The 500,615-nt window shown below is 40.6% G+C and overlaps 12 protein-coding genes, 1 long non-coding RNA gene and 1 other non-coding gene across 25 annotated transcripts; 7 read left to right on the forward strand and 7 right to left on the reverse strand.

Moving 5' to 3' along the window:
• Positions 1-8,971: 8,971 nt before the first annotated feature.
• Positions 8,972-9,934, forward strand: LOC123800303 (olfactory receptor 6C74-like). The gene has a single exon (XM_045809925.2). It carries the CDS (start codon positions 8,972-8,974, stop codon positions 9,932-9,934), a length of 963 nt encoding a protein of 320 aa, XP_045665881.2.
• A 24,788-nt stretch (positions 9,935-34,722) lies between these two features.
• LOC123800333 (olfactory receptor 6E1-like) lies at positions 34,723-35,682 on the forward strand. The gene has a single exon (XM_045809976.1). It carries the CDS (start codon positions 34,732-34,734, stop codon positions 35,680-35,682), a length of 951 nt encoding a protein of 316 aa, XP_045665932.1. The 5' UTR covers positions 34,723-34,731.
• Positions 35,683-44,274: 8,592 nt separating this feature from the next.
• On the forward strand, positions 44,275-45,237 carry LOC123800280 (olfactory receptor 6C74-like). The gene has a single exon (XM_045809890.2). The coding sequence runs from the start codon at positions 44,275-44,277 to the stop codon at positions 45,235-45,237; it is 963 nt and encodes a 320-aa protein (XP_045665846.2).
• Positions 45,238-52,202: 6,965 nt separating this feature from the next.
• LOC123800278 (olfactory receptor 6E1-like) lies at positions 52,203-53,147 on the reverse strand. The gene has a single exon (XM_045809888.1). It carries the CDS (start codon positions 53,145-53,147, stop codon positions 52,203-52,205), a length of 945 nt encoding a protein of 314 aa, XP_045665844.1.
• Positions 53,148-66,446: 13,299 nt separating this feature from the next.
• Positions 66,447-67,400, reverse strand: LOC123800281 (olfactory receptor 6C2-like). Its single transcript, XM_045809892.2, has one exon. It carries the CDS (start codon positions 67,398-67,400, stop codon positions 66,447-66,449), a length of 954 nt encoding a protein of 317 aa, XP_045665848.1.
• Positions 67,401-76,879: 9,479 nt separating this feature from the next.
• Positions 76,880-77,836, reverse strand: LOC123800279 (olfactory receptor 6C75-like). The gene has a single exon (XM_045809889.1). It carries the CDS (start codon positions 77,834-77,836, stop codon positions 76,880-76,882), a length of 957 nt encoding a protein of 318 aa, XP_045665845.1.
• A 9,588-nt stretch (positions 77,837-87,424) lies between these two features.
• On the reverse strand, positions 87,425-88,411 carry OR13A1 (olfactory receptor family 13 subfamily A member 1). The gene has a single exon (XM_045809903.2). The coding sequence runs from the start codon at positions 88,409-88,411 to the stop codon at positions 87,425-87,427; it is 987 nt and encodes a 328-aa protein (XP_045665859.2).
• A 36,322-nt stretch (positions 88,412-124,733) lies between these two features.
• On the forward strand, positions 124,734-174,881 carry ALOX5 (arachidonate 5-lipoxygenase). Its single transcript, XM_045809987.2, has 14 exons — positions 124,734-124,970; positions 132,516-132,714; positions 136,681-136,762; positions 146,206-146,328; positions 156,703-156,809; positions 158,488-158,660; positions 161,400-161,546; positions 169,019-169,222; positions 169,922-170,008; positions 171,475-171,653; positions 171,965-172,086; positions 172,484-172,584; positions 172,933-173,103; positions 174,167-174,881. The coding sequence occupies exons 1-14, from the start codon at positions 124,821-124,823 to the stop codon at positions 174,344-174,346; spliced, it is 2,025 nt and encodes a 674-aa protein (XP_045665943.2). The 5' UTR covers positions 124,734-124,820; the 3' UTR covers positions 174,347-174,881.
• A 6,946-nt stretch (positions 174,882-181,827) lies between these two features.
• Positions 181,828-313,428, reverse strand: MARCHF8 (membrane associated ring-CH-type finger 8). 9 transcript variants are annotated; one of them, XM_087862932.1, is made up of 9 exons: positions 313,282-313,428; positions 252,468-252,647; positions 238,648-238,726; positions 205,189-205,239; positions 190,743-190,825; positions 189,657-190,496; positions 188,077-188,257; positions 185,982-186,129; positions 181,828-185,555 (listed from the first exon to the last, which is right to left on the reverse strand). In XM_087862932.1, the coding sequence occupies exons 2-9, from the start codon at positions 252,524-252,526 to the stop codon at positions 185,251-185,253; spliced, it is 1,746 nt and encodes a 581-aa protein (XP_087719058.1). In that variant the 5' UTR covers positions 252,527-252,647; positions 313,282-313,428; the 3' UTR covers positions 181,828-185,250. The 9 variants fall into 9 exon arrangements, with proteins under 9 accessions (XP_087719058.1, XP_087719057.1, XP_045665826.1 ...); XM_087862931.1 differs by having other exon boundaries at positions 312,756-313,428; XM_045809870.2 differs by lacking the exon at positions 238,648-238,726.
• Positions 313,429-326,106: 12,678 nt separating this feature from the next.
• ZFAND4 (zinc finger AN1-type containing 4) lies at positions 326,107-404,796 on the reverse strand. Of its 2 annotated transcripts, XM_045809934.2 has the most exons (10): positions 404,372-404,796; positions 396,697-396,997; positions 362,976-363,051; positions 360,780-360,847; positions 357,042-357,228; positions 347,488-347,635; positions 335,731-336,906; positions 334,954-335,008; positions 328,032-328,149; positions 326,107-327,058 (listed from the first exon to the last, which is right to left on the reverse strand). In XM_045809934.2, exons 2-10 carry the CDS (start codon positions 396,956-396,958, stop codon positions 326,923-326,925), a joined length of 2,226 nt encoding a protein of 741 aa, XP_045665890.1. In that variant the 5' UTR covers positions 396,959-396,997; positions 404,372-404,796; the 3' UTR covers positions 326,107-326,922. The 2 variants fall into 2 exon arrangements, with proteins under 2 accessions (XP_045665890.1, XP_045665891.1); XM_045809935.2 differs by lacking the exons at positions 362,976-363,051; positions 404,372-404,796 and having other exon boundaries at positions 396,697-396,836.
• Positions 396,131-396,238, forward strand: LOC123800401 (U6 spliceosomal RNA). The gene has a single exon (XR_006781907.1). It is a non-coding gene; the product is annotated as a U6 spliceosomal RNA (small nuclear RNA).
• A 2,766-nt stretch (positions 404,797-407,562) lies between the features above and the next one.
• LOC123800296 (WASH complex subunit 2) lies at positions 407,563-459,260 on the reverse strand. 3 transcript variants are annotated; one of them, XM_045809916.2, is made up of 31 exons: positions 459,139-459,260; positions 458,916-459,038; positions 457,915-458,079; positions 452,653-452,715; positions 451,081-451,254; positions 448,477-448,570; positions 447,650-447,708; positions 446,394-446,441; positions 443,952-444,062; positions 443,323-443,410; positions 442,720-442,779; positions 441,872-441,990; positions 441,351-441,408; positions 440,072-440,131; positions 439,489-439,680; positions 437,197-437,324; positions 435,617-435,703; positions 432,750-432,851; positions 430,696-430,827; positions 428,036-428,199; positions 425,098-425,200; positions 422,020-422,175; positions 419,483-419,665; positions 416,679-416,807; positions 416,470-416,550; positions 414,937-415,059; positions 413,699-413,761; positions 413,128-413,340; positions 410,899-411,513; positions 409,909-410,086; positions 407,563-407,909 (listed from the first exon to the last, which is right to left on the reverse strand). In XM_045809916.2, the coding sequence occupies exons 1-31, from the start codon at positions 459,139-459,141 to the stop codon at positions 407,770-407,772; spliced, it is 4,014 nt and encodes a 1,337-aa protein (XP_045665872.2). In that variant the 5' UTR covers positions 459,142-459,260; the 3' UTR covers positions 407,563-407,769. The 3 variants fall into 3 exon arrangements, with proteins under 3 accessions (XP_045665872.2, XP_045665871.2, XP_045665873.2); XM_045809915.2 differs by having other exon boundaries at positions 442,720-442,791; XM_045809917.2 differs by lacking the exon at positions 413,699-413,761 and having other exon boundaries at positions 442,720-442,791.
• Positions 459,261-459,308: 48 nt separating this feature from the next.
• Positions 459,309-474,615, forward strand: LOC123800297 (uncharacterized). Its single transcript, XR_006781878.2, has 3 exons — positions 459,309-459,686; positions 461,881-462,028; positions 471,593-474,615. It is a non-coding gene; the product is annotated as an uncharacterized LOC123800297 (long non-coding RNA).
• Positions 474,616-482,284: 7,669 nt separating this feature from the next.
• MSMB (microseminoprotein beta) lies at positions 482,285-493,534 on the forward strand. Its single transcript, XM_087863188.1, is given in 5 exon segments — positions 482,285-482,299; positions 488,167-488,243; positions 488,245-488,282; positions 489,333-489,452; positions 493,211-493,534. Coding segments are annotated over 5 exon segments (447 nt in total). The 3' UTR covers positions 493,408-493,534.
• Positions 493,535-500,615: the final 7,081 nt, after the last annotated feature.

Below are 500,615 nucleotides of genomic sequence, written 5' to 3' on the forward strand. Positions count from 1 at the left end.
AAGCAGCAAGACAAAAGAAGTCCTTAACTTACAAGGGAAGACCCATAAGTCTAGCTGCTGATTTCTCAACCACAACTTGGCAAGTCAGAAGAAAGTGGCATGATATATTGAATGTGCTAAATGGGAGAAAGAAGCAGCCAAGAATACTTTATCAGCAAGACTGCTATTCAGAATAGAAAGAGAAAAAGAATTTCTCAAACCAAAACTAATTTGTGACCACTAAACCAGCCCTGCAAGAAATACTTAAGGGGATTCTTTGAGCATAAGGAAACACTAAAAGTGAAAAAGACAAGAAAGGATCTCCAAAAGCAATGACAACAAGTAATAAAATGTCATTAAATACATATCTATCTTTAATTACTCAGAATGTAAACTGACTAGAGGCTCCAATCAAAAGGCATAGGGTGTCAGAATGGACAAAAAAGCAAAACCCATTTATTTGCTACCTACAAGAGACTCCTATTAGATCTAAAGACACCTGCAGATTGAAAGTGAGGGGATGGAGAAATATTTTTCATGCAAATGAATACCAAAAAAAAGCAGAGTAATAATACTTATATGGGACAAACTAGACTTTAAAAACAAATCATGTATCAAGAGATGAAGAAGGGCACTGTATCATAACAAAGGGGACAATCCAAGAACAAGATCTAACAACTGTAAATATTTATGCACCCAACATGGGAGCACCCAAATATATGATACACTGAGTTACAAATATAAAAAACAATTAATAACAAACATAATGGAACTCACTGATAATAATACAATAATAGTAGAGGACTCTAACAGCCCACTTACAGCAATGGACAGATCATCCTAACAGAAAGTCAACAAGGAAACAGTGGTTTTGAATGACACACTGGACCAGATGGACTTAACAGATATACTCAGATCATTCCATCCTAAAACAGCAGAATACACATTCTTTTCAAGTGCACATGGGACATTCTCAAGAATAGATCACATACTGGGTCACAAACCAGGCCTCAAAAAATATAAAAATGTTGAGATCAACCCTACATTTTTTCTGAGCACAACACTATGAATCTGGAAGTCAACCACAAAAAAAATTTTGGAAATACCAAAAATACAGGGAGGTTAAATAACATGCTAGTTAAAAATGAGTGGGTCAACAAGGAAATCAAAGAATAAATACATGAAAACTAATGGAAATGAAAACACAATGGTCCAAAACCTTTGGGATTCAACCGAAGTGGTCCTAAGAGGAAAGTATATAGGAATACAGGCCCACCTATTGAAGCAAGAAAAATCTCAAATAACCTACACTTAAACCTAAAGGAACTAGAAAGAGAACAAACAAAGCTTAAAGTCACCAGAATGAAGGAAATAATAAAGATTAGAGCAGAAATAAATAATATAGAAACTAACAAAACAATAGAACAAATCAATGAAACCAGGAGCTGGTTCTTTGAAAAACTTAATAAAATTAAAAAACCTCTAGCCACACTTATCAAAAAGAAAAGAGAAAGGATCCCAAAAAGTAAAATCACAAATAGGAGGGGCGGGGGGGAAACAACCCCACAGAAATACAAACAATTATAAGAGAATATTCTGAAAAACTATATGCCAACAAATTGGACAACCTGGAAGAAATGGGAAAAAGCCTAGAAACATGGAAACTACCAAAACTGAAACAGAAAGAAGTAGAAAATTTGAATGGACTGATAAAAGCACCAAAGAAATTGAATCAGGAATCTAAAATCAGGGGCGCCGGTGGCTCAGTCGTTAAGCGTCTGCCTTCGGCTCAGGGCATGATCCCAGAGTCCTGGGATTGAGCCCCACATCAGGCTCCTCCACTGGGAGCCTGTTTCTTCTCTCATTCCCCCTGCTTGTGTTCCCTCTCTCTCTGGCTGTCTCTCTCTCTGTCAAATAAATAAATAAAATCTTTAAAAAAAAAAAAAAAGGAATCTAAAATCTCCCAACAAACAAAAGTCCAGGGCCAGAGGAATTCACAGGCAACTTCTACCAAACACTTAAAGAAGAATTAAAGGGCGCCCGGGTGGCTCAGTCGTTAAGCGTCTCCCTTTGGCTCAGGTCATGATCCCAGGGTCCTGGGATCCAGTCCCGCTTCAGGCTCCCTGCTCAGCGGGAAGCCTGCTTCTTCCTCTCCCACTCCTCCTGCTGGTGTTCCCTCTCTCACTGTCTCTCTCTCTCTGTCCAATAAATAAATAAAATCTTAACAATAAATAAATAATAAATAAATAAAGAAGAATTAATACCCACTTCTGAAACTATTCCCAAAAAAACAGAAAAGCAAGGAAAACCTCCAGTTCATTCACCAGTTCAGGCCACCATCACCCTAATACCAAAACCAGACAAAGACTCATCTAAAAAAGAGAGTTACAGGCCAATATGCCTGATGAACATGGATGCAAAAATAATAATAATATAATAATAATAATAGCAAACCAAATCCAACAATACATTAGAATCATTCACCTTGATCAAGTGGGATTTATTCCTGGGTTGCAAGGGTGGTTCAATATCCACAAATCAATCAATGTGATACATCATATTAATATAAAAAATTGATAAGAACCACATTATCCTTTCAATAGATGCAGAAAAAGCATTTGACAAATTAGAGCATCCATTCATGACAAAAATCCTCAACAAAGTAAGTTTAGAGGGAATATACCTCTACACAATAAAGGTCATATATGAAAAACCCACAGGTATTATCATTCTCATTGGGGGAAAAAAGAGCTTACCTCCACAGTTAGGAAGAAGATAGGGATGTGCACACTCACCACTATTATTTAACACAGTACTGGAAGTTCTAGCCACAGCAATGATATGACAAAAAGAAACAAAAGGTTTCCAAATTGGCAAGGAAGAAGTCAGACTTTCACTATTTGCAGATGATGTGAACTGCACAGAAAACAGGAAAGACTTCACCAAAAAATGCTAGAACTGATACACAAATTCATAGTCACAGGATACAAAATCAATCTACAGAAATCTATTGCATCTCTATACATCAAAAATGAAGTAGCAGAAAGAGAAATTCAGGAATCAATACCATTTACAACTACACAAAAAAACAATAGTATACCTAGGAAAAAACCTAACCAAAGCAGTTAAAGACCTATACTCTTGAAACTATAAAACACTGATGAAAGAAACTGAAGATGATGCAAACAAATGAAAAGACATTCCATGCTCCTGGATCAGAAGAACAAATATTGTTAAAATGTCTATATTGTCCCAAAGCAATCTATACATTTAACGCAATCCCTATCAAAACCAACAGTATTTTTCAAAGAGCTAGAACAAACTATCCTAAAATATGTATGGAACCACAAAAGGTCCCAAATAGCCAAAGCAACCAGGAAAAAGAAAAGTAAAGCTGGAGGCATCACAATTCCAGACAACAAGTTATATTACAAACTTATAGTGATCAAAGCAGTACACTAATGACACAAAACTAGACACATAGATGAATGGAACAGAATAGAAAACCCAGAAATGAACCCACAGCTATATGGTCATATATATGATAATGGGTTAGTATCCAAAATATATAAAACATAAAACTCAACACTCAAAAAAATTAAAAATCCAATTAAAAAATGGGCAGAAGACATAATTAGCCATTTTTCCAAAGAAGATATACAGCTGGCCAAAAGGCACATGAAAAGATATTCAACATCCCTCATCATCAAATACAAATACAAATCAAAACTACAATAAGATATCCCCTCATGCCAGTCAGAATGGCTAACATCAACAACACAGGAAACAACAGGTGCTGGTGAGGATGTGGAGAAAGAGGAACCTTCTTACACTGTTTTAGGGAATGCAAACCAGTTCAGCCACTCTGGAAAACAGTATAGAGGTTCCTCAGAAAGTGAAAAATAGAACTACCCTATTATCCAGCAATTGAAACACTAAGTATCTACCAAAAGAATACGAAAATACTATTTCAAAATGTACATGCGGCATTATCCACAATATCCAAATTATGGAAACAGCTCAAGTGTCCACCAATGGATGAATATATATATATATATATATATATATATATATATGGAGAGAGAGAGAGAGAGAGAGAGAGGGAGGTTCATTAAAGGTCTGGCTATATATATATATATCACATATACACCACATTATATATATATATATGAACCCATATATATATAGGTTCATTAAAGGTCTGGCGCTCTCTCTCTCTATATATATATTATATATATTATAAATACATATATATCACATATACACATTATATATATACATATATACACATATATATATGTATATATATACATATATATACACATATATATATGTATATATATATATTTGGAGGTTCATTAAAAAGGAAAAGATTTCTTTTTCCCATGCAAGAATAAAAAAGGCAATAAAGACACCCAGATAGAATAAATTACCCTATGCCTTCAGCTTCCCCTCCTGGTCCCAAGTTGGAAGCTACTAACACTACCATGCTTTTCCTCACATGGATGGATGGGTAGTGGATGTGATATTAATGGCCCTCTAGATCAGAATTGGTGTGTTCTGGGTCTCTGTTGCCATTGTTGCCTTACTTTTATGGAAATTTGATGAGGGACAGTGGTTCTCAAAGTATTATTAGTTACCCAACAGCTCCACCCAATGCCTGAGTGCTTCTCTCCACCCCCTACTTCCTCTTCAAATTAGCATCCCCTACACCCTCTCTCACAATGTCATAGATGATGGGATTTGCCTTTCCTCAGGCCTTAACTTAGCCTTCTTTCTTAGGGTTTAATATTAGAAATTGGAACCATTCTAGGAATAGACCATATTAACCAGATACACTATAAACCAAAATATCTTTATTATCTAAATCCTGAATATAGGAGTAGCCTGATTTTTCAAGAGTGACTGAGGGACAGAATGTCAAACATAACAATATTTTTCAGAAGAGAATCCACAAGCTGATATATGCTTTATCCCTCCACGGTCTGATAATCACAAATACGACCTTAAGAACTATCCCTTTCTTACTCTAACTGGATAACTAAACACTCAAAGCACAAGGAATGCTGAAAAATGGCCAAGATAAATGAGATCTCAAAGTATCATTTAAAAACATAAACAAATACTGGGTGTTGGAGAGCCACAAAGACACTACTCAGAAAAGAGAAACTAGACTGAGGACAATTTGAAATATTTCTTGGTACCAGTTCACCACCCCATACGCTAGATGCAGTATAGTTCAGCCCATTTCTTTGAGTGTCTGCTTTCTAAGCCTTTCCATCAAACAACACGCCAGGCCCCCTCCTCCCATATTCCCACTACCATGTTGGCATTGGGACTCACTCAGGTGTGAGAGGTTATTTCTGCACCATGAAGCTGGCACTGCATAAAATTAAAACCCCATATAAATCAGCCCTTATCTTAGCATTAAAATATATAGTCTCACTTTGTTCTAGCTTCTGTAACTCTTCTCAGATTACTCTTTATTTTCCCTCACTTCCAACTGAGAAAATAATCCTGAGGTCCAAGTTTGGCTAGATTGAAAACAGAGTGTATAAATGGACAGATGTCATAAAAACCACTTTGCCTATTTGTGGGAAGGTGAGACTCACAGGAATACTCATGAAAGCTTCTGTTATTTGCCTTGACCTTGTAAGACCAATTATGATGATGGCAGATTCAGGCAGAACAAATTTTCAGCTACCAAATGTTCCAGGGTTGCCAGCAAATACACTTTGGGAGTTTAGTCCCCTTATTTGGCTCTGTATGGGAAACCAGAGGCCACAGAAAAATGGGTCACTACTACAGCTGCCAAGCTGAGATACCCAGGAGAAGCAGCAGATATCCAATCCAGAAGTTGATATGGATACATCTTCTCCACCCTCAGGTTTACATCTCTTCCTGTTCTGCATCTAGAAAGAACCTGGGGATCCACATCCCAGGTACTTTTTTTAAAGATTTATTTATTTATTTTGAGAGAGAAAGAGAGAGCCACTAGGCAGGGGGCAGAGGAAAAGAATCCCCAAACAGACTCCCCACTGAGCGTGGAGCCAGACACAGGGCTTGAATCCACCACTAATTAGATTATGACCTGAGCCAAAATCGAGAGTCAGACACTTACCTGACTCAGCCATCCAGCTACCTCCACATCCCAGATACTTTTAAAAAGAGAGGGGCCTGCCAGGTTGGAGATGTTACAGAAACCACCCAGTATACCCCTTTCGTCATTGAAGAGGAGATAGAAAGCATAAAGAAAATATTCTTCAGATAAGAATATGCAATGAAAAGAATCGGCACATTGGTGGAAGCATGAAGAATGATTGACCAAGAAAGGTGGACTTCCCCACTATCTTCCCAAAAGCCTCATGAAAGCCAGAGTGTGATCCAGTTGTTTCTCACCACAAAATATGTTCTTTTAACAGCTAAACTCTGGCCTCAGTGCATATATCGCAGTAGAAAATTGTAGTCTGGACTTTGACCTCAAATCAGTAGCAATATTCAACTTGGGATTTTAAAAACCCTTGGGAAATTGTCATATAATTTCCTTCAAAAATCTTGGCAGAGAACAGTGCGGATTCTGGGAGTCAGCATCACCAACAACCATGGGAAGATAAATATAAGTGTTGCCCTGGTAATTCTTGTTCTCAACATTGACTAATTAGCTGCCCCCAGGCATGAGCCATGCCTTTACTTTCTGCCCTGTCTCTACAGCATCTAATAAGGTTTGGGGGCTCACACTCTCTGCTCACTGGCTGGGTCCATCCTGCTTGGTGACCAAACAATATTGTGGCAAAAATATCACGGAGGTTTCAAGCTTTTCTGTAAGCACCTCACTGTTGATGCAGTAAAACAAGGATTCTTCTCCACGTGGAAAGGTGAGGATATGATGGAGGAGCAAGTGCAGAAGAAGGTGGCTTGTGTCAGGAGTACCCATGACACGGAGCACGGAAGCAGAAGGACCCTTGTCTCAACAACACCCAGGGCTGAACTTAGAAGGGGCTGCTCCCATTGACTGGTATAGGAGGTGACAGCAACATTGCATGTTAGGTGGGCTCTTACCTACTGGGGGAGTCAGAGCCAGACCTTTCATCAGAACCGTAAGTAGTCTGGCAGTCTGGCTCTAGCCCAGAATTGAGGGCAGTGAAATGTGGTTGTTTTAGTCTGTCTGCTCCTTTTTGAATTTTCAGTGGTCCAGGCTGCCATGTAGACTTCTGCTAGAAACATCCTGGGCTATGGAAACAGGGCTTTGTCAGCAGAACACTGGCAGCATGGGATACATATTCACCCCACTCTGGGACAACAGGCTGTGACAAATGAGTTTCTTTCTCCTCTCCTTTCCCCTCAGCCCACAACAAGCTTTTGATTTCTTGGAAGACAATAGTTGCAAGAGGAGGAGGGCCTGCCCCCCATGAGGTGACTCCTGTGTGCCTGGCCTCATGGACCCTTGTGACTTGGTGGACCTGGGGTCAACAGGAACAGCAGAGGCTCCTTCAGGCTCTGCCACTCAGGGGTGAGCAGTTTGGTTTCATGAGCAGCCCTTCACAGGACCTGGCCCACGGTGCATTAGTGAGAGTGATACTTCCACACTGCCGACCTTTAGCCTGTATTGATATGCTGGAGTCCAACACCAACCTGAGAGAAATTACTGATTGAGAGGACTGAAAAAAGAAGAATGTTCACTGAACTTTGATGTAAGAATGAGTGCATGAGTGCCAGGTGCCCGGCATATCTTCCTAAACTACTCTCACTCCCACTTCCAACACAGGGCAGCATGAACCCTGGGGGCAGGGGTGGGTGAAACCTACACTTAAACATACCTCATGCTGTTGAGCAACCCCCAATGTCTCTGGCCTACTGCTTCTGCTAAAATAGATTCTCTCTAAGCACCATGTTATTTCACAGATCAATAACACATCACAGATACTATCTAAGCATAGAAACAATTAAGATAAATAAAGCTAATCTTTCACTTAAGTTTGAGAGATCATCAATAATAGATTTGTTCCTGTTTTAAAATATTTTGTCACTGCATTTGGAAATAGCAGATACTCCAGATTCTGGCACTCTGGCTGAAGTCCCAGCTATGTGATCTAAGCTCTCTGGAACTCTTTAAGCTTCAGTTTCTGCTTTTGTAGAAGAAGAGGTTCATGGTTATTGTGAAGAGTAATAGAAATAATTAGCTCAGTGATCAGCATAGAAAAAGCATAAATCCTCAACACATGATGATGATGAAAACTTGGACCATAGAATGTATTGCATATTTTAAAAGGGATATTCAAAGGGAATATTACTAACATTATTATTATGTTTACTTACAAATTAATATTATTAAAAATAAAAAAATGTTGGGCACCTGGGTGGCTCAGATGGTTAAGCGTCTGCTTCGGGCTCAAGTCATGATCTCGGAGTCCTGGGATTGAGTGCAGCATTGGGCCCCCTGCTTATCCCTCTGAACTTCCCCCCTCTCATGCTTTCTCTCTCTCACTCTCTCTCTCTCAAATAAATAAAATCTTTAAAAATTTTTTTAATAAAAAAATTAAAGAAATAATTAAAATGTTTTAAAACTATGAAAATGTCAATAACTCTGCCTATTAATGATGCTTTATTTACATTATATTAATGATCATAATATTACACTTAGATTTTCAGGAACACATAAGAAACATTGGCATCATATAACAAGTGAGTGACATGCTTGATCTTAATTTATTCTCAAAAGAACATGAACAGGTAGATCCTATCCTCTTTATTCTACAGAGAGTGAAAGTGAAGTTCACAAAGGCTAATTACCTTTCTAAAGATGACCCACCTCTCAAGGGTTAGAACTCAGTATTGAACTAGTATTGAGCTCAGATCCTACTGTTCAAGAACCAGCTGGCTATCCACTTTACTATCAGCCTAGCCACCTCCCTGGATAGTCAAATAACTTAATCATGCTCCTCTAAAACCTTTGTCCTCCCTGATGTCTTTATTCTAGGTTAGATCAGCATTGATGATGCTGTGCAAAGACATGCCCATGGAAATGAGGAATGGGACAACTGTCCAAGAATTCATCTTGGAGGGGTTTCCCGCCATCCAACACCTGGGAAAGATCCTCTTCCTGGTGCACCTGCTGGCGTACCTGGCATCCATTGCAGGAAATGCCGTCATAGTCACCATCACCTGTGCTGACTCCCGGCTCCACACACCTATGTACTTTTTCCTCAGCATTTTCTCCTTCTTGGAGTGTGGTGTCGTAAGTGCTGTTATTCCTAAGTTGCTGGTCATCTTTCTTTTAGATAGGAAAATCATTTCCTTTCTTGCTTGTTTCATACAAGCCTTTGTCTTTTTATTTCTGGGAGCAGCAGGTTTCCTCCTCATAGCAGTGATGTCTCTGGATCGGTATGTGGCCATTTGCAAGCCTCTGCATTACACGACCATCATGAACCCGAAGACTTGCTTCCTCCTGGTCACTGCCTGCTTCACTTTAGCCTTCCCTCTCATCAGTGGTATGGTAATAAAGGTTTCCCAGTTATCCTTCTGTGGCCCCCATGTCATCCCCCACTTTTTCTGTGATGTTGGCCCCCTGATTCATCTCTCCTGTTCTGACTCCAGGTCTGCTGAAATGTTGGCCTTTGCCCTCGCTTTGGTTATCCTTTTGACATCCCTTATCATAACCATCATTGCATACAGCAACATAGTAGTCACAATTGTGCGACTCCCATCAGCCAGGGAGAAACAGAAAGCTTTCTCCACCTGCTCCTCTCACCTCATTGTCCTCTCTCTGATGTATGGCAGCTGTGTGTTTATATATGTGAAACCAAAGCAAAGGAACAGGCTGGACTCCAACAGGGAGGCTGCCCTTGTGAACACGGTGGTGACCCCACTGCTCAACCCTGTCATCTACACTCTGCGGAACAAGCAGGTCCACCAGGCTCTGAGGGAGACAATGTGCAGAATGAAAATATCAAGATAAAAAAAATTACATGGCCTTGGAGTGGAAGACTTCAGAGAACCTTTTGTCTTCATTTTGGCTAATGTAGCAGTCCACAGAGTCGTAGTGCAGGGTCTCTGACAGCCACACTTGATCTGCACATTTTAACAAAATGGAAATCCATTTCTGAAGGTCTCATTTTACTTTGGTCTACATAACTATCTTCATAAATTTTCCAAATTTGGATGAAAATGATTAATTGCAAAATCCCTTACTAAATTTTTATTCTTCCCTCTGATATAAACCATGTGCTTGAAATTTCCAAAATTTTGTAGATTTATACGCTTTTTATTTCACCTCTCTCAAGCCATGAACATGGCTGAAGAGAATAATGATTTACCAAAGGGCATTTAGATAATTAAAATAATAGAGGGTTGTATGTTATGTTGTGGTTAGGAAAGAAAGGATGGAAATAGTACCAATGCTTGGTCCACATTCCCTCCACGTCTAGCCCAGGGAAATAATGGTCACAGTACTCTTCACCTTGGAATATATACGGTTTGCATCAGGTGTGCTCTTAAATGCTGTTCTTGGCCCTTAGCTTAGCTACATAGGTACAAATCAATTCTATGCTGGAGAGAAACAGAATTGTTCTCAGCCTCAGACCATTCTCTAAGGAGAGGGAATAGCCACAGCAGCCCACAGCTGAGCAAAGCTCCTATTTCCTTAATTATTTATTCTAGCTTCAGCTCCTCAGATGCATAATACACACTTATGAGTGGTTTGTATCCTAAAGCTGTGACCACAAAATGCTTGTGTAAATCAGTGGAAGGGTGCACTTATTTCATATTTCTTTTTTTTTTTTTAAAGATTTTATTTATTTATTTGACAGAGACAGAGACAGCCAGCGAGAGAGGGAACACAAGCAGGGGGAGTGGGAGAGGAAGAAGCAGGCTCCTAGCGGAGGAGCCCGATGTGGGACTCAATCCCATAACGCCAGGATCACGCCCTGAGCCGAAGGCAGACGCTTAACCGCTGTGCCACCCAGGCGCCCTATTTCATATTTCTATAAGTTCTTCCAAAGATTTAAGTTGGTGGAATTTAAGTTATTTGCTTCTCTAATTCATACTAATAGGAAAAAAAAAAACCAAATAAAACATTTTTCCTGGTTGACTTGTATTGTCAACTGTAAGGTTATCTTCTGATTGATAACTTATTTTAAAGTCAACATTTCCATGATCTCAATCCTTAAACCTTTGTACTTTCACACTTATTTTCCAGCTAGGATTTGTCTATTTATTCTTCAGAAGGAACATATCTAAAAAGATTGAAACAATTTTTTTATTTTGTTTGTCTTTAACGCACACCCACATTTAGATTATCTCAAATACATTTTGCGAAACATGTTCTACACCATGATTAGATCCAATTTGCCACTGATGTTCCTATTACAAAGTTCAGATTTCATTTGATTGACAATGAGGAAGTATCAAACATGCCCTAAAAAATCACAGATGATTCACTACACACATTGTATTAAAAGGAGTTGGAAAAGCCACGATCAGAGTAGAAAATGGGTACAGACACTGTTACAGGAATTAGAAGAATGAGAATGATGTCTTAGGGAAGAGACAATGGAATGGAATACAAAGAGACCTGAGTCTGAATCATTAATATTGGACAAGCCTGATGTTGCCTTCAACTAACTGGTCAACTTCCAAAAACACACAAGTCACCTTCTCCATAAAATACGGAGGTTGAGCCAGATAATCTCTAGGGTCCACTAGAAAATACTCATGGACATAGCAACAAGATGCTGCAGGAACATGGAAATAATGTTCCGCCCTAAGAGCAATCTAATGAAGAGTGTATGGACATGGTTGAGGTTCAGTAATGTAGGAATAAATCAAGGAATTGTGGTCAAACTACTGAAAGGCTGTGAGCCTCCCCAACATTTTAGCCATGATTGCAAATAATTTATTATACTTACACTAATTAAATGCATTTATATTACCTTGAGATAGAATATAATTGAAGAGTGAGCTTGAGAAATACAAAAATGAAGACCAGAAATCCAAAACTGAGTCTATAATTCCAGGCTGATGGTTACCAGCCATAGATGGTACCGAGTGAAGGATAAACCCTAATGTAGAGATTAATGCACTATATTCTGGAGCCATTAAATATTTTATTGAGACAAACCCCCTAAATTAATTCTATGTTGACGATACTTCCAACTACAATTTTTAAACCACTTCACTGGCATGTAGATATTTAATGTATGCAAGTTGATGTGTTTGGAGATAAGTATACACCCTTGAAACCATCATCACTCTCAATACCAGGAACCTATCTGTCACCTCCAAAAACTTCTTCCTGGTCCCTTTGTTGTTAACCTTTTTTTCCTTATATGCCAAGTAAGAGTACCTAATTTAAGATCTAGCATCTTAGCAAATTTTTAAGTAGGTAATAAAGTATTATTGATCATAGGCCCTACGTTATACAGATCTCCAGAACTTATTTATTACGTATAACTGAGACTTGATCAATACCTCCTTATTTCCCTACTCCCTCCAGCCCCTGACAACCACCATTCTATGCTCTGCTTCCATGTATTTGTTTAGATTCCACATATAAGTGAGATCATACAGTGTTTGTCTGTTTCAGGTCTATTTTACTTAGAATAATGTCCACCAGGTATATCCGTGTTCTTACAAGTGACAGGATCTTCTTTGTAAAGTTTAAATGAGATTCCATAATGTACATATACCACATTTTCTTTATCCATTCTTTTTTACATGGACTTTTAGGCTATTTCCTCCTCTTAGCTATTGTGAATAATGCTACAGTGAACATGGGAGTACAGATATCTCTTTGAGATCCATATTCAAATTCCTTTGGATATATACCCAGAGGAGGGATTGCTAGATCAAATGGTAATTTTATTTTGAATGTTTCTGGGAACATTATATTGTTTACCAGAGTGGCTATACCAATTTACCTTTTCATCAATAATGTACAAGGGTTCCTTTTTCTCTACATCCTCACCAACAGTTCTTATCCTTTGTGGGTTTTTTTGGTTGTTTTTTGTTTCTGTTTTTGCTTTTGGTTTTTTTGTTTTTTTGGGTTTTTTTGTTAATACCCATCCAAAGAAGCATGAGATGATACCTCATTGTTGCTTTACTTGTACTTTTCTTTTAATGATGTTTGCATGTCTATTACTGATGGTAAGCATCTTTTCATGTACCTGTTGGCCCTTTGTATGTCTTCTTTGGAAAAATGTCCATTCGGTTTCTCTGTCCATTTTTTCCACTTTCTCTAAGTTTTTATTTATTTTTCAGTTAGTTAATATACAGTGTAATATTAGTTTCAGGTGTACAATTTAGTGATTCAACACTCACATACAACACCCAGAGCTCATCACAGTGCCCTCCTTAATCCCCATCACCTATTTCACCTATCCCTCCAGCCACCTCCCCTCTGGTAAACATTAGATTGTTCTCTATAGTTAAAAATCTGTTTCTTGGGGGGTACCTGGGTGGCTCAGCCATTAAGGGTCTGCCTTCGGCTCAGGTCATGATCCCAGGGTCCTGGGATTGAGCCCCGCATCGGGCTCCTGCTTGGCAGGAGGCCTGCTTCTCCCTCTTGCACTCCCCTTGCTTGTGTTCCCTCTCTTGCTGTCTCTCTCTGTCAAATAAATAAATAAAATCTTTTAAAAAATATGTTTCTTGGTTTGTCTCTTTCTCTCTTCCTCCCCATGCTCCTTTGTTTCTTAAATTCCACATACGAGTGAAATCGCATGGTAGTTGTATTCTCTGACTGACTTATTTCACTTAGTATAATACTCCTTAGCTCCACCCACATCTTGCAAATGGCAAGATTCCATTCTTTTTGATGGCTGAGTAATATTCCATTGTGTATATACATCACATCCTCTTTATCCATTCATCAGTCAATAGATATTTGGGCTCTTTCCATAATTTGGGTATTGAGGATAATGCAGCTATAAATACTGGGGTGCATGTATCCCTTGAATCTGTATTTTTGTATCTATTGGGTAAATATCTAGTACTGCATGTGCTGGATAATAGGGTAGTTTTATTTTTATTTATTTTTTTTTTAAGATTTTATTTATTTATTTGACAGAGAGATAGCCAGCAAGAGAGGGAACACAAACAGGGGGAGTGGGAGAGGAAGAAACAGGCTCTCAGCAGAGGAGCCTGATGTGGGACTCGATCCCAGGACTCTGGGATCATGCCCTGAGCCGAAGGCAGACACTTAACGACTGAGCCACCCAGGCGCCCAGAGTAGTTTTATTTTTAACATTTTAGGAACCTCCACACTGTTCTCCAGAGTGGCTGCACTAGTTTGCATTTCCACCAACAGTGTAAGAGTGTTCCCCTTGTGGTGCATCCTCACCAACACCTGTTGTTTCTTGTGTCATTAATTTTAGCCACCCTGAGGGGTGTGAGATGGTCTCTCACCGTGGTTTTGGTTTGTATTTCCCTGATAATGACTGATGTTGAGCATCTTTTCATGTATTTGTTAGACATCTGGATGTCTTTTTTGGAAAAGTGTCTATTCCTGTCTTCTGCCCATTTCTTAACTGGGATATTTGGTTTTTGGGTGTTAAGTTTGATAAGTTCTTTGTAGATTTTGAATACTAACCCTTTATGAGATATGTCATTTGCAAATACCTGCTCCCATTCTGTAGGCTGACTTTTAGTTTTGTTGATTGTTTCCTTTGCTGTGTGGAAGCTTTTTATCTTGGTGAAGTCCCAAAAGTTCATTTTGCTTTCATTTTCCTTGCCTGTGGTGACATGTTTAGCAAGAAGTTGCTATGGCGGGGCTTGTTTTAAATTCTACTTTGGACAACTTATTTACATCTGTATTGATTAAATCCCTGGCCATGAGTTCTACCTCGTGCTCTTTCTTTTGGGGTGAATTCCTCCATCTCATCATTTTGTCTGAAGAGAAAAGAAGAAAGAGAAAAGAACAAAAACAAAACAAAACAAAAACTAAAACAAAGCAAAAAACAAGGAAAAAAAAACAAAGACACAAAACAAGGAAAAAAAAAAACAAACCCTAGATCCTGGGTATGTTTTGGTCTGCTTATTAAAAGAATCTAGATCCCAAGATAAAAAAATTAAATGAAATGAGAATAGAACAAAAAAAAATAAGATATATATATGAAAAGTATATATATGATTTATAAAAATTAATAATAAAAGTTAAAAAAGGAAATGGAGAATATAAGAAAATAAATGAAAAAATAATAAAAATAAAAGAAAGAATAAAAGTAAAAAGGAAGCGCGATCTTATTTCCTGTAGAGCTGATGCTTTGCAGCACTCTATGATCAATAAACTTGGTACAAGCTAGCTGTTTGTGCTGGTTTTCTGGGAGAGGGGCCTGCTGTGCTGATTCCCATGCTGACTTGTTTCAGTGGAAATGCTTCTCCAGGGCACAGGGCGGTGGGGCTTGACACAGGTGGCTCTGGCCTCCACTAGGTGACCCAGGTGCTCCCTGAAGGCTTTCAGCACTGATGGGCAGGATGATTATGGCTATGCCTGGCTCTCTAGCCTCAGAGCTGAAAGTTCGAGCCCCTACTCTTCAGTGAGCCTTCACAGAAAAGCAATCAACTATCCTACTTGTTTCCACGGTTTCCATCTGAACCCTGCATTCAAACTGCTCACGGCCGAACCTTATTATCTTAGGCACAAAACTCCAAATTTCAGGGATGCTGGAGCATGGACCACACTGTTCCTCGAGGGGAGGGTCTCACCACACCTGCCAGCCTATCCCAGGAATGAAGTCTCACAACCACGCAGCAGTTCACAGTTTATAGCAGAAAGCTGGCACCAAGACCTTCTGCTCTCTGCCAGCTTCCTGGCTCCTCTGCCTGGGAACAGTGCAGCACCCTGGCACCACCTGTTCTTCCTTTGAACCATGGGATCCTCAGACCACCCTGTCACTCAGGATTCTGCCCCTCTTCTCCACCTGAGCACCTTTAATCCAGGCACATACCCCACAGTAGTGAACTTAAAAGTTGAGATTTTTGCTCCACCACTTCTAATACTTTGCAGTACCTCCATAAGCAGGCTCCCTCCCCGTTGCTGCATCCATGGCTGTTTGACTCAAGTGAACTTTGCACTTCCTACCTTCCAAAAGGTGGTCTCTTTTCTACTTGTAGACTAGCAGTTTTTGTTCTCTGAGAACTCCAATTGACTTCTTGAGTGTTCAGAATAATTTGATAACTATCTAGCTGCGCTCGAAGCATGAGACAAGCTCAGGGTCCTTCTACTCTGCTGTCATCTTAACTCTTCCAGTGAATTGACAATTTTATCATTATGTAAAATTTCATTCCTTGCTCTGAAGTGTTATTTTCTCTGATATAAATATAGCTTCTCTGGCATTATTTTGATTAGTCTTTCCATGCTATATCATTTTCCATTCTTTCACTTGTAACTACCTGTATCATTAGATCTCAAATACTTTCTAGTAAACTACGAGTAGTTTGGACATGTTTTATTCATTCATTTCCATGTCTTAATCTGACAGCCTCTGTCATTTTATTGCAGTAAAAATCACATAACATAAAATTTATCATCTGAACCATTTTCCATGTGCAGTACAGTAGCATTAGATATGTCCACATTGCTCTATAGCAGATTTCTCCAGCTTTTTCACCTTGCAAAATTCAAACGCTGTATCCATCAAACAACTCCCCTTTCCACCTCCTCCCATCCCTGTCAACCACCATTCTACTTTCTATTTCTGAGAGTTTGACTACTTTAGATACCCCATATAAATGGAATCTTACAGTAGTTCTTATGCCAATCTCTCTTTTAGTTCGGTAAGTTTAGGTCATTTCCATTCAATGAAATTATTGATATGTTTGGATTTAGGTGTACCATTTTCTTATTTGTTTTATGTGTTTTTTTCTCTGTTTTTCCTTCCTTCATATCCCATCATTTGAGTTCTTAGAATATGGCTATTGTTCCACTTTAATTCATCAGGTTTTTAAAAATAATATCTATTCATATAGATTGCTTTAGTTGGTTACTATGAAAATTACAATTTATATATTTAACTTTTAAATGGAATTTAGAAATCTTTCAATTACATAGATCTCTACCCTCCTCTTCTTTATGTTATAATTATCTTCTATATTATATCTCTATACACTGAAAAACCTCTACAGGTAATGTTATTTTTCCTTTCAACCATCGAATATAGTTTTCAAGAACCCCAAAGCAAAATATGTACCAAGATATTTACCATTTCTCTTGCTTATTTTCCTAGATGTACCATTTTCTTCTGTTATCATTTCCCTTCTGTCTTTAAGTAGTACCTTTAGCTAAATAAATAATTTAATTTAAAAATGAAAATAAATTAAGAAATTTAATAATAATAATAATAATAATAATAATAATAATAATAATAGAACTTCCTTTACCAATTCTTTTACAGTAGATCTGGTGGCAACAAATTCTCTTAGCTTCTTTTCATCTCAGAATACCTTCACTTTACCTTCAATCCTAAAGGTGCTTTTTGCTAAATACAGAATTTCAAGTTGACAGTTCTCTTCTTTCAGCAATTGAAAACTATAATGCCACTTCCTTCTGTAGTTTCTGGTTAGAAATCCAGTCATTCAATTTTATCTCCCCCTACAGGTAACACACCTTTATTTTTCTGGTTGATTTCAGTATTTCTTTTGTCTTTAGTTTTCAACAGTCTAATTAGGTTTGGTCTGAGCATGGAATTTCTTTGGATGTATCCTCTTTAGGATTTGTTCAGCTTCTTGAATCTGTAGGTTTATGTGGTTTGCCAAATTTAGGAAGTTTTCAGACATTATCTCTTGAAATACATTTTTCAGCACGGAACTCTTTGTGCTTGTCCTTCTGATGATAAGAAGTTTTACCTTTTATTCTTCCATGGATCCCTGAGGCTCTGTTCATTTGTTTTAAATCTTTTCTTCTCTTTCCTTTCTAGGTAGGATCATTTCTATTGATCTATTTTCAGTTTCACAGGCAATTTTATGTCATTTCCACTTATGCTTTTGAGCTCAGTCAGTGAGTGTTATATATTAGCACTGTATTTTTCAGTTCTAATATTTCCATTGGCTTCTTTTTTGAACATCACTGCAGAGTCCTATGTTTCCATTCATTTTACAAGTGCTTGTAATTGCTTGGTAGAATATTTTTAAATAATTGATTTAAAGTCTTTGTCAAATAATTTCAACATCTTTGTCATGTGAGAGTTGATGAATCCTGACTATCTTTTCCCAACAGAATCAAGAATTTCCTGGTTCCTCATATCCTGAGTAATTTTGACCTGGGATATCAGGTTTTCAGACTCTGAGTCTTTTTAAACATCCTTTTGAAAATGTTGATTTCTTTATTTTGGCAAGAAATGGACCTGATTCGGTTCAGGCCATATGTTCCCTTCCATCTTCCTTAAGTTGCAGTTTCAATGTCAGTGCAGTTTTCAAAACCTTTGCAAAGCTACTCAGATCTGTCTCACATGTGCACCACGCAGTGGCAGTCTGGGTCAGGCTAGAAATCTTTCTGGTAATTCAGTTTTCGAAGTCTTGATTATGCTAAGATCAGATCCAGTCATGCATAGTTTGGGAGTACATCTTCTGAGTTATTGAACAAATTAGTTACTTTTCTCTGCTGCTCACTTTTGTGACTGGACCAGAAGCGAAAGAACCAGAAGACAAAAAACATGGTAAACTCATCACTGATTTGAGGGCACTTCAAATTCTGGTCTTCTTTCCAGTCCTCCTGCTTGATTCACAGTGCAGAATCCTCTCATGGCTGCCGCATCCATTCTATTATAGCCATTTTCAGTGTAGCAGACAGGGTAGAACATATTTTCCCCAACTTACCTAGAACTGGTTCCTACAGTTATTTATTTACTTCTTTACTTCTGCATATTATCCACACCCATCTTTGACACCCAGTGTTTGAACACTGCCTGTTACTGACTCATTTTCCTTCTTCACCTGTCAAAGCCCAATACTCAGTCACTGTAGTATTAAATTATTTGCATACCTTTTCTGTTGTAACTGCTTTACCTAACTCCATTCAGAGTTCAAAGGGCAGACTCACTGAGGTTTGGGGGAGGGAGGAACGCCTGATAACTACTATCCTGTATTAATTACTTAGAGCATCAACAAGACTAGGAAAGCAGTACTTTATGATTTCCCACAAGCATGTAAGTTTCACAGAAAAGTATTTTCAAGTTGAACTAAACAATGAAAAAGTACTACTGAAGAATTAATTATCTGTCAATTTATCCCCACTGGAGTCACTGGTAGGCTAGGAAACGAATTTGTTACTTCTTATTATAAGCCCAAGTGCACAGAGAATTTCTGTGTGGTAGCTCCTTACTCATGGTGTTCAGGGATGACAAGGGTCCCACGCAGCCCTGGAGAATTCCCTGATAATGCTCTATCACAATTACCACTAACTAACTCTGAAGCCACTTCTGCTTTTGGCTCTTAGAGCCAGTTGACACACCAAGTAAGCAAAAATAAATAAATAAACTTCCTCTTGCCTGTCACCCTTCCTCTTTATTCTTTTATCCCTACTTCCTACAAACAGCTCCATTCCAATAAGCCCCTCACTTGAGACTACTATTTCCCACTGCATTGATTTGCTTATACTCCGCTTTGTTCCTGGATGTAAAACAGCTTATTATTTCCTCAGCTTCATCCTCCCCACTGATAATCTTGAAAGATGAACTTATACGTACTGTAAGAGAATTGGAATGATGCCAAAGGATTGAAATATTCCAGTCTCAAAGTGTGGTCCCTACACCAGCAGCAATATATCACCTGGTAACTTGTAATAAATGCAGATTTGTGGGTACCACCTATATTATCAGAAACTTTTGGGATGGGGCTCAGTAATCTGTGTTTTAACAAAGTTTCCAGGAAACACTGATGCATGCCAAAGTTTGGGAACCATTGCAACTGGGGAGTTAATAATCACCTGGCCATGGCATAATAAGGGAAAAGAGTGGTTCAGATATAGATTGCTTGTCAAATTATAAGGACCTTTTTAACTGGTTTTTCACTGTGCTAGGAAGAAGACTTCTTTCTTTCTTTTTTTTTTTTTTTAAAGATTTTTTATTTATTTATTCGGCAGAGATAGAGACAGCCAGCGAGAGAGGGAACACAAGCAGGAGGAGTGGGAGAGGAAGAAGCAGGCTCATAGCTGAGGAGCCTGACGTGGGGCTCGATCCCATAATGCCGGGATCACGCCCTGAGCCGAAGGCAGACGCCCAACCGCTGTGCCACCCAGGCGCCCCAGAAGACTTATTTCTAACACCATGATTGGTTCAGTGGGGTGCAGGAAGGGAAGCAAAGAACAAATATTGAGTGATATGGGCGGATAATTCCAAAGGCCTTCATTCCCTCTCCACCTGCCTGCTCCATTTGTTGGCCTGCATATTAATCTCTCCAGCTACTGATAACACTTTGGCAATTATCCACAGTGGCATTTTTCTAATAAAAATTCATTCATTATTCTTCCAGCATTTTCTCCTTCAATGGTCCTGGGAGCAGTTGACAAACACATTTTTAATGACTAGTCTTCAAAAAACCAGGGATGTACTGTATGGTGACTAACATAATATAATAAAAAAATTATTATTAAAAAAAATGACTAGCCTTCACATATATGGCAATATCATGCTCTCCATACATTATACTTCAATAACCCGCTGACACTTCTTGGCTGACTTTTTGCAGTTCTTAACATCATATAAATTTAGATTCAACCAAAAAATAGGTTCTGTTGATGTAGTAGTTATTTCAGGATTATAAATATTCTAAAAGCTGAATCATTATGTCTTGTGTTAGAAACAGAATCTAGTGCTGTGCTAGAATCTAGAAAAGAACAAAGTTTGTCCTTGTGTACAAAGCATTCCTCCACATCACTGTAATCTTCAAGGGAAATAAGGAAACAGTGATTGACTAAACAAAAACTTCTATTTCAAGAAAATTGTTTCCTTTACTTCAGAGAAATTTTGAGCAAGTGGGATATGTCAGAACAATACTGAAATTGATCTTGGTGATTGCATGGGAACTCCCATTTAAACATCATGAAACTAAAGAATATAAAGGCATATTTGTTGGGTTTTCTTTAAATAGACTATAGTTTACTATCAATAAAAGGATTAGCCCCTGAAAATAACTTAAATATTCTTCTAAAAGTGTCCTCAAAGTTATCCAGTAAGAGAGGAAATTATTTGAACATTAAAAAGGCAGAGGACACTTTTTGTCATTAGCTCATAACTACATCTGTACTCTTCCTCCCATTAGAGTTAGGAGGAGTTTTGCAACAGTGTGAAATTTTTTCACAAAATCTATACTCACAACTCAAAGAAAATTATAATGTATTATTTCATAGTGTTCTATTTCTAAAGAAAAAACATTTTTATTTTAATTTTTTGTAAGTACATTATATTACAAAAATATGTATCTGTTCATAATGTATGTTAAAATTTCAGTCTCTATTTAGCATTTTTTTCTATTTCTCATTTTATGGGAGATATGATTTACATTTAAATAAAAAGCACAGTTCATAAGTTAAAGCTGATTAGTTTGACAAATGTATACACCCATGGACCCACCATCTTAATTAAAATATGCAGTGAAATAAGTCAAGCAGAGAAAGACAATTATCATATGATTTCTCTCATCTATGGAACATAAGAACTAGGAAGATCGGTAGGGGAAGAAAGGGATAAAGAAAGGGGGGTAATCAGAAGGGGGAGTGAAGCATGAGAGACTATGGACTTTGGGAAACAAACTGAGGGCTTCAGAGGGGAGAGGGGTGGGGGAATGGGATAGGCTGGTGATGGGTAGTAAGGAGGGCACGTATTGCATGGTGCACTGGGTGTTATACGCAACTAATGAATCATCGAACTTTGCATCAGAAACCAGGGATGTACTGTATGGTGACTAACAATGTAATAAAAAAAACATTAAAAAAAATAAAAAATAAAATGCACATTAAAAAAAATGCAGCATTTCTATGACCCCAGAAAGTTCTCTTCTCTCTTTTCCCAGTTTCTGCCTTCCACCCTGAATGAAAATCACTGTGATTTTCATTATCATATAGTTTTATCTGATTTTGAACTTCATATAATGGAATTACGCCATATGCACTCTGTGTCTAGCTTCTTTCATTCTGCATGTTTTTGAGATTCCTCCGTGTTGTTGCATTTATCAGTAGTGGCTTCATTTTATGGCTAAGTAGTAATCCATTTCCATGATGACTAATGATTTTGAACATTTTCCGTATACTTATTGGCTGCCATGTATCCGCTCTGATGAAGTATCGATGCAAATATGTTTCCCATTTCTTTATTGGGCTCAGTGCCTCATATTATTGAAATGTGTTCTTTATATATTTTGTATAAAAGTCCTTTATCAGATATGTGTTTTGAGGTTGGTCTTCTCAAAGTCTGTGGCTCATGCTTATTTTCTTACGCACTTTTTAAAACAGGCTTAGAACAACAAAGATTTATTATTTTGCAGTTCTTTGGCTTGGCAGTCTTGCTGGTTTTCCTGCTGATCTTGCCTGGGATCATTCAGATAGCTACAGATATCTTATGGCTTCACTGAAACAAGAAGGCCCCCAATGACCTTACTTACACGTCTAGAAGCTGGCGCTGGCTATTGTGTATGCCTCTTCCTCGAGGAGGATTCTCATCCTCTAATCAGCTAGACTGAACTTCTTCACAGCATGGAGGCCTCAAGATCCTAAGAGACTGAAAGCAGGGGCTGTGATGCCTTTTCAGTCATAGGATCTGAAGAACTGCACCATCACTTCTGCTGTATTCCATATTTTTACTCTTTCTGTCGTTCTTTCTTTATTCCTGATATTCTAAGTTTTCTTTGGTATCATTTCCCTTTGGCCTGATGAACTTCTTTTTAACAATATACATATATATATTTGAGAATAGGTTTACTGGCAATGAAAGCTTTTCATTTTCCTTCATCTGAAAATGTCTTGATTTTACCTTTATTCTTGAGGGATATTTTTTGCTGGACATAGAATTCTAGAAAAATTGTTCTTTCCTTTCAGCACTTTTAAAATATTGTGCCACTTCTTTCTGGGTTTCATGGTTTCAACCAAAAGATCTACTGTTCTTCCTTGCTGCTAATGCATCATCCTCTCTGTTTTCGAGAATATTCCTTTGTCTTTAGTTTTTTAAAGTTTATTTCTGATGTGTCTTGAGGTGGACTTTTTGGGGGATTCACTCACCTTCTTAAATCTGTAAATGTATGCCTTTTGCCAACAGAGGATGTTTTTAGCCACTATTTCTTTGAAAACTGTTTCAGCCACATGTCCTTCTCTTCTCCTTTTAGGACTCTGCTGATACAAATGTTAAATTTTTGTTATTTCCCTACCAGTCCCTGAGATGATATTCATTTCTGTGCAGTCGATTTTCTCTCTATTGTTCCTATTGGGTTATTTGTATTGTTCTATCTTTGACTTCACTTATTCTTTCCCCTATGATATTAATTCTGCTCTTTGGCCTCTCTAGTGAGTTTTTTTGTATTGGTTATTGTATTTTTCAGTTCTACAATATCCATTTGATTTTTTATATCTTCCATTTCTTTGCTGATATTTTCTATGATGAATTAGAAAATTACTATTTGTAATAATTGATTCAGGCAAGATCATCAGGGGATCCTAAAATTAATGGATAAATGTTTGAGGAGGCAGAGGTTTGTACATAGTCTCAAAGTACTGCCCTAAAAAACACTTAATGATTATAGTATGTCTGCCCCTGCTCCACTTATATACATATTCTTTCATTTCAGTGATGTTTTGTAGTTTTCTATATGGAGGTCCCATGTGCTTTTACAGATTTATCTGTGCATATTTGATGTATTTTGATGGGACTGTAAATAAATGGTACTATTTACATTTTTTATTTCATATATTTTTTTGCTAGCATATAGAAATACAATCAACTTTTGTGTGTTCAGTATCTGGCACCTTTGGTAAATTCACTCTTGGATTTTATTTATACACGATCATATAATCTATGATGTTGGGAGGTTTATTTATTTATTTCTAATTTTATATCTTTTTTTCCTTGACTTATTACAGTGACTAGAACCTTCAGTACAACAGTGAGTAGAAGTATAATAGCAGACATATTTGTTTCAGTCCTGATCTCAGTGGGAAGATTTCAATGTTTCATCATCATATCTGATGTTTCCTACAGATTTTTGTTGTTGCTGTTATTATTTTTTTAATTAAGGAAATTCACTTTTGTTTCTATTTTCCTGAGTTTTTTTAAATTAATGAATAGGTGCTAAATTTTATGATTTTTTTCCTAAATTTAAAAGTCATGTAGTTTTCTGCTCTTCTTTCTTCACATAGAAATTTTTTTTTTAAGATTTTATTTATTTATTTGACAGAGAGAGACAGCCAGCGAGAGAGGGAACACAAGCAGGGGGAGTGGGAGAGGAAGAAGCAGGCTCCCAGCAGAGGAGCCTGATGTGGGGCTCGATCCCAGAATGCCGGGATCACGCCCTGAGCCGAAGGCAGACTCTTAACGACTGAGCCACCCAGGCGCCCCCTCACATAGAAATTTTTGAATATTAAATCCACCCTCCATTCCTGGTATAAAGCTAACTTATATTAACATTGTAAAATATGCCGGCCTGATGTGCTAATATTTTATTGAGGCTTCTTGTGTCTACATATTGGACAGATTAGTCTATGATTTCCCTTTTTCTGTAATATCCCTGTCAAGTCTATCTTGAAAACTATGTTGAGACTCTCTTTATGGTTCAGCAGATGATCAAACTTGGTGATGTTCCATGTACATTGTAGAATAATATTACTCTATGGCTGCCGGATACAGTGTTCTATGTGTAAGTGTTTAAACATGTGGTTTAAATCTTCTATGTCATTATTGGTTTTTTTGTCTGTTTGTTCTACCAGTTACTGAGAGAGATGTTTTAAAAATTTCCATCCATGATTTTGGATTCAATTTTAGGTTTGTCAGATGTTGCTTCATATATTTTTGGTGAATTTAGACTATTATGTCTTCCTCTTAAATTAATACTTTTGTTATTATAAATGTATTTATACATAAGTTTGTATGTATACAAATCTGTACATCTTTACCTCTTGTCATAGTTTTTGCCTTAAGGTCTACTTTGTCTAATACTCACAGGGCTACCTCGCCATCCTTTGAGTTTGTATGGTATATGTTTAGCTCTTATTTCTCTATCCTTTTACTTACAAACTTTCTATGTTCTTATACATCTGATGTGTCTCACGTGGGCAGCATAGAGTTCAATCTATTTATTTTTTCAATTTAATCTGACAATCTTCTTTTAAATTGGGTATTTAGCTTATTTTCATTAATTTATTACTATAAATTTGGGTTAATCCTTACCATCTTACTACTTGTTTCCTACTTTCCTCTTCTTTTTTTCCCCTTTATTCTCCTTTTTAAAAACTATTTGTTGTCTTGAGTGAGTTAAGATGGCAGAGGAGTAGGGGACCCTAAGTTCATCTGGTCCCTAGAATTCAGCTAGATAGTTATCAAATCATTCTGAACACCTGTGAAATCAATCAGAGATCTGAGAAAAGAAATGCTGCAATTCTACAATAGAAAAGTGGCCATGAATCAGAGCAATGAGGAGGTACAGAGACATGAATCAGAGCAATTTATCAGAGGATACAGGAGGGTAGGGAGCCAGCTTAAGGAGGCTGCCACAAAGTATTATAAGCAGTGGAGTACAAAACTGGAAACTTTAGGAGTCTGCCATGGTGGGGGACATCCCTAGCTTAAAGGTGCTCAGGTGGTGAATTAGGGCAGAGCCCCAGAAGGGAGAGAGTGGTCTCAGGATCCCCAGGGTCACAAAGAAAATGTAGGTGCCTGAGTACAGCAGAGTTCCCAGTCATCAGAGCAGGGAAGTTGGCTGGAAACAGAGTCTTGGCACTGGCTTTTTGCTCAGTGTGTCATAAACTATGAACTGCTGCATAGTCATGTGACTGCTCTCTGGGCAGGGGCCCAGCAAAAGGCAGAAGCATGGCAAGATGCCCCTTGCTCCCCCCGGGAGGAACAGTGCAAGTTTGGGCTGCTGGAGTCCAGAAAGTTTGGAGATTTGAAACTGGGTCACATGCCTGAGATAAAAATGCTTGGTCATAGGCTGGGTGAACACAGAGTTCAGACAGAAACCAGGGAGACATGAGTGATTGCCTGCTTTTCTGTGAGGGCTCACTGAAGAGTTGGAGGTGCAAACTTTCAGCTCCAGGGCTACAGATTGGGGTGCCACCATTTTAATCCCCTTCTATTGGTGCTAAAAGCCTTCAGGGACCAAACAGCACTACACAGTGCAATTCGGAGCCAATTACACTGAGCCCGGTCCCCTGGCAAGAGAGGCGCAATGCCACCAGGGCAAGGACACTGAGAATCAGTGCAACAGGCCCCTCTCCCAGAAGACCAGCAGGAACAACTGGCTAGCACCAAGTTTACAGACCATCGAGAACTATAGAACTTTAGCTCTTAGAGAAAACAGTACATAGAATTCATGTTTTTTTATTATTATTATTCCTTAGTCTTTCAGGTTTTTTCCAGCTATTTTCTTATTGCTTCAATTTTTTAATTCTTTTTTAATTTTAATTTATATATATTCATTATATATATTTTTTATTTTTGGTCTCCCTTAACTTAATTATATTTTATTTTATATTTCTATATATATGTTTTTCTTTCCTTCCTATTTTGGGATCTAGTTTCTCTTAACAAACAAACCAAAATACACCTAGGATCTAGTTTATTGTTTTGATCTGTTTTACTTCTTGTGTGATTTTTTTCTTATTTTGTTTTGTTTTTATTTTCTTCAGGCTGTTTTGTTTAGTTTTTTCTTCTGGTATTGTTGTTATTGTTGTCTCCTCTCTCTTTCTTCTATTCTTTTCGGGACATAATGAGGAAACAGAGAAACTCACCCCAAAACAAAGAACAAGAGGAAGTACTCACTACTGGGGATATAAAAGGAGAATTATAAACCAATATCACTGATGAACATGGACGTGAAAATTCTCACCAAGATACTAGCTAATAGGATCCAACAGTACATTAAAAGGATAATTCACCACGACTAACTGGGATTTATTCCTGGGCTGCAAGAGTGGTTTAGCATCCGCAAATCAATCAATGTGATACATCACATTAAGAAAGGAAAGGACAAGAACCATATGATCCTCTCAACAGATGCAGATAAAGCATTTGACAAGATACAGCATCATTTCTTGATAAAAAAAAAAAAATCTCCACTATGTAGGAATAGAGGGAACATATCCCAACTCATAAAAGCCATATATGAAAACCCACAGTGAATATCATCCTCAGTTGGGAAAAACTGAGAGCTTTTCTCCGCTGTTGTTCAACATAGTGCTAGAAGTCCCAGCCTCAGCAATCAGACAACAAAAAGGAATAAAAGGCATCTGAATCTGCAAAGAAGTCAAACTCTCACTCTTAACAGATGACATGACACTCTATAGAAAACGCAAAAGACTTCACCCAAAAATTCCTAGAAGTGATACAGGAATTCAGCAAAGTTGCAGAATATAAACACAATGCACAGAACTCAGCTGCATTCCTATACTCTCACAATGAAGCAGAAATCAAGGGATTGATCCCATTTACAATAACACCAAAAACCATAAGATACTTAGGAATAAACCTAACCGAAGAGGTAAAGGATCTGTACTCTGAAAACTACAGAACACTCTTGAAAGAAATTGTGGAAGACACAAAGAAGTGGAAAAACATTCCATGCTCATGGATTGGAAGAACAAACATTGTTACGATGTCTATGCTATCCAGAGCAACCTACACATTCAATGCAATCCCTATCAAAATACCGTCAACATTTTTCACAGAACTGGGACAAACAATTCTACAATTTGTAATGGAACCGGAAAAGACCCCAAATACCCAAAGGAATGTTGAAAAAGAAAACCAAAGCTGGAGGCATCACAATTCTGGATTTCAAGGTGTATTACAAACCTGTTATCATCACGACAGTATGGTACTGGCACAAAAAGAGACACATAGAACAATGGAACAGAATAGAGAACCCATAATATATTCTTATATAGAATAAGGGCCAAGTTGTGTTTTCTCCATTTGAATACCTACTTGATGCAGCACGATCTACTATTATTGAAGGACTATCACTTCCCTACTGCATTAGACTGTCATCTTTGTCATAAATCTAGTGATGTATATTTTATTGCTAAGTCAAATAAGTCAGATAGAGAAACACAAATACTGTATGACCTCATTTGTATGGGGATATATAAAAACATGTAACTCATAGAAACAGAGTGAAATTATAGTTGTCAGGGGATGAGGGGGAAATGGGGAGATGTTGGTCAAAGAGTACAAACTTTCAATTACGGAATGAGTAAGTTCTGAGCATCTAAGGTACAGCACAGTGACTATAATTAACAATACTGTATTGAACACTTGAAAATTGCTAACAAAGTAAAGCTCTTAATGTTCTTGTCATAACAAAAAAAATGGTAATTATGTGAAGTGAAGGATGTGTTTGTTAATCTTACTATGGTAAACATTTCATAATAAATGTGTGTATCAAATCATCACTTTGTACACCTTAAACTTACACAATGTTATATGTCAATCATAACTCAATAAAGGCAGGGGGAAAAAGAATATTCTGCTTCATAAAGTTTTTTGGAAATTACTTTAACTCTTTTCATACCTTTTGAAAAAGTGCATAAGATTTGTATCTTTCCTCCCTTAAGTGAAGCACTGAGATGTACCACAAGAAAGTTGTCACAGACACTATGGATCCTGTGTCACTGAAAAATAGAGGGATAGAAATTAAGAGTATAAAGAACACCATTTAGTAGAAGGCCATAAAGTTGCAGACATGAAGAATGTGGCCAGAGGGTCAATGGGAGAGCAGTGGAAACAAGATCTAAACACCCAGATGCTGAAGTTCCTAGAGTTGCCTGAATCTACAATCACTCTCCACCTTCCTGTCCTTGACAACCAGCCCTATTGTGAGTCCTGTTTCAGGATTTCTATGAATGAGATGCTACTGGTGAAATAAAACCCCCTCACTGATCATGATTGATAGGATTTCCTTTGTTTTTAAAACAAAGAGTCAAACTAAGATGGGTATGAGGAGAAAGCAGAGCTGAGCCGACCCAGCTCTTCTACTTTTGGCTGAATGTCTTTCCCTGACAGCAGACCTGATGGACAAAGGTGAGGCACACTTTCAGAAGAAGCCAGCCTTCTGAGGATGCCGCAGGTGCTTACCCTGGCAGTATGCCTTTTGTTCAGTCTGAGCACAGGCTCCCCCACTACGCCTGCACTGGCCACTTTCCTTCCCTGCCTTGTGGGTGGCCACCTCCTTCCCAACTAAGGAAGAAGAGGCTGATAGATACCTCTATCCAACATTGAGCAGTCCAGTCATATTAGGAGGCTGAAGAATTCCAAGTTACCTCCTCCGGTTCCTTAGAATTCTTCTCAGGAGCTTGTCTCCAACCAGTGATAAGTGCTGGATAAGAAAACAGAATTTGATTGTGTTGTCAGTCCAGAAAACATCTCCCTCTACCAATATCTTACAAAAGCTCTGATCAGCCTAAGATCCCCAGAGTCACATGTGTGGAAAGAGATCATTCTGGTTTACTGAATCTTAGAAATCTTGGACACTGACTTTACGACACCAACCAATATAATACTAATTATTGGTGAGGTAATGTCCCAAGCCCAGCCGAAAGGATCCCATTTCCTAAAAGGGGATTAAATAAATTAGTTTTCTCTCCATGGCACATCATTCATCTTCCCCCTCTAAGTAGTTCCCCTCCATTAAAAGTAAAACTATTATATGTAATCAGCTATAAGGGTGTTATCAGAAGAGGTGTGAACTCAAAAATGTGAACTCTGCCCCCATTCAAAGGAGTTTGGGGAGGGGAGAGGTTATTGAGGGTTCTTCCAAACTTTGTGTAAAACGTTGACCTTGCAAAATGTAACACTCACCATTTCATTTTGGAAAAGTATTGAGATAAAGATACTTAAGAATCTTGTCTTAAAAACACAACTAAGAACCATACGTGTTGTCCCCAATACCTGGAGCATTCACACATCTGAGGTGAGACAAGCACAAGAAATCCTACCAGGAAAGTAGTAGAAGTGGAGGATCCAGATCCTTACAAAGTAGTTTCACTTCTGAGACTTACAGATAGCTTTTCTACTTCTTTGTATCCCACCCACATAATTGAACTTAATCATTATAAATAAATAAATATATATATATATGTATATATATATACATATATATATATATATATGTATATATATATATATATTCCATGCATGAATAAAAAAGGAAAAAAAGAAGCCCAGACTGGATAAATTACTCTATACCTTCAGTTTTACCTTATGGTCCCGTGTTGGAAGCTACTAACACTACAATGCTTTTCCTCACATGGAAGGAAAGGTATTGGGTATGATATTAATGAGACCTCTAGATCAGAATTGATGTGTTCCAGGTCCCCATTGGTATTATTCCCTTATTTTTATGGAAATTCCATGAGGGACAATGGTTCTTACAGTATTATTAGTATAGCAATAGCTCCAACCTCATCCTGGGCTTTGACCTAATGAGCGCTTCTTTCCATCCTGATGCCCACATCCTGTTCATTAGCATTCCCTACTCCCTCTTCCACAATATCATAAATGACAGTATTTACCTTTCCTCGGGGCTTAACTAAGCCTTCTTCCTCAGGGATATAATAGCAGAAGTTGGAACCTTTCTAGGAACAGGCCATATTAACCACTCACTCTTATTATCCATACTCTTATTATCTAAATCATGAATGTATGTGTAGCCTAATTTGTCAAGAGTGGCTGAGGGAGAGTGGCAAATATAATCATATCTGCAGAGGAGAAACCTTAAGCTGATGTTTGCTTTATCATTCCATGTTTGATAATCACAAATACAACTTAAAGAACTATCCCTTTCCTTACTCTAACTGGGTAACTAAAAACTCAAAGCACAGAAAGTGGTGGAAATTTCCAAGATAAATGAGATCTCAAGGTGATTAAAAAAACATAAAGAAATAGTGGGTATTGGAGAACCATGAGGGCACTATCCAGAAGGAGAAACTCTAGGCCAAGGACAATTCGAAACATTTCTTGGTGCCAGCTCAACACCCTTTATGCTAGATGCAATGTAGAGTTAGTCCAGCCAGTTTCTTTGAGTGTCCACTTCTTAAGCTTTTCCATCAAATCTCATAGAGCCCCTCTCCTCCCACCTTCCCACCATCATATAGGCATTGGGACTCACTCAGGTGTGACAGGTATTTCTGCACCATTAAGATGGCACTGAATAAAAGTAAAACCCCATGCAAATGAGCCTTTATCTGGGTATTAAAATCTATAGATAGTCTCACTTTGCTCTAGCCTCTATAACTCATCTCCCATTATTGTTTATTTTCCCTCACTTCCAGGTTTGGCCTGGATTGAAAGCAGAGTGTGTAAATGGATGGATGTTATAAAAGTGATTTTGTCTGGGGTGCCTGGGTGGCTCAGTTGTTTAAGCAACCAACTCCTGATTTCGGCTCAGGTTATCATCTCAGAGTCACGGAATCAAGCTTCCTGTCAGACTCACTACCCCCTGCCTCAAGCACACATGCTCTCTCTTTCTCTCCCTCCCTCTCTCTCTCTCTCAAACAAGGGGGATTTTGTCTATTTCTGAGAAGGTGGGACCCACAAGGAAACTCATGAAACTTTCTATATTTGCCTTGACCTTCTAAGAGCAATATTAATCTGGGCAGATTCAGGCAGGACAAATTTCCAAACAGCTCCCGTATGTACCAAAGTTGCCTACAAACACCTTGAGAGGTTAATACTCTTCTCTGGCTTGTAATGGGAAGCCAGAAGTCACAGAAAAATGGGTCTCCCCTGCCACAGAACCTAGCTGAGATACCCAGTAAAAGAAGCAGGTTTCCAGGCCAGTGATTGCTATGGATACAGCTTCTCCACCCTCAGGCTCACATCTCCTCCTCTTCTGCATTTAGAAAGAATCTGGGTTCCATTTCCAATAGTCTTTTTTAAAAGAGAGACTGCCAGGTTAGAGATGTTACAGAAACCACCCAGCATTCTCCCTTCTCTGTGTGCTTTCCTTTTTCAAGAAGATTGGTGACCACAATGAAATTTTTTTCATATGAAAATATTCAGTGAAAAGAATCATAACGTTGGTGAAAGCATAAAGAAAAACAGACCAAGAAAGGCAGACTTCCCCAGATTCTTCCCAAAAGCCTCATGAAATCTAGAATATAATCCAGCTTTTTCTCACCATAAAATCTGTTCTTTTAACAACTGTGTTCTGGCCTCAGTGCATACATCACATGTAGAAAATTGTAGTCTGGACTTTCACCTCAAATCAGTAGCAATATTCAACTTGGGATTTTAGAAACCCTTGGGAAATTGTCATATAATTTCCTTCAGAAATCTTGGCAGAGAACAGTGTGGACATCTGGGAGACAACATCACCACAGACAAAGGAAGATAAATATAAGGGTTGCACCAGTAACTCTTGTCCTCAACAGTGACGATTAGCTGCCCCAGCACAGCAGCCGTGCCCCAGGACACCAGCCGTGCCTTTCTGCCCCTGTCTCTTCAGCATCTAATACGTTTTGGGAGCCTGCACCCTCCGCTCCCTGGCAGGGTCCATCCTGCTTCACAACCGTACATTCTGGTGGGGAAAATATCACAGAGCCTCAAACTTGCACGACAGCAGCTGCTCAATGTTGATGCAGTAACACAAGGACACTTCTCAACATGAAAAGGTGAGGATGTGACGGAGGAACATGGTACCATAGAAGGAGACTTAGAGCAGGTGTACCCATGACATGAAGCCCTAAACACAAGGACCCTTGTCTCAGCAACACCCAGGGCTAAACCTATAAGAAGGTACCTGTTCCCACTAAGGGTATAGGAGGTGACAGCAATGTTGCATGTTAGGTGGGCTTTTACTCACTGGGGGAGGCAGAGCCAGAGCTTTCATCAGAACCATAAGTAGTCTGAAGTCCAGCTCTCACTCAGAACTGGAGGCAGTGAAATATGGTTGTTTTCACCTGTCTGATCCTTTCTAGGGCTTTCAGTGGTCAAGGCTGCCATGTAGCCTTATTGTGCTATGAAACATTCTGGGCTATAGAAAAAGGACTTTGTCAGCCAGACATTGGCAGCATCGGATATATATTCACCCCGCTCCGGGACAACAGGCTGTGACAAATGAATTTCCTTCTCTCCTTTCCACTCAGCCCAGAGCAAGCTCTTGATTTCTTAGAAGACAATAGCTGCAGGGGAAGGAAGCCCCATGAGGTGACTCATGTGTATGCCAGGTCTTACAGACTGTGGTGGCTTGGTGGCCTTACTGGGGTCCACTGGCACAGAAGCAGAGGCTCCTTCAGGCTATGCCACTGAGGGGTGAGCAGTTTGTTCATGAGCAGCCCTTCACAGGACCTGGCCCACAGTGGGTTAGTGAGAGTGACACATCCCACACTGCTGACCTTTATGCTGAGATACTAGAGCCAAACAGCATGGTGAGAAAAGTCACTGATCGAGAGTTCTGAAGAAAGCAAAACGTTCACTGAGCTTCGATGTAGGAGTGAGAACATGAGTGCCAGGTGCCCAGCATATACACCTAACTGGGCTAATTCCTATGACCTAATGTCATTCCACCTCCACCACAGGACAGCACGAACCCTGGGTGGGGATGGGGATAAATCCTGGATTTACAAATTATGTCGTGTTGTAGAGAAGCCCCCAGTGTCTCTGGTCTCCCTTCTCTTGTATACAATGCTTGTGCTAAAGTAGATGCTCCCTAAGCCTCATGTCATTCCACAGGTCTCTAACTCGCCAGTGCTACTAACTAAGGGTAGAAACATTTAAGATAAATAAGGTAATCTTTCACTTCAAGTTTAAAGATCATCAACAATACATTTGTTTCCCTTTTAAAATATTTTGACACTGCATTTGGAAACAGCAGGGGCTCGGGATCTGGAAGATCTAGGTAAAGTGCCAGCTATGTGAACTAAACTCTCTGAACTCTCAAAGCCTCAGTTTCTGCTATTCTATAAGAAGGGGTACACGGTTATTGTGAAGAGGAATAGAAATTCTGAATTTCAGTGACCAGCATAGTACCAAGCATAAGTCCTCAACCCATGGTGGTGATAACAATTTGGACCATAGAATGTTTTGCATTATTAAAAGGGATATCTAAAGGGAATATTACTAACATTATTGTTATGTTTACAAAAAATTGATATTATTAAAAATAAAATGTTGTATAACTAGAAAAATGTCAATACCCCTGCCTACTGATGATGCTCTATTAAGCATTCTATTAATGATGATAACATTACAATCAGACTTTGAGGAACACCTAGGAAACACTGGCATCATATGCCAGGTGAGTGACATGCTTCACCTTACTTGATTCTCACAAGAACATGAACAGGTAGATCCTATCATCTTCATTCTACAGAGGGTGAAAGTGAAATTCACAAAGGTTAACTTGCTTTCCAAGATGACCCATCTCTCATAAGTTAGAGCTCAGTATTGAACTAGTATTGAACACAGGTCCTTCTGATTCAAGAACCAATTGGCTAATCCACTTTACTACTATCTGCCTCTCCACCTTCCTGGAGAGTCAAGTAACCTAATCATGCTCAACTAAAACCTTTGTCCTCCCCGATGTCTTCATTGTAGGTTAAGTACAGCAGTGACACTGCTGTGGAAAGAGATGCCGATGGAAATGGGGAATGTAACAACTGTCCAAGAATTCATCTTGGAGGGGTTTCCTGCCATCCAGCACCTGGGAAAGGTCTTCTTTCTTGTACACCTGCTGGCATACCTGGCATCCATTGTAAGCAATGCCATCATAGTCACCATCACCTGTGCTGACTCCCGGCTCCACACACCTATGTACTTTTTCCTCAGCATTTTCTCCTTCTTGGAGTGTGGTGTCGTAAGTGCTGTTATTCCTAAATTGCTGGTCATCTTTCTCTTAGGCAGGAAAATTATTTCCCTTCCTGCCTGTTTCATACAAGCATTTGTCACTGTATTTCTGGGATCAGCAGTTTTCTTCCTCATAGCAGTGATGTCTCTGGATCGGTATGTGGCCATTTGCAAGCCTCTGCATTACCCAACCATCATGAATCTGAAGACTTGCTTCCTCCTGGTCACTGCCTGCTTTGCTTTAGCCTTCCCTCTCATCACTGGTCTGGTGATAAAGGTTTCCCAGTTATCCTTCTGCGGCCCCCATGTCATCCCCCACTTCTTCTGTGACGTTGGCCCCCTGATTCATCTCTCCTGTTCTGACTCCAGGTCTGTTGATATGTTAGCCTTTGTCCTCACTTCCTTTATCCTCTTGACATCACTTCTCATAACCCTCACTGCGTACAGCAACATAGTAGTCACAATCCTGCGACTCCCATCAGCCAGGGAGAAAAAGAAAGCTTTCTCCACCTGCTCCTCTCACCTCATAGTCCTCTCTCTGATGTACGGCAGCTGTGTGTTTATATACGTGAAACCAAAGCAAACAAACAGGCTGGACTCCAACAGGGAGGCTGCCCTTGTGAACACGGTGGTGACCCCGCTGCTCAACCCTGTCATCTATACACTACGGAACAAGCAGGTCCACCAGGCTCTGAGGGAGACAATGTGCAGGATGAAAATATTAAGAATAAAATGACACGGCCCTGGAGTGGAAGGCTTCAGAGAATCATTAGTCTTCATCCTGGCCAATGTATCAGTCCACAGAGTCGTAGTGCAGGGTCTTTGGCTGATCTCACTTGACCTCTGCACATCCCTAGCAAAATGGAAAACTGTTTTTCAAGGCCACATTTTACCTTGATGTGCATAGCTATCTTCTCCCTAAATATTCTACATATTGATGATAATGATTAGTTGCAAAATCCTTTACTAAATTTTTTTTTAAAGATTTTATTTATTTATTTGACGGAGATAGAGACAGCCAGCGAGAGAGGGAACACAAGCAGGGGGAGTGGGAGAGGAAGAAGCAGGCTCATAGCAGAGGAGCCTGATGTGGGGCTCGATCCCGTAACGCCGGGATCACGCCCTGAGCCGAAGGCAGACGCCTAACCGCTGTGCCACCCAGGCGCCCCCCCTTTACTAAATTTTTATTCTTCCCTTTTTATAAACCATGTGCTTAAAATTTCCAAAATTTAGTAAATTTATACACTTATTAGTTCACTTCACTCTACCCATAAGCCTAGCTCAACAGAATTAATAATGATTTACCAAAAGGTATTTAGATAATTAAAATGATAAAAGGTTGTATATTACATTGTGTTTAGGAACGAAATGATGGAAATAGTATGTTTGGGTCCACATTCCCTCCTAGCCTCACCCAAGGAAATAATGGTCAAGTACTCTTCATCTGGCACTATATATTGTTTGCTTCATGTGCGCTCTTAAATGCTGTTCTTGGCCCTTAGCATAGGCATATATGTATGCATCAATCCCGTGCTGCAGGAAACCTGAATTGTTCTCAGGCTTAGACAATTCTCTAAGGAGAGGGAATGACCACAGCACGCCAAGACTGACCAGCCCTTAATTCCTAAATTGTTTATTCTAGCATCAGCCCCTCAGATGCATAATGCATACTTATGATTGGTTCCTATTCTAAAGCTGTTACTACAGAATGCCTGTGTATATCAGTGGAAGGGAGCACTTATTTATATTTCTATAATGTCCTCCAAAAATTCAAGTTGGGGAAACCTAAATTATTTGTTTATCTACATCATTTTACTAATGAAAATCAACAAATTAAACATTTTTCCTATTTAATTGTGTTGTCAATCACAGGTTATCTTCTGATTGATAACCTACTTATTTTTTCCGTATTTTATTTATTTATGTGAGAGAGAGAGTGTGTAGTGTAAGGGGCAGAAGGACAAGCTGACACCCTACTGAGTGCACAGTCTAGGACCCTGAGATCATGATCTGAGCCAGGCACCTAGGCACCCCAGATTGATAACCTACTTTAAAATCAAAATTTCTAGGATCTCAGTCCTTAAACTTTGTGTAATTTTTGCACCTATTTACCAGCTAGGATGTTTCTATTTTTTTCTCAGAAGAAACATCTCTAAAAGGATTAAGACGATTTTTATCTTATTTTTAGCATAAACACTGATGTTAGATAATCTCAAATATATTTTATGAAACATTCTACACCATGATTAGATCCTCTTTGGCCTTGATGGTCCTATTACAAAGGTCAGATTTCATCTCAATGATAACGAAGAAGTATCAAATATTCCTACTCCCCTTCCCTCCAGCCCCTGGCAACCACCATGCTACTCTCCGCTTCTATGTATTTGATTAGATTCCGCATATGAATGAGATCATGCAGTGTTTGTCTTACCATGTTTGGCTTATTTTACTTAGAATAATGTCCTCTAGGTATATACATGTTGGTGCAAGTGGCAGTTTCTTCTTTGTAAAGTCTGAATGATGTTCCATAACGTGTATATGTCACATTTTCTTTATCTATTCTTCTTTACATGGAATTTTAGGTTATGTCCACATCTTAGCTACTGTGAAAATGCTGCAGTGAACATAGGAGCACAGCTCTCTCTTTGGGATCCATATTTCAATTCCTTTGGATATATACCCACAGGTGGGATCGTTGTATTAATGGTAATTTTATTTTGAAATGTTTCAGGAAACACTGTATTGTTTACCAGATTGGCTGCATGCACCACTTTACATTTTCATTGGTAGTGTAAAAGGGTTCCTTTTTCTCCACATTTCTTATCTTTTGTGGGTTTCTTTGGTAATAGGCATGCAAAGAAGTGTGAGGTGATATCTCACTGCGGTTTTACTTGTATTTCTCTTAATGATGTTTACATTTCCATGGAGATGATGAGTGTCTTTTCATGTACCTGTTGGCCATTTGTATGACCTCCTTCAAAAAATGTCTACTCAGTTTCTCTGCCCATTTTTGATAGTTTGGGATTTTTGGTGTTTTTATATATTTTGGAGACTTCATAGAATGGTGATTCTTGGAAGACACAAGAAATTTTCCTTTTGGACAATGAAAATGGAGGGCATGTCAAGTGGGTCAACAGCATTTGTGAAGCATGCAGCTAAAACATCATGCTTTGATCTGCTTACAGTGATGGTGAGATAGAAAAGAAATAGAGTAATATGAGCTGAAAGCATAGGCAGAATTTAAAGATAAGTGATGCCAAATACCATGTGCAAGAAGAACCATTTTCAGTAGTTGAATGGAAATAGATAGACTTTCAGGAACGAAAATAGGAAGATATGTGGGTACTATTATTAGCCTATCCTGAGGGCAATAGGAGACTCATTAGTCTTAAAAAGCTGGTAAGGCATGGTCAGCTTTGTATTAGGAAGATCTCTGTGGCTTTGATGGGTAATGTGAGGGGCTTTCAGAGAAAATGGAGTCTATAATTTTGTCACCAGCACACAGTGTTCAGCCTGCAATTCTTTGATACCATTTTCTTCGCAGCCCATACAACAACCACTTCAGGGGAATAATAAGGGCTCTGCCCTCCTTCTATGCTCCAGTCATCACATCATGCTTTTCATTACCGGGATTCAATCTGGAACCCTGCTGGCAAGGGATTGTCTAAAACGCAGTTCTCATAGTCAGCTGCTGTGCTCTACAGGTTAGGTTAGAGCAGGGTGGAGACAACTGCTGCTAACTCTTCCCCTCCCCCCAAAAAAGAAAATGAAAAACTAAATCCAGCACAGCGTGCTCCAAGATAATACTGCATCCTTAAAACACCATTACATTTTGATAAAAAACAGGTAATCCAACAACAAAAAACGTTTGTAAAAATTAGAAATAAAATAGCTGAAAGAAATCATCAGGATTGTTAGCAGATAAGTAAATGGAGAAGTTTCAGAAAGAAAAGTTACAGACAGAAAAGGAGGTAGAAAACCTGTGGGGAATGTATTTTGGTCCCGAATGTCAAAATTCGTTTTATTAGGGATTTTGGAAAAGAGAACAGAGAAAAAAAAGGGGAATAAATTATTAAATACACAGAGAAGACAGTCTCCAAATTGCCTGTACGAACCGCTCAATAAATTTAAAAGGCTGGTATCTAGGCATGACTTATTTTTTTTAATTTTTTAAATTTTTTATAATAATTTTTATTATGTTATATATTAGGCATGATGTTATACAATTTATAAACACCAAAAGAAATCTTAAAATCTTTCCAGATTAAAAAAATAAATAAAAATACCTTTCTACAAAAGACCACTAAATTCCATATATCAGCTTCTGTACAGCTTTTGATTTGGAAGAAAGTAGGATGTGGTTTTTAAGCTTTGGGTGAATGATTTTCAATGTAGAGTCTTATAACCATTCAGCTACTGGCAAAATGTTAAAACAAATGTAAACATTTAGGGGCCTAGGAATCAAAGAATTTGCTTTTCATGCACCATTTCCTACTTAAATTCTTGACAATTTGTTTCCATGAATGAAGCAAACAATCTCCCCCCTCAAAAGAAGTAAAAACTGTGCTTTTGTTTCATCATCTATGAAATAAAATAAGGTTTGAAAATTCATACAAATATTGCAATTTAAACAATGTCGTGGATGGATTTAGCAGTGTGATCTACATATTTGCAGTTATGAGGACATTGATGATGATGGTGATGATGGGCCCAGAAACAGCTGGACCTACAGCAGGAAAAGAATTACAAGAATCTTAGGGAGAAAACCAAGACCAGATTTTTTTAAAAAAGCAAATAAAGAATAAAACCAAAGCCACAATAAAAGGGGAGGGGTAATTAGAAATTTCAGGAGGTTAAATCCCAGGTGAAATCAAAGAGTTTAAATTTCCTATAGTTGCAATTTCAAATACCTCTTTGACATTACATAGGAAGGTTTTTAATTGGTAAATCAATGCAGAAAGTCACACACAGGATACAAAATCAACTTACAGAAATCTGGCATTTCTATATACCAATAATGAAGCGCAGAAAGAGAAACCAAGGTATCAATCTGATAAACAAAAAGATAACTTTGGAATAAACCTAACCAAAGAAGTGAAAGACATGTACTCTGGAAACTATAAAACACTGACGAAAGAAATTGAACAGGACACAAACTAATGGAAAAACATGCCATGCTCATGGATCAGAAGAACACATATTGTTTAAATGTCTATACTACCCAAGGTGTTCTACAGATTTCATGCAATTACTATCAAAATCAACAGCATTTTTCACAGAGCTGGAACAAACAATCCCTAAATTTGTGTGGAATAGCAAAAGACACTGAATAGCCAAAGAAATCTTGAAAAAGAAAAGCAAATCTGGAGGCATCACAATTCTGGGCTTCAAGTTATATCACAAAGCTGTAGTGGTCAAAAGGGACTAATACTGGCACAGAAACAGACACATCGATGAGTGGAACAGAATAGAAAACACAGAAATGAAACATAACTATGTGGTTAATTAATCTTCGAAAAGCCAGGAAAAAATATCCAAAGGGAAAAAGTCTCGTCAACAAATGATGTTGGGAAAACTGGACAACTATATGCAAAAGAATGAAACTGGACTATGTTTTTACACCGTACATAAAAATAAACTGAAAATGGATTAAAGACCTAAGTGTGAGACAGGAAACCATAGAAATCCTAAGGAGCACAGGCAGTAACATCTTTGACTTTGGCTATAGCAACTTCTTTCTAGATTGTCTCCTGAAGCAAGGGAAACAAAAATAAACTATTGGGACTGCATCAAAATAACATAAAGAAGGAGGGGTGGCATTGGAGAGCCATAAGAGCACTATCCAGAAAAGAGAAACTATACATCAAAGACAACTGGAAATACTTCTTGATGCCAGCTCACCACCCCTTACATTAGCTGCAATGTATACTTCAACCCTATTCTTTAACCCCTTTGTAAGCCTTCCCATCACACTACATGCCAGGCCCTCTCCTCCCAATTTCCCACCATCTTGGCATTGGGACTTGCTCAGGTGTGACAGGTATTTCTACACCAGGAAGCTGGCCCTGAATAAAATGAAAACTCCATGCATATAAGCCTTTATCAGAGCATTAAAATGTATAGTCTTACATTGCTCTAACTTCTGTAACTTTCCCCCTTCTTTATTTTCCCTTGCTTCCAACTGAGAAAATAACCATGGGGTCCAAGTTTTGCCTGGATTGAAAATAGAGTGTAGATGGACAGATGTTATAAAAATGATTTTGTAGATCTGTGGGATGGCGGGACACACATGAATACTCATGAAAGTTTCTATAATATTTGCCATGACCTTTGTAAGATCAATAATGATAAAGACATATTCAGGCAGAACAAATTTCCAAACAGCTACCATATGCCCCAGGGTTGCCTGAAAATACACTTTGGGAGTTCAGTCCCCTTCTTGGGCTTTCTATGGGAATCCAGAGGCCACGGAAATATGGGTTGCTCCCGCCCAGCAGCCCAGCTGAGATACCAGTAAAAGAAGCAACTTTCCAAGCCAGTTATTGCTGTGGATACAGCTTCTCCACCCTCAGACTCACATCTCTTCCTCTTCTGCATCTAGAAAGAATCTGGGGGTCCACATCCCAGGGAGTTTTTAAAAGAGATGCATGCCTTGTTAGAGATATTACAGAAACCACCTAGCATTCCCCTTCCTTCCCTGAAGAGGAAAAAAAGGTGTGCTTTCCTTTTTCAAGGAGATTGGGATGAAACCACGCATTGGAAAGAATCATAATGTTGGTAGAAGCAGGAAAATGATTGACCAAAAAAGGTGGACTTCCCCCAGTATCTTCCCAGGGCCTCCTGAAAGAGTATAATCCTGCTCTTTCTCACCATAAAATCTGTTCTCTTAACAACTATGCTCTGGCCTCAGTGCATATGTCATATATAGAAAATTATAGTCTGGACTTTGACCTCAAATCAGTAGCAACATTCAATTTGGGATTTCAGAAACCCTTGGGAAATTATCATATAATTCCCTTGAAAAATCTTGGCAGAGAACAGTGCGGACAGCTAGGAGTCCACGTCATCACAGACAAGGGAAAATAAATATAAGGGTTGCACCAGTAAATCCTGTTCTCAACAGTGACCAATTAACTTCCCCCAGGACACAAGCCACGCATTTACTTTCTGCCCCATCTCTTCAGCATCTAATAAAGTTTGGGGGTCTGCACTCTCTCCTCAGTGGCTGCATGCATCCTGTTTGGTGACCAAACAGTCTTCTAGGAAAAATATCGGAGCCTCAGACTTGTGTGTCAGCAGCTCCTCACTGTGATGCAGTAAAACAAAGATGCTTCTCCACATGGAAAGGTGAGGATGTGATGGAGGAGCAAGTGCAGTGCAAGGCGTCTTGGAGCAGGTGGGCCCATGACGTGGAGCACTGCAGCACCCAGGGCTTGTCTCAGCAGCACCCAGGGCTAACTTAGAAGGTGCTGCCAGCTCCTGTCAACTGGTAGAGAAGGTGACGGCAATGTTGCATGGTAGGTGTGTTTTACCCATTGGGGGAGGCAGGGCCAGACCTTTATCAGAACACTAAGTAGTCTAGGAGTCCAGCACTAGCCCAGAATCGGGGGCGGTGAAATGTGCTTGTTTTAATCTGTCTTCTCCTTTCTGGGGTTTCAATGGGCAAGGCTGCCATGTAGCCTACCTTGTTCTATGAAACATCCTGGGCTACAGAAACAGAGCCTCCTCAGCCAGAACACTGGCAACATGGGATGCATATTCACCCCACTGTAGGGAAGGGGATGAAAGGCTATGACGTGCATTTCGCTCTCAACTCCTTTCCCCTCAGCCCACAGCGAGCTCTTGATTTCTTGGAAGATAATAGATGCAAGAAGAGGAAGTCCTGACCCCCATGAGGTGACTCCTGTGTGTGCCTGGCCTCAGGGACCCTGGTGACTTGGTGGACTTATTGGAGTCAACAGGAACAGAGCAGAGGCTCCGTCAGGCTGTGTCACTCAGGGGTGAGCAGTTTGATTTCATGAGCAGCCCTTCAGAGGACCTGGCCCAGGGTGGGTTAGTGAGAGTGACACATTCCACACTGCTGACCTTTAGCCTAATATTGAGATGCTAGACCCAAACACCATTGTCAGAGAAGTCACTGATTGAGAGGATTGAAGAGAGAAGAATGTTCCCTGAGCTTTGATGTAAGAGTGAGTGCCTGAGTGCCAGGGTGTGCCCAGAATATCCTCCTAGGTGCCTAGGTGCTGAGAATATCCTCCTAGGCGGGTTAATCCTCTGACCTACTGCCACACCCACTTTCATCACAGGCCACCGTGAACCCTGCATGGGGGTGGTAAATCCTGGTTTTACAACTTACCTCATGCTGTTGAGCAGCCCTCAATGTCTCTGGACCCAAGTCCCATCAATAAAATGCTTGCACCAAAGGAGATGCTCTCTAATCCCCATGTCATTCCACAGATCTGCAACTCATTGGCGATACTAAGGGTAGAAACAGTTAAGATAAATAAGACTAAACTTTCACTTAAGGTTGAGAGAGCATCAACAATAGATTTGTTCCTGTTTTAAAATATTTTGTCACTGCATTTGGAAATAGCAGTTATTTCAAATTTGGGCATTCTGACTTAAGTCCCAGTTATGTGACCTAAGCTCTCTGGAACATTCTAAAGCGGTTTCTACTTCTGTAGAAGGGGTTCATGGTTACTGTGAAGAGGAATAGAAATACTGAATCTCAGTGACCAGCATAAAACCAAGCATAGTCCTCAACACATGATGGTGATCACAATTTGCACCATAGAATGTGTGGCATTATTAAAAGGAATATCCAAAGGGAGTATTATTAACATTATTGTTACATTTACATAAAAATTGATATTATTAAAAACAATAAAATGTTGTATAAGCACAAATGTCAATAACTCTGCCTACTGATGATGCTCTATTAAGCATTCTATTAATGATGATAACACTACAATCAGACTTTGAGGAACACCTAGGAAACACTGGCATCATATGCCAGGTGAGTGACATGCTTCACCTTACTTGATTCTCACAAGAACATGAACAGGTAGATCCTATCATCTTCATTCTACAGAGGGTGAAAGTGAAGTTCACAAAGGTTAACTTGCTTTCCAAGATGACCCATTTCTCATGGGTTATAACTCAGTATTGAACTAGTATTGAATTCTGGATCTTCTGATTCAAGAACCAGCTGGCTAATTCACTTTACTATCAGCCTAGCCACCTCCCTGGATAGTCAAATAACTTAATCATGCTCCTCTAAAACCTTTGTCCTCCCTGATGTCTTCATTGTAGGTTAAGTACAGCAGAGATGCTGCTGAGGAAAGAGATGCCGATGGAAATGGGGAATGTTACAACTGTCCAAGAATTCATCTTGGAGGGGTTTCCTACCATCCAGCACCTGGGAAAGATCCTTTTCCTCGTGCACCTGCTGGCATATCTGGCATCCACTGTAGGCAATGCCGTCATAGTCACCATCACCTGTGCTGACTCCCGGCTCCACACACCTATGTACTTTTTCCTCAGCACTTTCTCCTTCGTGGAGTGCTGTTTCATAAATGCTGTTATTCCTAAGTTGCTGGTCATCTTTCTTTTAGGCAGGCAAACCATTTCCTTTCTTGCCTGTTTGATACAAGCATTTGTCTTTTTATTTCTGGGAGTAGCAGGTTTCTTCCTTATAGCAGTGATGTCTCTGGATCGGTATGTGGCCATTTGCAAGCCTCTGCATTACACGACCATCATGAACCCGAAGACTTGCTTCCTCCTGGTCACTGCCTGCTTTGCTTTAGCCTTCCCTCTCATCACTGGTCTGGTGATAAAGGTTTCCCAGTTATCCTTCTGTGGTCCCCATGTCATCCCCCACTTCTTCTGTGACCTTAGCCCCCTGATTCATCTCTCCTGTTCTGACTCCAGGTCTGTTGAAATGTTAGCCTTTGTCCTCATTTCCTTTATCCTCTTGACATCACTTCTCATAACCATCATTGCATACAGCAACATAGTAGTCACAATCCTGCGACTCCCATCAGCCAGGGAGAAACAGAAAGCCTTCTCCACCTGCTCGTCTCACCTCATTGTCCTCTCTCTGATGTATGGCAGCTGTGTGTTTATATACGTGAAACCAAAGCAGACGAACAGGCTGGACTCCAACAGGGAGGCTGCCCTTGTGAACACGGTGGTGACCCCGCTGCTCAACCCTGTCATCTACACTCTGCGGAACAAGCTGGTCCACCGGGCTCTGAGGGAGACAATGTGCAGGATGAAAATATCAAGATAAGAATAAATGACATGGCCCTAGAGTGGAAGGCTTCAGAGAACCATTTGTCTTCATCCTGGCCAATGCAGCAGTCCATAGAGTCGTGGTGCAGGGTCTTTGGCTGATCTCACTTGATCTCTGCACATCCCTAGCAAAATGGAAATCTGTTTTTGAAGGCCACATTTTATGATGTGCATAGCTATCTTCTGCTTAGATATTCCACATATTGATGATAATGATTAATTGCAAAATCCTTTACTGAATTGTTATTCTTCCCTCTGATATAAACCATGTGCTTGAAATTTCCAAAATTTAATAACTTATACACTTATTATTTCACTTCTCTCTATCCATGAACATGGCTGAACAGAATTAATAAATATTTACCAAAAGTCATTTAGATACTCAAATGATAGAAGGTTGTCTATTAAGCTGTGGAAAGTAGGAAATGATGGAAATAGTACCAGTGCTTGGTCAACATTCCCTCTCTGCCTAGACCAAGGAAATAATGGTCACAGTACCCTTCACCTTGGAATATATTTAGTTTGCATCAGGTGTGCTCTTAAATGCTGTTCTTGGCTCTTAGCTTAGCTACATATTTATGCATCAATCCCATGCTGGAGAAACAGAATTGTTCTCAGTCTTAGAAAACAAAATTCTAAGGAGAGGGAATAATCATCCCATGGGAACATGGCTGACATCCCATGGCTGACCAATGCTCCTAGTTCCTAAATTATTTATTCTAACTCTAGCCCCTCAGATGCATAATGGACGCTTGTGATTGGTTCCTATCCTAAAGCTCTTACCACAGAATGCTTGCATATATCAGTGGATGGGAGCACTTATTTCATATTTCTTTAAGTTCTTCCAAAGATTCAAGTGGGGGAATCTAAGTTATTTGCTTATCTTCTTCACATTACTAATGAAAATAAACAAGATTTTTCCAGGTTGACTGGTGTTGTCATCTATAAGGTTATCCTCTGATTGATAACCTACTTTAAAACCAACATTTCCATGATCTCAATCTTTAAACTTTGTGTACCTTTATTTTCTAGCAGGATATGTATATTTTTTCTTCAGAATAAACATCTTTAATTTTTTCTAAAGATTTTATTTATTTATTTGGCAGAGATAGAGACAGCCAGCGAGAGAGGGAACACAAGCAGGGGGAGTGGGAGAGGAAGAAGCAGGCTCCTAGTGGAGGAGCCTGATGTGGGGCTCGATCCCAGAACGCCGGGATCACGCCCTGAGCGGAAGGCAGATGCTTAACGACTGCACCACCCAGGCGCCCCAGAATAAACATCTTTAAAAAGATTAACAACAGGGTGGAGGTTACGCCAGTTAGAATGGCAAAAATAGACAAGGCAAGAAACAACAATTGTTGGAGAGGATGTGGAGAAAGGGGATCCCTCCTACATTGTTGGTGGGAATGCAAGTTGGTACAGCCACTCTGGAAAACAGTGTGGAGGTCCCTTAAAAAGTTAAAAATTGAGCTACCCTATGATCCAGCCATTGCACTACTGGGTGTTTACCCCAAAGATACAGACGTAGTGAAGAGAAGGGCCATATGCACCCCAATGTTCATAGCAGCAATGTCCACAATAGCTAAATCGTGGAAGGAGCTGAGATGCCCTTCAACAGATGACTGGATTAAGAAGTTGTGGTCCATATATACAATGGAATATTACTCAGCTATCAGAAAGAATGAGTTCTCAACATTTGCTACAACATGGACGGCACTGGAGGAGATAATGCTAAGTGAAGTAAGTCAAGCAGAGAAAGACAACTATCATATGATTTCTCTCATCTATGGAACATAAGAACTAGGATGATCGGTAGGGGAAGAAAGGGATAAAGAAAGGGGGGGTAATCAGAAGGGGGAATGAAACATGAGAGACTATGGACTATGAGAAACAAACTGAGGGCCTCAGAGGGGAGGGGGGTGGGGGAATGGGATAGGCTGGTGATGGGTAGTAAGGAGGGCACGTATTGCATGGTGCACTGGGTGTTATACACAACTAATGAATCATCGAGCCTTACATCGGAAACCGGGGATGTACTGTATGGTGACTAACATAATATAATAAAAAATCAAAAAAAAAAAAACAACAAAACAACAGGGTGGAGGAGTTAAGGTGGCAGAGTAGTAGGGGGACACTGAGCTTGCCTAGTCCCTCTAACACAGCTAGATCAATGTCCAACTATTTTAAACAACTATGAATTCGATCTAAGGATTAAGAAAACAGTCTGCACAGTTGAAGGGATAGAACATGGATGGGAGGTTCAGAGCCCTGAATTAGGCAAGACGAAAGCTGCAGGCTGCGAAGGTGAGGGAACCCTTTTCATGGAGCAAACTCTGGAAGAGGGAGAGCAGGAGAGAGCACAGTGGGTAGGGAATCACACAATAAGGCTTGGTGAGAAGATCCCCGTGTTGCACTAGAAGGGATTACTCCCCTGCCCAGAGTACGTTTGGAAGAGTGTATTTTGCCTTTTCAAGGACAAAAGGCCAGCTGGGAGCAACTGAGAGGCGCTCGACAGCAGGGACAGAGGTGTGCACAGAGGGCAGATACCCTTGTAGCAGATTTTCACTGTGAGCCACAATAGGCTTAAACCACAGCATGCATGCAGAACTGAGCAGAGAGCACAGGCACAGGCCGACTGCAGATAACATGGCCACTGCTTCTCACTGTCTGCCATAATAGAGTCAAGCTTCCATGCGACTGCTGGAAGGGACAGAATGGAGTAGGGACAGAATGGAGTAGGGGACTGAGTCACATGCAGACAGCAGATAACCTGCTTGCAGCTTTTGCTAGGCATCACAATAAACTCTGCGTGTGCACAGTACAACTGCTTTTCTTGGACAGGACCGTGCTGGGCATGCCACAAGGCTCTCCTCCAGGGGAAGGGAGTGGGTCCACACTTTGCCACAACCTTTAAAACTTGGATTTTTTAATCCCAGACACCAGTCACAGATAAAATACAGGAGATCTGTGGCGCCGGGCCCACCAATGGACCAGGAACAGACAGGTTAAGGGCAGAGAACTGACAGAAGCCCATGACACAGGAGATTGTTTGCTTTTCTGAGAGGGATGCCTGAACAGTGGTGGCCAGGATTTCCCCTCCCCGGGGACCAGATGGCAGGGTGACACCATATTCCTCCTACCCTTTCCAACTTCCCCTCACTGCCTACCAGCACAGTTGGACTTCAGTGAGAAATGCAACACTTCCAGTGGAGGCTAGAGTCCCCTACACTAAACCCCATCCCCCTACGTCTGGCAGGGCGTCTTTACAAGGACACGTCAGCTTCTGAGCTAGCCCAGCAGGCCTTTCCCTCAGAAGACCAGCACTGGCCCCCCACATGTACCAAGGCTACTGATTAAGAGTGCTCCAAAACATCAGGCTCTGGTGGAAATAGGACCAGGCTTACCTCCTCTTTTTTTTCTTTTTTTTTTCTTTTCTCTTCTCTTCTTTTCTCTTCTCTTTTTCCTTGTTTTTTTTTAATTTTAAAATTTTTTCTTTTTCTTTTTTTATCTTTTATATATATTTATTTATATATATACTTCTCTTTATCTTTTTGGTATCGGGCTTGTAATTTTTTGTCCATTTGTTGGTTTGTTTGTTTCCTTCTCTTATTGTTCGGATCAGGCTTCCTTTTCTCTTTTTCTTCTTTTCTTCTTTCCATACTCCTTTTTCCTTCTTTCTTTCTTATTCTTTGGAATCACACTTACAGTTTTTTCTTTGTCTGTTTGTTGGCATTTTTGTCCATTTTCCTTTTGCCTTGGATCAGGCTTTTTCTTTTTTCTCTTCCGGGCTTATCTTAACCAACAAATGAAAGCACACCTAGTTAAAGGTCCAAACACTCCCCACTATAAGCAAGGAGCATCTCTGTAGAGGATGGAAAGTGGGGGAAAATCAGCCAAAACACAACAGCAGAGTAAATACAGCATACACCAGAAACACTTCTCAAGGTTTTTGTTGTTGTTTCTTTTTCTTTCTTTTTTTCTTTTCTGGACAAAATGATGAGACAGAGAAATTCACTCTAAAAGAAAGAATAGTAGGTAGTACTCATAGCAAGGGATTTAATCACTACAGAGATAAGTAAAATGTCTGAGCTAGAATTTAAAACAATGATTATAAAGATACTGGCTGGGCTTGAAAAAAGCATAGAAGACACAAGATAATTCCTTACTATAGTGATAAAAGAACTAAAATGTAATCAGGCCAAAATTAAAAATGCTATAACTGAGATGCAGTCCCAAGTGGAGGTCATAAAAATGAGGATGAATGAAGCACAAGAGCAAACCAATGATATAAAAGAGAAAATTATGGAAAACAATGAAGCTTAAAAGAAGAGGGAAAGAAAACTATGAGATCATGAAGGTAGACTTTGAGAACTCAGCAATTCCATAAAGCAAAATAATATCTGTATTATAGGAGTCTCAGAAGAAGAAGAGTGGGAAAGGGGGGCAGAAGGTTTATTTGAACAAATTAGAGCTGAGAACTTCCCTAATCTGGGAAAGGAAAAAGGCATTCATGTCCAAGAGGCATAGAGAACTCCCCTCAAGATCAACAAAAAAAGGGTCAACACCTTGACATATGATAATGAAACTTGCAAATGACAAAGAGAAAATCCTAAAAGCAGCTCAGGACAAGAGGTCCATAACCTACAAGGGTAGCACACATAAGGCTGGCAACAAAGCTGCCCACAGAGACCTGGCAGGCCAGGAAAACTGGCATGACATATTCAACATGCTAAAATATGCAGCCAAGAACACTGTATCCAGCAAAGCTGTCATTAAGAATAGGAGATGAGAGTTTCCAAGACAAAACCTAAAGGAATTCATGAACACTAAATCAGCCCTTCAAGAAATATTAAAGGGGACTCTTTGAGCAGAGAGAGAACAAAAGTAACAAAGACCAGAAGGGAACAGAGACAATCTACAGGAACAGCAACTACAGGAAATACAAGGACACTATTCATATCTTTCAATAATTACTTTGAATGTAAATGAACTAAATGCTCCAAACAAAAGGCATAGGGTATCAGAATGGATTAAAAAACAAGACCCATTAATACGCTGCTTACAAGAGACTCATTTTAGATCCAAAGATACCTCCAGATTGAAAGTGAGAGGGTGGAGATCTATTTGTCATGCTAATGGACATCAAAAGAAAGCTGGAGTAGCCATACTTATATTAGACAAACTAGATTAGTTTCAGGTGTATAATTTAGTGATTCAGCACTTACATACAACATCCTGTGCTCATCACAAGTGCCCTCCTTAATCCCCATCACCTATTTTACCCATCCCCCATCTTCCTTCTTCCCTCTGGTAACCATCAGTTTGTTCTCTATCGTTAACAGTCTGTTTCTTGGCTTGCTTATCTCTCTTTTGTCCCCCAAGCCTATAAATCCACATGAGTGAAATCATATGGTATTTGTCTTTCTCTGACTTATTATGCTTAGCATAACATACTCTAGCTCCATCCACGTCAGTGCAAATGGCAAGATTTCATTCTCTTTATGGCTGAGTAATATTCCAGTGTGTGTGTGTGTGTGTGTGTGTGTGTGTGTATGTGTCTGTGTATGTGTGTATGCATATATATGCGTGTGTGTGTGTGTGTGTGTGTGTGTGTGTGTGTGTGTATGCCACATCTTGTTTATCTATTCATTAGTTCATGAACATTAGGGCTCTTTCCATAATTTGGCTATTGATGATAATGCTGCTGTAACATCAAGATATATGTATCCTTTCAAATTACTATTTTTGTATTCTTTGGGTAAATACCCTGGTAGTGCAATTGCTGGATTGTAGAGTAGTTCTATTTTAACTTTTTAGGAACCCCTATACTGGTCACTGGAGTGGCTGCACCCATTTGCATTCCTACCAACAGTGTAAGAGTGTTCCCCTTTTCCACATCCTCACCAATGCCTATTGTTTGTTATGTTGTCAATCTTTTTAGAGATGTTCCTTCTGAATAAAAAATTCTAGCCAGAAAGTAGGTGCAAAACGTATACAAAGTTTAAGGATTGAGGTCATGGAAATGTTGGTTTTCAAATAGGTTATCAATCAGAAAATAACTCTAACAACACAAGTCAACCAGGAAAGATGTTTTATTTTCATTAATAATGTGAAGAAAATAAGCAAATAACATAGGTTCCCCCAACTCAAAACTTTGTAAGAAATTATAGAAATATAATATGTATTCCCTTCCTGATATATACAAGCATTCTGTGGTAACAGCTTTAGGATAGGAACCAATCATGAGTGTGAATTATGTGTCTGAGGGTTGGAGCTAGAAAACAATAATTTAGGAAATAGGAACAGACATGGGCTGCTATGGTTATTCCTTAGAGAATGGTCTAAGGCTGAGAATGATTCTGTTTCTCTCCAGCATGGGATTGGATGCATACATATGGAGCTAAGCTAAGGGCCAAGAACAGCATTTAAGAGCACACCTGATGCAAATCATATATATTTGAAGGTGAAGAGTACTATGACCATTAATTTCTTGGGTTAGGCATGGAGGGAATGTGGACCCAAGCACTGGTACTATTTCCATTATTTCCTACATTCCACAGCCTAATATAAAACTTTCTGTCATTTGAATGTCTAAATGCCTTTTGGTAAATCATTATTAATTCTGTTCAGTCATGTTCATGGATAGAGAGAAGTGAAATAAATGAATAAGTTACTAAATTTTGGAAATTTCAAGCACATGGTTTATATCAGAGGGAAGAATAACAATTCAGTAAAGGGTTTTGCAATTAATCATTATCATCAATATGTGGAATATCTAAGCAGAAGATAGCTATGCACAACAAGGGCCTTGAAAAACAGATTCCTACTTTGCTAGGAATGTGCAGAGTTCAAGCGAGGTATGCCAGAGACCCTGCACTACAACTCTGTGGACTGCTACATTGGCCAGAATGAAGACTAATGGTTCTCTGAAGTCTTCCACTCCAGGGCCATGTGGGGTCTTTTTTATCTTGATATTTTCATTCTGCACATTGTCTCCCTCAGAGCCCGGTGGACCTGCTTGTTCCGCAGAGTGTAGATGACAGGGTTGAGCAGCGGGGTCACCACCGTGGTCACAAGGGCAGCCCCCCTGTTGGAGTCCAGCCTGTTCGTCTGCTTTGGTTTCACATATATAAACACACAGCTGCCATACATCAGAGAGAGGACTATGAGGTGAGAGGAGCAGGTGGAGAAAGCTTTCTGTTTCTCCCTGGCCGATGGGAGTCGCAGGATTGTGACTACTATGTTGCTGTACGCAGTGAGGGTTATGAGGAGTGATGTCAAGAGGATAAAGGAAGTGAGGACAAAGGCTAACATTTCAACAGACCTGGAATCAGAACAGGAGAGATGAATCAGGGGGCTAAGGTCACAGAAGAAGTGGGGGATGACATGGGGGCCGCAGAAGGATAACTGGGAAACCTTTATTACCATACCACTGATGAGAGGGAAGGCCAAAGCGAAGCAGGCAGTGACCAGGAGGAAGCAAGTCTTCAGATTCATGATGGTTGGGTAATGCAGAGGCTTGCAAATGGCCACATACCGATCCAGAGACATCACTGCTATGAGGAGGAAACCTGCTGCTCCCAGAAATAAAAAGACAAAGGCTTGTATGAAACAGGCAAGAAAGGAAATGGTTTGCCTGCCTAAGAGAAAGATGATCAGCAACTTAGGAATAACAGTACTTGTAAAGCAACACTCAAAGAAGGAGAAAATGCTGAGGAAAAAGTACATAGGTGTGTGGAGCCGGGAGTCAGCACAGGTGATGATGACTATGACGGCATTGCCTGCCATGGACGCCAGGTACGCCAGCAGGTGCACCAGGAAGAGGATCTTTCCCAGGTGTTGGATGGCGGGAAACCCCTCCAAGATGAATTCTTGGACAGTTGTCCCATTCCTTATTTCCATGGACATCTCATTCTACAGCAGGATCACTGCTGGTCTTAACCTAAAATCAGCATGCACAAAAGTTTTAGAGGAGCATGATTAAATTATTTGATTATCCAAGAGGATGGCTAGGCTGATAGCAAAATTTAGCTAGTTGGTTTAGCTAGTTGGTTCTTGAATCAGTAGGACCTGAGTTCAATACTAGTTCAATACTGAGTTCTAACTCCTGAGAGATGGGGCGTCTTTGGAAAGTTAGTTAGCCTTTGTGAACTTCACTTTCACCCTCTGTAGAATGAAGATGATAAGACCTACCTGTTCATGTTCTTGTTAGAATAAGATAAAGCGTGTAACTCACTTGGCATATAATGCCAATGTTTCCTATGTATTCCTCAAAGTCTAATTGTAATGTTATGATCATTAATGTAATGCTTATATATCAGTAGGCAGGGTTGTTGATATTTTCATAGTTATACAACATTATATGGTTTTTAATACTACCAATTTCTAAGTAAGCATAATAGTAATGCTAGTAATATTCCCTTTCAATATTCCTTTTAATAATGTAACACATTCTATGGCACAAGTTATCATCATCGTGTATTGAGGACTTAAGCTTGGTACTATGCTGGTTACTAAAATTCAGAATTTCTATTACTCTTCACAGTAATCATAAGCCCCTTCTTCCACAGATGCAGAAACTGAGCTTTAGAGAGTTCCAGTGACTTTAGGTCACATAGCTGGGACTTAAACCCAAGTGCCCAAATCCAGAGCCCTTGCTGTTTATAATACAGTGATAAAATATTTTTAAATGGAAAGAAATTTATTGTTGATGGTTTCTCAACCTTAAGTGAAGATTAGCCTTATTTATCTTAATTGTTTCTATCCATACTTAGTATCACTGATGAGTTATTGATCTGTGGAATTACATGGGGCTTAGAGAGCATCTACTTTAGCACAAGCATTTTATAGAAGAGACTGGAGACTAGAGGATGTTAGGGGCTCCCTAACAACATGACGTAATTGTAAGGTCCGGATTTACCACCCCTGCACCCCCTCCAGGCTTCATGTTGTCTTGTGAGGGAGGTGGGAATGACAACAGTTCATAGAAATAAAAATTAGGGGGATATGCTGGGCATCTAGCATTCATGCACTCACTCTTACATCTGTGCTCTCAATGAGTAACTTCTCTTACAATGGCGTTTGGCTCTAGCATCTCAATACTAGGCTAAAAGTCTGCTGTGTGGAATGCATCACTCTCACTAACTCACCCTGAGCCAGATCTCCTGAAGGGCTGCTCATCAAACCAAACTGCTCACCCCTGAGTGGCACAGCCTGAACGAGCCTCTGCTTCTGTTCCTGTTGACCCCAGTAAGTTCACCAAGTCACCAGGGTCCCTGAGGCCAGGCACACACAGGAGTCACCTCATGGGGGGCAGGACTTCCTCCTCTTGCAGCTATTGTCTTCCAAGAAATCAAGAGCTTGCTGCGGGCTGAAGAGAAAGGAGAGGAGAAGGAAACTCATTTGTCACAGCCTGTTGTCCCACAGTGGGGTGAATATGCATCTCATGCTGCCGGTGTTCTGAATGACGAAGTCCTGTTTCCATAGCACTGAATGTTTCATAGCACAGAAAGGCTACATGGTAGCCTGGACCACTGAAACCCCAGAAAGGAACAGACAGTTTAAAACAATCACATTTCACTGCCCCCAATTCTGAGCTACAGCTGGACTCTCAGACCACATAGGGTTCTGATGAAAGCTCTGGCTCTGCTTCCCCCAGTGGGTAAAAGCCCACCTACCATGCAACATTGCTGTACACCTTTGTATGCCAGTAAAGGGGAACAGGCGCTTCTTTTACATGTAGCCTTAAGTGCTGCTGAGACAAGGGTCCTGCTGCAGTGGTCCACGTCATGGGTGCTCCTGCTCCAAGACGCCTTGCACTGCACTTGCTCCTCTATCACATCCTCACCTTTCCATGTGGAGAAGCATCCTTGTGTTACTGCATCACAGTGAGGAGCTGCTGACACACAAGTCTGAGGCTCTGTGATATTTTTCCCAGAAGACTGTTTGACTACCAAACAGAATGGACCCAGCCAGTGAGCAGAGAGTGCAAGCCCCCAAACTTTTGCAGATGATAAAGAGACAGGGTCAGAAAGTAAAAGCACAACTGGGTCTCCTGGGGGCAGCCAATTGGTCACTGTTGAGAACAAGTTACTGGCGCAACCCTTATATTTATCTCCCATTGTCTGCGGTGACACTGACTCCCAGATGTCCACACTGTTCTCTGCCAAGATTTTTCAAGGAAATTATATGACAATTTCCCAAGGGTTTTTAAAATCCCAAACTGAATGTTGTTACCGATGTGAGGTAAAAGTCCAGACTACAATTTTTTACGTGTGATGTATGCACTGAGGTCAGAGCATAGTTTTTGAAAGAACAGATTTTTATGTTTGAAAGAGCTGGATTATATCCTGGCTTTCATGAGGCTTTTGGGAAGACACTGAGGAAGTCCACCTTTCTTGGTCAATCATTCTTTATGCTTCCACCAAGGTTATAATTCTTTCATTGTATATTTGCATGTGAAGAATATTTTGTGTTCCCCAATCTCCTCGAAAAAGGAAAATTCAGGGGCACCTGGGTGGCTCAGTCATTAAGCGTCTGCCTTCAGTCCAGGGCATGATCCTGGGGTCCTGGGATCAAGCCCTGCATCGGGCTCTCTGCTCCACTAGGAGCCGGCTTCTTCCTCTCCCACTCCCCCTGCTTGTGTTCCCTCTCTCGCTGGCTGTCTCTCTGTCAAATAAGAGAAAAGAAAGAAAAGAAAAGAAAAGAAAAGAAAAGAAAAGAAAAGAAAAGAAAAGAAAAGAAAAGAAAAGAAAAGAAAAGAAAAGAAAAGAAAAGAAAAGAAAAGAAAGAAAAGAAAGAAAGAAAGAAAGAAAGAAAGAAAAGAAAGAAAGAAAGAGAGAGAGAGAGAGAGAGAGAAAGAAAGAAAGAAAGAAAGAAAAGAAAAAAGAAAAGAAAAGAAAAGAAAAAGAGAGAAAGGAAGGAAGGAAGGAAGGAAGGAAGGAAGGAAAGAAAGAAAGAAAGAAAGAAAGAAAGAAAGAAAGAAAGAAAGAAAGAAAAGAAAAAAGAAAAGAAAAGAAAAAGAGAGAAAGGAAGGAAGGAAGGAAGGAAAGAAAGAAAGAAAGAAAGAAAGAAAGAAAGAAAGAAAGAAAGAAAGAAAGAAAGAAAGAAAAGAAAGAAAGAAAAAGGAAAGTACACATTTTTTTCCCTCTTAATGGAGTAAACAGGAATGCCAGGTGGTTTCTGTAACATCACTAACCAGGAAGGCCCCTCTCTTTTTAAATGAATCTGAGAAGTGGATCCCCAGATTCTTTCTAGATGCAGAAGAGGAAAAGTGGTAAATCTGAGGTTGGAGAAGCTGTATCCATAGCAACCATTGGCTTGGAAAGGTGCTGCTTCTCCTTGGTATCTTTGCTGGGATGCTATGGCAGAAGTGACCCATTATTCTGTGGTCTGGCTTCCACCGAAAGCCAGAGAAGGGGACTAAACTCCAAAGTGTATTTGTAGGCAACCCTGAAGCATAAGGTAGCTGGAAATTTGTTCTGCCTGAATCTGCCCCCATCAGTATTGATGTTACATGGTCAAGGCAAGTATTATAGAAACTTTCATGAGTATTTATGTGGGTCCCACGGTGTTTCCATAAATAGACTAAATCATTTTTATAACATCAGTCCATCTACCACTCTGCTTTCAGTCCAGGCCAAACCTGGACCTCATGGTCATATTCTCAGTTGGCAGGGAGGGAAAATAAAGAGCAATGGTAGATGAGTTACAGAAACTAGAGCAATGTGAGACTATACATTTTAATGCTCAGATAAAGGCTCACTTGCATGGGGTTTTAACTATATTCAGTGCCAGCTTCATGGTACAGAAATACCTGTCATACCTGAGCGAGTCCCAGTGGCAAAATGATGGTGAGAAGGTGGGAGGAGAGGGCCTGGCATGTGGTTTGATGGAAAGGCTTACAAAGTGGACACTCAAAGACATGGGCTGAACTAACCCTACATTGCTTCTAGAGTAAGTGGTGGTGAGTTAGCACCAAGATATGTTTAAAATTTTCCTTAGCCTATAGTTTCTCTTTCCTGGACAGTGCCTTCATGGCTCACCAATACCCACTATTTCTTCCTGATTTTTTTTATGTAGTTGTAATAGTTTATTTTTCTTTTTTTTTTTTTTTTTTTCCCTTGCCACAGAGACATAGCCAGAAAGAAATTGCTATGACCAATGTCTAAGAGGATACTGCCTGTGCTCTTCTGGGATTGTGTTAGCTTCCTGTCTCATATTTAGGTTTTTCATCCATTTTGAGTTTATTTTTGTATATGGTGAAAGAAGGTGGTTCAGTTTCATTCTTGTCATGTTGCTGCTCAGTTTTCCCAACACTGTATGTTGAGGGGATATCTTTTCCCTTTGGATATTCTTTCCTGCTTTGTCAAAGATTAACCAACCACATAGCTGTGGGTTCATGTCTAGGTTTTCTATTCTGTTCCATTCATCTATGTGTCTATTTTTGTGCCCCCCTGTTTTAATCACTATAGCATTGTAATATGACTTGAAGTTTGGAATTGTGATGGCTCCAGCTCTGCTTTTCTTTTTCATGATTGCTTTCACTATTCAGGGTCTTTTGTGGTTCCATACAAATTTTAGGATTGTTTGTTCTAGCTCTGTGAAAAATGCTGTTGGTATTTTGATAGGGATTGCACTTAATGTGTAGATTGCTTTGGGTAATATAGACATTTGAAGAATATTTGTTCTTCTGATCCATGAGTATGGAATGTCTTTCCATTTCTTCATATCCTCTTCAATTTCTTTCATCAGTGCTTTGTAGTTTTCAGAGTACAAGTCCTTCACTTCTTTGGTTAGGGTTATTCCTAGGTATCTTATTATTTTTGGTACAGCTGTAAATGAGATTTGTTCCTTGATTTCTTTTTATGCTGCTTCATTATTGGTGTCTAGAAATGCCACAAATTTCTGTACATTGATTTCATATCCTGTGACTTTACCGAATTTGTGTATCAGTTCTAGCAATTTTTGGGTAGAGTCTTTTGGGTTTTCTGTATAAATATCATGTTACTTGCAAATAGTGAAAGTTTGACTTCCTTGCCAATATGGATGCCTTTTATTTCTTTTTGTTGTCTGATTGCTGAAGCAGGACTTCCAGTACCATGTTAAATAATAGTGGAGAAAGTGGACTTCCTTGTCTTGTTCCTGACTGTAGAGGAAAAGTTCTCATTTTTGTTACTCATTGAGGATGATATTAGCTGTGGGTTTTTCATATATGGCCTTTATAATGCTGATGTTATGTTGACCTCTAAAGCAACATGTTGAGGGTTTTTCTTATGAATGGATATTTACTTTGTCAAATGCTTTTTCTGCATCTATTGAGAGGATCATATGGTTCTTACCCTTTCTTTTATTAATGTGATGTATCACATTGATTTTTGAATATTGAACCACCCTTGCAGTCCAGGAATAATTGCCACTTGATCATGGTAAATGATTCTTTTAATGTACTGTTGGATTTGGTTTGCTAGTATTTTACTGAGAATTTTTTTTTATTATGTTCAGTTAGCCAACATACAGTATTTTTACATCCATGTTCATTGGGGATATTGGCCTGTAGTTCTCTTTTTTAATGGAGTCTTTGTCTAGTTTTGGTATCAGAGTAATGCTCGCCTCATGGAATGAATTTGGATGTTTTCCTTTTTTTTTTTTTTTAATACTTTGAGAAGAATGGGTATTAACTCTTCTTTAAATGGTAGAATTTGGTAGAATTTGCCTGTGAAGCCATCTGGCCCTTATTGCCTTTCATAAATCCCAGAAAGAGTGCTGCAGAAACCTCTAACTCAGAACTACCAGATTTTTAAAAATAGCTCCAAAAGGAAAAAAAAAATAAAAAATAAAAAAATAAAGTCTGTTCCCTTAACCAAAAACCTGGGTGAAGAATGTCCTAATAACAGAATTTTTTTCAATAGTAACCCTACTCCAGCCAAACACCAACAGAAAAACCATACCTTTTTCTAGTGGTTGAACAGGGATTTTATCTTCCCTACCCATTCACGATAAAAATTAAAAATACACTCCCAATAAGCTAGGAGTAGAGGGGAACTACCTCAACTTAATAAAGAGTATCTACAAAACCTTAGAGGTAACATCATATTTAATGCTAAAAGACTGAATGTTTTCCCTCTAAGATAAGGAACAAGACAACTCTGGAAGTTTAGCCTCTTCAGTAAGGCAAGAAAAGAAAAAAAATGCATACAGATCAGAAAGGAAGATATAAAACCATCCCTTTTGGCAGATGATATGAATACTTAGAAAACCCCAAACAACCTACAAAAATAGTCGTAGAATTAATAAGTGATTTCAGTAAGGTCATAGGTTACAAAATCAATACCAAAAAAAAAAAATCACATATACTAACTATAAACTTATGGAAACCTAAATTAAAAATACATTACACTTGCAGTAACTCCAAAGGAAATATGTGGGTATAAATCTAACAAAATATGCACAGAATCTATATGTGGAGAGCTACAGAACTGTAATGAGAGAAATCAAAGAAGGCTAGATAAATGGGGAAAGAAAGTGTGCATGAATTGGAAGACTCAGCATAGTTAAGATGTCAATTCTCTTCAAATTGATAAACAGGTTTCATACAATTTCTAACAAAATCCCAGCAGTTTTTTTTTTAAAGTAAACTCTATGCCCAACGTGCAGGTTGAACTTATAACCCCAAGATCAAGAGTCGCATGATCTACCAACTAAACCAGCCACCCTCCCCACACCCAGCAAAGTTTTTGTAGACATAGACAAGCTTATTCTAAAATTTATATGGAAAAGCACAGGCCCTTAATCATTGTTTTTTGAGGGTTTTTTTTTATGGTCAGTTAGCCAACATATAGTACATCATTAGTTTTTGATGTAGTGTTCAATGATTCATTAGTTGCGTATAATACCCAGGGCTCATCACAACACATGCCCTCATTAATACCCATCACCCGGTTACCCCATCTTCCCACTCCCCTCCCTTCTGAAACTCTCAGTTTGTTTCCCAGAGTCCAGAGTCTCTCAGGATTTATCTCCCTCTCTGATTTCTTCCCCTTCAGTTTTCCCTCCCTTCCTCTATGGTCCTCCCTGCTATTCCTTATGTTCCACATATCAGTGAAACCATATGATAATTGTCTTTCTCTGCTTGAGTTATTTCACTTAGCATAATCTCCAGTTCCATTCATGTTAATGCAAATGGTGGGTATTCATCCTTTCTGATAGCTGAGTAATATTCCATTGTATATATGGACCACATCTTCTTTATCCATTCATCTGTTGAAGGGCATCTCAGCTCCTTCCATAGTTTGGCTATTGTGGACATTGCTGCTATGAATATTGCGGTACGTGTGCTCCTTCTTTTTACTACCTCTGTATCTTTGGGGTAAATACCTAGTAGTGCAATTTCTGGGTCATAGGGTAGCTCTATTTTTAAATTCTTGAGGAACCTCCATACCGTTTTCCAAAGTGGCTGTACCAGCTTGCGTTCCCACCAACAGTGTAGGAGGGTTCCCTTTTCTTCACGTCCTCGCCAACATTTGTTATTTCCTGCCTTGTTAATTTTGCCATTCTAACTGGTATAAGGTTGTATCTCATTGTGGTTTTGATTTGAATTTCCCTGATGGCTAGTGATTTTGAACATTTTTCCTGTGTCTGTTAGCCATTTGTGTGTCTTCTTTGGAGAAGTGTCTATTCATGTCTTCTGCCCATTTTCTGACTGGATTATTTGTTTTTTGGGTGTTGAATTTGAGAAGTTCTTTGAAAGAATTAATAAGATTGATAAACCTCTGGCCAGAGTTATCCAAAAGAAAAAAGGAAAGAACACAAATCAATAAAATCATGAATGAAAGGGAAGAAATAATGACTAATATCAAGGAAATAGAAACAATTATTAGAAATTATTACCAGCAACTATATGCCCACAAATTAAGCAACCTTAATTGAAAAAGAAGAAGAAAGTAGGAGTAGTGACTCTATTCAACATTAAGTCTTATTATACAGTTATAGTAATCAGACAGTGTGGTGTGAAGGAGGGATACATATAGATTAATGGAACAGAACAGATAAACCAGAAATAGACCTACACAAATATGCCCAACTGATTTTTGACAAAGGTACTAAAAAAATTCAGTGGAGGAAAGATAATTTTTTCAACAAATGGTGCTGGAGTAATTAGACATCCACATGCAAAAACAAAAAAAAGAGAGAGGAGAACAAAAGAAAACCTCAACCTAAGTCTGAAAACTTAAAACAAAATAAACAATAAAAACTAACTCAAAATGGATCCCAAACATAAAACACAAAACTATTAATAATTTTTAGGAAAAAAATAGGAAATCTGCAGGATCTAAGGCTAGGCAAAGATGTCTCAGACTTGACACCAAAAGTATGATTCATAAAAGGAAAAACTGGAAATTAGACCACATCAGAATTTTAAAAACTTTTGTTCTGTGAAAGTGTATGCAAAGAGGATAAAAAGACAAGCTATGGACTGGGAGAAAATATTTGCAACCCACATTTCTGACAGAAGACTTACATCTGGAATATATGAAGACCTCTTAAAACTCAACAGTAAAATAAAATAATAATAATAACCCAATCAGAATATAAGCAAAGGAATGAACAGGCATTTCACCTAACAGGTACACAAATGCCATTTAAGCAAATGAAAGACATTCAATATCATTAGTCACCAGGGAAATGCAAATTAAAACAGCAATGAAATGTTAGTATACACTTACCATAATGGTTAAAAACATAGTGATAAGACCAAATATTTTTGAGGATGCAGAGAAACTAGACCACCTATATACTGCCAGTGGGAATATAAATTGGTACAAGCACTGTCAGAAATTATTTGACAGTTTCCTATAAAACTAAACATGTAACTACCATACAACCCAGCAATTGCACGTTTGGGTGCTTATCCCAAAGAAATGAAAACCTGTGTTCACACAAAAACCTGTACACAAACATTAATGTTCACAGCAGCTTTACTTGCAAAAGCCAAAAACTGGAATCAGCCCATATGTCCTTTAACAGGTGAATAAACACATCATACCATCCACAACATTGCCTACTATTCAGCAATAAAAAGGAATGAAATATTGATATGTGCAATAGTTTAGATGAATCTCAAGGGAATCGTGCAGAGTTAAAAAAAAAAGAGGTTACATAATATATGATTCCATTTGTATAACAGTTTTGAAATGAGAACATTTTAGGAACTGAGGATGTGGGATGCCTGGCTGGCTCAGTTGGTACAGCATGTGGCTTTTGATCTCCAGGTAGTGGGTTCAAGAAAGCACAGAACTTACTTAAAAACAAAAGAAAAAAAGAAATCGAAGATGTTTGCTCAGGGGTGGGAGGGTGAAGTAAGTATAGTTGTTAAAAGGCAACAGGAGGGATCTTTGTGGTGTTGGAAATGTCCAGTATCTTGACTGTGGTGGTAGATACATGAACCAAGACATGTGATAAAATTGTATAGGGGTAAACACACATACACAGGTACAAGTAAAACTGGAGAAATCTGAAAAAGATTAGTGGATTGTATTAGTCAATATTCTGATTGTGATATTAAACTATAATTTTGCAAAATGTTATCATTGCAGGAAAATGAGCAGAGTGTACACGGATCTTCCTATTTCTTACAACTGCATGTGAATCTACAGTTACTTCAATAAAAATTTCAATTAAAGAAGAAAAGGATAGTTTGGGAGGTTTGAGTGATGGTTTTTCATAAACAGTAGTACATTCCCTGATTTTTCAAAAAATGGATGTTTAATTTCTAATTGTGGTGAAACAAAAATAGTAATGCCAAATGCTTATAAAAATGCAAAGAAACTGGGTCACTCATGCATTGCTAATGGGAATGTAAAATGGTATAATCACTCTGGAAAACAGTTTGTCAGATTCTTACAAAACTAAATGTGCAACTACCATACAACCTAGCAGTTGTGTTCTTAGGCAGTTATCCCAGGGAAATGAAATCTTATATTCATACAAAAATCGGTACATGAATGTTCAGAAAAGCTTTATTTGTAATAGCTAAAAACTGGAAATGGGACATCAGGAAGATGGCAGAATAGGAGACCTCTGGATCTCCCCTCCTCCCACAGACACTCTGAATAAACAGCTACACGCAGATCAATTCCCTCTGAAAGATATCCAGAAATTAGATGAAACTCGCCTACAATACCATGCAACTGAGAAAATAGCCACATCAAAATAGATGGGAAAAGCTGAGACACTCTCACCATAAAACCCTCCCCACACAGCACCTTACAATCAGGTGAGAACCCGCAACTCTCAGCTTTTCTCGGAAGAGCAAAGGGCTTACACCACACATCTGGTGCCTCAATTTATAGGGCTGACAACCAAAGGATTGGCTCCTAACTTGCCTGTTTCTAGGAGCTGACACGCCCACCACAGACTAAAATCAGAGACTGGTATTAATGCAGCACACAAAAACTTTCCTCAGCTATTCCCCGTGGGTCAGCATAGAGCAAGCAGGCAAAAATGGCCAGCTCTCAGTTTCTCCGTAGAAGGCATTAGACTATACATCTAAAGTCTCAACTTCCCCAGCTGCTACTTTGAGGGTCTGCCTTCTAAGTAGCCTGCATCTGGGAGCTGACAGACAGGAAGTCACTATACTCCAGTGGCCATTTTCTGGAGCTTCTTCTCCCCTGGCTTGCTCCAGAGATAGAACCAAGCCTCCAACTAACCTGCCTGTCTCTGAGAGCCAGTGGGCCCCAGCATTCTTTAGGCCCCTGGGGATGACAGACAGTAAAGCAACAGTTTTCAAGAGTGTGTGGTCTAAATGAGAGTGTAGCCATTTGCCACAGGGCCTCTTCCCAACTCAGCACACAGTGAGTAGGGAATTCACTCTCTCAGCTGCTCACTGAGGAGAGAAGGAATTGGACCACACATCTAGCCTTTCCCACCTTTCCGGCTTCTGCTAGAAAGACTAGCCTCTATCCTGCCTGTCTCAGGGACTAACAGGGTTTGGCATACTTTAGTCTCCTGGGGCATACTAAAAACAAAGATGGTGGTTTGAAGGAGCACAAAGATTTGAGAAGTACCCAAATCTCCGGCTAGGCTGACTGGTGAGGTTCATCTCCTATACTAGTCTGGTTCATGAGGCCAGGCTGCAAAAAATGGAAGAGGTGGCTATTTTATCTAATGCACAGGAACCAGAAACACAGGGAACTCCTGCTTTTAGATGAGGCTCAGAAATTATCTTCTTTGGAGAAAGAAGGGACATAGACACAGCTTCCTTGGAAGATCATAACCCCCAGGACAGTTTATAATCAAACCATTCCCAGGCAAAAAAATATAAATCCCCCAATTCTTTGACAGTCTAAAATTCTTCCTAGTCAGATTATGCCTTGAATATAAGTAATTCTCAAATCAAGCAGGAAAGGAATATATGCATTCAAATCAGACATACTGAAAATCAAATGCACAGCACACACATGTTGTATCAGATGTGACAGGAACTACTTCCAATTAGGGCCAATTGTCTTCATGTGGGAGCTGCTTCCTCCATGAACCTACAAACATAATAACTGACCCAATTTTAATCCATTTTTTAAATTATCAATGCACTCATTTTCCTTTTAAACTTTCCTAATTTCAAGTTTTGTTAGTTTTTGCTGCATAGAGGGTCAACTGTAATTTAGCTTAACCTGGAAGACAGTGGCAGCTCCCACACCTAAAGTCACATATAATGGAATATTACTCAGCCATCAAAAAGAATGATTTCTCAACATTTGCTGCAACATGGACGGGACTGGAGGAGATCATGCTAAGTGAAATAAATCAAGCAGAGAAAGACAATTATCATATGGTTTCACTCATTTATGGAACATAAGAAGTAGGAAGATCAGTAGGAGTAGAAAGGGAAGAAGAAGGGGGGGTGGTAAACAGAAGGGGGAATGAACCATGAGAGACTATGGACTCTGAGAAACAAACTGAGGACTTCAGAGGGGACAGGGGTGGGGGAATGGGATAGGCTGGTGATGGGTAGTAAGGAGGGCACGTATTGCATGGTGCACTGGGTATTATATGCAAGCAACGAATCATGGAAATTTACATCAAAAGCTAGGGATGTACTGTATGGTGACCAACAATATAATAAAAAATATTATTAAATAAAAAATTAAAAAAATAAAGTCACATTAGGAGAAAATATCTCTTACATGTTGGAGAGAATTTGGTAGTGGGATCACCTACCTTTCAGCAACCTATTGGGGTCAGGGCTTGGCAACATCAATCACAGGGAAAAAAACTGAACAAATTTAAAAGTTTTGGGGTGTGTGGGTGGCTCAGTCAGTTAAGTATCTGCCTTCAACTCAGGTCATGACCTGGGGATCAAGCCCTGCTTCCAGCTCCCTGCTTCGAGGAGAGCCTGCTTCTCCCTCTCCTCCTTGCTTGTGCTCTCCCTTACTATCTCTGTCTCTCTCTCTCAAATAAATAAATAAATAAATAAAACCTTTAAAAAACTTTTTAAAGTTTTGAATTTTATTTATAATTCAAGAATGAGTTAAAGACAATTTTTATTAATAATATTAGATACAGCTGGAAGATGACAAAATCAAAGCGCTCATCCTAACCACATGGAGTTAAACTGAGCTGTTTATGCCTCTAAAACCAATTGACCCAAAGAAAGAACCAGCTTACTGCTGGTTCATTTACATAAAAAATACAATTAATGAAATACCATTAATTTTCATTAGGCTATAATACTATGACTTTACATAATTTCAGAACAATTTGTTTCTAAAATTTCAAACCCTGAATATATAAAATCATAATGGTTTCTACTTATTTTTTCTTAGGTATATGAAAACTCAAGCATAAGCATGAAGTTGGTTCATCCTGAGTTCTTTACCCAAAACTTACCATGAACAGTAATTATTACTATCTGATTGGCAATTTTCTTATTCTTAGCTTAAAGACTTGGTATTATGTGATTTATGTATACTAGGCTCTATAAATGTTGTTTTAATTGAATTCATAAAAGACCACTGAGTAGAAAATCAAGGAAGATATTCTTTAGCACAATATAGAGGACTAAGAGGAATTTTCAAATAGTGAAAGCTATTGTATTGCAAAGTAAGATTGTACCCATCTAGATAAAAATTAGCATAAGCTAGATCACCATATGTAGAATTCTATAGAAAAGATTTCTTCAATCATGGAAAATTGAACTAGAAGATCCACTTACCCTCCAAAGCTCTGTTTCTGCAACCTCACCCTGGACAGAGCATCCCTCAGAGCCTGGTGGACCTGCTTGTTCCGCAGAGTGTAGATGACAGGGTTGAGCAGTGGGGTCACCACCGTGTTCACAAGGGCAGCCTCCTTGTTGGAGTCCAGCCTGTTCGTTTGCTTTGGTTTCACATATATAAAGACACAGCTGCTGTACATCAGAGAGAGGACAATGAGGTGAGAGGAGCAGGTGGAGAAAGCTTTCTGTCGCTCCCTGGCTGAGGGGAGTTGCAGGATTGTGATTACTATGTTGCTGTATGCAATGATGGTTATGAGAAGGGATGTCAAGAGGATAAAGGAAATGAGGACAAAGGCTAACATATCAACAGACCTGGAGTCAGAACAGGAGAGATGAATCAGGGGGCCAACGTCACAGAAAAAGTGGGGGATGGCATGGGGGCCACAGAAGGATAACTGGAAAACCTTTACTACCAGACCAGTGATGAGAGGGAAGGCTAAAGCGAAGCAGGCAGTGACCAGGAGGAAGCAAGTCTTCGGGTTCATGATGGTTGGGTAATGCAGAGGCTTGCAAATGGCCAGGTATCGATCCAAGGACATTACAGCCATGAGGAAGAAAATTATTGACCCAAAAAACAGAAAAGAAAAGGCTTGTATGAGACAGGCAGTAAAGGAAATTGTTTGCCTTCCTGAAAGAAAGATGGACAGCAGTTTAGGAATAACTGTGGTGATAAAACAGCATTCAGAGAAGGAGAAAGTGCTGAGTAAAATATACATTGGTGTCTGGAGGCGATGGTCAACCCAAGTGATGATGATGATTACCACATTTCCTGTGATAGAGGCCAGGTATGCCAGCAGATGCACCAGGAAGAAGATGTTCCCCAGGTACTGAATGGCAGGAAACCCTTCCAGAATGAATTCTCGGATTGTTGTCTCATTCCTCACCTCCATAGTGATCTCCATTTCTCTGTCATCAACTCTGTTGGACCTGTTAAACAGAAAACACTATCACTGAAGAATAAAAAATTTAATTGATGGCCACTATTAAAAAAACAAATGCTACTTGCAGCTACAATTCTGAATGAGGAATCACTTTACATCATTTAAATGCTGTATTATAAATTATTTTGAACTTTTCTATTATTAAGTTGTAAAAATTGAAGGTTTATTGTTTATTTTTAAAAAATAATTTTTAATGTGCAATGTTACTTTCCTAGAAAATAATATCTTTGAATAATAGTCCATAAGGTAAACAATGTAAAATAAAAAATATTCTTTGCAGATAACATATAAAACAGATAACAATGAAGGTTGTCATTCCACAGAGAATATTTTTATGGGGTCATAGTCTTAATTTCTATAGTTCAGGTAGCATATGCAATATATAAAGCCTTCCAATGTATTGACTTTAGCCTTCTGGAAAAAGAAAGTGGCGGGGGGGGGGGCCATTTTCCTATTAGCATGTTCCAAACCAGTTATTTTCCTGAAGTTGGTTCATCCTGAGTTCTTTACCCAAAACTTCAAGACTGAGCAGGAAATCTAGTTTATCACAGTATCTTATAACTACCGAGTCCTTGGGTTTAAGAGAAACCATGTCTAAAAATGGGGATGAGGGATGGTTGCATGACTTGGTTGTTCAAAATCAATTAATGAACATTTAATGAGTGCATCAGTTTCCCTCTCACTCTACACACCTGGCAGAACAGATTTTCCTTCTGCTATTAGTCATGAATTACCTTTCAACATTGTTTTCTGGGAATATTTTTGTTACACTGGAAGATTTCAGTGTGGTGGAATTACACCTATATTCCCATTGCAATCACTACAGGAACATTCATTTTTTATTTTTTTTTTAAGATTTTATTTATTTATTTGAGAGAGAGAGAGAATGAGAGAGAGAGCATGGGGCGTGGGGGCGGCAGAGGGAGAAGCAGAATCCCTGCTGAGCAGGGAGCCGGATGCGAGATTCCATCCCAGGATCCTGGGATCATGACCTGAGTCAAAGGCAGACACTTTCCCCACTGAGCCACCCAGGCACCCGAGGAACATTCATTTTTAAAAAAAACGCCTATGCCTAGCTAAAAGCTGGATGAATTGACATGTAATCTTTGGGAAAGGAGTCTGGGCATCTGTTGGAAATCAGTGACCTAGTAAGTAAGTCACCATGATTCAGTTGTATTTTACTTAATTCTTTGACTTAGTTAAAACTATAACATTAACTATGCATGATTCACAATACAAACTTAAACATAACCAGTATCTGCTTTAAATATTTGACTTGCTAGATTCCAAGTTACTCCCATGATCAAGTACTCACCAAGAAGCAGCTCACAGGAAACAGAGCTTCTTTGACAATGTGCTTCTCCTTCTTCCAACAAACCAGGATCTTTCTCCTAAGCTAATGGGGGGGGGGGGAACCACGAAGAACACTCTTAATTGAGATGTAACCATTTAAAATTCCTGAACATATTCATATCCATTCTATGGGATACGATGACACAGTCCATCATGAACTTCAAACTTCATGGGTTGTGCATCCATAACAGAAGAGAGTCAGGAAGAAGAAACAACAAAGGTCACTTTCCTTTGAACCCTGTTGCTAGTCACTTTCCCATCAACCAGTTGCTCCCCACCTTCAAAGTAGGTGAGGATCACTGCAGTCATAAACGAGAATACATTCAAGTACTCTGATGATGTATTTACCACAGGGTTATTTACCATGCCCGATGAGGACACACAGGGTCCAAAAGGACAAACCTCTGGAACATTCAAGATTCATTAGAGGAGTACAAAAAAAGGGAGCAGGAACTTAAATCACAACATAGTCCCAGAGGACATTTAATTGTTCATATTTGGAAATGAGAAATTTCAGCAGAAACATACCATAATTACCATTTCACTGCATACGGTAGCATACTACCACCATTGTCAACAGCCTACGCAGTCCTTTGTACAAGTCCTCAAAGGTATATTTGCAATGAGTGCCCTAGAGATGCAAAATTTACAAAATCCTGAATTACATATGTCAAGAAAGACAAGCTTAGACAACAGAAATACTTTTTTACAACTGTCCTTCCTTTTTTTTTCCTCTTTAACCTGGTATTTTCTTTAATGAGGTATAATTTACACACTGTAAAACACAAAAATTTTAATTACAGGTTGATAATTTTCCACATATGTAAACAGCCATGTAACCACTACCCAAACCAAACTATAAAATATTCCCATCTCATCACAAGTTTCCTTGTGCCCCTTGCCAGTCAATAGCCCACACCAAGAGAAAACAACTAAAGAACTACTTTTATTTCTGTCATCAAAATGTACTTTTGCCACTTCTTGAAATTCATTTATATGGAACACACCATGTGTCTGGCTTTATTTTTCCTCAGATTTCTCAGTTATCCACGCTACCTCATAAACCAATGATTTATTCTTTTATATTGCTTTGTAGTAGGTCATTATCTATGTATACCACAGTTTCCCATTCTTCCACTGAAGGACATTTGTGTCCTCTCCAGTTCAGGGCTACTATGAATAAAGACATTATGAATATTCTTCTAAAGTCTTTTTGAAGATGGCATTCATTTCTCTTGAGGATATGATTTGGAGTGAAAGTACTGAGTTAATTACAGAATAGGTCTTAGCACCATAAGAAATTGCAAAACAAGGTCCAAAATTGGATTTAGGCTCTCAATAGCAATGCATGAGAATTTAAAATGCTCTTTATTATCACATTAGTCTTGTAAGTCATTTTTAATTTGACACATCCTCTGTAAATTGGTTCAGCCACTATGGAAAACAATATGGAGGTTCCTCAAAAAATTAAAAATAGAACTACCATATGATCCAGAAATTCTACTTCTGAGTACAATGAATCATGGAACATTGTATCAAAAGCTAATGGTGTACTGTATGGTGACTAACATAATAATAAAAAAATAATAATAAGATATTAAAAAAAGAAATGAAAATAGGATATTGAAAGATATCTGCACTCCCATGTTTATCACAGCATTATTCACGATAGCCAAGATATGAAAACAGCCATCAGTGGATGAATGGGTAAAGAAGACAATATATATATTATATATGTATTATATATATTAATAATATATTAACATACATATTATATGTATTATATACTATATATAATACATATGTATATATGCATGCATTATATATAATATATATTTAATATAATATATTATATATAATGTATGCATATATACATATGTATTATATATAATGTATGCATATATACATGTATATATATGTATACATATATAATACATATACATTATATATAATTATATATAATGTATATAATATATATTGTAAAGAAGACAATACATATTATATATTAATAATATATTAATATTATGTATTATATATATTATATATTATATTATATATATTATATATATTATATATTAATATTATGTATTATATATATTATATATTATATATAATATATAATATATATTAATAATATATTAATACATTAATATTATGTATTATATTATATTATAATATAATGTATTATATATATTATATATTAATAATATATTAATATCAATAAATATTTATATATAATATATTATATATAATGTATGTATATACATATATATTATATATAATGTATGCATATATACCTGTATATATATATACATATATAATACATATACATTATATATAATTATATATAATGTATATAATATATATATAATGTAATATTATTCAGCCATGAGAAAGAATGAAATCCTGACATTTCTGACAACATGGATGGTCCTAGAGGATGTTATGCAAAGAGAAATAAGTCAGAAAGAGATAAATAATATGTGATATCTCTTTTTTCTTATCAGTCTTGCTAAGAGTTTAACAATTTTATGAGTCATTTCAAAGAACCAACTTTTTCTTTAATTTTTTATCTTGTTTTCTATTCCATTGGTTTATATATATTTGCATTCGTATTTATATAAATTCACACTTACGTGCATACTTTAGTTATAATTTCCTTTTACTTTCCTACCCTTTAAAACTGAACATCTAAATGATTAATTTTATACATGTTTTTCTATGATAAGCATTAATGCTATGAAGTTTCCTCTAAGCATGGCTTAAGGCTGCATTTCACAAATTTTAGTATGTTGTGTTAATATTTTTTCACCCAAAATATTTTCACATTTTCTTAGTAATATTTTCTGTAATCCAAGAGTGATTTAGAAATGTACTGTTTATATCCAAGTATTGAGGAATTTCCTAGATAAATTATTATAATTGATTTCTTATTTAATTCAATTATGATTGGTAAACATATTCTGTATGTTTTCAGCCCTTTAAAATGTTTTGAGATTTATTTTACAACCCAGCATAAAATATATCTTGAAATTTCTTTTTTTTTTTTGTAGTTTCAAGTTTTTATTTAAATTCCAGTTAGTTAACATACAGTGTAATATTAGTTTTAGGAGAATGGTGATTCATCATCACCTACATATAACACCCAGTGCTCATCACAAGTGCCCTTCTGTAGGTTTGCTAGTGATTAATTCTTTTATTGTTTGTATGCCTCCATTTTTGAAAGACACTTTCAGAGGTACAGAATTCTAGGTTGGCAGTTTTTTTTCATGGTCCTTTAAAAGTCCTTGTATCATTGTATTCTCATTTACTTATTTTTTTTCAACTAACATCTTTTTTTATATCTTATTTTATTTAAATTCAATTAGTTAACATATAGTGTATCATTAGTTTCAGATGTAGAGTTCAGTTATTCATCAGTTGCGTATAACACCCGGTGCTCGTTACATCACGTGCACTCCTTAATGCCCATCACCTAGTTACTCCATCCCCCCACCCACCTCCCCTCTAGCAACCCTCAGTTTGTTCCCTATAGTTAAGAGTCTCTTATGGTTTGTCTCCCTTTCTGATTTCATTTTATTTTCCTTCGCTTCCCCTATGATCCTCTGTTTTGTTTCTTAAATTCCACATGACTGAAACCATATGACAGTTGTCTTTTTCTGGTTGACTTATTTCACTTAGCATAATACCCTCCAGTTCCATCCATGTCCTTGTAAATGGTAAGATTTCATCCTTTCTGATGGCTGAGTAATATTCCACTGTGTGTGTGTGTGTGTGTGTGTGTATGTGTGTGTGTGTGTACCAGATCTTCTTTATCCATTCATCTGTCAATGGACATCTTCCAAAGAGGATTCTATGTTATCTTTATCATTGTTCCTCAGTATGAAACATAAAATTTTTCCCTCTAGCTGCTTTTAAAATTTTCTGTTTATCGCTGGTTTTGAGCAATTTATTATGTGTCTTGGTGTAGATTTTTTCATTTTTCTAATGCTGGGGTTTACTGAGATTTTTGATTTCTGTTTTCATAAAATTTAGAAAATTTTGGCCATCGTTTCCTTGAATCTTTTTTTGTTATCTCCCTCCACACATAAACTTCTCCTTCAGAAATCTAATTATATGCATGTTGGATTACCCAAAGTTGTCCCATACTTCACTGATGCTCTTTTCCATTTTAGGTGGGTTGTTTTATTCTTTGTGTCTTTTTAAGTTTCTATATCTTCAAATTTGCTAATCTTTCACCTGCAATGTCTAATATGCTATTCATCCCATCTATTAAAATTATTCAGTAGAATTCTGACTCAAAGAAGTACAATTTTCTTTTTTAAAGCCACATTATAAAGTTATGATTGACATACAGAAAGCTGTGCACATTTGATGTATACTACTTGATGAGATTAAAGATAAGTACACATTCATGAAACATTCTCATAGTTGAGGCCATATACATATACATCACCTCCAAAAGTTTCCTCCAACCCCTTTATTTTTGTTTTCTTTTGTGGTAAGAGCACTTATAAGTAAGGTCTACCCTCTTAGCAAATTTTTAACTATACGGTCCTGTAACAACTGATCCTGTGGTGTACAGTAGATCTCTAGAACTTATTTACCTTGCAGTACTGAAATTTGGTATACGTTGACACCTTCCTCTCTCTGTCACCCTAATAGTCCCTAGTAGCCACTACTATACTCTCTAGTCCTATGAGTTTGAATATTTTGGACTCCTCATAAAAGTGAGATCATGCAGTATTTGTCTTACTGCATCTGACTTATTTTACATAGTATAATGTCTGTCAGGTTCATTCATGTTGTCACATATTTCAGGATTTCCTTTTTTTTAAGGCTCAATAATAGTCCATTATGTATATACCACATTTTCCTTATCCATTCATCCATTAATGGATACTTGTGTTGTTTCTATATCTTGACTATAGTGAATAATGCTGCAGTGAACATGGGAGCACAGATATCTCTTCAACATCTTCACTTCAACTACTTTGGATATATATCAAGAAGTAGGATTGTTGGATCATATGGTAGTTCTATTTTTTATATCTAATTTTTTAAACCATTTTTTAGTCAAGTATAATTAACATATAATGTTATATTAGTTTCAGGTGTATAATACAGCAATTCAACAATTCTATACATTATGCAGTGCTCATCATGAAAATGTACTCTTAATCCCCTTCACCTATTTCATCCATCCCCCTACCCATCTCCCCTCCAGCAATCACCAGTTTGTTCTCCATATTTAAAAGACTGGTTTTCTGTTTGTCTTTTTCTTTGTTCATTTGTTTTATTTCTTAAATTCCACATATAAATGGATTATGTGGTATCTATCTTTCTTTAAATTACTCATTTCACTTAGCATTAACCCGCCCCCCAAAATTGGGTGATGGGCATTAAGGAGGGCACTTGATGTAATGAGCACTGGGTGTTATATGCAATTGATGAATCACTAAATTTTACCCCCTAGATCATCCATGCTGCCTCAAATGACAAGATTTCATTCTTTTTTTGTGGCTGAGAATTCCATTGTATGTATGTATGTATGTGTGTGTGTGTGTGTGTGTGTGTGTGTGTGTGTATACATATATATTTATGGTATGTTATGTGTAAAGAAGATAAACATCTTCTTTATCCATTCATCTATAGATGGACACTTGGGCTGCTTCCTATTTTAATTGAGGAAACTTCATATTATTTTCCATAGTGACTACACCAGTTTAGATTCTCATCAACTAATGTAAAAAGGCCCCCTTTTCTCCACATCATCACCAATACTTCTTGTCCTTTAATTTTTTGATAATAGCCATTCTAACCTAGCCTAAGTGTGAGATAATGTTCATTGTGGTTTTGATTTGTTTTTCTCTGATGATTATTGATGTTGAGCATCTCTTCATATACCTATTGCTATTTGTATGTCTTCTTTGAAAAAAAAATGTCTATTCAGGTGTTTGTCCATTATTTTATTTGGATTGTGGTTTTTTATTATTGATTTGTGTGAGTTCTTTATATATTTTGGATTAGCTGCTCATGGCCCAGATACGGCCCTGACTCCTGTCACTAGCTTGCACCACTGGGCTCACCTTCAGGCAGCCCCCGCAGCTGTGCACCTGCATGCCCCAGCCCAACTGCCATCACCAGTGACCACTGTCATGTGCACTCCTATGGGGAGACCCTGCTGCCAAGAACCACATTGTTCATTGGACATTCTGGGAAAAATCACTGACAATGTGATACCTTGAGCAAAAGGAATATCCCAGAAAAAGAGATATCAGAAATATCAGAAAAAGAGATAAGGCTACACCAAAAAAATACATGGAAATTTTCACAAACGCATAGTGTTCTATTAGTTGAGTAAAATACATTCTTCAAATTCTTACATGATTGTGTGCCAGAAAACTTCATAATGCAGTCAATTATTATCTTTGCAATAACAGAATAATGTAGTCAGAGCAAAGCATGGTAGTGGCCCTTAACCAACCATTCCAACCAAACACCAGCTCCAGGATTTTTCTTACAATGTTTTGTGTCCAAATCTATCCTTTCCTATGAAAGTCTTGAATAACTAAATTACAGTTGTAATTCTTCCACTAAAATATCCCATCATTTGCATAGTGAAGGAAACCATCAACAAAAAGGCAACCAGCTGAGTAGAAGATATTCGCAAATGATATACCCAATAAGGGGTTAATATCCAAAATATATAAAAAACTTAAACAACACCCAAAAAATTCAAATAATCTGATTTTAAAATGGGTAGAGGACCTGAATAGACATTTTTCTAAAGAAGACATATACAAGGCCAACAGACACATAAAAGAGAAAAAGGCAAACCATAAGAGACTTACTATAGGGAAAAAACTGAGGGTTGCTGGAGGGGAGGTGGGTGGGGGATGGGTAATTGAGTGATGGGCATTAAGGAGGGCACTGGATGTAATGAGCACTGGGTGTTATATGAAACTGATGAATCACTAAATTCTATCCCTGAAACTAATAATATACTATGTGTTAACTAACTTGAATTTAAATTTAAAAAAAAAAGATGTCATGTGTGAACGCACTCAAAAAAAGCAAAAGATGAAAACAAACGAAAACATCTCATCATTTTCTCTCTTCTAGCCTCAAATTTTATTTCTATTACAGTGTGTCTCCATGTCAATTTTGGTAGCAGTAGAGTCATTTCACACTAGTACTAACAATGGACACCCAGAGATTATCACATCAAACCTCTCGTTCCACAAATAAAGATACTTTGTTTATAGATTTATTTGGAAAGACTCTATAGTCACCATTAAACTCCCTTCTACCTCTGATTAGATTCCTCCTCCCAGTTCCTTTAAGTTTCCTGTAGGGAAACAATCTTAACTACTCAATTCCTTGTTCCAGAATTCATAATGTTTCCTTTCCTATGGTCCCCATCGTTAGGTCTTTAGTACTGAAATCAACCGGCAAACCAGTAAAACCAAAGGGAATTTTGATTTCAATTAGAGACACTTATGTGTCTTCATTATAGTGGGAACTAGAATTATAAAGATTTATATTCTATTTATATAAAAACTATGCACCATCGAAAACAATTGAATTGAGTCAAGTAATGTTATTAGTATCCTGACAGTTATGCATATGTGTGTCCTTCAAAAATCAATATAGTGACCACTTTGCATCTATCCTTGAACCAATTTGATATTCTTAATTCTTGTGAATTTCATTTTTCATCCCCATCACTTACCACAAGTAGATACTTGAAAACACACCTTTCCAACTTTGAGATACTACATGCATCAAACAGAATCATCTATATGAGGCTGTTCATTAAAATTTGTTGAATCCTATTGAGCCAAAACTAGTGAACAGATCCAGGAAGATAATTTCATCTCTAATATAAAGAAGAATGTTAGAGCTTTCAAGTAGCGGAGTATACTGGATTATAAGATAAATTGGCCCCTATTCTAAGAATAAATAAGCAGAACCTCTAAAAACACATTTGCAAGTCTATATAGGAGATTACAGAAACAGGAAGGAGATTGCATTAGATGTAGAAGGGGCATTCTCCCTCTGACAGTCTGTGGTTATTTCTGCAGTCTAACCCTGGATAGAGCATCCCTCAGAGCCTGGTGGACCTGCTTGTTCCGCAGAGTGTAGATGACAGGGTTGAGCAGCGGGGTCACCACCGTGTTCACAAGGGCAGCCTCCCTGTTGGAGTCCAGCCTGTTCCTTTGCTTTGGTTTCACATATATGAACACACAGCTGCCATACATCAGAGAGAGGACTATGAGGTGAGAGGAGCAGGTGGAGAAAGCTTTCTGTCGCTCCTTGGCTGATGGGAGTCCGACGATTGTGACTACTATGTTGCTGTAGGCAATGATGGTTATGATGAGGGATGTCAAAAGGACAAACAAAGCAAGGACAAAGGCCAACATTTCAGTAGATCTGGTATCAGAACAAGAGAGATGAATCAGGGGCCCAAAATCACAGAAGAAATGAGGGATGACATGGGGCCCACAGAAGGATGACTGGGAAAGTATTATAATTGGAACCACCATGAGAACAAATCCCAAAGCTAAACAGGCAGTGACTAGAAGGAAACACATCCTTGGGTTCATGATGGTTGGGTAATACAGAGGTTGGCAAATGGCCAAGTACCGATCTAGGGATAGTACAGCCATAAGGAAGAAAAGAGTTGTTCCCAGGAAAAGAAAGACAAAGGCTTGTGTGAAGCAGGCAGCAAAGGAAATTGATTGCCTCCCTGACAGAAAGATGGCCAGTAATTTTGGAATAACAGTAGTTATAAAACAGCATTCAAAAAAGGAGAAACTGCTGAGGAAGAAATACATGGGTGTCTGGAGGTGATGGTCAGCCCAGGTAATGGTGATTATGAGTATGTTTCCCATGATGGAGGCCAGGTATGCCAGCAGATGCACCAGGAAGAGAACCTTCCCAAGGTGTTGGACACTAGGAAATCCCTCCAGGGTGAATTCCTGAACTTCTGTCTGGTTTCTTGCATCCTCCATCACTGACTTTTCCATTTCTTCAACTCTATGAGCTATGCTGTAGAGTATCATGACTGAAGAATGAAGAACTTTATTTTATTAAACACATAATACAGTGTAGGCAAATGGGTGGAGTGGGAGGTACAGCCTTCCAGTTATGGAATGAATAAGCCACAAGGATGAAAGGTATAGCATAGGAAATACAATCAATGGTATTGTAATAATGTTGTATGGTGACAGATGGTCGCTATACTTGTGGTGAACATAGTATAACATACAGAGTTGTTGAATCACTGTATTGTATACCTGAAACTAATGTAACATTGTGTCAACTATCATTTAAAAAAAATTTTTAAGAGAAAAAATAAAATAAAATAGTATAGGCATGGTGACTGGATTTTTCTACTATTTTAAACATCATATTTCATGTCTAATTTGTGCACTTTATTAAGTAAAAATAAATGTTTATCTATGAATATATTTATGTTAAATAATAAAAACTGTGCATGAAGCTATAAGTTTTCATGAAGAATAATGTAATTTTAATAGTATTAGTCATTTTTCTATAGTCTATTGACAAGCAGAAAAAAATCCTTCTTTTAGCTATATATCTGATCATTTTTGATAAGGTACCACTCATATCATGCATCCACAGGGTACATATTGTAAAAGGAAAATTGTAGCCTTAGGGGAAAAAACACAGTCATGGGTAAGTCATCCCACAAAAAAAATATTCCCCTGATGTCTTTAGGATTTGTCATTCTTATCTGAAGTCATAACATCACCTGTAGGAAAACTTCCTTTGGTTCTAGCTACAGCCCTCTAAAGTGAGACTACTAGAGTACAGATGGACTCTAATATTGTTGGAGACACAGGTCAGGTCATTTTCCTACACAGCTTGAGACTAGTCAGTAAGAGAGCAGAGTTTTCCTTTCCTCCTGTGCTAAGTGGTCAGTCTAAGGGAGAATCTCTTATCTTCTGACCCTTTCAGTCCACACACTTAGGGGATACTAGCCTGAGGCTAGAAAGGGAAATTGCATGCCTTGACTGGCAATTATTTTCTGATTCATTCTCTCTTCTATTGTCCACCTAAATAAAATATTCTCTATTATCCTTTAAATTAATAAACTTCCCTATGTGAGCCTTTGTCACTCTAGTCAACTAGTGTTCATCTCAGATCTCTGAACTGGCTGTCTGACTTAGTCAAACCCCACCCTTTGAAGTATATTAAAACAGCTTGAAGAGGAACAGATTCTGCTTCCATTTACAACACATGAACAGCAAAATAATCCAATCACACTAAGGCCATGTAGTCACCCAGATGTAGCTCACAATAAGCAGAACTCAGTCTCTCTCTCTTTCACTCCTCCAACAAACCAAAATGCTGGTCTAGGCACTTAGAGATGTGTGTGTGTGTGTGTGTGTGTGTGTGTGTGTGTGTGTGAGAGAGAGAGAGAGAGAGAGAGAGAGAAAGAGAGAGGAAGAGGGAGGGAGAAAAAGAGACAGAAAAGCACTTGCATTTGAAATGACCCTAATTTATCCTAGAGAAAGGTTCAAAATGTATAACATGTCTACTAAGCATGCTTCTTCATACAAAATCAGAACTTTCCAAAACTGCGGTAAGCGAAAGTGAAAGTTCCATGGCAATCTGGCCTGATGAAATCCTGGGAAAGAAAGGAGAGCTCATACATACGGTCCCCAATACTCTACTGGAATCTGCAAGTGAGTTAACTTGGAATTTCAAAATGCTTTTTATACCTTCCTTGCAGGCTCCAGATTCCCCAAACTCCCATTCTGCTCCTGCATCAGCCACCACCAGCAGGAGACCCTGCTTGCCGGGCAAATGCTCCAGGGCATGGTGGAAGACATTAGCCTCCTGATCAAACTGGTCCCTTCTAATAGTATTCTTCTTCAATGCATTCCAGCGTAGGTAAAATGGATTTCCACTTCCTGACTGCTCTAGGTTGAGGAGAATACACATGTTATTAGAAGCTGAGATAAAAGTGAAATTAATTTTCCCCATCATATTCTTAGCATTGGACTCTCTTGACACCAGTCAGGATCCCCCAGGACCAGTGGGCAAACCCCAGACACACCAGACCTCATTAGAATATAGAACAAAGCCATTTAGAGATCAATGTCCCTCTAGGATCCCTGGTGGCTACTAATTGGGCATTGTTGGAAACAGAAAATTATAATACAAAAATCATAGCTACCCTTTCATTACATATGCAAATATAATAATATGGACTCCCAAATATCCATTGTCCTCCATGAAAATCTTCAAAGATAGAGTGTATATAATCCTCTCAGACTTTATAAAGTCCCAACTTGAAAGCACTACTAAGGTGGAGTTGAAAGCACAAGTGGGGAATTTGGAGCCCCCGCCTGTGGTAATAAAGTGAAGCTCTCCCTTACTCTCCCAGAGCAATGTCAAAGAACACCAGATAAAACACAAGGTTTAAACAAGAGCTTAATGCCTGGGTTTCAGTTGATAATACCTTGTCCTATCAAGAACAAGGAAAAGCTCAACTTGAAAGAAAAAAAAAGACAATTAATGGACACCAACCAAGATGACAGAGATATTAGAATTATTTGACAGAGTTTGAAGTAGCCATCAGAAAAACGTTTCAATGAGCAATTACAAGCATGCTTGAAACAAATTTAAAAATAGAAATTCTCACTCAAGAAATAAAAGGCTTAAAGAAGAACCAAATGGAAATTTTGGAACTGAAAAATATCATAATTTTTTTAATTCAATAAATGGGGTCAACAGCAGAATGAAGGAGAAAAGGGCAAAATCAATGAACTGAAGAAAGAATAATAGAAATTACTGTCTGAACAACAAAAAGAAAATAGACTGAAAAAAATAGATACAGCCTCATGGACATGTGGAACTATAACAAAAGATCTAACATTTGTGTCACTGGAGTCTGAAAAAGAGAAGAAACAAAATGGAGCTGGAAAAGGACTTGGAAGAAACAAAGGCGAAAACTTCTCAAATTTGGCAAACGATATAACTTACAAATCCAAGAAGCTGAATAAATTCTACATAGGATAAATCCAAAGAAATCCATATCAAGCCACGTTGTATTCAAACTTCTGGTAAGTGAAGAGAAAGAAAAGGTTTGGAAGCAGCAAGAAAGAAACAACACATTACCCATGGGAAAGAACAATTCAAATGACAGTAAATTTCTCACCAGAAACCATGGGGGCCCGAAAGAAGTAGCACAATATTTTTTCAAGTGCTCAAAGAAAACTATTGCCAATATGCAGAATCCTACATCCAGTGAAAATATCCTTGAGGAATGAAAGGGAAATAAAAACACTCTCAGATGAAGGAAAGCTAAAAGAATTTCTCACCAGCATACCTATCCTAAAAGAATGACCAGAAGAAGTTCTCTGAACATACAGGAAATGATATCTAGAACAACCACTAAAAATGCTAAGCAAATACATACACTCAAAAGCACTATAGATAAATCAAAACTGAATTATTATAAAATGTTCAAGTAACCCACATGAAGGCAGGAAAAAGAAAACATGGAAATGAAAAACAGAAAGAAAACAAAATATAAAATGGTGGATGTAAGCCCTAAGACATCAAAATGTGAATGGTCTAGATACACCAATTAAAAGAAATATTGATAAGATAGATTTAAAAACATAACCCAACTATATGATGTCTATAAACACTCACTTTGAATACAATGATACAGGCAGTTTGAAAGTAAGAGGATGGGGAAAGATTTTCATGTAAATATTTATCAAATGAAGGCAGGAGTGGTTATATTAATATCATACAAAGTAGACTTCAGAGCAATGAAAATTCCCAAAATCAGAGAGGTACATTACACAATGATGAGAGCATCAATCAACAAAGAAAACACAGCAATCCTAAATGTGTGCACCAAACACAAAAGCTGCAAAATATGTAAAGTAAAAACTGACAGAACTGAAAGGCAAAAAAGACCATCAACGATTATATTTGGATACTTTACAATCCCTCTCTTAACAACTGATTAAACAAGTAGCCAAAAAAATCAGTAAGATATAGAAGAACTCAACACCATCAACCATCAGGCTCTAATCAACAATTACAGAACACTCCACCCAACAACAAAAAATAAAACAAAAGCTCTCAAACTACGAATGAGATCAGGAGAAAGTTCTCTAGAGCATTCAGAAAGATTCCTCTCCCGCCCAGTTGTGCAATGAGGCACATGTTGACCCCTTTTTAAAAAGGATCCTGAAATCTGGAAGAGGAACCCTGAAAGAACTCTTAACTCTTATAATAAATAGCAGCTAAGGTCACCAGAAATGTCAACAAAATCAGAATTATGGTCTCCTTGCTCCTGGAGCAATATATGCTCTGGCCCTTGACATGCTGTCAAGTGTCTGAGATGGAAATTGATGGAGTAGGGCTTAGATCTATCAGAGCCTGAAGCACTCCAGCTGGAGACCACAGGAGCAGCAACAGCAGCAACAGTAAACCAAACACCCATTGAACAGAAACCTATATGCAATGGTAAGCCAACGTCCAACTGAGAAACAGAAATCGTATCACACAACTTCACAGAGAAGATTTAATTTGGAAGTGGTTAGACAAGTTTTAGAGGACCGTAAGGGCATGAAGCAAACACTGAGGTGATACAGAGACAGCAAGTGCAGAAGGAAGCTTTATCTCCAAGGATTGGAGGAACCAAGACAGAGCTTAGAGCTGTTGTAACTGAGGAGCCCAGAGAAGGAGCTCCACTGAGCTGGGTCAGAGACCTCTGATGGGGTGTGTTTCCTGGGTAGCCCTGGTCTTCCTGTGGTGTGAAGAGACTCTACAGAGCTAGGACTCAGGCCCCTGAGGAATGGGCACTTCTCAGAGAGTGCTGCTTCCTCAGGATCTTGGAGGAGAGAGCTCCTGCTCAGCTGGGATTCAAACCTCTGAGTAGGCAACATTGGTAACTACATCCAGTGCTTCCTGCAGGGCTAATGGGGCTGCTCCTGCAAGTGTGAAAACTGCAGCCAGCTGCTGCCACTGGGCCCAATCACTGCTGCAAAGTTAAAGAAATAGCATTAGGGCAATGCTGACAGAAGCAGGAAGCAAGTGGAACAGAACAAGTCCTTCTGCCTCTAGTGTTTCAGTCTTTCTCTGGGGCCCACTCAGGGCAGAGACTAACAGAAATCCAGCTGCAAAGGTGAAACATGGCTTGCAGAACCCCAGGCTCAGAGTTCCAGGGCTAGGGTTGGAGCTGAGAGACAACAGGTTAATAATGAGCCAGTTGCTGCCCAATCAACTCAAGACCTCCCCACCTAGACTAGCTCAAGCAGCTACCCCAGGACAGAGGGAAGCAGGAGAGTGTGGTGTGTTTCCTGGCATGGAGACCCAAACAAAAACTATGCTGGGTAGATTAATTAGCATCCCAAGGAATCTAAGTGGAGGTTGGATTATAACTTGGGCTTTGAGTTTTTCCACTGTCCAATAAAGGAAACATGGATGACAATTTTGTTTTAGATACAGACGTAGTGAAGAGAAGGGCCATATGCACCCCAATGTTCATAGCAGCATTGTCCACAATAGCTAAATCATGGAAGGAGCCAAGATGCCCTTTAACAGATGACTGGATTAAGAAGATGTGGTCCATATATACAATGGAATATTATTCAGCCATCAAAAAGAACGATTTCACAACATTTGCAGCAACATGGACAGGACTGGAGGAGATAATGCTAAGCGAAATAAGTCAAGCAGAGAAAGACAAGTATCATATGGTCTTACTCATTTATGGAACATAAGAAGTAGGAAGATCGGTAGGAGAAGAAAGGGAAAAAGGGGGGGTAAACAGAAGGGGAAATGAACTATGAGAGACTATGGACTCTGGGAAACAAACTGAGGGCTTCAGAGGGGAAGGCGGTAGGGGATTGGGATAGGCCGGTGATGGGTATTAAGGAGGGCATGTATTGCATGGGGCACTGGGTGTTATACGCACGTAATGAATCATGGAACTTTACATCAAAAACTTGGGATGTACTGTATGGTGACTAACATAACATAATAAAAAATTATTAAAAAAAAAAGAAAGCACACATTTATGGTGCTACCTAATCACCATAATTCATAATAATTCAGAAAAATGAAGCATTCTGATGGGTCTCCTTCTTCTCATAAGTCTATCATAGCCTGTACAAGAGTACAAGTGTTGAAGATGGAAAAGGCAGCATGTGGGAGCACATGACAGCAGATCAATTCAGTATCATACCACCAATAGATTCAGACTCAGATGTATGGAAAATCCCAGCCCACTAAAGACCTGAGGCTTGCTTACCCCCTAAAAAAGGACAAAGCAAGAACTAATCATGACATGGTCCTCAAATCTGATATGGGGCCAATGTAAGGAAACACTGTCCTCAAAAACCCAGACCCTCTCTTCATCTCATGCTTTTCTAGAGAATGCCAGGTGTACTCTCTAGCCGAGCTGCCAACATAGTATGACCCAGCTATGGTGCCTAGCTGACGGATAGAGCTCTCATCTAAGGAGGCTACTGGGCTCACTACAACTGGTGGTGGAAAACTAAGGACTAGCCCCACCTCTGGGCTCTGTACCCTCCCAGACAAGGTGGGCCAAATGCCTTCTGCTTGCCTTTGATAAATTAACCCCTCCAATCTCCTCCCTAAGAGAAAGGAGGCTCTTAGATTAATTTTAAAAGATAAAATGAGAATCTGTTCTTTGCAATGGGAAATTAAATGTGACGGGGCTTCTGTAATCTTATGAATCCCTTTCTCTGGAATAAATGCCTGCCTCTACCAAATGGGCTTCTAAGAAATCCACATCTGGGGAAATGGCTCAGGTCTCTCATCTCTGTTAAGTAAGTGACAGACATCACTGCACCAATTCAGTATCCCTGAAAAAAAAGTTATTAGGATCTAAATCTGTGTCCTCTGCTGAGGCCAGTTGCTACGTTTCAAAACACTTTCAGGGACGCCTGGGTGGCTCAGTGATTAAGCATCTGCCTTAGGCTCAGGGCGTGATCCCAGAGTTCTGGGATCAAGCCCTACATCAGGCTCCTCCAATGGGAGCCTGCTTCTTCCTCTCCCACTCCCCCTGCTTGTGTTCCCTCTCTCGCTGGCTGTCTCTCTCTGTCAAATAAATAAATAAAATCTTAAAAAAAAAAAAAAACACTTTCAAAAAGATTACTCTTCCAAACCCACTGGTCAGGTTGGACAGGAGCTGCAGCAGGCTTGCCACTTGTTAATAAAGTCCCTTGTCCCAACTGTGGACAGTGCCAGAAGGTGGAGTCCATGACAGGCTCTAATATACTTTGGTGGGTAAGAGCATACACTCTGGATTCATAGAGCTATAGTTGAATCCAGCTGCCTCCACCTCCCACTCATTGTGTAACTTGGATATATTACCTGGCCTCTTACAGTGTTACTGGAAAACCAGAGATAAATTGTGGCAGTACTTCGTCTCAGACCTTACATACAGAAGCTTTCACCTTAGCTGGAGGCAGTAGTCAGTGATGGAAGTGGCACAGTAGTGACCACAAATCCCAAAAGTGAGAGATGCTGGTGGGCTGTAGCTCAGGGGTTCTCACCCAGAGATGATTTTGCTCTATCCTCACCTCCAAGGAGATTTGGCAATGTCTAGAGACATTCTTGTCTGCAGTGGTTCTACTGACATCTAGTTGACCAAGGATGCTGCTAAATTTACTACAATGTACAGGATAGCTCTTGCAATGATCTAGCCCAAATGTCAACGTCAAAGTTGACAAACTCTGTTGTAGTCATACCCAAGGATCAATTACTAAACTAAAGAAAAAGGAAAGCCCATATAAAACACAAGAATACAAGTACCTCATTGTCTGGAGCCAAAAGGCGGGAATGTGGCTAAGACTTCAGTTCATAAAGCAGCCTCCATGGAGGGGGAGCTGGATGTACCACAGATCCATATCTTATCTCCATCGCCAGACCCCTTATCACATGGCTGTTGGTACTGGTGGACTAATCCGGCGGAACGCTTACAGAAGATCTGCTTGAGTCAGGGAGGCCAAAAGGATAAGGGCTTGTGGTTGGAGAAACATCTGAAGAAAGGGTGAGCCTCCCTTGACTGATAGACATTATCAAAGACAAAAAGCAGAGAAATGGGTAAATTGGAATTTCTAACAGTTCCTCTCTGTGGCTCTTCAAAAAATTGATAATGTGAAGTCATAGTCAGCCAGTCATAGAAAATGCTGCCTGCTAGATGCCTGTGGAGTCATGAGTTTGTCTGCACTAAATCACAAGGACTAATTTTAAGAGATAACATACAGGGAAGCAAGAGCTGCATCTCTGTCTCAGCTAAAAAAGGCAAACTGGTGCTGGTTCCTGCAAAAGGAGCCACAAAAAAAAGTCTCAGGTATTAAGTCTGCTGAAGGAAAAGAATGCATCTGTTCTAGAGAAGACAAACTCCAAGCAAGACAGCGCTGTGGCAGGGAGGCATGCCGCACCTGGAGCTAGAGGTCACAGAGAGAAGGACCAGCTACTCACACAGGGCTCCACTGCACAGGGGAAGAGAAGTGATCTGAAAACTAAAACGGACCTTTCTGCATTTGAAGAGCAGGAAAAAATGTTTTGGGCCTGAAATATGACAGGCTCTGGGAACCTGGGAGAGAATCCACTAAGGAAAGATGGATGATCCATCTCTCAGGAAATCCATTTGGCCTTTCCTGAATGGAGCTGGTCTCACTCATGAGCCAGAGGCTTCCTGAGATAAACAGGATCCAGTCCACATCAGAAACCACCAGAATGGCTTCTCATTTACCCATCCCAATGTTGCTTCTCACTAGGTCATTTTTAGAGAGTTGAATCCACTGCCGCCCCAGCAGCCGCTTCCTGTGTGGCCCCAGCATCTTAACCCCCACCTACGCTTTCCAGCTACCACCGCAAACATTACCCTGAGCCAGGCAGAGGTGAGGGGCTGTGAAATCCAGACTTCCTTGGCTGCTCCTGTCCTCAGCGATCACTCACCAACAGTAATATCCTAAACTTAGATAGTACTTCATATCATATCATTGTCTTTAGTTCTCTTGTTCAGTCTTGATAGCACCTCTGGCTTGTTTATTTTCCTCATCACACTTAGAACAAACTACAGCTGAAGTGGGTTGAGTGCTCTGAAAGAGTCTGAATTTGAACCCAGATCTTCTCCCCGACCAGTGCAGGGCTCCTTCCACACTGCACACATCTTTGTACATCCACACCATCCCCTGGAATGCAACGCTCTTTATGCCTTTTCTTTTTATATTCGCCATCATGGGTACTGGTATATTCCTAACTGAATTACCAATTTTCTAAGGCTATAGAGCAAATGAGTTTTGTTTTATCAAATGAGTAATGTGCTTTTAATCACTCAATACTTGTTTAAATATTTTTTATTTTTTTGAAATCCATTACAAAATGTAGAAAGTATAAAAATTACAAGATTACAAGAAACCAAGATGAATAACAATAATTGTTCTTCAAGTCATGTTGAAAATCTATTATTAATCACACTGAGTCATAGTGGTAATTTTCAAAACCTTATTCACTAGAGAGTCTCTGAGACCACTGCAGACTTCAACATGCAGTCTCCAAAAAAAAGCTTCAGAAGACAGAAATTAATTTCTGGAGAAGGAGAAAAGCTTCCTGAGGGCTGCCTTGACCTCCTTGTTTCTCAAAGTATAGATGAGGGGATTGAGTGTAGGGCTCAACATAGTATACAGTACGCCAGCCAACTTGCTCTTCTCTGCACTATAGCTGGAGACAGGGCTTATGTAGGCATAGAAGACAGCAGTATAATACATACACACGACAATGAGGTGGGAAGAGCAGGTGGAAAAGGCTTTTTTCTTCCCCTCTGTAGTCCGCATCTTCAGGATGCTAGAGATGATAAAGCCATATGACACAATGGTCATCAGGAAGTTCAATATGCCATAAAAGGCATCAGCCAGGACAATCATGATGCTATTCACATAAGTGGAGCTACAGGAGAGAAGCAACAGAGGAGGGACCTCACAGAAAAAATGCGTAATGACATTGGGGCCACAGAAATTTAACCGTAGCATCAGCCCAGTGTGGATGGCTGTGTTGAAGGCACAAAGCACCCATACACCTGTGGCCAGCTTGCTGCAGAATGCCTTGCTCATTGTGGTACTGTAATGCAGAGGGTGGCAGATGGCTGCGTACCGGTCATAGGCCATGACCGTGAGGAGGAGCAGCTCAGAGGATGCAGACCATGTGAGGAAATAGAGCTGGGCCATGCAGCCCCCATAAGAGATGGAGCTCTCCTCTGACATCAGACCCTCCAGTGCTTTGGGCATGACAGAAGAGGTGCAGATAATATCCATAGTAGCCAAGTTGAACAAGAAAAAGTACATGGGGGTATGGAGCCCAGGGTTGAAGGCGATGGCCAAAATGATGAGGATATTACCTGTGAGGGCCACAGAGTAGAGGGAGAAGCAGCAGCTGAATAAGAGCACATGGTATTCTGGGTGCTCTGAAAAGCCCTGCAGGATAAACTCTGTCACTAGTGTCTGATTACTCATGGTTCTTGGGCTGAGAGGCGTTTCCAGGACTATCAGGTGAATCTCAACACACAGCTTCATATGATTTCAGGGCTAGAGAGAGAAATGAGAGGTATTCTAAAGTAGGCTGCTTCCATTTTCATTCATACCTGACATCATGCCATCAGCAATATTATACAGATGTACTGGAACTTGTTAATGAAGAGAAACATACCAATACGGCATTAGGCAAAGGGCATGAACATTTAGCTCATAAAAAGTGAGTACAAATGGCCCATTAAATTCATAAAGCATCATTTAACCTCAAAGAAATACAAGTTAAGTTGACAATCCACTGTTTATGAACCATGATTGGGCAAAGTTTGAAAAGCCTGGTTTTGACTAACATTAGCCTGGGTGCCAATATGTGGGCCTTTTAAAATTCATATTCCATTTGAGCCAGAACTTTCACTTCTAGGAATTTATCCTAAGGAAATAATTAAGAGCATCCTCAAGGTCAGTGTATTACAATGTATTGATACAGCATAAAGCTCTATACCTCTCAAAATGATGCTTTAGAAGTGTTTTACTGATGCTTATACAAATAGAATGAAGAAAATTCAAAAGTAATGTGTACAATAGGATCTTATTTTGAGTTTAAGGGGAAAAAATCATGTTTGTATATATACATGTAGAAAAAAAACTGACAAATGATAGAACAGAATTTGAATAGTGGGGATAAATTATACTTGATTTCATTTCTTTGCCTTTACTTCTCTATATTTTCTGATTTTTCCATTTAACAACCTTTCTAAAAGGCAGGTCTGATAGAATAAAGGTTCCCAGCTGGTACTCCTGGATCCACCTCCTCTCAGACAGTATCTTCCTTCTCATGTCATTCCTCAAAGCCAAACTCCAGCCACACCCAGACTATCAGTCTGGCCAACACACCAGCCAGGCCAGACTTTTGTGGCTTTGTTCTTGCAGCTCCCTCAGCCAGAAATGCTTCCTTTCTCCTTAACCAGGTCTATCATCATCTCTCTCCTTTTAACATCCCTTCCCTAGAGAGAAAGGACCTCTCTCTCCTTTGTGGCCCCAAGGGGTTCTGTACTGACTTCCGTCCTAGAACCCATTACACATCACTTCATGATATGGTCCTCTAAGATTGGGGCATTTGTCTCATTCATCTCTGAGCACCACCTCTTGGTCTCCAGACCCGTGCCTGGCACGGAACAGGTAGGCCCTCAAACATGTTTGTTGAAATAACAGTAAAGAACAGTCCAGTACCAATAAAAGCAGAGTGGTTTCTATTCTCAACACAGCGCACATTCTGTATTGTTTAAGATGAAATCCTCATGGTACCACATTTGCTTTTCCCTTCTTTTCAACTCTCTACTCATTAAAAGAGTTAATTTAAGGAAGATGCTGATTTTCAATTAAGAATTCTGCTTTTTGTCAAACTTCAATAACTGTATTTACCACTGAAGCATTAAAAGGTTTATACAAAATGACTAAACACCTATGATCAAGTCATATCACTGCTTTGTAAGGTGAAGACTACTCTTTGAATAGAAGAGCATAAAATTTCTCTGACTCAGAGCGATAGGTTGTGTTAGTGTAAAGTCTGTTCAAAGCTGATGCAAATGATGGAGCTTCATCTGTATCTTCCCAGCAGCACGGTATCAGATCAGCTCCATCACTCTGCCGAAGATAATAAATGCAGTATTTTTTCACTTGTTTTGTATTTGTTTGGGACAAAAGTAGTGAATATTATTTTTGTACAAATTGAGCTGGGGATCTGGAGATTTTATTTGCCCTCTGGAACTTTCCTGGCTCCTCAACAGTCTGATGGGTGGCTCCTGTTTACCTCCAGGGACCACTGTGAGACTGAAAAGCTGAAGCAGGCTGAAAAGGAACAGAGTTGGATTTGCCCCATGGATATCTCCAGTCATCACTCACAGTCCACTGTACCATACAGATTCTAAGCCAGAGACTCATAATGCTGCAGCCACACCTAAGAGGAGATAGACACCTCCATCACCAAACACCGAGCAATAGTGTGTGGGTCTATCACATAGCATTACTGGAGTACCAAAGAACCTATCATGAAGGAAACCTTATACCCAGTCTTTAACTCCAGAGTGAGGACAGAAAAATAAATAAGTAACTGCAACATAAATGGAAGTTCTGAACAGGTGCTCGGCACAAGGAAGTGTCAACAAGCTGATTCACATTCAGGGAACAAATTATCCCTCAGATAATTACCCTCTCACTATCATTTCCACAGCAGGTGGACAGTCTCCTCATCCAATTGGTCAACAGGAAGATCAAAGAATCCAGGAGCCAAGATTCTTTCTGTGAGAATGACCATAAAATCTCTGTTGGATTTCAGCCAGTCACTTCCTCTTCTGAAAATAAAAAACCTTTCTCTCCTGAGGTTTGTAGGGCATTGGCTTTTACCCTCATTGAGCATCACAAAATTATTACCAAAGATATGAGGGAAAAGAAAAAGATTTCAGGTACTAATTGCCAAGTGTAAACACGTACTACATGCAGACTACATGACTCTCCACATGTGAGGTGATAGGACATTTAAACAGTGATTATTTTCCACACTTACCAGACCCTTCAGCACTCGAGTTTCAAAGAAAATAAAAATGCATCTTGGATGATTTGATTACTTTAAAAAAACAGCACAAAGTGTCCTCAAATCCCTGATATTAAGAAGTTCATTTCACTTAGTTTTTCATAAAGATAGGTTGGATTTTATGTGAAAGACAATTTATTTTTAGTGAAACTTAATCTTAGTTCCAATTTATTATTCATAATTTCAAAAGTGGAGAATTATTGCTATTGTAAGGTATTCAATTAATAATGGAGAAGTTGACTACTTGTATTATTTTTATCACTAAAGAGGTTTGAGGATTTTCAGACACCATAAAATTAATCCAGTGTTCATCTATTACATATGAAGGTAAATATTCCTATTATAGACACACTTCACAAACAGAAAAAGAAAAATCAGAAAATGCCAAAATCTCATACATTTGGCTTTAAATCTGAAAGATACTTTGAAGACAACCTAGTCCTCCCCATTTCTTGTAAAGTCACAGAGTCATCCAAGTGACAACCCTAGTCACACAGAGTATTCATGACAAAGCTAGTACCTAGTCCCAGGGCTTTGGGACTGCAGTCTAGAATTCTTTACTGTGCAATTTGCTAGTTGCCCCACTAAATCTAACCTAATCAAATGTCCAAAAAAAAGTCAAGAAAAAGAAAAATCAACCAAGAATTTATATGATTATTATTATGATTGAGGTGTGAATGTAAACCCTAAGCTCTCAGCCAGTCTGCATCCTATTTGCTCTATTCATTTACTGATCAAACATGAATAATACAGAGTGATAAATCTATAAATGTTACTGGTTGTAGGCCAGCTAAACAAAAAATATCAGGTCTTATATATACTGATAAAAATTAAGCATACTTAGAGTTATGAGCAGAATTTTTCTCATCTTTTTATATCACCCGATAGAATGAGCCATCTTCAGAATACTCATAATTACCTTGAAAAAATTCTTCACCTTTGTGGAGCTAACAGATTTTATGTATAGCCATCCTTTCCCCAGCAATCATGACTGAGGTTGGGAACATGGTGACACGGAAGCAGTATGTAACGTAGGACAAGATCAGTCTAGATAAAGGCTTTCTTCCCCTATTTAAGCTAATCCTGCCAAGAATTTGTGACTCATCTTCAGCAAAGTTTGTCACTGCCAATGGGAGACACCTGGGACACCTGTTCTCAGCTATTACTCTAAGTGGACCCTGAAGGAGCAATTAAGTACCACTTTTCTGGGTGCTTGGCTGTCACTGGTGTTCAGACAAAGGCCAGTTCAGATTTCTGATTCAAATGTATATAAAAGGGTGTGACCTTGGACAGAGAGCAGGACCAAAACTTTCTCCTAGCTCACAGAATCTGGGGCAGTGCAAACCCAGGTTCAGGTGCTCAGAATAATGAGCTCACACATATGGATTGGGCTGGGGGTGGGAGGGGCGGTCAGGAAGGCAGCTGGCATTTCTAGACTGCCTTTTATGGAAGTCTAGAGCCATGAAGCAAATGTCCCCACGTTCCCCAGCATAAATCATCCCTACCAACAGCACTGGCCCCCTCACCATCTTTCACTCATACCTTGGCTCCCTTACCAAACTATCTTCCCTTCCCCTGTCCTCATATTTTCCCTCCCTATCTAAATCCCATCCAGATCTAACTCTATCAACTCTACCAAGGCTTCTTTGACTTCCTGGAGGGAAATGATTACTCTCCGCTAAATTTCAGTCACATCCAGGGACTCCCCCACCATGCTTTAGTGACAATAACGTGGGCTTTGGAGTCTTTAGAGACCTGGGGTCAAATCCCAAGCCTGAAAGCTACTGGTTGTGTGACTTGGGGCAAGTCTCTTAACCTTTCCGGGACTTAATTATAATAAGACTTACCTCATTATCACAGTACCTAATACATGAGAAGGGCTTGGTAATATTTTACTTCCTCTTCCCCCCATGTGGCACCTGTTTACATATATATGTTCTTTTGTATGAGCAGAGAATAGGCTAGAAATGTCTATTACCTTCTTCCCTATGAAAATGTCCTGAATATAGCTGACAATGCATAATTGTTGATCAAGTGACTGATTCGTTTGGTTGGAGACTTAAGTGAGTTTGTTATTAAAAGGCACTTCAATCACTTCTGATTTTACTAAGCAGTGTGATGTACTTAGAACAAGCACAAAGTAAATAGTTTACAAATGGCTTTGAGACCTGAACTTAAGTTGTTGTGTGAATTAATGTCTTTTTTTTAAGATTTATTTATTTATTTGAGAGAAAGAGCACGCATGCCCACGCATGTGAGAGGCAGAGGGAGAGGGAGAAGCAAACTCCCTGTTGAGCCCGGAGTCCAATGAGGGGCTCAATCCCAGGACCCTGAGATCATGACCTCAGCCAAAAGCAGACACGCTTAACCAACTGAGCCACCCAGGTGCCCTGAATTAATGTAAGTCTTATAATCTCTCTGAATTCAATTTTTTAATCCTTAGAACGTGAATAAAAATATCTACATTCAGGATTTTTCAGGACTCCATCTTAGTTGTTATTATGGATTATTAACTTTATTATTTTATTTAATTTATTATTTATTATTAATATGGAAACAATTACACAGAAAGATCGTGCCCTGGCAGCACTACACCCAATAAAGTTATCTTTTTTCCAACAAAATAAAAGATCCACAAACAAAAAATTTCCTTCCTGGGACATTAAGAATGTTAATGATATGTCACCATTCATGAATAAATGTGTATTAGTTAAGTTAAAGGCTAAACTGCTATAATGAACTGTTATAACAAAGAAACCCAAGTATATGGTAGCTTAATATTTTCTCTTTTACTCAATAATCTGAAGTGTGTATGAGTGGTGGAGTAGTTTCCAGACTGACGGGGTAAACTTGCCCCATCTCATTAAGGGATCCAGTTCCTCCCAAGTCAATGATTTTTTATCTCTGAGGCCATTATTGTCTTCAACTCCAAGAAAGATTCCACAACCTCCACATTTCAGCTTTTAGGAAGAAAAGTGACAGGAAGCCTTGGGAAAGCAATTTATTTCAATCAAGTGAGGCATATTTGCACACATAACTTCCACCCACAGTCTATGGGTGAAAATTTAGTTTTATTGCCTATTTAGCTACAAGGGAGCAAGCTGGGGAGTCATATAGGAGAAAGAGAGAGTAAATCTATAGGGAAAAAATAGCTAGCTATTTCCATAGATATATAAGAAGAAACTAAAGATAGGAGAATTTACAAAAAAAGACTGGCAGTCAGAGTGAAATTTATGCTACTCCTTCTATCAGAAATTCAAAAAAGGAAAGGAGAATGATCATATAGTTATATAGGAAGAAAGGGGATGGTGAAGGGAAGGTAAAAGAAGCAGAGAGGCAAATGATCTACATTGAAAGTTAAAAGAAGAAAGTAAGAAAATTAATTTGAGAGTTCTAACATTCTTATATAGTATCAAGAGTCCCAGAGTGGTAGGACTCTGAAAAATCCCCAAAAGCTGCCATCTGAAAGACAAGAGTGCCAGGCAGGACTGTAGAATGACTGACTGAAAAATAGTAGGAGCTGTGCTGTGAGACAGAGCAGAAAGGGGAGGCCTTCCAGCAAGGAGATGCTTAGAAACTTGAGCAAACTTAGGGATCTACAGAATGCCCTGGGGAGTCCTAGGGCCTACTCTTCCCAGGCCCTACGCCTTAACCTCAGCTAGGACCAACTGTTAAAACAATCTAATTAATTTTTGGTTGAGTCCTTATTTTCCAGCTGTAGCCCTGAGTGTGTTTCATACTCTTGAAGTCCTTCCTCTTCTGCTTTTCCTTCACACCAACTAGCCTTGCTTCATACCTTCCTGAAAAGGGAAACTATCCTATCAGAGTTCCTCAGCCTCATTTCTTCTCCTCTCAATCTTTCTACATCCTTATCCTCAAACATTGTTGACTCCTGTCCTCTGTTAAAGTTCTATGAGAAACCAGCAGAAAAACCAAGAACAGCTTATTTTTCCCTACAGCAAACTATTGAACATTGTTATTTTCTTTAAGATACCCATAGAATTTTAAAATGATTCCCACGCTAGGCATAATTTGTATACCAGACATGCAAAGAAGTAGGAAAATACACCCATATTTTGAGGTGAGAAAAATGAATCAAAACCAACTCAGAAATAACAAAAATAATAAAATTAGTAGACAATAACATTAAAACAGTTATAATAACTATATTCCAAATCTTCAGAAAACTATAGAAAAACATAATAAATGGAGACATAGGAGATTTAAAATATTCAAACACAATTTCTGAGATGTAAACTATAATGTCTTAAATTAATAATATACTTAATAGGATTAACAGAACATTAGTACATTGCAAAAAAAAAAAAAAAAAGATTGCTGAATTTGGAAAGCTAGTGACACAACCTACCCAAGTCCAGCACAGAAGAAAACAAAAAACATAAGAATAGTGCATAAGTGAGCCATAAATTCACTTCAAATAGCCTAATATATGTGTGAATAAACCCCATAAGTAGATAAGGAGTGGGGTAGAATGTAAAAGAAATACTCAAATGAATAAAGGCTAAATTTTTTCCAAATTTAATAAAAAATACAAACTCACAGATATAATAAATTTGATAAACTCCAAGCACAATAAAAAATGAGAAAATCACACCAAGACACACGCTTAAAACCAATGATAGAAAATCTCTAAAAACAACCTGAGTAAAAAAGACACATTAGGTACAAAGAGAAAAGATAAGAAATACAGAAGGCTTTCTATAGAATCGATGCAAGAAAGAGGACTGTAGAGAAACATCTTAAAAGAACAGAAAGGGGGAGAAATACTGTTAGTGTAGAATCTTATGTCCAGGAAAAATATCTTTCAAAAATAAAGGTGAAAAATATTTCAGAATATAAAAGGAATTCACCACCAGCAAACATATATAAGAAATGCAAATGAAATCTTCAGTGAGAAGGAAAATTATACCAGATGGAAATCTAAATTTACTCGAATGAAGAGCACCAGAAATGGTAATTCTAGGAAAGATACAATATTTTATTTCTTATTTAAATCTATTTAAAAGATAATAAACTACCTAAAGAAAAATAATAACAATACTGTGTGATTTATAATATAGTCAGAAGTAAATGATGACAATGACACAAAGGCCATCTGGGAAGAAATGAAATAATGTTGTCATAAATTCTTAATGCTATATATTAAATGATAAAAAATCACTTGAGATACACTGTGATAAATTAAAGATGAATACCATTAAGCCCTAAAGTGACCACTAAACTTAAACAGAGTTATAGTTAACAAGGCAAATTAGGAAATCAAATTGAATCATAAAAAATATTTTTAGCCATGCAAAAAGAAAGCATAAAATAAGGATAACAGAAACAAAAAGTAGATGAGATAAAGAGAAAACAAATAGAATACAGTAAATTTAAATCCAAAATTCAAGTGGAGAGTACCCTCAAGAACAGTGGAGGTTGTAGGGAAAGACATCCCACCTTTAAAATCATGGATAAAATAAAGATACAACCTAGATTTAGCAGCTAGTTCACAAGGAAGAACCAAGGAGTAAAATAGCTGGGAGAAGCTGTCTGGGGATTAGAACAAATATCAAACACTGACCTCATACAATGGAATATTATCCAGCCATCAAAAAGAATGAAAGCTTGCCATTTGCAAAAATGTGGATGGAGCCAGAATGTATTACGCTAAGTGAAATAAGTCAGTCAGAGAATGACAAATACCATATGATCTTACTCATCTGTGGAATTTATGAAAGAAAACAAATGAACATATGGGAAGGGGAAAAGAAAAAAAGGAGAGAAGGAAACAAGCCATAAGAGACTCTTAGTGATAGAGAACAAACTGAGGGTTGATGGAGGGAGGTGGGTGGGAGATGGGTTAGACGGGTGATGGGTATTAAAGTGGGCACCTGTGCTGAGCACTGGTGTTGTATGTAAGTGATGAATCACTGAATTCTACTCCAGAAAACAATATTGCACTGTATGTTAAATAACAAAATTTAAATTAAAAAAGAAATTATTCCTACTTAGAAGCTATAATTTCACTGAATTCATTTATAGAGGCTTTTATGCCCCCAGGGAATTGTTGAAAACAATACAGCAATCATCTTGCAATTAGTGAAGCTGAACAGCTGGGTATGATGAGGAAAAGAGTGGAAAAGAATGGAAAAGTCACCCCAGGGCGACTGTGAGCATATTCAAAGCCATGCTTCATAAGGCTTATATCAGATATTTCACACTGTGGGGAGGAAAGAGACCTCACTAAAATGATCCAGTCAGTCACTAAACAAATAAACAAGCAAAGAATAATAACAAGTCCTGGGGTGGGGAGCCAGTACCAAAGGTGATACAATATATTACCTAAAATGTTCAGTTTCCAACAAATAATTACAAGTCATACAAAGAAACAGAAAAATACGACACACATACAAGGAAAAAAGTAGGCAACAGAAACTACATGCAAGAGCAACCAGATGTTGGACTTAACAGAAAAAGATTTCCAAACAGACATTATGAATATGTTCACAGAAAAAAAATCTTTATATGAGAACGATATGATGACAATGTTAAACCAAATAGAGAATACCAATAAAGATATAGGAATTATTAAAAAATTAATAGAAGTGATGATATCTGAAAGAGGGTAAACTGGAAGCTCCAGGCCTTCATTTCCCCCATGGAGACACTGAGTTAACGACAATAGGTAAACCAAAATACCTCTGTGAGAACTCTAGGAACTAGTTCAAAACCTACAGTCCCCAAATGAATCACAGGCAAGAAACAAAAGCTCACAAAGGGTAAGTTCATAGCATTTTGCTCACCTTTGCCCCTCCCCTTGTCTGGCACAGAGCAATACAAACAGGAGGAAACCTCCCAATTTTCAACCCATCACTTAGGATGGAAAGAAAAGAATGGAACTTGTGTCCAGAGTTTTGGTTTGTCAGTGGGCTACCTGAGGGGCTGGTTTCTGTCTCAGCTGATTTGGAACACTGATGAGAATGGCAGCATAGATCTGTCACCATTCTGGAGGCCGCTGAAAACAGAGGCAGGTGCTGCAGCACATTTAGAGCCACAGAAAATCTTATGCTCCACAGACAGGCGTTAAGGAAGCAAGAGAGGGCACAGGAGTAAAATAGAAACCCAAACTAAAAGCTTCCGAGAGGCAGGGAATTTCTTAGGGAAATTAAGACAGATAAAAACAGCTATATATGTTTTGGAAGAAAGGCACACACAAAAACCTAGAGAAGATACATCCCCTGAGAAAGACTGAAAAACCTCTAACTGGGCTGATTGGTGAAGGTCTTCCCCTGCATAAAGCCAGTACATAAATAATGGGGGAAAGCTGCTTTTCAAATGCCCAAATCTCAACAAAAGATCACAAAGGATACAAAGAAATAGGGAAATATGACCCAATCAAAGGAACAAAATAAATCTTCAGGAACTTCCCCTAAAAATAACAGATAGCTATGAATTATCTGGCAAGTAATTTAAAACAATTGTCGTAAAGATGCATGATGAGCTAAAAAAAGAAACACATAGACAACTAAATGAAATCAAGAAGACAAAGAAAAAATGATAATATCAACAAGGAGACAGAAACCATAAAAACAAAACAAATTCTGAGGCCAAAGGATATCATAGTTGAATTGAAAAATTCACTATGCAGGTTGGAGACTTAATGGGCAGAAGGGAGAATCAGTAAACTTGAAGACAAGTCATTTGAAATTATCAGTTAGAGGAACAAAGACAACAAAAGAAAAAAACAAAAGTAAAGAGAGCCTAAGGAACTTAATGGACACCATAAAGCAGACCAATATATACATTATGGAGTCCCAGAAAAACAGAGACAGAAAAAGCAGCAGAGAGCACATTTTTAAAATAATGAATGAAAATTTCCCAAATTTAAGGAAAGAAATGGACATACAAATTCCAGAAGCTCAAAGAACTTTAGGATAAATGCAAAAAGACCTACACTGAGACACATTATAATCAAACTGCTTAAAGTCAAAGAGCAAAAGAGAGTCTTGAAAGCAGCAAGAGAAAAGTGACTTGTCACATTCTAGGAAGCATCTGTACAATTATCAGTGGCTTTCTCAGCAGAAACCTTATAGACTAACAGGCACTGGTATGATATCTTCAAAGTACTGAAAGAAAGAACTATCAACAAAAAAAATACCATATTCAGCAAAACCATCCTTCGAAATTAAGGATAAACTGAGAATTTCCCAGACGAATAAAAACTGAAGGAGCTCATTGCCACTAGATCTGCTCTATGAGAAATGCTAAAGGGAGTCCTTAAAGGCGAAACAAATGGATGCTACACAGTAACATAAAGCCATGTGAAAATATAGAGTTCTCCAGTAAAGGTAACTATATGGATGTGTAGAGACTTGTATCATGTAATTTTGGTATGTAAATCCACTTTTAATTCTTGCACAGTGTTTGAAAGAAAAAGGTATAAAAATAACTACAAATCTACATTAATGGATGCTCAATATATCAAGATACAATTTGTGACATCAGTAACATAAGGTGGGGGGCAGACCTATAAAGGAATACAGTCTATATGCAATCGAAGTTAGATTGTTATCAGTTTAAAACAGATTATTAAAATTTTGAATTGTCTTACATAATCTCCATGATCTCTCTAACTGCACATAGAAAATATCTATAGAATATACACAGAAGGAGATGAAAAGAGAATCAAAGCATGTCACTACAAAAAAGAATCAGCAAAACACAAAATAAGAGAATAACAGAGGAAATCAGAGTCAAAAAAGCTATAAGACATACAGAAGATTATTAAAAGTCAAGAGTAAGTCTTACCCTGTCAGTAATTACTTTATACTTAAATGAATTAACTCCCCAGTGAAAAGATTTAGATTGGGAAACTGATTTAAAAATAGGATCCAACCTTATGCTGTCTACAAGAGACTCACTTTGTTTCTGTTTTTTTTAAAGATTTTATTTATTTATTTGAAAGAGAGAGAGAGAGAGAGTGAGCACAAGCAGGGGGAGGGGCAGAGGGAGAGATACAAGCAGACTCCCCACTGAGCAGGGAGCCTGACACGGGGCTTGATTCCAGGACCCTGAGATCATGACCTGAGCCAAAGCAGACGCCTAACCAACTAAGCCAGAAGCCCCGAATTAATGTAAATCTTACAATCTCTCTGAATTCAATTTTTTAATCTATAGAATGTGAATAATATCTACCTTCAGGATTTTTCAGGACTCCATTTTAGAAACCATGTTAGTTGTTATTATAGATTATTAATTAATTTATTTATTTAATTTATTATTTATTAGTAATATGGAAATAATTACATAGAAAGATTTTGCCCTTGCAGCACTACACCCAATAAGGTTATCTCTTTTCCAAAAAAAGCTCAACAACAACAACAAAAATCCTGTCGAACAAGAATCCTATATCTAGCAAAGCTATATTTCAAAAATGAAGGTGATATAATTTACCAGATAAACAAAAACTGAGATAATTGATTGCTAGTGAATAGGGTGAAAACAAGGAACCTCCAGGTAGTAATTCAAATCCACATTTTTAAAAAAAAGAGCCACTTGAAAAAAAATGAAGGTAATTACAAAATTATAAGAGAGTAGAAATGATTTTTTTCCTGTCTTCTCTTAACTGATTTTTAAAACAATTATTTTTTAAAGATTTATTTATTTATTTTTAGAAAAAGAGAGAGAGTAAGGGGGGGCGGGTGGCAGAAGGAGAGAATCCTTCAAGGAGACTCCCCACACAGAGCAGAGCCCAACGTGGGCTCAATCCCATGAACCATGAGATCATGACCTGAGCTAAAACCAAAAGGCCAATGCTTAACCAACTGAGCCACCTAGGCTCCTGATTTTTAAAACAATTGTATAAAACAACACACATTATATGCCACGTATTATGTTATAAACATAACATGCATATAATGTTGGACCTATAATATGTACAAATGTAATATATGAGTATCATATTTGCTAACAGCAGCGAGGAGCAAAGCCATTACAGGCAAAGGAAATGACTACAGATGGCAAAGTAATAATAAAACAACATATCATTGGGCTTGTAGCACAAAGAAATGTATGATAAATAACAATGACCACAAAAGGGTAGATAAGTAATAGAGCTATACTCTATTATAGAGTAACATTTCTATATATTACTAGAATTAAGCTCTTCTGATCTGAAATTAATACTAACAAGTTAAACTTATATGGTAAATCTAGAGCAACAATTAAAAATTTTTCAAAAACATAATGAAAAACATCATCAATGAAATTAAAATGCTATTAAAAATATTCACTCAATGGAAAAGAAAGAAGGAATGGAGGAACAAAAATAGACATTATATACATAGAAAACATAAATAAGATGGTAGAAATACAATGATATCAAAGATAACATTAAATGTGTGTGAAATTGGGGCACCTGGGTGGTTCATTTGGTTAAGCATCTGCCTTCAGCTCAGGCCATGATCCTGGGATCCTGGGGTCCTAAGATCGAGCCCCGCATCCAGCTCCCTGCTCAGTAGGGAGTCTGCTTCTCCCTCTCCCTCTGCCCCTCCCCACCCCCGCTCATGCTTGCTCTCTTTCTCTCTCTCTTGCTTGCTCTATCTCTCAAGTAAATGAATAAAATCTTTAAAAAACCTTAATCTTTTTTTTTAAGGTTTTATTTATTTATTTGACAGAGCAAGAGGGCACAAGCAAGGGGAGCAGTAGAGGGAGAGGGAGAAGCAGACTCCCTGCCAGGCAGGGAGCCTAAAGCAGGGCTCAATCCCAGGACCCTGGGATCATGACCTGAGTTGAAGGCAGATGCTTAACCATCTGAGCCACACAGGCACCCCTAAAATCTTTTTAAAAAATTTTTTAAATATAAGTGAAATAAACAATCAAAAAAGAGATGCTAGACTGAATAGAAAAACATGATTCATTATATGTTGTCTACAGAAGACACCCTTTAAGTTCAAAGACAAACAGATTGAAAGTGAAAGGATGGAAAAGATAGATTACACAAATAGCAACCACAGGAAAGTTTGAGTAGTTATACTGATATCAGGCAAAATAGACTTTAAAACAAGAAGTGGTATACAGACAAAGAAAAACCTTTTATAATGACAAAAAGAGTCAATCCATTAGGAAGATGTAACAGTTATATACTGGTATGTACCTAGTAACAGCACCAAAATAATGAAGCAAAAACTGACCCAAATGAAAGGAGAAATAGACAAGTCAACAATCACAGAGACTTCAATACTTCACTTTCAATAATGGATAGAACTAGACAGAAGATTAACAAAGAAATAGGGAACTTAAACATTATAAACCAAATGTACCTAAAATATACCATAGACACTCCACTCAACAATAACAGAATACACATTCATCTCAAGGACACCTGGAACATTCTAGAGGATAGACCATATACTAGGCCATGAAACAACTAAACAAATTTTAAATAATAGAAAGTATGTTCTCTGACCAAAACAGAATGAAACTAGAAATCAGTAACAGGAAAAAATGTAGAAATGTAAAAACACACGCTAAAACAACCCATGAGTTAAAGAAGAAATCAAAGGGGAATCATAAATACTTTGAGATGAATACTAATGAATACAATGTATCAAAACATGAGATGCAGCTAAAGAAAGGCCTGGAGTGAAATTAAGATCTATTAATACCTATATGAAGAAAGAAGAAAGATCACAAATCAATAACCTAACATTCTACCTTAAGACACTGAAAAAAGATCAAAGTAAAGTAAGCAGTGGGAAGAAAACAGTAAAGATTACAGCAGAAATTAATGAAATAAAGAATAAAAACACAGGTAAATCAATGAATCCAAAAGCTGACTATTTGAAAAAGTCAGCAAAATTGATAAAACTTTATCTAGTTTCACAAAGAAAAAAAGAGAGGAGTCAAATTATAGAACCTAAAATGAAAGAAGAGACATTACTACTGACCTTACAACAATAAAAAGGATTATGAAAGAATATTATAAACAACTGTATACCAATAAATTGGATAAGCCATATGAAGTAGACAAGTTCCTAGAAAGATACAACCAGCAAAACTTACTCAAAAAGAAATAGACTGGACTTGGAGGGGAAGATGGCAGTAGAGTAGAAAAAGCCTAGGCTCACCTCATCCCACAAATACAACTGATAACTATCAAATCATCCTAAATACTCCAGAAATCAACTTGAACACTGGCAGAATAAACTCAACAACTAAAGGTAGAGAAGAGGCCAAGTTAGGAAGCGTGGAGACACTTGGGAGAGAAATGGATCATGGCTGCTGTGGTACGGAGGGAGCCACAGTTGTAGAGAAGGGTGAGAGATGGCCTGGCACACAGGACAGTGCATGGGGAAAACAAATCCCACATACAATCGGCTTGGAAATTGAGAGGAGCTGAATTTCATGACTTCTTGCAACCAGCAGGACTTAAAGCCTGGAGTTTAAAAGTAATCAGGCTTGGCTCAGCTGAGGAGAACCCAGAGGCAGCGGTGCCGCTCTTGGACAGAAGGCAGGCAAACAGCCCAAGGACATAGAGCATGGAAACAGTGATCTGAAGAACACTTGGGGCACACAGTGGGGAGGTTATTTACTTGTCTCGGAACGTGTCTCAGAGAGACAACATTCATGGAGAGACCAATACAGGAACACAGGAACTGGCAGATGCCATTTCCTTCCCATGCCCCTCAAAATAAACAGAGCCACCTGTGGGAACCAGCACAGCACTGACACTTACTACCTAACTTGCTTACACCAAGCTCTGCCCCCTACGCTTCAATGGAACTGCCCTTCCTTGTCACACTTGCCTCAGTCCCAGCATAGTGGGTCCCCTCCCCCAGAAGACCAGCCCAAATCCCTGCCAACACTACATCTGCAAACCCATGAGTTTTGCAGAGCCTTGGCTTCGGTGGCAGTGGCAACAGGTCTCATTTCACAAGCAGACCAGAGCACACCTCTAGTTGAAACATTTAGGCCAGGGACCAACACTGCCCACAACAAAGAGAGCCTCTGCAGATGACTTGTCTAAAGGATAAAGCAGCCAGAACACAACAGAAGAGCACATACAGCACACATTGCAAACACTCCTGGAAGTGCCAGGCCCTGGGGACACTACACTGAAGGGCACTATGGACCTCTTCATATGTCCATTACCCTCAAGAACAAAAGTAGTTGACTTTCCTAACACATAGAAGCAGGCACAGAGACTTAGACAAAATGAGAAGACAGAGGACTCTGTTCCAAATGAAAGAAGAGGACAAAGCTATGACAAAGCTAAGTAACATGGCTGATAGAGAATTTAAAGTAATGATCACAAAGATACTCACTGGACTCAAGAAAAGACTGGAAGACATCAGTGAGACCTTTAACATAGAGATAAGGAATAACATAGCAGAGATAAAGGGCTCAGTAAATGAAATGAAAAACATGCTGGATGGAATGAACAGCAGGCTGGAAGAAGCAGAGAACAAATTAATGACCTAGAAGACAGAGTAATAGAAAGTAATCAAACTGAACAAAAGAGAGAAAAAAGAATTATGCAAAGCAAGAGTAGACTTAAGGAATTCAGTGACTCCATCAAATGTAATAACACTCACATTATAGGAGTCCCAGAAAAAGAAGAGAGTGAATAGGGGGCAGTGAATTTATTTGAAGAGATAATAGCTAAAACCTTCTCTAATCTGGGTAATGAAACAGATATATAGACCCAGGAGGCACAGAGAACCCCTCAAAAATCAACAAAAGCAGATCCACACTAAGATATATTATAATTAAAATGGCAAAATATAATGATAAAGAAAAAAATTTAAAGCAACCATACAAAAGAAGACAGTTACACACAAGGGAAACATCATAAGTCTATCAGGGGATTTTTCAGCAGAAATTTTCCAAGCCAGAAGACAGGGGCATCATATATTCAAAGTGCCAAATGGGAAAAATCTGTAGCCAAGAATACTCTATCCAGCAATGCTATCATTCAAAATAGAAGGAGAGATAAAGACTTTCCCAAACAAGCAAAAACTAAAGGAGTTCATGACCTCTAAACCAGTACAGCAAAAAAATATTAAAGGGAGCTTTTTGAGTGGAAAGGAAAGATCAACAGTGACAACATGAAGGTAGGAAACATAAAAGCAGTAAAAATGAGTAGTTTTGTAAAATATCCATCAAGGAACTCACAAAAGAAAAGGATATAAAGTATGACACCGTATACTTATAACATGGGGAGGATAGAAGCAAAGAATGGAGTCAAATTTAAATGAATATTAACTTAATATAGACGGCTATATACAGAAGATATTATATACAACCTAAAGGTAACCACCAATCAAAAACCACTAATAAACATGCAACAAATAAAGAGAAAGAAATCCAAATATATCACCAAACAAAACCAGCAAACCATGAAAGAGAGAAAAACAAGAAAGGATCAGAGAAAATCTTCAAAAACCACCACAAAACAGGTAATAAAAAGACTCTTAACTATAGAGAACAAACTGATGGTTACCAAGGGGAGGGAGATGAGGGGAATGAGTGAAATAGGTGATGGAGATTAAGGAGTGCACTTGTCATGATGGGCACCAGGTGATGTATGGAATTAATCACATCATATACCTGAAACACTGTATATCATATATATATATAACAAACACTGTATATTAACTAACTGTAATTAAAATAAAAACTGAAAAAACTTGAACAGTTGAGGAATTACTTCTTATGGATGAGCAAAGAAAGTGGTTTCTTGAGGATGGAATGTAATATACTCCTGGTGAAAATGCTGTGAAGATGAGAAGCAAAAGAAAAAATAAATTGGACTTTAAAAGTATTAAAAACTTTTACGAAGAAAATTATCAAGAATGTGAAAAGATTTGTATTTCCCTGATGCCAAGTGATGTTGAGCATTTTTTCATGTGTCTGCTTGCCAATTGTACAGCCACTCTGGAAAACAGTATGGATGTTCCTCAAAAAGTTAAAAATAGACCTATCCTATGACCCACCAATTGCATTACTAGGTATTTATCCCAAAGAACAAATGTAGTGATCTGAAGGGGCACCTGCACCCCAATGTTTATAGCAGCAATGTCCACAATAGCCAAACTATAGCAAGAGCCCAGATGTCCATCGACAGATGAATGGATAAATAAGATGTGGTATATATACAATGGAATATTACTCAACCATCAAAAAATGAAATCTTGCCATTTGCAATGATGCAGATAGAGCTAAAGGGTATTATGCTATGCAAAATAAGTCAATCAGAGAAAGACAATTATCGTATGATCTCACTCATATGTGGAATTTAAGAAACAAAACAGAGGAGCATAGGGGAAGGGAGGGGAAAATAAAACAAGATGAAATCAGAGAGGGAGACAAACAAACCATAAGAGAATCTTAATCATAGGAAACAAGCTGAGGGTTGCTGGAGGAAAGGGGTTGGGGGAATGGGGTAACTGGGTGATGGGCATTAAGGAGGGCATGTGATATAATAAGCACTGGTGTTTATAGAGCATTACCTACAATAGCCAAATTATGGAAAGAGCCCAAATGTCCATCAACTGATGAATGGATAAAGAAGATGTGGGGGGTGTGTGTGTATGTGTGTAGTAGAATATTAGTCATAAAAAAGAATGAAATCTTGCCATTTGCAATCACATGGATGGAGCTAGAGAGTATTATGCTAAGCAAAATAAGTCAGAAAAAGACAAATACGATATGCTCTCACTCATGTGAAATTTAAGAAACAAAACAAATGAACATAGGGATAAAGAACAAGAGAGAGAGAGGCAAACCAAGAAACAGAACAAACTGAGGGTTGCCAGAGGGGAGGTGGGTGGGTTGGGGAGGGGGGCAGCAGCGGGGTATGGATTAAATAGGTTATGGGTATTAAAGAGTGCACTTGTGATGAGCACCAGGTGTTGTATTTAAGTGATGAATTTCTAAATTCTACACCTGAAACTAATATTGCACAGTATGTTAACTAGATGGAATTTAAATAAAACGTTGGAAAAGAAAAAAAAAAAAGATATTCTTCCAAAGAAGATATATAAATGGTCAACAAGAACATGAAAAAGATGCTCAACATCATTGGTCATTAAGGACATGTAAATCAAAACTGCAATGAGATATTACTTCACACCCACAAGAACAGCTAGAATAAAAAAGTGAAATAACAAGTGTTGGCAAAGAGGTAGGGAAAATGGTACCTTTATATGTTGCTGGTAGGAATATAAAATGGTACAACTCCTTAGGGAAACAGTTTAGCTGTTCCTCAAAAAGTTAAACACAGAATACCACATGACCCAGCAATTCCACTTTTAGGTTTGTAACCAAAAGAAATAAAAACAGATGTCCAAACATTAGTACACAAATGTTTATAGCAGCATTATTCATAATATCCAAAAGATAGAAATAACCCAAATGTCCATGAATGGACACATGTCTGTGAATGAACAGATAAATAAAATGTAGTAGATCCACAATGGAATATTATTCACAAAAAAAAAGAATGAAGTACTATATATACTACAACATGGATGAACCTTGAAAATACTATGCTAAGTGAAACAAGCCAGTCACAAAAGACCACATATTATAGGATCCCAATCATATTAAAGCCAGAATAGGGAAAGCCATAGAGACAGAAATTAAATAGTAGTTGTTTAGGGCCGCTGGGAGTTGACGGCAGAGAAGGTAGTGGGGATATGGGAACGTAATGGCTAAAAGAGTTTCTTTTTGAAGTGATGACGTGCTAACATCTTGAATATGCTGATCGATGTACACTATCTGTGACTATACTAAAAACTATGGAATTATACATTTTATGTGGGTGAATTGTACAGCTTATGGATTAAATTTTAATAAAGCTAATAAAAATATTTAAATACAACCATTTTAAGAGTCATCTTAACTATAATAGGTCTAAACACACTGCTAAAAGGCAGACATTGACATAATGGAAAAAGGGAGGACCCAATTATATGCTGTCTACAATAAATGCACTCTAAATACAAAGACAAGTGTAGATTAAAATAAAAGGGTAGAAAAAGTCATATCATGCTAAAACTGATCAAAAGAAATCTGGATTGGCTTTATTAATAGCAAAGTAGATTTCAGGGCAGAGAATATTACCAGGGATAAAGCAGTTACTTCATAGTGTTGAAGTGCTCATTTAATCAAAAGGACATAACAATTCTAAACACTTATGTACATAATAAAAGAGCTTCAAAATACATGAAGCAAAACTGATAGAACTGCAAGGAGAAATAGAGAAATTTAGAAATAGAGAAATCCTTGATAGGCAAGGATTTCAACAACCTTCTCTCAGCAATTGATAAAACATGTAGAGAAAATAAAGGTAAATATCACTGTGACCCAACCTGACCGAACTGACAATTTTCACTCCAAGCAAAAATAGTAAAACATACCTTGTTTTAAAGTGCACATGTTTACCAAGAGAGTTCATAGTCTAGTCTTCAAAACAAGTCTCAAGAATTTTTTTTAAATCAAATATACAAGTAGGTTATCTGACCACAATGAAATTAAATTAGAAATCAGTTGAAAGATGTCTGGAAAAAACACAAATATTTAGAAGTGAAATAATAAATTTTTAAATAATAACACATGAACAAAGAAGAAATTAAAAGAAACAGATTCTTAACTATGGAGAACAAACTGATGGCTGCCAGAGGAGAAATGGGTGGGGAGATGGGGGGAATAGGTTGATGGGGATTAAGGAGTGTACTTGTGCTGATAAGCACTGAGTATTGTATGGAAGTGTGGAATCACTAAATTGTACACCTGAAACTAATACTACACTGTATGTTAACTGGAATTTAAATAAAAACTTATTTTAAAAGGGAATTTCTAACAGAATGAATATGAAATGAACTATATTAAAATTGTGAAATGCAAATTCCAGCAATACTTAAAGGAACATTTATAATACTACCCGCCCATCTTATAAAAGAAGAAAGGTTTCAAATCATTTATCTCAGTCTCATTTTTTTAGAACTACTAAAAGGAGCAAATTAAACCCAAAGAAACAGAAGAAAGGCAAGATTAAAGAGCAGAAGAAAAAAAAAACCCATAAAATCAAAAACAAACCAGAAAAACCTATTAAATAAAAGGCTCTAATTTGATAATTCTCTACCTAAATGAATCAGGAAAAAAGAGAGAAGACACAAATTGCCCATATCAGGAATGAAAGAGGGGTTTCATTACAAGGTCTAAAGACATAAAAGAGATAATAAAGGAATAGTGTGGAAATGGTATGCCAATAAATTTGACAGCTTAGATGAAAAGGACAAACTCCTTGAAAGAGACACACTTCCAAAGCACACTGAAGAAGAAATAGGTAAACTAAACAGTCCAATATATATTTTAAAAATTGAATTTGGAGATTTACAACTTTACTCCCAAAAAACTCCAGACCCAGGAGTCTTCACTGATAATTCTACTAAACATTTTTTTTTTAAATGATGCCAGTTCAATACAACTCTTCTGGAACATTGAGGATGAGGAAACATTTTCTAACTTATTGTATGAGACCAACATTACCCTAGCACCAAAATCAGATGAAGCAATTACAAAAAATAAAAAATTTACAGACCATTATCCTTCATGATCATAGATACAAAAATTCTAAATAAAAGTTTAGTAAATCAAACTCCACCAATATATAAAAAGGATAATACATCATAATCAGGTGGGTTTTATCCCAGAAATGCAGGGTTGCTCTAACATATGAAAATTAACCAATGTCATTCACTAAACAAATTAAAAAAAGAAAAATCATATAATCATCTCAATAGACGCAGAAAAAAATTAACAAAATCCAACATACAACATCCATTCATGATAAAACCCTCAGAAAACCAGGAATTGAAGAAAACATCCTTATCCTGAAAAACGGCTTCTATGAACCCTACAGCTAACATCATACTTAATGGTGATCTTTTTCAGACAAGGATATATGTGTTTTCACAGACAGTGTGTTTATAGAAGCAAACAATGACTCAAAATGAATCATAGTTCTAAATGCATAGAAACCTAAAACTATGATTTTTAGAAAAAAAATAGGAAAATAGTTTTTTTGATCAGTTAGGCAAAAATTCCCTATATGCAATACCAAAAGCATAATCCATGAAAGAAAAAAATTAATAAATTGTATTTCATCAAAATTTTGAAGTTCTGCTCTTCAAAATAAACTGTTAAAGACAAATCCATGACTGATATAAAATATAGGCAAATCACATACCTGACACAGGACTTATATGTAGAATATAAAAGAACACTTAAATCTCAACAATAAGAAAGCAAACAACCCAATTCAACAACAAAAAAAAAATGGTCAAGAGATTTGATCAGGTACTTCACCAAGAAAAATATACAAGTCACAAATAAGTACATGAAAATGTGCAGATGCCATTAATCATCAGGGAAGTGCAGACGAAGACCACAACGAGACGTTAATGCACACCTAAATGGCTAGCATTAAAACAGCCACACTTTGGGTTGATAAGTGGCACATTGGGAACGCTCATACACTGCTGGTAAGAACGTAAATGACACCAACACTTTGGAAAACAGCTTGTCAGTTTCTTTTTTTTTTTTTTTAAAGATATTATTTATTTATTTGACAGAGATAGAGACAGCCAGCGAGAGAGGGAACACAAGCAGGGGGAGTGGGAGAGGAAGAAGCAGGCTCCCAGCGGAGGAGCCTGATGTGGGGCTCGATCCCAGAATGCCAGGATCACGCCCTGAGCCGAAGGCAGACGCTTAACCACTGTGCCACCCAGGCGCCCCAGCTTGTCAGTTTCTTAAACAGACACTTAGCCATCTTATCCAGCCCTTCTACTCCTGGGTATTGATTTACCCTAAGAAATGAAAATGGATGTCCTTATAAAGACTTGTATGTAAATGTTGATACAGCTTTATTTCAATAACCAACTGGAAAAAAACAAATTGTTCATCCACAGGTGAATGGATAAACTAACAGCAATATACTCATACAACTGAATAGTTCTCAACAATTTAAAACAATGAAAAACAATACAATACAGTCACATGGATGAATCTCAAAGTAACCATACTGAGTGAAGAAAAAAATCCACACGAGAAAGGGTACATACTAGGATTCCATTTATGTAAAAATTCTATAAAATGTATACCAATCTGTTGTGACACAAAGCAGATCAGTGGTTGCCTGGGGAAGGCACAGGGAATGATTACAAAAAACCATGAGGAGACCCTTCTGAGTGATGAATATTTCTTATTTTTCTTTATCATGGTGATTTCACATGTGCCCAAACTTCATATTGTATACTTTAAACAGGCAAAGTTTGTTGTATGTCACTGACAGCAAATTGCAATCACTTAAGAGATGAATCAAAATAAAGGACTCAGAATGGAGAAGCTGTGGTTAAAAAAAAAAAAGTACTGATGGAAAGCATCAAACCCGTTTAAATACAGACCCAGCACTAAGCAACTATGAAATGTATGGTTACAGGACAGAATAAACAATAAACACAGTAATATTACTGTCTACCACTGAAATTACTGTGACAAGGGATTTTGACACAGATATTCCTAATTGCCAACCAAGGAAATATTTTCACAGCTATACCCACACTGTTTTGGTATTTCATTTTTGCCAAGTGAGAAATATGTTCTTGTTCTACATTTTATTACTTTAAGAGGTTGAACAGCTTTTCATATATATATATTAAACTTACATGGTTATTCTTTTTCTCAGTTATTTGCATGGGCTCTTGATATATTAAGAAATTACTCCTTCATCTACCACACGTTACAAATAGCTTTTGTTTAGTGTATCTGTACGCATGCCTGTGGGTGCATAAATTTTGAATGTTTTATGTAATCAAATCAGTAAGTGTTTCCTATTGTGAATTTTGGCTTTCCTGCCTTATTGAGAAAAGCCGTCTTTACTCTAGCATGTTAAAAATATTTAGTATTTTTACTTGGTAATTTTAAGGCCTAATATTTTATACCTAAAACCATGAATCAGCAGTTCCTCAAAAATTTAAGATAGAATTATTATATAATTCAGCAATTCCACTTCTGGGTATACACTCAAAAGAATCAAAGCAGGCATTTGAACAGATATTTGCACACATGTGTTCATAACAATATTATTCATAGACGCCAAAAGATGAGAGCATCCCAAGTGTCCATTAATAGATGAATGGATAAACATTTGGTGTATATATACAATGCAATATTATTTGGGTTTAAAAAGGAAGGAAAACTCTGGCACATGCTACAACATGGAGGAACCTTAAACTCACTATGCTAAATGAAATATGCCAGTCACAAAAGGACAAATATTGTATGATCTCACCTACGTGAGGTACTTACAGTAACCAAAGTCACAGAGAGAGAAAGGAAAATTGTGGTTATCAAGTTCTGTGGGGAGAGGGAAACATACCTACTAAGTGCAAATCCCAGTGTTGAGCACTGAGTGGTTGGTGATGGAGTCAGCTTCTTCTCAAAAGGCAGGATGCCTCAAAGACATTTCTGACACCTCCAAGAGGAACCTGGCTTGTAGAGGAAACCTGGTGGCCCATGACATCCTAAATGTGCCCACCATACTCTGCCCCTTTTGCTACCACCACTTAGGGGCATACTATTGAGATAAAACCCAAGAGGCTTAGTCTCCCAAATCATGCCTACCTCCCTTCCCCAAACTCACTCTGGAGCAGCTCTTAACTTTGCCACCAACCCAGCTCTATAGGGCCCTTCAAGGACCAAAGATGTAAAGCGTTTGTCCCCAAAGCTGGGTGAGGAAAAGGGTATGCCCCTCCTTTCCCCCCCCCACGTCAGGATTCCTTCTTCCCTTCCCCAAGAAGAACCCTTAGACTTGGCCCTGGGGAGCAGGCATCTGGTCTGAATGCCATGAATGCCACCAGCCTCCAGTCCTGGACAGGTGAGAAGATGAACAAGAACCAGTGTGGCCACCTCATGAAACAGACTTACTGGACAAGTCACTTCACCTTTCCGAGCTTCTCCTTCCCAACTGTCAGCTGAGAGTAACCACTAACACTCACCTCTCCTGCCTCTCAAAGCTATCATGAAAAGCACAATGAAGTCACGTGCAAGAAAAGACTTTGTACTGTGCAAGGTGCTACACAAGTGGTAATTGACACTATTAGCATTAGTCTCACAGATCAAAAAGGCTTAAACTCTAAAAGGTGAGGTTTTTTAATTTGTTTTACCGATCACACCTTCCTTCTCCCCTACAACTTTGGTTAAAAGCTGGGACTCCAAAGTTAGACCGCCAAGATTCACCACTTACTGGTTCACCACTTACTGGGTATGCAGCCTTGGGAATGTTACTTAGTGTCTCTTTACCTCAGTTTACCCATTTGTAAAATGAGGGTGAGAATAGTACATGCCCAAATAAGATTCAGGTACAGTTTCTGGCAGCATGAAGCCCCCAATAAAGGTATAATTTGACAATAATTGACATTTTTGGGTACTGGGTTTTAATCACACGAGACCATTTTCCTTTTTAAAGAGTTTTTCACTCTAACAGGCACTTTCTTGGATGCCAATTGCAGTCTTCACATACTGAGACACATATTGAGACATTTAGACACACACACACACACACACACACACACACACACACACACAGCCATTCGGGAGATATCTGAATTTGGGATTCCTTCTCTGTAAAACTGAGTAATGATATTTATTTCCTCGGGGTGTTATGAGAATAAATGAGATAGAATATGTAAAATTTCTTAGCACATAGTGCCTGAAAAATTACTAGTTTCCTTTCTCCCACCTACTTATGACCACAAATCTTTGTTGTGGGATCACACACTGAAATTGAACAGAACTTGCAAGATCTCATGGTGCTCAGCCTCCAGTGGGAGACACAGACAATAAACAAGGAAAGACAGACCACAGTGTCACGCAGCTGTGAATGTAATCATCACCAGTGAGACCTGCCCTGAACTCAGGAAACTCCTAGAGGCTTCTGTCTAGCTATCAGTTTTGGAAACTAACAAAGGGCTGTAACAGGAAAAGAAACATTTTGAGTATGGCGCCCCCAGGATGATGCCTATGCAGTCGAAATCACAAAGTGATCAAAAGTTACATCAGCTTCATTATATTGTTAAAATCCCCACCCTGGGAGGGGCATAAGCTTCATTAACATAACACACAATGGACTTCTAGGCCTATCTTCTGAGTGGGCAAGTCCATCTTTATGCCTGGCCATTATATGTGATGATGGGATCTCCCCTTCTGAATATTCATCCCAAACCCTAATAAAAGAAACCTGCTTAACCCTATTTGAGGAGTCAAGGCTTTGGAAATGATGAGGGAACAGAAGGCAAGCTGAGGACAAAGCAGAAACTGACACCCGGCAACCTCCCCCACCTCCCCCCGCCATGGGATGTATGTGACCTTCCTCAGGCACTCCTGGCTGCCCTAAAGGAAAAAGAAATAGTTAACCCATAGAGACCACAATCCTGCAAGACTTGAGTTTCCCTCAGTTTACAAATGTCTTAGCAGTCTACAAGAACCAAGCATTTCTATCAATAACCTAGCTTCCAGAAGGGAACGTAAATACAATTAAATGTCTTTATAACCTGCAGCCCATAGACAGATACTTAAAGTGGGCAGAGTGTAATGTTCCTCCAGGAAGTTCCCAACTATCTTCATGTTAATGCCTTACTAGGGGGGTAAACAACCTTAACTTGACAATGGCAAGGCCTCTGATATCCTGTGAGTCTTCTTTAACATATGAAAGTACTTTTTCAACCTCCCTTTTTCCTTACCTCCCCCAACCCCATAGTATATAATCAGCCACCCCTCACAACCCAGGGCAGCAGCTCTTTCTGCCCAGGGGTCCTGTCCCCGTGCTTTAATAAACCACCATTTTGCACCAAAGACGTCTCTAGAATTCTTTCTTGGTCGTGGGCTCCGGACTCCACCCCACTGAACTTCACCTGTGTTCCAAAACCACATCAGAAATTATTCCCCATGATCTCCTTATCTGCTGCAAATACAGATGACTTTGTGAGGCAACTCCACCTGGTGGAGGCTCTGTCTGTAACTCACCAAGGAGCAGACCCATACTGGTTCAGTAACACAGTGAAAAATAGTTCAGGTGGCAGGAAGGGAGTGGTCTTTTCTGATGGGGGGGCCTCTTTGGGGAGAGATGATGATGCTCAGACCCCCTGGAGTGAATTAGTTCTCTTGTGCTGGTTCAGTTAGAGTTCATAGAGATAAATCTCTTGTGATTATCTAATGTTGTAATGAAAAATACCAGATAAGTTTCAGCGTAGGAGAATTGTTCTTCCTTTTGAAAAAACACACTAATCACAAACATAGCAAGTCTATTTGAATCTCGTCCTTTGTGGATCAGAAGGTATCTCTGTACTCAGTGGTAAAGTTCCAAAGGGAAGAATGTCCATCAGGTTTGTCTTCCTAAGTAAAACAGTTGAACTGGACCACAGCTGGTAAACCTACCTGGGTCATAGGAGAGTATAAAACAAGGTAAGATAGTATGGGGTGCTCCGACCCACTTCTTATATAACAGCCTTGAGGGATGGGAGAGGGACCACCCAGCAAAGGCCTGGCCTTGTTCTGAAATGCACAAAGTGGGAGAAGGTGGGGGTGGGTGGTGCACTCATCCAAAATTGTCTTAGCTCTGACCGCAGACTAAAGAAAGTGCAAAAGGCTTTCATCATTATCCTTTCGGCAAGATCCTTACAAAGATACACTCTTACAACTTACTCTTCTTACTCTTCCTGGGAAAGGACAAAGGGCAACCAAACAAACAATGGGGCTGGGAGGAGCAGGTGACATCCACCCTGAGGGGAACTCGTCCAGGACTATGAGGTCATCTATCCAAGGGCAGGGGTGGGGTGGTGGGGTTCCGGGCAATTTTTTTCTTTTTCTTTCTTTTTCTTAAGGTAGTCAGTGCTTAATTCTGATTAACTATGCAAATGAACCAGGAGAAACTGAAATGAGCTACAAATATTTGGAGCTCACCCAAAGAAGGGGTGGTCCAGGTAACAGATGGTAACTACACTCACAGTCGTGAGCATTTCGTCATGTATATTAATATCAATCACTATGTAGTATACCTGAAACTAATATACCCCATGCCAACTGTACTTCCATTTAAAATGTTTAATAAGGGAGGGGAAAAAAAGGGTGTGGATCTACAAAACATCCTCCAGAGGAAAACGACTACTCAGAAGGACCTGTCAGCAGTCACTTCCAAGGCCAGCCAGGGCACCAGGACCACGTTGTCCTGCTGCAGTTGTAAATGCCGTGACGATGGGGCTTCCCCTACACATGCCACAAGTTCCACTCCGTGACTCAGGGGATCATACGACCAGCTAGAGGGGAAGTTGGAGCTGCTCTCTTGAGCTCAGGCTCAGGCTGCCTGTCTGCTGCACCTGCCACAAAAACCAGACTTCCTAGCAAGTTTCAGGCTCTCTGGTTACTCAACCCACCTAGGATCTACTTACAGCTTCTCTGTGCCTGACATCATGCAGGAGACCAAGAGATGAGTAAGATACCATCCCCGCCCTCACGTACTCCAGAATACGTTGGAGGGAGATAGAGACAGAAGCAAGTGCTGATGGGACAGAGGGGCAACGTGCCAAAATACGAGCATGAGCAAAAGTTATGGGAGCTCAGAAGATATGCAACTAACTCAGCCAAGGAGGGCTCCACGGAAGAAGCAACACTGGTGTAGTTTCTGGAGGAGGAAATCAGGAAACAGAAAGAAGACAGGAGAACTCCAGGCACGGGAAGGAAATATGCCAAGACGTCAAGGGGATGAGCAGAAGTAGCTTCAGGAAAGAGCACAGTAGTTGAAACACAGCGTGAGGTGAGTTTTATGTGTCAACATGGCTAGGCTATAGTACGAGTTATCCAATCAAACACTGATCTAGGTGTTACTGTAAGATATTTTGTAGACATGATTAATATCTCTAATCAGTTGACTTTACACAGAAGAGATTATCCTGGATTATCTGGGTGGGCCCGATCCAATCCGTAGAAAAGCTTTAAGAACAGAGCTAAATTTTCCCTGAAGAAGAAATTCCTCCAGTAGATGGCAGCATGGGCTGCTGCTTTAAAGGCCCCTTCCTGATACCCCGACCTACAGGATTCAGACTAGTTTACCCAGCTCCCCCAGTCACATAAACCAATCCTTGCAATAATCTCTTCATGCTTCTGGTTCTGTGTCTTTGATGGAACCCTGACCAAAACACATGGGAAGGATGGAGAAGTGAGCGTATCCTTGCCCTTGCAGGGAGGGCAAGACTGTGAAGGGCCAGTGCATAGAGTGAGTGCTTCACCCTATAGGCAAATGATTCTCAAAAACGTTTCCACTTGTATCAAGGGCATAGAGGATAACAGTGAGGGGAGGTGAAGAGCTAAGCAATTAGCATTTCCAGTATTTGCATTAGTTCACTTTATGTTCAACCAGAGCATCTCCGCTTTTACCTGCTTCCGGGTAGGAGTCCATTTGAAAGAAAGGATTCACTCTTCAGGTTAGGAAGCAATGATGCAAGAAGCATTTCCAGAATGGCGGCATGAGGAGCTCTGCAGACATTCTCCAGAGTGAAACAACCGTAACTGGTAAGCACCAAAAACAAAACAAAATAAAAAATACGAAAGTGAGTGGAAATTGTCCTAAAGACATACAGCAAATGACAAAACATTTATTCAAGAAAATCTACTGACCTCAGTAAGAGTATTGAAGAGTCTGTGGCATTTTAGCCTTGACCGACTCCCTTCCCTCCCTCCACACAGCCCTATAAAATAGACATTTTACTCTGGGGAAGTCTAGCAAAGAAGATAGGGCTCCCTCGTCCCCCAGCCCAGTCTATGGCTATAGTTTCACCCAGGAGGCGAAGATCACCACCATTTCTCATCTCATCTGGCTCTAGGGTGCAGAAGCTTTATTCTAGGCAAGCTTGGCCAAGAGGTCTAAAGCTCCTCTTTTGCTCCCAGTCTCTACTCTTAGGGCAATGAGCTCTCTCTGAGGCACAGCAGGCCAAGAGTACTGTGGTCTGAATGTCCTCACCCCGGGTCCCTCGTAATGTGGGAATGCCATGTCAAGAGAGGAGGTTCCATGCCATGAGAGGCAGAAAAACAGGGACTACTGCCCCACTCACTGCCAATTCATAAAGAAGGGAAGTCATCTGAAAACAGTATGCCACTGTCTCCAACCTACCTCCAGAGCAGTGGCATGGGACCTGCCCAGAGAGAGAGAGGCAGGCCATAAGAAAAGAGCTCCCTAGGTCTCCCTAAGGACTGACTTTATTTGGAAGAAAGCACGGGGAGGTTCATCCTAAGGGTGCTGTCAAAAACAGTAGAGATTTTGGTAGTAAGCCATTAAGAGGAGGATGGCAGCTTAACGAGAGCAACAATCCAAAGTATAAACCAACTAGAAGTACACACAGAAACCAAGAAAGGAGACTGTCAAGAAAACCTTTCTTAGGTTAAAACAAACTTGAAAGACAGGTCTCAGAGACTACTGCTATAAAGGGTCCAACGTTATTTGGATCTGACTGTGAAGCAATTTATTCCCCCAAGGAACTGCCAAAAACAAAAGCAATCAGCCAGCTATTAGTGAAGGCTAATAGTAGGACTTGGTGCCAAAAGAGGCAGAAAACTTAGCAGACAGGGAAAGAGACAAAGAGAGAACTGTTAAAAACCCTTGTCATTCCCACTTGAGAATACACATGCCGGAGGCTGCGTCCTGAGAAGTGACAGCAGAACCCCCCACACTGCAGAGGAAACAGACTTCACTGTACTGACCAGTCAAGTCAATAAAAAATAAACGATCAAATGACAGCAAAAGACACAGACCAATTGAACAGAACAGAGAGTTTAGAAACAAACCCATATATACGGTCAACTAAACTATAACAAGTGTGCCAAGAATACACAATGGGGAGGGGCACCTGGGCGGCTCAGTTGGTTGAGCATCTGCCTTCGGCTCAGGTCATGATCCCAGGGTCCTGGGATCGAGTCCGGTGTCAGACTCCCTGATCAGCAGGGAGCCTGCTTCTCCTTATCCCTCTGCCGCTCCCCCTGCTTGTGCTCTCTCTCTCTCTCTCTCTCTGTCTGTCTCTGACAAATAAATAAATCTTTTAAAAATCTTTTAAAAAAATACACAGTGGGGAAAGAATAGTCTCTTCAATAAATGATGTTGGGAAAACTGGATATTCACATGCAAAAGAATGAAAACGAGCCCTTACCTTACACCATGTATAAAATCAACTCAAAATGGATTAAAGACTTAAACATAAAACCTGAAATGGTAACACTCCTGGAAGAAAACAGGGAAAAAGCTCTTTGACATTGGTCTTGGCAATCATATTTGGATATGACACCAAGAGCACAGGGCAACAAAAGCAAAAGTAAAGGAGACTACAACAAACTAAAACCCTTCTGCACAGCAAAGGAAACAATGAACAAAATGAAAAACAACCATTAGATGGGAGAAAATATTTGCAAACCATATATCTGATAAGAATTTAATCCCCAAAATACATAAGGAACTCATACAACTCAATTGCAAAGAAACAAACACCCAATACAAAATGGGCAAATGATTTGAATAAATATTTTTTCAAAGACATACAAATGGCCAACAGGTGCATGAAAACGTACTCAACATTATTAATCAGATAAATGCAAATCAAAATGATAACAAGATACCACCTCACCTCATTAGAATGGCTATTATCAAAAAGACAATAGATAACACGTGTTGGCCAGGTGTGGAGAAAAGGGAACCCTTGTGCACTGTGGGTGGGAATGTAAATTGTTGCAGCAACTATGGAAACCAGTATGGAGATTCCTCAAAAAATTAAAAATAGAACTACCATATGATCTATCTATAGACATACATCTATATATATACTACAATCCTACCTCTGGGTATAGATTCAAAGGAAATGAAATCAGGGTCTCAAAGAGGTATCTGCACTCACAAGTCTATTGTAGCATTATTCACAATGGCTAAGCTATGGAAACAACCTAAGTGCCCATCGATGAATGAATGCACAAAGAAATTGTAGATATAGATATAGATATAGATATACATACACACATAGTGAAATATTATACATCCATAAAAGAGGAAATCTTGCCATTTGCAACAACATGGACAACCCTGGAAGACATCATGCTAAGTGAAATAAGCCAGACACAAAAAGCAAATACTGTATGATCTCACTTACATGTAGAATATAAAGAAGTTAAACTCAGAACCAGAGAATTGAGCAGTGGTCACCAGGGTCAGGGATGCAGAGAGGTTGGTCAAAGGGTACAAACTTCCAGTTATAAAATAAATAAGTTTTGGATATCTATCGTACAGCATGGTGACTATAGTCCATAACATTTTACTATATACTTGACATTTGCTAATAGATCTTAAGTGTTCTCATCACACCAAAAAAAAAAAAAAAAAAAGAGGGAGAGAGACTATGTGAGGTGATGGATGTCTTAATGATTTGATTGGGGTAATTATGTCACAGTGTATCCATATCAAAAGCTCACATTGTATACCTTAAATACATACAATTTTTATTTGTCAATTATGCCCTAATAAAGCTGGGGAGAGGGAGAGACAAAAATAAATAACTTTCTTTCAAAAAGAAAAGTAAAATATTCAGGAATAAATTTAATAACAAAAAAGTGCATTGAAAACTACAAAACATTATTGAAATAAATTAGAAAAGATTTAAATAAATTGAAACATATCCCATGTTCCTGGTTCAGAAGACTTAATATTAAGATAACGATACTTCCCAAATTGATCTACAGCTTCAATGTGATCCCTATCAAAATCCCACCTTACCAAAGGACACAAAAAAGTCAAACCATTCTTGAAAAATAGAGAGCAAGGATGAATTCACACTTCCCAATTTCAAAACTTACCATAAAGTTATAGTAATCAAGACAGTGTGGCACTGACATATGATACACATACTGGCCAACGGTACAAAATTGAAAGTCCAGAAATAAATCCCTACACTTATGGTGAATTAATTTTTTTACTAAGGTACAAAGACAATTCAATGAAGACTCATGTTTTCAACAAATGATGCCACAACAACTGGATATTCACATGCAAAAGAATGAATTTGGATCCCTAGATCACACCACACATGAATTGGCAAAAATGGATCATAGGTCTAAATGAAGAACTACAAGTATAGAATTCTATGAAGTAAACAGAGGAGCAAATTTCTGTGAACTTAGTATAGGCAACAGTCTCCTAGATGTGATACTGAAGTCTCAACAACAAAAGAAAAATATATATAAATTGGGCTTACTCAAAATTAAAACTTTTCTGCTTCAAATAGAACCATTGAAAAAGTGTAAAGGCCATCCACAGAAGCAACAAAACACGTATAAATAATATAGTTACATCCTATCCAGGAGGCATGAACACTTACAACTCAATAACAAAATAAAGAAGTAAATAAGCTAATTTCATAAATGGGTCAAGATCTGAATATACACTTCTTTAAAGGAGACATACAAATGGGCAACAAGCGTTGCTCGATATCATCAGACATGAGGGAAGTCCAAGTCAAAACCGCAATAAGACACCACTTCTCAGAGATTACAATGTGTTGAAGAGGATGTGGAGAAAATGGAACCTTATAGATTGCCTATGAAAAATATAAAATGGTGCAGCCACTTTAGAAAATAATCTGCATGTTCTCAAAATTAAGTTACCATATGATCCACCAATTTCACTTTTAGTTATCTCCCTAAGAGAAATGAAAACATACGTCTACACAAAAATTTATACATGAATATTCATAGAATTATTCTTCATAATAGCCCCAAAGTGGAAACAACTCAAATTTCCATCATCTGATGAATGGATAAACACAATGTGACATATCCAGAACAGGGAATATTATTTAACCACAAAAAAGAACAGAGTACTGATGCATGCTGCCACATGCATGACTCTTGAAAACATTATGGTAAGTAAAGGAAGCCAGTCATAAAAGCTCACATATTTTATGATTCCATTCCTATGAAATGTGCAGAATAGGCAAATCTATAGACAGAAAGTAAATTAGTGTTTGCCCTGGCTGGAAAGATGAGGGGGGTAATGGGAAGTGATTGCTAATGGCGTGGCAGAAATGCTCTAAAACTGATTGTAGTGATGGTCTCACAATTCTCTGAATATTACCAACACCATTAAATTGTATTGTTTAAATGAGTGAATTGCATAGTATACTAACTGCATCTCAATAAAGCTGGAAGGAAGGAAGGAAGGAAGGAAGGAAGGAAGGAAGGAAGGAAGGAAGGAAGGAAGGAGAAATGCAAGCAAGCAATGATGGACTGTAAGTAAGGTAGTGAGACTATGCCATCTATGCTACAAGGCAATTACTCTGGTTGGAGAACTGGAGAGAGGGGGGCAGTTAGGCTAACTTTAGAGAGATGAGGTAGGACACTGTTTTTACAGTCTGTATAGGAGAGGCTGAAAGCCTAAACCAGGACAGAGACAGTGGGGACAAGATCTACGGATATTTTAGAAACTACCATACGATGGCAAACTTTCTATGAAACCAACATTCCATCTTGTGCATGACAGTAAATGGCATGAGTATAAGTTACTATAATCCTTGGGAAAGTAGCTTAATAACATGATACAAAGGTCAGAATATTCATACACTTTGGTCCATTTCTAAATCCCTATCTTGAGAAAAACTTTTTAAAATGTTTTAAGCACCAAATATGTATTATAGCAATTAATGAGGGAAAGCAACCTAAATGCCCAGTAATAGTGGACTAAAGAAAAGAAATAGTGGTATAGCCATATAATTGAATATTAGGCAGTAGGTCAAAATATTTGAAAAGTAAAATCACATGGGAAAATACATTATAATATTAAGAAAAATGCACATATGACAAATTGCATAGAGTGGTGTGGTCCAAATGGTGTAAAAATGTCTAATAACGAATATTTACTAACTACTTTTTCTACATGTTATGAATTTCGTTTCTGTATCGAACTCTAATTTACAATGATAATTTATTACTTTTGTCCAAAAAAAATATTGTATGTACTCTTTAAAGAAAAACAATAGCCATTGCATTTTTAGATGTGAATTGCAACTCCACAGCTATCCTTCACACCACCCCCAGGGGTTCCTGGAGCCTGCCTCTTGCCTGGCAGGGGCTGGGTCCCAATTCTGGGCTATCTTCACCTGCGCATCTCAGCTGTGCCCATTCCTTCATGTCTTATTTGATTCCCTTCAGTGCCTGTCTTTCCATGAACAAAACCCGTCCCACTGAAATCTCCCGTCATCTCCCACCTGTAGGAAGTGGACTGGCGGGTACCCTCTCTCTGCTCAGAGTGGTGGTCCTGCCAGGCAGAGGAGGAAGCAGGATTTGCCACCAGGTGGAGCCCTGCTTCCCAGAAATGGGGAGCCTGTCTCAGGCCTGCCTCTTTGCACCTCCCCAGCAATGAGTGTACAAAGCTCGGGACTTGACGCACCCACCACCGGGCATGGAATGCACTTACACTTTAATTTAGTTCAGCTCATTACTGAATGTGTACCACAGTCAGACCCGGTTCTGAAGTTGGTGGGGAGGGCTTCGAGCCAGGAAAAGTGGGAATGAAGTGTGGGGGAGGTGCAGGCGAATACAGAAGACTTAAAGATCAGGTCAAAGCAGTAGGAAAGCTGACCACCCATGGGAAGCTTCCCTCTAGGGCGCAAAGCCTTCTACTAACATCTCTTTCAGGCCTCAGCCCACCACCTGCTAGAAAGCCGGCCAATTACTCCGCCAGGCAGCCCGCACCTCAGGTGCTGGCCCTAATTCCTGGAACATTCCTGCTGTGGAGTCCATATCTTCTTTCCCAGGACTTTCAACAGTGGCCCCCCCCACTCCCCGAAGAGCCATCACCAAGCAAGCCCAACTCCTTCACCACTATACCCCAGCCTCCCCGCCCCCCAAATTTCTTCAGTAACCCCCGCCTCCCCAAGCCCGCTGACCTCCTCCAGACAACACCTAGGTGCTCAGATTTGTTCTCTTGTCCTGGCCCCCCACTGGCTGCCCCGCATCCCGCTGTACACGGATCATCTCTTGTCCTGAGAGAGGCAGGCATCTGACTCACCTCGGTGCCCACTTGCAGCGTGCCCAGAGTGACATTCAGCCAAGCCTGTGACAGAAGCCGGAGCTGACTGAAGTCTCCGCGTTCCAGATACCAGTCTCAGAATCCGCTTCGGTGTGGCCTCCTCCAAGAAGCCTCCCTGGAATCCCCAGGTGAGTCTCCCTTTCCCCTGTAGACTCCCAGAGCACCCCTAGTCTAAGAAAGCACAGCATGGGTAATCGTCCCAGTCACAACGGGAACTTGGTGAGAGTAGAGACCGTGTCTCATTTTCTGGGGGTCGCCAGAGCCCAACGCTAGCGCCTTCCGGGAGCCTGGCGCTGAGACCAGCTGAGGCAGGAAGGAGGGGTGAAGAGAGAGAACAATGAATGGGTGACTGAGTGAGTGAATGAACGGATGCATGGGTGAGGGGATGGCAGCTGAGGTGGTCCCAGTCCCCAGACGGCTATAACAGCCACACAGCCATAGGGTGAAAAACAGGAATGCGCGACCCCTACGGTGTCCGCGACGGGTCTGGAGCCGTCGATGAGTGAGGGGCGGGGCGGGGGCGGGGCCGGGCTTGTGGGGTCGGGGTCTGGCCGGACGGGGGGCGGGACCGGAATATGCGGGGGGCGGGGCCGGGCGCGGGAAGAGGCTGCTGCGCGGGTCCCGGCTAGGTGCCGACGCGCGCGGACCCGCCGCGCCGACGCTCGTGAAGCTCACAGCCCTCCGCCATGCCCTCCTACACGGTCACCGTGGCCACCGGCAGCCAGTGGTTCGCTGGCACCGACGACTACATCTACCTCAGCCTCGTGGGCTCTGCGGGCTGCAGCGAGAAGCACCTGCTGGACAAGCCCTTCTACAACGACTTTGAGCGCGGCGCGGTGAGGGCACGCTGCTGGGACGGGCTGGGGACACCCGGGGCCCCGTCGGGGCGGCCGAGACCGAGGCGGGGGGCGCCCGGGACCCGTTGGGGTGGTTAGGAACCGGGCTAGGGGAGTGTCCAGGACCCCGTCGGGGCGGCTGGGACCCAAGTTCGGGGGCGGGAGGTTTGCAGGGTGAGGGCTGCAGGGCGCCGCGCTTCTCCCCTGGGAGCAGGAGAAGGTGCAAGGTCTGCTCTCCATTTCACGGATAGGGACCCCAAGGCTCTGAAAGATCCCTTAACTGGGCAAGTACTGTGGCAGCGCTGCTTGTGCCCCATTTCGTAGGGCTTCTTCCACAGGTCCTGGGGTGGGGGTGGGAGGTCGTGCGGGTCCTTGCCCTGCTGTGAAGCCCAGATGGCACCTCAGAGCAGCCTCGAACTGTGGGGAGAAAGCACAGGGCTGGGACTACAGAGATCTTGGTTGAATCAGGGTCTGACTGCTAGGTCACTCTGTCTGCTCACTGAACCTGTTTCCCCAAATGTAAAGTGGAAGGGATGACTTCAGGCTGGCACAAGAATCAGGGTGAGCTCAAGCCCAGCTACTGGCACAGAATGATACTAGCAGACGTCTTCACACCTGAGTAGCTCACATTTTCAGGTCAGGTCCCCAGAGGAATTTAGAGGGAAGGAACAAGAAAACTCAAGCAAGAAGCCTTTTGCAACCTGGAGATTGTCCTACTCCCAGCAGAGTATACACCAGGGAACACTTCCACCCCAGGTGTGAGGGCTCAGTGGAGCAAGAAGAGGAAGGAGGGCTTCTCCTCTCCCCTTCTCACTAGATACCCTGGAGCTGTGGGAGTGCAGGGAGCAAAGGGAGCCAGTGTTTACTGTACCTCTAGTCTGTGCTGCCAAGTACTACATAAGGCCATGCACAGGTGGCCCCATTTAGAAGTGAGCTCCTGATGCTGACCTGGGCATGAATTCCAGCCCTGTGGCTTTCTTGGTGAGCATGGCAGGTCATGGTCCTTACCGAGCATTTAGTGACTTGCCCAGTCCACTGCCAACTGCATAGGAAGTGCTCGTTGTGATTATTGTGACAATCCCAACACACTTCAGGTGGGTGCCCAGGGAATGTCCCCTTCCATCACTCCCCAGCTCCTGAACGACCAAAAAGATTTAGACTTCACAAAGCGGTCTTTTCACCACTTAGTTGATTATTAGATTGAACCATATGAAATTGCTCATAGTTGACAATTTTTGATAAACAAAACTGGGAATTTCATATGGTTCAACTGAATACTTCTTGGATAAAATTCATGAATTAGGTTTTAGGTCTGTAGAGGCTGCAATAAGTAGATACCAGTCGACTCCTTTTCCCAGTTTCAAACTCAGAGTGGGCTTGATTCCTCCCTAGGAGCTTCAGAACCTTGTTATTAGCCGACTTCGCACTTAGCCAAGTTCAGCACGCTAGCCTGGCTCAGGCTCCCTTCAGAAAGAGTGGGGTGTTGAGTATGAAAACAACCATCTGTTGCTTGGTTTCCCCCATGAGGGAACTGGCCCTGAGGACAGTGGTGCAGGAAGGAGGGCCAATGAGACATCCACTTGGGAAGATGACACCTTCTGCCATTTCTGAAGCACCTTCATTTACTTCCATTCTTTCATGGTTCCCCCAGCATCTCAGGGAGGAGGATTGGGTACTTCCCCTTAATAAGTGGGCCGCAGTGGGCCCCATTCTCCTCTACACACACACACACACACACACACACACACACACACACACACACCAGTGCACTCATGCTGTGCAGCACAGGGCACCCCACATGGGGCCTCTACCTGAAGGAGACACTGTGGTGTGGCCATAACAGGGTCCTTGGAAGAGGGGTGAAAGCACCGTTCTGTTCGTTATCTCTCCACCTTGAGAATTCATTCAAATGACACTATGACTGATCACCTCAGCGAGAGTCCCAGAAGCAAATTTCAGGAGAGGTTTGCATGTCACATTTCCATTGGGGTGGGAAAGGGCCAGGCAGGAGGGCTGCTGGGCTGCAGGGGAATCAGCTGGTTCCTAAAGGCTCTGAAAAAAATCCACTTTTGAGAAAGTTCCTGTTGGTGCAAAGTTACCCCACACTTTGTCTTGCACAGCCCAGAGCTACTTCCTCATTCTCCAGCCGGTGGCTCTTTAAGGACAGTCTGTCCCTGTTGGGTAAAGGTGAAAAAGAAACCTCAAAGAGAATACTTGCTCTAGAAGAACTGGCCATCCCATTTTACTTGGAAAAGTGTTCTAATCATTATGGTTAACAGTCACAGTCACAGCAATAAAGGCTGTTACCAGGCAGCCAGTTCAGTCATTTCCAGATCTTTGGCTGATCAACACCCACATTACCTCTGTGCAGAATTCAGTCAAACAGTAGGACTGATTTCTTCTCCGCAAACGGAGTTACAGATCCCCAGTTATTCTCATCAGAGTTCCATATACTGATCCAGGTCAGGCCTGGGAATTGAAGTTCTCCTGAGGTGAGATTCTCCTATAAATGGTCACACCCTCAGGGGCTCCCCACTGCCTGCTTGGGAAAGCCCAGACCATGGACCGAGACAGCCCAGAGTCTGGCCCAAGGCTAGGCAAATTTGGCAAATTGATCTGTTTCCTTACTTCTGTCAACTGAAAGCAGTTCAGGTCAGATGGGATGACTTTTATAGATCCGAAGATCTCTGGGAAATCTTACTTGAGCCATTTTCATTCCAAGACAGCACTCTTAGGAAAGCTAGGGACAATACAGAAGTGTTTAATATATTGTCCTAGAATGTATTCAGTGAGTGTAGACAAATCTTACAATTGTATATACTTCTCAAATATATTCAGGGAATGTTAACCTTACTAATCTCTTTATGAAGAGAACACTCTAGAATACCTCTTGCTCAGTAATAATATATTAATGAAGAATGAACATTTCCTTATGAACTTCCATCTCTATCCCCCAGTCTTCCCTTTCTGTCCTCACTTCCCTACATTCTGCCTCATGTTCCTCCTTTTCTTCCTTCCTCTGCTCCCTAGTCCCCACCATCCCCAAACGTCCCCCATTTCTCTTTTCTTTTCTGCTCCAATTTCTCCCTCTAGCTCTGTCTTCCAATCTCCCCCAGTTCCCTCTTCTCTGATCCACAATCTTCTCCTCTCCCTGCCCAGCCCCTCATTAGCCTCCACCAAGATGAACATCCTAGGCTGGGCCTCAGGACTCTCTTCTGTCCATGCTTCAGCAGAGAGATCCCTCTCCCTGTCCCAGCAACAACAGGGATCTGGGACAGAAACAAATGAGACCTTTCTAAAAATGCTGATGTAAAGATCAAATGAAAAGTGACCAGCTAACACACTGATGAAATATTCAAAAGCCATGGGGGCGCCTGGGTGGCAGAGCGGTTAAGTGTCTGCCTTCGGCTCAGGGCGTGATCCCGGCGTTATGGGATCGAGCCCCACATCAGGCTCCTCCGCTATGAGCCTGCTTCTTCCTCTCCCACTCCCCCTGCTTGTGTTCCCTCTCTCGCTGGCTGTCTCTATCTCTGTCGAATAAATAAATAAAATCTTTAAAAAAAAAAAAAAAGAAATATTCAAAAGCCTTAAAACCATATATCCAATAAAGAGTTGAAAGCAACAAGTGAAATCAGAAAACTGGCCCTTCTGTGGGATGAGGCTTGGGAAATGCATGTTTCCCTGCCTGCTTGCCTCTCCAGGATCTGACCATTGAACCTGCCACCTCTGACCCAAGGAGCTCCAGGCTCAAACCTCCTCCTTCTACATATGCATTCCCCGCCTAGGAGGTCTTGCTCTCTCAGTTCTCTGCAGCTAAATGTCTTGCCCATCTCTTCCCCTCCCCATTGACCTCACCTCTGAAACCTTACCACCTCCCAAGAGTTGCCTCAAATGCTATCTGTTATGCCTTTCCATGTCTTTCCACCCCACCCCATGGTTTATATACTTTATATCAAGGAGTTGAACCAGGGCTCAAAGAAAGGTCATGTGTCTCCCAATCCAGGGCTTTACCCATGATATGACCATGGGAACAGTGGGAGGAACCTGGGCTTGGCCAACCACAGGTGTGGATTCTAAGTGTGGAACCACCAGTTACTCACTAGCATGGTAGCTGCCTCAGTTTACATCTGTAAAATGGGATAATCATCTCCTTGGCCGTGCATATATACTGTATTTATTGAGGGCCTGTTACGGGTAATCCACTGTTGATAGTATCCACTGTGCAGAATGGACATGAGAATTCAATGTTTCATGGCAAATAAATTATCCACCCAGCGTACTGGCCTACGGAGAAGAGACAGGAAGGTACGCCCTGCAGCTTTATGTACCTTCCTAAGACCTGGCTTTGCTGTTTGATGCACAAGACCCTAAGATCTTTCTGGAGGCCTTTCTCTAGCCTTCGTGACTCCCCACTAGAGGCTTTCTTCAGTTCCAGAGCCACAGTCACCAGACTTTGTCCCTAAGACTTTCTAAGTTGGGCGAGACTGAACTCCTCTAGCTCTGGTTTACCTCCTGTAGCACGGGGTCTGAAGACAGGACCAGCCAAATACAAGCCAGACAGGCAGGCCTCTCTCTTTCCCCCTGCCAAAGACCCCATTAGATGGCATGTTGAGTTCCTATAAGCCTGTCCAGCCTGTTCCTTCCAGGTGAAACTCCAGGGCCCTCTGCCAGGCACTTATAGGAGTGGGTGGAGAAGGGGGACCTGGAGAGTCCCATTCTCCTGTGACTGCATGACAGGTATGCTGAATGGAGACCCCACTGTTCCCTCCCTCAGAGAAGCTGTTCTATCTCTTCCTTGTCAGTTACCACTGCCAGCTGGACATCCGGGCCTCCATCTGAGAATCACCCAGTCCTGGAGAGTCTTCTTTGGCCCCAACTCCCTTCCCTTTTTATTACAAGGTCCTGGGCTCATCCTTCCCAAGAGTGTCCACCTCAGACACTCAAGGCACCTGTTACTTTAGAATGGCTGTCCTCTCCCCACTTGCCCTGGCATCAACACCACAGACACTGTCAGCCCCCTCCAGCCCCTCAGAGCCACAGGAAAGCCGCTTCCCTGGAGCACCTGTCCAGGGCCAGGCCTCACCACACGCTGACTTCCCTTTACTTGGCCTGCACTGCCAGCAATAAAAATGCCTCATGGCCCCTTCCCCACCCTCAGGAATTCCTCCGGGTTTTGAGCCAAGAGGTTTGAGCTCAATTTCTTCCTCCCACATCTACTTCTGGCTACTCAATTTGCTGTGTGTAGTGAGGGATGGATTGCAGTGCAGGGGCCCATGCTAGCTTAACCGCTGCTCATAGGCAGTGACCCCAGGAGTCCCAGAAGCAGGACCAGTTGATCCTGATGCACACAGAAGCTGGTTACCTGTGCCCTTGGAGAAAGGAGCTCACTTAGACATCATATCATTTGGATTTCTCAATGACCGGACAAACTAGGCATTATCTCCCCTTGCTGGATGAAGAAACAGAGCTTCAGGGAGTAAAGCAATTTGCTGAGGCCCATGATCAGTCACTTTGGAGCTGCAGTATGACATTGAGACAGGCTGACTGAGATGCCCTATTGCATAGGCTCACCTTACCCTCTGACCCACACTGCCCACCCCCAATCTTTGGTAAGAATGTCTATCTTGGCCCCACAGGAGAGCTGAGGTCTCTGCCAATCTGCCTGGCAGGTGGGACCTGGAGTGGGGGTAGACCCTGCCGATGTCCAGTGCCTCTTCTCCTTCTCCAAATGGACATTGGGCCTCTTGTCCCATCAGAACCTTCCTGCTGGCCCCCTGATGCCTCAGCTCAGGGGTCTCCATTCTCTCCTTCCCCCAGAAGTCACCCCACAAGAGCTGTGTCCTTCCTTTCCTCTTCTCCTCCCAGTTCCTCAGGTCATCCAGTCCCTCGTTGGGACTTCTCTCCTAGCCCTGCACCCCAGGGCTTCCTGGCTTCTTCCCAAGGGATGAGCACCCTCCAGTTTAGATAGGCTCCCACAGGCCTGAGGTCAGTGCTCTCTGTGACCTCACCTATGGATTCTGCTCTCCCACAGGACATACTGTGGGGTAGGGGGTTCTTTCACCCTGCACGAGGGTGCATTCTGGCAGCACAGATGTGCTTGTGCTGTTAGGGACCAAGAAGTGGCATCCCAGCACAGAGGCTGGGCTCCTTGGTCCCCAGAAATGCTCCAACTAAGGACTCAGGCCCAGACCACAGAGCACAGGGAGGAGACTTCCACTTTCTGACCACAAGTGTCTGGCATCTTTGGTAACCACAGCATGCGAGCTGCTCACTGTGCTCAGAGCCAAGAGGTTTGCTAAAAATACCCAACTTCCCATTTCTCTTAGGAAGTCCTCCCTGGGGGTCCTCTGGCAGCTTGGTGGGAGAAGGATGAAGATAGAGACGCATGGGGTCACATGCAAGGTGGACACCCCTCCCCTCCATTTACTTCACTATCATGCTGAGAACTCTAGGTTTTGGCACCAAGGAAGAAGCTCAAGGATTGGTGAAATCTGGCTTAGAAAGTACCTTCGGGGGGGGGGGGGGAGGCACTGAGTCCAGGACTCCCCAAACCTGTTGGTGTATACAACACCTGAGGCAGTGCTTGAGCTCTCTTCCTTTCCCTCTGCCGTCCAGATTTGCAGACACACAGGTCACCTCCAAGCCTCAGAAGGGTTGCCCAGCACTGCCACCGTGCCTGCCCGTCTCCTAGAGTCAGGAGTCTGGCAGCACGAAGCACTGAGCAGCTCTGTCGCAGGGACCCGGTCAGCAGCCTGCACATGGCCTGCAGTGGCACCTTCTAGCAGCAAGACCAGCCTCAACCCACCACTGTGCCACGGATGTCATGGGAACTTCTTGCCTGATTTTCTTGACCTCTCTCTCTGTGGCTCCGTGAACAGCAGATATCCTAGGATGACGTCTGTGCAACCTCACTTGCACCTCAGCCTCCCCATTTTCACTCAGTTATTTGCTCCCCAGAGAACAAGAGAGACATAGAGCAGCGGTGCTGGAAAGGTCTGGATTGGAATTCCTTCTCTGCCAATGAGTTGAAATGGGACTTCGTAAGCCTCAATATCTTCATCTGTGAAACAGTCATGACTGTCCCTCATCCTCACGTCATCGTGGGGGTCTATAGCAATCGTCAGCAAGCCCTTTGCAAGATGTAAAGGACCGCCCAGCATGCAAGGGCTAGTTTGCCCCCTCCAGCCTGCAGGGTGGAAAGGCCAGCAGCTCCCCTGCCCTTATCGTGAGCAGGGGCAGCTGAAGGGGACCCTCACCAAGCACAGCCTAGCAGAGGGCACCCCTGCCTGGAGTCTCCCGTCCTCCAGCCTGAACCATGTGCAGACAGCAGAATGGCCCCCTCCGAGCAGCACCGTCCACCCCTTACTCACTAGATCTCCCTCTCCGTAACGGCCTTCCAGGATTTGTCCATCTCCGTCTCCCAGGTGCAGCATAGAGCCCGGCGAGGGCAGGCATTTGGCAGACAGCTTGGCTGAATGAACTAAGGGGTGATACAAAGGTTCAGGAATCCCCCAGACAACCTGATTTGCCTTTTTCTCCTCTCAGGTTGATTCTTATGATGTGACAGTGGACGAAGAACTGGGCGAGATCCAGCTGGTCAAAATCGAGAAGCGCAAGTACTGGCTGCATGACGACTGGTTCCTGAAGTACATCACGCTGAAGACGCCCTGTGGAGATTACATCGAGTTCCCCTGCTACCGCTGGATCGCCGGTGAGGGCGAGATTGTCCTGAGAGACGGACGCGGTGAGTGGCTCAGGCCCCTTCCACTCCCCGAGCTTCCCAGGAACCGAGAGGACTTGCAGGCCCTCCTTCCTCCAGGAACTGTATTCACGGGAATAATACCACTGCTGCTCTGTGCCTCGATGCCTGCAGGGGGTACGACTTCCTCAGGGTGGTACGAAGCCCCACGCTCAGAGGGTGGAGCGAGAGGCCCCCGCACATGCTCAGCTGTCTTCCCTCTGTGCTGCAGCCCTTCAGGAGCAAGCTTATGACTCCCTTTTTGTCAGAGGGTCCCTTGTAGCAAGTACCTGTGGGACATCTCCCTAGCTGGCAGTTCTCCCCGTGAATTCTCCACTTCTCCTCTCTGTGGGTCATAGCGGGGTTTGGGCCCCAAGGCACCCTACACAGGCCTGGGAAGGGAAGAGGTTGATAGGAGTGCCCCAAGTGCCAGCCCAGAGGGGCCATGGCCAGACCTGGCAGTCATGGTCACCAATTGTTAAGCCTAAAGTCCTACATTTTGCTAAAAGAAAAAAGAACCTAAAATCTACCCTCTTAAGCAAGACCCTCCAATGTGCAGACCCCAGTCTGGCACTTCCTTGGGAGAGCATTCCTCGTAAGAGACAGGCAGTTGGCCCAGTGTGGAGCAACAGAGAGAGGGATGGACGGCAAAGCTCAGCTGAGGCCACTGTCCCTCTGAGTGACTCCCCCTTGTGCACTAGCCTCTTAGCGTGTGGGAGTCAAACCCATGCCTCGGAAAAATTCTGTGTGACTTCAAGTCATGGCCTTTCAGTTTGCTCACACTCTAAACCCAGAATGAGAAGTCTTCAAAGCTGTGTACCCCTAGAATAATGAGGAGGAGGAGGACAGATGTTTTACTCGTAAGGTGCTTAATACTTCTTAGTCGACAGCACATTCCTATCACTAGATCATTCATTCTTCACAGAGGTGCAGTGGGGTAGGCAAAATGGAAAGGATTACTACCCCCATTTTTTAGCTAAGAAAACCAGGACAAAGGAGAAAAAAGTTCTTTTCTACCTAGTGTTCTTAAACTATCAGGCCACATCCCATTGTTTCTCACATGGAATTTAAGAAACCAAATTTCAAAAATATTTCTGAACTGAATGATTGGAGCTAGAGGATTTTTGTCTCACGACCTCATGACAAAAAAAAAAAAAATCACAAAGTTCATTCTGTCTTGTGGTGGCCAGAATGTGCACTGTTGTGGACAGGCGTTCTTTTCCTTCTCTGGTATTGGAAAAACACTAGCTCCAAGTCTCCCTCCTGCCCCTCCCACCCAGGGTCTTGGTTGTGCAGTCTTCTTCCCACAGACCCTGAATCCCTCTCCAGCAAAAAACATATGGCACATTCAAATGAGGATGTTTAGAAAGGTGTAGGCCAGTGTGCAGGGGGTCACAGCAGTGTGCAGGACTGCTAGTCCTGGTGGGGTGAGGGGCGAGAAAGGATGCCAGATTAATCCCAGAAGGGGAGTGTCCTGGAGACAGACTCCCTTGGGAACAGCTGTGGCCCCCAGTAGAGATGCAGACAGCCTGGGGAAACACCGAGAGAGGACCCGGGAATAATGTCCTCTCCTCATTCTCCCATGCCCTCCTCTCTCTGGTCTGGCTTCCCGTGGCTGAGCCCAATCTGAAGCCCATCAACATAATTCATTCCAATCAAGAACAAGATCGTCCTTCAGGGACAGGACAAGGTGAAGGATAGATCTGGAGGGGCACATAGAAGCTATCCATCCAGTATGTTCCACTTGTCGAGTGCTGTGTAGCAATCTGAGAGGCTTTAAACGGCCTTTTATTTTGTGCCTGATCTCATGGTCAGAAATCTGGGAAAGGCTCAGCTGGGCAGTTCATCTGTGAGCCATGAAGCATCAGCTGAGGGGGAAGGACTAGGAGGCTCACTTCTAAGATGGTTCTTCTCTCCCATGTCTAGTGCCTCGGGGCTCCTGGGCCTCTCTCTCCACCTGGACTCTCATTCTTGAAGCCTTCTCTATGGCGTGGGGCTTCTCACAGCTAGGCAGTCATGGGGCAGTTGTACTTTTTATGTAGTGGCCATCTTCCAAGAGCAAGTACTCCAAGAGACAGAAGGTGGAAGCTGTCAGTCTCTTCCTGCCCGAGCCTGGAAACTGGCAGAGGGTAACTTCCACCATATTCTATTGGCTCAAGCAATAGAATGGGTCACAGAGCCCACCCAGACTCAAAGGGGACACAGACCCTACCTCTCAATGAAAAGAATGTCAAAGAATTTATGGTCGTCTTTAATCCACCACATGGCACAACAACCAATCCTTGGGACAAGCTGGAAATGAAGGGGCCCAGCCCACAAGCAGTCTCTGTCATCTAACACTTCACCACGATACCCGGGGTGAACACGGAGGTCCCAGGGACCCAGAGCATCTATGTGAAAACACAGCTTCAGTAAGGCACTCGTATCAGTGTTTCGAATCAACCCCTACTCCCAAACCCTGGGGCATTCAGTCTAGGTCTTGTCACCTGGTCACCTGCTGTGTTCCCAAAAGTTCCATCAGTCACTGGGATAGACTGTCCAACACCTTCAGGGCCAGGACAAATGGAGCTTACACCTTTTGAAACTTGGTATGTGCAGTTCCACGTGTTCTGCCTTATTCATACCACTGAAACCGAAGAGACCCAATTTCTCAGAGCCGGGTGCCTGACGAAGAGGCTGGTGCTCTGAGGTGGATTAGAGACGATCAACGTCAAGTGCCCACAGCAGTGTCTCCTGTAGCCAGTGAGAGCTGTTGTTACAGTGAATACTCATCTTGCCTTCAGTGGTCTCAGGCCGCCCCTACTGGATGGCTTTCCATCCCCCTGGAGAACAAGGAGGGGCCCCAGTGACCTTCCTTTCTGGGCCCCAGTTCCCAGCCCTGGACTGGAGCTGCCTCAGCCAGAAGTTGCTCTGAGCATGGGCCAAGAGCTGTGGGCTGTAACGAGGTAAGTTCAGAGACTGAGAGTAGGCATTTACAAGCTTTTACGGCAGCTTGCAAGAACTATTCTATGACTGTTGCATCTTATAATAAAAACAGGGCTTGTGTTTTGAATGTCCTTGGTTTGTTTTTTATTTCATTTTGCCGGTAGTTAATTTTTATTGTATTTTACAAAAATATCAGTCTGTGATGAAATGGAAATTTTAAGAGCCACAGAGAGCTGGAGAAGCACTATTATAGGCCCCCCCTTTTCGGGAGATGCTCTGGAATCCTACTAGTGTGGGGGCCCACTAACTGTGTTCACTGGCTTTACCTTAAATCACAGTATAAAGGGTAAGCATGAACCGGCCTCTCCTGCTCTAAAGGCCCTTACGCCACTTGCCCCACTCCTGAAATGCGAACCAAGACACCTTTGAATCTGGGCTAAGAGGGAGGAAGAGGAAGCTCAGTCTATCATGATTACAAGGACAATAATGTTCATTACTGTCCCCACTTACGGGCGGCCAAGCACTGTGTACAGTACTCACTAAATCCCCACCATGACCCTAAAAATAGGCGTTTTCTCTCCATTTTACATGTGAGGAAGCTAAGGCAGCTTGCTGTATACACTGTGCCTGCTGCAGACAGGCAGAGAATCACTGACCTACCCCCGTAACGCCTGGTGAGAACCAAGCCCGGCTCCTGTATCTGGATGTGATTCTCAGGGCCCCGAGCTGCAGGGCCCCGAGCTTGCTGAGTGAGCAGGCAGAAAGAAGGGGAACTGGATTTGTCTTTTATAATGGGAGTGGCTAAGAGCACGGGATTTGAATCTTGTGTTGGAAATCCACTAATTAGATGTGTGACCTTGGGCAAAGTTCAAAGGCAAAGCTGTTCAACCTCCCTAAGCCCCAGTGTCCTCAGCATGAACGGGAGGTGGGGGGGTGTTCTGAGGCAGGTAAAGATGGTGCACGGGCAGGGGGTGTGAGGGAAACCCGAATATTGGACGTTGTTACCTTCTTCCCGTGGCTGTTCTCACACCTGTCCTTTCCTCACAGCAAAGCTGGCCTGCGATGACCAAATTCACATTCTCAAGCAGCACAGACGTAAAGAGCTGGAAACACGGCAAAAACAGTATCGGTGAGTTATGACATCAGACCAAACAGCCATAGATAAACTGTGCCCACAGATTACGGCTGACCACTGCTGGTAAGTGATGGCCAAGCCACCAGTTCCCTGGAGCGCTCCTCAATCCCCTGTCTCCCCCCGACCACCACTCCAGGCAGAGATGGTACAGAGCATTATGGAAAAAACTTGAGGTCAACCATAGCAGCATTTAGGAGGAATGGGACAGCAAAAGCTTAGATTTACATTAATGTTCTTTCACCTCCCCTTGTAGAGATTACCCCTCACTTTTTATGTCTTCTGATAATAATTCGATCGTAAAAGTGATATATAATCTACAACAAAATTGACAAATCTTTAACAGACCAAGAAAAAAGAGAGAACTCAAATTATTAAAATTGGAAATAAGAGACGCACCCACCTCACACATTAAAACAAATCAAAGGAAATAATATAAACAGCTGTACACCAACAAATTAGATAACTTGGGTGAAATGGACAAATTCCTAAAAAGACAGAAATGACCAAACTGACTCAGGAATAAATAACCTGAATAAAACAGTCACAAGCAAAGAGATTGAATCAGTAATTTCGAAACTTCCGACAAAGAAAAGCCCAGGCCCCTGATGGCCTCACTGGTTAATTCTACCAAACATGTAAAGAATTAATATCAATCCTGCATAAGTTCTTCCAGAGAATAGAAGAGGAGGGAACACGTCCCAACTCATTGGATGAGATCACTATTATACCAAATCAGACAAAGATATCAGAAGAAAACTGTACACCAATATCTCTTATGGGTATAGATGCAAACATTTTCTACAAAATTCAACAAAATACTATAGCAAACTGGATCCAGCAGCATGTAAAAGGCATGCTACGGTATGACCAGGTGGGATTTGTCGTAAGGAAGCAAGTTTGGCTTAACATCCCAAAATCAGTTAATGTAATGCACCATATCAATAAAGAACAAAGAAACACATGATCGTGTCAAAAGACACACAAGAGTGCATTTGACAAAATCCGCACACTTTCATAATTGAAAAACACTAGAAAACTAAGAATTAAAGGGAAATTTATCAACCTGATAAAGGGCATTGGTAAAAAAAAAAAAAATTTACAGTTAACATCCTACTTAATGGGAAAAGACTGCATGCTCCTCTCCTAAGGTCCAGAACAAGATAAGGACGTCAGCTTTGACACTTCTGTTCAACATTGTACTGGAGGTTCTAACCAGGGCAATGAGCAAGAACGGGACCAAAGGCACCCACAGTAAAGAGCAGTAAGCAAAGCCATTGCCATTCACAGAAGACATGATCTTGGATGCAGAAAATCCTAAGGAATTCATAAAAAACTATTGGAATGGCTCACCTGGGTGGCTCAGTCAATTAAGCATCTGCCTTCAGCTCAGGTCATGATCCCAGGGGCCTGGAATTGAGCCCCCAGTCGGGCTCCCTGATCAGCGGGAAGCCTGCTTCTCCCTCTGCCCCTCCCACTGCTTGTTCTCTGTCTCTCTCTCTCTCTCTCTGTCAAATAAATAAATAAAATCTTAAAAAAGAGGAGAAAATAATACATGATCTAGAATGCTCATCTGGGAAATGGTCAGTGGGCTGTATCCAGCCTGTAAGTTTGTCTCATGGTCATTTTGGAGCCCTGGTTACACAGGGCTCTTACTCCCCAGGTTTTCTCAGCCCAGCACCTGTCTATTATCAGGCGTCTTTCATGTCCTGCTTTGGCCATTGGAGACATTTGAGTTTTGTGACTTGTTCCAAGGGGGAGGGATGGAAGGAATCGTGCTAAACTATCAGTATGGTCACCTGGGCTGTGGAGGGGCTTTTGGGGAGTGATGACCATTACACCTTTCCACGTATTCCTCTCTAGTATGCAGTATGGCAGGTTTATTTTAATCCCATAAAGCAAAAGAAGGGGAATCAGCGAACTGCTGCTACACAGAGCAACATGGGCAAACCTCACAAATACAGTGCTGATCACTGAGGCCAGACACACCGTGCCTGGGATTCTGTTGTTTGGGGAAAGTTATATAGCAGTGCAACCATGAATAATAGCAAGGAAATGATTCTCATAAAAGGGAGGATGGTGATTGGGGGAGGTTGGGTGGGAAGCAGGTGCAGTGTGGGGGTGCCGGTAACATTCTGATTCTCCATCTGGATGTTGGCTATACAGATGTGTTGTGCATTTTTCTGTACATGTATAACTACATATACACACATACATATATATTCCATTTCATAATAAAATGTTTAAAACTTTCATGTCTTTATATCAGGTGAAGGAAGGTAATCTGATTATCCTGGAGTAATGTGAAAGATTTATGAATTTGTGATTTGTTTTAAGACATTTGTGTGTGAGCCTCTCAGACACCGTATGATGTGTTCTGAGACTTCTGTAGTTAGACGGCGCACAAATACAAATACTGTGAGAGCTCTGCACCACCAGTACCATCTTAAAGGATTGGTTTGGTTGTGTTTTTTTCCAAAGCGATTTATGTTTTCCCTACTTTATTTATTTTTTACTTTATTTTTTTATTTAAATTCAATTGATTAACATATAAGGTATTACTGGTTTCAGAGGTATTCGTCAGTCTTATATAATATCCAGTGCTCATTATATCACGTGCCTTCCTTAAGGTCCATCACCCAGTTACCCCATCTCCCCACCCTTCCCCTCCAGTTGTTTCCTATGATTAAGAGTCTTGTACGGTTTGTCTCTCTCTTTGATTTCATCTTATTTTATTTTTTCCTCTCTTCCCCTATGATCCTCTGTTTTGTTTCTTAACTTCCACATATGAGTGAGATCATATGATAATTGTCTTTCTCTGGTTGACTTATTTCTCTTAGCATAATACCCTCTAGTTACATCCACGTCATTGCAAATGGCAAGATTTCATTTTTTTAATGGCTGAATAGTATTCCATTGTATGTATATACCACATCTTCTTTATCCATTCGTCTGTTGAGAGATATCTGGGCTCTTTCTGTAGTGGCTATTGTGGACATTGCTGCTATAAACATTGGGGTGCAGGTGCCCCTTTGGATCACTACATTTGTATCTTTGGGGTAAATACCCAATAGTGCAGTTGCTGGGTCGTAGAGTAGCTCTGTTTTCAACTTTTTGAGGATTGTTATTTCTGTGCTCCTTCCTCAGCTTTCCTCCCACTTCAGCCACCCCTGTCAAAGCCCCTACAGTGAGCACACCATGTACTTTTGGCCCTGTGGGAAGAAAGAATCTTAGATTGTGGTGATGCTAACCAACTTTCAGAGAATTGGGCTAGTTTGTGTCCTGTTAGGTAAGCAGACAACAAGTTCTATCAGTTCCAATATAATTCAGACTAAGATGTTAACGGCTGATAAATTAGTTTTACAGACATGTCTTAATTCAGTATTTTCCGAAGTGTGCCCTAGAAACTTTTTCCCCATGATAAGACAAGTTCAGGAAATCACATCCACTTCCTGGAGGTTCCCGGTGCACATACGCATTGAGAATTCTGAGAAGTTCTCTGCTGGTGGACTGTGCTTAATTTTTTTCAGCCCAGTGTTTCCCAAGAGAATCTGATGTACAATTCTTAACATCCGCAGAACAAGTACTCTATGGAGCACCTTTGGAACATGCCCCTTCTAGAACTAGGGAACGGTGGATTCCGCCGTGCGGTTGTTTCACAGGGATGGGTTTTGGTGGGTCTAGAGAGATGGGGCCAAGAGCTTTCTGGTGAAACACTTGTCCCCCTTCTTAGATCTAATCGTCATTTTTTCCTTCCTCCTTCTACTCATCTGTCCTTTTCAGATGGCCTTCTCTGCTTCCGTTCAGGAAACACTGAACTTTGCAGCGTCTGCATAATCTAGGGGTTCCTCTTTCACATGAACTCTCGGGGTTCCAGATGAGAGTTTGGAAGTAAAGTAACTAAGAATAGTCTCCGATCTGTCAGAAAGCTGCAGGCCCAGCTGGCTCTCGTCCCTCAGTCAGCCGGGCAAGGAGCTGGAGAAGCCCACACAGCTCATCACGCACTCCCCGGTTCTCACTGTGCCTGCGTATACCCAGACGGGGCGCTCAGACAGAGCAGCGCACCGCGTAGTGGTCTGCGATCTATGATATGTAATCACCCCGCGACTTGCTTTCTTCACTCATTGTTCTGTTTTGAAGGGCAGCCAGTTGACCCAGATGGTGTCGTCCATTCATTTAGCGTCCGTACAGCACACTGTTGTATGACTGGCCCACCAGGCTCACCCGCACTCGGGCTGATGGACAGGAGGACCGTCATTCATTCCCGGCTGTCACAATCTGCACCTCAGGGCACTTCCTCATACGTCTCCTGGTGCTGTCATGGAGGAGTTTCTCTAGGGAATATTCCTAGAAATAGACTTGCAGGATTGCAGACCACATTTGAAGTTTTTTAGATGTTGCCAGTTGTCTCCCAAAGAGGTTCTGGCAGTTTTCACCCCGAGCAGCTGTTTTGGAAGGTGCGATTTCCCTGCGTTGTTGACATACTTTGCATCTTGAGACATTCTCATCCGGGTCAGTCTAATGTCCTGAAATCGTATCTCATTGATTTCTTCATTCTTAAATTGCCACATCTTTCTAGCTGCGTGTGAATTCAGCCATTCCCCTACTGATAGACATTCAGCTGGTTTCTCACCTGTCTGTCTTTGGCATTACCAGCAGTATTGCAGGAAGCAACCTTGCACAAGCAGCTTGATGTCCTGGTGTCTTCATCCCTGTCACATGAAGTTCCAGAACTCACATTGCTGGGTCAAATTAGCTGTTTCATTTTAAGAAATACTAACAAAAATCCTTTCCCATGATTTTATAGTAGTTTTCGGTGCAATTTTCCAGTTGCATATGTATATATAGGACATACCTGGTCATGCGGATCTTTTATATTTTTAACAATCAAAAAATCCCTAAATTGGATCCCATTGTTGTTTTAATCTGTGTTCCCCTGCCTATTGGTGAGTTTCGCCTCTGTGCATTGCCTCTTCTTTGAATTGCCTATGTGTATGCTTTATTTTTCTGTCTTTCTTATGATTAATCTAAAGGAGCTCTTTGTATATCAGGCTAGTATCCTTTTGTTATAAGTGTAGCGTATGTCGTTTGTCTTCTCTTGCCTTTGTCACGGAAGATTTTAGTTCTTTGTTTTCTTAACTACATGTGTTGGTTTTCCTTTATTGCTTTGGGTTTCCTGCTTTGCGTAAGAAGGCCCTCCCCACCCCAGTGTTACATAAATACACTTGTATTTTTGTCTAATACTTTTGTAATTTAGTCTTTAACATTCGGCTTTTAATTCACCTGCCATGTATTTTTTTTTTTAAAAGATTTTATTTATTTATTCGACAGAGATAGAGACAGCCAGCTAGAGAAGGAACACAAGCAGGGGGAGTGGGAGAGGAAGAAGCAGGCTCATAGCAGAAGAGCCTGATGTGGGGCTCGATCCCATAATGCCGGGATCACGCCCTGAGCCGAAGGCAGACGCTTAACCACTGCACCACCCAGGCGCCCCATCCTGCCATGTATTTTTATACGTGACGTGAAGCAGGGGCCAGTCATCGCCAGTATCACTGACTACGACTACATTCCTCCCTACTGCCTGGGGAGGACACCACGGCAGGGCCGGCCCAGGATGGTGGTTATGGGCGTGGACTCTGAAGCCACATTCCGAGCTCAGCTCCCACTTACGGCCACTCACTCCATGTCCTGTGAGTTGTTTAGTCTCCGTGTGCCTCACCCCCTCAACCTAGAAGGTGGGTGAAAGAATAGTATTATCGCACAGCATTTTAAGACAATTAAATAGATTAAGCCGTGAAAACACATAGAACAGTATTTGGCACCTAGAAAGCACTCGTTAAGTGCTAGCTAGTTTCCTGTCACACTTACATATTTTCTTGGGGCTGTTTCCGGACTTCACATGTTAGTCCGTTTTTCCACTTTGCAGCCCAGTGCCATGTTTTGATTATTATAACTTTCTAATATACGTTAATAGCTCTGCCATTATCTCACGGTTCTCTTTTAAGATTTTCATGATGAGAATTTCTTTGAATTACATATAAATGTGTTATGTACTGACATGCCAGTGACATTCAGTTTGCCCACCCCCACCCAGGAACACAAGGTGCCTTCCCCCCATCTAGATCTTGAGTAATGACCTTCCCTAGAGTTTCTAATTTTCTTTTTGAAGGTCTTTCTCCTCCCTGGGTACTTCATACAAGGGGAAGGATAGCTTGTACCATTCTGAATGGGATAGTTTTCTGTTTGTAAATAAATATTGCTGGGATAAAGATAAATTAGTTATTTTAAAAATATTTTCCTTGTATTGACATCTTATTAAACTCTTTTATTGACGTGAATCTTTTTTCTTAGTGAGTCTTTTAGTTACCTGGTCATTCAGTCATATTATCTAATGACAATAATTTTGTCTGTCTGTTATTTTCCTTTTTTTTTTTTTTTTCTTATTTCACAGCTGGAATTCCCCAAACAAGTAGTAGTAGCAATGATGGTCTTGATTTTTGAGAAAATGCCTTTGATATTTTTATTTAAAATTCTACTTTATATTGTTTTCTGATGAACACTCTACCATATTTCAGAACTTCTTTGTTCATTCTAATTGTTTGGCTGAACTTGTTCAGTTAATTTCCTCAGAAGAGGTTTCGGGGAAATACAATATCTGAGTCGGTGCTTGTCTCCACCCCCCAAAAATTCTCCTCCTCTCACCAATGACTTAACAATACGAGAGGTTTAGATGATGACCTAAAAGGAAGTCTGTAAACACGTCCCACTGTCTCCCCATTTTCAGTATAAAATAAGAAACCTAATGATAACTAGATTATTTTTCTTTTCCCAGAAACTTGTGAGGTTGTGAGAGCATCTCTCTTCTCTCTCCCCCTCCGATCTCCCCCTCTCTTTCCCTTCCCTCCCTCCCTTCCCTCCCTCCTCCACCTTCCCCCACCTCCCTCCCTCTCTCCCTCCCTCCCTCTTTTTCCCTTTCTCCCCCACCCCCCCAACACACACACACACACACACACACACACACACACACACACACGTCTTCTTTCTCTTTGGCAGTATATATCTATACATGCCCTTTTTCCTTTTCTTTTCTGCCTAGGACTTAGAAAATTGAGGTCTTTCAACTTAGGAAAGTTTTTCTCTTATTTCTTGATTTTTACTTCTCTGTATATTCCTCTCTCTCCTTTTGGACTTCTTAGTCTCTGCCTGTTAACTCTTCTGTATCTGCCTTTCATGTCTCCTGCGTTTTCTTTTTTTTTTTTTTTAATTTTTATTATAATCCCAGCTAGTTAACATACAGCATCATATTAGTTTCAGGCGTACAATATTCAACATTTCCATACAACACCCAGTGTTCATCACAACAAGTATACTCCTTAATCCCCATCGTCGTTGCCTTTTTTCTTTGTGGTTTTGCTCTATGTTTGTGTTACATTTTCTTCCATTTTGCACAGAGCAGCGCCTGGCCCTTGACAGGTTCTCAGTAATTAGTTATTGAATGAACAAATTTTGTCCAGGAGACAAATTAGATCTCACAGTGACTGTTCTCTTTTCCCATTTGTCTATTGAATTTTCAATTCAGAAATCATCTTTTGTTGTTGGAGAAAGTCTTTTAACATTCTACTTATATCTTTTTAACACTTCTCCTTTTTTTAAAGAAATTAAATGTCTTTTTTGCTTCTTCCTTCCTTCTGCCTGTTCAACTTGGCCTTCCTCAGTGGACTGTGATTTTATTTTTCTTTGTCTCTTATTTGCGGGCACAAAGACCTTTGGCCCCCGTGCAGGCCAGCCTGTCAGGTGTCTCAGGCAGCAGTGGCCTGCGGAGGGTGGGGGGGGGCGGACACAGGCGTACTGTACTGTCTCCTGACCACTCTAGGTGGGGCACTTCCGTCCATCCGTGCTGCCACCCTCAGGAGGCGAGGGGAACAGCGGCGGGAGGCAGGGAATTCCGAGGAAATGAATTACTTTCTAAAACAAAGGAAAAAAAATCAGTAGATTAGTTGACGTTGTACACTTGTCTACATTTTAACCTGTTAATGTACCAGCAGTGGCGCTAATACAAATATAACAAATATAGAAGATTTTCTTAAAGTCCAGGAAAATGGAATATTGTAAGTAAACCAACAGTGAGAAATGACAGTGCTGCATAACAGAAAATGCTTTTCAAAATGCATCTGCTCTGACTGATGGTATCCAGTTCCTGTTCGCCTCTGTGGTCCTAACGGGAGTCTTACTGGGCCAACAGGACAGCATGAAAAACCATGGGGATTTTGGTGACAGTAAAGGGACAAAATGATATTAAAGGGACTCCAGACTTTTTCATGACCTCAACTCTCAGTGCTTCAGTTTCCTGTCATAAGAGAGATTTTAATAAAGGAGAATTAGGAATACAAATGGAAAAGCTGTTAACCCAAAATGTAAATTCTAGTTTTTAAACAAATACAAGATCATTCTCCCTGAGCTAAAGAAACAGTTTTGGTTAGTTTGGGTTTTGCGGTAAGCAAAGAAAAAAGTTTAAAAAAAATTTTTTTTTAAGTGAAATTTAAGGGTCACCTGGTGGCTCAGTCGGTTAAGCATCTGACTCTTGATTTCTGCTCAGGCCATGATCTCAGGGTCATGGGATCGAGCCCCATGTCAGGCTCGGTGCTCAGTGGGGAGTCAGCTTGAGATTCTCTCTCCCTCTGCCCCTCCCCCCATGCTCACAAGCACGTGCACGCTCTCTCTTTCTCTCTCTCTCCAGAATAAATAAGTCTAAAAAAAAAAAAAAGAGTAAAATTTAAAAAACAAAATGTAAGTGCCCAATGCTGCAGGGTAAGTTTCAAGGACACCAGGATCTGAAAATTTTGGCTGGAGAGAGTGCGTGGTCTGTCTTTGGGGGAAGCTATTTTGCTTACAACCGTCACCAAGCCTCCCACCGGCAGCGCCCATGTCTGAGGCTCTGCATCCAGCCGCCCTGCTCCCCTGGGCACCCTACTGGGAAGGAATGACCACCACCCCCGTTCCCCAGCCACCATACACAGTGCGGGGACGTGTTGACTGAGCCGGACGGGTACTGGCTGTCCAGGCCAGCCTGGAAGTGGGGGAGCCTCAACCACTTCTACCTCCGGTGACTGGCAGGGCCACTCTGTGCCAGGGAGAGATGGCGGTTGGGTCCCATCAAATCAGTGAGGTCTTCTGATGCTTCCTTTCCACTTCCTCTGCACTGGTGCACACCTCCCGTTCACTACTCCTCTGCCGGGAGCCTAGGGTCAGGTCCAGGCGACCTCGGACCTCCTAGAGTGATGCTTGGGGCACAGCAAAGCAGCCCCCGCCAGCCCCCGGGAGGGGTCCCAGGACCTCACAGGATGCACACGAGCTGATGGAGGACACAGCCTCACACCACGTGGGCACCGAGCCCAAGGCCAGGCATTTGAGGCAGTTTTCTTCTTTTTATTCACACTCAGGTGGATGGAGTGGAACCCCGGCTTCCCTTTGAGTATTGATGCCAAATGTCACAAGGATCTACCCCGAGACATCCAGTTTGACAGTGAGAAGGGCGTGGACTTCGTTCTGAACTACTCCAGAGCGTGAGTTTCCAAGAACCGAAGGGTGCTGGGCAGCTCCTCCGGGGGCTGGGGCCGCGAGTGGGACCCTCACCTCCTTCCTCGTGGGGGCTCTGGGCTGTGGAGCGGCTCGGCTGGGCCCCTCTTCCTACATCATTTGCTGTATCTTGGCCGTGCTGGATCCTCAGTGCTGACCACAGGGTGGCCAGTATCTAAACCAAGTTATAACCGGGACGACTCCAGACAGCAAACATAGCTCTGTGGTCAGCCTGAAGTCGAGGTCTTTACTTGAAGTGCCCCATCCTCACCCACGTCTCATCGCCCCAGGGCCAATTCAAGGATGGACAGGGTCCAGGCTCTCACCTGGATAGCAGGGCTCTGCAGTGAGAATGGCCACTGTGCCTGCGCTGGTCACTGACACCCACCCCCGGGTTGTCTGTCACAGCAACCCTGTGAGGCAGGCACAGTTAGTATCCTCATGTTGCCGTTGGAGAATCTGAGGAATAAGGAAGCCACATACCTTGTCCAATGGCCCCTGCTGACAAACGTCAGACATCTGAGTTCTGTGCTCCTTCTTTGTGACGGAATCCCCACAGGGCTTCCACTGAGACTCCTTGGGTGCTCATGAAACATACGGAGCCCCAGCACCATCCCAGGGCCAGTGGGGGAGCCCTTGAGTGTGCCTTGACTCTTTAGGGAGTTCGCACAATCATACACTTATCAAGCCTCTGGGGAGTGCCAGGCTCTTAAGTGTGGGTGTTTCCTACTACAATCTTCGGTTTTGACCTTCACAGCCAGCTTGGGGGGGGGACACTGTTCTTGAATGTTTCCAGGTAAATAAGCTGGTTGTCCACTGGACCCAGTCAAGGAATTTGTCTAAGGTCATTTAGGCAGAAATCGGTAAAACCAGAATTTGAATTCACATCTATTTGGGTCCAAAGCTGGAGATATTTTTTTTTCCCTGCCACAATTGGGATGAACTAGAGAGAATAACTAAAACCAAACATCTGAGTTAGTAATGCAGGGTAGTATCCAGTACCTGGCTCCCTGGAAACACCAGGGCGATTAAATATCTCATTGCCCACCCACGGATTCCCAAAGGCATGTGGCTTTTAAGGCAGAGCCCTGATCAGGATGGTCCGAGCAAGACAGAAGGCCCTTGTGAAAGGGGCAGTCTGAAAAGAAAATGATGAGGATAGAGAGCAGCAAGGTCAGAGGAGATGATACTGCTTTGGGGAATAGTGTCACCTCTGCGTAGTCATGGTGAAGGGTTGGATGGCAGAGGGATAGTGGGCAATGGATGGATGGGTAGATGGATAGATGGGTAGTAGAGGGATAGATGGATGGATGGTGAGTGGGTGGAGGGTTGGAGGCAGCAAGGGAGGGTGGATGGCTGGCAGAGGAATATGTGGATGGTTGGATGGATGATGGAAGGATAGTGGATGATGGATGGATGGATAGTAGAGGGATGGATGGATGGACGGACGGCGGGTGGGTGGAGGGATAGAGGGAGTTAGGGAGTGTGGATGGCTGGCAGAGGAATATGTGGATGGGTAGATGGTGGGTGGGTGGATGGACAGTGGAGTGAAGGCCAGGCTGTGCCTTATGTCTGCTCAGTGTTCCTGAAATTAACTGTCATCTTTGTATCTAAGGAGCCTAGCACAGCAGCTTCCACAGACTAGTGCTCAGTAAACTCTATCACAAGGAATGGAGTATGACCCAGCTGGCCTCTCAGAGGCCTTTGTGACCATCTTGTGGGCCCTCACTTACACACCCACACTCAGTCTCTCATTCTCTTTCCCTCAACCTCTCTCTCTCTCTCTCTCTCTCTCTCTCTCTCACACACACACACACACACACGAATGCATAGTCACCTTTCTCATCCCCTGGACCCCCATCCTGGCTAACAGCCTCCTAGCCGTGCATCTCACATTACTCCCCATGCAGCCTCGCCCCACGGCCCCACCCAGGCTGCTAAACTGGCATCTGCAAGGCCGCGTCTCCGTAAGTGCCCTGGGGGATTCCAGTGTGCAGTCGGGGCTGAAACCACTGGCCTCCAGGCCCTTGTCCTCCACCCAGCTGCCTTTGGGGTCACGTCTATCCCCTGGGGTCTCAGGATGCACGTCCTTCCCTCCCAGCTCTGTCATCTCTGCCGGGACATTCAGGAACACCCTTCTACCTGCTTCCCCAGGGTCCGCCCCACACGGCCACTGAAAGTTCATTCTCAAGTGCACGTAGAGTTTGTTGGAGGCGCCTTCTACAAAGGCAAATATAATTCTTTTACTCCCCCGCTAAAATCCCTCAGTGATTACCCCAGCTACAGACGAGAGCCCGCACGTCTCTGCCCAGCTCCCCTGCCTTCCCTCTTGACCCCAGATACACAGGACACTCCAGCCATGTGCATCCAGAACTAGTTAGCAAAGCACCTTCATGCCCTTTGTCTTTGCACGTGCCGTTCCCTCCCCCTCAGATACCATTCTTCCCTTCTTGGCCTGGCTAAATCCATCTCATCATTTTTCAGGACCTAGATGAGGTGACCTTTCTCCCAAGAGTTCCTAGAAGCCCCAGGCCTGAGTGAGGTCTCCTCCCTTGTGCTCCCCAGTGCTGGCCACACAGGCCAGCATTTCTCCAATGACGTCACACTCATCTTTTCCACATCTGCCATGTAACTCGGCCCCTTGAGCTATGGACTGTTTGGCAGGAACATAGCCCAGAAATCTTGAGATGGGCCCTCAGCCCCTCCTGGTACAGCACAGCTGGGCAGGTTGGCCAGGCCCTACCTCTGCGGGCTGAGGCCCATGAGGTTCTAAGAAGGAAATGAGAGATGTGCCCCCTGCATTTGAGGAGGGTGCAGCCTGAGTCAAAGGAACTGGATCTCAGGGAGATAGCTCAAAGCACCCCCCGCCCCGAGGACAGGAGGGCACATGGGAGAGGCCTCTGGGCCAGTAGAAGGTGATCTTAGAGAAGGTAACTCCTCTGAGCCTCAGTGTGTCATCTGAAGAATGAGACCACAGCTCCTGCTCAGGGTTGTTGTGAGAATAGAATGAGGCCACATGTCAGCCCCGCACGGAGAAGTTTCTCCCTAAAAACAGCATTCTCGGTAATGGGGTCAGGCCAGCCAGGACCCAGGGCGCCATCATCACACGCCTGCTGAGCACCTGCCCCCTCAGACTGGCCTCTGCCCTCAAGGCCTCCCAGAGGATCCCTCACTCTGTCTGGTTTCTCTTACGGGGCCCGGGAAGCCTTCACAGCAGGGGCCTGGAGGAACGGGACAAGGGTGCTGTGGCAGCGAGGGCGCCTCTGCCGAGGTCAGCTGTGGCGGGGCCTGCTCACAGCCAAGTGGGCTGTAACACTTCCTGGTGGCATCGAAGGAGGAACAGCTCGTGCGTTTACTCACCCCTCACTGTTTGCAGACTACAGCTTGATTGCAGGCAGTGGGCTGATAAGGGAATGTCCCTTTAAAGGAAACAGAGAGAGAGCTTCCTTCCTAGTGAGGTAGAAGAGCTCCTGAGGGGGTGACCAGCCTCGCGCCAAGACCAAGGTGCTCGGACCCTCACCCCCTGTCACTGCCCATCAGATAAGATCGGGTGGAGGCTGCTCCCTGGAGGCGCGTCCTTGGCCCTGGGGTCCCGGAGGCACCTCACCGTAACCACGGCTGGCCTCCCGGGAGGCTGGCAGCAGAGTGCTACACGGCCTGCACGGACCGCTCCGGGCTTGCGTCTGCGGGGTGCAGTGACCGACGGGGAGCTGTGAGGGACATCATTCCTGCATCGCAGAAGCTTGGCCTGGCAGCCTTCGAGGGTCAGACGAGAGAGCCTAGGGGGGCGGAGGGGCTGACCGAAGACAGGGAGTGGGAGAGTAGGGAAGAACGCGGGATGTGGTGTGGATGGACCTGGGATCTGATTGGAATTCAGGTCAAAATGGGGAGAAACTGAGGGGAGACCCCCAGGCTTCCTTGACCCATGCACCCAGCTGGTCAGGAAAATGGAGTGATCCTTACCAAGGGAAGCTGGGGAAGAAGTGGGGAGAGGAGTCCAGCTCGGGGGCATTGCTGAGGTTGAGAGCCCTGGGCAGTGTGTGCCGGGGAGGGGTGGACGGGATAGTGTGGTCTGTCAGCCATAACCCCTGTCACCGCGGCTCCTGGCCCCCTAGACAGGTCACTGCTGCTAGTTGGAGGTCAGACAAAATCCCATGTACGGCAGCTCCTTGAAAAGAGTCGGTGGGGAAGAGAAGGAGGGCTCAGGCATCTGAGATGAGAAAGAGCAGGCGCCTAGAGGGGAGAGAGGGGGTGACAGTGGATGGGGCAGAGTGCCAGCGGAGGAGGGAGGAGGAAGTGGCATGGTGAGGCCCAGAGGTGGGCCCTTTCATTTCTCCAGAACCAAAACCATGAGCTCTGTGTGGAAAGAAGACCCCACACCCTCTCATTGCCGCCCTGGCTCGGAAACTAGTTAGCTCCACGTCACCAAAGCACTCGTAGAAAATAGTGTTCTCCCCCTTAACTTCACACATGCTACCCAGAAGCCCCTGGTCTTCTTGAAAATTTTAAAAACCATCTCCTCCTTCTTCTAACGGATGTCTGTATGTGTATCAACCCTGTTGACCTCTATCGAGCTTTGTGAGACAGCCAGATGCGTCCCATTGGAAGATAAATATGTTAGAAGAATGTGGGGGGAAAATTCCCACCTAAAAGTTAGACAGACCTGAGAAATTTTAATTATATTTGCTAAAGTAGCATTTTTTTGTGGTTAAAAATAGGTCATGAAAAAAGACATAACACAGAGTATGAAGTCTGGTTTCCCAAAAAAAGGGCTTGTTCAGTAGTCAAATGACATTGCAGCGTCTTCAGCGGTGGGTGTCCCATATAACTTGCATCGCAGCCCCTGGAGGACTTGTTAAAAACTGGGATTTCTGGGCCCAACTCCAGAGTTTCTGATTCAGGAGGTCTGAGGCAGGGCCTGAGAATCTGCATTTTTTAACAAGGCCCCTGGGGGTGCTGCTGCTGGCCTGGGGACCACTCCAGGATTGTAAGACCTTGAGAAATCCTGGCATAAAGAAATCTGCTTAATGTCCCTGTGCTCTCCCAACTCCTCAGACTGCTTGCCTTTGTGGGCTGGAGGCCCCCAGAGCAGGCGTGCCTCAGGGGACAGGACGGAGAACCCTTTCCCCTTCTTCATTTCCTCTCTTCCCTGCATCCTTCTCTGCTCTTCACTTCAGCCCAATGGCCATTTATGGAGTGCCTGCTGGATGCCTGGACCCCGGGAACTGTTCTAGGCACCAGCAGTCCTTGCCTTTTCTTTTCTTGTGCCCCTCCCCCACACCTACCTCAAGGCTGCCCTGGGACTAGAAAAGGAAAGTGTCGATTCCTTCCGTGAAACAAACGCAGTGAAGGAAGGTGCAGTTTTAGCTGAATGTGGCTCTTTCGGCGAGGCTGGTTCTAGGGCAGCTGGGCTCCTCCTGGACGCTGGGCAGTCACTCCAGGCCCTCCTTGCTTAGGGCGGTAAGGACATGCAGCCAGGCTGCCCGGCGAGGGGGGCAGGCTCCAGACAGAGTCTCTCAAGCACTCACGTGCACGTGGATCCGCATGGGACGTTGGCAGACACAGGTTCTGATCAGTGGGTCCGAGTGGGGCTCGAGTGTGCGTTCCCAGCAAGGACCCATGTGCTGCTGGTGCTGCTGGTCCCTGGACCAGACTCAGAGTAGTGAAGCTGTACTTCGCTTTCCTCGGGAAAAAATTCTATTAATCTCTTAAAATTATAGCAACAATATCAACCCATGATTCATTACCCTTTCAAAGCAGAAGGCTGCCTTCTTTAGAGCCCGGCAGCGAGGGTTGATTCAGACTCGCTGTGTCCTCTTGGGAGAGTCATTTCAGTGTCCTGACCCTTCCTTTCCTCCCTCTGATACGAGGCTGGTGATGCCTGGCTGCTGGGATTGTTACGAGATTTCCGTGAGCTCATGTATGTGGGGCCCCCATAGGTGAGTTCCCTCTAGTATCGCCACTCCAGGTGCTTGGGAGGACTTTCTCTTCACTCCTGAGCCCACGGAGGGAGCCCAGCTGGGCAGCTGCCTCCTCAGCACTGTCACTGCCCACTTGCTGGCTCTCCGGGCTTCCTCTACCCCCATCTGAGCAGGGCTGGAGGAGCTACTGCTCCTCCTTTAACAACTGTCTACTGAACTACTGTAGGGTAGGGCCCGAGATGAATCAAAAGCGGCCTTTTGGTCCCAGCTCCAAGAAGCGCACAGTCTAATGGGGACCAAGTCATGGATAGCTTATCACAACAGCATGTAGGAGCTCTTCCTTAGGAAAGGAATGCTGGGGAAACTTGAGGCAGAGGAGGAAGTAACTCTGGGGGAACAGCATCAGAAAAATGCTTTCCAAGAGAGAAGATGCCCAACCTGGGTTTTGAAGGATGCATAGGAGTTTACTGCACTGCTTGGAGGAGGGGAGGGGAGGGGATGGCATTTGAGGCAGTAAGAATTCTGGTGAGCCAGGGGGACCAGAGTAGAGGCCTGTGTGGGGAAGTGGGACTGAGGCTACCAAGGCAGGAAGGTGGGCCAGGAGCCCAGCCTTTTCCTGGTGGGGGTGGGGGGAGAGTAGGACCAGGGTGGTCCAAGAGGCTCAGCATTTTAGTGTCAGGAAGAAAGGAGTTGGTTGTCAGATGCACTAGAGAGATTCGCAGAGCTTAGGGCTAACTATAGGTCCCTTTGGAACCAGCCACTAGGAAGTCACCAGCGCTCTGGATGAGAGCACTTTTAGGGGGCAAAGAGGACAGGAAGTAAAGAAGAGTAAGTAGGTGAAGATTCTTCCATGAATTGGGTGTGAAGGAAGAAAGAGGTTGAGTGAATTAGACAAGGAGACCCAGGGGAAGGAAGAGGGTAAAGTGCTGTGCTGCAGACAGGATTTTGAACCTGTCTGTCCCCCAGAATACCAGTGCCTAAGGCTGCAGACTTTCATATTAGCAATGAGTGACAACTAGGGCAGTATTTGCTAATGTTTGTGGAACTCTTCTTATGAACTAGGGTTTTCTATACATTAGGTCAGCCCTGTGAGACAGAGACAGTCATTGTTCCCATTTCACAGGTGAGAAAACTGAGACACAGCAAGATTAGGGACTTGCCCAAAGCCACATGGCTGGGAGGCAACGGGGCTGGGATCTTCGGCCAGGCCCTTAATGCCCTGTGCTGAGCAGCACCATCTCAGCTGCCATCTCTCAGGGACTCCCAGCCCCATCCAGACTTGTGTCCAGACCCCAGCACTTGGGTTGGGGTTCCAAGACTCCTGGGTCCATCCCCCTAGAGGTCTGATGGGTAAAGGACACCCAGGTGCCTGGCAGCCTGCCCTACATGGACAGCTCCTGATTGGCAGAACCCACAGAGCCTGGGCCTAGCTAGCCTGTGTCCCCGCAGCCCACGCCATAGCGTGCCACTCTGCCCATGGTTAAACCCAGTCCTGCTGTAGAAAACAAACTGGTGGCTGAGGTCACCAGAGAGACATTCCCCACTGAACCTTCAGCTTCCGGCAGCTCCACTTTTGCGCCACTTCTGAGTAATTCCGGTGACTTGTTTCTTCTGCGCCACCTGCTCTGCCTGGAATGAGGCCAGCCCTCCTCAGTAAGGGTCGCCCCCCACTCCAAACAGCAGAACTATGAAGTGGAAAATGGAGAAGCAGTTAGAAGGAAAGGGGTAGGGGAAGCAGAGGAGACAAGGGCTCTCCCCTCTCCTGGCACAGAGCAAGCAGCCCAGTGTATGTTGACCTTGGCTGTGTGACCTTGAATGAGCCAGATGCCCTTTTTGGGCTGCAGGTTCCTCTTTGTGCAATAACAGATCTTCGAATTCCCAATATTGCAGTTGTGTGTAAGCATGTAGAAATATTTTGCCTCGAGATGACATGCAAATGTTTTCCTCCTAATTCCACTTCTTCCTGAATCTGTGGCTTCCTCCGGGCACCACCCCATAACACCCTGTGTTCAGTGCCAGCCTTTTGTTTCGAAGTCAAAGAGACCCAGCTGCGAAGACGATGAGCCAAGGGCGATGACTCACTCCCATTCCCCACAAGATCCCTTGGGGTTCGGGACGTCTTTCCTGGGCCCCATCCGTCACGGGGCTGTGCTGGGGCTGCCGGGCCTGCAGAGACCTGGGAAGGCCTCTCCCCGTCCAGAAATGCGTCCTTTTCCACACCTGGTCTGACCGTGGATGGCACAGTGCGTTTACTCCTTCAGTTGAACAGTCCTTTCTGTCCCAGGAGGCTCAGCGGACGAGGGAGGTGGTGGAGGACAGGGGTGCTCGCTGAGGAAGGGGTAGCGATGCTGAAAGCGGCTTAGCTGGGGGCCTGCCCAGCCGTGGTGAGGCACCAAAGCATGTGTGCAAAATAGGCGTGTGTGGAAAGAAAACAAAAAACAAAAAAAAATAAGTGTGTGTGTAAACGCTCCTCCTTGCTGGGGAGCGGCTAGGATAAAATGTTGACGAGACCAGCCCAGCCTAGAGGACAAGTCGAGCGTCCTTCTCCAGCCCAGAGGGGCTGAGCACCTGCCATGTGCACTCCACGGCCCAGGCTGCGCCCCGGCACCTTCCCAGCACCCACCTTCCCGGCTGGGTCATCCGACTCACAGAGAAGCCAAGACCCAGGGAGGTTACCGCCTAGGGGCTCCTGGACCCGCTCCCGGGCAGAGTGGGCTCCTAGGGCTCCCAGGTCAGCTGGTGCAGAGAAGCATTTGCTAGATTGAGGGTGGATCCGAAGGGGGGTCATAGAGGTGTGCCATGTGCTCCCTCACATCTGGCAGGGCTGGGAGGGACCCCTGCATTTCCTGCTTACCTGCCAGCTCCTGCATTCGGTCATCAGACATGCTGCCTTCCTGCATGTGCTCAGGGAGCTCCCCTGGGATGAGACAGCCACCTGTCCCCGTCAGCCAGGGTCACTCTGGCCAAAACAGCCAAGCCTCAGGCCTTTGGTGCTGCTGGGCAAGGTGTGAGGTGAGCTGTGGAACTCCCACACCTTCCTGCCACGACGCTCAGGCCCCAGCCAGCACCAACCCCGTTTCCTCCCCTCCAAACCACCCCCCCCAAGGAGTGAGTCCGAGGGGCCTGCAAGGTTAGACTGCTGCTTCTGGGTGGGGATGGCTCTGCTGGTCATGCCCGGGACGTGGGTGGATGGGAAGGGGAGTCCCCTGGGGGAGCATCGGCCAGCATGGTCCCGTGCTCCGGCATGCACACTGTCCATTCAGTCAGTGATCGGTGCTGCGGAGCCACTGGAGTACCTGGAGGCCCAGGCTGGGCACTGAGCAATGCAGACACACTCTTGGCCTCCTGGTGTGGCAGGCAGAAGCCGGGATTCACACAATCGGCTTTGTACTTAATCTGCCATCAGCACTGCTGAGACAGCATCGGGGGCCCCCTAGCCTGGGGAGGGGGCAGCTTCCTTGAGATCAAAGCAGGAGTGGGGGTCCTCGAGGCAAGATACACTTGTCTCCAGATACACTCACTGCTGGCCTGGGTCAGGAGGAGAAGAAAAGGGCAGAGGGCCTTCCAGGCAGAGGGAGCAGCACATGCAAAGGCCCCGAGTGAGGATCTGCGAAAGGCAGTGCAGGTGGGAGGCTTGAACTCTGGAGCAGTGGGCAATAAGCACTGACAGTGGGGAGGAGACAGGATAACTGCCTGGTACCCTCAGCTGTGGGTGTGCCAGAGAGAGAAACTGAGGCAGAGTGTGTCATATGAGCACTGGCCAGAGTTCCCTACCCTCTGTCCTGTGCCTTGCTCGAGTTAGTAGGGAAGTCTGGGAGACCGCTCTCACTCTCCCCCACTGTTCCCAGGCCCATCCCACGGTTCCCTCCTCCAGCAAGCCCTTGGGATCGCTGGGACCACTCAGAGCTCCCTCGTGAGTGCCTGCAGCCCGCATTTTGAGTTTATCTATCCAGCTCCTGTCCTGGCTTACTTTGCTATCCCGTGTAAGGAGCATTAGGGAAACTATCTCCCTTAACACAGGCACAGAGCCAAGGTCAGGCAGAAAGTAAACTTTCTCAACTGTGCATCCCCTAAAACTCCAGGAGACTTGCCGAGTAGCTGCGTAGGAACTTGGCGCTCTGTGCCTGGAAGCCGGTCCCCGGGGGGGCAGCAAAAGTTTGGTGAATGAGTGAAAGCGTGGACGAAAGCAGGCGTGGAGGGGATTGGAGGCACTGTAGACTGTTCTCGAGGGCAGTGGCCAGTTTCCTCCCCAGGGGAGAAGCAGTAGGGAGAGCATCAGCGTCGGTGCGGGATTCTGTCCTGGTTCCACCGGCCAGTCAGCTGCCCCCTCAGAGCTGCCCTGGGTTCGGTTCGCCCAGGAGGCCGCAGCGCGAAGGGGCTGCGCCGAGGGGGGCGAGGCCAGAGCGCGTGTGAGTGGGGACACCGTCTCCTGGTCTGCAGGATGGAGAACCTGTTCATCAACCGCTTCATGCACATGTTCCAGTCCTCCTGGAGCGACTTTGCCGATTTTGAGAAAATCTTCGTGAAGATCAGCAACACTATTTCTGGTGAGTGTGCTTTTGGGGTCCCCCGTGGTGCTGGGGAGACCTGCCTGGGACTTGGAAGGGGCCGCGCCACGCCTGCTCTAGCGTGGCAGCTGGCTTAACGGGCTGGGCTGCCCTGGCCTCCCCAGCAGCCAGGCCAGCACCCCTGTTCCAGCCCCCGCAGTTCCCTGGTGATCGCCCTCCTGCCCAGAGCTTCCCCCACCCCCAGACATTCAGGGCTGAGCTCCCTCAGCCTCACTTCCCCATCAAAAGTCTCAAAAGTATCAGAAATTTGTGTTTACATGAATCGGTCATTTATGATACTTCTGAGCAGAGTAAAGGCAGAACTTAGCTTGTCTTTTAAGCATTTACAGAAAATTGACCTTAGGTTACCCTGGACTAGAATGTGTTTGGCAGGTGTTGGCTTGCAATAGCATCGTAATCACCAGGGATGGCCCAGGAAGGAAAAACAGAAAAAATACGGAAACAGGCATGCTGGATGAAGAATGGGTATTGAAATAAGCACCTGGGGAAAACGCCTTTGCAGACTCCTCCCCAAGAGGGCCCCGTGCTCCTCTCCTTCTCCCTCCTCCTGCCCTCTCCTCCCTCCATCCTGGGCGGAGGGTCTGGAGTTTTCCCTGGAGGCACAATGTTGTAGAGCAGATCTCTGGAAGGTATCTATCCTGCTTAACTGAACCTTTGTGCTCATTGACTAGTAAGTCCTCATTTCCCCTCCCGCAGCCCCTGGCAACTGCCTTTCCACTCGGATTTTGTGAGCGTGACCGCGCTAGATACCACATGTCAGTGGAATCGTGCAGTAGTTGTCTCTCTGTGACTGGCCAGTTTCACTTGGCCCGATGTCCTCCACATTCATCCATGCCAGCACGCACTGCAGAATGTCCTTCCTTTCTTAAGGTTGCTTCCACACCTTGGCTGCTTAGATCTCGTCCAGATCCTGATTTAAATTCTTTGGGATTAATACCCAGAAGTGGGATCCCTGGATCATATAGCTCTAGTTTTAATTTTTTGGGAACCCACCCTACTGTTTTCCATAGTGGCCACACATTTTGCATTCCCACCAGCAGTGCACAAGGGTTCCAGTTTCTCCACATCCTCTCCGACACCCGTTGTCTTTTGTTTTTGTAGTAGCCATCCTGACAGGTGTGAGGCAGTATCTCATTGTGGTTCTGATTTGCATTTCCCTGATGATTAGTGACATTGAGAATTTTTTCATATACCTGCTGACCATTTGTATGTCTTCTTCGGAAAAATGTCTGTTCAAGTCCTTGGCCCATTTGTTAATCACGTTATTAGGGTTTTTTTGCTATTGAGTTCTAGGAGTTCTTCATATATTTTGGAGACGAACCGCTTACCAGATGTTCAGTTTGCAAATGACTTCTATTCTGTAGGTTGTCTTTTCACTCTGTTGACTGTTCCCTTTGCTGTGCAGCAGCTTTTTAGTTTGCTGCAATCCCATTTGTCCATTTTTGGTGTTGTTCTTGAGAAAGGAATTCCTCAGGAACTTCTGAGCCCCCAAGGGCAGCTCAGGGAGGACAAGGTAGTGCCATGGCCTGAGCCAGTGGTCAGGCAGCAGGGCACAGCCCGCGGAATCCATGGTCGACCAGCTGGCCGGTGAACACCTGGGAGACGGGACCCACCCCCACTCAGAGCTCAGCCAAGGCCACGACTTTCTCCCCTCTAGAGCGGGTCATGAACCACTGGCAGGAAGACCTCATGTTTGGCTACCAGTTCCTGAACGGCTGCAACCCAGTGTTGATCCGGCGCTGCACGAAGCTGCCCGAGAAGCTCCCTGTGACCACAGAGATGGTGGAGTGCAGCCTGGAGCGGCAGCTCGCCTTGGAGCAGGAGGTCGAGGTAGGACCCTGTTGTCTGGTGACTTCGGCCACAGCCAGCTCAGGTGGCCAGGTCACACTCTGTGGGGCAGAAAGCACTTTCTGCTGGCCGGTGCTCACAAGCCTGCAGGCCGCTGTCTCCAGGCTCCTCTGCCAGGCTGATGAGACCAGCTGCCCTCGGTCAAGTGGTCTCTTCCTTTCCCCGGGCATTTATGGCAACCGTCTCGTCCAGTGAAGGAGGAGGCATTGAGGGTGATATTTCTCAGTGCTCGAGGCTGGGAGCATATCCATATTTTCAATATCAATATCACTAATAAAAGAGCTCCCTCTCAGTAGGGGCTAGTTGTGGGCCAGGCTTTCTGACAGATGCTTTACACACACAGCTGTTGAACTGTCACCAACCTTGCAAAGGTAAGGAAACGGAAGAAAGAAGCAAGCCTTGTAGCAGCACAGGAAAAAAGGGAGAAAATGGATGGAATTTTTAACATTCTAATTAGAAATGTTGGTGTCTTCTGCTTCTGCTCTCACCCTCCTCCCAGCCCTCCTCTGGCTCACCTGCAGGGATCTGAGGGCCGGGAATGTCCCTGCTCTCAGTCGGTTGGCCTCTCCCACCAGAGCCAGGACAACGGGGCCCCCTGCCCCCCAGGTGTCTAGGTGGCCTTCTGTTTCTGGTCACCACATCTTGTTTGCTCAGCTTGCCTTGGGGCCCCAGCTAGAGAGGGATGGTCTGTGCCATCTGTGGACAGCCCGCCCAGCCCCCACCTCCTGCCTGCCTGACTCTAGAGGGCCACCTGCCAGCTGACCGTCCCCTGCCCCAGGGCACAGTCCTCCTCTCTCTTACACACATACACACCTCCTGTCTCTTACACACACACCTGCCATCTGTTACACACACACCTGCCATCTCTTACACACACACCAACCATCTCTTACACACACCTCCCATCTCTTACACACTCACCTGTCATTGTTACCATCCATCGCTTACACACTCCTCCCATCTCTTACACACACACCACCTCTAACACACCATCCATCTCTTACACACACACCTCCCATCTCCTACAGCATAATTCTTAATTCCCTGAATCAGTCATTAGGGCCAGGAAAATGCAGCCCGTGGATCAAAAGGAGAGGAGAGGGACACCAGATAGGCAAGAGCACCAGTATCCACTGTGGAATCCCAGAACATCTGAACTAAGAGAGAGAGTTTCCCCCTCACTTTTCAGAAGGATGACACTGAGACCCAGAGAGAGGAGGTGGCTTGGGATGACAGAGCTGTGCCCTAGGCATAGGCCCAAATCCCAGGCTTCCTGGTTCCCTGGCCTGTGTTCCCAGGGCCTCCTATTGGCCTGGCATTCATCACCTTAACTAACCTGCATCTCCTTGAGATTGGACTGGCAGCCACTCCTGTGCAGTACTCGCAATGGTCATGTCCACTCGGAAAGTCCAGTTGTCCAGCCCAAGACAGGAGCCTGCCCACCCTGTGACCCACCAATCCATGTGTCTCTCCCTTCTTGACAAGGTGACCCTGAGGGGCCCTGTCACACGCTCTCCTGAACCAGCCTCTCCCCACACTCCTGCCCTGGTGAGCAATGGGCACAAACGCCGTCCTCCCCACGCCGGCCCCACACACATTGCAGACAGACAGCTCAGAGCTCATCACTGGTGTCAGATGTCTGCCATGGTCCTTAGAGTCGAAAAAGGAGGAAGATTGTGGCCAGTCCCTTGGCTCCTGTCAGGTGTTTGGTTGCCCTTTGGGGGATTCCTGAAGCGTGTGCTGGGTGGCCCAGCATGCCCTCTGCAGGCAGAGCTGTGGACACATATCTCACCTAAGCACCTGTGGGCCGGGCTCTGTAACATCGCAGACCCGACCCCACTCCCCACCTGCATCCATTACTGGCCTAAAATAAGAATGGCTTTAGAAGAAGCGCCACCCGTCCTCTACCCAAATTCTTCAAGATCTGGCCTGAGTGGGCCCCAGCTTTATGAAAGGAACCCTCACAGCACTCAGGTTGGGCTCCCTGGAGAAGACTGAGCTATACTCTGCCAAGAGTGGCTTTCTCCCTTCCCCACATCCCAGGCACACTGCTTTTTTTTGAAGTATACCAACCACAGAAAAAGCCCGAATCAGGAGTGTTAGCAAGCTCACTGAATTTTCACCGAGTGACCCCACCAGGCCACTAGCCGCAGACAAGGCCGCAGAACACACCAGCCAGGGACACAGACCCGTCCTGCCCCTGAAGAGCCTACCCTCCCCTAAGCCCTAGACACCCCCCCGCCCCTACAGACCCCTGCCTCTGTAGACCCAGCCCCTGCAGATGCACCCTACAGAAACTTCCACCCTGAAGAAACGCCCCCATTTCTCCTCCCAACGGTGACCCTGTCGTGACACTATGTAAGTGCAGGCAGCCATGGCGCTCTTCGGAATTTGAATTTCTTGTCTATTTCATCTGCACTCTATCTGCCTCTGGCGGGGGGTTGGGGGGGGGGTCTTCCAGCATCTTCGATGAGAGCCAAGCAGCTTCCAGGGACAACACATGCAAAATTGGCCCTGCCATTCCTTCACATGACCAGAAAACCACCACCATCTCTGAACACTCTGGATGCGAATCAGCCCAGAGTCAGAGAACAAAACTGTACATTCTGAGCTCCGATAAGAGGCTAGGGGCCTCTAAAGCTACCTCTCCCGCCCCCTGGGCCTCTCGGGTCCATCTCCGGCTGAGACTGATGGGGCCATATTTCCTCTTGCCTCCTGCAGCAAGGGAACATCTTCATCGTGGACTTTGAGCTGCTGGATGGCATCGATGCCAACAGAACAGACCCCTGCACCCTGCAGTTCCTGGCAGCGCCCGTCTGCCTGCTGTACAAGAATCTGGCCAACAAGATTGTCCCCATTGCCATCCAGGTAGTCTGCCCACCCTGCTCCTTTCCCGGACGGCTCTGCCCTCAGCAGCCAGGGCTTGGGGGCAGTTTCCTGGGTGTCTCCACCTGAACCTCCAGGAGGAGGAGGCCACTCTGCCTCACGTCTCCTGAGGAGGGTGCTGAAAGCCGAAGGCTCTGCCAGGTGGACGGGAAAAACTAGAACCTAGGGCTTCCTGCTGGCAGTGGGGACGGCTGGCCACGAGAAGCAGAAAGGGTTCCCCTCCCCAAGATACACTCAACAGATTCCTGGCAGGGCCAGGCTCTCTGCTGAGGACCTGCCCTGGGATAACATGCTACACCCCTCGCTCCCACCCAGCATCCTGACCGGGGGGCCCAAGTCAAAACACCAAAAGGGGCCTGGCAGGTGAGGTTGCGAGATAAGCTGGAGACTGAGGCCACCAGGGGGCACCATGGAGGCTGAGGTCATGAACGAGGCCAGTCCTGCAATGCTGCTGTCTTCTAGTGCTCATGGGTTCTCGTTTCTACCAAAGATGATGGAGGAGGAGAAAGAGGAGCAATTCGGGTGAGAGGAGGCAGGCGCAGAGCTTCCTCTCTCCCATTCCTGGTTGCTCTCTGCTTCCTCAGAGCACCAAGCACACTGGGCCCGCTGGTATGCAGACGGCGGGAAAGAACGCTCAGGACAGGACCAGATGTAGGTCTGTGAAGGGGGCTGCTGCCCAGGGGCCCCTGTGGGGAACAGGTGGACAAGCGTTCAGCAGACTTGACTTTGAGTCAGCTGTGAACCGGGCGTTGAGTGCTGTGGGCATTATAGCAGCTGGTTTGCCCTGTGCTAACCCCATGACGAGACTGTCCCAAAGATTAGCCTGCACAGTCCACAATCCCTTACCCTCGATTCTGAAATCTAAAAAGCCCTAAAACTGCTAGGTTTTTCAAAGGTTTGCACCAAGTTCGTTAGCAGCAAAACTTGCTCTGAACCGAAAGGAGAGACTTTTTAGAAGCTTTGCCCCACCCAGTGTGGTATGCACGTCTATCATACAGAAGCACTGACGTGTTTGATTGTAAAATGTTATGTTGCCCCAGACCCAGGGCGGGGGAGAGAGGCGTCACATAACGAAGTAGATGCACTGCTAAAATTCTAAAACCTTCTGGATTCTGAGACACTTGGTCATCAGGGCTTCGGACCAGGACCTGGCTTTATCCATGTAATCATCTACAAGCCTCCGAGGTTGGGGACGACTGCTGGTGGGTCATTTCCACATGTTGCGAGAACAGACAAAGGTGCACACCGTCAGCACAGTGCGGATCGGTGCCAGGCCGTCTGGCTCCAGAGTTCATGCTCCCCCCGCCCCCATCTCCTGGTCTCAGGGGCACATCTTCCACCAGAGGAATTCCCAGCCTAGCAGAGAGAAGCCCTATGTTTAAGAAACTGAAGCAAAAGGTAAAGGGACAGGCGACGGAAGAGAAGCAAACAGAATTAGGAGACCTGAGGAGAGGAGCCCTTTACCACGGGCAGGCACCATGAAGCAGCCCGTCCTCCAGAGACTTCTTGGAGGGGCCTGGAGTCAGGGGCCTGGCTTCCATCCCCACTCTGCCACTTGCTGGAAGCCCCGGGACCTTGGGCAAGTCACAGTGTTTCTGAATCTCTTCCCTCTGTGGAAAATGCAACCTTTGCAAACTATAAAGAGCCATGAAATGAAAGCCAGAGGATAATAAGTCCAAACTGTGCTTCTCTAAAAGGTCCAAGAAAGTGGATAACCCTGTCATGAAGCTAATGAAAGAAAAAAAGAACACAAATATACAAGATTCGGAATAAGAAGACACAATCATAAGGGTGTTTGTTTTCTTTAGGAGCATGGCAACAAATTTGAAAAGCTGGAAGCAATGGGTAAAAACCTGGTAAAATATAAATTATGAGAAGAAATTGTAGAAAACAGGCCAGTATCCCTATAAGCACCTGGGAACCTGACTAAACGTCTCTCAGGATGAGGAGCCCGGGTGCCGAGCCGCTGAGCTCCAGCAAGCCTTTACCCAGTGGACACTTGCCGACCTGTTTCACGGGTTTCAGCTCTGGAACATATTCTGGGAAGCTGGCGTAACGTTCGCGCCGAAGCCCCCAACAGGCAGGCTCCCAAAGAAAGCTGAAGACCAATCCAAGCTACACACACAGATTTTAAAGGAAATCTGAAGATTAGCAAAGTGAATGCAGCAGTGTCATGAACGACTAGTAGGTCATAACCAAGCAGGGCCTATTCCAAGATGCTTCCGTAGCAAGAAAACTTCCAGCGTAACTCATGACACCAATAAGGAACAATCTTCTGATTGTATCAATTGATACCAACAGGGAACTTAATAACATTTAGTAGCCACAACTAATAAATATTAAAATAGCAATGGAAAGAATCTATTTCTCAGTGATAGAGACAGGAAATACCATTTGAAAATGGCAACCCTAAAGTCATTTCTGTTAAAATCATAAATGAGGATGCTGATGTCACTGTTGTCACTCAACACTGTCCCCGAGGTCCTGGCACTGGTGACGAAGAAAATAATCAATAAGCATGTGAGAAAAATAGAGAAGATTATCTTTTGGTAATGATAGGATGGTGGACCTAGAAAACCTAAGAGACTCTCGTTTTTCCAAAAGCTATTAGAATTCATACATGGATTGAGCAATGTGTCTGAATAAATAGATTCCTCAAAGGCACCAATAGCATTTCTCCACGCTAACAATATGATATAATACCGTATAAGCTGTAAAATCATTTTAAAGGCTGTAAAATGAAATCTTAACAAGTGCTTTCCTTCCTATTGAACAAGAAAAATTTATATCGTTAAAATGTCAGTTCTACCAAATTTAATCATATGAATTTAATGCACTTCTAATTGAAATTTCAATTAGGTTTTCTTTTTTTTTTTTTTTTTTTTTTGGTAGGAGTGGGGGAGAGATGAAGGTGAGAACACAGAATAAAAGAATTTAAAGATTCATATGGAAAAAGAACTGTTCAAGGATAGCCAAAAGTTTTTTGAAAAATTAAAACCAAGGAGGACTTTCCTTGCTCGATATTAAGGAATAATATAAGGTCACAGCCGGTGCTAGCATCACAGACACACTTGGTGGGGGGTGGTAGATAAAGAAGCCAGAAATAAGCCCTATAAATAAGAATTTAACTTACGACAATGGTGGTTTCTCAACTCAGTGCAAAGGGATGGAATTTCAGTGATGCAATCACAGCAGCCATCACAGAAGGAAAAGATTAAATTGGACCCATATGTCATACTGTTTACAAAAATAAATGTCAGATGAAGTAAAGATGAAAATATAAAAAAGTAAAAAGAATTTTTTTCTTTTTATAATAATAAACAATGTATAAATATGGGTGCTAAGAAGACTTCTGAAAGTAAAAACAGGAAACCAAGAAGTTTTAAAGGAAAAGATAGGCATATTGGATTATGTAATGTTTTAAAGATTAAATGGTAATTAGGAGGGCACATGATGTAATGAGCACTGGGTATTAATAGACTCATGAATCACTGACCTCTACCTCCGAAACTAATAATACACTATATGTTAATTAGTTGAATTTAAATTAAAAAAAAAAAAAGTATAATCCTCTCAAGTTTCTGCCCACTACTGGAAGTATTTTATCAAGACACTAATGTAAAATATTCAAATAAATATAAATACAGTAAATTCAAAAAAAATATATTATGTAAAAAAAATTAAATGGTAAAATACACCACAAACAAAGGCAAAAGGCAAATAATAGATCGGAAATAACTGCTCCACAGGCACAAAGGATGAATATCTATAATATACACATAGCTGCTTCAAATTGATAAGGAGAAGACAAATATTCCAATAGAAAAACGGACAGAGACTATGAATAGGCCGTTGATAGAAGAAACATGGAAAAATCAGCATATGGAAAAATTCTCAGAAATGCAAATTAGTTATGAGATATCACTTCTGACTCATTAGGCTGGAACCAAAAAAAAAAAAGTGGTAACACCCAACCTCCAGCAGGGACGGCAGGTCCCCAGCATGGCCAGTTCACACTTGCCCGGGCCCGGACAGCTCACGGTCAGTACCTGGACCAGCACCTGAGCAGCGGGTCCTGCACTGGCCTTGTGAGGTGTGCCTCTGAGGCTCTGGATTGCAGTGGCTGCTGAGGGTCCTCAGGGTGGGGCTGGCGTGACCAGGGTGATAGGAGGGGCTCAGGGCCATGACTGTTCATCCTTCGAGTACCTGTGCCACGGCGCAGGTGCGAGCAGGGGTGTCCCAGCTGAAGGAGCATGCAGTGGGGCCCTGTCTCCCGGAGCAGCCCCTCCCGGCCCGGTGGGCTTTGCTGTAGTGCCCGGTCCGTGAGACCGTAGACAGGCAAGCCCTCATGGGAAGGGCCTCACAAGCACTGCTTGTGGCGGGGAAACAAACTTCAAGACCATCTGAAGGCAGCAGAGGACCGATGAATGAAATCTTTTATGTCCAGACGGTGAGGTGTTGCACCACCTTTGAAAGGAATGAACTCGATGTATCGCAGCGGACCTGAGGGGCTTCCACAGTGAGCTAACAGCAGAAAGCAAGACACCGGGCAGAGAGCAGCTCGTGTCATCTCCGTCAGGAGAAGGCAGGAAGAGGCACACCATCGACAGGACAGGCCCGGGGCTTGTGGGCCTGGGGAGGTGCAGAAGGACACAGGCTCACCCGTGGGGAACACTGGGATGGACTGGTTGGGGCACAGGTGAGCAAAAGAAAGACGAGAAAGACATTCATTATAACAGTGTTCAATTGATGGAAAATTGAACAGGTAAATATGTACGTGTGCAAAGCAGCTGGATGCGATTATTTTTTATTATGCTCTTCTGAAGTGACCAGACTTTTTTTTCTAATCAGAAACAAAAAACTACTTGGTTAACCAAAACACAAATTTAAAAAACAAAAATAACAAGGTGTTCAGGGCATATTCTGGAGGGCCACGGTGTTACTGAGCCTGGACAGAAGTGGGGAGGATGGGAGGATGGGTAGGAGGGAAAGGCCCAAGCCAGCATGGCCTTGGAGGCCAGTGTAAGAGTTCCGGGGGGAAAGCAAGGGAGAGTCTGGACTAGGCAGTGACAGTGAAGAGAAGGGTTGAAGGCAGTGCCTGGGTCCCATCCCAGCTCAGCTGTTTACCCACCGTGTGACTTGGGAGAATTACACAACCGCTCAGAGCCTCAGTTTCCCGCATGTAAAATGACAAGTCATACCTGCCTTTCAGGGTGCTGGTGAGGGTTAAATGAGAGTACAGGCAGAGCCCCTCACAGCAGAGGGTGTCCTCAGCCACAGAGCCATGTTCCAGAGCATGGCAGGCCACCCATGTGTTCTGGGAGACCAGGCGCCGAGGCCCGTGTCTATGGGGCCAGACAATCAGCACAGAATGAGTGAAGGTCTGGGGAGGGGTGCAGGCTGTGGAAGGGACAGTGGGTAGGATGGGGCAGCAGGAGGGGTGGGGGCCGCCAGAGAGGTGGAGGCAGTGGAAGGGAAGGGAGAAGTGAGGCGGGGAGTGTGGGAGAGGATGTGACCAGAGGGAGGGGAGGGGCAGAGGGGCAGAGCTTGCACTGTTTAAAAGAGGCAGGAGTGTTGTTCTGGGAAATGTTCAGAGTTCACAGACCTAATTTTTGAAGAAAACCTGGTAATCCGGATTTTTATGTGAAATTATCTGATATTTAAAAGTTGGTAACTAAATCGCATTAATAAACACGAGTACTGTGAAAGTCCAACTGCTCTATCCTGGGTGAGCGGGACGGAACCGGCTGTCTCGAGCGCTGGCCACCCATTGTCACAGAGAACTTGAGGTGTGGTTTAGTCGAACCAAGGTGTTCTGCAAGCGCAAAATACATACCTGACTTCAAAGGCCTAGAATGGGGGGGAAAAGAATGTTAAAGTAGCTCATTAATAATTTTATATTATTTTCATATTGAAATGATATTTTGGATATATTGGGTAAAATAAAACTGTATCATTAGCAGAAAGTGTACCTGTTTCTTTTTACTTTTATTACTGTGGCCACCTGAAAATTTTAAATTCCGTATGTGGCTTGTACTAGATTTCTACTGGACAACACTGTTTTCAAAGGAGAGACAGGGAAATTACCTTCCAAAATACTTACCATGACCTTAAGGAGTCCACTGGGTGTGGCCCCTGCCACAGTCCCGGGCAGCTGTCCTCCTCGCTCAGTCACTTCTGGTCTCCGAAGAGCCTAAGGCACCGCCCAGCCCCTGCCCACAGCTCCTCCAGCCCGAAAGCTGCTCCTTCCATGCTAGATAATTCCTTCTCATCCTAAGTGTTCTCCCCTCCATGGCTTCCTGTCTTCCTCTGAAAGAAGAGGTAATAACAGCGCTCGGTGACCTCACACTGTCAAGTCTGGAAGTTGTGCCAGCTAGTGGCTGTTGTCATGGGCAAAGCTAGGGACCAGGGAACTGGTGGGCAGGGAGGGCCGACCACAGGGCTGCTTCTGCAGCGGCCTCAGAATCCACACCACGGACTTTGGGGGCTTTCTTTTCTGGCATTAGGAGGTGACTGTGTTTTTTGTTCGTTTTTGTTTTGTTTTAAAGATTTTATTTATTTGGCAGAGAGAGTGAGCACAAGCAGGGGGAGCGGCAGGCAGAGGGAGAAGCAGACTCCCCACGGAGCAGGGAGCCCATTGAGAGACTCGATCCCAGGACGCTGGATCACGACCCGAGCCGAAGGCAGACACTTAACTGACTGAGCCCCCCAAGTGGAGGCTGTTTTTAAAGAGATTGACATAACGTGATCTGCATTTTAGGACAAAAAAGTCGCCTCGGCCCCAGTGTAGAGTTGAAACTGGAAAGGAGAAGGCAAGCCCTGTGTCTCCTTCAGGAGGCAACTGGAGGCAACTGGCTATGGGTCTGGGCTCAAATGACGGGACCTAGGCCACTGCATCCTGAGGACCCTAGAGCCCTGGGAACTGGAGGAGCTAATCAAGGGCAAGAAGGGAAGTCAGTGCACCAGCTGGAGCCTGGGAAACAGCAACGTTTAAGGGAAGATGAGAGGAAGGGAATGTGTGGGACGTGGAAAAGCAGCCATCAGAGCAGTGGGCAGAACCCAGGAGGGAGCGAGCAGGCAAGGGAGGCGAGAAAGAAGGGGCACGCTCTAAGCCCCTAACCTGCTCCTTGCCGGCGTTTTGGGGCCATCTTAGTCACGTGCCCTCATTCTGGGAGGTAAGTAGAGTGTGGCAGGTGGCGGAAGCGGAGCTCAGAGAGGCTCAGTAAGGTGTCCAGCGTCCCACAGCTGGTACTTGTTGTCACTGGGGTGGGAAATGCAAACCCTGGGCCCTCTGCCCTCCTCCACGATCCTCTCATGACTCCATGACCACTGTTTAAGAAATCTGGAATTTAAGAAATCTGTTTAATTCTTCTGGAATTTCCTGAGAGGCCAGGCTCTCCTATAGCTATACAGAACAAAATATTGCCATGTATTTTCTTTCTCCGATGTCTCAGCTCAACCAAGTCCCAGGAGATGAAAACCCGATTTTTCTCCCTTCGGATGCAAAATATGACTGGCTTCTGGCCAAAATCTGGGTGCGTTCCAGTGACTTCCACGTCCACCAGACCATCACCCACCTTCTGCGCACACACCTGGTATCTGAAGTTTTTGGCATTGCCCTGTACCGCCAGCTGCCCGCCGTGCACCCCATTTTCAAGGTACAGCAAGCTACCACCTCAGCCGGTGGAGGGGTCATGGGCAGACGGGGGTGGGCGGAGGGAGGGAGGCAGGGCACTGACACCCCCACAGGGCTGGGGCCCAGAGTGGCCAGCAGGGACGCGGTACTACAGCTCTGAGCCTGCTGGTTCCTGAGGACACGAGGCCTGGGCCTGACACAGGCCCTGGCTGGCCTGGGAGCAGAGTTTGAAGAGGCAAATGAGGTCAGTGTGACCTTTGTGTGATGCCAGGCGGTAACCGCCGCCATCACTGCCCTTCTCGCTTCCCGAGTCCTGCTGGCACTGACTGCCGGGGTGATGCAGGCTCGAGACACCTCTCCGGGCCTGTTTCCCCACCTGTGCAGCAGGGAGCAGAGAGTACCCCTGCCTCATAGGATTATTGTCAGAACCAAAATAGTTAACAAATTCGGAGAGCTGAAAACAGTACCTGGCGCACAGTTCAGCTCTATACCAGTGCTGGCTATTACCATTTTCATTATCGCGTCACTAAGCGTGGAAGCTGCAGTCCCCAGGCCCCAGCAGCTCCCCTGACCTCCACTTCCTCCCTCAGCCCTGGCGTCACTCCTCAGCGGACAGGGGTGCGGGGTGCTGGGGGTCTCTGGGGGCACGTGGGGGGTGCAGACCTGGTCAGGAGGCCTGGCCTGGCCCGGCCTTCTTTGAGGCCTTCTCCTGCTCCCCCAGCTTCTGGTGGCACACGTGCGGTTCACCATCGCCATCAACACCAAGGCGCGCGAGCAGCTCATCTGCGAGTACGGCCTCTTTGACAAGGTGGGCACCTCCCATCCACCTCTGTGCAGGGCCCCACTTCTCCAAACTGCCACCCCCAGGCCAGCTTTCCTCTCAGGAGACAGGCACCTGGGCACTCGGGTGGCGGTGGCTGCCTGGGAAGGGTGGGAGGCTGGAGGCGCTCAGAGTGAAGGCTCCCCGGGCCTCTGGCCAGTCTCGGGCCCCTTCCCCATCAGGGAGCCCTCCCCTCCCGAATGCACTGCCTGCTTCTCAGCCCTTCTTGGCCTGGCCTGGCCTGGCCTGTGTCACCCTGTAGCCTCCTCCTGCTTCTCCCCCATCCTCTGGCTTGTGGCTGTAGATCCCACCTCCCGCCCCGCTCCCCCCTCCCCCGCTCTACTGCCCTCACGGAGCACCGTCTCCCACCCCTCCCTCCCCTCAGATGGGCCTAACCCCTGCCCGTCCCTCACGTTCTCCCAGGCAGCACCTGGCCCATTCGGACCCCCTGTGGCCTTACCAAGCCTGGACTCTCCCAGCAGCCCTCCTTTCTCTCCCACCTCCCGTTAGCGTTAGCGAGGGAGCCAGCTCATCAATAAGGCTGAGCCCCCCTTTGGGTTGCAAATGACAAAACTTAAGTCAAACCAGCCGAAACTGGAAAAGAAGTATATTATCTCAAAACCCTGGACATAATAGAGGTGAGGGGGCCTCCGACCCCTCCCAAAATGGACCCAGGGACTCAAATAATGGTCCCAGGGGCAAATACACTGGCTGGCACTCTTCCACTCTTAACACTGTGTGGGCCGCATTCCCCAGTCAGGCTCTATGGACAGGTTTCCCCCATGGGAGGGGGAATGCGACCTCATCACAGGGGGGCTCCTGGCTCATGTTCCCACACGGTGATCGTCCTCTCCCACCTAAATAGAAAGTCCGGGGAGCAACTCCCATCACTCCAGCTTGGGTCAAACGACCCTGCAGACCAACGTGTGGCACCCCAGTACTCAAGCCCTCCTTTGAAGGCTCTGTGGCCTGACTGCTCAGCCACCGTGTGTGCTGGCATGAGGACCAGGATCCCTCCTCCTGCATCTCTCCAGCCCTCACCTAAGCAAACACAGGCCCTCAAAAGACTTGTGCGGTCCTGGGGGCTGGTATCTGCCCCCTTCTGGAGCCCAAAGCTCAGGTCACCGAAAGCAGTGCTTGCGCTCTGGGCAGCCTGTGCTCAGAACGAGCGCCCCGCCCTCCTGCAGCCACCCCCAGCGCCTGCACAGAAGGGCTCCACGGCAACCCCTTGCATTAGATCAGGCCTCTCTGACCTCCTCATGGGCGGCCCTGGCTATTCTCGGAATTAAGCATCCCTCCTACCCCACCTCCCAAACCCCCGGGACGTGGGCTTGCCCGTCCATGAGCCTGGCAACCCCAGTGTCCTTTGACAGTTTCTCATGGTGAGCTCTGGGTGAGACGGCTGGCGTGGGGCGGCCAGCCTCAGCTCACGGTGCTCTCCCCTCCCACCGAAGGCCAACGCCACAGGGGGCGGTGGGCACGTGCAGATGGTGCAGAGGGCCATGCAGGACCTGACCTACACCTCCCTGTGCTTCCCTGAGGCCATCAAAGCTCGGGGAATGGACAGCAAAGAGGACATCCCCTACTACTTCTACCGGGATGACGGGCTCCTGGTGTGGGAGGCCATCAAGACGTGAGTGCCCGCTGGGGCCGTGGGACCTGCTCTGTGTAGAACGAGCGGAGGTCCTGGAGGAGGAGAGGACTGGGGAGTTGACAGGCCGGGCCAGGGGCCTGGACCGCTGATTCAGTGGGCCGGGGGATGGCTCCGTCGCCAGGGCCCTGAGAGAGGAAGGAATGTATGTGGGTGGGGGTAGGGTGAGTGACCCGAGTCTGGACACTGAGGAGGAAGTCACAGCGTCACCAGTGGAGCCCTGCCCTGGGGCCCAGGTCTGCAAACCCTGGCCAGGTCATCCGCTCCTAGCTGGGTCCCTCCTCCTGAGCCAGGTTCACGGCCGAGGTGGTGGGCATCTACTACCAGAGTGACCAGGTGGTGGAAGAGGACCAGGAGCTGCAGGACTTCGTGAAGGATGTGTACGTGTACGGCATGCGGGGCAAGAAGGCCTCAGGTACAGACCGCCTCTGGTTCTCCTCCTGGCCATCTCTTCTGCGCTTTCCCTGCACCTCTGACTTCCCTTGGGCAGTGCTGGCCCATGGCATCCACCTTTAGTGCCCGGTGCTGGGGCCAGAGCCAAGGGACCCCTGCCGACCAGCATGTCTCATGGGGACATTTCAGAGACTTTCTACAGCCACTGAGAACTAGGGTCAGAAACATCAGGAACGCTGGGCCAAGTTGTTGTCCCCTTCCAGTGTCTTGCCCATGCCTGGGCCCCCCTAAGCCCTTGTGTGGGGGAACTCGGGGACTGGGGAGGGGCAGGGGGAGGGTACCTGTGGGTCATCGGTCTATTGCCGCCCCCCCCCCGCCCCCGGGGTTGGGGCCTCAGCCAGCCCCTGGCTCTGCCCTAGGTTTCCCCAAGTCCATCAAGACCAGAGAGAAGCTGTCGGAGTACCTAACGGTAGTGATCTTCACAGCCTCAGCCCAGCATGCAGCGGTCAACTTTGGCCAGGTGGGCAAAGGCAGGGCGGGTCCTCTGGGCAGAAAATCACCAGTCACCTTGACCGCTGCTGATGGGCCCAGACAGAGCCACCCCTCTTTTTAGTCTTCTGGGGCTGGTCTCAGGCAGCCTCAGGGCCAGAAATTGGATGTTCCTTGAGTGTATCCTGCCCACGAAGCCGAGGGCACCAGACAGAGAGGGGACTGTGGGCCGGCCCTGCTGGAGCAGGAGGTGATAGGAAGGAGAGGGGAGGCGTCTGGGCGGTTGCTCACTCTGTGGGGCGGGTAGGGGCATGGCCCGCTGCGGGGGGTGGCGGCTGGCTGAGAAGGTGCCCACACGTGTCTGTGGCTGTCCCTGCAGTATGACTGGTGCTCCTGGATCCCCAATGCCCCCCCAACCATGCGGGCCCCACCACCAACGGCCAAGGGTGTGGTCACCATTGAGCAGATCGTGGATACGCTGCCAGACCGTGGCCGCTCCTGCTGGCATCTGGGCGCAGTATGGGCACTAAGCCAGTTCCAAGATAATGAGGTGAGCAAGGGGCAGGTTGCCTGGATTTAACCCATTCCTCCATGTCAGGGCTTTGTGATTAAGGGCGTAGGCTGGACAGCTGCTCTCCGGGAATCCTGACTTCTGAGGCTGGGGTCCCAGGCCTGGATGGAGCGCAGGGGAGGGGCAGGAGAGCACAGAGACTCTGCTCCACTGGTGACTACCCAGAGGGAATGACTAAGAGTTTCCTGGGGATCCTGCCAAACATTCCCATGCACATACACCTTATTGAACCGAATGTCAAAGCTGGGCATCTCAGTATCTCAGATAAAACCCCATGGCATTCGCTCAGTGTCGCACAGAATGACTACTGATTCGATCAGCCGCAGGCCTGTGGTCATTTTGGGGGCACTGAGGTTGCTTTGGGGCTCTGCTAACGTGCGGGTCTCTCACTAACACCTTTATGTATGTGTCTTTGCACATGTGTTCGGTAGGGCCAGATGACATGTTCCTAGTAGAGGAATTTCTGGGTCAGAGAATGTTGAGACTGATCTGTCCTCCACAAACTAATTCCAGATCCCACCCTTTTCAGCCCTGGGTGTGAAAATTCCCAACTTTAACAATCCAATCATTTTTAAAAAGATAGATCTAGTTTTAATTTGCAGACATCTTTGTGAGTGTACAAATGAGCACAGCACCCCAACAGGGCCCAGCTGTGGCTGTCTGGGGCCGGAGAGGCTAGTGCGAGCCCCCGTGCCCTTGCTGCCCAGAGCCCAGACGGGAAGGCAGGAGTGCTGCAGAGGACGGGGCCCGGCAGGACCAGACCACCGCACGCCTACCACAGGCCCCCTTCACCTGCGCCATTACACACCTTGTAGCCCCCCCCCGCCCCCGCAACAGGGCAGCTATTTCTCCCATTTATCTGAGACCCCAGACCAGGGGCATTCTTGAGGTACTCTCAGCAGGTGGCAGGGGGTAGAGAGGGGGAAATGAGCACATGCTCCTTGCTCACTTCCCAAGGGATGGTTCGGGGGGTGAGACAAGGCCCATCAGTTTACATACCTCACCTTGGCAAAGATTAACCTGTCTGTGCCTGGGCCCTTAGCTGTTCCTGGGCATGTACCCAGAAGAGCATTTCATCGAGAAACCTGTAAAGGAGGCCATGGCCCGATTCCGCAAGAACCTTGACACCATCGTCAGTGTGATCGCTGAGCGCAACAAGAACAAGAAGCTGCCATATTACTACTTGTCCCCCGACCGGATTCCCAACAGCGTAGCCATCTAAGTGGCCCCCTGAGCCAGTCACACGTGCAAGCGGCCAACTGCTGGCGGCCGAGCTCAGCAGACTCCAGGCTGCCCGGTGGGCAGGCTAACAGGCGGCCGCAGGGCAGACCTGCTGGCAGCTTGCTCCCTGAGGCTGCCTCAGTTCCGCAGGCCCCAGGCTGACTGGCTTCAAACCAAAGGCTGCCCAGGTTGGGCCATGTGATGTCTCAGCTTCAGTGCATTTTCCAGTTTGCTCCTCAATCTTTAGTGAATCCCATACTTTGATCAAAGTGGGTACACTGCAGGGACCCACCCTACACAGAGCAGGACCATGGGGCTTCCTGCCCTACGTCCTGCTCAGAGCTTCTGCACCAGGCAGCAGCAAGAAGTCAGGACAACTGATAGATGTTTGCTCTTGTTGGCAGGCATGGAATGATTATTTTCTGTTCTATTTATGCTTCTTCCAATTTCTTGCATATAGTAGGTGCCCAAACAAATCTTTGTTGAATGAATGAAGAATTGGTTGTCATAAAAATAAAGGAGTGCATTTAAAACAAGTCTCCATCCACATGTTATGTCCCAGTCACCCCAAACAGCTCACATCCCCTCTCCCCGCAAAAAAGCCATAATCACTGTGATTCTATCTGGGCAAAACTCCCCCTCCACACACACACACACACACACACCCAGGCTAGATAGAAGGTGGTTTGCCCTCACATCCCAAATGTCATCCACCCTGGGGAGGTACTTTGATTCTCATCCCCCCCCCCAAGGGCTTTGTCTGAACCTCTGTTGTTATCTTCCCACGTGGTCTCTCCCTCGGACCCAGAGCCCCGGCAGCACAAGGAACTCACCTTACTTGTGTGCCCAGGGCTGGCACAAGGCACCAGCCTGCTGCTCCCTCATTTTCCTCCTGCAAGGCACCTGAGAGGTTCTAGGCACTATCCTGGGAGCTGCGGGCTGTTTTCTCCGACAAGAGAGGACTCAAAATGACTTTTAAAATGCATTTCTTTCCCCACACCCAAGAAGCAGAGCCAGCCCTGAGCTTAGCCATGGTGATCCATTGTGTCCTCCTGTACGCTTACTCAACCCATACCCCCAGCCCCTGGCTTCAGAATCGGATCAGCAGGGTCTCCAGAATTTCTGGAAGGTGTACCCAGTGTGCTAAGCCAGAAGCTCCATGTCTAGGTAAAAGGCTTCCACTAGGGCCAATACAGCATGGGAGAAGGTGTGCATGTGCTCCTGAAACCACAAGTCCCTCTGAGGAAACTTGACCATTGGGTTGGGTACTGGAGAGAGTGAGGCCTGGACACTTACTGGCCCAGACTCCCTACCATCGCTCTGAGAACTGCCCACACTTATGAGTGACCTTGGTGGTAGACCCCATAATCCTGTGGTTACGGTAAAGGCACTCACTCAGCTCCATGTCCTGTGAGGGCCAACATACCAACCTTTAGAAGTCCACAAGGTCATGTGAGCAAAGGAAGGGAGCAGGCAGGAATGATGATGCAGGTCTGATCCTGTGGGTGCAAGCAGAGCGGCAGGAAGGTCTGGGTAGAATGGACTCCAGACTGCGGGGCACCTCTAAGAAAGCCTGGCATAGCTAATGTGGAGTCCTCAAACAAAAGTGGCCCGTTACAGAAATCTTGCATCAGGCAGGAATGACAAAAATGGTCTTGGCATGAATGTCACAACAGATGCAAAGGTGTGGCCGCTGGAGCTGTCAGTTAATTATGTTCTCTGCAGCTGGCCCACCAGTTCCCCTGCAGCTGGACATTCAGTAGCACCACCCAGCACCGCTACAGGAGAGGGAAAACCCTTCTGTGCATAAACTCTGTCTAGAGCTCTGGCTGACCCCTAAGCCAAGCCTGCGTGGGGCAAACTGCAAACAGCTCAGCTGAGGATGAAACAACTAAAGTGAGCTTTGAACTTTTAAACAGGTTTCGGTTTAAGCTCAACCAAGTTAACTGCTTGCGTAAAAAAAAAATCCTTTTCAGAGGAATATAAGAGAACTCAGAATCTCTACAAAATAACATTCACAATAGCCAGGGCACAATCCAAAATTATTCAGTATACAAGAAAAATATGACCTACTCTCAAAGGGAAAAGACAACCAAGAGAAACTGATCGTATGATGGCACAGATGTTGGAATCAACAGACAGTGATTTCAATGAAGCTTTTATACCTGTGCTCTGTGGGTTAAAGGAAATATATTACCAATTCGTGAAAGGATAGGAAATCTCAGCAGAGAACTATACACTGGAAAAGAGAAGAAGGGGGAGAATGGAAGGAAGAGGAAGAAAAAGAATCATCATCAGATGGAAATTCTAGAACTAAAAATATCTGGAAAAAATAAGCAATATAGCAGAAGAGAGACAAGAGAGCAAGGAGACAGTGATCTTGAAAACAGATCAATAGAAATGATCCAATCTGAAGCAAAAAGAGAATTTTTTACATGAACAGAATCTCAGTGATCTATGGGACAATATCCAAAGGCTTAATATACATGTAATTGGAGTCCCAGAAGGAGAGGGAAGGTAAAAGAATGGGGCAGAACAAATATCTGAAGAAATAAAGGCCAAAAATTTCCCAAATTTGGTGAGAGACAAATTTATAGCTCCAAGAAGCTCAGCCAAACCCAAGCAAAATAGATACAAAGGAAACCTTATTTCAGAGTCAAAGAAGAGTTAAAGAGAATACACAGAATTCTATAACCAGCAAAAATATTTCTCAAGTATGAAAATGAAGGAAAAGAAGTTTTCAGGTAAAATAAAATGAAGACAATCCACTGCCAGCAGATCTACACAATGAGAAATGCTCCCATGGAAACTCAGATCCTCGGGAAGGATAGGAGAGTATCAGATATGGTAAATGTTGGCTAAACCTAAGAGACTTTCTCCTCTCCTCCTTCCTTTAAAATATATATGATTATTTAAAGCAAATATAACACTGTCATGTGGCATTTATAATACATGTAAAGCATAATATGAAGACCACATAAAAGACAATGGGTGTTAATGGACTATTTCAGGCACATGGTCTCTACATCTTATATCAAGGGGTATAATATTAATTCTAAGTAGTTTGTGAAATTTTAAGTAGGTAGATTATAACCTCTAGAGCAACCACTAAAATAATGTAAAGAAATATAGCTAAAAACCAAAAGAGGACTTAAAATGGAATTCTAAAAATATACAAATAATTTAAAAGAAAGAAAAAAAATAGGAACAGAGAAACAAAAACAGAGAGGACAAATCAAATAATAAAATGGTAGACATAGAACCAACCATATCAGTAATTACATCAAATGTTTATAAGGACTAAAAACTCCAGCTAAAAGGCAGGGGTTATCAGAATAATTTAAAAAATCAATACCCAACCATATGCAATATACAAGATATATACTTTAAATCCATAGCAGTATCAAGCACATTTTTTTCCTGTAAAATATTTTAGGTTTGGTAGGCCATCTATACAATCTGCTGCATTTTTTAAAACAACCTTTTAAAATTGTAAAACATGGGGCGCCTGGGTGGCTCAGTCATTAAGCGTCTGCCTTCGGCTCAGGGCGTGATCCCGGCATTATGGGATCGAGCCCCACATCAGGCTCCTCTGTTGGAGCCTGCTTCTTCCTCTCCCACTCCCCCTGCTTGTGTTACCTCTCTCGCTGGCTGTCTGTCTCTCTGTGTCAAATAAATAAATAAATAAATAAATAAATAAATAAATAAATAAATAAATAAAATCTAAAAAAAATAAAATAAAAATAAAAAATAAATAAAATTGTAAAACAGGGGCACCTGGGTGGCTCAGTTGGTTAAGCATCTGCCTTTGGCTCAGATCATGATCTCAGGGTCCTGGGATCAAGCCCCACATGGGGCTCCCTGCTCAGCGGGGAGCCTGCTTCTCCCTCTCCTTCTGCCTCTCCCCCTGCTTGTGCTTGCTCTCTCTCTCTCACAAACAAATAATAAAATATTTTTTAAAAATAATAAATGAATAAAAAATAAAAAGATTTATGAATGGCAAATAAGCACATGACAGGAGGCACATAAAAAGACGCTCAATATCATTAGTCGTTGGGAAAATGCAAATTCAAACCACAAATGCAAATTCAAACCAAATTACAACCACACATCTATAAGAACAGCTACAAATTTTGTATTTGAGGTTGTTGACTGACAACACCAAATGTTGCAAGGGTTTGAAGTAACTGGAAGCTTCACACCTTGTTGGTGGGGATGGAAAATGGTACTCCTGCTTTGGGAAAATGTTTGTTTAGTTTCTAATAAAACTAAACATCTCTGCCCTCTCTGAACCAGCACTTTATACCTAGGTATTTACCCAAGAGGAATGAAAATATGTCCACAAAAAAAAAAAAAAAAAAAAAACTTAACAGTTCTATTCATAATGGCCAAAAACTGGAAAGAGCTTGTCTCCAGCCATAAGAAAATGAAGAGACTGGTATATTTATACAGTGGAATATGATTCAGCACAGAACAGGAATGTACTGATACAGGAACATAGACGAAACTCAGAAACCCTGTGCTGACTTACCCCCGACACAAGAGTGTGAAGTGCATGACTGCACTGAAATTAAGCTCCAGGACAAGCTAAAACCAAAAATCAGAACGATTTTGCTCTGGAGGGTATGAGAACAGGGGTGGGCTGGGAAGGGGCATCGGAATTTTCAGGACTGAGATAACATTCTGTATTTTGGTACAGAACATCTGGTTTGGGGCTACACAGGTGTCTACATCTGCAAGGCTCATTAGATGGTATACTTCAGATTTATACATTTCACTGTATGTAAATTTTTCTAAGAACAAAAGAACCATAAACAAATGTTGGATCTTAGCTAATGATATACAAACTGAAGTGGGGTAAAGTGTATAGTTCCAGCTGCAATTTACTCTGAAAGGCATTAAAAAAGCCAGGTGGTGGGAGGATAGTGTAATGAATAGATGGAGATACACAGTAAAGCTTATAGAGCAAAATGTTAGTTGTAGAATCTAGGGTATATGAATTCTCACTATGCAATTATTTACAATTTTATATTAAGGAGGGCACGTATTGCGATGAGCACTGGGTGTTATACGCAAACAATGAAGCATGGAACACTACATCAAAAACTAACGAAGTACTGTATGGTGACTAACATAATAAAAAAAATTACCAAAAAAATTTTTCATAATAAAATGGTGAAGAAACGAACAGCACATATTTGCCAGTTACATCAAACCAGAGTTAATGTTCTTTCACCATAAAAAAATGCCTAGGATTTAATATAAAATATACCAAAAACCCGAGAAATGGGCAAGGCATGGAAATTCACATATGCAGACATGCACAGTAAGCAAAAGATGCTCGATCTCCTTATTTATCCAAGAATGCAAAGTAAAACATCAATGGGCTAAGAGGGAATGACAATCATTTTAGTAACAATTTAAAAAACACCTACATGATACAATGTAAGTAAAGAGACTCAAATTCTCATAAGTGAATCATTTTGGAGTGTGCTTTTGCAACTTAAAGGTTAAATGCCTTTACCGCTTTCTCTACTTCTAGGAATTTATGTTCAGAACTGCCCCCCCCACACACACACAAATATACAAAGATAAATGTCATGGATGTGGACTTCAGCCTTGCTTCCAACATCGAAAGTCAAGTAAGCAACCTAAAAATCTGTATCAGTACCCAGTTGTTTGGTGGAAAAAGCAAGATGTGCGGTAGCGTGTCATAGGACTGCAGTAAGCAACACGCGTTTCCTACATATTTCAGACACGTGAAGAGTATGTGATGCCTTTACTGCATGACTATGGCCCAGAGCCCCTGCCTTCCAGGGACCCAGCTCTGGGTTCCCGCCCAAGGCCTTTCCCTGGGAAAGGGACTGTTTGATGTTCTGTTTTTTTTTTTTTTTTTTTTTTAACACGCTGACCGCTTTGCCTGTTGTATGCCTGCCCCTCCCCTCGGAATGTCCGATCAGACTTTTCACCTTTTCCAAAGGGACCAGCCACTTCTGGTCATCTAGGTAGTTCTCCTCTAGCTCCGGGGCTCATCCTCTTCCCGCCAGCCTGACACCCCAAGTAACGAGCAGTAAGGATGCCAACATGTCAATGAATGGGCACTGGGCTGTAAGTTTATTAAGTTTACTTACAAAACAGGAGGCTCGCCTGCGAGCCTTTGCCCCCCTGGAAGTGTGCCGTGCAGCAGCCCTCTCCCCCCCACTTCGTGGCCGGTGTTAAAGGGCAGAAAGGCCTGGGGACAGCATAGTCAAGCCTGCGCGCAACAAGATCCCACTGGGCATCTCTTCGGCCAAACTCATCAAATTTGGTGGATCCCCAAAGCAGAGAGGCTCCCCCCAGGCAGCACCCCCCCACCTCACCTTCTCACCAAAGCAGAGTTCTCTTTCAGCAACACCCTCCTCACCCCTTCAACCAATAGTCGAGCACCTGAGCACTCCCTCCCTCGCACGCGCTCCTACCTGTTCAGCTGTTCTGCGGTCGCGTCCTCCTCCAGAGGCCTCAACAGCTCCCGAAGTCGGGCAAGGACACTTGGCAAAGTATCCTCCCGCTTGGCTCCGAAGTCTCCTGGCAGCTACTGCGGTACCCTTAACTGGAGGACGAGTTCTCTGGGCTCACCTAGGGGACAGGATGTACAGGGCAATCCTGGCCTGTTTTCACCTTGTGCGCACAGGTAAAGGCAGGTGGAGTGTGCTTTTGCACACACACTCCCTCACACGCACAGCCCCGTGAGCAGTCTGCAGGCTCGAGACAGGGGAATCCGAGACACCACCGTGACTTAGGGAGGCCCCATCAGCAGCCGAGAGATGCAGCCAGACTGAACTGTCGCCAGAGATCCTGCTGGTCCTCCCTGGTTTCCTACTCCGCTAGGCTGCGGCTCAGTGTTTCAACAGATAAGGCGAGTTAGAGAATAATCAACTGCTCCATGGTCACATCGCCACACTCACCCTGAACTTGAATCTGGCTTCTCACACGGCACGGAGTCCAAGTAGAGCCTGGAAGTGTGAAGCAAGCACACCTGTGTGAGGTACTTCCATTTTTACTCCCACACCTGCACACTCTCCTGAACCCATCTGCTCCCCACCAACCAACCACCAGTGTCTGGGGGAGCCACCGCCCCCCGCAGGGACAGACTGAGGAAAACAGATACCTCCTGAGGTTGCGTGACTCTCTTCCCCAACATGAAAGCCAGAGGATTGTGCAGAGGGGATCAGAACCACTGGAATGCCTGCCAATGTTCCCAGCCTTCTTGCAGCCTTCTTGCAATTCATGGCACAATCCCTTTTTAAAGAGATACTTTATTGCTGTAATTAGACACCCCACGTATAACACAAACAACCCCCCGAGAGAATGATTCAAGTGGTAATACTGAGAAACAGCGAACACACGCAAAAGGATACAAAACCAGACATGGAGAGAACTAGAAACTTTGCAAGTTAAGAAAATCTTCAAATGTGAAGTGCCTTTTAGAAACTACACCACACGTGCCAGTGTAAATTTGGTTTTTATTAACAATCAGCTTCTATAAACATCGCATCTAAATAGGTGAATAGCTGCACAACTTAATTACATCCAAAACAAAGATAAATGCTTTTATTTCCCTATGTTTCCATCTTTCCTTGGCTGGAGAGGGAAGCCGCATATTTCAAATCAGATTCAAAAGGGAAAGTATCCAGAAAACGTCTTTGCATCAGTCCAAACGTGCAGCATCACGGCTCTTGGCCCCACGGTCCACAGGCCTCCTCCAGCCCTGCAGCCAACCCACCAGGCAGCAGAAGCAGCCCCAACCGTGCAGGCACTGCCTGAGGCTCTGGAACTGGCCCACTGCCTGAGGCCTGCGTGTTTGGAACCAGGTAGGGCATGCCAGCAAGGCTGAAAACTAGACCCATCAGACTGAAAAGAGTGGAATGAGGCAGAAAAGGAGGAGACAGAAAAGGAGGACTGGAGCAGGGTGAGACCTTCGATAGTTCCCAGAATTTCTTAAAATCAACTCAGGCACAAAAACCAAATTCCTGCTGGCAGTCAAAGTCGACAGCACTCGAGCCAAACTAACTTTTGAGGGAACAGAGACCAAATCAGAGAGGGCTGGCTGGCAACTCCCCTGAGGCCACTTCCCTCTCCCCCTGGCCTGGCCCCCAAGTACCAGTCCTCTGGGCCCTGACACCCACCAGCTCATCCCACATTTCTGGTTCAGCCAAGTATTGTCCTCCACCAAAGCCATGTACAGAATGAGGGGAATAGGGAATAAATAACCACCCCCCCCCCAAAAAAAACCTAGAAGGCAAGCTACTAAGGACTAAAGGAACACCTGGCAGAGCCGCTGCTCCCACTAGATGGCAGCACAGAACCACGTTTCCAGAGCTTCTGACTTCCTGGGTCGTCTGGGGGGGGTGGTGGAGATTAGAGCTGGGACTAAGAATGGCATCAGAGGTGCTCAACTAGAGCCTACAAGAGAAGAGAAAAGCAAGGGGGCATCTGTGTGCCATCCCAGGAAAAGAAAGAAGGATGTGGGATGGACTGTCCCCAGGCAGAAGGTGTTTGGTTTTTTTTTTTTAGGAGCTCGGTGGAGGTGATGAGATGGTGTTAGGCCTTCCTGAAAAGAAGTGAGGGTTTCACATGAGAATATGGTCGGGCCTGGGAGCAACACAGCAGTCATGGTTATAAAGGCACCTTTGCCACAGGGGTTGCCAGCCATGACAGGTGGGCTGCCCAGAGGCTGTCCCTGCCTAAGCACATTTTCCTCTATGCAGGAAGTCTCAGTGACTTTCAAGTTCAGCGTAAGGGGTTCCATCAGAGAATGGGGAAGGAATCCCACCTAAAAACTGATCCCAGTCTCCACATGACTACTCATCTGCTATAAGAGGGCAGGGACAAGGGGCCTTGCCTGGGCAGCTCCTAAGGGGCACGGGCAGGGCTGGCCCAGGGCTCAGCTCCCCTGAGTAGAGACAGCGTGTAGCTGCCTGGCGTCCCCAGGCTGAGAAGGGGTGTGTGTAATTGCACTTTGGGGGCACAGTGAACACAGGCACGGACTGGACGCGGCCTGGGAGACGGAGAGAGAGAGCAGGCTGACCTATTTTCAGGGGCTGGCCACGGCTGGACAGTGCCTGCCCAGCCAGAGGAAGGCCACAGTGGGGCAGCTCCTTAGACCAGGGTCCGTGATCCCGATGAATCAGACACTGGATGGGAAGCGACAGCAGGACAGAGCCTGCTACCACGTGCCCTCCGCCAGAGCTTAGACACATGGGCCTCCTCCGGGCTTTCGAAACAAACCACAGCACTTCTACTCTGAAAGGCAAAGGGGTCATCTTATGTTTGCTTCATCCTCTTAACAGGACAGGTGAGGCACCTAAGGCTCAGGGGACTGATGGCAGGACCCCCAGGCATCCTTCCCCTTAGAGGAGGTGCTACAGATGCAGAGTCGCCCAGAGAGTAAGCACCTGGGCACACTTATGTTACAGCGCACACCCTCTTGGCTGCTTTTCCCTGGAGCTGACTCCTATTTACCTGGTGAAGTGAAACTTATTTTTAAAAACAGAATTTTAAGCAGACTTTTTAAAGGGACAAAGGCCATTTGATGGTAGTGATTTTGGTTTTGTCTTTTGAAAATGGTACAGGAGATAATCCCTGATGACAGAACGAACTGATCGCAAGGATCCTCTCTGTCCAGTCCAGTTAAGGCGATAAATGGGTAGAGGTGTGGCTGGGGGCATGGGCCATGGCAGTTTGCTGCTCACTCCTGGCTTCTGTCCCAGGGCCAGCCCATCTGTCTCTCTTACCAGGCCAGTGATCCACAGAACCTCCCCAGGAGCAGAGGCCGTACAAGGTGGCAGGCGCCCAGGAGCACCCCCAGTGTCCATGCCCCAGACCAGGGCAGCGCACGCGTACGCTTTCAGTGAAGCCGGCACAAAGGGGAGACGTTTGACCGGAAAGGAGTCATTTTTAAACACTCATTTTTGTTCTAATTACTCACTTCCTTCCTTTTGTTTAGATCTCACAAAACCTTCATTTTCACTGTTGACCAAAAAGAAATGTTTGGGGTAGACCCATGACATAAAGACTTGTCATAAAATAGGCTTGAAACCACAGGAATTAGGCTCAAATTGCCGTCTGGCATCAATTCCCATGAACTGTTAGGAAAAAGCCTCAGATCTCTTCTTCCTGCTTTAGAGCCACCAGTCCCTTTTAGAGACACAGAGTAGATGTTGGGTTTCTTAGAATATATAAGGCAAAAAGGGTTTTCGATCTATTATAACGTAAAAGAGATAATGAAAAGAAGGCTTCTAAATGAGAGACGTTCTTTTAAATGTCAATCCCACTGGACACACATAATACAAAATAAAGATTCTCTTTTTGTAAAGTGCTGTTTGCTTAGTGAATCACTCGCCACCACGCACAGAGCACCACAGCCCCGTCCGCTCAGGAAACCAGTCAGCGGCAGCATCAGCAGAGGGGGCTCAGCTCCCCGGGCTCTTCTCCGTGAGGAGGGAAATCCTCTCATCAGGGCTAGGTATTCTCAAATGCTCCGCTCCAGGCTGGGGGCTGCTGCCAACCGGGAGAGGCCGGGCATCGAGGCCAGGGTGCCACCCTGCTCCTGCGGATTTGGTATTTTATTCTCTCATTCCGCTCAAGGTGTCATGGGCCAGAACTCAGCCAGCTCCCCATTATATAGCGTCATGGGGACCTCCCTTCCCGTGGAAATGCTGGCAGAAGTGGAACCCGGCTGTGCACGGCCAATGGGAGGGCTTTCCGGGAGATTCACTAAGGAGGGTTTAGAAAAAGAGAAGCCATTAAAACAGTCACCTGCCCGGTCTATGCTGTTAAAGGACATAAGAAAAGGTACACAATTGGCAGTAAACAATTTCCTTCAGCTGTTCTTTGATGTCCAGGGAAACTACCCCCTCCACAAAATCAGACATGAACGATTTCGGTTCCAGTGTCTTCAGGTTCTGTCCAACAAGAAGAATTTGTGTCGGAATGACAGATTCCACGTCCATCTTTATTTTCAAAGTTGGGTTCTGTTAGTGCAGATTTTTCAAAAATATTCTTTTTGCTTGTTTCTGGACAGTTTTGAACGTAGATTACTCTGTTATAAGCTTTGAGTCTCTTCCATAATTGTACGTACACTTTGCACTGAACGTACATAAAAAGGAGTCCGCCGGTAAAGCCGATGGCCACAACCACCAGTTTAGTCCAAAACGGCCACTCTAGGATTCCTGGAAGGGGAAAAACCTGGTTAACCTATCAGCAGACCTATTTTAAGATCTGGAGTATATAAAACACGACTTCTGACCTTCCCATAACCAATGGATTCTTCACTCATCAAATCCTGCTTCGTCAAAGGTGGGGGGGGCAGAGGAGGTCCACTCTCTTATCCTGCTGCTCTTCCAGGAGGCAGTCTGTGGAGACTCTCTCTCCCTGATTTGAACTCTTCTGACTGAGTTTTTAAAAAAGTACTCACCACAGCAAGAGAAACATCCAAAGAGGATGCTTGATGCCTTATAATTGATGCCCCCGCTCCAGAAACCCAGACATCTGAAGTCTGACTTAAAAACCAATCTGGAGTAACGCCCCAATCCTATGGCCCCCGTGTGTTATCCAGGATCTCTACGCTGAGCTTGTCTTTCACTCTGAGCACATACCTGTTGCCTGGCCGTGTTTGATCTCCTCCGTGGTACGGTCAATGAGCACATACAAGGACCAGACCACACAGGTGATGGCGATGACATGGAATGTCACTGAGCACATGATCTTCCTGCGCTCACTGGCCGTCATCTGCAACTTCTCCCACTGGAAAGACAACGCGCAGAGCATGAGGTGCAGGACCCCAGACACAAAGGGCTACAGGGGGGTGAGAGCACTGCAGATGGGTAAGAGTGGCTTTCTCTCCCCTCCCCTTTTCCCAGACTTCATGAATTCTCCCAATCACCAAAAGTCATTCTCCTTAAACCACCTGGCTTCAACCAGGTACCAGGCAATGGTATTGGGTCCACAGCCAACTTTTGATGCAATGAAAAGAAGCTGGGATCAAGATGAGCTATGAACCACAACCAGAAATCAATCCTCTTGTCTGTAGGAAGAAATCCAATGGCTAGCTAAAGGCCTCTATGGTTTCAGTCCTGATGAAAAGAGCACGTTGGCCCCCGACCCAGGTGGCACACATGAGGCTTCCCTGCCTTGCTGACTGGTGTGGGCAAGGGAAGAGGACTGATGACACCACAACGCACTAGCAGATGGGTCGCACTACATCGTGAAGGCGATGGAGAAGGAGCTCACTCTTTGGTCCTTTGCTACTCTGGCAGCAACAGCTTGAAATCGATGCTAAGAGTTCCTGGTATAAGCAGGGTCTGCCAGTCCCATCTCCTCTAGGAGCTCATTAATTTAGTCCAAAGAGCCAGATTTTCTTTTTCATTTACTGCTTTCCAAAACAGAAGAAAACACATAAGGATAGAGAAAAAGAACAAAGTGTAAACACTGCATATCCTTGGCCAGCCCTAGTCACAGCCTCTTTCCAGATGGTTCTATGCAGGACAAGCTGAAAGTAGGGCCTCGTGGATTATCTACATTGGTCGAAGTGCTACAAGTCTCACTTGAGAGACCAGCACAGAGTAGATATCCAATAAATTGTAAGCTCTTCATGGGGCAAAACTTTTTTAAGTAGTTTGCATCTGCCTCTCCAACACCCTGAATGCTTTTGCTATGGTTTTATACAGTATCTTCTTTTGGCTAAAATGCCCCCTTACTCCCTGATTCCTGCTATTTCTTAAGATACACTCAGTCCAAGCTTTTCACACTGCCCTGAAATGCTCACCCTCACTTTTTTGGTGTATGCTTTTCTACACAGACGATCTGATCTCTCTAAACTCCTTCCACTTTACTCCAAATCCTACCGATCCTTCAAGAGTGGCTCTAGCACCATTCTGTGACACTACCACCACTCCACCTCCCCAGCGCTCCAGCCCACAGCCAACGCTTCCTCCTCTGAACGTCTGACGTGCTGTGCCACCACTTAATCTAGCATTCACTTGGCATTGTCATGTCTTGTGTTATGATTGTGTGATTCTCCTTGAATATGCATATCAAAATTCTGAGATAAGAACAAGTCTTATTCTTCCAAACAAAACCTTATGTGCTGGGCATCTAGAGAAACACATTAAACCAGTTACCTACCAGGCGAGGCTCTGCTCAGAGGGAGCTGTGACATGGGGCCCAAAGAGAGGTGCATTTCACCTAAGGCCGCGGTCCCTTTCTTTTCCCGCCCACCTGCTCCCTACCGGCTAGCAAATAACTTATCCCAGGTATCTAACAAACAAACGCACTGTTACCTTGTGCTTTGTGCAGGGGAGAGATACTACTGTCTAATAATACGCAGTCCTAATCAGAGGCAAGACATCAACAGTTAATACGTATAAAATTAAATGCTAAGATGTCACAAAACAGTCTACGGTCAAGGGCCAAAAGATTCACACAGACAAGCAAGCAGTCTTAATTTGAGAGAAAAACATGTTCGGACTGAAAGGTCAGAGTCAGAAAGAGCTTCTTCCCGAGAGGAGGGAGCAGGAAAGAAGACCCGGAAATGATGGCGCCAGGAGCATGAACGCCTGCACCAGCACCCGCTTCTGACAGGAGCATAAGCAGGCTATGGCCTCATCCCTCATCCCGGCCATGGTGCTAACTCTGCGAGGGGCCCTCCTTTCAAAGAGGTGAGAGCACTTCCGAAGGTGTCCTTCCACGTACTTTCCTCAAAGGCTTCAGCTTGACCTCCATGATGAACTCGTACTTGCAGAGCTCACAGCAGCGCGTGTCGGAGCTCTTGATCCACTGCTGCAGGCAAGTCTGGTGCACGAAGTGCAGGCTCCCCGTGCAGCGGCAGGGGGTGATCAGAGGGCTCTCGTCATCCCCTTCGCAGTGGCAGATCCTGTGGGGAGAGGAAAGCCAGTCATTACCAGGAGGGCCACATACCAGGGAAGAGGTCGCTTCAGGGGAGGGCCAATCCCCCCAGTGAAAACTTTCAACAACAAACATCACAGAAATGACCACAAGCACAGAAACACACAAACACGGATGCGAACAATGACTACAGACTAAAAACTTCTAGCTTACCGCACCAACATGGCAAGTCTGGATGGCATATGGCATCAGAGAGGAAAAAATGATAAGAAATGACAAAGCAGTCATTTGGGTAAGGTTTAAAGAACTACACTGAAAGCCGAATTTAAGGCAACATGGTAGCATCTTTCACAACATGTTAAAATAATTAGAAGAAAAATTTCTGTGTAAGACAAAAGCAGCATTCTACTTTCCAAAAATACCAGTGACTTTAAAAGATGATGAATTTACTTTTTAGCAATAATCACTGACTTCGCCTTGACACACTACGCTACACGTCTCCATCAGACAGCACAGACAAAGCCCAGGACCTCTCCTGGACCTAAAAACCCCATTAGAAGGTGCCGCAACTTTGTTTCTTTTTTGAGGAAGTGAGAATTTTAAATCATTCATGATTTCTAAGAGTGCATGCAAGAGGATGTAGCTACCAACCTCAAGGAACTTAACAGACTTTTGAGAAACAGAAGGGTCTGTTCCGGCAGCTGGAGGACAGGTAGGGACACCTGGCCTCACAGGGGCTGGGCCCTGACCTGGCCAGGCTGGCAGCTCTTTGTGAGAGGGATTTCTGATCCAGCTGTTAGAGATCCAGCTGGCCTGGAAGGGGTGCCCAGGGAAGTCTGGAATAGGGAAAACTTGAGTGTGGTGACAAAATGCAGATTCTGAAAGATTCTGGAGGCCAGACAAGGGTGTTGCACACGGGAAGACAAAGGTGGGAAGTGGAGTTGGGACCTGGGCAGAGGTGGCCGCATCCGAGTTAAAAAGAAGGAAGGAAGATGCTGCGGAAGGCCTGCCTCTTCCCATGCACGCTGTGTTACAACGGAAACAGAGGGTAAAAATGAGGCTGGAAGGGGCAGCCTGTGCTTAACAGCTAGATCCTCAAGCTGGAAAACTGGAGATACTATTTTCTTTCTTCCAATTTCCTTAAGCGAAGTCTACTTATTTTTGGTTGAGAAGAGTCAGCTTGGCCTTTAATATGTGTAGCTTCTTCCTCTTTTATCATCTGAGAGACTATTTGGGACCCATCTCATAAAAATTAGTTTGTCAAATGATTCCAATACTCCATTCTTCTGGAGAAAACTCTTAACCCACAATTGTCTACCAACCACCCATTAATTCGTTTTCCTGAAACTTCACATATTAAAGCAAGATGAGGCCACCGAGGTATGGGGAGCAGAGCTGGCCAGAATGGTGGTTCTTGGCAAACCAACCTGCAGGCATCCCCTGACGTGGACACAGGAGAGATGGGGGGGCATTTTTCAGAGGGGGGAGAAGGACAATCCAGGTCACTGTCCTTCTCCACTGAGCAGAGGGGCGCCCGCAGGACCTTGCTCTTCCATTTTGCAGATGTGCTGTCCTCAAAGACATCGTCGTCTCCCATTTCCTCGGAGCAGAAGCCCGTGCTCCCTGCCAGCCCGCTGGAGGACTTGGCGGTGTGCAGGTGGGCGGCACAGCTCTCCAGCTCATGGAACCTGTGCAGGCTGCTGGCGCTCGAGCCGTGCGAGAGCGAGAACAGGTACCGGAGCAGTCGCCGCCTCCTGGACACGGCTTCGCCATCCGCTTTCTCTTCCAGAAGGGGGACGTGCATGCCCCCCTTGCCAGCTTCCACCTCTGAGGCAGTTGAACGGTTGGCAGAAAGGGATGAAACACAAGAATGTTTGGAACTGCCAAGAGGCTTGCGATGCAGTGCTCTTGTTTCCTTCTGATGGAACCTGCTAACTCTCAGACCCGGATCTTGAGGGAGTATCAATTTCCCTTCGGAGCACGTTCTTTCCACGTAGTCAAAACTTTCCACGGTATCCTGGGCCTTCTCACCCACATCGTTTAGGGATTTTGAGAACTTTAGTGTTCTTCTGGCTTTGGGATTGTCAGCAGGCTTCAAGGCCCGGGCCCGTTCTGAACCACAGGAATTTCTCTTGGACAACGTGTCTTTACAGAGAACTGTCACAGTGAGCCCTTGTGTCAGAGAACTCTGGCATGGAGGAGCTTTCAAGACAACAGCAGACTGCACGGGACTTTGGTGACAACACTCAGAACACACTGCACTGGAACTGCATGCAGAGAACAGTGGAATAAAAGCACAGAAAGTAAAAACAATCTTAAAAGAGAATAGACATCGAAGTGAAGAAATGAGACTCGTGTGGTAACTTGGTGAGCAAACAGCACAGAAAACTGAGCCAGCTGTTCCCAGCAAAGGCATACTGACCGAGCAAATGGAAGATCGAGAACCTGCAGACACTAATGCTTATTTCCGGGATGTCACATGAACCACTAGAGCAGCTGAAGCAGAGCGTTACCTGCAGATGTCCTGATTGGACGGCGTGACAGAAGAGCGAGGGAAGGCGGATACCGGAGCCGACGCCGACGAAGAACCCCCAGCCTGCAACGACACACCTCCAGTCAGTTTCAGAGGAAAGCGCAACGGGGACGATGAACGCCGTCTCCTTCTGAACGGCAATGGGCAGAGAACCGAAGAACACCTGCTATTTCCTACTGCTCGATGAATAATACATATTTAAGGTCCTGATGAGCTGAGGCAAAACAAATCTATGTGGGTGGAAGCGTAGCTGAGGACTACTGAGGCCCCAGAGCAGCAACACCATCTCCTGCAGACTCAGCGATCCTTCATCTCCTGAGCGCCAAAACTTAATTAGTTCCTCCGTGGTCAAGAAATCAAGTACTAGAGGCGCCTGGCTAGCTCAGTCAGTAGGGCATGCAACTCTTGATCTCTTTAAGTTCAAGCCCCACACTGGGAGCCTACTTAAAAAACAGAAAGGGAGGGAGGGAGGGAGGGAGGAAGGAAAAAGAAAAGAAAAGGAAAGAAAAACGAAACCAAGTACCAGATGGTATATGCAAATGCAAAAGAAATGTGAAGGGCCATCCCTGCCAGTGCTTACCATCCCCACCTGGCACTCTTTAACCTGGTTTCGGGGGTAGTCCTAATCACGGTGGCCGGACATGAGTGCTCTCTCCTACTCCCTACACTGGGTCCAGGAAACCTTGCTACCCCGCCAGAACTCTGCACAAATGGGAGACCAGTTGAGTACAGGGCCACCAATCCATAGCTCAACCTGGGGCAAAGGAGGGGGCTGAGCGCAGAAGGTTCCCAAGAGTTCTAATCATGCGATTGTGAATTAAGAAAAAGAATCAAGAAAATTTAAATTTTAGGGGCGCCTGGGTGGCTCAGTCGTTAAGCATCTGCCTTCAGCTCAGGGTGTGATCCCGATGTTCTGGGATCGAGCCCCACATCAGGCTCCTCTGCTGGGAGCCTGCTTCTTCCTCTCCCACTCCCCCTGCTTGTGTTCCCTCTTTCGCTGGCTCTCTGTCAAATAAATAATCTTAAAAAAAAAAATTAAATTTTAAAGAATGTGTAGCAAAAGGTTGTGACACAGAGCAGGGACTCTGAGGGGTTATAAAAAAGCCAAAATGAGAAAAGAGCTCTAGGAGGGTGAAGGAGCACCACCATGGAAAGAGAAGTGGAAGGCAAGAAACGGGAACAAAGAATTTACCAACATCCCCCAGCCTCCCACTCCAACCTCTGTGGGATCCTTGCTAAGCCTTCTCTAGACTCAGATTCCTGAGTCCCCAGAGCCCTCAGAGCACCATGAATATTCATATAAATGCATTCTTCCCTCCTAAGACAGTCAGCCTGAGCGAGCATCTGCCCCACACAACCCAAACAGGCACATGAGAACAGTACCAGGAGTCTGTTATCAAGGGCAAGCCCACGTTACCTCCCTACCTTCCCCACTCAAGTGGCCTTCAGCCCTGCTCCTTGATTCAAGGGAGCCCCACAATTCACCGGCTGAGGTCTAGCCCGCACTCTTGCTAAGCGCCATCCCCAGGAGCATGCTCTTATCCTGGCATTGAAGCTATGGGACCCCTGCCATGGGCCAGCCACCAAGACCAGCAACGCCCACTGTTCAGAAGCTCTGCCCATCTGCCCTCCCCGGCAAATGCGCCCACCTGGAGAGAGCCAGGCCTGGCAGTTGGACTGAGGGCTTCAGTGGACCACTTTTCCTGCTCCCCAGCAGGAGAATTAAACATAACTTTAAATCCAGCTCAACCTGAAACCTGGTCCAAGAAGTTACATGCTATCGCACTCCATGTGTGTGCTTAAATCCTGCAAGTAGTACTCAAGCAGCCCATCTGCTAAGTCACCAAAGAGCCCACATGTTGTAACTGAATGTGGAAAATATTCCCTGTCCTGGGAGGAGGCAGGTCTCAGACGGGAAGCTGAAATCAAAAGACAATGGCTTCCCACTCCTGCCCTGAATTCAAGTGACCCGTGTCAAAAAGGGAAGTCTGGGTAGTGATCACATCATCGCACGCCCAAAACTGGAGTGCTTGGAAGCAGGAGGTGAGAGCCTCAGGGCAGAACAAAGCCTGTACGGAGGAGGCAGCCAGACGGTCCACACCCACGACAGGACCTAGGATCACTTCCCCATGAATTTCCTGTCTCAGGTGGACCCCTGGGAACTCACACAGGCACCTGTGTACTTGCAGCAAAGCAACATGCCTGTGAGTTGGTGGCAACGACCCCAAGCCCCTGATCTGCTTATTTAGGAAAAAGGAATAGTCTCAGCATCCCGTGTCCCTTGTCTTCATTTCATCCTCTCTAATGCCACAAAAATATCACGAGACACTTTCAGCAGGTAATGTCCAAGCCTCAACAAGCCTTCCAGTTACAGAGAAAATTTTTCTCTTCTTATTAGATCATGAGGTTTCAAGGAAATTTTTAAAATCTACTTTCTGTTGTTTTATATAAATACAAACCAACAAGGGCACCTGGGTGTCTCAGTCAGTTAAGCATCTGCCTTCAGCTCAGGTCATAATCCCAGGGTCCTGGGACTGAATCCCATATCAGGCTCCCTGCTCAGTGGGGCGTCTGCTTCTCCTTCTACTCCTCCCACCTGCTCATGATCTCTCTCTCACTCTCCCTCTCAAATAAATAAATAAAATCTTTATAAATACATACGTACATACAACCAACACATTTCTTATCCTGGCTGACTCCCTCTCCAGTAAGAATGAGAAAACAAGCAAGATTTGTAGGGCCATCACAGATCTCATAAGAGGCTCCTGCTGTCTCCAGCTAAAGAGGAGCCCACGTTGAAGTTCAGGACGAGTCCACATGTAAAATGATCACCAAAGCACAGCATCAACAATTTTAAAGAGCTTAACTCGTTGCTGGTATCAAGCTGAGTAAAATCTATCAACCTACGAATAAGGATTTAAAAGACTGAACTGGATTGTCAACAGCAAGGACAAAATGAAACCTACAAACACAGTTCAAATGCAGTGTCAGGGTCCAACTGAGGAAGTCAAGATAAGTCAGGGGCCAGCAGACCCCTCAGAGACTTGGAGATCTAGACAGCTCTCCCACTCATCCTGAGGGCAGCGGGCAGGGGGCGTGGGGGAGGCTATGGGCCAGCAGTACTCGCCTTAAGGGAAAAGGAGAGAACCCTCTCTCCTCTACAAGATCAGACCACACAGGACTGCTGCTGATAAAAGTATGTGTAAATGCTCATAATGAGAACATTCCCATGTGTTGAAAAAACTAAAGCCCTGTGTTCCTAAAGCTCTTGTGTGTTCTCAAACAAGAGACTTTCTGGTCATGTAAAGGAATGTAAAACAATCTCACTATAAAAAAATTTTTATAAAAAATCCCCTCTTCTTAAGATGTCGTAATCAATTATGCAAACAAACTTCTGGATTCCATCTAGGCCTAAATCCCAGCTGATTTTATTTCTTAGGAATGACAATTTCGGACAATTTGTCAGTACTCAAGTCACTCGGTGGTTGTCTTTTCTATCACACTCATTGTTCTAAATTATTTTATCAAGGCTGCCAAAAACAACCAAAGGAAAACTTCCCATATAGCTTTGGTAGAAGCTGGCGTTTCCTTTTGCGAGAATTTGCTGCCATAGAAAGGGCTATCGTAACAGACTCATCAAGGACATTTCTCCGTCCATGCCAGGAACTTACCAATTTCACATCAGAGGGACTTTCTCACTGCAGGACGCCAGTCCAACCTTCCCTGGCTCTCCTCTTGCTTCACTTCCTTCCCCTGCTCCTTCCAATAGGTTACTTCCCATCCTCCCTCTTTACCACCACCTCCTCTCCTTCTCTGCTGTAAACCCTCAGTGGGTCTTCTTTTCATTTACTGGCAAAGCTACTTTTAAACATCTGGGGCTCAGACCCTAACAAAAGTGAATTCACTCATCCGCTTTACACCAACAGGTATGGGGCCACAAGAAATGGTCTGGTTGGGTTCATCTGCTTTTAAGCCAGGAGCAATTTGAAGAAAGACTGGAGAAGGAAGGTAAGAGGCAAGTGGGGCTCCCGTTTATAAGTAATCTCAAACTTAACAGAAAAAAATGGGGAAAGGAAGTACAGATGGTTCTTAAAACATAAGATGCTTAGTCTCTCTTACAACGAGAAATACAAATTGAAACTACAATGAGATATACCATCAGCAACAACAAAAAAGTCTGTGGTTTTTGTTTTGTTTTTTTTATCATCTAATACCTGTGTTGGCAAATGTGTGGGAAAACAGCCATGCTTATACACTGCTGGTGGGAAAGCAAATTGCTTAACTCCATAAGACAGCAATTTGGCAATTACTCTCTAAATTACAAATGCATATTCTCTTTGTCCCGGCAATTCTTCTTTCAGCAATTCATCCTCACACATATGTACAAATAGGTTTATTCAGCACTGTTTGGGGGAGCAATCGCCTGGCATAACCTCAGTGCCAGTGAGCCTGGAGGTGACTGAGTCAATACTGCTACATCGACAGAGAGGAACACTAGGCTGTCATTCAACAAAGGGAAAGGTACTGTTCTGCCTAGTTACTGGGGATGTGGAGGGACAGGAGGAGGGGAGAGCCATGCCCTGTGTGCTGGCCCGTGCAGACTATTAATCAATGGAAGGCTCCTAATAGTGGTTTCCTCTGAAACATGGAAGGAGACCAGGGACCCTGGGCCGGAGAAACAAGTACTTCAATGGAGACCCTTCCCAACCATTACACCCCTTTTACGATGAACACATATTTCCTAACCACAAATTCATTTTTTAGATAACGTGATTAAAAGTTTAAGAAGTAAAATAAAACTAGAGAGGCACGACCAACTGTACCAATTTTCCAACTCTGGAAAAGCCAGGGAAGAAACTGAGTTAGTGAGTCATGATCTATACTTTTTAAAAATGAAATAAAATAGAATATGTCAGAATGCATCTGACATCCTAAGGATTAAGTCTTTTGGAGGAATTTTTTCTTTCAGTTGTTGTTTGTGAGGTAAACGGAGTTTCAATGTAAAAACTGTTTTGTACCGGGGCGCCTGGGTGGCTCAGTCATTGGGTGTCTGCCTTCGGCTCAGGGCGTGATCCCGGGGTCCTGGGATCGAGCCCCATATCAGGCTCCTCCTCTGGGAGCCTGCTTCTTCCTCTCCCACTCCCCCTGCCTGTGTTCCCTCTCCCTCTGGCTGTCTCTCTGTCAAATAAATAAGTAAAATCTTAAAAAAAAAAAAAAAACTGTTTTGTACCAACGATCATGATCAAAATAACTCGAAAGTCATTATGCTTCTCTGTTTTTACAAATACAAAATACCGAAAGAAGGAAAAGAGGAAGGCTAAAGCAAGAGAGCACGTGACACTGTCAGCACAGAGATTTCAGCGGTGGGCGCGCTGGCAGTGCCTGAGAAGGGTGGACTTTCCTCCACAAGGACAGCGTTTCCGCCCCTATTACATTTCTACTGCTGTGCAACAAAATACCACACCCTTAGCGGCTGAAAATCACCTGAGTGCTGCATCTGACACACAGTGGGATGGGGTCCTCTGCTCAGGGTCTCCCTCCTTTCTGGAGGCTCTGGGGAAGAAAACACGTCCACTTTCATTCAGGCTGATGGCAGGATGCGGTTCCTTGCAGGCTGGGTCCCCATCGATCCCTCCCCATTCTCAGGTCCGCTCTTACTCCCAATCTCTCCTGTCCTCTCTGCCACCAGCCAGAGAAAGTGCTCTGCTTTTAAGAGCTCCTGTGATTCCATTCATACAACATAATATCCTGGGAATGATGCCTCATCACAAACACAGGGTCTGGGCATCAGGGTGGGGCATCTTAGAAAGGGTGCTCACCAGACCACCTGACACTTACTTAGTGCTTAGTACATTACTAAACGCTACTGCTGGCCTCACTCCCTCCCAAACCAGCAGATAAGAATCTGCTCCTCACTGCCAGCTCAGCAGGCCTGACTTCATATAAATAAAGCCAAATAAAGTCTAGCTTGGTGTTTAGAGACTGCAATACAGACTGAGATTGCATTTCAGCAAACTTGCTGCTTAGTACAGAAGTTGCTCTGAGAAAACAAATGCTTCCTTATAAATAGAGACTCTGATTTCTATAAATACCCATTTGTATTCAACTTCGAACATGAGCTACAATAGAAGGAGAGGCCAGTTCTGTGGCTGCTCTGCTAAATACATGTTGACTCTTGATGAAGGGCTGTGCCAAGAACAAGCTTTCACAATGGCAATTAATTAAAACTGACCATTAAGAAAGTAAATATTGAATATATACAATATAGGATTCATGGAGGAGAGTGCACAATAAGACTATTCTCAAACGAGTTCCATTATAAATGACTCGCATTATTGCGTAGCAAGTAGTGCTAACACTGAATTCTTTTCTCTGGTGGCCTTTTAGAGAGAGTTAGAATTTCGGGAATAATAATACATCCCCAACACAATGGAGGGCATATATCACAACACTGTTAGAGGCAAAGCAACAACTGAAAGGACTTTCTCATGGCTCATCTTCCAAAGCAGGCTTTTAGCTCTTGTTGGGAACCTTACAAATACAGTTGGTTTTCAATAGATTACATTGAAGGCAATGATTTCTGAGCAAAGATAGCTTCGCATTCCCAGAAAGTACAAGCGTAACCATAAAAAGGTCCCAAATCATGGTGTTGGGTCACCTAGCACTCCAGACCCCCCTGCTCTTCCTGGGAATGCTCCCACACCCCATCCAGCATGACCAACCCATCCTCAGATTTCTCCTCAAAAGGGGCTTTTCACTGTCCTTATAACCCTATTCTTTTCTTGCATAGCACTTATCAAGGTTTATAAAAAGATGTTTCTGGAATAAAACTCGGAAGCCGCTGTTGATTAGCCTAGCATAGTGCCTGGCACACAGTAGGTGTTCAAGGAACACTGCTGAATGAATAAAACAAGTACTCTCTGCTGTGACCGCCTATTCATAGGTGTAAAGCAGGTTCTCAAACTTGTTGGTCTCAGGACCCCTTTATGCTCTAAAAAATTACCGAGGCCCCCAAAGAGCTTGTGTTCATGTGTGTTACATCAATCAATCTTTACTATATTAGAAAACTTTAAAACAAAAGGGGCACCTGGGTGGCTCAGTCAGTTAAGTGTCCAACTCTTGATTTCAGCTCAGGTCATGATCTCAGGGTCGTGAGACTGAGCACTGAGTCTGGCTCCTCCCTGGGCGTGGAGCCTGCTTAAGATTCACTCTTTCCCTCTCCTTCTGCCCCTCCCCTCCTCTGTCTTTCTAAAGAGAAAACTTTAAAAAAACACAAGCCACCAGCACACATTCCACCAGTGTCAGAGACAAGATGCCATCTCACATGCTACACAGCCTCAGGAAGCTTCACTGTGCGCTCCTGAGAGGGGAGAGGGAAAAAGGCAATTAAATAATCTGCTATTATGACACTGGTTTTAACCTTGCCCCTTTCCCTCAAGAAGACTCAGAACCAAGTTTTGAAAACCATGGTCTAAAGCTTTAGCCAGGGGCACCTGGGTGGCACAGCGGTTAAGCGTCTGCCTTCGGCTCAGGGCATGATCCCGGCATTATGGGATCAAGCCCCACATCAGGCTCCTCCGCTATGAGCCTGCTTCTTCCTCTCCCACTCCCCCTGCTTGTGTTCCCTCTCTCGCTGGCTGTCTCTATCTCTGTCGAATAAATAAATAAAATCTTTTAATAAATAAATAAATAATTAATAAATAAATAAATAAATAAATAAAGCTTTAGCCAAAAATGAAATTATAAGCAGTCAGAAGAAAAGATATATGGAAATATGGTCAATCTCTGTAAAAGGTGAGCTAAATAGCAAAACAGTGCCCACGCACTCCATCAGGATCCCAAGGGAGGCTATACCATGTTGGATGCCACTCAACTCCTCCGAGTTACTTCCTTGTTCCCACCACAGGAAAGTAAGTATCTTGTCTTTGGATAGATGTTTTCTTCAATATAAATTAAGAAAGGTATATTTTGGCTTATACTTAACCTATAAGTTTGAGCAACCTAAGTCTGTCACTGGTCAAACTTTCTATTCAGAAACACACAGAGCAGACACCGGTCCTGACAACCATACCACAGTATGTGGCATCCCTCCTAAGGCTGTATTTACGTCTACACATGACATTCTACCATAACTCATTCCTATCTAATGGCAGCAATAACTAAAAAATATTCAAGAGATCTAGGAGAGCCAATGCTTAAATTCACTCAGATCTGCTTGCCAAACAACAGAACAGCAATAATTTTAGGTGCTCGTTCAACAGGTCTGGTCTGACTTGTACCCAGGAATATCTCATTAACCAGAGGCACAAAATACTCATGGTATCTGAATAAAAGTACACAGAGCTCCAAAATATTCTACTAGGCACCAGCCTTCAGCAAATGTCAGAGCCTAGTATTCTTAATTGCCTGACCGCAGAAAAGGACAGTATCCATGCTCCAGTCTTCATGATGTATGTCTAGCTTACCACTACCATCTCCTTATAAGTGCTACCAATCATGAACTTGCTCAAGAAATTGTCACCTGGACCAAGTCCAATTCTCAGGGTCAAATGAGAACGCTTCCCTCAAGGTAAACTAATGCCATGTCTGTGTGCTATGAGAGGCCTGAGCAGAGGCTCTAAAAATGAGCCAGGCCAAGCAAACTCCTGGTGCCTAAAACAATTCCAGTGGGACTGAGTGAGTTCAAGTATCCCCCAGGGAATTCCAACCTTTCTTTAAAGAATTTTAGGCCAAAGTACATTGGTCCTCATTGGAATGCCCCCAGCCAACATGGTTGACAGGCACCCTGCAACTGGACAGCTAGGACAGTCTTCACTCCCAGTACATCTGTCTTTCATTTCTACCTATTGTTTTGGATTTCTCAGGCAGGTGACAAGCAGTTTTCTACAGTTTAACCCCACCCTGCCTGGCTCCTTTTCACTGTTTATGTCCTACTATAAGTAGCCTCTCCTCAGCCACACCTTCCCCAAGCAGCCCTTCTAAACTTTGGTTCCTTGTCATTCTCTTCCTCAGCCTCTTGTCTTTTACCTTCATAATTCTCTCCAGCTGCCCATATTTTCTGGAGGTCTGCTTACGCATCTCTTCTCTGTTTGGTTCAGCATTCAGAGCACAATGCTTGGCATAGAGCTAAGTGCGGGACAAAACCTGAACTCATGTAATCCTCATATAGGCTACAATGGGCCCCCTCATCTATGTTACAGATGACGATACCTCATGCTGAGGATATCTTGTGCAGGGTGATGAGAGAGCCTTTAGGTGGGGGGCAACTGTGGTACGGCTCCCCTCGACAGGGGAGCATACCACCTCACTCTGATGTGGCAGGCCTGCCACAAGCGGTCACCTGAGTCCACCCTGAGGCCCTGCTCAGTACCTCACTGCCTTCCTTTCACCAGCCCAAGCTCCAAATTCGCCTGGGAGTGACGGCCACCTGAGAGCGAGACGCTGCGCAGCACACTGCGGCAGCAGAGACACGCCCCCTGCACCCCTCCCTTCTCTCCACCACACAGCCTCCCAAACCCCTTGTCCATCAGAGCGCTAGTTCGCGAAGGGCAGAACCAGGAGCAGCGGTGGTGCCAGAGGAGGAGTTTAGGTGACATACTGAGGAACGTATTTTTAATAGCTATGTTTTAATTACACATCAGAAAACTAGCAAATCAAAAATGTGATTTCAAATACCATAGAGGGATACAAAATTCTCACCGCAAACAAGTTTAATTAGAGTCAGTCAGTTGATAGAAAATGATTAAACAGCAGCACGGGTAGTGCGTGGGGTGAGGGTGGAGTGTAGATGGCTCCTGCCTGGAGAACACTGCTGGCCCACATGATCAAGGACCCCTCGGCAAGGCAAAGGTCAAGGTGGGGCTGCATGGAGAGCTGCATTCAAGTGCCCCCCTTTCCCCAAGCACGCCTCCAGCGGATCTCATCGCACCTCAGCTTCTCTGGGCACTCGGTCAACAGAACAGGTCTTTTCCCAGAGGGCAATTCTGCTGCTTCTTTAAATAAATAAATAAATAAATAAATAAATAAAGGATTGGCCACATATTGCTACAAAGCACTATAAACGGTAAGTGCTTTAAATGAATGAGTGGCCAGGACCAGATCACCTCAGATCTGGCACATCAAGGTAGAGTTTGAATCTTATTCTAAATGCAATAAGAAGCCACTGAAGACTTAAACGAGAAGCATTAGGATTCTGTTTACCTGGTTGCTGGGGGAGGCTGATTTGGGAGGTTGCAAGAATACAGGCAGATTCTTAGAAAGTTACTGCAGTAGTCCAGAAGGGTTGGGCCCAGGACATGGCTGTGATGAAGGAGAGGAACGGGCTAGATATCAAGTGTCTCGCACAGCACTATGCAAACATTCACTCAACAAACATGTACTGAGCCGCTCCAGGGCTACAGTCTATCCTTGGCTCTGAAGATTTACCGCTAAACAAAACACAACCCCTAGCCTCATGGAACTTACTGCTGGGGCGAAGGGGCAACAGAAAAAAATCACTAAAACTTCAGGGGGCGATAGGTGCTCTGTTGAAAATAAAACAGGAAAAGGTGACTAGGGGACGATTTAGATGGTCAGGATGGGCCACTAGGACGAGGTGACAAATTTCATGAAAACTTGCACTTGTAACAGAGATTCAATAAATGATACCCACACTTAACGTCATTACCATTAATACAAAACAAAGGACTGGGTGAAGACTGTGATCAAAACTGCTTAAATGTCCCAATATTCTTCCTTAATTTAATTAACTCTCTAAGAGGATCACACCTGGATGCCCATTTTAAAGCCAGAGGAGCCAGCTAGCAGGCTCTCGCACACCCCATCTAACCTGCCTGTTTCCTTCTTTGAAAGGGGAGCATGGTTTCTGAGGCTACAACAAAACGTGGGAAGCCTTCAACAAACAATGAATGAGACACCCCATCGCTCTGTAACAAGATCTAGATGGAACACCTGGAGACAGATGGAAGGTTTATTTTTACCTGCTCTCGACCTCGACTTCATGTAACTTCAGTTACCAGTAAGCGGTAAACTGAGGGAGCATAATGCACACTGCAGGGGACTGACCACCCTGGACACAAACCAGCACTGAACTCAGCTGGAGGCTGAGTCCGCAGAAAAGGTCTCCCGAGACAGACAACGGAGATTGCAGGTAGCATAAAACATGTCTGTGTTCTAACCTTTTTTTGTAACTTCTATCTCAAGGGTATGAAGCATCTGCTTAAGTATATCTACTATACTAAAAATAGAGTTTTATGTGCCATGGCCTAAAGTGGCCTCAAACAACAGGCTCATTTTATAAATATTGCAAGAAAGAACTGCATTATCAAAAACAAAGTTATCTTTCATAGCAGTCCTGCCCTCCCTCCCTCAGCCCCACTGGGGGGCTGGTTCATGCCTAACAACTCCACATTATACAACTTTCTTATTTCAGAGGGGTACATTTTGCAACAAAATTTCATGCTGATGGTTCACTGGGAAGTAATGTCTGCACAACACACCACTCCTGAGATTTCCCTCTGACCCCAGTTCAGTGTGCAGGAACTCCTGCTTTGAAAATGGAAGAGGCCCACATCTTCTTCGCCCTACTCTGTGGCAGAAAGCTGTGAGGCTTTCACAGTTACCCTGCTCCTAAAAGAAAGTGTGGAGGGGCACCTGGGTAGCGCAGTCGTTAAGCGTCTGCCTTCGGCTCAGGGTGTGATCCCGGCGTTCCGGGATCGAGTCCCACATCGGGCTCCTCTGCTGGGAGCCTGCTTCTTCCTCTCCCACTCCCCCTGCTTGTGTTCCCTCTCTGGCTGGCTGTCTCTCTGTCACATAAATAAATAAAATCTTTAAAAAAGAAAAAAAGAAAGTGTGGAGCTAAAACTGTTTTTTTTTTTTTAAAGATTTTATTTATTTATTTGACAGAGATAGAGACAGCCAGCAAGAGAGGGAACACAAGCAGGGGGAGTGGGAGAGGAAGAAGCAGGCTCATAGCAGAGGAGCCCGATGTGGGGCTCGATCCCATAACACCGGGATCACGCCCTGAGCCGAAGGCAGATGCTTAACCGCTGTGCCACCCAGGCGTCCCTAAAACTGCTTTTTAAGACAACCCTGCCCACAGGAAAGCACCACATCAGTGGCCTTGTTTGTTTCGCTCATCATTTTATGCCAGTACCCAGCTTAGTGCCTGGCACAAAGAACACACAAAAATGTATGCAAGAAGGGAGAAAGAAAAAGGCCAGAGTTTTTATTAGATTTCTTAATTTCCACCCCAGTTGATATTTATTTTAAAGTATGCAGTCCTGCCTTTGATCAGTAATAAAATAATAACAGCTATCATCAAGAACTATCATGACCCAATCCACCTAAGATCACCAGGGCTCAACAAAGTTTGACTACAGTTAGTTCACTGATTCACTGCAATGAGGGAGCTGCCCTAGGGTTCCTTGCAAACATTACCCTCAAGACTCACAACCCTGAAGGTTGTATTGCTCCCTAATTTTACTCATCAGGAAATTAAAGTTCAAAGAAGTATTCCTTCCTCACAGTCACATGGCTAGTAAATCCTTGTCCATCTAACTCCAAAACTATCACAGAGCAACTCAGAATATCACAACCCAATCAGTACCAAGCCCATAAGATCTTCCTATAGACACTGTAAGCCAGTGGTTTACAAAAATGTTTTTTAACATTTATAGTAGGAAACTTTCTGTCAAATAAAATCTTACTAAAACCATAAACAAACAGACATATAGTTGAGGCCCAGAGTGTTGCCCTCCTTCAGAACTGCCCTCACCACTGGGGCAAGGCAATGAATGCTACTATGTACTTTTAAAATGTTTACTTCAACTTAACCAGACAGGCCATATGGATCTGTATCTTCTTACTTTTCTCGATGCTTAAATGTTAGACAGCTCCTTCAAAGGGGATAGGGCAAAACTGGCCATTTAACGCAGACAGTAATGATCTACCTACCACTACACAGTTCCATTAACTCCCATATTCCTAGCTGAACGAACAGCAAAAGAAAAGAAATGGAGGCTGGAACAGGAGGAATTATTTGCTGAAAGGTATTTATTTGAGATAGCCAAAGCCCGTGGCTTGAAAGACGGTTCTTGGGGGGAAGGGGCAGAGATCAGATCAGGAATGCACCAAGGACACTCTAAATGGCCTCCAATGTCACACTGAGCACTATGGACTTTTCTTTTTATGCAAAATTACATGGATGGATGATATGGTGAGATAAGAAATATGCCTAAAAACAGACTGTCTCAAAGAATTTGCCAGATTCTACTTTTTAGTTAAAAAAAAGAGGGGGGGGGTGATACAAATGAGAGTATCTGTATAGTTTGTAAATTAAAATGGCAATAATGTGGTTGTTTATTTCTGAGTACTCAGGAGGCCTAAGACAGCAAGCCAGGTTTTGTCACATTGTTCAAATCTTCCTGTCAGAATCTGTGTCAGTGTTTGGCCAGCTGACAAAGGCATGGGGAGAAAGCCCATCTCTGCAAGGAACCTACATGGACATACTGCATGGACGACAGGTTGGCCAGAGCCTGTATCTATGCTGAGAAATGAGCAGTGCTGGCAAACAAGTTTGCCTGCTGGCTCCTGGGTTACCCATAGCCCCTCATATGGTCCTGACAGGTTAGTCGAGTGACTACACCACAGACGTGTGGTGCTGTCAGATGGATGATTCACCCTTTCGGCCCTCATTTTCCTAGCCACTTTCCAACTGGAGGTAGCTCTGTGATCCAGTTCTGGCCAGTGAAATGTAAGCAGAAGCCAGGCAGCTGGCTGAGGCTTCTGGGAAAGCTTTCTGCCTTCCCTCTCAAAAGGGTCGCTCTCAGCTGACAGACCCCTCCCTCCTTCATCATTCTTCTTATTCCTGCCAAGGCCATGGGCATGGTACCTGGAGGTCCAGCTCCCATCCTGAGACCATGAGGTACTAAAGCAGGATGAGGATGACAATATGCTAAGAAAGGTGGCACAGAGAGGACAGAAAGTGCCTGAGTCCCTGACAACACCTGTGAGCAACTGCATCAGCTTTGAACCACCTACCTCCAGACACACTTTGTCATCAGGACCACATAAATCAATAATTACTGAGGTCACCAGAGTTGGCTTTTTGTTACTGTCAGTCGAATGCGCTCCTAACTGAGGGCACAGATTCTCTGGTGACTCTCTCAGATCTTTTTTAACCTGAGAGTAAATGATTCCCACTGGAAGAAATAGGGTTTTCTCCTATTAGTCACTAACCTCAACACACATTCAGAATTGCCTCGCTAGAAAAACATAACAGCCATATACCTCATTGTATGGTCCTAAAGCAGATTAAAGAACTGTATCAACAACTTCGCATATTGAAAAGTAGAGTATAAACACAAGCAAGAGAGAAGAAACCAAACCCCAAACTACAAAAATAACATACTTCACTGGCACTCTACCTTAGAAATGTTACTTGAATGACTCATGGAATGTCCCAAAGTCTTCTCATTCTGTAAGAAAATGAAAGAGGTGTTCAGTATCAATTAAAATGTGCAGAGAACAAGTATTTATTCAAAACAATCCTCCTGACAATCATTCCCTCAGCAAGAATTTGCTGAGCGCAAACTACTATGTACTAGCAAAAATGAATGAAACAGTAGTCCCTACCTTAAAGAAACCTAGGTTAACAAGAACAGGAATTTGGAATTAACTAAAAATAAAAGGAGCTATAAGTGTCTTTTTTTTTTTTTTTTTTGCAATAGTTTTTCCTTTTTATTGCTGAGTACCATGGTGTGGATGGAAAAAAGCTCTAAGTGTCTTAAGACACATTCAAATGGAGGTTCAGAGGCAAAAAACTGCATGTTGAATTTTATCTGATGTGGTCCATGCTGTGAGGAGCCACTGTAGGATCAGGAAGAAGAATGTGGGATAGCTGACCCCACCCAGGTCGTTTGGCTGTCAAAGTGTTGGGTACTCAACAGGGACATCCCACAGCTCACATCTATTCCCTCAAGCCTGTTTCTCCTCCTGGATTAGAGAAATCTGAGAGTCATGCTAGCCTCCTCCACCTTTAGTAACAAAGTCTTGTATCAAATTCTTCCTGTTTAATGTCTCTCAATCTCCAGTCTCCACCCCTCTACCCCCACCCACAAGCACAATCAGACTTCAGCGAGTAAGCGAGCAACCGAGCAACACGATGCCCCCAGGAGAGGCTGGAGCCACTTACACCAAACCTCACCCCCTGCGCCGGCAGGGACATCTTTACTAGGGCAGGTCTGACTGTGAGCCACCAGAGAGTGCAATGGCCCTTTCCCCCAGACGACCAACACAGGCCCCCGCGTGTACTAAGTCTACTGATCATACAGTGCTCCAAAACATTAGCTTCAGTTCTGGTGGAAATAGGACCACGCTTTCTTTTTTTTCTTTAGAATCAGGCTTATAGTTTTTTGTTTGTTTTGTTTCCTTTCCTCATTTTTTGGATCAGATTTTCTTTTTTCTTTTCCTTTGGAATAGACTTATAGTTTTTTGTTTGTCTGTTGACATTTTTGTTCATTTTCCTTTTGTCTTGGATCAGGCTTTTTCTTTTTTCTTTTCCAGGCTTATTTTAATAAACAAATCAAAGCACACTTAGTTAAAGGTCCAAACACTCCCTATGCAAGCAAGGAGGAACTCTGCAGAGGACTGACCTGTAGGAAAGAGTAGCAAAAACACCACAGTGAAGTGCACACAGCATACACCAGAAACACTTTCTGAAGCACCAGGCCCTGGACAGTGTATACCCCCTTCTTAATATAGCATTACTCTCAGGAGCAGAAAACATAACAAGATTTCCATAACGCACAAAAGACAAACACCTAGACAAAATGATAAGACAGAGAAATGTTCCCCAAAAGAAAGATCAACAAGAAATCACAGCCAGGGATTTGCTCAAAACAGATATAAGCAATATGTCTGAATAAGAATTTAGAACAACAGGGGGCGCCTGGGTGGCACAGCGGTTAAGCGTCTGCCTTCGGCTCAGGGCGTGATCCTGGCATTATGGGATCGAGCCCCACGTCAGGCTACTCCTCTAGGAGCCTGCTTCTTCCTCTCCCACTCCCCCTGCTTGTGTTCCCTCTCTCGCTGGCTGTCTCTATCTCTGTCGAATAAATAAATAAAATCTTAAAAAAAAAAAAAAGAATTTAGAACAACAGTCATATGAATACTGGGCTTGAAAAAGCATAGAAGACACCAGAGAAACCCTGATTCTGCAGAGATAAAAGAACTAAAAACTAGCCGGGCTGAAATAAAAAATGCTATGACTGAGATGCAAAACCAACTGGATGTAATCACAATGAGGATTTAAGAAGCAGAGGAATGAATAGGTGATATAGAAGATAAATTTATGGAAAATAATGAAACTGAAAAGAAGAGGGAAAGAAAACTATTAGGTCACAAGTACAGACTTAGGGAACTCATCGATTCCATGAAGTGCAACAATATCCATATCATAGAAGTCCCAGAAGAAGAGTGAGAAAAAAAGGGCAGTAGGTTTATTTGAACAAATTATAGCTGAGAACTTCCCTAATCTGGGGAAGGAAACAGGCATTAAACTCCAAAAGGCACAGAGAACTCCCCCCAAATTCAACAAAAACAGGTCAACATGGAGACATATCAGAGTGAAACTTGCAAAATACAAAGATAAAGAGAATTCTGAAAGCCGCTAGGGACAAAAGGTACTTAATCAACAAGGGCAGGCACATTAGGTTAGCAGCAGACGTGTCCACAGAAACCAGAAGAAAGTGGCATGATATATTCAACATGCTATATGGGAAAAATACACAGCCAAGAATACTTTATCCAGCAAGGCTATCGTTCAGAATAGAAGGAGAGATAAAGAGTTTCCAAGACAAGGAAAAACTAAAGGAGTTCGTGAACACTAAATCAGCTTTGTGAGAAATATTAAAGGAGACCCTTGAGCAGGAGACACGAAAGCAACATAGAAAGGAACAGAGACAATCCACAGGAACAGCAACTTTACAGGTTATACAATGGCACTAAATACATATCTATCAATAATTACTCTGAATGTAAATAGACTAAATACTCCAGTCAAAAGATACACGGTATCTGAATGGATAAGAAAACAAGACCCATGGATATGCTGCTTACAAGAGACTCATTTTAGACCCAAAGACATCTCCAGATTGAAAGTGAGGGGGTGGAGAACCATTTATCATGCTGATCTCCAATCTCATTTACATTTCTACTGTCAATGCCTGAGGTTTAGGTTCTCTTCATTTCTCACTTGAAATTCTTGAATAACTTCCTACCTTATGCTTTCTGCTTTGAAAGTGACCTCCCTGATACATAATTGCTATGAATTGCATTGTGTCTCCCCAAATTTGTATGTTAAATTCTAGCCCCTAGTATTCAGAATGTGACTATATTTGGAAATGGGGTCTTTAAAGAGATAATTACGTTAAAATGAGGTCATTATGGTAGGACTTGATCTAAAATGAATGGTGTTCTTATAGGAAGCTGAACTTAGGACATAGGTACATACAGAGGGAATAATATCATGTGAAGACACAGGGAGAAGGCAAGAACAACTACCTGCAAGCCAAAGAAAGAGTCCTCAGATGAAACCAAACCTGCTGATACCTAATCTCAGACTTCTAGACTCTAGAACTGTGAGAAAATTAATTATTGTTGCTTAAGCACCCACTGCCTGGTTATTTTTTTATGGTAGCCCTAGCAAATAATACAAGAATCTTCCACACTATAACTTCCTTAAAAAAAAAAAAAAAAAATCAATGAATGTTCGAAATGTAAATCTGATTTTCTAAAAATAAGAAAGTAACTCTCCCTGAATCCAATATTTCTTGTTCTAAACCCAAATGAGTAAAAAAAACAAAACCAGAAATTTTACCAATGGAAGAGATTATCTCACTTGTATTTTTAAGATTATCATATTATCTATGCATCTCACATGCTTTGCAATAACCATGGGGAAGACCAGAGAAAGTTGAGATGTAATTAGCAGGTAAAATTCTTTTGGTCAGTCAGAAGTACAAAGGAGCTAGTGGATCATTTTAAAACTGCTTTGAAAAGAGTTGATTCCATTCCACCAAGTCTCTCTTTAAAGAGAACTAGCAATCAAGACAAAATTTTAACTTTCCCCTTTCCCACAACCCACCAAATGACATACTGCCTTGATATTGGTACACTTGGCTTTTGCACCCCTAAAATGTTAGTGAAGAAATATTTCAAGAGCTCCCAAGTGGCCTGCCAGCCAGCACTTGTTTTAGCAATGTTGTCTTGTCTTTACAGCAATGTGTTTGTGCAATTTTTTTAGCATTTTCATTATATTCTCTTATTTTATAAATCTGAGTGAAAACAGAAGTTCAAATCTCTTAAGTATAATACAATGCAGACACTGCTATTAAATGTTTAGCATCAATGGAATATTTCTTGGTCTTAAGCTAGTCAATTAGATAGTTATAGGAAAAGAACAAAATTATAAAGTATGCTGTAAGTGTTGACAATGTCACCAGAGACTATTTCTAAAAAACCAGAAGAATCAGAAATTTCATTCATTCATCTTATTCATGCATTCACTCACTGGAAGTGGAGAGTCTCTATGTCCACAGAACAGGTAAATCTGTAACCATTCAAGTATCACTCATGAGTCAAGAATGTACTATGAACAAACACAGGGCACTGCTGTGAATTCAAGCTTAAATGCTCATTTACTGGCAATTTACTACTAAATTTTAATTTAGTTTGCTAAATTAAAACAAAGATACCCTGTGCCCTGGAATATCTGTACAGAAAATCATTATAACCACTATGACATTACCCACTACCTTAAAGGAAATGGTCAGTTTAACACCACCTGGAAATCTACACAGAAGTTCTGAGGTTCTAGGAGAAGCAGTAATTTCTATTCCTGACTTTTTTGACATTTATTATTCCATAGAGATGGGGTGGGGTGAGGCGTAGGTGTTAAGCAAGGTAACATAAATCCAGACTGAGATCTAAAAGTTGCTCTTTACCTTATGAACTTGAGAAATAAATTTAATGATGTAAGTCTGTATCTTCCCGTTTTCCTTGTTAGAACAATTCAATATTTTACATTGGTAAAAATCAAATTATCTAGCCTCAGAACATACAGATGTTTTAAAGCCTGAAACCTGTCAACATTTAGAATTGCTTCTCCATTACTTGGCAGGAAATTAACAATTCAGTTCCAACAGACCATTTTTTCCCCTTAAATACTACTACATTTATTCAGACTAACTGAAAAAAATCTAAGAAGTTCAGGACCATAAAAGACCTATTTTTCAGGAAGCAAATCCCAAGATTCATTCAAACCAGTGACTCATTCATTCCATACTTATTTACTATTTGACTAACACATGCAAACAACTGTAGTACGCACAAAACGTAGACAAAAATAAATCTGACTCCTGAGCCTGTTCTAATGATGATGTTAACCACAGAACTTCTTTGTAATAGTGTTTCAATGAGAAATATATAACCAGGAAAGAAAATGAATTAAAAAATTGTTTAAAAACATTAAAAGCACAAACACGAATTATGTCAGGATACAGTGGGTGACACCATTCTTTCGTACAGTTACACTGGCATGTTTCTGAATGAAAAGAAGGAAAGGTTACCAAACATCAATGTCAAGAAACTGGAATTAGGCATTCCAAAGAGAAAAAGAGTTCCATTCCAGTATGAAACTAAGTTTCAATGCCCAAGTAATACAAACCTTAGCAAATTATTTTCATCAATCTTTAATATAGTTAGTCACTGCTTAATGGGTCCACCATCTTATAACCCTGGGAGAGATAAAAGCCTCACTGCTGGTAGCAAAATCTGTTACCTTCTTTCCTCAGAGAAGGCACCAGGAGATGCCGCACTGTGATAGCACATGGCCCCCTGGCTTGATCTCACCTCCATGTGTCTTTGGTGAGCTCTTGTTGTCTACATTAAAAAGAAGAGCTCCTCAGAACACAGCTCCATGCCTTCTTCTTATTTGTTGTCTCCCTCAGACCAGTGCTTCTGAAACTCTGTGCATTTGAATCATTTAAGGATCTTCATAAAATGCAGACTGTAATTTGTTAGGTCTGAGGTGGGTTGAGATTCTGCATTTCCAGTAAGCTCCCAAGTGACTCCCATGCTGCTGGTCCCCAGACTACACTTTAAGATGCTAGTTTCGTCCCAAATCCTTGGCCAGAATAATCCACAAAGGCTATGATTCGTTTAATTGAGGTATAACTGAATATGACTCATTTTTTAAAGAGCAAATCATGACTACTATAAAAGTAAATTTCTGCATAAAAGATGGTAGTGAGCTTACAATTGAGTTAATACAAATAAATCAATCAGGAAACAGACTGATACATACACTGGGAAAGACTGAGTCTGAGGGTGTGAGAAAGAAAAGTTTTATTAATGTAAGAAGTTACCAAATCACAAAGATAAAGAGAAGCTCTGTTGAGGAATAAGGAACATTTCACAATTTTACTCAGTCCTGTCAATGGTGTTTTGCAAGTCCATCTGTGGCTCCAACAGAATGTACCTTGAGGGTAGAACGGAGATGCAGAGCCCACAGAGACCAAACACGCCCTGGAAAGTAGAAGCCAAGAATTAACGAGAAGACAATGAGGTGAGATGTCTAAGCAAGTTTTGAGGATTTTGTATAAAGGAGTCAAACAATAAAACTTCATGTGGGAGTTTCCCTGAAACTCTGACCAGGACCAGTCATTAAAACACAAACATACACACAAACACACACACACACACACACACACACCACCACCACCACCACCAACAACAACAACAACAACGACAACAACAACAAGCAAACAAGCAAAAAAAAAGCAAACAAAAAAATTGTGTAACAGACATACTATGTATCTACCCGATATCCATCCCTACCAACAGAACAAATTTGTTCTGAGCAGCAATGGACCCAACTAAAAGTTCTCACACTCTCACTCTATTTTGCAATTAAGGGTAAATATGTAAGAAAGTTCTCCCTAAAGACATTAAACTTGAGGTTTTCTGGGAGACCATTCTGCTTTCCTGATATAGCCACTGCTCCTTTCCCCAGCTTTCCTTTTTTCCTGAGTTACCCTGGAATAAAGAGGTCATGCCAAGAGGTGCAACAGTCACCTTGGGACCATGAGGAGAAAAAGTACACATAGAGGTCTCCAACTTCTTGGTCTCAGGACACCTTTACAATGTAAATTACTGAGGACTCCCAAAACCTTTTGTTTATGTGGATTATATATATTGATATTTGCCATATTAGAAGTTAAAACAATTTTTAAAATATGAATCTCTTAATTCAATTAGAACAATAAACCCAGTTAATATAAATAACATTTCTATGAAAAACAACTATTTTTCTGAAAAAAAATATAAGTGAGCAGAGCAACAGTTTTATATTTGTGTAAATCTTATTGTCCAATTAATAGAAGACAGCTGAATTCTCATATCTGCTTGTACATTCAATCTCCTCTGTTGTTTTGACTGAAATAAATGAAGAAAATTTGGCCTTATACAGTATGTATTTATCAAAGGAATGTGTATTTAATAACCATTTGAGATAACTGGATATTCTTTGTACTACACAAAAACTCAACAAGTAATTAGCTATGATGTACACTCTAAAAAGATATTAATAAATTGTTAATACTCCATTAAAATCAACTGGTCCATCTTCTACTTTGAATTGATCTCTTAATCATGCATGACTTTTTAACATCACACAAAATTGGTCATTTAGAAATTACTGGTTCACTGGGTTATGCAAATTTTCCAAGACTGACACATTTCATTATGCAATATGAAAAAAAAAATCACATTCATTAATATGACCATCAGAGTCCATAATTATTGAAAAGCTACCAAGCTCACAGTGGTGGATACGAGTTTTCCAAAATCCTATTTTTTGCTTAGAGACTTCCAATTTTTTCACTGGCAACAAAAACTTACTTGAAAGGAAAGATTGGCTCATTCATTCAATTTAGAGAAAATGTCTGCCAAATATCCAAGTCAGAAAAACTAGAGTTTGACTGCCAGTAACTCTTTCAAGTAAAAATTATATTCCATTAAAATTGACTAGTTAACTTAGCAACTCAATCACAGAAGTGCTTTGCCCTGAGTCAACACTGCCCTTTGGTATTCAGTAGAAATGATCTATACCAGATATGCAAAAATGGAATAAAACACATAAGCTACAATAAGAATAGTCAATTAAAAGTGACAAACATATTAAAATGAGCAGAAAATGAAATCAAAGTATCATTATAATTGTCTTCAAAATGTTCCCAAAGTTAAAGAGACATAAGATATATGAAATATGTTAAACTTCCGAAGATAAGCACTAAATAAGCTACACAAAGAGATATACTCATTAACACCACACATAAAACAAAAAGAAATTCTTAAAATTCTTCAAGTAGCCCACATGATGGTAAGAAAAAGAGAAGAAAGAAAGATGGGAAGAGAGAGAGAGAGAGAGAGAGAACCGAAGATAAAAAATAAAATGGCACCCTTAATTCCTAAGATATCAGAAACTATCCTACGGTCATACAGCAAACAGAGAAACACTTATTCAAGAAAATCGACTACACCTTGGTATGAACAGCAGGAATCTGTGTTACCTGGGCCACAACCTAGTCCATCCTCTGGCTGACAGAAGCTCCACTCTGGGAGGGTACAGCCAAGAAAAAATACCTCCCTTTCCCCCGAGCTCCCAAAAGAACAGAAAAGCATCTCCAGAGAGAGGGGCAGGCCGCAAGCATTACACATTCTACTCTACCAACTCCATGTTCTAGAAGCCATGTTCCAAGCAAAAGTGACTTAAAAGTAGGTCTGGGCTCCCTTCTGTACAGCATCTCCAGAGAGAGGGGCAGGCCCCAAGCATTACACATTCTACTCTATCAACTCCATGTTCTGGAAGCCATGTTCCAAGCAAAAGTGACTTAAAAGTAGGTCTGGGCTCCCTTCTGTACAGTGCCCACTAGTAACGTAGAAGCTCTACTTTAGGCATGACAGACTGGGTGTAATGCAGCCCATCTTTGCCCAACTCAACAGACTGACGGGGTGGAAGTTCCACACCAACACAGCAAGCCAAGAAAACTACAGGCTACTGCCCTACATAAAGCAGGTACAATCACTCCAACCTGTGGGCCACTGTACCCTCCCCCAGCTCCAGAGCACAAGCTTAGATTTTGCAAAGGTAGAAAGGCAGGCCAAAAGAACAGAGAGCTCCTAAGCTATCTCTAAGGAAACAAATATTAGCTGGAATAGAATATGCAGAAATTTCAGCCTAATAGTACTGGCAAAAATGATGGCATTTTAGGTGGCTAGTAGCTATAAGACAGCAACAAGTGAAACCATAAAATGACTAAAAGTGTACCACAGAAAACCAGGGACAGAGATAACTAAGAAGGTCCTCCTGAGGATGGAAGAAACCTCAGATACTGGCCTCAAAAACAACTGCAGCAAAGGAATCTGCATTTACTTGGATCAGACCATGGGGCAATACCCTAGGGAATTGTCCAAAATAGCAGAGCAATCAGCCTGCAGTTAACGGAACTAAAAACTGAATGTGAAATCAACAGAGACAAGAAAACTTAGCAGGTCAGGGAGAGAGACAGTCAAAAAACACTATAAACAGTCATATAAACAGTCATCCCAACTTGAGAGAGTGCATGCCCAAGGCTTATCCCTCTGAGAAGCAAAATCAGAGACTATATATTGTAAGGAAAACAGATTTTACTATAAAATCCAGCCAAGTTACTAAAGAAACAACCCACGGGAGGTGGGGAGGGTGAAAGAATCTTAATTCAAAGATGCTAAAACGTATTATCTAAAATATACAGCATTGAGTACAAAAATTACAAGACTTCAGAGAAAGAGGAAAGTATGACCCAAACAGGAAAAAAGGGAGGTAACAAAAAAGGCCCTTCAGAGGGTCCACAAATTGTCTTTAGTATACAACGGCTTCAAAGTAGCTATTATAAATATGTTCACAGAATTAAAAGAAGCCATACTTAAAGAGGCAAAGGAAGATACGATGACAATATCTTATCCTAGTGATGAAAGCAATAGAGACAGAAACCATAAAAAATGAACAAGATGGAAAATGTGGAATTGAAAAGTACAATAACTGAAATAAAAAGTTCATCCCAGCAGATCTGACCTGGAAGAGGAAAGAATCAGTAAACATGAAAATGGATCCTAAGAGATTATGCAATCTGAAGAACAGAGATCAAAAAGAACAAAGAAAACCAAATAGAGCCTTAGAGAAACATGGAACATGATTAAGTACACCAATATATCCATAACATGAGTACCAGGAAGAAAGAAGAGAGAAGAGGAGAAAAAATATTCACAGAAATAATGGCTGAATTTGATAAAAACATTAATCTCCACATCCAAGAAGCTAAATTAGGTAGGATAAAAGCAAAGGGACCCACATCCAAACACAACAAATTAAATGCTGAAAGACAAAAAGAAAACCTTGAAAGCAGCAAGGGAAAAATAACTAGTTACATACAGCAAAACCCCTCAAAAATTAATAGCTGATTTCTCATCAGAAACCATGAAGGCAAGAAGACTGAGGGGGAGAGGGGGAAGAGATGTATTTAGATAACTGAAAGAAAAAGAATTTTAACCAAGAATATTATTCCAGCAAACCTATCATCAATAGTGAAGGCAAAATAAAGACACCAAGAAGATATTGAGAATGACAAAAACTGAGAGAATGCAATGCTAGCAGACGCACCTTAACAGGAATATTAAAGAGAAGTTCTTCAGGCTGAAAACAAGTAACACTAAACAATAATTGGAAACTATATGAAAAAAAACCCAAAGAATGACAGAAAAACTAATTATATAAAAATAAAAGACAGTATACACATATATACTTCTTGTCCTTTCATCTCTTAAGTGATTGTGAAAGGAATTATATAAAAACAATATATTGTATTGTTGGGCCTATAACATAAAGAAATGTTAATATATTTGACAACAACAAACAAAAGAGGTAGGTGGGTACAAAACTGTATTGGCAAAAGAAATTGACACCAGATGGCAACTCAAATCCAAGGAAATAAATGAGAACAAGAAATGGTAAATAACTTTAAAAGAACAAACTCTGTAAATGCTCTTTCCTTTACTTATTTAAATGACAAACTAATAACTACAACAATGTATTATTAGGTTTGGAACATATATAGATGTAACATGTATAACCACATTAGCAAGAAAGGGAAAGAGGATATACAGGTACATAGGAGGCATGATTTCATATCTTATGTAATTAAGTTAACATGATAAATCTGAAGTTAGATTCTGTTAAGAAAATGTATACACTAAACCCTGGAGCAAACACTAAGATGATAACTTTAATCATTTAATGCAAATCAAAGCAGTAAAGGAGAAATAGAGAAAAAAGGCATAAGAGATATTAAAAAACAAAAAGTGAAATGACTGACAAATCAACCATATTAACAGCAATAAATATTAACAGTCCAATCAAAATGAATTATCGCAGTGGACAAAAATACAAGGGTACACTGTCTAGAGAAGACACACTTTACACTGAAAATTACAAATAGGATTAAAGTTAAAAGAAGGAAAAAGCTAAAACTGCAAAAACAGTAACCATAAGACAGCTGAAAAGACTAAACCAATATCAGACAAAACAGACTTAACAAAATTATACTAGAGATAAAGAGGGATATTTATTATAAGACAGTCAACCCATCATGAAAATGTCACAATTATAAACATATATGCACCTCATAAGAGAGCCAAAAATTACAAAAAGCAGAAACTAACAGAACTGAGTGAAAACCAGACAATTCAACAATACTGGCAGACCTCAATACCCTATATTCAACAATGGACAGAACAACTAAGTAGAAGACTAACGAAAAAGAATTGAGCAGTGTTATAAACCAACTAGACCTAACAGACCTCCACAGAACACGCTAAACCCAACAACAGAATACACATTCTTTTTTTTTTTTTTTTTAAAGATTTTATTTATTTATTTGACAGAGAGAGAGAGACAGCCAGCAAGAGAGGGAACACAAGCCGGGGGAGTGGGAGAGGAAGAAGCAGGCTCCCAGTGGAGAAGCCCAATGCGGGGCTTGATCCCAGGACCCCAGGATCACGCCCTGAGCCGAAGGCAGACGCTTAACGACTGAGCCACCCAGGTGCCCCCAGAATACACATTCTTCTCAAGTGTACATGGAACATTCTCCAGGACAGCGTAGACCATAAAACAAGCATAAATAAATTCAAAAGAACTGAAATAATACAAAGTATGATTTCTCACAACAGTTAAATTAGATATCAATAACAGAAAGAAATAAGAGGAATTCATAGATATGTGGAAATTAAATAATAAAATCTGAAATAACCAACTGGGTAAAAGAACTCACAAGGAAAATTAGAAAATGTGAGATTAATAAAAATGAAAATACAAAATACCAAACTTACCCAATGCAGCTAATAAAGTGCTTAGAGAAATATTTATAGCTGTAAATGCTGATAAATATAAAGAATAAGCTCAAATAAATTACTTCCACAACAAGACACTGGTAAGAAAAGAGCAAAGCACACCTAAATTAGCAAACAAAGAGAAAGATTACAAGGAGATGTTAATAAGGACTAGAAAACTGATGGAGAAAAATCTACAAAACCAAAAGTTCGCTCTTTGACAAGATACTTTTATGTAGCTTCACCAAGTAAAAAAATGAAATTCAACTCAAATTACTAAAAATTAGGAATAAAAGAGCTTGTATTACCCAAACTTACAGAAATAGAAAAGATTATAAAGGAATATTGTGAACAATTTTATACCAAGAAAAAGTAGAGAAGTAAAAGAGGAATTTCCTAAGGGCGCCTGGGTGGCTCAGATCCTCACGCATCTGCCTCCAGCTCAGGTCATGATCTCCAGGTCCTGGGATCAAGCCCTGCATCAGCCTCTGCTTCTCTGTGCTCTCTCTCAAATAAATAAACAAATTCTTAAAAAAAAAAAAAAAAAAGAGGAAATTCCTACAGAGACAGACACAAATTACCAAAAGTGACTCAAGAAGAAATAAAAAATCTGCAGGTACCTGGCTGGCTCAGTTGGTAGAGTGTGTGACTCCTGATCTTAGGGTCATGAGTTCAAGCCCCACCGTGGGCGTGGAGCCTACTTAAAAATAAAAATTAAAAAAAAAAAGAAATTTTTAAAAATCTGAATAAACCAGATTGAATTAGTTATCTAAAAACTTCCCACAAATAGGGGCACCTGGGTGGCTCAGTTGGTTGAGTGGCCAACTCTTGATTTCGGTTTATGTCATGACCTCAGGGTCTTGGAATCAGGCCCTGCACTGGGCTCTGTGCTCTTTCCCTCTGCCCCTCCCCCTGCTCATTCTCTCTCTCTCTCAAATAAATAAATAAATCTTTAAAAAAAGACCAAAGCTATCACAAGAATAGAAAACTGCACACAAATATTCCTTAAGAATATAGACTCAAGAATTCTCAACAAAATACTAGCAAACCAAATCTAGCAACAGATAAAAAGGATATACACTATGACTAAGTGGCATTTATACTAGGAATACAACACTGAAATAGCTGAAACTCAACATAAGACACAAGATCAAAAGAATTTTTTAAATATACACAATAAACTTTTGACAAAATCTAACACCTTTCCTGATAAAAAACTCAACAAACTAGGAACAGAACTGCCTCACCTGATAAAGTGCATCTACAATAAATCTACAGTAGTTAACATCAAACTTAATGATCAAAGAATGAATGGTTTTACAGTAAGATTAGGATCAAGAGAAGCTGTTCACTCTTTCAGCTTCTTTTTTTTATTATTATGATATGCTAGTCACCATACAGTACATTATTAGTTTTTGATGTAGTGTTTCACTTTCTATTCAACATTGTAGTGAGGATTCTAGGCAGGATAATTAGGCAAGAAAAAGAAAGAGAAAAAAGACATCCAGCTTGCAAAGGAAGAAGTAAAAGTATCTTTGTTCCCAGATGACATGTTCTTGTATACAGAAAATCCTGAGGACAAGAGCAATATATAAAAATAACTTGCATTTCTACATACTGTAAATGAACAACCCAAAAACAAAATTTAGAAAACTAATTTACAATATTGTCAAAAAAGGTAAAATACTTAGGAATAACTTCAACAAGGTAAGTGCAAAGTTAATACTCTGAAACTACATAATATTTTTAAAAGAAATCAAAGACCTAAATAAATGGAATAACATTAGGTTATTTGTTGTTGAGCTGTAGGGAGTTCTATATATATTCTGAATATTAACCCCTTATCAGATATATGATTTGCAAATGTTTTCTCCTATTCCATAAATTGCCTTTTCATTCTGTTGATGCAGTTTTTGATTTTGATGTAGTCCAGTGTATTTATTTCTACTTTTGCTGCTGTGCTTTTAGGCTATAAATCCTTGCCAAATCCAATGTCATGAAGTTTTTCCTCCTATATTTTCTTCTTCCAAGAGTTTTACAGTTTATGTTTAGTTAGGACTTCGACACATTTTGAGTTAACTTTTGTATGCAGTATAAGAATCCCACTTCATTCTTTTGCATGTGGGTATTTAGTTTTTCTAGCACCATTTGTTGAAAAGACTGCCTTTTCCCCATTGATCTAATTAGCACTCTTAAATCATTTCGCACTCAAAAATCATTTAAGCACATATGTGAGGGTTTATTTCCAGGCTTTCTATTCTATTCTTTTTTTTTTTTTTTTAAGATTTTATTTATTTATTTGACAGAGACAGCCAGCGAGAGAGGGAACACAACCGGGGGAGTGGGAGAGGAAGAAGCAGGCTCCTAGTGGAGGAGCCTGATGTGGGGCTCGATCCCAGAACACCAGGATCACGCCCTGAGCCAAAGGAAGACGCTTAACGACTGCGCCACCCAGGCGCCCCTCTATTCTATTCCACTGGTCTAAATGTCTATCTTTATGCCGATACCACACTATTTTGATCACTGCAGCTTCTTAACAAGTTCTGAAATCAGGAAGTTTGAGACTTCCAACTCTGTCCTTCTTTTTCAATACTGTTTTGGCTATTTTGGGTCCCCTGAGATTCCATATGAATTTTAGGATGAATGTTTTACTTTGGGTACTACTGGCCTTTTAACAACAGTAAGTCTTCCAATACATGAATACAGGATGTCTTTATATTTACCCCTATCTGCTTTAATTTCTTTCAGCAGTGTTTTAGAATTTTCAGAGTACATGTCTTTCATCTCCTTAGTTAATCAACAAAAAACTCCTAGAATAAGTAGGTTCAGCAAAGTCACAGGGTATAAAATAAACACAAAAAAATTAATTGCATTTCTCTATATATCAATGAACAAAAGGACATGAAAAGTATTATTTACAGTGCAAATCTAACAAAACAAGACTTGAACGCTAAAACTAAAATGCTGATAAAAGAAATACAGAAGATCTAAATAAACAGACATACTGTGTTCACCGATTAGAAGACTCAATATAGGAAAGTTGTCAACCCTTCCTCAAACTGATATACAGTTTTAATCCAATTTCTATCAAAACCCCAGCAAACTATTTTGTAGATATAGAGAAACTATTCTAAAATTTATATGGACAGGTAAAGGAATTAGAATACCTAAAACAATTTCATAAAAGAAGATTATAGTAGGCATAGTAAGTCTACATGATTTCAAGACCTATTAAGTAGCTACTGTAATCAAGACTGTGTGGTGTTGGCAAAGAAACAGACACACAGATCAATGGAACAGGATAGAGAATTCAGAAACAGATCCACACAATGTGCCAAACGGACTCTGGAGAAAGAATCTTCAACAAACGGTGCTGGAGTTGTCTGACAAGAAGCAATATAACAAAACAAAAACCTGTAAAACTTTTAGAAAAAAATAGAAGAAAATCTTTAGGATTAGGTAAAGAGTTCTTATACTTGACATCTAAAATATGATTGATGAATAAAAGAAAAAAATGATAAATCAAACTAAAATTTAAAAACTTTTGCTCCATTAAAAGGATGAAAATAAAAGCTACACACTAGGAGAAAATATTTGAAAACCACATATCCAACTAAAGACTAGTATCCAGAATATATACAAATTCTGAAAACTCAACAGCAAAAAAACTCTATTAGAAATGGTCAAAAGGGGCGCCTGGGTGGCACAGCGGTTAAGCGTCTGCCTTTGGCTCAGGGCGTGATCCCGGCGTTATGGGATCGAGCCCCACATCAGGCTCCTTTGCTATGAGCCTGTTTCTTCCTCTCCCACTCCTCCTGCTTGTGTTCCCTCTCTCGCTGGATGTCTCTATCTCTGTCAAATAAATAAATAAAATCTTAAAAAAAAAAAAAAAAGAAATGGTCAAAAGACATAAAAAGACATTTGAATGAAGAAGATATGCAGGTGGCAAATAAGCATATGAAAAAATGTTCAACGTCATTAGCCAGGGAAACAGAAATTAAACCATCATGAGATATCATTGCACATCTATCAGAACGACTAAAATAGAAAACTGTAATATCACCAAATTCTAGTTGAGGATACAGAGAAGCTAGATCATGTGTATGTTGCTTGCAGGAACATAAACTTATTTACTGCGAAAAACACTGGAAGTTTCTTTAAAAATTAAACATGCAATTACCACACGAAACAGCCACTGCTCTTCTGGGCATTTATCCCAGAGAAATGAAAACATATGTTCAGATAAAAACTTGTACATGGGGGGCGCCTGGGTGGCTCAGTTGGTTGTGAATCTGACTCTTGATTTTGTCTCCAATAGTGATCTCCGGGGTCATGGGATTGAGCCCCAGGACAGGCTATGCACTGAGCTCTGCTTGTCTCTCTCCCTCCCCCTCTGCCCCTCTCCCTGCCCAAGCTGGCACGCTCGCTCTCTCTCAAATAAATAAACAAAATCTTAAAAAAAAGAAAAAGAAAAAAACCTTCTACATGGGTGTTTACAGTAGCTTAGTTCAAACAAATGTCTTTCAAGAGGTGAATACTTAAACACTGTGCTATATTCATACCATGGAACACTATTCAGCAGTAAAAAGGAAATCGCAAGAGAACTATACATAATAAAAAGAAGCCAATCCCAAAAGTTTACAAATTGTATGATTCCATTTATATAACATTCTTTAGTTGACAAAATTATAGAAATAGAGAATAGATGAATGGTTGTGAGTGGTTAAGGAGGGAGGGTTAAGTGGGTAGGGTTATAAAGGGCAACCGAAGGATCCTTGTGGTGATGGAAATTTTATGTATCTTGACTATACCAATGTCAGCATCCTGACTGTGATATTTAACTAGAGCTTTGTAAGAAGTTATGATTGGCTGACAGCAGGTAAGAGTACATGAGATCTCTCTGTATCATGTTCTACAACTGTGTATGTGTGATATTATGATTTATAAGAAATGTGTATTTGGCCATTCAGATGACCAAAATCTCTTTCTCATATATATTTGGTTTTCATCCATAGTTCCTGGCTCACAGCTCCCAAAACCCTTGGAATTTCCAAAGCCCGAGGGCGATAAAAGTGTCTTTTGTTATGCTAATGAGGTGACCTTGGAAAGCACTTAAGGATGGGGCCATGTCAGTACAGAGTTGGAACTTTGAAGGGAAAGGGGCTGGAAGTTGAATCAATTGCCAATGGTTAATGATTTAATCAATCAATCATACCTTATGTAATGAAGCCTCCATAAAAACCCAAAGGACAGAGTTTGAAAAGCTCCGCACTGGTGAACATGTGGGGATGTAGGGAAAGTGGTGCTCCTGCAGAGGTTATGGGGGCTCTATGCCCTTTCTTTTTTTTCAATATTTTATTTATTTGACAGACAGATAGTTGAGAGAGGGAACACAAGCAAGGGGAGGGGGAGAGGAAGAAGCAGGCTTCCGGCTGAGCAGGGAGGCTCAATCCCAGGACCCTGGGATCATGACCTAAGCCGAAGGCAGACACTTAAGGGCTGAGCCACCCAGACGCCCCTCTGTGCCCTTTCCCCATACCTGCTTGCCCTATTCAACATTGCCATCTATCAGGTTGTTCCTGAGTTACACCCTTTTACAATAAACTGGTGATCTAGTAAGTAAAACGTTTCTCGGAGATTTGTGAGCCACTGTAGCAAATTAATCAAACCCAAGTAGGGGTTTGTGAGAACCCCTGATTTATAGCCAGTAGGTCAGAAGTACAGGTAACAACCTACACTTGTGACTGGTATCTGAAGTCCAAAGAAGGGGTCATGAGAACCTCCAATCTGTAGCCAGTTAGTCAGAAGCACGAGTAACAGCCTAGGCTTGTGACTGGTGTCGGAAGGGAATGGTGGAGGTGAGGGGGGCAGTCTGGTAGAACTGAACCCGTAACCTCTAGAGTCTGGTGCTATCACCAGGTAGATAGTGTCAGAATTGAGTTGAATTCTCAGATACTCTTGCTGGTGTTCTGAGAATTGCTTGGTGCTATGTAGGAAGCCCCCCTCCCCATATTGGAATCAGTACCAGAACCAATGTGTATGTATTTATATATGTATGTATATGTGTGTTTGTGGTGTATATTAAACACCATAACTAAAACGCAGAGATTTTCAAATTGGAGATAAAAGCAAGATATAATTACATGCTACATACAAGAGAAAACACTTTATATATATAAATACAAACAGATTAAAAATAAAGCCTGGAATACCAATAACAAAATGACCCTAATAACAAGATGACAGAGATGTTGAAGTTATCTGGCAAAGACTGCAGGCAGCTCAAATGACCATTCACCACTCTTAAAATAGAAAATGGATTCAATAGCAGAGAAGAAAAAATCAAGAACTTGAAAGAAAAAAAAAAGTATTCAATCTTAAACAACAGAGAGAAAAAAAAGATTTAAAAAATACGGACAAAATCTCAGGGACCTGTGATGCAAAACCAAATGGTTTACAATCACAGTCACTGGAATCTAAAAAGAAGAACAAATACAGGGTTGAAAAATACTTGAAGAAAGACTTGCTAAAATGTTCCCAAGTTCATAGAAAGACATAAACCTACAGCTTAAAGCAGAGGAGTGAACTCCAAACAGGATAAACAAACAAAAAACTTACTAGAAATCTTGCTTTAAAAAATACCATCTTGGTCAGTGCTCTGGATTGAACTTGCCCCTGCACAAGTTCCTATGTGGAAGCCCTAAGCCCCAACGTGGCTATATTTGGAGATGGAGCTTAAAGAGGTAGGTAAGGTTAAATAGGTCATAAGTGGCCCTCACCCAGTAGGACTGGTGGCCTTATGAGAAGAGGGAGAGAGGAGTGGGAGAGGGAGAGAGAGAGACCTCTGTCTCCACACACGTACCATTTTGTTATGGCTGCCCAAGCAGGCTAATACAGTTGGCAAAAAGGATTCAGAAAAATTATGAACTAATCTACATCTATCTCAAAAATAATAGCAAAACTCAGGTAGTTTTAAGGAATAACAAAAATGGTACATAAATATTTTATAATTAGTTCAAATTTGAAATAAAATTTAGGGCACAGTTAAATCATGACCATAACCGCTAACCATTTTTTCTTGGCCGTTCATCTATACTCTCTGGACTTCAGTTTTGCCCTTTATAAAGAGGGCTTGTATGGAAGGGGGTGGGGCAGAGAAGTTAACAAAGGTGACCCCCTTGATTCCTCTAAGCTCCCAAACGTGGTATATCTATGGGGAATATGTTGCCCTATTTAGTTCTACTCAGCACCACACATAATGCAGTTTTAAACTGACCCCTGAAGATATGAATAAATGGGTTTATAGTTCCAAAAACCCTTCTGACATAGACTAATAAATATTTTTTTAAATGTTAAATGTAACATGGCATGAGTAGAATGATAATCTTCCTAGTAATATATTGGTGAATACAATCTTTTTCAAATGAGTTTTCCACTAATTTTCATTTTTATTTTTTGAACATGAAATAAAGTTATGCTGAAAAAAATTAAAGGTCTTTGTATTCATCATTGATATTTTAAAACCTTAATTATACAAACAATAAAATAAACAGATTTTAATTTCTGCCATTTAACAACTCTATATTATATTCAATAAATCCATACACCCTTGAGGTTAACTGAAAAATCTTTATCAATACAAATCAGAATATATGACCTCTAAAAGTTATTATAGAAATTGTAGCACTGTAAATATTTCCTACAGAGCTGTATAAGTAACCTTTATAGAAAGACTATCCAATTTCTTTAATATAGAATATATTCATTCAGGGAACACATTCATTGACCACATACTATGTGCCAGGTACCATTCTAAGCCCTTGGGAATGATGAATGAACAAAACAAAGATTCCTACTCTTGGGGCGCCTGGGTGTCTGAGTCGGTTGGGCATCTGACTCTTGGCTTTGGCTCAGGTCATGTGGTGGGATCCGCTAGGAGTCTGCTGGAGATTATCCCTCTGCTCTTCCCCTTGCTCATGCTAAGATAAATAGGTAAAATATTTAAAAAAAAAAAAAAAAAAGACTCCTACTCTTGTGGAGCTTGAGAAATGGCGCAGGAGACTGTTCGTCTTCTCTGACTGTCTCAGAGTTCAGAGTGTTATCTGTTCACAACATGTTTGTTCACTGGAGACTTACAAAACTATAAATGATATTTCATGGTGAAATACATACATTCAATTTGGCCCAGGTGCCCTGAGGCTCTTATTCCTTTCATCCTCACTATCTTTGTCCGTTATAGCTCAAGAATATCTCATAGCCTTAGCAAAGTTAACAGAGATAGATAGCATCCACGTGAAATAAGACAGACGTGCAAATGGCAATATTAGAATGTCCCTGCCAAATGAAATTACATGCCTGGCTTAGACACACACACACACACACACACACACGCACACGCACGCGCACACGCGCGCGCGCGCGCGCGCGATAATGCCAACAAACAGAACTAAGAGCCTTTGTTACTGTTCCAGCTTTATGCATTTTCTATCCTGTAAGAAGCTAAAAAATCTCCCCAGAATGTATGCTCCCGCAAAAGAACCAAGCAAGGAGCCTTCTGAAAACAATACGTCCTCCAGAAAATGCAATGGAGCCTGCAGCTGTGCTCATTCAAATTATAAACTAAGTTGTCTTTTCAGGATTTTCCAAAGCCATAATTCCACGATTTCAATTTATATAGGCAATATCACATCAATAAAAAGACACTTTTTACACTAGCAGAAGGATACCATTAAAAAAAATCTGCTATAATTTATATACTTAAATGCTTATTTGGCTTCAGAATACTTTTCACAATTTCAAGGAACAGTTTTGTTACAAAGTACATCCCTGAAAATGGAATCGAATCGCTAAGTTTCTCTGGTTGAGAACCTCAACAGTGAGGCGTCCTTGAACAATTCTGGTTCTCTCTATATTTATTCCTAAGGCCTAATGGCATCCCTAAAATCAATGAGAAATCCAGCCACTGCTGACAGGGCACTTCTCCTACCTGAAGCTTCATTTTCCAGCAAGCTGCATCGGGGAGTCCTCAGTGCAGCTCCCCCAGCAGCATGTTCCTGGGCTGTCTGCACAGCAGCTGCCGCCCTACAGCAGCCGGCAGAAGCACACATCATCACAGCTGGACGTGTGAGGGCTTGCTGGAGCCCTGGGCATACCACTCCTGTGATCAAATTGGACAAGCTACTTCCTCCAGCTGATTTCCAAGGAACTAGATAGTGAATGAATAATTCATGACAAGTCCATTCCAGCAACCGATTTCTGCTCTACAGTCTACTCCCCACAGCAATTTGCAATGTAAAGATTCTAAAGCGCATACTTGCTGGCAGGCAAAGAATGAAAGTTCACTTCTCTAGTCAATGACAGTAAATGTTAGGAGATTTGTTTGCTCTTCTTTCATGCTAACCCATCACCCAGACTTACTGAGGAGATTTTTTTTTAAATGCAGGAAAGGTAAATGATTAACCACAGATATCTGACACATACACACAAAACAACTTTTTCTCCCTAAAACCTGTCCTACACAGTGGTTTCTGGTGGTAGGAAAAGCAGCAAAGTGCTTTGCTCTCAGATCAGCAGGTCAGTACTTACATTTAGCAGAAGACCAATTCCAGCAGAGCACAGGAAATCATCACATGGTAGGGGAGGGGAGTCTCAGTATCAATGCCAGGAAACAAATTGCTTCAAAGGGGAATTTTCCTGGTCTCTCAGGCTATAAATATAACTTTCATCTCATTGGTATTCTTCTAGGAAGAACATGAACATTCATTTTCACCAATTTGTCAGTGCTTACATATTTCCAAATGAGTGATATCGAAAGTAGTCAATTCTCTGCGACCAAACACATAATGCCAAGAGGAACTTGAACAAAAAGACAGAAAGCCCATACTCCTAGCTCAGCTCCACCTCCAGGAAGTCCAACCCTACACTTATCATTTTTACCAGTTTCAATCTTTTTTCCTTTTCTTCTCCACTCACTGTGACTATCTCAAGCTTGTGCTGTCAGTAAGTTCATTTTCCAGCTGTGACTATTCTGTTCCTAGCTACTTCTAATTTATTTGTTCTGCAAATTGGTTCTCCACGTGACTCCTTGGGTCCCCTAGACTTCCCTTTTCACCTCATTCTGTCATTTTATTTTTTTTATTCTGTTATTTTATTATATCATTTCTGAGCCTGTGTTTTATGCAACCCAGGTTCTTAATAGCTTACTCCTTATTAGCTTACTTAGGAATTCTCTTCATTCTGAAGGGAAATGAGTATTTCTTCCAGAACAGACTTTGCATCCTTCTTCTGCATGTACTGTGCCTTTCCCTCCATCCTGCCATGTGTGCAGAGGGCTTGCGATATCTTCTTGTTGGCTCAAGCTTCACCGGGACGTTCTGCAGAGCACCTCTGCATCTGTTACTGCGTAGTCTAGGGGAGCCCTTCCCCTTCCAGCTATGTTCTAACTGGTGTTCACAGAGTGTGAAAAAGGGAGAAGGGAACAAGCTCAGCTGGGACTAGGGCTACAAGCAGCCCGAACTCTGAGCTTTTCTCCCAGGGATATATTCTTTTCCTCCCCAACATTAATTCCCTCTGTCCTTGGGAGATTTCATCCCCGCCAGAAAGAGCCTGGCCCAGGTTGTTCTCTTCCTCCTTTGCAGTCATTCCTTTTCCCTCAAATCCTGACTACCTACTCCCCACCCCCACCCAACCCTGCCACCTGCAGCTCACTATATGCCCCTTCTTCCACTTACTGTTCTCCAAACAGACCTGCCTGATCGACGTTCCCTTCTGCTAGGTGTTCTGCTGCCTCCCAGTTTACTGATGAAGATAATCAGCTCTAGGGTTTCACGCTATTCTTTGTTCTCTACTTCTTTCCCAGCCTGAACATACCAAAATAGTCATCTCCACCATGCTTTTCTTTGTCACATGAGAGCAACCCTCAGGGAGAGGCTTCCAGTCACCTGGAATTCCCAGTGCTCCTACAGCATTACCTATACTCACTCTCGCTCCTCACAGACATTAGGGATTTTGCAGTATTTTGCTCACTATCCTTTCCTCTCACAGAGCCTCTGCACAGACTGGAGTTAAGGACGATTCTGAGCCAAACACTCTGAATTCTTGGAAACTTTCATTTCTCTCACTGACCATTTCTTTGAATTAGCTGTTGGTATATTTCTACCAGTTTTTATCCACCTGCTGTTCATATCATTAAGTCTAAAAGAGTGAATATTTTGAAATTTGGCTTCACTCTGCCATCTTAAAACAGAAATCATACTACTTTAAAAAATTAATAACCTGATATGGCCACATCAAAAATAGTGCTAATGCAAAGATTTGTGGCTTAATAGACATCAAAACAGTAGATCATAACAAAATGACTACAGTGGATGTTGTGGGTTGCCTTCCCTTCTTCCTTCTCTGCAGCAGAACCCCCAATTCTCTTCAGAAGTCCCCTCTCCCCAGAGTCACCATATATCAGGATGCTCACTTGACCCCTTGTTCCTAGAGCAGGTTGACTGGCAAGAGCCCACTTATGGTTCAGGAGGTATGATCTGCTGGAGGCATCTGGGAAATACCTTCTCACACTTAGAGAGAGCGACGAGCTTTTCTTCCTCTCTTCCTCCCATGTACAAGGCCACGTAGAGCCCTAAATGCTACTGACAACCACTGACAACATTAGGGGAAATCTGCCTTGAGATGAAGTATACCCCGTGAAAGGGAGAGCAAACAGACAGAAAGAACCTGGGTCCTTGATAATGTCTCTGATATGCTGGATCGACCACCCTGAGACCCATCCTTCCCTTTTAGACAGACCTCCTTTTATATGAGCTTGCAAAGTTTTCATTGTTTAAGCCAGGTTGGGCTGGTTGTTCTGTTATTTATAGCTGAAAGCATCCTCACAGATGGTATTTGGACTATCTATTTACATTATTAAACCATCTTTTGTTAGCCTGTGTATTTTTAAAATTAACATACAACTTCAAACTGATTAAGACTCAAGTATGGCAGAGGACGCTGAAAAAAATCAGTGATTCTCAGAATGAACAGAGACAAAGATCATCTATTCCAACCCAACACAGAGCCTGAATCCTTGCATAACACTGCAGCTCTGGCTGCTTCTCCTCAACACTCCCAGGAACAAAGAGTTCTCCAGCCACCTCCCAAGGCAACCGATTCGCTTCACTCTGCTGATAAATGAATCCTTGTTACTGTCAGGCTCATCATCCTTTGGCCCGAGGGGTCTGTTGGAACACTGGATTTTAAGAGCAAATTAAAAAGAGGGCAAGCAGTTTGGCACAATGCTGGCCGCAGCAGTACAGCAACGGCATAAACGAGGCACACTGTGGACACCAATTTTCCCGACAGTGTAAGTTAGTTGGCAGAATTGTGAATCCATTAACATTTAACCAGATTAGTAAAACTCTTTCTTATGGACTACACACATGTACAATCCTACCCTCTGTTTTAGGGCCTCTTTCCACTATCCACTGTAAGAATGCTAATATGAGGGTCACCTGGCTGGCTCAGTCAGTTAAACGTCTGCCTTTGGCTCAGGTCATCATCCCGGGGTCTGAGATCGAGTTCCGCACTGGGCTCCCTGCTCAGCAGGGAGTCTGCTTCTCCCTCTTCCCCCCACCTCGTGCTCTAACTATCCCTCTCTCTCAAATAATAAATAAAATCTTTTAAAAAAAAGAATTATAACATAAAAGGGAGAACCTCTGCTATAAGAAGGGGCTATAAGGGGCACCTGGGTGGTTCAGTTGGTTAAGCAGCCAACTCTTGATTTTGGCTCAGGTCATGATCTCGGAGCCTTGAGAGTGAGCCCTGCATTGGGCTCCACATTCAGCGGGAAGTCTGCTTGAGAATTCTCTCTCTTCCTCTGCGCCTCCCCCCACTCATGTGCAGGCACTCTCTCTCTCTCTCTCTCTAAAATAAATCTTTTTAAAAAGGGCCTATAAGTGTTGTAAGAAACTGAAACTATAAGAGAAGAATTTGGAACACAGAATCATTCAAATTTTCTTATATTTTCCATGTTCTCTTTCACAGACTAAAGTTGGGTAAACACATCCTATATAATAGGTAAAAGTTTTCAACATTTTTTCTGTGACGAACCATAAGAAAAGCATAAAAGATTGCTGGGTAATATATTAATTCTACATGGTAAACTAATTCTCCAATTTCGAGATAATCATCATTTTAGTCATTAAACTATTGGTTTTTTATATATTTTAAAATATAACAAATTTTTTGAGTTATCACTCTAATTTTTCTTTTTGTCCCTCAATTACTGTCATCTATTCCTTCACCCAACTTCCTCTTTTCAAGTATCTTTTGCACTGGGTTGAAAATTCTCACTGAAAGAACTATTCTTGAAGACTTTAAAACATATATATTTTCTGGTAAAGATTATTTCTCCAAAGATTATTTCATCTGGCAGCAGAAACAACACATGATGAACTCACAGCATATTCCAAGTATCTCATAAAGAATTTTGATTCCTTTTGGGTATCTGACGTGAAAGGCCTGATTATGGAGGGCCTGGCTTTCATAAAAAATATGAAATAGGGCAAGTTGGTGGTTGTCAGTCAAGCCCTTTCAACTTTCATAAAAACTCTGCATCAAAGTTGGACCGCCCCGGAGTACTTCCAGTTCTAGGCTACAGTGCCACCGGAAATGCAGGATGGAGAGGCTTAGGTGAGACAGAATACAGAGTTTGTGGCTTGATTACAGAATACACATATCTCTCCACTGATGACGTTCCAACCAAGACCTTCAAATTCTTAAGACTGTTACAATAACATGTTCCTGAAACAGCAGAAAATATAAAAGGAAAGTACTCATAAGACTACCTGCCTGTAGTCAACACTCATTCATGGCTTTTCTCTGTCAGTGCCATTGTTCTGAAGACCCTGATGATGAACTCTTAGCTTGCCAGTTCTTGAACATCCTTAAAACCTGCTCCTTCAAATGTTGCCTGATACCCTGGACAAGCTATCTGGTTTGCTCTGACCTCTACTATATGCTTGTTTGGGTCTTTCAGAAGGACTGGTCTTTCTCAGTTACTAAAAAGTTACCCAAGAGAGCACCCTATGTGGGAACTTAGTAGACCTTTCCACCTTATCTCTAGAATGCCAGTCCTAGCCTGGCCTGCTGATAACAGCTCAGCAGTAAACTGTGCCCTCAGACACTGGTACAGTTTTCCACCTGGCACCCTCTTCTCACTTATCTGCCACATACACGAACATTCTCGAAGCTACCAGTATCATATCATTGCTCTACACCACAATATTTCTAATAAAGCATGCATCATACACTAATCGAACTTAGCTGTCAAACCACTGTACTTGTCAGAGGACTGGAGACCTTGCCAGTTTTGTAACAGAAGCATTGAGAATCCCACAGCTACAGAAACTCTAACAGATGTACTGGGAAGAAGTCTGCACAAGAAAATCTTTCCCAGATTTTTCCAAATGCCACTGCATACTTTGTTGACCTACTCTTAAAATGAAAATACAAATATTTGAGCAGAATTACAATTACCATCTACAAAAAGTTGAGTATGTCTTCATTCAAACCTGGATAGTTATATGCTACAAGGGACTTCTGTTGATGAATAAAATATCATCCATTCTCAGGACCCTTGCACCCTGGTGCTGGAATGTAGCTTGGCTCTGCAGGAGTTCCCAGCATCCCCACTCCATATGTCCCCAGTCCTAGTACTGCCTAGAAAGCTGGAGCTCCGCTCCACTTGCCTCCCTATCAAGGCTGGGTGCTTCATGGGTTCCAGGTATCTCCCCTCTCTGTGGGTCCTCTCTTTATTTTTCCCCTTTCCCCAACTAAAGTTCTGGCCAGGGGGAAAGAAAATCATCCCTACCGGTAAGGAATTCGTACTCTATTATGGGATATAAACAAATAACTACAGGTAACAACCGTGTGGTAGAATTTTTTAAATGCCACATCAGAGACACAGATGCTAATTTCTCTTTCTCTCTTTTACATGCCTACTTTTTACAACCCATTCATGGAGGAAGGGAATGGAGAATGGAATGGAAGAATGGAGTCCCTAATGGGCATATAAATTAGAGAATTTATAAATACCTTATATAGACCTACTTAAATATAGGGAAAAAACGGAGTATTCACCATAATAACATTCTTAAACATCAAAGCAATCCTTGAATACTTGACATAGTATACAGTATATTATCAAACTTATAATTTAGCAACCTAAATTATATCAGATTAAGTTCCTTCAATGATAGAAAATAATTACTGCTAAATATATGTAGCCAGGATAAAAAAATACAAATGAAGATTTGTGCGGTTTGGGTAAAGCAAAATCAGACTTAGGATTCAGAATGGGAGTGAGGTCTAAAATAAGTGTCAAGTAGGATTCAGACCTGTGCCAGTCACCAAGGGGAACTCAATCGCATGCTTTTGTTACATTCTAAAGACTGATGTAGGCTATGAATTCCTTTCCACCACACAAGAGAGGATGTGGAGCAAATACCAAGGTGAGATTACTAAAACATACTGCAATTACTGTGCTGCTAAAAACAAATTTCATTTTTTATTAATAGGAGGAAGAAAATACAAAATATTTTGACCATTAAATATAACCAGAATATTTCAGAAGATTCAATAAAGAGGCATTAACTTTGTTGAATGATACACATTTTATCTGAAAGAAATCACGAAATATTTTTATCCTCATATTTTACCTGAACTACCCTGAAAAACTGTGTAGTCCAAGAAAATATCCTAGTCACATTTAAAACAATCAGCTTCACTAATAAATACTGCTTCAGCTATTCAAATACACATTACTCTATGGCTGCGATCCATCCTAGCAACTGAGAACTGACAACAGCTGAAAACTTAGCTTGTCTTTAAATATGTTATCTTAAAAAAACAAAACAAAACATTTTCATCACTTGAAACTTTGCTCTGCTCTCGAAGGTTTCTCCTCAAAAGCTCTTGATTGAAGAGCAGTAAGGGGGGGTAGAAGAGACGACATCACTTTTATCAACCTGTCTATAACATGAGTTCAAAATATGCAATCACAGGCCAATAGAGCCTAGCTGTGAGGCCTCAGAAATACAGTTTGTGTAAGACAGGAAAGATAAATGGCCTAGGCAGGTATAATGAAGTAATTTGATTACTTATTAGAAGATTTCCCCAAACCAGTAATTCCACTTGTCTCTCCGATGGCCTGAGAGGTTTATTTCCAGAGTAAAATAAACAGATGTGTCCTTCTTCTTCCGAGAAGGGAAGAGCTGCTGGGAGAGGAGGTGCAGGCGAGCAGTCTCAGGCTCAGGCATACATGGAAGGGGAAGATCCGAAGACGGATCCCCTTCAGCCCACCCACGCTTGTGCATCCTTCGGAAAGTCTGCATACGCCTCATGGGTATGCCAGGTTGAAGGCTATTCTTAAATACAACAGAGAATAAAGGTCAGCCAGAAACAGCAAGCCACACATTTGAGAACACTGCAAGAATAGACATTTGATAGCACAACTTGCAAAAATCTAAACAAAGGAAGAAAATCTCCTAATATACAACACAGAGAAAATCTACATACAGTCACAACTTTATTTTGGATATTCTACTAATGTGATAGGTAAGGAATACCACTAGCGATCAGCAATAACCACATTTAAAAAACAGAGCCCTTTATTCTAACTGCGCATAAACATCAACAAATGTCTGCACAATCCTAAAACACAAAAAATTTGGAATGAGATGTAAAAATATATGAATACCTAGGAAGCATCTCATTATATAACTTACCCACTGGCCTCTAAATTGTTTATTTTTGTTTACTCTTTTATCATTGTTTACTGCAATCCCGACTTTACCTTATATCTGACAACAGCATAGTCTTTTATTTCCCAAAACTTTTTATTTTGAAAATTTTCAAATCTACAGAGAGTATGAAAGAATAATATGATACCCTATATCGTTCAACTAGATGCATCAACCGATTTAAAATTTGCCACATTTTCTTTCTCTCTCTGATACACACACACACACACACACACACACACACTTTTTCCTTTCCTTGTTATTTTTCTTTTTCTGGCAGAACCGTTTGAAAGTAAGTTGCAGGGGCGCCTGCGTGGCTCAGTCAGTTAAGTGTCAGACTCTTGGTTTCAGCTCAGGTCATGATCTCAGGGGTGATGAGATTGAGCCCTATGTCAGGCTCCATGGTCAGGAAGGAGTCTGCTTGAAGAGTCTCTCTCTCCACCCCTCCCCCACTCACTCTCTCTTGCTCTCTCCCAAAATAAATAATAATAAATCCTTTTTTAAAAATTAAAAAACTTTAAAAAAAGTAAGTTGCAGACATTATGCACGTTACACTAAGTATTTCTGTATGCATTTTCTAAGAACAAGGATATTCTTCTGTACAACCACAATACCATTTTTAAGTCTAAGAAAACTAACCACAAGTCTATACTTACTAATACATAAACAATATTCAAACATCCCAGTTGTCTCAACGCAGTTTATAACAGCTTCTCCTGTCTAGCAAGTTCTATTAAGGTTTAAACATTATATTTGGTTGTTAAGCCCCTTTCAGTCTAAAATAGTATCCCCATATTTTTCTGTTTTTCATAATAAATAATGTTTTAAAGTGAAGGGTACAAAGTTCAAATTTTCCTCAAAAAACTCTTAGTATTATCTTGAGCTTAACAGAGTAATTTTTTCAAAGTTATCAAAGTTCACTTATTAGAAGACTCTGGCTAGTCTCTTGTCTGTTATATTCCCAAAGACAACTGCTATCCGTGCGCTGGTTGTGGGAGGGCTACTGAGGCCAAGAAAGGAGGACAGTGATACTCACTGAGTGACGACAAGAACTAGGCTGATAAGCAGAGGCTCATCCAAGTTCGGCAGAATCCTAGGTCACACAGTGTATTTAAAGAGAAGACCTTTGCTCTCGGGGAACAAACGTCAATGAATTTTGGGGGACAGTATGAATCACCTGAGCATGTGCTTCACAATTTGGGTGTGTGACTCTGCTTATTAGTGCTAATTACACGGCTAATAATACATCAGCATTATGCCTCAATCAGCCTAAGCCTAATTCAAAAACAAAGCCCCACGGTAAAAGGTATTATTAAGACTTTCTTGTAACTGCAACCAGTACTAGTTATTCACATATTACCTAAATACTATGAATCTGACAGCAGTCCCCTGCTACTTAAGACAGACTTTTGAAATGTGGTAAATTTAGTTCTTTATAAGCAAACACAAAAAACATACAAACTCAGCATCAGGATGACTGAATAAAAGGGGCAATATTTCATGGCCGGTGCAAAAGTGGCATGGAAAAAAGATAAAATATTCTCAAATACAGCAAGCACTAGAAGTCACCGGGGGTGCTTGCTGCCATGATAAGGGATGTCTGTGAGATAGTGACTGGAGATGGTGACTTCCCTTCCTCAGCGTCCTGTCACACACCCTTTTTTCTTCTCAGGCAATTCATTCTAACCGACAATTTTATCTCCTCTTAGGGCCTCCTTTACTGTCTATATGGTACCCAACTCCAAAATTTCTCTCTTTCTAGCTCTTGCTTAAATAGATTCCTCTCTAAAGATTCAGACACAATTGAATTCTGGATATCTTCAGGTGGCCCACCCACAAGTACCTCACACTTTCATGTTCACCATCAAGTTCACCATCCAACTTCCCCATCTTTCTTAACCTGCTGTCCTTCCTCTATTAAAGTGACTGTCTCGACCAGACATCACCTCGCCATGACCAACACAATCCATCAGCCACCCGCACTGTCATCAATCCCACCTCCAGTCCATCTCCTTGTGATCTGCTCACTTCTCTCCCCCCGGTACCACCTCCCTGGCTTAGGCCATCATCACACAGAGCACTAGCTTTCTGAGTGCTCTCCTCCCCAATCCCCTTCACCAAACTATGGTTACTTTACAAAAATAGAGCTCTACCCTTCCCTGTTTCAGTTCCCTTAGCACCACTGCAGTTACTCCCGCCTCATCTCACTGCTCCCCACCTGACACCTCAAGCTCCATCATAACGAGTTTTCCTCAGCACCTCACATATACCATCCTTCGCTTCTCTAGGAACTTTTGCCTTGTACTATGCCAAACACTCTTCTCCTCTATCTCCAACTAACTCTTACTTCTTAAGACTCATCTTTGACATCTCCTCTTTCAGAGAAGCCTCCCTGTCACCTCGAGACTGGGTCGGGGTGCTTCTCTAGACTATGGCACTTACCACACCGAACTGGGTAACTGCCTATTCTCCCAGGAGCAGTATGCAGAGCAGGAAGAGGGAGGCCGAAGTACGGAGACCAACATGCAGGCTGCTGCAGCAGAGAGCCGACCAGGACCCGGACCACAGACGAGGCGTGGCTTACAGAAGCATAAGGCCTGGGAGAGATTCGGGCAGCACAGTGGGCGTCTCTGTGTTACGCAGCATTTATGCCCAACATCTGACGGCACGCACCATGTAATGGGTGCTTAATATACATTTGTTAAAAAAAATGAACAGATCAATGAAGACAGAAGATAAAGACATAAGGAAGCAAACAGAAAAACATCTGACTCGAGCTCAGTCTAGACTCACTGAGCGCTGGGGGAATGAAGACACGGAGCAAGCGGAGCTGGGCCAGTTTCATTAGGAGGGACGTGTGGTTTGCAAAGATAAAGGCCAGCGGCTGGCAGAGCAGCATGCAAAAAGCAAGTGAATGAAGAGCATGAGTGTGGAGGTTGGGTGTGAATACCAATTCTGACACTCGCCAACTGCCAACCGGGGAGCCCCAGGAAACTCATCCAACTGTTCTGTGCCTCATCTGTAAGAGGAGGGTGCCTATGGATGACAATGATAATACCTAACAGTACCTGGATGAGGATCAAATGAATTCGCTGAGTTAATATTTGTAAAGTCCTTAAAAGAACAGTGCTTCGTATAGAATAATCATGATATAAGTGTGTTAAATTAAACAAATCCTTAGTAGTATCTATGCAGATGCAGTAAAAATGGCCACTTGTTTAGTGAATAATTAATTAATGGATGACTGCTTACATCCACTTACTGGAAGGAGATGTATCAACCATATTTACTGTAAAATGTGAAGAATTTTCTCAACTAGAGTTTTAGGTAACACAGCAGAGTTGTTTTTACACATATACACGCAATTCAGAGTACACTGGGGAAACTGGAGCTTCTGAGCTATACCAAAAAAATATAACACCCTATTCCCATCTCTAGTCACATATAAATCCTGGAAAAATATAGCAAAATAATTTTTACTACATAGCCAAGCTCAAAAGCAAGAAGAAAAAAATCCCAGGGGCCAAGAGCAAGGAAAAAATTTAAAGTCAGAGCATTAAACAACACGCTAAAGCTAAAGGAAAGAAACTTGAATTATATATTCACAGAGATAAAGAAAAAATTTACAAAGCATAATGCAAAGACAGGAAATTTTAAAAATGTATGAAATAAAAACATGTAGACATTGAAATTATGACCTCAATGGCAGAACGAGACCTGGTTAAGGAGTGGGTTAGTGAACAGAAAGAGAATGCTGAAGAAATCGCCCAGAGTGCAGCACACACAGACAGGCAGAAAGCATGGCAGAAGACAGTGAGCTTTATTCTCAGAGAGGAAGAATGACGAGAATGGGGAAAAGGCAATATTTGAGGAAATAATGAGTGAGGGCTTTCCAAAAGTGAAGAAAGTCCTGGATCCTCAACTTCAAACACCTAAGTTCCAAGCAGAAATGGGATAAACAAAAGCAAAAGCGTAACTAGCCACATCACAAACCAAAAGATCACCAGTTACGTGCACTGGGGAAACTGCTGTCAGAGAGTTCGCTGCATTCTCTGACATGGCTCTTCCTATCTCCACCGCCACATTATAGGCTCCTCGAGGGCAGGATTCTTTCCAGTACATAATACACTGTTAATATCTGCTTGATGCATAAATAAAAGTATAAATGTGTGCAGTGAATTTATATTCATGGGAAAGCATTTTTAAAAGGAAACAAAATAATATGGAAGAAACATCACACAAATTCAAGGGTCCATGGGTAACACATTCCTCTTGGGACCTACTTCTCCATTTGTGTAAAATAAAGGAGTCATATCTCAATGATGTCAGATATAAAAGCCCCTAAAAAAATATTACAGGATACAATAATATTATTTGAGTGGTTTTCTTATTTTCTTATTTTCAACAGGGTTACTGACAGGAAATCTGAACAACTACGTGCCTCCTAGTTGTTTAACGCAGGTACGGCAGCTCTAAGAGCATAGTGACAAGCCACAAACCGTAACCATTGAGTCCTGAGGTAGGACCCAGACAAATATATTTATGCACCACCTTCGGTCAATTTTCATGGCACACACCCAAGCCAACCTCATAACCAAACCAGACTCTTGGTTTTACCTGCATGACATGGAGTCTCACTAGATCACCATCACAGAGCTCAGCTACAGTCATTCTGGGCATTCTTCCATCTCCATACCTAAATAAGTAAACAGCGAACCATTACCAGTCCAAGACTTATGTGAGAACTGGCTGGGAAAAGTAAGCTGTTAATATATAAAATAGCTAGAATCAATACTGTTGGCTTTTGACTAAGAATATTTAAAATGGCAGGACCCTGAAGTTGTTTGTAATTTTATCTGGATTCAAGCTTCAAAATCTATGTATGCAAAAGAAAACATAACAGTTCAAACTGATCAACTTGTATTTAATGTGTGATAACAGCATGCTTTTCTATTTCTAGAAAAACATCTAAGCTTATTTCCTCATTCTTAAAGAAAACAAGCCTTATAAGGCAGAAAATAACAATTTAGAAAAGAATTAGAATTTGTTTCTTAAACAGTGAGTGTGCTACAACTTTCTGTGAGTGCTTGAGCAAACCAGGAGTTACAATGATAGGTTTGATTACCAGGCAGGAAAAACATGCTAGGAAGTAGATTTTTAAAAACCACTCCAGGGACCAAGGAAAGGTAAACAGATGACAAAAGAAATCTTTGTTTCTAGGTATGAGAATATTAATCTCTTGGGCTCTTGCAGGTAAAGTAGATAGATGATTCGAGAAGTCATACAAATGATCTCACACAGGGTGACACTTAACCAGAGACAGTAATTTGGGACAGGTATATTTTAAAGATGTATATTCATCTCTTCATTTAAACACACTTACATGAAGAAACTAGGAGTGGTCCAAAAGAGAACAATCAGAATGTTGAGAGATTCAATTTTGTAATACGTGAAATAATGAATTTTTATGTTGCAGAATAAGACTGATGGTTCCTGGAAGAAAAAGTAAGACTGCCCATAAAAGAAAGCTACAGAGAGTTTGTCCTTATACTGGATCTCAAATCTCTGGTCACCTAAAAAAGAACAGAACTACCTTTGGAAGCAGTGGGTCAGTGCCTTGAGAGATGCCCTAATGGTGCCCCAAGAACAAGCCAGCCACAATGATACAGAGCAGGTTCGAGCAATAAACTGGGAGTTGGGCTAGATTCTGGGATGTTAAAACGCAGATTTTACTATTTAAAAAGGGAATGATTTATCGAATAGCAAAAAGAGAATAAGTAAGAAGTAAAAGTGTAGTGATTATGCCTCAAAATACCGTCACAAATTGAGAGGCCATCTTTTCAGAAGATGTCAGGTAAAGATGAGTACAGTATTAGCTGCCAGCATTCATGTATTTTCATAGCAAATATAAATGTGGTTAGATGATCATCATTCTATAAGGGCATATAAACTTATGTGTAAAAGCAAATGGAATACCTATGTGCTTAACTCATTGAAATTACATATTGTATAAACTGTCTTTCCAGTAACATCTTATTTCATTAAGATATAAGTGTTTATAAATATACATGGCAAAGCATAAAAAAAAAAAAGATCATCATCCTGATGCTTCATGGTAAAATCAGAAGCAAGATGTGAGGCCAATGGGGCCAGCAAAAGAACTGTTTATAAATACATAAAAGAAAAGAGTACTTTCTTTTCCCATGGAACTTATTTACTGTTTCAATGTAAGCTATTCACTGAATTACCTTTTTGTTTATCCTTTTCAAGAAATACCACAGTGTAGGCCAGTTCATTCAATATCCATATCAATTTCATTTTAAAGGGGTATAAAGCAGAAATTTTAAAAAATATATATATATATTTTTTAAAGATTTTATTTATTTATTTGACAGAGATAGAGACAGCCAGTGAGAGAGGGAACACGAGCAGGGGGAGCGGAAGAGAAAGAAGCAGGCTCATAGCAGAAGAGCCTGATGTGGGGCTCGATCCCGTAACACCAGGACCACGCCCTGAGCTGAAGGCAGATGCTTTAACCGCTGTGCCCCCCAGGCGCCCCTAAAAATATATTTTCTGAACAATCTTGTAATATGGGTTCCAGGCATAATTATATTGTGCTTATTCAATGCACTCACACTCAAAATTTTGATTTGGAGATGATACATGGGGGAGAAAAGCAGAGGGCAGAGCATCCATTTTGCCAGACCAGATAATGGCAAAAGTGAGTGGTTCTAGAGCCAGAAGCTTCTTCCTACTTCAGCCAAGTCTGTAGCAGTGTGGCAGCTTTTCCAACTATGGTAAAGATAGTGATTTTTTTCACCAGAAGTGGCAACAGCAACTTTCTGATTTGTCAGCTGATCCCAGCAGAGCAATCTTAGAGTGCTGGGATTAGCTGTTCCTGGAAACCCAGCCTGCTCCTCCAGCCCTTCAATTACTTTGTAGCATCTACTACTTCCCTATATTAAATCCCTCTCCTTAAACTAACTGGAAATAATGCTGTTGCTTATAGCGGACCCTTTCAGTAAAATGGACATAGGTTTGGAAAATAATTTACAAATATTGTCAAATTTCTAAACATTGATTTGATGGCCAAATATAAAATTTGTCTTTTAGACTTTCAAAAATACATGTTAAAAATCCTACTTAAATGCACAGAAAGAAGGATATTTTAAAATAGGCCTGAGTGGGATGCATGGGTGGCTCAGTGCTTTCTGCTCAGGTCATCATCCCAGGGTCCTGGGATCGAGTCCCGAATGGGACTCCCTGCTCAGCGAGGAGCCTGTTTCTCCCTCTGCCTGCCACTCACCCTGCTTGTCCTCTCGCTCTCTCTGACAAATAAATAAATAAAATCTTTTAAAAATAAAATAAAATAGGACTGAGGATAGGAAAACATCAAATAATGGGGAAAGGAGACAAAAGAATGAGAAAAACATGGATTCTTTAAAATGGTAAAATTATTGGTGTGAAAAAGAAAAGAGAACTGGCAGAGAAATACAGAAAACTCTAAGTTAATCAAGTGGAAATGTATTTCAGATAGTACAAATTCCAGATGCTGAAATTGGAGAAGGAAAAAAGTTTACAAAGATATCCACCACTTGGTATCTTAAGTCAGTTTTTTTTAATAAATTTTTTAAAGTTTAATTTGGATCTTATGATCAAAAAGTTGAACAGAGACATGGAAGATATAAAGAAAGGATCCGAACTGAACTTCTAGAGACAATAACTATACCAAGCCTGAGATGAAAAATACACTAAAAAGATTAACAGCGGACTAGACGTGGAAAAAGAAAAGATTAATAAACTCAAACACAGCAATTAGAATGATCCAAAATAAAACACAGAAAGAAAACATACAATTTTTAAAAATGTAAATAAAGCATAACACTGGACAATTTCCAAGAGTTAATGTCTGAAATGGAGTCCCCAAAGGGAGGGAGCAGAAGAATATTTGAAAATTACTCCAAATTCAATGGAAACCATAAATTCACAAATCCACAAAGTTCAACAAACCCCAGACCCAGGAAATGAACAAAACAAGGGGCGCCTGGGTAGTTCAGTCGGTTGAGTGTCCACCTCTTGGTTTTCAGCTCAGGCCACAATCTCATGGGTCAGAAGATCAAGCCCCGCATCAGGCTTCACACTCAGCTGGGAGTCTGCTTGAAGATTCTCTCCCTCTACCCGTCCCCACCTCTGTCTCTCTCTTAAATAAATAAATAAATAATCTTAAAAAGAAATGAGGAAATCTTAAAAAGATAAAGAAGAAAAAGAAAGCTGAAAAGTTCATTACCAGCCAACCCACATTATAAGAAATGTCAAAGTCCTTCACAAACAGACAATGAATGACAGAAATGGTATGTATAAGAGTAAATAGATATTTTTCTTATTATTTTAATCTCTTTAAAAATGTTTTTTAAATGATGATATTATAACCCTGGGATTTATAACATATATATAAGAAAAACGTAGGATAACAATACCATAAAAGCCAGGGGGAAAGAAACGAAAGTATACTATTGTAAGGTTTATATAGTATACTTGAAGTAATATAATATCACTTGAAGGTGATAGACTAGACTGTCACTAGACTGTGACAAGTTAAAAATGTATACTATTATAAACCCTGAAAAAAATTTAAATTAAAAAACCATTAAAATAAAGAGTTATAGCTTATAAGCCAACAAAGAATTTAAAAAGGCCAAAAGGGATGAGAAGGGGAACAAAGGCAGATGAGACAAAGAGAAAACAAATAGGAAGACTTAACCCAACTGTATCAATAATGTCTTTGGATAGAAACGGTCCAAATATCTAAATAAAGAGCAGAGATTGTCAGACTAGATAAAAAAGACCCAACCACATGCTGCTTATATACGAGCACCTTAAATATAAAGACACAAATGAGTTAAAAGCATAAAGACAGAAAACATGATGCTATACTAACACTTATCAGAAGAAAGCTGTAGCGCCTATATCATTCACAACGTAGATTTCAGAGCAAAACATATTATCATCACGATAAAGATAATCATTTCATAATAATAAGGGCTTATTTTATCAAAGGCCAAACAATCCTAAGTGTTTATGCACCTAATAACAGAGCATCAAATACATGTAGCAAAATTGGGAAAAAGAACACAAATCCAGAATTATAGTCAGCAATTTCACTACCACTCTTTCAACTAAAAGAACAACCAGATTCGAGGATATAGTAGACTTGGAAAACACTACCAATCAACTTGACCTAACTGACATTCATAGAACACACCATCCAACAATGGAGAAATACACATTCTTCTAAAGTGTACACTGCACTTTTATGAAAAGAGACCAGTTCTGTGCCATGGAACAAGCCTCGATAAATTTTAAAGGATTTAACTTATTCAAAATATGTTTACAGACCAAAATGGAATCAAATTAGAAATAAATAAGAGCAAGATCTCTGAAAAGTCCAGAAATTTTGAAAATTAAATAACATATATCCATGGATCAAAGAAGAAATCAAAGGGAAATTAGAAAGTATTTTGACTTTACATCAAAAACTAGGGATGTACTGTATGGTGACTAACATAATATAATAAAAAAATATATTATTAAAAAAAAGTATTTTGAACTGAATAAAAATGAAACTAAAAAGCAAAATTTGCCAGATGCCACAAAAGCAGAAATTGAGAAATTTATAATCTCTAAACACCTACATTGGAAAATAAGAAAGGTCTCTAATGAATCATTGAACACTACATCAAAAACTAATGATATACTATACAGTGGCTAACTGAACATATTTTAAAAAATTAAAAATAAGATTATTTCAATCAAAAAAAAAAGAAGAAGATAAGTCTCAAATAAATAACCTTGGCTTCTACCTTAAGAACTTAGAAAAAGTTGGGGCGCCTGGGTGGCACAGCGGTTAAAGCGTCTGCCTTCGGCTCAGGGCGTGATCCCGGCGTTATGGGATCGAGCCCCACATCAGGCTCCTCTGCTATGAGCCTGCTTCTTCCTCTCCCACTCCCCCTGCTTGTGTTCCCTCTCTCACTGGCTGTCTCTATCTCTGTCAAATAAATAAATAAAATCTTAAAAAAAAAAAAAAAAAAAAGAACTTAGAAAAAGAAGAGCCAATTAAACTCAAAGGAAACAGAGGAAAGGAAATGATGAATATCAAAGTGACAACAAAGAAAATCTATGAAACTGAAAGAATTCTTTGAGATCAATTTAACTGATAAACCCGTGACCAGATGATCAAGAAAAAAGGATAATCAGTGCTATAAACTGAATGTCTGTGTCTCTCCCAAAATTCATATTCATATGTTGAAATCCTAATGCCCATGTGATTGTATTAGGAAGGGGGACTTTGCATGTGATTAGGTGAAGAGAGCAGAGCTCTCATGAATGGAATAATGTCCTTAAGGAGGCCTCAGAGATATCCCCCTCACATCTTCTGCCATGTGAGGCTATAACGAGATACCTGCAACCTGGAAGAAGGCCCTCAGCCGGGATCATGCTGGCACTTTGATCTGGGACTACAGAACTATGAGAAATGAATTTCTATTGTTTATAAACCATCAAGTCTGAGGTATTTTGTTATAACAGCCCAGAATGGACTAAGACAATAAGGGAACATTATAAACAATTTTATGCCAATAAATTCAACAATGAGACTGACCAATTCCATAAAAGACACAAATTATCAAAGCACATTAGAAAAGAAACAGATAACCTAAATAACCTTATATTAAAAATACTGAGACTTTAGTTTAAAACGTGCTCACAAAAAATGTCCAGGGGCACCTGGGTGACTCAGTCAGCTGAGTGTCTGACTCTCGATTTCAGCTCAGGTCGTGATCTCAGGGTCATGAGATCAAGCCCCATGTTGGGCTCTGCATGCAACAAGGAGTCTGCATGAGATTCTCTCCCTCTCCCTCTGCCCCTTTCTGCCCCTTACACACATGAGCTCTCTCCAAAATAAATAAATAAATCTTTAAAAAAAAAATTTTCCAGACCCAGACGGCTTCACTGGTTAATTCTACCAAACTTTAAGTTAGAAATAGTAATGCCAATTCTATTTAAACTCTTCTAAAATACTCAAGAGGAAGAAACAACTCCCTAATCACCAATGAGGCTGGTATTGTCCTTACGACAAAGACATTACAATCAAAGAAAACTACAGACCCATATCCCCTTTGAACACAGGTGCAAAAAGTCTAGACAAGAATTCTAGAAATTCAAATCCAACCATATATAAAAAAGTTAATATGGTACAACCAAGTGTGGTTTATACCAGAAATGCAGAGTTGGTTTAACATTCAAAAAAAATAAAAACAAAAACCAACCAGTGTACTTTGCCGTATTAACAAACTGTGATGGTTACTTTTATGTGTCAACTTGACTCGGCTAAGGGATACACAGATAGCTGGTAAAACATTATTTCTGGGTACATCTATGAGAGAGGTTCCAGAGATATTAGCATTTGAATGCCCCCCAAAGCAGGTGGGCATTACCCAAATCCACTGAGGGCCTGAATAAAACAAAATGGCAGAGGAAGGGTGGATGTGCTCTGTTTGCTTGAGCTAGCACATTCACCTATACTGCCCTTGGATATCAGCACTCCTGGTTCCTAGGCCTTCAGACTCCAGCCTTTAGAAATAAACTGAAACTTACAACATTTGCTTTCCTGGTTCTGAGGCCTTTGGATTTGGACTAAATTACACCATCAAACTTCCTGGTTCTCCAGTTTACAGATAGCAGGTGGTAGGATTTCTCAGCCTCCATAATCATATGAGCCAATTCCTATAATAAATCTCATATCTATGTCTATATATCTACAGATAAAGATATCTTATTGGTCTCTGTCTCTCTGTCTCTCTGAAGATCCTTGTCCCTCTGAAGATCCTTGACGAATATACAACATAAAAAAATAAAAACCATACAATCACCTCAGTAGACAGAACTGCAAGAACTCTGGTACTTATGACTCCATCCAAACCCCTGCACCAAGAGACACTAACACTAACTGGCATAGTTTCTAACTTCTCATGGTTGTGTCCCTAGAATGATGATTATAACCCTCTTAAGTTCCTGCCTGGAAAAACTCAAGGTTGCCAAAAGCATTTACTGTTTGTTCTAGCCAACACCTGAGGATAGGGCCCCTATATCCCAATCTCTGTAGGAGAGTACAAGCCTAGCTTGAGTAAGCACCAGGTAGCAAACCCAGATGGTTTAATCACTCCTTTCCAACTTTTTGTAAATTTCTACATCCCTGACTCTGCTCAAGCCCCCACTCATTTCCCATTTGTTCCTCCTCTCCACTCCCTCATTCTCCTTTTAAAATATCCTAGTCACCTCCACACAAAAAGAAGCTGAGTTCAGTTCACACTGGACTCTCCTCCCCACTACAATAGTTATTACTGAATAAAATCTGCCCTTCCTGCTTTAACTAGAATACAGCTTTATCTTTGATAAGACACAGAAAAAGCATTTGACAAAACCCATTATCCATTCCTGACCAAAACTCTCAGCAAACTACAAATGGAAGGGGAAATGAACTATGAGAGACTATGGACTCCAGGAAACAAACTGAGGGTTTGGGGGGGGGGTTGGAGGGGTGGGCTAGTGAAGGGAATTACGGAGGACACGAATTACATGGAGCACTGGGTGTTACATGCAAACAATGAATCATGGAACACTACATCAAAAAGTAACGATGTACTGTACGGTGACTACCATATATCATAATAAAAAGAAAAAAAAAGAAAAAAAGGAATGTAAGAGAACTTCAACCTGATACAGGGTAGCTACAAAAAACATACAGCTAACATCATACTTAATGTTGAAAGTATGATGAAAGCATACTAAATGCTTTCCCCCTAAGATCAGGAACAACACAAGGACTAGAGATGTTCACTAGGACAAAAAAGAAGGAGGGAGGCATCTATATAAAAAAGGGCAGCATAAAACACTATTCACAGATAACACAATTGCCTATATAGAAAATTTAATGGAATTGAGCTACTAAACTCATAAGTGAGTTTGCCAAAACTGCAAACAAGATACAAGATACAAGATCAATACACAAACATTAATTTTATTTTTATGTACTAACAATGAGCAATGGGAAATTAAAATTTTAAAAAATAGTACCATTTACAATAGCAGCAAAAATACAAAGTAAATAGGGATAAATCTGACAAAAAGGTGTGTAAGACTGATCAACATGCTGAAATCTGCAAAACACTGATGAGAGAAATTAGATAAGACTTAAAGAGGAGACGTACCTTGTTCATGGGTCAAGACTCAATATTGTTAAATGTCAGTTCTCCCTCAAATTGAACTACAAATTCAATAATCCCAATAAAAATCCCAGCAGACTTTTGTGTAGAAACTGACGATCTGATTCTTAAATTCATATGGAAGTGCAAAAACACTAAAATAGGCAAAACACATTTGAAAAAGAACACTATCTGATTTTCAAGACTTATTATTAAGCTGGAGTGTTTATGACAGTGTGGTATTGGTGCAAAGATAATAAATAGATCAATTAAACAGAAAAGAGTTCAGAAATCAGCACACACATACATGGGCAAATGATTTAAGGTAATGCAATGGAGAAAAAAACAGTCCAATCTATTTAACAAATGTTCCTGGAACAACTGGATATATACCAAAAAAATTATATTGGATATACTCTTCAAATAAGATACAAAAATAATTCAAAATAGATCACAGGCATATGTGTAAAACCAAAACTATAAAAGTTCTAAGATACTATTTGCACCTAAGGGTTAAGTAAAGCTTTCTTAATAGAACACCAAAAGTATAATAATACAAGGGAAAAAAGGATAAATTTGACTTCACTAAAATTTAAAAAGTTAAAACCAAACTTTAGTCTTCAAAAGACACTGGCAGGAACATGAAAAGACAATCCAGACACTGGGATAAAACATTTGTAAAGCATATATCTGATAAAGGACTTGTATCTAGAATACATACAGAATGCTCAAAATCTGACAAATAAGAAAAAAGGCCACCCATTTTTTAAGCGGACGAAAGATTTAAAGAGGCTCTTCGACAAAAGAGAAGTAAGGATGGTAAATAAGCACATGAAAAGATGCTCAACATCATTACTCATGAGGGAAATGCAAATTAAAACTACAATGAGATGCTAGTATAATACACCTATTAGATGCTAAAATTAAAAAGACAGACCATAAGTGTTGGCAGAGATATAGAAGAACTGGAACTCCCTCCTTCTGGTAGGACTTGTAAAATGGTACACTCATTTTGGAAAACAGTTTGGCAGTATCTTAAAAAGTTAAACATACATCTACCATATGTTTCCACTCCTAGGTATATACCCAAGGGAAAGGAAATATATGTCCATACAAGGGCTTGTATGAATGTTAAGAGCAGCCTTATTCATAACCACCAAAAACTGGAAACAATCCAAATGTCCATCAACAGGAGAATGAATAAACAAATTGTGGTAAATCCATACAGTGAATACTACTCAGCAAGAGAAGTACACAACTTAGTACACACACACACACACACACACACACACACACACACACAATGGAATATTACTCAACCATCAAAAGAATGAAATCTTGCCATTTGCAATGACATGGATGGAACTAGAGGATATTATACTAAGCGAAATAAATCAGAGAAAGACAAATATATGATTTCACTCAAGTGTGGAATTTAAGAAACAGACGAACAAAGGGGAAGGGAAAGAAAAATAAGATGAAACAGAGAGGGAGACAAACCATAAGAGACTCCTTAACTACAGGAAACAAACTGAGGGTTGCTAGAAGGGCGATGGGTGAGGGGATGGGGTAACTGGGTGATGGGCATTAGGGAGGGCACTTGATGTAATGAGCACTGGGTGCTATATGTAACTGATGAATCACTAAATTACCTCTGAAACTAATAATATGCTATATATTAATTAAATTGAATTTTTAAAAATTTAAAGAAAGAAAGAAAAGGACGTAACTATTGATACACACAACTTGGATGAATCTCAAAATAATTAATCTTTGAAAAAAGCTAGATTTTTAAAAAGTACGTAACTTATAATTCCACCTATATAAAACCCTAGAAAATGCAGACTAATCTACGGTGAAAGAAAGCAGATCAGTGACTGCTTGAGGAAGGAGTAGGAGGAAACTTTTGCAAGTGATGGATATGTTCACAATCCTGCTTGAGAAGATACTGTATACTTTAAGTATTGTTTACTGTATGTCAATTAGACTTTAATAAAGCTGTTTAAAAATGAAATGAAACATAACAAAAAATAATCTTGAAAAATGTAAAGGGACCTATCAAACCACAAGACAGATTAAGTCTAGATAAGAAATTAATCAATAACTCTCTAAACTATAAGAAAAAAAATATTCTTCCCAAAAACTATGAAGAATACATTCCTTAGAGAAGGAATGCAAACAACCTCCATATCAGGTTTCTAAATGCACACCGGAGTCTGGAAGGCAATGGATCAATACTTACAAAACGCTAAGAAAAAAAAAGCAACTCAAGAAACATCTACCCAGTTCATAAGCAACAGCAGCAGAAATCTTTTTATTATAAAACATTCATCTTAACTCCATGGTGGTTCCCATACCATTAAAACTACATTCACTCATTCATTCATCAACTGCACGGACTACTCTATAAAAGTCATTAAGTTTTCTTAGAACTGCATAGATATGGGCTCATGCAATGGATGTCACAGAATCATGCATCTGATAAAAACAGGTAAAACTGTCAATGTTAAGGTTAGATTATTTGATTCTGGGGTAAACTGCAAGGCCCCTCTCTTCTCACAAGATTCAGAAGCAATAAAATTGTTATTGATGTAATGAACCATCTCATGTTATCCCAGAGACTGTGAGACAAAGTTCAACCTTTGCAGCTCTGAGAACAGTGGGTGATGAGCAGGAAGGAAGGAGTGCCTCTTTCTGCAGGGCTTCTCTTTCCCTCCTCCCCCCCCCCTTCCCAAACACAGAAGACCAGAAATCATACCAAAGAATTCTGTTGTGAACTCACTGTGCCAGGGAAACTGCATAAAGGAAAACAGACGCCAATGGACAGAAACGTGCCTTCCAAATCAATTCTGATACCACATTTCAGAACCCAGACACCACAAAAAATCATTTTCAGCAACGTGCCAGCTGCTGCCACAACTGTTACGGGGCCCCTCAAGCTCCCGTCTGGGCTGCAACTCCACTACCTGCGCCTTGATTCCCAGAAGTTGAAACTATTCCCCATGCTAATGTGGGACAGAAGAGTGCCTCTTCCCAATACCAATTAAAATCCCAATTCCATGAATATAGTCATTAATGCTACTTATTTAAACCTTAACAGCCCCATCCAATAGATCAGTTCAGTAAGTATTTACTGAATAGCCACTAAAACAAACCTGCAACAGGGTTTTATATCCAAAAGAATCTCTCTTCCTGGCCTAAAATGTTGGACGACTTCTATTCCAAAAAAGTACAGCTTCCTCAGATAGAGAGACAGAAAGATAGATAGATAATCAAGAAATTCCTGCCATCTGGTGTCCAAATTTGACACTGCACTGAATAGGGACCGAGCAACCTCAATTTGGTATAGGCAAGCACCCTAGACTAAAAACTGTTCTATGTAGTCGTATTTAAAAATCCATTTGGACTAAAGGGTTACAAGAAAAGCCCATTAATTTAAATGAATCTTAAATGAAGACTATTAACGCAAATGAAAACTGAAAGAATATGGGAAAGATGGGGAATTCTCCCATCTCCAGCAAATTGAGGAAAAACTGAAATACTGAAAATGGTAGGTTTAAAATCCATCGACACCACCACCATCCCTGGTCAGCCTTTCAACCAATGCCAACCACACTCCTCCTAAGAGCTCAGCAAAACAGAAAGGGTGCAGACTGACGACATAAACAACTGAAAAAAGGAAAACACAAACTAAGAATACAGAGACCTCTTTTAAATTATATGGCACCTTTTCATTTTTCATAGTCCATGTACTTCAAGAGCTATATATGATAAATTTGGGGGGTTTTTCATTATTTATGTAATAAGGCAAAGAGTGGTGCCCCATCAACTATAATGACTCAACTTCAAACAAGACATTACTTTTTTATTTAACAAGGATTCTTTAGAGTCTTCAGCAAAGATTTACTACAAAATAGGAATGCAGTGACAACTAATGAGCACATGTCTACACAGCACATAGTAAAGGCAAGGAGAAAGTAGGAGTCATCCCTGATTCCTCCCTACCTCACCCTACATGCAATTATTAAGCCCAGTGGATTAATAAACTAATATCTCTCTATTCCCACCACCCTATCCTAGACAAAGTCACCATCACCTTTTCCTTAGACCAGGGATTGGCAACCTACAGCCTACAGGCCAAATCTGGCCTGTCACCTGTGTTTTTGCAAGTAAAGGTTTATTGGCATATGGTCATGACCATTCATCTATATACTGTCTTTGGCTATTTTCATGCTACAATGGTAGAACTGAGGAGATGTGACTGGCCCACCAAGTCTAAAACATTTGTCATCTGGCTCTTAACAGAAAAAGTTTGCCAAACTTGGCCTAAGTAGGCTATTACATAATCCTCTAACTAGTCTCTCTACCACTCATTCAATTCACTCTCCAAACTACAGTCTGAGTGAAAAGTTTTAAGAACACAAATTTGATCACTCATTCTTCTGCAAAGATAAACCCAAATTCCTTATGGCAACTCCTATAACTTTTCCAACCTCCCATCTTGCCATCTTGCCACTACCCTTTATGATCCAGTTATTCTATTTTAATTTCTCCAAACTCACCTTGCTTTAGCCTTTGGGCTTTCAGCATATAATATTTCTCCCAATTGGGATACTCTACTTCTCTTTAGCTAACTCCAGGTCACCCTTCGGGTTCTCTGTGTAAATGTTATTTTCTCCAGGAAGCCATCCCTGACCCCTTGGGCTGGAATTCGGTGGTCCTGCATTCCTCCATCACTAACCTTGTTATTAGACTCTAATGTGTTTTCATTGTCAGGCCAGATCAAGAGCCATATGAGGGCAGATAGGCTCTGTGCTGTTAATTATGACACCCTTACAGCAAACAGGGATTAGTATGTAGGAGGTATTTATAAAATCTTGGTTCAAATTAATTTATTCTTTGCATCATGTTCTGAGAATTCAAAGAATTTTTTCTCAGAGATTTATCAGAAATAATCATACCATTTTAGGTAATGAAGATAAATAAGTCATGTATAACCACAGCAGAGTAAGTTGATACCTAGAAAGCTATATAGAAAATTTCTGAGCCCAACTATTTACACCATATGCATTTTAGTATATTACTGGAGAAAGCCCTGATCATAAGAGCTTATCATTCTAGACCATATATAATGAAAACAACAGAAATAAAGAAACTAAACAAAGTATTCTCTAATACCTGCTCTTCCCTCTCCTTTTCTTTGGTCTTACTTCTGTAGACTCTAGCAGAGGTGGCATCCTGGGTTGGAATGGCAGAGATCTGATGCAGTGGCATGCTCATCCCAGCCTCCTGTCTGGTTGTCTTCTTTACCGAACAGAGTCTCCAGTGGTAGAGTCATTTTGGGCCATGGACTTCAAACTGAGAGGGAGAAGACAAGACATAACTGAGCTAAAACACTTCAAATTTCCAATAGTGAGATTAGCATTGTATATTTATACTCTTATATTCATATTTGAATCAGTTACAATGTCTGACATAAATACTCAGCCTTCAAAAACAACAGAAGATACATGTTTTATGGGGGAAATTTTAACATTTTTCTCATGTAATAAGATGGGAACACCTGAAAGAGGCTGTGGATCAGGTACATGGATAATCAGATATTAATTTTCCATTGGCCATTAGGTTTTAAACAGCAGTGTCATCCTTTATTTTAAGAATATTTCTGATTAAATTTTTTTTCTTGAAAAAACATTCATTCTGATAGAAGTGATCTTTCCGTAAAACCACTGCCCTTGAATCCACATAATGGTAGGATTAAAGGTTTAAAAGTCTAAAATAAATTTAAAATATTTATGAGCTCTGCTTAACCTTCTGAAAGTCTAGACTCTCTAGACCAGTTGCTGGCAAACTTTTCCGATAAAGGGCCAGAGAGTAAATATTTTAGGTATTGTGGGCCATATTTTTTTTTTTTAAATTACTCAATTCTGCTGTTGCAGCGTGAAAGCAGCCACAGTAAGTGTGTAAATGAATGAGAATGGTTATGCTCCAATAAAACTTTACTTACAAAAACAGGTGGCAGGCTAGATTTGGCCCATGGCCTGTAGTGCTAACCCTGTTCTACGGAAATTTCCAGGGAAGATGAGGGTCCACGGATATTCCTGAGATCTTGAGAAGGTTGCCCTTAGGTAAAATAATAGTTTCTAAATACAGTGATTCGAGGCACACCTGCCTTTTTTTCTGGTTTTCTCCTACATTCCTCCAAAGTACCTGGTAATTGAATTACACGTTTTCTACCCGACCCCCCGCCACCGTCCCCACTGCAATTTAGCAAACTCTGTATACAAAACCAATAATATATCCAAATTATGCATAAGGTTTAATGTAGTAATGTTTCATGCTATTTGAATTTTTTAAAAAGATGGAAGCATTAAACCAAAGAATGAACCTCTAATTTGGGGATTTTCACTTACTAACCATGTCTTGGAGGGTGGGACAATAGGCAGAGAGCGTAAACAACAGGACCTGACAACTCTGAGGTCATATTTGATGAGTAGCCATTTATTCGGCCCAATCCTAAGGTCACATCTGAAGGGCAGCCAACTATTCCACCTCTCCCCGAACTCTGCTCTGGACCAAAAGTTGGTGTTTGTGGGTTGGTCCCACCTTTGACAGTGTTACTAACGAGCAACAGAACTCACAGAATTAATCTCCTTCACAGATTCTCTGATCAACAAGCGACAGAAGGGAGTAAAAATTGGAAGGGATCAACACTATGAGAAAATGAACTAAAAGAATATTGTTTTTAAAAGTCTAGTGTTATAATAGGTGGGTGATCATTGATAACCAATAAAACAGGAAAATACAGTAGGTGATATTAGTGTCTAGATATCATAATCAATAATTAATAAAATGTTAGTGTCTACATACTATACATTACCTACTCTACCTTAAGCCTTTGATGAGGCTGACACAAGATGGAGCACTGTGCCCAATAAACAGTCTGAATATTTATATTCACATCACACAAGACAAGAGGTACTTACTGTTTAGTTGCCTTATACTGTATGGGAGATCACAATAGTTACTGGTGAGCAGTTTTTTCATCACTCATTCATCAAAATTCTCTGTCACAGAAGGCAAACTCCATGTGGCCTCTTGGAATACTTATTCAAACTAACCATGTCCAGAGACCCTACTACATATCATACCAATAGCTGCCTTTGGTGCTTCTAGTATAATAATCATTATTACATCATTGGTACATGACCATAACAAGCCTGAAGAGGACTATTTATGCCACAAAAACACAAATGTGAGAGAGGGTTTTAAATATTTTGTAGAAATTTGAAGGACTTCCTCTCCTTACAGCCATTTAAGCTATTCTTCTGAAATGAACCCCTATCTCCAGGTAACAGACCTGAAAGTCTGCCTGAAGCAATTCCTCTCCTATGCCATATTTAGGATAAAAATGATCATCTTAAAAACCAAACTGCGAAATAGACCACGCCACTTTTTATGTGAAAGTCATGTGAAAATCATAAAGCAGGTATTACTCATACTATATTCTTTGCACGATTTCCAAATATCTGTTTTATATCAATTCATCTGTAATAAAGAGCAATAGTTAAGCCTCTGCACCATGCCTAACAACCCAGGCATGAGGACTTGAATTCCCCTACTGCTAAAAATACAGCACAAACATCTGTATCTAGAAGAAATGGACAAACTGGCTATTTACAAGTATAGAAACAGGGGTACCTGCCTGGCTCAGTCAGTGGAGTACATAACTCTTGATCTTGCAGTCATGAATTCAAGCCCCAAGTTGCACACAGAGATTAGTTTAAAAAATAAATCTTAAAAAAAAAAAAACACCAAAAAAAATAGAAACATGGAAATGGATATGCCATGTCAATGGATCGGAAGACTTAACTACTGTGAAGGTGGCAATTCTCCCAAAACTGATACACACATAAAGCAATCCCTATCAAAACCCCAGCTGACTTCTAGGCAGAAATTAGACAAACTGATCCTAGAATTCATATGGAAATTAGAAGGACCCATGATACTCAAAACAATCTTGAAAAAGAACAAAGTTGGAGAACTCACACTTCCCAATTTCAAAACTTACTACAAAGGAACAGTAAGCAAGACAGTGTGAAACTGGAATAAGAATAGAGATATAGATTAACAGAACAGAATTTAGAGTCAAGAAACGAACCCACGCAGCTATGGTCAACTGGTTTTTCAACAAGGGTTCCAAGACTATTCAATGGGGAAAGAACAGTCTTTTCAACATGCAAAAGAATGAATTTAGATTCCTATCTCACACAAATAAAAAATACACAAACTAAACATCACCAAAATAAAAACGTTTGTGCTTCAACAGATACCATCAAGAAAGTGAAACGACAACCAGAGAACACAAAAAAATCATTTTGCGATGATTTACAATAAGGGACTTGTACGTTGAATATATAAGGGGCTGTCACAACTCAACAACAGACAAATAACCCGATGAAAAATGCATTGTTCAAGAGACTCTTAATTATACAGATTACTATAGGAGAGGGAGTTGGGAGGATGGGTCAAATAGGTGACAGAAATTAAGGAGTGCACTTGTGGAGATGAGCACAGGGTGATGCATGGAAGTGTTGAATTACTCTATTATATACCTGAAACTAATATAGCACTGTTTGTTAACTAACTGGAATTACAATAAAAACTTTTTTTAAAAAAGATTTTATTTATTTGACAGAGAGAGAGGGAACACAAGCTGGGGGAGTGGGAGAGGGAGAAGCAGGCTTCCTGCCGAGCAGGGAGCCCGATGCAGGACTCAATCCCAGGACTCCAGGATCACGACCTAAGCCGAAGGCAGCCGCTTAATGACTGAGCCACCCAAGTGCCCCAATAAAAACTTTTTAAAAAGGAAAAATGGGTTGTTCAACATCAGTAGCCAACAGGAGAATACAAATCACAACCATGAGATATACTTTAATTATGGCTATATTTAAAAACAGGTAAGTGTTGGCAAGGATGTGGAGAAACTGAAACCCTTATACAGTGCTGGTGGAATTACATGCAGCTGCTTTGGAAAACAGTCTGGATCTTCCTTAAAATGTGGAAATAACACAAATGTTCATAAATTAATGAATGGATAAATAAAACATGTTATCTATATAATGAAATATTATTTAGCAACAAAGAGAAATGAAATATGAATACATGCTACAACATGGATAAAACTTGAAGCATTACACAAAGTGAAAGGACCAGATACTATATGAAAACATTTGTATGAAATGTCCAGAATAGGCAAATCATAAAACAGAATGTAGATTACTGGTTGCCAAGGACTGGGGTAGGGATCGGGGATGGGGGCTGATGGCTAAAAGGGTTTCTTTTTAGAGTAATAAATATGTTCTAGGGGCGCCTGGGTGGCACAGCGGTTGGGCGTTTGCCTTTGGCTCAGGGTGTGATCCCGGCGTTCTGGGTTCGAGCCCCACATCAGGCTCCTCTGCTATGAGCCTGCTTCTTCCTCTCCCACTCCCCTGCTTGTGTTCCCTCTCTCACTGGCTGTCTCTGTCTCTGTTAAATAAATAAATAAAATCTTTAAAAAAAAAAAAAAACAATAAATATGTTCTAAAATTTATTATGGTCACGTTGCATAACTCTTAAGCATACTAAAAGCCATAGAATTATATACATTAAATGAGTGGATTGTAATGAATGTGAACTATATATCAATAAAGCTGCTTTTAAAAAGAATATATAAATAATTACTATGAATTAAGATAGATAAGACTGATCCTCAACTCTATGGTCACCTAATCTTCAACAAAGCAGGAAAGAATATCCAGTGGGAAAAAAGACAGTCTCTTCAACAAATCGTGGTGGGAAAATTGGACAGCCACATGCAGAAGAATGAAACTGGACCGTTTCCTTACACCATACCCAAAAATAGATTCAAAATGGCTGAAAGATCTAAATGTGAGACAGGAATCCATCAAAATCCTAAAGGAGAACACAGGCAGCAAACTCTGTGACCTCAGCCACAGCAACTTCTTGCTAAACATGTCTCCAAAGGCAAGGGAAACAAAGGGAAAAATGAACTATTGGGACTTCATCAAGATAAAAGGCTTTTGCACAGCAAAGGAAACAGTCGACAAAATCAAAAGACAGCCGACAGAATGGGAGAAGATACTTGCAAATGACATTATCAGATAAAGGGCTAGTATCCAAAATCTATAAAGAACTTAATCAAACTCAACACCCAAAGAACAAATAATCCAATCAAGAAATGGGCAGAAGATATAAACAGACACTTCTCCAAAAAAGACATACAAATGGCTAACAGACACTTGAAAAAATGCTCCACATCACTAGCCATCAAAGAAATACAAATCAAAACCCAATGAGATACCACCTCACACAAGTCAGAATGGCTAAAATTAACAAGTCAGGAAACAACAGATGTTGGCGAGGATGCAGAGAAAGGGGAACCCTCTCACACTGTTGGGAATTCAAGCTGGTACAGCCACTCTGGAAAACAGTATGGCGGTTCCTCAAAAAGTTGAAAATAGAGCTACCTACGACCCAGCAACTGCCCTACTAGGGATTTACCCCAAAGATACAAATGCAGTGATCTGAAGGGGCACTTGCACCCCAGCATTCATAGCAGCAATGTCCACAATAGCCAAACTATGGAAAGAGCCCAGGTGTTCATCAACAGATGAATTGATAAAGATGTGGTATATATATATACAATGAAATACTACTCAGCCATCAAAAAAATGAAATCTTGCCATTTGCATTGAAGTGGATGGAACTAGAGGGTATTATGCTAAGAGAAATAAGTCAGTCAGAGAAAGACAATTATCATATGATCTCACTCATATGTGGAATTTAAGAAACAAAACAGAGGGTCATAGGGGAAGAGAGGACAAAATAAAACAAGACGAAATCAGAGAACCATAAGAAACTCTCAATCATAGGAAACAAACTGAGGGTTGCTAGAGGGGAGAGGGTTGGGGGGATGGGAAAACTGGGTGATGTAATGAGCACTGCATATTATGCAAGACTGATGAATGGTCAGATGGTCAGTGGACTTCTACCCCTGAAACCAATAATACATTATATGTCAATTAATTGAATTTTTTAAAAAAATTAGATAAAACTGTTTTCCTTCATGCTATCCCTATGTAATTTATCCAGATGACATGGAGACAGCCACTGCTATCCTATCACTCTTCTGGTTTTGAGAAAGTAACAGGAAGAGTGCAAAATCAGCAATCAGAAATCTAAGCTCAAACCCTGACTCTTGAATACTGAGTGATGTTGGACAAAGTGAGGAATTTCAAAGGCTCTGCTTCTTCATCTGTAAAACAGAAAGGTAATAATCTTTACTCCATTCACAGGGCTATTGTAAAGACCAAAGACGTTTGTGTCCATGTGCACAAATATAAGGGTTCTTAACATCAGCACATTTTTCAGCCTGCTTTTCCAGGCATCTGTAATAATTCCCCTCACTGCCTCACAAAGGCCAGTTTGTTTGCTTTGTCTTTCCAATACTATTTTCTGTCTTCCCACACCTCATTCTGATACAAGATTTACACAACTGAGAACTTCAAATCCTTCCTGACATTTACTTAGGACTTCTAGCAGCATGACTCTGAGGGGAAGCAAGGCTGACAATACTATCCCGGCCCAATCCTAAAGAAGATCAGCGTGGCATAACAATCAAGCTATTCTATGTGCTTTCCAAATGGTCAAGATAAACGAAAGATTCTACCCCTTCCAACAATGATGCTTGGGACAAATACAGACAATAAAGAAGCAGCCAGAAGACAAAGATGCCACTTGCAGCTTCCCGGAGGGACAGTCACCACAGGTCTGCATGCCTCCCTGCACCCCTGCTTACAGGGTGCCAGGCTCCAACACCGGCCTGCTCCTATCCATTGTGCGGTGCTGAATCATAACATCCTGAATGGCACTCAGAATAAACAACTCTAAGTTAAACCTGTTTTTATCAGAAGCACATTTCATACAAAAAATGAGGAGCCTGTGTACAGCAGCTAGCAAATACCAAACAAACAAAACAAACAAACAAACCAAAAAACCCAGTAAGAGAAGAGAGGAGACCAGCTATAATACACAGCACTGAATGGTCAAAGCAGGACTTAACACAGTGAATGTGGATGGAGGGAAAAGAGAGACCATTTGAAAAGGAGGACTCACATAATCTCGTGAGGGGACTAAATCATACCTTGGTTCTCGCTGTGCATTCAGAAGACCGGGATGCACAGAGGAGTGGGGGATAAAGGGAAGTTCACCAAGGGCACACTGAGCTTGACATGCCTGTGGAAAACCCAAGATACGTACACACTGCACACTGGGAATCACCAACACACCACGACACCTGAACACGCAGGGACAGAATTCATTTTCCAAGGAAAACCTGCAGAATCAGTAGTTTACAACTTTAGAAGCTATAAACAAGTGATAAAACCCACTATCAATACAGAATGTTTTTATTATGTTCAGTTAACCACTGTATAGTACATCATTAGTGTTTTGATGTAGTGTTCAATGATTCATTAGTTACGTTTAACACCCAGTGCTCATCACAACACGTCCCCTCCTTAATACCCATCGCTCTGTTACTCCCTCCCCTCTGAAACCACCAGTCTGTTTTCTGGGGTCCATGGTCTCTCATGGTTCATCTCCCTCTCTGATTTCTCCCCCTTCAGAGTTTCCTCCCTTCCCCTATGGTCCTCTGTGCTACTGCTTATGTTCCACATATGAGTGAAACCATATGATAATTGTCTTTCTCTGCTTGACTTTACTAGGCATAATCCCCTCCAGTTCCATCCATGTTGATGCAAATGTTGGGTATTCATCCTTTCTGATGGCTGAGTAATATTCCATTGTATATGTGTACCACATCTTCTTTATCCATTCATCTGTTCAAGGGCATCCTGGCTCCTTCCAGTTTGGCTATTGTGGACATTGTTGCTCTTAACATTGGGGTGCACGTGCCCCTTCTTTTCACTACATCTGTGTCTTTGAGGTAAATCCCTAGTAGTGCAATTGCTGGGTCATAGGGTAGCTCTACTTTTAACATCTTCAGGAACCCCCATACTGTTTTCCAGAGTGGCTGTACCAGCTTGCATTCCCACCAACAGTGTAAGAGGGATCCCCTTTCTCCACATCCTCTCCAACATTTGTTGTTTCCTGTTTTGTTAATTTTTGCCATTCTAATTGGTGTAAGGTGGTATCTCATTGTGGTTTTGATTTGTATTTTCCTGATGGTTGGTGATGTGGAGCATTTTTTCAAGTGTCTGTTAGCCATTTGTATGTCTTTTTTGGAGAAGTGTCTGTTCATATCTTCTGCCCATTTTTTGACTGGGTTATTTGTTTTTCTGAGTGTTAAGTTTCAGAAGTTCTTTATGTATCTTCGATGTCAGCCCTTTATCTGTAATGTCATTTGCGAATATCTTCTCCCATTCCGTAGGCTGCCTCTTAGTTTTATTGACTGTTTCCTTTGCTGTGCAGAAGCTTTTTATCTTGATGAAGTCCCACAAGTTCATTTTTTCTTTTGTTTCACTTGCCTTTGGAGACGTGTCTTAAAAGAAGTTACTGTAGCCGATGTCAAAGAGGTTACTGCCTATAGTCTCCTCTAGGATTCTGATGGATTCCTGTCTCACATTGAGACCTCAATACAGAATTTTTAAACAGCAATGAAGAATCCCTAACTTCAAAAAACACCCACCTCAACCAAAATTTAACTTTACACTCAAACAGCAAAACTCCTAGAGGCATTCTAATTAAGCCAAGAAGCAAAATAAGCACATTACCACTACTATTATTTAATATATAGATTTTTTCTGCTAATGTGATAATACCTAAAAAGAGAACTTTATGGGGTACCTGGGTGGCTCAGTCGGTTAAAACGCTGCACATGGAGCCTACTTAAAAAAAGAGAGAGAGAAAGAACTTTATAGTACAATGGAAGACCTAAAGTCTAAAGGAATTTTCTTTTTTTTTTTTTTTTTTTTTTTTTTTTTTTTAAAGATTTATTTATGTGACAGAGAGACAGCCAGCGAGAGAGGGAACACGGCAGGGGAGTGAGAGAGGAAGAAGCAGGCTCATAGCGGAGGAGCCCGATGTGGGACTCGATCCCGAAACGCCGGGATCACGCCCTGAGCCGAAGGCAGACGCTTTAACGACTGCGCTACCCAGGCGCCCCCCAAAGGAATTTTCTAAGAACTACTAGAATCAGTTAAAAACATAAACATTTGGGCACCTGGGTGGCTCAGTTGGTTAAGCGACTGCCTTCGGCTCAGGTCATGATCCTGGAGTCCCAGGACTGAGTTCTGTATCCGGCTCCCTGCTCAGCAGGGAGTCTGCTTCTCCCTCTGACCCTCCCCCCTCTAATGCTCTCTCTCATTCTCTCTCTCTCAAATAAATAAAAAATCTTTAAAAAAAAGCACTTTAAAAATATTAAAAATAAATAAAAACATTCGTACAAAACCAGTAATGTATTCTAGTATAAGAAAAAAGTACATAAATATATACTGTCACCACATGCCTTTTATCTATGCCCTTCTCCTCATTCCCAGCTCAGGGCCAATCCTTTTCTACTTTCCTCAGGAGCTATAGAAAACAGATGGTCACACCATCTTTTGAATTTGTCAATGAATCACACAAAACCAACAGCATTTTTCTGGAGAGACAATATTGCATCTGACAATACAGAGCGACATATCCCAGTGTGCTCTTCACACAAAAACTTACCAGACTTCATTACTAATGAGCTAGTCAAAGGGGTTCCACCAGATGTATTTAATTTAATTAAAAAAAAGTATTAATTCGGAAAAAATAAATGTCACCAACATTCCTTTACAATAACATAACAAAAATCATGAAATAGAGATGAATGATAGAAAAGCTACTTAAGAACTTTTAATGAAAAACATTCGGTGATTTTAGAGTATATTTGAAAAATATAATAATAGTTTGTTGTAATAATAATTTGTATTCTTCCCAAATAAAGCATATATATAATGTAATTCCAAGGACTAAGCCAGATTTTTCTATTTTACAAAATGATTCTAAAATTATGCATAAGAATTAATGAGATGATCAAATAAAAACATTGAGAAAGAAGCAAAAGAGAGATGAATCCCCCTGAAATATAGACATAACAAAGCAATAATTATTATTAAGACAGCAAGATACAGAAGACTGAAAAGACAGTCCAGAAACTGAATTAATTATTCAGAAGAGTAAAACAGCAGCCTAAAATTACAGGAAAGCAACAAGTTACTTCTTAAGTGATGTTGGGATAACTGGATAAGAATTTGGAAGGGAAAAGAATATCAATTAAGACTCATATTTCATTCACTGAAATAAATTCTGATGGATATAAAAGTTAAATGTTAAAAAAATCCACATAATATAAAATGCAGTTAGGAATGAATATACTAAGGAAGTAAAGGGAGGCTGACTTCCTAAGCCTCAAATTAATGGGAAAAAGTTACAAAAGAAAAGGATTTATAGATATGACCCTATAATTAAAAACAAAATTAAGTAGGTAAAAAAAGACTAGAAAACATTTGTAGAATATAGGACAGAAAATCAGTACCTTTTATATATAAGAAGTTAATACAAATAGCTTTTCAAAAACATTAAAATCCCCAGAGATAAAATGGGCTTCACAAAAGAGGACATAGCACAGGTCCTCACTTAACATTTTAATAATCCGAGAAAAGCAACAGCTCAAAGAACCATTTTTTCCCTTCACAAAATTCCACAAAAAATATGACAAAACCTACCATTGACCAGTAAGTGCTGAGTCTATGTTCTTATGATCCTCCAGTAGTATCATAAACTCAGAATGCCTATCAGGAAAAATGTTGAGCAATAGTGCTGAGAAACTGTGGAAGAGCTTACCTTTGGGGAGCTTAGCCTGAGAAAATACACAAAAATCTACAAGCCCCAAGATTTTCATTGTAACATTATTCACACAAAGAAAAACACAGTTCCCTTAATTTCCCCAAACTGTGGAAAAGCTAATTAAATGTCAGTGCTAGTACAATCAAAGGAATGTTATGTAGGCATTAGAAGCAAGAGAAACATGGGTTTGATAAAAAGCAGATGATATAAATTATACACACATTGTAATTACAAATATGTTAATATATACACAAGCAAAAATCCTAGGAGGGAAACTCATTAAAAATGCTAAAAGCAGGGGCGCCTGGGTGGCACAGCAGTTAGGCGTCTGCCTTCGGCTCAGGGCGTGATCCCGGCGTTCTGGGATCGAGCCCCACATCAGGCTCCTCCGCTATGAGCCTGCTTCTTCCTCTCCCACTCCCCTTGCTTGTGTTCCCTCTCTCGCTGGCTGTCTCTCTCTGTCTAATAAATAAAAAATCTTTTAAAAAAAATGCTAAAAGCAGTGGGGCACTTGGGTGGCACACTCAGTTAAGAGTCTGACTCTTGGTTTCAGCTCAGGTCGTGATCTCAGGGTCATGAAATAGAGCCATGCGTTGTGCTCCATGCTTAGCATGGAGTCTACCTGAGTTTCTCTCTCGTTCTCCCTCTGCCTCAGCCCCTTCCCCCCACCCCTGTGCACTCTTGTTCTCTCTCTCTAAAATAAATGAATCTTTTTAAAAAATGCTAACAGCAGTTTAATGATGTAGCAATATAAATGACTTTTCATTTCTCTATTTTTAAAACCCTTAGTGATAACACATTATTTTTACGGTTTAAATATTTAAAGAGCTAAAATTAAAAGCTCAAGTTATTCCACATAGGTTGGCAATAGTCAGAATTTTAGATTATCATTGAACATATACAACCACAAAAAGTAGTACATTTCTGAAGGCCTCACAGAATTCAAGACCAATCTTCCTACATGAATGAAGTGGGAAGATGCCTTCTCACAACACAAAGGTTTTCAAGCATCATACTGCTTGTTTTATGCTCCTTTGCATTTTTTTTTCAGCATTTCCTTTAATATTTTTGCACAGTCCTCTCCCTTTAAAAACAGCATAGTGCATCATGGTAACAGTTTACCTTTCTTCACAATGTTTTATTACATCTGACTTTCATTCTAAAGGAAAAACTAAGGATGTACTGTATGGTGACTAACATAACATAATAAAAATTATTATTAAAAAAATAAAGTTATCGATTTGGGAGACTGCATTACTTCATATCCTATACATAGTAAGACTAGACTTTATTAATATTTGCACGTTACACTATTTCTAGTTTGTATATTTCTCACAAAGTGGAATGGCTATTACACACCAGCAGAAATGGAGACTCGGAATATGAACGTGTAGCAAACAGTAGAGTCTAGTATTATAATATGGCAGACAGGGGAGGTTACTACTCATCCACTGTCAATAAATCTGAGCATCTGCCCAGCACTCAGAAAGCTATCTGTTGCTTTTCAGTATGTTTATCCCTGTTACTATGGCAGAAACATATCTGTGACAGGAATCATGATATTTCATAGAACACAGAAAAGAATAAACATGGACTATCAATACATGTGTTTTCCTTTTAATCGTGGTTATCTTGTTCCAAAATAGTGGATGCCTTCCTTCCACCAAGAGAATCGATTGTTCTCACTTAAAAAGAGATGCCTGTGTGTGAAGAAGACCCTCATGTCCAGGGTCTGACCATGAGATTAGGCACTTTTGCTGTTCAAACGGTATCTACTGTAAAAATTCCTCAATTTCCTGCCACCAATCACATAAACTTGCCTACTGTCCCCAACGTTCTCATGAATTATGTAAATCATATTATGTGGTTCAAAGGAAAAGGAGACCCCTGCTCTGGGAATGTACCTGGGCTCTCTGACCTCCTCTTCGTCTGGCTATTCAGTGGCCTCACTTCTCAGCCATCCTCCTACCTCATACTTTCATCCTCTCCTTTCAAAGGCCCCTTCACATCAACAAAGTGAGTTTTCCAAGGAAAATACAAAGAGTAAGTAGTTTATGTTACCAGATGCTACTAAAGATTTATTACATTTCACAACGATAAAGAATTTGAAAGTACCTTGTGGATCTCCTAGTTTTAAAAACAAAAATAAAAATGCTTCCAATTCTCCTATCCCCTTTCCCTCTATGACAAAACTTTCTGAGCTGTGTACAATGTTCTTCACTTTCTTGCCTTTTACAATTCAATTCAATGCAATACAACCTGTTTCCCCACTTCACAGAAAATGTTCTTGGCTTTTCTTATTTACTGACCAAACTCGGTAGAAGAGCTCCAAATGAAAGTAACCAAAATAATACATACAAAACAACAAGAACTAAGGATAAAGATAATTTTCTAAAGTTTTTAAAACCCATTTAAATAAGTCAGTCAATATCCTCTTAGATGTATAGATGATATACCATCCATAGAACTAAAATATGATAATATAAAAAAGAAAAAAGTACTCTTGAAAATTAAAAATTATAAACAAAATTAGAAATTCAATAGAAGGGTTAGAAAATTAAGTCACAGGGATTGCCCAAAAAATAAGTACAAAAGTATGCAGCAGAAAATAAGAGAGAGAAGACAGAAGGATCTGAGGATATAAGGATATATGCACATCAGTTTAGAAATTCCAACATCTGACCCAAAAGGATTCCAGAAAGAAGGAGCAGAGAAAACACAGGGAAGGAAATAATCAAGAGAAATGATACAAGAAATTCCCCAAAACTGAAAGATGAAAGTCCCCATACCAAAACAGCCTGCTATGCAGCTAGCATGATGAATGAATTAAAAAAAAAAAAGACAAAATTTCAAAAGGTCCACATGAACACACATTATCATAAAACTCTAGGATACCGGGGCGCCTGGGTGGCACAGCGGTTAAGTGTCTGCCTTCGGCTCAGGGCGTGATCCCAGCGTTCTGGGATGGAGTCCCACATCGGGCTCCTCTGCTATGAGCCTGCTTCTTCCTCTCCCACTCCCCCTGCTTGTGTTCCCTCTCTCGCTGGCTGTCTCTACATCTGTCAAATAAATAAATAAAACCTTTAAAAAAAAAAAAAAAACCTTAGGATACCAAGGGCAAAGAAAAATCTGAAAAAGAAAATATCCTCAAGGAAGGCAGTGGGGGGGGGGAGGGGCAGAGTGACGCTCAGGGAGTGGGGGATATTACATCCCAAAGAGATAAATATATCAAAATAGAATTAGACCTCTCAACAGCACCAGCACCAGCACCAATGGATCCAGAGGACAGAGGCATAATGCCTTCAAAGTTCTGAGGGAATATTTCCACACTGAATTTCATACCCAGCCAAACTATCAAATAAATGAGAAGCGAAAATAATGGTATCTCGAGGCACGAATGAAGTCAGAAAATAAATTTCCCGCACACCTTTTTAAAGAAAATTCCTGGAATATGTATTCTAGTGAAATAAAGGAGTAAACGAAGGAAAAGAAAAACACAGAATGCACAGAATAGTCATTATAACTTAAGAGAAGCACACAAAGTGAAGTTCCAGGCTTATAGCTACACAGCAGGCCTAGGAAGTATTAGTACAGAATGGAGTAGACATATCGAACACTTCCAGGGACAGGTCTCTGGAACAAAAGAAGTCTCAACAGGGAAGATGGAATAACAGATAATATCATGGATACCTTAGAGAACTGAGGATAAGTTTAATAAAAATCATACAAGTGAAAATAAAATATAATCAACAACAACACTACAGAAGAGTGAAAATGTAATCATTTAGCTCTAAAGAATACTGATAATGATGTAAACATTTTACTGCTATAAACAACATTGTGATATAACCAAATCAGGAGGACTGGGAAAACAGAGGTGGGGTATAAAAAGAAGTCAACAATTTCTAATACTTTTAAGTCAAAAAACAGTATATCATTTGAAAATATTCAGGCAACTAGAAGAAGATATAACTGAGATATATGCAGCTATGTCTGGGGAGCAAAACAAGGGTTGTGGAGTAATGGAGCAAAGGACTACTGCTTTTCATTTTAGGACTTTGAATGCTACAATCTCTGATCCATAGTTCCAAACTTAGAAATATACCCAAAACAAAAGCAAACAAAAAACCAAAACCCCTAGCCTTTCTTTACTTATATTTAACAGTAAGACCTGATCTCACATGAACTCCTTCGAGGTCAAACCTGATCTGAACTGATAAGGAGCTATTTATAGTCGCAACTTACTGTAAATATTATACTTCAAAGCAGAAATACTAACGTGCTTAAGGGATGTTACTCCAATGGGGGTATTCAATACTACATACTATGTGCAGATTACCTTTCTAAAATCTGGAAATTTCCAAAGTCTAAAATATTTTTGACCTAAGGATGTTGGATGAGAGAGTCGGGGCCAGCATTTCACTTTTCAAAGAGCTATGTGCATTATTACTTTTGCTTTTTGAATTTGAAAGTACTCTGAATAAACAAACAGAGAGACAGTATAAAGAGAGTAACAAGCAGGAGAGTCATGTGACCTTAAATGGACCAATACCTATTCCACATATTTTCCAAAAGAAAAATAGGTCACTATTTAGGTGCTGAATAAGAAAATTCTCTTTGTCTTGTTAAAAAAAAAAAAAAAACATTTTGAAGAATGGGAGGAAAAAAAGAAAGGGAGAAAACTTCACTTGACCCTTCATTCACCTCTTGGGATTGTCTCATATGTCCTACTTTTTGACAGCAAAACGGAGCTCTTGTATAATCCAGAGTTCTTTTGAACTGTCATTTCTTCACTTTCTTTTATTTTAATTTTTTTATTACTAACATATAATGTATTATTTGTTTCAGGGGTACAGATCTGCGATTCATCAGTTTTACACAACACGCAGCGCTCACCACAACACATACCCTCCCCGATGTCCATCACCCAGTTACCCCATCCCTCTCACCCCTCTCCACTCCAGCAACCCTCAGTTTATTTCCTGAAGATTAAGAGTCTCTTATGGTTTGTCCCCCTCTCTGGTTTCGTCGTCTTTCATTTTTTCCTCTCTTCCCCTATGATCCACTGCCTTTTTTCTCAATTTCCACATATTGGTGAGATCATATGATAATTGTCTTTCTCTGATTGACTTATTTTGCTTAGCACAATACCCTCTAGTTCCACCCATGTCATTGCAGACGGCAAGGTCTTTCTTTCTTTCTTTCTTTCTTTCTTTCTTTCTTTCTTTCTTTCTTTATGGCTATGCAGCCATCATTTCTTCACTTTCTATGCACATTTCATCTCCCTGCAATCTGGCTTCAATACAGTAAAGTTAGCAATGTTCTCTATGCTATTAAGCCTAAAGGACATTTTCTAGCCCTCATGTATTTGTTTTTATTTTAATTCCAGGATAGTTAAATACAGTGTCAGGTGTACAATGCAGTGATTCAACAATTACATACATTATCCAGCGCTCATCACGACAAGTGTCCTCCTCAATCCCCAACTCCTATTTCACCCATCCCTCCCACCCTCCACCCCTCTGTACCATCAGTTTATTCTCTATCCTTAAGACTCCAGGTTTGTCTCTCTCTTATTTTTTTCTCTTTGCTTGTTTGTTTTGTTTCTTAAATTCCATGTGAGTAAAATCATATGGTATTTGTCTTTCTCTGACTTACTTCACTTAGCATTATAATCTCTAGCTCCATCCATGTGATTGCAAACAGCAAGATTTCATTCTTTTTATGGCCGAATAATATTCCACTGCGTACATATGTATATGTGTGTGAAATATATACACACACCACATCTTTTTTTTTAATGTTTTTTTATTATATTATGTTAGTCACCATACAGTACATCCCTGGTTTCTGATGTAAAGTTTGATGATTCATTAATTGCATATAACACCCAGTGCACCATGTAACACATGCCCTCCTTACTACCCATCACCAGTCTATCCCATTCCCCCACCCCCCTCCCCTCTGAAGCCCTCAGTTTGTTTTTCAGAGTCCATAGTCTCTCATGCTTCATTCCCCCTTCTGATTACCCCCCCTTTCTTTATCCCTTTCTTCCCCTACTAATCTTCCTAGTTCTTATGTTCCATAGATGAGGGAAATCATGATAGTTGTCTTTTTCTGCTTGACTTATTTCACTTAGCATTATCTCCTCCAGTGCCGTCCATGTTGCAGCAAATGTTGAGAACTCGTTCTTTCTGATAGCTGAGTAATATTCCATTGTATATATGGACCACTATTTTTTTTTTAAGATTATTTATTTATTTATTTATTTGACAGAGATAGAGACAGCCAGCGAGAGAGGGAACACAAGCAGGGGGAGTGAGAGAGGAAGAGCAGGCTCCCAGCAGAGGAGCCCGATGTGGGGCTCGATCCCATAACGCCGGGACCACGCCCTGAGCCGAAGGCAGGCGCTTAACCGCTGTGCCACCCAGGCGCCCCTGGACCACAACTTCTTAATCCAGTCATCTGTTGAAGGGCATCTCACCTCCTTCCACGATTTAGCTATTGTGGACAATGCTGCTATAAACATTGGGGTGCATATGGCCTTTCTCTTCACTATGTCTGTATCTTTGGGGTAAATACCCAGTAGTGCAATGGCTGGGTCATAGGGTAGCTCAATTTTTAACTTTTTAAGGGACCTCCACACTGTTTTCCAGAATGGCTGTACCAACTTGCATTCCCACCAACAATGTAGGAGGGATCCCCTTTCTCCACATCCTCTCCAGCAATGGTTGTTTCTTGCCTTGTCAATTTTTGCCATTCTAACTGGCGTAAGGTGGTATCTTAGTGTGGTTTTGATTTGAATTTCCCTGATGGCTAATGATTTTGAACATTTCTTCATGTGTCTGTTAGCCATTTGTACGTCATCATTAGAAAAGTGTCTGTTCATATCTTCTGCCCATTTTATGATCTGTTTATTTGTTTCTCACGTATTGAGTTTGAGAAGTTCTTCGTAGATCTTGGATACCAGTCTTTTATCTGTAGCATCATTTGCAAATATAGTCTCCCATTCCGTGGGCTGCCTCTTAGTTTTTTTGAATGTTTCCTTGGCTGTGCAGAAGCTTTTTATCTTGATGAAGTCCCACAAGTTCATTTTATCTTTTGTTTCTCTTGCCTTTGGAGATGTCATGAAAAAGGTTGCTTTGGCCGATGTCGTAGAGGTTGCTGCCTATGTTTTCCTCTAGGATTTTGATGGATTCCTGTCTCACATCGAGGTCTTTCATCCATTTGGAGTTTACCTTTGTGTATGGTGTGAGAGAGTGGTCAAGTTTCATTCTTTTGCATGTAGCTGTCCAATTTTCCCAGCACCATTTATTGAAGAGACTTTTTTCCACCGGATGTTTTTTCCTGCTTTATCAAAGATCAGTTGCCCAAAGAGCCGAGGGTCCATTTCTGGGTTCTCTATTCTGTTCCATTGGTCTATGTGTCTGTTTTTGTGCCAGTACCATGCTGTCTTTGTGATCACAGCTTTGTAGTACAGCTCGAAATCCGGCATTGTACACACCACATCTTCTTTATTCATCCATCAATGGACTCTTGGGCTGCTTCCATAATTTGGCTATTGTAGATAATGCTGTTATAAACATAGGGGTGTATGTATCCCTCTGAATTAGTGTTTTTGTCTTTTGGGGGTAAATACCCAGTAGTGTAATTACTTCATCATAGGGTAGTTCCATTTTTAACTTTTTTTTAAAAGACTTTATTTACTGGAGAGAGTGCGAGAGAGCACAAGCAGGGGGAGCAGCAGAGGGAGAGGGAGAACCAGGCTCTTGGCCTAGCAGGGAGCCCAACATGGGGCTCAATCCCAGGACCCTGGGATCATGACCTGAGCCGAAAGCAGATGCTTAACCAACTGAGCCACCCAGGCACACCTATATTTAACTTCTGAAGAACTTCCAAAGTTTCCAGAGTGTCTGCACCAGTTTGCATTCCCACCAACAATGCAAGAGGGTTCCTTTTTCTCCGCATCCTCACCAACACTTGTTTCTTGTTTTTATTTTAGCCATTCTGACAGGTGTGAGGTGATATATCTCATAATTCTGATTTGCATCTCCCTAATAATAAGTGATGTCAAGCACCTTCTTATGTGTCTGTTGGGCATTTGGATGTCTTCTTTGGAGAAATGTCTGTTCATGTCTTCTGCCCATTTTTTAATTCAGTTATCAGTTTTTTGGGTGTTGAGTTTTGTAAGTTCTTTATATATTTTGGGTACTAACCCTTTACTGGATAGGTCATTTGCAAATATCTTCTCCCATTCCATAGGATACTTTTTAGTTTTGTTGAGTTTTCCTTTGCTTTGCAGAAGCTTTTTATTTTGACAAAGTACCAACAGTTTATTTTTGCTTTTGTTTCCTTCACTGCAGGAGATATATCTAGAAAGGAGTTGCTACAGCCAATGTCAAAGAAGTTACTGCCTGTGTTCTCTTCTATAGCTGATGCCAAAGAAGTTACTGCCTGTGTTCTCTTCTATAGTTTCTATGGTTGCAGGTCTCACATTTAGGTCTTTCATCCATTTTGAATTAATTTTTGTGTATGGTGTAAGAAAGTGGTCCAGTTTCATTCTTTTGCATGTTGCTGTCCAGTTTTCTGAGCACCATTTGTTGAAGACATTATCCTTTTCCCATGGGATATTCTTTCCTGCTTTGTCAAAGATTAATTGACCATGTAACTGTGGATTTATTTGGGGGTTTTCTATTCTGTTCCATTGATCTATGTGTCTATTTTTGTGCTAGTACCATACTGTTTTGATTACTACAGCTTTGAAATATAACTTGAAGTCCAGAATTGTGATGCCTTCCAGCTTTTCTTTTTCAAGATTGTTTTGACTATTTAGGGTCTTTTGTGGTTCAATACAAATTTTAGGATTATTTGTTCTAGCTCTGTGAAAAATGCTGGTGGTATTTTGATAGGGATTGAATTAAATGTTTAGATTCCTTTGGGTAGTACAGACATTTTAACAATATTTGTTCTTCCAATTCATGAGCATGGACTATCTTTCCATTTTGTTGTGTTGTCTTCAATCTCTTTAATCACATGTTTTATAGTTTTCAGAGTATAGGTCTTTCACCTCTTTGGTTTATTCCTAGGTATTTTATTATTTTTGGTGCAACTGTAAATGGGATTTCCTTAATTTCTCTTTTTGCTGCTTCATTAGTGAAGAGAAATGCAACAGATTTCTGCACATTGATTTTGTATCCTGCAATTTAACTGAACTCATTCATCAGTTCTAGTAGTTTTGGGGTGGAGTCTTTAGGGTTTTCTATATATAGTATCATGTCATCTGCAAATAGTGAAATTTTTACATCTTCCTTACCAATTTGGATGCCTTTTCTTCCTTTTTGTTGTCTGACTGCTTTGGCTAGGACTTCCAGATACTGAATAAAAGCGGTAAAAAAATAAGAGCTTTTCCCCACTGAGTATGATGTTAGCTGCGGGTTTTTTATATATGGCCCTTATTATGTTGAGGTATGTTCCCTCTTTTATCATGAACAGATGTTGTACTTTGTCAAATGTTTTTTCTGCATCTATTGAAATGATCATACAGTTTTTATTCTTTCTCTTATTGATATGATATACTATGTTGATTGATTTGTGACTACTGAACTACTCTTGCATCCCTGCAATAAATCCCACTTGATCATTTTAATGTATTGTTGAATTTGGTCTGCTATTATTTTGTTGACGCTTTTTCCGTCTATGTTCATCAGAGATACTGGCCTGTAGTTTTATGTTTGTTTGGGTTTTTGGGGTTTTGTGTTTTTGGTTTTATGTGTGGGTTTTTTGTTTTGTTTTGTTTTGTGGTGTCTTTATCTGGTTTTGGTATCAGGGTGATACTGGCTTCATAAAATGAATTTGGAAGTTTTCCTTCCTCTTCTATTTTTTACAATGTTTGAGAAGACTAGGCATTAACTCTTCTTTAAATGTTTGGTAGAATTCACCTGTGAAGTCCTGGGCTTTTGTGTAGTTTTTTGATTACTGACTCAATCTCCTTGCTGGTAATCAGTTTGTTCAATTTTTCTATTTCTTCCTGCTTCAGTTTTGGTAGGCTATATGTTTTTAGGAATTTTTTTTTTAACATTTCTTTTTTTTTTTTTTAAGATTTTTTATTTATTTATTCGACAGAGATAGAGACAGCCAGCGAGAGAGGCAACACAAGCAGGGGGAGTGGGAGAGGAAGAAGCAGGCTCATAGTGGAAGAGCCTGATGTGGGGCTCGATCCCACAACGCCGGGATCACGCCCTGAGCCGAAGGCAGACGCTTAACCGCTGTGCCACCCAGGCGCCCCGTTTTTAGGAATTTATCCATTTCTACTAAGTTGTCCAGTCTGTAGACATAGTTTTTCATAGTATTCTTTAACATTTGTTTATATCTCTGTTGTGTTGGTTGTTATTTCTCCTCTTTCATTTGTGATTTTGAGTCCTTTCTCTTTTTTTTTTTTTCCTTTTTTTTGATGAGTCTGGCTAGAGGTTTATCAATTTTACTGATCTTTTCAAAGAACCAGCTCCTGGTTTCATTGATCTGTTCTATTGGTTTTTGTCTCTGTATCATTTATTTCTGCTCTAATCTTCATTATTTCCTTCCTTCTGCTGTTTTGGGGTTTGTTTGTTGTTCTTTTTCTAGCTCTTTTAGGTGTAAGGATAGGTTGTTTGTTGAAGATTTTTCTTGTTTCTTGATGTAGGCCTTTGCTATAAACTTCTCTTAGAAATGCTTTTGCTTCATCCCAAAGGTTTTGGACTGTTGTGTTTTCATTTTCGTTTGTTTCCAAGTACTTTTTGACTTCTTCTTTGATTTTGTGGTTGTGATTATGTTGTCTGACTTGACTCCTTTACCCTTCCTAGTTGTCAAATATTCTCTTCTTTTGACTTACATGATACAACATTCTCATACTTTTCCTCTTCCTCCTACTTCTCCTTCACCTTTGCAGATCTGTTTCCTTTAATAGAATATTAAATGTCAGGATTCCCCAAAGATCCATTTTACCCCCTCTGCTTCTCATTCTGTGTTCCCTTTTCCCAGGTTATCTAACCCGTAACTGTGGCTTCAATGACTACCTTTTTGCATTTTACTCAAAAAGAAAATACTGACAAATTAGACTTGATCAAATTTTAGACTTTTGTGCTTTGAAAGACATCATTAAGAAAACTGAACAGTGAAAAAAATATTTGGCAATCACAAATCTGATAAAAGACCTGTATTCAGACTAGATAAAGAACTCCTATAACTCAAGAAGACAAACAACCCAATTTAAAAATGGGCAAAAGCTTTTAAGAGACATTTAACCAAAGAATATATACAAATAGCTAATAAGCTCATGAAAATCATCTGCGAATTAAAATCACAATGAGATAACACTATATCCCCACTAGAATGGTTATAATCAAAAAGACAGTCACTATCAACTGTAGGATGTGGAGAAACTGGAGCCCTCATGTATTGCCAGTGAGAATGTAAAGTGGTAGAGACACCTTGGAAAACAGTTTGGCAGTTTCTTAGAAAGTTAAACATAAATTTATCATTTGGCCCAGAAATTCCCAGTCCTGGGCATCAACCCAAGAAAAATGAAAACTTAAGTCTACACAAAGACACATATATACGAATGTTCATAGCATCATTATTCTTAAGACTCAAAAACTGGAGGGGCGCCTGGGTGGCGCAGTCATTAAGAGTCTGCCTTCAGCTCAGGGCGTAATCCCAGCATTCTGGGATCGAGCCCCACATCAGGCTCCTCTGCTAGGAGCCTGCTTCTTCCTCTCCCACTCCCCCTGCTTGTGTTCCCTCTCTCACTGGCTGTCTCTGTCCAATGAATAAAAATTTTAAAAAATCTAAAAAAAAAAGAATCAAAAACTGGAAACATTCTAAATTTCCATAAACTGATAGATAAATAAATAAATAAAATGTGGCATATCCCTATAATGGAATACTATTCAGCAATTAAAAGAAACACACTAATGATACATGCTACAACATGGATGAACCTCAAAAACATTATGCAAAGTAAAAGAAGTTACACACAAAAGACTACAAATTTTATGACTCTATTTTTATGGTTTCTTGAATAGACAAATTCCTGAGGACAGAGAGCATATCAGAACTCTTCTAGTGTTAGAGTAGGGACAAGCATTAACTGCAAATGGGCATGAGGGAACTTTTGGGGACAATGGAAATGTCTCAAAATAGATGCGTAACTTCAAATTTATTAACTTCATGGAAATACGCTTACGGAAGTTTTACAGAATATAATGAATTTTACAGAATGTAAATCATACCTCAAGACGCTTGTTTAACATGGCCTATAAAGCCCTATGTGCTTTCACCATTATTTCTCTAGCCAATCTCATTTTGTACCACTCTCTCCCTCGACAGTGGAACAACAGTGGCCTATTTCAGTCCGCTCGGACTTCCCAACTTCTTCCTACCACAGGAACTCTATATATGTTGTCCTGCAATGCTCTTCTTTCCCCTCATGATATGACCATCCTGAGGAAATCTCACATTTACAGGTCTCTACAGCATCAATGAAGAACTTCTGTGTCATTAACATTTATGAACAGTTGGAACTTTAGATTTATTGAATTCTTTAACTAATGACTTTCTCCCTTACTGGCTGTAATCTCCCCAAAGACAGATAAGCTATCTCATTTTGTTTACTTTGATAGTTCCTCTTTCTAGCCAAATGACTATCACATAAAACCCATTCAATAAAGGTTGAATAAATCAATCTCTCTCAGAAAGGAGCCAGAATTAGCTGGAAATTTCATTTGTAACTCAAACTCTAACCAACACTGTTCACTATCTCAAATGCTGATCAAGTACCACACTGGAAATTTAGAAAACAGTAACAAAAATACACTATTTTTCATTCTCGTACAGTATTAATTGGGAAGAAACAATTGATCTTTAAATGGCTGCAACAGATTAACACATCAGACTACGTTCAAAGTTGTAATGGAATTCAAATATAGTGAAATGAAATCCAAGTGTCTTTAAGGATAATTCTAGGGGTGCCTGGCTGGCTTAGTTGGTAGAACATGCAACTCTTGAGCTCAGGGTTGTAAGTTCAAGCCCCACATTGGGTGTAGAGATTACTTAAAAATAAATCTTAAAAAAAAAAAAAAGGATTCTAAAAGGCCACAATTACAAATTGTTAGGAATTACTGATAAAAACTCTTTTTTTAAATTTGGAGTGAGCATTTATTTGCACATCATAAAAGCTCTTTTAAGAAAAAAGAAAACTTAAGTTTCATAAGTTACAGACAAAAAATTACAATCTTTGAGTCAAAAATCCAATGCAAAATAGTAATCCACACTACAGAAGACATATATACACAGCTAAACAAGGGCACAAAACATGCTATCACATTAACAAGATCACCTCAAAGCCTTATTCCTTTGACGCAGCTAGGGAAGAAAGCTCTTCCATAAGCAGCTCACATGTGGGCCACTGACAAGCCCTCACTAGACCACTGAGTGGCAAGGCACAAACTTTAAGGTATAAAGATTACCCTACTCCTACCCTTTACTAAAATAAAGACCAAAACTAACCTTCAAGGTTCTGAGGATTTCACACAAGATGATAGAGTAACAGCACAAAGTCTCCATATGCCACTCACTAAAAAAAACAGTCTGAGACGAAGCTTTGTTATTTAAACTTATCTGTTAAGATTGCACTTCAAAAACAATGAGTTTTTTAAAAATATAAAATGATTTTAAAAATTTAAATGCAACAGAGCAAAGCAGTAACTACCAGAAAATTTATATGCAGTTACCAATAGTGCAGAAATCATAAAACACACAAACATATCCCACAACTAAAGTTTACTCAGAAACTCAGAAACAATTAAAGACAATAGTTTATTAATTTTTAAATCTCCTAAGTTAATTCAGAGCATGACTAGAGATAATAAAGAATAAAATCAATGAATGTTATATTTAAAAAAAAATACATAAGCAATGCCAAAGTAGCAAATGAAATTCAAAGTATAAGCAGTATAAACATGCTAAAGCAAAAGAAACAAAGTGAAAAGTACAGATACAATACCTGTGGATAATAACGCTGGAGGGAAAACACAACACATGAAAGCACCTACAAAACTTCAGCGCTTCACATGCATTAATTCACTTAATTCTCACAGCATTGCCAGGAGGTAGAAAAACTATTTTAAAGCCATTTTACACATGGCTTAGAGAAGGTTAAGCCACTTGCCCAAGGTTTCATCCATATTTCACCAAATATGGGAGCCTGCAGTGAGTTATAAATTGAACCTAAAATATGTAGGTTTTTTCTTTTTTATCTCACTGTGGCACTACTATCGGAAAGACAAAGTTAAAACCAAGTGTACTGCTGGCTTTGTTATGGTAGGGAAGTGTTATAATCACCATGGATACAGAAGATAACATGGAATCCACATTTGAAGTATTAAATAGTAACATGCTTTTTCTGAACTTCTGTGTATATGAAATATAATTTAACCAAAGTAATTGTATATTTGCTAAAAATTCAAGAAAGACAATAATCTAGATATTTCAAAAGTGGTTATTTTAAGGCAGTAAGACATGCTTCAGATAGCTGGGTCTAACTTATAAGATATTTAACTATCATTTAGAGTTCACTTGCAAATTTATATCATAAACCACAAAAAAATACTGTGTTTTAGAACTGCAGTCCCTATCTTTAAACTATTATAACTATGTGTTATATATATTACATATGTCAAAACATATCCTTAAACTATTACAGCTATATAAAACTTAGAGTCATATCTTTAAACTATTCCAGTAGATTATTCAAGAGGAGGGGCAGAGTGGACTCTAGGTATGCCCAACAATGCTGCCCTATGGAAGGAGAATGGGCCCCTAAAGAAAACTGATGGAACCTGCTGCTAAGTTCTTAGCGAAAAGCAAGTAGGGGTGGGGCAGGCGCCTGGCATGTGGCTCTTGATCTCAGGGTCATGAATTTGAGCCCCACATTGGGACTTAGCTCAAGACAGTGCATACCATCTTCTCCAGTGACCCCGGGAGACCACAGTAGAATCATTCCACCATCTGTGTGAATTAGGTGAACCAAGGATGATTACTGGGTGAAGAACCTGGACTAACATCCAGATTTTCCAAAAGATTCTGAACCTGAGGAAAGTTAAGGAGGAATATTCACGGGCATTCCCTTGTCCACAGGACTAATACAAGAGTACCGAAAACATTCAGTTAACAAATGGGAAAGAGATCTGTTGGGGTTCTTTCAGCATTTCACTTCTAAGAAACGGAAGTGTGAGTCTGACTGACTTTAGAGATAGAAAACACTTCCAATGAAGTAGAGAAATAGTCTACTTCCTCTAGTTCCTCCAAATGCTCTTCAATGTTTGTCTTACAGAGAATAGTGCCTGATCCTTAGAGATGAGGAAAGAGGGACAGAGGAGAGATCAAGAGATCAAGGCCACAGCAGCCCAGAGCCCTGCCTGGGCATTCACTATATATATATATAGAGAGAGAGAGAGAGAGAGAGAGAGAACAGAACCAATAGGATATATATATATGGATATAGACAGATTTATATATGTATTTGGAGAACCCTAATATAATATACTATATACTTTTAGATTATTCCCATGCATATAAAGCTTACTTAAACAGCTTGAATTCTCTCTGGATCATTACATATTTCTTTAGCATTCCCTATAGTGTCCTGGATTATCATTCATTTTTTTAGTATTCCCTACAGTGTTCTATACAGAACAGTGGTGAAATACTTCTGTAATTTTAATTGGTGTTTCCTTATGACTAAACTTTGAATCCTTTAATTTCCTAACCTTTTGCCCCCACTGATTGTGACATGCATGTAAATGCATGACAAAACAATAAGTTGAAAGAAAGAAAAGTAACCTTGGTCTTATTTTCTTATGGAAAATCCCAAAAGGTGGTTAAAGTCAATTAAGAGCTGGTAATCTTAATATTAATTTGTATATGGGTGATTAAAGGTAAAAAACTTAGGTATACTATTTGTTTCATGATCCTGGAGCCCATTCTTTTTAGTTTTCTCCCTCTAGATAGCATTTTCTAGTGAAAAAACTATACTTATAGAAAAAAATATTTCAGTCAATCATCAAAATAACAATCCTAGTCCTAATGTAAAAGTAATATAAATGTAAATCAGGAAATGGCTATTTGTTTTTAAAGTCAACTAACAACTCTCAGAGATTTTCACCTCATTATAAATGCTTTCTCTTTGGAAAGACATAAAATATCTGAATCAATTAAACTAATCAAACAAATGGAGAGATATGTATTTTCATAGGAATAAGAAAGCTAGTATGGCCCAAACACTGAAATGGCTCATCACTATTTTCTGAGCACCTTCTAAGTGCCAGGATCCTACGGGGAACTGAGAAATGTTAGAAGGGGACTGATTCTAGCCATCCCCTCCCTAAAATATACTGGCTAATACCCAGAACATACAGACCACTCACATTCAGTAAGCTAATCTCAGTAATGTGCACATTTCTGCTCCTACCAGTTCTATGCATATCAAAAATCTGTTTATACCTGTCAAAATAACCAGATTAGACCCAAAAAATGAATCATTCAAGCCCTATGTCAACAAACCAAAACTTAACTAAATCTCTATGTTCATCTCTTCCAGAAAAGAAAGGTCTAGATTAACCAATCAGCAACTGTCTGCTCAACCCAAGTTACCTGACCTGGCTCCAAGACTTCCCTTTGATCCGTATAAGGAAAGTAACCCTGTTCTAACCAATCAGCAAATGGCCAGTATAACTTCCTTGTTCCTGTTCACTTTGATCTATAAAAATCTCCTTGTACAGCTCTTTCGATCTGCTAGGTTGGATGCTGCCAATTCATAAATCACTGAACAAAAGCTGACTAGATCAGTAAACTGCCTGTGGAAAATTTTCTTCTAACATACCCAAACCTGTTTATGTCAGTTGTACTCCTGATCGCAATTATATAATTTAATACCATGTAAACTCATCACAAACAAGCAAAAATGTGGCAACAAAAATAAGAATTACTATTCCCATAAAAACTAAGTTGACTATTTTGGAAATTATCCATAAAGGCATATTATTTCCCTTAAAATTTTCTGGCAAATGGGTTTAAGTAAGACAAGTACAAGAGACAGGGGAAAAGTACTCTAAAACACTAGAATTCTGTGCTCAGATTGCTTCAAAACTTTCTAAAGTCTCAATCTACTTTAAAGAAACTGAAACTAAAAAAATACAAGTTACCGTCTGGATGTAGTTTACACAAGAATAATGATCTGATACGCCCTGGTGGCTCAGTAGGTTAAGGGTCTGTCTTCAGCTCAGGTCATGACCCTGGCCAGGGTCCTGGGATGGAGTCCCGCATTGGGCTCCTTGCTCAGCAGGGAGCCTGCTTCTCCCTCTGCCTGCCACTGCCCCTGCTTGTTCTCTCTCTCTTTCTGACAACTAAATAAATAAAATATTTAAAGAAAACAAAAAAAGAAGAAGAATGATCTGGAACTCCAATCAGTAGAAGCATACTCAAAAAGATTCCTACTTTAGGTCAAAAGATTGGCCTCCTGCATTCCCCATTAATATCAGAAAAATCTATCAGTGGCAGTAACCTTGCATCTGAATGCTTCCTACAGTCAGTTGTCCTATTTAAACTTCCCTGTTGGGTGGCAAAAATTCAAAACTATACTGATATACCAGTTATTCACTACAGCACTATTTGTACAGCAAGAGACTAAAAACAAAATGTCCATTAATAAAGGACTAGGTGAATAAACTAATCACACACAATGAAGTATGATATAGCTGCAAAAAAGACATAAAGAATATCTCTATATACTTGCATTGTATGATCTCCAAGAAATAACAAGAGTAAAAAGCAAGGAGAGAAAATTATATATAGTATATTACCATTCATCTGAGATGGGGCTGAGAGGCTGAAATAAATATGTACATGTGAGTGCACCTGCATGTACACACACTTGCTTATTACATGTTTTAAATGAAATGATAGGGAGAGAAGACCAGAACAGAGGGAACAAGGATCGGATTCAGGATTTTCTGATCCTGCCTTGTTCCATAGACTTGGTTCTGGGACCATGTACATGTTTTCCATAATTATTAAGCAAAAACACAAAAGATAAAAACTTTTTAATTCCTAAAATTCAAAAGCAAAATAAACCCAAATATTTATACAATCAGTAGTATAACCATACAAAAAGGAATTATTTCCAATGACTTCAAATACAATCTCACCATATATCCCCTGAAGATACTATCCTAAGAACAGAAAAAATAATCAGAGAAAAATGTTTTTTTAATTCTTAAACCATTTTTAGTAATCATATTGTTAGTAATAATACTTATAAATATAAACATCAAAGGAGTTATGCCAAAAGGACCCAGGAACCAATCTGAAGGTGCTCTCACTGGACAAAGATGGGATAATATGATCAATAAGAATAACTGGGATGGACTTAAAAAATAATCAAATATGTTAAAATTCATGTGTTCATAATATTTTTTAAAAACAAATTCATTTAAAAATGAATATTTTTTTAAATGTTTTAATAAAAAAAAAACATCATTTACTATCTTTGGAGATAAGAACCCTCCAAGAGTTATAAATAAAGAGAAAAAACATTCATTTAACTTGTTTCCCCCGTATGAACTGTCACCTCTGAGAAACTTCTCTACAGATGTATTATAGCTAATAGATGAAGGGATGATGAAATTAGAATAGCAACATCTTGCAAGCCCCTAAGTAATGGATCTATGCAAATTATAAGTGGCCATTAACATCACAAAGAAAAAAACAATCAGGCATGATATCCTGTTGGAAAACACCCTCTATGAAATATTCTTGCAACAAAAGTGAACCTAAATCAAATCAAATCTCTAAAATTAACATTCAGTTTACAGGAAATACGGGGTAGGGGGAGAAACATGTTACATGACACCACTGGGATGCATTTAGCAAAATTCATAGTACGGGCAACTCTAAGATAAATAACAGGATTTCTTCAGCAAATATGTTTCAAGAACAAAGCAAATAAATAAGAAGGGGAACCTATATGTTAAAATGTTAAAGAGGGACACCTGGGTGGCTCAGTCGGTTAAGTGCCTGCTTTCGGCTCAGGTCATGATCCCAGGGTCCTGAGATCAAGCCCCACTTGGACTCCCTGCTCAGCAGGGAATCAGCTTCTCCTTCTCCTTCTGCCCCTCTTCCCACTTGTGCGTGCTCCCTCTCTTTCTATCTCTCCCTCTCTCTCTCTAATAAAATCTCTTTAAAAAAAAAAACCAGTTCCAGGGGAACCTGGGTGGCTCAGTTGGTTAAGTGTCTGCCTTCAGCTCGGGTCATGGTCCCTGGGTCCTGGAATCCAGACCCACGTGGGACTCCTTGCTCAGCAGGGAGCCTGCTTCTCCCTCTCCCTGCCGCTCCCCCTGCTTGTGCTCTCTCTCTGTCAAATAAATAAATAAAATCTTTTTAAAAAAATCAGTTCTATACAATTTTATTCCGCTGAAGCATAACTCCTAGCTGAGCCCACACTAGGACCACTCTAGGAAAAACAGACTTTGCACACGACTGAGGACATTGGCAAGGCCAGACCTGCCAAAGGCCTGTTTACACAAGGGACCAAGAGAACTAAGAAATCTCTATGGGTGGGTTGCAGGGAGGGGAGGGAGGAACAACAATTCACTGTAAGGCAAGAGCCGAGATTTAATCCAAATAAGGCCACGGAGCATGAGAACAGAGTTGTGGCTTGGAGGACAACATGGTGTGCATCACTCACACTACACTGCATAAAATAGGGGAGCTTCTCAAAAAGGCTCTGTAGAACAAAAAAATCTCAAGGAGTTGGCGGCACAGGAAGCAGCATCTGTTAGCCAGAAAACTAATGACAGCATGGGTGATAATGACCATCCTGGTGCCATAGCCACAATGGTGCCCTGTCAACATAACAACATTTGCACTAGTAACAGTGGCTGCACTGCCAATGTGCGGCACAGGGGTGAGAACTCTCCGTTCTGCCTCTAGCACCAGCAGGTTATGTGTGTGAGTATATGTGTATGCACACACACACAAACCTACAGGTGTGTGTAACATCCAACTATTAACAGTGTAAGTGGAAAGCAACCAGAGAGAGAATGGGAGTGGAATCACAAGGGAACTTTCACTTTAGCTATACTTTTTTTTTTTACAACTATGTTGTACCACAAATAAAATTTATATTTTGAAGAAATAATGTCTACATGAAGTAGAACATTTCAAGGCCTAAAGGGAAAAAAATATGTATTAATCAGCAAAATTTAATATAGAATTTATGAAAAAGCCCCATTCATACTTTGACAATTCTTGCCTTTTCTTTAAAGATTTTATTTATTTATCTGAGAGAGAGAGATAGAGAGAAAGACAGTACCAGCAGGGGGAGCAGAAAGAGAGGGAGAGGGAGAAGCAGACTCCTCACTGAGCAGGGAGCCTGGACGTGGGGGCTTGATCCCAGGACCCCGGAATCATGACCTGAGCTGAAGGCAGACTCTTTACCCACTGAGCCACCCAGGTGCCCCAATTCTTGCCTTTTTAAATCAAATACTCCAAGTGAACGTATCTTTAAAAAGAAAGTGTGGTTTAAAAAGTAGTAATTTTCTAGCAATACCAATTATTCGGGAAGAACATAAATTTTAGGAAAGAAATGAATAATTTTAGCCTCTAATCAATGTAAATTAAAAGTTGATAAACAGATCATAAACTTAATAGGCCATCAGAAGAAATACAATATAAAAGTACAAGATTCAGAGTCAGCGAACCTGGTCTGAGCTCTGGGTCTGCCACCACTGCTAGTGAGCCTGCACCGGAACAAATACTAACAGAGAGCTTACTGCACCACAGGCCGGTTCCACATACTTTACATATACTAAATAAATCAACCCTCGCAACCCTATGAGACAGATCCTACTACCATGTCCATTTTACCCATGGGGAAACTAAGACACAAAGAACTGGACTGGCATGCTGAGGGTCCCTCATCTAGTGAGGGCTATCCCAGATGGCCAGCAGCAAGCCTAGTCCCAGAGTGTGTGTGCTCTGAATCACTTAGTTTCCTCATTTAGCACAGCTCCCTACTTCCTGGTGTACTTCATATTCAATGGTCTCTTAGTGAAAATATCTTCAGGGGTGCCTGGGTGGCTCAGTCAGTTGAGCATCCAACTCCCAGTTTTGGCTCAGGTCATGACCTTAGAGTCCTAAGACAGAGCCCCACGTCAGGCCCTGCACTTAGCAGGGAGTCTGCATGAGATTCTCTCCCTCTCTCTCTGCCCCTCCCCCACGCATGCACACACACACACACTCTCTCTCTCTCAAATAAATATATCTTTTTTTTTAACAATTACGTTCAAAAAAGAGAATATGTCTTCAATTGAGGTTCTTTGGACTCTAACAGACTAATTCTGAAAAAATATATATAAGCTCAAAATCAAATTTTGTCACACACATGAATATGTCTCTACAAGTGAGATAGCAGAAAGAACAAACACCAGAAACAATATTTGAAGTGATAAGAGCTGAGAATTTTCAAAAACATGAAAGACTTGGATCAAGATTCAAGAAAAACAATATATAGCAAGTAGTATAAATAAGAACTCAACACCTTAGATACACTGTAGAAAACTGCAAAATGGAAGATTTTAAAACAGCCAGACAAAAATACTGATTACTACAATTAGATCTGACTAAAGAATTCCGACCATCAACAACAAAAACCAGAAGATATCAGATTATCTTCAAAGTACAGAGAAAATGTAATGTCATCAAACATTATATGCTCAGGAAAACTATCCTTCCAGAATAAAGATGAAATAAAGATACTTCCAAATAAATAATAACAGAGTTTATAACCAGCAGATCTTCACCAAATAAATTTTGAAAGAACATACTGCAGAAAAGTGGAAAATTATCTCAGAAAACAGATCTGAGATAAAAGACACAATGATATATAATTATGGGTAAACCTGCAAGAAAATGTAAACAAACATTTTCCATGCTAAAAGTAATAATAGTTTGCAATTGTGGGTTTAAACAGAAGAGAGTAAATAAAAATCTGAAAAACCAAAGTGTTTAAGTTAAGGCATATATATGGGAAGAGAGTACTATCTCAAGAATAAGCCAGGGAAAAACTCTCAAAACAATACAGAGGGAAAATACCATAAGAAAAAAACAAGAGCAAAAATCTTATTTTTTTTTAAAGATTTTTTATTTATTTATTCGACAGGATAGAGACAGCCAGCTAGAGAGGGAACACAAGCAGGGGGAGTGGGAGAGGAAGAAGCAGGCTCATAGCGGAGGAGCCTGACATGGGGCTCGATCCCATAACGCCGGGATCACGCCCTGAGCCAAAGGCAGACGCTTAACCGCTGAGCCACCCAGGCGCCCCAAAAATCTTATTTTTTAAAAAAAGAACAAAAAAGAAAAAAGCATAGAGAAGAGCAAATAAAAAGGGCAAAGTAAAATAGCAGGGATGACAAATATATCAACAATCATAATATACATAAATGCATTAAAATTGCCAATTAAAAAACAGATTATTTTATAAAATATAAATAGCTTATATATTATTTATACGTTGTTATATGTGGTTTACACAAGACATACACAACAAATAATAACTAAAGTTGGAAGTAAAAAAATTAAAAATGTTAAGTCAAATTAAGCATTAAGAGAGGACAGGGATAGGTATAATAATATCAGAAAAAATAGACTTATCTCAGTTGCCACTGCAAGCGAGAAAAATAAGAAAATGTGTTCTTAATGTGTAGAAATCTCAACTGAGAATGAAAATTAAGAAATGGAGCCAAACAGAAATCCTAAAGTGAAGAAAATTAAAATTAAAAACTCAATGGATGATCTTAACAGTATATTGGAGATGAGAGAAGAGTCAGTGAACTGGAAAACAGACCAAAAGAAATTATCCAAGCTTATAATGGGGGGGGGGAGAACAAACTCTCACAAATCTGTGAGATAATATCAAGAAGTACAACACACATATAATTGGAGACAAAGACAAGGAAGAGTGTGAAACTGAAAAAAACATATGAAGACATGATAGCCAAAAACTTCCCAAATTTGATGAAAAACACTGACCTGTAAATCCAAGAAACTCAGTGGATACTAAGTAAAATCAATAAAAGAGAATTACACCAGAGCATATCTTAAGCTACTGCAAACCAAAAAGAAAAAGAAAAATCTTGAAAGTGCCTAGAAAGAAATAATGGTAACAGTAACAGCAATATGAATGACAGCTGTCACGTCAGTTTACCATTTAAAAAGAAGCCAAAACACAATGGAACCACATCTATAATACTGAAAAGGAAAAACTGTCAGCCCATAATTCCATATGCAGCAAAAACATCCTTCAAAAATGAAAGACTGGCTGGCTTAGTCAGTGAAGCATGCGCCTTCATCTCAGAGTTGTGAGTTCGAGCCCCAAGTTGGGTGTAAAGATTACTTTAAAAAAAAATTAAATCTTTAAAAAAAAATGAAAGACAAAGATATCCAGATAAGCAAAAACTAAGGAAATTCAGCCCCAGCAAATGACACCTGATAAAAACTAGGACTTACAAAAAAGAATTTATCAGAAATGGTAAATATGTGGTAAACATTAAAAACTACCTCATTTTCTCCTCTTAATTTCCTCAGAAGACACTGGCTATTTCATCAAGAAGTATAACACTGAGCTTATAATGTAGGTATATGACAATAATAGTACAATGAATGGGGCAGGAATAGAATTATATTTTTACAAGGTTCTTATATTTTATAGAAAGTAGTATAATATTAACTCTAAGACTAGGACAGACTGGGATAAGTTAAGGATGAATGTTATAATTACAAATGCAACCACTAAAAAAAAAATGTTCTTAAATGGAATACAAAAAACAGTCGATTTGCCCTATAAAGAAAGAAAAAAGTAACAGAATGAGAAAAGAAAAAAGAGATTTAAACCCAACTACGGTCAATTCTCATTATTTGAAGTAGTTATATTCTTAAACTCACTGTGAATTTTGAATTAGCAAATACAGAACCATTCCTCCTATGGGAAATTCAGGGTTGGGTTCTTGTGAGCCTCTGCGAACACTGTGGTCAACCAATCAATATATAACCTCGTTTTATGTTTGTTTCTGCTTCAAACTACATTATTTAGCAAATATATATTGCTGATTCATTAACACTGAACTCAAGACCAAGAGCACTATAACTCATGCCTAAAGGGAAGTTTATCTTAACATGTCTATATTCTCCGTAAGGCACATCACTGCCTTCCTGCACTAAGGAACACTAGACAGCACCTCACATTACATTTAGGGGTTCAGGAGATATTTTATTTTTTCGCAAAAATATTTTTTACTTCAAGCATACTTCAAAATACATGGTTCTAAAAGACATATATAATATATTCCATCCAAGAAAAACAGAACACACATTTTCTTTTTTTTTTTAAGATGTATTTATTTATTTCAGAGAGAGTCAGAGTGTGGGGGGGGGGGATGAGAGTGGGGGAGGAGCAGAGGGAGAGGAAGAGAGAATCTCAAGCAGACTTCAAGCTGAGCAAAGAGCCAACTCGGGGTGGGGGGGAGGTCTTGATCTCACAACCCTAAGATCACAACCTGAGCCCAAACCAAGAGTCGGATGCTTAACCAACTGTGCCACCCAGGAACTCCCACATTTTCTTCAAGTACACACAAAAGAATTCCCTGGTTAAATCACATAAAAAAGACATAACAGGGGTGCCTGGGTGGCTCAGTTGGTTAAGCATCTGACTTAGGCTCAGGTCATGATCTTGGGGTCCTGGGATCTGGCCCACAGCAGGCTCCGCCATGCTCAGCAGGGAGTCTCCTTCTCCCTCAGCTTCTACCCCTCCCCCTGCTCGATCTCTCTCTCGAAAAAACAAAATCTTTAAAAAAAGAGAGACATAACAAATATTACAAATTTAAGAAGACTAAAATCATACCAAGTACATTCTCCAACCACAATAGTAGAAAACTAAAGATCAACAATAAAATGAAGCTGGAAAATCTACAATGTAAATATTTAATATGTAAATGATAAACAATACACTACTGCACAAGCAATGGACCAAGTAAAAACTCAAGCAGCAAATAAAAATATGACTCAGAACAAAAAGGAATATGGCATGTGGAAAGGCACTGGATAGACTGCAAAAAGGACACACGTTTACAGTAAGAAAGCTGAAACAAGAAAGCAGAGTATGACTTGTTCAACCTCTGCTGAGAACATGAATGTCAGATGACTCAAAATTTTCACAGCCTTGTGCATGTCCATGAATGCCCCTGAGAGGACTGCCGAGTATTGATTTGGGGGTTACAAATAAATTTTAGCAAGCAGACAAATTTGCAGATATAAAATCCATTAATAATGAGGATCAACTGTGTATCAATAAATGCATTAAATAAAAAGGGACTAAATATTCCAATTAAAAGGTAGAGAACGTCAGACTGGGGGAAAAGAGGAAAAACAAACAAACAAGGCACAATATACTATGTCTACAAGAAATACACTTTGAATATAAAGACAAAGGTTAAAAGTAAGAGGATGGAAAAAGATATACTATAATGGTAAGAAAAACACAACTTTCCACAATTGACACAGGATGAAATTTTTAAAAACTGAATAGCCAGGGACGCCTGGGTGGCTCAGTTGGTTAAGCAGCGGCCTTCCGCTCAGGTCATGACCCCAGGGTCCTGGGATGGAGTCCCACATCAGGCTCCTTGCTCAGGGGGGAGCCTGCTTCTCCCTCTGCCTGTTTCTGCCTGCCACCCTCCCTGCTTTTGCGCTCTCTCTCTCTCTCTGACAAATAAATAAAACCTTATAAAAAAAATCTGAATAGCCATTATCTGTTGAATAAATTGAATTGGTTAGCCAACCCTTTTGCAAAAAGAAAACTCAACGCTCAAATGTTTCACTATTGAATTCTATCAAACATACGAGGTACACAATTAAGGAGGAAATATTTCCCAACTCATTTTAGACGTTTGCCTAAACCTATTAACAAAACCTAAAAGAACTACAAAACAACTACAAATCATGAACACCATTTATAAATACAGATTAAAATACCCTTGGCAAACTAAGGGAAAATCAAAATCAGTAAATTAAAAAAGGATAATATATCATGATCAAGTGGGGTTTATCACAGGAATATAAAGTTGGATTAACATTTGAAAGCCATTCTCTTTAAATATAGTAACAGATTAAACACAAGCATTTGACAAAAATCAACATCCTTTCTGAGTTTAAAAAAAGAAAACCTCAGCACACTACAAAGATAAATTTCCTTTTTTATATAAACCTACGGCAAATAATATAATAATGAAATCCTCAGAATTTTCCCTCTATGGTGGCAACAAGCAAGTATGCCCACTCTCACCATTCTATTCAACAATATAGAGAAGGTCCTTGTCAGTATAACCTGGCAAGAAAAACAATTACAAGGTATAAAAATTGGGAAGAATGAAGTAAAACTGTCTCTTTTTATGACATAATGTTAACAAATTCCTAAGAAATCTAAATCAGTTTAGCAAGATTAATCTAGGTCAATTTAGCAAGGTTACAAGATGCAAGGTCAATATACAAAATTCAAATGCATTTCTATACGCTAGCAACAAAAAGAAAATAACATGCTGAAATAATGTCAAAAGCGGAGTAATTATGAAACATTTTAACAAAAGCCAGGTATTCCCTGTATACTGAGAAATAAAAAAAACAATGCTGAGAGAAATTAAATATCTAAATATCTAAATAAATAGATATATACACCTTGTTTGTAATTTGGAAGATTCAATACTGTAAATATGTTGATTCTGCCCAAATCAGAATTACATTCATATTCCTACCAGGCATTTTTATAGAAATTGGCCATTTGATTCTAAAATTTATATGGAAATGAAAAGGATCTGGAACAGCCAAAACAATCTTAAAAAGAATAAAGTTGAAGGACTTACACTTCAAGACTTATTATAAAGCTCAGTAATCATCAAACTATGGTCCTGGCCTAAAGACAAAAAGATCACACCAGGAACAGATGCACATTTTCACAGTCAACTGATTTCAAAAAAGGCACCAAAGCAATTCAATGGGGAATGGAAAGTCTTTTCAACAAATGGTCTTAGAGAAACTGTATATCCACAAAGGAAAAAAGATAAACTTCAATATTTACCTCACACCATAAGCAAAAAATAATCTGAGATGGATCATAAATCATAAACTAAAAGCTAAAACTACTAAACTCCCAAAGTAAACATAGGAGAGTATCTTTCACCATGAGTGTAAGCAAGATGCAATAACATTTGACAAAATTCAATATATGTAGGGACACTAGACTTTATCTCCTTGGTGTTGGACAATATTGGTAGTAGCAATATGAAATCAGGTTTGTTTGCTTTATTTTGAGAGAGAGCACGTGCAAGTGGGGAGAAGAAAGAGCAGAGGGACAGAATCTCAAGCAGACTCCACTGAGTGTGGAGCCGGATGCAGGGCTCAATCTCACGACCCTGAGATCATGACCTGAGCTGAAATCAAGAGTCGGAAATTTAACCGAGTAAGCCACCCTGATGCCCCTGAAATCAGTTTTTAATATATATACATGTGTATACATAGATGGATAAGTAAAAAATACAGATATTATTATACACAAACATATGCTAGCTCCGTCCACTAAGAAGGCCTGGAGAGTGACGACACGCTAGCTGCAATAACTACATCATGCACCCAGATCTTGTTCTCCACTTTTCCTAGAAGAAACATTTACTTGAGGGCTGAGGCACACAAAATGAGCCCAGGGCGTCTTGTTGTACCAGAAAGCAAATAAGTTCTCAAAGAACTGTAGACGTTTAAAAAGGACACAGGAGTCAACTTGAAAAGGTTCACATGGATCAAATCGGGAACAATTAGAGTCTCCAAATAATTACAGGTCACTAAATTATAATAAATTATAGGCCACTAAATAAGAACATATCTATGAATCATTCAAGTAAGTAAGTAAGTAAATAAATGAGGGGTGGAAGGAGGAAGGAAAGCTCTTCTTTATAATAGAATCCCAATTAATAAATACAGAAGAAAAATGCTGTTGAAAGATCACTGCATGCTAAAACTAGTGGGTGAAAGCTTGATGAGGAACACAGTATTTACATAGTGTCAATAATTATTAACCTCAAAGGGAAAAATTGTCTCTTGACAGTGGAGGAATCTAGCAGACAGCAACTTAACCAAGTGTTCAATTTTATCACCAATATTGAAATACCTATCATCAGGTGGCGCCTAATATGCTGCGCCAAGAAAAATAAAAATCATTTTTGTATTCTCCCTGTCTCAAATGTATAATCTGAATTGAACCATGAGGAAACTTCAGATAAGCACAGATTGAGGGACATTCTAGAAAATAACTGGTCTGTACTCTTCAAAAATGTCAATATCAAGAATGACAAAGACAAGTTGAGGAACTACTCCAGATTAAAGGAGACTAAAGAAACCTGAGTTCCCCGTGCCTGTTATTCACCATCCCACTTTCCAACACTGTCAGTAACTCAGCTGTCTCACAGTGTTTCATTCAGGCAGCCTGACTTATTACCTATCACTTAAATCACAGCTCACTTCATGGACTATACCAAATTGGTGTTTTTATATCATCTACACAGGGACAGCATGTGTCCATTCTGTAAGGACAAGAGTCTGCAATCTCCACCCATTCCAAATGGCTGTGTTAGTTTTGGCACATGGTCAAATAATTTTTGGCAAAGGCAATAAAGTGATGCATGCAGATAGAAAAAAAAATTCAGTGTGATTCTGGACTGCATACTGGACAGGGAAAACAAAAGAACAATAAAGGACGTTAGAGGGATAATTGTTAAAAATGAAATATGAACTGTGAATTAGGTAATAGTACTGTACCTAATTATTTAATTTCCTGACAAATATTTTACTGTGGTTATATAAGAGAATGCCCTGGTTCTTGGTAAACATATAGATTCAAATCAATCAGAAAAACATGCATGCATATATATATGCATAGAAAGAACATGCTAAGAATAGCACGCAAGAATAAAGCTAATGGATAAAACATAAATAACTGGTGAATCTTGGTAAAAGATATGTGGTAATTCTTTGTATTCTTCTTATACTTCTGTAAGTTTGAAGTTGTATCAAAATAAAAAGTAACACATAACACAAAAGACATAATTGAAAAACTGGAAAACTTTTTGACAAATATGATAGATAAAAAGGTTACTTCCTTTAATATATAAAGAAACCGTATAAACCATTCAGAAAAAAAGTAACACCCCAAAGGGTGAATGGGAAAAGGGCATGCACAGCTTACCTACAAAAGAAACTAATAAACTTTTAAAGGAAAAACAACAAAAAATCAACTTCATTAATAATTTAAATAGGCAAAGAAAGACGAAATGTTTTCCATCTCTTAAATCAGTTGGCAAGCATGTCTTAAAATGGCCACTCAAGCCCTGTTAGTGAGAGTGTTAGTTATAATCTTAAGAAAAAGAACCTTTTGGTAAAGCAATTCATAAATATAAATCAAAAGCTTACAAGTATCCACACCATCTCACCCAGTGATTCTAATTCATAATACCCTCCTAAAGAAATCATCTGAACTGTGGATTTAAAATATATGCCCAAAGATATTCATCAAAGGATATCTACAATAGGAAAATTCTTTAAAGCAAGCTATATGTTCAACAATAGGGAAATGGCTAAGTAAATTAGGATATAATCACAAATACAATATGCAGTCATTAAGTTATTAAAAATGAGGCTATTAAACAATAAATGTTAAGAGAATAAAGTTTATAAAAACAGGCATTCAAGGATGACCCTAACTAGGTAAAAAAAAAATCCATGAAACACAGAATAAAAGTACTAATAACAAACACTGATTGTCTGAATATAAACAAGGACTGTGAACACCTGTTCCAATTCTCAAGTTATCTATGAGAGCTCTCCTTGTCTGCCCCTCACCACCTGCCCCCATCCTTACAAGGTGGCATCTGCCTCACTCTTTGGCACTCAGCCTTTCTTGAAGACATGGCACCATCCCCAATTGCACTCATCAAACATTTGGGGCTTCATATTTACAAATTCTCCTACCTCGCTTCATATATGTAAAAAAACTGTTAACTCTACCTAGCTATTAAAGTCACCTCAACAATGAAATCAAAAGGGAACATGGAAGTTCATCAAGAAGCAGTCTCTCTCCTCTTTGTTTCTTTCAAATAAAAACATTAAAGAGGGAACATCCCTGGAGCTTTCTTTCAAAACCCCATACTCCCAAAGCAGGCTTCAGACAGCATGAAGACAGCACATACCTGATGAGTTATGATACCACCACTGTCACTGTCAGCTCACCTTCACGTCAAAAAACATTTGTTTTTAAGTCTAATCATTAGCTGCCACCAAAAAACACACCCATCTGTGTGTTGCAGGGATCAGCCACTACCCAGGGCCACACCTTATGCCAGCTCTGCCCTATTCCCCATTGATTCCACTACCTCTGCCCTATTCCCCACCTTCCACTTGGCAATTTTCCACCTAATTAGCTGAGCAGAGCACAGTCACAGGGAGGAAGCCATGAGCAAGAGCAGCCGCAGGGAGAAACCAGATGGGAGTCGGATGACCACAACTGTGGCAGAGGGCTGGTGGAGAAGCATCCCTAAGTAAGTGGTTCTCAACTGCAGCATTTTTGCCACCCAGGGGACCTTTAGAGATATTTTTGATTGCCATCACTGTGGGGGTGCTACTGGCATCTAGTTAAGAAGACACCAGGGGTGCTGCTAAATATCCTATAATGTACATGACACCACACCCCCCAAAACTAAGAATTATCCGGCCCCAAATCTCAATAGTGCTAACATTGAAAACCCTACTGTAAAGTGCTTTATCCACTACTACAGGACAATCTAATCCCAGCTCAGAAGGAAAAGGACACCCAGTGGGTAAAGGAGACCTGAGATAGTTTAGGAAATGTAAATACACACACACAACCTCCTCAACCAGATGCTAAGTCAGGGTGAGACAACTGCTCCTTTGGTGACCAAATTCTACCTCAAGAAATAGGAAAAACAGCATTATAATTCAATAAAAGTAATGAGAATACCTTTTACCCCAAGGGCGCGCTCCCCCGCATATATTTCTTCAAAGACTGCTTCATAGCAGAAACAGTATGAAGATAATACAATCAAAATTGCCCGCCCAGATTGGTAAACATCTCCAAAGAAGTTGGCAAAGCACTCTCACAGTCAATGACAAATTTAGCTGGTACGTCATCAAGATCTAAGAACCCAAATGCACAGTTCCTAGCTTAGCTTAAAAGAAAAGTAGCAAACATTCACAGATCAGTCAAAACAAAGAAAATAATAGCTCTGCTCTTCCCAGATGAATCATCAAAAACTACATAAGACTTAGGAGGAGCAACATTTTCAAAACTGAGAACAAATAACACTTAGTCTGACACTACTACCAAAAAAAAAAAAAAAGGAAGAAAGAAAGAAGAAAACTACAGATAGAAAAAATTTAGAATACGAATGCCACTGTTATAATTCAGTTAAAGTCTATGACCACTTTGCCACACTACAATATGGTTTTTCTTGATTAATTTAACAACTTTATCATGTCATGATTTCCACCCATGGGAGGCCAGAAGGTTTATGGAAGTCATCCAGCACCATCTCTGGCTGAGGCAGAAATAACTTTGATCTGACTCTGAAGCATCACTTGCCAGTCTGACCTTGGCCTTTGCCCTTTCAGTGTTAGGAAACACTTAAGGTGGCCCATTTCAATGTTGGGACAGGAGTATCTGTAATAAATGTGTCCATATCATGCTGAGCCAAGAGCTCTTCCCTTCCATCTACAGGTGTCAGTTGTGCCCTAGGTTAGAATCAGTGAAATGAACCTAATTATCAATGTATCAGCCCTTACTGTTTCTGTAAGGTTATCATTCCCTCCCCACCCCAAGCCTTTTTTTCTTTCTTCTCCAAGCTGTAAAATATGCTCTCCTCATGAACTGTGTTATAGCTAGCTCAATTATGATTCAGTGGTAGACAAAAAACCAGAATGGAAGAACCAGAAGGGATCTTAGAGATCAACCAGTTCAAACCCAAGCCCATTTTTATAAATGAGTTAAGTAAGGCAGAGAGAGAGAAAACAAGGTTGCTTGCTTGCCAGAGGTCAAGCAACTGCTCAAGAAAGTAGGAAGTGGAACTCAGGTTTCTTAACTCTTAAGCCTAATGCTTTGCAGAACTTACCAAATTGTAGAATATGCTGTGTAAGTAACAGAATTGACATAATTTCTTTAAAGGTTTATAATTTTCAGTTTTAACAAGTTAAAAAAAAACACACTTCACATTGTCATAACCACCCTATGAAGTAGTAGAATTGTCATCATCCCCACTATATGAATGGTAAACCCAGGCTCAAGTTCATACAGTAAGCGCTGAAGCTAGCTCCAGGGCCTATATCCTTAACTACTATGCTATCTGGGTAAGTACTAGAACATTCCCTAACATGATCTCAACTGAATTAACAAACTTAAGACTTCCAATAATTCTTGAAAATTTTAATGTTTGATAGAATCTAAAATAAAAGTTATCCTTCCTAAGAATATAGTAAAATTGTTTTTTAACAAATCAAGACACATGTAAAAGATTATAGCATAAGAATTATAATTTATAAACTATAAATTTAAAGGATATATTATACCAGTATTCCTGGCATAAAATGTAATTCTAACCTAAAAATCAAGTTATGGTATTAAAGTATCATCTTCTACATCAACTACCCTCAAGAAATTCACCTAAAAACAATCTAATCTTTCTGGGAGTGACATAGAAGGGATTCATTTACAGAATGGAGCTTTTTGAGAAACCTTAGCCAAGCAGAGTTTCATGCTCTCAATCATTTCTCAAAGGCGTTCCCACATACTGTGTGCCATGAAAAGAAGCACTAAGCAAATAAAATATTTAATCTGCCTAATTCACACAAATGTACTAAAACATTAATAAATAATAAAAGCATGGATTAAACACTTAAGTTTAGTTCCTCTTCTACCAAGACTCTATTAAAATGATAGTGAAATGACTTTTAAAAAATAAAAGTTTAGGGGCGCCTGGGTGGCTCAGTCATTAAAAATCTGCCTTCGGCTCAGGGCGTGATCCCACCCCACATCCGGCTCCTCTGCTGGGAGCCTGCTTCTTTCTCTCCCACTCCCCCTACCTGTGTTCCCTCTCTCGCTGGCTGTCTCTCTCTCTCTCTCTGACAACTAACTAACTAAATAAATAATCTTTTTTAAAAATTAAATAAATAAATAAATAAATTAAATAAATAAATAAATAAGTTTATGTTGCTGGGAAGATAGAGTAAATATACTTTTCCCTATTTGTCCCATGAAGTACAACTAAAAACTGTGAACATTATATATAAAATAAACAAAGACTCTGAAAGGTGGAGAGGAAGGCAGACCAGCTAGGGACCTCAAGATTCAAGGAATGACATGGTATTGAGTTCCTTGGGTTTTCTCTTTGTTTATATAACTCAAACTTACAGCTGAAGACCTGGCAATTCAGAAACACCAAGAAGTACAGATCGGGGAAAAAAAAAAAAAACAAAACACCAACAACAAAACACCCCAAGGAATGCCAGCTCTTTCTAACCCAACAAGTAGAAAAGGGACAGCCCAGAAAGACAAAAAACTTTAAGACGATAAAACTTTTAGACACCCTACTCCAGCCAAACACCACAGAAAAAAAACTACAGCTACATCCCCACCCAGTCCAGCAACAATGGAAGATAGACTAGACTTCTACTCCCATCAAAATGTAACAAAGCATCCAATATTCCCATCAGGATGGTATTAGAGAAGGCCGAGTAACTAGCGGGGACTTTCATCCCCACCACTGCTTGTCTCAGTAAAAAAACAAAGTCTCAGCAAAGAAATATAGGATACAAAGGAGAACCAAAAGGCAATTTCAGAACTGAAAAATATAATTATCAAAATACTAAAATCAATGGATGGGCTCAATATCAGAATGGTGGGAACAAAGAAGAGTCAGTGAACCAGAAGACATGACAAAGAAACTACCCAATCTGAACAACAGAGAGAAAGCAGACTGTAAAAAAAAAAAAAAAAGGAGAGTCTCAGGGACCTGTGGGACAATATTCATGTCATCACAGAGGACTGAGCTGAAAAAGCACTTGAAATAATGGCTGAAAATTTCCAAATTTCACAGAAGATGTATACACTTACAGACACAACATTCTGAGCAAACTCCAAACAGGAAAAACTTAAAAAACTCCTCACCAAGACATGTCATAGTAAAACTTCTGAACACTACAAAGAAAACATCTTGAAAGCAGTGAGAAAGCAACAACACCTTACCTACAAGGTTAAAATCATTTAAATGACAGCAAATATTTCATCAGAAACCAGAGAGGCCAGTAAGAAGAGACACAACACCTTTCAAGGACTGAAAGAAAAGAACTATCACCTCAGAAACCTATATTCGACAAAAATATCCTTCAGAGAGTAAAGGGAAATCAAGACATTCTGAGATAAAAGTAAACTAACAGAATGTGTCACTAGTACATGTACTTTAAAAGAATGGAATGGCTACCTGATGTTCTCTAAACAGAAAAGAAAAAGAGAACTTTAACAAAGTATTCACAAACAGAATTCAGCAAATATAAAAAGAATTATAAACGATAACCAAGTGAAGCTTATTCTAAGGATGTAAGATCTGTCCATTTTTGAAATCTATAATGTTGACCTACAATGTTAAAAAGCTGATGAATAAAATCACATGTTCATATCAATGAATGCAGATAAAACATTTGATGAAATTCAACACCCATTGATGATAAAAACTCAGAAAAATAAGAAAAAAGAATTTCCTTAATTTGATAGAAAGCATCTACCCAAAAAACCCCTACACCTAACATGACACTTAATGATGAAACCAACTGCTTTCCCCCCTAAGATTGGGAAAAAGGCAACTCTTGTTTAATATAGTGTTGGCAGTTCTAACCAGTGCAATAAGGCAAGAGGAGGAAATAAGAGGCATGCAGATTGGAAAGTAAGAAATAAAACTGTACCTATTTGCAATTGGCATGACTGTCTATGTAAAAAATCCCAAGGAATCTACCAAAACACTCCCAGAATAAATGAGTTCAGCAATGTGCAGGATATAACATAAGCTTACTAAAATTAGTTGTACTTGTATATACTAACAATGAAAACAAGGACACAAATTAAAAATACAACAATCATTGAAAAATGGCATACTTAGGTATAAAACAAAGATTTTTTTTTAAAGATTTTATTTATTTATGTGACAGAGAGACAGCCAGCGAGAGAGGGAACACAGCAGGGGAGAGGGAGAGGAAGAAGCAGGCTCCTAGCCAAGGAGCCCGATGTGGGACTCGTACCCGGAATGCCGGGATCACGCCCTGAGCCGAAGGCAGACGCTTAACGACTGCGCTACCCAGGCGCCCCAAAACAAAGATCTTTTATCCTGAAAAGCACAGAATGCTGGTGAAAGAAATCAGAGGAAGGAAGGAAGGAAGGAAGGAAGGAAGGAAGGAAGGAAGGAAGGAAGGAAGGAAGAAAGGAAGAAAGAAAGACACACAAACACATACTGTATTCATGGACTAGAGCTCATCAAAGTAAAGATGTCTCTTCTTCCCTAATTGATATACAAGTTTAACCTAATTCCTATCAAAATCTAACCAGTATTTTTTTGTATACAGACAAGATTATTTCGGGGCATCTGGGTGGCTCAGTCAGTCAAGCATCCGACTCTGATCTCAGGGTTGTGAAAAAGAAAAAAGGAAAAGAAAAAAAAAAGACACAATTGTTTTTAAATGTATATGGAAAAACAAAGGGTCTTCAATAGCCAAAACACTTTTGAAAGAAAAAAACAGAATGGGAGAAATCAGTCTACTAATTAAAAGACTTTAATTACAGAGTTACCATAGTCAAGACTGTGCGGTAATGCCAGAGGGACAGACATATAAATCAATGGAATAGAACAGAGAACCCATAAATACATCCACACAAATAGGCCCAGATCATTTCTGACAAAGCAATTCAATGGAGGAAAGGTAGCTTTTCAATAAAAAGTGCCAAAACAAGAGGGACAAAAAATGAACCTCAACCTAAGTTTCATACATTACACAAATATTAATTCAATACTTTATGGACTTACATGTATAACATAAAACTATAAAACTTTTAGAGAGAAAAAAAGCATAGAAGAAAATCTCTAGGATTTACGGTTAGCCAAAGAGTTCTGAAACATGACACCAAAGTCATGATCCCCAAGTGGAAAAATTTATAAAGTAGATTTCATAAATATAAAAAATTTTGCTCTGCAAAGGGTGAAAAGAAATGCTACAGACTGGGAGAAAATATTTACAAAGCACATTATCTGACGAAGAACTAGTATCTAGAATATGTAAATAACTGTCAAAACTCAACAATAAAAAAATCTAATTAGAAAACAGGCAAAAGAGAGGTGCCTGACTAGCTCAGTTGCTAGAGCATGTGACTGTTGATTTAGGGGTTGTGAGTTCAAGCCCCATGGGCAGAGAGCCTACTTAAAAAAAAAGAAAAAGAAAAAGAAAAAGAAAAAGAAAAAGAAAAAGAAAAAGAAAAAGAAAAAGAAAAAGAAAGAAAGAAAGAAAGAAAGAAAGAAAGAAAGAAAGAAAGAAAGAAAAAGAAAGAAAGAAAGAAAGAAAATAGGCAAAAGACACGAAGAGACCTTCACTGAGAGGATATATAGGTGGCTAATAGCATATGAAAAGATGTTCAACCTCATTAGCCATTAGGGAAATGTAAATTCAAATCACCATGAGATCACTACATACCTATCAGAATGACTAAAATATAGTTCCAACACCCAAATGTGGGCAAGGATAAGGAGAAACTGGATCACCCTTACATTACTGGGAGGAATGGAAAATGGTACATCCACTCTGGAACACAGTTTGAAAATTTCTTTAAAAACTAAACATGTGAGGGGCACCAGGCTGGCTCAGACAGTAGAGCATGCAACTCTTGATCTCAAGGTCCTGAGTTCAAGCCCCACAATGGGCATGGAGCCTACTTAAAATTAAAAACCCAGAAAACTAAACATGTGAATATCATACAACCCATCAAATGCACTCCAGGACATTTATCGCAGAGAAATGAAGCCATATGGTCACACAAAAACCTGCATACAAATGCTTATAATAGCTTTATTCAACTGGATGTCCTTCAGTAGGTAAATGATTAAACAAATTATGGTACATTAAACAAATTATGGTACACCTGGATGTACCAAATTACGATACGTCTATGGTACATACTACAAAATACTATCCAGCAATAAAAAAGGAATAAAAAGGAACTATTTGGACATGGAACAATCAGGATCAATCTCCAGAGAATGCTGAATTTAAAAAGCCAATTCAAAAAGGTCATAAAATGTGATTTCACTTATACAACATTCTTAAAAAAATAAAATTATAGCAATGGGAAAACAGATTAATGGCTGCCAGGGGTTAAGAAAGCAGTGAGTGTGGGGAGAAGTGGGTATAGCTATGAAAAGGGCAACATGAGAGATCCTTGGGGAGACAATATTCTGCATCTTGACTGTAACAATGTCAATGTTCTGGTCTTGATACTGTACTGTAGTTTTACAAGATTTTAATTCTGGGGGAAAGTAAATAAAGGTTAAACAGGATCCCTCTGAAGGTTAAGCAAGATTCCTGACAACGGCATATAAATCTGGTTATCTCAAAATGGAAAATATAATTTAAAGAAAAAAGGGACGCCTGGGTGGCTCAGTCGGTTAAGCATCTGCCTTTGGCTCCAGTCATGATCCCAGAGTCCTAGGATCAAATCCCATATCAGGCTCCTTGCTCAGCGGGGAGCCTGCTTCTCCCTTTGCCTGTTGCTCCCCCTGCTAGTGTGTGCTCTCTCTCTCTGACAAATAATAAATAAAATCTTTAAAAACAAATTTGTAATTAAAAATAAAGAAAGCAAAAAGGTATAAATAAGAAGGCTACAAATGAGAGAAGGCACCCAAGCAGACAAAAAACAGATCTCAACATGTTTTTTGAAGAGGGTAAATATGGAAATATTAATAATTTATCAAGGTGAAGAAGCCCACAATGTAAAATACATGAAATGATGGCTAAAGATACAAAATGAACTAATTCGGGGCACCTGGGTGGCTCAGTCAGTTAAGCATCTGCCTTCAGCTGAGGTCATGATCCCAGCGTCCTGGCATCGAGCCCCACGTTGGGCTACCTGCTCAGCGGGGAGCCTGCCTTGCCCTCTGCCCCTCCCCCATCCCTCTCATGCTCTCTCATGTGCACGCTCTCTTTCAAATAAATAAATAAATCTTTCTAAATAAATAAACAAATAAATAAAATTTTTAAAAATGAACTAATTATGCCTATTAAAATGCCTATTAAGAAAAAACACCAAAGGGCTCAGGCTTCAGGTTATGAATGGGAACAAGCTACAGGCTAAAAAACGGAAATACAATAAAAGTCTATAAATAAAACAACTGGTCCCCTGGCCACTTCCCCAACCAAAAACTGCTACCAGAAGTAGGGTGCTGTCATAACAAACCCTAAAATAAGTTGTATTTCTTTTGTCATCACTTTGTAGGCAATGAGGAACTTCATACTAGAGAATGAAAAGATGATGATCCATGTTATGCAAGGGAAATAATTTAGAAATTCTGCTGATGGCTCTAACTCAGAAGACAAACCATACATCTGATGAACTTTAAGCTCTATTGGTTTTGAAAAAACTAGAAATTGAAAACTATGGTGTGTTGGTTACTACCGGCTATTTCTAGCTATTTCTTGTATTACAAGAAAAAAATAAGCTCAGAGAAAATCAGATCATAGTGTGACATTACAGATGTCTTCCACTGAAACAAGACAGAGGAGTAGAAGCAAGAAAGCAAAAAATAAAGAAGACTTGAGAACTATGTCTCAAAAACAAATTCGGTTATTGGCACCGTGACTGACTGGAAGCAACTGAATAATGAGTCTGATAAGTTTCTAAGGGAAACACACTGACAGAAAAACTATAAGGCCAAATTTAGAAGGTCTGACCGTTCAAGACCTAACAGCAATCTCTGGGAGTCCAACCTTCTACAAAAAGACCAACTTCACAATACCCAAGCAGACCATGCTCCAAACATCAAATTTGGATGTGGGATGTGGCCAAATAAGATAATGGGGGGAAAAAAGAAGGAACCTCCTAGAGGATGGTCCCTGGGGCCATGAAGAAAGAAGAATGTTAAGAGTTTGTCCCAGGGAACAAAATCAGAGTCTAATTAAGAAACATCCTTTCCTTCCAGGGTTGGTAACTTTCCTTTATAATGTCTGCCCATAAAGATTAAAGAAGTGTTACAGAATAGTGACATAGTGACTCTATGCTTCACCTTCCAAAAGGGATTATTTACTAATCATGTTGTATTCCTACTATAATACTTTTTGGGGGAATAGAGGGTAAATATGTCTTCTTAGTTCACTTGAACAAGAAAGGCTGATGTGGACTTGACAGACAGCCAGGAATAGAGATCCTGTATTTTGAACTGAAGGCAATGACTGGTTGGATAGGGGATTAGTGTGCTCTATGCGTAGGAAAAAGAATGAAACAGTTTGGGGACCAGAATGACCAACTGAAACAGAGTCAATGCTATCTACCTACTATAGAGTTTCTTGTTCCCAGGCAAACCAGAGACTACATTTTCCAGTCTCTCTTGCAATTATGTGAGAGACCACGTGACAGATTCCTGACCAATATAATATAGGGAGAGTAATATTTGTCACTTCTAGGCCCTTAAAAACATTCACTGAGATGCTCCATCCAGGTCTCTCTTCAACTACCATCTTGGAGGCAGATGGGGTAGTTATAGATGAAACAGTTACATCCACCTTGTGTTAAATTTTGCATGACAACAATATTTTGTTGTTCCTACTGTTGCTATTATCACACTATGGCACAGCCCAGGGCCTGCAAAATTTTTGGTGCATACAAATCATCTTGTTCTGATGCAGATCTGGGATGCTGCCTGAGATTTTATAATTTCCTAACAAGCTTGAAGATGATACTAATGTGGCTGGCTTATGGAATATATTTTGAGGAGCAAGAGCTTAAATTACCAAGACTAATACACAATAAGAGAACAGATGATTCGCTGGAGAAATTGAGCAGGATTAAGGTCTTCCGCATAGTGACTGAGCAGCAAGCCCAGAGAATTCAGGTTCATATTAAAGCGCGACGATAGAAGGCTCTAGGAGGAAAGACCCCCAGAAAATTAGAAATTGATAGAAAAGATATTATAGATGATATAAGAGAGCAACTGGTAAAAATTAAGAATGTATATATGAAAAGTTACGTCACTGAAAAAATGAGGTAACTTTAAAAAGATACATAAGAAAGAAAAAGCAGTCACAAACTACTACTTGCCTCTATAGAACAATAGTTAAGTGGTCACTGACTATTATTTCAATAAAAATAGGGCTATAACCATAGCTGGAAGCAGATAAGGTAAATGAGGAATTTAAGATGCCCAAATCCACATAACAGGAAGGCAAGGTATAATCTAAAGCTGATAAATTAATAATACGTATAAGCGTTAAGTTTAGAACTACGGAGGTAACTACTATAGAAATAAGAAAACAAACTGCCTCTGTGTTCATTATAAGCCCTTTGTGTTCATTATCTTCAAACAATATCCAAGTATTTTGATGAACACTTAAACATTAATTTTAAAATACAGAAAAATACAGAGATTGGTAACAGATAATATGGGCAAGGAAATGGAAAAAAAGTACCTACACATTATTAGGGGAAGTACAGATGGAAATAAAAATCGGGGCAACAACTGCCACTACACAACTGAAATCTCATTTGGCCAGACAGTGCCACTTCCAGGACTCCGTACTGTACTAATACCTCCATGAATGTTCAAAGACATACATACGAAAACAGGCACTTCAACGCTGTTATAAATAAGAAAAGTCAGGGGCGCCTGGGTTGCTCAGCTGGGTAAGCGTCCAACTCTTGATCTCAGCTCAGGTCTTGATCTCAGAGTCGTGAGTTCAACCCAAAATAAATAAGCAAACAAACAAACAAACTTCAAAAAAAATGTTCATATAACCACTGCTCATAACAGGAAAAAAATCAGCAACCCAATTATTCACCAAGAGTACAAAGATCAAATTATGGAATATTCATATAATGTAATGCAATATAACAATTACATATCAGTGGACTATAACCACATACAGAAATATAGGTAAGTCTCAAGTCTCATATTATGTGGGATAAAAAAGCAAGTTATGAAAGTATACACACAGTATGATTCTAGTTATTAAGTTCAACAGTGTGAAGATTGAAAGAACACAGCTTAGAGAGGCAAATGTGATACAACTATTAAAAAATAACAAGGAAATAATAAACACAAATTTAGGGCACCAGTTATGTCTGTGGGGAGGTAATAAGATGGGGTGAGAGGAGGACCAAGGAGCATCAAAGGTAATGTAAGGTTTTGTTCCTAACTGTTGGTAGTTACAGAACAAAAGTATTTAAGATCTAAACATATTTCATAATTATTATAATGCTTATTCAATATTTAAAAGATGAAAATATCAAGGAATAAAACTTCCACACTAAAAAAATATATATTTTTTGCTTTTGTCAAGACATGTTCATTGAAAAAAATAATTCAAATAATATGGGAAAGTCCAATCACTTTCAAAATCACCTAAGATCCCACCATCTAGACATCATCAGTAACAATTTGCTAAACATCCTTCTAGACATTTCTTATGCATGTGTGTATACATACATTTAAAAAATTTACATAGAATTACTACTATTTATTATACAACACATATATGCTTATTTTATAAATGCTATTTATACCCTTGTTTAAATCAACTGCATTGAGCCACAATTTACATAAAATAACCATTTTAAGTGTAATGTTGGAAAAGTTCTGACAAAAGTATATGCAGTGTAACCACTAACCATTTAAAATTCAAACAGGACATTTCTATTCCCTCTTGCCCCTCTGTAGTCAATTCCTCCCACTCTGACCCTAGGCAATCACTAATCTGCTTTATTATAGATTAGTTTTGTTGGCTCTAAGATGAATTGAATGGAATTATACAGTATGTACTCTTTTGTGTCTGGCTTCTTTTGCTCAGCAAAATGTTTTTCAATTTCATGCCGTGATATTATCAGTAGTTCCCTTTTTACTGTGGAATAGTGTTCCATTGTGTAATTGTTGATGGACATTTGGGCTACTTCCAGTTTTGATCTCTGAACATTTGGGTGTAAATCATTTGTGACGTAATCTTTTATTTTATAACTAGGAGTGGAATTGCTGGATCATCCCATAAACGCAAGTTTAAGCTAACAGGAAACTGCCACACTGTTTTCCAAAGTGCCTACATCATCACTCACTCCTACTAGCAATTCATGTTAAGTTCTGGTTGTTCTACATTTTCACCAACTCTTGCTACAGTCAATCTCTTCGATTATAACCATTCTTATAGGCAAAGAATTGTTTATAATTTTGATTTGCATTTCCCTAAATGACTGAATATTGAGAATTTTAAATGTGCCTATTGTGAGTTCAAATATCTTCTTTTGTGAAGGGTCTGTCCAAATCTTTTACCAATTTTATAATTTGGGTTGTCTGCCGTATTAGTGATCTGTAGAGGTTCTTTACACACACTAGATAAAAGTCCTTTGTCAGATATATGAATGGCAAATATTTGTTCCCATTCTGTAGCATATCTTTTCTTTTTCTTAGCAGTGTCTTTTAAAGTGCAGAAGTTTTTAATTTTTATTAAGTCTAATTTAACATTTGAAAATTTTTATACTTAGTGCTTTTTGTATCATTCATAAGACTCGATCCTTTCTCCCTCACTGGGAATAAAACATGAATGTCTGCTTACCACTTCTATCATAATGTTGGATTTGAGGTGCTAGTCAATGCAATAGGTCAAAGAAATAAATTAAGAAGGAAAGAAAGAAGGCAGGCAGGCAGGGAGAAAGAAATGGCATACTGATTGGAAAGGAAAAGTAAAATTGTCTTTATTCAATGATCACGTATGTAGAAAATTCTTTACAAGTAACCAAAAGACTACTAGAAGTAGTATGGGACTTTAGAAAGGCTACCAGATACAAAGGTAATATATAAAACCAACTCTACTTCTACATATTAGCAATGAACAAGTGGAAAATGATTTTTAACCCCATTTATAACATCAAAAACCATAAAATATTAAGATATACACTTGACAAAATATGTACATGACATGTACACTACAAAACTAAAAACAGTTCTTTGAAACAGATCTTCGAAAATAAAGAACAAAGGTAAAGAATTTATACTGACCAATTCCAAACCACACATAAAGCTATGGTAAGAAAGGCAGTATGGTACTGACATAAGGACAGACGTACAAATCAACAGAAGAGTGAGTCCAGAAATAGATGCACATATATATCACCAGTTGATTTCCAACATAAGATGGCAAGGCAATACAATGGGCAAAGAATAAAGGACAAGAAACGCAATAGGGAAAGGATAATCTTTCCAACAAATAATACCAAAACAACCGTGTACTCATAAAGGAACCTAGATCCCTATCTCATACCACATATGCTATTAAGCCCTAAAAATAAATCACATACCTAAATATAAGAGCTAAAACTATAAAACTTTAAGGAGAAAATTTCTATGGCTTGCTTTTCTTCATATAACAATATTTCCGATATCTTTGTATATTAAGAAATATACATCTTTTACATTTTTTAAAAGGTAAGAAAAATAAAGGACAAAGAGAATCCTTAAAACCTTTTAAAACATATCTTCATTTTTAAAATCAAATTTCAAAACCCACATGAGTTCCTTACCCATAGACTCAAACAATCTTTCTTCAACTGAAATACAGAAATATCCAAAGGAAAAGAAAAAACAATCTTTCTTTACCCTCCTTTCATATCGTTTCAATAAAATGAGGCTTCTTCTAGGGAACTGCAGTTTTGCCTCAGTAACTGTTTTCTAAGTGCTTTGCTAAAGCCATAAATAATAAAATAAATCTGCCCAGAATCTATTAATACCATCCATAATTTTTAAATATAAAAGGGTTACCAGAAGATCATGACAATATGAGAAACACTCCGTATTGCTATATGGTCTGGAAGTGGCCCGCCCTGGTTGATAAAGATTCATAATGCATCACATAGGATTACAAAGTTTTTAATTATAATAAAAAAATTATAATAAAACAAATTGAAACTATTCTAAGCATAAACTCTCCCCCCACCAATAATTCAGAGAATATCTCAAGAAATATATTACTAACTCTTGGTCATGAGTTGTGCTTAACAAAACGATAGATTTGAAGAGAGTCAATTACAGTCTATTAATTTAACCATCATGGCTTTCCATAACACCAAATGAAAGGCAACACATAATGCAATGTTACTGCCCATGTATTATATATTGTGCATAACAAATTACCCCAAAACTAATTTAAAACTATGAACATTTACTATCTAACAGTTATTATGGGTCAGCAATCTAGGCAGCTAAGCTGGGTACCTCTGGCTTATGGTCTATCATGAGGCTGCAATCAAAACTGTTGGCCAGGCTATAGGATCATCTGGCTCTGTGTAAACGAGGGGGGGCGGATTTTCTTCTAAGCTCACTCATGTGGCTGTGGGCAAGTCTTGATCCCTCACCAAATGGGCCTCTCCATAGGGCTGCTCACAACATAGCAACCTTTTGTATTGTTTTGTTTTACTATTCTCCCTTCTCTTACGTGTACAATTCAACGGCTTTTCACATATTCACAGAATTGTGCAACCACCACCACAATCAATGTTAGGACATTTCATCATCCTAAAAAGAAACCTATTACTCATTATCAAATCTCCCATCCCAACTCCCAGCTCTAGGCAATCACGGATCTATTTTCTCACTCTGTAGATTTGTGTATTCTGGAAATTCTGTATAAACGTAACCATACAATACGTGGCCTTTTGAGACTCAGTTGTACCACTTAGCATCATGTTTTCGAGGTTCGTCATGTTGTAGCATGAATCTGTACTTCATTTCTTTTATGGCTGCGTAATATTCCCCTGTATATATAAACCACGTTTTATCTATCCATTTACCAACTGGCATACATTTAAGTTGTTTCTATTCTTTGGCTATTATGAAGACTGATACTGTGAACATCTGCATACAAGTTTTGGTGTGAATATATATTTTAAGTTTTCTTTGGGTATAAACCTAGGAGCGGAGTTGCTGTGCCATTTGCTATCCCTATGTTCAGCTGTTTGAGGAAATATCAGACTGTTTCCAAAGTAGTTACATCACTTTGCATTCCCCATAACAGTGTATGAAGATTCTAATTTCTCTACTATCTCCACAACACTTGTTATTTTCTGTCTTTCCGAGTATAGCCATCCCTGTGGGTAGGACACGGTATTTCATTGTGGTATTGATTTGCGTTTCCCTGATGCTAATGGGATCAAGCTTCTTTTCAGGTGCTCATCGGCCATTTGTATGTCTTATCTGAAGAAACATCTATTCAAATCCTTTGTTTTTAAAATGAGTTCTTTTTCTTTTTATTGTTGAGGTGTAAGTCTTCTTTACATACTCTGGATACTAGACTTTTCTTATTAGATATATGATTTGCTCATACCGAACAACAAAGAGCATGTAGACAGGCTAGCAAAAGGAACTCTCATACACTGCAGGGAGGAATCTAAAACAGCATAACCACAACAGAAAGTAATTTGGCAATGTTTAGAAAATTACAGATACCCATACCCTACAAGCAACGATTCCAAGCCTAGGCGTTTACCTCAGCAAAATCCTTACACTTGGTAAAAACTAACATGGGTGGAACCTTGGTGGGGGAAAAAACATGAATGAAAATAGTAATCTAAGTGGAAAAGTCTCAGAAAAAAATCCACAAAGTATGATGCCATTTATATAAAGTTCAAAAACATGCAAAAGTAAACAATGTTGGGGGCAGGTTGTATACACATAAAATAAGTTTATGAAGAAAAGCAAAGAAATGATAGAATTCAGTGGTCACTTCTGAAGGGAAGGAAAGGGGGTGTCTAATCAGGAAGGGGCACACAGGTTTCAGTGGTGTGATAATGTTCTATTTTTTGAGCTTTATATATGCAAAGTACACCTTTTGTACATGTGACATATTTCATAAACATTTCTTTTCAGAAAGTTACACTGACATCTGAAGATCTCTCTAATATAGATACACACTGAAGAAGTTTCATTCCGATATACTTAATGCCGATGAAGAGTATTACGGTGAATCAAAAACTACATATAAACAATATTATCAATTACTTTTAACCCAACAAAGTGTATGCTTTGTAGAACTGAGAAGATGGATTCCCTGCCTTTTCCTGCTTCTTCCTATCTTTATGTAAGCCCCTCTTCCTGACCCAACCTTTAAAACATTGATCTAGATTAAATACCACCTCCTCGAGGAGGTTCTGCCATGCAATCTATCAACTGATGGGTTCTCATCCTCCTCTCAATTTCCACGGTATTTGTATTACTTCAAGGCCCTCATCACATTATCCCTAGAATGCACGTGATTTAACTCTTCTGTCAAAGATAAGCACCTGAAGATCCAGAACACTGATTACGTCAGCCTGGAACATAGAAGACACTCAATTTTTTGTTGAGTACTGAATAATGAATGAATGAATGAATGAATGAATGAATGAATGAATTGGAAAATCCAGGAATTTCAGAGAGAGGTGAGTAAAGATTTGGCCTACTTTTCTTTAAAACTCTCAAAAATTGAGTGATTAAATAATTATACTTCTTGATTCAAGAATTTCATCATTGAAATTCTTCAAGATATAATAAATACAAGATTAACAGTGGTCAGGTAAAATATAAAACATTTAGGGGCGCCTGGGTGGCACAGCGGTTAAGCGCCTGCCTTCAGCTCAGGGCGTGATCCCGGCATTACGGGATCGAGCCCCACATCGGGCTCTTCAGCTATGAGCCTGCTTCTTCCTCTCCCGCTCCCCCTGCTTGTGTTCCCTCTCTTGCTGGCTGTCTCTATCTCTGTCAAATAAATAAATAAAATCTTTAAAAATATATATATATAAAACATTTATAGTGCATACATTAGTTATTTTACATATTCACAGGGGGCCAAATCAAGGCATAATAACCTCCCGAAAGATTATTCACCATCAGAACAGTCCACTGCCTTAAAACATGTCTTAAAGTCAATCATATAACTGGAGGACAGGCAGAGTTGTATCTTCTATAGAAAAAAAAAAAATAGTACATACCATTTCATGACCTAAATTTGTTACTTTTAGAAATTATAGCAACTTTTTCTTTTTTTTGCTTTCAGATATTTAAATTGTTTACCGGGGCACCTTGGTGGCACAGATGGTTGAGCATCTGACTCCTGGTTTCAACAGGTCGTGATCTCAGGGTCATGAGATGGAGCCCCTAATCAGGCTCCAGGCTCAGCATGGAGTCTGCTTAAGACTCTCTCTCCCTCTCCCTCTGCCCCTCCCTCCTCCTGTGCTTGCTCAAGCTCTCTCTTTAAAATAAATAAATATTTTTTAAATTTAAGAATTAAAAAAAAATAGGGGCGCCTGGGTGGCACAGCGGTTAAAGCGTCTGCCTTCGGCTCAGGGCGTGATCCTGGCGTTGTGGGATCGAGCCCCACATCAGGTTCCTCTGCTATGAGCCTGTTTCTTCCTCTCCCCCTCCCCCTGCTTGTGTTCCCTCTCTCGCTGGCTGTCTCTATCTCTGTCAAATAAAATAAAATCTTTAAAAAAAAAAAAGAAAAAAAATAAAATTGTTTACCACCGAAAGTATAAACCTAAACATTATGTGCTTATGGCAGAAAAGACACTGCTTCATGGCGGGACCACGAGTGAAACAGAGCTGCTCCTCAAGAACTAGACACTACTGCTGATAACAAACAGGGAGTCTTGACGCGTTGAATCAATTCCTTCCTGTCTATGCATCTATAATTTCTCCCTGGAGCTAATTTAAGGAGACAAAAATGTTGAAGTATGGTTGCCAGGTTTAGCAAATAAAAATACAGTAAGCCCAGTTAAACTTGAATTTTGGATAAACAGTGGATTTTTTTTTAGTAATGCATCCCTTATGCAGTATTTATACTAAAAACTTTTTCACTGTTAATCTGAAATTCAAATTTAAACTAGATTATCTGTATGTTATCTGGCTACCCTAACTGAAGCCAAAAAATGGAGCAGTAATCAATCCAATTTCCTCACTTTGTAGCAGAAACCGAGACCTAAAGAAAAGTGGTGACTTACCTAAAAGTACACCAAAAATTAAGGAAGTGAGTTTACTTTGAAAAGAGAAAACATATTCCACTAGGTCTCCTTGGGTTCCATTCATAGTCCTTTCAACCTCCAATTCTGGCTCACCTCACAGAAACACCAAGTGGTCAAGCTGTAAAAGGCTATGGTTTTCCTCTTTCAATATCAAACTTCAAGTTTCAATAAATCTCTTTATCAACCCTAGTCTTCTAAAACAAAAAACCAGGAAACTAAGCATTCCTCTTAACTTAAAAAAAAATCATCCTGATAATTTTTGGTCTACAGACCACTTCATATTGTTTATACATTCACTCACTATATGAAACAGGACCTCCTTTTCTCCTAAACCCAGTTCTCTCAAAATCCAGGGTTTCAAAATATGTAATATGTTCATGTTATTCCATGACTCTAATGACTTTAAGTCATGTACTCTCCCAACTTACGTATTTTTCAGAGGAAATGTCCTAATCCATTCAGTTGGGTCTAAATAAAGGTCTTCAAAAAGTCTTCCACTCCCATTCTATACCTGAGCAACTAGGCCAGCAATGAGCATTAGGTCTCACTATTATAAAGACACACTTACATCCCTTGGGCCCGGAATGCAAGAAAAGATGGAAACAGGTCCATTGGAAGCTTGGGGGCCTTTTCCAAGTTTCTATATGCGAAATATACTAATTGTCTCTCTAATTGTATGACATACGGTTGAACAAAGTTGAAGGAAAAATAATAGAAAACTCCACATAAGCAAAAGATTCATCTTCTAGAGCCTGTCAAATTAACAAACACAGAACACTTCCTCAACAGTGTAACAGTGCTTCTCAACCTGTGATCCCTGGGGGCCCTTAGGGGTATTGCAGTGGAACAGGAAGACAGCGAGGCAGACAAAGGTTTCTATTTTCTTTCTTTTTTTTTAAACTAATTGGGCTTCCAGAGGAGGTTCTACGAAAGGTTTCGTTGCATCAGAAAAGCCTGAAAAAAAGCAACATAAACCACCACGACTTTGTATAGTAAGTTTTCTATTAAAAACTTCTCCCAGGTGAACAAGAATCCAAATCGTGTCAGATGAAAAATTTAAAGACAAACAGGAACTTAGCAATTAAAAGACAAATATCTACCTAAGTTTTCCCTCTGGCAGCTTCCAAAGTATGCAGGTCTCTCTCGCGACCACACACGTCAGAAGTGGAAGGTCCTCACAGATCACCTAGTCCAGACAATCATTGCAGACGTGGAAACTCGGGCCAGGGCCAGGGCTGAGGCTGACTTGCCCAAGGTCTCACAGCCCGCAAGGGCCGGACTTCAACTGGGACTCCACGCTGGCAGCCCCAGGCCCTCAGCGCCCGACGGATCCTGCGGCCCCCGGCTCGGCCCGGCCCCAGGGGCAGTCTCGAGCAGCCGGAACGGAAGGGCCCACAACCCGGGGTCGCAGCCGCCTTTCGGCCGGCTCCACGCCAGGGCCGCGACCCCGGAAGCTGCAAAGCCCTGGCCTCGGCGGCCGCCCCCGCCCAGCCCACCTGTCGCGGGCTGCACAGCCGGCAGCCACACCCCCTGCCGGGGCCGGGGGCCCAGCTGGCCTTGTCGACGGTGGACAGCAGCGACTGCAAGCGGCGTGAGGTACGCCCGTCCCCAGGCCGCAGAAGTTACCTCAGGTGGGCGCTGAGCTCGCGGCTGGTCCGCCCCGGCCCGCCCGAAGCATGCCGGACACCAGGATGCGGCAGGCCCGCAGCTCGGCCGCCACCGGGCCTGTTTACACCCCTCCGCCGGAGGACGCCACTGTCCCGTCACGTGACATGCGCGTCACGTGTTCGCCCGGGGGCGGAATTTGTGGAGGTGTTGCCCGGCAACGACGGCGCGCTAAGGGGCGGGCGAGCGGCGGCGGCGGCGGCGGCGGCGCGGTCGTTCTGCCTTCCTGGTCTGCGAGGTGCAGAGGCGAGAGCCGATGGGTGGGACGGGGTCCGAACGCGGAAGGGGTACACCCGCCTCGCTCCTGCTTCATCCCTGTTCACCCCCGGGCCTGACCGCTATTTTTATTAGTGCTTTGAAAGGAGAAGGGAATTAGTTCAAGTATTCTGATGTTGAACTTGGAGAAAAAAATGGAAATACTTGCAAACGAAGGCAGAGCGTTTGTTTAGCTTAAGGAACACTTGTGTTTACTTTCGCTCCCTAATCTGGAATGAATGGCTATTACACAGCCTACCCCACCCTGACTCCCATCCTAGAATGGGTGTGAGGAAGGCTTACGGAATTTCCAACTTTTATTTTAAATTATATCTTATTATAATTATCATGAGAATTAGTCTTTGTGTAAATACAAACATATCTAAATAAATATTTGATTCAGCATTCAGGTTTTGTCCACGTCAAACTTTATTGATTATAGTTGATACTTGTTTTTAGTAACTATTTCTACCAAGCTGTTTTCCTCCATCAGACTTTACAGAAGTTTCAGCCACTGCCAATTTCCCCCATAATATACATTATAAATTGCATAAAAGACTAATAATTTGTACTATGTTTTAATAAATTCATGAGAGAATTGTAAGCCAATATCTTCAAATATTCCAGAATTGTTCTGTTGTCCAGGAGTGATCTAGTGAATAGTTAATTCCTCCATACAATCCTGATCATTTTGCATACAGGGCTAAGAGCAAACTGAGTGGGCTCAAAATATCCTTCAGGTCTGTGCAAGGTCAAGCAGCCTCTTCATGAACACACCTAAAATGCAACATCACAAAGAGTAGAAAATACAGTGATGAGTTTTCTCCATGCTCATCTTTTACTATGGAAAAGAGGTTACAAGGTCAGTTGCCACAACCTGCTTGACTTTTTCTGCTGCTTCTGGCAGCAGATGTTCCGTGAAGGCAGGAATAGTATCTTTTACTGGTATACCTTATGCCTAGACCATGCCTGAGAAGCAAAAAGTTGGCTAATCTATGGCTTGTGGATCTGTAGGAAGTGGCAAAGACTCTTCACATATCCAGAGGGATCTGTAAGTTAGGCAGTACTCATGAAGACAATGCTAGGATAAGTCCTGGCTCAGCCATTTCTATCTAGGCAATTTAACATTTCTGAACCTCTTCATCTATCTAAAAGAAAGATAGTACCTACTGCATAGTTATGAAGATGAAATGAAATAATGCTGGCACAGCCCTTTAAAGTGCCCAATACATACAGTGCTCAATAAATGTTAACCATATATGACCTTTGGCAAGAGGGTAGTGATATAGGAGGTCAGAGTCCAGAGGGAAAGGCAACTAACAGCTTGAATGGGTTCAGGATCTGGCTCTGGACTCTTGCCACCTGGGCTGGAGTTGAGCATTGCCAGCAAGGAAACTAAGCACAGCCATAAAGAAATCTTTGCATTTAGAATGGAAGGCTACGCATAAGCGAATTGCTCATGGGTGACCAGGTCTTCACTCCAAGGGAAGCACTGGCCTTATGGCAGCAGGTTAATCCCACATCCTGTTGGTGGTGATGGGGACTCCTAGTTTACTACCTGTCCACTGCTTCAGCCCACATAGGAAAATTGCCTGCCGTCTCCTAGAGCTTGTGGGAAGGAAAGAAGTCATCACCAAATGGCTGGACGTTATCTAGTTTTTCAGTTAGGGTTTCACTGCAAACAAAATGCATTGGTAGGTAGGATAAGATATACTATAATTATTACTATAATTATATATGACTCTATAACAGCATATCATCCAACACAGTGGGTATACTAGGGTTCTTACTAGAGTGATGAATGTAAGGAATAACAGGAGACTTGCAAACGGCGAAAGAGGTGAATAATAACCTGCTAAGGTGTTACAAAGCTATGATGTGGTAGAGCCACCCTCGTATTTATGTCTCCTGATTCCAAGTCTAAATGCCTTTTCCTTTTTACTAATAACCATAAAAATGTGGTTTGGCCTTCCTATGCTATGCTAAATGACAGTCTTGCTTCACATAGTATTTGTCATATTTCATAAGTAGAGCCAACAGGATATTCAGATTGATTAGAGGTATTTGTAAAAGAACAGAGTGAAGGATGACTCCAAGGTTTTTGGCCTGTACAACCAAAAGAATGGAACTGTCATTTACTTAGATGAAGAAAGGTGTGAAAATTAATAAAAGGGGAGGGCACATATTGCATGGTGCACTGGGTGTTATACACAAATAATGAATCATGGAACATTGCATCAAAAACTGGGTATGCACTGTATGGTGACTAATATAACAAAAATTGTTAAAAAGAAAGAAAGAAAGAAAATTAATTAAAGGGAAACCTCACTAAAATGGAGTTGGGAGGCCAGAAGAGGGAGCTCTTGTGCCATACCACTCCTTGTCAATTACCAGAAAAATTATCAACTACCCTAAGAAAGGATTAACAGGAAAGAATTATCAATTACAGGTCCTGATAGGAAAAGATGTACAGTGCCTCTCCTATAAGAAACTGACTATGCCAGCAATTCAGCCAATAAGAAACCCTTATCATCCTGAATTCTTTCTTTTCTCCAATGGACTTTTGTTCAAAAAAGCCTCTCCCAACTTCCTGCATCTCCATAAAATAATGTTCCTCTCTTTTGTTAGACTACCCTAAGGTTTTTGCTATACCTTGCTTCTCCTGAATTGCAATTCTCTGCATTCCCAAATGAATTCATTTTTGCTCGTAAAATAACTTTTATTTTTCTTTAATAATATTTTTTATTGTTAGTCACCATACAGTACATCCCTGGTTTTTGATATAAAGTTCCATGATTCATTACTTGCGTATAACACTCAGTGCACCATGCAATATGTGCCCTCCTTAATACCCATCACCAGCCTATCCCATTCCCCCCCCTCCCCTCTGAAGCCCTCAGTTTGTTTCCCAGAGTCCATAGTCTCTCATGGTTCCTTCCCCCTTCATTTCCCCCCTCTTCCTTCTTCCCTTTCTTCTACCGATCTTCCTACTTCTTATGTTCCATAAATGAGTGAAACCATATGATAATTGTCTTTCTCTGCTTGACTTATTTCGCTTAGCATTATCTCCTCCAGTGCCGTCCATGTTGCTGCAAATGTTGTGAAATCGTTCTTTCTGATAGCTGAGTAATATTCCATTGTATATATGGACCACATCTTCTTAATCCAGTCATCTGTTGAAGGGCATCTCAGCTCCTTCCATGATTTAGCTATTGTGGACAATGCTGCTATGAACATTGGGGTGCATATGGCCCTTCTCTTCACTACGTCTGTATCTTTGGGATAAATACCCAGTAGTGCAATTGCTGGATCATAGGGTAGCTCAATTTTTAACTTTTTAAGGGATCTCCACACTGTTAAAGTCAAAAAAGGATTTGTGCAGGGGGGGAGAAAAAAATCAAGAATTTGATTTTGGACATGCTAAATTTGACATGCCTATTAGCCACCCAAATAGAGGTGTACAATTAGCACTGCACAGAAGACAATGGAATTCTGAGGATATATATATATATATATATATATATAAATTGATTGGTCAGTGGTATTTAAAGCCACAAGATTGAACAAGATCACACAGAGCAATAACTTTCACACCTTCTGATCTCAACCCAGGATACAAAATACATTTTCTAGACTGACCAAATACATGCAAATAACTTAAAAGTTTCAAAAAGCAAATCTACCCTCCCTATAATTCACTATTTCCTTTCTTTTCCACTTTATTTTGTTTCATTTTTTAAAAATTTCTCCCAACTCAACTGATTTTTTAATCAAGTAACAGTATGGCCTTACAGTTCGAAAATCACTGGAGGTTGCTGACCAAGGACATTAACTTCATAATTGCAGAGGAAATAAAAGATCCAAAGGCTGCTCATGTGGCACTTTGGAGATGGGAAGACTAGCAAGAAACATAGCAGGAGCAGCCAAAGTAAGAGGAGAAACAAAAGAGAGGAGTTCTAACGGTTAAGCGAAGAAAATTTTTTAGGGAGAAGGAAGTGCCTCAGTGTGTCATTTCATTTGCTGCCGAGAAGTTGAGTAAAATGAGAACTGACCTTTGGATTTAGCAGTGGAGAGATCTCTGAGAACTTGAGAAGAGAGCAATTAAGATAAAGGGATACAAGCCTTATTGCAGAGATAGTGAATGGTGACAGCAAGCAGATTTCCTTTTGCTGCAAAAACGGACAGGGGAATGGAACAACAGCAGACAAGAGATGTGGGGGTTAGGTTTTCTGTTTAAATATTTATACACTAACAGAAATGGTTCAGTGATGAGAAAATATCAGGGCAGGAGAGTGACAACTGTAGGAAGGAAATCCTTGAGTTGGCTGGAAGGGTCATCCTCGATAGATGAGCAAGGGGATTGGGAAGGCACGATGCAGATAGCTTGGTATGTTTGTTGTTAGATGCATACAGAATTTCTTTTCCAGGGGTGCCTGGGTGGCTCAGTCGGTTAAGCATCTGACTCAAATTCAGCTCAGGTCATGATCTCGGGGTCCTGGGATCAGGGCCCCATGTGGGGCTTTGTGCTCAGTGTGGAGTCGTCTTGAGATTCTCTCTCTCTCCCTCTGTCCTTCCCCCCACTCGCACACACTTTCTCTCTCAATAAATAAATCTTTTTTTTTAAAAGAATTTATTTTCCAATTGGTCCCTAGTTTAATAAAATAAGTTGAGAGTGAAGACAGGGAGAGGGGGCTGGTGGTTTGAGGAGAGAAGGGTAAAAACCATCCAGGAGTGCTACGTCCCAGCCCAGCCCTGTGACTTCCCACAGGAACGATTACCGTTCTGTCTCCTGACTTCCATCCTTGCCTCCTACAATCTTTTCTCTACAGGATCACGAATGATTTTTTAAAACTTAAATCCAATTATGTAAACCTCCATTATCCCAATTTCATGCCTATCAAATCCTCCATGATGTAGCCCCTTATTTCCTGTTATCCTCCTTACTTGCTTTGCTCTAGCTGCCAGGCTTCCTTGCAATTTCTTGGTTTCTTCAGGCTTAGAACCCTTTCCCCCAATTTCCTCACTTCCTTTGTGACTTTATTTAAATGTAACTTTCTCATAGAGGAAGTCTTTGACGACCCTTTCTAAAACAAGATTATGTCACCCTATTGTGCTTGTTTTTTTGTTCTTTGCATTTAATACCACCTGTGGCAGAGACATTTACAGCTCATTAAATATCCTTTCCCCACCCCCCCATAACTCTGGCAATTGTGTAAGGCATTATGACTAGCTCTAACCAATGGGCTATGAGCCGAATGTGTATACACCTCTAGACAAAGTCATTGAGAAGCTGATGAGCAAACCTCCTGCCCTCTCTCCCCTACTGCAGCAATCTTAGAGAATACATGTTGCAATGGAAACAGCCCCAATCAGCCTGAATTGCCTCATCAGTAGCTACCCTGGGAAGCTGCCTGACTCACTGGGTTTTGCATAGGTGAGGAATGAACTGTGTTAAACCACTGAGCTTTGGGGATTAATCTGTTACCACAGCAATATATAGAATCTGTTAGGGTCTGAATTATGTCTCCCCGAAAATTATATGTTGAACTCCTAACCCCCGTACCTCCTACTGTGACCGTACTAGAGATAGACTCAGCAGTTAGTTAGATTCTAATAGGACACCTGGAGGCCAGCAATGAGGTGGTCCTGGTCAGTTATCACGAAAGTCAGAATCCTGTCCTGGCAGCACGCCACAAGAAGCCAGATCAAACCAGACAGACCCAAAATGGAGGATGCTATGACAGGAAACCTGACCAAATTAGGAAGAAGCAGCAAGAAACTCGGCTTCCTGCCCCAAGTAATAACTATTCCACCCCCTAGTTAACAACTATCTATAAAAGATAGAAACCCAACCCAAACCCCAGGGCACACAGCTCTGTCTTTCTCTCTCTCTCTGCCTCTCTCGCTCATATCTTGAGAGCGTACTTTTCGCAGCTTTCCCGCTTCCATTACTCATCTACTGTGCTGCATGTCTGTCCTGAATTCCTTCTCCTGATGAAACCAAGAACTTTATTCCTTCAGGTCTGGATGGGTTGAGGCCCCAAGGTGCGGGGTCCCCCTAGTTCACACAACAATAGGGCATTTGAAGAGGTAAGGCAAAATATGGTCATTAGGGTGGGCCCTGATCCATTAAGATTGGTGTCCACATAGGAGGGGGAGATTAGAACACAGTTGTGCATGGAGGAAAGACCATGTGAAGACCCAGGGAGAAGTGGCTATCTGCAAACCAACGACCTTCTTCTCAGAAGAAACCCACTCTGCCAACTCCTGGATCTCTGACTTCTAGCCTCCAGAATTGTGAGAAAATAAATCTGTTGGGTAAGCTGCCCAGTCTGTGGTACTTTGTTATGGTAGCCCTAGTAATTGAATACAGCAGCCTAATACACCGATATTCCATCCAGCATGTTTATTTTTATATTTATTTTTTCCTCTAGAATGTGAGCATGCAATGAAAGCAGGGATGTTGTTTAGTTAAACACTACCTCCACAGCACTTAAAACAGTGCATGACACGAATAGATGCTCAATATTTATTGAATAACTGAATACTGTATTTAAATGAAAATTTTAAAAAGATTTACTTACTTGAGAGAGAGAAAGAGGGTGAGAGGTAGAGGGAGAGGGAGAATTTCAAGCAGACTCCCCACTGAGTGTAGACCCCAAGGCAGGTCTTGACCCAATGACCCTGAGATCATGATCTAAGCCAAAACCAAGAGTCAAAATGCCCAATCAACTGAACCACCCAGGTGCCCCTTAAATGAAATTTTTTTCAAGGAAGATGTTTTTTGGGCACCTGGTGGCTCAGTCAGTTAAGGCAAAACAGCAGGGATACATGCTTAGGCAGTAAAACCATAAAGAAATACAAGAAAATGACTATTACAGAAAAAGCGGTTAGTTACCTTTATAGAGGAAGGGGTAGTGATTGGGAAAGTATAGGAGGCAGGAATGGGTTCAGGGGTGCTGGCAATATTTCATATTTCTCAACCTGGGCAATGATTACACAGAGGTTTGGGGCACCTGGGTGGCACAGCCATTAAGTGTCTGCCTTCAGCTCAGGTCATGATCCCAGGGTCCTGGGATCGAGCCCCTGCTCGGCAGGAAGCCTGCTTCTCCCTCTCACACTCCCCTTGCTTATGTTCCCTCTCTTGCTGTCTCTCTCTGACAAACAAATAAAATCTTTTTAAAAAATGATTACACAGAGGTTTGTTTTGTGACGTTATTGAGCTATACATATTTTGTGTATATTCACTTTTCTTTATGTGCATTTAGAATTTTTTAAAAATTAAAAAAATAAAAATTTAAAAAAATTTTTTAAAATTGAGTATCTGTCTAGGGGACCAAACATATAAGAGAATTTCCATAGTAAGAGAACAGAGGCAATGGAGAGGGGAGATAACTTTTTTAAAGAAAAAAAAAATCCTTGAGCTGTAGAAAATATTGAGACTTCAGAAAGAATAGATACAACAACGTCAAGAAAAATGGATGAAAAATGAATGAAATTTCAGATGTCCAAAAACTAAGAGAAAACGCTTTAGTCTCTGGAAACAACCAACCAACCAATGGAACAAGAAAACCAACCACCTTACTAACAGAGATCTAAGTATTAGATTGGCATTAGGATTCCATCAGTAACAGTCTATACAGAAATCAGCGTTTCACTGCCTTCAGATTTTTGAGGAAAGACTTCTAGACCGAGCCAAACCACTAATTAAGTGTGAGGTCATATAAAGGACAATTTTACACATGCCAGGAATGACAAAGTTTCTATCTCCAAGGCCCTCCATGATATTCTCCTGCAAGATCCTGAGCCAGAGAGGAAAAAAAGATTTCTGTGAAAGCTGATGAAATTTGAGAGGGGTTCCATAGACTGGATACCATATCAATCAACACTGTTTTCTTTTTTAAAGGGTTAGACGGAAGTTGTGTAGGAGAATGTCCTTGCTTGGGCTTATTACTGGTATATTTATGGATGGATAGGCATCACGCCTGAATTTTAGTCAAATGGTTCGGAAAGACTAAGGATGATGATTACAGACACCCACCGAGAGAAAACAAATATGATAAAATATCAATAGCTAAGGAATAATAGATGAAAGAACCTTTGGAATTCTTTTCTCTGTTCTTTTAACTTTTCTATAAACTTGAAAACATTTCAAAATAATAAGATAATTAAAGTAAATTAAATTACATCAAAAGGCAAATGATTATGTGAAGAATGTATATAAGAATGATCCCTGATAAATAAACTATATAATTAACAACCTGAACATTCTTACCTGATAAGATATAAGCACATTTTATGACATTAAGAAAAAAAAGCAATTGGAAACAAAAGCATAAGCTATACAAAAAAGCAATAAAAAAAATAAGTGTGGCATAATTTTGAGCAAATGAAGGAAAATTCATTTTATCTATATTTAGTGACACTGGATAATGGAAAAGAAAATATCATACTATCATACTATTTGAATCTTCAATAAATAGTATTTGTATACATGCAATATTTTAACTTATCACTTTCAATTTTTTAAAAGTTTTCTTTCTTTTTTTTTTTTTTTAAAGACAGACAGACAGCATGGGGGGAGGGACAGAGGGAGAGGGAATGAGAGTCACAAGCAGACTCCGCCTCCCAATGCAAGGCTGGATCCCACAACCCTGAGATCACAACCTGATCTGAAACCAAGAGTCAGATGCTTTTACTGACTGTGCCACCCAGGAGCCCCTGCTTTCAATTTTTACATCAACCTAAATACAAGGCAGAAAAGGCAATAATATCGCTTAATGTTGACAGATCACTAAAAAGATTTAGTACATTCTTAAAGTTTTTTCAATCATTCAACAAATATTAAGGGCTTACCTGCAATGATTGGGATCAAGGATGGAGAGATGGACAGGAGGGCAACTCCTACTCTGATGGACTTGCCATCTTATGCAATTCAAAGGATCACAGAAATATTAAAATAATACTGTGGTAGAGTCCATGAAAGAAAAGTATATGGTAGGGAGAGGAAAGGTAGTAATGATGGAGTAAGCATCTGAAAAACCACTGGGTATTAAGGATAAAGAAACAGGCTGGGAAAACTAAAAGAAAGTCAATGTGAGCAAATTCTGGAAAGCAGGGGAAACAGTACAATTTGAGGTTCGAGAAATTGGTGGGGGCTAGAACACAGGGGCCTTACTAGGAAGAAGTATTAAGGATTTGGGTCTCTATTCTAAGAATAAAAGAAGTCACTAATGTATTTCAGGCACTGATGTGCCCAATTTTTTGGTTCTCAAGCTCACTACAATTGAAGTGCAGAAAATGGGGTTACATTATGGACACAGAAGTAACTCAAGAAGCCCAGTTAGGAAGCTTAAGTAGTTACAATAGCTCAGATGAAAGCTATGGTGGTATGGACTAGGGTAACTGCAGAGGAGTGGGTGAATTTGAAATAGAACTGACCAGTATGGACTAAATGTATATGTGTCCTTCAAATTTGTATGTTAAATCCTAACCCCAATGTGGATGTTTCTGGATTAAGGAAGTATTTGAGATGAAGTGAGGTCATAAGAGTAAGGCCTTGGTCCCATAGGATTAGTGTTCTTATAAGAGACACCAGAGAGCTCCATGTATGCACACACTGAGGAAAGGCCATGAGGACACAATGAGAAGGCAGCTCTCTGAAAGGACGAGCAAGCGATCTTACCAGAAAGCCACCCTGCTGGACCTTGATCTGGGACTGCCAGCCTCCAGACCCATGAGAAAATTAATTTCTGTTGTTTAAGCCACCCAGTCTATGGTATTTTGTTACGGCAGCCCCAGCAGACTAATATACTAATAAAAATTGGGGAATATGGAGGTAACGTGTTATCAGGCTAAATTTCTGATCTGTAACAATGGGGTATCAAAAAATAATGTCTAAATATATTGGCTAGTGTTATAATAGTAACTACCAGAAAAACTAAAACAGAAATTCTTAAAAGAGATGGAGAGGGGGGTGTCCACGGTGAAATTTCTACTTTCGTTTTTTATTCTTATGTAGTTTTTCTAAAATCATCTATTCATTTTCATCAACCATTTTTATTTTTATTTTGTTATGTTAGTCACCATACAGTACATCCCCAGTTTTTGATGCAATGTTCCATGATTCATTATTTGCGTATAACACCCAGTGCACCATGCAGTATGTGCCCTCCTTAATACCCATCACCGGCCTTTCCCAATCCCCCACCTCCCTCCCCTCTGAAGCCCTCAGTTTGTTTCTGAGTCCACAGTCTCTCATGGTTCATTCCCCCTTCTGTTTATCTGCCCCTCTTCATTCTTCCTTTCCTTCTCCTACCGTCATCAACCATTTTTAAAGTTTAACATAATTTTCAAAGAAATAAGAGATACCTTTATTCCTAAATTTCGGTCATTCACTATATACTTTTATCATTTGTTATACATACCTTTGCTTGTCAATTTTCAATCAACTTTTTTTCTCTACATCAATTTATTTTCAACTTAAGCTACTTAACAGTTATTTTATGATAAACATTAAAAGCATATTTTTTAAAAGTTCATCCATGTGTCACTTAAAATCTTCTTATGTTTCAAGATAGGAATAGGGTTCATACTTTGGAAAACCCCACTAGAAAGAAGATTGGATTATCTATCCTGATGGCTTAAAACCATATTAAACATATACCAGGAAATTAATTCCTGTATTCTGTTATATTAAATCCCTCCACAAGTCACAACACGGATAAAATTTTTAAACATCTGAGTATATATTTGAAATTCTCATGTTAGAATGATTAAAATGAACTAAACTTAACCCGAAAAATATTTCACAAAGCTATATGTTAAACAATCTAACTTTTAACGTTGCTAAAACCAAATACTTACTGTTTAAAAATAAAATCCAGAGGGGGTGCCTGGGTGACTCAGTTGGTTAAGCATCTGAATCTTGACTTCAGCTCAGGTCATGATCTCAGGGTCGTGAGATTGAGCCTTGTGTAGGGCTCCGGGCTGGGTGTGGAGCCTGCTTGAGATTCTCTTTCTCCCTCTGACCCCCTCCACACACACACTCTCTCTCAAAAAAAAATAAATAAAATAAAATCCAGAAACTGAGTTTTATCACATAAAATTAGTTTAGTTATATATAACAATATAAACACCTTCATTTTTCATCACGGTTGAGCTGTCCAGCATAATTAATTTATTTAACTAATGTTTAACCAGTGTCTACATGCAAAGCACTCTGATAATTACTGGGGATGCAAAGACAGATCTGAGATCTATAAAATTATGATCACCTCTCTATAAGAATTTAGAGCATAAAGAAATGCTTTCCAATGATATTATTTCTTTAATTCAAATGGTTTCTCTCTCAGTGACTTAAAAACTAGCAAAACAACAAGGACAAAAAACTCAACTTTGACCAAGATCTTTGGTAAATTTAAAACAAGACTTATTTCTACATGGTCTTGGTTTAAAAAGCATAGTGCACTAAGCATATATCAATACCCTAACCATTCATATTTATTATTGAATAAATGTTCTGGTCCATTTTCCAGCAGCCTATCCATGTAATAGATTTTAAATGTGTAAAGCACATGTTGTCTCGATAAGGCGGGGGGGGGGGGAGAAGTGCTCAACACAAATGTAAATATTTTCATTAGTTTGTATAACTCCCCTTAAAAAGTATGCCATCAACCCCTAATTGTATCACTCCTCCACTAGTATCTTTCCCACTTGTAAATATATTTCCATCTTGAGATGCCTTCAGAAAGATGAAGGCTCTTTATCCATTTAACATTTAATCTCTTTTAGGAAGTAGAAGGAAGGGTAGCAGAACTCTCCAGTTCATTCACCCCTGTGTGGAGAAAGAGACCCTGTAGAGCACCTAAATGAGCCTTCTGGTACCACTGCAGATACCACTTGGGTTGGGCTACAGTTGCAAAGTCTATTTGGGCTGCCTGCCACCTGTTTACCAGGGTTCAGGATCTGATTCAACTAAGCTCTCATGAGCAAATCAACTCAAAAAAGCTTATATTGGTTATACTGGTTACATCCGGGGAGCAGGGCCCTTATACCCTAAAAGAATACATTTATACTAATAGTCATTTTTTCCAAGTAGAATAAATTACTGATTTATTTAATGAAATGGTTGAAGGTATTATGCTAAGCAAAATAAGTCAGAGAAAGACAAATACCATATGATTTCACTCATGTGGAATTTAAGAAACAAAACAGATGAACACAGGGGAAGGGAAGGAAAAATAAAATAAGATAAAGACAGGGAGGCAAACCATAAGAGACACTTAACTATAGGAAACAAACTGAGAGCTGCTGGAGGGGAAGTCGGTGGGGGTATGGGGTAATTGGGTGATGGGCATTAAGGAGGGCACGTGATGTGATAAGTACTGGGCGTTATATGCAACTGATGAATCACTAAATTCTAGCTCTGAAACTAATAATATAGTATGTTAATTAAATAGAATTTAAATAGAACAATTTTTAAAACTTATTTATAAAAGAAAAATTATTGTAAATAATCAAATAATCAACTCATAGTGAAAATGAATATTTATTTGAATTTCTTCTGGTAATAGCACTCAACTTAAAAACAAACCAAGCTGTGAGATTTTGTAAAAACAAACCAAGCTGTGAGATTTTGTTTTAAGTGCAGCCATTTTTCAAAAAGTGAAAAGCTGGATTCCGTATTTAATGGCAACAACCATCTATTGTAAAACTACCATTCAAAAAGCAGTATTTTAAGAAATATATAGTATGATTAACATGATGTGTTTTATAGAATGGATACATATGAATGCCAATCTGAATATGGGAGAAATATATATGTGTTAAAATCACACTGGGAAACAAAATGTTCTTTTTATAAAAAGTAGCTTGAAATAAAAAGGAACTTGCTAGTAAACTCAATAAATTTTCACACATGGGATTTTTTTAAAAAACAAATCCCCACCCCCCACCCTCACCCCTCAAAAAAGTGGTGGATTTGAGTAGAGCCATTACATGACGGCACATTTCTGTACAACGTGGAAGCTGGTTACACAGTCAGTGATAACTTCCTAAAGTGCATCTTTTGAAGACTTGTCTATTAAATTGCAATATCAAATATAAAATAGTTAACACAAGACATGCAATAACAAAGCTAAATCATTATAAAGTTTTTAAAACTACTTTTAAAACTTTTGATTCACCAAAGGATAAAGATGTCAAATACAGTAGTATACTTTCTCCAACAGTATGCATTGTATGCTTTTGTCATTTGGCAAATCTTTTGGAGTCGAACAAAAATAATGCAGTCTGAACAATACTTCTTCTGTCATTGTAATACAATTCCTAGGCGCAGAGCAAGAGCTAGATTTTTGGAAGTTTGGGTGCGTTAACGACAGGATTTGCCTCCTGTAAGTATCTCCTCCCTGCACTCTTGTAATCATAGGTGCAGCTGTGAGTTTCTGCATAGCGATGAGATGCACAGAAGTTGTTTCCACATCTAAAGCACAAAAAAAGTTCATGTGAATAGTCACATTTCTATAGAGGCTCATCTCTTTGGAAGATCAGAGCTTGACTTCAGGTATCCAACAGGAGCCCTCTGGTTCTCTTAGCAATTTTCAGCGCTGACATTTCCCTTGTGCTCATAAACCAGCACAAGTACCCCAAAAAGAAAAAGTTAACTGTCCATGAATATGAGAGTTTATAATAAACAATCTATTATGCAATGAAAACAGGATACAGATCTTTATGAAGGAGAAAAATTGCAAAAGCTGACAAATATGTCTATCATTTCTCTTATACCTTGTAAACCTGGGAGAACTGAATTTGTAAGAAATTCAGTCTCAAAAGAAAATCACATAAAACCTAATTATGCCATGAAAGGATTTTTTAAGTATTTCTATCAAACAAGATGAGCTGTTTCTATTTGAATAAAACGTACTCTAAAAAGCAGTAATTTTAGTACCTGCACTCAAACTAAGGGCGGACACTGTCCTCAGCATATTTATCAATGCTAATGAAAGAAATAATTATGAGAAAATTCATTATTTTTGTGAATATATTATTTATCTGTTTTCAAATAAAACTGTACCATATAATAGTTAAATTAACAGTACAATAACTTTAAATTTAGTCCCTTTTGTGTTCAATTTAAAATAGAATCTTGGAGGAGGGGTTCTTCCAAGTTGTATTCAAACAAAAACCAAGCATATCTAACATAAAACAAAGAAAGTACATTCTCCCATTGATTTAAATCTCCTAACTTGAAGGGGAGGTGAGGATCTCATGATTTATAAACTCAGGAGCTGTCTACTTACTCTTTACTTTAACCAACTAGGAGCTCAACGGAGGGCTGCTTTGAACATCATCTTAATGATGTTATGAGTAGCCAATTTAAAGAATGTTTTCTACTGTGTACCCATGCTGAGTCACCACAAAGAAGGCATCTCAGCTTTTCTAGCCAGCCAACCTGCCTGCATTCGTAGCTAGTAGCCAGTCCAGTTTTCTTCCCACAAAGGAAACAATGCTTTGTTGCTTTCTTCTTTGTTTGAATAGGGGCATTCACAGGTGGGAGGTGATGAGTACATTCTCCTGTTTAAAGTAAGGATACCTTGATTAATACAGGCACAGTACTTCAAATGTGCGATAGTATTAAGCAAAATATAAAACACATCCCTGTCACAGGAAACTTCCTTGCCATAAAAAATTAATTTGTGCTATTTTTATACGCAAAATTATCTACAGAATCTGCAAGTGAAGATGCAGTAGAACTGTTATATTTTTAAAGATGCTTTAGGTTTCTACTGAGACTTATATTTTCAGGACTTTTGTATACACTGGCACTTTTCTGATTACTTGCAAGGGCAATCAGTGATTGTAAAGTACATCAAACTTTGCCAGAGAATCAAGAAAAATATCTGGATCAAAATCATTTTTATGAGGCCTCTGAGAGGAAACAATGTAATATATAACTCAAACACCCTATTCTTTTACACCAAGAAGGAGCACCAGAGTATCATGAAACTGGTCTTTTAGTCCTGATTATACCAATGAAATTATATTCATCAAACCACAAGCAAGTTATTTATTCTTTCAAAACTTCAATTTATTCATTCTTAAGACAACATAACATGCATTTTTCTCCCTTAGGTTTCTAAGTGTTTTAAGGTCAACTCAGTTCTCACATGTAAAAAGCATTCTGAAAATTTTAAATGTTATAATTATATAAAATATCCCATTATCAATAGTGACTAAAATGGTGCACTGCTCAATTTCACAGTACTACTACCTTCCCAAAAAATACTTACTAAACTTTGTACTATTGTAACGACTTGATTTTTTATCTTAAAAAAAAAAAAACTATTTATTTGCATCAACATGGATGGAACTGGAGGAGATTATGTTAAGTGAAATAAGTCAAGCAGAGAAAGACAATTATCATATGGTTTCACTCATATGTGGAACATAAGGAATAGTGCAGAGAACCGCAGGGAAAGGGAAGGAAAACTGAATGGGAAGAAACCAGAGAGGGAGACAAGCCACGAGAGAATCCGGACTCCAGGAAACAAACTGAGGCTTACAGAAGGGAGGGGGGTGGGTGGAAGGGGTAACAGGGTTAAGCATCTGCCTTCGACTCAGGTCATGATCTCAGGGTCCTGAGCTATGTCAGACTCTTTGCTCAGTGCGGAGTCTGCTTCAGATTCTTTCTCCCTCCCCCTCTCTCCCTCCTTCTCGTGCTCTCACTCTCAACAAAATAAACAAATAAAATCTTTAAAGATAAAGAAAAAGAAAAGAAAAAGAAATAATTAAATCAATTACTTTAATTAATAAGTGAAATACTCTTAGAACTGAGCAAAATTTCAACAAACCTGACTCAAGCAAGAGGCTCAAAGTCACTGCCCACAGCTGTTATTGTAACAAATAACAGTACAAGCACACTGTGCTTGGCGGCACTAAAAGGTCAAGAAGCAAACAAAGAAAACAAAAACAAGGGGGAAGGAATGAGAAGAAAAGTGGTAGAGTCTCAATGGTACTGGTACTTACTCGCTGCTGAAAAAGGTTTGGGAGGCCTGGGCTTAATGTTTATATGGCAGCTAGAAGTCTCTGAAAATCCTTCACAGGTTCAAGAAATTGGAATTACAATGAATTGGTGCTATACCTTTTGTCACCCAGATTGGGTGCTGGATATACAAACCCAGTAACTTTAAGCCAGCTTTATTACCAGTCTGAAGTACTTGCCCAGATCTTGCCTAAAACTGTAAACAAAACTGGAAACTGACTGAGTGACTTCTAATGGTAGAAACAAAATTAAAAACTAAATGAATGACTCCCAATGGTGCCTGGGTGCTAACTCAGTTAATAATAAGCACTTTCTTCTTCAAGTGCACTTAGAGTTATCAAGAACAAGGTGATGGGGTACTTTCCACTTCTTAAAAAATGAAAATAAGATAAGTATTTGCAAAGGACACGCGAGAAAGGCATATAGTACCAGATATCCTCTGGAAACTCGTCTAATTGCAATTATCTTTGAAATTCAGGTTTAGAATATTCTTCCCCAATGGAATAACCTGTTGATAATAATTTAGTTCAGTGTAGTCATATTTTCATTTTTTTCTTCCCTTGGAATTGCTTCACTTAATGTTTCCCAAACTTTTTTCATTTGAGAACTCTTATGAATGTGCAGAAACACACAACACAGTAGTGACAAGAATGAGCTGGCAGGGAACACAAATGCAGTCTTCTCCTATGAGAGCGGTTTCCACATACACTTCCATCCTTTTATGGAAATACAACTTTTTTTCTTATTTTAATGTTTTTTTATTATATTATGTTAGTCACCCCTCAGTACATCCCTGGTTTTTGATGTAAAGTTCGATGATTCATTAGTTGCGTGTAACACCCAGTGCACCATGCAATACGTGCCCTCCTTACTACCCATCACCAGTCTATCCCATTCCCCCACCCCCCTCCCCTCTGAAGACCTCAGTGTGTTTCTCAGTGTCCATAGTCTCTCATGCTTCATTCCCCCTTCTGATCACCCCCCCTTTCTCTATCCCTTTCTTCTCCTACTGATCTTCCTAGTTCTTATGTTCCATAGATGAGAGAAACCATATGATAGTTGTCTTTCTCTGCTTGACTTATTTCACTTAGCATTATCTCATTAGCCATCCATGTTGCAGCAAATGTTGAGAACTCGTTCTTTCTGATAGCTGAGTAATATTCCATTGTATATATGGGCCACAACTTCTTAATCCAGTCATCTGTTGAAGGGCATCTCGGCTCCTTCCACGATTTAGCTACTGTGGACAATGCTGCTATGAACATTGGGGTGCATATGGCCCTTCTCTTCACTACGTCTGTATCTTTGGGGTAAATACCCAGTAGTGCAATGGCTGGGTCATAGGGTAGCTCAATTTTTAACTTTTTAAGGGACCTCCACACTGTTTTCCAGAGTGGCTGTACCAACTTGCATTCCCACCAACAATGTAGGAGAGATCCCCTTTCTCCACATCCTCTCCAGCAATGGTTGTTTCTTGCCTTGTCAATTTTTGCCATTCTAACTGGCGTAAGGTGGTATCTTAGTATGGTTTTGATTTGAAATACAACTTTTTAAATAAATCTTTTAAATAAAACCACTTACACGGCCTCTACTCCAGGATAGGACCCATTACTAGTATACAGGTTTCCTACTACTCTTTACACTGGCATTCAGGGTCTTCTATGTCCAATATGACACCTTTCTAACTTCCAGAGTAATCTTCTGTCATTTACCACATCATATCCCCTCTCAATGAAGCACCAGACCCATTCACAGGTGCAATCTCTTCTAAAATGCTCTATTCCACCACCATGTCAACCTAGTAAAACTCTACTCATCTTGTAAGAACATATCATCAATCATCAATTCCTCTCTGAAGCCTTCTCTCAAATGTACATTGGACATATGAATAAATAAGAAGTCAATAAAATAATTCCAATGTGAAAATTTGCTTTTAAAAACAAGATTAAAGTTATTTGGAATAACATGTTTGGCATTTCCTAGTCTAGTAATTGATTTAAGACAATGATCTATAAAAATTTACCCAACAGTAAAGATAGCCAACAAAGTAATAAGAGTAGTGTTCTGGATGCCAGTTTGGTAATCTCTGCCTAAAAATGATGACCAAATGATGGATAAGATTTCCAAGGGAGAGCCTGTATTTAAAAGCAAAGAAAACCAACGGAAGAAAAATTAGCAAATCAAATAAATAAAACATATACCAAAACTCTCACAGACTCAAGAAAATTCAGAATGATACAGTTATTACTGAAAGGAAATGGCAGCAAGTTACACAGCTCTAGCTGAAGTGATCACTGCAGGGAGCAACTGATGGCTTGACTTAAATGAAATCAATCAAAAGAATGTAAACCTGGGGACAAGCAAAGGGCTGGTAAAACAACTAAGAAAAGACACTCAGGTAAAAAAAAAAAAAATTAATCTACAGCAATATGATAGTCCAGAAAAAAACAATTTAAAAAAGAAGAAGAAATGAAAAAAAAGAGAAACAAAGGAAAAGAAAGAAACTATTTCAAGAAGGAGGGCCACAACAATAAAACAAGATAAGGATACAGAAGTATCCACTGGATTTGAAACTGTGGACATCTTTGGTGACCTTAGCAACCCCAATTTCAGAGGAAGAGTGAGAAGAGAAGTGAAAAGCACTAAAGGCCGAATTAGACTTAAATATCACAGTAACAGTGTGGTACTGGCATAAAGAAAGTCAATAAAGAACCCAGAAAGAAACCTTCACCTATAGGGTCAAATGACTTTTGACAAGGGTGCCCATGGCCATTCAATGGAAAAAGAATGGTCTTTTTAATGAATGGCACTGGAAAAACTGGATATACACATGAGAAAGAATAAAGTTGGACCCTTACATTACATCCTATACAAAAATATATACATTAAAAAAATTAATTCAAAATGTATCAAAAACCGACCTATAAGACATAAAACCATAAAACTCCTAGAAAATATAGGGGGAAAGCTTCATCACACTGGATTTGGAAATTAATTTATTTTTTATTTTTTTAGATTTTATTTATTTGACAGAGAAAAAGTGCAAAGGCAGGGGGAGTGGCAGGCAGAGAGAAAGGGAGAAGCAGGCTCCCTGCTGAGCAGAGAGCCCAAGGTGGGGTCCAGTCCCAGGACTCTGGGATCATGACCTGAGCTGAAGGCAGATGCTTAATCAACTGAGCCACCCAGGCACCCCTAATTTGTCAATGATTTATTGGACACAACACCAAAGTCACAGGCACCAAAGGGAAAAACAGACAAGCTGGACTTCATGAAAATTAAAAACTATTGTCCATCAAAAGACATTGTCAGGGGTGCCTGGGTGGCTCAGTCAGTTAAGCATCTGCCTTCGGCTCAGGTCATGATCCTGGGACCCTGGGATCCCAGGATCGAGTCCCGCATCAGACTCGCCGCTCAGTAGGGAGTCTGCTTCTCCCTAGTCCTGTCCCTCACCCTGCTCGTGCTCTCTATCACTCTTTCTCTCAAATTAATTAATTAATTAATTAATTAAAATTTTTTTTTAAAAAAGACACTGTCAGTAGAGTAAAATGGCAACATATAGAATGGAAGAAAATATTTGCCAATCGTATATCTAATAAGGGATTGGGATCCGGAATATATGGAGAATACCTAAAACTCAACAACAACAAAAAAACCCAGAACAACCCAATTTAAAAATGGGCAAAACACTTGAAAAGACATTTCTCCAAAGATGTACAAATAGCTAAATGCATAAAAATATACCCAACATCATTAATCATCAGGGAAATGAAAACCAAAACCACAAGGAGATACGACCTCATACCTGTTAGGATGTCCATTATCAAAAAACAACAAACAGAAACCCAGAAGATAACAATTGTTGGTAAGAACGTGGAGAAACTGGAAATTCTGCACACTATTAGTGGTAATGTAAAATAGTGCAGCCACTACAGGAAACTGTAAGGCAGTTCCTCAAAAAATTAAAAATAGAATTACCATATGAGCCAGGAATTCCACTTTTGAGTATATACTCAGAAGAATTAAAAGGAGGGTCTCAAAGACAAATTTGGGCACCCATGTTCATAACAGCCTTATTCACAAGAACTAAAATGTGGAAGCAACACAGGTCTCCATCCAAAGATACATGGATAAGCAAAATACTGTGTATACACACAATGGAATATTATTCATATTAAAATGTATGGCAATTCTAACACATGGTACAACACAGATGAACCTTGCTAAATGAAGTAAGCCAGACACAAAAAGACAAATGCTGTATGATTTCACTTATTTGAGATACTTAGAGTAATTAAAATTACTGAGACAGAAAGGAGAATGGTGGCTACTAGAGGCTGGGGTGAGGGGGGGAATGAGGAGTTAGTGTTTAATGGATACAGAGTTTCATGTTTTTCAAGATAAAAAGAGTTCTGGAGATGGACTGTCCAACAATGTGAATGTACTAATGCCACTGAGTTATATGCTTAAAAATGGTTCGGATGGTAAATTTTATGTTATATATATTCTACCACAATTAAAAACCGAAAAAAAGTATATATATTAAGACTTCAAAACTTTGGGCCTTACATAGCATTGAAAAATTAAACCCTAAGTATCTCTATAGAGGCATAAAACTCATGTGATAACCATAATATGTATTATATTGGTTGTCACATCCGTTTTATATAGTTATATAGAGTATCCTTGAGAACTCCGGGCCTACAAAGGCAGTACATCTTTGGTAATGAGTTCCCATCCCTAGTCTGAGTATTAAACCACAAAAGATGAGAAAATAACGGCTTCCCTGGAAATAAGGACTGGCCAGTGTACTTTTAAGGTGTTCCTGGAAGAAGGGAGTGCTAATGTTATAGCCACTTCTGCTAATGTGCTTTGGAAAGGGCTGGTTCAAGGACTGTCCTTTTCTTTTATCCAGAAATAATAGGTTTATCAAAAGGAGCTCTTACTACCAACCTTGATATTGGATCATGATATTAAGAAACACCTCTCTAGGATACTTTCGCAAAAACCACCCAGAAGCCCAGCATGGCTATAGAGTGGCCAGTGACTGAGAGAGTTGGGAACTACAGGTTAATTCTTCATTCTTCTTGTCTTTTCACATAGACCATATCTTTTCCCAGGCTACAGAGACTTCGATTTCAAATTTTGTTTTATTCTTCAAAAATGTCCTACAGTCAGTTCTCATAATCATTTTCTTAAGTGGAACAAAGTTTACGGAGCGTTTATTCCATACATACCACAAAGAATGTTCTTCTTTTCTTATTTCTCTCTGAAAATACAACAATATGCATAATAAAATGATTGTTAGGCTTATATTTTCAAAATTATCGGCAGCTTACCTACTCTTTTCCCTGCTGCTGTGTTATTTCCATTCATTCCAATACCACGGGCAGACTATAATTAAAACACAAAACATCTACAGAGTAAGTTAATGAAGAACAGAAGAAAAGATCACTAAACATGAAATACTTGTATTTTTTTTTTAGATTTTATTTAAATTCAAGTTGGTTAACATATAGCGTATTACTAGCTTCAGGGGTAGAATTTAGAGATTCATCAGTTGCATAATAACACCCAGTGCTCATTCCATCAAGTGCTCTTCTTAATGCCCATCACCCAGTTACCTCATCCCCTCACCCATCTCCCCTCCAGCAACCCTCAGTTTGTTCCCTAGAGTTAAGAGACTCTTACAGTTGTATTTTATTAAGGAAATGCTGTTGGGCTTTAATTCAATTAAATTTTTAATAAAATTAATTTGGAATCTGATTCTCACATCCAGCAATACTGTACTTATTATTTTTCCTTAAAAGAATGAAATTTGATGGCATAAATAAAAGTTCTTACATGGGAAAAATTAATAAAAATATTCAGCATTAAAAATATGTCAAATATTGTTTACACAAAATTATTTTCAAATTATAGTTCTCAATTTAGGACTAAAACATTATTTAAAATTCAACTGTCAAAAATATTTTCTACAACTAGATAAACATTTTAAGAGAAATTTATGAAAAGAATTCAACCTTAGGCCTCCTTACTTATGTAAACAAAAAAAACCAAATTTTAAATATGTTGAATGATCATAAGGATGAACATACTGAAAGGCAAATACTTACGAGAAAAAAATCTGTAGGTTCTAACTGGGGAGCATTTTTCCTGAGATTTTCCTCCTGAAAATGCTGGAGGCTTGTAGACAGCCCGATTCCAGAGGTCCGAAGCCTGCCTGCTCCACGTGTGCTCTGTAAGCTATCTCTGCTTGCACTCCGGGCCAGCGAAGCAAGAAAACCTATATTATTTACACAACCAACAGGTTCTTTGGAAGCCTTGTTAGCCATTTCTGTGATATCCCGAGCCTCAACTTTAGAAATCATATCAGATCTTTTCCCGGGTGAATCAACTTTAACAGCTCGAAAGCGAGTAGTCCTAGAGAAAGAAGAATCAGTTATATTTCGAACATCCAATGACTGAAGCACATTTTGTGATGCAGAAGACTGGAGATTCCCAGACTCAAAACATTTGGACTGTCTTTGTGATTTCACCAGAGAATTACGGAGTGACATTGGTGTAGAACAGCGAAGAGGTGACAGGAGTCTATTCTTGTGAGGACTTAATTCACGGTGGTTGAGAACTGCAGTTTCTACTGATTCACCACTCAACATTCTTGCAACGTGTTTAAGATGCTGCTCTGCAGCTTTCAACCCTTTATCATCATTAGTGAGTAAGAACTCTGGATTTACCTTCTGTGTGACTTCTAGGCCACTGCTCTGTTCATCAGTGTTTCTTTCTGTAAATGTAGCAAATGAACCCACTTCAGGGAGAAGTGAGTCTTCAGTTACACATTCTTCTGAAGTTGAAAATAAAACAGTGTCATCTTCATTATTAGATGACAAATTTCCTGAAAAGTGTTTTGTCCGCCTAGGCAGGGATGGTCCAAGATGGAGAACAGAATCAGCAAGCTCTTTGTCATTTTCCAACTCCGTATGGGGTATCTGAGGTGGCAGTTTGATGCTACTATTGGAATGAGACAATGTGTTACTCTTCCAGTTATCATCTTCCTTAAGAAAATCGCTAGTGATAGATGACATGGGTCTATCAGCAGGGGGCAGAGTTGCCAAACTTGAAACTGCATTGCTGGAAGTTTCAGGTAAGTATGCATTCCCAGGAGAAGGTAAACAAGACTGCCCAATGTGGGGGAGAACCCTTAACAATCTGTGGCGAGCAGCTGCAGTGGAACTACTAGAAGGTCGAGGAGCTATAGGTGGACGAGGTTTTACCTTGACAGCTTTCTTAGGCTAAAAAAAAGAGTGAATATATAATTTCTCACAGTCATTTTATCTACCTATTAACAAAAATCAATGAAGGAAGAAAATGTTATTTACTGCAACACTGGCATTTTGATAACCTCAATTAAAAATGTCTTAAAAGATTAAAATCTTGGGGCGCCTGGGTGGCGCAGTTGTTGAGCATCTGCCTTCGGCTCAGGGCGTGATCCTGGCGTTATGGGATCGAGCCCTACATCAGGCTCCTCCGCTATGAGCCTGCTTCTTCCTCTCCCACTCCCCCTGCTTGTGTTCCCTCTCTCGCTGGCTGTCTCTATCTCTGTCAAATAAATAAATAAAATCTTAAAAAAAAAAGATTAATATCTTATGACTGAGAAGAATTTTGCTCTCTTTCTCCATTGAGGATGATTTCCTGAGAATGTTAAAGAAAACAAATTTTGTGGGGGCGCCTGGGTGGCACAGCAGTTGGGCGTCTGCCTTCGGCTCAGGGCGTGATCCCGGCGTTATGGGATCGAGCCCCACATCAGGCTCCTCCGCTGTGAGCCTGCTTCTTCCTCTCCCACTCCCCCTGCTTGTGTTCCCTCTCTCGCTGGCTGTCTCTATCTCTGTTGAATAAATAAATAAAATCTTTAAAAAAAAAAAAAAGAAAAGAAAACAAATTTTGTTTTATTTATTTTCCTCACTACTAACTATTTGTCAGAGTTCTGCTGAGAAGAAAACTCACTGATTATAGATTTGATATTGCCAACCTATTTTAGTTCCCCAACAATTTTTCCTAGTACGATGAATAAGTGTTGACTACATAGGTACTACAGAAAAAGTCAACAGGCCTAAACTGCTATCCTTGCAAAGGCCTGCTTGCAAGGTTGGCCCTTGGCTAGCTTCTGGGAACTTGTATTTCAAGATGGTTCCCACCACCCTAACTGGAAAGTGCCTAATGTGTTTGTGCAAGCAATATGGCTTATGCTAAATACCAGCTTTCCTTCTGGGATTCTGGAATTCTGGTACATGATAGGCAGAGAGTGTCTATATCAACACCCCTGATAAAACCCCTGGGGCAGAGTCTCTAACACATTTCCCCGGTAGACAATATTCTACAGTTGTGCTGATACAACTCACTGACAAAGGAATAAAGCATGTCCCATGAGACTCTTCTGGGAAAGGATTCTGGGAAGCTTGTGCGTGGTTTCCTCTGGACTTGAGCCATGAGCCTTTCCCTTTGATGATTTTACTTCATACCCCTTTGCTATAATAAATCTTAGCCATGAATGCAACTATTTGCTAGCACTATGAGTCTTCCTAGCAAATCATCAAACTGGGGAGTGGTCTAGGGTCCTCAATACACTAAATTTTAATAAAAGTATCATGATAATTCATGATGTTATGGATAAACTTAAAAATTAAGGATATGAAGCCTCAAGATACTGGCTGAAATGTGCATCAGAATGGGATGGAACACCTGAGGACCTAAACAACACTCCCAACCTAGAAATGTAGGAAAAGCCAGACAATTTAGTGGACACCAGTTGAGGCAAGAAGTAGAGGAGCTAAAATTGCAATGAAAGAAGAACCTTAGAAAGATATGTTGGCTCCTGTAGCTGCCTTTATCCTAGGGCCACTGTCTTGTCAAACTGCAATTCTCTACTCAACAAAAATATTCTGCAAAAATAAAAGTGATGACTTCTGGGCTGTAGAGATTAACAATGGTTGCCTAAATTTTCATTTTTCCATGCATCCTCCAAAAAACCATACAAATCAACAAGCAAATAAGCAAATAACACGCAAGTCATGCCTTCATCAAAACCAGGGGACAGATAAAATTAACTTCAAATTACCTATAAGGAGAAAAATACCCAAATCTAGGAGACTCATCTGCAAAGCTTATGCCTGTGGTGAGAGACAAGAAAAAGTGTTGAGCCAGAGAGGAAGGAAGGAAGGGAGTAAGACAGAGAGGGAGGGAGGAAGGGAGAGAAGAGGGAGGGAAAGAGAGGGCGAGAGGAAAGAAAAGAAGAAAGGAAGAAAAAGAGAGGTGTGAATAACCTGAGGCTGATAGAACAAAGATAAAATAAACCTTTAAAAGAGAAAATCCCACTTGATTATGAAAATACTGAAAAGAGGTTTAAGATCTAGGATATTAATATTTATTTATTTACTTATTTGTCAGAGAAAGAGGGAGAGAGGGAGGAACAGAGAGAGAGCAAGAACAAGGGAGCAGCAGGCAGAGGGAGAAGCAGGCTCCCCGCTGAGCACAGAGCCCAACATGGGACTCGATCCCAGCACGCTGGGATCATGACCTGAGCCAAAGGCAGATGCTTAACCAACTGAACCACCCAGGCATCCCAAGGTCTAGGATATTAAAACACAAGCGACTAGGAAACCAAAAGCAAGTGACCTGAAACTGTTCAGGACCTAAGGAGACAGCTTCAGGAAGACATGACTTCTGGGGGAAGAAGGAGTAAATTGAAAGTTCTCCATTAACAACTTGATAGTGAAGGTAAAGAAGGCAGCAAGAAAATGAAAGTTAGGATCCACAGACACAAAAGGGAGTCACCAAATCAGAAAACACAACAACCCAACCCTCCAATGAAAGAGTACTATTGATTTACAAAATCTGCATTTCACTACACCAAGAAAAAAAGGTGATCTTGAAATAAGAAACTTACTTCCCACACAAAATCCTCACTTTTGCCTACACACAACTGTTAATATTCCTTTGGGTAAATAAAAACAATAGGCCTACCTCGTTTTATTATACTTTGCTTTACTGAACTTTGCAGATAATTAACTTCTTTACAAATTGAAGGTTTGTGGCAACCCTGCATCAAGGAATTCTATCAAAGCCATTTTCCAACAGCATTTGCTCACTTTACGTCTCTGTGTCGCATTCTGATGATTCTCACAATATTTTAAACTTTTTCATTATTATATTTATTATGGTGATCAGTGATCTGTGATGTTCCTGCAATTGTTTTAGGGTGCCATGAACCCACCCATATAAGATGGCAAACTTAATTGTCCTATAACATTCCTGAAAGACTGAACATTTTTCAAAATACAAAAGGTAAAATAAGTAAGTTTTCGGACAAATGCTGAAAGAATCCATTGTTAGAAACCCTAAATGAAAAGAAATACTAAAAGAAATTATTCAGATGGAAGAAAATAATCCTTGAAGGAAGCGCATAACTGCAGAAAAGAATAAAGAGCAACAGAAAAGGTTAATATGTGGGTAAATATAAATAAAAATACTGGCAATATAAAACAATTGGAGAGGTTCAAAATTTCTGTAAAATTAATATGCATGACAACAATGACACAAAAGATGTTTGGATAAGTGGAGTTAGAGTTCTAGAATTCTGTCATTAACAGGAAAGTGGTAAACATCATTTTTATTGGACTTTAGCAGTCAAGGATACACATTATAATCTTCAGGGTAATCACCTGAAAAACCAGTGTAAGCACAAATACCCAGCAAAGTAATGCAGAACAAAAAACCAATAAGGAAAAAAACAGACTAATCCAAAAAAGGGCAAGGAGAGCAAAAGAAATATAGAACAGCTGGTTAAACAGAAAACAAAGATGATTAAAATCCAAATATAGCAGTAATTACACTAAATTTAAGTAAAATAAGACATGTTTGTCAGTTTAGATTAAAAAGATAATACACTGTGTGTCAACTATACTTCAATAAAAAATAAGGTAAAAAAATAATAAAGCCAACCATATACCAGTCAGAAAAGACAAATCCTAAATACAGGGACATAAAGAGATTGAAAGTAAAGGACAGAAAGAATATACGATAGAAACACAAACCAAAAGAAAGCTAGCATACCTATGTTAATAGTAGACAAAGTTGATTTTAGGATAAATGCATTACTAGAGACAAAGAAAAACATTTTATAACAATATAAATGTTAAACTACAAGACAGATACTACAATTCCTCAGATATCACACAAATTTGCATTAGAGCAAATGACAGTTTCAAAATATGTAAAATAAAAATAAACATCTAAAAGGAAAAACACAAATCTATAACAAAATAGGGAGACTTTTTAAATAAACCTCTTTCAAAAATGGACAGAAAACAGACCCCATACAAAAAAATAAGGATACAGAAGATCTGAACAACACAATAAACGATCTAATTAATACATATAGAATATTACATATAGTGACTCATTACATAGTCTTTTCAAGTGCACAAGTGGCATTTACCAATATACTTCCTCACAAATCAAACCTTAACTAATTTCAAAGGCTTGAAATCATTAAGAGTATGTTCTCTGACCACAGTGAAATTAAACTACAAATCAATAACAAAAAGGTATGAATATTCCACATGTTTGGAAACTAAGGAGGCCACTTCTAAATAAGCTATGAGTAAAAAGTAATATAAAGATTTAATGTAACCTCTATCAAAATCCAAATTACATTTTTTTCAAAAACAGAATCATCCATCCTAAAACTCATATGGAACCTCAGGGAACTCCAAATAGCCAAAACGATCTTAACAAAGAACCAAACTGTAGGTTTCTCACTTCCTGATTTCAAACTTATTACAAAGCAACAGTAATCAAAAGTATGTGGTACTCAAAAGAATGAAACTAAACCAGTACCTTACACCAAATACAAAAATAAATTTAAAATGGGGACGCCTGGGTGGCTCAGCCGGTAAGCGTCTGCCTTTGGCTCAGGTCATGATCCCAGGGTCCTGGGATCGAGTCCCACATCGGGCTCCTTACTGGGCGAGGAGACTGTTTCTCCCTCTGCCTGCTGCTCCCCCTGCTTGTGCTCTTTCTCACACAAATAAGTAAATAAAATCTTTTTTTTTAAAGATTTTATTTATTTATTTGACAGAAAGACAGCCAGCAAGAGAGGGAACACAAGCAGGGGAGTGGGAGAGGAAGAGGCAGGCTCCCAGCGGAGGAGCCCAATATGGGACTTGATTCCAGGACTCTAGGGTCACGCCCTGAGCTGGAGGCAGACGCTTAACGACTGAGCCACCCAGGTGCCCCAAGTAAATAAAATCTTTAAAAATAAATAAATTAATTAAAAATGGATTAAAGACTTGAATGTAAGACTTGAAACTATAAAACTCCTAGAAGAAAACACAGGCAATAAGCTCTTTTACAATGATCTTAGTAATATTTTGGGGGATCAGTCTCCTTAGGCAAGGGCAACAAAAGCTAAAATAAACAAATGGGATTATATCAAACTAAAAAACTTTTGCACAGTGCAGGAAATCACCAACAAAACAAAAAGGCAACCTACTGAATGGGGAAAGATATTTACAAATCATATCTCCAATAAGGGGTTAATATCCAAAATATGTTAAGAACTTACACAACTTAATATTGAACAACCAACTAACCAACCAGCTTAAAACATGGGCAGAGGACCTGAACAGACACTTTTCCAAAGAAGACATACAGAAGGCCAACAGGTACATGAGAAGATCCTCAATAACACTAATCATTGGGGAAATGCAAATCCAAACTACAGTGACATATCACTTCACATCTGTCAAATTGGCTATTACCAGAAAAATTAAAATAACAAGTATTAGCAAGGATATAGAGAAAAAGGAACCCTCATACATTTGGTGGGTCTGCTGGTATAGCCATTCTGGAAAACAGTATGGAGGTTCCTCAAAAAATTAAAAATAGGGGAGCCAGGGTGACTCAGTCACCTTAGTGTCTCACTCTTGATTTTGGCTCAGGTCATGATCTTGGGGTCCTGGAATCGAGCCCCCCATTGGGTTCTACACTCAGCAGGGGGGTTGCTTGAGGATTCTCTCTCCCTCTCCCCCTGCCCCTCCCTCCACTCATGCTCTCCCTCAAGCAAATAAATAAATCTTTAAAAAGAATTAAAAATAGAACTACCATACAATATATCAAAATTCTACTTCTGGGTACTGACCTCCTGGTAGTATTAGCCAAAAAAAAAAAAAATAAAAAATAAAATCTTGCCATTTATGACAACATGTATAGACCTTGAAGGTATTATGCTAAGTGGAATAAGTCAGACACAGAGAGACAAATGCCACATGATTTCACATATATGTGGAATCTAACAAAAAAAACCAAAAACAAATAGAGACAAACTCATAGATACAGGAAACAAACTGCTGGTTACCAGGATGGGGAGGGGTTGGGGCGGGACAAAACAGGTGAAGAGGATTAAGAGGTATAAACTTCCAGTCATAAAAGAACTAAGTCACGGTGATGTAATATACAGCATAGGAAATACAGTTAATAATATTGTAATAACTTTGTGTGGTGATAGATGGTAAGTATACTTATTCTGGGGATCATTTCATAATATATAAAAACACTGAATCACTATGATGTACACCTAAAATTAATAGGATATTGTATGTCAATTATATTTCAATAAAAAAAATAAAGGTGTGGTACTGGCATAAAGACAGACATATCGACCAATGGAACAGAGTAGACAGCCCAGAAATAAACCCTCACAAAAATGGTCAAATGACATTCAACAAAGGGGGAAAGGACAGTTTCTTCAACAAACACAACAGGGAAAATCAGATATCCACATACAAAAGAATGAAGTTGTTGTCTTACCTTATACCACATACAAAAATTAACCTAAAATGTACCAAAGATCTAAATTTAAGACCTAAAATTATAAAACTTTTAAAAGAAAACAGAAGGAAAGGCTTTATGACATTGGATTTGGCAATGATTTTTTTGGATCTGAAACCAAAAAAGTATGGACAACAAAAGTAAAAATAGATAAACTGGACTACACCTTAATTTGAAACTTTGGTGTATCAAAGGATACTACCATCAGAGTAAAAAGGCAACCTATAGGAGAAAATATTTGCAATCATACACCTCCTAATAATTTAATATCCAGAATATATTTCTAAAGAACTCTTAAACCTCAACAACAAAAACAACCTAATTCAAAAATGGGCGAAAGACTTGAATAGACATTTCTCCAAAGAAGATATACAAATGGTCAACGAGCACATGAAAAGATGCTCAACATCATTAATCTTTAAAAAATGCAAATCAAACCTGCAATGAGATATCACCTCACACCAATTAGGATGACTACTCTTTAAAAAATAACAAAATAGCAAGTGTTGGTGAGGATATGGAAAAATTGGAAACTCTCTGTACCACCAGTAGATTGTAAGATGGTACACACAACTGCTGTAGAAAACAATATGGCAATTCCTCAAAAAATTAACAATAGAATTACCATATGATCTTGATATTCTGGGCATATATTCAAAAGATTGCTCTCAAAGAGATATTTATATACCTATGTTGATAGCAGCATTCTTCACAACAGCCAAAAGGTGGAAGCAACACAAGTCTCCACTGACAGATACACAGGGAAATAATGGAATATTACTTAACCTTAAAAATATGGAAATTGGGGTGCCTGGGTGGCTCAGTCGTTAAGCATCTGCCTTTGGCTCAGGGCGTGATCCCAGCGTTCTGGGATCGAGCCCTGCATCAGGCTCCTCTGCTGGGAGCCTGCTTCTTCCTCTCCTACTCCCCCTGCTTGTGTCCCCTCTCTCGCTGGCTGTCTCTGTCAAATAAATAAATAAAATCTTAAAAAAAAATATGGAAATTGTGACATATGCTACAACATGGATGAACTATGAGGACATTGCTAATGAAATAAGTCATTCACAAAACAAAACCAAAAAAACCTGTATGATTCCACTTTATACAAGGTATCTAGAGAGTCAAATTTATAGAAACAGAGAGCAGAATTGTGGTTGCCAGGGACTGCAAGGGGGAGCAGGAAATTGGGAATTGTTTAATGAGTACAGAGTTTCAGTTTGCATGATGAAAAAGTTCTGAAGATTGATTGTGCAATAGTATGAATGTACTTAACACTACTGAACAACATGTAAACTTAAAAATGATTGATAGTAAATTTTATGTATATTTTACCACAACTAAAAACAATTTTTAAACTTTTTTTAAAAAGACTTTATTTATTTGCCAGAGAAAGAGAGCATGAGCAAAAGGAGTGGCAGGCAGAGGGAGAAGCAGGCTCCCCGCTGAGTAAGGAGCCTGATGCGGGACTTGATCCCAGGACCCTGGCATCATGACCTGAGCTGAAGGCAGATGCTTAATTGACTGAGCCACCCAGGCGTCCCTAAAAACAATTTTATAAAAAATGTTAATTATATAATCTAGGTGGTAAACGGGTGCTCACTGTAAAATTCTTTCAATTTTGCTGTATGTTAGAAAAAAATTATAGACCAATTTCTCTGATAAACAAAAGTCCTAAATACAATATTGACAAATGAAATATAAAGATATAAAAAGGAAAATTCATCACAACCAAGAGTGGTTCATTCTAAGAATGTAAGAATTATTTCATATTAAAAAAAAGTAGGGGCGCCTGGGTGGCACAGTGGTTAAGCGTCTGCCTTCGGCTCAGGGCGTGATCCCAGCATTCTGGGATCAAGCCCCACATCAGGCTCCTCCGCTATGAGCCTGCTTCTTCCTCTCCCACTCCCCTTGCTTGTGTTCCCTCTCTCGCTGGCTGTCTCTATCTCTGTCGAATAAATAAATAAAATCTTTAAAAAAAAAAAAGTAATTCACATTATCAGAATATTTTTGTTCCATGCAAAATGATTTTTAATTTCTCTTTGGATTTCTTTAACCCATCGATTACTTAGAAGTGTGCTATTTCCGACATATTAGACTTTCCAGATATCTGTTATTGATTCCTAACTTTATTCCATTATGATAAGAGAGCTTTTTTGTATGATTTGAATCTTTTCAAATTTACTGGGACTTGTTTGATAGCACACAATATGGTTTATCTTAGTAAATATTCTAATTGCACTTAACAAGAATGTATATCTGCTGTTTTCAAGTGGAACATTCTGTAAACGTCAATTAGAACAAGTAGGTTGATAGTGTTATTCAAGTCTTCTTACATCCTCTATGATTCACTAGCTTTTCTATCAATTTTTTGAGAGTGTGAGTGTAGAATTCTTCTAAAATAACTGGATTTGTCGATTTCTCTTTGTAGCTTTTGCTTTGTGTATTTTGAAGTTCTGTTATTAGATGCATAAACATTTGGACTGTGGGGAAAGAGATTTTTTCAATAGAGCTAGGTCAATTGTTCTCCACTTTGAAGAAATTATCTTTACCCTACTTCACATTACATTTTTTAAAAAAGTTTTTTTTAGATGGATTGTAAATCTAAATGAGAAAGGAACAATTACAGAGCTTTTGCAAAACTGTTTAGCATAGTGACTAAAGCTACACGTAAACCTACCCTATGACAAGTCCATTCCTAGGCTTATGCCCCAAAGAAAAGAGTGCATATGTCCACCAAAAACATGTATAAGAATATTGAAAGCATCTTCGCTGATGAAAGCCAAACACTTCAAACAACCCAAACTATCAAAAGGAGAGAAACAAACTGAAGAATAGTCATACAATGGAATAGTACATAGCAGTAAAAAAAGAATGAACTGATACCCACAACATGGATGATTTACAAAAGTATGATGTTGGGCAAAAGAAACCAGACCAAAAAAAACAAACAAAAGAAAGGGGATATTTATTTACACAAAGTTCAACGACTGGTAAAACTAATTTATGGTGACAAGTGTAAGAACAGTAGTTATTTCTGGGAGTAGGGATAGGTTATAAGGAAACCTGGTCCTATTTTAATCTGGGTTGTACCTACATGAGTGTATATAAGTGTAAAAATTCATGAAGCTGTATATTAAGGATCTCTGAACCTTATTATATGTATATATTATACTTCAAGAAAGAAAAAGGGATTAGCTATTAATAGAGTGAAAAGCAAAGTAACAGAGTAGTGGTGTGTGTGTATGTGTGTGATAAAGGATTTATATCCAGAATATATAAAGATAAAAAAAAACAATAAGCAAAAAACATACCACTGAATAGAAAAATGTCCAAGAGATCTGAACATGCATTTTATAAAAAGGGATATCCAAATACCCAATAAACATGGGAAAGGTGCTCAACCTCATCAGTGAGAGGAATACAAATTCAAACTACAATGTCAGACCACTACACATCAACCAGAAATGACGAAAATAAAAAAGAAGGATCATACCAAATGCTGGTTAAGACTATGTGAAAGCCCTCTCTCATTCACTACTGGACAGAATGTAACTTGGTTCAATTACTTTGGAATCCCTTTGGAAAACTGACAATATCTAGTAAAGCTAAACACAGGTATACTCCTTACCAAAGCCCAAATAGAGGAGATATCTATAATAAGCAAATATTAACAGAGCATTTCAAAAAGTAATTATTGCAAGATTAAGATTAGACTATTTTTTTATTATCCTTCTTAGCACTAGGGCTATGAAATTTTTAAAAAACAATGAATTATTTTAAGTGCAGTATATCACAGATGCATTGGTGGCCTAAAAAAAAAAAACAATTCATCACTTTTAACATCTCAATAAATAACTGAGGCCAGAAACTTGAAATGAACAATATTTTATAAATAATTTGTTTTCACAATTACCAACAAACCTCAGTGCTGTAAGCCCTGCAGGGACAAACTAGAGAAGAGCCTGGCCAAATGCCAACAGCTTCACCTTTTTACTGAGATTCATGTTCTCCATCTTAGCCTTCAGCAGCTTCATCTTATTCATAGTTATTGAATTTTCAATTATCTGTTGCCCAGAAGGGGAAGGCTCAATTTCTTCATCTTCATCCGTATACAAATTATACACAGAACCACCACTGCAAAGAAAGCAATAATTACTACTGAGATATTTCGGATACCTGCTCGATGACTAAAAATATGTGCAACAGAAACTATACAGATGCTGCTAATGATAAAAGAATAAATCTTGTCGATGTAAATTCAAGGCAAATGTATTTCAAAAAATATATTTCTTACAAGAAAAAAATAAAAATGGATAAATACCATGACCTAGCATCACTGACAATCTAGCACAGCTGAGCTTTCCTGAAGTCAGTATACCCCAGGTGAGGGTCTTATGGCACCTACTACCTCACTTCCACAGAAGCAAAGTCCATCTTCACAAAAATGCACTGAGTTCGTCTCATCAACCAAGGCTGATAATTGTGAAACCTAGACCACAGGCAGATCAGAATTCCATTTAACCATAATGAAAAGAAATTGACACAGAAGTCCAGATTTTTATTCATCTTGAGAGGATTTTCACTAAAAAAGAACTCACACAGGTGTTAACAGAACATTATCTATTCTTAAAGAACAATGAAAAAATAAGAATAACGGGATTTTTTTCAGTGTTTGGAAATGTAACCACCTAGAACAGCATGTATTTTAAAATGAAAAAAAGAAACCCCAGTTAAGTCATGACACAAATTATATTATACATGTAAAACATCTGAATTACTGATTGGTCACCATGACATTTATTCATACCTTAACATAATTATTATTTGGAACCCCTCTCTTTGACTGCATAATATAATGGCACTTATCACACTGTCCTCATATTTATACTTATATGTCTATCTTTCCTTCTCACTTCCCCATAGGTAAGCAAGGTGAAAGCAGATATTAAGCCTTATTCATCATCTTAGTCTCAGCACCTGGCACAGTGCTTGGCACATAGCCAATAAATGTTTGTTGAACTGAACATAAACAATAGTGAAATTTCACTCAGCTTTTTCATAATAGTAAAATTGCAATAGTAAAGGTTTGGGAAAAACACAAGTTCAGCATATTTATAGCAAGACTAAGATTTTAAATAGAACAGACTAAGTTAAGTATTGGTCACCATATCTGATTTACTTATAGAAAAACTAAAGTATGTATCTCTGCTAAAGCATTAACAAAATTTCCTGTTCTATATGGTTATAAGAAATGGAAACAATCTAGAATAGCCTTAAACAATAAGGGCATATTCCGTAACACTTCTGAAGCACATACTACCACCACACAAAGGCAAAGTAGATAATGGATAGGCCCATTCTTAAAACTTTACATGGCGGAAATGACATGCTGAAATCATATACTGACTATATGCACAGCAGGTATGGGCATCAGAAGGACTGATAGCGGGAATATGTCTCCATAAGCAATTTAGTCCCTAGTGTTTGACTTGTGACCATCACTTCTATCTACTGCAGATGCCTACCACAGTATGAAAACTGCCATACAGGAATACACTAAATTAATACTGCTATCGTTTACTGAATGCTACCCTGCCAGATCCTTTTTACATGCTATTTCTACTCCTCACAAAAATGATATAAGGTGATATTGTATCTCATTTTATAAATGAAGAAACTGCAGCTAAGAGAGGTTTTTCTAAACCTGTAAATGGTGGACTGAAGATTCAAATCCCGGGCTTCCAAAATCTATTCTTTAAACAATTTCCTGTTGCTCCCTCAGGCACCAAACAACAGACTTTACTGCATCATGCTTATGAACCCAAATAAGTGACAGAACTTACAGTATGTGACGGCTCGTCTTGAAGTTAACTATACCTGAAAAGGAGGGATGAGTGGAGATTTTTGCCAGTTCACCCTTGAAGTTGAAAGGAATGAGTCAAGTATATTCTATCCTTGGTCATCTTGCAGTATTTTAAGTACTTCTCTCATACATCCTATGGTTATTTTAACTTTAAATACCCCTAGCTGAATACCGAAAGAGGTTTCTGACTCAACTTTCCTGTCATAAAAAATTGGTCCTTTAGGGGGCGCCTGGGTGGCACAGCGGTTAAGCGTCTGCCTTCGGCTCAGGGCGTGATCCCGGCGTTCCGGGATCGAGTCCCACATCGGGCTCCTCCGCTAGGAGCCTGCTTCTTCCTCTCCCACTCCCCCTGTTTGTGCTCCCTCTCGCTGGCTGTTTCTATCTCTGTCGAATAAATAAATAAATAAAATCTTTAAAAAAAAAAAATTGGTCCTTTAATGTTTTCACACTGGAAAACAGTGTGTCTGTGTGCATGTGCTTGCGTGCACACGTGTATGTATATATGTGTATTTTTAAAAGTACAATCATGATAACTATTTTGATGGATGCATTTTTGAGGATAAAAACACACTTTTAAGTTCACTTAATTTTTTTCAAAGAACATTACCATGTTTTCTCTCATAAAACAGATTTAGGAGATCAGTTAAAAACCAATCAATTTTTTTCAAAATGGAAAAATGTAACTAGACTAGAATAACATAGTAATTTATAAACTTAATCCATAAATATCTTTTTTTGTATTTAAGTATTCTAAATATTTTCTTAAGTTTCTAGATATTTTCTTGAATGCTATATTTAACTTTCCCTAAATCTTTTAATCTAATAATGTAATTACAGAACAAAAAGATGGGCAAATGAATATTTATTCCAACATGACTACTGTTCATCCAGAAGCCAAGTACTCACATGACTTTCATAGACAAGTTACCATTTAACTACAACTGTCTTGCGTTGCCTCCTTTTATTTCTTCCCACTTTAAAAAGCAGTAAGGTGGCATGATTAACTATAAAGATTTAAGGCTAAAAATGACTGATACTAGATTTTGTATCAGAACGAGTTAAATTAGCACCCATTCTCCCTGTTTCCTCCCCAGAGTAGGAGTTGGTAAACTATGACCACAGGCCAAGTTCAGTCTACCACTTATTTGTGTGTGGTCCACAAGAACAGTTTTGAGACTTTTAAATAGCTGAAAAAATCAAAATAATAATATTTCATAATGTTAAACTATATCAAATTCACATTTGTGTCCATAAATAAAAAGCTTAATTGAAACATTGCCACACTCACTTGATCACATATTACAGATGGCTGCTTTTACACTACAATGGAAGAGCTGAGTAGCCACATTAGAACTGTATGCAGCTCTCTCACTGCTTTGCCCTGTGGCTTGGCACACTACAAAGCACAGGGGCACAATCATAATTCAACAGCATTTGAGTGCCATATGTATCGTCGTACCATGACGTTGACACACACACACTCCCAACATGTCAAAACAAGAAGAGTGGACCTTGAATGCTGCAGTTTAAAAAAGGGGGGGGGGGAGGAACGCCTGGATGGCTCAGTTGGTTGAGCATCTGCCTTTGGCTCAGGTAATGATCCCAGGGCCCTGGGAGCGAGCCCCACATCAGGCTCTTTGCTCAAAGGGGAGCCTGCTTCTCCCTTTGCCACCCCCCCATCTCTCATGAATCAATAAATAAAATCTTTTAAAAAATAAAGTAAAATAGAACAACAACAAGACAAACGCCGCAGTTTTAAGGCACAGTAGAGAGTGAATTATTTTACTGTCAATTACATGGCAAAGCACTGTGTTCATTATGCAGTGACCCTATGGCTATGCTAAAGAAAAACAACTTATTTGGATACTACCAGACTAAGAACTCATCATACTATTGCCAACTTGCAGGAAAGTGTCAGAAAAACTGCAAACATTTTACATGGAATATCTCATCAAAGTAGAATTTCTTCACAAAAAGAAAAAGTGAAAATGAGACTGCAACCAAAATAAGTTTCCAAGTGGCTAATTTACTAGCTAGCAAGAAAATCTGTTGGCCAACAGTGAATTAATTAAACTGTGCTTGATCACGGCAACTGAAGAAATGTGTCCAGAGAAAATAAATTTGTTTAAATAAAGACTACCCCTTGGCAAGAACAATTTCTTGAAGAATTGATAACAATGGATCTATAAAGAACTTCTCAAACTCAATACACGAGAAACAAACAATCGAATCAAAAAATGGGCAGAAGATATTAACAGACATTTTTCCAATGAAGACATACAAATGGCTAATAGACACATGAAAAAATGTTCAAAATCATTAGCCATCAAGGAAATTCAAATCAAAACCACACTGAGATATCACCTTACGCCAGTTAGAATGGCAAAAATTGACAAGGCAAGAAACAAGAAATGTTGGAGAGGATGTGGAGAAAGGGGATCCCTCCTACATTGTTGGTGGGAATGCAAGTTGGTACAGCCACTCTGGAAAACAGTGTGGAGGTTCCTCAAAAAGTTAAAAATAGAACTACCCTATGATCCAGCTATTGCACTACTGGGTGTTTACCCCAAAGATACAGACATAGTGAAGAGAAGGGCCATATGCACCCCAATGTTCATAGCAGCATTGTCCACAATAGCTAAATTGTGGAAGGAAATGAGATGCCCTTCAACAGATGACTGGATTAAGAAGATGGAGTCCATGTATACAATGGAATATTACTCAGCTAACAGAAGGAACGATTTCTCAACATTTGCAGCAACATGGACGGGACTGGAGGAGATTATGCTAAGTGAAATAAGTCAAGCAGAGAAAGACAATTATCATATGGTTTCACTCATTTATGGAACATAAGAAATAGCAGGGAGATCAGTAGAAGGAAGGGAAGAATGAAGGAGGGGTAAACAGAAGGGGGAATGAACCACGAGAGACTATGGACTCTGGGAAACAAACTGAGGGCTTAGGAGGCAAGGGGGGTGGGGGATTGGGGTAGGCCAGTGACAGGTATTAAGGAGGGCACGTATGGCATGGAGCACTGGGTATTATACACAAATAATGAATCATGGAACACTACATCAAAAACTAATGATGTACTGTATGGTGACTAACATAATAAAAAATTAAAAATTAAATAAATGAATAAATAAATAAATAACAATGGAAGCAACAATAATAGTCAAACAACAAGGCAATGATTTGGAGTTCTGTTCCTTGCCTTTTGATGAGTCGACATAAGTCATTGGTACACTTCAGCTGTTTTTGTTTATCAGGGCATCAATACCAACTTTTGAAGTTACTGAAGAATGAAGCCCTTATGAACGGTCTGCATGAAACAACTACAGGTAAGAAGATTTTCAAATGAGTTGCTAAGACACTAATTCAGTACAATCAAGGGAAATCTCCTACAAGTGATGGAGTAAAAATATGTGTGGAACAGAAAAAAAAACAGCTGGACAAATTTACAAAGCTAATGAAAACCTAAGGTGTTAAAAGGCTATGGTTGTGATGAGCGCTGGGTGTTATACGTAACTAATTATTGAACACTACATCAAAAACTAAAGATGTACTATACAGTGGCTAACTGAACATAATTTTAAAAAAAGGCTATGGTTACTCGCTGTATTATTCATCAGCAGGTATTCAGGGGTAAATATCTGAATCTATTATATATTCTTGAACCAGCAGTGTCAACAGCAAACTTTTTTGGTTCATGGACTTAGCCATCAGTTCAATGTCTTGACTATAATAGTTTTATCAGGATTCTTTTAAGTTCAGGGCTAACATGGAATTTTTCTGAACAAGAAGAATCACCTTTACCTGAATGCCTTTGAAAATTAGTTTTTGCTGTGGACTTAATGTTTCTTACTGAATTCCACCTAAAATTATAAGGCAAAACAGTGATCCTATAAGAAACTTACACTGCAGTAATATCATTCTGATTATTACTTTGAACATTCAATATTACTTTGAATCACATGTAACAGCATGCTTTCAAAAGTTTTTAAAAAAGCAAGAACATTCCCACACAAATTTACAGGGGGCATATTTTCTAAATTCCCAGCAGTGTTTTAATACCTCGTTGCAAGTTAAAGGCAATTTCTGTATTTCAAAATCTATTTAAATGCGCAATTGAGGAGCTCCACATATCCTGATGTGATTAATATGCAGTGTAATGCCATGCTAAAGGCAAACAGCAAGAAGACACTGTAACAGAATTCTATAAATGCCTTCCAAGCAATGAATATGCTCAATTAAAATCATATGCTTATGGACTGGTATCAGTACTTGGCAACGTCTATGTGAAAAAAATTTTTCAAAGATAAAATACATAAAATCTCATTACAAATCCATATTAACAGATGAACTTTTGCAACTGATTGTGCAAACGTGATAGGCAACACTAGCTTGCAACCTCAATTATGTAAAATATTACCCCCCAAAAAAGCATTCAGTTCTCTTTCATGGATCCAAATTATACACACACACACACACAAGTACTCAATTATTACTTTTTAATTTTTTTAAGAGAGTGCGTGTGAACCTGCACCCATGCATGTACACACAAGGTGGAGGAAGGGGCAGAGGGAGAAGAAGAGAGAGAATCGTAAGCAGCCTGGAGCCCAACACAGGGCTCGATCTCAAAATTCTGAGATCATGACTTGAGCCCAAATCAAGAGTTGGTCACTTAACCAACTGAGCCACCCAGATGCCCCTCAATTATTATTATTGCATTTTGAATTTTGTCAGTAAAAATTCTGTGGAAATTCTTCTCTCTTGTTATGTAAGTACCTACCCAGGATCCTTGATTTTATTTCTTGGCCTGAAAATCCTAAAATAGTTACTAATTGGCGTTTACAAAAAAATTTTGCTGCCTCCTATTATAGAGTAAGAAAGACTGTCCTACAAGAGTCAAGATAAATGTCATTCAAGGTATGGCCAGAAAAGGTTTTCTACTCTTCTTTCTCACCCACCCCTATCCCTTGTGCAATTCTGGTGGGTGAAAAGAAAGGAAGAGAAAAGTTAAAAAAAAAATGTATCTTGAGAGGAACAATACAATTTTAATTGAAATCCTCAGCAACATTTGGGCTATAGAAGCTGGCTGAGGACAAACTGAGGTAAAAGGAGAAAATGACATTTCAAGCAAAGGGTAAAAGATGTACGAAAACACGGCATAATGAAGGAGAGCTGAAAAATGGATGATGACAGGTTATAAAGGACCTTACATGCAAAGCTAAGGAGCTTAGATTTTCTCCTTTAGGAAAAGGGAACCAGAAGAGGATGTTCAAAGGAAGGAAACCAAAACAACAGTGAGCCAGCATATGGGGGGACTGGTATGAAAAATTCTATTCATGGTCTAAGTAAGAGGCCCTGGATTAAGGCTGCAGCCCTCATTACTCTCTCTTCGCTACATCTGGCCTACGTGGTTGTGGTTACTATATAGTTACTACTACACTTTGTAGTAACCAGATCCTAACAAGTCAGAGTCAATAGTCAACATCCATTTGTCACAGTCAGCTCTCAAAGAATGAGTCTAATCCTTTTTCTACATAACTTGTGGTGGGCAGAATCCAAAGGAATTCCCATGATTCCCAATGCCTGGTGCTCTTATCGTGTATACTCCCCAACACTTGACTGTAAAAATGACCTAGGACTTGTTTCTAGTCAACACAATATGGCAAAAGCTATTTTTCAGATGTAATTTAGACCCCAAATCAGTTGATTCTGAGTTAATCAAAAGGGAGCTGAAGGCAGCCTTTAGGCAAAAGCCAGAAAAAAACCCAGGGCCCTCAGTCATACAACTGCCAGGAAATGAATTACACCAACAACATGAATGAGCTTGGAAGTAGATTCTATCAAGCTCTCATATAAGAGCACATCTTTGCCAACACCTCGACTGCAGTTTTGGGAGACCCAGAGCAGAGCACCCAGCTAAACTGTGACCAGACTCCTGAGCCACAGAAACTATTTTCCAGACTACGAGTTATTTTTTCTACAATTTTTTTTCTACTAGTTTTATATATTGTAGGATTGTATTTAGGCGCTCGTACCACCAAAGGACCCCCATATAGCCAAAGCAATCTAGAGAAAGAAGAAGAAACCTGGAGGTATCACAGTCTCAGATTTCAAGATACACTATAAAGCTATATTAATCAAAACAGTATGGTACCGACACTGAAATAGACACATAGATCAATGGAACAGAATAGAGAGCCCAGAAATAAACCCATGCTTATATGGTCAAGTAATCTACAACAAAGGAGACAAAAATATACAATGGGGGAAAAGACAGTCTCTTCAATAAATGATGCTAGGAAAATGGGACAACTACATGCAAAAAAAAAAAGAAAAGAAACTAGACCACTTTCTTATACTATACACAAAAATAGACTCAAAAGGAGTTAAAGACCTAAATGTGAGGCCCGAAACCATAAAATATTCATAGAAGAAAACACAGGCAGTAGTTTCTTTGGCGTCACCCTTAGCAAAATGTTTCTAAATATGTTTCCTCTGGCAAGGGAAACAAAAGCAAAAATAAATTATTGGGACTATACTAAAATAAAAAGCTTTTGTACAGCAAAGGAAATCTATGACAAAATGAAAAGGCAACCTACTGAATGGGAGAAAATATTTGCAAATGATATAACCAATGAGGGGTTAGTATCCAAAATATATAAAGAACTTACACTATTCAACCCAAAAAAACCCCACAACTAATCTGATTAAATTTAGTTACTGGTAATACCTTTCCTTCCTTGGTCTGCTTGGAGAACTCCTACTCCCCTTTTAAGGTCACTTCTTCTCAGAGTTTGTCCCTAACTCCCCACCTTTCAGGCAAAATGAAAGCCTTCTTATCTGGTTTTCCAGAGATGTTGATATAACAATTGGCAAGAATATATTATAGATACTGGTTAGAGCAGATTGCACGTTCCACAAAGGGAGGGACATTCATCTTTGTAAGCCAGTACTAGTGTACAGCCTGGCTACAAAGTTCATTAAGTGTTTGGTGGCTTAAAGCGAAAGAATCAAAGTAAGACAGAGTACAAAGAAACTTACAGATGACTTGTCTTATTTTTTAATTGTTCTATTGCCTAGCTAGTACCTTTAAAAGATGTTTCCTTCTGAGTTTAGAATCAATTTAACAACTCCTCTTCCTTTTACAGAGCAGGAAAACAAGACCAGAGAAGTAAAGAGCTTTATGTGCCTTTAAGCAGTAGAGTTAAATTTTGAAAAAAAACCTAGCAAATCTAGGTTCAACCCTATAATGCCAACGTTGTACAATAACACACTATTATGACAACACTCTAGAATCAAGTCAGCATCTTAGAGTTTCATAAAGGACAGAACTAAATCATAATAAATATATAATTTAATAAATAAATATATTAATAAATACATTACCTTTATTATTAATAAAATATAATTAAAATAAATAAATATAAAATTCCTACTCCATAAAGAAATTTCAGTTTTATAAATTACTCACTAAATACCAATCACATGAAGAACAATTTCAGAATTATATAGCTGGGGCAGGGAGTGGGGAGAATGCATGAAATTTAGTCGGTCTTGTGAATATAAGATTATTTTGACAACAAAAAGTAAACATTAAGGTTTATGGAGTATATCATACAGTGTTCTCCTTTTCTAAGTGAGACATACAAATGAAAACCTATTTACCTTAAAGTTTCAGATAATGGTGTTAAAGTGCCATCTCCCCTATCTACTACACGAAAGAAATTCAATTGATCTCCTTCTCGGTATACCAAAAATGTAACTTGTTTGTTGCAGGAGGTCTTCTCCCAGACCTCATCTTGACTGGAATCCAAGTACTCAGCCATCTCCCTAAGTGGGTCTTCCATAGGAACTACAAATGGAAAAATTGATAAACAAGCTTTCAATTTATATCAAGTTTTATGCATGTTGGTACAGCGGCAGGATACACTATGCTGAATTAGAACAACATACACATGACGGTCTTTAAATAAGTTTCTGGTCTTTTACAATTAATACAGCATTCCCTATGTTATACTAACAGGAAAGAAATGAAATGCATTATTATGTCATTACATACAAAGACAGGGCTTAACCAAATACATCAGTATTTTCCTGAGTCTGTGTGTTTGCTCATTCTGTGACATAATTACCTATGACTATTTTCACTTCACACGTCTGCTTCCTATACTTTCCAATATTGGTTACATCAATAATTTAAAAGCAATATAAATTCCACTTACTTTAGATTTAAAAAAAGACACATAATTGGGAGACATACGTTGGAAATTAGAAGCAAGTGAATCTCTCTTTTTCTTTCTGGTTTTAGATTCTTCTTTGATTCTGGTTTTATGTTCTTCTTAGAGCTGTTTCTTGACATGAAGTTAGGTAATTAAAAGTTTACAACAATTCAGAACACAAGCGGGCCCCTGAGTGTACTAAAACTTGTGTGTAATGGTCAACATGTTATTTCTTGAAAGCATCCTCCCTGGACTTCAACTGTCCTGGTATGTACCCATGCGTGCAGTCAGAGCCCAAGGACGGGACAGAGCCCCCCACTATTATAGGCTCTTCTGGCCTGGAGTTGTCCTCAGGCTTGATACTGCAGCCATCATTACAACCTGCTCTTGTCCACGGCAGCCACAGATTCTGCTCCTGTGGGGGGAAAGGGCCTCAAGAGATCGCTGGCTTACAGGGTGAATGTTCTACAAGACTCTGAGCCCAGACTTAAGTAATGATTACAGGAAAAAAAGTTCACTCCCAAAAACTCATGGCAAGCTGCAGAAACATTTGCCTTTCCTAAAAGAGGCAAAAATTTCTCAAATTCCCTAACTTTGATACGAGCAGCTTATTTATTTACAGAATCACAGTGCTGTGCTAACCTTCAAAAAAGTTATAGCAATAAGAAATATTAAACTGTGAAAGTAGCAAGGCAAAAACATTAAAGATGTTCCAAATCCTAATCCAAGACCACCATGACTAAAACAGAAAAACTAGAAATATAATAAGATTTAGCTTATTTTATAAAAATATTTGGATGTTTTGACCAACTCTTTTCACAGGCACAAAATGTGCAAATATTAAAAGACATGTTTAAAACAAGTTCTTGCCATTTTTAAGTCAATGCTACATGTTCCACATTACCTTAAAAAGAAAGAAAATCTATGTTTCTGCCATTACTAAAGCCACGTGAAAGCCTTACCTAAATCAGCTGGGACTGACTACGTATATGCATCTATGTGGTGGATGCACACCTTTTCATAAAAGAAAAACCACTTTGATTTCATCCAGTATAACACACTGTATATATACCTTAAGATAAAATTTAGTTTTAGAAAGGATTTTCTATGTTGTTTTGAAAATGACTAATTCAAAAACAATTTTAAAAGCTAAATATTACTAAACTAGTGGTATTTTCTAAACCACAATTTTCAAGTAAGACTAAATAGCCAAAAAATATGGTTTTTCAAATACAACATGGAAAAGTTCTAGAACTGGGTATAGTTTTAATTCTTCACAAAGTTTCAATGACGTATGGAGATAACAGCAAGCTTTTAATTTTAAAGAAGCTGATTCAATAAAAGCAAAATTATTAAATACATAATTAAAATATTAAAAAAGACAAGTTCTCCTTGCTGATTTTTCAATTTACAAACAAGGCATAGAAAGCTGTAGGGGAAAAAAGTATTACAAAGCTTCACCTACCTAAGGATAGCACTTTCATTTTCATTTCTCAAAAAGTAAAACAACAACAACAACAACAACAAAAAAAACTCCCACCCATATATTTTTAACTCAAAAATCTATCGTACTTACACTTCTCCTCATAAACATAAAATAATTCTGGTCCTCGTAAGAAAAGTACATGTTCCGATAAAACACCCTGGTTTAAAGACAATACTATACACAAATAACCAAGTTTCAAAATTTTATAACAGTGGAATTAACATGTCATTAAACACTGTATAATTCTATGTCATCATAATGGCTCCGTAAACACTTTAGGTTTCTTGGGAATCCTAGGTGGCTCAGTCAGTTAAGTGCCTGCCTTCAGCTCAGGTCATGATCCCAGGGTCTTGGGATCGAGTCCCACATTGGGCTCCTTGCTGGGTGGGGAGCCTGCTTCTCCCACTCCCTCTGCCTGCCACTCCCCCTGCTCGTGCTCGCTCTCTCTCTCTCTCTCTGACAAATAAATAAATAAAATCTTAAACACTTTAGGGCTCTTACACTATCCTCAGACTTGGTAGCATAATCACCTTATGTCACATAGGACAATTTTATAAGTCCAATTTATAGAATTTCTGATATTAGGAGTGCTAGTTAACCAACTCCAACATTACTACCTTTGTTTTTTTCTAACCTATCCAGAACGGTTCAACAACTAAAGTAACATATCTCACAAAATCCTCCTGAAGTAGCTAGGAAAAAGATAATAAGCCCCATTTTCTAACAAAAATTGTGAAACACAGAGATAAAATTTGACTTGTGGAAGAAATAAACCAGCAGTAGAATCAATACTTAACCTTAGTCTTCTGGTTAGTAAAGGATCAAACAAATATGAAGTCCTTTCCCAAATGAGGCCCAAAGAGCAGGACTGCTCTGAGCAGTCTAAGGATCCCTCTTCTTGGTAGGGATTCATGTGACATACCTGAATCAGGAACCAATGTGAACACTCCCAGTTTTTCCCATGCTTAGAACTCTCTTTTTAATCAAGTCTCTGCTCACATCACCTTTTCCAAGGCGCTTCCACAATCATCCTCCTAGTATCCTACTTCCACAGACACTGTCACACTCCCCTATTTCCTCCATAACACTTATAACTGCCTGATATGACATCAAATCTTTACGTGTTTAGTCTGGACACTGTCAGTAAGCAGAAACTTTTCTTCCATGGAACACTATATTGAACATCTAGTAGGTACATAAAATATATTTGTTAAATGAACGAAAGACCTCCAGAGACTGCCCACATTCTGAAAAAGGATTCAACAGGGCCTCAATAATATCTTTGAAACCCAAATGCATCACAAACCAGGCTAATGGGCAACTTTAGAATTTTCTCTAACAATCATTACATCCAGAGTTGGAGACTCAGTGGGTAAAAAAAGCAACAAACTGTTATGAACTTAAACACAACGACAGCAACATATTTACACAGTGCTACTCATTTCCTTTCCCTCTACTGGTGAGGTTTATTTTTAAATATCCCTGGATTGAATCAGGAATCAGGAAATTTTTCTGAAACATGAGTTCCTTCTGCACATTTACACTTTAAAGAACAATGCTTAGAAAAACAAATGTTCTTAAAAGACATAATAGCAGAAAGAGAACCTGATTAAAACTTGAGATGATAAAAATATCAACTGGCTTGAAAATTATTATTGTCAAATTGCTTTAATGTACATGATATTAACAAATGCCTACCTCTTCTAGTATTTATAGGTCCACCACGCATAGCCAATACCAGCTTCAAGGTACAACCTTCTGATATGCTGTTAACAGAAAAACAAACCATCATTATCAAAGTGCATTCCATGTTAGACATATACATAATTAAGTGCTAGTTGATCAGGCACAGTACTTACCCTCTGTCATATAAAAAAGATGCAGCAAAATGCATAAATATAAAATGTTAATTACTTGTATAAATAATGAAAAAATGAATAAGTTCTCATAAGCTTTAAATATGATACAACACCTCAGTTTAGCCTCTTCATTTCACATGTAAAGAAAAAGAGGCCCTAAGAAGAAAAGAAGTTTGTCCAGGATGCAAAGTGTTAGAAAACAGATCTATTTAATAAAATAGAAAATAGAAAAATAGCACACCTACAAGATCTACACGATCTCCCAAATCCCAGTGCTCTCCAGATATTTCACACTGTCGCTGACCCTTTTGTTTTTAAGAGTGAAGAAGTGTATGGAAAAAAGACGAAAGTCAAATAGTATGTCTGCAATCACTGGTGCACACAGTGTCACTTAATAGAAGGAGGGCTTGACGAAAAATGAAAGACTTGGTGAAGAGCAAAACTCTCTTACCCAATACTCTTTTTTCATCTTTATCAAGTGTATTTTATTTACTTTTTACTTTTTTATTGTTTAGTTTTTAATTTTAATTCCAGTATAGTTGATAGTGTTATATTAGTTTCAGATGTACAATATAACGATTCAACAATTCAATGCATTACTCAGTGCTCATCATGAGACGTGTCCTTTTAACCCCCTTCACCTATTTTACCCATCCCCCCCACCCAGCTCTTCTCTGGTAACCACCAATTTGTTCGCTATAGTTAAGAGTCTATTTCTTGGTTTGTCTCTTTTTTTTCCTTTGCTAATATTTTTTGTTTTTAAATTCCACATAGGAGTGAAATCTTATACAGTATTTCTATTTCTCTGACTTATTTCACTTAGCATTTTACTCTCTAGCTCCACCCATGTCATTGCAAAGGGCAAGATTTCATTCTTTTTATGGTAGAAAAATACTCCATTGTATATATACACCACATCTTCTTTATCCTTTCATCTACCAATGGACACTTGGGGTGCTTCCATAATTTGGCTATTGCAGATAATGCCACTATAAACACAGGGGTGCATGTATCCCCAACACCCACTGTTTCTTGTGTTGTTAATTTGAGCCATTCTAAAAGGTGTGAGGTGACATCTCACTGTAGTTTTGATGTGCACTTCCCTGATGCTGAGTGATACTGAGCATCTTTCCATATGTCTGTTGACCATCTAGATGTCTTCTTTGGAGAAATACCTGTTCTTTAATTGGATCATTCGGTTTTGGGGTGTTGAACTGTGTAAGTTTTTTTATATATTTTGGATACTAACCCTTTATCGGATATGTCATATGCAAACTCTCCCATTCAGTAAGTTGCTTTTAGTTTCATTGATTATTTCCTTCGCTGTGCAGAAGCTTTTTATCTTGATGTAGTCCCAACAGTTTATTTTTGCCTTTATTTCCCTTGCCTCAGGAGACATGCCTTAGAAAACTGTTGCTACAGCTGATGTCAGAGAAACTGCTGCCTGTGCTCTTTTCTAGGATTTTTATTCTTACCCAATATTCTTATAAAAATTAAAAGAAAAGGAAAGTAACCAAGTGGGAATGGGTCAATATTAAAAAAAAAAAAAAGAGCACAAGGCAAGGTCAAAAGAGGGGGATCTAAAAAGGCAGGGGATACACACTTGGTGTGAATAATGAATAAAACAGAGAATCAAAGGATAAGGATCAGGCAGTTTGGAGTACTGAGCCAACATATCTTAAGGTTCAGGATTTACAATTAAGTCAAGGGGTCACAACTGTTCAGAAGAGACATGAGGGGCGCCTGGGTGGCTCAGTCGTTAAGCGTCTGCCTTCGGCTCGGGGCGTGATCCTGGCGTTCCGGGATCGAGCCCCACATCGGGCTCCTCCACTGGGAGCCTGCTTCTTCCTCTCCCACTCCCCCTGCTTGTGTTCCCTCTCTCGCTGGCTGTCTCTGTCTAATAAATGAATAAATAAATCTTTAAAAAAAAAGAGAGAGAGAAGAGACATGATTCAAGGATTCAGAAGAAAAAACCTGATATATGGAGTTGTAATACTAAGCATCTATAAAACAGCTAATATGTAATTACACTCACTTGTAATCATTCAAGCAATAATCATCTTCAAGTTCCATGTTATTCCAAATTAAGTGCTGCTGACAGATGGGAATACCTTAGGGGAAGGTTATAAAAATATGGTTACAAATTCAAAAGAGTCTTCAAAAGAGTATGATACAAAGCTCTTTTATTCAAGAACTACTACTAATAATAAATTAAACATGCTTCTAAATTCAATGTTAGGTGCTTAGCTAAAATTGACAGAATCATAGGTAAAAGCTATGGTTAAAAGTAAATGGAATCCAATCCACTTACTTTAGAACAGTGTTTTAGTAACTCTCTATTCTTGAAGCAAAGTATAACATTAGGGAGCCCTTTAAAAGACAAATATCATGAAATCAGCCCTGAGGAATTTAAGATTTAAGGCCTAGAAGACTGTTCTCAATGCTACAAAGTACAGTCTTCATTCAGTTATATGCAGTTTGTTAAAAGTATATTTTCAGCAGGGGTGGGGGGTAAAATGGGTAAAATGTACAAAACTCTCAGCTATAAAATAATTAGGTCATAAAATATATAAAATAAAGTAGAACATGGGGACTATAGTTAATACTATTGTATACCTGAAAGGTGCTATGAGACTAGATCTTAAAAGTTTTCATCACAAGAAAAAAATTTTGTAACTATGTATGGTGATAACATGAGTTAACAAGACTCATTATGGTAATCACCTCTCAATAAATACAAATATTGAATCATTACGTTGTACATCCAAAACTAGTATGTCAATTATATCTAAGTTTAAAAATACAGAACATTTGGGGCGCCTGGGTAGCTCAGTCGTTAAGCATCTGCCTTGGGCTCAGGGCATGATCCCAGCGTTCTGGGATCGACCCCCGCATCAGGCTCCTCCGCTGGGAGCCTGCTTCTTCCTCTCCCACTCCCCCTGCTTGTGTTCCCTCTCTCGCTGTCTCTCTCTCCATCAAATAAATAAATAAAATCTTAAAAAAAAAATAGAACATCTAATTTAGTTTACTGTCCTTTTGGGGGGGGTGTATTCCTAAAATGTGTTCCCAGAGTAACATTATTTAGTGATTAACACAGCATCTTTCATAACTCTTCTGAATGGAAGTCATTAATCTTGAAAAGGGGCAGAAAATATAATTTCCAATATAAACATTGATGTACTAGAAAATTTCTTCCACTTCAGTATTTGTATGTGATTATATATTAACATGTTCTTTTGTAGAGTCTGAACACTAATTACAGAATAATTCAATATTTGAAAAAAAATTATGTTGTGGATAATTTTCAATGCTGAAAATTATAGTCTTGTACAAGACAGTTTATTTGCATTTCTGTGGTGTTAAAAAAGTATTAAGGAAGATTCCATCCTCTAGCACAATTAACCTTTTTTTTTCTTTGTTTTTTTCACAGTACACATTAGAATTCCCAGAATATTTGGACTATACTAGTCAGAGAATGAGTATTATCTACTCAATAGAACATTTCATTGATACTGATATTGATGAAAATCTTTTTTTAATATCTCATATACTGCCTTCTTAAATCACTTTTTCTTATGATACTAAAACTTCACTAGAATAATAACAGTGGTGGGGCCCCCGGATGGCTCAGCTGGTTAAGCATCTGCCTATTGATTTTGGCTCAGGACATGATCTCAGGGTCTTGAGATCGAGCCCTGCATCCAGCTTTGTGCTCAGCGTGGAGTCTGCTTGACCCTCTCCCGCTGCTCCTCCTGCTGTTTGTGCCCTCTCTTTCTCTCTCTCTAATAAATAAATAAAATCTTTTAAAAATAAAAATAACAACAGTGGTATGTATGCCAGTATTCATTATTATAAGCCAAGCACTGTAAAAGTGCTTAACTTCTATTATCACAATTTAACTGCAACCACAATCTTGTGAAGTGGGCATCAATATTATGTTCACGTCACAGGTTATAAAACTGAAGTACTGGGGCGCCTGGGTGGCACAGCGGTTGGGCGTCTGCCTTCGGCTCAGGGAGTGATCCCTGCGTTATGGGATCGAGCCCCACGTCAGGCTCCTCTGCTATGAGCCTGCTTCTTCCTCTCCCATTCCCCCTGCTTGTGTTCCCTCTCTCGCTGTCTGTCTCTATCTCTGTCAAATAAATAAATAAAATCTTTAAAAAAATAATAATAAAATTAAATTTTAAATAAAATTAAATTTTAAATAAAATTAAATTTAAAATAAAATTTTAAAAAATTAAAAATAAATAAATAAAACTGAAGTACTGAGGGGCGCCTGGGTGGCTCATCGGATTAAGTGTCCAACTCTCGATTTCAGCTCAGGTCATGCTCTCAGGGTTGTGAGATCAAGCCCTGTATCCGGCTCCATGCTGACCATGGAATCTACTTGAGATTCTCTCTGTCTCCCTCTGCCCCTCTTCCCTCCCCTCTTTAAAAAAAAATGAATAAATAAAACTGAATACTGAGAGACTGACACACAGAGTAGGTGGATTTGAGATCTGAAGCCCCAGCAGGCCAACTCCAGAAACTGCACTCTTAACCTTTATGCTAATCAGCTTCCAGAAAATCAGCCTTCATAAAAGCAAAAGTAGCTGTCTGGTGATGGTTCAATAGTACTGCCTATTAGAAGACCTGGATATCTACTAAACGTTCACTAAATGTTCCAAAAGATCATCATGAAATACAGCCCATGGGAGTTCAGAGGGGGGATATAAATATATCTCTCAAATGAAACAGTTTACTTCATTTTGCTTCCAGCTAAAAAAGAACACCAGGTAAGGAAAAGGCTTTTAAACTAGAAATTATTTCACACCAAAAGTATTTTATGTTTTTAACAAGTTGGAAATGTGCCTGGATCAACTCTTCAATCAGAATCATGGGATTTCCTCAGCATAATTACGTAAAGCAATTTGGACAGGTACTACTGTTTACGTTCAACCAACATCATAGAGTATTACTTTCTAATGGAAACTTTATTTTTTTTCTTCTATTTTCAATTTTGTTTTATTTATTTATGATTTCTTTTTTTTAATGATTTTTTATTATATTATGTTAGTCACCATACAGTACATCCCCGGTTTCCACTAATGGAAACTTTAAACTAGATTGAAGACACAGTCGTAACACTGCTTAGACACACATAACTCCTATAAACACTTTAAATGAACTGAACCATCATTTAGCAGGCTAAAAAAATATAAGGATAGCAGGCAGGCAAGACAGAGTGAAAGAAGCATCCAAGACTGAGCTGTGGTCCTGATGGCTACTTGAGTTGCTGAATGACTGCAGAGATTATCAACCTCTGTGAACCTCAGTGTCCTCTCTTGCACATTAAAAAACACTAGGGTTCTTTCTACCATACACACTTTTAAAATCTCAAATATACAGAGCTAACCAACTTGGCTTTAAGACAGCATTGCCAGATTTAGCAAATAAAAACCTGGCAACCCTATTTAAGGATGGCCCTTTGCCTTGAAACCTCAACTCATTTCTTGTACAACTAAATCCAGAAAAATTAATTCCTATAAAACAAACATGTCTTCCAAAAAAACCAGATTACATATATAAAAATTTTCTATTTAGTGTTCTAAAATATCTTACTAATTAAAATATAACTTTATTATAAAAATAATAGTCATCTGTGAAAAGTAGACAACACAGAAACATATAAAAGAAAATAAAAACTACATATAATCCTAAACCCAGTCGAATCTATTCTTAACATTTTGGGTATATTTCCTTTTAAAACTTTTTTAAATAGGAATGGGAACAAATTTTGTGAGTTGTATTATAAACTGTTTTCACTTAACATAATATGTACATTTTTCACATCAGTAAATAAAATATACATTGTGTTTAGTGACTGGATGGTACTCCAATATGTTTCTGTCATAACTTATTTACCCAGTCCCCTAATAAGAGATATATTCACCCATCCAATTTTTCACTATTATAAATGAACCTGTGATAGTGATATATGAGTGTGAGTTCATTTGCAAATATGTGTGTATTTTTTTTAAGTAGGCTCTATGCCCAGCGCAGGGCTTGAACTCACAACCCTGAGATCAAGACCTGAGATCAAGAGTTGGATGCTCCACCGACCGAGCCACCCAGGCGCCCCTGTGTGTGTGTGTATGTATTAATTTGCTTGGACCGCTCTAACAAAATACCATGAACTGGGAGGCTTAAACAACAGAATTTTACTTCTCATAGCTATGGAGGCTGGAAAGTTCAAGAAAGTTCAAGATCAAGTTTCTGGCAAAGTAGGTTTCATTCTACTTTTTTCTTTTTTTTGGCTTCCTATGGGCTTCTTTGTGAGTGTGCACAGAAAGAAAGGGAGCTCTCGATGTCTCTTCTTAGTAAGGGCACTAATCCCAACACAGGGTACCCTCATGACCTCATCTAACCCTAACAGTAAGTCAAACATATTTCTTCAGTCATTTTTTAAAGAATTTGCATGCAGATACTATGTGCTTGAGAGCATAGTCATATCTGCATTTAGGAACTAAACCAGAATCAAGAAAACTTATAGATAATTAAAGACAATCTAGCTCCCATCTCCCAACATTTCCTCCCAAAACAATACGAACAAATGAAAGGTAATGAATCTACACAGAAACCATGCCCTTCACCTTCTTCTCTTGAAGAGAGAAAATGTCCAAACTTCAAAGTAAATGGGAATAAAAGGGGGCAATCACACAATCTTAATGAGCAAAGTATCATGCTCCTATCCCTTAAGGTCTGACAGAAAACTTTCAGAGAAGTCAGAGATGGAAACTAGTGACAGTATATAAACTGAATATGAAACTAGCATGAGGAAGAAGAAACCATTCTAAGACTGAAAAGTCGACAAAAAGGACCCAGTATATCACAGCCCTGACTACAAGGAAGGGACTTTGAAGGAAACGATTTGAAGGACCTTCTGTGAGAGGCAAAAAAAAAAAAAAGAGGAAGATTGTCTTTTAGTAATTCAGTGGTCAGGGACCAATGGGGGGTGGAGAGCAAGTGAGGAAAACTGAACAGTTTTGCAAGATAAAAGAGAACCACAAAACTGGAGGGTTCATAACTCCCTCCAACTTGCATCACCTTAGAACAAATATAAACCATCTACTAAAATAATCTGCACATTGCTGTACTGACAGAAGAGAGCACCATGAAACAGTATCTATGAAGCACTCTGTACCACAAAAACCAACAAGAGAAAAATTAACAAATCCATACAGAGTCAATGATAATAATAATTAAAAGTTATGTAAGAATCAAACATTCTGGGGCGCCTGGGTGGCTCAATCAGTTAAGCATCTGCCTTCAACTCAGGTCAGGATCCCGGGTCCTGGGATCGAATCCTACACATCAGGCTCCTTGCTCAGCGGGGAGCCTGCTTCTCTCTCTGCCTGCTGCTCTTCCTGCTTGTGCTTGCTCTCTCTCTCTGACAAATAAATAAATAAAATATTTTTTAAAAAACCAGATAAAACAGATCAATATTGTATAGAAAAACAGTGCCTGAAAAATATTAAACATTGTGCAACTGCTTGTTGAAAAAAAAAAAAGTAGACTTGAACAAAACAGAAAAAGAAGTTTGTTTTTAGATAGAATAATTCAACACTATAAAGATATCAGTTCTACCTAAATTAATTTATAAATTTAATGAATCATTCTAAAACTACCAATCTCTTTAAGAGTAAGACAAGGCAACACAAGCTAAAAGAAAAACATGCAATAGCCAGAAAAAAAAATACCAAAAATGAAAATCAATGAGTACTAGCTCCACCTGACATGGAAACATACTAGAAAGCCTCTATAATTAAAGGTGTGAGACTGACAGAAAGCCCAAAACAGACCCAACTACAGATGATAAAGGTGGTATCTCAAATCACTCAGGCAAAAATGGACTTTTAAAATAAATGGTGCTGGAATAACTGTAGTCATTTGGAGAAAGAAAATTAGATTCATAGCTAATGCTGTATATAAGAATAAACAACAATAAAAACAAACTGCAAATGGGGGCGCCCGGGTGGCACAGCAGTTAAGCGTCTGCCTTCGGCTCAGGGCGTGATCCTGGCGTTATGGGATCGAGCCCCACGTCAGGCTCCTCCGCTATGAGCCTGCTTCTTCCTCTCCCACTCCCCCTGCTTCTGTTCCCTCTCTCGCTGGCTGTCTCTATCTCTTTCAAATAAATAAATAAAATCTTAAAAAAAAAAAAACTGCAAATGGATCAAAGATCTAAATGTAAAAAATGAAACTATATAAATACTAAAAGAAAACATGGATGAATTGCTCTTTAACTGTGGTGCAAAGAAAGGGTTATCCTAATTATGACTCAAAATGCAGAGACAATAAGAGATTGATAAATTTGCTTGAACTTTTTTTTCACATGCAAAAAATTTTTTAATTACCTGAGACAGAAACCACTATAAAAATGTTAGAGGTGCTGGGTGGCTCAGTCAGTTAAGTGTCCAACTCTTGGTTTCAGCTCAGGTCATGATCTCATGGGTCGTAAGACTGAGCCCTATGTCTGATGCTACCCTCAGGGGGGAAGTCTGCTTGAAGATTCTCTCTCTATGCCCCTCCCCCCACTCACACTCTCCCTCTTTCTCTCTCTGTCAAATAAATCTTTTTTAAAAAGTCAAAAAACAACTGAGAAATTAGGAGGAAAAAAAATATGTGTAACATATACCAGAGACATAAAACTAATATCCCTAATATATAATGAACTTTTAAAAATTGTGGGACAAGGACCAAAACCCAATAGAAAAATAGGTAAAAGACATGAGAAAGCAATTTACCATCAAATATGTAAAAACAGCCCTTAAACATATGAATAAAATGTTCTAATTCACTCATAATTAGAGAAGAACAAATTAAAAGAACACACTCAATTGGCAAAAATTTTAAAGTATGACAACATTTTCTGTTGGCAAGGCTTGGATAAATAGGCATTTTTATATGTTGCTGTGGGAATACAAACTGGTACAACCATCCTGGAAAGGAATTTGACAATACCTAACAAAACTACATATTCACTTACTTTTTGATCTAGCAATCACAATTTAGTAATCTACCCTGATGATATACATATAACATACAAAAATATATATGCACAAGGTTATCCATTGTAGAGCCGCTAAAAATAGCAAATTACTGGAAACAACCTAGATGCCATACAGAGAAAAATGGTTGAATAAACTATCATATATTCACACAGTGGAGCACTACACAGATGTAAAGAAAAAATACTGTAAAGAAAAGTGAATGAGAAACACGTCTATGAACTGATTTGGAGTGCTATCCAATGTACATTATTAAGTATAAAAAGCAAAATACAAAAGACTGTCTAGAGTATATTACCATTCATGTTAGAAGAAAATATATTAAAATATACATGTTTTAAAATAAAAACATAGAGGATAAATCAGAAACTAATAAGATTGGTTATCCAGTGGATGGGTGGGATAGGGTGGAAAGAATGTGTGATAGGAAACAAGTAGCTGGGATGGAGGGTAGCAACACTTCTAAAATTTTTGTATAGCTCTGACTCTTGGAACCATGTTGATGATTCACCATCAACTCACCCCCCCCCAAATTCGTAATTAAAATAATTCAGGATGTGCAGAAACATAAAAATAAAACAAATAATAACAAATGAATATAACTATTACAAATGAAGGTGTGGGAAGAAAATAAAATAACCTCAGTAACTTCAGAAAACAGTATTTTGATCATATATCATAAGCTAAGGACAAAAAGAACTGCATACAAATTTACACTATAATTAGTGAGTTTGTTTCTTACAGAGATATGGGTTAGTGATTCTAAACTAATCTGTATATATATGCAAATTTGAGCAAATAAGCAGATACATTATGAATAATGTAAACCAAGTTTCTTACTGTGACAGAAAGAAATTACAAATGGAAAAGGAATCAGCTAGAATAAACGCTGTGGTGATAAACTGGAGATATCTGTATGAATTCACAGTTTTTAACATATTAGTTTGTATAGACAGAGAAGTGTGTGTATATATGTGTAGTAAATATACACATTTTCTATCTCTCTGTTATGATGGCCTAAAAGCAGTGACACGCCAATTGTAATGAGCACACTTAGTGCTTGAATCTTGGTTTCTAAATACCATTCATATGAAAGTAACCTTGGAGAAATGGCTGATGCCAGGATTGAGGAAGGGAAAATACAAGATGAACCTGGAATATCTCATGGTGCCAGGCAAGGCAAGGATATGCCTAAAAAATGATGGGGACATTTCAAAAGGGCATAAAAACTAATTTGGAGGTACTCCCAATAGTCAAATTTGGAACAATTTCAGCAACAAGATTAACCACAGTAATAGGTTATAATCCCTAGAATAAAATAAATATCCATGAGTCCATGCCAATATAGCTAAATAATTGGATAAACAGGTAACATTTCCTTATAGTAGAATGCCAATAAATGCAGAGGGAATAAGGGAAACAGAAAAATCATCATCAGGCAAATCCTACAGTAACAAGTCAGACTTGTGGGTTTTGGTCCAGCATGTAATGAGCTTGGAAGTCACCTCTCCATCCTGCCAACAAGTAAAAAGCTAAACGAAGTAAAAAATCAAAGACTTGTAGTGAATCTGTCTCAAAGAAATAAGGTCACAGGGCAAACCATTACTCCCAAAACTAGAGAGGTAGGAGAATACTAGAAAATCATAAACCAGAGCCAAAACCTCTACCAAGAACCAGTGGGTAAGAAAACCTTTACTATAATTGATGAACTGCTGGAAGCTCAGTGTAGATAAGTATGAGAGCTAAAAACTCCTGGAGACCCAGTCATGGAGGGTCCCCACACTTTGTAAGTTTTACCTCCAAGAGCTTGACCAGGTTCTTAGAGTGACTATCAAAGAAACACATCCTACTGCTTCCAGCAAGGCAAGGGAAAAAGTAACCAGTCTGAAATATGCCAGAGCATTCTGTTCTTAACAAGGCTCGCCCTCAGGAGAAACTATTTTACCAGAGCCTAATCTGCTGGGGTTTTATCAGACTCTAACTGATCTGAGGAAAAGGAAATATACAACTTCAGTCCATTCTAGCCTTGCATATGAGAGTAAGGGAAACACCGAACTCCAGCCTGCTCTAGCATTCCATGTGGAGGAAGGGAAATATTCAACTTCAGCTCACTCTAGCCATCCTGTGCCACCTGAGAGGGGAGAGGGAGAAAGAGGGAGAGGGTAACAGTAACTAGTGAAGGCCAGGGGCACAGGTTCAATAGAAGACTGAGACCTCATCACAGGACTGTAGAAAGCTTCCCCATACCCCATCTTACTCCACACCTTACCACAACCTACTAAAGGTCTATTAACAGCAGTCCTTTCACCAAGTACATCAGGTTTGGCTACCAAGAAAGAATAACAAAGCCTACTAAAAGGCAAAAAACAGTTTGAAGAAACAGAGCAAGCATCAGAACCAAACTCATGTAGGACAAGGAAGGTGAAATTATCAGACTGGAAATGTTAAAACTGTGATTATTTTGCTAAAAGCTCTAACAGGTAAGGGAGACAGCAAGCAAGAATAGTTTGGCAATATAAGCAGAGAGATGGAAATTCTAGGGGTGCCTGGGTGGCTCAGCTGGTTAAGTGTCTGCCTTCGGCCAGGTCATGATTCCCAGGTCCTGGGAGTGAGCCCCACTTCGGGCTCCTTGCTCCCTCTCCCTCTGCTGCTCCCCCTGCTTGTGCCCTCTCTTTCTGTGTGTGTCACATAAGGAAATAAAATCTTAAAAAAGAAAAAGAAAAGGAAATTCTAAGAAAGAAAAGGGAATGCTAGAGAGATCGATAACACTATAACAGAAAGGAAGAATGCCTTTGATGGGCACATTAGTAGACTGGACACAGCTAAGGAAAGAATATCTGAGCCTGAGAATAATAAAGGAATACTATGAACAACTCCATGCCCATAAATTTGATGATCTAGATGAAATAGACCAATTCTGAATATTCCTTTATCTATTAAAGATAAATAGAGTCAATAATTAATGACCTTCAAAAACAAAAAGCACTGAGGCCAGATTGTTTCACGGGTGAATTCTATCAGATATTTAAGAAAGAAATTACCCAATTTTCTACAATCCATTCCAGAAGCAGATGGAATACTTCCTAATTCATTCTATGAGGCCAACATTACACCAATACCAAAACCAGACAAAGACATTACAAGAAAACTACAGACCAATATCCCTTATGAACATAGATGAAAAAAAAAATCCTCAACAAAATATTAGCAAATCAAATTCAACAGTGTATAAAAAAGAATTACGCAAGGCTTGTTGATCATTCAAAAATCAACGTAGTCCATCAGGCTAATGAAGGAAAAAATCCCATGATCATATCAACAGATGGAGAAAAAGCATTTGACAAAATCCAAAATTCATCCATGATAAAAATTCTCAGCAAACTAGAAATAGAGGGGAACTTCAACTTGACAAAAATCCTATACACTTAATGTTTGAAATTTAAAGTTTTCCCACTAAGATCATGGACAAGGCAAGGATGTCCCCTTCTTACTACTGCTTTTGAATACTGAACTGGAAGTCCCAGCTAATGCCAGGATTAGCTAAAGTCCCAGCTAAAACAATAAAAGGAAATAAAAGGTATACAGATAAGGAAGAAATAAAACCATCTTTGCAGATGACATGATTGTGCAGAAAATCTAAAGGAATCAACAACAACAAAAACTATTAGAACTAAAGCAATTATAGCAAAATTGTAGGACACAGGTTAGTATACTAAAGTCAATCATTTTTCTATATACCAGCAATTACCAAATAGTATTTGAAATTAAAAATATATTGCCATTGGATAAAAACATCTATATCTTAAAATACATAGGTTACCATCTACATTAGCACCTAATGAAAAACAAGTATAAATCTAACCAAATATGTATAAAATCCATATGTGGAAAACCATAAAACTCTCAGGAAAGATTTCAAAGAAAAACTAAAAAAATAAAGAGATTCCATTTTCATGGATAGGAGAATATAGTATTGTCAAAATGTCAGTTCCTCACAACTTTGTGGATATCAACTGACTGTAAGGTTTATATGGAGATGCAAAAAGCCCAGGATGGCCAACTCAATATGGAAGAACAGAGTTGGAGGACTGACACTACCTGACTTCAAGACTTACTATAAAGATACAGTAATCAGTACAGCATTGTAATTATAAAAGAATAGACAAACAGACCAACAGAACAGAATAGAGAGCCCAGAAATAAACCCACATAAATACAGTCAACTGATCTTCGATAAAGAGGCAAAGGCAATATGATGGAGCAAACAGTCTTTTCCACAAATGGTGTTGTAACAACTGAACGTCCACAAGCAAAAAAAGAAGAAGAAGAAGAAGAAGAAGGAGAAGAAGAAGAACCACCTAGACACATATCTTACTTACACCTCTCACAAAAATTAATTCAAAATACATTGGAGACCTAAACGTAAAATGCCAACTATAAAACTCTTAGATGATAACATGCTAAAAAACCTACCTGACCTTGGGTAGGATGATGACTTTTTTTTACTTACTTTTTAAAGTTAATATTTTCTCCTTTTTTAAAGATTTTATTTATTTTAGAGAGAGAGAGAGGAGCATGAGTTGTGGGGGAGAGCAGAGGGAGAGAGAGACGCTCAAGCAGACTCCCCACTGAGCATGGAGCCTGATGCAGGGCTCGATCCCATGACCCTGAGATCATGACCTGAGCCAAAACCAAGAGTCAGACACTTAACTGACTGAGCCACCCAGGCACCCCTGATGATGACTTTTTAGATACAATATCAAAAGCATGTTCCATGAAAGAAATAACTGATAAGCTAGACTTCATTAAAATTAATAACTTATGCTCTGCAAAAGACAGTGTCACAGAATGAGAAGACAAACCAGACTGGGAGAAAATACTTGTAAGAGACATATCTGATAGAAGACTATTATTCAACTTATACAAAGAACTCTTAAAATGCAACAATAAGGAAACAAACAATATGGTTGGAATCATCTAGTATGTGGGCTTTTTTCCCAGTTAAAGACTTGACCAGACAGTTTATCAAAGAAGATACAGATAGCAACCATTTGGAAAAATGTTCAATATATATCACTAGGGAAATGCAAATTAAAACAAGATACTACTACACACCTATAAGAATGGCCAAAATCCAAAACACTGACATCATCAAATGTCATATGGAATAGATAGTAAAAAGGCTGGTTGCCAGTGGTTATGGGAAGGAAATAATAAATAGGCAGAGCACTGAGGACTTTTAGGGCAATGAAATGATTCTATATAATAATATAATGGTGGACACATGTTACTACACATTTGTGAAAACCTAAAGAATGTAACAATCCAAGAGTGAACCCTAATATAAGCTATATGTTTTAGGTGAAAATGAGTGTCAGTGTAGGTTCATCAACTGTAATAAATGCACTTCTCTGGTGTGGAATGTTGATAATGGGAGAGGTGGGGGGGCACAGTTGTATTTGGAAACTTTACTTTTTGCCCAATTTTATTGTGAACTTAAAATTGCTCTAACAAAGTTTATCAATTTTTTAAAAAGCTTATTTTTAAAAAACGAGAACATCAATGGAATGAAAATTATTTCTATTCCCAATTTCTTGTTAATACTGAATGTGTATGTCTATTCAACACTGAGAATTACTACTTTAATTCTTAAGGTTACATTATGTGATAAGCACACATATTCCATGCAAAAGCAAAAATCTTGAAAGTAATTTTGAAAACACTGTAGGAAATGTAGTCATTTCAGAAAAAGCAAAAAAAAATAGTAGAAAGAAGATTAAGAGAATGAACTAGAGAAGGAGTGGTATATACATAGGAAGGACTGCATATTTTAATTTCATGAACAAGAAAATAATCTACACCAGAAGACCACATTTCAATTAGATACAGTTAAAAACTATTAAGCATCACTCTGGATTTCCTTCACTCATTCATTCATCAAATATCTGAATGCTTATTCTTTATCAGACATTATTCTCTGACCTGAAATATAACAATCGACAATAAAAAAAAGACACTGCCCTCATGAAGCTTGAATTTTATTTAAGATGCATAAAAAGTAATACTGGATATATATCCATCCATTCATCCATACAATTATCTATAATATAATGCCAGGTAATTCAATGCAATGAATCAGTATAGCAGGGAAAAGAAATATAGAATGATTGGCGCATGCTGGGTTAGGGAATGTATTTTTTATAAGAGTGGTCAAGGAAGACATGAAGTAATGATGTGAGATTTTTAATAAAGTCAGGGAAGGAAGAATAAGGATATCTGGAGGAGATACCTTCAGGCAGGAAGAAGCTGAGATTGTTGAAGAGCAAAAGGTCAAATATGCCTCAAATAGAATTACTAAAATGGAAAGCAATGAAAGATAGAGCTGAAGAGCTAAAGATATGTATAGGAAAGACTTTATATGCAACAGTAATGAGGCTGGATTTTATTTTGAGTGTGATGGGAAGGCACTGAAAGGTTTTGAACATAGGACTGACGTGATCATTTTTTATTGTACAAAAAAAAGTATATTACAGCCATGTAAACAACTTTAAAATCTTTGCTCTTGACATTCTTTAGCTATCTAGGGATCGCCCATTGGTCCATCAATATATGTAGCATCCCAGCTTCATACTGTATTTACTAGTCAGGGTTCTCCAAAGAAATAGAACCAATAAGGGGTGTGTGTGTGTGTGTGTGTGTGTGTGTCTGTGTGTGTGTGTGTGTCTGTGTGTGTGTGTGTGTCTGTGTGTGTGTGTGTGTGTACATCTGAGAGAACGAGAGAGACAGACTGATTTAAAAGGAATTGGTTGAGATTGTGGAGGCAGGCAAGTCCAAAATCTGCAGGGAGGGCTGGCAGATTGGAGACCCAGAAGAGCTGATGCTATAGTTCCAGTCTGAAAGGCAGCAGAGTGGAAACCCAGGAGAGTTAATGTTCCAGTCTGAGTCCAAAGCCTGCCTGCTGTATAACCAGAAAGAGCTAATGTTGCATAAAAAGTCCAAAGGCTATCTGGAGAATTCCTTCTTGCTCAAGGGAAGATGGTCTCTTTGTTCTATTGGGTCCTTCAACTAATCTGATGATTCCAAACCACTTTATAGAGAGCAATCTGCTTTACTCAAAGCCTACTGATTTCAATGTTAATCTCATCCAAGAACACCCTCACAGAAACACTTACAGTAATGTTTGACCAAATATCTGAGCATTCCATGGCCCAGCCAAGCTGACACATAAAATTAACACTCCTTTTCACTGCTTCTTTTTTCCACCTTACCCCTTCAACCTCTCAGTTCTCTACTTCCCTCATTCCAATCAGAAGCTCAAAAAATTCCTCCTTTTTTTTTCACATGAACAGCGTACTCATCATTTTATAACATTGGGGGGAAAGAAAGCTGTGGTCCTCTTATGATATTCATGCTTTAAAAAAGGAAGCCACGTCCTTATCAAGTAACTTATCAAGTATTATTCCCAAAGTCCCCCCTCAAAGAAAACTTTGGGAACCAGTTGCTAAAGTAATAATGTTTTAAAAGATTTTATTTTTTGTTATCTCCACACCCAATGTGGGCTCAAACCCACAACCCCAAGATCAAACTGACTCCACCAAATGAGCCAGCCAAGGCACCGCTAAAGTAATATTTTCAAATAACAGTAATAGAAAGGCACTATCTTAACTTGGAAAAAAGGAATCTACCAGAAGAAAAAAGAACACATTATTCCCATAAGATAACAAGGGTTTATTTGAGAATTAGAAGGTTAAGGAAGCATTTCCAGTAATTGAGGTCATTACTGCTACAGTTGCCAAAGAAGGAGTTTTACTCCATTTTATCGCCTAAAACTTCAGTGAAGATAGTAATATGAAAGAAATGAGGTACTGAAGTCTCCAACAATTATTGTTCAACTATTTCTCCCTTCAATTCTGTGGTTTTGTTTTTCTTTATTCAATTCGGGGCTTGGTTGGTAGGTGTATGTTTGTTTATAATGGCTATACCTTCTTAATGGATTGAGCTTCTTTTCATATACATGTTTTGTTTCTTATAATGATTATTTTTTTAAAGTCTGTTTTTCTGATATTCACATAGCCAATCTAATTCCATTCTCCACTGCCCAGTTCGGCAACAGCCCTGAAAATAACAGCTTGGTTCTCAGCACCACTACCAGGGGGAACACAAAGGACTTCATTCACACACAAAAAAAAAAAAAAAAAAATGAACTTATTTGTTTTGATCTGGTGCCTTACTGAAAAACCCTTTCAAATGGCTTGCTTTACCTCACCCAACTCAGAACTCACTCAGTGCTCCAGCCACTAGCAGAGCAGCATCTACTGAAAGCATTCACAGGCAAATGTTTTAGTTGCTGCTGTCTGGGGCAGTGAAAAAGGGTGGGGAAAACAATAGATTAATCAAATGTGCTGGGAAGGAAAGGATGGGCAATAGGGTACTTTGAAAAATCTCTGGCATACTCTTAGGAGCCTATAAGGCAAAACACATGCCTCACAGTGTGCACACGCTCAGGAAAGAGCTGGGAAGGCACTAAGTTGGCACCTCTAACTTGCGGGCTCTGCAAAAGCAAGATGTGAAGGCTGAATCAGTTGTAAACTGCCTGGCTGAACGTTGAAGGTGTACCCAAAAAATATATACACACAGAGTACCTGTGCTAGAACAGAAAATTTTTATTCTAGTCATTCAAGGAAATCTCTGTCTATTCCGTTGACCACTACACTAACACAACAGATACTGCATAGCCATAAACACAAAAGAATACAAACTTTACATAATTCAGGGAAACCTTGGGGAGGGTCGGGGATCTAATAATCTGAAATTCACAGTTATCACATTGTAATCAAAACGTTGAAAGCTATACAAGTTTCGACAAAAACTACAAGGCACAAAAAGAAAGAAGATACCATGGCCCATACACCAGGAAAAAACTGTCTCTGAGGAAACTGGAAAGTTAGACTTATTAGACAAAGACTTAAAACCAACTATTTTAAATATGTTCTAAGATCTAAAGGAAAACAAGGACAAAGAACAAAATGAAACCATAATGATATCTCAAAGATTATCAATAAAGATTTAGACATAATAAAATAAAACCAAATAGAAATTCCGGAGTTGAAAAGTACAATAACAGAAATGATAAATTCACTTAGAGGGGCTCAACAACACATTTGAGCAAGCACTCTCTCTCTCAAATAAATAAATAAAATCTTTTTAAAAATTAAAAAAATAACCCAATTTACAATTGTATCAAAAAGAATGAAATATCTAGGGTTGCCTGGGTGGCTCAATAGGTTAAGCATCTCCTTTGGCTCAGGTCATGATCCCAGGGTCCTGCAATTGAGCCCCACCTTGGGCGCCCTGCTCCATGGAGAGCCTGCTTCTCCCTCTCCCTTGCAGATCCCACTGCTTGTGCGTGCTCTCTCTCTCTCTCTCTGTCAAATAAATAAATAAAATCTTAAAAAAAGAGAGAATGAATGAGATATCTAGAAATAAATTTAACCTTGAAGGTTAAAGACCTGTACACTGGGGTCCCTGGCTGGCTCAGTCAGAAAAGCACGCGACTCTTGATCTCAGAGTTGTGAGTTTGAACCCCATATTGGGTATAGAGATTACTTAAGAATAAAATCTTTTTTTTTTCTTCTGTCAAATCTTCAATTTAGTGTCAATATAGAATAAAAATAGTTACAGATAGGCAGGTTCTAAAGAAAATTACATCGTGGGTATCCTTTCTCAAGAGTATTTGGAGGATTTTTTTTAATAATATTTTTTTATTATATTATGTTAGTCACCATACAGTACATCCCTAGTTTTGGATGTAAAGTTCCATGATTCATTACTTGTGTATAACTTAAAAAAAAAAAAAAAAGACTTGTACACTTAAAATGATAAGACACTGATGAAAGAAATTGGAAAAGAAACAAATAAATGGAAAGATTCTCTGCACGCATGGATTTGAAGAATTGTTAAAAAGTTCACTGGGTATTATACCCAACTAATGAATCATTGAACACTATAACAAAAACTTATGATGTACTATATGCTGGCTAACATAAAAAAAAAAAAAAACAAGTTCATACTACCCAAGGCAATCTATAGACTTAATGCAATCTCTATCAAATTCCAATGGCATTTTTTCCCACAGAAGTAGAACAATCCTAATTTTTTTTTTTTACAGATTTTATTTATTTATTTGAGTGAGAGAGAGAATGTGTGCATAAGCAGGGGGAGGGACAGAGGGAGAGGAAAAGGGACAAGCAGACTCCCTGATGAGCACAAAGCCCAACACGGGGCCTGATCCCAGGACCCCGAGATCGTGACCTGAGCCAAAGTCAGATGCTTAACCACCCGAGTCACTCAGGGACCCCAACAATCCTAAAATTTGTATGAAACCACAACAGACCAGGAATAGCCAAAGCAAATCTTGAGAAAGAAGAACAAAGCTGGATGCATCAAGCTTCCTGATTTTAAATTATATTACAAATCTATAGTATTCAAAACAATATGGTACTGGCATAAAAACAGGCACATAAAACAAGCGAATAAAGAGCTCAAAAATAACTCACACACATATATGGTCAATTAATTTGTGAGAAAGGAGCCAAGAATATACAATGGGGAGAATAGTCTTTTCCATAAATGGTGCTGGGAACACTGGACAGCCATATGCCAAAAAATGAAATTGGACCACTATCTTACATACATAAAATATGCATCTGTCATAAATAAACATCAACTCAAAATGGATTAAAGACTTGAATTTAAGACCTAAAACCATAAAATTCTTAGAAGAAAACATAGTGGTAAGATCCCTGACATCTGTCTTGGTGATGATTTTTTGGGTTTGACACCATAAGCAGAGGCAGCAAAAGCAAAAATAAACAATGGGACCACATCAAACTAAAAGCTTCTGTACAGCAAAGGAAACCATCAACAAAATGAAAAGGCAACCTACAGAATGGGAGAAAACAATTGCAAATCATATATAAGGGATTAATATACAAACATATGTAAAAAACTCATAAAACTCAATAGCAAAAAACCAATCTAATAAATGGACAGAGGATCTAAGACGACATTTAGATAGCCAACCGAGTACATGAAAAGGTGCCTGACATTGCTAATCATCAGAGGAATGGAAATCAAAACTATAGTGAGATATCACCTCACATCTATTAGAATGGCTAGTATCAAAAAGACAAGAAGTAAGTGTTGGCAAAGGTATGGAGAATAGGAAACCCTTGTGCACTGTTGGTGGGAATGTAAATTGGTGCAGCCACTACAGAGAAAAGTCTGAGGGTTCCTCAAAAAAATAAAACTAGAAAGAACTACCATATGATTCAGCAATTTCACTTCTGGGTATTTATCAAAAGAAAATGAAACCACTATCTCAAAAAGGTATCTGCACCCCCATGTTCACTGAAGCATTAGTTACAGTAGCCAAGACATGGAAACAACCTAAATGTCTATGGATAGATAAATGCATAAAGAAAATGTGACATGTATTATAAAATACATATTATTTGGCCATAAAAAAAGGAATTCCTACTATTTGTGACACGACTGGTTAACCTCAAGAGCATTATATTAAGTGAAATAAGTCAGAGAAAGACAAATACTGCATGATATCATTTATTTGTGGAATTTTTTAAAAAACCAAACTTACAGATACAGAAAAACAGATTGGTGTTTTCCAGAGATGGGGCTTGAGGGGTATGCAAAATGGGTGAAAGTGGTCAAAAGTACAAATTTCCACTTAGATAAGTCTAGTGTACTTATATAATGTAAAGTATGGTGGGTTACAGTTAACAATACTGTATTGTATATTTGAAAGCTGCTCAGAGAATATCTTTTTTTTTAAAGAGAGAATATCTTAAAAGCTCTTAAAGAAGAAAAAATACTGTATGTATGGTGATGGATATTAAGCAAATTTACTGTGGTACTCATCTTGCAATATATACATAAATTTTAAACTACTGTTATACATCTAAAACTAACACAATGGGATATGTCAATTAAATCTCAATTAAAAATAATTTTTTAAAATGACAGCAAAAGCACAAGCAACAAAAGAAGAAAACCTAAGTTGGATTTCATGAAATTAAAAACTTTTGGGCATTAAAGGCATTCAGGAGGGCACGTGATGTGATGAGCACTAGGTGTTATACGAAACTAATGAATCACTGAACACCATGTCAAAAACTAATGATGTACTATATATTGGCTAACTGAATTTAAATTTAAAAAAAGAAAGCCTGAAAAAAATTAAATAAAAAAATAATAAATGATACCATCAAGAAAAGTGAGAAGAAAATCCACAAAAGCAAATATTTCCTCCCATTCTGTGGTCTGTCTTTTCATAAATCTGATGAAGCATCTAAAACATATAACCAACTATTGTAACAATACAATAAAAAGACATATTACTCAATTTAAAGACAGGCAAAGGATTTGGAGAAACACTTCTCCAAAGATGATGGGCAATAAACACAGCAAGATGCCTACTTAACATCTTTAGTCATTAGAGAAGTGCGAATCAAAACCACAATGAGATACCAATTTCACACCCACTAGGACAGTTATAATAAAAAATTTGGAAAATAACAGGCATTGGTGAGGACGTGGAAAGACAGGAATTCTCACCCATTGCTGGTGACAATGTAAAAAGGTGCAGCCACTATGAAAAAGCTTAGCAGTTCCTCAAATTGTTAAATATACAATTATCATATGACCCAGTAACTCTGCTCTTAGGCTTTATACCCAAGTGAACCAAAAACATATGTTCACACATAGATTTGTACATAACTGTTCATTACAGCATTATTCATAATAGCGAAAAATTAGAAACCAAATATCTATCAACTGATAAATGGTTAAATAAATATAGTGTACGCATATGATGACATATTAGTGAGACATAAGAAGGAATAAAGCACAACGTGGATGCACCCTGAAAACATGCTAATTGAAAGAAGCCACATATGGTGTGATTCTGTTTATAGAAATGTCATGAATAGGCAAATCCAGAGAGACAGAAAGATTAGTAGACGCCAGGGTGGGGAGAGTAGAGAGGTAAACTGGGAGGTACAAGGTTACTTTTGGGAGTGATAGATATTTTCTGGAATTCGGTAGTGGTGACTAATGCACAATATTGAGAATGTTAAAACACACTGCATTGTACACATTAAAATGGTGAATTTTATGCTACATGAGTTTTATCTCAACTTTTAAATGTAAAAAAGTGAAATACAAACATCTCAGACATACAAAAGCAGAAAAATTCATAACCAGCAGATCCACACTACAACAAATGTTAGAGAAGTCCTTAAGGAAAAAGAAAAATACTACGTTAAAATTTGGATCTATGTAAAGGAATAATAGCAAGCATAATAAACAGTAAGTATTTTTCCTTATTGTTTAAACATTTTTTAAAAATAATTGACTATTCAAGTGTAATTACCAATGTATTGAGGGATTTATAACTTTTATAAAAATGCATGACAACAATAGCATTAAGGCCAGGATGAGAGAAGTGGAAGTATAATATTGTAAGGTTTGTATAAGACTTGTAAAATGGCATAACATCACTTGAAGACAGAGAATGATAAGTTAAAGATGTGTATTACAGACCACCAAAGGAACACCTAAAATATCAAGACACAGTGTTATAGTTGATATGCCAACAAAGGGGAATAAAATGAAATTATAACAAACAATACAAAACAAAGATGGAATAAAGGAACGAAGAATAGATAGAACAACAGAAGCTAATAAGATGACAAAGTAAAACCTAAGCACATCTATAGGCATTTTAAATGATCTAAAAACTGCATTTTAAAGGCAGAGGTAGACTGGATTAATCAATAATAATAATAATAAAAAAAAAACAAGACTCAGTTACATGCTGCCTGTAAGGAATAGCCACTTTGAATATAAAGACACAAATAGATTAAAAGTAAAAGGATGGAAAACGATATCTTATGTTGACCACAAATCAAAAGAAACCTGGGGTAGATTTCAGGGCAAAAAAACAATTACCAAGAATAAAGGAAGTAAGCCGTTTCATAATGATGAAGGGGTCAATGAAATCAAAAGGACATAAAATCCTGGAGTGTATGTATCTAATAACGGTTTCAAAATACATGATACAAAAGCTGACATACTTTTAAGGAGAAAAAGATAAATCCACAATTATAGTTGGTGTATACACCACTCTCCCAAATGGCTGCTAGAACAAGTAGATAGATAATTAGTAAGAACACAGTAAACAGAACACTATCACTAAAATTGAACTGATTGATATTTATAGAAGACTCCACCAATCAACAGAATATCCATTCTTCTCAAGTGCACAGTAACATTTACCAAGACAGACCGTACTGTGGGCCATAAAACAAGTTTCTACAAATTTAAAAGAATTCATGTTTTGCAGTGGAATTAGTTTATAAGTCAATAACAAAGTTATCTCTAAAAAGTCTCCAAATTTTTAGAAACTAAACAACATATTTCTAAATAATCCACGGGTCAAAAAATATATCAAAGGAAAATAGAAAATAATTTGAACTGAATGAAAATACAATGTATCAAAATGTGTGGGAAGACAATAAGGCACTACTTGGGAGGAAAGTTAAGACACTAAATTCCAATTATTTCCTTTTTTAAAAAGATTTTATTTATTTATTTTAGAGCAAGAGAGAAGGTGTGCACACATGAGCAGGGGGAGGGGCAAGGGAAGAGGAAAGGAGAGAATCCCAAGCCGACTCCACCCTGAGTGCAGAGCCTAACGCTGGGCTGGATCCCAAGACCCAGAGATCATGACCTGAGCTGAAACCAAGAGTTGGACACTCAACCAACTGAGCCACCCAGGAGCCCCATAAATACCAATATTTCATAAGAAATGTTTCATTTCAATGACCTCAGTCTCTTAATTAGAAAAAGAGCAAATTAAACCCAAAGTAAACATAAACATAATTAATCAAAATAGAATCAAAACAGAAATAGATGAAACAGGAAACAGAAAAAAAAAAATAAGTGCAAGTAAAATTAATTAACATTAAATCAAATGATTCTTTTTAAAGTACGGTCTATTTTTTTTTAAGTAGGCTCCCAATGTGGAGCCTGAACTCTCGACCCCAAGACCAAGAGTCATATGCTCCACCAACTGAGCCAGCCAGGTGCCCCTAATATCTGACTCTTAAAGAAGTTCATTAAAATTGATAAAAACGGATTTTTAGGGGCACCTGGGTGAGTCTGTTAGGTGGCTGGTCATGGTCTTGGGGCCCTGAGATCAAGCCCCGAGTCAGGCTCCATGCTCAGTGGGGAGTCTACTTAAGGATTCTCTCTCTCTCTCTCTCTCCTTCTTTCCCTCCCCCACTCACTTTTTCTCACTTTCTCTCTCTCTCTAAAATAAATAAATAAATCTCTTTTTAAAAACCTGATTTTTAGAAAAAGAATATACAAATTACCCAGATTAGGAATGAGAATGGTGACACCACTACAAATTCTACAAATACTAAAAGGATAATAAGGGAGTATTATAAACTCTATGCCAATAAAATTCAACAAATGAATGAAATCCTTCAAAGATCCAAGCTACCCAAGCTCACTCAAGAAGAAAAAGAACTTGAATAACCCTTTATTTATTAAAGAGATGGCCTCAAAAAGAAATTGGGGTATGGTGCCTGGCTAGCTCAGTTGGTAGAGCATGCAACTCTCAGGGTTTGAGTTCGAGCCTCACGTTACATGTAGAGATTATTTTTTTAAAAAAATCTTAAAACGATAAAAAGGGCACCTGGGTGGCTCTGTAGGTTAAGCAGCTGGTCTTGATTTCCGCTCAGGTCATGCTCTCAGGGTCCTGAGATTGTTTCTACATTCAGTGGGGAGTCTGCTTAAGGATTCTCTATCTCCCTCTCCGTCTGCCCCTCCCTCTGCTCACGTGTGCTCTCCCCCACTCTCACTCTAAAAAAAATAAATAAATCTTTAAAAAAAGAGAGAGATGGCCTCACAGATGAGGATACAATACCAATTCTACCTTCTTCCAAAACATTGCAGGGGAAGGAATAGTCCCACTTCATTGCATGAGGACAGTATTATTACCCTGATCCCAAAACTAGAAAACCAAATGAAGACATTACAAGATAAAACAAATATCCTTCATGAAAACAGATATAAATATTCTACATGAAGTTTTAGCAAACAGAATTCAACAATACATTATTGTTATACATTATTATACAAAGAAAATACAACATGATCAAAAAGGTTAATTCCAGGAATGTTGATGTAATATTTTAAAAAATCAATCAATGAGGGGTACCTGGGTGGCTCAGTCTGTTAAGCATCAGACTCTCGGTTTCAGCTCAGGTCATGATCTCAGGGTCATGAGATTGAGTCCCACATTGGGCTCCATGCTCAGCATGGAGTCTGCTTGAGATTCTTTCCCCCTCCCTTCACCCTCCCTCTCTGCTCCTCCCCCTGCTCTCTCTCTAAAATAAATCAATAAAATCTTTTTAAAAATCAATGTAATTGAACTTTTAGGGGAAAAAATTTTGTGACCTCAGATAAGACAAAGATTTCTTAGATATGACACCTATATCCATGAAAAAAAAAATGTCCTGACAAACTGGGACTTCAGGAAAATTAAAATTTCTGCTCTTTCAAAAGACAGTGTTAAGAGAATAAAAAGACAAGCCACATCTGGGGAGGAAAAGTCTCAGCAAAACATGTATCTGATTAAAGACCTATATTCAGAATATATAAAGAATTCTCAAAATTCAACAGTAAGAAAACAAACAACCTGATTTAAAAAAACATGGGAACAAGAGTTGAATACACACGTCAACAAAAACAAAAGAAATACATAAGGATGGCAAACATGCTCCTAAAGATGCTCATATCATTAGTCACGAGGGATACAAATTAAAACCACAACGAAATATCACTCCATGCCTATTAGAATGACTAAAATTAAAAAGATCAACCATACCAAGTGATGATGAGGATACAGAAAAAGCACCCTTCCATGCTTCTCTCCAACTATTCTCTTCCCTCCACCCACGGGTAATCACCATTCCAAACTTGGTATGAATTGTTCCTCTGATTTTTGTTATTCCTTTACTTCCTTATGTAATATGGTTTCTTATGCCTCTTTCTGAACTTTATATAAGTAGAATCATAGTGTAGTTCCTCCTCCAAGATTTGCTTTTTTTACTCACCATTGTTTTTAATTTACCCACGTCATGCATGAAGTTATTATTCCAATCATTTTCCCTGTTGTAATCTATTCCACAGAATTCTATTCCAATATATAATATTTACATATACCACAATCTATCCATTGTAGTATACTCTTTTGAGTGCTTCTAGAATTATAAAATTAACAACACTACTCTGAACATTCCTACACAATTTGTTCATGTTTCACTTTAAAATGCATTTTATATAATTATTAATATAGAAACTGCAGCTTTCTTCAGGATAGTATTTGCCTAGTGAATCTTTTTCAGTCCTTTCAACATTTTGAGGTTCTTATATTTTAGATTAAGTCTCTTGTAAACAGCATTTCACACAGATTTTTTTAACTAATCTATCAATTGTGGTCATTCAATTAGGTTTGTTTTGTTTTTTTTAAAGATTTTATTTATTTGACAGAGACAGCCAAGCGAGAGAGGGAACACAAGCAGGGGGAGTGGGAGAGGAAGAAGCAGGCTCCTAGTGGAGGAGCCTGATGTGGGGCTCGATCCCAGAACGCTGGGATCACACCCTGAGCCGAAGTCAGACGCTTAACGACTGTGCCACCCAGGCGCCCCTAGACAGGTTTTTTTAATCCACTTTACATTATTGGGGTTACTGATATATTCTTATTTATTTTTACCCTCTTATTTTGTGCTTTCTACTTGTTCTGCTTTAACTGCCTGCCTCCTTTATGTATTAATTTAGATAAATAGAAGAAGGTAAGGTATTTCTACCATTTGGAAATCATATAACTTTATTTCTAATCTCTAGTGATTACTCTAGAAATTTAAATGATCATATTTGATATAATCAAGTCTAGAGCTAATCACATCCTTATCCTCTTCATGAACAATGCTAAGAGCCTTAGCACTGTCATTACAAACAACTCTTTCTTCACTTATATGTCATTGTTACTGGGACTTTAATTCAATTTTTTCAAGCCTTCATACCTTATTATTTTATTAAGAAATGTTCATTTAGATTTACCCACAAGTATGCCATTTTCATAACCATTCCATCCTGCACCAATTGCCTTTAGAGATCATTTGTCTTCTAAGATATTTCCTTTAACAGTTCCTTTTGCGAGAGTTTGTTGTTTGGAAATTCAAGTTTTGTTTTTCTGGAAATACCCTTATTTTGTCCTCATCCTGGAAAGACAAACTCAATTCTAGAGATTGTTATTTCTCTCAGCCTTGTAAAGATAACATTCCACTCTCTTCTGGTTTCTATTATTGTGGCTGAAAAGTCAATTGTCATGCCCAGATCTTGGTTTCTAATACTACTCCAATAAAAGAAACCAGGACTCCTTGGAGAAATGGCCGATTCTAAGACAGTGCAGTACGTATACAAGATGATCCCAAAGCATCTTGTAGTACCAGAAAGTAGGTGGCAAAACAAAACAAAATAAAAACATGGTGGTTGCAGGGTTTGGGGAACAGATTTATCTGTGAACCAAATTTCCGCTGTACTGAGGTACCAGATATTCTCTCCTTTCCCCTTTGGTTCCAGGCTGTGGGGTCATCAGAGATTGGGAGATGTCTCTGAAACAAACATCTGCTCCATTGCCTGTTCTTGGAAGAATTGCATTTTGTCATTTCAGGCCCCTTATTGTTTCCATTATATTTATACAAGTGGAAACAGACATTGGAAAAAATATTTTTAATAACTTTTACACAGAATTTATGTGTTTGTACTAGGAAGGGTTTCTACCATATGGCCAGAATCAGAAGGCTGTTTGATTCTACTTCTGAACAAGTTACAATTGAACTTGTTACATCAATAATTCATCTCATCAATTTTTTCTTCCTGTTTCTTCTATGCCACACATGAAATTTTAAAAAGCCCCAGGCTGCTGCTATAAGAATCAAAGACAATTATACATATGAATACTATATTTACCATAAGCATTCTATTTATTCTGACCACCTGCAATTAGTGATTAATAATAAAATGAAATTTTTAAAGTTCTCCTAAGTATGGAAATAAAAGTACACTTTTGAATAATTTAGAGTCAAAGAAGCATAAGAAACCATAATGGAAAATTTTAAAACACTAGGATTTTTTAAACATAATGAAAGGAAAACAAACAACTTAATGAAAAAATGGGCAAAGGTCAAGTACACACTTTATGAATGAAGACAAATAGATGGCCAATAAGCATATAAGAAAATTGCTCAGTATCTTTAGTCATTAGAGAGATGCAAAGTAAAACTGCAACAAGATATCACCAGTATCTATCAGAATAGCAAAAAACAAAACCAAAACAACCTAGACAATACCACATGGTGATGAGGATACACAGCAACTAGAACTTTTAGACATTACCCACAGAAATACGAAATGGTACTGCCACTCTGGAAAGCAGTTTGGCAGTTTCTTATTAAATTAAATGTACACTTACTATAAAACTCAGCAGTTTTACTCCTAGGTATTTATCCAAGTGAAATGAAACCCTACAGTCTCATAAAAAACTCCCTCAAAGTTTATAATGGTTTTATTCATAATCACCACAAACTGAAAACAACTCACACATCCCTAAATTTGGAAATAAGTATGGTACGGTAGTCATACAGGGGAACACTACTCAGCCATAAACAGAATAAGCTATTGATACATGTACTAATGTTGATAAATCTCAAATGCATTATGTTTATACATAAGTGAAAGAAATCAGACTCAAAAGGCTACATACTATGTGATTCCATTTATAGGAAATTATGGAAAAGGCAAAATTATAGGGACAGAAAGAGATCAGTGAGTGCCAGGAGCTGGGCACAGGAGGATTTTGGTGGGTGATGGGGCTGTTCTTTATCTTGACTGTGGTGACAGTTACATGACAATAATGTTTACCAATAACAATGGAACTACATACTAGATAGGGATTGAACTTGTCTCCCTAAAGTGCACATATTGAAGTCTTAACCCTAACCCTCGATACCTCAACATGTGACCTAATTCAGAAATACGGTCTTGACAGATGTCGTTACCTTAAAAACAGTATTGAGACTCCCAGTTTCAGATACTACATGTAAAGAGCTTTTAGGTTGCTACTCCCATACTTAAAAAAAAAGAAGCTCAACTGAAAACCAACAACTCTTCTTCAATGCACTGGAGACATAGGTAGGAGGGTAAACTGTCACCCCAAAATCTACAGAGATATGAAAATCCTGAGAGTTACACCCAAGATCTGCTTACCTGAAGAAACACTTAAATGATAACTTTAATGAACTGGTGGAGGCTGAGTATGGACTAGCATGAGACTAAGGAATTCCTGGAGGCCACAGTTTTGGGGGGGTCTTCCATACTATTGAGAGTTTTATCTCTAGGAATCCCACCTGGTTCTCACTGTGAAGAGTCAAAAAAGATCCTCTTCTAGCTCAGACAGAGGGAGTAGAAACAAACATTAAGAAAAAGTTCAGAGCAGTCTCCATAATAAAGGTCTATACTCACTTTATCAGAGCCTTACCTCATCTGGGGTAAGGATATTTCACTGATTCCAGATCCCTCTAGTCTTCTTATTGCACCTAAGTAATAATAGGGTGGGGAGACACTAACACATTGAAGGTCATGGCCCAGGAACACAGGTCCACCAGAAGACTGAGACTGAATTATACGATTATAGATGGTTTCCCTTCTGCAATACTTCACCACACTAACAGGGATCTAACATGATAACAGATTACAGGTGAAAGAGTTACAGACACAGATTCTTTTGCAGGAGGAGTTAGGGAAACCCAAAGAAAACAGAGGAGACAAAACAAGGAAACTAGCAGAATTTGAAGCCTCTGGCACTTACAACTACAACAAACATTAAACAAAGCCCAACTCCTAGCTACTTTAATATAAAAGCTCACACTAAAGGCCTATTTAACTCTGCTACTATTACCTAATACATTACATCCAGCTCTCAAAAAAAAAAAAATTACAAGGCATGTTCAAAGAAAATCACAGTATAAAGAAATAAAACAAACATCAGAACCAGACTCAGATATGACAGATTTTGTAATTATCAGACAGGGAGATTAAAATAACTATGATTTAATATGTTAAGAAATCTAATGAAAAAGACAACAGGAAAAAACAGAGAGATTGAAAGTACACAAAAGAATTAAAAATAAATGCCGGAAGTAAAAAACAAGAACATATTTTAAAAGGCTTTGATGGGCCTGCTTATCAGTAGCCTGGATATGGCAAGGAAAGAATCAGTGAGCTTAAAGAAATGTTGATGGAAACTTCACAAATTGAAATATTAAGAGAAAAAAAGAATGAAAAAACAAAACAAAACCAGACTATCCAAGAACTGTGGAAAAATTTTAAAAGGTGTAACTGGAATACTAGAAGAAAGAGAAAATAGAACAGATGAAATTTCTTAAGTAATAATGGCCCAGAATTTTCCAAAATTAACAAGATATACCAAAGCATAGAACAGGAAGCTCAAAGAACACCAATTAGAATAAAAATTTTAAAATCTACACCTAGGAATATCATATCAAACTGCAGAAAAGCAAAAACAAAGAGAAAATCTTTAAAGAAGGCAGAGTTTGAAAAAACTAGACAATAATTATAGGGAACTTTTCATTACAAATCCTGAAAGCAAGAAGAGAGTTTTTTGGGTTTTTCTCTTTAAGATTTTATTCATTTATTTATTTGACAGAGAGAGAGAGATAAAGAGAGAGAGCACACGTGTGTGCACAAGCAGGGGGAGGGCAGGCAGAAGGAAAGGGAGAAGCAGGCTCCCCACTGAGCAAGGACCAAGAAGAGAGTTTTTAATTAAAACCACAAAAGGCAGAAAAGAGTGGAAATGAAGGAACAAAGAACCAGGAGGATGAACAGAAAACAGTAACAAATACAGTACTTATTAAGCCAACAATATGAAAAATAATTTTAAACATCAATTGTCTAAATAAACCAATTAAAAAAGACAGAGATCATCAGACTTGATCAAAAATGAAGACCCAACTACATATTGTCTTTAAGAAATCCACTTCAAACATAAAGATATATATAGAGAGATTGAAAGTATAGGGATAGATACAATTTTATTTGTTAATTATACCTCAGTAAAGTTGGGGGAAAAAGTAAAAGGATGGAGAAAGATACATCATGCTAACACTAATCGAAAGTAAGCTGGGGTAGCTATATTAATTGCAGACAGAGCAGACTTCAGGGCAAGGAAAGATCAGGGATAAAGAGAGGCATTACATAATCATAAATGGGTCAATTCTCTAAGAAAACATAATTTTTTAAGATTTTATTTATTTATTTGAGAGAGATAGAATGAGAGAAGACAGAGCACAAGAGAGGAGAGGGTCAGAGGAAGCCCCACGCCGGACTTGATCCTGAGACTTCAGGATCATGACCTAAGCCGAAGGCAGTCGCTTAACCAACTGAGCCACCTAGGTGCCCCAAAAACACAATTCTTAATATGAATGGACATCATCAGCTATCAAAACTTGTAAGTTATACTATAATAAATAAGAAAGTGTAATATTGGCATATGAAGACACAGACATAGATCAGGTGATCAAAAGAGTTGTATGTGCATATAAAAATGTCATACATGACAGGTATGAAATTAATTTGGTGAGAAAAGGTTAGAGTAATTCAATAAATGGTATTTAAAAAACCAGTTATCTATGTAGTGGGAAAAAAAAGGATCCCTATTTGATACGGTATCATTCAGAATAAAATAGGTTATGCTGAACCTTCCCCAAATGACCCCAGAGACGTTAGTGGCTTAAAACAAAAACTGATTTCTTTTTCATGTTACATGTCCACTGCATGTCAGCAGGGGTGGTTCTGCTCATTACAGTTATTCAGGGACTCAAGCTGATAGAGACTTCTATTCATAGTTCACTGACCAAACTATTAACGTGGTCCCACCTACTCATAAGAAGGCCATGAAAAAGTCCTATCCCATGCCACAGAAGAGAAATCTGTACTAGGCAGGAGGAATGCCAAGGACTGGATGTCTAGGAAATCCACTGCCCATGGCAATCATGAACCAAATGACAATAATCCCTTACATTTCTTGGTACATTTTTTCTTTCCAAATTCCACTGGATTATTTTTCATATCCCCTGAGTAGTATGTACTCTCCTTTGCAGACCAATGCCCCAGGTAATGATAAGCTCCAAAAATGTTGCCTTCTCTGGAAAACTAAGAGAGCTAAATTACATCTCCTCCCAAGGACATAGTTCTTATATCCATGGGTACACACTGCACTATCCCCACAGAGTAACCATTTTCCCCTGATAAAGAACACAGATGCTCTGCTAAATGTTTTACTTTTATTAACTAAGAATCCTGAGAACAACTTTTTGTGACTGGTACTATTATTATTCCTATTTTAAATTAGCACAACTGAGGTAAATAGAGATTAAGTAATCTGCTCAGCTAGAAATATGAAATCAGGCAGTCTGGCTCCCACGCTCCTATCCTTTCAAGGCCCATTTAAAGTTCCCTGGCAGGTTCTGCTCCTTTCTTGCTACAGCCTCATTGTTCCTAACCAGCACATTCCTTCAACTCTTTGTCCACAATCCCTTCCATCTAGGCTCTAGTTGTGAACTTCCTGAAAGTTAGGCAAAAGGAAAAGCAGTCTGGCACAGCAACTACTTCCCTGAAGGATTAACTGAGTAGTGTCACCTCTGCCTTCCTATCCTCCCTACTCCATATCCCTCTATCTTGTAAAGCCTTACCCACCATTTTAGCCCCAAATGTCTTCCTGGGTAGAAATAGAAAGATCAGGGGTGCCTGGGTGGCTCAGTCAGTTAGGAATCTGACTCTTGATTTCAGCTCGGATCATGATCTCAGGGTTGTGAGATCGAGCCCTGCATCCGGCTCTGTGCTGGGTGTGAAGCCTGCTTGGGCTTCTTTCTCTCCCTCTGCCCCTCCACCCCCATGCTGGCACGATCTCTCTCAAAAAAAAAAAAAAGAAAAAGAAATAGATCACCCAGAAAAAAATCAAAATTCATTTTTCATTAAAGATGCCTTCTTGAAGCCTTCTGAAGAACAGAATGACTGTCAGTGCCCATGGGCTGCAGGAAGTTACAAGAAAGTATGGAGAACAGGAGGAAAGAAAAGGGTGAGGGATATGAGGATCAGGAAGGGGAAAAGGAATTAAGATCTACTGACAACTTGTGGTAGATGCTACGGACTGAACTGTGTCCCTACCTCCGATTTGTATCTTGAAGCCCAAACTCCAATGTGATGATATTTGGTGACATGATTTTTAGGAGACAATTAGGTTTAAATAAGGTCATTAGAATAAGGCCCTCATGGTGGGATTAGCGCCCTTATAAGAGATGCCAAAGAGCTCTCTCTGTCTGTCTGTCTGCCATATGAGGACACAGCAAGACAAAGGCATTCTATAAGTCAGGAAGAAAGCCCTTAGGAGAATCGGACCATGCTAAGACCCTGATCTCAGACTTCCAAGCTCCAGAACTGTGAGACAATAAATGCCTGTTGTTTAAGCCACCTAGTCTACAGTATGTTGTTATGACAGCAAGATTTGTATTTATATTTCGTATTACCTCATTTAATTTTCCAGTAACTATATTTGCTTTATAAACATCTCTACTAAGATTCAACTGTCCAATAACTACAAAGCCATGGCTTTTACACTGACAATGCCTACTCCTACAGAGGACAGGAAGTCTACATCTTGGCTTTGAAACCAACACTGTCAGTAATTACACATTTCCCTCGGATGAGTCCCTAATCTTCTGTAAGCTCAAATTTACTCAACATTAAGATACCTAAGCAAGGGGTGCCTGGGTGGCTCAGTCAGTTAAGCGTCTGCCTTTGGCCCAGGTCATGATCCCAGGGTCCTGGGATCGAGCCCCACGTCAGGCTCTCTGCTCAGTGGGGAGCTTGCTTCTCCCTCTCCCTCTGCCTGCCACTCCCCCTGCTTGTGCTGTCTCTCTCACTCTCTCTCTGTCAAATAAATAAATAAAATCTTAAAAAAACAAAAAACCAAGGATACCTAAGCAAGATACTTTCTAAACTGCTTCTGCTGCATGAAGATTATTCAAAATGCATGAAAGTGGGGAAATACAGAGATTATTTGGAACACAAGAGGGTTTTATCTTCCTGCTCCTAAAAAGATATTATGTCATCATATTAATAAAAAAGCAGAATAATGTCAAAATAACCTATTCCGCCTCCATGTCTCAGCAAATCACTTGAAGGAAAGATGTTTCATGTGCCCTTATTTGATGTACTAATACGGTAACTGGACTCAGCTGGCCACTAACTTAACAGAAGTTAGTTAGTAGAGAACAGCAAATATTTAGAAGCTTAGACACCAGCATCCTTGACTTTACAAAGATAAAAGATTCCAACCCTAATCATCCTTCGACAATTCTGAACCTACAGTCCAATTCTGGACTACAGGGCAATGCTAGTTACTACTTTCAAATTACAGCAAGATCCATTTAGTGTTGTATGGAACAATTTAATTTTCAAGTACATACTGGGTTCGAACAACTATAATGGCAAATACCACTTAAGATTTCAGAAACCTGCAAAGCACAAAGAAAAAGACTCTAATTCTAACACAAAGTAATTTATGATACCTTTCCCAAACACATAAACCAGAGACACTGCACAATATTCAGCACCCCTGCTATATTGAGGAAACTTCAAATATATGTAAATGTAAGCCAAAACTCTTGGGAAATCTCCATATTAAAAAAAGAAAAGTAGGGGCGCCTGGGTGGCACAGCGGTTAAGCTTCTGCCTTCGGCTCAGGGCGTGATCCCAGCATTCTGGGATCGAGCCCCACATCAGGCTCCTCCGCTGTGAGCCTGTTTCTTCCTCTCCCACTCCCCCTGCTTGTGTTCCCTCTTTAGCTGCCTGTCTCTCTCTCTGTCAAATAAATAAATAAAATCTTTAAAAAAAAAAGAAAAGAAAAGTAGTGCTCGCTTTGGCAGCACATAGACTAAAATTGGAATGATACAGAGAAGATTAGCATGGCCCCGTGCACAGGGATGACACTCAGATTCGTAAAGCATTCCATATTTTAAATAAATACATAAATACACAAATAATAAAAATAAAAATAGAAAAGTATCTGCAAAGTAGTATAAATAGGTAAAGAAGGTCACTAAAGGGGAACTCAATTATGATTTCCCGTTGAAAGTATCTGTAAGGTACTTATGGCAGATTCTCCCTGTCATCATAACTTGTTGAAAAATTATTTTAAAATATTATTTCACACGCCATTACCACGATGCCAGGGATTTCCTTCAAAATAATCTGGTAGAAGCGGAAGGGGATGGGAGGAATGTAGGAATGGAAACATGATAGTTCGTGAACTGATAACTGCTAAAGCTGAGTAAGGGGTATATGGGGGTGCATTACCCTATTCTTCCTAATTCCATATAGGTTTGACATTTTATCCATAAGAAAAGTTAGAATTATTATACACTCTTGATGAACAAATTTAATCCTCATACCCTAAAAGCAAAGAAAAACTAGTACCTTCCAATCTTTGAATTTTTGCTTTCACAGAAATAACAGCTTCAAAGGGTGAAACTCTCAGCTCAAAACATGTTCCAGTCAATGTTTCAATGAAGAGCTCCATGGTATCATAGAAAGGAAGTTTGTAGTAAAATGGTCCCACATTATCTTCATTGAAGAATGGAGGATCTTTTCTGTTATCCATTACTTTGACTTTTCTAAATTCTCTGGAATATGTTGTAGGCAACTGTATTCCTGTTCTTGCCAAATCAGCTTTGAACATTGGTAATATATATCGTTGTTCATAATTTGAGTTTTGTACCTAAAAAACAAGAATAATTTTTTTTAACAAGCCTATCTGGAAGTCTTATTCTGCAATAAAGACTGTCTGAATAACTCTGGCCCACATCAATCTGCCAGACAGCCCCAGAATTCTTTTTAGTACTTAATTTGTCTAATCCTCAATCTTTCGAGTTTGTCTCTGAAACCACTCTCCCAGACTGTAAGATTATTAAGAACAGGTTATATTTACAATACTTTTCTGTATCTTACTAGAGCTCAGCACATTTATTTACTTATAGTACATACTCGACAAATGTATTTTTGTTGTTAATGACATTTAAACCAATGAACTCAACAGAGATATGTACTTGCAAGATTTTGAAAATGCTATGCATATTCTTTACTAAACCACGTAAATTATGATTTCTAATCCATACAAAATATAACTTTATAACCATTGTACATTTAACCACACTGATAAAACAACAGCAACCATGTTAATAGGTTCCTTAAAAAATACGACTCACTAAATGATCAATAAGCATTCCAGAAGTTATCTATCAGTACAGCACTGAGATGACATTAACATTGGTAACAGACATTGGACATAATCTCTACACACAAACATGCAATGATTAATGAATAGGAGAGGCAAACACAACAGACAGAAGTCCTAAAATAAATTACAGGTATATAATTAGGAGAATAGGAACAATCAAATTGATAAATTGCCGTTAATCAATGAAAACTTTGTAAAGGGAATGTCTTGAACTTAAACTAGGACAGGTGATACACATCTTCCTGGAGGGGTAGGTATCTCTTCATAGTAGCTTTACTGAAATATAATTTACATACCATAAAATTCACCTATTTAAAGTCTAAAACTGGCTGGTTTTCATTATGTTCACAAAACAGTACAACCATCACAATCATATATAGAATATTTTTATCACCCCAAATAGGAACCCCATACTCTTTAAACATCATTCCCAAATTCTCCCTTTCCCTCTCAGCCCTAGGCACCCCTTAATCTACTTTCTGTCATTTTGCCTATTCTGGTCATTTCGCATAATCATACAATACGTGATCTTTTGTGAATGGCCTCTTTCACTTAGCATAACATTTTCAAAGTTCCTCCATGATTCTAAGATGTATCAGTATTTCATTCTTTTTTATTGCTGAATAATAGTCCATTGTATGGATATACCACATGTTGTTGACGGGCATGTTGGGTTGTTTCCAATTTGGGGTTATTATGAATAATGCTATGAGAAAATTTGATTACAAGTTTTTGTGTGGACATATGTTTTCCTTTCTCTCCCATATATACCTAGGATTGGAATCAATGGGTTACGTGGTAACTCTGCATTCAGCAATTTGTGTTACTACCAACTGTTTTCAGAAGTGGTCTGAACCATCTTACATTCCCACCAATGAAAGAGGGTGCTGATTTCTCCACATCCTTGCCAATACTTTTTATTACCTTTTTGATTAAAGCCATCCTAGAGAGTATGAAGTAGTATTTTACCATGGCTGTAATTTTCTTTCTCTAAAGACTAATGATATTGGGCATCTTTTAGGTGCTTATTGGCTGGCTATTTGTAGATCTTCTTTACAGAAATGTCAATTCAGAAATATATTCATATCCTCTATTTTTACTTTTGTTGTCTTATTACTGAGTTGTAAAAGGGATTTTTTAATGTTTTTTAGATACAAGCCTCTTAAAGATCTATGATTCTCAAATATTTTCTCCAGTTTTATGGGTTGCCTTTTAACTTTCTTGACAGTGTTCTTCAAAGTACAAAATATATTTTAATGATCTCCAATTTGGATGTTTTTCTTTTGTTGCTTGTGCTTTTGGCAACACATTTCAAAAGCCTGACCTAATCTGAAATAATAAAGATTTACTTGCATATATTTTTCTAAGAATTGTATAGTTTTAGCCTTGTATGTAGGTCTATCCGTTTTGAAATTATGTTTGTGGATGGTGTGAAAGAAGGGTCTAGCTTTATACTTTTGCAAGTAAAAACACAATTGTCCAAGCAGCATTTGTTGGAAAAACTATTCTATTCCCATCAAATTGTCTCGGCATCCTGTCAAAAACCAACTGACCATAATTATGAGGATTTAATTCCAGTCCCCAATTCTATTCCATTGATCTCCATGTCTATCCTTATACAGTACCACATTGTCTTTTTACCTTTGTAGTAAGTTTTGAAATCGTAAAGTGTGAGTCCTCTAATTTGTTCTTCTCTTTCATGATTCTTGGTTATTCTGGGTCCTTTGAATTCCCACATGAATTTTAGGATCAGATTGTCTATTTTGCAAAAACACTGCTGGGCTTTTGAATAAGGATTGTGTTGGGATGCAGATTAATTTGGAGAATATTACCATCTTGACAACATTGTCTTATAATCCATGAACATGCACTGCCCTTCAGTTTATTTAAAACTTCTTGAATTGCTTTCAACAATTGTTTTATAGTTTTTAGAGCACAAGTTTTGCTTTAAAAAAAGTATTCCTAAGAATTGTATTTTTTGATGCTACTATAAATGAAATTATTGTGTTCTATTCAATTTGTTCATTGCTAGTGTAGAGAAGTACAACTGACCCGAACGTATTGATCTTGTACACTGCAACCCTCAGAATTCATCTATTAGTCCTAGTAGTTTTTCAGTGGCTTCTTTAGGATTTTTCTTCATCAAAGATCATGTCATCTGCAAATGGAGATTATTACTTCTTCATTTCCAACCTTCGACATTCCAATAAGATGCTCTTTATTTTCTTTTCTTACCTAATTACCCTGCCTAAATCTCCAATACAAGGTTGAGTACTGGTGGTGAGAACAGACATTCTTGTCTTATTCCTGACTGTAGGGGGAAAGCATTCATTCTTTCACCAGAAGGTACTGATTTTGGCTGTGGGGTTTTCATACATAATCTGTATCACACTGAGGGCAATCCGTTCTACTCCTACTTTAAGTGTCTTTTTTTTTATCATGAAGGGTATTGGATTTTGCCAGATGCTTCTCTGTCCAGTGTCTATTGGGATGATCATGTGGTTTTTGTCTCATTCTATTAATATGGTGTTTAAAAGAACACTGATGGGGGCTGTCTGGGTGGCTCAGTCAGTTAAGCATCTGACTCTCTATTTCAGCTCAAGTCATAATCTCAGGGTCATGAGACCAAGCCTTGTGTTGGGCTCCCCACTCAGCGGGGAGTCTGCTTGAGATTCTCTCTTTCCTCTCCCTCTGCCCCTCCCCATCCCCGCATGCTTTCTCTAAATAAATAAATCTTAAAAAAAATTTTAATTCTAATATGTTGAACCAACCTTGCAATCCTAAAATAAATCTCATTTGTATGTGGTGTATAATCCTTATATATGTTGCTAGATTTGGTTAGTATTTTTTGAGGATTTTTGTGTCTATATCCATAGGAGATACTGATCTAGTTTTCTTTACTTGTCTTTGTCTGGTTTTGGTATCAAGGTAATATGGGTCTCACCGAATACAAAATTTACAGAGTTCCCATATACTCCCTGCCCCCACACATGTACAACCTCCCCCACCGCCAACATCCTACACCAGAGCGGTGTATTTGTTACAACTGAAGAAACTGCAATGATAACCTCATTATCACCCAACACCCAAAATTTACATTAGAGTTTAATCTTGGTGTTGTATATTTTACTGGTTTTCACAAACGTATAATGACATGTACCCACCATTATGCTATCACATGGAATAGTTTCCCTGCACTAAAAATCCTTTGTGGTTCATCTGTTCATCCCACCTTCCCTCCCAAAATCCCTGGCAATCACTGATATTTTTACCATCCCCATAGTTTTGCCTTTTCCAGAATCGCATGTAGTTGTAATCATACAGTATGTAGTCTTTTCAGATTGGCTTCTTTCATTTAGTAGTATGCATTTAAGTTTCCTCCATGTCTTTTCAAGGATAGCTCATTTCTTTATGACACTGAATAATATTCTATTGTCTAAACGTTCCACAATTTATCCATTCACCTACTGAAGAACACAGCTCGATTGCTTCCAAGTTTGGGCAATTATGACTATAACTGCTATAAACATCTGCGTGCAGGTTTTTGTGTGGACATCTTTTTAACACCCTTGGGTAAATGCCAATGAGTGTGACTGCTGTATCTTACAATGTGTTTAGTTTTATAACAAACTGCCAAAGTGTCTCCTAAGTGGCTGTACCATTTTGCATTCACACCAGCAATGAATAAGAGTTCTTACTGCTCCACATCCTCGTCAACATTTGATGTTGTCAGTGTTCTGGATTTTGGCCATTCTAGGAGGTGTGTAGTGCTAACTCAGTGTTTTCGTTTGCATGTCCCTAATGACATATGGTGTGGAGCACAGTCATCTTTTTAAAAGGTAGAACTAATCATGTTATTTCTTAGCTCCAGGCCCTATGATGGCTTCCACAGAACAGAATGCCTATAGAATAAAATCACAGAATTAAATTCTCTGCCTATAGAATAAAATTCAGACTCCTGAGAAAGGCCCTGAGGTCATGCATCTCACCTTCCAGCCTCATTTTATTTACACACATACGTCATCCCGCCCTGCAACACCTCTGGTACATCTGCCTTCTAATCATTTGCACCCACAGCTTCAGAATACATCAGCCTCTATCTCATTTCTCCTGCTTGACTCTACCCACTGCCATCCCCACACTTGGCTACCTGACAAGCACCTAATCATCTTTCAAGATTCAGCTCAAATAGCGACTATTCCACAAAGTCTTTTATGGTGACTCTCCTTCATCCCCTGACCTCCATCATATATTGCACCCATTACAATCAATTTCACTTTTTATGTGACTTTCTTATTCTCCCAAATAAACTGTAAGCACTTAAGAGGGAAACCACATCTGATTTTCTGCCCTATCACCTACCACAGTGTTTTGTGTACACTGGTACTCATTAAAGGTTTGTTCAATGAAGAGTAAATAAATATTCACTCTTTCAATTGATCCTTGGAACAAACCTGTGATAAATATATATGGTATTACCCTTGTCTTAGAGATGAAGAAATATTTGTTCATGCTCTAAAAGTTTGTTTGTAGGAATACTGCTTTCCCATGAGAATCATGTTATGATTCACTCCAAAGTAAGTCCACCAAAGTTTGTCCAACTCATAACATACATGCACATACACGATTTCTGCTATAGTGTGAATTTTTATAACACTAACTGGAAGTAGAATTAATTAAGGAACCTGAATTTCAATGTAAAGACTGCTAATGGTCCTACAGAGATGGCATTTCAGGAAGAAAAGCTGTTGCTGGCAGCACAGCTGCTTTGAGTGCTGCAACACGATTTATCAAAACAATGAGTTAATAAATATAACAATACGAAGTACTATGCTAATAATACTGCTGGTGATAGTGGTAAAAGGCCATTACTCCTAAATATAAGCCAAATAAATGGCTGTCCTCCTCAGGTTTGGTTTTTCATATCTTTAAAACATTGAAATGCCTGTAAGAAAAATGAATTTTTATGAAGTTAATCCCTAACCTCTTTTTCCCCCTCACTGAAACAGCTGCTTTTATAATATGATTTTGGGTAACATGTGGATTCTTAAAAACATACCCATCATGCTCCATCAAATAAGATACCAAAGTACTAAAGAATTAGCGTCTGTTTCCCCAAAGCCAACAGCATTCCTACCTACATAGCAGCAGCTCTAGCAATGGAAGTCAGGGGTCGGGAATGCTGAAATAAAGGCATGGATGACCAGTGCCTGCCCTTCCAAGGAAGTTAGAAGCAGAAGACATAAGGAGCGTTTCCTTCACCATAGTACTCTTCCACAACAATACCCTGAATATAATAAACAAGCGTGGGTGGGGAAAGGTAAACAGGCAGATTTGGAAGTCCTTCATCCATAATGAGAATGGATAAAGCAACTATGGGCTAAAAGAAAAACAGCAACAGAGTGCAGCACTAAATTGCACTGGAACACCCACCAAAAGTTTGGCACCTAATCAATGGAGTAATCTCCAAAATCCAAAAAGCAGCAAGGCTGGTAATCAAATTCAATACTGAAATGTATCCCTCTAAAAAATAGCTACACTTCTCAGTAGAAAACACAGTAAGAGAGGACAAATTGAGGCTGTGAAACCTGGTTAAGCCAGACTGGAGGACTAGATGATGGCAGAGGAACAAATGAAAGTTCCAGCAAGTCAAAGACCTAGTCAATATTAAAACGGGGGCCCACTGACAGCTTCTGAAAGTGGTGTGTGGTCATTCTCCACTAAGCATATTATGGAACCCTATGATGTTGGAAAACGAGGAGCAAGGAAGACTCAAAAACAGGATGGAAAATGTTGCAAGAATTATACAAGATCAAGAAAAAAGAAAGAGGCAGCTGGAGAAAAAAAGTACTTCCAGAATTTTTACCAATAATTTAAAAAACATACTTAGCTATCAAGAGTAATGGCATCAACCGAGATGCCCTTCAACAGATGACTGGATTAAGAAGTTGTGGTCCATATATACGATGGAATATTACTCAGCTATCAGAAAGAACGAGTTCTCAACATTTGCTACAACATGGACAGCACTGGAGGAGATAATGCTAAGTGAAATAAGTCAAGCAGAGAAAGACAACTATCATATGATTTCTCTCATCTATGGAACGTAAGAACTAGGATGATCGGTAGGGGAAGAAAGGGATAAAGAAAGGGGGGGTAATCAGAAGGGGGAATGAAACATGAGAGACTATGGACTATGAGAAACAAACTGAGGACTTCAGAGGGGAGGGGGGTGGGGGAATGGGATAGACCGGAGATGGGTAGTAAGGAGGGCACGTATTGCATGGTGCACTGGGTGTTATACACAACTAATGAATCATCGAGCCTTACATCGGAAACCGGGGATGTACTGTATGGTGACTAACATAATATAATAAAAAATCATTAAAAAAAAAAAAAGAGTAATGGCATCAAAAAACATTCCTAAACCAATACCCAAAAACATTACCTTCTTCTAAAAAGTTCTAAAAATACACAACCAAAGACGAGAGAGAAATTAAAGACAAGTAAGGCAATAAACAGCACTAAATAAGTAATTTCACTAGGAATCGGCTTTATCCTGTTGTAAAGAATATTAGCCACATAGGGCAGTTATCTTTTAAACTTTTCCCCCAATATGAAGAGATCCAGAATGTTATGCGACCATTAAAAACACTGCCTTTTAATGAACTGTTTTTACTAATTATGTGAAAACATTCCTGTTTTAAACACCAGCTACAGAAGTCTATCCACCACTTCACGTATGTACCCTACACTTTAGCCTGGCCACAGTTTTCTAGCGGGTCTGGGAAATCCCTCAAAGCCAGCGTCTGTCTACTCGAGCCTTCAATACACACTCGAAGCCCCCTGGGTCACCTGCGCAGCCCGTGCTCCTCCGGGACAAGCTCCGGCTACCCACACGCACGGGCCTGATCTGGAGGACAGTGCTCAGGCTCCGCGTCAGAATCGGCGACTGGCAGATGAGCACCCGTCCGACGGGGCGGGGCGGGGCACTCGCGCAGCGCCAGCGGAGGGACGGGAAGTGGAGGCGGCGTCCTCGGGGAAGGCGTCGCGCCGCGCCGGTCTCAGGGCAGCGGCGGCGGAGGGGGCGGGGCCCGGCTGCCCCGCGCCGAGCGGCCGGCGCTCCTCTCCGGCCCGCGGAGGACGGCGGCGGCAGCGCGGCCCGGCTCAGCGGCCCGCAGCCCCCGGGCCCTCCCCGGCTGTCTCGTCCACTGGCTCGCCTGCCCGCAGGCCTACAGAGAGGCGCGGCCCCGCGAGCAACGCCGCGGCAGACACTGAAGAGCAACACCCCGCGGCCGCCACGCTCCGCCCCTTTGTGACACGGCGTACCAATCGCTCGCCAGCGCTCACGTCGCCCTCCAATCAGCGAGGGGGCGGGCGGGGGCGGGGCCTGGCCGCCCGACGCCGGCGGTTGCTCGGGAGCCGGGGCCTCTTCTGCGTTCGGTGGTGGGTGTCGGTTAGGAGAGGCCCGGATGTTGGCCCTTTATTACTAACAGTAGGTACCTGCCTGGGACTGAATTGGGGGGCCTGCCGCACGGCCTGCTGGGAGCGGCGGGATTGGCCTCTGTCCCGACGATGGTGTGAACAGCACCTCACCAGAGGCCACCGAAGGTTGCTCTTAGAGGTGCCCCAAGTGCTGGGGTGAGGAGGGTCCCCTCCAGACTCCGTTGCATTCCTGGTGCTTTCAGGGCCGTCTAACCTTTAACAGATCCCCCTTTCCCGTGCTTCACTGTTTCCTAACGTTAAGGCCTCAACGGTCTCATCTGAAATACCGGGCCATTGCTGTACGTGGGTGAAAACAAGGGCAAAAACAAATTACCTCTCTTGGTCTCCTCTATTTATTCCTCATGAGAGATGTAGGCCAGGCATGAGAGTGGGCACCCTGGGTTGTTAAGTCTCAGAGTTGGTTAAACCTAGCCACACTTCTCTTGTCTACTCTAATTCCCAAGGTGCTAAACTCAAGTGTACACAATGACAACATAAACCCTCGAACCTGAAATGGGCCCCCACTCCTTTTTCTCTCCATTCCCCACACACGTTCTAAATCTAACATTTACAGATTTTCCAACCAAAAAGGCCTATTTCACTAGGTGAATTACCAAAATGACAACAGTAATCCCCCTCCCAATCCAGCTTCATGAGTCAGAGGAATGAATCTAAGATGAACCCCAACATCTAATCTCTCCTATCCTTTCTCATGTCCCCTCTGAGACCCCACCAACCAATTAATCTCCACAATCCAATATTGAACATACACTGGGGTTTATGGTAAGACACATCTTCAGGCTCTTGACCCTGGTTCCTTCTTAAACTCCAATACTGAATAGATTGGAGCACCTTAAGGACAGAGATATTATCTTTGTATACAAATTCTAAAAATAGTACCTGTGATGGAGCGAATCATACTGAATCAAAAATTTAGTTTTTCAACCTGCCTCCTCACTTCAGTCAGGAGAACTAAGATCACAGGCTTTGTGGAATCAGGCAGATGAGCTTGTATCCTAGGATTCCAACACGGAAGCTCTGTTATATTGGTCAAATCATTCTTTTTCATCATCATCATCTACCATTTTTCAACTGCTATGTAGTCAACAAGGGTCGTTGCATATTCTCTCCCATCACAATCCTACAAAGTTGGTACTCAACACTTGACAAAGTTGACAAAGGAGACAGAAGCTAAGAAAGGTAAAATAATTTGCCTACACTCAAACAGCTCTAGAACCAGATTTAAATCTAGGTCTCACTAAAAAAGCCAAACTTGTTCCACTATTGTCCAGATTTTAGCCTCGTCTGTAAAATGTGGACATTACATATCTGGTAGACTTATAGAGACTGGATAAAAGAACATGGAAAGTGCCAACCATAGGACCAGTAAGTATAAATCCCTTCCCCCTTTCAAACCTCTCAAAATAGCAATTTGCATATTTTCTAACTCTAATTTCTCATGAATTTCCTGGAATCAATTCTAATGATGGATTAGTAGAATTATCATTCCCAAAGGAAAACAACATGTTTAACCAATGCCTAGTGAGCCAGACATAGGTGCAGGTAACTATATACACAAGTAACCTAAGGAACAGAAGGTATAAGCACCCTCTTTTGCCATGAAGTCACTCTCAGAGCAGAGCAGTACAAAAGGCTGATCTGTGAGAGCTGTACAAAATCTGACTCTGTACCAGCAATTCCAAGTTCAATCTTAAAAAGTGCCAAAGGAAGAATTTAGTGGTTTCAGGACCGGTGAAACCAACCGGGCCGCCATAGGTACAGTTTGAATACTTAGCACCAACATGGCACAGCACAAGAAAACACAAACTGGAGGAGGGGTCAGCTATCCATGTGGCTAGTAGCTACCACATTGGACAACACAGTTATAGAATATTCCCATCAGTGCAGAGTTCTATGGAACAGTGCGACTCTACAGAAGTACATTTCCATCCTCAGTACTTTTCCTTCCATTATCTGGATTCATTCTGCCTCATTCATAAAATAATGCAAAGCTCCAAAAGAATGCAAATGGATGCCTTAGAGCAAGGATCAGAAAACTGTTTCTATAAAGGGTCAGACAGAAGGTATCTTAGGCTTTGTGGGCCATCCAGTCTCTGTCACAACTACCGAACTCTGGCACTGTAGGTAGGGTGAAAACAGCCATAGACAATATGTAAATGAATGGGTATGGTTGTGTTCCAATAAAACTTTATTTATAAAAACAGACAACGGAGGGCCACAGTTTGCCAAACCTTGCCTTAATGAACCTATAGAGGCATTTTCAGAATTCAGTGGAATAAGAGGAAACCTCCTCTCCTACTGCAGAGAGTCATGAAGTATATAATCTCTCGTCCCCTTCATCTATCACCTGCCTAGGCTCTAAGCTAGGGCTTCAATCCATGAAAGGAATATTCCTGGTCATCTATCTGACATTGCTTCCTCTGGAATTCCCTGCCCATTCATGAAAGACACATAGAGGTTTCTTCTCCAACATGCCCAAAGTCATACTGTGGCCCCAGCAAGGCTTATTAAATAAAAATATAGTTTAAAAAAAAAAAAACAACACTGTGAAATATTTATTTGTGTTTTGCAGTATTAAGCATGATTAAAACCAGGACAGAAAAATATTAAGTATGTTGGGTAAGAAAGAGGTGAGCTAGCTGTTTCAGCATTTGCTTTTTCTAATTCCATTAAGACAATGAGTACATAAGACAGCATCATTAACTCCAGGATGTAGCTGAAGGGTGAGATGTGATACCCTGTATGCTCTAGTGGCCTCCAAAGGCGTTCAAGGGATCATCAAATATGTTGGACGCCTTCTGTTCAGATCTCGGTTCAGGCGCTGCCTGTGAAGATCGACTTTTTGGTTTGGTTGTCTTAGCCTGGATACCAGAGGAGAAGATATCATCTTTAAAAAAAAAAAAAAGAAAAAAAAACGAAGAAAAAGATTTGCTGATTAGGCAAGAAAATAGATGCTTTTAAGACACATCCACATAAATCACCAAACACTCAAGTCTTGTAACAGTAAGGGATACCAAAAACACGATGGTCCTGGCTTTGCTACTAATTAAGTTTTATGATTATAAACAAGTCACAGGTTCTGTCTGACCACAATTTTCCCAGCTACAAAAGTACGTGTGTACACATGGAGGAGAGGAAAAAGGGAGGGACAACTGAACTCCAATCCTGCCCCTGACTTTACTATCTGTGACATTATACCTACTTCTACATTCTCTTCCCACTGGATTTTAAAAGGAAAGGGCAATATGAATAAGCAAAGGGAAATCCAACACAGGAGTACTGCTCTTTCAGAATAAATGCACCTATCTGAGGCACATTAATACCAAAAATGTAAGTCTTTATGACTACATTCACGTTTAGTTGTTTCACTGCCTCTAGCATTTCATGACTCATCTTACCCACCTGTAATGTTACTGCTAGAGTTCTACCTACATTTTAGCATGTGTACATAAAGATATGCATACACAAATGTTAAAGACCATGGCATTATTTTTAATAAAGAAAATGTGGCAACAATCTAGTTCACCTTCAATATGCTAATGGCTGAATGCAAAGGAATACTATACAACCACCAAAAACACAGAAATAGATAGATCTCTATGTACTGACATGGGAAGACATTAAGTGACTAAAAAGGAACAGAACAGATAAAATAAATTCATATTTTGGAAAAAATACGTATACATTTCTATGTATACAGAGCTCTATTAACATCACCACGGTTGACAGGATACACACCGAACTCTCAATAATGGTTACCTCTAGGGATTGTGTTTCACATTTTACACTTCTCAGAGAGTATTTATCTATTATAACAGGTATGTGTTACTTCTGTTGTAATCAAAAAAGCAAAACAAAACGAAGTCTTTTCTGCATCCCCTGTGGGGGGAAGCAGGTGGAGACAAAGCACACGGCTCACTCCAGGAATAGGCCCCATGTGGCACTGCAACTGCACTTAACCCCAAGGTCTAGATCTGGGGGAGAAAGGCAAAGGAGGAGAAAGTATATATTCAGCCTCAGCTCAAGTCCTGTCCACTAACACAGGACATCTCAGAAGTGCCACATTTAAGATTAGGCATTAGGCTTGCCCATTAATAAAGCAGATGTTGGGGCGCCTGGGTGGCACAGCGGTTAAGCGTCTGCCTTCGGCTCAGGGCGTGATCCCTGCGTTATGGGATCGAGCCCCACATCAGGCTCCTCTGCTGTGAGCCTGCTTCTTCCTCTCCCACTCCCCTGCTTGTGTTCCCTCTCTCGCTGGCTGTCTCTATCTCTGTCAAATAAATAAATAAAATCTTTTAAAAATAAATAAATAAATAAATAAATAAATAAATAAATAAATAAAGCAGATGTTATACCAACAGGGAGAAATGAGCATGTTTATAAACACAGACGATCTCTGGTGAGACATTAAATCTGAGTTACAAGCTGCTTTCATATATAATCCTGCTCTCCTCCTGCACTCCCTCCTCCGTTCTCTGAACTGCTGACACCCACTCTTCAGTTACAACTGACTCGAACGACCGCACCACACCCGAGGCAGCCACCGCAGCCCACTTCAGCCTGTGGGCCAGTTTCTGACCTTCCCTCCATAAAATCAGAATGTTCGGAGTTATCACAGATGATTGGCAGGGGGCATACTAATACTAAAGGTCAAATTCTGGGCTCTTTCAAATTCCTTGATGAAGACCAGAGCAAAAAGTTGTCTCACCGAAATAAATAGTCCATTTACTTACTCATCCTCAGCCTGACTCAGGATTATATAGCAAGCCAAAGGAAACCCACTAGGGAGTATTTTCCAAGAAAGGGCCCACACAAAGGTAGCAAGAGAAATAACAGTCACTGAATGGTGATCATTCTCTGTATCATATGTAGACAATCAAACTTACCCATATCATCATCAAATATAGACTTAGCTTCCACTTTCTTTTTGGACTTTTCTTTTGGTTTTACAGTTAGGTCAGCAAAGATATCAATGTTATCATCAAACAAGTTGGATTCAAATGTTCTTTCCTTGTCTCTTGTTTTTTGTGAGGGTCTCATTGCTTCTGTAGCAAATATATCATCCTTGTTGAGCCAAAAAACAATTAAAACAATTTGAAATCAAATCATAGAAATGCAAACTGCCACCATATTCTGGGACAGCCACGTGACCTGCTCTCTCTGCCTGGAATGGCCTACTCCACCCAGATCTCTGCCTGGCCCAGTCCTTGCCTTTCTTCTAGTCCCAGCTCAAGTGCCAGCTCCGCAGAGAGGCTTTCTCTACCAGTTCTACCTGAAGGAGTGGCTCCTACCCCTATCCATCACTCTATTCCACTGCCCTGACGTATTTTCTTTAAGGTACTCAACATTATCTGAAAACAGTTTATTTGCCTGTTGCCCTGCCTGTATCCAATGCCTCTAACATACTGGTCTAGCTCACTTCGTGCCTCCAGTACCCAGATGCTCAATAAATAGTGCCGAGAGAGTGGCACTAAAGGCCTTCCTGCCTGCACTAAGTTGTCCGCTCCAACCAGGGCCTGTTTCCCAAGAACCAGAAGCTAAACACTTAAGCTGTACTGAGGCTACTTTATGTATGTCACAGAGAGACATGCCAAGGAAGCGGACTACAGCAACATGCTGATAAAAACTCTAAAAAAATCAAGATTTGTATCAGTGGCTATGGCCAGCCAAGAACCACCTCCACGTGAAACAAAACAAAAAACAACTTCTGAGTAAATTTCAGAATTACTAACAAAAGGACCTAATTATAAGTACTAAGCAAGCAGACAGCAAGCAGCAATGAAACAAGATTATTGTAATGTACAGCTCAAATGAGCCAATCCAGTATTTGTCTTAACATGGAACCAGGCCCAAAAGGTATGGTTATGTCCTATTACCTCAAAAATATCTTGTGCTTTTGAGATGACATCCTGATGACTGTTGGATTTTGACTCCTTCTTCTTGCCTTTCTGATCTGTAAAGAGATCATCCTCATCTTCCAAGAGGGGAAAAGGATTCGTTTTCTTTGCTGGTTTTGGTTTAACAGACTGGAACAGATCATCATCACTGCCTGCCTCCCCTAGAGCGGGAAACATGGGGCTCTTTTCTTTACCCCCTGGTGGGTTGGCCAGGCTCTCTGCTGCCTTTGCCTTGGCTTTTCTTCTCCCCGTGGACTGAGATCCAGTGCCCTTGGAGAAGATATCTCCAGGATCAAAAAGATCATCCTCAAGAGACTGACCCAGAGATTTCGCAAAGGGGCTTCTGTCCACTTCAGACACAGGACCACCTGCCCAAGCTGGAGTGGCAGCTGCCATGGCCTCCTCAGAGCTGTCTTGTCCACCAGCTGCCCTGGGCTGTGGCTGAGGATCACCTGGTGAAATGTCTCCATCTGTCAAGTGTGCAGTGGATCTTCTGAGGACACTCACATCCTCAGCCTCACTGGACTCCTGGGCAGCCAACCTCCGAGCCGCACGGGTCTGTGGTCTACGCTTCCCTCTCACTTTGACCCGGCTCTGCAATGGCAAAAAAACACATGTTGATCTAACGATTAAAAAAAAAAGTGTTCAAAGCTAACATAGCAAATAATCAGTGACTCAAAATATTAAAAGGTTGTCTGGTCTACCTCAAACAAGATATTATCTAAGACACAGAAGAGATTATTTCCTAAAGATTTCCAAAGACATTTAATAGCTACTCCAAGACTGCATTACTCTTAATCTTTTAATGTGCCCCTTTTTGAGTCTTTGGAGGACAATATCTGTTCAATTTCATACGAAAGGCTTCATCTGCTGCTGGAACCCTGCAAAGTAGGCATGTTGGTACTTACTCTGCCCTCAGTTTACATGTGGGTATCTTTCAAAACAAGTAAGAATCAGTGGGATATCTAGTGTTAACCTTTACCAGGGGCTAGCTTAACACCAGAATCCAAGACCAGGAGGATAAAAGACAATAAAAAAAGAGAGGTAATCTAAAATGTTCTTTTCTTCAAGTACAACAAACAATAAATTCAAATACTAAATATTTCACATAAATAATGTGGCTAAGAAATCAGAACTTTTAATATAACCACAAAGTATGAGCTACTTATTAGCAATAATTCAGTATTTGTGATTATTTTCCAAAATATACAATCAAGCAGTTTTAAGAAGGTACAAGCTACTTTGGCCAAAGTACTTGGCTGTGTGTGCCTATTTCAAGAAAATTTCACAAATAATTTTAAGAAGTAGCCAACGTAGACTTACGCTCCCCCTCACCAAAGGCTAACAAAAAAACAGAACAAAAGGAAGGATACTTTTTCACAAGGAAGCAGGTTTGGAAATACTTAAAATGAATGTATTTGCCAGGGTTATCCGAGGTACTACTGCTTACTCAGAGATCAGACAAGATTTTCTAGAGAAGGAAGACTGGATAGAAAAGAGAAACAACTAAAACGAAAGCAAAGCTCAAAGAGTTCAGTCCACCCAGCCTACATGCACAGTCCCATGGACCAGTGTGACAGAACCGTACCAGCCGGGAAACAACTGCCATGGGATCTCAGAGGAGGGAGCCCAGCATGAGAGGGCAGGAGGGGAAATAGCACAGGAGCAGTGAAGTCTGAGCAGACTGTCAATGAGCAAGAGCATTCCTGACAGAGGAAACAGCACAAGCTGCTGGCAGCAGCAGGTCAGGGTGTGTGTGCTCATGGAACGGTGCCTGGTATGACTGGAGTTTAGGCTGACAGTGTGGCTGGTGGGCAAGCTGGAAGCTCTGATTAGCATGGTTTGTAAAAGGCTTTAACACCATGCCAAGGAGCTTGAATGCCCTCCTTCGGGCAGCAGGGAGGCCAGCAGAGGAGGGACGTGATCTGCTCTGTGTTTAAAAGACCTCTAGGGGGCAAGTCAGGAGAGCCTGGAGGAAGTGAAACTTCACGTGGCTTCTGAGCAGAACGTAAACGTAACAGAGGCAGTGGAAGGCAGAATTAGGAAGGTGTAAGGTGGATGGAGAGGCTGAAGAAAGGAAGAGGTGCCTCCTTCACATGGGGAATGGGAGGCAGCCTATGATGTGCAACTGATAGATAGGAAGAAATATACAAGTTATTCCTGCTAAAAAAAAAAAAAAAAGCAAGCAAGTAAAGGTGGTTTCATCACCTTGTTTGCACTGTGTAACGTGTCTGCCTGAGCTGGAAGATCGAAACTCACGCCGGCCTCCCCACTACTGAGAAGAGTGGGCATACTTTCCAGACTGTGGATCCTCTCAGGTTCAGATGAAGGAAAACCCAATTCTGGCAAAACGGGCTTTATTCCAGAGATCTGGGGAGCCGCTGCAGGCAGCAAGGCTGCTGGATTAATTGCTAAATTTGCCTAAAAAAGAAAAAGAAACTTACTCTGTATGTTTTCTTAAAACACAGCAGTCTATTATTACTACTGTGACACGTGACAAGAGACATGGTATACATAATGTATAATACGACAAGAGAAAGAAAAATGCAGGGAGGTCTCCTGATCTAGTCTTAGACTAAAAACAGAATAAGATTATATACCTGTGCCCACCACTGGGACCAAAGAAAAGATGTTACAGACGCAGCACACAAGAAGCAACAACTAGGGGGTGGGGAAGAGATAAGAAAATGCCTGGCAGCAGCTGACAAAAGTAAATATCCAAAAAAGTTTATAGATGCCACAAGGCAGGCAGTGAAGATTCCAGACATGTTATAATTACTTGTATTTTCCAGATCCGAGGGGATGGCTCTTTGGTTTTAAATGGAGCGGGACCTGGTGAGTCCTGTGTGAAATTACATTCAGTTAAAAATCCATTGGGGAAATAGAAAGAAAAGTGTCTCTTGGATTACACTTATGCCCATTAAATTTGATGGAGCAAAGCTGTCACTTTCTGTAATTCTATAATGGGAAAGGCATTCAAATCTCTCCTGGGGCCTTAAAACCTTTCATTAACATTATTTCACTTATGCCTCCTCACCCATTGTATAGGAGGAATGCTGTCAGACCATATATGGAGTAAAGGCAGACACAGATCATGGGTTAGATTCCTAACAGTCACAGTGTACCAGAGCACCGAAATCTAACCAGCTGGCAAAATTACCATGTTGGTTACCCCGCACACCAAATACCACAGAGCACACCGAAACTCACACACAACCTAATGCACTGAGGTTCTAGAAGCAAGGGAAGCTGAAACTTGGGGCAAGTCATTGGAGATGTGCTCTCCCTAGTGCCTGGTTTTCACAACTCAATCCAGAAACAGCTGTAAGCCGGAACCGGATCTCACCCTCCAGTTCTGGCCTGTTCCCAGAACGAGCTCCAGAGAGAAGACTGCCGAGGACAGAGACCTATCAGCAGTGACCTCAGGAGAGGTAACCAAGAAAATGGGGGAACCAAGGAATTGGATATAATTTATATTTAATTCTAACGTAATTCTATGCCAACACAGCCCAAAGGGAGAAATGGGGGTTCTAATGGAAAAAAAGATTGTTCACCCTGTATTAACTCTATCTTGGAACTGATTCTGAAAGTTGTCCAAAAACAGTAATCATAAAAATAGCTTCATGGGACTGAGCTGTAGAGTGAGAAGAGAGGAGGGAGCAGGGAGGCGTGTTCAAAAAAAAAAAAAAAAACCACACAACAAAGCACAGGAGGGGCGCTGGCTGGCTTGGTCAGTAGCAGAGCGTGCAACTCTTGATCTCCAGGTTGTGAATTCAAGTCCCCTGCTGGGTGTAGAGCTTTACTTTAAAAAATGTTCAAATTGCAAAATTTTTAAATTTTTAAAAATTTAAAACACACACACACACACACACATACACACAGTCTAGAAAGAGAGGTCATCCTACTTGCTGTTTCCTCCCTACTCAAGAGAACTCTGAATACCCTTGGGTCTATGTGATGGTAGTCCCTCTCTCCAGAGATGCAAACAAGAGCTGGAAGTCCTTAAGCAGTTCTAACCTGAGGTGTTTCCGGTTTCAATGTGCTTTTTTCTTTGATACCCTGAGTGGATTCCAGATGTTTCTGGTTCTTGAAAGAGGATACCAAGTAGTCTTTTTTCACTATCCTCTTCTTTTCTGATATCTTCAAAAGAAAAAGAATACCAAACATCTGTCATGTATCTTAGAAATTTTAAAGAAAAGTCACAACTCATAAAAATAATCTGGCTTGTGAGTTTTGAGTCATTTCTCAAATGAGGGCTGAAGACAAAGGCAGCATTTCAGAAATGGCATTCTGAAGACTGTGACCTTCTCAGGAGAATTCACTATGCTAAACAGAAAATACAGAGTACCTAGGGGCGCCTGGGTGGCTCAGTCAGTTAAGTGTTTGCCTTTGGCTCAGGTCATGATCCCAGGGTCCTGGGATCAAGCCCCGTGTTGGACTCCCTACTCAGTGGGGAGTCTGCTTCTCTCTCTTCCTTCACCCCTTCTCCCCCCTCTTGTGCTCTCCCTGTCAAATAAATAAGTAAAATGTTTTTTAAAGAATTTTAAAAAGAAAATAGAGAGTATCGAACAAAATCTACTGGGGTGGGGAAAAATGACCCAAACAGGCTAGCACTCGGATTTAAACCTTTGCACCTGAAAGGCACAAATATTTAGTCACCGTGTTGCCTGTACTGGTCTCTCAATAAACAACTTAAAAATCAAACAAATCTGGGGGTGCCTAGGTGACTCAGTCGGTTAAGCATCCAACTCTTGATTGTGGCTCAGGTCAAGATCTCAGAGCTGTGAGGTCAAGCCCCATGTCAGGCTCAGCATAGAGCTGCTTAAGATTCTCTCTCTCTCCCTCTCTGCCTCTGCCCCTCCTCCCTGCACTCTCGCTCTCTTGCTCTCTCTCAAAAAAAAAAAAAAAAAATCAAACGGGGAGCCTAGGTGGCTCAGTTGGTTAAGCACCTGTCAACCTTTGGCTCAGGTCATGATCCCAGGGTCCTGGGATCGCGTCCCACATCAGGCTCCCTGTTCAATAAGGAGCCTGCTTCTCCCTCTGCTGCTCCCCCTGCTTGTGCTCTCTCTCTATCAAATAAATAAATAAACAAACAAAAAATCAAAGAAATCTGTATAATAAGAGCTGGGGTTCGTTAATGCTTTAACGTTAGGAAACCTAAGATGGGGACACTACAAACTCGGTCATCAGCACTGTATCTGCCATTCCTCTACTAGTAAGCCCCACAATTCTCTGTGTGTTTTCCTTACCCTTTTTTTTTTTTTTAAGATTTTATTTATTTGAGAGATGGGGGGAGTGAGAGAGAGAATGTGCACAAGCAGGGAGGGCAAGGGGCAGAGGAAGAGGGAGAAGCAGACTCCCTGCTAAGCAGGGAGCCCGATGTAGGGCTCAATCCTAGAGTCCTGGGATCATGACCTGAGCCGAAGGCAGACACTAACCAACTGAGCCACCCAGGCACCCCTGTATTCTCCTTACTCTTGTAACGATATGTTACTTTCCTTCCCAGAAGCCTTCCCCCACACCCCAGTATTGAGAACAAAAGGCTTGTACCAGAGGCTGTGACTTGGCAGGGCTGAAAAGATCATCATCTTCATCATCCCCAAAAAGGGTCCCAACACTTGGCTCTGATAACTGGGAGAGACAAAACTCAAATTCAGTATTCAAAACAAAAGCCATTTATGAAGAGAACTAGGTGAGCTGCTGACATAGTATCTAATACAATAACAAAACCATAATGTGAAGAACCTTTTGAAACTGACCCTGGTTTTCTTGGTGCCAGAGAAAAGGTCAACATCTGGGTCATTGTCCTTCTGGAGCTTATGACTAAAAAGGAGCTCTTCGTCCTGAAAGACACCGGTGCTCTTTGGGCGGGCATCAGGATCGGGACTCTGGAAAAAAGAGGGAAGTTCTAAGGATTTACGCCAAGGAAATCAGAGTACAAATGTGGAACTACAAAGATATCCCCTGCAGCTGTTTACAAATGGCTAAGGGCTGGACACAGCCCAAGTGCCAATCAAAAAGGGAATGACACATTCACATAATGGAATACTACGGAGCTACCAAAAACAGTGAAAACTATATTGGCAAATACAGATCACATATATATAATCTGGAAAGATCATCTTCCAGCCTGTGTGTAATAAATATCTAAACTTTTTATTTAAAAAACAATCTATTAATTCCCAAAATGAGAAGCATTTTAAGGGTAAAAACACACAAAATCAAATAATTACCCTCCATCTCATTCACAAAGGGAAGACGAGAACGCAGCTGACTTAATACCAGAACAACAGAGTGGTCAAGCGTGTTTCCCTCATCTATCAGCATCTTACTCCAAGACCTGGCACAGGTATGACCAGCCAACCTTCCCCTATGCCCATCTACCTTCCATCCCACTACCTTCAGATTCCAAACAAGTTCTTTTTGTTTGGTAGGGTATCTGACATTTGAAAGTTACTATTCACATTACTTGTTTTGACACTCTAATGCCCCAGACTAGACATTCTAAAATACTCCCCTATTTTTTTTTATGTTAGATAGAAGCTACCATAACAGAGCAGTGAAGGAACGCCCCGAGGCAGAGTCCCAAGTCCCTGAAGGGGAATGACAGAGACAAGAGCGGGAGACAAAGACGATATAAAGACGCTACACATTAAAAACCCGAGAGCACAACATCCTGACCTTGTGACTTCCCAGACCTTGGCGCTGACAGACCAAAGAGCCACAGGTGCAGAACACAAGCTCTCCTCTTCCATCTCTGCCCCAGTGTAACCCCTGGACTCATTATAATGCATTTGCATTGCAGGTACCCCCTCTCTTCCCCCTGCCCCAAAACCCAAGGAGAAAGGCTGCTAAGACCTTTCTGGTAACAAACCTTGCTAGGTCAAAAACTCCCCCTCCCAACCTGTGGGAGGAGCTTCCCAAATGATTGGAAGCAGCCTTCATTAGAGACCACCCCACCCCTCAGCCCAGAGAGACCCAATAATATCCAATCCCAAAACCACGGAGGGTCAGGTTCCACCTCACAGAACCTGCCCACTCTCCCCCTTGAGGAGAGTACTTTCACTTGAATAACCTGCCTGTGCTTCTACTTTCCTTCTGGCTGTCTTTATTCCATTGAGGGTCCTCATGTAACCCTCCTAAGGAATCCAAGGACTGAGACCGTCGTTCACACAACGTAGACTCTCTCGCCCATAACATTTAGCATCACAAGCACAGATTAAACAAAAAAATTCACAACTAAGGAGATGTGTCACCTTAAAAATTAATTATTATTATGGATTATACATAAAAACCCACTGTCACAGTAACTAAGTTTAAAAGTTTCACAACCATGAAAATCAGCATAAAATCACGCACAGTAAAAAGCTAAAAGAAAACACAGCAGGGGCGCCTGGGTGGCACAGCGGTTAAGCGCCTGCCTTCGGCTCAGGGTGTGATCCCGGCGTTCTGGGATCGAGCCCTACATCAGGCTCCTCTTCTATGAGCCTGCTTCTTCCTCTCCCACTCCCCCTGCTTGTGTTCCCTCTCTCGCTGGCTGTCTCTATCACTGTCAAATAAATAAATAAAATCTTAAAAAAAAAAAAAAGAAAGAAAGAAAACACAGCAAATAATTCATATTCGCTATGTGTAGCTCTCGTTTATAAACAGGGTTAAACTATTGGTGTAATAAAAAAATAATAAAGCATTTTTTATAGAAATCAACATGGACCATTTCCTCAGTTTGGTTTACAAAAAAGCACTGGCAATATGCCACCTTATGGGTTTTGCTTTTAACATCTCTATTGAGATAAAATTCACAAACCATAAAATTCATCTACTGTATAATTCAGTGATTTTTAGTATATTCAGAGTTGTGCAAACACCACCACTGTGTAAGTTTAGAACACTCCCATCACCCCAAAAGAAACCCCAGTCCTTCTCCATTCTCATCCACCCCACTCCCCCAGACCCAGGCAACCACTGATCTATTTTCTAGCTCTATGGATCTGCCAGCTCGGGACGCTTCAAATAAATGGAATCATAAAATACGTAGTCTTTTGTCATTGGCTTCTTTTTTTCAGAATGTTTTCAAGGTTCATCCATGTTGTAGCATGTATCTGTAACTGACATTGTCAAATAATATTCCATTTTGAATAGATACATTACATTGTTTATTGAGTTCTTTGCATCTTTTGACTATAACAAGTAACGCTGGTGAGAACACTACATTCTAGTTTTGTGTGAATACATGTTTTCATAACTCTTGGATATATACCGAGGGGTTGAATTGCTAGGTCTTGGTGGTGACTCATGTTTACCAATTTCAGGAACTACCCAATTGTCTTCTGAAGCAGCTGTGCTAATTCACATTCCCAACAGCAACACAGGAGGGTTCCAGTTTCCCCGCATCCTCACCAACACTGGGCTGACATAGAAAAAGTCAACAAGTGTTGGTGGAGATATAGAGAAACTAGAACCCTCAATTCTTCAGTAACTCACATGATGGGACAGACACCATAAAATGAGATTCTTTTATCCTTTCAAAAACCTGGAACTAATAACTTCATTGTTTTTTGCTCACCTTTCCTACGTCTTTCTTTGGAGCTTGGATGCTGTTTTGATCTTCTGTTTTATCCTCTTCCTCATCAAACAAACTAAGAACAGTTTTGGTTCTACTTTTGGTTCCTTTGTCCACGGGGGATGATGAAGAAAATAAATCAGTATGCTTGACTGCTTCCTGAGTAGATATAGTCAAAGGTCCTCCCTGAAAATAGAAACAACAAAAAAAATAAGTAACATATAGAAATACAAGTTCCCCTGTGGGACCCCCACCCCAAACTCCTCAGTAATTCAGTAACTGCGACATTTGGATGTTTCCAGGCACTATAGCTAATCACATCAACTCCCAAGTAACAAAACACTGCGGCCAATTCTCAATCGGCTGCTCCAACAGACTCCTGTGCAGATAATTCATAGCCAAGGATAATTTTTCCAACCAGCTTAAAGTCATGGGTCACTTCTTCCTACCAAGAGATACACATATCAGGTATAACCCTGAGCCACACAGGTTGCTCATGAGCCATAAATAACTTAGTCATAGAGAAAACACAAATGCCAACCACTAGGAGTGGATCATATATTTCCTAGTAATTCATTAATACTTCAATCCCGAGGAGAAACCTTACTGACAAAATCAGACCGTTAAACTATAGAAGGCTCACACTGTATTATGTAATTCGAAGAATCACTAAAACGAGCCTAAAATGCAGATTTATTCGTTCAACAAGTTCCTCATTTCAGGTAAGATACCACTGACTTTAAGAACCACTATTACTGTATGAACCACTAAGAAAAAAACAACTCCCAATTCAACATGCTACCGATTGTGAAGTACATCCGAATTTCAGAGTGATCAACTGTGGAAAACATGCTTCTGTGAAGACACAGGTAATTTCAAAGTGCCTACTATGCAGGAGGTAATATGCTAAGTACTACAAACATCGTGGTGAGCCAAGGAAACCTGGCCCCGGTCCTCAAGAAGCTTATACTCCAAGCCAGAGCCGGCAGTGCAACAAGCACGTAGACTTCAGGCTGACTGGCTGACTCGGGGGCTACAGGGACAGAGAAAAGGTCCACACAGAAACTACAGGTAGAGAATGTCACACAATCTCTCAGGTACAAATAAAATATTTGTATCACTGCAGCTCTGAGAGTCTCAACAGGAAAAGTGTATGTGATATTCTTCACACAGGCCCTAAGAGAGATTAAACATGAACAGCTGAGGGGCGCCTGGGTGGCACAGCGGTTAAGCGTCTGCCTTCGGCTCAGGGCGTGATCCCGGCATTGTGGGATCGAGCCCCACATCAGGCTCTTCCACTATGAGCCTGCTTCTTCCTCTCCCACTCCCCCTGCTTGTGTTCCCTCTCTCGCTGGCTGTCTCTGTCTCTGTCGAATAAATAAATAAAAAAAATCTTAAAAAAAAAACAAAACACGAACAGCTGAACATGAAGAGAACAAGAAAAGTTCGAAAAAAAGAGAAAGGTAGGGGCACCTGGGCAGCTCAGCCGGTTCAGCATCTGCCTTCGGCTCAGGTCATGGTCCCCAGGGTCCCGGGATCTAGCCCCGCATCGTGTTCCCTGCTCAGCAGGGAGTCTGCCTCTCCCTCTCCCTCTGCCGCTCACTCTCTGTCTCTCTCTTTCAAATAAATAAATAAATAATCTTAAAGCACTTTTTTAAAGATTTTATTTATTTATTTGACAGAAAGAGAAACAGCAAGAGAGGGAACACAAGCAGGGGGAGTTGGAGAGGGAGAAGCAGGCCTCCCGCTGAGCAGGGAGCCTGACGTGGGGCTAGATCCCGGGACCCGGGGATCATGATCTGATCCGAAGGCAGACGCTTAACAAATGCGCCACCCAGGTGCCCCAATAAATAATCCTAAAAAAAAAGAAAAAGAAAAGGTATACAGACACCGAAGGCCATCACCGACCTCCAGGTCAGTGCAGCCAGCAGCCTTGTCTACAGGCTCCTGCAGATGACAGGCCACCCAGGAGAAAACAGCAAACGTTTTAGAAGACAGAGAAATTTTACTCTACTCTCTAATTAACAGCCAACACCAACTAAATGTAAAAGAACAGGAAATTAAGATCTTAAAACAGTCATTTTAGTTCAAGTACAGGTGGAAGCAGAAGAGAATCAGGGGGAGCAGAACCGCTACAAAAGGAACACGTCAGAAAGAGCAGACATGCAGAGAGGAAACCAAAATGAAAAATAAGATGTGGGAGAACACCCTAGTGAGAGAAAGGCAAAACAGACCCGGACACAAGATGACAAAGAAAGGGTAAAATGGGAGAAATGCACGGCACCGTGTGCACTGATGCCCAGAAGAGAGACTGATCAGCAAGAACAACGGTGAAGAGTCCCCGAATGGTGGCATCGGATTCTCTTCTTCACGCTTTCCAGTGTTTTCAAAATTTACAACAAATTAGCCATTTATTTTCTGTGGTAGAGAAAGGTAAGGGTGTGTGCGTCCATGTCTATGTGTGTGTGTGTATGTGTGTCTGTGTTTTACAAGACACAAGAAACAAATGTATCAGAGTAGACATGCAGAAAAAAGTCTACCTTTTCTGACTCCTCAACCACAGGAGTGCTCCCCAATTCTGACGATTCTTTGGCACCCTCAACCTTCTTATCCACAGGTTTCACTCCAAATGGTGCCTCCTTGTCTTCTTCATCGCTGAACAGCAAAGGTGGTACCTCAGAGACAGGCTCTTTTTTCTACCAAAGGAAGAGCAGAGGACATCCTTAAAAACAGAAGTGTGCTTGACTAGCACGACAACATACAGAACAAGGCGAAACCACGGTTCTCGAGTTAGCGAAACGTGGTGGTAGAGAGAGTGCGGGACAGTGAGCGGGGCACAAACAGGGCGAAGGAATAAATGCCACCCCCTCAGGCTTGCAGACACAGCGCTTCACCACTTCGGCCACTACAACAGCTGCACCTGTCTCCGTGTGTCCATTCACTTCACAGACACTGCCATCACCGAGACCCTGACCTCTGTCACCCAGACAACTACTAGTCTCTCCTCTCTGCCTCCCTCCTCTCACATTGCAGCTCAGTGATGTCGTCCAGAGCTGCCTTGGTAAAATAAAACACGCACCTGAGCACTTCGTCTCCCACCCGCCGCCCACACTGTTTGCGTCAAGCATGTGCTACACGTGACCATCAACTGACGCTTCATTTTCTCCCTTTAGCCACCTGCATCCTATCAGTCCTCACTCTGCCTTACACCTACTGTAAACTCTCACACTTCCCTGCTTGCTCCTCATCCTCACTCTGCCTTACACCTACTGTAAACTCTCACACTTCCCTGCTTGCTCCTCACTGTCTGTAGAAGCGACTCCTCCTCACTGTTCAAGCATGGCCCAGCTCAAGGTCCCCATAAAGGTTTCCCCGTCCTCCATCTTTAGTAAGCTATCAGTTGCTGTGCTGAAATGACTATTTATCCCTCTACCTAGCCTTTCCTCACTTGCTTCCTCATTTACGTGAATAGCTATCACGTATCTGCCCACAAGGTCCTCTGGAGAACCGTGGGACAGGATGCGTCACCTAGAGCACATGGTGAGGGTGGAAAAGAGGAGTCCAGTTTGAACGAGATTACAGGTGGCATGGGAGACTCAGCTAAGGCATTTGTGACAAGGACAAGACAGGACCGGGCTGCATTTAGGAACAGAACCAGGGCAACAGCAAGGAGAGCAGATGAAAGGAAGGAGCATTCGCAGAGAAGTGAGATAAAAAATTATCTCAACGGTCAAGGCTAAAGGGAGGGGAAGAAACATCCCTAATAAACTAGCAAGAAACAGTGACGGTTACTCCATCTAAGGCAAAGTAAGCCACACGTGTCCTGGTACAGTTACAGGGAATACCGAGAGGCGATGAAGAATAAGCTGAAGCTTATGGAAATGAAAAACATGCTGCAGGACGAGAAAAAAGATGCATAAAAATGTGCCACATAATCTCGTTTAAATAAAAGAAAACAAACACGGGGCACGTGGAAGCAGGCCTGAAAGAGCTGACAACACACCGCTACCAATGATTCCTCTGGAAGGAGTGTAAGGACTTTGTATTCTCCATGCACTTTCTAAACCTTTTTAAAGAAGGCATCCATATATTACTGTATGATTTAAAAGAAATTTAAAGCAAAAAGTATTTAGGAGGTATGGAAGAACCAAGGATAAGCCTCTAGAAGACAAAGTTCCAGGCTCCTCTCCAGCTATTTCTCTCCTGTCCCGCACCTGGGCAGGTATCGGGGACTTGGTGACACACCACCATGACGGGAGGAGGAGGGCCTTCCACAGCAGGCATGGGTACAGAGCTGCCATGCTGGCTGCTCCCACAGGGGAGGAGTCCCAGGGGCTCATCCCTTCTTCTCTGTCTTGCATGTCTTCTTGCCTCTATTGCACGCCAAATTTGCAAGGCCTGAAGTTGGAGCTGAAGGCCTGACAGCAGGCTGTGAGTTGGCTTGATTCTTGGCCTTTTAGGCTAACCCAGGTCAGAAGAAGGAGGTCTCCATGGGGTCTAGCCTAAAAAGTTTGACATTCCCCTTGGGGGCTGTCAGCAATTGCCAGCTGGCAGTAAAATACTGCTTGGCCTCGCTTTGTTCTATGTACAAACTCACATATACCCACTAAGGGAAGCAGCTGGGGAGGGATAATGACAGGGCAGAGCGGGATTCCAGGATGTCTGGGTTCCCTGGACAACTATTATCATAATCCCACCTTCCTTTCATTCTTTAATACTCCTTTTTGATATAACTATCATCAAGATTGGCTAGATTTTTTAGCTTAGGTGATGGTGGTGGTGACATCACTTAGGTGTAATCACTGGAATCATTTACACCAGGTAGTCACTGATGGACTTTTTATTACATCCTTTAATTTTTTAAAAAAATTTAACTATGGTAAAAAACATAAAATTTACCATCTTAACCATGTATATAGTTCAGTGGTGTTAAGGATGTTCACGTTGTTATGCAACCAATCTCCAGCATTTTTCCACCTTGCAAAACTGAAACTCTGTACTCATTAAAAGACTCCCCATTTCCCCCTCTCCCAAGCCCCTAGCAACCACGATTCAACTTTCAGTTTCTACGAAGTTGACTCCTCCAGGTACCTCGTGTAAGTGGAATCATATACTATTTGTCTTTTTCTGACTGCCTCATTTCACTCAATGTGAAGTCCTCAAGGTCCATCCACGTGGTAGCATGTGCCAGAATTTCCTTCCCTTTTACAGACTGGCTATTGACATAAATCAGGACTAAAGTGTTAGTACTTGAAACGTGCTCCTAAAAGGAATAACGTGTCCCTTACTAGCCTGGTCTAACGTTAGCACGATTCCATGCGGCTGTCGCTGAGCCTGACGACCCCCACCAGAACTGCAACAGCGCTCCCCCCTGAGACTCCAGAGACCTAACCCCTGATGCTAAATGGGTTGCGTGACATGGAGGAACCCTTTCCTCCACACTTTGCCTTGTGCTTCACCTGTAAAATACCACTAGAAGATCTCTTTCTAGAATTAGCAAATGGGTTTTTCCATTAGACTCAGCCTCCAAGGTCAGGTTTTAGGAGCTGATTCAGGGAAGTATCACTATTCATGTAACATCACCTCAAGGATATTTCCTGGACCTAGGAAGTTAATACCGTTGTTGTAGGAGGAACAGACGCAGGAGGAGAGCCAAAGAGAGAGCTTCCACTATCAGCATCGTCTTCAAAGAGGAGTGACACTCTCTGGGTCTTCTTTTGGCTACACAATCAAACAAAAGGTCAAATTAAAGGCAAATGTGATTACAAAATACAACATTCCCTCTAGGCCATGCTTAAAGGAACCCACCTACTACCAAAACACCCAAGCCATCTGCTGACCTTACATAGTTAAAAGGAAACCAGAAAAACCTTTGAAGTAGGTGCAATTTGTGTCTAGCAAATCATCAGCCTCTGTCTCTCAGCCATATGTAAAAGAGTTTGGAGGCCTCCTCATCTTGTCCCTCTGACTCACTGTAGGTGCACTAGCTGTTAGCTTTGCAAAGTATTTAAAAGCATGTTCTGGGATGCTGGGAGGAGAGGTGGATTTAGAGTAAAAATGCTGTAAAGATTTGAATTATTAGATTTTATAGCACCTGTTAGCTTTCTAGAATTCTCGAGAAGTACAGAAACTAGGGATCTCTAGCATTTGTTTTCAATAAAGAATATACTGGGGGGGCGCCTGGCTAGCTAAGTCGGTGGAGCATGCAACTCTTGATCCCAGGGTCATGAGTTCAAGTCCCATGTTGGGCGTGGAGCCTACTTAAAAACAAAAAAGCGGGGTGCCTGGGTGGCACAGCGGTTAAGCGTCTGCCTTCGGCTCAGGGCGTGATCCCGGCATTATGGGATTGAGCCCCACATCAGGCTCCTCCGCTATGAGCCTGCTTCTTCCTTTCCCACTCCCCCTGCTTGTGTTCCCTCTCTCGCTAGCTGTCTGTATCTCTGTCAAATAAATAAATAAAATCTTAAAAAAAAAAAAAAAGGCAGCGTGAAGTTAAAATATTTTCTAAAAGAGAGAGAGAGAGAGAGAGAGAATATACTGGGCCCTTTCAGTCACAGCTCTCTTCACCACCTTTCTCTAACCTGTCTTCAACCACCTCGTCACCTAGGATTCTGCCCTGTCCCCTAGAGAAGGTGGCCAATAAATATCTGCCAGAACAAATACTGATCAGGATTTGTAAGGGACAGGAATATGAAAGTGGAGAGTCACACGGAGGCTTAGCACTAGACGTGGGGAATCCAGAACAGAAAGCGTTCTAACAACTGAAAGGTCAGGTTCCAGTTTTTACTATGTGATAAGGAGCCATCCAACTAGCACACTACAGAATTACCAAGGTAACGAAAACTTCAATTCAATTTTGGCTAAGTAAAGATGATACTAACATGTCATTTCAGTGAACTGTTCACCATATAGATCTACGTACTTCGGAACATAATTCATACATACACAAGTGTACGTATCATAATCTTCTTCGTAAGTTTAATTACTAGCAAGACACAACCTATGTAATTTATTCATTAGTTAAATACTGACTTCTACCTATCTCTTAAAAAAGCAAAAAACCACCTAAGAATCACAGACCAGGGAACACAACTAACCAAATGTACTTAAGTAGACATACACACTAAAGAATGGTTAAACATTAAGATTATACCTTGAAGAACTTATAAAAGCAAAACACCACAGTACAGTGGTATCTAATATGCCTTTACAGATATATGCCAATAAAAATTTACACGAATTATAACCAAATATTTGACTACGAGGTGATGAGTGATCACAGAATATTTACAACTATATCGGATGCCTAAAGAAGACCAGAAACCTCATTAAAGCAGCTACGCCAGGAGAGTATCTCATGCATGATCTTCTGAACAAGTAATTTCTAAAACAAAACAAAACACCAAACCAACCCACAAAGAACAGGTGATGACAGATTCTGAAGGTAAGAAAATGAGTTAGCTCTCCGCAGAGAGCTACCACAGAAAACAACAGAGTCCTTAACCTGGGCCCTCACTCCCCACACTCGGCAACTACTGGTTAAATGTGGGCCTCCCATGGAGCTCTGTCCTCAGAAGAAAAACATGCCGCTCAGTGAACTGTCATTATAAATAACAGGTTACATATTTTGATTTATTTGAAAGGTACAGACATCAGCAAACATGAAGACAACCAGAGCCTATGGTCTAAACCAGGACATTTCTGAGAGTGACAGGGAAATTAATAATAGTCATGCTGGAATGACAGGCAAGCCAGGACGTGTGAGCGCCCTGCTCATGAGGCAGTACTGCACAACTTGGTCAGAGTCACAGCACTTCATTCTTTTTTTAGAACGGTTTTGAGATCTAATTTACATACCATAAAATTTATGCTTTTACAAAATCATATGCAATTCGCTGGTCTTTACTATAGAGTCGTGTACCTATCACCACAATCCGACGTCACGATATTTCCATCAACACAGAATGAAACCCCATGCCTGTTAACAGTCACTCCCAACTCTCCTTGCCTCTCAACCCCAGGCAAACACTAATTTACTTCCTGTTTCTATAGCTCAATCTGTTCTGGAATCTGTATATAATAATATATATAAATGGAACCACACATGTAGTCCTCTGTAACTGGTTTCCTTCAATTAACCCAGTATTTAAGGCTCACCCTTGCTGGAACCTGTATCAATATTTTATTCCTTCCTATTGCTGAGTTAAGAGTCCACTGTATGGACAGAACACACTCTCTTTATCCTGTCATCGGTTGATAGCATGTTTGGCTTGTTTCCACTTTTCGGCTACTATGGATAATGCTACGACAAACATTCACATACAAGCTTTTGGGTGGACACATTTTTATTTCTCTTGAGCATCTACCTACGAGTGAAATTAAGTCATTTTGAGGGGAAAAATATCTTACAAGTGAAAATCAAAGATGTTCTCCCTTGTATGACTACTAAGTAATGAATATCACCATCACCCCAAGACACTGACATCTTGTGAATCAAATACCTTTACTTATTACCACAGACACTGGTTCAATGCTTTCTGACAATGACTATCTCACCTGTCCTTAGCAACAGCGAACAGATCGTCTTCATCATCCTCCTCAAAGAGGCTGGTCTTCTTCACAGCCTTGGCCTCCTGCTCCTGAGTGGTGCCAGAATTCCTAAGTTTTGACCTGTTGTCAGATGCTGAGTTCGTCTGTGAATCGGTAATATTCCACTGGTCCTTAAAACAGAAAATATATATTAAAATCCTGGGGCAATTCAGACTAAGGAACCTGGAAGTAAAATGAAACTTATATTCATTAAACTAAATTGCATTTAAACTAAGTATTAAACTAAGTGCATCACTCTTGAAGGAAGTTCATGTCTGGGACTTCTCTTTGAACTCAAATTTAGACAGCTGGGTTCTATGACCTCACAGACCATATGCCTTCCTCCATCACCATATTATGCTTCTCCCCTCTGTGGTTCTGTTCTGGGTTAGGAGAGAGAAAACTGTCTGCCTTAGGAGATTCAAACTTATGTATTAGAGGGGGATGAGAAAAAAGAGGAATGTTTAAAAAATCAAGAACACTCAACTTTGGAGGAAAATGATACTTTAAAGATCCTAAAGCAGGCAAAATATAAAAAATATATGAAAAAAAAATATATGAAAAGCTCATGCAATGCACATCTAAACAAGACACAATGAAAGCTGCTAGTGGGGTGTCTGGGTGGCTCAGCTGGTTAAGCATCTGCCTTTGGGCTCGGGTCATGATCCCAGGGTCCTGGAATCTAGCCCTGTGTTGGGCTGCCTGCTGAGTAGGGAGCCTGCTTCTCCCTCTGCCTCTGCCACTCCCCCTGCTTGTGCTTGCTTGCTCTCTCTGTCAAATAAATAAATAAAATCTTAAAAAAAAAAAAAAAAAGCTGCTAATGACCCTTACACCACAGAAGTCTGAATCTGACCTTTAGAAAGCATTAAGGGAATCCCACCTGGCTATGCTCTTCAAACACAGGAACTCTCGAACACTTCCTTAAGTGGTCCTTTGTTCTCTATAGAGTTTCGCAAAGCAAAGTGGGGTCCACAAGCAGCAGCATATGTTATACAGAATTCTGGTTCCAGCTCAGACTTTCTAAATTAGACCCTACATTCATAACAGGATGCCCAGGCAATTTCTTGACATGTCATGGTTTGAGAAGTGTTCCTCTAGTGTAGTGAGGCTCTGCCAAGAGAGCTTTAGAAAATTCCAGTGACAGGCCATATACCAAACCACTTAATTCAGAATCTACAGTAGTGGAATTAAGTAAAAGTACTCTTTTAAAGTTCTCCAGGTAATTCCAATGGGTAGCCAAGGTTGAGAGCCACTCTTCTAGAATCCTGGTTATCTTTACTCAGCAAGTACTGTTGTTCCCAGCTTTAGCTAATACGATTGACCCTTGAACAACATGGATTTGAACTGCATGTGGATTTTTTTCAATAAATATATGTATAGTACTGTAAATGTATTTTCCCTTCCTTATGATCTCAACTTTTTTTTTTTTTTAAAGATTTTATTTATTTATTTGTCAGAGAGAGCACACAAGCAGGGGGAACAGCGGGCAGAGGGAGAAGGCACGGTCCCTACTGAGCAAGGAGCCCGATGCGGGATTTGATCCCAGGACCCTGGGATCATGACTTGAGCTGAAGGCACATGCTTAACCAACTGAGCCACCCAGGCGTCCCAACATTGTCTTTTCTCTAGCTTGCTTTATTGTAGGAATACAGTGCATAATACATGTGTACATATAACATATAAAATATGTGTTAACCAACGATTTATATCATCAGTAAGGCTTCTGGTCAACAGCAGGCTATTAGTAGTTAAGTTTTTGGAGAGACCAAAGTTTTATGTCAATTTTCAACTTCAGAGGAGGTCAGTAACCCTAATCCCCACATTCTTCAAAAGTCAATTGTATTTTTATTTTCCCTGAACCACTATAATACTATGTAGGAAAAATTCAACAGATAGTTGGCCATTAGTACAGGGAGAACAACCACTAGCAATACTAAAAAGAAAAAAAGTGGAAAATCCATCATAAATTTGTATGTTTGAGTAGAAAAAGCAAATTATGTTGTATCGTTATAAGTTGCTTCTAATAAAAAAACATTAATATGCCTATAATTTCTCCATCCACATCATACCCTCATAACTTGCCTCAGTGTTAAAATAAAGAAAAGCAATTATTGTAATGCAGGAAGATTTTTAATGCTCAGGGTTTGTAATATTATATTTAAGGTCTTTTTCTATACACCTAAATCAGCAGCTAAACCATATTCGCTACTGGCTTTGCTAATTTGTATCTAGAGAGCAGATAAACATATTGTTAAGACTCACAAAAAAGGAGTTAAACTTGCATAGGATATTCCTACCATGTCTGGCTACAGTTCTTGATTAATGAAACATAATGATCATTTAACAATATAAAATAGTCCTAACTCATTTGAATTGGCATATATTATAATTTGAGGGGCATATTTATTTTATTCTCAACTGTTCTGAAAACATTAATCTTTAAGTTAATATACTATACTAAATATTTTTCTTCAAGAAAAAAAAGAGACAGTTTTGTGAACATGGTCTTTGGTGACTAACTTCACTGCATATAAAACAGGTTAGAAGAAAAATGTTTAGGATAGCCGTAACTCTTAAATTCCATCAAACAACCTCCTGCTCTTCTCCAGGAGAAACTTTCAACCCACCTCCTCATCACTGCTGAACAACAAGGCAGATGCTTTTTTTCTGGAGGGCTCAGTCGGTTTTGCTTTTTCTTGGCTCTGAGTTAAAAGTGATGATGACTGCTTCTTAGCAGCTGTTGCCCCAAAAAGATTATCCTGGAAAAACAAATGGCAGAAGAGTATGACAACTTCATACACATAAAACAAAAAACAGGACAATCTTCCATTCAACTTGTTAGAGAATAAGTCAAGTACAGAATATATATAACACCTTAAGGGAATGCCAGTAAATCCCACTTCTCTCTTACATATAACCCTAAAATGGTCTATAATCTTCTCTAACTGTATTCTCCATCAACAGAAGGGAAACAGACCACATGGAATTCAAACGGAAAACACTCAGGAGGGAGCAGGAGGAGGACAAGGTCACAGAAATAGGAGGAAACCTGGCCCCACTCAGGCCTGCTGCGGGTGGCCTCTCCATGCTCATCAGTGAGAGCAGTCCAGCCCGTGTGACAGCCAACAACTTGCACACCTTTCTATGAATTAGAAAGCAGAGCCATGAATTAACAGAGAGAAACTGGGAGCTTTCTCCAATCTCTCACCTACAAAAGACACACACCTGGGACCCAGAGAAGGCATGGCTTGTGTTTCTGGTTAATTTTAAAGAGATGATACAAACATAAGAAATAGTTTACTAGGGGCGCCTGGGTGGCTCAGTTGTTAAGCGTCTGCCTTCGGCTCAGGGCGTGATCCCGGTGTTCCGGGATCGAGTCCCACATCGGGCTCCTCCGCTAGGAGCCTGCTTCTTCCTCTCCCACTCCCCTGCTGTGTTCCCTCTCTCGCTGACTGTCTCTCTGTCACATAAATAATTAAAATCTTTAAAAAAAAAAAAAAAAGAAATAGTTTACTAAATAAAATCACTGGCCTACTAAAGAGCTGATTCTCATAGGTTCAATAGCATTTGTCGATTTTTGTATTGTCAAACATTCCAAAAGTATCTATTAAAGTATTTTCATTAAGGTAATGGAAATAAAATCATCAGAGGGCCTGAACCCAAGTCAGACAGAAAAACACTCTTAACAATACACTACAGCAGGTGAATAGTCCTGAAATGTAAAGATTTGATCAAGGGAGCCTTTAAGCAGAGTGTGGGAAGGTAGGAAAGGCCATGAGAAAAATAAACTGGCACCCGATGGAGCTTCTCATGACAACAGTGAACATTTCCTAAGCACTTACTATGTGCCAGGTATAGTACCAAGAGCTGTACATGAGTTGTTTCAGCCACCACAATGACTCCACATATTAAGCCATATAAGATTTGGGAAGTTACTTGCCCAAGGTCCCTGATTAGCAGGTGAATGCAGGGGCCTGGTGCCAACGCCCATGAGCTTGGCCACTGCACAGTACTGCGTAAGAGGGAAGGTTTCGTTTGTCTTCCCTCTTATTTCCTTCCCCCACTTTGCTCTCTTATCCAGGGTAGGGAAGAAAAACAAGGTGAGGACATAGCTGTCTTCTCCTCTCTATTTGCGCTTTATCTAAGACATTCTCATAGGTCATTAGGTATAACAAAGATCCATCCTCTGAAAAGTATTTCTTAAAGGCAGATTTTAAGAATGATATCTAAAAAGCCTTCCCTAAGAGCTGGGTCAAGAATCCAATGTCCATGGAGCACCTGGGTGGCTCAGTCAGTTAAGCGTCTGTCCTCAGCTCAGGTCATGATCCCGGGGTCCTGGAACCGAGCCCCACGGCGGGCTCCCTACTCAGCGGGGAGTCTGCTTCTCCCTCTCCCTCTGCCCCTTCCCCCCCACAACTTGTGCATATGCGCACACTCTTTCTCTCAGATACATAAAATCTTTAAAAATAATAATCATCTCACGTCCTGCCCACTGTACAGCTAGGAGTCAAGGAAGGAGTCAGAGACAAAAAAATTTTTTTGTTACATGAGCCTCAGATAGTTTGACAGCCTCTCTACCACCTTGTTCTACTGTATGAGCTTCCGACTCTAAAGCGACATCGGCAATGGTTTTCTACTCAGCAAACACTTATTTATCTTGCACTGCAATAACGCCGTTTACCTCTTCGTCTTCATCATCAAAAAGCGAGACCGACGTGGCGAGTTTGCCAGGCAGGGGAGATGCATCCTTTGCCTTACTCACATTTTGAGAAGAAAACAAATCCTGTTGGATCAAGATTAAAGTTCCTGGTGAACAAGACAGATCAGCTTCTAAAGAGTCAGTTAAATCTAAAACACTGAAGACCATAGCATGATGGCTGCGTGAGTCTAGGTCTCCCTGTGAGAGGGAAGCTGGCTGAGAACACGTGTCAGTTTGCCCAATGGGTGTCCCACAACCCCCCGCGTGTGAGAAGGAAGAGGCCCACGTGGAACTCCAGTGGCCTCCCTGGAACTCTGAGGTTTGTAAACTCCCACATGGACGACATGTTCCAATCGATCTCTTATCACGCTAAAAAAGTAACGGGGACTTCCTTTTTTTGTCCAAAGAATCGGAACAATTAAACAGATTCAATAATGGAAGCAGAGGCCAGATTCCCAAATTACTGCATCTATGACTCTGTTTTATTTACCAACACCCTTCTCTCCCCTTATAAACGTATGATACTATTTCTTCCAAATAAATACGAATTCGGATTTTATTTCACAATGTTTCATATTCTACCTGAACTACAGCTAAGAGAGGTTGCAAAAGATCTAGTAGACTCTGAAGAAACTTTCGAAATGCAACAGTGTCTGCCTATGATGCAAACGGAGCTGCATGAACTAGAAACATAAAATAGGACACCTATTCCCTTAGGACAGAAACATCAACAGCCAAGGGCCAGACAATTAAGTAGGACAAGAACACAGTTCCTGAGACCTCTCCAGATAATTTCTTTTATTATGGCATCAACGCCTACTCTCAAACACAGACCTAATGAATTCATTAACTGAGAAGCACTCTTCTCAGCCCAGCGGATTCACCTGGACCCCGTGGAGTCCCACAGGTCTGTTGAGGTAAAGAGGCCACATGGGGGGAGCTACAGGCTCCCATGCCTCTCCTGCATTTTTTACAGATTGGCAAGATTTCACTTACGGAAAGATTTCTTCGTTTCACTTTTCCTTACCTAAGCACCCCAAAGTATCCAATAAAAACAATCTAGGACAATGCCACAGGACAAAACCTTTGGTGGTGACTGTGAAACCTGCCTGCAGATTCTTATACACTCCTACCATGAAAAAATAGAGTTTGCATCCCTGCCCTGGAATCTTGGCGAGCCTCTATGACTACCCTGACCATGCTGACTTCCGAAGCTAGGTTACAAAAAGCAATATAGCCTCTGCACAGTTCTCTGGGGAATATCACGCTGAAGCCCCGTGCCACCACGTAAGAACCCATGTTCCCTGCAGTTGCCACGCTAGGAGACCACATAGAGATAGAGAGGGGTGCCTCTGGAGCCCCAGCTGTTTGAGTCTTTCCTCCCAGCTACCAGCCATAGGAGTGAGAAGATTCTCAGCCCAGCCACCTTCAGACGAGAACCACATGAGAGACCCTAACTGACAAGTGCCTGGCTGAACCCAGTCCAGTTCTAGAACCATACGAGATAATAAAACTTACTGGTGTTTGAAGCCACTAAGTTCGGGAGTGATTTATTTCACAGTAATAAGGAACTGGAACACCTTTTAAGTCACTGAAATTGCTCACATTTGGTTTTTTCATGTAGTCGACAAATACCATTGGCTTATCAAGTGCCAAGCATTGGCCTAAATGTTAGAGGTACGAGGAGGAAACAAACGTCCTGCCCTCACGGAGCTTATTCTAGTCGGGACTGAGATAATGAACAAGCACACATGAAATGTCACATGGCAACACATATCGTGGAGAACAACCAAGCAGAAGAGAAGGCAAGGAGTGCAGTGTGGCGAGTGCTAGCAGGCTTGCAAGCATGCAAAGAATCGTCAGGAGAAGCCTCAAAAAAACTGAAGAAAGTAAGGAAGCAAGGCATCCAGACTCTGGGAAGAGCTCTCCCAGAAGGCACGAGTCAGTGGAGGTGTGCTTGAGGATGCGGAAGCTGAGAGCGCAGGATGAGACCAGAGTGCGAGGCCCCACCATGCCGTGCTCATGTGTCGGGAGTTTGGCTTAACTGGAGTTTGGTTAATTCCTATCTTCTGTACACTGGCCGTCAATGAAATATAAGCCTCACGGGTTTTATTTACATCAATGGCAGTCACTCCACTTCCAAAGAGTTGTACGTCCATCCTGGCTGTTAGTGCAAAGTAACCAAAAAAGCTTAATCCAGAGTTCACAATTTCTTGAAATTACACGTAAATTTCTGCCATGTCCCTATATTTTTCTGTGAAGGGTATTTATGACTGCCCATTACATTCTCAGACAGGTCTCTGACCCCCTAAAGGCCCAGCCTGAAATCGGTTCCGAAGGGACCTCAGCCTGTGGAGTCAGAGCAGTGACACTTCTGAGAGGGGTGTTGTTCCCCTAGAAAGATGCTTCCAGACAGGAACCCTCAAGGATCGAGGTTGTCTACAAGCACTCCCGGAACACAAACCGTTACTGGTCAGAAGATACAAGGTTATGCCAGGATACATACCATATGGCACTAAGCCCATTATTCAGTGAGACTGAGAAAGGAAACAGTGTGTTGATTTCTGTTCTGGTACAAGCACCTCACTGCATTGTGGATCAACAAAGAGCCTTAAATTTGAGCATCCTGAAGACAGCATTTTTCTCCCAGGAGATGCACTGGATTCAAACCCAACAGTGAAAAGTATTACTACACATACTGCTTTCTAAACACCATGTGTTCTCAAAACATTAATTTCAAAGAAAGCATTTTATAGAAGGTCTTATACCTCTACTGAAAAATCCTGATTTAGAAATATTTTATCATATCCAAGGACGAGTTCCCAGAACTCAGAAACAGAATTCCGTACCTCAGAGTCATCTTCATCTGAAAATAAACCTTTTTGAGTCTTTGTTTCTGGCAAGAGCTTGGGATTTTTGCTGGATGGAACGGTAACCTTTGTTGGAAAACAAAAAACAAAAACAAAAAACTGAGAGTTAACAACCAAGATAACTGGAAATGAGGGTTTATTCAAACATTCATTTGGAAAACAGACTGAGTCTCCGCTAGGATTAAGGCAGCAGGCCATGTGCCAGGGAAATAAAGATGCCGCGGACCTTAAACGTGTACAAAGAATTAATGCAAAAGAAGAATCATGAGAAAGAATTTAAAAACTGGTATAAGTTAAGAAAGGAGAAAGAAATAGTTCCTCAATAAAGTAAATTTCTCAGGACAGACAAAAAGCCTGGACACAGGAGATGGTACAAGCAAGGACACTCCGGGCAGAGGGAACCGCCTGAGAAGAGAAAAACAAGTTAAGCCAGAGGGCACACTGGTGGATCAGGGTATTCAGAACACAAATGGGACGTGCACAGTTAGAGCCAGCAGAGGAAGGCGAGCCAGCCCTAGGGGCCTGCCAGGTTCTCAATGGTGGGACACAGGTGGTCGGCAGTGGGAAGGTCAGGGTTTCATAGAAAGGACACACAGAGGTGCTTCAGAAAGAGGATGATCAGGGCACTTGGCTGGCTCAACTCGAAGAGCATGCAACTCTTGATCTCAGGGTCATGAGTTCGAGCCCCACACTGGGTACAGAGATTACTAAATAAATTTTAGTATATGTGCGGCCGAAGCGAGCACAGAGATTACTAAATAAATAAACAGGGGTGCCTGACTGGCTCAGTCAGTTAAGCATCCGAGTCTTGATTTAGGCTCAGGTCATGATCTCAGGGTCCTGGGATCGAGCCCTGTGTCGGGCTCCATGCTTAGGGGGAGTCCGCTTCAGATTCTCTCTCTCCCTCTGCTCCACCCACTCATGCACATGTGTGTACACGCTCTCTCTGTGAGATAAATAATCTCCAAATAAACAAACAAATAAACTTAAAAAAAAGAGAGAGAAAGTAAGAGGACAGTTCAAGCTATGCAGGATACCAAGGAAAGGGACAGCAGCCGCAAGAGCTTAGAGGCTGATGGGGATGCATCCTGCTGGCCAAATACAGCTTCATTTAAAACAAACAAACAAGAACAATGATGCTAATGGTTTATAATAGGTTGAACAGAGAACCCATAATCCTATAGTGCTAACTTAAAAAGCAGGAAAGAAAGGGGAAAGCAAGCTCTTCAGTTCTGTTTGGAAAAATGTTAGCTAATGTAGAAGAAATGAGAGAACTGGAAAACCATTCTTTTGTACCACTTAACATGATAACTGGTTCAAGAACAGATCATCGATGCAGGTAAAAAAACACTGAGCATGGCGAAGTCCGACAACTGCTCAGTCTAGGTGGTAGGTATTTGGGTGTTCGCTGCATTCTTTTCACCTTGCTGTACGATTAAAGTTCTTCACTGTACACCTGAAAAGAAACACCACTTCCCTCTGGATTCCAGACAAACTGACAAGATGCCCCAAATCAACACTTAACGAGGCTTAACAAATTAAGTTTCCTTCCTGCTCACCTTCTTCTCTGCCTTTGCTTTATTTTCATCTGTCCGATTCACAGTGGCTTCTCGCAAAGCAGCTGCTTTTTCTTTGAACAGATCTCCTTCCTCATCATCAAAGATATTGGCAGTGGATTTAACTTTGTCTTTAGAAGAGATACCACAGCAGGAAATTATACTCAAGTCAAAACTCCCACCACTAAATTCATAGATTAAAAATTCTTCCCTCCCAAGGAATAAATAGAAAAAGAATATTATTTTTTGATTAGTTATGAAACAGTATCAAGTTGGAATTTTTCAAAGAACACAAGAGCAGCTCAAATGAAACACAGGACCAGTGGTTTAACCACCTGGCTCACACACTCATCCAAGCAGCAGAGTCCTAAGCTTAGACTCGCTTGGACTGGCATCAAAGGTAAATAGAGACCTAAAGAAAGAAAGATCATTTAAGAAGAAACCACCCTAGGAATCTGAGAAGTGGGGATTGGCTCCCCCTTTTAAAAAGTCAAACTACTGGGGCGCCTCGCTGGGTCAGCAGTAGAGCATGTGGCTCTTGATCTCGGGGTTGTGAGTTCAAGCTCCATGTTGGGTGTGGAGATTACTTAAAAATAAAATCTTTTTTAAAAATAAAAAATAAATAAAAATTGAAAGTCAAACTACAAAGACACAGAAAAGCTAATATTGAAATCTCCCCCATAACCTCACCTGCCCACCCAAACAAGACAGCCATCGGGAACAGTTTAAAATGCACATCTAATTCCCCCAAAGATTATACTGACGCACTCATTTTGGTAATGCATAAATAAGGCGATAAATGATAACTCTAATAATATTTCTTATGATTTATGTTTTTCACTTAATGTACCTACAGAATCTTTCGTATGTCAACGTACACAGACTTCATCTTTTGTTACACTTCACCAAATTCCACTGAACAAGAGACCATAATTGACCCTACTGGTCAGTACCAGGGCAGTTTCCAGCCTTTCACTACCACGAGCCCTGCTGTGCAGAATGGGGTGTGTGTCACTGAAATGAGGACACTGACTTGGGAATGACCCAGGAGAGCAGCAGCTGCCAACTTATTTGTGATTCTAAATCAGTTCCCACCAATATCCACTAGGTGAGAGTCCTTCCAGGCCAAGAGACGCACAACCACCTTTATTCACTGTCATTTTAGTCGGCCTAGATCTGAGTGTTTCATGCATCCATTTGCACGCTTTCTAAAATAACTAGGTGATGAATTCTCTCAGGTTTCTGCTTCTATCCTTACTTCTCACATTTACCACTGGAAAAGGAGCTAAGTCCAGAGAATGTGTTTCTCACTGAATCCTGGTCCATCTAGTCTTTAGAAGAAGGAGTCCTCTTCTCATGTTGCTGGAAACTGTGTGCACCTAGTAGTCTATCCTTCTTTTCCAGAAAGCCACCAACACTTAGTGGCCAGACCAGCAATCTCTGCCCCCCAGGGAGCCTGTTAGAAATGCAGAATCACAGGTCCCTTGGGGCCCCTGGGTGGCACAGCGGTTAAGAGTCTGCCTTCGGCTCAGGGCGTGATCCCGGCGTTGTGGGATCGAGCCCCACATCGGGCTCCTCCGCTATGAGCCTGCTTCTTCCTCTCCCACTCCCCCTGCTTGTGTTCCCTCTCTCGCTGGCTGTCTCTATCTCTGTTGAGTAAATAAATAAAATCTTTAAAAAAAAAAAAAAAAAAAAAGAATCACAGGCCCCACCCCACACCCCCTGAATGTGAATCTGCATTCTGACAAGAGTCCCAGGACAGTCCTCTGCACATAAACGACTAATTAAGAAGGGTGACTTCATGAACATGTGGGCTTAAATTTGAGGGGAGAAGAAAGGCAAGGGGCTGAAAACCCTGCTATATAAGAAAGGTCAAGGTTATGTGGGCTTTCTGGCACAGAGAAGAGAAGCTGGGAACTGAACAGCTAACACGTGGCATTCTGCTCACACAATTTACTAAGAGCTGCCAGAAGGAAGTGTGATTAAAATTTCCTCTGTAACTCCAGAAACGTCACAACCAGAAATCTTCAGCAGGTATTACAGGGGAACAGATTTTAGCTCTCCATAGGGCAGATAATCCTAGTAATTAGTTTCCAAAGCAGGAAAGATTGGTTCAGAAAACAGAGCCCCCAAGGCCCCATGACTATGGAAGCCAAGATGACACTCTATAATAGGAATGCTTGAGGAGGGATCCTGTCACTGGAAGACACAGAGAACCTGACAAGCTCCATGTCCTTTTCAGGTCAACATTCTCTCCCTGGCTCAATTCCCGGAAAAAGAGGCTGGAAGAGGTACCTGTTTTGGAAGGCTTGCTGCAGGATGCCGCAAAAAAGTCATCGTCGTCATCATCATCATCAAAGAGGCCAGCAGGTGCTGGAGGGTACGGGCTTTTCCCTGGAGTGGGCTGCTCAGGCTTCTGGGGCTCCTTGGGCTTCTGGGGCTCCTTCAGTGATGGAACAGAGGTGGCACCAAACACATCAGTGTCCCCTGTGGGTGGAGGGACAGGACAGCCACAGTTGTGAGCCAATGTGGGTGGGTCTCCCGACTTTACAGAGAGGAAAAAAAAAAAAGGACCACCCACCAAGAACATTTTCAGTTCATCCACAAAACACATTAACAGGACCAAATAATCCCCATCCTTTATTGCTACAGAACATCCCACGATGCCAATCACCTGGTCACTAAAACACAAGGAAGTCCAAGGCCACTGACTTCTAAAAGAATATGAGCTAACACCAATGAATGAGCTCTTCCTGTAGGCTACTTGTTTCCCTCTGAAGCTCCTCCTACTCTTCAGCTGGCACTTAGAGGACAATTTTAAAGAATTACAAAACAGTACTTGTTTGGTTTTTAAAAAACAAACCCTAAGTCATGATACCTAAAAATACAGAAACAGCTCCTGCTGGGATTTTCTTTCCAGGTTTGGAGGATGAAGACACTAAAAATGAGAAAGAAAAAAAAATAACCACTTCAGAAAAGATGACTTTTCTTGTTAAATGCACCTTACTGAAATAGTAAGAGTGTACAACACAATACATCGCTAATTGGAGACCTTTTAAAACTACTTTTTCCTAAAACAACCATTTTAAAACTCCTTAGCCTTATAGCTCAGTCTTCTTTCTACCTGCCGTACTTTTTTCATGGTACTAATATAATCTAAGCTGTGATTCCCACGGACGATCACCTTGAGTATGGTCAAACAAGCACTGGGGTGGGCTGGAGAGGCCGAGGAAGGGGTCAAGCACAGAAGAGAAGGCAGAGGCAGAGCAAGCAGGGCTCGGTAACAGTTAGGGCTCTGTGCATTCCAACTGGAGAACCAGCAGGTAGAAGAGAACAGCAAAAAATGTGAAATATCAACAACAACAAAAATCAAGACAGTAACAGTTAAGGAGGGAAACTAGCATCCACTGATGCCAGAAAGTAGAGAGCAGGAACGGCAGGACATCCAGCCAGCCAGCATCACAGCGAGTCCAAAATCTGATGACTGGCGGCCCAAGGAGACTGCTCACTTCAATTAACTCATTCCCAAATCCCAAGAACTACCACATACCTAATGGAATAAAATTTGTCAAGTTTTTTTTTTTCTTTTTCATGTGTGCACCACAGATGATTCTGATGTACACCAGACAATGCAATTACTGACCTCCAATTTATGTGCACAACTCTGGAAGTGCTTTTTTGAATCAAACATGATTAAATTAAAACATCCTCAACACTGCTACAGAGTGCTTTTCCTGTTTGACTTTTTATGAATTCTCTATTAAGAAAGAGACAAAGGAGGGCATGTGATATACCAAGCAGTGGGTATTATATAAGACTGATGAATCATAGGCCTGTACCTCTGAAATCAATAACGTATTATATGTTAATTGAATTTAAATTTTAAAGTGTTTTAAAAAAAATAAAAAATTTTTAAAATTTTAAAAAAGAGACAAAACTCTGATGTGGGTTTACAGATGGTACTTTTGTCTTTTCCAAGACATAAATTAGTGAAAATGAGCTGCTCTTAACTAAACCAAGGCAAGCAAAACCGCTTTCTGCCTAACAAAGAAGCAAGGCTTGGAAATAACTTCAGGGGTCCCATGTCCTACTGAGAAATTAACAGTTTTTGGAATTCTGTTCACGAATAAGAAGAGTCAGCCTCAATCCAAGCTTACCGGCACTAACAGAGGGTTGAGCTTCCCGATCCTGAGGGGCTTCTGTGAAGAGGTCACCCTGGTTGCGATAAAGTACAGGACACGAAATTTCAAAAAAGCAAAGGAAAATGTAGCTGCATTTGAGGATTTCTAAAGAAAAGTACCTTGTAAAGTTTAAAGATACATATTTACTGTTCTGCCAGAAATTTAGTTCCAAAGTGAAAACTATGGCAAAATCAGACCCTTAAATAGTTTAGGTCTATCCAGGAATTAAATACAAACATGGAAGAAGAAAACAGACAAGGCAAGGAACGACCACCTGATCAAGTAAATTATTCACTATAAACACTCTCACATCCACTCTCCACCTAACAAAGGGCATCAGGATACAGTATTTTCTCACTTTGTGATTCTTAGTTCAAAATCTCCCAAACTATGAGAAAGCAGAAGCAACCTGCAATCTAAGAAGCCATTTTTTTTCCCTACTAATTGTGGACGCATGACACAACTAGGGAGAGCTTCACTCATTACCACGGACTCACCTCCTCATCGTCATCATCGAAAAGTCCCTTCCCTCCACTGAACAGGCCCCCTTGAGAGCCAAATGGGGAGAAATCTTCATCAGTCAGCTTGGGGGGTGCAAATAAGTTGTCCTCTTCATCTAACAAGCAGAAAGGGAATGTTTTGGAGGGAGAGTTAAAGATGGGTTTGGAACTCAAACTTCCAGGGTTAGCCTTTAACAACATCTCCAAGACTGGCATGGAGTTATCTAACCATATGTAACAGGAGTACTTCAGGGCCAGCAGGCTGAGGAATTTCACACACAAGTCACTTAACCGTCCAACGAACCCCTTAAAAGGCTCTCTGGGTTCCCACCCTTAACTCTGTAAATGTCTGAAGCAAGGTGAATTCTGTAGGCGATCCCTTTCATCTAGACTTGTTTCTCTGGAAGCAAGTACCTGATTCAATTGCCTTTAAGACCTACCCCGCCAAGAATCTGGGAGAAGGAAGGGCAGATTGAACAAAGATCTGCAGACTGACACAGTCACAAGGAGGAATGTAATGGATGTTACTGTTAAATATGAAAGGCTCTGATATATTCTTTATAGAAAAGAAATGCTAGAGATCCCTAGTTTCTATTCCTCCAGGAAAATTCTAGAAGGACAGTTAACGATCGCTATAAAACTTTTTAATTCAAATCCTTACAGCATTGTGGCTGCACACCCAACTCTCCTCCCAGCATCCCAAAGCATACTTTTAAATGTTTTGGAAATGAGAATAGAGACAGACCCCGTTTGTCGGCATTTAAAGTGGAATTCTAGGAATTACGAAAATGATATTCCTGAATCGAGGACCTCCTAAGATAACAGAATTGAGGGGAAAGGCTTACCATCTGAGGGAGTTTTCCTTTCCTTCTTTTCCTTCAATGTCTTCCGAGGTTTTGCTTCTCCTGGGGACAAGGCTTGAAGAGTATTTCACAGTTTTAACCATACACAGTCTACCCTTAGTATTTATAGACTAACTTTTTACACTTATGTCTGTCACCCTTGTGGCTCCGAAGCTAAGAGCAAGACATTCAACTCTGCGTCTCAGCTCTACCTTAGGACTTCAGTCAGTACCTCACTGAAGCTGAAAGAATTATTCTGACATCATTCCATCCTGTTCAGTCACTAGAATATACGATGTAATACATTTGTGTTTAGTCAAAATATAAAGAGTAAATACTAATTGAGAGATTTCTAATCTGGGGCCTGTGATTGTCTGGGGTATCTATTAATCCCCTGAAACTGCATATAAAATGTTATACAGATATGTACATGTGCTTTTTCTTGGGGGTCCCACAATGTTCAGTTATCAAAGAGTCAACAAACCAAAAAAAGAACAGGCCTCTCATGCCTCAGTAAAATTAAACAGGAAAACATGCTCCCAGTGAAGCCCAGCACAGGGTCCTGCACTTCCCCCCCAACCCCGTAAACTCATCTCAATGACATACTTGTTCGCTCCTCTTCCACCTGGCTTGTGGCCTCCCCTTTGATTCGAGCCGCCAGCTCATCGGCAAATGACGTAGGTCTACTTTTTTTCTACAGGCAGAAAAGATCAGAAGTTTTACTTTTTTTGGGAACCCACAAACTAGTACAGTTTACTTTTGATACCTAACAAAATTAAGTAAACAAAGGCAAAGGGATTGAACTGATGAAAAATTTAACTAAATGAATTTAAACATATGCACCCTATACAAATCACTTGAGAAACACGACTCCCTTCATAGGGAGATGCTCCGTATTTGCTTATTTTGTTTAACTACTTTACTTTAATCCTGGAAGAGCCAGATAAGAAAAGTACCATGAGGAACCGAGGGTGGGAAAAGGAAAGGAGTATTAGGGTCTTAAAACTCTGGAACTGAATAGACTTGAATGATCTAACTTGTAAAACTGTAACAGTTGGAAGAGAAAGTGGTCCTTGTGAGGCAACTAGTGAAGCTCAACCATCACTTTCAAAAGTATAAATGTACCAATATAACGCAGAATGAGACAGTTACAAACATAAATGACAATAAAAGTAATGAGTCCTCAGCGCCATTTCTAAAACCTTGTCAAGAGCATTAACTGTAGTCTTTCTTACAGGTCTAGTATTTTCTTCAATGTCCTCAATATCTTCCTCCTCCTTCTCAGAGTCAGCGAAAATGTCACAGCCATCATCATCCTCTTCTTCATCACTCATTTGCGCAATGTGCTAAGAGTATAAACCTTGAGATTAGAACTAGGAGATAAGGTCATCAAGCTGAAAAAGAGATACTGCCACTTAGCCTATAGGCAAAACGGTGACAGCCTGTCAAACAAGGGGGATGATGATGGTGAAAGCAGCGAAAGTCCCAAAGCAATAAATGTGCTAGAACAAAGAACATACAAGATTTATTTTCAGTGCAAATACTATACGCAGAATAATAAACACTGAAATATGTAAGACATCCATCACTGGAGAAATGATAAATTAAATAAGCATTGTCTCATCTCGAGAAGAATACTAGTAATTAAAAGGAATAAGCTGTAAGAACTGCAGAGGCATCCAAGGCATCAAGTGGAACAAATGTTGAATGAGAAACTGAGCATGATACCCTGCCCCCCACCCAAACACCCACCCCATTTCTAGGGACACGGATATATTTGAAAAAGCAAAGAAAAGCACTTACACTCCCAGATCACACCAGTTAATGTGTGGGATAATGAGGACTGGAGGGCTCAAACTAAGCTTTATCTGTGAAGTTCTAATTTTTATAAAAGCAGCCACTGGTAGGTATCATTTGTATAAACTGTGCGAGGTACTATGCTAAAAGCACTTTATTAGTTACTTTAATCCTTACAACCCTGAGGCTCACTGGGGCACACAAAACCAGTCTATCTTTAACAATACAAATAAATGGTTAGGCCAATGCTTTTAATCACTGTATTGTATTATTTAAAAGTCTGACTTTATCAATCTTAATAGTAAGTTCACAGAAATAAATATCCTCTAAAGACCGATTATTAAATCACCTCTGTGAATACAACCGGGAAAATAAAAGTATCAACCAAAAAGTATGAAATCCTTTATTTGGTAGTTGAAAATTTTTGTGAAAAAAGTTTCCCAGTTAGGAAACTGAAATGCAAATTGGGACCATCTCAACATGGACGGGACTGGAGGAGATTATGCTAAGTGAAATAAGTCAAGCAGAGAAAAAACAATTATCATACGGTTTCACTCATTTATGGAACATAAGAAATACTAGGGAGATCGGTAGAAGGAAGGGAAGAATGAAGGGGGGGTAAACAGAAGGGGGAATGAACCACGAGAGACTATCAACCCTGGGAAACAAACTGAGGGCTTCAGAGGGGAGGGAGGTGGGGGATTGGGGTAGGACAGTGATGGGTTTTAAGGAGGGTACATATTGCATGGAGCACTGGTGTTATACGCAAACAATGAATCATGGAACACTACATCAAAAACTAAGGATGTACTGTATGGTGACTAACATAGCATAATAAAAATTTTTAAAAATTAAAAAAAAATTTTTTTTAAATTGGGACTATCTCAGTATACCACTGTACGTATATTACGGTAGCAAAAATCATAATCCCAGGGATGAGATTATAGGAAAATCATTATGCATGATCTGTAATGAGACAATAATATCAAGAACCTTTACTCTAATTCTACACCATCTCATTCCTAAGGAAACAGTTCACATAAACAAAGGATTTTTGTGTATGGGAATACTAAATGAAGCATTATCTCAAAAATAAAATCCTGGAAATAAACTAATTCCCATATAAATTTAGAAGCTACCAAAGTATCACTGTATTACCATGCTTAAAATAGAGAGTTCACAAAGCAAATTACGAATGATTCAAAATTTAAGAAAATACTTAAATATGTTAACATAAAAGAGCAGAAAATATACTATGCATATCAGGAAAAGAATACATCCTTAGAAAGGCATATAAAAATTAAGACTGCAGTGCTAAGACAGTAGGATTAGATTTGTACCTTTTGAGTGTTCCTTAACCTTATTGCTACATTGTTTCAAATTTTAAAATAGGGGAGGGGGATTCATGTGAAATAGTTCAGCTTGAATAACTGGGCCTTCTTTTAGAGGCTCTGTTTCCCAATTTTGTTTTTCACTTCTTTGTTTTCTAAGAAAAACGAGGATAAAATATAAAGCAAAACTAAAAAAAAAACAAAAAACCACAAGGCAGTAGTTAACCTGAAAACATGAAATGCTTGATGGAAAATTGGCTGTAAAAATAAGGAATAAATCCTTACTTTCCCATAAGTCATTCTAAGTAATTTGTTATTTAATTTTTTATTGTTTTAATTCCAATATAATTAACACATAGTATTATATTAGTTCAGGTGTACAAAATAGTGATTCAACAACTCTATATGTTACTCGTACAATCCCCTTCACCCATTTCACCCATCCCCCCATCCAGCTCTCCTCAAAAGTAATCTCAGCATATATTTAGTATATATGCTAGGCTTCAGTTAAAATTTTAAAGCAAAGTCACTTTAGTACATGAGACTCACCTGGTTTTGATCATTGTCACTATGATTAGCAAAATCTTCATCTGACTGCTTTAAGGGGAGAAAAAAAAAGGCTTTGTTGTTAATACAGGATTTACTCACAAGCACAGAAATGATTTCAGGTCTAAGTCTCTGGGGCACGTCTATACTCAGTCTCTTTGTACTGCTTACTGGTTACCTGGAGTGTCAAGGTGCACATAAAGTGGATAGCTGGCAGTATCACCAAGAATTGCTCAGGCTAACAAGTAATTTTTGCGGTTAATTTCAACATCTCTAATAATGTGCTCATACCTATCTGCACTATCACTGCTAACCTTTGAATTTAAAGTAACAGTTGCAATTTAATTAAATTATCACAAGTTGGTTTGTGTCATTTTACATTTCAGACTCCACTCTCTATATTCCCTCTAAGATAACTACTACATCAGGCCCGAGAGCGGGAACATCAGTGTTTCCTACCAGCAATTAAGTGAAGAGTTGCATCGAATGCTAAAAGCACAGGATTCAGCTAATGATCATCAGTTACAGCGAGATTATTTAGGAAAAGCTTATTTCCTGCTGTTAGGTGCTTTGTTTGGAGGGCCAGCAGAAGGAGGGCAAGGGAGGCGGACTGTGGAAAGAGGGGAGGAGGAGAAGAGAGGAGCACACATACAACATTGTCTCCTTTTAGGAATCCACACTCAAGAACCATCCTTCACACATCAGTAACAAACATTCTGTCTCAAGGAACAACCCCAGATACAACAACGATCAAGGTCCCCAGACCCCAAAGCCTGGAGCAGGGAGTCAGATCACGCTGTGTAGGTATGAAGATACCAGAGCCAGCAGCAAAGTGAAAATGTAAGTGAATGCTTCAAGCATTCTTCTGGTCTGGGTTTTATAGTATAAAAAAGTTTTAAATATGGACTTTTTCCCTAAAATTATTCCAAGATAGAATGTACTCGAAGACTGCATTGCAGGCAGATTCTACCAAAATATCTAAGCTGCCTCCCCCCCCCCCCGAAATACATTGGTAAGAAGAGGACTTGGTGTGGAGGTGGCGGGGAGGGGAACGGTACAGGGATTAAGGCAGTTTTCCTTTTGTACACGAGACAAAAAGGAAACTCAATCCCAGGGGAAAAAACCTCAGACTATGGCTACTATCACTGTTAAAAAATTTGTGAAAAGAGATTGCTAATTCACAAATATTTATTTAGCCTGCTAAATACTCCCTAAGGTTCCCGCCCTCCATGACCTGGAGACACCAAACAAGCCCTTACCTCTTCTTCATTCTCTTCACTGTCTGCAATACTGCCACGATCGCTGCCTACGGACCCCTCTGGTTAGAAGAAAGATAAAGCATTATCGCCAATATTCGTCATAAAACATCCTTAGTTCCTTCTCAAAATCACAAACCACCGTACATCAACATCACAGAGATTTTGATAAAAGTATCTATCCACATTAACTGGAACTAAAAGTGGTGAGGAATAAAACATTTACATAGCCTTAAAGGATCTCCCCACAAGATACTTACTAACTACAAAAAAAGTTAATTACCAAGGGGAAAAACTGGCCTGTACTCTTCAAAAATGTCAGAGCTGTAAAAAGCAAAGGCTGAGAAATTATATCAGACTAAAAGAAGACCAGAGATTTGACAACTAAATGCAGTGAGTGATCCCGAACTGGAGCCTAGACCAAAGGGGAAAAGAGCCTGTAAAGAACGTAACTGGGGTAACTGGCAAAATCTGAAATATGACTGAGGATGAGCTAACAGAATTATGTCCAGGAAAATTTCCTGACTTCGATAATATACTGTAGCTACATTTGAGACTGTCCTTGGTCTTAGAAAACATACACAGAAATATTCTGGAGTAACAGGGCAAGATGTCTGCCGCTCTCAAATAGATTCAGAAAAAAATGTTATGTATAGAGAGAGAAAAATCAAACAAATGTGATGGAAAGTTAACAACTGGTAAACCTGAGTGAAGGGTATAGATGAGTTCTTTGTACTGTTCTGATAACATTAAGGTAAAGTTTGAAATTATTTTAAAATAAAAAGATATAAATGTTAAAAGTAACAAAAATATTTGGCACAAAAGAATACCTTCACTAGACAGCTCTCCGAGACCTACATCTTCCTGCTCCATGAAGAGCTTTGACCCAATTAAATAAGGTAGAGGACGATCAATGTATAGATCCTGTAAAGAATGAAAGATAACAGCCATTAAAAATACTCAGGATGAAAAATATGTTTCCCACTTGACATCTTGTTCCATCTGACTACCCCAAACAAGTTACATAATGAGAGTAAAGAATAAGAAACTCAGAGGGATTCAAAGTACAAAAAATAAATAAATAAATAAAATAAAATCACTGACTTTTTAAAAAAGTCAAATCCTTAGGTAAAAAATAGCAAAAAGAAGCTAAATCACACAGAATCTCCCTTCTCAAGTGCCTAGTTATACTCAAAATGGAAAGGCACACACAAAGTTTACCAGCAGTAATCAAATAAGTGTCAAAACTTCACAGTAACATGGTCAAAAGGAGGACCAAGGAAAGAAACTGGAAGTTCTGGCCAGCTCTGATGAGTCCTAGCCCTGCCTTCCTCCCCTAAAATGCCCTGCTGGTGAGCAAAAATCAACCACTCAACCAATCGATCTTGAGAATCATCAACAGTCCTAAATTTGGAAAGAAGCACACTGAGTAAATAACCCAAATGGGTGCGTGTGTCCAGGTTTGGGAGTGGGAGCAGGTGGGGACCAACAGGGGGATTCCTTCACACTGCAGTGGAGCAAAGAGAAGGCTGAACAGAGCACATAATGCATGGGCTAGGCAAGAAGAAACAGATGGCAACTATACAAGTATCTAGAGTCAACATAATGAACTAAAGGCACATCCAAAAGACTGATGAGAACCTGTCTTGGAAAAAAAATGACCCAAAGAAGGAAAGAATAATATCCCTCAGCAGCACCCACTGTATAATTTAGAAAAATGAAGTTGGTAAAATAAGACCAGATTATAAAACAACAGAATGAAATGAAGGACACTGTATATAAGAGAAAACCTGTTGGACCTCCTTTCATTCCCATCCTCTACTTCTAAGTTCCACCCAACACACATGTATTAAAAATTTAAGTTCAAGAAAGCACTCTACCCCAGGACAACCTCCCATCTCCCCGCCCCCCCAAAAAAAACGGATTTATCCTTTACAAAGTAGGGCATTTGGCCACCATCTCTCTTCTGTATTGGAAATACCCTGGGGGTGCAGGAGGAAACAATTCTGATGCTTAACACAACAACAGAGAATTTGGGAAAGTTAATGTAAAGGTTGAAGACACCACAGCAACTGGGGCGCCTGGCTGGCTCAGTCGGTAGAGTGTGAGAGCAACTCCTGATCTCGAGGTCGTATGTCTGAGCCCCACGTTGGGTGTGGAGATTACATTAAATAAATAAACTATATATAAAAAAAAAAAAAGCAAGAGCAACCAATTCAATGCAAACAAAGGAAGTACTAATTGGGCTAACCGTGACTTAGAAGGCATTCCCGTGTCCTCCAGTAGAGGAGAAGTGGTGTAGGACTTGGAACTAACAAGTGTGGCCCAGGCAACACACTTGCCCAGGGGTCCACTGCTGACTGCTAAATCCCTACAGTGGGAAGGCAAGCTAGCAAGTACCAGCCAGTGCGAAAGGAACAGCCCCAACATGGCACAACCCAGAAGCTTGAATTGGAAGAGAAGCGTGCAGCAAAACGAATGACCAGAAGAGCTTGGCTCTGTGGCATGTTTTTCTTTTCTTTTTTTTTTTTTTTTAAGATTTCATTTATTTATTTATTTGTCAGAGAGAGAGTGAGCACAAGCAGGCGGAATGGAAAGCAGAGGGAGAAGCAGACCCCCCGCTGAGCAAGAAGCCTGAGGCAGACTCAATCCCAGGACCCTAGGATCATGACCTGAGCTGAAAGCAGACACTTAACCGACTGAGCCACCCAGGCGTCCCTGTGGCATGTTTCAATTCATAAAGCACTTGTGTGTCACAAGGACTCTCTCTCAAAACAATATGGCAACCTTTTGTGTTTACTTCCGCGTGGCTGTGCTGCCCCAAACGTCTCCTCTGCAGATCTAAGAGAAAGTAATAGTAAAGCAGTAACTACTTTCAAAACTAATAGTCTATTCATGAACGCTCATAACGGCTTTACTCATCCTAGCAAAAACCTGAAATCAACCCAAATATCCTTCAACACTTCTTTTTCTCTCTTTTTTAAATTCTTTCAACATTTCTGCAGTTTCCCTTAGTATGAGCTACAGAGACTTCAGGTTCCCAACAATCTCTCCCTCTCATGAGCCTCCTCATACTTCGAAACACAATTCAAGACTCATCTGTACGCTCATTTCCTCAGCTAGAAGTCAGTTCTCTCTCAGAGCACTTATGATGGGGACTCATATAAATGTCTCCTCTCTCCACCAGCTGGTAATGCTGTAATAAGCATTGTGAGAGTAGGAGCCATGCCCTGCACCTTTGTACTCCCCTACCCTGGCATCCTGCCTTGTACCAATGTTCGGGTAAAGAAAGTCTTTCCAACAGAGTCAATATGAGATTGCTAAGTGCCACACTCGCTTCCTAAAAGTCAAGTCCATGTCTTACTAATTCTGTGCCCAACTGAAGTTCCCAAAACACAAGGGTAACAATAAATATCTGAACTGAATGTCTTTACCTTTGGTTCAAGGATCAGTTCCACCCGTTCATTAGCATCTTCTTCTTCAGAGTCTGAGTTCCCCGCTTTTATATCGAGTTGCTCAAATGCACTGTCCAATACTTGTAAACCATAGTTCACAGCCTCCTGAACTTTAGGAATCAGATCTACTTCTTTCTGTTCCCGGGTCTTCTCCTACAAAAAGATACTGTTCAGTACGGCTCTCCAAAATATTGATACCACCATAATAAAACACAATAAAACAAAAAGAAATCAATTAAAAATGTTAACAAAAGTCAGATTCTGAGAAATGCCTCAATAGACTTTGGAGTAAGTTTTAAACCCCAACTTTGTCACTTTCCGGACATGGATCAAACTACGTAAGATTCCAGAGTTCCCAGTTCACCATCTACAGAAACTGGGGCACCTGGGTGGCTCAGTGGGTTGGGCATCTGCCTTCGGCTCACGTCATGATCCCAGGGTCCTAGGATCGAGCCCCGCATCAGGCTCCCTGCTCAGCGGGGAGCCTGATTCTCCCTCTCCCTCTGCCTGCCGCTCCCCCTGCTTGTGCTCTCTCCCGCTCTCTTTGTCAGATAGAGAAATAAAATCTTAATATATATAGAAACTACTGCCCCTAGACTCCTTAGCCTGGTTTATGAAGCCCTCCAGCACCCACCCCTCACTCCCTTTTTCTTCTTCCTGCCTAAACCTCAGTATCTTCCATTAACATAGTCCATAAAATACCAGGCACATCCCCCAACACCGAACTTTAGCTGCTGGCATTCTCTCTCACTGAAATAGCCTTAAAATCAGGCTCTTCTTTCTTCACCTAGCTAACATCTTATCCTTGTAGGTTTTCCCTGCTTACATCACCGAGCTCTTCTCATCTGAACTTCCAGAACAGTTACCAGTTCTGACATGTTATGCCCTAGTGCCCCAACCAAGACCATAAGCTCCTGAGGGTAAAGTCTTTAAGTCACCAGCTCCCTGCAATCTTAGTAGAGTCAATAAATGTTCACTGCACACTCCGTGTCCTCTGTACTAACACATCCTATGGCATGCAGGAGGCACTCAAATGTGTGTGGACTAAACCAGCATTCATCTCACTGTCATTTCCAACTGGAAGGAATCCAAGCTATCATGAAAGAATGGGGAAACATGGTCTTCAAAGAACTCACAACCTATAGCCCAGTCTGTGGCCTGCTTTTGTATCGCCGTCAAGGTAAGAACGGTTTTTACATTTTCTAAGGGGGTGAGGGGAAGGAGGAGAAAGAGAAAAAAAGAAGGGAAAGAGACAGAGACCAACATAGCCAGCCAAACTTAAAATATTTACTATCTGGCCTTTTACAGAAAATCTCCACTGACCTGTGCTCTACTCTGAAGCCAGAATTCAGAAACTTTATATATTTCTTACTATACTACATTCCAGAAACAAACCAAAGAGTTCAATTCTTGGGCTATCAGGAGCAGCCTTTCCCATTTTCCCCAGTAATCATCCTCCTGCCCACAATCCCCCACCAGCCACATTACAGATTTCCACCACTTTCCTTCTCTAAGTCGAGACTCAACAGAAGAGTGATTTAATGCAAGTACCTGTTCTGCTTTTTCTGTCTCAGCCTTGAGCACCGGCTCCTCCACCTCTTCATCATATACACGCTACATATAGAAGCAAATTCATTTTTAAATGGTCAGAACATCACTTGGAATACATTGCAATATACAATTCAACACACAATACAAAAAGACAAAGACAGAGAAAAAATGATTATTCAACAAATGGCTGAGGCCATTGGTCAAGGACAAAAAACAAAAAGCAGCAGTTAATTCATCAAAAATTAAACTTAAAAAGATACAAATGACTAGGAAACGTGAATAAAGTTCAATCTCATGGTTGACCAGAGGGCCACAAAAACAATGGAAGATCCCATTTTCATTTGGTGTAACCTAATACTCTTCATGCTGACAGGGCAACGATACAGGTACTTAAATGTGAAGCTGCTGAAAGTGTCAACTGGTAGAACTTACCTACGAAGTAACAAGAGCTTGAACACTTTGAGCAATAGAAATGGTAAAAGCTTTTTCATCCTGTTGCTTAAAATGGTTGATAAACTTTTATTATCCCATTTATATGAAAGCAGATGAGCCAAGCCCACCAAAGATTTGCCAGAAGGCCAGGCAGGCATTTCTTTTCCAAGAGAGCTATGGCTCCAGTAACTCATTGTGATGTCTTTTACTTTTTATCTATTTAACTATTAAAAAGAGGACATAGGAATATGCCCTAGTAAGACTTATTCAAAATCTGCAGTATTTAAGATTGGGACACAGGCATACAGATGATTGTAATAAAATACAGAGGTAAGAAACTGATCCATAATTACCTGTAAGCCTAATTTTACATTCACAAAACACAAATGTATATATACTATGTATAAACTTTCATACACATGAGTCAGTGAGGAAAAGAGCTTACAATAAAGCTTACCGATGTGGGGGGAAAAAACAAAGTAACGTTCCTATCTCAAACTGTACATACGTGCACTCATACACATTCCATGCAGATACGTACTTTCCAGGTAAGATTATACTGCAGATATACAAAGAGGCCCCCACCCAAAATATTTAGAGAGTTAAGGTAAAAAAATGGGAAGTTGGTACCTTTGAAGCAAATATGGAAAAAATATTAAAGTCTGTTGATGCAAAGTGGTGCACGTTATTAGCATTTGTGGTTATTATCTATTCTTCTCTAGACATTTGAAAGATTCCGTTAAAAAGTTTTATAGTGAAAGATTGTTGGAGCACCTGGGTGGTTCAGTCAGTTAAGCATCTACCTTCAGCTCAGGTCATGATCCCAGGGCCCTGGGATCGAGCCCCATATCAGGCTCCCAGCTCAGCAGAGAAGTCTGCCTCTCCCCCCACTCACACTCTCTCTCGCTCTCTCTCAAATAAATAAAATCTTTAAAAAAAAAAAAAGTTTTATATTGAAAGACTATTAAAATGCTTATAAAATAAATAATATTAAGAAAAACGCAGCCTGCAAATATACACATACAGAAAAGTTTAAAAAAAAAAAGACTAGAAAGAAATATGACAAAGTGTTCAATGGCTGATCAATTTGGGGAGGTGGAATTACAGTTGATTTTTTGTGGTTTTAATATTTTTACATTTTAGTACTTTTTATCTTTGCCAATCTCTTCTACAAGTGTTCATTACTTTTTTAACAAGAAAGAAAAAACTTAAAAGGCCAATGTGTGCATGGGAAATGGACTTAGCATACAGATGCCAGAATGTTGAGGCACCCCTCCACCATCTCAAATTTCAGATGCTCCTTCTTTTTCCACACTTTTAAAAAATAATTGTTATATAAAGACAAGAAATGGGCAAGGGGGGGTAATTTTCAAAAACAGGAACAGAGAAGTAAATAAATCTTAAAATTGAGGCTTTCAGACAAGGCAGCTACCAAGGTCACTTCAGATTTTAAATAGCAAGACCTACAAGTTGAGCTTCACAGTCAAGTCTGAAGAGCACCAACATCCTTCTTTTTCCCCTGCTTGTCATTAAAAACCACTTCATAAGATACCAGGAGACTGTGGCTGGGAGGCCAAACATGACCTCTAAAAAATCATCCAGCAAATACATAAAACCCATAGATCTTCCGAGAGTGACGAGAACTATGTATCCCAAGTGCTCAGCATGCAGCAGATAATGTTAACTTCCTTCACTCTTACCGGCTAACCTCACAGCTTCATGTGATTTTCAATAATTTTAAAATCAGGCGGCCATTCCCAGAATTGTTAAATATCTTTAGTATTTTCCCTCAGAGAATTTTTTCTTCATTTGGGGAAACAGGGTAAGAGATAAGGTGGTGAACTGGAGAAAAGGAACCAGGGGCTGAGGACTTCTTAACAGATTATAAACAGCCCCGGTCCTTCTCATTTAGGTGTTCTCCCATTCATTCATTCAAATATTCTTTAGGGTCCTACAAACCAGGATTGTGGTTGGCCCAAGGGATATAACATTTAGGAAAAAATGTGGGATGGGGCGCCTGGGTGGCTCAGTCGTTAAGCATCTACCTTTGGCTCAGGGAGTGATCCCAGGGTCCTGGGATCGAGCCCCACATCAGGCTCCTCTACTGGGAGCCTGCTTCTTCCTCTCCCACTCCCCCTGCCTGTGTTCCCTCTCTCGCTGGCTGTCTCTATCTCTGTCGAATACATAAATAAAATCTTTAAAAAAAAAAAGAGAAAGAAAAAATGTGGGGCTTCATTCAGTAGGGTAGTTTGACACATCAAATTGTATCAATAAATACGAAATTACAATTGTAAGAAGTGCTACTGAAGAAGTCATTTCTGGGATACCTGGCTGGCTCAGTCAGAAGAGCATGTGACTCTTCACCTTGGGGTCATGAGTTCAAGATCCATTTTGGGTGTAGAGATTACTAAAAAAAATAAACTTAAAAAAAAAAGAAGTCATTTCTAGGCCACTTAATGTTTCAGAACAAAATTCCTAAATTAACAGATTAATGAAACTTTAAAAATTCTGTTCCCTTGATAACACGCCACTGTTAATTAGTAGTTCTCCTCCTTCAGAGTCCCCTCTTGAGCCTTTTACTAAAGGTACTAATTTCTCTTGCCCTAGAAAGTTCTGATTGCTCTTTAGTTTCACCAGTTCTGTAATGCATTTTTCAACCTGGGCACCTGCTTCTGAAGTTAATTACTAAAACCCAGAAACCTACCTGACTTTGAATACCTTTCCAACAAACTACCATGAAACCAAATGGCACCATCATTCAAGCCAGAATCGTAAGACATGAGTACCAATGTCAGGGTTTGAAGAAAGCATATAAAAAGCCAAATCACTGCCAAATATATTAACGGCATGTAGATTTTTTCAGAGTTTTATTAAGCATCAGCTGTACTCTTCACATCGTGTTCTGCCACGAATGAGAAGACCATGTAACACGTGGCATTACAGGGAGGTATGAGAAGCAGTAAAACTTGGCAGTGACAACAGGCACATTGAGAGGGGAATTCCGGCTGCAGAATGGAAGGGGAAGAAGATTAAAGACTAAGGCAATGGAAAGCTGGATGGAAAACAGGGAATCCAAGAAGCGAACAGAAATAACTACTGCCTCCCCCCCAAATCAACAAGAACAAAATACCCACTAGATCAAGGAAAACTCAAAATCTAAAAAAAACTTGGCCAGAAAGTAAAAGCTGAATAAAAGGTAAGTATGACATGAAGACGTGATTCAGAAAAAATAGTTTATGATCCTCACCCCTCCCCCAAATTCAACGGGTACCAGTTTAGTACCATGTGGTACAGGCATACTGCGTACAAAAGGACCCTTCCAATTCTACTCCCTGCCCATTCTAGGGCTCCAGCACTGATTGCAAAGAAGAGCTGAACACCTGACCGAGAAGAAAGGTACAGAATGAGAGCAAACAAGTATACTTAAAAGGATACCAAATTTGACTTGATTTAAAGGAAACAGGGCTGATACACCTGTAAACTGCCTCTGCCAGTGAGAAAGATGCTCAGAACCAAGCACGGACATTCTATATAGATGACCAAAAAGTGACTACAGATTTTACTAGAATACTTGCCGATCTTAAACTTACTAGCAAAGAGATCTCTTAACACCTTTACTAAGATCCTTATTTAACACAGTTTCCCAAAAATCATAGTGGCAATTCAACCTGAACTACTAAAAAGTCCATTATCATGTGGCATAAGATACCCACATGACGATATTTGGTCTTCTCTTCACAATCCTGAATCTCGGGCTTTTATAATTTTGCAATTTTCAAAATCCTTTCTACTACTTTACATCTAACAATCTCCGGAAATAGGCTACTTTAATAATCCTCTTTTCACAGATTATTTAAGGCTGACACTCGAAAGTTAACCTCCCTATGAGACATATAGATCAGCTTAACTAAGCTTCCATTCTCATCTCTTAACAGTCTCCCCTTCACTCATGGGCTCTAGCCACATTTGTTTCCTTTCTATTCTGGAATTACACTATTATGGAGGATTGTAACCTTCTCTAAAGAGAGGTCTATCTAATTTACCTATGTATTCGTAGGACCCAGCACTTAGAAAGTCAATATATATACAGGGAAAAATCACACATGGCTCAAAGTTCAGTACTCTGTTTAGAGTTGATTCTGTATCACAGGTTCAGCCATTGTAACAAAATGTTAATCAATATTAAAAAAAAAAGGCTATTCCAAGTGGGCACACACATGCCTTTAATATAACTTATCAGAACATGATGGACATAGTCAATATTGCAGCCACATTCTGGTGCTCAGAGGATCAGACTAGGTGTATAGCTCTCCTTAAAGAACACGCCCACAATAAGACTTGTTGGAATGCCATTCAAGTCAGCAACTAAAACTAAAAAAGGATGGAAAACCTAGAATGTAAGGAAAATGTATCATTAGATTTTGTAATGGCCTGAAAAAATAAACTTTACTAATTAAAAAAAAAAAAGTGTTGGGGCGCCTGGGTGGCACAGCAGTTAAGCATCTGCCTTCGGCTCAGGGCGTGATCCCGGCCTTATGGGATCGAGCCCCACATCAGGCTCCTCTGCTATGAGCCTGCTTCTTCCTCTCCCACTCCCCCTACTTGTGTTCCCTCTCTCGCTGGCTGTCTCTATCTCTGTCCAATAAATAAATAAAATCTTTAAAAAAAAAAAAAAGTGTTAATCCTAGAGAAAGAAGCTTCAATTGCCAAGAACCCCTACATTCATCAAAACTGAGGAGGGTACCTAATAATAAATCACTTAATATCACAACAGACTCTTGCTTCTCCAAAAAGCATTATTTACAAGTATGATACAACTAAGTAACTCACGTTCTCAATGAACTGGGTATTAGACAGCATAAGGAAGTCATTGAAGACATTATGAAGGCGACAATCGGTGGCTTTAGTTTCCCGGATTAGTCCGTCCACTTGTTTCTTGATTTCATGAGTCCTAGAGATAGTCTGCTGTGAGAATTCCTGTAGAAACTGTAGTAGCTATTTAAAAAATAAACATACAGCAATATCAACATCACATGTGTCTATACTGTGCATCAAAAGATAAAAAGAACCCATTTCTTTTCTCCTTTGTGTGTGTGTGTGTGTGTGTGTGTGTGTGTGTGTGTGTGCGCGCGCTAGAATGTAAGGGATGCTGCTTCTGACAGTACCCAAGACCAAGTAGCACTGAAAAACATTAAAGCAGCTCATCTAAACAGTGGCAAGGAGTCAATGGACACTTGCTATCTCATTTCTGGAGAAATTTTAAAGTCTTGTTTGCTTATCATTCTTCAGAAATCCCAGACGAAGAGCGAAGTAACAAACTACCACTCTTTAAAAAAAATTTTTTTTTGTATTCATATGGGGCTTTGGAATCAGAGTTTTGAGCTTCTAGGGCTCCCAGCCTTTAAAGTCCCACTCCAGGATATCCATATAGAGGTTTGTCTACCTCCCCATACAGTCCGGGTCCAACGTGGAATGGCCTCACTGGTGCCCTAGCAATCCCGCGGCGCAGAGAAAATCTATCTGCCTCCCTCAGGATGGAGACGGGTGCACCGCTAGAAAACCCAAACAAGGAAGAGAACCCCGCGTCTGGGCTGCAGTCCGAGTGGGGGCACTCAGCCGGCTAAGGACGACAGGCCCGCCCCCGCCCAGATGCCTAGCGTCTGCCACCGTGGCGTTTGTGAAATTGAGTAGGGACGTGTCATTAAAAATAACAGAGGCAACGGGATAGACCGGGTGGAGAAGGAATCGGGGCTCCGGTCCTCCAGCTCGCAGGCCGCGCGTCACCCCAGGCGGCCCGCCCTCCCATCCCGTCCCTGGGGCCCTCCTCTCACGCCCGCATCAGCCGCCAGCGACCAGCTCTGGCTGCTCCTGCGGATCTCCTCAACCGACCAGGGTCGCTCCCACACGGGCTCGGACGCCGGCGCCCGCTCCTGGTCGGGGGTCGTCCGGTTCATCTGCAGCGGGAAGGACGAGAAGAGGGGCTGAGCTTCGGGGAGGTGGCGGCCCCGGCCCAGCCCCGGCCGGCTCCTGCCCGCCCCTGCCCGCTGCCCTCACCATCCCGGCCGTGCACTTTGGCGGGCCCGGGGGCAGCCACGACCGCACCCGCCGAGTGCGGAAGCCGAGCCCCGAGCCCCGAGCTCTGCTGCCCCAGCACGTGACCGCTTCTCACGTGACCCGGCTCGCACGTGACCGGATGTGCGGAGCCGCCGGAAAAAGCTGCGATCACGGACTAGGGAGTTGAGTCTGAAAGCCTGCAGCTGGCCTAAGGTGGAAGCTGGGAGGAAGAGAGGATGCCGACGCCAGAGGGCGCTGGTGGCCGGGTTGCCCTGGAGTCGGAGGGCGGAAGCGGTGGCTGCAGAGCTCGCTGCCACCCCGGCTCATCTCAAGAGGGTACCCCCGAAAGGAACCTGTGGAACCCGCTTAGTGGCTTCGGCCGTCGGGCGACGTGGGCGGAGGGAAAGCTTTCCCGGCTGCGTCTCTTCCTGTTGCATCTCCGCTGCCCTTCGCTGCTGGGTCAGCGCACTGGCGCTCAGTAAGTGGAGGAGGACCGACTAATCTGACCGTCACCATGCCTGCCGACCTCCTCGGTTTCAACTCATTGTGTAGGTCCCGCTTAAAAGCCTTTATCAACTCATTCAACGTTGCCCACAGATTCAAGTGCAGACTTCTCATAAGACAAGCAAAAATCTTTCATAATCTGATCCCCGCTGCGAACATATCTTCAACTCTCCCAGCTCCCCACTAGCGCTCAGTGATCCAGATTTTTCCCTTTGCTGAGTCCCTCTTGTGCCAGACCAACTTACTTCTTTAAAGATCCCAGTTTCTTTTCATCCCTTTATGCCCAAGGGCAAGTTATTTAACCTCTGTTACTTTTCCCCCTCAGAAAAAAAAGGAAGATACGCATCTTCCAAGGACATGGTATTAAGTGTGGTGCTATTCTTAAAACAGCTAGCACGACGCCTGCCTTCTGGCGAGCATTAAACGTGGAGCTTACCACTTTCCCTATGCTCTTTGTCCAACTCTTGGATTTTCTTTTGTTTTCGCCTCTATCACCTCAGTGAAAACTTGCCCGATTATCCCACGTACAGTTTAAATGCCCTTGTCGTTTTTTATATATTTGTACAAGTATCATAAAATATTACATTGTATTATAATTTATATCTCTGTGTCCAGTTAATAATAGCTAACATTCATGAAGTGCTCAGGATTTACCATTTTATACATATTAATTTATTTAATTCTCACAATGACCCTGTGAAGTAGGTAGTATTATCTTTATTTTATAGTTGAAGAAACTGAGGCACAGAAAGAGAAGTAAATTCCTCAGGATTAGACGATCAGTAAGGCAGCAGAGCCAGGAACCTACACAGTTAGCCACTATGCTACACTGTAGCTAGTCTTAGTCTTGTAGGGAACTTTATTTTTAAGTGACGGATCTACCAGCCTTCTAATAGATTGCCTCACATTCATAAAAAACAGAACAAAAACCTTTCCAATTTGGTTGGTAATATTTAGGTGAGCCAATTAGTGCATTTGCATCTCATCTGACATCACCAACATCAGTAGCCAGGTAATGACCCTGGGCTCAATGTGCCTTAATAATGTTAATCACCATCCCAATTCTCAAAGCCCCTCACCCACACCCTGGACCTTATCACCTGAGTTTCTTACTTCTAGATCTGGACTGCAATAGAGCAGCCTCTTAATTTTTCAGGTCTTTCTTTTATTCCCTAGTCTGTTCTCAACTAACCCAAACCTCGTCCCTCAGTTCTTCCCTTTTCCCCCAGTGCCACCTTCTTAGCTTTATTTCCTTCTGTGTTCTGCGTAGCACTCATGATAGTAGCCATCAACTTCCCTTGAAAGCTTTTTAATATCCTCATGTCAACTTTCTGAGACATAGCTCTGCTAGCTCCTAACTTTGAATCAGTCCAATTATGTCCTTTCTCCTTTCCTGCACCTAGGTTCCCAAATGAAATCACTACAAATTCATATTTTGCAAATTTGGCTGAACCCTCAGCACTGATTAGCAGTCCTTTTACTTTTCCTTGATCTTTATTCTTATCCTTGATCGGCTCCCTTCCATAACTTCACCACGTTTTTCATATCATCTATCCACTTGCCTCTGCAAGACAGAACAGACTTCCTCTTCTCACCTCATACTTAAAATGTTTCTATGTATACACACCTTCTGTATCTCATACAACTCTTTATTTGCACACAACAGAATTTGACTGGCAAATGGACAAAATTGAATTTGGGGGAAAGAACCTACAGAACTCACAGGTAAGGAAAAGCTAAGCAGGCAGGGTTTGGGAAGAGCATAAACCATAGGAACTCAGGAGTCCTCTTTGAGCTGATGCCACCAGAATGACCAAGGTCCAATCATTTCCTTTCTTGTGTTTCTTTTCTGAATTTTCAAATTCCTGAGATTTATAGAATCTGATTGGCTTCCTTAGATCATACTCCCACTCCTTCCACCTCTAAGTGGGACCCCAAACAAAAATTTGGGACTGTTACCAAAAGCAGAGCTAAGAGATGTTATGAAAACAAAAACAACAGGATACATGATCCCTACATCTTTAGGGCATCACAGGCTGAGAAAGTTGACAAAAAAAAAAAAAAAACACATGTTTTTATGCTTTTATAATGCATAGCTCTCAGATTTCACACTGAAATAGCCCCAGTTTTAAAATATCCATAGTTGAGGTTGACCATCAAATGTGTTATACATAAGAACTGATTTTCTAACTCTACTTTCTTGAAAATAAAGCCTAGCCAACCTGCTTTATTTTACAGAAGCCTCTCCAGTGGGCAAGCCATGGTTCTTTTAAGAGTCATTTGAAGTGCCTGAGAGATTTTCTCCAAGAACGGGCAGTTCAGAGGCTCGACATGAGGAAGTCAGAAATGCTTCGCAGTCAGAAAACCCAACACCAGGCACCCCACAGTAAGTACAACATTCTCCTCTAAGGGATCTTTGCTCTCGGACCTGGGCAGAAAAACTGATCCACAGACAGAGTGACAGAGGCTGATGAGTTGTGGGAATCAAGCAGCTTTGCTTGCTGATGTTAAACTCTGACTTTATATGTCAACAAGCAGCACTTTCTGAACCATCAGGAATGTATTTGTACCACCGCCTTTCTCCCTGCCTCTGTTAATCATTGAGCTCTTTTTTTCTGAATATGAGAGTGAGTCAAGGCTTTAACTCTAGGGCGGCCTGATAAAGGTTCAAGAGTTGGAATTTTAAATTAGCTGCAAGTCTTTAGGGTTTTGGTACTATATGACATTAAATAGCCCTTCCACATATTTATCCAACCTCCCCTTGGCTCTGCTACTTGCCCAAATACATCAGAAGGCAGGCAATCTGGCTGCACCCTCAAGTAATGCCAACATCATTCCCAGAAGTGGTTGGCAAGTCTTATTGGGAGACATTGTAACCTTCCTAGGAGTCCAGTTCCTGCACTGACAGCTTAATGGAAGCTAAACTACTAGGAAATGTTCCTACATCATGATAGTTTTGCTCACCCATTTGCTTCACTCTTGCCAGTAGCAAGTCTGCAACTCCTACATTTGGCAAAGAGATTGATTATATATAATATTTCAATATTTTATAAATATAATAGTTGTTATATATAATTAAATTTTTTCTCATCTTTTAATGTTTTCACTTTTTTTTTTTTTTTAAAGATTTTATTTATTTATGTGACAGAGTGACAGAGAGACAGCCAGTGAGAGAGGGAACACAAGCAGGGGGAGTGGGAGAGGAAGAAGCAGGCTCATAGCAGAGGAGCCCGATGTGGGACTCGATCCCGTAACGCCGGGATCACGCCCTGAGCCGAAGGCAGACGCTTAACCGCTGTGCCACCCAGGCGCCCCTTAATGTTTTCACTTTTTAATTTGAAATCGTTTCAGATTTATCAAAAAATTGCCAAAATAATACAAAGAATTCCCATATATTCTTAACCCAGTTTCTGCAAATGTTTATAACCTACATAAGCATAGTATAGTCAACAAATAAATTAATATTGATGCATTATTATTACCTAATCTATAGACTTCCTTTAAACTTGTCACTTGTCCCATGTCCTTTAACGTATCTAGGACCACATGGTACATTTGCCATGTCTCCTTAGTCTCCTTTAATTCTGGAAAATTCATTCATCTTTCTTTTTTGTTCATGACCTTAATGTCTTTTTGAAGAATATTAGCCAATTCTTGTATACAATTTCCCTCAGTTTCCTCATGATTAAATGCAGGTTGTGCATTTTCAGCAAGAATACAATATAGAAAAATCAAATATGCAAAAATATTTTGGCAAACAATGAAAAGGAAAATCTGAGGAGACCTAATCTTATCAGACAAGAAAACATACTCTAAAGCCTCTATAACAAAACTGTGCAGTATCAGTGCTTAAGTAGACAAACAGACCAGCAGCATAGAAAAGAACAGAAAGCCCCAAAATAGACCGAGGCACATTTGAAAACTAGGAATATTGGTAAAAGGGTCATCTCAAGCTGCTGGGGCAAAAATGGACTTTCTAAAAAATAGTGCTGAAACAACTGGGTAGCCATTTGGGAAAAGGTAAAAGTAGAACCATACCTAACACTTCACATAAAAATAACCTCTGGGGCGCCTGGGTGGCTCAGTCGGTTAAGCATCTGCCTTCAGCTCAGGTCGTGATACCAGGGTCCTGGGATCGAGTCCTACGGGAGCCTGCTTCTCACTCGCCCACTCCCTCTGCTTGTGTTCCCTGTCTCGCTGTATCTCTCTCTCTGTCAAATAAATAAATAAAATCTTTAAGATTAATTAATTAATTAATTCTAAATGGATTAGAGGTCTAAATGCAAAAACTGAAAACATGCAAGTACTAGCAGGCAACACGAATGACTTCCTCTTTAGCTTCAGTTTAGGGAAACTCTAAGTATGACTTGAAATCTAGAATAATAAAAAAAATTGATAAATTTGAATACATGAAAATAAAACATTTCTTACAGTCAAAAGCCATCATAAACAAAGTCAAAGGACAATTGACAAACCAGGAGAAAATATTTGCAACATATGGCTAATGGCAAATGGCTAATGACATATGGCTAATGACAAATGGCTAGTATCACTAATATATTAAGGGGACATTAAATAGCTCTTAAAATTGGGGCACCTGGGTGGCTCAGTCAGTTAAGCGTCTGCCTTTGGCTCAGGTCATGATCCCAAGGTCATGGGATCAAGTTCCATATCAGGCTCTCTGCTCATCAGGGAGCCTGCTTCTCCCTCTCCCCCTGCCTGCCACTCTCCCTGCTTGTGCTCTCTTTCTCTCTCTCTCTGTCAAATAAATAAACAAAATCTTTTTCAAAAAAATTAAGTAGCAAGACACCACAAAAAAAAAGGAGAGTTACTTGCCAGTGTCCCTGGTGAATGTAGATGCAAAAATCCTCAACAAAATATTAACAAACCGAATCCAACAATACAATAAAAAAAAAAAACCTTCCTCATGATCAAGGGGGATATATTCCCAGGATGTAAAGGTGTTTCAGTATTCAAAAATCAATCAGTGTGATACATCATTTCAATAAGAGAATAAAACCCATATGATCATCTCAATAAATGCAGAAAAAGCTTTGACAAAGTACAATACCCATTCATGATAAAAGCCCTCAACAAGGTAGATCTAGAGGGAATATACCTCAGCATAATAAAGGCCATATATGAAAAACCCACAGCAAACATCATACTCAATGGGAAAAAACTGAGAGCTTTTCCCCGAAGGTCAGGAACAAGACAAGGATGTCCACTCTCACCACTTCAACATAATACTGGAAGTCCTAGCCACAGCAATAGGACAACAAAAAGAAAGAAAAGGCATACAAATTGGTAAGGAGTAAGTAAAACTTTCACTATTTCTAAGTAACTTGACACTATATATAGAAAACCTGGAAGACTCCACCAAAAATCTACCAGAACTGATAAATGAATTGAGTAAAGTTGCAGGATACAAGATCAATGTACAGAAATCTCTTGCATTTCTATTCACTAATAATGAAGCAGCAGAAAGAAATTAAGAAAACAATCCCATTTACAAGTATACAAAAATACCTAAAAAATAGTAATAATAAAATACCTAGGAATAAATTTAAACAAAGTGGTGAAAGCCATGTACTCTGAAAACTATAAAATACTGATGAAAGAAATTAAAGACAACACAAAGAAATGGAAAGACAGTCCAGGCTCATGGGTTGGAAGAACAAATATTGTTAAAATGTCTATACTACCCAAAGCGATCTACAGATTCAATGCAATCCCTATCAAAATACCAATGGCATTTTGCACATAATTAGAACAATACTAAAATTTGGGTGGAACCACAAAAGACCGTGAATAGCCAAAGCAAAGAGACAGAAAAACAAAACTGGAGGTAGCACATTCCAGACTTCCAAGTCATATTACAAAGCTGTGTTATCCAAAACAGTGTATTACTGGCACAAAAACAGACACATAGATCAAGGAAACAGAATAGAAAACCCAGAAATAAACCCACAATTATATGGTCAACTAATCTTTGACAAAGGAGGCAAGAATATGCAATGGGAAACAGACAGTCTCTTCAACAATTGTGTTGGGAAAACTGGACAGCTACATGCAAAAGAATGAAACTGGACCACTTTCTTACACCATACACACACAGAAAAACTCAAAATGTGAGACCTGAAACCATGAAAATCCTAGAATAGAGCACAGGCAGCAATTTCTCTGACATTGTTTTAGCAACATCCTTCTAGATATGTCTCCTGAGGTAAGGGAAACAAAAGCAAAAATAAACAACCAGGACTGCATCAAAATGAAAAGCTTCTGCACAGCAAAGGCAACAACCAACAAAACTAAAAGACAACCTACTGGATGGGAGAAGATATTTGCAAATGGCATACCCAATGAGGGGTTAGTATCCAAAGTATCTAAAGAACTTATTCAACTCAACACACAGAAAACCAAATAATCCGGTTTAAAAATGGGCAGAAGACATATACAGACATTTCTCCAAAGAAGACATTCAAAATGCCAACAGACACCTGAAAAGATGTTCAACATCACTCATCATCAGGGAAGTGTAAATCAAAACCACAATGAGATATCACCTCACACCTGTCAGAATGGCTAAAATAAAAAACTGAAGGGGCACCTTGCTGGCTCGGTTGGTGGAGCGTGTGATGCTTGGTCTCAGGGTTGTGAATTCGAGCCCCAAGTTGGGTGTAGAGATTGCTTAAAAATAAAATCTTAAAAAAAAAAAACCCTCAAGAACCAATAAGTGTTGGTAAGAATATGGAGAAAAAGGAACCTTCCTGAACTCTTGGTAAGAATGCAAACTGGTGCAGCCACTGTGAAAGATAGTTCCTCAAAAGGAGGTTCCTCAAAAAGTTAAAAATAGAACTACCTCACCATCCAGTAATTGCACTACTGGATATTTACTCAAAGAATACAAAACCTCTATTTCAAAAGGATACACCCACACCTATGTTTGTTGCAGCATTATTTACAATAACCAACCAAGTGTCCATTGATAGACAGTGGTCAAAGATATATATATGTAATACACACCCACAGTGGAATAGTATTCAGCCATAAAAAAGAATGTAATCTTGCCATTTGAGACAATAGTGAGAGTATAATGCTAAGCAAAATAAGGTAATCAGGGAAAGACAAATACCATATGATTTCATTCATGTATGGAATTTAAGAAACAAAACAAACAAGAGGATAAAAGAGAGAGACAAACCAAAGAACAAATTCTTAACTATAGAGAACAGATGGTTACCAGAGGGGAGGTGGGAGGGTGGATGGGTGAAATAGGTCAAGGAGATTAGGAGTGCACTTGTGATGAGCACTGAGTAAGTATGGAACTGTTGAATCACTATATTGTACACCTAAAGCTAATATAGCACTGTATGTTAACTGCACTAGAATTTAAATAAACAAATAGCCTGATGACAATGGCACTTCACATTTGCAACAATTAGGTCATATACATTACTGTGATCAACGTTGACCCTACATCTTTAAACCATACCCATCATCCTTCTTTGTACATCACCACCACCACTCCCATTCATAGCCAATAAAGGAAAGCCCCAAATAGCCCAGGGTCCTCCGCAGCTGTTACTTGGGGCTTTCCTCGCTCCATGCCCAGCCCAGTTCTACTCCAGTTGCATCAGCTACCAATCATGAATTGCATCTCTGAGTAGGCAACCAGTTTTAAGGCCCCTGAACTTGGTATGACACTTGATTTCTTTGTCTTTGACCATTGGCAAAAGATTTTGACTCAGATTCTCTGCTCTGGTTTTTGTCTCATTTGGTCACTCCAAATATTAATTTGAGCCATATGAAACTGCTGTCTTTTTAGAACAAAAACACAAATATTTTATATGGTTCAGCATAAAAAATTACTCTTGGATGAGTCCAATACTCAGGAACTCAAGAGCTGGCATGAGCCTCTTGGCCAGCACAGCAGCAATCCTGGTTCCCAGCTTAGTATATGTTCTATTTCAATTTTGCTTTCCCAACTGTTTAATTATTTTATTATAGTCTCTTCTGATACCTGCTAAGTCCCTTTCTGTTCCTTTTTAGAATTATTCAGTGTTCTGTTGCTTATCTCACCATTTCTTTGCATAGCTTATCATTTCTTATTGAAAACCAGGCATTTTAAATAATATAATTTGTCAACTCTGTAAGTCAGATACCTACCATCCAGGATTTATTTTAATGTTTGTTGCAGTCGTTGTTATGTGTTTGTTTAGTGATTTTCCTGTACTAATTTTGTAGTCTGTTTTCTTTGTCAGGTGTGGCCACTACAGTCTCTGCTCACGTAACTTAGGGGTTAGCCAATGATTGGACAGAGATTCCTTAAATGCCTGGCACCAGTAAATCTCCCAGCCTTTGCCAAGGCATTGTGTCTGTGTGTTAGGGCATATCTTAAATCTGGCAGTTTACAACTCAGGCATAGCCTTCATTTCCTGCTTACACAGAGCCTCAACACTAACCAGAGGTGAGAGATTAGAGCCTTCTCAAGTCTTTCCTGGGCATGTGCTTTGGCTTGTACATCAAATGGCCTCTAACTCCCCAGGAATGTGTTGGTACTTTTCAAAGTCTTCTATGCACATCTCATTCCCCAAATTTCCTTTTCAGTTTTTAGGCAGTCTCTTTGCTCTACAAATGTTACCCTTTTACCTGCAATGTTGAACAGTCACTACTGATTTTCTTTTTTTAAACAAAATGTTCCAGGAAAAGGCTTTCACAGTGAGTAAGCTCTGAGTGAGGTCAAATAAAGATAAGCCCTGTGAGTGGGAATTTCCAGGAACCTCTAAAAAGGTCAAACTATATAACTCTGTAGGAGTGGAGCTTTTTCAGAAGCCCCAAACTTGTCTGTTCTCTCCAGTGGTTGCTAGGTGGTTCCACAACTACCATGTTGTGAGGCTGTTGGCTTTCAAAGCTACCATAGAGCTGGGATGAGGGGGATCAGAATAGGGCAAGTTATAATTCTGAAAAGCTCCCTGTTCTTACTGGGAGTCAGCCATTTTTCTTAAACAAATGTTCCTTGGATTGTTACAAGCCTTTGGTGCATCTTCAGAGTTCTGAAAAAGTTGATTTTTTTAATGAAATTTTTTGCCAGAGTTTTCATTGCTTTTATGAGGGGGTGGATTTTTTGGAGGTTCTTAGTCTGCCATTCCATTCTCTGGTGGAATTTTGAAGTTTCCTTTCTGTAGATACTATACATTTCTGAAGTTTATTCCTAGCGTATTTTGTTGCTATTTTTTTTAAGATTTTATTTATTTATTGACAGAGAGAGACAGCCAGCAAGAGAGGGAACACAAGCAGGGGGAGTAGGAGAGGAAGAAGCAGGCTCCCAGCGGAGCAGGGAGCCCGATGTGGGGCTCGATCCCAGGACCCTGGGATCAGGCCCTGAGCCAAAGGCAGACGCTTAACGACTGAGCCACCCAGGTGCCCCTTTTGTTGCTATTTTAAACGCAATATTTTCTTCCACTGTATTTTCTAATTGGCTTTTGTCTTTATTTAGGAAACCTCTTTTCTTTTTAATTCCAGTATAATTGATGTACAATGTTATGTTAGTTTTAGGTGTACAATATAGTGATTCAACAATGCCATACATTACTCAGTGTTCATCATGATAAGTGTCCTCTTAATCCCCTTCACCTACTTTACCCATTCCCCCAACCACCTCCCCTCTGGCAACCATCTGTTTGTTCTCTATTGTTAAGAGTTTGTTTTTTGGTTCATCTCTTAATTTTCCTTTGTTTGTTTCTTACGTTCCACATATGAGTGAAATCGTATGGTATTTGACTGACTTATTTCACTTAGTATTATACTCTCTAGATCCATCCATGTTACTGCAAATGGGAAGATTATATTCTTTTTTATGGCTGAGTAACATTCCATTGTATATATACACCACATCTTCTTTATCCATTCATCTATCAATGGGCACTTGGGTTGCTTCCATATCTTAGCTATTATAAATAATGCTGCAATAGATACAGGGTGCATATGTTCCTTTGAATTAGTGTTTTCAAATTCTTCGGGTAAATATCTAGCAGTGGAAATATGGAATCATATGGTAATTCTATTTTTAATTTTTTGAGGAACCTCCATACTGTTTTTTATGGTGGCTGCACCAGTTTGCATTCCTACCAACAGTGTAGGAGGCTTTTTTCTCGCATCCTCACCAACGCTTGTAGTTTCCTGTGTTTTTTATTTTAACCATTCTGACAGGTGTGAGATGATATCTCATTGTGGTTCTGATTTCCATTTCCCTGATGATGAGTGATGTTGAGCATCTTTTCATGTGTCTGTTGGCATTCTGAATGTTGTCTTTGGAGAAATGTTTGTGTGTGTCTTCTGCCCATTTTTAATCAGATTATTTGGTTTTCTGTGTATTGAGCCATATCTTTAGATACTTTGGATCTAACCCTTTATCAGATATACCATTTGCAAATATCTTCTCCCATCCAGTAGGTTGTCTTATTTAGGAAACTTCCTGATCATTGTACATTAATTTTGTATACAACCATGTTATTGAATTGTTGTATTGCTTATAATAGTTTTGGTGGTGGTGGTTCTGAATTTTCAGGAAAATGAAGGTGTTTTCTACAAATAATGATACTTTTGCCATCTTTTTTCCCTCCAATGTTAAATCGCTTTTTCTTATTTAAATACATTTGTTAATACCTCCAAAGCCTTGTTAACAGTAGTAAGAATGAGCATTCTTGTATTGTTCCTGACAAGTGGATATCCTTTCATTATTTTACCATTAAGCTTGATGCTACCTTTTTTTCAATCATCTTCATAGTTTTTAAATACATGCAGGTGACCTGTGCTTTCTGCCTGGCTATTCTTCATCATGGCTTCATTTCAAGGCAAATCTATCCCAGCCCTTGCTTGTCTACGCCGGGCTCCTTCTAGTCACAGCGTTCTTCCATATCTCCCCCTGGAGCAGAGCAACCAGGATTTCATCCTCTGGAGGAATACCCCAAACAGAGAAATACAGCACAGAGATGATGATAGCAGTGACAACATATCAGAGGGCAATATTTGAGAATATTAAAGCAAATATTTTAAATTAGTATTAGCACACAGAATCCAGAAGCACATTAAAGTAACAATAGGCCAGTAACATGTCTTTTTTTCCAAGTACACAACAGTCTTCCAATAAAAGGGAATTTGATAATATAAGTTGCCACCCTAGAAGGTCAAAGAAGGTGATCTACTCTCTTATACCATACATACCATACACAAAAATCAACTCAAAATGGATTAAAGACACAAAAGCAAAGGCAACAAAAGCAAAAATAAACAAGTGGGACTATCTCAAACTAAAAACCATCTGCACAGGAAGGAAAACATCAATGAAATGAAAAGGTAACCTATGAGATGGGAAAAATTTTGCAAAACTGATACAGATCTGATACGAGGTTAATACCCAAAATATATAAAGAACTCACACAGCTCAATAGCAGAAAAAACCCCCCAAACAATCCAAGTAAGAAATAGGCAGATCTAAATAGACATTTTCCCAAAGGCATACAGATAGCCAAGGGGATACATGACAAGGTGCTCAACATCACTAACCATCTGGAAAATACAATGAGATATCACCTCACCTGTTAAAAACAACAACAACAACAATAACAACAACACAAGAAACATCAAGGGTTGAGGAGAACATAGAGAAATGGGAACTCTTGTGCACTGTTGCTTGGAATGTAAATTGGTGCAGTCACTATGGAAAACAGTATGAGTTTCCTCAAAAATTAAAACTACAACTACCATATCCAGCAATTCCACATCTCAGTATTTATCTGAAGAAAATGTGAACACTAATTCATAAAGATATATGTACCCTCATGTTCACTGTATCACCAGCTAGACCCCAAGGCCTGACCTTTACTGCCCACCTACTTATACTCATTGACCTTTGCCTACATTTTTCCTTGTTATTCTTTTAACTCAGGCAAATGGAAACCGAAGCACCCTCAAGCAATAGTGACTGCCGTGACAAGACCTCCTGCTGGCTCAGACCACCCAGACAAGTTTGAGCGTGACCCCACTGACCTGGGATTGTTCCAAAGACCTTTGCAGGATATAATTCAGAAACAGCCAGATAGAAGAGATGCATATGGAGGAGTATGTGGGGAAGGGTGTGGAGTTTTCATACCCTCTCTGGGTGCCTGCACCTCCCAGTGTTCACCAACCCAGAAGTTTTCAGAAACCCCACCCCCCACGCCGGCCTTTTACAGAAGCTTCATTATTACATAGGCATAGTTGATTAAGTCATGGCCATTGGTGATTGATTCAACCTCCAGCTCTTCCCTTCCCCTGAGGTCAAGCCTCTAATAACTTCTAATAGCAAAGTTGGTTCCCCTAGCAATCAATCCCCACACTTAGGGGCTTCCAAAGTCACTTCATTAATATAAATATAGATGTAGTGGAAGGGGGCTTGTTATGAATAACAAAAGACACCTTCATTGCCCTTATCATTTAGGAAATCCCAAGGGTTTTAGGAACTCTGTGCTAGGAGTGGGAATAAAGACCAAATACATATTTCTTACTATAAATCACAATATTACAGTGCCCCAAATGAGGAGCAAAAGAAATGGCATCTCGTTACTTTGCACACATCAACTTAATTTTGATTTCAAGTCCCCATCCCACTGGGATAGTAGATAATTTCATCTCAGCCCTTTGGGGATTTTTTTCCTGTTCTCCAGGGCATGCCTAGGTTATAGGGATTACACAGGGTCAAGATTTTGGAGGGGGTGCCCATGTGGTTTTCAAACTCTTGTCTCCTCATGGTTTTGGGGAGACACTCATTGTCTCTGGCCCTGTGGTCTCTGGATCTATAGCTGGTGCGTGGGGTGCATGAGCACCTGTGCCAGAGGGTCCCAAACAGACAAGGTTCAGCCAATTGCCACTGACAGAATCCACAGGCAGAAAGGCAAGCGGTGGTGAAACACGAAAGGAGTTTATTTCAGTGAGGCCAACACCAGGAAGACAGACTAGCATCTCAAAGACTATCTCCAAAGTGTTGAATATACTTCCAGGTTTATATAAGGAAAAGGTGAGGCAAAGGTCAGTGGGTACATGCAGCTGGGAAGTCAAGGTCAGGTTGGTCAGGTTGTCTTGGGGTCAATCAAGTAGGGTCTTGCCAGCTCAGGACCATCCTTATTGCTTGAGTGGGTAGTTTAAGTTTCCATCTGGGGATGCTTTGCCCACAGGGTCTTTTGTCTAAGTTAAGAGATAAGCTGGAGAGAACTTAATGAATTAGAAAGTACTGACTGAGGTCAAAATGGAGTTAGTTTGGAGTCCTTTTTCGATACTTCATTATTTTTATTGCATAATAATATTTCAATGTATGGATAGACCACATTTTGTTTATCCATTCATCCATTATATACATTTGGCTTGTTTTTACCTATTTTTTTTTGCAAATACTGCTATAAACATTAATGTACAAGTATATATCTGAGTACCTGTTTTCAGTGCTCTTGGATATATACCTAGGAGTGGAACTGCTAGGTTAAATGGTAACTCTATGTTTGACTTTTTAAGGAACCACATCCAGTTTCTATATCTCCTTGTTCTTGGCAACCCTTGCTTTTATCTCTCTTTTTGATTATAGCCATCCTACTGAATGTGAAGTGGCATCTCACTGTGGCTTTGATTTACATTTCTCTAATGACTAAAGATGTTGAGCATCTTTTCATGTGCTTACTGACCATTACAGAAGACTCTTTTTAAAACTTTTAATTTCGATTTAGTTTCACATTAACAAAAATTTCCAAAAGAGTAAAAAAAAAAAAAATCCTGTATACCCTTCACCCAGAATCACCAACTGTTAACCTTATGTCCCCATTCAAGTTATCATTTCCTCTCTCTGAGGAATCTGAGAGTAATGCGCATTCATCATGCCCCTTTTTCCGTGGATAGTCCTGCGAATTTCCTGAGAGCAATGGCTTTTTCCTTAAACATGACCTCAGTACATTTATCAAAATCCTGAAACTTTTTTTTAAAAGACTTTAAAGTAATCTTTACACCTAACACAGGGCTCAAGCTCACTACCCTGAGATCAAGAGTCACATGCTCCCCTGACTGAGCCAGCCAGGCGCCCCAAAATCCTGAAAACGTAACATTGATAAAATAATTATCTAATCTACTCTATATTTGAACTTCACCAATTGTCCAGCTAGTCTAGATTTGAGTCCAGGATCCAACCCAGGATCACATTTTTTAGTCGCCTTTAATGTGAAAAAGCTCCTGAGCCTTTCTTCATCTTTCATGGCCTTGGTATTTTGAAGAGTATGGGCAGCTATTATGTAAAATATGTTCACATGATGTTCTTGTGATTAGATAAAGATATGCATTTTTGGCAGGAATTCCACAAAGGAATGTCCTCAGGGCATCATAGCAGGAGGCTCATTTTAACCCCGACCTTGGCAATATTTTTGATTCTTTGGTTAGGTAGTATCACTCAGCCTCCGTTGAAACTGCTGTTTTTTCTTTTGTAATTAATAAGTAATTTGGAGGAGTTACTTTGAGTCGATATAATATTCTGCTCATTAAATTTCCATTCACTAGTTTCAGCATACTGTGTCTTTATAAAAAATCAGTTCTGAGGGGTGCCTCTGTGGCTTAGTTGGTTAAGCATCTGACTCTCGATTTCAGCTCAGATCATGATCTCAGGGTCATGAGATAGAACCTCAAGTTGGGCTCTGCACTCAGTGGGGAGTCTGCTTGAGATTCTCTTTCTCCCTCTCTGCCCCTTCTCCCCTCCCAATAAATAAATCTTAAAAAAAAAAAAACAAAACTTGTTGAGTACCTGCTATGTGCTGAGTACTGTTCTGGGTGCTGGGATTACAGTGGTGAGCAAGGTATGTCCAGTTTTCACTTCATGGCACTTGCACTTGTCCACTTGGACAAGGCAGGTGATAAACACATGAAATAGTATCAGGTAGCAGTAAATGCTGTGAATAAAAAGCAGTGTGAGTGGGTGGGTGATGGGGTAACTGGGGGGTGGGCATTAAGGAGGGCACGTGATATGATGAGCATTGGGTGTTATACGCAACTGATGAATCATTGAACACTAAATCAGAAACTCATGATGTACTATATGCTGGCTAATTGAATTTAAATTAAAAAAAAAGAAATGCAAAAAGCAGTGTGGAAGAAAGGAGAGTGTTGCAAGCAGAGGACTGTTCTGAGCTATGACCTGCAGTGAGGGAGTAAGCCTCTGAATTATCTGGGGGAAGAGCATTCTAGAAAGAGAGAGCATAAGTACACAATCCAGGGGTGAGAATTTTCTTCCTGGGCCAGCACAATGTCCACCATCCCATTGTCTTTGAAATCTGTGCTGAGTGTCAACAGGCATTTATCATCACATTCATCCAGTTCCCTCTTACAGTAAAAACCTGAAAATTAGTTAAGAGAAACCTCACTAAAATGGAGCCAGGAGACCAGAAGGGGGAGCTCTCCAGCCCTACCACTGCATCAATTTCTGGAAAAACTGTCAATTCAGACCCCAGCAGAATTGTCAACAGGAAAAAATCATCAGTTATAAGCACCAACGGGAGAAATGTACATTGCATCTTCTACTTCAGCAACAAAGTCAATGAGAAACCGTCATCACCTTGTACTCCTGCGTTACTCCAATGGACTTTCCTTCAAAACAACCCCTCCCAACTTCCTCTTCCTTCTCCAGAAAATAACATTCCTTTCCTTTGTTGGACTAGCCTATGGTTTTTGCCATAGCTTGCTTGTCCCAAGTTACAATTCTCTGCTATACTTGAATAAACCCATTTTTGCTGGTAAAATAACTGTTTTATTTCTAAGGTCATCGAAAATGTATTTGTTATACATTTGTTATACATTTTGTTATACAAAATTGAGATAAAGTGAAATAGACTAGAGCCAATATCCATTTCAAGAAAAATGAGAGAAAGCAAATTTGCTTGGGGATGTGGTCTCTTCTTCACTTGTTATGTTACCTGTCCGGCTCCTGTAAGCATTTGAGCTTGCCACCCCAATAGAGAGCTGACTCCCTCATTTCCCAAAGAGGAATCTAAGACTGTAACCGCACTCCAACCAGGAGTTAAGGATTAAACTTCTTCAAGCTTCTACGCTCCCTGCTTGCTGACCTAAGCTCCCTGCTTGCTGACCTAAGTCTCTTGGTCTGTAGCAGAACTAACCTACTTTCCTTGAGATTTGCAGGCCATTGGCCTTGAGGAGTGAAGGCCCAGACATTCCCAGAAGGTAAGACCTGACCACCATAGAAAACACCTGCCGCGAAGGGGCGTGGGTCCTGGGATCGAGCCCCACATCAGGCTCCTCTGCTGGGAGCCTGCTTCTTCCTCTCCCATTCCCCCTGCTTGTGTTCCCTCTCTCGCTGGCTGTCTCTGTCAAATAAATAAATAAAATCTTAAAAAAAAAAAAAAAAAGAAAAAAAGAAAACACCTGCCGCTAATGCTGGCCAGTCTGTTCAGGGTCATGTCCACATAAGACTAACTGCCTGGGCACTACTTCTCCTTCATGGAGGCCCCTCCCCTCCTTCCCCATTTCCGGCGCCTTCGCCTTTAAAACCCTTCAGCTTCACCTGGATGGGGAAGATGGTCTTGGAGATGTTAATCCATCATCTTCCCAGGTTTCCAGCTTCCTGAATAAAGCGATCTTCCCTTTTCCAATATCACTTATCTCTTGAGTATTGATTTTCGAGTGGCAAACAGCAGAGCCTGAGTTCCAAAACCGTTCCCTGCCTGGTAACAAGATAAGGGGAGGGTGGCGTCTTGCCTCAGTCTCACACCGATTTAGCTGTACGCTCCTTTTTACCTTGCCCACCATGGCAAAGATTAGTAACTATGTGTGACAGGCATTTATTTTCCTAGTGAACACCTATTAAAGGAAGGTGGTTTGAAAAGTAAAAATGAAAACATGTGGGCTGTGTCCTAAGTTATTAGGCTGGTTAGCTTCTGTTGGAATTCCCTAATGCCAAAGGTCATAGGAGGTTCACATGCGTTGTCAAGGGAGGCGAATGAGAGAGAAGGAGGGTAGTGGACAGCCTGGCTGAAGGCCGCATCCAGGTGGCAGTGCCATCCCGGCGCTCCAGCTCCATGCTGCTTTTGTTCTTTTCACTTGAATCCCGCTGTTGCAGGCCCTCCAGGTACGTGGGTGTGGGATGCAGCGTCGGCTGTAGAAGGAGCATAGGCTTTGAGTCAACACGCCTGGGTTCAAATGCTGCCTCTTTCTCATCACCAGAAAAACCTAGAGAGATTTCTTTGTCTTTCTAAACCTCAATTATCCCACTGATAAAATGGGAATCAAAATGCCTGTTTTGCAGGGTTGCAATGAAAACTCAGGGAAGTGGTGCCTGCAGGCAATTGTAAGAGGCCTGTTGTGTTGGTTCTGCTCTACTCCTACCTCTTAGCCCTCTGTCCTGAGGGGATTCTGGACAGCACGACTCACAGGGAGACTTTGAAGGCTGCTGGTGACTTTCTTCTCTCTTGTGCCGCTGGCCACGTTTGCTTTGCAGATGCTCTTTGGCAAGAGACCATCAGGTGGGGCGCCTGGGTGGCTCAGTCATTAAGCATCTGCCTTTGGCTCAGGGCGTGATCCCAGGGTCTTGGGATGGAGCCCCGCATCGGGCTCCCTGCTCCGCTGGGAACCTGCTTCTTCCTCTCCCACTATCCCTGCTTGTGTTCCTCTCTCACTGGCTGTCTCTCTCTCTGTCAAATAAATAAATAAAATCTTTAAAAAGAGAGAGAGAGACCATCAGGGCTGGTGATGCTGGTGTGCAGCTGTTCAGATGTGCTGGTGGATAAAAGGCCACTGCCCTAAGACCCTTGAGTGCCTCCATTCACCATGCAGACAGAACATCTCGGCCCCTCCACACCTCAGCAGACCCGGAGACCGAAGAGCAGGGTCCCCCACACTGACTGCTGCCAACTGCACTCATGGCTCAGTGGTGGAGTCACGCTGGTTGTTCAACGTTTTGAATAGCACCCCAGAAAGAAGGAACAAGCTGTCACCAAAGCCTTATTGTCACCACCTTATCTTCAGAAGAAGGCAAGGACCAACTCTGCAAGGGTGCTGTCCGGGAGGCAGAGGCTCCAGGGCCTTTGTGGAGTTGCTGTAAACTGTAAACATGTGATCCTTGACGAAATAGCCTTTAATCCACTTGACCAACGAGAGTTCTGAGGCAACCAGGGAATGCCTGGGGCACGCCTCTGTCTGGAACAAAGCCTGGTTTTGTTTCTCGGTAATCCCAGACCTGTTTGCTTTAGTGCCACCTCTTTGCTTCAGCGTTTCATCTGTTGTTTTCACCCTCCTCTGATAAGCTTTCTAATTGTCTTATGGGGGTGGGGAGAAGAAAAAGATCATTTACCAGCAGTCTTTTTGGTCTCGGGCTTGTTAGCTTCAAACATTCTCTGACCCCTTCTCACACTAGGAGTGGCTCATGGCGTTTAGTGTCCCTGGGTGGCCCCAGAAACCCACAGCTGTGACACTTGTTGCTGTTCTTCTAGTGGCTTCACAAGCACACTGTGAGGTTCCCTCGGAACTGCAGAATCTCTGTCCCACTGCCACCCTTGCCCAGTGTAGAGAGGGGTTCACCCTACAGCATTCCCGATCCTGTGAAACACACTTTTATGGCCTCTTGGGGCACATGGAAGTGAATTTGTCTTACTGTCTTTTAGAAGTAAATGGAAATATTCATTTTGTATAAATGAATACATGCAATAGGGTCAGCCTCCATCTTTCTGGTTTCTGGAGAGTGAAAACTGTAAGGCCTGACACAGTCCCAGATCCTAAATCCAGAAGCCTCTTCACCTCTGGGCTGAACACTTGAAATGAAAACATTTCCTTTTGCCGATGCTCCTTTGAGTCCATTTTTCTAACACAGCTTACAAGACCCTAACTAATACAGAAACTGGTCTTGCTGTGGGTATTGCCGCAGACTCTAAAATGAAAACCTGACGGGGTTGGGTGGACCTTCAGAGAGGATTGTTCTTTCCTGGCTGGACACTTGACAATTCTCACATACTGGATATTTTTCTGTCTGCCCCTTCAGGCCCACCTGTCAAGACGGAGGCCAGAGGAAGCCCCTGGGGGATGTGCAGAGGTGAATGGGATCTGGATGGCAGCTCTGGTAGAGCCAGGGAGCTGGAGGGAGAGCTGGAGGAATGGACGGGTGGGGCTGTTCTCATCTCTGTTCTCTGTGAGATAAGAAGCGAGGTTATCTTCTGGGTGTCAAGGAGGCACAGGTGTATGAGAGGTTTAAGAGCAGCGGTAACAATCTGGGAAGGCTTTAGAAAAGGATGAGAGAGTGACTGACAGGAACCAAGTACTGGATTTGGAGATGGGTGGAGAGGGGGCTCCACTAATCCTAGGAACCCAGCCCTGACGCGGCATCAGTCTGAAGGCGGGTTGGCTGGCTGTGTGGCTCTCTGGACGCTGAGCAGCTCTGTGGGGCAGAGCTGGGGCAGGGGCTTGCGGGCTGCTGGACAGGCAGGAATAGTGTGGGCGCGGTGGAAGACAGGGTGCCGAGGAGCTCGCACTCTGGCTGACATTCTGTTGGAGTCCACCCTCCTTTGCATGGCAAACTGCAGTCAGGTGAGGAAGCACCTCGTCCCACAGCTGCCCAAATTCCCAGAAACAGCAGCTGAGAAGATAGTACACCTGAGGCACAGGGGGAAAATGTGCCTTGACCGTTCTTGTCTGGCTTTATAGGCTCAATGAGAAATTGTCCATTATGCAGATTCCATTTCAAAGCCTGGCTTGTAACGGCCATCTTCAAACAGCCTTTAGATTTTAGGTGGTGAGAGAGGACAGCATATTCTCTCCCACTGCCACCTGATCAATCAAATGTCAGCAGGACGGAGCCTCTGCTGGCAAAACAGTATTTCCTATTCCAAAAACAGCTCATCCCAAGAGATCAAAAATGAGAATAGTTGTCCACTAGAAAACCGAACATTCATTGTTATAATTATAGCAAGGGATAAAAAGCTTAGTTTATAGGGTGTTTTATGTTCCCTCTGTGCCATCTGTTACTTCCCTGAGTCTTTACAATAGCCCTGGGAGGTAAGCAGGCTTATCCCACTATTGCTATACTTTGGATGATGATGTGAGGTGCACCCACCCTCATTTTCCTCCCTCCTTTGCCCTGCTCTCTGAGATATAGTCATTTCCCTCTGACGTGTATGGAATGCTACAATTTACTAGCTAGTCACTGGATTTCCCCCCCAGTCTCAGGCCTAGCTCATTGCTGCTTAAAAGCCATAATACAGTTTGTTAAAATAAACATTTTAAAGGCTCACTTGTAAAATGGACTTGGCAAAAAGAATAGATACACATAAAGGGCCAAGCAATGTTTTTCTGTATTATCTGTCTCCCATGAGAGAGAAGAATCTATGTTAATTAAATTAAAAGACCAGCCACCTATCAATTTAGCAAACATGAATCCCCCTGGGTTACAGTAAGGGAAGTTGTATTGCTGAAAATAAAATAATCCTGGATTGGGATTTGAAAGGAAGGATTTGCTGTGCAATCAGAAGGCACCGAATGGGCACTTGATGAATATTTATCAAATCAATGCATCAAAACTCCTGCATGTGCCAATACTTTGCCCACCTTTTCTCAAAGGCCTGTCTGTGAACTATAGGGAAGCAATGTTTGAGGATCATCAGGAAAGATGTTTACCCAGTAGGTATGACAAGATTTCACATGGTATCTCATAAAATGTGAAATTGAAGCTACTTCTGAGAGGAAATCAGCAAGTAAAAACCTACATAGACCAAGATCATCCAGTTATAGAAGCCAGCTGCCCCCACCTTCCCTCTTCCCCAGAATCACGAGCTGCAGACAGATCTCATGATGGAAAGGGTGTGTTCCCAGTGAAGTGTGGCCTCGTGCTTGTGGCTTGTGGTACTGTCTCCAGTGTGAAAGCAAATGGCACATGACAGAGACAAAATCCAGCAGAGCATTGCCAGCACTTCCCAGAGGAGAGGAGGCTTGGGCCACCAGACTCCTGGTGCGGTGGGGTGGGGGGGTGGGGGGCGGGGAGAGAAATGCAGCAAGCTGCTGTTGCTTGGCGTCACCTGCCACTATCAAAAATGATGACATCACCCTTTATCTGTATCAGGCCCTGGGCTGAATCTTTAGATACAGTCTCTCATTTATTTTTCATGCTAATCCTTTGAGAACTTGGATTAGAACCGACTTCTCTCTTAGCCTGTGCAGAAATCTTGCTCTGATTCTGCACTCACCTCAGGCAGCATTTTCCCAAGGACACCGTGCTCAAGAGAGACCGTGAGATACAGCCGAGAGTGAATGCTGGGAGCCCGCAGATCAGAGTTCTGATTCAGATACTCTCACTTAACGAGCTGTGGGATAGTGAGAGGGTCTTCTGTTTCCTCATCTGCAGAGTGGGAAGACTTCCTCACAGGGAAGCCTCTCCATACGTGTCCTTCCTTTCCTCATTCCCCTCCTCAGTGTGATGAAGGAGCCTTGGAAGGTCAACACTCATCTATGGGTTTCTTGGAAGTTTGCTACAACCCTGTGGGGTCACAGATCAGAGCAAGTAGTGGTTTTGTCTGTATACTCGGATGCTGAGCACGGCAGCCCAGGATGTGGTAACCCCATCAGAACACTACGCCCCGTAAAGACCTGGCTGCCAAGCAAGCCCACTTCCCAGGAGAGTTTCTTCACTTTGTTCTTTTTAACTACAGCGATATTAAATATATTGGCCCCACACTGACTGTGGCCTCGAAAGTCCATTTCAAAGGAGAGATATGGAATATTTTCTCTCCCGACAGCTGGAGCCTGGGACGGCATGGCAAATGTCCTGGGGCCAGCCGTGACTAGGGGGAGAGGCTGGCTTAGAGAGAGGGTCCTGGGGCAAGTGCAGACCGTGTGTGCTCCTTCGCAAGCAACTGCAACTGGTGGGGCAGAACACGGAGCACAAGCTTTGCATCCTGCCAGGGGCAAACTAATCTGCTTGTAGTTACTCTGTGATAGGCTACAAGCTCCGTTGAGTCCCAGGGACTGGTCCAAAAAATGAACCACGTCTCCAGGGTATCAACAAACAGCCTTGTGATAATAATTCTCAGCCCCTATTTGCATGGCACTTTACAGTTTCTACCACCCCTTCCACAAACGTGGCTTAATTAATTAATTAATTAATTTTTTAAAAAAGATTTTATTTATTTATTTGACAGAGATAGAGACAGCCAGCGAGAGAGGGAACACAAGCAGGGGGAGTGGGAGAGGAAGAAGCAGGCTCATAGCAGAGGAGCCTGATGTGGGGCTCGATCCCATAACGCCGGGATCACGCCCTGAGCTGAAGGCAGATGCTTAACCGCTGTGCCACCCAGGCGCCCCACGTGGCTTAATTTAAATCTCACTGCAAGCCTGGTGGTTGGTATCGCTGATCTCAGTTTATACAACAGTGGCAGTGAAACTGTGGCTCCCATTTCCAGTGTACATGTTGGTTGCCGGGAACTGTGCTAAGCACTTTGTGGTCTTTCATTCATTCAACAAGTATTCGTTAAGCCCTACTATGTGCCCGGTGCTTTCTGAGTGTTGGGAATAAAACCATGAGCAAAAGAGTCAAAATGGCTGCCCTAAAGGAGCTGACAGTCTAGCTGAGGGGAGGCAGACAATGACAAATGGACAGGTAGGTCACTGTGTCTTAGGTGGGTGAAGATCTGTGCTTTGTAGAAACATAAAGCAGGGAAGGTGTGGAAGAAGATAGTGTGGGGGGGCTGGCATGTGGGTGGGATGTTGTATAATTCCTCAGGGAAGGGCCTACTGAGAGGGTGACATTTGAGTAAATGTCTGGAGGTGTCCGCGGCAAGCAAGGAGGGTGAGGGCAACTGGGATGGAATGTGTGAGGGGCCTGTAGGAGACATAAGGCTAGGGGGTGAAGGGGTCTTGGAGGGGCTGACAGGCCATGGAAGGACTCCAGCTTGGACTCCGAGTGAGATGAGAAACCGGAGGAGGAGAGACCTGATCTCACTTTACGTTTAGCATGTTTTATCTCATTTAATTTGCAAAACAACTCCACAGAGTAGGTGCTATTATAATCCCCATTTTAGATGAATAATTAGGCACAGAGAGGTTAAGTCATCTGCCTAAGACCATACGGTAAACATTTTAGAACCAGGATAACAGCCCAGGTCTGTCTGCCTGCATAGCCCACAATTCCAAGTCCTCCCTAAGTGATACTCACTTCAGGCAAAAGCAAACTAGTACCACATATGTTACCCAGGATCATACAGCCAGGAAGTCATGGGGTAGTTGGCCAATTTGAGATCATTTTTCCCTTGCACTGATCTCTTATATTTGTTTATATTTCATTATTTCCACCTCCATGGGAAAAAGTATGGGACAAATATGGAAAATATTTTCAAAATGTACGAATCTTCAACTTTTCCTACTACCCCAGATTGACCACAGACACAAATAAAACAGAAGTGTATCAAGGACCTTTATAAAAGCCACCTAGTGGAGGTTGTCAATTGTGAAGAGGTTAGGCAATGCCTGATGTTACTCTGGGCAAGTGACAGAGCCAGTGTGATATGTCACATGGCCCTGGACTTACCCTGCCGGCTTCGGAAGTAACATGGTGGAGAAGGCCCAGACAGCCAAGTGGAATATTGTTAAATGGAAACTGGACACACCAGACAGCGCATATAAAAACTGATGAAATCAGAATTAAGTCTGTAGTTTAGTTACACTATTCTACAACTGTACCAATGTTGAGTTTTGGGTTTTGAAAATGTGCTATGATTATTTAAGATCGTATCACTAGGAGAAGCTGGGGGATGGTACATAGGAACCCACTGTACTGTTTTTGCAACTGCTTGAGTCTTAAATTATTTTAAGAGAACAAGTTTTCACAAAGTGGGAATACGGGGCACCTGGCTGGCTCCGTCAGAAGAGCATGTGACTCTTGATCTTGGGGTCATGAGTTGGAGCCCCACCTTGGGTGTAGAGATTACTTAAATAAAACTTTTTAAAAAGTGGAAATAGGGCTCAAAGGCACATAAACAAAAATGAATAGAGCACTAAGAGAAGAAAGCAAGATACAGAAAGACCAGTGTGCGTAATGCCCTGTGAATTGTGTTCCGCAAATCACGCACACGCATGTGTATGTGCAGACCATCTCAAGCAAGGCTGAATCAGTGACAGCCATGAGTTCAATCTAGACGAACGGACAGACTGGGAGACAGGTGGAAGAGAGGCACGCATGTGTGCATGTAAAATACATTTTAAAATAAAGGGAAAAATAAGGCCCGTTCAGTCTATAAAGATGAAAGTTGAAATAGGAGCAAACATTAAAAATCAATCTGGCAGGTTTGGGTAGAGCTGGCTGCAAGACATCTGAAGAGGGCTGCTCATTTTGTTTTCCTTTCTCTCCACTCTCTGTGAGCAGCCTTCACCCTTGCTCACAACATCCTTTCCCCATCACTCAGGCTCCTGGGGGGGGGGGGCAGAGAATGAGGGGGTGGGAAAGCAGAATCACCTTCCTGCCAGCACCTAATGAGTGGCAGCTGAGCTCTTTCTAACCACTGCACTGAGTGACAATGTCAGGATCTTTCTCCTGCTCTGGAATACTTGCATTAACCCAAGTTAATCTCTCCTGTGTGGCTGCTCTCTGCCAGGCACTGTGCCAGTCAGTGGGAAGGACATCAACAGAAATAAGTTATGGTTACTGAGTCACAGAGTTCTCAGCTATAAACAACAGAACCTCCTGTAGTCTGTGTGAGCAGGAAAGGAGTTTGTTAAAGATAACGGGAAACTCACAGGCTTTATGGAAGGCCAGAGATGTAGGCTTGGTTTGTCCAGTAGAAACCCCAAACCCCACTGCCAATGGCTCCAGAAAGATCTCACTGTCACTGGTCACTGCACACTGGCCTCTAGAAACCCTTGTCCTAGGAGCTGCCTAGCCACCACCATCGTTCCTAGGTAAGTGGTTCCCATGCATCCTCTTTAAGGGAGTCCTGCTCAGTGGGTCTGGTTGTGGAACCGAGGTCACATGCCTGTGACAAAGATGCTAGGACAGCAAGTCCTAGCTGCTACCTATGTATAATGCGACTCATACCCTAGGAAGTTCTTCAAACTTGGTGTTACAAAAGAAACCAAGGGGCTACAAACCATGAAAAATATGCCCCTGCCTTCCAGGAACATAGAGGTGATGTGGTTTAAACGTATGCAGGTGAAAGCAGAAGTGTGCCAGAGCCTGTGGTTTCCTTGCTGAGCAGGGACACAGGCCTTCAAGGGAGCGTAAGAGTACCCCAAGCAGTGTTGGGGGATGGTAAGACTGACTTTAGGGCTGGTAGAGGATGGCACCGGAGAGGGTCACTGTGGTCAGCTCTGAAGACCCTGGAGAGCCAAGTGGTTAAGAGGCCTGAGCTCTCCTCTGTGGGTAGAGGCCAACCCAGGGTGGAATTTTAGGCACTGTAGCAAGCTGTGGAGGAAAAGCAGTTAGGGACAAAATGGTGTAGTGAGTTGAATTGTGTTCTCCCAAAATTCACATGTTGAAGTCCTAAGCCCTAGTACCTCAGGATGTGACTCTATTGAAGATAGGGCCTTTATTTATTTTTTTTAAAGGATTTATTTATTTATTTATTTGAGAGAGAGAGCACACGCATGTGCATAGTCGGGGGAGGGGCAGAGGGAGAGAGAGAACCTCAAGCAGACTCCCCACTAAGCGCAAAGCCCAAAGCCCCAAGCCTGAAGCCCCAATCTCAGGACCCTGAGATCATGACCTGAGCTGAAATTAAGAGTCAGAGTCTTAGCTGAGCCACCCAGGGGCCCCTGGAGATAGGGCCTTTAAAGAGGTAGTTGAGGGTAAAACAAGGATGAGCCCTAATCCAGGATGACTGGTTTCCTTTTGAGGAGGAGATTAGGAAGCAGATGGGCATAGAGGAAAGACCATGTGAAGGCTCAGGGAGCAGAAGGCCATCTGCAAACCAAGGAGAAAGCCTCAGAAGGAACCAATCCTGCCGACAGCTGGATCTCAGACTTCTAGCCTCCAGAACTGTGAGAAAATAAATTTCTGTTGTTTAAGCACACACATCCCCCCACCCCAGTCTGGGATATTTTGTTATGGCAGCCTGAGCAAACTCATACACATGGTAAGTCCCTCAAATATACCAGGAGGCTCTGCTTGTTGGTGCCCCTTAAAAGCCATCCTGGGCATCATGGGAGCAAGCGGGGTTTTTTGGAAGATCATTGTTGAAGAACGAGAAGGAAGGCTTGCTTGATGCTGCAGGGAGTAAAGACTTAAGATTCAAGAAGAGTTCTGGGGAGTTCGAGCTATTCTAGCCCAAGTGGCTTGTCAAGGGAAAACAGGGCGGCAGAGTGCTGCTCTCTCCTGCCCTGGAGGCTGGGTTTGGGACATACCCGCTCTCTCAGAATAGACTCCAAGAGGAGTGCCCTGGCGGCTCTGCTGAGTTGACCCACTGAGCTATTCTTACGCCTTCTTGAAGTCCGGCTTGGCCAGCTGGCTGTGTGATTGGCATCTGTGAGTCGTGTGCCTGGCCATCTACACAGCACAGGACGAAGGCTCAGGAAAGCAGTTCTCCTCTCCTCTGCTCTTTCAAGTCAAGGGCAAAGGAGGGGTGCGGATGGCAAAAGTAAATGTATAATTGGGGTAGAGACCTGATTTATGAACAACTAAAGCATCTAGTCAACCTTCTGTAGGCACGGAATGTGTTCTCGGTGAGAGGTCTTTCTGAATAGTGCCAGATGGGTGGTTGCCTCTCTTGTGTAAGTTTGGTGTGACTTTCCCTGGGTGCACAGGCATGTAAAGATTCCTGCTCATCACCATGGTAGGTAACTGTGATGTAACCCATGGTATTTCACTTCATGATACATAGTGATCGTTTGCTCATGGCATTTCATATTCTCTTACCTCCTTGGTTTACCAGGTTTTTGTTTGTTTTGTTTTTGTTTTTATTTTCTTTAATTAGCATGTTCTCAACCAGCCCTGTTCTTGGGCATTTGGATTTTTTTTTCCATTTTCCCACTGCAGTGAGCATTGTTGAGGACTGTCTGTCTCTTTGCTGTGCCATCCTTCTTAGAATAAAGTCCTCAAAGTGAACAGGTGAAGTCAAATGTTGTAAAGAGCTTTAAGAAGTTGGAGATGCACCATCACATCCCTCTTCATAAAAATTGCTCAACATAAACCATCCTTGTGCATTTCACTTCTAATACATGCCTCTATTTCCCTCTGGGTATGAGAAATTGAATAATTATTCTTGCTATTCCATTATGGTTCTGTTTTATCAACGTATTTACATTTCTTGTGTTATCAGTAAGTTGACATTTTTCATGTGTCTGCTCATCATTTCTATTTGGGTCCATGCATGTGCATGAAATGACCCTTTATTTCCTTTGCCATTTTTTCTGCTAGGATGTTTTTCTTTTTCCCACTGATATTTAGACAGAAAGTCTTCTTGTAATGAAATTGTTCTCCAAATTTGGTCATCGCTTTTTAATTTTGTTGATGGACTCACAACTTTTACATATTCAAACCTATTTCTTTTATTTTTCTTTTCTTAGAATAAGACAAATATTTACCTATATTTCCTGTGATGAATTCATGATCTTATTGTAAAAATTTAGCGTTCGAATCCTTTAGAATTTATTTCATTGTGGAAACTAAAGTAGGAGATTAGTTTTGTTTCTTCCCAAATAGTCTACCACTTGTTGTAATACCATTTACTGAATAATCAATCTGTACAGATTTCAAAGACTAAGTTTATTTTATACAATCTTTTATCTATATTTATAAAATATTTTCTGATTTTTCTGTTTCTGTTACCTATGTCTTTCTATTCTTATATCAGTAACACACTATTTCAAGAAGCATCCATTCATAATTAATTTTAATTTTAATTTTAGAATTTACAGAACAAGCATCCTCAGCCCATCTTCCTTTTTAAAAGGTTCCTGTAAATTCTCATGTTAAAGTTTGTTTATCTAGCTTGCTCATCTCAAAAGGCTGACAAAAGCAACTTGATACTTTGTTCTAGAGATTCAGTATCAGCCTAGATGGGCTGATACATTCAGGCAGCCCTGAAGGTGCCTTAATCATCTGGAAACAAGGTTCTTAGCCTCATGGTCTGAGAACTTCGATTAACCCAGTTGCCCCATCAGGTCTCCTAGTGCATTTTCTTTGTCTCTGTATCGTTATCAGTGTTTTATTATCTTCCTGAAAGTCCCTTTACTGCCTCATTTCTGTCCTTTAAATTACATGTACTCTGAAAAAGCAGCTAATGATCACCTATCCACAAGGGTTTCTTGAACCTCCTTTGTAATAAAATAGCACACTCTCATTGCGCTATAACTTGGGACTCACATTTAACTCCTTTTCCAGTTTATTTCAAGTATTATGTGTAAGTCTTGTTCCTTTGCTAGATTACCTGAGGGTAGAAGGTCCACCTTTAAACCACCTGCCAAGTCCAGCAGGGATCCTGGTACAGGACATTCATTCAGTGATTACCATCTGAATTCATTGGTTCTCTTTCCCAGCCCTGCTTTACATTGCGTAATGTTTTGGGCAGCCTCTGGGTTTTGGCCACCTTCGTGACTTTATGCAATGCTCAGTGCTATACCTGATAAGAACACTCCATGTGATTTATCTAATGGTAGGTCCTGGCTTCTCAATTTGTTATATTATTGCAGCCTGGTAGATGTAAGCTGTTGGCAGATGAAGGTCTTTGAATCTACATGAGAAGGAGGGTTAAGGCAGATATAGGGATGGAGTCAAACGAGGAACTTGAATATGCCATTTATGTAAGACTAGTTCTCAACCCTCGCTGTTTGAGAATTTTGTGGAGGGTTTTTGAAACTTAGCAATGCTCAGGCCCTATCCCAGACCAGGTAAATCAGAATCTCTGGGGTAGGAGATGCACACTTAAAAGCTTCTTGATCAACTCCTACACGCACGCAGGGTGGAAAACCATCGATGATTCCAAAGCAGTACTTCTCAAACTTTAATGGGCATGCAGACCTTCTGGGAATCTTGTTAAAATACAGGTTCTGATTCTGCGGGCCTGGAGTGGGAGTGACGTCCAAGATGGCTGCCGGGGGTGCTGGTGCTGCTAGTTCTTCCAGCACTCTTGGATCACCAAGGATCTAAAGCAGGGGCTCTCACCCTTGGTTGCACATTTGAATCACTTGGAAAGTTTCCTAAAAATATGGCAGGCTGGACCCTATGCTCAGAGATTCCGATTTCATTGCTCTGGGGTGGGACCCAGAACAGGTGTAAATTTAAAAATACTCAAGACCTTTTACATGTGCATTTGGGGTTCAGAACCAGAGCAAAGTGGAGAAATGAAACATTTACCCAGAGATAATCCAACAGAAAAAACAAAACAAGAAACTTGGCCACAGGCAGCCTTCAGCTCATAACAGCTATCTGATTAAAGAGGAAGGCCTTGTTTTTTCTTGAAATGTCTGTTCTGAAATAAAATTTGGAAGGATTTAAGCTTGCTGTTAGAAAACATGATCAGTGGCATGAACTGGACAGTACCGGCATTTAGCTGTGGGTGAACTCAGAAGCACTTATCTTAGACACCTTTAATCGTGATGAGCTTGTCCCTCTCTGAGAGGGGTGCAGATGGCAAGGGCTGGCCCATGTTACGTGACTTGGGGACTCCAATGACGCTGCCACAATGCCACATGTATTATTTTAGAATGCACGGATCTCAGTGGAGTCAAACACTTGCCAAACTCCAAGTGGAATACTAAGGTTTGTGAGGAGTGTTTTTGTGGCCAAGATGGACCAACTGCTGCCACAAGGAAGTCTCCAGCCAGTAGGGCCAATAGGGGATTGGGCTCTGTGGGCTGCTCTCTGAGGAATAGCCACTCCCTCCTTTCAAATTCCCATCCTGACGGGGATTTAGTTTTTCAGTACTCTTTCTTTTCTTTCTTTTCTTCCTTCCTTCTTTCTTTCTTTCTTTCTTTCTTTCTTTCTTTCTTTCTTTCTTTCTTTCTTTCTTTCATTGTGGTAAAATATATAAAACAAAATTTACCATTTTAACCATTTTTAGGTGTAAAATTCAGTGGCATTAAGTACAGTCACATTTCTGTGTAACCATCTGCAGAACTTTTTCATCTTCCTAAACTGAAACTCCGTACTCATTAAACAACTTTCTGTTCCCTCCTCCACCCAGTCCCTGGCAACCCCCATTCTACTCTGTCTCTATGAATTTGACAACCTTAGGGACCTCGTATAGGTGCTATCGTACAGTATTTATCCTTTAGCAACTGGCTTATTTCAAGATAATGTCCTCAAGGATCCTCTGTGTTGTAGCATGTCTCAGAATTTCCTTCCTTTTTGAGGCTGAATAATGTTCCATCCATGTGGGGTGCTTCTACCCCAGGCTTATTTCCCTTAAGTAGGTTTTGAAACTTGGCAACTATTTTATTATTAAATGCCTATATCCAGAGGGGTCGTACTCAGGATGGGAGATAATACCCAATCATCCGAAGGTATTCTAGCAGTTAGGCAGTGTCACTTCAGCCTTGGCTTGTGGCCATTTGCAAGAACAGGAGTAGCTGTGAGCACAGCAGAGGGATTGCATGTGAAGGTGCAGAGGATGGGCTGTAATGTGCTTTACACTCTAAGCCCTGTGTTGCTTCACTGCTCAGTTTAACTCAAGTCAGCACAAAGGTCATGTAGATGTTTTCTGCTGGATTACTGTGGACACCAAAGGTCTAGTGCTTGGTGTGATAAAACAGAGAGTACCCAAATTGTCCTGTTTCCTCAGCAGCTATGTCCACAAGAGCCACTCTCCACACCCCTCCCCGCAGTCCATCTGATGCCTTCATGCCAGCCTTGGCCTAGAGCGTTTTGCAAGAACAGGAGCTGCTCTGATGACAGAAGCATTGGCACAAATAGTGTTTCCCAAACTTGCCTGATCACAGACACAGCTGGAAGTTTGATGAAATGTAGATTTCTGGGGCCCATCCCAGAACCTACTGAATCAGAATCTATAGGGGCAAAGGAATCTGAATTTTAACAAGTGTCTCAGAGAGACTTGTGGCACTACTGGTGAGTAGAGGAACAAGCACTTGAGTTAAACACCTGAGTGCTACAGATTTTAAGTGTCTGGAAAATTCCAAAAATATGTATTGAGTGTGCCCCACGTTAAGTGCTTAATGGAACAAGAAGGATAATGGATTGGAAGACGGGCTGGCTGGCTGGCTGAAGCAGGTTCCCAGGTATTGCCTTGATTGGGCCACCACATATTATAACTGAACCTTGGTTTTGTTGTTCCAGAAATCTGACACTGTTTTTGTATAAAGTGTCAGTGTGGCTCTGGAGTGTGATTATATTGGCCCAAGTTAAGGACCAGTGAAATGTTCCTCTCTGATATAAGAGTGCATCTCCAAAGAGGCCAAGCCATCCACGTCCCCTGGATTTGGCACTCCCCGACCCTGGTCAGTGCCGCATCATCACAGCTATGTCAATACAACCCTCTTCCAGGGTCCCATGGATCTAGTATAGAGAAGAGTGAAGTGAGAAGAGCCCCGGTGCTAAAGTCATTGTCAGAGTTACTAGGTCTGACTCACCATTCTCTTGTATACCAGCTGTGTGACCGTGATAAATTTCTTAATCTCTCTGAGCCTCAGTTTACTCACTGTAAAATAGGGATAATCAGGTGAATGTGAAAATTAAACGAGATTTTAAATATAAATTGATTAATTCAAATATGTAATGCCTTCTCTCTGCCAGTTCTGTCTCCCCTGACCCTGGGTCAGTAGCTGACATCTAGCCTGAGCTCAAGGTGCCCCTCCCCTCTTTCCTGCCACATTGCCTATCCTATTTGAACACTGCTCCACACGGAGGAAATGTGTGCATTTCTCCCTACTGTTCAGAGCCAACTCCTTTGCCCGTAATTGTCTCACAACCTACTGAGTTTTTCTCATGAACTTTAAAAAATTTATTTATTTATTTATTTATTTATTTATTTGCCACAGCAAAATAGAGGGTTTGATTACATTTTATCTGGGAGAATTTTTTGACCTATTGCATTTTCTAGGGGATGCTGTCCAGATCTCAAGCTGCCCAGTGGCGGTCCAACCTGAGGTTGGAGGCCCAGGCCCACACTGCCCTGGTCTCCCCACTGTCCAGGACCCCCACCCCAGGTACCCTGGGAAAATCTTTTTCCGTTTCTCATTATGGTTTTTACTCTTTGGGGAGAGTACTGAAATGTCCTTTTTTGTTAAAATAAGTCAAGGGCCACCTTTTGGAAGGAGACATTATATCACAAAGGGCCCTGGGGATAGCTGCTTCTATGTACACTTTGGGGAGAAGCAACTTAAATCTGGGCTTTATGGGTCTGTTTCTGGAGAGCGATGAGCTCTAACATTGTTCTCACCCTTGAATGCGTGGGTGGATTTTCCCAGGGAGATGGTCCTCATGTAACAGCACTCCAGCTGGTCTTAAGGGTTGACTTGCTTCAAGCTTAGGCACTCCTTGCTTGCCGACCTAAGTCCCTTGGTTTGTAGCAGGACTAAGCTACTTTCTTTGAGATTTTGCAGACCACTGACTGGCCTTGAGGAATGAAGGACCAGACTTTCCCAGGATTTAAGTCCTGACCACATTTGAAAACATCCGCCACTGATGGCAGTAAATCTGTTCGGTATCTTGTCAACATATGCTGAACCACCTGAGCACCAGCGTGTCCTGCACATAGTGCCACCTCATCATTTCCCCTTTCCCCTTTACGACTCTCTAGCTTCACCTGGATGGAGAAGATGCTCTTTGGGACGTTAGTCCACCATCTTCCCAGGCTGCCAGCTTCCAGCAACCTTTCCTTTCCCACCATCACTCGTTTCTTAAGCATTGATTTTAGAGCAGCGAACAGCCAAACCTGAGTTCGGAACTGGTTCTCTGTCTGGTAACACCTAGTTTTCATCAGATTCTTTCTGTTCCATGATCCCCACCTGGAATGATTTTTTTTTTTTATGATTTTTTAAAAAAATTATTTGAGAGAGAGAGTGAGCGCATGCACATGAGATAGAGCACGAGCAGGGGGCGGGAAGGGGTGGTGGGGGGGAAGGTGGGGGGCCAGAGAAGGAGAAGCCCCATGAGACGACACAGGGCTCGATCCCAAGATCCCAGGATCATGACCTGAGCCAAAGGCAGAGCCACTCAGGTGCCCCTCACCTGGAGTGATTCTCTGTTTCTCTTGGCTGAGCCAGCTCCTATCCTAACTGGCCTCCATGCCAGGGACAGTTCCCTTCCCATATTCAAGCGGCAATATGCCTGGCACAACCTGAGTAGGGAAAGCAAGAAGAGTCAGGCCAGAACAAAATGCCTGGCCCCACAGGAGCCCAGATCTGCTTCTGGGCCCATCAGAACTTACTGCTATCTTTCTGCGCATGCAGGGCAGGAAGGAGTTTAAGAATGATGCCAGGGATGGTCTATGTGTTGATTGTTCAGGTTCTATGTGTTCAGGTCTGGGTTCCCGAAGGTGGCACTTTGGTGTTGCCAGCCAAAGAGTGACCTTAGGTTGGTGAGGGGCATCCCAGACAGCTGGAGTGTAGGCTGCTTCCACCACAGAGCTAGTCCTGGGGAGGCCAGGCATCCTATCCCTTCTAACAGGCCTTGCTTTTGTCTCAGTGACAGCCCTACTACATCTGTGCATTGTGACAAAAGCCAAGTGCCAGAAAATCTTCAACAAGGAGACCCGCAGCTATAAGGTGGCAGAACAGAATCACCCAGAAAGGACTTGTATGTCAGTTGAATGGATAATGTAATGTGCTTGTAGTGGGCCCAGGGCTCCTAGCCTGAGAGGGCCCAGGTTTTCCCAGGCCAGGCCTTGTTCCTCTTTGGCCTCTAACAATCTATGATTGCGTAACCCTATCTACCAGTAAAAAAGTTTTTGAGCAAACATTTAAATCTGTGTATGGATTTAGTTTATAAATTATTACACATTAGTTTATAAATTATGTATGTATTATAAAGCATGCAAACACTGAAAGGAGACAAAAAATGAATACGAATAAAAGTTGTAATGTTTTTATAATATATACTGCAATAGATCATTGTATGTCTCCTCCTTAGGGGACCACTGCTGCTTCTGTCATTTCTGATATGTCTACAGTCTGCTGCCCTGGTGTCCAGCTATCTGGTGAACAATCCAAAAAATACATGTGTCTTCAAGATGAAATCAGATCCCTCATTTTCTCTGAGGTTTTCATGTTTATCCTTCCTTCCTCTTCTTCAGATAGCATCCTCCATACTATGTCCCCATATACCTTTGTGTTTGCTTGCGGTTAGGACAGGTTTTATTTAATTTTAATTTTTTTTTTTGTTTGTTTTTTCTAAAGTAAGCTCTAGATGCAATGTGGGGCTTGAACTCATGACTCCAAGATCAAGAGTCCCACGTTCTACCAACTGAGCTTGCTAGGCACTTTAAGGTTAGGGCAGTTCAGAGCAGGACAGCCTGGCAGAAGCACCTCCAAGACCACACACATCCTGATGGGATATTAAAAGGCCAGGGACTCTGCCTTGTAGATAGAAATGGCTTGGGTGCAAGGCTCTAGTATCTTTTGCTGCATAAAGATCACCCCCAAACTTCAGAACTTAAAACAGTGACAATGCTGATCGTCTCCTGCTGTTTCTGTGTTAGAGAATATTTGTTCACTCAACGGCTCTTTACAGAGTGCCTGGGCCAGGTAGTGATTGGAGCCTGGGGCTAGGCAATGAACCAGAGAAGCAAGGTCTCTGCTGTCCTGGAGGTTAGAGTCGAGTATGTACGTGACAGATCACAAGGAAGCAAATAGTCCTCTGTTGAACAAACTGTGGGCAATCGGAAAAAAGCTTTATTTTTCCTCTGCCCCTGAACCCTACCTGTTTAAACATGCTGTGTGGACTAGTTGAGCAATCTAGGCAGGCCCGTTAGTGTTTTTGCTCCTCAGATAATTAAAAAGTGCATTGGTCACTTTTAGTTACAAAAAAGTATCAATCCGGAGTCTGTATCTGAATTGAAGAGGGGGAGGGGAGAATTAAGGATCAGGTACAGTCTTAGCTCCCTCTGCCAGTGGCAGTGCTTAGAATGATTTTCTTCCTCTTGGGGCTTTTGTGGACTTCTCCAACATACCCTGCTGCTCCTCTTCCTCCAAAACTTCCCTTCCAATACAGGCTATGATGCTTTCTGCAGAGATTGCCTTGCCCCTTTTTAACTCTTGGATGGGACCTACTTAGAGGATCTTTCACCTTGCTGAGAAACATGGAGAGCAGAGAGCTGAGTATTGGGGACTTCTGTCAAAGCTGAGACAGAAAGATTCCTATATTAATATCTGGTCACAAATAAACAAAAAAGTTATAATGTGGGTAATGCCATACTGCGCAAATTTTGAGCAGAGGTACAGAGTGGTGGGATGCAGAGAATGGTATGATGTGTTGCAAAGGAACATATGCTTTGGAGTCAGATGGTGTGGCTTGGAATCGACTCTGACATTTATTTTCTAAAATTAAAAAGAAGTTGTAGCAAAATATACAGGATGTACAATTTACCATTTTAACCATTTTTGGCGTTTACAATTGAGTGGAATTACAAACATTCACATTGTTGTGCAACCATCGCTATAGCCATCTCCAGAACTTTCCATCATCCCAAATTGAACGTCTATATTCATTATACAATGAATGCCAGCCTGTGGCAACTACCAATGTGTTTCCTGTGTCTATAAATTTGACTTACTCTAGGTACCCCATATAAGTGGAATCATACAGAATTTGTCCTTTTTTGAGTCTTCTGACATTTTTGCAATCATATATTAAAGCTAAAATCTATCTTATAAGGACATTTGTTGTGAGAGAATCATTTAGAATAATCCTTGTCACAGAGTTTGCCTTCAACAATTTTGCTTCCCTTAATGGGATTTATTCAGGAAAGGTGAAAAGGACAGGGGCCTCGACGGCGAGAAAGAGTGTGCGCCTGCGCTCTGTGCTCTCTAGAGGGCGGACAAGGGCTTTGCGCTGACCCGAGCGGAGATCTCGCGAGACTGTCAGGCGTGTGGCGTGAGGCGTGGGAGGAAGGTTGTGCTCTCGCGAGAACTCTTCCTTTTCGGCCCTTTACTTGATCGGGCCGGTCTCTTTCCGAGGAGGGTTCCACTCCGATCGCCAGGCGCGACAGTTGGAGCTGGTAAGAACCGCAGTGGCCGGCGGGGTCGGCGCGCCTCCCCCAGCTCTCAGGGCGAGGGCTGGTCCGGGGCGCATGACCGCTTGCTTGCCGGGCCTGGGCCTGCCTTTCCCGGCCGGCCTTTCCCTCGACCCAAACGACCCCGGGGGGGTCACCTTTTCCTGACTGTTAGCCGCTCTGGGCCTGTCCTCTCCCCAGCCCTCGACACTAGCTCTGCCCGGGGCCACCACCTTCTGCCTGCCCGCCCCTTCTCCTGGCCCCGGGAGTGACAGCTGCAAGGTTTTGCTTGCTCTCGCCAGGGCTTCATGGGGGCGAAGAGGGTCCCGTTTTCCAGAACGGGCCCGGAGCATATCCATTCCCCAACCGTTGGTTGGAAGCGCGAGGAAGATGATGTTTTTCCGGCCTTTTATCTGCCAACACAGCGTTAGCTACCGTCTTCTGTAATACTCCCCACAATCCCTGAGCTTGATTCTCTCCTTTTTTACAGATGAGAAGAGCAAGGTTTGCTCATTCCTTGATTCATCCCACCAGTAATCATTTATTCATTGCCTGTGTGTTCAGGGTGTTGAGCCTACAGCAATGAAAAAAAAAATGGGCATAACCCTTATTTTCGTGAAGGTAAATTTCGGTGGTGGAGCAACAGTAATATAAAGTCTTACGTGCCATGCGATATAACGTATCAAGAATGACAGCAGTCAGCGCTAGAGTGTCAGATTGAAAAAGGTTTTTTCACAATACCATTTAACGATGTTTTCTAATCAGGGTAAGGTTCACCACAGCATAACTGTCTTTTGGATAGATTTAGTTTTCCATCACCCATTTGGAAATTTGGAAATGTGGTTGTAAGGACTCTTGGATTATTTCTTGGGGTGAGGATGAGTGAGGTAGTCATAGTTGGCTCATTTCTGTACTGGGGTCCTAGCGTGACATTTCTGAACTTTAAAGACTATCAGACCCTTTGAGGAAGATTTACCCAAATGCTCAGTGGAGGTGGGGGTGGTGCATGTACCTTGTGGCTTAGGGAAGTTACTTGGTTTGCTCTTTGGAATGTTTGCTAGCTTGCCTATTTGTTAAGATAAGGGAGATAATATATGTAAGCTCTAGCCGAGTAATATTCCTTACATTTTATTTCTCCTTCCCCCTCTTCTATGGGAGTTTTATCCTTGGGTCTTTAGGGAAAATCCTAGGGGTCTAAAGTTCTATGATATTTTGTGTCTAAATAAATCTCTCCAACTACATTATTACTGTTGGGCAAATAGGTATTTCAAAAGTGGAAAAGCACAACCAGCTATGTAAGGGAAGGAAAATGTGACTCTCAGAGGGGGAGGAGATATCCTATTTTAGAATTACATAGGACACGCCTAGCTACCCCATTTTATTAAATCAGCTTAGCTGTGCCAGAATTTCAGGAACCTGTGTAGGGGCTTCAGAAAACTGTGCAGGATATTCTGACACATCCCTACCCCCATCTGAAAGCCTCTTGGCTAGTGTTTTATAATAATTTCCCTGCTAGAGTAAGGGCTAGCATACTGGAAAACATTCAGAACCAGTCATCATTGATGCTGGTGGATTTTTAACTCTCAATGTCTTATTTCAAAGATTAGTATTTTCTGCTGAATTTTTGGTGAATCAATGACACAAATTCTCCGCTATGCAGCAAGTTCATCATTTTGCCCTCAGGGACTGTCATAAGTATATGTCAGCATAGACACTCAGTAAATATTTGTTGAATGAATACATAAAATCTCAGTACTGAAGTGATCCATTTAACATACATTGTATGGCTAAGGACCTTAGACTCAGACCTGGGATTAAATCTTGTTTCCTCTAATTGGAAGCTTGTGATTATAGGTAATATATATTTAACCTCATCAACCCTTAGGTTCTTTATTTTTAAAAAACAGTGGTGATAATATGTACTTCAAATATTTGTGAGGACTAAATGAAATAATGTTTAGAAAAACCCTTGGGGCGCCTGGGTGGCTCAGTCGTTGAGCGTCTGCCTTTGGCTCAGGGCATGATTGTGGTGGTCTGGGATCGAGCCCCACATCAGGCTCCTCTGCTGGGAGCCTGCTTCTTCCTCTCCCACTCCCCCTGCCTGTGTTCCCTCTCTTGCTGGCTGTCTCTCTCTCTCTCTCTCAAATAAATAAATAAAATCTTTAAAAAAAGAAAAAGAAAAAGAAACCTTTGGCACATAGATGTGTTAAATACTTACTGAATTCATTCAACAAGTATTTATTGAATACCTACAGTATAACAGTGAACAAAAAGACAAAGTTCCTTCCTGTGTGGAACTTACTTTCTAGTGTGTTTTCTGAAGTGGGGTCAGAAAATAAATGGTTCTTAATGTCAGATTGTGATAAGTACTATGGAGAAAAATAAGATATATTAAGGGAGGAGTGTGTGGAAGGAAGATTTATTTTGTATAGGACCGTGAGGAATGGCTTCACTGAGAAGACAGCCTAAGGAAGTGGTCAGACACTCTTAAGGAAATGAAGTTGCATGAGGATATCTGGAAGAAAGTGCAAGGGCCCTGAGGTGGAAGGATCCTTGGTATGCTGGAGGAGCAGCAAAGAGGCAATTGTGGCTGGACTGAGCAAGCAAAGAGAAGAGCAGGTGAGGAGGGAGGAGTGGGAAGCAGTCATGAGGTTTCTGCAGGAATACTGGAGAGAGATAATGGTGACTTATTAAATTGATGAGCTACATAATAAAATGTCTTCTTTTATTAGCATACCCCATTCTCTGACCAAAAGTGATAAAAGTAGCTACAGATGTCCCCTGCTTTTTTTTCCCCCTGCTTTTTTAAAGCTTGCATTATGCTATTTTGCTTTTATGAAAGGCCAGCATTCATATCTGTTTTCGCTAAGTGAAAGAAATCCAAAGAGGATTTTTGCTTTTATGAAAAAGGGCAAAATCCAAAAATGATGTTCACTATTTGTTTTGCAGTGAGCCAATATAGAGGCAGTATGCACCCCAGCAGCTAGAGTGGCACTGCCAAGCTCCTTCCTGGGAGCTAAACTCAGTATCTTCAGCATCAAGCCACCGCAGCTTTGAACAGTGCCTCTGAGGACCAGTGCTTTATCTCAGTTAATTTTGTGCATCCATTTGACTTTTTCAAAAGAAATATCCCAAGCCTCAGAGAATAAAGATTTGTCACTATGCATGATATACAATAGCATGTGCTCCTGGTTCAGAGAGGAAATAAGTGAATTCAGTATCTCTGTTCGCATACCAGTTAGGTTGCAAGTCTAAAGTGACTGTAATAAGGCACCAACCAATATGTATGTATTGGGTTAAGTTCAGTTTCATGGAGGCACTATAGATGTCCATGGCATTTTTATTACTATTCCTGCTACTTTTTATCCCTCTTAAAGCTTATGTCCACAACTTTCATTTTGGCTTTGTTTTCATTATGGATATGTCTGAATACTTTGTTTCAGTCTAGAACACACAAACAAGGTAAGTGACCTAGGTGATATGGGGGCCAAGTTGAGCACTTTTCCTCTAGTGAGTAGCTTTAAATAGTGTCTCTAAATAGTATGCTTGTCAGAGGAGCTGCCATATAGTTCTTCTCAGCTTTGCTTGTTAAATTAAAACATTCAGTCATAATTTATAAACATCGCATCTAGTCTGCAGTACCTCACTGGCAAGAGAATAAAATAGCTATTTTTTTTAACAGTGTTTCAACTTTCTCTTTTTTTTAAGATTTTATTTATTTGACAGAGAGAGAAAGAGAGTGAGCACACGGGCATGCAGGATCAGCGGCAGGGAGAGGGAGAAGAGGGCTCTCGGCTCAGATCCCAGAACCCTGGGATCATGACCTGAGCTGAAGGCAGATGCTTAACCTACTGAGCCACCCAGATGCCCCTAAAATAGTTATTTTGAGGGTGTTCTTTTTGCTTCTGATGTGAATGATTCATTCTAATTCTCTTAGCCATTCTTATCCCAAGTCATCATCCCTGATTTTGGCTGACTTGATTATTCAGTGGAATCAAGACTTTCCTCTCTGGTGCTAGAAGTATGTTTGGGGACACTTGAGGCTCACTATTCCTCTTACCCAGCATTGCCTAGAGTGCTCTACAAATGTGACATTTTGGTTCAGTGAAGGAGCGAATAACTGACCAAATGTGTTAAAAGGTTTTTGATTGTCAGCTTGGTCATAGATAATAAATTAAGTCTTTTAATCTTTGGACAATTACTGATTTCATAAGAACATAATCTTAGGTATATTTTGACTTTAATTTTGACATTATTGCTAGTCCCCCAGGCTTTAAAGAAAAAAATATTATATCACTTGTTCACTTCCTGTGGGAAGAACCACAAGATATTTATCATAAAATCAGGGATAAAATGGTATTATTACTGTGAAGGTAGATAAGTAACATGTTTTCCTATACTTGACTGTATTATGGCTAGAAGTTTCAAGTTGAAAATAGAGCAGGGCCTCAGATCTGTAAGCCTACCAAACTTCTGTGATGTCAGCTAGAATTTCTGTGGTACTGCAAAAATCTGAGGAAAAAATAAAATCCTGAGTTGGCTGTAAACACAGTTAATATTTCCCCTTTAACTCACAGACTTCCTGGTGTTTGTGAATCTGTATAGCTGAGCTCAGGAAAGACGCTTTATATCAGTGCCTGTTCTGGAATCATGGTTTCAGTGGCAGTACCCTTGCTAGTTTTGTCTTGTTTGAAAGAAAACTAAAAGTAGTGTTAGACTAGAAATGTTTCCACCTCTGAAAAACCTTCCTGAATTAATGCAGGCCTTAGTGTGACATCAAGTTGATTATCTATGTTTAAAGAAGAACTATACTATACGTAC

Source organism: Ursus americanus, chromosome 6 (assembly GCF_024610735.1).
Source record: "Ursus americanus isolate L20-20 chromosome 6, mUrsAme1.1.p, whole genome shotgun sequence".
In the NCBI taxonomy this organism is placed as follows: domain Eukaryota; kingdom Metazoa; phylum Chordata; class Mammalia; order Carnivora; family Ursidae; genus Ursus; species Ursus americanus.

What these genes read in the sequence shown, in the direction of transcription:
- MARCHF8 (XM_087862932.1), bottom strand. Translation starts at nt 252,526, where the DNA reads ATGCCACCTCTGCTAGAGTCTACAGAAGTAAGACCAAAGAAAAGGAGA. An exon ending in ATTCAAGTAACATTTCTAAG is followed by an intron (nt 190,826 to 205,188) that starts GTAGAGTGCCAG and finishes GTGTCGTTGCAG; the next exon opens with GCTGGGGGTTCTTCGTCGGC. An exon ending in ACGTCAGGGGATGCCTGCAG is followed by an intron (nt 188,258 to 189,656) that starts GTTGGTTTGCCA and finishes CTCTCCCCACAG; the next exon opens with GATCTGCCACTGCGAAGGGG.
- LOC123800296 (XM_045809915.2), bottom strand. An exon ending in TTGAAGAAAATACTAGACCT is followed by an intron (nt 443,411 to 443,951) that starts GTAAGAAAGACT and finishes TTCTGCCTGTAG; the next exon opens with AAAAAAAGTAGACCTACGTC. An exon ending in TATATTTGATGATGATATGG is followed by an intron (nt 407,910 to 409,908) that starts GTAAGTTTGATT and finishes TTTTTTTTAAAG; the next exon opens with ATGATATCTTCTCCTCTGGT.
- ZFAND4 (XM_045809934.2), bottom strand. Translation starts at nt 396,958, where the DNA reads ATGTTCAAAGCTGATTTGGCAAGAACAGGAATACAGTTGCCTACAACA. An exon ending in AAAAATTCAAAGATTGGAAG is followed by an intron (nt 363,052 to 396,696) that starts GTACTAGTTTTT and finishes CCTTCCCCTAAG; the next exon opens with GTATTCCCATCTGTCAGCAG. An exon ending in GCTACTAGCTACGAATGCAG is followed by an intron (nt 327,059 to 328,031) that starts GCAGGTTGGCTG and finishes TTTGTGCTTTAG; the next exon opens with ATGTGGAAACAACTTCTGTG.
- LOC123800281 (XM_045809892.2), bottom strand. Translation starts at nt 67,400, where the DNA reads ATGGAGGTGAGGAATGAGACAACAATCCGAGAATTCATTCTGGAAGGG.
- OR13A1 (XM_045809903.2), bottom strand. Translation starts at nt 88,411, where the DNA reads ATGAAGCTGTGTGTTGAGATTCACCTGATAGTCCTGGAAACGCCTCTC.
- LOC123800279 (XM_045809889.1), bottom strand. Translation starts at nt 77,836, where the DNA reads ATGGAAAAGTCAGTGATGGAGGATGCAAGAAACCAGACAGAAGTTCAG.
- LOC123800333 (XM_045809976.1), top strand. Translation starts at nt 34,732, where the DNA reads ATGCCGATGGAAATGGGGAATGTAACAACTGTCCAAGAATTCATCTTG.
- LOC123800303 (XM_045809925.2), top strand. Translation starts at nt 8,972, where the DNA reads ATGATGCTGTGCAAAGACATGCCCATGGAAATGAGGAATGGGACAACT.
- LOC123800278 (XM_045809888.1), bottom strand. Translation starts at nt 53,147, where the DNA reads ATGTCCATGGAAATAAGGAATGGGACAACTGTCCAAGAATTCATCTTG.
- ALOX5 (XM_045809987.2), top strand. Translation starts at nt 124,821, where the DNA reads ATGCCCTCCTACACGGTCACCGTGGCCACCGGCAGCCAGTGGTTCGCT. An exon ending in TTGTCCCCATTGCCATCCAG is followed by an intron (nt 161,547 to 169,018) that starts GTAGTCTGCCCA and finishes CCGATGTCTCAG; the next exon opens with CTCAACCAAGTCCCAGGAGA. An exon ending in CAGCGGTCAACTTTGGCCAG is followed by an intron (nt 172,585 to 172,932) that starts GTGGGCAAAGGC and finishes CTGTCCCTGCAG; the next exon opens with TATGACTGGTGCTCCTGGAT.
- LOC123800280 (XM_045809890.2), top strand. Translation starts at nt 44,275, where the DNA reads ATGCTGCTGAGGAAAGAGATGCCGATGGAAATGGGGAATGTTACAACT.